This window comes from Melopsittacus undulatus, chromosome 5, assembly GCF_012275295.1.
Source record: "Melopsittacus undulatus isolate bMelUnd1 chromosome 5, bMelUnd1.mat.Z, whole genome shotgun sequence".
In the NCBI taxonomy this organism is placed as follows: Eukaryota; Metazoa; Chordata; class Aves; order Psittaciformes; family Psittaculidae; genus Melopsittacus; species Melopsittacus undulatus.
Window position 1 is genome coordinate 81585386 of NC_047531.1, and position 576716 is coordinate 82162101.

At 41.7% G+C, this 576716-nt stretch overlaps 8 protein-coding genes across 12 annotated transcripts; 4 read left to right on the forward strand and 4 right to left on the reverse strand.

The window, feature by feature from the left end:
* Positions 1–209: 209 nt before the first annotated feature.
* Positions 210–7895, reverse strand: MED21 (mediator complex subunit 21). Its single transcript, XM_005148172.3, has 4 exons — positions 7824–7895; positions 7450–7564; positions 5319–5419; positions 210–2574 (listed from the first exon to the last, which is right to left on the reverse strand). Exons 1-4 carry the CDS (start codon positions 7863–7865, stop codon positions 2398–2400), a joined length of 435 nt encoding a protein of 144 aa, XP_005148229.1. The 5' UTR covers positions 7866–7895; the 3' UTR covers positions 210–2397.
* A 1429-nt stretch (positions 7896–9324) lies between these two features.
* TM7SF3 (transmembrane 7 superfamily member 3) lies at positions 9325–27543 on the forward strand. 2 transcript variants are annotated; one of them, XM_031048164.2, is made up of 13 exons: positions 9325–9360; positions 9520–9593; positions 15296–15450; positions 17192–17342; positions 17782–17902; positions 18683–18854; positions 19933–20110; positions 21387–21473; positions 21906–21986; positions 22709–22861; positions 24182–24279; positions 24658–24820; positions 25297–25559. In XM_031048164.2, exons 2-13 carry the CDS (start codon positions 9524–9526, stop codon positions 25557–25559), a joined length of 1692 nt encoding a protein of 563 aa, XP_030904024.2. In that variant the 5' UTR covers positions 9325–9360; positions 9520–9523. The 2 variants fall into 2 exon arrangements, with proteins under 2 accessions (XP_030904024.2, XP_005148266.2); XM_005148209.3 differs by lacking the exon at positions 9325–9360 and having other exon boundaries at positions 9463–9593; positions 25297–27543.
* A 4857-nt stretch (positions 27544–32400) lies between these two features.
* On the reverse strand, positions 32401–42769 carry FGFR1OP2 (FGFR1 oncogene partner 2). The gene is made up of 6 exons (XM_034063150.1): positions 42649–42769; positions 39027–39163; positions 38007–38124; positions 36974–37116; positions 35815–35928; positions 32401–35057 (listed from the first exon to the last, which is right to left on the reverse strand). The coding sequence occupies exons 1-6, from the start codon at positions 42650–42652 to the stop codon at positions 34920–34922; spliced, it is 654 nt and encodes a 217-aa protein (XP_033919041.1). The 5' UTR covers positions 42653–42769; the 3' UTR covers positions 32401–34919.
* Positions 42770–43126: 357 nt separating this feature from the next.
* On the forward strand, positions 43127–66077 carry INTS13 (integrator complex subunit 13). The gene is made up of 17 exons (XM_034063181.1): positions 43127–43339; positions 44812–45043; positions 46906–46980; positions 47753–47955; positions 48227–48307; positions 49503–49593; positions 51233–51361; positions 52992–53076; positions 55639–55728; positions 56690–56779; positions 58040–58218; positions 58976–59146; positions 59547–59701; positions 60709–60939; positions 61854–61993; positions 64456–64591; positions 65394–66077. Exons 2-17 carry the CDS (start codon positions 44819–44821, stop codon positions 65431–65433), a joined length of 2121 nt encoding a protein of 706 aa, XP_033919072.1. The 5' UTR covers positions 43127–43339; positions 44812–44818; the 3' UTR covers positions 65434–66077.
* Positions 66078–105230: 39153 nt separating this feature from the next.
* Positions 105231–357587, forward strand: ITPR2 (inositol 1,4,5-trisphosphate receptor type 2). Its single transcript, XM_034062808.1, has 57 exons — positions 105231–105322; positions 136126–136196; positions 145894–146009; positions 147189–147275; positions 147987–148145; positions 153637–153735; positions 154244–154327; positions 155382–155528; positions 156755–156850; positions 169856–169900; positions 178442–178593; positions 179900–179999; positions 180148–180308; positions 182498–182639; positions 183106–183264; positions 184213–184385; positions 186896–187015; positions 187119–187304; positions 187898–188149; positions 189207–189351; positions 190282–190432; positions 203522–203715; positions 206437–206569; positions 207303–207360; positions 208833–208998; positions 210924–211097; positions 216160–216249; positions 216393–216518; positions 217736–217858; positions 219416–219616; positions 223615–223866; positions 225381–225506; positions 230177–230305; positions 230865–230985; positions 241166–241356; positions 242143–242285; positions 245010–245118; positions 281021–281129; positions 282145–282332; positions 283582–283765; positions 284355–284611; positions 285525–285725; positions 287468–287578; positions 291877–291972; positions 293149–293268; positions 313050–313157; positions 315280–315472; positions 318378–318503; positions 321313–321488; positions 322758–322922; positions 325059–325254; positions 327718–327810; positions 332353–332480; positions 334249–334414; positions 335675–335835; positions 356104–356265; positions 357427–357587. Exons 1-57 carry the CDS (start codon positions 105231–105233, stop codon positions 357511–357513), a joined length of 8100 nt encoding a protein of 2699 aa, XP_033918699.1. The 3' UTR covers positions 357514–357587.
* Positions 357588–385856: 28269 nt separating this feature from the next.
* SSPN (sarcospan) lies at positions 385857–409926 on the reverse strand. Its single transcript, XM_005148169.3, is given in 3 exon segments — positions 385857–391215; positions 397163–397249; positions 409471–409926. Coding segments are annotated over 3 exon segments (909 nt in total). The 3' UTR covers positions 385857–390849.
* A 28056-nt stretch (positions 409927–437982) lies between these two features.
* On the forward strand, positions 437983–442038 carry BHLHE41 (basic helix-loop-helix family member e41). Its single transcript, XM_034063131.1, has 5 exons — positions 437983–438185; positions 438397–438460; positions 438737–438844; positions 439086–439197; positions 439308–442038. The coding sequence occupies exons 1-5, from the start codon at positions 438124–438126 to the stop codon at positions 440339–440341; spliced, it is 1380 nt and encodes a 459-aa protein (XP_033919022.1). The 5' UTR covers positions 437983–438123; the 3' UTR covers positions 440342–442038.
* Positions 442039–456566: 14528 nt separating this feature from the next.
* Positions 456567–541380, reverse strand: RASSF8 (Ras association domain family member 8). 4 transcript variants are annotated; one of them, XM_034063042.1, is made up of 6 exons: positions 541266–541380; positions 504925–505005; positions 477193–477388; positions 464897–465786; positions 462027–462171; positions 456567–460875 (listed from the first exon to the last, which is right to left on the reverse strand). In XM_034063042.1, exons 3-6 carry the CDS (start codon positions 477293–477295, stop codon positions 460754–460756), a joined length of 1260 nt encoding a protein of 419 aa, XP_033918933.1. In that variant the 5' UTR covers positions 477296–477388; positions 504925–505005; positions 541266–541380; the 3' UTR covers positions 456567–460753. The 4 variants fall into 4 exon arrangements, with proteins under 4 accessions (XP_033918933.1, XP_033918934.1, XP_033918935.1 ...); XM_034063043.1 differs by having other exon boundaries at positions 504925–505002; positions 541266–541328; XM_034063044.1 differs by lacking the exon at positions 504925–505005 and having other exon boundaries at positions 541266–541326.
* Positions 541381–576716: the final 35336 nt, after the last annotated feature.

Below are 576716 nucleotides of genomic sequence, written 5' to 3' on the forward strand. Positions count from 1 at the left end.
TTACAACAGCTAGGGCAGCAATACAGCACACAAGAGCTAGTGGGGTTGTACATTTCGCAGTACTACTCACTCACCAAAGCAGTCTTTCTCAAGGAAAAAAAGAGCATTTCTGGCTCTATTATGTTATTTGCTTTTAACTGTATCACAAACTGCATCTCTTAAATCAGCAACATTCACTAAATTAGATACAAGTACTGAAAACCCAAATGTACTTAAACCTCTGGTTAAGGTTTACTTCAAAATGCAATTAACTGATACAGACACACATTTAAAGTGGGGTAGCATGTTCAAACAACCAGCAACTGAAAGAAAAACCTTATAGAGTTAAGCAACAGCAGAAATACAGCAGTTTTCAAGTAGGAAAACTAGAAAAAATATGAAATTGAAAGAATTCTATTGTTCCTGAAGATGTACATCATCTCCCACAGCAAAAGTTTCCAGGTTCGCAGGTTTGAATTGATGCACATGTTGAGCTATGCCAGGGAATTTACTAAGACCAAATCCCTTTTGCAGAAGTGTAAAAATCTCAAGACATCTCAAATTTAAACCACATAAAAATCCACAAGCAAAGCCCAAACATTTCTAAGTTTTCTAAATTTGCTATTTTAAAAAGAAGCAACAACAAAATCGGCCTCACTCCCACCCTGAGATGCACTAGATGCACTTTTTCCAGTTAAAAAAACACCCCAATCAAAACCAGGCCCCAGGACTGACTTCAAATTAAAATCTGACCCCTCAATACTTCCTAGAACATGGGCATATTCACATGGCTTAGTTATTCACCACTGCCATTACTCTTCTTAAGACTCTATTACAGAACCGTGGCTCTGCTGTAGCCTGTTCACTTCTCCAACTGGTTTTCCTCTTGTAGAATCTGGATAGTACAAAAGCCTCACAAGAGCAGATTAAATTTATGACTATAGATATGCAAATTTGACAGAATAATATTAAATATTTAATTAAGTATCAGCCCAATTAAATACTGCAGTTTTTGTATTTGTTACAGGCAGGAACAGCTTTGTATTTTTTAAATCCTCAAACCAGGCTGTATACAAGATGTATCCTGTGCTATTATGTTACACCCCTCCTTTCACAAGTGCGCAGCTGCATCTAGTTCTGTAAGAATCAACATGCTAAAAACATACTTGAATTGCTCTTATCTGTCCGTAGGCAACAGCAACACACGTAACTTTCAAGTTAATGACAGTTATCCAATATACAGCAGGAGGCAGTTTTGATCAGGAAATCACCAGCTATTACATGGCAATAAATAGCATCCTACAGCAATGCAAGGCTGCTAACTCAGAATTACAGAAAATTACTCACAGGTCAACTCCAAGTTCACACACATAACCCTACATTACCTGGTGGCTGTTTCTCCCCTCCCTCCCCCAGTATAAAAAGAGTTGCTGGTATTTCTGCTGCTAAGAGCATTCAATGATTCAGTGCATGAAGATAAACCCCACATTGGGGATGACAGGCCTCTTGCTGCTTCTGATTGTAGCATTCATGTGGCAGCCACCGCTTACACTGAAAAGCAACATTACATAATAAGTTATTTTCAGTTTCCTCATTGCTAATTTCTTCCCAGTCATCCAGGGCTTCTTCATTGCTGTCTGCTTTGGAGACGTTCACCACTTGCCACAAGAATGCAGAATATCAGCAGAAGCAATAAAGTAACACAAGCAAATAAGAGTAAGCATTGTCAGTAAGTGGCAGTAATGGACTCAAAGACCCATTGTTGAATTACAAACAATAATAAATGCTAATATCAGATATTTGCAGATGTTGTTAAATGAGATGCCAATGGCAAGAACACCGTGCTGCAAACATCAGTTTACTTATCCCTTTACTTGCTTTGTAAAGGGTGGTAAACTAGCCAAGTAGTGATACAAATGTTTAATTCCCATTTCTGTTAATTAAAACAAAGGGCCACCACTGTATTCACATCCTTGTCTAGCACTGTCTCCATGGAACTCTGCTAATTCAAGTGTGTTTGTCTGAGCCTTACAAAACATACACTAAGAACATAAAAGCCTGAAAGTATGTGCAAGTTACACAAATATTCTTAATATATTTTCCTTTCGAACTCCCTTTAGGCACTAAGGCCTGTGTAATCAAGGCAACAAATCAGACTATAGTCAGATGTCTTTATGAACAGAAAAGAAAGCTAAGAAATTAATATTTGAAATCAAGGAAATATACATCAGTACACATAATTGTAGAACAGAACCACCGCTTGTACAGCAGGAGCATTTCTCACACAAAATCCACAGTTTGAGCTGTGAAAAAAGCAGCTGCTACCGCAGAGTACTCGAGTGTCCCGCAGGGTTGGGCTGGGCGTCACAGAGCCGTGGTTTGTGAGGACTTTTCTGCGGGGTGCGCTGCCCTCTGGCGCTACGAGTCGGGAAGGGGCTGGCTATGGGAACCGCTCCTCGTCTTCAGCTGCGACTGGGCGATGTCTGCCAGGGCACTCTGGATCTTTTCCAGCAGCAAATCCCCACGGTAAACTACCTCTTCCAGACGGGCAGCTGCCTCGTGGTTCTCTTCTTCTAACCGATGCAGGCTAGCGGCCTTTAAAATACAAGGGAGAAAAGTGAGGATCTCCAAGCAGAATACAGAATTGGCTTTGCTACTAAAGGATGGTGATGGAACAGCCTGTGCTCCCTAGGAAGAAGGAAGACTCTCTTTCAGCCCCTGAACTACATACTAGCAACTTTTATAAGTGGCAGGCTGAAATAGTACACATCCACATGGACTAAACACAACCCCCTCCCTCCCCCCCCCAACCAGATAAGTTAGCTTCTTTCACACTGCAACTCAAGGCTCAGTGCAGTGCAGCTTTTCTGGACAAGAAGTGAGAATTTATGCCCCTCCCCACTCCCTTAAGTGAAAGGTGCTCAGCAAGATGTTAAGTATAACGTAGTTCCAACCTCCCTGCCCATGGCAGAGGGTTTGGAACTAGAAGATCTTTAAGGCAGCTCCCAAATCAAACTGTTCAGTGATTCTGTAACTTACTTAAACCTGTTAAATAGCATATTTCAGGTGAAACTGTATCATTTAACCTCTTTTTCCTTTTTTTTTTTCTTTTTTTCAATATTTTGTTTCAAAAGCAAACTGGTTTTCAGTTAAGCAAAACTTAGTGAAACACAGCATTTTAACTTTAAGTATTCTAATACTTAAAAATATTTACTAAAATTAAAATTACTAAAACTTGTTCTAGCTGGATAACAGAAGAGACAAACTAAAATAGTTTCAAACTGGTATTTTTTTCAAAGCAGCTATACAGGTCCTTAAGCATGACTTCTTAAGGCAACTGACAAATTCTATCCCCATACTCTCCTTTTGTTCTGTTAACACTGATGTCCTTAGTGGCAGTTAATATACACATGAAGGACTTGATAGCCCTTGGAGGAAGGATCAGAGAAGGAAGATGGCAAAAGGGAAAAGTTTGAAAATGAGAAGCCAGCTCAGTTCCATCAGTCTTGGTTGTTAAATAGTTGGCTGCAGGTAAGGATTTGAGCAGGGTATATATTGCCAACTTCACCACAAGTGAACCAAAAAGGAACAGGTATATTGTACTGGGCATTTGTGTAGCAGCCCCTTTTACCACTTAAAACAAGCCTCAGATTTGAAACATGTACCAAGACAACCTTAGTATAAAAACCAGGTTGGCCTAAGTACACTGTATTAGACAAGTATGTCTGCTACTTCTCCACAAAGCCTATATGTATTTTAGCATTTCAAGCACCTTCAAAATAGGGTTTTTTTTAAGAACATCAGAATATTTGTCTTTAATACTACACCAAATTAAACAGCAGAAAATAAAAGTCAAAACTAGAATCAGTAAGAGATGGAAAAAAGATCAGAAACTCTGGTGAAGCAAGATTCTGTATTAACAGACCAAGAAACTGAGTATCAGCTCTAAGGCAAGCATGTTCCTACAGTACAACCAAATCCTCCTTCTGGAGTACCCCGCCTTCCCTGCATCAGCTGTCACTATGATCAGACCCTGCTCTATCATGGAAGAAGGCTGTAATTTCTCTGCAGCAGGACAGCTGTCTTCAGCTACTAAATATGCACTTACACAGAATTATGCTGGTGTTAACAGGCATAATTAGTATGTTCAGCAATCGCAACACTTCCACATTTAACCTCCCCTGTTTAAAACCAAATGTGATGTCACTGTCAAGTCATTTGTATTGGCCCAGAAGGCACCTCTAATATTATTCTTCGTAAAATGCCTCTGAACAGGTTTATCAAATTGGGTGAAAAACCTTCAGGTGATCTTAAAGCAGTTCTCTGAGAAACAACACTCTGCATTCTAAAAAGAAAATACTTGGTGCAAACCTAGCTAGCACTTAGACATAAAGGAAAAGGAAAGAAAAATGCTGTTTAATAGACGATATCTGTAGAAAGAAAAAATCCCAAACCCCAAAACCAGCACAGCTGAATTATTTGAACTTCGCGTTCAAGGAATTTTTTGCAAGTCAGAAATAGATGAGTATTGTGAAAGGATTCCCAAACTGTTTGCAGCAGTTCAGTTCCTGTAAGGCAGGAAATTGAGGTTTTGATACTGGCTGCACTCGCTAACAGCTTCCTAGCCAGCAGCTGTTTTCTCTTCCCAAACTCCTCCTAGAGTACCTGTGGTCTAAAAAGAGAAGGAGCAACAAACAAGAGCACCACGTTTGGCTGGTCCAAAGAAGGATACCCTATAACTAAGAATTGAAAGTACTGTTTTGTGACAGAGCTGGAAAACTTAGAGGTTATCCTGCAAACAACCAGAAGTGCTGTAGAAGAACAAAACACTTCAGTAAGGTGTTGGCTCTGCAGCTACAAAATAAAACACATTTCTAGTGAGTGAGAAGACATGAAAGATTATCCAAGGGAAACATAACAAAACCGAAAACAACAAAAATAAAAACAAAACAAAAACAAAACCAACACCACCACAATGCTTCAATCCTGTTGCATCTGTTGTATTAATACTTTAATAGCTGGGGAAAAAATGGGGTAGCAGTTTCCAGTATTGAAGTGTTACGATAAAAGTACTTCTAAATAGAAACCAAAGCCATGTTGTACCAAAAAAATAAGTCTTAAATATTCTCACTGTGTATAATCTTATTTAGAACTAGATGCAAGTTCGGTATTTCCATTAAGCCTATACAGTACTCACAGGCTACCCCTATGAAAAATTCAGGCTCGTAACAAAATCATTATTCAAGATTACATGGCCTGGAGAATAAAAAAGGTGTTTTAAAGAAGGAAGAAGCTTGTCTTCAATTATGTTCTGATATTTTAATAAAAAGCACTCTTACCTGCAAAGCTGCTGTTGATTCTTCACTCGGCAGGGAATCTATTAGAACATCAATATCTTTTGCAGTTCGTGCAATCAATGCTGCAAACAGCTGGGCGTACTCTAAGAAAAGACAAGGCAGCCTACTCAGTACAGGATCAGAAATCAGCACAGCTCTGTACACTCAGCACAGAAAGTTCTGCAGACCTGAAGGATGCAGGTGTTAAAAATTCTCCTACATGAACAACAGTATTGCAACTGATAGGAACTCATTTATACTAGAAGGTAGATCAATCCAATCCTAGATTAAACAAAGCAGCTGTTTATACAAAGGGCCAGGCTCTGTATAAATGAGAAAATAGCCAGAACTCCATCATGGTTAGCCAGTTAAGAAATTACTGATACCAGCAATAAGCGTCTTAGTCACTACACAAAGAATTGAGAAATATCTAAAGACTCTAACTTTTCAGCCCTTACCTTGAAGTTTGCCACTAGATCAAGGATACAAAGATAGTGATTCAAATAAGATAGGTTACTTAAATCATGCTAAGCTACAGGTACCTGGTGAAAGAATTTGGGATTTTATAGTTTAAAGAAAAAAGAATTCCTATTCAGCCACAGAAAAAGTGAATTTGCCCTTGAGAAATGGGAAAGTATTGAAAGTTTATAACAGACCTCAATTTAGCTGCAACATCATTGAAAGAACTGCATGGATTTTTAATAAGAAGCATCATAAACCAGAAACAAAACCTCCTCATATGGAATTGCATCCATTAATTTTGAATTAAGTTCATGACTACCAGTAAAATACTGGAATAGCCCTTTTCAATTTATAATTTCATAGGTATTTGTTTATATTGTTTGGTTCCTGAATGACTTGTGGAAGAGCAAGAGAAAACACCTTCTAATGGCAAAAATCTATAGAAGAGACTGACATTCTCAAAGGTACACTTAAAAAAAAGCCAAACCAAACCAAAACTAACAAGAAAAGCAGCATATCCACTTAAAGCTCACTCAGGGTCACCACAAGTTTTACCTGGAGAGAGTTTTAAGGCCTTCTTATTAAGACTTCAATTATTTAAGGACCATAACTGGTATTTTTGGTTTTCCTCATCAGCACGGCTAATATGGCTGTATGGTTTTACTGAAATCACTGTGCTGAGAATTTTTGGTAAAGATGAATTAAAACAGCAGTCAGTCATGACCTACTATTCTAATACCCTAACAAAGCCTCTGTCTAGCCCCTGGCTCCACACTGGTGCCAGCACTTGGGAGACCAGCAGGGAAAATGAGGAAGCACACAAGCCTTTCAGGTGGCTCTCCAAACTAATCCAGTATCTGAGAGCAAACCAGTACAGACTAATGAAGAACTAGTATTTACATGTCCTAGAAACTGCACTCCTAACTCCCTGATATCCTAATAGACAAAACTCATCTGATACAAGACACATGTAAAATATTTTCAGCAGGAGGAGGAGATATATATTAAAAAACAAGAAAGGAAGAAAAAAGATTCAGGACTGGAATAATACAGCTATTTAAATATTAACTTGAAATTCTCAAATCAGAGAGAAGTTTTAGCTTGTTTGTTGAGTGTCTTAGATTAATGAAAAGGAGCTGTTTCTTGTGCCTCTCAAAAAAACCCAACCTTCCCCAAAACAGAACAGCCAACAGCAAAACCACAAATGCCAACGGGAAGATTCAACATTACTTATTCCTTAATTAGCTACAAAAGCAGATAATATATGAAGGAACACAAATAATTAAGTTTATGGCACAGAGAATTTTAAACATATATAATTTCATAAAAACCATATTTCTTTCTAAAAAGACTTATTGGAAGCAATGGACAACTCACAACTTCATGCAGCTGCCTTATTAAAATTGTTTACACCTGTAGAGCTGCTGTATCTGCTTAAAGAAACCAGCACAAAAAACACACTATAATGCTTATTTAACAATTAAAATTATATTTTCAGCATCACAATCTTATGCAGCAAATGCAGCTGACACCAGTTCATGACTTAATTTCAGTCTCTACCAGATACGAGTGGAATTGTCTGCATGAAACAGAGGATAGATTTTGTGTGTTACAGTGTACTAGATCAGAACACGTTCACATTTTATTAGGAGACACAGAGAGATAGACTTGCCTTCCGTTGGATTAGCAGGCTGATCTTTGTTTATTGCTGTCTGGATGTTGCTGAAGGAGGCTGGGGGACCACACTGCTGGAGCACTCCAATGGCATTACAGAACTGGTCTGCGAGCTGCAAGCAGGGTCGAGATTGTAAACTTATTTCAACAATAGCTATTTCAGGTTTATATTGCACCTCAGCCCGGCATTAGGTGGGAGCACACCGCCACTAACCCAGGGTGAGGGCCACTAACCCTGAGGCTCCGGGGGGAGGAACCGCTGTCCCTCACACGCAGCGGCAGAGGCCGCGGGGACAAAAGGGGACTCTGCCCCACACTCCTGACACAAGGGGACGGACGCGGGGGGAGAAGGGAGAGCCGTGCCCGCCTCACCGAGTTAACCGCGTCCTGCAGCTGCGTTAGCCGGTCCGCCATGGCTCCGCCGTCACCTCCCGCCGACGGGCGTGCAGCAGCCAATGGGGCGCAGCGACGTTATATGGGCGGGACAGGGATGGGGGCGCGTCGAGGACGCCTTCCGGTGGAGCAGGGCGAACCCGGCGCGCCCCCTGCAGGCCGGGAGGTGCCCGTGTGCTGGGGCATGAAGCTGTGCCCCCCGTTGGTCAGTGCTTGCCTGACGGCGGCTGCAGTACAGCCTGACTCCCTGGTGATGCTGCCTGTGCAGCCACCCAGCAGCAACACATATGTCATGAGACATTCGCCCTCACAGCTCCCCTCCTTGCTATGATACCAACCAACCCAACCAAAGTGGTTTTGTGATGGCATGGTCAATAGTTAGCATTTTGTTGGCCATGTGACAGTTTGGGCAGGGCCTTGAGCAACCTGGTCTAGTAGAGGGTGTCCCTGACCATGACAGGGGTTAGAACTAGACCGAAAGGTCTTTTCCAACCCATACCATTCTGTGGTTCTTATGAATGTGGGGTTCCTTAGTGCTCTGCCAGTAAAGAGCCAAGTCACAAACTACTGCACTCTATACCAAACTTACTGCATGTTTTTAAGGTGTTTATAACTATTACTGAAGTCAAAAAGTTCTTGGATTTCCACAAATGGGATAGTGCTGGACTAAGCCTGGAATAAGTGAGACATTGTATCAAAGCCTCACTTGTAAGCCAAGCCTCTTGCAGGTGTTGCTTGTCTATGAAAGCCAAGGATAAGCAGTTTGGATGCTGAGCTGTGAATAAAGAGTGTATGAGGTCTCACTCAGCTTAACTATGTCAGTGGCAAATGCTAAACTTAACAGAATTTTAATATCTCTGGGATTTTGAATTACAGGAGCCTCGTTCAGCAGAACACAAGTAACTTCAGCACACCAGATAACCTAATGGAGATCAGGATCCTGAGCATGGCAGGCAAAGGCAGGAAGAAGAAATTGCACCCATGTATATGGAACAGCTACAAACATGGAGCAGCACTCATTTCTGTGCTCTTATGCCAGACTGACAGCTTCCTTTTCCCCTTCAACTGGAAACAAAAGCAAGCTGCAGAAAGAATAAACACAATGGGGTGATTGATTCTGGAGCCTAGGTTATGATGCAAACTCATAAATGAGGCCCAAATAACAAAGTGAAAACACACCCCACAAGAAGAGGTATTTTTAATTTGCCTTGTTTTCTCCTACCATGTGCTCATGAATCACCTTTGCATCCAGAGACGCCTATGAACAAGCGCCTGAGAACCCCTGAGGGTTCGCAGCGTTTCTCACCACCGCTTATGAGGCAAAACCAAGCGGCAGCTGTTTGAAAAATTAATAAATAAATAACAATTTTAAAATCCAATTCTCCCCACCTCGACCTGGACACTTTCTTAAGCCGCTTGTACGCCCTTACAAGCACACAGCCACAGCCGATCGGTGCGGCCTGGGAGGATAAAAGCCGTCGAGGGCGGCGATTGGGGTCGTTACCTCAGCGCTGAGGTGGGTGAGGGGATAGTGGGAATGGCCTCCGCCGGGTGGGTCCTGTGGGGCGGTGCTGAGCCTGAGCTTGCGCTGCGCCGCCTCTCAGGGCCTGCCCGGCTGAAGCTCCTCCTAACCGGCTGGGCTCACTCACATCTGACTCTCTCGTTTCCTCCTCAGCGCCATGGGGCTCCCTCTTTGCGCCGTGGTGCTCTGGGGGCTCCTGGGGGTCGTCCGCTATGGTGGTGCCTCAGGTAGGCCGGCGTCGGGGGGCGGGTGTGTGGGCCGTGGCCGCCATTAAGCGGCCGAAGGGCTTGCGGGGTGCGGGTTAGAGGGGGAAGAGCGAGTTTTGGGGCGAGCGGGGGTCTGGTGGGATGGGGGGGGAACGGGGTTGTTGTGAGGAGGGGTCTGTGGAGCCTTCTGAGCGGTGTTGAAAGTGGTAGTGAGTCAACCTGCAGCTGTCTTGATGGTTGAGGGAGAGAAGATCAAAGCGAAGACGCAGCTATCTGCAGAGCTGGAGTTCTTTATATTCGTTCTTACCGTCATCTTCGTGGGTAGGGAGACATTACCCCTCTTTTTTTCCTACCTTAATCGATATAAACACCATCATTTTAACTCTTACATGGATATACAGGGATAATTGAACACCATCATTTTAACTCTTACATGGATATACAGGGTTAATTTTACCCGTGCCGTTGCAGGGATACGGTACAGGCTGATGAGTCTGGTGTAGAGCTGTGTTTCTGTTAAAGCAACAAGGTGGCATTCTCTACTTATGAGTGTATATGAGAAAGGGAATAGGGTTAATAGGGGGAATTTTTATTTGTTTTCTTTTAAATCACCTGTTGGGTTCTAGCACCCAGTGAATTGTGGGTTGGAAACCACTGTCAGTATAAAACTAAGGAAATGAGCACTTTCTCCCTCCTCCTGCCCCTAGAATTTGGATCTTGGTTCCTAAAATTACTTTTTGTCCTTGCTGATGTTGTCTGACTTTATTTGACATGGGCTTTTTTGATAATTCCCTTGTGTTCCTGCATGTGACTAAAGTAGATGTCCAGAGGTAAGTGTACTATAAAGAGTTTAGCTTGTGAAAATTTAAGAGTTGCTTACTTTTTTCTAGTTAAACTCTTATCTGTTCAGATGAAGGAAGAAATAGTTGGTTTCCTTTCAGAGATAATTTAGAGATAAGCAAGCAGTCCTTTATGTTAGGGCTGATGTAAGCCTCCTTACAATTTTCTTGATTTTTAAACTTGCCTTTAATGAAACTTAATTGAACAAAAGGAAAAGTCTGTTCTTGGGATACTTTCCAAAGCTTCAGAACAGTGTTTGGAACCAGTCTCAAGTGTGGAAGACTTCCCTTTCCCCCCCACCCAGAGTTTCATGCCCAAGGTGTTAGCAGAGTGTCAGGTGTTCCCTGCTTCCTGTAGGACCTAGACTCTTAGGTTTGGATGCTAATGGTGGCCAGCGAGTCTGAGAACGAAGGCTCTATGTTCTTGGATCTTAATGTTTATGCTAAAAGATGGTGACATGCAGTTTGTCTCCTGGACTTAATTGAAAATGGGTCATGCATTTGTTTTTAGGGTTTTTGTTACAGTTTGTTAAAAGGCAGAATGAATATGGGACTGAGCTAACTGCTCTACCTTGAAGGAGCCTGTTGCTGTATTTCCTTGTAGAGTCGAGGGTGGAGGGTGAAAGTATTTTCCTCCTGAAAAGTTACTAAGCTGTGTAATTTGTGTAGGAACAGCTGATTATTAGGCCCTTTAAGCAAGGACACTTGCTTAATGGTTCACTTATTTGAAATTGTCTTGTGGTTATCCAATAGTTTGAAGGGATGGGCACTGCAACCTCTTAATAGTAGAAGATCCTCCTTCATTTTAAATGTGCAGATAAGTAAAATCTGTGCATGATGGCCTATGTTACCTCTCTGGTAACTGATGGTTAGGTTCTGATGGTTCTGATGGAACTGCTTCAAACTTCGTATTTGTGCAGAAGTGTTGTGTGTCATGTTGGTTACCTTCCAGGGGGCTCCACCTTTATGAAGTGGGATTGCAATTTGCCTTATTTGCTGCATGTAAACCAGATTGCTCAGTGTTGGAAAAACTGAAGCAAATTTACAGGGTGATTGGGATTGAGCTCCCTTTTGCAAAGGGAGCTTATCTGGATTAACTTAATTTGTGCTAGCTGTTTATGCAAAGACCACATTTTAAAACAAGAGGTTCATGCAAAGCTGCTTAGCTGCCTGAATGTATTGGTCAGCTGGCCACTTGCATCTTGATGCCCTACTGCCCAGATGTGCAAATGACTTCTTAATCAGCAGTACCAGCAATGTGACTGAGGCCAGGTCTTGTGTGTTGTGGCTGATAGTCAAAGTGGGTTAGTAAAACTAAGCAGGTGAGACTGGTGCTTCTTCCCTCACTTCTCATACTGTAGATCTCATGACTTCTGACGTGGTGAAGAGTCTTCTGGTATGGGAGTGGTGCAGTTGATAACAAGCCAAATTCTGTGGCACTATCTACTTCATGCATCAAATTGTCCTTTAAGCTTGAGTCTCAGTTCACATGCAATTAAAATTTAGAAGCTTACAGAAATCTTGCTTCTTCTGGGGTGGGTAGTGTCTTTATTTGGGATTCTACTACTGTGGGAAGACAGAGACCTTGTAGCAGGACTCTGCCATGTGTCCATATATATGTGGCCTTGCAGGTCTGATACAATATGGCTGCTGGCTTTATTCTGTTAAGTAACTATACTCATGTTTTCCTTTCCCTATTCAAACTAGTTTTGAGTCTGAGCTTGCATTTCATCTCCATTAAATGTCTTCATGTGACTGCTTGTTTGCATACTCCCTATGCTGGAAGGTTCTTGCCTCTAAAGTCTTTCATAACCTTATTCTGCATATCCATTGAAAATTGGTTGTCACAGAGTAGAAATGTGTTTCCCCTGACTACAGAGAACTTCTTTATCTGTGGCAAGCATAATGACTGAGCATGGCTCTGTAGGTAAATACTCTTCCTATACGAGCAGCATTGGTATTTCTTCAGTTGTGTTTCTTAATGCAAATTGGACTGCTAGGTGTCATCATGGACCTTGTGTGGTTAACTGTTTATTAGTGATGGGGAGTGGCACTTGACTATTGGAGCTGGAAATGTGGCTTGCTTCAAGCATCAAACGAACTGAGCTTGGCATTGAATCAGCAGACTGGAAGTGGTTAAAGCTGGGTATTGCTTGTTGGAGAAAGTGCATGTCACAGCAAAGGCATGACAAATGTCTCTGAAATCAACTACCTTGTTGTTTAGAGTTATGAATAAGGGGGTTTGATATCAAAGGAGCTTAGGGAGTTTTCATTCCTTTACTGTCTTTACTGGTTTTGCCCTTCATGTGGGAGAAAAGATATGAGGAGTGGCTGAGTGGACTGCCCATCTCTTTTCATCAGTTCTGTTATATGCTGGATTATCTGTGCTCCTGTTCTAGTATTGCTACTAGCCTATGAAGTAATACATGCTCAGCACTCCATCTTTGCTCTTTTCTTGTTTAGTTTCAGCAGTGTTGACTTTCTTTAAGTGTATTTTCAGTTGATGAACCCTGTAACAGTGAGGATTCCTGTCTTGTATCTAATTCAAAACTACTCTGACATGCAGTGACCATCATAATTCTCCCTGCAAGGCAAGGAAGAGGGAATAGCCTGATGGGGTGTTTTCCAGCCCTTCACTCTTTGAAGCAAATGAAGCAGTAAGAGAAGTTGGGATGCTTTAATTTTGTTTCTGGCTCAACTGTAGACTTACTAGGTCAACTACTTCTGTGGTGGTGTTATCTTTGCTGCATGTGCTGCTGAACCTGCAGTCCTGTTTGGTGTGCTACCTTCAGTTTGATCAAGCTTGCCCAAAGAAGCAGCTTGCATGCTGTGGTCGACACCATGTGTTCATAGGGGTCTTGGTATCTCTCTTCCAAAGCATCTTTGATAACACTGAACTCTGTATGGCTCAGGCAGGCTAATGCCTGTCTGAGAACTTGCACTGGAGGTAGGCCTGATGATAGTTGTCTTGTTCTCCAAGCTCTTTGTCTGCCCTGGAGCTCTAGTGGTGTTCCAGGACAGATGCTCAAATGACAGAAAGAGAGAAGGCTGGAAAGGTTTATGGCCATGTAGCAGTTGCTCTTCTAGCAAGTTTCTTAGAATCTACTCTGCAGTTCTTGTGAACTCTCCTTTTAGTCGTCTTTCAAGCTTGGTTAGAAGGGTAGTTCAAGGAGTCTGTGAGCAACAAGCTGAAAAGACTTGTCAGATGGATGTGGGCATTCTTGTTCTTCACTCTGAGCCTGTGTTGTTCTGTCCAGACTTTAGTTTAAAATATATGTCACATGCACTGTTTTAGAAGCAGTTATGCAAACAGTAAAGCAATGTACAACACTATAATTTACCATAGAGGTTCTCTGACATTTAAAGTCTCATGATCGTGTTGCAGTAGTAGCTGCATGTCTTGCTGATGAATCTGTTCCTGTGTTATGCAGAGGCCTCTGGGTATAAGTACAGAGTGGAGGTGAGAAATAAGATGGACCAGTGCAGTTTCCCTCCTTCCCCCCCCCCCCCCGCCCTTGATGTAGGACATAGACAGGATGTATATGGTTTCAGCTTTTCTGTTTGTTTTGTTTTTCTTAAAAATGTCTACATGTGAATATCTGCTCGAGTTCTTAAAGATCAAAGAAAAATATCTTATTGCATTTTAAGCTTTCAATTAAAATTTCTAAGTGCATAGATATATAGTCTGTGCCTTTTGAATTCTTTTCTTTAGTATTCATACTGCTAGCTGCATTTCTAGTAGACTTAAGATCTAAGGACAGTAGAGGGCTTGTGAAGGGGAGGATAACCTGAAGGGGGACTCTATTTCCAAATAATTAATAAGCTTTTTTGTAGCTCTAATTTTACATTAATTACTACTTGAAAACTTTGAGTAGGAACTTTTTCTACCTTAACACAAACTGCAGATGATGGAACAGAAAAACAGAATATTAAGTCCTAGATGGCGTTTGATCCCCATATTTCAACTGGGGTTTTATTGGTGATGCTGTCCTAGTGTTGATTGAATTTTTGGGGTGGCATGTAGAGGCTGAGGTTGGCAAGATGAGACGTGTTAGTTTTTTCCCTCACTGTGAGGTGAGGGAGGGAGGGAGGCATGAGGATAGAAGCTCACCTCTGGCTAGGTATCAACAGACAAAGAAGCTGGCCAAAGATGCCCATTCTTGGCAGACAAGGGGGGGTGCGGGAAACACTGGAAAGGAGTTAGAGTACTGGCTATTGTTTGAGGTTGTATAACTAGATCCTTTTCTTTTCCTGGATGACCTGAATCATCAGCAACAGTGTATAAGGATAGTGCTGTTGATTACTCTCTGCTTCTGCTGGAGTACTTGACCATATCAACTCTTTACACTGGAAGAGGCAACTTTATTGAGGAAGTTCTGTGTATGTGTTTAGGATTGATAAGTTTTAGGTTTGCTGGGCTACAGTGTGTGCACACAGAGGAATTTTGGCAAAAAACCTGAAAGGCATTGGGTGTGCTTTATAAGCATCTAGTCTGCCTGCTAACCACCAACCAAAGAGAATCTTGTGGGTTCTGTAAAGCTGCTTCTCTTTCTTCCTCTGATAACCCTTGCCCCTCAAGAGCCCAGCATGTAGAGAAAATAGGCTTTCTAGTATGACTTGAATGACAAGCCAGAGCTGATTCTCAGAGAGGCTTATGTCCTAGGTCACATGGTTCTCTTTAAATTAAAATGATGGTGGATCATGGGGTTATGCTCATCATAAGAAGAAATTGTTTTGGTTGGGTCTTGCAAAAATTAATCAGATTAATTACTGGTTTACTGGAAGCTTCCAGACTTCCTTAGTAATTGCTTCTCTTTGGACAAAAAAAGTGTAATTTTTTGTTTTGTTTTTGGTTTTTTTTGGGGTTTTTTTTTTGTTCTACAGGTCTTCTTGAGCTGTCCCTGGGAAAATTCAGAAATGTGCTACTTAACCAGACCAATCCAGTGGAAGCTGTAATCAGGAACATTGCAAACAATGTGACTGTTGTTATTTTTCAAGTACATGCCCAGCAAAGCAGTGTGGTGATATCCTTTGATAAGGTACAGTAAGAGTGTTACTTCTGTTCTTAAGTGCTACTTTTCTTTTAACAAAGGAGTTGGCCTTGGTACATGTAGAAATATAGAACTGAAGCTGTAGAAATAATATGAATATAAAATAATACTATCTTAATACCTGCATGACTTTTTGAACAGTATTATTTTGGTTTCAGGAATCCTTTCTTGTATATCATAGCTGCTATTTTGGATGACAAATACTAAAGGAATTTCAGAGCTGACTTGAAAATGTTTCAAGGCTTTTTGTTCTTGGTGGAAATCGTGCTTTTGACATGTGACTGCTGACTACTATCCATTAGCTTGTAAAATGAAAAACAAAGTACATAATATTCTGTGAGAAGTATTTACTCAGTACCTCATATGCTAAACATGATTGCTTTGGGATGTGTAGTTGTCTGCTGTAGTGGCTAGATCCAAGCCACAAACAGGATGTCTTGTTACTCCAGCTTTTTGTCCTGAATCTAAGTCTCCTTTGGTGGCACATGGAAAAATTAGTCTATAATGCTCCAATGAAGACTGTTACTTCTAGCCAACAATAGAAGCATTCTTGCTGCTATACACTAGCCTCAGTTTGTCCCGTCATTACTGGGATGCAATCATCTAAAATACTGTGTTGGGTTTTTTTATAGTGCTGTGAGGCTCTAGCTTTTGTTTGGGCAGAATGTAGACTAAGCTGAAGGTGGTAGACAGACCTGACAGCTGCCATTCAGTTTCCTGCTCTCCATCAGGTTTATCCAAATGGGAATATATTGAGTGCCGAGAAGTATCCTGGGAAGTTCGGGAGATGGATAACCTGTAATACAAGTCACCCAGCTCAGTCATCTTTGTACTGGTGAAATAACCAGGATTACAGGGTTAAGGCATTACTGTTATACTTGTTCAGTCTTTGATTACCACTGACAGAATTTTCTGCTGCCCATTCAGACCCTTTTTTGCCATTGACCTTATCAGGCCAAGGGCAGAGATGCATGGATATGGCTATACTGCTTTTAGGACTGGCCTGCCTCTAGAGATATGAAGCTAAGCCAGACCATAAAGTCTGCCAGGTCCAAAGTGATTCCTTACAGTGTTGCCTCAGATGAGTGTGGCCTTCTTGGGCAAAAGCACATTTTCCATGCTAAAAAACAGATTTGACTGCAGGTCAATTGTTTGTTCAGCTGTGTGTGATACTGCCTTGTCTTTTCTTCAAGACCCCTGGTTCTAGAAGGGTTGGTGATGGTGGGGATTGGGTCAGTAGCTCAACTGGCCACAGGCACTTGTCTGGCGTGGCTAGTGTTAAGCCAGCTGTTATGCAGTCATCTTTATTCTGGTGGAGAGAGTGAAGGGCTTCTGCACTTCCCAGAATGTACCATCCCTCACTTTTTGTGGGGGATATTCAAGTTCCTTTACACTTCTAGTAGTCAGTCCATTGCTGTGCAGCAGTAGACTTCAATTATCTAGTTTTCTCTGCAACTTGCCTGTGATTTATCAGCTCTTTAGTAGTATCAACTTATCACTTGGGGTTTTGAGCTTGAGCTAGGCAGTGTGTGGTGTCAGAGGCCACTTCCTTTTTTTCCATCTTCCTTTTATCAGCTAGCTAAGGACTGAGTGCCTCATCTGTGGTGACTGGAACCAAAATATGTGCCCTGTGGATTTGTGGCAGGAATGTGACTCCTGTACAATAGGTCAAGTTGCGGTAGAAATCTTTTCAAGAAGAACTGCTTGGCTATCATTTGTTTCTGTCCAGAATCCATCTGTGAACAGCTCAGGAACTGGAGTAGACAAAGGACTGGTTTCCATTCTTCGGCCTCAGCAGACTGTATGTACATGGTACCTTCGGTCTCTGGATGCTAGCCAGGTGCTCAGCACAGCTATCTCTATTCCCTATATGGAGAAAGGTATGTTCTTATTGCTCTGTAAGGGATACCATCTCTGCTTATTGCAAGCTAACTGAAATGAACACCTTTCAAAGGTGATATTCTTACATGATACAAACGTGTGATGGAGATGCCAGAAATTCTTTTGAAATGGTCTGAAAAAGTTTAGTATCACTCACTGCAGAATTGAGTTGTGTATAAGGATATACTGTATGGTCTTGTCATGACTTCAGCCTTAGAGTAGAAAACTGTTGTGTATGCATCAGAACCTAGTTTAGATTGCAATGAAACTACTTGTGCTGTTGGCAGGACTAGAAGCTGACAATTTTATGTGCTTGGCAAGCAGGCTGTGCCAGCAAGTACCTCCACTGCTGAGGTCTTTGATTTTCTTTATTTTTTATTTTTTCATGCATCTAAGGGGGAAGTAACAACTACTACAGTTATCTTTTCTGTGTTCTAGATCCTATTCCTGGAGGCTGCAATTTAGAGTTTGACTTGGAAGTGGATCCAAATATTTACCTAGACTATACATTGGTTGATACACACATCAAGTTTGCCCCTGCAAACTTGGGATATAACAGGTGTGTGAAAAACTGAGTGCACTGGGCAAGACCTTATTTGGCCAAGATCATAAAACAAGATTCTGCTGAAAAGGCTGTTTCTGCTGGCAGAAATCTTGTTTGCTGCAACAAAGTGAGAGGTAAATGAAGAAGAGGAGGAGGAAAGATAATACATGAAAGAGATAGTTGAGAGCTGCATCTTGTGGACATGACTGTGCAACTTCAGATACGCAAGCAGTCAGCAAATACTGGATCTTCCCATTCCTCATTATGACTTAATCTATTTAAGAAGCAATTGTGTATTCTAGCTGGTTTAATTCCTTTACTGGTACTGAAGCCTGATAACTACCTAGAGTTTTGTCCAACATTGAGACTTCAAGTTATAAAGCATTATTTCCTGAATGGTGCCTGGTGTCTCAGGTGATAGGCAGGGAATGGGAAAGCTGTGTTCAGAGCTGGTTCTATATTTAATATGCATGGAAAACCAAACAGTGATGTTGTGACCTTTGATTGTTGTCACCTCTTGGAATTCTTGTACTGGTTCTTTATGACAACTCATAGGAAGCCTCTGTAAGTGTAAAGGCAGGTACCAGCACAGATGCTACCTACATCAGAGTGCTTCTGCATAACACTGCTATAGTCTGTGCTTGCAAACATTTACAGCCTGGCTTTGAATTAGCTGCTAGTACGAACTTGTAAAGAACAGAAGACATGCTGCCAGCTCAGCCAGGTGACTTCTGAAAGCTAATGTTAAGATCTGTGGGCTTGTGATGGGCATGTAGCTGATCTCTTTAATTGCAGAGGAGCAAACCCACCATCCTGTGATTCAGGGACTGGTCAGAACTCCAGATGGCGGCTGCGCTATGATGTTTACCAGTACTTCTTACCAGAGAATGATCTTTCTGAGATGGTACTCATGAGCCACATACGGAAGATGTCTGAGGTGCCAAGTATCAAAGCCAATGGCATTAAAGTAAGTCTGAAGCAGTGGTGTTACAGACATGTGGCAGTGGCACTACTTCCTGTTTTCTTCTCCCCTCTGCTTCTCTTCCTTGAGTGGTGACATAAGCAAGCTGCTGATGCTTCAGGCTTCTTACTTGTATCTGGGACTTCTGGCTAGGAAGTATACAGCAAGTCTTGCATGCAAAATGGCAACCACTCTTTTGACATTGAGGTAGATAGTTAACAGAGCCCCAGGTGTGGCAGAATTGAGATATCTTGCAATGGACTCTTATTAGGTAGATATTAATTGACTAGTCTGAGATGTTTCTATGTCTTATACCCTTTCCTCAGTGAAGCCAGCTTTTAAGGGAGTGTCTTCTTGCTTGCTGTATACTGCTTTAGTCACAGTGCTCTTTCAGTGATTTTAAAAACCAGCTTACCTATAGCTATACTGCTACTGAGTGCCTGTAAATCCAGGAGCAGAGCCAATTCTGACAAAGATGGGTAATCTCCTGGGCTGTCTGATAGATGTTGGTGTCTGGCATCCTCAGATGAGGGTTGAGCAGGCAACGCAATGAAGAGAGCAGGGGTAGAGAACAGAGTGGAACTGGAATACATATGAGTGCCATTTGGAGTGGCATAAAGAGATCTGATACGTGAGAGCAAACACTTACTAGGTGTTTACCTGCTCTCCAGCAAAGAGATTGCGAAGGATGGAGCAGGGACTCAGTGGCCATAACCTGCCTGGTTTTGCTAGTGAGTAGAATGGCAGCCTTGCCAGCTTCTGTGGCCAGACCTGGGTTAGTAGACTGGCAGGGAACCTGAGCTGTGTCCTCAAACAGGGAGAAGCAAAACATATGGGTGGGAGAGTCTTCTCCCTCATCAGGAACTATAGTAATGCTGAAAGAAATGTAGTCAGTCCTGTGAGCCTTTAATGCTTCAATTTCATTCTGAGAGGGTTCAGAATAGGAGAGCTCTTGCCTGGAGTTCTTGCAAATAGTCTTCCTTGAGCTGCTGAGTATTGCCTCAGCTGTATGAACACATCAGCATGCCATCAGTAACAGTGACAAGCAGTTCATTGCAATTGAAAATATGCTTTACTGTTCCAGATGCTTACACTGACAAATGATGACAAGACCAATGTCTACTTTTCCTCACTTCCTGGACAAGGTGTGATCTACAACGTCATAGTATGGGATCCTCTTTGGAATACTTCTGCTGCATACATACCTGTGCATACATATGCCTGCAGCTTTGCTGACCTAGTGGATAGCTGCTCTTCTCTTAGTAAGTTGGGACTTGTATATCCTTGCCAACTCGTCTCAAGCTTATTGTGCTCCAACATGCTGAATGGTCCTTTTGAGATTATTTTTTTTAAATGTGTGAAGAAGCATTTTGTTTTACACTGGATATATTTTGTTACTTTATGATGGAGTTTACTTGTTGATTGAAGAGAAATTCTAGGATGATGAAGTAAGAGTAAGAAGAGCATTAGCAATTGAAGGTTTAACTTAATGGAGGTTTAATATTGTGGCTTGACAATGTATAACTTTCAGTTCTGTAGCTCCAGTCTAGCTTTTGCCATCTGAACTGGATACATAATGTTAAATCATTTGTAGGACTATAGATTCTGCATGTAAAGCTAAGCTAATAAAACATGAACTAGATTAGGGTCCAGTCTGAAACTTATTTTTGTGTTTAACTGTGCTAGTGCTATCAGGAATTAGTAACCTACAAGTATTTTGAAAGGAGGTGGTCACCTAAAATAAGCATAACAATAATATCAGCAGTAGTGGAATGACCACAAAGTCATGCTACTTTGTACAAGGTTATATAATGATAGAATTTGAGCAGGAAAAGAATAAAGCTGCCATTCCCATTATGACTGCAGTAGGGCCAAGTATAGTGGGTAGAATATGGCACATAAAGTAAGATGTGCTTTCATGTGAACTTATATACTGTAACACGCAACTGTCTTATGACAACATGAGATTATCTAGGCTAAACCTCCCTTTTGTAGTTTGGAGAGCTAGGAAAATGTGGTTTATTTTTTTCAAATAAGTAATAGTAAGATTTTTGCCTAGGAGATGGGTGAGTTGTAGTAGGATCACGATGGTCCTTTCTGTTGCATGAAAAATGTATTAAAGGGAGATAATGTTGAAGGCTTTAGTGATAAAGGCTAGAGCTGCTGCCTGGGTCACTGCTCCTGTGACACTGATTTTTAAGGTGATTGGATGTATCTTTCTTTTTTAAAGCTGAGCAGAGAATTTTCAGGTAAAGCTGTATCTGTATCTTAATCAGTAAGTTAGAGCTACGTAACTCATTGTTACAGAAATGTCAGTCTTCTGAATAAGGAGGAAGGTTGCCACTTAGTCTGGAGCTACTTCAGTATTTTGTTGGAGATCCAGTCAAGATAACTGGTAGTTCAGCCATTGCAGATCTGCTCACATGGTGTGTCTGAAGGACTGGCAGATACAAAGCTATCAGTTACATACCATACCTTTGTCTCACTGTGGGGATTACCAGGTAGGATGCTTTAGTAACCCTTTCTTTCTCCTTCTAGGTAAACTCTCTACCAAAGTATTCTTTACTACTTTTGCTGTTCTTGGTCTTTTCACTTGCTTTTTTGGACACAGATTCTGGAAAACAGGTACTGAATACTTGTTTTTTCCTCTTTTTGTAAGTCTGATTGGAATTTCATAACTGATTTTGCTGTAACTTAGAATGGTGGTGTTATTAATATGATTCATTTGATAGTTATTACATGTCAATTAGGTCCACTGCTTGGCTTTTACAGCATCTGATCTTTTAAGCACAAATGAGCAAGAAGTTCGTGTTATGCAGGGAACAGAAATGTGGAACTAGGGTGAATGCTGGGCAGTGTAGATATAAATATGTAATTTTTGACTATAAAGCTTGACACTGCTTTCCAGATCAAAGTGTTGTCTGGCTGTCAGTGCCTGGGAAGCATAAAAGGAACTCATATGCTTCTTCCCTGTTGTAACTTCAAGATATTTGAAGATGTACTGAAGTGGGTTTGGTATGAAGTGCTATGACAGTATACTTTTTCCTTCTTCCCTAGACTTATTCTTCATGGGCTTCATATTCACAGCCTTCTTCTTCTTTGTATTCATTACACGAGTAACTGGCCTTGGTTATGATGGTGAGTGGATACTCGATGCCCTTCCAAAAGTATTATTATGAATCTCTTAAGTAAAATCTCAGTTGTGCTTGATGTTGGCCAGCCTTAGGAAGGATAGGAGGCTGGTATCTGAGTACTTTAACTGAGCTATGATTAGCATAATAGTTGAATATGCAACAGAGTAACTTTTGTTTCCAACAGCAGAATTAATTAATTAATATAGCTGCAACTATAAAAGACAAATTTCAGCATCTAGCCAAGGAAGATCCAGGTTTTTAGAAATCCTGGAAATTTGCAACACACTTCCTTTCTCCTTTTTTTTTTATAATGGATGGACCTCACTTTCTGATCAAATACAGATTTCATCTGTAAAACAAGTAGAAGGTCTGTACCCTGCTTGATAGATCAACAACAGTTAGTTCTTTTTGTCTGTGTCCTGCCTCATAGTTACCTCTTTGATACCTGTGTTAGCAGTTGCAACCTTAACTGCCCTGCGATTTTAAGGTACTAATAATGTGCATAGTAGTAAGCCTTTTATTTCATCCCTTTACTGCTCTTCCAGTAGTCCATTCTCAATTGCAAACTGGAGTCTAAGTGGAATATGTGTGAGGCAAATACTGATACCCTTGGCTGCATTCAGAAAGTTTTCATTAGGTAACAATCAAAAATGTAAATAAAACTGCTGATACAGTATTGCAAAAACAAGCTTTCAGAGTTTTGGAATTTCCCTTTTTGTTTTTCAGTGCGTCTTATTTTGACAGCAGTAGCTGGAATTATTGGAGGGTTCTTCTTGGTTGTGAGCTGGTGGAGATTTGGCTCGATCATACTCTGCATGTTTATTATTGGACTTGTGCTGGGATTTCTCTTTTCATCAACAGTCTTCTTTACCCCACTAGGTATGCACTGAAATACTCTGCTGCAAAGTGCTGGCTATGGAGTGTTGTATTCCTGCTGTATTACAGGGACATTGCAAGGCTCTAAAATTAATGGTGCTCTGGTTTATCTTTGTATGATGTTTAACTTTCCCTTTCAAATGTTGGAAGGAATAGTGATATACCTGAAGCCTTTGTTCAGGTGTGCTGTAATTAAAATTACTTAGGGGATCTGCAGTAGTGGGAAGAGGAAATTGCTTATTCTGTGGAGAGCTTGCTGAGGCCCTTTCTACATAAGCTGTATGCCATCTCAGCAGTCAGTGCCACCAGCTCTGCTCCAGGCATGCACTTGCTGTCTGTCTTTATTTCCTATCCAGAACAAGTCACATTAGAAAATCTGGAGACTTAACTTAGAGGCTTCAGATGTAAAGGCAATATGGATTGAGGAACTCTTGCTGTTACCTTTCACCATACTACAGTGCAAGGCTCTGGGAGCATTGCACTCTAGGAGTCAAATTTGTGTTTGCAGCTGGATCAACATCGTTAGGGTCTTCAGAACGACTTTGAGAGAACTAAAAGCAAGTGAGGCTGCTGAGCTGGAATCCCTCGGGGCATCACAGCATCAGCCACACTTTTCTCTGTGATTTTACACATCAGTAGTCTTCTATTTAAGATCCCTTGGTGGGACTATTTTTCTTTAGTCATTTGTGTTTGACATAAGCCACAATTCTGTGATAATCCATGCAGTCCCCAGTTGGTCTTCATTAAAGCAAAACAGTGGGATCAGCTTGGAAAAGGTCAGGCTTTAGAAAACAGGGAGAGCAAAGTAGTGTTTGAGTGACTTCATTACTCTTCCTAAATCCGAAAGAATTTCTTGCATTGTGTTCTTGTCATGGCTGCATTTGCGCCATACTAGAGTAAAATATACTTAGATGCAGGTTTACATATTCTAAACCTATGTAAGTAGCAAAATGGCTTCTTATTGGGCAGAAATACTCTGGTACTTTTTATTCTTACCAGATGAGTAACATACACCTCATGGAAAAAAAATCTTTGTTTCATGGACATGGTCTGCTGCCCAAACTGAGGGTGCAGGACCTATAGTCGCTATACTCAACTAGGGTAGTCTTTTTCTGTTCTTGTTTTGCATAACTGTTACAATGCACTTTAAACAACTACATCACTTGAGCTCAAAAGTTGAGCTTTTCAGCACTGTACTCTGGATATATTTGATTGTACAAAATTCGGGGTGTTGGGGGAGGGGAGAGCTCACCCCAACCACTTGCACAAAAGGAAATCTTTTACTAACTAGTAAATTACATGTGGAATATGATGTCTTTACAGGAGACTACAGGGTCTTCCGTGATGATGTGGTGTTCTGGGTGACCTTTTCCTCTATAGCCTTGCTGGTTCCAGTGCTTTTTGTTGGCTGTCCAAGAATTGTAAGTAATCTGCACTGTCACCTTAAAGGGAGGAAGTCTGTCAGGCTTCTTATGCAAAATGTAGTCCCATGGGATGTGTATAGAAAACTTAATACAGCTTCATGAAGTCAGCACAGGACCAGCTCCAGGAAGTTTCTTTTCAGCCCTACTTGTGCTAAGTGGTCCATAATCAAAGGAATGACTCTCTGCAGTGTTGCACGTAGCATCTAATAATGCTTGCAGTTAGTTGATTTCTGCTGTCTTAGAAGGATGTCTGTAGAACAGGTGTGTGCAGCCAGCTTCCATTAGAAGAACTGGTACCAATTACTGCCTTAATGAGGTGAGGGACTAAAGAGTGTTTATCAGTCTCCTGAAGCTGTGTTTTTTCTTCCTGTCTAGCTGAACATACTAGCCTCTGGAATAGTAGGCTCTTATGCAGTGATCCTAGCTATTGCTTGTTACATCTACACAAGCCTTGCTTACATCACCTTAGACCTGCTCAGAAGGGTCCTCAATAATTACTTCAGCAGAGCTTACACCAATGTGCCTTTTCAAACAAATGGTGAGTACAGCTCTGAAGACTTCTTTTTTTAAAGAAAAAACACTGTCTCTTTGGTTCTATTGTAAACAGTAATTGAAAGGAATAAATAGGAAGGAATAAGAGAAGAACAAAATAAGTACAGGATAAGGTTTAACTTCCTAATGATAAAATCTAGTCCTGCAAAAGAAATACTTGAATACACTCCAAGGCAGCAACCTTCCAATGAGTGTTACGTGACAGAGGCCCTTGTGAAAGGTGCTTCTTGGGCTTGGACCTTGCTGGTGGGTTTGTGGGGTGGGCAGACACAAGGCCTAATGTGACTGAACAGGCTCATTTTGCCCCGTGTATGTTATCCCCTTTGCATGGGGTTACTCTAAGCATGTGAGGTTGCAGAGCCAGTACTTCATTCTGTTGCTGAACTTGTTCACTGTTTGTGCTTGGGAAAGGAAGGAATTTTCTGCTTTGATACAGGAATCTGTTTGGTTTCTCTTTTTCAGACTTCATTATCCTCTCAGTGTGGACAATGCTGGCCCTCAGTGGAATAACTGTGCAGCTTCGCCGAGAGAGAAGTGAAGTACCCTTCCCACCACACCCCTATCTTGCCTGGAAACGGGAAAGGGAGCGCAGAAGCACCAATGTCTTAGACCCTAGCCATCACATCCCTCCCCTGAGAGAGAGGATCCATAACAAGCTGCTGCATATCAAAGATTTTTTCCAGAAAGAGCAGCCAGCTGGGGAGAGAACTCCTTTGCTTCTGTAACCTGCCAAATAACTAGTGGGAGCAGAGGAAGAATCTAGAAATGGCAACATGAGTGATCATCAGCAAACCAGGCAGTGATGCAGGATTACCACTGCTGGTTTGCCCTGCTTAATTTAACGATGGTCGTATTTGCCCAACATGGAAGAAAAGTTATGTGTCGGTACACTACATGCTGTTTTGTGACTCTTTCCTCAATGGCCCACTCAGCCTGCTGTAACATGTATGTCTAGCTGCAGAATCTTGTACTAATGGTCAAGTACAGGTATTTATCTTGTGGTGATCTAGTTTGATGCTTAGGTATGGGAATTACAAAACAACTCTTAGAAAGCAGCCGGTACAGTTCTGGTTCTTATCTTGCAGTGTGGAAACTATTGCTGAAATACTGCCTCACTGGCTCCTCAAAGTGGACAGTCTCTCAAATTGTGAGGCATGAAAGATGAGAACCATACACAAAAGTTTTTCTAGCAGGGACTGAAGTATCACCACCTAATATAGGTACAGAATGTGTGGCTGCAAACACAGTTGTTTCCAGGGAGTGTTACTGTACTTTGTAAGCTAAACTGAGTGACTTGAATTTAAACTGCACTGAATTAACTGTTGTAAATGTGCACACTGGGGCTCAGGAAGTGGACCTGATCTGAGACAAGACTTTCTTTCTTTCAGCTGGTTCTGTGGCAAGCTGGTCATCTGCGCAGAGATGACTGTTAAGAGGACACAAGAGGTTTGCCTCCTTGTTTGCTTTCTGAATAGCTTTTGTCTTGTTTCTGCTCTGGTATGTTTTCTTTTTTTGATGGTGCTGTCTTAAAAGGAAAAACTAAATAAGCTCTTTGTAGCCAACAGCAGTTCTGGTTTGGGTTTTTTTCCCTGGAATTGATTGAAACACTATTTTTATTTTTAATCAATATATCTTTTAATTCTGCTGTTAAGGGGTGAAAACCAGTATCCAGCTAGCAAAATCCTGACCAGGATTTATACTGACTATATTCCTTACCACTTTGGATTGCATCTGTCCAAAGCGGAATGTAGTATAAAACTGGATAAGGGTGGATGATTCTGATACTGTGTGATGGCTTTATTGACTTCCTTCAAACCAAACAGCCATATTCAAAATGCAGACCGGAGCATTGTGGTTTTGACTCGCATAAATGCACAAGCAGTCCTGAGGCTGTCCTTAGTTTTACATTCCTTTGCCCATGATGCCTGATCCTGGTCTTCATGGTCAGTGTTTACATGATGATCTGCCATGCATTAAATGATGGTTCAAGTCTTGTGTCCTGTACCTTGGTATAGGTTATGGTATCTCTTCTTCCTCCTATCTTTGTGCTTCTAGTGTGGGCAGCAAAGTGCATAGTCCTTTCTGTCTGAAGGTGGATGGCTGTTCTGCTACGTGAATGAAACCCTCATGAGTGAATACCCTCATGGTGGCAACTCGGATTCTTGGCCATCACTTTAAATTCTTGGTTATAAGTATGTAAGGAAACTGGAAAAAGAGCTTTATTTTGGGAACTTAGGTGAAAGTTAAGACACCCTGGCAATAGGAAGGAATTAATGGCTTTAAAATGGCTCTACTTACCTGCCCCTTTTCCTTTAAGGAGTGAAATCTTAATGGCATAGAGGTGACTGAGCTCATCTGATGTGTAGAGAGACAAATCCCATGATTGCTTGGAGCTGGAACGTCTGCCTCAAAGAGTAGAGCAATGCTGAGATCCTGCAGTTTGTGTCTTGCTTTGCTGTGCTGTTGTGGCCCATGAGGGATCTTTCCCCAGCCCCCGGCAGACTGATGTTTGCTAACTGCCCTTGCTGCACTGACACCAAGCATGTCTGCTGTATTTGATGGCAAGTAGCAAACACTTATTTGGTATACAAATGCTCTTAAACATGTTTACCTTGGTCTTTTTATAACTGCTGTGATTAATATTGTGCAAGAAACAAGGTTAACTCTAATTTTCTATATCTTTTATAATAAAGATGTCTTTTGAAAGAATATTGGAACTAATGGGGTCTCTTTGAATTCAAAGATGCTTCTATAACTTAGGTTCTGTCTTTGGTATTGTAGGGATAGTTTGTTTGGAAAAACTTAGCTTCAAGGGATGGGGGGGAGGTAGGGGAGGGAGGAACTTAGCTGACCTGTTGTAAGGGCTTACTGTAGTTGCAGTGACACCCAGAGGCTGGAGAGGAGTTATGTTCTGTGTGAAGCTAGTGAGGAAGTGCATGGTCCAAGGAGGCGTTTTCTTACAGCTTTATCAGAGGAGGTTCTAGGGAACAAAGGAGTGGTGGTCATCCACTTCTTGACTGGAAACTAGTCTGCAAGATCATGTAGGAAGTCTACTGCAGAAGGGGGCTTTGGACTCTTTCTAAAATCCTGACTCAGAGATTTACTTAGACTGCTCAGAGGCAGTATGGGAATTTTCTTCCCTATTCTGTAAGCCATAGTAGGTAAGAGTGGTGATAATCAGAATACACAAACTGATCCACTGGGGTTTTGAAGGGATAATTTTCAAGCTGCTTTTTGTGTACCCTTTGAGGCAGTTGCAAAATAAAAACTGGATCCTACCCTGCTATGCTGCTTTTTGGAGTGCCAAGTCTCTCATGGGAAGCATTTACTGCCTTGCTGTGTTAGCTGTGCTAAATTTTGCACAGCTACCTTGCAGTTTTGCTAGCTTAAAATAATACTATCTACTGCTCCTGGGAACTCTTATGTCCTTCTAGGCAGTGGTTTGAAGCTTCCTGTAAACTGAACCTTTCTGGGCTATGCTCTGGGCTATTTTCTTCTGTAGAGAATTCTGCCAAGATGATTCTAGCACACTTCTTTCACTGAGTCTTCTGAAGTCTTTGGTGCATTATAGTAATGTGCAGTGATCACATTGTGGTATTTGTCTTAGCTGCTTGATGAGCTTTCCTAGATCTGCATGTGTTTTGGTCCTGCTCTGGATCTGCAGGAGAAGCCCTTTTTCTCCTCCCCTTGCTCTCACACCCATGCTGATTTCTCCTAGCAGTTAAACAAGCTATGGCGCAAGTGAACTCTAGGATGCTGATCTTCTCAAACAAACAGATCTTCCTTTGTTCTTGTCTCTACTTCCTCACTTAAAAACACAAACCTAACCTGATTACTGCTTTGTGGAGTGCTGCAAATGTCAGGCAGCTTGCCTGCGTGCATCTCCAAATGGTCAGAAAGTATGACTGAAAGTAGATACAGCTCAGGCTTTCCATGGATGTACTTTGGTGAAGAGGAAGACAAACTGATTTGGGAGCAGGTTATGGGAAATTATAGAAGGGGGCCCGCAAAATAAATGTTCCTTTGTCATCTTGGCAATTGTGTCCTATGCAAGTGGCTTTCCTTAAGGGGAGGAACGGCGTGATATAGAGCTCCCAGTCCAGCAGTCTTTACTAATGCTTGGTAAGAAGAAAAGGTATTAGTAGTTGTCATTAGATCTTCTTAACTGGCTGGTAGAAATGTTGCATGTGTCAGGTTATAAAGCACTCAAACCATTTTGGGGGCCCGACTGCTGGGTGTTATATAAAACTCTGTGATAGAGGCTTCTGAGGAAAATGTTGTGTTGGCTTAACACCATTGCCACCTGGGGCTGCAAGCCTGGCTTGGGGAAACCTGAGCAGAATGCAAGCTTTGTGGGGTGCCAATCTGAAACCCAAACTCAGTCCTGTCAAGTACAGTAACTGACATACTTTTGATACTGCTACCAGAGAGACTGTGGCATGGCCTAGCTTGCCCGGTGCCTTGATTTCAAGCTGGTCTTGTTTTCCTGTGCATGAGGCATTTGGCCATTGCCAAAGCTGTATGAAACTGTACCAAGCAACTGGAAAACTAAAAGGAGGATAAAGCAAGGTTCAGTTTAAAACTTCTTGAGGACCAAAATCCTGTTACTAAATGGCACAAACATCAGTAACTCTTCAGGAGGGTATATTTATTTCTTTAAGTTCTAGGGGACTGTCTCAGCACACTTCTGCTCCTAACCCTGAAGTGTGCGGTGTACATTCTGGCTTGTAGTGTCAAGGCAACAGGCTGGGTTAAGACCCCCAAAGTCATCCTTCAGCATGGCAGATCTTGTAGCTGTTGCTCATCCATGACATGTTCCCGTTCCCTGAACTAGTGCCAGGTTACTCTTTCCCAGCCTTTGCTTTGCAATAGCAAAAGAGATAAATGAAGCTTCAAGAATTTCTTTGTTCCCCTCTGTATGTGTCCACTGCTCCAACCTGGAACATGTGCAAAAACAGCCTTCCCACCACCCACATTCTGTGTGTTTTCACTCATGCCTCTCACCTCTGCAAGGCTCTTCACCCTTCATGCTGGTGTTGTCCTTAACCTCATCCTTCTCCTTCTTTATTTGAAAACTTATGATAAATCAATATGTGCATTTTTCACTAAGCCCTGGAGCTTTTAATCTCTCTTTCTTAAGAGCTGGCAGCAGCGTGATGTGGGTTTGCATGTGATCTTTGTGATGGTACTTGTGGGGGACCTTATTGCAACCTTGATTTCTAACTATTCACAGAGCCAGTGAATAGTTAGAATGTGAAGCACTGAGCTTCCAGTATGTAAAACCCTATGGAAGACAAGCATTGTAAGCATCAGGTCTGTGTTCTGACTCAGTGGCTGAGGTGCATGGGTATATCCCTACCTATTAATTTGAATTGTAGTCGATATTCACCTGGTTTGGTTGTCCCACCCCATGTCTTTGGTGCTTCAGTTTTCTCTACAAATGAGAGCTCCAATAACTTTTCTGCTTGCTCAAGCAGAAGCTTGTTTATACCAGACCTTGTCTGTAGGCAGACAGCTGTCTCCTGTTGGAGTATGCAAGGCTTTAGCCTTCCACGCATGCTGGGGGAGGACAACTTCACAACAGAGCAATAAATCAGCTCATTCTGGGGGTGAGAGGGAGTGGCTGTGTACAACTTGCCTGCCTGCTTCAGAACTGGCTTTTCACAAGCCTGGCTTGTCAGGAAAAGCACTCCTTGCATTTTTCTGCATTTCTTTAGAGCCTTCTGGTGTAACAATAGGTTGTTGTCTAATGAGCTCAAAACAAGCTGGATTAACCTCTCTTGATCCTGAATGCTTTGGGGGAAAGCCATATGCAGGAAGCAGAAAGAACCATGGCTGGAGTATATCGTAGGAGGCAGGTGCTGTTTGCCCAGCCAGTAATTTAAGGAGCTGCAGATGGTGATTCATTGAAGTTGTTTATGTTCCTGAGTGTAGTATTGGAAGAATGAAGACACTGGTCACCCTGCACCAATTCGTGTGCTGTGTTGTTCAGGCTTCCAACAACTCAACTATTGAAAATCTATGTAATGCTTTTCACTGCTGAAATAGCTGTCCTCAAATGTGTTTTTAAGGTTTCTAATGCTGTATGGAAACAATTCATTCTGCTGTTCTTTAGAAAAAGGTAAAACCTCACCTTTGGGCAACAGAAAGGGACTGCAGCTGGAGTGCTGCTTGTTTCCCTTGTGCCACTGTTCTCTAGCTTGTCTCCGAGGAGTGCTGCCAGCATCTTCTTTTTCCAAGACTGGAACTGGGAAATGTTTCCTTCCACATTGAGCAGTTGTTTAAGGATTTTTCCTTCTAAAGGTCAGATGAAGTCTTTTTCTAAACTTGGGAAGTAATGATGTTATTGGTCTGGTGGAAGGTGTCCCTGCCCAGGGCAGGGAGGTTGGAACTAGATGGTCTTTAAGGTCCCTTCTGACCTGAACCAGCCTGTGATTCCATGATGTCTCTAATACAAAGTTGCGACTGCACTGGCTCCAACAGGCACACTGCTGCATCAAAACATGCCTGGGGAAGGAAGGTGCTTGCAGGCAATGGGAGCATCTGTATCTTTTCTCATACAGTCACTGAAACAGAACATGTTTTATTTTGCAGCACACTTTAGCATGTGGAAGCTGAGCAGTTTTGTTTAGTCTGTTCTACTGTCATCAGCATAGAAATCAACTGCATCACGAAAGTGGGAGGTGCAAAAGGTGAGGCTGAGTGACCTACACTTTTAGCAGGTATGTGCACATGGTGTCAAACAGCTGTGTGCCACGTGTGGTTCTCCCTGCACACCATGGGGTTCTGGAAAGGTAAGTTTAGCAAGAGGTCTTCTGTTGCCATCATACAGAACCTACCTGACCACTTTAAACAGTCACAACAGGCACTGGTTCCTTGGTGCTGGTTTGGGGATCTGTATGCGTGGGAGAGCATACAGGTCTTTCTCAGACAGCAGTGAGGTGGTTTTGTTTGCACACTGTTAAATGGCTTCCCTCTGGGCCACTGACAGTTGTGCAGAGGGCTGACAGCTTCCCAGCACCTACAGCTGGGCTCTTGCTTTTTCTCCTTCTGTGGTTTTGGTCTCTCCTGGCAGATGCTGCTTCCAGAACTTAAGTGTTGCCAACAGCATGGTGTCAAGAAGGTTGGTAAAGGTGTCATGTTAAAATTGACTCCTCCACCACATAACTTCACTTCTGACCTAACTATTTCCATAGTTCTCCTGTCTCATTCATCCACTCTCTTTGCATACAACCTGTCACACTGTGACCAGCACTGCTGTTCTGTAAGCCAATCTAACTACCTATCATCATGAGACACTCGGACATCAGTGTCACCAGAGAGAAAAAGTGCATGTTTTACACTCAAACAGGAGATTTAGAAAGCCTTAATCAAAAAAGTGCTTTTAATGCTTAATGTTTGCAAAATAACATGAAAACTTCTGAAGTCAGTGTAACTCGTACTTTTTTTAGCCATTGACTCGTACCTTTAGCCGAGTCAATGGCTAAAGGATGCGGTTTTTTTCTTGCATGTTACAGCCAAGGCTCATGGTGGATTCCATACCCTGTTTTAAGCATGAAGACATAAATGTTTTCAGTCAACTTTATTCATAAAATAAGTTTACTGTACAGTACACAATTCTAGCAATAAATTCTTTTCAAGCCATCTGCATTACAAAAATAACAGGTATGCAATGAAAAATAGTCACTCCACACACCGTGAAGGTTCTGTAAAATCCTAAAGTGATCAGGGCAGGGGGATGAAAGGGGAGAAGTATCAAATATGAAGACTAGGAGTAGATAAATTAAGTCACATTTTTCTTTACAAAAATAAACACTAATCAAGCATTATTTCATAATAGAGCAACCTTAAGAACTGCCACAGACTAACACCCCCTCTCTGCTATACAGTGCTGGAGACTGTTCTTGAAAGGCAAACCAGAATGTCAGCCAGGAAACAGCATTCAGCATTACATGGATATAAACATCTGAGACCAGTCAATGGCTGAAAAGACACTTATAAAAAGGAATCACTTAATCAAATGAACCCCAAACTTCTTGTGAGTTTGCAACAACAAAATACTCCATTGAAAAAAAGGGTAAGTCACCAGCTTGCAAGCTACAGCAGGAATGCAAAATCTAAGTGAGAGCAGCACTGGCAAGGTTTTATAGGTGCTAATAGCAGACAAGGCTGTTCTGTCCTTGAGCTCAAATGCTCCCCAAACAACTCCCACCAGGTGTTAAGTTTGGAAATGGTTAAAACTTTTTGTTTTCCCGTGTACATGAAAGTCCTCACTCTATTCTTAAGCCTAGAAAGAAGCTGAGCTGCTCTGGAAAGAGAAATAGCAATTCCTCAACTTATTTAAAAATGCTGTGAAAATTGGGATAGCATGAATTTATCGGTCCTTTCAATTGCATTTCTTCCCATCTGGATTGGTTCATTGAAAACCAGCACTTAATCTCTCTGCCAAACACTCCTTTGCCACCACTTTTTCCTCTTAAAAGCACTGTTGGAAGTGGGGCAGCAACAGAATAAAAATAGTAAGTTCCCTATAAATGAGTTTATTGGGCCCTGGAAGTTCACCCTTAAAGCTGGGGTGAGTTTACCTTTAACCCAGGGAAGCTGTACTGAGTCAAAGGGAAGTTACATTTGAAAGTGACACACTTCAAAGTGTTTGCTGCTGAATTCTTTCTGCATTGTTGCAACTGAAAATCAAATCTGATTAACAGTTGATTTCAGAATAGGGGTTCAACTTACTTTGCTGCATGAGGTATTAAATAGCCAAAATACTCAACTGCAGGTGGCATTTATAGATCTACAGTTGTCTGTGGTTGAAAGCTTTCATTCTGCTGCTGTTGAGTATGCTTTCCAAGGAAAGAATACATGAATGTGCTGATAAAAAGTGATGATATCCATCAAAAGTAGGAGTGTTCTTGCTGCCTAGACCAAGAAGGGACAGTCAGACAAACAAAAGCCAAATATCAATTATCTTGTTATCTCTTCACTACAAGCCTGTCTTGCGTAGCACATCTATCAGATCTGCAGACAACAGCAGCTGCACTTTGATCTAGAAAAGCTAATTCCTTTTCACTTCTGCAAGTATTGCAGGATTAGAAGTGAGCAGTCTATTTGTCAGTATAGCATAGTGAAACTTTCCCTAGTGCAAACATAACACATACATCAAACTTACTTAAAAACCTTCCTGATGACTATTTAGTACTTAAAAATGAAGAGTACTAACTGCAGGCTGCCAACTAGTTGTGGAAATGCTGCTGCTGCACGTGTGCTTTCAAACTGCCATTTCCCAATCTGAGAAGAAATAGATAGAACTACTGTGGCTTCTTGCTTCTAGAGAACTAAGCCTGCTTTTCTCTCTTAAAAGTAAAAGCTGAGGAAGAATTACAGCATGCTAACCTGTGTTCCAAAAGCCAACAAAGCAGGAGCAGCTCTTTTCATGTTTTGAAATTACAATTAAGTAGACATGTTTTAAAGAATTGTGTTCAATTTAAACAAAGAAATATTGAAGAACAGCAAACCCATGGCTCATGTTTGGACAAGCAACCTTATATTTGAACAAGCTAAATCACAGACTTCCTTATATTTTAGGCTGCCTGTGTACCCTGTCCATTAAACAGGTTTGTTGCAACATGAGAATCTATTAAAAACATACTGAAAGGAAAAAACATGATGTGGACCATGCACAAAGCATATTCAGAAGTTATTGGTTTTTAGCCAGAGATGAGACTTTAAAGCTTACCTTCATTATATAACAGGCACACTGAAACTTTTTATGAACAAGAATTTAGCTAAGTTCTGTGAAATCTTGTCTTTTATCTGTAAAATGATGTCATATAAAAAGAATTTCCAATGTGGTAAGTGCATGAATCCATTTCCTATGAAAATTAGATCTATGGCAATTAAGTCTGTCCCTAAGGCTTTTGTAGAATACCAATTGTAATTTATCTAACACAGTATAAAAGCCACTAAACCGGAGTTTAAGATGCATTAGCTTGCTGGTGCCCTATTCAGTAACAAGTGCTTGACAAGTGACCCCTGATACTCAGTTTGTAAAGTGTGCAATTGAAGCCTGTGGGCTTCCACAGTCTTCAGCTTTTCCTCAGGCTCAAATCACTGCTTGTTACTAATCCTGAGAGAGATGTGCTCTCTGATGCATCTTCTTTCTTGAGGTTCAGAAATGATTCTCTGGTTATTTGAAGAATTTCTCTCAGGCCTTTGTTTTCCTGCTGTAACCAGAGAAAGAAAAATGTATTTAATAGAACTCCAGAAAGAAGTCAAGATAACTCCATTCACAACCTCCCCTCTACTCCAAACATGTAAAAGGATTAAAATACTGATTTGCTGTCAGGTGGTGCTATGTTACTTTTTAAAACTGAGAACTTTAGGTTTCTGGTGTTCTTGCTCTCCTGAATGGGCATTAAGCATTAAAAAACTCCTCAAAACACAAAGATGGGTAAGAAAAGACTAACTAAGTTGCATTTAAAAGTTAACATCTGTTCTTTACACACACACTGTCCCATAATGAACTGCTTTGCTACTACTTAATTGAACAGCAAAACTGTGGCTCCTCCAGTGCTAAGCAACTGAGAATCCCCCCAAAGGCACAAAATTATTACTAAAAAATAATCATATTTAAAAGCCAAAGGTGTGGGTATTATTATTTGCACCCTAGTGTCTCATTAGGATGAATATGTATTATTTCCTAGCTTTTGGTTACACTCCTGGAGACTTCAAAAAAAAGAGAAAGCTTAAGCCAATATGTAAATTCTTCATCACCAGACATCAGTGATTGGTATCACTATGCAAGACCTGAGGAGAGGACAGAGAGGAAAACAGCACCTCCAGTCCTCCAACAAGAAAGTGCAACAAAATAGTGTAACTGATACAGTAACTCATACAAGATAGAGTAACTGAACAGAAATAACAGTGATAATATTTACTGCCTTGCTCTTGGCACCAAAGCTGTTTTGATTTTGTCCTTACCTCCAGCTGAAGGATTCGTTCCTGCTCTTTACAACCATGCTTTTCATCAATTTCAATGGCTTTCCTCATTACTGCTGCCATTTCTGTAATTTGGTCCACATGTACTTGCAGCTCCTACAACATAAAATGTAAACAATGACAGCGGGTGTTGGTTGATAAGAAGCTCAACATGATCCAGCAGTGCATATTTGCAGCCCTGAAAACAACCGTGTGCTGAGCTGCATCAAAAGGAGCGTGACCGGCAAGTCAAGGGAGGTGATTCTACCCCTCTGCTCTGCTGTTGTGAGACTCCATCTGAAGTACTGCTTTCAGCTCTGAGATCCCAAACATAAAAGGACATGGAACTGCTGGGAGCAAATCCAGAGGAGGTCACAAGGATGCTCAGAGGGCTGGAGCACCTCTGCTATGAAGACAGGCTTAGAGAGTTGGGCTGTTCAGCCTGGAGAAGAGAAGGCTGCGTGGAGACCTTATATAATTGTCTTCCAGTACCTAAAGGGGGACTACAAGGAATCTGTAACACTTTTTGCATTTCTCTCCTTTTTATTTACCATATACCTCATTCACAATAGTTTACAAAAATGCTGCTTAACAACACTTTGCTTTTCTAGTTTTCAAAAGCCATAAAATGCAGCAACCTTTCACCAGCAACTTTCACCACCCTTTAAGCACCTCTGTCTGCCTTGGATTCTACTCAGTAATCCTGAGCAGTAGTGAAACAAGAACCAAGGGTTGAAGCAGGAAAGAAGAGAAGTGTATGTTCAGTTATTCACCATTCAAAAGGGCCTTTAAATATTTCAGGTTTACTAATTATTTGTTGGAGTCACAAGCATAAGTTAAAGCCAGTCTAAATGTCTGAATTACTAAATTCTGTGGCCTGTGGAAGTATAATAAGGTGGTTGCCTTAAAGACTGAAGCAAAACAAAAGTAGATTCAGTAATGAACTGCTACTTTTTAAAAGCTTAAATAAATGAGAAGCCAATAAGGTTGACTTGACTGATCAAGTTCCTGATCATGTTTCCTGGACTGGATTAGAAAAATTAGGACTTGGTAGTAGTGATACAAAACCTGAGGCAAAGTAACTGATTCACTACAAACTAACTGAAGTATTACCCAAGAAAAAAGAAAAAACCAACCCAACCAAACAATTAAGTTTTTTTACCTTGGAATGTTGCTCTTTTAACTTCATTATTATACTTGGATCATCCTTTTTGCTCGCCATTAGCAACCTGAACATCTGTTCTCTGTACTTGCTCATTATGAGTTCCAGAGCAGACTGGTGCTCTTCAAGAGATGTGCGTAGTTCTACCAAAATAAGTTTAATTTCAGTTAGAGCTTAACAGAGAAGAACTAAAACAAAATACAAAAGCACTTCAGCTTGAGAAAACTGAAATAAGCCCTTAATGAAGTGTTCCCTCTCCTTGCACCATAAAATCTGTGTAGGCTCTGCAGATGTCTTCAGTGGTGACTGCCCTGGGAAAACTCTTGTCAGAAACAGAGGTCTTTTGTTAATGCAACTTCATATGCAGTCCCTTTGACTGACATAAGCCATGTTGAGTGTAGCTGAGCAGCTTTACTCTAGCCACTATAAGCAACACTGTACAAAACCTAGAAAGAAGTTTACAGATCTGTTTTAATCTGGTAAATAAGAGTTAAAAAATTCTCGTGTTCAAAATATACTAAGTCAAAGGACAAATAACTCCCAAGATAAGATGAGACTCATACAAATCAAGATCATTGAAAACTTTGCTGAATATTACTGTTAGAATAAGTAAGGTATTCCAGGAAGAACAGTTAATTCCTAGTGTACAGAATTCCAGAAAGAATTATGTTACTGTGCTTACCTTACAACTTCTCCTGACTATTCCTGAATTAGTTATTTTTAGCAGTGGGAAACACATATCCAAACAGATACCTATATTGCAGAATTAAGTTCTATTTATCTCACTTGTGCTAAATATTAGATAAGGACTGAAAAAGTAATTTTCCACAACTCTCACTTTTTGTCAATCATAGTTCCAGTGGCTGGACATTAGGACTCCTTATTAGATCGTGTTATAATCAGTTAAACTGACAAATTAAGACTAGAAGAAAAACTTCAACAACAGTTTTTTTTGAGAACAGATGAATGGTGAAAGTGTCACTGATTCCAGTGGTGCAGGTTGAAACTTGAAAATGGTAGAGTATCATTTTACCTTTATTTTCCTGTTGCAGTTCCCTAATCTGCCTGTTTTCTTGTTGGATACCCATCACTAATGTAGACCGAGGACGATGTCTTGCTACTTCATTAAGCTCTTGAATTTCTTCTTGGTACTAGTTATTGGAAAAACAAAACCAAAACAAACCAGCCACAACATATTTGAGTAACCAAAGGCAAGCATTAATCAGCAAGTCACAAAGGAGCAGTTCTACTGTTGGTCAAAGTCTGTAACCAGTAAGATAATGCTTGGTTCTAAATAATAATGTTAAACAAACAGAAACCCTTCTGAAGGTGTTGCTAACATACTGCCCTTTAGAGACACAAAAGTATCACCTTTGTTTCATACAAGTTTCATGCCTTAGATGTGTGCAGTGGGCATTAGTTAACCTTCAATTAATACAGGTCAAGTTCACCATCAAGTAATTTAAAACTGATATACATATGGTAAAGAAAAACCACGAGGTATTAACCTCTAGATATTTACTATGGCTTCCCAATACCTTAAACCACAAGGCTGTACAGGTACAAATCCTGTGGACCTGAATGAAAGGATCCTGGCTCTCAGCAAATGGGTAAGTTTAATGCTCTCAGTTTGAAGTTATGAAGCCTCTACATGACTGGTTTTACAGGGATGAAGCACATACAGGATTTTATTACTTTATAGGCCCATTAACACATCCTGTGCTCTATTAAAATGACAGGATGAACTCTCATGTGGAAAGTCATTAGACCCCTTTATGTTTTTCCAGGAGTTTTCTAGTGAAAAATCTAATGACCTGCTTTGAATAGCTTAACATCAGAATGGAACTTACTGAAAACTTCTTCACATGATCAAACTAAATATATAAACAACCTATTTTTAGCTTATAGTCACACCTCTAATGAAAATACCTAGTATTGTATTGAAGGATTAAATACACTAGTTTTACACTGTACAGTAGCACACAAAAATTATCTTAAACTATGTGTTTCCATGTTTTTCTCTTAATGGAGGAAACAAAGTTGGAAAACAAACCTGTTTCATTGCTTCAACCCGTTTGTTAAGAGCTGTAGTCTGTTCAATCAGAGCTTCTGCTGCATTGTCATGCTCCCTCAGCCGTTCCACCAGTGCTTTCGCATCTGCTAAGGCTTTTTCGATTGTGCAACTCATTTCTAAAGATTAGAAATGTGTTATTTTCACATCACCAGCTGTTTACTACACAGAGAACAGGTATCTATGTGAAATATAGATATATATTTCTAGACTAAAGCAGCTGAATAAACCTTTGCCTCAGAAACATCCATTTTGTAGTACTTTATGAGTAGGAAGAAATTATGCCTCAAGTACACACAGAAGTCTTCCTTTCCTTTTTCTCCTTTTTAATTGCTGTTGAGACCACATATCAGAGCAAGGAAATTACAGTAAACTTTATGTTTTGAGAAGAGTATTAACATACCAAATGCCAAAGTAAAACTATTGAACATATGGAAGAGCATATATGCATGTTCTTCTGAAAGTAGCAGAGAAAAAAAATGATTCCATAACTATTTCATTTTTCAGTACTACCTATTTTTTTTAATGTGCCCCTACCAGTCAGATATACTTCAAGACACTTGAGAAGTAGAACTCCAGCACAAAAGACAATGCTAAAGGTCTAAAGTGAACTGGAAGATTTTGATGCATTAAATCAGCAGAGAAAGAAGAGCTCAAACTGACAGAATAGATACTTGGGTAATAAACAGAAAACTAAAGGCTCATGTTTTCTTCATGTCTGTAAAAAGAACACAAACATCATGTTTCACTGCACGGAATGGAACTGGAAAGTTTTCAGCAGGATAAAGACAGCAACTCAGCTAAGAAAAAGAACTGACTGCACAGCTAAAATACCAGCCTTCTAATTGCAGTAGCTAGCAGAAATTACCTATAGCTGGAATTGCTAAACTTGCAAAACACTTGTGCATACCAGCATTTCCAGACTATTGGCCTTTACCCTGAATTTTGCCCTGCTCACACTTGACAGACCAAGTTTCAAGACTGAGATTTTCAGCCTAAGTTTTTTCTTCTTTCAAGAAACCTGCTCCTTTTTCTACTAAAAAGGAAATCTGCTTAAACTTCTTGAACTGTTCTTGAGCAATCAGAGAGCAATGATAGAGGTTTATTAGTTATGGGCCTTACTGATACAAGACTTAAGAGTTGTTTCAGGAAACTTCCTAAGGTATTGAAAGAATCAACTAAATCCATTCCTTAGCCAGGCAGCTTGGTAAAGGAGAGATTTTTTTAAGCATAAAAGGTTAATGAGCCTTTCCTGAGCTACAGGGAAAAAAGAATTGCTCCATATTGATTTTCTAACTCTCTTAGGCACCTTTGCAAATCATCTTACCCCAGCCTAAGGAAACCCTCCCATTTTCCCCACCGGACCTTTTCCCACTGTCCTGAGTAGGTAGTACAAGTAAGGGTATTTCAAACACCAGAAATTCCACCATTCCCCTCAAAAGATTTACAAACAGTAGGAATAACCAGCCCTCATGCACTAAAGTGGGGGAAAACTGAGCAAGCCAGGAGCAGGGTATGGAATGTTCTCTCTGAAGAGCTCTCAGGCACCCAGAGTATCCCACAAGATCTAACCTCTCAACATTTTAATTGGGTCATTTCATTAGCTCTGAGGAGCACATGTAATACAAAAGCATTTACTTCACTTCTTCTGTGAAGTACAGAAGGGTCTTTCAGGGACCATGCCATCACACAAAGGTTGAGACTTGTTTGCTGATAAAGGAGCTTCAGAAAGTGAGCTTCCTGTATCCACAGAGAACAACAGTTTCAACTTGTGTTTGCTGTGATCCATGTGTTACCAAAAACATCAGTATTTTGGCATATACAAGTTTCCTATTAGACATTCATAATGTTAAATCCTTCCTGTTTACAAACTAGAGTTTTCATTTTCATTTCCATATGATGTATGCATGTGTTTGAGGTATCAAGTTCTTCAGCAGACTGATGTGTTACCACATTTATACTATCTGGTTTAGCTATTTTAAATATTGGAAAGGAATCATACTGAATTGTTTTTAAGGATGTGCTTTTCTTGCTCCTCATTTCTCCTTCCAGTTCTGGTCTCAGATTCTCACTGGACTACAAAAACATCACAGACAAAAGATAACCTCCCACACTAGCTGGCTAAGCTGTTACAGAAATCGATTTAATCAGATCCATATTTAAGGCGAATTTGAAGAGCAGTCTTTAACTCAATTCATGGGTCATGAATTCTCTAGGTAGTATAAAACAAAGCCTCTCAGGCCTCTCCATGAACTTGGAATCCATCTGGCACTCAGACTACAATTCAGTTAACACCTCTGATAATTTGTATGCATCAACATGAATTCTTAAACACGGGGCACATTTACTCGCCTGTGCACTTTCTCATTTTGACCCAACCCAGCCACACAGGATGAAAAGAAAGCCATCTATAGCAAAGCCACTGGCATTCTTTTGCACAGCGAGCTGGGGAAGGCACGTGTGCCCTGTGTGGAACCCACAGTGATCATCCACTGTAACCATGCAGCAGCTTCAGCAGGCCGACCTCCTGTTTTCAGGCAGGATTTTTACTTCAGAAAGGAGAATTGTTATTTGTATCATAGTAATTCACAGTGGCTCCAAATCTTGACCATTATTCCTGTGGGCAAGAGACTGGCCCTAATTCTTGGAATTTGCTCTAGTTGCTCATCTGGCTGCCTGTGGAAAACAAATCTTTTGTCTTATCCTAAAATAGATCCAAATCTGTGAGTTAACCTAGACATTCGGGGAAAATACCCAATTAATCAAATATAGTTAAATTAATTCTTACTATATATTATTTTAATGAGCAGGAGGAGTATAGCTGCTGAACTTGGTTGTTCCTGACCTCTACCCTACAAGACATGCCCAGCTGCAAACAGATTTGTTAGTCTGCAATCTCACCAACAGGGTCAACAGGTAGCAAGAGCAACAACTCAAACAGCATAGCAATACTGGTACTGCATATTCATTTCCTGTCACTTCCTGCTGTTTCCTAATTGCTTTCATTATCAAATTTAGCTGCCCTTTAAAAAATAAGCAGCAAACCAACAGCAAAGAATAAAGATCTTTACGCTTTCTCTAGCTTTCCGTCTCTTTTTCTGTATCCTTACTGAAAACCCCCTTTCCCCACAGCCTAGTGCATTGGCTCGCCCCTCTCCACAGTGACCAGCTCAGCAGGGCCGAACCTCGCCACAGTTTCTACCTGTTCCAGGCTGGGTGCAGATGCCCATGGGCACTCTCCTCCACAACGCCAAGCCTCACCGCGGCTCCCCACAGGGCAACGCGCTACGGGAGCCTCCCAAAGCCCAGGCCCAGAACAAAACCGGTGCCGGGGCGGCGCACGGCCACACGCCGGGCACACCTGCGGGCACCCCGTCACTGGGGAGCGGGGGCCGCGGTGGCCTTCCAACACTAAGGCACAGCAGTCAGGACTGTCGCGCCACGGCGAACACAGAAAGACTGATAAAGGGTCCCTCGCCTAGTGCTCGTCGTGATATCCCGGCCCCCCGTTGTACCCCCCACCCCAACCCACCGAACTCCCAAGTGGTCAGCAACACCTCCCACCCCCCTCCACAACACCCTTTCCCCGCTTATCAGCACTCACTCATGGCCGGTGGCTGCGGCAGCGCCCGGCGCCGGGGGTGCAGCCCCTACCGGCGCTCACGGGCCCGCCCCGCTGTCAAATGGCGGCGGGCAGGCCGCTGAGGCGGAGGAGGTTGGGCCGGAGTGATGCGAGGACGGGTTCTCGATGTCTCGCGAGACTACCCCCTTTGGCTCCGCCTCCTCCGCGCCGTGAGGGAAGTAGAGCGCGGTCGGGTGCAGGGGCCGTTATGGGGGGCGAGTGAGCTGTGCTCGCCGCCGCCGGGGCCGGGTGGCTGGAGCGGCCGCGGAGCGTAACGGGGCCGGGGGGAAGGAGGGAGGAAGGGGAGAGGCGCTCCCCCTGCCAGCGCTGGGGGAGCCGCGGGGCCAGCGGCGTAAGTGGCCGCGCGGGGGTCCCGTGGCCTCAGGGGTGGGCGGAGCGGGGGGGGCTTCGGCCGCTTCTCCCACCCCCGCGGGCGCCGGTCGCGGAGGCAGGAGCTGGGCCCCGAGCTCGCTGCGGAGCCGGAGGAGGAGGAGGAGGAGGAGGAAGCGGGCGGAGGGGCATGGAGGTCGCCTGGGCGGAGGCGTCCGCGCCCGACCCTGTCTAGGGCGTCCCGTGGGCCTCATTCCTCCTCCTCGGAGCGAGCCCGCGGGCGGGCCCGGGCGCGCCGCGGAGCGGGGCCGGGACTTCTGCAGCAGAGGAGGAGCCGGCCCAGGTAAGAAACGCTTCCCTTCCCCTGCCTCGAGCCTGCGGGCGGACCGGCACCGACCTCGCCTCCTCCGCACCCCGCCGGCCCCTCCTGCCTGCTTGGCCCGGGGAGCTCCCCCTTCCTCCCAGGCGCTCTGCCAGGCTAAACATAAGAGGCAAACTCTTGGGCCAGGACCACTGGGCTTGGCTGAGGCTGAAAGAGGTGAACTGTGCCCCGGCAGCTGCACCTGTTGCTGAGGGAAATCGTCCCATCATTCCCCCACCCCCCCAAGGTTCTGAACGCAGTTGACTCGTTTAAGTCATAGAATCACAGAATGGTTTGGGTTGGAAAGGACCTTGATCGTCTAGTTCCAATCCCCTTGACTTGGGCAGGGATATGTCACTCAAGGCCCCGACCAGCCTGGCCATGAACACTGCCAGGGTTGGAGCATTTATAGCCTTTGTTGGTTTAATATTTTGTTTTATTAAATGAACTTATATATCTTTGGTCTTGTATATGCTGTAATTAATCAGCATTTGTGTGGACAAAGTAGATTTTTATATTACAAATGTTGCAGAAGCATCTGGAAGTTGAGTAAATTTGAGGAGCGTTTGACCTGAGAATAGTGGTCTAAATAGCACTGGTCTGAGATTAATTTTCATATGTAGTTTGGGTCTTCAGGTTAGGATGTCCACCCTAACACAAGATCTGATGTTATAGTTGCTTCAAAAGTATTTCAGCGATGCTGTAGAAGAGCAAAACCCAGTCTGTTGTGAAACAGGGAGGTGTACCACACTTCATTGCAGAGCTTCTAAGCTTTATGGCTGGGACAAATACCAGGGTGGTCCTATGAGTCTTGCTTGATAAGAAACACATGCATTATAATTTCAGACTTGGTGTACCTGTCAGTGAGAGATCAAAGTAGAGATGCAAATGTTGGTTTAAAAACAGAAAGATGTATCTAGCAAAGTGAAAGCTGAAAAATCTACTTAGAAGTCAGGTGTTTATGCAGCTTCAGACTTTGTATAACCTAACTAAAAATAACTTTTTTTTCCATGTTGCTTATTTTAGGAAATAAGCTTTAAATAGGAAGCAGTTTTTGTACTTTTATCCCCCCCAAAGTATCCTTTAATTAGAAAAATGGGGAGGATAATAGTGTGCTTTGGTCTTACCTTTGCAACACTACTTTTCTCTGTTTTTTCCCTCCTAAGGTTAGGAAATAGAAATCTAGTATTCTATATACATATGCTAGCAAGAGTTCTAAAGGATATGTATATAGATTCTTAAACTGGGAATTTTGTTGGTTGTATTTTTTTTAAAGCTTAGCAGTTTTGTAGGACCTAATGTATGCAATGCATAATCTACTGCAAGAGGTAACCTTTGAAACTTGCATCGCCTAGTAAGATGATTTTTACTCTTACTAAGTTGCACAGTAATCTTGATGTGACTTTTCTTGCTTTGTACAATTTTGTTCAGATGTTTATATCTGCTTCTTTTAGGAAGAAAATGAAAATCTTTTCTGAGTCTCATAAAACTGTTTTCGTTGTGGATCACTGCCCGTATATGGCAGAGTCCTGCAGGCAACATGTGGAATTTGATATGTTAGTAAAGAATCGGACCCAAGGAATTATACCTATAGCACCCATATCAAAATCACTATGGACCTGTTCGGTGGAATCATCCATGGAGTACTGTAGAATAATGTATGATATTTTCCCTTTCAAGAAACTGGTAAGTTCTAGCCCCACTGCAAATGATACTTTATAGCATAAGGGGTATTTCTTCATTTTATTGTAGTCTTAATATTGTTAGCTGATGGTTAGATTAAAAGATCAAATATAATTTATTATGTAAAAAATTATTTCTGCTGTTGTTACACTTCATAGCTATTTAAATGGGTTTGAGGAGTATATGAATCCCAGTACATGTTTATTTTTGGATCCTTTCATTGTCTTAATGTCACTTTGTTACTCGGTGCAAAACATAGAGAGATGCTTTAAGGTAACCTGCAGATATTATTGTGTTCTCCAGAGCTATAAGTTTACAAAAGCTTGAATGAGGTATTGTTTCAAATTGAATTTGATTTCTCAACATGCTTGGTAGCAATGCATAAGGTTCTTGGTCTCAACTTTGAAGTAATTCTGGGTTTTAGGGACAGGTAGGGTTGCCTTTCAGTTACCAGTTTGAAAAAGTGGGAGAGTTTCCTGGCACACAGCTCCTTGTTTAGAAAAATAAATCCCTGGTGGGTTCTGTGACACTGTATCATAAATTAAGGTACTGATACTTGTTTTTTAGATCTTTTCTCACTGAGTAAATCATTGTGCAATGTCCTATAGGTTAGTCACCCTTAAAAAAAAAAAAGGAAACATCCTTGTGACAGTAATATTGGCACAAAATAGGGATGGTGGAATACTGGCTATGTCAGGGAGCAGCTGAGCCAGGGGCTGGGCACTAACAAGTACATACAGTAGTTCAGTGGTTTGATGCATGTCATCTGCACTGACTTTATGGATTACATGTCCTTGGTTCTCAAGACAATGAATGTTGAATTTAGACTCTGGAGCATTTAATACACGGTCAAGTCCCATCGTGGGATTATATCAAGTGTATGCTTAATGGATTTGAATCAGTTGGCTGAACTGAAGCCTCTGCTCTCGTGAGACCTCACTTGAGTATTGTGTGCAGTTCTGGTGTCCTCAACATAAAAAGGACATGGAACTGTTAGAACAAGTCCAGAGGAGGCCACGAGGATGATCAGGGGACTGGAGCACCTCCCATATGAAGACAGGTTGAGAAAGTTGGGGCTGTTCAGCCTGGAGAAGAGAAGGTTGCATGGAGACCTCATAGCAGCCTTCCAGTATCTGAAGGGGGCCTATAGGGATGCTGGGGAGGGACTCTTCATCAGGGACTGTAGTGATAGGACAAGGGGTAATGGGTTAAAACTTAGACAGGGGAGGTTTAGATTGGATATAAGGAAGAAATTCTTTACTGTAAGGGTGGTGAGGTGTTTGGGGGGGTTTGAAACCAGATGATCTTGAGGTCCTTTCCAGCCCTAACTATTCCATGATTCTGTGGTATGGGAAACTCAAGTTGAGGTGGTGGGTGTGCTTCCTCTTGACTTTTTTGTCGTCATTAGAACTTATGTTGCTATGTGATATTTAGTAAATTTTGCTAGGTATTTACTGCTGTGATCTACTGTGACAGTCTTTGGAGAATCACTTGTAATATTGCAGGATAAGTATTTATTTTGTAGCTATTCTTCTGAAAATATTTCCTAACTATTAAAATTCTTCATAATACCCTGCAATACTAATTTGGTCTAGATACTGATTTAGTAGCTTTAAAATATAAACAGAGTAAGAAGTTGCTAACTGTAATGTTACAAAAGGGTAACTGAATGTAGTAGGAGTGGATGTTTTTTGTGGTTTTGTTGTCTTATTTTTAGTTTGCCTGGTCATTGCACATATCTCCAGAATATCAGAAGAAAGGGTGTAATTCATATTTGTTTGGATTTGAGGAAGTAGCCATAATGGCTGTTATCTGTATGGTTTGATATAGTAAGATCTTACATGTGCTTTTCTTGATCCTTTTAGGTGAATTTCATTGTGAGTGATTCTGGGGCTCATGTCTTGAATTCTTGGACTCAAGAAGATCAGAACTTGCAGGAGGTATGCTTTGTAACTCTCCTTTTGGGTTTTAAGTCTAGATTAATTGTGGAATAAACAGCAGCTTCTTACGATGTTAAGTATGAAATAACTTTGGTTAATTAAAACAGCAGACCTGGTCTGAAATTGTGTAATAGAATTTTAAGTAGCGACCTGTGAGGATGGACTATTCTATAGGCAGCTTTACATAAGTTAAAAAGAATCCAGTAGCTTTGAGTATAGAGATATATATTAAATGTTGTGAGGAAATTACCTATGTATTTCTTCTTTAATTTGATGATACTTCTTGAATTTTAAATTTGGTTTTCTTTATATGTGCACTATAGGCAAATAAACTGTAAAAAAAGTGAATATTCTCTTGTTCTCATTTTGTTTAATACTGAATGGGCTCATCCTCTGAAAAATTTGTTTTCTCTGGGGAGGAACTGAATTTCCAGAATCTCAGAGAATAAAAGCAGGTGGCAACTGATAATATTATAATTGATTTCAGTATTGAATATAACTTGTTATTATAGCCAGGTATTTTTCAGTAAGAAATTATAACATTCTCGAGGCTTTGTAATACTTAATAAATGAATTGTAAAGAATAATTTAAGGCCAAATGTTTTCTATAAGGTTGGCAGCATATAATGGTCTTTAATAGCTCTGTCTGGTTTTCTCTCAATATTAATTTGCATGTAAGGTCAGTTATAATGATGACTTTTTCTCTTAGCTGATCACTTTAACAAAGGGCTGGGAAGTAACTTTCAATAACAATTTTTTTCTTTTTAATTAGTTGATGGCAGCATTAGCAGCTGTCGGGCCACCTAATCCTCGGGCAGATCCAGAATGCTGCAGCATACTTCATGGTCTGGTTGCAGCAGTTGAAGCACTCTGCAAGATAACAGAATACCAGCATGAGGCTCGAACCATGCTCATGGAAAATGCAGAGCGTGTGGGAAACAGAGGAAGAATAATCTGTATTACTAATGCAAAAAGGTATGTATGATCATGTGCTTCTACCATTTGCAGAGAAGTTCTTCCATAAATCTTTAGAAGCCTTTTGTTGTCAGGAATTCATGCTCTACATAGCTAGCTTTTTTGTGGTCTTTGTTAGATTCTTTTTTGCCTTATTAAACATTTCATCTAGGGTGGTCTGTAACAAATCAAAGAATTCCCACTTGAAATAAGAGGGTATTTAGTGGCATGTTGCTTTGAATGGGAGGATTTGTTATCCTGCATTAAAAATAAATATAAAATGTCTTTCTAGTGACAGCCATGTTCGAATGCTTGAGGACTGTGTTCAGGAAACCATTCATGAGCATAACAAACTTGCAGCTAATTCAGATCAGTGAGTATACATTTTACAGATGTAGCTTATCATATTTTGTCTGTGCCTGTTGCCTCCTCTGTGAAATATGGATGTATTTTTGTTACTTAAAATTTATTCTAATGAACTGTTTGAATGAATACCTGTGTGAAATAGAAGTTGCTAAATCATGATATTGTTGACTTAGAGCTGGAGTGTAGTCATTAGCTTTTCAGTACCGTCATTTATCCGCACCGGAACAGTACAGTATTTTAGGTTGTTACATTCTACATCTTGCTCCAAAATAAAATGTGTAACTGTGCCTTGTTATATATTGTATATTTGTAATCAGTAGTGCATCTGATGCATGTTTTCTTCTCAGCACTGCATTAGTTTTACATTCACCTTCAGCTAAAATAGTTAACTTCTTTGAAATTAGCCTTTAATTTCTAAATTATGTTGCTTGACACTTCCCTTGAGATAAAGAAATCTCTTGAAATACAGGTTGTGTCTCCAGTGAGAAGTCATTTTTCCACCATCTGTTTTGTCTAATTAAATGCTAAACTGTTTGGCCCAGGGACTGTGTATTGCCTTGTAAAGTGTATAATAGGTTGAGATCTTATTCTTGATTGCTCCTTAGGCACTTAAATAGCAGAAGCGGGAGTCTCCTATGTTTACTTGCTGCAGTTGCAGTTTCAGCATGTAGGAAGGATACTGCCCCAGAGAATCAGATTCCAAGTCCACTGTAAAGACAGAAAAGTGATCTCATTCCTGTAGGTAGAGATGTGGAACAATGTTTTGATCTCTCCAAATTTCCAGCCATCTAGGGAGATAAGCATGCTATCTGGGGAGTTGTTTTCATATTCACTGGAGTCCCCTTATTAATACCTGTGCGTGAACTTGAAGACACAAATCTTCTGTAGTGCTGGTTTTCGGCTGAATGAAGCCGAACAGGTTACACCAGTTAAGGATCTATTCCACTAATATGTCCCAAAAGAAACACAGTGCTATAGCATTGGAAGAGCTAGAAATGTTATGCTTTTCTTAAATAATATTATTTTAAAGTATGTGCTTTTGCAAATCATTGTTAACATAGTTTCTACAGAATGCTTTCAGAAACAGTATGATACATCTGTATAATTCCGTGTTTCTAAAGTCAGATAAGTCTTGGAAGAACTGATTTTCTAGGAGATAGCCTCCAGTGTGGCAGACTAAATAGAAAGCTTTTATTTTTAAGTCTAATGCAGATTCAGAAGTGTGAATTGGTCTTAATCCACACGTACCCAGTTGGTGAAGATAGCCTTGTTTCAGATCGTCCTAAAAAAGAGGTAAGGAGTTTAAAATGAGGAAATTTGTCCAAGGATTAGCAATCACATCAGACTTGAAGTAGACAGTGCATGTTAAGTATTCTGCAATAACATTTTGTGCTCTGGTCTCTGGTAAGGTGTAGGAAAAAGTACAGGTGATAAGTCTCAGAAAAGCTGACAGCAAGAATATTGTCATCTCATATAAATGCTTTTTCTTGGTTTGTAGTCTTGGTGTGTACATGATACCCCTTTTTTGATTTCATTACTTTTTTGCATTAATCATTCATGATTCAATTTTGGTTTTGTGAAGTAAGCCTCCTAATGCTACAGGATTATAGTCTTGGGGTTTGTTTTTTTGAGAATGAAGCGCACATTTAAAAACACAGTGGGAAACCATCAACTACTTGGTGTGTTGAATAGGTTAGTTGAGTAACTTTTCTGCTATTCAAGCATAAGCTGCTAGCTAACACAAGCCTGGTTTTCCCAAATCTGTCAGTGAATGATGTAGATACTATTCAGCACTGTACTGTTCTATGTTATCAAGACTAACATGTGAGAGTTTTTAGCCTTTTAATTGAGTGGTTTTCTCATGAAACCGAAATTAGCTTTTTATTTAACACAATGCCCTTTTAATGAAAAGCGTTGGAAAATGTATCTGCTTCCAAGTGAAAGGGCAACATTGTAGGAATGTAGAATATGCTTGAAGTTCATCAAATACTTGCAGAACCCTACAGGTAGTTTTAAAGATTATTTTATGAAAAGATGAAAGGATGCATATAAGAAATCATTCTATATATTAACATCTCAGTTGTTCAGTAACCAAAGCATGTGTATATTATCTGTGGACTTGTATGCTTAGTGGTGATTTGAAATCAAGTACTTCCAAAATGTTTTGTAATATATTCTGCTCTTCATCAAGTCTGCTTTGCTCAGTATTTTAACGTGCTGCTTGTAAGAAAGAAAAGACACAGAAAACTCTTAAGCTTAACATGAAAGGCATCTAGTCCTGTATCTACCTTCCTGAGAGTCTTTTCTAAAAGACACTTTAGTTGTGCTAAAAAAAAACCCCAACCCTACATAATTGGAAGAGAATAAATGGTCTATTACTTTCCTATGTAAGACAGTCATCTTTATCGCTGTGTTGGTTTGTCCTTAATTAGTTAGGGAAAAATCAAATGTATCTTATGGCTTGCATTGTTTTTGCTCTGTGTGTGTGTTAGTATATATATATATATATATATATATATATATATGATGCAGTTATAGGTAGGCATATGAAAATTAGTTTGTTCCTGTTACTCAGTAGGTAAAAGAGCAGGAAAACAAGGCCAGGAGGTGCTATTAAGACTTCTCCATGTTGTGATGCTGATTCTTCCTATTAACCATTAACAAAGCAGGTTTTTAGCACACTTCTGATTTTTTGTTTTTTTGATGATCGATAGCAAGTGGGACAATCGACAAAACCAGCAAAATTCTGAATGAGAATTAATTTTTGCTTCTTCCTTCTTAGTTTCCCATGGAGTGGGTTTTTTTGAGTAGTAATTTTTGCCCCAGTTAAATTTAGTAGTATAAATGGTGCTTATTTTAGAGTTTTAAATGAGTAATACTGTTATGTGGTAATATAACTTAATTCATTAATAGCATCTGCTCTCTATTATAGCTTTCACCTGTTTTAACCAGTGAAGTACACAGTGTCCGCGCTGGTCGCCATCTGGCTACAAAACTGAATGTTTTAGTACAACAGCACTTTGATTTGGCTTCAACCACAATAACTAACATTCCCATGAAGGTAATACTGTGTCTATAGCTTTGTGTTAACTGGCTACATCACTTCTAAATTTGTTTGAAAACTCTTAATGTTTATTTTAATTGAATTTTTACATTGTTTTTCTCTCCATATCATATTTTCTGTTTTGTTTTTTTTTTTATTAGCCCACATTCAATGTCTGTGACCAGGTTAGTAAAAATAAAGGGGAAAAACATTAAAGAAGGATCACAGAACAATATGTTGTATTGCCGAATCTCAATTTTTGATGTAGCAATACAAGCGTTATTTCAGTTCTGCTTGTATTACTTTATATAAATACAATCTTATTTACCTCAGATTACTTTGTCTGTGATTCTTTTGTCTTCTTCTAGTTGTGTTTAGATATTCCTGACCCTTGTGCATTAGAGTGGCATAGTGAGTCTTTTTCCTCTGTTTCATTATCATGCCCACCCAACATAAAGGTGTTTGTAACTAATAGCTGACTTTTGACTAAAGGTTTTCCAGTAGGTTTTCCAGCTTGAAGATCCATAAACCAGAAGCAGGGCATAGCGGATATATCTACTTAAGAAAGAAATCAAACATCTTCTGTTCAGAGTTGCTTATGTCCCTAATTTTAAATTTTTTATCACTGCTGGGAGGGAAATCACTGCAACTAAGAATTCAACTGTTTTTAAATTTATAATAATCTTCTGATTGGGCAGCAAGGGACAATTGAAACAGAAGTGTGCGTATTCAGACAAAAAGGGCAGGGGAGATCAACTTTCCTGATTTAATAAAATTCTTCAAGTTCAAATACTGTCGATCATTACATGCATCTTTGAAAACTAGAAATACTGTGTGCATTTTATGAGTTAAAACATTAAAATAAAAAACATTTTCACAGCTTTTAATGAAATTTTGACATGGGTCATGGCATAAATGTGACTTAAGTTTGCAAATACCTTGTCTGTAACTTTCTGACCTGTGTGCTACTGCCTCTCCCTTCTGCCTTTGTCCTTATAGTAATAGACTATGTTGGGTTCTTTGTGATTTTTTTTCTTTCTTTCTTTATTTTTTTAACTTGGCATAAATTACCAAAGTTACTGTTCTGTTTTTGCTAGTTCTCTGCAGCTGTTTAAAGATGCAGTGTCCTCTTTACAAACATCCATTTTTCAGCTGCGGTTATACTTGTAGATATCTGAAGTGCAAGGAAATGGTAGTTGGAAGCATGTTTTTTTGGTTTGGATTCTTGATTTTTAGGTATGAAAAGTAAGTGCCAATCTATTCTGCAGTGACCATTTTGGCTGCTCAGAAAGTTGTAACTGCTAGTGGTATTGAATATATTGTAGGCTTCTTTAACATCACTGATTTCAACAAAAGTAGTTAAGCTTGTTTTTATCTATATCTTACACTATGAACCTTGTCAAGGCATTTCTATGAAGAGGAAATCAGGGTTTCAAAAAGGAAAAAAGAGGAAATGCAGATGGCTGCATCTTTAAACAGGTCAGAGAGCAGACAGTTTCCTCAACATTGCAATCCCGTTGTTGTCTGAGGCACTTTGGAGGCTTTTTGTTTTCTTCTGGAGTGAAAGGTAAATGTAGAATAATTCATTTATGAAAACAGACCTATTGCTAAAATAGTTATATTCTTTCTACCTTTGTTTTTTTTAAAGGAAGAGCAACATGCTAACACATCAGCCAACTATGATGTGGAGCTTCTTCATCACAAAGAAGCACATGTTGACTTTTTAAAGAGTGGTAAGTATAAATAGTCTTCTAAAAGTGGCTTTTGATCAGCCTGCTTTCACGGAGATTGCGAGCTTCAACTTGATAAAAATTCTAGGCATGATTAGCATATTTTCAGTTATTCCTTACAACTCAAGAACTTAATTTGTAATGCTGGCATTGGAGATTTACTCATTACTCACTTTAAAGTAGTAATAAAGTTGTCTATACTAGTGGAAAAAAAAAGGTCAAATTCACCAGACAAGTTTTCACATATATTCAGCTTATATGTGTGAGGGGCATGTCAACTTTTAGAGATATAAAAAGATGAGAGACCGGATGTGCTGTGATTTTGCAAAACAAAGTACTTCTTATGAGTATTTATGGACAATTGTTCCTTGCACAGTTAAACTTTTAATCTGTCAGGTAATAATAGTTGCCATCACTTACATCTCATAGGTCTGTTTTATGACAGTAATTGCTTTGGAAAAGATAACAGTTATTTGGCTTTTGAGCTTTCTTATTGTATTTGAAATAGCTATTGTAGTTTCTGTAAATCTAGAATTATTACCTAATATTTCTCTGAGGTGAATTTTTAATAACTCCATTGAGGTTAGAAAAACACAGCAGTAAGGCTTATGCACAACTATTTTGTTACAAAACAGTGCTTGATGTATAATTTTGTTAATAAACTGAGCTAAAAATTCTGTATTAGTAGAATTAAATGTGAAGTGGTGGTGAAAAAAACTGTGGCCTGTGCCACTGTGTAATGGGATACTTTGCCAGTATGCCTTTTCAGTGCTGAGATCTCATTTGAAGCTTTTAAAGGCTTGTATATACTCTGTTTTAACTTACTGCAATGATTGTAACTTCTGTTATATGACTCAGTGCCATTAAAAGTTCAGTCTGGTTTACTATGCAGATAGAATACATGTAGGCTGTAAATAGTTGTTTCATTATCTGAAACTACCTTATATAGTTTTAAAGCATTAGAAAGTTGATTATGGTTTAATTTCTAAGAAGTAAAGAATTTAACAAATGAGTTCTGTCAGTTATTTAAATAAGAGTGGATGTTTATTTTCTGAAGTTTGAAATCATGTTCCATAAGTAGCCATTTTAGGGAGTTTGTGCTTTGTTTTCTCTTAAGGGGATTACCATTACTTTGAGGTAACTCATTATCACCACAAGTACTGTGCATCGTATTTTAGTGGAGTGTATGATTAAGGGTTGAGGGGGAAAAAATAGCATGCTACAGTAATGAATCAGACTTACCTGAACTTGTGTTACTGTGTTGAAAGCATAATGCTTTATTGTAAGGGGTGAGAAACAGTTTTGTAATACCTATTTTTTTAAAGAATTAGTTTGCTAGTAAAAGCCAAAACCAAATTCTGACAGCAAATGCTCTTCATTTTTCTTCTATTCATAGATTCTGTAAATTTGGGTTTCTTTTAATTTGTTTTTGAACAAATCTTTCAGCTGTAATAGCTCTGATGCAAGAAAAGTAATTCATTTGCATTGAGCTTATTTCTGTGGAATGTTGCTAGAGGATTTTTAGATTAAGTAAGTTTGTCCTTTAGATAGTGAGAGGTCTTCTAAAATGATCACAGTTATTTTAATATAACTGGGAAAAAAAATCTGCAATTTACTTGCATGATTAATAATCAAATAAGACATTTATTTTGTGATTAAATGTCTTCCTGAAATAAAAGGATATTTCTTACATGAAAGATTAGACTAAACTATAGCAAATAACATGTAATAGTGTGTGTCGACGTGTCTCATTCCTCCCAAGTGTGGTTTTGAGCATATTAAGTGACTATGCTACAGTAATTATGAAATTTCATGCAAAACTCAGTTAATTCTTTGGTGAGAAATTGTATGTCAAAGATCATTAAGAACTCATTAGTGGAAATGTAGTTTAATGTATTAGGGAGTATTGATGTCCGATTTAAGGCCTTTGTGTGTTTTTTGCCAGACCACACTGTCAATGAGACATTGTATGAAAGTATTTTAATGATAAAACATCTGTTGCCAGTAGAGCATGTTGAGAGATGTTCAGATTGAATCTGACATAGCAAAGGTACTGAATGATGAGACTAAATACTTCTTCCCCCAAAAAGCTCATCTTGTCAAATGTGCCTTTAGATCAGTTTCAGTTTTGACATGGGGATATAATTTGTAATAAAGAAATGATAAGCTCTAACATTTGTTAAAAGTTCTGACTTCCGTGTGGAAGAATAAAGAGGATATTGTCTTAAAGTCCTAGGCATTTCAGAAGAAAATACTGTTACAGATAAAACATATCTATAATTTTCTGAATGCTGAATCAAACCTGTGGAACATGCTCTGGAGCTTCAGCATTTTATTTGCAGAGTTAGTTTTTAAAATACTTTCAATGGCTGCTGATTTTGGAGGTTACTTTTTAACTGCTGCTGCAAATAATTTTTTTGCTCAAGTTGGGTATCTGACTTAAAAGTTAGATTACATTTTGTATATGCTCATGTTACAAATATTTTGTACCACAAAGTTTAGAGTTTTTTATTGCAATATAAAAAATATGGTTGATCACACACTTTTTCTGACTTTATATTGCAGGTGATAATCATGTAGGTGGCAATAGCAGAGAAGGCACATTTAAAGAAACTGTAACATTAAAGTGGTGTACTCCTCGGACGAATAGTGTGGGTAGGTAATATGGCATCTTACAAAACTGCTATTCTAACTTGTGTTGAACACTATTCTCTCTGTACATGGAGAAGAATCTGAACAAGGAGGTAGTTCATTTCTTGTTAATGTTGGTTTTACCTTTTGCTCTAGAAACCTTGCTGCTGCCTGCACCCTGATTTACTAATGGTCATAGAATGCTCTCCTGATCTTGGCTAATTAGTGGTTTGGGTAAGAGGTGGGAGGGGTTTTGCTTTGTGGCTTTTTTCATTCTCCTCTTAAGTATCATGAAGTTGGTCCTTGACTACAAGGTTGAGTAATTGTTTGCTTTCCCACGGGGCCAAGTGTAACTTGTCAGTTCCACGGTGGTGGGGTTTTAGCATAGCATCTCTGAGACATTGAATCTTTTTTTGTTTTAATTCTGGGGGGAGGAAGGAGAGATATAATCAAAGTATTGACTTTAATCTTGAGTGCTAAATAAAAAGTTTTGTAAGGAAATTAAATGTATGCAATGGTGCTATCAGTGGACTAGTCCCTCTAGATTAACTTTCAGATTGAAGTAAGGGAGAGATCTCTCTCCAAATCTAAGTGAAGGAAAGACACAGAAGATTTGGGATAACATCGGAACCCCATGGCCATTCAGATTGTGTACCCTTTATATTATCAGCAAAACATGTTGACTCTTTGAGCCAGCAGCTCAAAGATATAGATAAGTAGGAGACAGCTGACTCTACAGTGAAAAAAATCATGAGTTAAAGAACTGGAGCTTCTGCTGGAAATGGAAGTTGGGAAGTATTTTCAGTTCTTGGTGTTGAGGATACTGGAACAATTGCAAGAACATTGTAAAAGGAGCAGTCTTTTAGTTAGAGACAGCTGGACCTCTTCTGCTGATTGTGGAATAGCCTCCTCTCCCTTTCATTTGCAGGATGTTTTTTCTGTATGTGATACTACACTCTTGACTTTTCTACTATTTATTTTTCAGAATTGCACTATTGCACTGGAGCATACAGAATTTCACCAGTAGATGTAAATAGCAGACCTTCTTCATGTCTTACAAACTTTCTTCTTAATGGTAAATTTGTGTCCTTGGTTAATGATTTAATTTTTTAATTAATATTGTGAATAGAGCACTTAACACAGTTTGTGTTACAATTGATGTCTGTATACTGTAAAAATACCAAGTTTATTTTAACATGTTGTATAAATAAGAAAGGTGTTAAATGTACTGAAAGGCAAATGGAATGTGTTTTGAAACTTGGAGATGGTGGGGAAAGATGTAAAGAAAGAAGTATTGAAATATGGTAGTTCTTTCTGAATCTAAATATAGTACACTTCTTACTTCATGCTGTTTAGTAGGAAACAGTGCTTTCAGTAGTTGATAGTGCCCTTGATCACAGTGCTTATTCCGACTATTGCAAAATATTAGCAGCTTAGGTCTGTGCCTGATTTTTAGCATTTGCTGGGCAGCCTCAGGAATCTCTTAACTGGGTTATGACCAACTAAGTATGTTGATCAACTGAAGCAGACATGCCCATTATGTGTACTAGGATCAGTTAGAAAGTAGGTTAGATTTGTTTATCTTTAGCTTATCTGCAAGATCCTGCCTGTTGCTATGAACAATCTTGCTGTAAGAGGTTGTCATTTAAATCCTGTTAAAAAGGTAAGCCAGAGCTTACCTTGTTTGTTCCAAACACGTAATACGTAGTTTATGTTAATTTTATGTTTTTCTTACACTTATTTTTTTTAATTTAATGGATTTCTTACACTTTGCAAAAACAACTGCATTACAGGCATCCTTTTAGTAGGATGTTTTCTTTAGTCAGATAATTTGAATGTCTAAATAAGTATTCAGTGGTCTTATTAAATGCTATTTTAATGTATTTTTCTCTAAAGGTTCTGTACTGAAAAAGCACTTTGATTAATAAAAATGGTTAGAACAAAATTAATAGCATATTGTGGATAACCTCTCTTCTGATCTATTTTTGTTTCCACATAATAACTTGTTCAGCAAATGCACCTTTTTATGCTTTTACTGGACATAAGACAAAGGCAGTTTTATTTCTCTGGAAAAGTGTATCCATTTAAGCATTAACAAATAGTATCCATTGATACCTTTATACTCAAGTAGGTTTTTATGTTACTTTTTAGAAGTTGTTTTTAGTGAGACAGTTTCTGCTATAGGGATGAGTAAGTTCTTGTTCAGCTAGGTGAAAATTCAGCTTTAATGGATCCATAGTCTTGCTGGATAGGTACAGACCTGTATTGTATATATTTAGTTTTTAATCTAAAATTGCAGCACAGAAATGAATAAAACTGATCTCATTTCCAACAGGTCGTTCTGTTTTGTTAGAACAACCACGGAAATCTGGCTCTAAAGTAATTAGTCACATGCTCAGCAGCCATGGAGGAGAAATTTTTCTGCATGTATTAAGCAGCTCACGATCAATTCTAGAAGATCCCCCATCAATTAGTGAAGGGTGTGGTGGGAGAGTCACTGACTACCGGATTACAGTAAGATTCTCTTTCTTTGTTCTCTTAAATTGATGCTTATCTCAGTTGACAAGAGATTTAGTGCAATAGATGTGTAAAGGGAATGTTGGTACATTTTCTGGGGAGCTGGAGCGGATTGCATGGTCAAACTATTTTTCTTTGTATTACTGATAGACATTTAGCATGAAGTAGCACATCTGCTTATTGTTTTTCCTGCCCCATAGAATCCTTTCCATGTCAAGGAAGTACTTGCCTCCTTATGCACTATGAGTATTTTAAAGTTTGTTCTAATTCTAGAGTAACATTTTTCTTGGCAAGTTTTTTCTGTGGGCCAGATACACATGGGACTGTCCTGCTCATTGTCAGAATAGTTTGTACAATAAATAGGTGTTGTCAGCTTTGAACCCTGGATATGGAGCAAACAATCAGCTGGCATTTTGTTTCCTTTTTTTAACACATCTTTTGTATCTGTTGCAAACAAACAAGGGGCTTCCAGGAAAACATACAACTCTTTATCATACATGAAATACCTTGCAGATCCAGGCCTCCTTATCAAAAACCTTGCATCAACTTTTAACGCATATTTTTCTAGAACTGTTTTTATATTCACCCTGAATAATGTACATCTGAAATCTACAAATAGGGCTTTGGTTGCTAGAGGCAAATTTAGCTGTGGGGATGGTATATGGTTACTGATAAGACTATGCTGTTTTGCCCATTCCGTGAAAGTTACTTTGTTAGAGAAATGCCTAATTGTATCTTGTTTGGTTATCATTAGGATTTTGGTGAATTTATGAGGGAAAACCGATTAACTCCTTTTCTAGAGCCCAGATATAAGATCGATGGAAGTCTTGAAATTCCATTGGAACGTGCAAAAGATCAGTTAGAGAAACATACACGTTACTGGCCTATGATTATTTCTCAGACTACCATCTTCAACATGCAAGCTGTAAGTTACCTGTGGTTTGTAACCTTTTAATCTCTTCTAGATAAAGCTTCGCCTTGCCACTTGATGAAATATTAACTGTATCTTATAAATCACTTGCCACAAATCTATTTATTTTCAGCTTTTTTCACTTAAGTACTCTGTATTTTATGTCAATAGATTCTATTCAATAGGCAATGACATCTAAATAGGGTAGAATATTGAATCTGACAGCTACAGTGCTGCTGGGTAAAGAAAGCACACGTCTGCATATACCTGCTCAGAGTTACTACTAAATTGAGGATAAGAGGGAAGTGTTTTTATTGTGCAATGTTCCACGGTTCCATTGCCTTTGTCACAGGAGAGAAACAGGAAGAAAGAAATCATAGATTTTTCTGGTGTTGACTTATATTTTGTCTTACAGGTAGTGCCATTAGCCAGTGTGATTGTAAAAGAAGCAATGACTGATGAGGATGTTCTGAATTGTCAAAAAACAATATACAATTTGGTAGACATGGAGAGGAAAAATGATCCGCTGCCCATTTCAACAGTTGGTACCAGAGGAAAGGGTCCAAAAAGGTTAAATGCATATCTCTTTTTGTTGATATTGGACTTTTTTCAGAAATACTCTTGATACTGTTTTCATACCAAATTTAAGATTTAAGAAGTTTGGTCAAAGATAAAATGCAGCAAAGTGAATGCTGTATGTCCGCAAAACAAACGCCTACATCATTTAGGGGCTACCACAGTATTGATACTGCTGTATGTTAGGGGAAAAATACATAATTTTATTAGCTAGGAGTTGTGAGTATTTGAAAATACGAAAGCAAAGATAGTCATCAAGAAAGGGAAGAGATTGATACAAGCAAGGATGGAGAAAATGGAATAATTTCAGATTAATAAATGAACAATGCTTTAAAATTCGGTTACATTAGGATAGTCCAATCCTTTTGAAGCTGTTGTTAAAAGTATGGGCAGCTCCTTTAAAACAAGCATAGATACCTGAGTCATTGTCTTGTGTGTATTGTATTTCTAAGAACTGGCTGAAAAAACTTCAGCTACAGATTTGCCCCCATGACTGGAATTTATATACAGTAGCATGGTACAATTCTGCCTAAATTTCTTTTTGTCTAAAGAATTAAATACTAATATATTAATACTAATAGAAATTATTAAAAATTAAAAATACTAATAGAATTAAATACTAATATCAGTACATGAGTATGTGGATGCTGACATTGCATAGATAGCAAACACCTGAGGGAATTCAGAAGTGCCTGTTGGGAGTGAGATCTTGTGGAAGTTAAGAATTTGATTTCAGTGGACACAGCTTTTTTGATTTCAGCTTAACTCTGGATGTGAGCTGGAAAATGTTACATGCAGGGTGGTTTCAGGTTTCAAGAATGGAGTAATTCCAGGTGGACAGTCTCCACTACAAGAGGACAGAGAATCTGTTTGGAGTTATTCTTCGGGTCTAGGGGTTTTTTTGGGGGTTTCTTAAGGTATATTTTTAACATTAATTTATTCAGTGGTTTAATGATCTAGGTAACTCTGTATGTAATACTTGGGTTTTTTTCTGGCCTTAGAGATGAACAGTACCGGATTATGTGGAATGAGTTGGAGACCCTTGTACGAGCACACATAAACAACTCTGATAAGCACCAGCGAGTCTTAGAATGTTTGATGGCTTGCAGAAGCAAGCCCCCAGAGGAAGAGGAACGCAAGAAACGAGGTAGAAAGAGAGAAGACAAAGAAGACAAGTCGGAGAAGTTGGGCAAAGACTATGAATCAGATAAGCCATGGCAAGAATCAGAAAGGTAAGTTTTCTAATGTGAAATAAAACTGTAGCATAATCATTTTTGTCTGGCCCTATTGCAAAGCGGAGAGCAATTGTGGTGAAACAGTTGTTGGCTTAAATTTGATGTGTTCATGCTTTTAACCTTGGCTTACTACCAGGGAGTGTGGATCCCAAGGTTTTTTGCATCAGTCACCCCTACCAAACTTGGTAAATGGGCATCTTATTACAGTGCCTGCTTATCAGGCTTCTCAAATCAACGTATTTTACAAGCAGTGTGATTTTTGCACAAGTTGTTGACCACTTAGCAGGGCTTTGCAGCTTGAGGAGTCATTGTTTGATTTTTGTTTTAGCCACACCACCTATTAGACATTAAACAGCTCTATAAAATATAAAGCATGACTAAAAACTTTGGACAGGCAGTTATTTTTGTCCTGAAAGTTAGCTTAGTGTTTAGGCAGATAAACCAGATTGATGTGGCTCACTTACGATATTGTCACCATGCTGATGGTGTTTCATGATGCTTTTGTGTATGATCAAATGCATTCTTACAACTGCTTGTACTTTCATATCTGAAATAAAAATGGAGACTGAGATAAAAGGTATAGAATAGGCCTGAATTCACATAGAAAAGATAAAGGAGATAGTGTGGTATTTTTATATATTTTTGCTACTCTTTCCTTCAAAATTCTGGATTATTTTATGATATAAATACTGATAGCTAACTTATTTTAAGATCTTTTCCTTTACTTAAGGCTTTATCCAGAGGATTATTTGGCTAGTCTTCCCTATTGCTTTTCACTCATTCCAAGGAGTCAAAAGAAATTTTTTATGATATGGGTTGCGTATAACTTTGAGGAATACAGAATGGTGTCAAAGATCATATGTGCTGAACTGGCATATTTTTCTTCATTGTTTTTCCTTCCCTCTTAAAAGGCTAAAAGGTCTCTTGGATCGTGAAAAAGAAGAACTAGCAGAAGCTGAAGTTATCAAAGATTCACCTGATTCTCCTGAGCCACCCAACAAGAAGCCTCTAATTACAATGGATGAAATGCCCACAGTTGAAAAGGCAAAAGGTAAACCAGAAGAATTGCAACATCTTTATGATCAGGGACCTGGAACACCTCCCGTATGAAGATGGGCTGAGAAAGTTGGGGCTGTTCAGCCTGGAGAAGAGAAGGCTGCGTGGAGACCTCATAGCAGCCTTCCAGTATCTGAAGGGGGCTTATAAGGATGCTGGGGAGGGACTATTCATTAGGGACTGCAGTGATAGGACAATGGGTAATGGGTTGAAACTTAAACAGCAGAGGTTTAGATTTGGATATACGGAAGAAATTCTTTACTGTGAGGGTGGTGAGGCACTGGAATGGGTTGCCCAGGGAGGCAGTGAATGCTCTATCCCTGGCAGTGTTCAGGGCCAGGTTGGATGAAGCCTTGGGTGATATGGTTTAGTGTGAGGTGTCCCTACCCATGGCAGGGGGGTTGGAACTGGATGATCTTAAGGTCCTTTCCAACCATAACTATTCTATAACTCTTATGATTCAAATTCATGAAACGCCTCTGCTGAAAGTATTTCCTCCTAAGCAACATTCCCAAATAATCTTTGAAAACCAAGGCTAGGCTAGTGTAGGCTAGTCTAACCCAGGCTAACCCAGGGTATGCCAACCCAGTCTAGGCTAGGCCAGGCTAGGCTAAACCAGGCTAACCCAGGGTAACCCAGGCTAGGTTAATCCAGGCTAGGCTAGGCTGGGCTAATCCAGTCTAGATTAGGTTAGGCTAAACCAGGCTAGGCTAGCCTAGGCTAACTCAGGCTAACCCAAGCTAAACAAAGCTAGGCTAGGCTAATCCAGGTTAACAAAGGCTAGGCAAGGCTAGGCTAATCCAATCCAGTCTAGGCTAGGCTAGGCTAAACCAGGCTAACTCAGAGTAACCCAGGCTAGGTTAACCCAGGCTAGGCTAGGCTTGGCTAATCCAGTCTAGATTAGTTTAGGCTAAACCAGGCTAGGCTAGCCTAGGCTAGCTTAGGCTAACCCAGGCTAAACAAAGCTAGGCTAGGCTAGGCTAATCCAGGTTAACAAAGGCTAGGCAAGGCTAGGCTAGGCTAGGATATTCTAACCCAGGCAAGGCTAGGCTAACCCAGGCTAGGCTAGGCTAACCCAGGCTAGAATAACCCTGGGTACCCTAGGCTAGGCTGACCCAGGCTAACCAAGACTAGGCTAGGCTACGCTAAACTACTCCAGGTTAACCAAGGCTAACACAGGTTAGGCACAGGCTAGGCTAGGCTAGACTAACCCAGGTTAACCAAGGCTAGGCCAACCCAGGCTAGAATAACCCTGGGTACCTTAGACTAGGCTAACCCATGCTAAACAAGGCTAGGCTAAATTAGGTCAGGCTAATCCAGGTTAACCCAGGCTAGACTAGGCTAATCTAGGTTAACCTATGATAGGCTACGATAGGGTAGGCTAACCCAGTCTAATCCAGGCTAGGCTAACCCAGGCTGAGGATAGGCTAATCCAGGTTAACCAAGGCTAACTCGAGATAACTCAGGCTGAACTAAGTTAAGCAGGGTAGGATAATCTCACCTTTCTAATCTTATCTGAGCTAATCTGACCCGGGATGATCCAAACTGGGTCACTCGAGCTAATCTGACCCCGGGCTAATCTGACCTGGGCCTAATCTGACCCGGGGGTAATCTGACCCAGGATAATCTGACCCAGGCTAAAGAAAGAAATTCTTTACTGTTAGGATGGTGATGTACTGGAATGGGTTGCCCAGCGAGGCTGTGAATGCTCCATCCCTGGCAGTGTTAAAGGCCAGATTGGACAGAGCCTTGGGTGACATGGTTCAGTGGGATGTGTCCCTGCCCATGGCAGGGGGGTTGGAACTAGATGATCTTAAGGTCCTTTCCAACCCTAACTATTCTATGATTCTATAACTATTCTTATTCTTTAAAGATAGAAGTTGTTGTATCAATCTGTATTTTGTAAAGTAATTAATTGAATCTTACTGGAGTTAAAGCCAAGTCACTGAGGATAACTTTTAATTAAATGCTCAGTGTTGAGGAATACTTCATAAATATGTTAATTCTTATTAAAAGAGGTACCAGGATACTGTGTGGATATACTGATAAGTTCTTAAGTTAATGGGAGGGGGTTGGATGAGTTTCTGGTAGTGCTTTTTTAGCTACTCTACGTCAGAAATGCTATTTAAGGCCAGGTATTAGAAATCACTGCATCCTGCTGGATAGTTGTCAGAATGAGCAGTTCTCACTGACATTGCTTCCTTGGTGTGAGCTGCTGTCCATTGCAGTGGCTGAGCTGATGTTCAGATTCTACATTTGAAGCAAAGTAAATCTCATATGAAGCAACTACTAAGCTATTATCACTGCATATTTTTTATTTAGCCTCTATCAAAAGGTTGTTAAATATTAGTGGTTTTAATATGTTATAGTACCATAGTCTGTAATTTTTTATCTCTAAAATGATGTTTAAGACATCAGAAATTAAATCACTTAGACTCTTTTTACTTGCAATTTTAGGGCCAATGTCCTTGCTGTCTTTATGGAGTAACAGGATTAATACTGCCAACTCTAGGAAACACCAGGAATTTATTGGTCGTTTGAACTCTGTCAACAATAAAGCTGAGCTATATCAACATCTGAAAGAAGAAAATGGGTTTGTATCAGTGAATGCATCAGTACAAATATCTTGGCAGTAGTCAGCTTGTAATATGGAGGAATAATACTTCGGTTACAGCAGTAAAAAGACTCCTTACTCTCTCGAGGTTTAAAATGTATACATCTCTTCATTTCTCAGTGCTGATGAGCTATACTTCTGTTTGCTTTTCAGTTTGTATTTGCTGAGCAAGGCTGAATAGTGATAAATGGTCTTTCCCTCGGCCTTATTCATTGCCCTTGCAGCAAAACTTTTAAACTTCAGGGGTTAAATGGTAGCTAAATTGAGATGTCTTCTGCCAGTCTGTTGCATGTTTTAGCTTCAAAAGGAATGGCTAGTATAAAAATATTGTTGATAATAAAGTGGTTGAATCTTATGCTGTACTAAAAAGTACTGAAAAACCAAGCCAACCTCCTCTTAGGTGAATAAGATGGTGGTAGTCAAGGATCCGTGCAAGAAGGCTGGTAAAAATTAAGCCCTTGAAACAAAACTTGTTAAAGCTCAGATTTTCAAAATCGTTTTTCTGTAGTGACATGAACATGGACTTTTGTCCTTTTGGTTGATAATGGGTAACTTTTTTGCAGTTGTTGCAGGAAAGTTTCTTTGCAAAAACCTTTCCTCTGTGTACTAATTCCTTAAAGAAGCATTAGGCAGAGATAAGATTGTATGTTGGGGGCAGGGAGAGACAGGATGGTTGTTGAAGTAAAAAGTAATTATTAAAAATATCAAAGTCTAGGATTTTTTTCCTTCATCTGTCATGTTTCTAATAACAAGCTTTACCAATTGTTATCTTGTGTTTCAGAATGGAAACTACAGAAAATGGAAAAACAGGCCGGCAGTGATGATCAGTTTTGTTTCTTTGAACAAGACTTGGCTGACTTGCAAATATATTTAATGCTGGAATAGATACTGGTACCATTTCAGTACAATTGTATAGCTGTGGTTTGGTTTTTACATTTTTCTATTCTTATTTTTGCTATGAAATACGAAATTGGCATATCACATTAAATGAATAGTGTGCAAATAGGGGCTGTCCTGAAGTATTTTCTAGTCGTGTTTTTAGGCTGAAGAAAACCTGTGCTGCCATGGACTAAATGAAATAAACATGTTAGTCAGTTTACGGTCCTTTCCCCCAAGTATTGTTTCATATTTCAAAATCAGTGATGACTGTTAAAAAAAAAAACCTTATTGTTAATTTTGGTTGATGAATACTTTTATTTATATGGAACTTCGTCAGGAGTCCAGAATGATGGAAGAAGCTGCACACTGAGCTGAGAAAATGCTGGTCTTGGTTTTCAACTAAGGGGTGGGAGGGAGAGTGAGTGGTTCTACTGATCAAAAACTGTTGTTTTAAGGGATTTTTAAAATTGACTAGAACTGATTGTTAGAAAGCAAAGCCTTTCAGGTGGTTGTGCTGGAGTTACATCTTTGTAAACTAAAGTAAAATAAAACTTTTGCTAATCATTAAATTATTTTTGATGAAGTATGCCCTCTGAGACACCTGTGGTTTTAGCTCTAAGCTTTTTGAATGTCATTGGAATACCTTCTGAATATTGATGGCTGTGAAATGGCAAAGTAGGTGATCTGCCTTTAGTTTCTTTGAGTAGAGCCTTTTGTCTTAATGAAGTAGAGTTCTTGAACAGGAAGACTTTCACCCAGTGTCTGTGATCTAATCCCTTACAAGATTTTGGGTTGGTTTTCAAATGGGTCAGCTTGAGTGGGTTAAGGAAAAGATGCATAGCTAAGCTCTCTGAGTAGATCTGTTTACTGATCCGCATCCATTGCCTTACTCTAGCTTGTATAAGCAACTGAAGGTCTCACAGATTTGAGATGTTATCATTTCAGTTGATTTAAGACACATCTTTGAGCTTTTTCTAAAACTAAGTGAATATATTCATATTTCTTCACCTCAAATGTTAAAATAGCTTGACTAGATCTGAACACAAATAACATTCAGGTGTACTTTGCTTATATTGATAGCTGAGTCCTTTCTTCAGCTGTGCATAATTTCAAGGTGATTTTTTTAGTCACTGTGATGCAGATGTTCTAAATGATTTTAGAACCATTTTACACAAGAATTAAAGAGTATTTGCCTGATATTTTTTATCATTCTGAAACTTATATAGCATTTGCAGAAGCAATGTGTAATTTTTGGAGATTCTAAAGTCAGAAGACTTTAATTTTCACTACTTAGTTGACAGTAGGATGTCCTGTATCACCACATCTGTTGATAACTTAAATATTCTGAAGGGGAAAACTACCATGGAGTTACTGTTTATTGTAAGTTTTGGGGTTTTTTTTTAATAAGGTTGTATTGCATTATCAGCCTCTTACTTACTAAAGGACTGTTGATGTCTGGATCATACGGAGCATGTAAATGTCAGCTCTATGCAATTTTTTGCTGGTCTAGAGAAGTGTAACTGAAAAGTTTATCCTGTGCCTGGGGGAATCGTGTGTTGCATCTCTTGATGTGCCATTAATTTGCAGCTGCAGTCCTTAAATATGTGCAGTAATTAAATACTTTAATAGAGGAAAAGAAAAATTCTGCACCTGCTGGTAAAATCCCTGTTTGCTTTGCATGTTTACTAACTACAGTTTCCACTTTGGAATATCTGCCAGGTAAGACTGTTAAGTGATTAAATGAACAGGCCAAAGGTAATTAGTTGTCTGTAGACATGTATTCTAAATACTTGAAGATTCTTACTGAAACATGAGATACAAGAGCTGATGTTTCCTGTAGTTAGTTAGGTTTATATGTTACCAGTCTTATGTCTAAACTGTTGACTACATTGAATTACTGCTGCTTTGTTGACTTCTACATTAAACTTCAGAGCTGGTTTATAGCTGCATGGCTTCTAGAAAGCATTGAAGTAATCATCTAGAGGAATTTGTGTTTCTTCTGACTGACTGCCGTGCCCAAGATGACACTTGAGGGTTCTAGTGCCTTTGAATTTCAATGGAAACGTGTTTTGTGATGGTCCTGACAGTTTGGCCTCTTTTGTGTAAGATGTGTATTTATGAACTGGGGAGTCCTAATGGAGGTAATTTTACTTAGTACTGGATGTGACCAGATTCCCACCAGCATCACCTTGGTATAGTTTTTCTTATTCATGTATAGATTCCTTTATCTGCTTTACTTGGCATTTTGTCTTAGTACATAGTTTCAGGGTTCTGATTTTGCTAATGCCCCTTCATCAGGCATAGGCTAAGTGTGTTCTATTTTAGATTGAGAAATAAAATCACTATCTGCTGTGACTTTTTTCTGAGTAATAGGGATAATACATTCTAGTACAAATCATCTTTTTGTAGATTTGCTCTTAATGTCATTTAAATGATCTCTTAAGTCTGTGGATATTGCCTTGGTCATTCTGGGCAGTCATACCTTCTTGATAACAGGGAGGGAGTTGATATTTTGGTGGCTGGAAAGATGGTAAGACGTGAGGCAGTCTTATTGACCTAGAATACTGCTGTTGAGAGGTAAGTGGTATCCATGACTGTGGTGAAGGTGAAGCCCTGCACTCATGTACAGGTGGTTTGCGAGGTTTCAGGACATCCAGTTCCATATTGGCATGGCTTAGCTGGGGGTTCCTCTGAAATGTCATCGACTGTGGTCCAGGAATCTTTCTGTGATACTTGCAAAACCAGTAAACCAGTATTATTAGAACCCCAACAGTGGCACAAAGACTGCTTAGTAAGGCAAATGGGGTCTTCCTAATTGTGGTGTTATTCTTGTCTTGAGGTGTAGGCACAGCACTGTTGAAAGACCCATCAAATGGCTTTGTGGTGGGAAAGCAGATTTCACTATACGAAACATTGAAAATGACATCAATTTTGTATTCTGGTAACATTGCTTTGACAAAGCGTGGGCTAACATACCCATCTGGTACTCTTAATTTCTCTAATGCTTCCTGGATTTCATCTTGTGCACACCAGCTGGAAGATGTGTTGGCACTTGTACACAGTAGCTTGTTATACCACGAGATGACTGTGGACCCAGGTTTGAGAGTGATCACTGTAATGTCTTTGGGACTACTGGAGTTCAAATAGAGGGACAGCTTTTCTAGAAACAAATGAATCCTTTTCCTTTCTCTCAGGAAAGAGTAGTAGCTGTTTTTTGTTCTGACAGTGTAAAGATGGCATGGTACATTGGTGGGCTTCAGAAGCTCAACAGTGAAGGATTCCCAGGCAGTCAGCCCTCCTGAATCCGTGGCAGACAGCAGAAATTCCTGAGGTGAATACTGGAAGTCAATATCAAGGGGATAGCCATGCATGGTTTGCTGAGAGGTGTTAAATTGCAGCCAGCTTTCTGATCCCAATGGAGAGCCATCAGTTGGAATGATTTTTAGCGATAACTGAGTTGAGTTGCCATCTTCCTCATCGTAAAACGTGTTGGCAGGTATAGGAAAAAAGAAGAGGCATCCGATAGTTGCTGTTAGGAATTTAATAGAATGAACAACCTTTGGGGAAGAGTTTGCTCGCCCTTTAGAGAGGAGAGAGAAAAGGAAAGAATTACAAGGAAAAAATAGCTATCTGGTAATAATAGCAAAGAAATCTCATCAGCCTCATGGGATAATGGAGCAGGCCTCTAGAGGTCCCTTCTAGCCAACGTCCTGCTCAAAGCGGAGCTCTTGCCAAGACTAGTTGAGAACAAGCATGCCTTTGCTTCCCTGTGTGACTTGTTCCATTGCCACATTACACCCTGATGTCTGAAGCTCTTGAGATGCAGTTTTGTGGCTATTGCCCCTTGTATCATCTGCCATTCCTAAGAGAAGTGTTACAGTGCCCTCTAAACTTATTTTTGGGAAAAGGAGACTTTGTTTAGGGTCAACAGAACTCTCAACTTTTTCTTGCATTACTTCCCTTTATGATGGATATCGTAAATCATTCTTTCCTATGAAGTAACTGAGCACTACCACTTACCTACAGCATCATCCTTTTGGAAGACAATTTGAAGTTGTTTTTTTTTCTAAAGATCTGACTGCATTGAGATGCAAATGTGCTGGAATCTAGAGTTTTATAGCATCCGTAAATGGGGATCACATGCTAATCCTTGGGAGACTGAAAATACATGGGTTATTACTAAATCTGAAGTCCAACAAAATGTTCTGTTTTGTTTAATCTCTATTTTTTGCCAAATGGAATGCTAACATATCAACAATAATCAGAAGCAATTTAAAAGGTTAGAGGATTTTAGTCTTAGATGAAATTCAAAACTAAAACATAGAAGACAAGATAATTTATCTTAAAATCTGCTTTATATCATGTGATAATTATGAATGTCTTGTAAATCAGAAGCCAGCTGCTTCAGCTGTTGTCCTTCCTTCACTTGTGTTCAGCTGGGTGGCTTACATCTGCCTTTTCAAGGGACAGTGTGCCCATCACCTCACACAGCCTCTGACTTGCAGGTGACAATGGCAGATGCTAAGAACTGGTAAGGGGAATTCTTTACTTGCCTCACTTCTTACTGAAACTTACTGAAACTTTACTGTAAAGTGTTCTCCTTGATCACATCTTGACAACAACTTCATTTGCGTAAGCATATCTAGATACATGTTTAGCCATTTGTAAATAACACTGTTCTTTCTAGTCTAACGTATTAGGTCTTGTACAGAAATTTCCCAAAAAGTAATATCTTGTTCTAGTAACTTTTACACAGAAACAGCACAATGTGTCCCTCAGGTGATGCATTTATTTTATGGTGGCAGTTAACTCTCCCATTTCTTAATGCTTTAAATATTGAAGAATAAGGGTGGTGTTCCTGTTATTGAAAAGCTCTTGCTTGATTTTCTTTTTTTGTGTGTGTATATTATGGAAATCTTATGTAAACTTCCTGTATTATTGGATAGTCTAAAATCCAAGTCTGAATTACAGTCTGAAGCTGACTAGTAGAAGACTGCCTAATACTGCAGTGCTTTACCCGACAAAGGCTCTAGCACAGGTATCTCAGCAGGGCTGTCATCAGGTAGTACCTTGATTTGGCTTTACTCCCAACATTAGGATTGCAGGAACCCTTGGGAGTGTGCTCACACAAGCTAAGGTCCTGAGAAAGTGCAGCCACTCATGATTATTTCCACATGAAGTGTCCTTTTGGGAAACTGACACAATTCCTGAAGAAACAACTCTTAATTCTGCAAAGAATTGCTCCCAGCCCTAATGTCTTAGTGCTCCTTCATCAGATTCTGAAATGGAGCTCACATATGGGTAACTGTTAAATATGTTATTGTTTCCTCTTCTATTTACAGCACTAATAATGGATATACTTTTTTTTGCATTTCATGAGAATGGTTTTGATTTGTACAATTGGGCTGTGTTCAGCATGGAGAATAATTTCGGCTTAATAATTAAATTCAGGTGTCTCAGCATTACCCCATTTCTGTAGGTGGCAGACACCCTTCCTGAGACAGGATTATTTTGAGTGCTCCACATCTGCCTGACTTGAAGAGCTTCTGTGAGTAAGCTGTAGGATGATAAAATGTGGTGACAAAGTTGATAGGCAGTCTTCTCTTGGTGACTGTTAGGTGAAGTTTGGTGGCAGGCTCCTGGAGTAAGGGAGATTAGGATACAGGGTGTTCCTGCAACCTGTGACAGAAATGGTCCTTTCTTCCAGCCATTTCTGGAACTCATTTATATGCTTTCTTCACTTCAGGAATCAATTGCAAGATTGAGTAATGCCTTGTTATTATCCTCTCCTTATATATTACCTAATGTAAATAATAGAGATTAATGCAGCATCTTCAGGTCAAAATATTGAGGTCTGCATGGGTTCTAGTATAGGAATCCAGAAATACCTTGCATGATGGATAAAAAGGTTGGTGACAGCTATGTTCAGAAGTAAGAGCACGGAAGTAAACTTCTTACCTTCCGTTATATTCTGAGGTTTGTGTGAAAAAGAAAATGAAGGAAGAATCCATGTACTTTCCATGGACTGTTGTAGTCTTTCAGATGTGGGAAACAGCAAGGTGCTTGGCTTCTGATACGATGGCAGTAGTGTTTGAACCACCTCTGTGAAAATGAGAAGATCATTACAGTTTAAGGTGAAAGATCTTTAGGTAAAAGGGATCTTATGCTAATAATTTGCTATAGGGTTGGGAATGTGGTTAAAAAGCTTTTATGACATGTGTTTGAAAACTCTTTGCCAGCATGGGAAGGAAGCTGGAGTTCAATTTTCCCTTTAGGAAATGGGGAAACTCTGTGCCAATGTGACTTCCTTCAATGGAGCAGGAAGGTGAGTTTTTAAACATCTTTATATGGCTTGTGTTTGCAAGAGTGTTAATTAGTATTGTGTTAGGGCTGTAGTGTCCATCTGTGGGCTGTGACACGTTTGCTTGGACAGCTGATTGCAAACCTGAACATTTCAAATCAGTCTTGTGCTGTGGGTATAGACTTAATGCAGGTCTAGTAAAGTTTTACAAAGCTGATGGTTCTGAAGGGCATTAACACAGTCAATGCATTAGAAATAGGGGGTGTCAGGTGATTCTAGAATGAATGAATGAATAGTTCAGCTCTGTATGCTGCACTTAATTATGATTTAACATCTTCCATGTGTATCTTTTTACAGCTGTAATAAAAGCAGTTTCAGACATAACTCTGCAAATTTACCTAACAGCCGCTACAGACATAACATCTCTCCAGTCTACTATGTACTTAAGCCTGAGTCAGATTCAGGCAATTGGAGGAAAAGGTGGACTATAAATAATGTCTGCTCTAATTCTTTCCTTTGTAGGATACTCAACTACTCCTGTGTTATTTCTGGTAAATATTTATTGTTCTGTTCTTAGAAACCCTCCACTATGCCTCCCAAGCATCTTTTCTAATGTTCTATTATCCTTACTATGAGAAAGTTTATCTAGTGTCTAATGTAAATCATCTTGACTGCAATTGAAGGTCATTAGTAGTGCTTCAGTTGCCAGGCGATACTGAGAATGCTCCTTTCGTCTTTTCAGCGAACTTACATAAACCTGCATCTTTCTTCAGTCTTCTAGACTTAATTATTTCAGTTTGTCAGGTTTTCTAGACCTCTGACCACCCTTGTGTTCCTGCAGTGATTTTTCAATGGATCCATATCTTTCTGTTAGGTAGGACGGCCAAAGCTGGATCTGAACATTCAGCTGAGCTACCTGTAAGAAGTTGTTAAAAACTAATACTTTCCCTTATGAGGAACACTGCTGCTGACACAGACCTAGTGCAGTGAGGTTGTGCTTTTGCAGAAGAAACTAGCAAACTATTCTGTTGGGATTCAGGGCAGGAAGAAAGATGAATGGAAAGTCAAATCTTAAACATACCTGGTATGCTGCTGGACAGATGAGAAGGGGCATTAAATAAAGTCACCAGAGGTACTTCTATAGCATCCGACTTGATGTCTGAGATTTTGTGTGACTTCGGGGTAGGCTTGGTGGTGGTTGACAATATCCATGTTCCCAAATCTCTGTCTGATTGCAATTCCTTTGTGCTGCTGGATATAATACTTGCAGACTGTATCTCTGTTCTGAGAATGCTACCACTGTAAGAATGAAGCCTGTTTGGTGGTCTGGATAGCTCAGACGTGTCAAAGCTAGAAAAGTCTACTGGCAGAGTAAGAACTGGAGTGGTGTTAGGATGGGACAGAATGATCAGACTTGGTTCATAAGATGCTTCTGCTTTACTAGGGAAAGTGCTGCATAACATGCTAGAAAAGCAGGCTGAGGGTTGAGGGCTGAAATTCAGTTTAAGATTGAGGGTCTGTGTTTCTCTCTGGGTTACAGCAAATGGAAACCCACTGGGCTGTGGGATAGTCATAAAAGGCTTAAATAACTGCTCATGGTCTTTAGCAAATACTTGACTCAGACTACTGCTTGCTAGCACCAGTGGAAATGTGTCATCGATGGGAAATGTAACATCAGATGAAATTGTGGCTCTTACTGAAGCTTTTGGGAATAGTGAAGGCAGTCCTGGAGAGCAGGATGCACTAGAGAGCATTTCAAGTTCTGGAAAGTGGCTTTTTTCCTCTTCACTGTAATCTGTCATTTCTGATACTGATGCTGCTTCTGGCAAAAATACATTAAATTCTTTCTTGGAAGGAAATACCTCTGCTGAGCTGCGAGGCTGTTCATGTAGAGTGTTTATCACCCAAGTGTACATGGGCGTGGAAAGCTGATCTCTGTCTGAAGTGATGTCCTGTAGGAAATGGTATGTGGATACTTCTGTTTTACTGTAAAGGAAATATGAGTCTGTCTCAGGCATGTAAGTCTCCAGCTGCTCTAACAGCAAGGATGTGTCAGAAGCTCTAGTGGGCCTCACTTCCAGTTCAGTGAAGAGAAGTGCTGTTTTAGTAGTCAGTGAAGGTGAAAGATCTGGAAACTTAGAGTCTGCAAACATAATAGATCCTGGTGGTTTAGCTGGCAGGTCCCACACTGAATCCATTTCTGAGGTGACCAAACTTTCTTGACTTATAGTAGGATGGATATTATTCTGCATCTTGTATCTTCCCGTTATACTGTCTTCACAGAAAGTTGATAAACCCTGAGTAGATGTTATCATGAGTTGTGTGAGTAAGAGGCTTGGCACAGCAGAGGATAAAGGCCTGGAAGCATCTCCTCTAGGTAGTCTCTGGGTAATTGTAATTGGTTTTAATGTAGGTGTTGGTGTGATCATTAATTGCCTACGTTGTCGTCCTGGAGACTCTCTTTCATAATTACCTCTCCTAAGTATTCTCCAGCCTGCAATTTCATATCCCAGCAGCTCTGACAAGTGATGTGAGTCAATGTTGTGTTGCAGGACTTGGATGAATTCATGGAGCATGACAAATGCTCCACACTTCACAGGCCAAGAGAGTCCTACATAGTGGTTCACTGTAAAGTCAATGTGTCCAGTGTCTTCAACCAGTACAGTCAGGCTCTGCAAGCCTCTGTGTGCCGAATCTGTGTATTGCAACAGGGTCAGTAGGGAGGAATCCAGGTGGAGATATTCAGCCATCGTGCACACAATGTAGAGGCGTTCCTGTGCTTTCAGGGTTTCTGCTCCAGTAGAGACAATGATTTCAGCAGAAGTGATTGGAACTTGCTTCCCACACCTGGTACTGAAAATCCAAAATTGTATCAGTTAAGAGTTGTTTATCTGCCCTCCTGTTTTTGTGAAGATACCTGTTTGGATTTAGTCTGTCATCTTAGGCAAGTGCATCACTCAGCAGTCTACCTTAGGCCAAATCTTCCTCCTACTGGATATGAATGTTTCCTATTTCATTAGTGAGCACTAAGTTTGATCCCGTTGGTTGCATAGAGCACAGCAGCATGGTATGAATTTACCAAACACTATCCTCATTATCTGGACTCGGAAGTAATTCACTGAAGAGATATTCCCAGTCTATCAGACATCAGATGTAGGTACTTATATTAAAAAGTACCATCAGTGGAAATAGTGCCTTGTGGAAGCAATTCAGAGCCTGCCTTTCTCCCTGCTGACAGAAGAGCTCCAGTTCCTATCTGGGGCAGGGAGATTGTGCACCTGGAAAATCAGTGCCCTGGCACTGCTAGGCTTGCAGTCTTCATGCCTATGCTTGCTGTGCACTACAGCTCTGGGGTGACAAAGCCTCCTGCTTTTAGAGTCAACATGGACTTATTCAGTATTTCTTGGTGGGTTTGGTTTTGGTTTTTTTTCCCAGTGTCATATTTCTGTGATAGGAAAAAACACATATCTCTTTTAAAATCTATTTTCCACACACACTGATTTGAATCTATCTTACACACACACTGAAGGCAAATGCTGTTGGAAGTACTCACTGGAAGCTGTTTGGCATTTGGTTCAAGCTCCCCTCTCTGTCCAGGAATAAGATGCTGTCCTTAACGTGGATGGTGAAATTTCCAGCAGCTCTTGGTGTTTCCTGAGCATTTGTCCCTGCAGACGCAGCTATGTTCAGCAGGTATATTCCACTCTCCCCTGCCATCGGCAGCCCTTGCAGCGTGTTTGTATTGGGGTTGAAGTCCAACCATTTTGGCAAATCTGCACCACTGGCTAAAGTGACCTGCTCCGTAAGAGAATGTCAGATAAACAGAGATAGGAAATGGTGTTAATGAAGTTTTGCACATTGCAAGTTCTGATTACATGGAAGTCCAGGAACAGCCACAAATGATCTGTTTAAGGATCACACAGTGCCTTGGTTTTCATGAAGTGCTTGTATTCTTAATGTAGTGTCCAATGCCCTGCATTCTTTGGGCTGCAGGTAGAAAAAATAGGTTTTGTGGGGCTTTTGTTTGTTTGCTTAGTAGATAACTGCTACGTTGGCAGTGAATGATGGTGAGGTTTTGCAATTGGTTCTACTTATTTCTGATACATGAGACTTCTAGAAGGAGATTTTCAATGGGTTCATTTTGAACACAGAATGAATGCCAATTTGCTGCAGGATTGTACCAAGAGTTGTATTTAATAACATTACCTTGTACTGAGTTATCGTTCCCTGAAAGGCAAAGACTGGCACTGGGTAATAGAATATTTTTCCCGTAAGGATGGTTGCATCTGGGATTTCTTGCAGGCTCTTTGTTTCTTCATGTCTGTTATTTGATCCCTTAGCAACCACAGCAGATGTGTTTACATAGACAGATACCAGTGCAAAGAGAAGAGGGAGCATGGGTAAGACTTGTGTTCTCAGGAGCAAAGGGGACCCCAAGGCAGGAAACCTATTGAGGGTGCCCACTGGGTCCTTGCAGGCATCCATCCTCACACAGTGGGCTCATGGGGCTGCTGGCATCTGAGTGCTGCTACTTCATTTACTTCAGAGCTGTAGGGGAGAGAAAAAACAACCCAAAGCCATATGCACACACACTTCAGTCAACTTCATCTCATGGGGAAGCAGAGTATGTGGCAAAGCTTCACACTGCATTTGTTACAGCCCTGCTGGTCTGGCTGCTCAGGCCACAGTGACAAATGGGAAGGGTCATAGCCTTTTAAAAAGCCTTGGTACTTACCATTGCTGCTCCATTCAGCTGAAGGTTTTTCATGAGGAAACACCAGGTAGCACAAAACCAATTCATGATGCTTTTTAACCCAGTTTCCTTCACACTCATGTTGCTCCCATCTCTGTCTCTGTCATGATAAAAGCTCCCTTGATCTCTAGGAGATGAAATGCTACACTAGGGCCTCATCAGGGGGGCCTTCAACATATGGCTTGGAGGAGAGACAGATAAACAGCACAGTAACCTGAGCCACCAGGTTTCTGTGGTACAGTGGTAGCAAAGGGAAAGGTGAGTGTGGCATGTGGCAAACAAAGTGTGAAGCTGAAGACAGGCTCAGAGTCAATAGCCTTTGCTATGCAGGATGGAGGGCTGGACTTTTAACTTGCTACATTTGAAGCTTCTCATTCAAGAGGAAATAAAAGCACTAAATAGTAAAATAGTTCCTGCAGGTATGGGGCTTTCAAACCTGAGTGGCTTCCAGCTTTTAGATGAGAAGGGTATACAATATGCTTGGTCTGTCCTGCTAAGATAGCTTTATGTGAAAGCACACAAGAAGAAAATAATTGTAGGCAGTAGCAAAGATGTTTACTAAACCAGTTGATACAGTTGGAGAAGCATGAAGAATCTTTTGGATCCAAATGACTACAGGAGCAGTGCAGTGAGTACTCCTATCTTGTTACAGCTTTTATAGAAAGATGTCTTGAAAACCACAGCCCTCTTTGCATTGGCTCTGCAGACTCAGCAGCCATGTATCTTAAAATAAGGTCTTGCTCTGCTGGTTTTTAACAAGCATTTTCTTCCTGCTGTTTGTGGATGTGTTTGCAGTGTGCTCAGTAGTAGCTGAAAGCCTTTCTGTCATGCTCAATTGTCCAGATCCTATTTTAGTGATGAGTGGAGCATGCTCTGAATAGAGCAAGAAATGGTAACACAAATCATTGTTCCTGAGTATTCGTAGGTAAAGACAAAAATCGTGTGCTATCTCCTGAAACACAGTGGTTTACTAGAGCATGCAGTGCATCCTACTGGAAGTGTACTCTGAACAAAAGGCAGAAAACCAACTGCTCTACAGAGAGGTGTACAGAGGAAAGTGAACGTGCTTGAGGCTGTTGGATGCTTTTGAACAGAGATAAATCTGTACCCAGTCAAGTCTGGTTCCATTGCAACTGTGATTGACTCTGAATAAACCAAAAGTTGTGTTGTGTTTCTTTATGCTGAGAAAAGTTGCTACACGCAGATCTCCATTTTCCATTGGTCATGTCTTCCGTGTTCCTTTCTTCTGCAATCTTATGAGACTATGAAAAGAGCAAGTAGGTGGTGGGGCGGAAGTTCAAGTTGGAGATGAGAACTTTTGTTTAGAGCATATAATCCTTATGCAAGGGAATGGGTGCTTGACAGTTGACTAATCTCACCTAATGAATTTGCCTCCTGTGAGCTTAGTAAATATTGCTATGTAACTATGCATGAATCATCAGCATGCTCTAAAATGATGGGAACACTCTCAGATCCCTTGTTTGCTGTGAGCTGAAAGTAGCCAAAACCACCTCCAGAAGTGCAACATCTGCCCCAATTCAGGGATCCAGAGCCCACAGACCCACCTGTATTTCAGGTGGGGAAATGCCAGTGAATGTTTCCCTTGTTTGGATCCCTTCTTGGTAACTTCTGTCCTACTGGCTTTGACAGCAGCAAATATCATGTATTTGCTCTCTAGTGTCAGGTGAAGCAGAATATTTTCACATTACCTGCTATCTCAAGTGCCATTCTATGGCTAAATGCAGGCAATCTTGTGAACAAATATAACTTACCCAGGAACAAGGACTCCTGGATTTCAGAATTTATTTCCCAAGTGGAACCAAGAAATATCAAAAGTTTTATGGAAAAATTTAATTCTCATGTAACTTCATGACCAGGCTCAGCTGAACCAGGTACATAGATAAAGGCGAATGAGTGTCATTGAAAGCCCACCTGAATTAAATAGGACTCTTTTGCAGCACCTTTAAGTACTTGTAAAGACAAAAATGGCTTATTTTGTTTCACTTCTAGCTTTAGACAATCTCTTTGCTACACGTCTGTACTGCATTTACACATTTCCTTTCTTTAATGTGTGAAGCTGGCAGTGCTGTCAGCCCTGCCGTGCACACCTTGGTAACTTGTGGGCAGTTAGAGTAGTTTGCATTGACATAACAGGAAGGCTGGTGGGAGCATGTTTTCTGCTATTTTATTACAGGAGATTTTCACTTTTTGCCTTTGACTTCTATTATATTCCAGGAAAAGACTCTTGTGTTGGAGTTGCCTAGTAACATGCAGAGATCTGCCTACAAATTGGCTGTCGATGCCTTAGGTCGTAGGCAAAATGTGCAAAATGTTTTTATTTGAACTGTTGCAATAAACATATTGTCCCTTTCTAGAGAACAGGAACCTGGTAACTACATGTTGGGAAGGGCATAAATATATATAACGGAAGAGAGGAGCCTGTGTTTTCTTGTGTGTCTAAACCGATGTCACTCCTGAGTGACAGGCCAGCCAAAACTAGTGTCATCATAGTAATGGACCTTTCTACTCAGGGATAAAAAGCCTCAGGGCACAAGGCCCACTGATGTCCACAATGTGTTCATTTTACCAGAGTCTTCATAGATATGGCCATTTCTAACAGCTCACCCCTCTGTCCAGGGGTAGGGCTGTGGTTAAAGGAGATGCACACATTATTTCTGGTATGGAGGAAGTCTAGTGTCATCAGAGAGGTGTTACTTCCCCCCTGTGTGTTCAGTGGGGTCAAATGGCAGATGTCTAGTGTAGCTGATTGCAAACTATGGAGAAAGTCAAGGTATCTGTGATGTGTCCGAGTGGGTTTCTTTTCATGCCTTTTCTTCCTTCAAAATTAAAAGAATATCCTTCATTTCAGGAATTTTAAGCATTCTGGTGCATATCTTTGACTTTTCTCTCTAAAAACCTTAGGTTTTCTTTCTTCCACGATTCTAAAATTAATAGGAGAAACAATAGAAAGGACAAAGGAGCAACATCTAAGGAAAAGCTACTTCTTAAACCTTGTCTTTACTTGCTTCTAGTTCTCATTCTGCTTTACACTGGGAAAGTATTTTCACTTCCTACTTCATTTCCCTCCCAAGCCCCCATGTTTCCTCTGTGAAACTGTATGTAGGAAAGTTTAACCATGAAAGCCAAGTATGAATTTAGACCAGGGTTAAATGTGGTTTTAACTACCCATGTGAACACTTGTGTTTTGCTATAAGTGCTTTATTAAAATTATGATTTTCCTTTTTAAAGCCTATCTTCTGACATTGCAAACTGTTCAAACTGAGCTGAAAAGAGGTGGTAGTAAAAGGACTCAGGCACTTTTATAGTTACAGCTACATATCTAGCAGATAAAAGTTTCTTGCTCAAACAAGCCCTCACTATTTAATCTTAGATTATTTTTCCCCATATGGAGAGTTAAAAACTAAGAATTTACTTCAGTGATTTCATCTTCTAAAGTGCCATCTTTTTGTTTTGCAGTTTAACAACTTTGAAAACAAGTAAAGCAGGTTAAACTCAAAGTTCCCATTTTTTTTAATGAAAGACCATTTTTTGATGAAACTTGAAATTGTATTAAATGTGGGGCTTTCCAAAGTTATTAGCTATTTAGTAAGGAAAAGATCACTAGATTGGTAGGAATAAAGATCCTCTGTTGTAGGAAGGTATTGGTTTTAATACTGCGCGTTACAGGAAGGGGGGCAGGAGAGAGCGATAGAGCTGCCCATAAGGCAGCTTTTAGCTTTACACCTTTTGTTACATTAATTGTGAGACCCACAGATCTTTAGAACTGCCTGCGCCTCTCTCCAGCTGTTAATACAAACATGGGCTTTCACTTCCAAAGGGATTCCAGAAATCCAACCAGCTGTCCTTTGTGGGAAATGGAGCTACTGTTGGCAATGTACTTCTTTTCCCTGCCATCTGCCCTCTTCTTGGTCAAGCGGAGGAGGCAGAGCAGAGCCGAGGTTTGTGCAAACACTGGGGCAGTAGGGAGGCCAGTGTGCCAAGTTCCAGCCCCATGTGATTTCTTTCTTTCTCCCTTTTAAAAGGGGGTGGGTTATGGACCAAACAAGGAGCACAGGGTTTGTAATAGACATGCTGACAGAACCTTGTTTATGGTGCTTGCGGCTGCTCCCGGGTTCAGCTTTTGCATTCAGCTGGCATTGCTGGCTTCCCACAGCTGATTTTTCAAACCAGTTGCTGTAATAACCTCCTCATAGTCTTTGTCTCGCTCAATGGGCTCGGTTTAGCCTTGCTCTTAGCTGATGTGACAGTTGGGACAGAGCTCCCTTCCCTGGCACCAGCCCTGAATTTGGCTTGAAGCACACTGTTAAATCCAGTGCTGCCCCGTCGCTAATACAGATGCTGTTGTCATTGCTCTGTCTTTATATTAGATGGTTCTTACCTGATTTACTGCGAAGAAGGGAAAAATGTGTTTCCCTGTGATCAGGTGTAGGTTGTTCTCATAAGGAGATTTAAATCAACCCCTCTGAAAGCAGTGAGAAAGATGTAGAAGAGATGGGAGTGTTTCCTGGTGCATGAGATGCTCTCTGGGTTTAGGCTGTGCAGTGGATCTTGGTCATCCTTAGGTAGTTTCAAAGGTGTTTAAAATAGGGCAATGGGTCTGTTTGTCCTCCTTCACCCCTGTTTGTTGTTTAAAGTGAATCCTAAAGCTCTCTTTAAAGAACAGATAGCAGCTTGTCCTGGTTTCTCCTGGAACAGAGTTAATTTCCTTCATAGTATCTGGTACAGTGCTATGTTTTGGATTTAGTCTGAGAACGATGCTGATAACACACCAATGTTTTAGTTGTTGCTGAGCAGTGCTTACCCTGATCAAGGACTTTTCAGTCCCATGCTCTGCCAATGAGGAGGAGGCCAGGAAGCCAGAAGGAAGCAGAGGCAGGACACCTGATCCAAACTAACCAAAGGGGTATTCCATACCACAGCATGACATGCCCAGTATATAAACTGGGGGGAGTCACCCAGAAGGAATAGAGACCTGCTCAGGTTGGGCCGGGTATCAGTCAGTCAAAAGCCACGTGGTTATTCAACTCTAGGGGACCTGCCAACTGCACTGGGCCAGACCAGTCAGAACTTTTACATACTGTAGAAGGGGATAAATTTCCTGTGGTGCACATAAAGAATCTGCTGGGGAGGACAGCCTGGGTTATTTGTGCTTCAGGTAAAGGCAAACTCACTCGTGGAATTGCTTTTCCTCAAAGGCCTGGATGTACTTGATAGGTAATGCAGGAAGATGGGGAAGTCTGGTTTGTACCTCAAGGGGATCTAATTTTGGTGGAAAACAACCAATGAACTCAATTATATGTTGTTGACTGCTATATAATGCTTCTATGGCAGCTAGATGCCCATCTCTGGCACTCTGGACTTTGGAAAGAAAATATGTGCTGCCATGATCATCAGCAGGAAATAGAATCATAGAATCATAGAATAGTAAGGGTTGGAAAGGACCTTAAGATCATCCAGTTCCAACCCCCCTGCCATGGGCAGGGACACCTCACACTAAACCATATCACCCAAGGCTCTGTCCAATCTGGCCTTGAACACTGCCAGGGATGGAGCATTCACAACCTCCTTGGGCAACCCATTCCAGTGCCTCACCACCCTTACAGTAATTAATTTCTTCCTTATATCCAATCTAAACTTCCCCTGTTTAAGTTTTAACCCATTACCCCTTGTCCTGTCACTACAGTCCTTAATGAAGAGTCCCTCACCAGCATCCCTGTAGGCCCCCTTCAGATACTGGAAGGCTGCTATGAGGTCTCCACGCAGCCTTCTCTTCTCCAGCCTGAACAGCCCCAACTTTCTCAGCCTGTCTTCATATGGGAGGTGCTCCAGTCCCCTGATCATCCTCGTGGCCTCCTCTGGACTTGTTCCAACAGTTCCATGTCCTTTTTATGTTGAGGACACCAGAACTGCACACAATACTGCAAGTGAGGTCTCATGAGAGCAGAGTAGAGGGGCAGGATCACCTCCTTTGACCTGCTGGTCATGTTCCTTTTGATGCAGCCCAGAATACAGTTGCTTTCTGGGCTGGAAGCACACACTGCAGCTGGCTCATGTTCATTTTCTCATCATCCAACACCCCCAAGTCCTTCTCCGCAGGACTACCATGAATTTCCTTTTTGCCCAACCTGTAGCTGTGCCTGGGATTGCTCTGACCCAGGTGTAGGACCTTGCACTTGTCATGGTTAAACTTCATGAGGTTGGCATCAGCCCACCTCACAAGTGTGTCAAGGTCCCTCTGTATGGCACTCCTTCCCTCCACAGTACCAACCGAACCACACAGCTTGGCGTCATTGGCAAACCTGCTGAGGGCACACTCAATCCCACTGTCCATGTCAGAGACAAAGGTATTAAACAAGACCAATCCCTGCGGGACACCACTCGTTACTGGTCTCCAGCCGGACATTGAATAGTTGACCACAACTCTTTGGCTGCAGCCATCCAGCCAGTTCTTCATGCACCGAGTGGTCCACTAGAAAGCCAGCAGCAGCAGTGGGAGTCTCCCAGTACTGAGCTCAGATCACCATTGACTGAGCCTGATTTCCCTTCAATCATCACCTCAGCAAAGAATGAACTTTGATGGAACCAGATGAGCTCAGCAGTGATGTTGGCAGGCACCAGTCCAACACCACCTTTCCTGCCCTGAAGGATTCTTATGACAGATAAAGCCCAGCATCATGGACTGAATTAACTCAACAAACATTAAAGGCATGGTTCATGGACTAACGAATGATACCTGTCAGCAGGTGTGTGTGTGTATGTATATATGTACATATATATTGGAAAATGTGGAACCTGAGCATCATGTAAATGGCATGGAATTAGGCATGGATACTCTCCTGGTTTTAGCTGTAACAGTTGTTTTTCTTCCTAGTAGCTGGTGCAGTGCTGTGGTTTGGCTTCTGTCTGGGAACAGTGCTGATAACACACTAATGTTTTAGTTGTTGCTAAGTAATACTTACCCTGATCAAGGACTTTCCAGTCTCTTGATGCTCTGCCTGGTCTCTCACAGGATCCTTCTGTTGTGGGGTTGCTGAAGGTTGAAGAACAACAGGTGTCAATTGCAACCACAGCAGTGCACCGGCAGCAATATCACACCAGCCGAGACTCCCTGATTCCCACCCATAGGCTGATCCATAGACTGGGGAGCCAAGGAGTAACCAGCAGGACCCACTCACCCTTTAACAGCCCCATATGCCGAATGTGAAAGTCTAATGGAGACTAACAGTAGACTTATCATGGCCTGAATAGAGTCACACCACCACCGAGTTCTGCCATGCCAGAGGTGCTAGAACTTCAACCTGAAGGGAGTCAAAGGCAGCTACGTGGGATATGTCAATGTGTTTTTCTCAATCCCTTTGGCAGCAGAGTGCAGGCCACATTTTGCTTTTACTTGGAGGGGCATCCAGTATGCTTGGAATTGACTGCTCCAGGGGTGGAAACACAGCCCTACCATCTGCCATGGACTGATTCAGCCTGCACTGGAACAGGGGCAAGCTTCAGAACACCTGCAATACATTGATGACATTATTGTGTGGGGTGATACAGCAGAAGAAGTCTTTGAGAAAGGGAAGAAAACAATCCAAACCTTGCTGAAAGCCGGTTTTGCTATAAAATGTAATAAGGTCAAAGAACCTGCACAGGAAACTCAGTTTTTGGGAATCAAATGGCAAGATGGATGTCATCAGATCCTCACAGACATGGTCAACAAGATAACAGCAATGTTTCCACCTAGTAAGAAAGAAACACCAGCTTTTAGTTTTATATTCTCTCCCCTCATTATTTTCCTTATTGCTGGTAGCCATAGTAGTAGTATTGTAGTGTACTTTAGTTATTGGACTGTTCTTATCTCAACCTGTGGGAGTTACATTCTTTCTATTCTCCTCCTCATCCTGCCCAGGGAGAGAAGAATGGGGAGAGTGAGTGAAGGGCTGCATGGTACAAGAGTTCTCAGCTGGGGTTAAACCACAACATATCTGAAATCCCTGTGCCTTTCTTGTGTTGCAGGAACTGGGAGGCTGTTGACTGATGGAGGACTGGAAGCAACTTTACAGCCAGATTCCCTCTTACCAATATTTCCTTCCAGATGTTTTCCTTTGTTTTACTTGGGCAAGTAACTAAACAAATTGCTGTCTGAGCAGTGCAGCTAATGGAGTCTGGTTTCCTTCAGGCTTCTCTGTTGTTCCCCTTCCATCTGTCATAAAGATCTCAGCTTCATCCTCTGCCACACTGCCTATGGGGAAGGGCACCAAGGAGATGAGCTGGGGTGGTTTTGGCTTCCCTTCCCTCAGCAGGAGCACGCTTTGTATTTCTGTCCTTTGCCTGACTCCTAGTTTTCAAAAGACCCCTTTAAAGAACACGATTTTCAAGGTGTCTTTAAGATCCCTCCCCTCCCAAATGCTCTAAACTGGCTGACCAATGGAGTCAGGCATCTTTAGCTGGAGAGAGGATCAGGTTTTCAGAGGGGACAGGCAGGCTACACAAGCTCCATTTCCTCACGATGCCAAGGTGGGTGGTTAGTTCCTGGAAGTGCCTGTTTTATCTGTTCCTCAGGGCCATCCGGGTAAACTGTTCCTGCTGTTTCTAAGGACACTTGACAATAAAAATCCTCAACACTCTTTAGGCTGCCTCTGTTGTGGAACAGCAGCAAAAGAATGAGGGGAAATGTGCAATTCTTTATATAAATAAATATAAAATAAAGGAGGACCTATGATAGTTACAGTGGAAATAGTGATTTGATTACAGTGTTGATAGCTTCTTTCAATTGGGTTGTCCCACTGTTACCTGTGGGGTTTAGTTTCTGCCTCATTTTTTTCAGTTGATGCCATCTCTTTTGCAGGTGAAATCAAGTGATGCCCAGAAAACCACAGCTCAGGAGAAGTGTTGTCTTGTGTGTGAAACCAATGACTGTGAAGCTATTGAGGTCTCTACAGAGAGACAGACATAAGTGTGCTTCCATGTCTTTGAAGAACCATACAACTTCTCAGTGATGAAGCCAGGACTTCTGACAGTGGATTGAACATAATCCCTAAATATTCAATATGCCAGAAATCAAAGAAAAACCATTTGTCAGATTTTTAACGTGGGTTGAGACTTACTCCAAGACCCTGGTGAGTATGTGCATGACTCATGTTGAAGTGTTCCAAGGCCTTTAGTGGGGCTTATCAGGGTATTATAAGGAAAGAAGAGGGGAGGGGGCAGCTCTTGAAGTTTTGAGTGAATTTAACATTAAGTGTAGAGGCTGGGGAAAGGACTGCACATGCGTGTTCCTTACAGGTCTGTCAATGCACCCAGACTTGCACAGCTCCTCTGACATCTTCTTAGGTCTCCAATAGGGGATCTCCTCTAAACAGAAGTACAAATGTGTATCCTTTAGTTGGTAGAGATTTTCAATGTTCTTTGAATGTAGGATGAGGCCAAGAAGCATACTGTGACCCATGTCTACTTTATGCTCTTGTTCAAAGACTAAGGTACAGCACAATAAGAATCAGCCCCAGACTATACATTTTGTTGAACCTGGGGGAATGGGAGAAAACAAAACTAATTTAGTTTGTATGAAAGTATCTTGCCTGAAGTGAAGTTATGCATGAAATAATGCAAAGAAAGCCTTTAGCTGAGCTTAGTAACTGTTCTTATAAAAAAATAGCAGCCCTCTTTGTGGAGCTGCATTTTCAAAGCCAGATCTCAACAGCAGGTTCTGATGCTCTGATGAGGCATCAGATAAAGTAGCTAAGTTTTTGAGAACTTCAAGTTGTTTCTTGCTGTCCTTCAGAGCTTCTGGAAGCAAAACTATTTATGTAAAGACTTAGCCACGGGTCTAGTACTTTAGTCTCTAATTTTTGCAGATATTAGCCTGGTTATTTTCTTTAGTATCTGTTTTTCCCTTTCAGGCTGTTGTGTCTGGATGCGTTTATTTGCATACATAATATTAGTTCCTGCACCAGTCACTGCTCTAAAAGTTGCCATAGTAACAGGTTTTGCTGTTGTTTCCTTTTGAAGCAGGACAAGGGTACCAACCTCTTGGCTCTGGACCGGGAGCCAAGGTTCAGTCCTGCCTTGACTGCCAGTGTCTGCCTTTGCCTGAGTTGCCCCGGGCAGGAACCAGCAAAGCATTTCAGTGATTCTTTGTTTTTGGATCCCTGTTGTTTGGCATCCACCCAGACACTGCTGCAACCTCTCGCACCCAAAGCCTTTGCCTAAATGACTCTTTCCAAGCTCAGGGGCTTTCCTCACATCTTGCTGTCCACCCCCGGCCCACAGTCCCTTGTCCACATGCTGGATGTGCTTAACCAGATTCCTTTGTACCTCCTGCCACTTACCTCTTGGTGTCTCCGTTTCCCTTCTGACCCCTGGTTTGTCATGTGGACTTCAGGGCTGGCTGACTTTGTGGCTGTACCTCTGTTAATCCCTAGTCAAGCACAAGGGCACTGGGCAACTGTTGACTTTTCTGCAGGACCAACTGCATGGAGAAAGGAGTCTGGGTGTGATTGTTCTGTTACTGAAGATCACAGATGTTTTCTTTGTTTATTTTGTTTCTACCTACTTACCTGCTTCCCAAATGTGCCTGAACACGTCAAAACAATGATGATCAGCTTGCAGTAAATAAATTAACTTCATACTTCTAGTACCACTGACCTCCAGTCCATCCACTGCAAGCACCTAAAAGGAAGGGTGGTGTTATTGATCTGTCTGGTTTTGTTTGCATTTGTGGTTTTATGGGTTTTGGGTTGGTTTTCAGTGGGTTGGGGTATTTTTGTTTGGGTTTTTTTTGTTTGTTTGGTTGCTTTTTGTTTGTTTGTTTCATTTTTAAGGGGAAATGTTTTAAGCTCACCCTGCAGACCAGCAGCAGATCAGGGCTACAGACACATTTCCAGAGCTCCCTCTGATCCCCTCCTTGATGGACCAGCCTCTTTCACTGCTCTGGCATCAGCTCTGTGAGAAGCTGAATTAGTGGGACTGGGCCACTGAGAAAAGCCCATGATCCAAACAGTTTATCTCCAAACTCTGCCTTTGTGTATCTGCCAAGTGGTAATTGGGGGGGAAGAACAACCCAGCCCTCCTGATACCCATTTGGTGCATGACTGACAGATTTATGATAGGACGCAGTTTCCTCTGTTTGTGTGGCAGCGGGTGGCTGGGCTGTGTGATTGTGTGTCCGCCTTTCTGCCGGCGAGCTCTTCCAGCTGGATGCGGAGGACAGGAAATGATCTAGTGAAAGGCTTTCAGTGACAATTAACAGAATTCCTGCTGATAACTCCTTTTTTGTCCTCACCCTCAGGGTATTTTTACAGCGAGCCCCAAGTCCTTGTAAAGTGGCATTGGAGGTGGGTGGTTACACATAGTTGACGTGTGTGTCATGGAGAGGCTTTTATTTCTGTTGAAAGTATGATTTAATTCTAGTCTACGTCTCTTTAGGAATCTACTCTGTGACCAGAGCAACATAAAAACATTGTTTTCCTTACCAGATGGTCAGACCCTGAAACCCAGCCCCATTTGGCCTAAAACAAAGGCAAGCTATTGTCAAAGTAACTTGAGGAGAAAGGAAGATTGTCCAGGAGTCTCCCAGTAGGGAGGATCAGGGAAGTAGTTTATGCTTATGTCAGGAATGGCCCAACTGCTTGTTGTGCCAGAAACAGCAAGGAGCTCAAGCCCAAGGATCACAAGGTACTGTCAACTTTGGAGCATAAGTTTAGGAAAAGACAAATATTTCTGTGTAAAATATCTCTCTTTTAAAGAGGGAAAAGTAAACATTTATTTGCAGTCACATAGGATTACCTGTGTCAAAGGAAAATAGTGGTGTTGGATGTACTCCCTCAAAAAGCTTTGAAGAGTTGTCTTAGATGCAATGTTGGAAACCAAGTATGGTTCCTTAGAGCTCGGTCTTCAGACAGAAGGGTTTTTTTCCTCACCATAGGAGAAAACCCAACCTGATGACCTTAGGATAGGGTGTTCTCTTAGAAAAGGAGCAGGAAAACAGACTTTTTGAAGACTTTAATTCCCATGTGTATCATCAGCTCTGTTTTCAGTAGCTAAATTACAGTACATGAAATAAAACTGTAAGTGAGATGGATATTTCTCCTTGGGAATTTGACACCTGTAAACAAAAACCTTCATTTTGAGAGCTTAAGGGGTTACTTTGGAGTTACTGGGCTTTGTCCTAGTTGTATGCTTGAAGACTTCTTTACTCCAGCAGTGTAGTCTCCAAACTGGAGTGAAGTTAGTCTCCAAATCAGTGAAGTTAGTGTTGTAAGATGAATCATGTTTTTCTGCTGGATTGTTCATGTTGTCAGTGACTCTTGTAATTAAGTGCTACATGGGAAAACAACCTTTCATTGTCTGTGCAGTTAGAGAGCAGGCAAACTGCTTTTATCTGCTTTGGAGTTCATCTGAACACTAACAGCTTGCTGCTTTGGATCTGTGCTACCCTGGTTGGTGGTTTTGCCTGGGCAGGAGCAAGGAGAACAGAGAATGGAAAGGGGAAAAGCCCAGTGGTCATATAGGATGAAAAATGGGCAAGTGAGGAGATCATGGGAACTACACTGAGCAAATGAAGGAAGCATAGAGAGACTGGAAGAGTCAAACCTTGCAGCGGTACAGCAGAGGCTATGTCCAAGTCTGTCCTTCTATAAAAGGGTTGAAAAAAAGGGCTGAAGTCTTGCTGGTTTCTGACTGCAGTTTTGGTTTTCAATGTCACAGTATGATTGAAGTCGAGCTATGCCTCCTTGGTCTGTGTTGGTGTCAGCCCCATTACAGCATCTCTGTGAGAAAGTATAAGCATGGCAGTTTTGTCTCACCAAGCAGAACATAGGCAAGTGACACACCAAGAAGAAGCCCACACCTGCTGTGTCCAGGCATGGCTAATACCAGGACTGACCAGCACCACAGCAACTGAATTAGAAGGTGAGAGAACTGATGGCACCAGCAGGCTGGAGCGGGCCAGGCAAATACTGAGCAAGAAGCACTCCCCGTTACCCTTTCTCCTCACCCTTCATCACAGCTGGAGAGGTCCCAGAGATCCCAGGCAATCTTTAGATGGTTAATAAATGGTGGAGCTGCTTCTGTGAGGCCATCAGGATGCAAGTCTTGAGCACTCCCACTAAGCCAAGCTTCTGCTGGGCAGGTATCGGGGATTGTAAAGTGTGTTACCCCAAACCAAAACCAGGGGCTCTGTGATCACCTGGGGAAACTGGAGGTAGGACAGATCTCCAAATGTCTGTATGCAGCATGGCTAATCTAGGCACTGCTCACAGGATGAAATGACTCAAAGCGATGCAGCAGCTCACAGCTTTAAAGAGAAAAGGATCCCTCCTTACCCAAGCCAGAAATCTCAACCCCATCACAGCAGAAACTGAATCCCTTAGTCCCCCATTTGCAGTGCTGGCTTTCAAGAGCTGTGCTTGTTGAGGAGCTGCTCTGCAGTGATGTAACTGTGCTGTGCTTCCTTTCATCATTCCTTTTTTAGAGGGGGCCAATGATGACATATTCTCCCTCTTGGCTTGTGGAAGAAGGAAGCTGGAAGAAGATGAGCTGGCAAAGACAGCAGCTGCTTGAAGCACTCCAGATCTGCCTGTACACATCCTTGCTTCCAGATTCCTGGGTTTTCAGAGCAGCTCAGACGGAATGCTGAAAAAGCTTTCCTTTTAATCTCTCTATCTGCACTCTGTGTTTTTGCCAGTGCAGGTAAAAGAGGTGCATGTTCCATGCTCTGCATGTACCCGTGTTTGCACCAAGGTAAACAAAAGATAGTCTAGGTAATTACAGAGAACGATCTGAGAGAAACAGCTTGTCTCTACAGCTGGTTCCTGTGACAAAGGAGCAGGCAGGGCAGGCAAACTTGTGCTGCCAGCATATCAGCAGTGTTTCTCCTTATTCAAACAACAAGAACTGACATTCACTGTCTTACTGTAGCTAAATTCTAACTCAAGCGTGAAGGAGAGTTTTGTCTGATTGGGATCTGCAGGGGAGGGATGGTGAGGATTACTGCACTTTCAGAGATCAATGTTGTATACACATCCTAAACTCATGAGGCTCTTCTTCCCGTGTCACATCTGAGACCTCAGGTTGGTTCCAGAGCTGGCAGGGCACAGCCCTTAGCATCACTTTATGTCTCACTTGTGGTGTTACAGGCAATGAGAAGACACTCTAGTGTTCGCTCAGGTCCAACCCTTGGAATCAGATGCCACCTTCAACAAACCCAAAAGAAGGCTTTACTGTGGGAAGCATTTCTTATACAGCTTGAAATCTCTGTGGATTTTCTTTTGTTTTGTTTTTAAGCAAGGGGACAACCCAGCTGAAACCCATCAGGATTACATGATACTGCAGAGAGCAGACCTTGGCATGCTAACAGTCTGCATACAGAACAGTCCGAATCCCACTGCATGAAAATATTAAACCACACTGCAGACCCTGGCTGCTTCCTCACAGGCTTCACTGGGGCTGAGCACAAATCCCAAGGAGAAGCCCATCCATTAGTAGCATTAAGACTCTCTCCCCATATATATATTGTGGGAGTGTATTAATTTGGTTGGATTTTCTTTGGGTAAGTCAAGAAGATGACAGTTGGCTTTGCTTTGCAATCTGCATGCCAAACTTTTTGTAGCTTGCTTTATAAACTTAGTCTTTTTAAGCAAGTTAAATGCCTTTAAGACCAGAATTGTTAAAACCAGTTCAAGTTTAGCCATTTTCTTTGGTACTGACAGGAATGCAAGAATGGTGACACCTATGTGGACTGGGGATTCACCTTGCTCAGTATCCTCTTCCCCAGCAAGAGGTGGGTGCCTGAGGAGAAGCAAGGTATGTATGCAGTGATGTTTCCTCTAGCCAAATCAGGAATACCATGAGCTGGATAAGATGTCTCTGTTTACAGCCATTTTTGACTGATTTCTATGAGCTTTCCTAGTCTCCCCATGAACCTGTATAAACCTTTGGGATTGCACCACATCCTGGGGGAAGGAGCTCTGACCATCACTGCCTGTTGTGCAAAGGACTTTTGCTTTGTACTGTGTGTGGTTCCTTTCTGTGGCTTCACTGCACCTCTTGGTTGCATTTAGCAGAGAGTGGAAAACATCAATCCCTGGAAACTCTCTGCATTCCAGTCCTGATGTGAAGAATGTCTATGTACTTTGTGTTATGTTTTTGTTGTTGTGTGGTTTGGGGTTTGTGTTCATTCGGGGTGGGTGGTGGTGGTGTTTGATTTCAATGGAAGCTGGTTTACCACTGTTGCCATTCTCTGAACTTTTTCATGCTCTAATGTATTGTTTTGGGCAAAGGGACAGAACTGCTCCCCTACATGAGGTCTGGGCCAACCTTTGGTTTAAACAGTGCAATACAGACACTGTTTGGTTTGCTCTTCATTTTTCTCCTCCCAAGAGAAAAGTTTCAACCCTTAACCCCTGCACCACTTTGACTGTTACTAAACATTGAAATCATACTACTAGAAGGTCTGGAAAAGACATTCCCACTCTTGGAATAGCTTAGCTGGCTGCAGTGTGGGGCAGCTCCCTGGCAGGATATATTTGAGGGAAGGCTGGAAAGAACTTAATCTGTCTCATTATCCCAGGGCGAATAAAAGGTGAAGGGAATTCCTGTTTCTAGACACCTCAGTCTGTGATTTTTGACTGGTCAGAGACAGACCAGCTTGTGGGGGCTGGAAAGGAAGAGATGATTTCATTGTGAGGCAGTCATTGGAACTATTTCTCAAGAGGTTTCTGTATCTGACTATGTAAGACTCATCTGTTGTGCAGGTAGCAAATAAATATAACTGAGCATTGGGAATGCGATTATTTGGACCCTGTCAACATTAGCAATATTCACCAGCTGGGTGTCAAAGATTTCTTTCTCTCCCTCTTTTCCACAGTTTTAAGGACAGCTGTTTTGGGGCTGGGCAGCAGATCTGAGGCAGAGGCTGGAAGATGACTCCTCAAATGCAGGGCTGAAGATGGTCAGTGGGATGGGGGAGGCTTATTAACCAGACAGTGCATTCAGAGGATACACAGCAGTTAGAAACAAATGTTACTGAATGATCATCAATAAACGCTGGAAAAAAAGTGCTTTAATCTGAATTATTTTCCACATCACTTGCTTCACTTTTTTCCTGTGTCTGATCCAAGCTATGACTGGTAGTGCCTCCGTCTCCCAAGGAACTGTCACAGAAGTACAGTTTTTAAGCTTGTTCAAGAGCAGTCACAGCTTGCCTTTCCTGCCTGCCGTCACACTGTGCAGGTTTGGAGTTGTTGTCTTACCCCCTGTGCTCTTATGAGGAAGTGCAGAGGAGAGTCCTTTGTGGACGTGGGAATAGTGTTGTTCTGCAGGTCTACTAGTGAGGCTCTGTGCTGCAGAGCTGGCGGGCTGGGAGGCAAACACTACTGCCAGCAGTGCAATTGCAGGCAGTGGGTTGTTGTGTCTCATTGTGAAGGCCAAGCAACAAGGACTTAGGAGACCATCACTGTGGCTCTGGTCTTGTCTGCCCTTGGTTTCCATAGCAAATGGTCTCATGTACAAAGATTTGAGAGGAAAAAAACACCACGAAACACTTTTGTATCATAAACACAAAATACGGCAAAGGCTAGAGTGAAATTTACTCCTGTTTTGGTGACTGGGGACCTTCAGGCATCACAGCACCCCTTAGGGGGTGATACTAAAAAATCAATTAGTAACCTCATTTTGCAGCAATTACTAGTTCTGTCTTTGGGGAATTATAGTTCAAGCCCTTCACAGTGGTGTTACAATGCATAATTATATGAGTTGAGGTGCAGTTAGTTAGATGCAAATCATCTGGTTACACTATCTCTCCATTTAATCAGTGATTTGTTTGCCATTTGGGTACAGAAAATACTTGGTTTAAAAGTGAGTTGAATATACTTCCACTAAGAGCATCAGTGGAATAACGAAATGTAGCTGATTTGCTACTAGTCAAGAGCATCCAGGACCTCCCTGGTGTACATCATTTACTCTGAGCTTTGTGGAATAAATAACTAATACTGTGTACAATACAAACCACATGTGATTCCTCATGTTCGCTGTTTATGATCTTTCACGTTAATCTTTAACTTCATTAGAAACATATAAGCTGGCCCCTTTATCCTTGCTGGGTGTTCTCATTAAACCCTGTTTTTAATTCTGGGGATATCTCTTTTTGTTCACATTGTTGTATTTACTGATCCATTGGTGTCTTTCTGGGAATTAGTGTAAAACATTATAGCAAGTTTGTGGCTTTTGATCAGGAACAAACATATCTCCTTTGAAGACCCTAAACTGATATGTGATGATGTAAAGAAAGTCCTCAGCAGATGAGGCTTTGTAACATGCATGCGTGTGGGTGTCTGTGATAAACCAGTGGGCACCACACCCAGATGAGCAACCTGAGTAAAAGCTCATTGAAAATGGTAACAATTCCCATTTCAGGGACTAAACAATATGTGCACTTCACCACCAGTTTGTCATCTTTCATAGAGCTTATGAAAGACCCCACTTGAGGTCTTATGTAAAGGCTGATTTGCTGCCTGGACTGTTTGCATGGTGTCCAGCAGACTGGGATCCTAATGACTGACAAGGATTCCAAGGTACCGCAACACTCTGAAGAATAAATACCAGTTATTAGCTTGGCATCTGAGGAAAAACAAGTTTCTTTTCTCTGCACAGCAACCTATGATTTCTTTTTATGGGGAGGGATGTGCATACTTGTCAGTACACTGCAAACACTGCAGTTTTCAAGGTCCTGGTTGAGCCAGCGCTGCACCTCTCACATGAAGGAGGTCATTCACTGCCATGTGAATGACAGCCTTTCAGTAGGATTTGCCACCTTGTAATGTAAACTCTCCGAACTCAAGCATCAAAAAAAAAGCATCATACATCCATCCTAGCTGTAAGAATCAAAGTGCAAACTCGTAACACAAAATAAACCACAGCAATCCCTGATGCCTTCTGTGGTTCTGCACCACATACGTAACTTGTTGGGGGAATATTTACTGTGGAGCAACATCCTGTCCCCGACCTGTCATAGCTTGTTCCTTCTGGGCTGTCTGCCTCTGATTCTGAACGTTTTTTGAGCACTTGTTTTGATGAACAGATACTGCAACTATATGTGGAAGATCTGTGGTAAGAACATTAATAACTTGAATTTATCTGCAGAGGACTACGCGATTCAGTCAAGTCTGCATTCTCTCTTTCTATGGGATGCATTTAAAACAAAGCACCTCATCTCCCCCTGTTGTATCCCTGGGATTTAAAGTAAGAGATCAAGCTGGTTTCCTAGTGCCATGGATTGCCCCGTGGTTTGAGCAGTAACTTGGGACATGGAGACCAGACCCTGTTCCTTGTTACTGCCTCCGGAGACATCAGGTATTGCTCCTTACAGTAGCATTTGATGTTCAGGTAGGAACCTCTCAGGCTCTTCAAAGGGTAGGTAGGCATGCTAAGCACTGATGTCTCATTGATCTCTGCAAGGCTTCAAGAGCTCAGCTGGTTCACAAAATAATCTTCGTCAATACCTCCCTCAGTGGTTAGATTCATATATCTCTTTGCAGGTTTCTCCATTCATTCATTCCTCACCAGTGCTGTCCCTTACTCAGGTAAAACTTTGCTTTCTCACATGGAGTTTTTCAGGCTATGTTCATTAATCCGGTGTTCACATGCTGTTGGAATGGGGGATAAACCAGTTTTTCAGATGATATAGCCAAAAGGAAGCTTTTATCTATCAAAATACACTGAAAGATTCTTGCTGCTGCGGAAGGGCTTCCTTTCTCCAAAACCCTCTGCATTCCTTGATGTTCGTAGGTGGTGTGCAAGAGCCAGGGCTGGAAAGGAGGAACATAGAACGTCAGGAAGCAGCAGCAGACAGATGTTACTTGCTTCTGCCATGGAAGGATGGAGTGGCCTTGCAGCTGATGAAGATACTGAAAGCAGGAGGTAACAAGGGTAATGGGTAGGAAGAGATGAGAGAGGACAAAATGAAAGTTTGGGCTGCATTTGTGCTGCAGATTAGCAGTGGCTTTGCAGCGCATAGTGGAAGGAGGGCTGGGTCCATCACAGTGTCAGCATGCTGCAGAAATGCTGAGTTAGTTTTGCTCTCTTATGTCTGTATTACTGTAGTGTAAATGACTCCAAGGCTGAGCCACATCATCTGTCACCTTCATAGCCTTGGAGAGTGGTTCAGCTCTGTGGCTCTGCTCTATTCTGTTGTGTCCATGGAAGCAGTTGCCTATTCCCCTTTTGCTTTATAAGACTGCTGCCACATGGCCCCAGCCAGCAGAGATGCAGTTCAGGGGATTTCTAGAGACTCTGGTTGCCATGGGAAGTATTTTTTTTCCCTATAGGTCAGAGAGTAAATTGTATCATAATGAGAGAATTGATAGAAATTAACATTTTTTTCCTTTTCAGTGCTGCTTTTTGCCTTTACACTCTCATTGTCTCATTAAAATAGTCTATCTCTAGTAAATCTGTGGGTGAGTTTCCATCTAGCCTGTGTCCTGATATGATCCAGTCCTGCTTCATATGTATCTTGCGAACACGTTCTTAGCGCTTGCAGCTGTTGAATAATAAGCATGCAACAAGAGCAACATCACCTGTTTGTATATTTATGTGCCTGCCACTTAAAGGTAGCAGGTCCCACAGGTGAAGCCAGGGTTGTGAGACAGAGGTGCTAATTGTGCTGATGTCAGATAGCAGAAAACTTGACTTTTATGTTTTCCACCTGTTTTCAACCAGTGATTTAATGTCACTGCAGTGAGTTGAGGGGATGATGCCAAGTGTGGTGCTAAATGTGTCTGGATGCCTTTTAAAATTTAGGTCTTATTAGCTAATTCCAACAGTTTCTTTACTTATCAAAAGATAAAAGATTTTGTGTTAACAAAATGCATTTTTTCTGTGCCTTTTAAACAAAACCCCATTTCATGAGTGGAATAACTTCTGATAACTTTCCTGTTTAATGATTCTGCTTTTCCAATGCACTCCTTTGTGGTTGTTTACAGATTAGCTGAAATCTAATTTCCTAAACATGTCCCTGTTTCTATGTTCAGCTACTACGAAGATGCAGAGCATCTTAAAGAGCTACTGAGAAAGAGGAGGTCATTTGACTGATTTAGTCTTTATACAGCACTGAAACAGGGATTTCTTTAAGTATGTGCATCACTTATCTATTTAAATATTATGATGCTAAAGGATATGAAATTGCATATCTCAGCCTTCCAGGATTCAGCTGTGTCGTACTAACTTTTAAAATATTTAAGGAAGGCACCCAAATGAGGAACATTTTAAACAAACTCTAAACCAAACCCAAACAAAAACCCTCAACTCCTCAGGGGACAAGGCATGAACATAATGCAGACTTCTTTGGTATCATGTGTCTTGTGACTACAACTTATACCATTTGACACCCAATGTCAAATATTGATATGTGGTGGGGGACAGAGGTAAGTGTACGAGGCATTCCTAAATGAAAAAGCAGTTCAGGCATTTCCATGTGATTAGTGTGCAGGCTTGCTTTTTAAATTACAGGTAAATTTAGCAGTTCAGGATTCAACACACTTTAAAACAAGATTCTTGTTTCAGTCTGTTGCATTCTGGACCAGTAGGAAGAGAGAAACTCCAGTCTGGGGATCCAAATGTGCGGTAGTGTTTTGATGATGTCCATAATCCCATATTCATTAAAATAAACAAACAAAAAACCAAAACAAACCCCAAATCAACCAAAACAAACCTGCTTCTAATTCATCCATTCTTATCTTATTAAGGCTCTGATTTACAGAACACGATTGGGCTGAGATGACAGAAATCCATTGGTAACGTATCCCATATAGGGCACTTCCTGCACCTAGGCATGAAATCAGTTTGAATACTGGTCACATGAACCTCAGATCTTGTCCTCAAAGACATTTTCTGCTTAATCAGAATCCCAATCACTGTCACTTGGTTGTGCTAATTAAATTGTTCTGTAATATCCTAGAAAGTAATCCACATTTGGGAGAGGTCAAAGAAACAGACTTTAGAAGGACCCAACCCAGATGCACCAGTGCTGATCATAGGGAAGGGCATGGTAGGATGTCAAAGAGGATTTCCTGTACCTCCCTATCCCATCATTTTTTTGACACAGTAATCAGTAGAAAAAAAGGAATCTTTCCTGATCTGTAATTTTTCTTTCCCAACATATTTCTGAGAAACATCAGATATTTGGTGCTGTGCTTTTAGAGAGGGGTGAAAGGAGTTACTACTTTAACTGGGTTTTAACGCCTCCAGACCTCCCTGCATGACCTCTCTGGAAATGCAGTGCCAGCTACCCAAAGTCTGTTGACTCGTGTTTACCTTCCTAAAGTGTTTTTTTTCAATCCATTTTACCCATCTGAAAGCTGAAACAGGCCTAAGGTGAAGATCTGTGTCCCCTGCTGTCATGAGGAAGGACTGGGTCTCCGGAGAAGAGCCGCTTTTCCTTCTGTCTCCTTGCCTGAATCCAGCTGTATCTGTCTTTGGAAGGTATGCCCAGCAGCATCTCTTCTCCTAGACCAGAAAGGACAGCACACATCATCCCTCAGTTAGAGCTATGGAATCATTTAGGTTGGAAAATACCTTCAAGTTCATCAAGTCCAGCTGTTACCCCGAGACTGCCAAGACCACCACTAAACCATGTCACTGAGGGCCTCACCTACATGGGTTCTGAACACTTCCAAGGACAGAAAAAACCCCTAGTGTGGCTCAGGACGGATGGGCCTAGTGACAGCTGTTTGAGAACAACTAATTGCAGTTCTCTTTCCCCTCTGGTAATTTCTAATACGAGTGTGTCTCTAGTGTAACATGTGCTAGTGAAACGAAACATTCGTGCAAAAAAAGTAATATTGAATTTTGAAAAAGCTTCAATAGGAAAAAGAAGCTGATCAGAAAAAACATCAAAAGCACAAGGCTTTTTAAGCAGTGCTAAAATGCACAGCTTCCTCAAGCTTGAAGCATCTTAATTCTATCATGCAGAGCATCAGTAAAGGTGAGGAGATATCCCTCAGGTACACTTCTCAAGCTCTATGATTGCAGCTACACTGCAGCTGTATTACAATTTGTTAGCTGTATTCTTTAGGAGTACTGATTACTGCTGCTCCATCCAGCTTGCAAATATGACTGCTGGCTAAAGCTGTCGTCTTTCTTAAACTTCACTGTGGAAACTTCTGCAGGACTGCTATAATTCTTTTACTCCAAAATCAAGATACTGAGTTCCAGTGAGATAGATCAGTCAAAATGATCATCACTGCTCATCTGATTTCATGTACGATTCATATATAATTATGTATATTAACCATGCTGTATTCACACTGTAACTACTGCCATAGGGTCAGCTGGTAATATGGTATTAATGACAGGACTTAAAACCCAATTTGCTTGTAGTTACAATCACCATACTCTACAGGTCCACTGATGCTTTTATGGTCATGGTTAGGAGTGTGCTAGGACTATGTTTCTATTTTTTTTTCATTTCCTCCTATAAAGATGATTCACTTTTTTCCCTGTGTTTTCAGATTTGAATCTTCTGAAGTCTCAAAAGAGAAATTCAAACAAGGTATGTGTGTGTGTCTATTTTGTTGGAAAAGGCTTCGTTTTTAGGCAGCCAAGCAGAAAAGAAACCCCAGGAGACACTGCCTGATTAACAAGTGTGTGGGGGCTGGCAGTGAGCTCTGCAAGGTTGAAAGCAAACTTGGTGTAACCGTTGGCACTTGTTCCACGTAGGAATAGTAAGTCCATTTTTGTGCGCTTCCTGATGCTTGCTCTGTGGTTGCGAGCTGATAGAAAGCAACGCTTTAACTTCCTGAATCCTCTAAATAAAGCATCCTTTCTATATAGATGCTGTCACAGAAGGGCACATTGTACTTTCTGCTTTGGTCAAGTTTTTGTATTTGTCTCTTTGAATGAACAACTTTGGTCGTTGAACAGTTGGAAACTTATTTCAGAAGGCTTGAACGTATTGCAAGGAAAAATATCTTCACTTGAATGGCTTGGAGCTGCTCTTCGAAGTTCATTTACATAGCTGTCATATTGTGCCACAGTTTGAAGGGCATCCAGGCTTCCTCTTTAATCTAGACTTCTTTTACTTAAATAATGAATTCACATATTCAATTTTCACTATTTCTGTTTGTTTCTTTCAAGAGAATACTGCAGCAAACCAGTGATTATTTAAATATTTGAATTAGTACATATATTAGCTCTTAAAATTCGGATGTAGCAAGTCAGCCAGTCCCTGTCTGTGCACGCATGCCATGCCATGAGCAAGTGTGCCTGGGTAGTGAGGATGCAAAGCTCATACCCGTGCCCTAATGGAAACCCCCCAAAACATCACTTGTGAGAGTGGTTCACTTTCAGGGCCACCTTTGGTGTTGAGAAATGTTTCTCTCCAACAGCAAGTCCTTTATAAAACAGGGTGTCACACACTTAGCTAGAATTTTTTGTTCCCACTAAACCGTGTTCAATAAAGTGGGTAGGCCAGCACTAAGTGCTCCATATTCTGCTTTTCTCATTCTCAGTCAAATAATGACGCATATTTTGTATGATTCACTACACTCCTGTCTTATTATGTTACTAAATAGCATTTATCTCTGTCAGGCCTCTTTTTCTCCAGGGTATTCTGCTTTTCTTTTTAACCAGATGCTTAATATTTTGTATGGCATCAATAGCAATGTATTGTTTAAAATAACATCAGCAAAGAGTTAACTCCCACAAGAGGAAAAAGGCAAAATGAGTCCCCACAGCTATCTATCTATCAAGAAATCATCTAGTACCCTGACGTTTGCTATAGGCAAAATAAAACAAAGCACTACCAGCAATAAATCAATTCTTGTGTGCGGGTATTGTCAAAATAAGCTGTTCTGGCATGCTCTGATCCAACTTGAACACCAAGTAATGCTGCCTTTTATACATCCAAGTGTTCTGAAATGCCATTGTGCTCAGGGAAGAGCTAGGTTGTCTCAAATATTAATATCCACAAGGTAATGGGTGTCTCCAGCTTGTGTGTGAAACTTCATTAGGTGCCTTTAAAAGGCGGTCCTTCCTCAAGTTAACGTCTTAGTTGTGCATCACTTAAGTATATTAAAAATATTCCAGCTACAGATGGACTTTAAAATCGGAGTTGGATTTTTAAATATCAAAATATCTGGAATAGTCCAAACTCTCTTCTTTTTGTGTTTCTTTTGTTCTCCCATTACAAAGATGAGAAACAAACCAAGGCTTTGTGTCCAAACTTTCATATACTTGCACGCTAAAGCTCTGGGGTAGCTGCTTGGGTTTTGGCCTGGTCCCATCTATATCTATTGTATTAAAACAGTTAAAGGCATTCTTCTCTTTTCCTCTTTTCCCTGCAGCTGGAAAGCAGTATCCTCTGCTTTTGTGAAAACAAACATCAATGCTGCCTGTTGTATACGCCTCTAAGCGGTCCAGCTTGCTTCCGCTGAAGTGGCCTATGTAGCTGTAACTTCATGCCAGAGGTAGGTTGTGTAGGTGTTGGGATTAAAGTCTTTCCAATCAGACAATTTTCAAATCCATAAAGAACTGAACTTCTGTCAGAGCCTTCCCTGTTTAGGCAAGATGAGCAGGAAATTCTGACATCTTCCTAAGAAGTGAGGAGTGGAAAAGGAGCAAGAATAGGATGACATTGGCCTATTTACTTAGAATCATAGAATCATAGAATAGTTAGGGTTGGAAAGGACCTTAAGATCATCTACTTCCAACCCCACTGCCATGGGCAGGGATACCTTCCACTAAATCATGTCATCCAAGGCTCTGTCCAACCTGGCCTTGAACACTGCCAGGGATGGAGCATTCACAGCTTCCCTGGGCACCCCATTCCAGTACCTCACTGCCCTTACAGTAAAGAATTTCTTCCTTATGTCCAATCTAAACTTCCCCTGTTTAAGTTTTAACCCATTACCCCTTGTCCTATCACTGCAGTCCCTAATGAATAGTCCCTTCCCAGCATCATTATAGCCTCCCTTCAGATACTGGAAGGATGCTATGAGCTCTAACTTGGTAAGTTTCAATCTGAGGTCATGCTAATATTGTGTATTTTCACATCTAAACAGGATGCTCAGTGCAGCATTGGGTTGTTTCTATTGACCTTTCTGGATGAACTGCTTCTCCTCTGTCCCTCAGCAATGGAATGAACATCAAAATGTAGGATGTAGAGATCATGGTAAAATTTCCCTGTATTAAAATACTGCCAAATACTTCTATATAGAGATCTAATTTTAGAATGTGAAACAAAGCACTGCAGGCATCACTAGTAATATTTTATTCCCTGAAAATAAGTGATAGACTAGAAACAAAAGTTGAGTAAGAAAGGCTTCTTCACTTTTACAATGTACAGGGTACTGTGTGCACTGGGGCAGTCTGTCAGCACTAGCTGATGACTTTTTGCATGTGTTCTGTTCCGTGGTGAGGCCTGTGTTCCTAGCTTTGGAGCAAAAGATTACCAGAGATAACTGATGGAAAACATATTCCAGTTATTGACTAAGCAGCCTCACCTTCACCCTGCAGCTAATTGTGAGGTTAAAAATATAGTAAAATATCCATATTTATCAACCATTTGGTTTATTTATGCTCCAGATAAATGAAACAATATTCCATTACTGTCTCTGACCATGCTTTATTTTTTTTCTACATAGACGTGTTATGACAAAATCTTTAATTTTAATTAAATTTTTCCAGATGCTATCTCCATAAAATGAGCACTCAGAGAAGCATGAGGATTATTTTTAATAGAAGAAGGTTAATACTTGTTAGAAAATGGTACAGGATCATTTGTCACTGCTTAAGACTTCTGTCTGCAAGGAGAGAATCAGCAGGGCTCCTCAGATCTGCTTTTTCAGGGTGATCTTTGTACCAGTTTAAGATCTGGTCTACAATGGTGGGTAAGTGCTTCCTTATTTTCAGTGCACAAAGTATCTGGTAACTTCAGTGATTGCTGGAGTGTTTCAACAAGGCAGGTTTAAAATTAAGCATTTGCTTAAACACTTGACTCCTTGGGGTTTGACCTTCACTTTTTTTTCCCCCCAAAGATGCTGATTTAATGTAATTTATTTCTAGTTAACAGCTACTGCTGCTCAGAACTGGATTCACATTTCCAGTTCATTTCATATATATCACTAGAGAGCTATGAGGTAGGAACAGCTTTCAGCTGCTGGCATGCTCCAGCCTGAGCCAAGATGAACAAGCCTAGAAATGAGGGAGAATGCAGCCAGTGCCTTGATTTCCTTGAGGGGGAAAAGAGTCAAAGACGACTGCAAGTGTAGGGCTCCTATCAGTTGAAGCTTTGCCACAGCAAGCAAATGCTAAATATTTTCTAAAGTGACCTAAATTAACCTTCTTGTAATGCCAAATCAAGAGGGCCCATTTCAGATGCCCACATGCAGGCAGTCCTGTCGAGGGCATGGCAGTCTTGCTTCCCTGCTGAAAGCCTACAGGGTTGTCTCTGGTATCAAAGGACACTTCAAATGGCCCCAGTAACATATGTTTAGGCAACAGAATTGAACCTTCCCAGCTGGGAATAATCCCCAATCAGGATTTGCTCCCAGCCATACAAAGGACAGGGAAACTTGCTGCTGGGCCAAGTTCTGAAGTCCATCCTCAGGAAAACTCCCACTGACCTAAGGCATGCCAGAGTTTCATTTACTGCTGGGAAACATGAAACCTCTGCGGCTGAAGTATCTTAATTAGGCCATTAAAGCCTGGTATGAAACAGCTGAGACACAGGGTCAGGAGGGTGAGGGCATTGTCAATGCATTGTGAAGCCTTTGCTGCTTGGCACCAGGTTCAAACTGTCCAGAACCAGGTTTTCATGGAATAAAAGCACCTGATCCCTCTGTGGTGGTGCCGAGGAGGGCTCTGGATCAATGCTTTTTGCTTTGGTCAGTATGTGAGCAGGAAGCCTTTGCTTCTCTCACCCTTTGGTGCCTTGTGCTGTACTGACTTTCAGTTTCTAATTCAGGCAGGTTTTAATTTAGTCCAAGTTTGGGATTGAATATGTGTGTCTTGGGCAGTATGAAATGCCTCATCTTTGGTTCTCTGTGCGGGGGCTGGTTCAGAACAAGGACTCTGGCACTTGTGCTCTTCCCATGTCATTTCCAGAAATGTTCTAACAATTGTGTGGTTACTCCAGGACACTGAATTGGAGGAATTTGGTCAAGTGTCAGACCTGGAGCCTGTGTGTGTACATGTGCAGAATGCAAGTGCAGATCTTTGGTGGTGTCTTTGTACCCTGGTGGGTACAAAAAAGGGTGATATCCAAAATATTCACTGTAAAAGAGCAAGAGAGGGAATTCTTGCATGGCACAACAGGCTGCTTTTTTAATGTACATCTATATGGTAAGACTTTTTTAACTATTATTTTGAAAACACAGTATTTCTCATGTCAAGAACTTATGCTCAGAAGAAATGAGATAAGGCTGGAATTTGTAAATGTGGGAAATTAAATGCAAGTGTGAACCCCTCAGCTTGTTACTCACTTCCACCACTGCACATTCCTGCAAACAGGTTTATATGCATATCGTTTGAGAGTTGGGATTGATCAGGCTTTAGACCTGGGTGTGCTGTTTTTGTTTTAAATGCAGACAGTCTGTTGGAGAAGTACACTGGGTGACCAGCAGCAGTCTGAGTTTGCTTGTAACTGGGACAGTTGTCTCAGGGAGGTGAACTACAGCTGAAAATCAGAAAAAGTAGAAATACTCTGATTCCTAAAACTGTTGGTAGAAATCACCTCTTTGTTTCAAGAATTCATGGTGGTTTTAAGAACAAGAATCCAGCACTGGTGATAGCCTTCACTTTCAACACTTCCAGCCACTGACTGGATGTCAGGGGGTACTCCCTTCTGGGCAGCGATCTGACGCGATGTGTCACAGCACAGCCCCGTGTAAGCCTCTTTGGCTACTGAAGCTGCAGCCTTATGTAGTGCCTCTGTTTCTGCAGGGCCTTATCTGTGCTGGGGGAGGGAGTACTGGAAGCTCACCCCTCTGAGGAGAGTGCTGAGACCGCAAGTGCCCTCTCTTTCCTCAGCAGAAAACTCTTCCAGAGTGTACAGTTCTCTCGTTTGAGGGTATTTTTTCATTGAACAAGAGGTAGTTTTCTGACGGGAATGTGCGCTGTGGGAATTCCTGCACGGGGCTGCAGCACAGCTAACTTCTGATTTATAAACAAATAAATAAAGGGTTGGTTGTTGCTACAAGTTTGTAAACCATCAAACAGAGGGCGGCAGGGGGTGGTGGTTAAGCACAGGGCCACCGTAGAGGCGGTGGCAATGTGGAAGGGACACCCACCCGCCCCACGTCTCCACCGCCTGGGGGTCCCTCTCTGCGCCCCCATCCTGCTGCCTCCCTCCCGCATGGACACCCTGACCCGTGCAGACCCCATCGGGTCCCGACCCCCTGCCCGGGGTGTCCGCGGGGGGCGGTCCCGGGAGGCGGAGGCGGGCGGGGGGCGGAGGCGCAGGAGGCGGTGCGGAGACCGAGCCGAGGCGGTCCGCGGAGGGCAGCGGAGCCGCGCTCATGTCCCCCAGCGCCCGCCGGCCCGCAGAGCCACCGGGGCTGCGCTGAGCGCCCGGTGCGACCCTCCCCCTCTGCATCGGGATCGGTTTTAGTTTGTTTTTATTGCTTTTATTTATTTATTTTGTTTTTAAGGAGAAGAGTGCGAAATCCAGCAAAAAATGACCCAAAATGTGTGAGAAAATGTCCAGCTTTCTGTACATCGGGGACATCGTGTCCCTGTACGCGGAGGGCTCTGTCAATGGGTTCATCAGCACGCTGGGGTGAGTGTGAGGGGCCGGGGGGGGCCGTGCCCGCTGAGGAGCGGCGGGGACCCGCGGGCAGAGCCGGCTGCAGCACAGGAAGCGGCCGGCGGCGGAGTGGGGGAAAGAAAGTAGGAAGTGATGAGCGGGGAGGAAAGAGAGCGAAGTTCTCGCACAGGCCCCGGGGCTGCGGGGCCGGGAGGGTGGCGGTGCCCGGCGTGGGTCCGGCCGCGCTGCCTGCTCGGCTCCGGCCGGGGCTTCACCTCCGGGCCAGCCAGAACCGCAGTACCCAAACGGCAGGACCAGCTCTGTACGAGTCACTCTGTGCTGCGCCTATATGAGTTTATATAGTCGTTATTTGTAGGCATAGACCTCGGTGTTTTCTTCTGGGGGAGTGCTTGTGTATGCGTGCTTAACTTTATTGCACGTCTGAGATGACATTTTTGATGGAGAGTGAAGGACAAAAGCTTTCCTGTCTTGCTCATCGCCATAATCAGCTCGTTAAATGTCCATCCATTTGCGTCTGGTTTGCATTGGACTGACGTCTTTACCTGCAGAAGTTAACGATCAGGTGTTTATAATCTGATATTTAATTTCATGGGGGTGCTTCTTCTGCAAGCTTTTCCATCTGTTTGCAGAGTGAAGAGATGTAGTTCAGCTGTGGCTGCTTCACTGAACTATCCAGCTTCCTTGAGGGTTGATTGTTTTTATCTTAACGTTGACAGCTTTAAATCACCTCTTTGGAATCCAAGACAGAAAACCAGTGAATGATGATAGGAATACACCAATGTCTTTCTTCAAACTGTCCTGTAGTTTGGTTGTAGTGATACATCCCGATGGTGCAGTGGTTCCCTCTGATGTTCCTAGCAGAGTGGCAGTAGATTCAGTGAGTTGGTGGTGTTGTAACTAAGCACATCCTTAAACCTTTCTCAATGGAAATATCTGTACTGTATGATTTGTAGTGATCCCATTGACAAGGCAGCTCAAGCTGTAGTTAAATATCAGTGTCTTTTGGTGTTTAAACATTAGTGGTACCTTCAGAATACAGTTGAACTTGCTAAGGCTGATCTGCTACTAATAAACGTGTGCCTGGGTATCACTCCTGTATGCCGTATTAGCCTCCCTGCATCCTGAGATCTCTTCAGTGGGGCACTTTAGAGTGAAGGAAAAGAGCAGTGTTAAATTGAGTTACTTGATGTGGTACTTTTACTGGAAAAGAGCTGGTGTTCGAGGTCCCTTATACTTTTTAAGTTATTATTGTTTCCTATCCCTGCTGTTCAGTTATTTTGTCTGTTGACAAGTGTTTTTCCATGGTTTGTTCCTCTGTTAATTTTGCACCTTCTCTATCAGCAATTCTACTTTGTCTCACATCTCCTTTTGTTTTGCTGACTCTTGTAATTTTAAATCCTGTCTGAAAATGTTTGCTTTCTGCAACTGTTAATATATGGGTATTGCTTCTTATCCTTGTAACCCCAGTGTTTCTGTTCTGTTGGCATAACTTACTGACGAATTAATTTCATTGTTCTGTCTCATTGCTGTGTTATCTGAGGGATAAATTTGCCATACTTTCCACTTTAAGTTGTGTTGGGAAAAGTTCCTCATTTCTAAGAACACCTGTTTATCTACACTCATAGATGTTTCTGCTGTGACTGGTGCCTGTACAACTGTGTGTTGCCCGAATGCATGTTGGCATTCCTGTGTTGCTGGTCCTCTCCTCATCCCTTGGATTTAAGGCAGGGCATTTACCCCTGGTTCTGTAGATAGGAAGCCAAGATCAAAGCTTGCCTAAGGCACCTGGGAACTCTTTACCAGAAGAAATAATTGAACTCAAGCCAACAGCCTAATGAGACTACCCAGGATCATTTTGGGCAGCTAACCCAGCCTAAGAAAACCACTGGGGATGAAACTGGACTCCTGTGCATGTCTTTCCTTTGGCAGGCCTGGAGTTCAAGAATGCTGATGTACCAATGTTAGCTTTTCAGTACAGCTTTTTTTGAGCCTGCTCCCTGGCATGGTAAAGGCAGCTGCAGAGCCAGGAGGCTGGAGTTAACAACCTGAATGAAGGCCTTAAAGGAAAGGTAAAGTGGAAAACTCTCATGTCTTCCAGATGGGAATGCTGACCCCTCTGCTGGTGGTACAAGAGCTTAGACTGAAATATAAAGTGAAGACAAGTCACGTTATCTGTGCCAGCTATTGCTGTTACTGCCTTTGGACCTGTTGCAGCAACGCAGGAGGCAGAAAAGCAGCTGTATGTTCAGGGAAAAAGTTTGCCCAGCTGCACATGCAACCATTGCTAAACCCTTGCATCTTCTGTGTTCCTGCAGGTCCTCTGTTCACAAACACCTGACAAGAGGGGGCCTTGTATTCCAGAGGTGCCTCTTGTTGGTAAGGACAAAATGGTTTAGGATCAGGAATGATTGCTGGCTCACTTTATTTGACTTGGTGTGGGTCCTTGTTCCATTGCTCAGGGTTTTGAAGGTGCTGGGCAAACTGTCTTGTCACTTACACTATTGAGTTCATCAGGCAGTTTCATGCAAGAACCTGAAATCTAGCTCAGGTCTAGTGACTGCAGCAGGGAGAGAGTCCTGTTTATTTTAAGCTGTCAAAGGCTAATTGTTTCTTAAACAAAGCATGAGCGAGGCCATTCTATAAATAAGATGAAAAAGTTCATAGCACCTCTCCAAGCAGGGAGGTCTGTCACGTCAGCGAACCTTACTCCTTGAAGAACCAGCTCAATAGATGAGTTTTGAGGGAGAATTCTAAGCAAAGGCTGTTTTATGAGTTTATATCACAAATATGAGACTATTTTTTGCTCACTTGCTGGTGTAGAAATTTTCACATGCTCAGTTTTCCCAGGAAATTCAGAGCCCAGAGTAAGATGCAGCTGAGCTATTCAGATTGAGTGTAGGGTCAGTTTGATATCTACTATAGCCTTGAGCATGGAAATCTTCCTCTCATACAGTTTAGAAGGTCCTAACCTTTGTGTTTAGGACATAGGGGATCTGTGCCTCTCGTCCCTGTGTCCAGGTGAGGGTGCTGAGTGGTGCCAGGTGAAGGCAGGAGTGCCTTTCCATGCCTTCTACAAAAAGGGTTTGAGAATCACTGGAATCATGAAATTGTGTAAATGGGACCCAAAAGGCTGAGGCACTTCTTTCATCTGGAAGTAACCTGTCCTTGTCTCCAGACTGCTTCTTTACTATAAATAGCTGTTGGATGTTAGCGTGAGGGCTCTGCTTTCAGATTTGATCCCTCTTAGTCAGAAGAGGAAACTGAACCTCTCTTCCGCATCTGGGGTTAGCACTGTAGTGTGGGATGGGGCAGGGGCAAGGAGGTCAGGCAGCCCTGCTCCAAGTTCTTCTCTTATATCCATCTGATGATGTGCAGCCTGGCTTTTCCAATCTCAGGGCTCTCTGGGCTCCCCTTTCCCCCCTTTTTTAAAACAAAGGAATGTGGTTTTGAATGTATAAACTGATAGTGGCAATTTAGTACAGAAAAGGAAAAGTTTGGGAGAAGGAATTTACACCTATGGTTGGCTTTCTGCTATTTCAAGATATGTGTGGTACTGGATTATTGTACTGTGCTACTGATGTAGGTGTTTTCCCCCCTGATTCTTGAGGTTTTAGTGTGTTTTAGCTTTTGCACAGTTGGAGACTTTATGTCCCAAAGGAGATATGTGGCAGAGCTAGGCAATGAATCCAGGTATCTTAAGTTGTCCTAGACCAGTGTCTGAACCTCAAGACCACCTTCCCTAGTATTGTAGCTGCCAGCACATGCTGGGAATTAGAGCTGCTATTAATCACCAGTCAGTACAGTGAGGGGGAGAAAAGTATTCTCAGTTAGAGAGGTGGAACAAGAAGTAAATAATGGCAATAGCCAGCATCAGCTGCAGGAAAATTTGACTATGGGCCTGTTAGTCACCATCAGTAGCTGCATTCCTGTCTCACCTCCATAAATACACTTCTGTGCCACAGCAGTGAGAAACCTCATGGAACATAATTAATGGAGCATGCAGCAGGAGCTGCCTGCTAGGTAATGTATGACTGTGGATGACGAGGGGTGCTGAGATTTACTTGTAATTAGCAGCAAAAAGTGTGTTGTGGAGTATTTGGACTAGTTTTCTCGAGTTTAATGTTGGTTTTTCTCGAACAACTTCTGCTAACTTAAGGAAGCACTTGCTAGAACTTTCTGATTTGAAATGAGTATCACAGTTTTATTCAGGCTTTTGTGCATTAGTTATCTTATTTGACTTCACACAGATCGATTCTGTCACACTTTGTGAAAAGACAAGATTAAGTAGAAAGTGCTTATAGAACAGTATAAATCAAAACATTCCAAATACAGCAAAGGCTAAAATGTCATCGTGGTGGCCTCAGAATGGTGCTGAGAAAAGGATGTAGTGACTGATGATGCTTACAACACACCAATGTAGTATATTCATCAGTGTGCTTATTCTTTTTGCCCTTCCCTCCTACTGTCTGAAAATGGAAGCTATGGTTAAGGAGCAGAGTTTGTGTCCTTTAATTAATATCCAGGTTTTTTTTGTCTTGTGCCAGATGACAAAACCTAATTAGTCAGAAGGAATAAAAAGCCTGAAGAAAGTGAGAGTGGCATAACTAAAATTACTCATAATTGAATTCTGAGACATACAGAATCAAATAATACCTAGAAGAAGGAAGAGGAGCTGAATTTCAGCTTTCCTGTACAAGCAAAAGTACTTGTATGTTTTATTACCTAGGTACTTTAGCCTCTGGACTGACAGTGCCAATGAGACCTGACAGTTTTGATTGCGTGGTTCTTTCTTTTGTTCTTAAATACTGTAGGATTAGCATTTTCAGAACTATGTTCTCTTGGTTGGCTTCCTAATGCAAAAACACTGGTGTGGATTCTGCAGCTACTTTGTATGCTAATGTACATTTTTCAGCTATGTGGTGTATTACTTTTCTGTGATAACTTTCATAGCATAAGCTATATTATATGCATTATTAAACACCTTCATTGATCTTACAATAGGTGCCACATAAGCAGATATGCAGACGTATAAATACAGCTGTATCTTGCAACTTAATACATATATCAAGGCTTATATCCTCTGTGATTATCCACTCACATTAGCAATTAGGCACAGCTCCAGCTTTGCTGTTTATAATGACCTTATTTTGATGCTTGTTGCAAGTATTCTAACAAATAAACAATGAGGCAAAGCTTTCCACAAAACACCCTTATGAGAATGTGGCAAGTAATGAGCCTTGGAGGGGGTTGGTTTGTTTCAGATGTTTTACTCACACACAGAGCACAGCTTGGGTGTGAAGGAATATAGGATTAGACTTAATTATGGAATTATGATTTATGAGACTGGGCACTAAAATGGAATATCCTTGGTTCAAAGAGCTCATTATAAAACAGAAGTAGGGAGAAAATTTGGCTTAGGGAAGGAACCACTTGATTTAGTAATGTAAAAGTGGGTTTACCCTCAAATTTGATGGTAGTAATGGAAATGAGAGAGGATTCCAATTTGGAATTGAAACAAGTGGTGGCTATTACAATTTCTGTAGTTCTCATATGGCCTGTGGGTAATGTGGGGAGTAGTCAGGAAAGAGACAGGAGGTTGTTTAACTTGCACAACTTTAAGTCTGATTTAACTTACTTTTACATAATGAGGGGATTACCTAAACAGGCTTTATGTAGTTCTCAGACTCACTAGAAATCAAGGTTATCCTATATTTTAAAAGTACTGTGGAAGAAAAAGTCAGATCAGTCTTTGCCTTCCCCAGTTTGGAACATTATCTCCTAAGAAGTGCATGAACCTTTGCTCAGTCAAGTGTTTTACTGCACGGCGATGTGTTTGAAACCTGCTGCCCTTCACTGTTAATGGTGCAGGCTGCTGCTGCTTGGATGAAGCCTGAGCCTGTTTGTTGGGCAATAGCACAAAGCCGTGTCCTCTGCACGTGTATTTAATGCACTTGAAAGTCTGGTTTCTGCTTGCTTTGAAAGGTCTGTTACTTCTTGTACCAAAGGGAGACTGGTGAAGTTCATGTGACTTTGATATACTTGATTAGGGATATTTATGGAAAGAGTGGAGAAAGTAACATGAATGGTAGTTCAGGATTTTGCTATTTTCCTTGCCTGTCTTGTTTTGTCACTTACTCAAAGATGCACATTTTAATTATATTAAGGACATAAACCCCCTTATGACATTATTTTAAACCTTCATTTGTTATTTGTAAATCTGATTCCATCTAATTATTTGAAGCAGTAGTTCCATTGCTATGTAGATGTGGACACTTCCTCACATAGGTTCTGGTTTCAGCTGTACAATGACGCTAAACCCTGACTTTTTGGACTGCTTTTTGGGCAGTTTCTCCTCTCTGCTAGCACTGGGCACCAAGAGGTCCCATCCTCACCTGCAGCTGTGTGGCACATGACTTCTAGTTTCCAGGATTTCCAGCTTCCTTTCCCAGTGGGCACAGGAAAGCTTGAGTTGTTCAACTGCTTTAGGTTCCTTATCTCTGGAGGAGTAAACTTAATTACTACCTCAGCTCACTTCAAGCATGAAACAAACTTAAACCAAGAAATTACATTCCAGCAAGGTAATGGTTTTGATTGCAAAATTGGAAACAGTTAAACAAGGAAATGGCTTGAGGTTTGAGAGGCTATTTTGGCTGTAGTAGCCAAAAGACTGTCAGGAGTAGTCTTGTTACTTTAGTGCTGTTTTTCTAACTGACTGTGTCTCTGTCTACCTCTCCCTCTCATTTGTTTGCATTTTATTGGTTGCTGTTGAATAGAAACAAAGCATTGTCCAAAGCATGCTCTTTTGAAACAGTTCTTATTTATTGCTTAATAATAAAGGAAAGAGGACCCTAAGGCATTGACCAGGTTGGGCTTCATGGGGCTCTTTTTCTGTGACCTCTACCTGGGTATAAGTTTCCCCTTCCAGAGCTCCTGCAGCGCTGGATCTTCTGCTCAGGTTTACCTTTTGTCTTGGCAAGTTAAGTGAATTGTCATTATAAATTTCAGGCAGGTTTTGCCAACCATGTCCATGAGTGTTTTTTCTCCTCTTCCTGTTGCTCAGTAGCTGGGCTTCTGTGCCTCTGATTTAGGGGATCCTTGTGCACTAGCAAGAATGTTTCAGAGTTTGGTAACTTGAGATGCTGCCTGTGCAGAAGTTGCCCCAGCCCTTTGTGGCCTTTGCAGATACATCACCCCAGTAGGATTTCCCTTGCTATTACTTCAAGCGGCTGATGAGTGACCATGAGTTGCTATAGGTTGCAGGGAAAACAGTCTCTCTTGCCCTCTGAGTCCTCAGGTTGCTGGCCCTGGGATGATGAAGAGAAGAAAGGGGAGATGGGTGCACAGAAGTATGTTGGTGAATGTAGGGTGAGTGGTAGTGAAATCAGCAGATCAAGGGTGTGCAGAAAGAGGTAAGTGTGTGTGGTGGGGCAGTAACTGATGTGCGTGATTTAAAAGGTGGTACGTGTTAGAAGGGAGGCAGGGCTGAAGAGGAACAGAAGATGATGGGCAGTTGCTAGGAGATGTGCAGTTCCCTCTGACAGAAAATAGCTACAAGAGGTACTGTCAAACTGCCTGATTTCTTTTCAAGTTGCTTCACATGGAAGAAATCAGTTTGTCACTGCTCCTCTTTACTTTGATGTTTCAGGTGGTGGAGGTCTGTGCTGAGCTCTCACTTGAGTATTTGGTACATTTCCCCCCAGGGTTTCCAGTGTTGTTAAGCAAAATGCATAATAATACTGCTTTCTCCAAGAGAGTACCTGAGTTACAAAGTTCCTCAGAAAGAAATAGCAGTTTTAAGATTACCTATGGTATCTTTGTGTAAAAGCACAGGAGTTATTACTGGTGTCAGTCCCAGTGTTGTTTGCAATGTATGGCTGACTTACTAAGTGCATGCGGTGCCCAATGCATTGTAACAACTGAGGTTATATGTAGTGAATTGTGGTACTTTGGGAATCTTCTGATATAATACATTTTGTAGAGTTCATTTGAAATGCCCCTTTAGGTTGTTTCTGCCACATGGCATGAAGCTGAAATTACTTGGTAGAAGGCAGCTAGAAGAGCATATCAAATGTGGTTTTTATCATCTGATGCTATAAGTTAAGCTTACTACAGCTCTTCTCTGGACAAAGAATTAAAACAGTAATCAAGTTTTTGTTCTCTGACCTCTGGCAGATAAACATCAATGTCAATCAACAAACAAACCCTGAAACAAGGCTTTTCATATGAATTTCAAACTACAAAAGCTTGTTATGGCCCAATGCTTGGACTTCTTACCTTGCTTTTCTTTTAGAGGTTTGTTTGTATTTCAAACTGCCTTTTCCCCCCCCTGCACTTGACACACACAGGTTAGTTGATGTTGCAGGGCAGCTGAAAGCAGTCAGAGGATTGGGAAAACAACTGCTTCAATTCATGGCAAGCCCCAAATTTTTGTGCCTACTGCCCACAGTTAAAAGAGAGCAACCCAGTTCTTAAGGGTTTTCCTCTTTTGAGTGAAAGCTTGTGCTGGTACTCCTGTGTGCAGAGCAGAGGTGGGTCAAGCACCATTGGCAGCTAATTTACATGTGACCGGTATAGTTTTGTTCTGAATCTGACAGTACCAGACATTATTTGTAAAGTCCCAACTCCTAGAATTCCATGAATTATGCATATCCTCAGTTTCTCCTTCATGGATGTGGAGAAAAGCCAAAAACCAGGAATAGTTGCAAATGAAATGTGTATAAGAAGTACCTTGAGTTGAGTAGTAATTTTCTTCCACTAACTTAAAATCAGAATACATGCTTTGCCGGTGGGGTGGATAACTAATGGTAGCTCAGTGCTGAAGACTGGAAACAGTGCTTTTTTTTGCCTGACTTTGTTGATCTTGTATTAAAGTTAGCTGGGCTTGGATTTCTGATGAACTCCCCAGTTGTTCCAGGTAACTGAAACATTAGTGGGCTTTGCTGAAGTATTCACAGTCACCTTTTTAATCTGGCTAATATATTTTTATTGTTCAGAAACAATAAATAGAGGAAATGGAAGTAATATATTGGGAAAGACTGGATATTAGGTTTGAAACACTAAGAGCAGATCCTGATGCAGTTACGAGTGGTGAAAAATGTTCAAATGCAAGTTCCATTCTTCTGACAAAAGAATAAAGGTTTCAAGGCTACTTAGAAAGGTTAAAGAAATGTAAGTCCTTCACTTAATAAAACCCCAGCAAACTGCACCAAGAGAGAAAGGTTAACTGCATGTTAGTGGTATTACTTTGTTACCTTGGACTATTTCCAACTTGATTACTGCCTTTTGCTAAGGTAGACTCAATCTCAGCTGAATGCACCTTGCTGTCTGCCATGCATGAGGGTGCCAGTCCATAGGCTTCATTCCTCTTCCACATTTGAAAAACAAGCCCAGTGGGTTTGACTCTTCACAGAGAGCTGAAAAGTGAGGGTTAAGTGGAGACGCTTGTGGAATTTCATTGTTCTAAAATGAGGTTTTACAGCGGGCAGGGCAATGTCTGTAACACTTCTCAGGTTGAAGACAGAACCTTAGCAAGTCAAGCTTTACGGTCAAGTTGTTGTAATTAATATTTTGGATTTCCATGTTGCTGTAAGAAAGTAAAGCTGAGTATTATAGTGAATACAGGAAGTCCAAGTTTAAAATCAGATTGTCAGGTATCTTTGTAGATATTCTTGCATATTGTAGAATGTTATTTATAAATAATACTCAAATACAGAAAAAATGTCATGCCTTTAAATGATAAAAGTACAAAATAACATACAGAAAATTTACTGGATTTCTTTTTTTTTTGGTTGGTGAGGAGGTAATAATTTATTTATGTCAGGCTGTAGGTGACTGCCATTTTCTTAGTTACTTTTTCTAAGTAAAAGATGTAACAAAGTTTTATGGCATTATTTCCACTGGTGGTCTGAGATGTATGTTCTACATCTGCAAATTAGACTTATGCTGCAAATATGTCAGGAGGCAATTTTGTAAAGAACCTATTGAAGAGGATCCCAGTTAAGATTTCTGCTTCCCTGCTTAAATCTTCAGCAGTACTAAAAGAAAGATTAGGGTTTGATCATGAAGTCATTCAGATGCAGGCGTCCGGCTCTTCCACTGCTGTGGACCCTGGGCAGCTGCAAGATTTGGGTTAGAGGCGTGCTCAGATTCTGTGAGAAGTGACTTCTCGTGCAAAACCAAACAAGGTCAGGACCTGGCAGGCAATAAGTCTTGTCTGTATTAACTTTTGTAGTTGGACAGGTTTTTCTGCCACTGAATATAAGGAGTAATTACCATATTCCCCCCCATGTAATATCTAGGCTATAGTAAAACCACTGCATATCAAGTTCTGTTATGACACCTTATTTGAAGTAATACTGTATATTAGGCTGGTGGAGTCAAACTCCTGGTTTGTGGGACTGTTTCATCTGGTCCACTTCCTTTCTGTGGCAGATTAAACTCTCTACTCTGATTAGGTTGTTTTCAATAGAATCATTTTACTTTAGTGAGCTGGAACTGGGACAATGCTGGTTTGAGTTTTCAAACAGATGTAAAGTATGTTTGAAGAGAAATATGGTAATAAGGGATGGGACTCAAGCAGAGGAGCAATTTGACCAAGGTCATAGACATGTTGTGAAATATAACTAAAGATTACAAGTTCTGGGCCAGGTTGTATAAGTGCTGATCTGGTAAGATGTTCAGTGCTAAGTTGCATAAATTGGTTTATCTCATGGTAAGCCTGTGAGTAAGCCAGATGTGACAAAAAAAGTTAGTTTTTTAAAGTTTTCATGTGTCAAATGTGTTTTCTTAAGTGTGTATTTAAAGATGCAGAATTAAGTTTATCATTATGAAAACAAAGTGCTGAGGAGTTTAATGCATGCTGCCATTACTGTCATGCTCATACATAAGGCGGAACCTCATTGACACTGGCAAGTGTAATTACGGTTTTGTAATTAATTTGTTCTTCATTTGTAATGGAGGTGTGAGATAAAATCCTTCCTCCTTTCTTCAACCAGATGGCTGAAGCTACAGAAGTCACCACCCAAAGCACATATACTTGTTAAAGTCTGAGCAAAAGCTGAGCACTGTTACCCAAGAAGCTTCACAGAAAGAAATTCAGCATCACCTGGGTGAGCTAAACAGGCCTAAGTGACCAGAATAACAGAGAATGAAGGACAAAAACCTCAGTTGTAGCCAGACAAAACCTGTTGTATTGACCCAAGGACAATAAAAATGAGTGTGCTACTGAGCACTGTTCTCTCTGAAAACTGTAGTCAAAGAAACTCCTGCCAGTATCTGAAGGGGGCCTACAGGGATGCTGAGGATGGACTGTTCATTAGGGACTGTAGTGACAGGGCAAGGGGTAATGGGTTGAAACTTAAACAGCAGAGGTTTAGATTGGATATAAGGAAGAAATTCTTTACTGTAAGGGTGGTGAGGCACTGGAATGGGTTGCCCAGGGAGGTTGTGAATGCTCCATCCCTGGCAGTGTTCAAGGCCAGGTTGGATGAAGCCTTGGGTGATATGGTTTAGTGTGAGGTGTCCCTGCCCATGGCAGGGGGGTTGGAGCTGGATGATCTTGAGGTCCTTTCCAGCCCTGGCTATTCTATGATTCTATTTGATTTCTCCTGTGTCCAGGAAAACAAGAATTTATAAATTCTTTCAAAATAAATGATCAAGAAAATGCCTTATATCATCTTTAACTTTTCTTTATAGTGAAAACAGCCATTAAGTCTCCAGAACTGTCACATTACTTGTGACTAAGGGTAACCTGGTATCATGAGGTGGCTCCAACTAACAAAATGGAAATTTGTGATAGGTGTTCCTGTGGAGCCATGGTGCAAGAAACAATCACATTAAAAACCTGCATCCTCAAAAGAGACCAGAAAGATTTGCTATGACTTCTAATACAAGAACTAGAAGCCCTGCGAATAGAATTAAAGAGATAATAAGAGTGCCATCTTTAAAACAAAAACCCACAAACAAACCAAAAGACCCCTGGGTGTATCAGAAGGAGTGAAAGCAAAGAGATTTCCTAAGTGAACACTTCTAATGGTCATTTGCAGATGAAAGTGCAACCTTGTATGGGCAGTAACTAAAACTCTCTGGACAAGTTTGGGAAATGAACAGGCAATATACCCATTCTCAAACAGCAAAGTGGGTCAATGGGATGGTAAAAATATATTTGCTCTGATCCTGATCTGTTTCTCCACAAAATATGGATGAGGAAAGCTTTGGATTGCTTTGTGTTTGAGCTTCAGCAAAGACTTGACTTTAGAAATGAACTTGAAGATCACTTATGTTGCAGATCAGTTATCCAGATGTGGAAAGATAGGTATAAGAAAACAAAGGGAAATATAGAAGGTGACGAAGTATGACAACATATTTGAACTACTTATGGAGAACTCCTCTGGTGCTTAAAATTCCTGACATTTTCAATGTAATTTATGTACCTTGAGAACAACTTGCCATTTGGTTGTAGGAATTACTAGGGTTGTGCTTTTACAGGCGTTCACAGATCTGGGAGCAGCAGGGTGACCTTGATGCCTCACCCAGATGAAGTGTCTTTGGAGGTTAGTTCCAGATGCAGCTTTAGGTAGAAGATCAAGTAATTATGTCAAGGAATGACTGTTGAAAAAGAGATCACTTTTTCTTTCCTTCTCGTAACATGCAAAACCTCCTGAATAAGATGCAAACCTCTTGAATCATCCACTTGAAGTACATATTGTTCCTGGAATGGACTTTAGAGCAGCCAAAGGCTTTCCCAGGAGAGCATCTGGAGAGATAATTGGCTCTTGCAATCATCTTAAAGTGTAGCATCCCCTGAGCATGGCGAGATCAAGGTTTTCTGGTTGCATCAGCAAGCTTGGAGTGTAGAAACAAGGTAGTATGTGGGAGGATATATTAGTTCATAAATTGCACTGTGGCTTTGCAAATACTGAATTTGGGGGGGCTGCAAGAATCTTAGCTGATCTGAAAAAAGTACCATTTGGTGAAGTATAAGCAGGATGTGAAAGAGGGGGCAGGAAATGTGATGTTTGCAAGATAGGAGAGAGAGAAATCCCCTGTGCAACAGTATCTTGTTGGGGCATCAATGGAGTGTGTTGTTGAACAGCCTAGGGTTTTTTTTCTGCTGGAGGACTGACAGTTATGATTGTCCATTGACATGATCATGACTGACTTCAACAAATCGGCTGACACTTGTGAAGTCAGGCAACAAAGGACTCTGGAAATAGAAGAGGCTTTGCTGAGTGATTTTGGTAGGTTTAGAGTCAAGAATGAGCCATCTGTGGATCAAAGGAGGATTTTAAATTCAAAGTATCTTGCTAAGCCTTCAAGACTGTGGGCTTCTGTAAAAGATGCAGTAGCTCAGTGTGCCCACTGTCTGGGTGTGGTAGCATCATTAAGGACTCATAGCTTCAACTGCCTAATTTAATAAACTCAAGGAAATTAGGGCACTATATCCTATTGCCTTTGAGGAACTTAAAAGAGGAGTGGATGAGAACATGAATTATACTCCAGAAGCTGTTTTGTTTCAATATAAAGCAAATCTCTATTTTAAAGATATTTTGGGGTGATGAGGACTGTGCAGAAGATCAAACACTAGACTGGAAAAGCTTTTTCAAGCCTGTTTGGTAACATGAACATTTCTTGGACATATTTTTACAGGAGAGCCTAAGGAGTTCATGGATTGACTGGATGAGAGTGGGACATAAACGAATCAAGGAGAATTCAGTCTCAGTTGCACTTCATACCTCCTTTTTGTATGTTGTTGGTATACATGCATTATAATAGTCTAGCTTGTTGTGACAAGTGCGTGGATTAAAGATCTGCATGGAGCTGATTAAAGTTTATGTCCAGGTCAAAGAATGAAGAGCAGCATTTCCAGCCAGCTCAGCTGAAAGAAAGCATTTTTTCAGTAGCTGCTTTTCATCTGTTATCTTGGTTTAGCAGATGTCATAGAAGAACTAAAGGTATTTATCCCGTTAGCCTGAAAGAACTGAAAATACCTTGTTAATACTTCTTTCCAATCATTTGAGTTCTGTGAGGATGCCAAAGATATTGTATCCCCAGACTTGTCTGAGTGATGAAATGTGTTCAAGTATCTTCAGATACCGTCAGAGTGGTCTCTGCACCTTGGCTGTGGGTATCTAGGTAGGTAGATGATGTTACCTGCTGAATGAGTTTTGGGATTTCTATGTTCTGTCTGCTTTTGCTCAAGAACAGGATGTTTCTATGTGATGGTATTTTTAGGAATCAGATCTGAGTGCTTGTTTTCTAAGGACTGATAAAGGCACTCATTATTTCTAAAAACAGGTGCAGTTTTGCAATCAGAAGAACTATGGATCTGTTATGTAAACTGGACCTTAAATATCTTCTATGAGTTCTTGGTCCTCCTCTATCTAAATGGGACTGAATTCTTCTCAGTGACATGAGTTGAGGAAGGAGGAAGATGGTTTTCCTATGCATCCAATGAAATATGTTGGTAGCTCTTGCTGTGTGGTATTTGGTCTCTGGGCTATGTAGCCTGAGCTGTTTCACTGCAATTCCCCATTTCCAGCATTTAATCTACTGTGTAAGTTGTGGAGCAGCAGGAAGCCAGTTTTGTCCCCATTACTGAGCTCTGGTGTCCTGAAAGAGCAGTCTGTGCTGGCAGTTGCAGACTTCAACACTGCCCCAGCTAGCTAGTGGCTCTTTGTGTTCTGAAGATAATGTTCCCACCTTAAACTGGAACCTGCGTGGCCGGATGAAATTTTGTGTGTCTGGATTTCTGATTCACTTAGCACTAATGTGGAAGTAACTGCTTTCAAACGGCCCTTGGTGGTGCTGGGAAGTCTTATTTTACTTCTACCACTTCTGCTAATGTGCATTGAGAGGAGAAGTGGGATATTTGTGCCACCCCTTGCAGGTGGTGAACTGAGCACTTGTCAGTTAGGTGTTTTCTGGGCACTGTGTTGCCAGAGTTAAGTCAGCAGAGAATCTGATCCGAATGCTGGTTAAAAGTCTCCTCCACAGCTATGACAAGATCTGTACAAATACAATTGTCAGGAATGTCCGCACAACTTCATCAAACATAAGTGCTGTGGTACCTTTTTCTCGTTTCAGGATGACAAGTTGGATACAAACTTTTCTTTTATATAAACACAGAGCTTTGCACACAAACAAATAGTTATTTTCAGTGCTCATTTCCTAGAAAAAATATTGAACTTCAAAGGTAAAAATAAACAAAAATGTTCTAAAACTTCTTCAGATTGAAGATCAGGGAAAAAAAATAAACAACAAAGGCTCAAGCTCACTTCCAATTCACATAATTGCTAACACAGAGCTGCAGACCGGCTAGATGAAGTGCACATTGTGAGGCATGGGAACAATTTGTACTCCTTTTAAGCTGCCAGAGTAGCAAGGAGCATATACAAATGCAGTGGAATAAATCCTAATCTCTGCTTTCCATTTTTCTAAGAAAGATCATGTATTTAGGTTTAACCAATATCTGTTTTTATCTTAATGGTTCACAGGAGAGCAGTTAACTTCTGATGTCTCATTTAGGGCACTATACTGATGGAAGAATTTATATGTGAGTAGATTGCAGTATCAGGGATTGTCCTACCTTTTGCCTTGGTGAAGAGTTTTTCAAACCACTGAGGCCATGGATATACATTTACACTGTAAGCTATTTTTATCTATGGCTGCATGTCACTGTTCAAACAGTTTATATGAGTGCTGCTCAGCACTTTCTAAGCAATAGGAGTTCATATACTTAAACAATTTAGTAGATGATTTGTGCAAATGGAGTTGACTGTTGCTTAGAGACAGTCAAGCTCTGAAAGGTTGTAACATGAATTGAATGAAATAGTACTCTTGCTCTTTCCTGCATTTGGGTCAACTTACTTCTTTTACTGAATATGGGATCTATGAGTCTTATAACTCAAACAAGTGTCAGGCATCACCTAAATGCATGCTGTGTTGTTTCCATGTGTCAAATGAGAATAGAGCTCTGCTTCTGCGAGGTACCTGGGGCAAGGCTGGCAGCTATGTTTTCCAGTTGGAGAAAGAGCTTGAGAAGAGCACATGTGCTTTAGCAGGAGGCCAGACCTTCTGCCACTCAGGCTGAAGCATCTCTCAATGTCCTCTTAAACGGAAGTGTTAATCAAAATATAGCAGACTAATTGTTTATGTGAGTGGATGAGATTACCCCAGACAATGTGGTGCTGTTTGACTTGGAGAAGGAACTGTGTAAGCCTACACACAAGGCAGCATCACAGAGCTAGTTGATTGGGGTTTTGATTATGTAATAAAATCTGGAAAGGTGATAAAAATGGATCTGATTTTCGGGTGGGGTGCTGCACTATCTTTTCAGATCAGCTTATAGCTGAGTAGTATTATTTACTATACACAAATGAATAGGGAATCGTAGCTAAGCAGTGAGTGTGTTTTTAATCTTAATGTGCCAGGCATTGGGTTGACTTCTTGTGATAAGGCATCCGAGAGGGTTGTGGAGCGATAAGGAAAAGGTTAGAATAGTTTTACTGTTCTGAATATTATTGCACAATATGAGGCTGACTTTAGCAGGACTTTTAAAATGGGGTTGTGTGCGGCAATTAGTTTATTTAACTTGAAACTAGATGGGAATTTTGGTATCTCCTTTTTTTCTGTGTGTTTGCTATCCCCTTCCAGGGAAATGGCCCAGTTGCAGAGCAGCCTTGCTGCTACAGTCAGAGTCACTATGGGAGCCAGGGCGGCATGGATACAAACCTCAGTATCTCAGGCTTGTCTGTAATTGCATTTAAGACTGTACGCTAACATAAAGAAATGGAATACTCAAAGTACCCTGAAAAGTGGAACATTTTCTTTCTGGGAAGAGCTGCTAGAATGTATCCCAATTGTTTCTTTATTTTTATTTTTTTCCATCAAGAAAATAAAAAAGAGCAGCCTGAGAGCACCGACAGATCCGGAAAGGGAAACAGGTAGCTTTCCATTGTGTGCCTCCATGGTTCTCACCACACTGCCTGAGTGCTGGTTGTGCAGGAGTAAGTAATGATGACTACTCCATCACCCACCACGTTCTCACCTAGCTCCAGTTCCTTGTGTAGCTGCATGGTCTTCTTCAAACCAGCTCCTTTGTTTTCTCCTGCTGCCACTCGTGCTGTTTTCCCCAGCTCACTCCAGCAGGTGCAGGACTCCTGCCCCCTTGTGCCACATCTATGGGGCTATCAGTGTGCTGTCCCACTGCTGGCCTTTCCCACATGTTGTATTTTGCCCCTTCCCCACTCCCCTGTTGGTTGAGGGCATGTTTTGGGCAGTCATGGTCATAAAAACTCCCAGTGGTTCCATGCAAGTTACAGCCAGGGCTCTGCTCAGGGCACAGAGGAGCTGGCCCTGAGGTCCTCCCTCCGCAGTGCCTCCTGCCAGCCAGCTGCTTGCCCAGCATTGTGAGAGGCTCTAGTGGTGAATGGAGAAGGGGAAATGATTTTGCTTTTTTTCCCCAGGCATACAATGAAAGGAAGCACTGTAATAAACAGAGTAAGGTAAAAAAGCTTTCCCGGCACATTACCTTCTAACACTTCTTCATCCTGTTTCTCTGCTCCAAGTCCCACTCCACATGACTCTGCTGTGGGGAGGGTCACGTCCAGTGCCTGGCCAGCTGCCTTCTGCCCCTGCCAGCCCTGGGGCTCAGGCTTCCTAGAGCAGAGTGACTGGAGAGCCCTTGCTTGCTACTGGGAAGGGCTGCCAATGTGATGCTGTAGGCTGTGGTGGAGGGGCTTTGCTATCCCAGCTGGTGTTGAGGCTGTGTGAAAGCCTCACTTTGTCCAGTCAATGGGAGGAAGGGCACCTTTGATCTCAGCAAAAGAAGGTCTGTGTACCTTAGCACACTGGAGCTAGTCTAAAGCAGTGACATTTCACTGCGGACATAGCAAAAGGAATAATGAAGTGTCCAGAAGTTAAGTAAAAGGCAAGGGGGGTGGGTGGAAGGGAGGGTGGGGAGAGGAAATACTTGGAGATGTCTGCAGTGCTTCCTGTTTGTTTCTGAAAATTATGAGTCAGATTCCTACCAAAAAAAGAGGGGTTTGAAAAATCGTGAGTTTTAAAAGAGTAGTTGTGTGTGGATTCGTCCTCTTGGTCCTCTGGTTTCTGAGCTTTCAGCCATTTTTCATGTTTCTCTGGGTGGTGGTGAGCAAGCAACATGTGCTGTTTTCTGTGAAAGCAGAGGTTTCTTTAATATATAATCTTACAGCATCAGGAAGCAGGCCGATAGTAATGATACCAAAAATTGCAAGATTTAGAACAAAACAAGTGATATTGTCGCAGTTCTTCTAGAGTTGATTGCTTTGACTTTAAAAACTTTTGCAACATGAGTTAGTTGTAACCTTCAAGCTCATTTGTCTTTCTTTGTGATACATACTCTGGCACGGGAGGAAGAAGGTGTGCTGTGTATCCCTGGGTCATGTTTGAGAATAACAGTGCTTTCCACTCACTGATTCAGAAGGATAAACCATGCTCCTTTTTCCTACCTAAAACGTAGTCCTCATCTTTAAAACTCGTGGATTGAATGGGATTGTAATGTGAGCATTTATAAGTGTGTGTACAGGCGTTAATGCACTTAAAAGGAAAAAAAGAAGTGGATGCCATTCTTCTATTTACCTGTATATATCACTGAAGTGCAGGCTGTTCTAGAAGACGTGATGTCTTTGTTTCTCTGCCAGTTAATTCCCAGTAAGTGTACGTAAGTGATAAAGGACTCCAGCTCTCCAAAGAGAAAGCAGTTTTTTGCAGGCATTTTTCCTCTGTTACGGTGTCAGGATAAACTGTACTAGGAGACCTGGAAGCTTTTCTTTCAGCTGAAAAGAATGCTGCAGAACTGGAGGGCCTTGATGAAGAAGGCCAAACTTACTTCTTTGTAACAGAGCTTGTTGTTAAGACACACCTTAGTAGGTGATACAACATTTGGACCATTGACAGCACAGCCTAGGAGTCAGTGCTCTTCAGTGATCAGCAGAGTTGTTGCCCTGATGTTTATGTAGTGACATAAATCCCATGCTGTCCCAGCTCAGCATAATATCAGTACTGAGAGTGCAGGTGGAAGCGCTAGGTCAAGGATGAGACCATTTTCAAAGTGTTCTTGGACACGTTGGATTTGTGGTTGTGAGTCTCCTGTCACAGTGTTAAGACCAGAGGGGATGACAGCCTGCACAGTGGTCAGTTGGAGAAGTCTGAAGCGGTTTTGAGGTTTGAACCTGCTTATTACATCATTTTTCCATTTCTAAAATGCTAGCTAGGAAAGAGTCACTCCAGTAGCAGAGCAATGCATTGGCTCTTTTTATACCTTCTTACCCATATACCTGCACAGAAGCTACTGTTTTGCTTATGGCTGCTCTTACTTTCTTGCTTCCCAACTTTTTCTCCAACCATCTCCTCTTCAGGTTGCTGCTTAGTGCTGGTACATGTAACTCTCTTAAGCGAGCATGTACAGGTTGGGTGTAGGTGTGGCAAAAGGCTCCGAGAGCTGCTCCCAGCAACTGGGAAAGCAGCTCTGAGAGAATCTGGAACAGTTCCTAAAATGATCTCTCCCAGTAGGAAATTGGCTCTGCTCAGTTTAAAAACACGTAAAAAGAGTCACTGCAGTTTTTCAGCTGTTTTGTTTTGGAAGGTGTTTTATAACTTGCTGCAGAAGTAACAGAGAAGTGAAGAAGACAATATGCAAAATAACCTGGCCCAGCTGCAAAGAACTGTAAACATTTGTCATAGCAAAATGAACATCATAAAGTCTGTTGTTGGGAGAATTGGAACATGTGTTGATGTGAAGTTATCTCTTATCCTTTAATAGCTGTGCATAGCTCTCATTACCATCAGTGAGAGCTGGACACATATCAAAGGGTGAGCAGACCTAGTTCAGTGACTTTCTGCAGACCAAGTCATTGTCCCTGGAGGCAGGAGTAAATGCTGAAACCAGCAGCAGGATTTTGGGAGCTGAATTACATGTTGGGTACAAGCTTGATGATGGTTGCGCTCTTAAACTGAGACCTGTCTCCTTTTATCTGAAAGCAAAACTAGGCAGTGCTCTACTTCCAGAGCATTGTCTCAGCAAGAATGTGGCTGGAGAAGGTTCAAGTACCTGGTGTGAAGCCCAAGTTTGTCCCTGGTGACAGTATACAGCATGCCATGTGGAAGGGGGCTGTGGCTGGTGTGGGTTCAAGTTGTGATGCATGGTTATGGTGGCACAGTATTGCTGGTTGGCTTTGAAGAGAGCCTCTGGGCAGCTAAAGAAAGGTAGACTAAGGAAAGAATGTAAAGAGAGCTAGGTCAATGCTGAGTTATTGTAGAAAAGGGCTATTTGACTAGTTTGAGTAGAATTACACTTGTTCACACTAACTTAGGACTTGTCACCATTTGAAGGCCTCTGAAATAAGGAGAGTCCTTTCTTCGTTCAGTATCCTGACATATAAATGAGATTGTGACAGAGTATTTGGATATGTATTATCTAAAAAAGGGGAACTTTTTTAGCAAAATGTTAGGCACAGAAGATTTGCCATTGCTGTGTGAAACAAACACTGCAAAATGTGTCAAATATCAACATTTTGATTAAGAAATGTTTTCCACGCTCATTTTTATACAGTGTGACATGGATTGGTCTGCCGGATTATTACTATTTATGTTACAAAATAGAGAAAGAACTTGGTTTGGTTTCCAGGATCTAGATTGCAAATTGTGTTTGCAGGAGCAGTAATTTGTATATATGTATTTGCGTATGTGTGTGCTTTTCTATATGTATCTTATTGTCCCAGAGATTGTTGAGGTTTGTTAGAGACCTTACAGTAGCATTGGAGCCTGGTTTGCTTAAACAACAATATTTTTACATTATGCTGTTTCAGCCAAATGTAAGTTTCCCAATTCTCACCTTTTGCTTATGCTTCCTTTATACAATGTGTTGCTGTTTTGATGTGTAGGTGTGAATGCTTTCATTACCATTTTCAGTGATGAAGTCACTCTTGGATCACTGGACAGATATTGGCATTTCTCAACAGTATTTTTCTGCGTAAACCTTTCTCTCTGTTTTCATTAAATGGTGTTAACAGTGGCAAATTCAGACTTTCCAATTCCTTTCATTAGTGCACAGTTCTTCAAAACAGTCCTTTCAAGAGGATGTTCACAAATATGTCCCATGGAGCTACATACACAGCTGAGCAAAATGCACAAATTCTTATGGTGAAAGCTGAATGCAGAATTCCTTTTGAATGTGAATATTTTCTCTATACTGCTGGCTTTGCTTTTCTGTCTCTGGCTGAGTAGATAACCTTGCAATGTATTCTGTGTGTCTACTTGATTTTGAGACCAGTGATGCTATTAATAGGTCCTCTTCTTTGGAGTCACTATGTACCATAGGAATTTAAGCTACTCAGTCTGATAGGGGCTGATTAGTGAATTACATGCCTAAACTTCATGTGAAGATGCAGACATGCATAAGCCCAAAAATTCTATTTTAGTTTAGCAGTGGTCACAATGTCAGTGTTGCTAATGTATGTTATGTCAATATACCTAGTACTTCTGCTTCATCCATATGTTTACACATTGGGAGAGCATCTGTACGTTTACACATTGGGAGAGCTGAGTGGCAGACCTGTTATGCGTATTTAAGGTGTAAGCAAGCGGAGTTAAAGTTATGTGTTTAATCTTCATTTTCTGATTTACTTCTAAGTAAGCATCATGTTTGTATTGGGCCAAATCCTAGACTTGTTGTAGTATTTGCATTCAATATGTAGCTAGTTGGAGTAAGGATTAAGTAGAAGAGCTGTGGAAGTTAGATTGTACTTAAACACTTAGACAAATGATGCCTCAGATGCTCCTAAAATAAACAGAAGGAATATTTGGAGATTATCATGGATGTTTGCTGTATGTGGCCTTTGCCCTGAAGAGCATGAATATAAAGCCTTTGTTGCATACTGTATCTGGGATAACATTTCAAATAGACTGCTGAGCAAACGAGCAGATGATGGCATTTTTGGATTTTAATGTATGATAATATGCTTGAAGAAGGAATATTGTAATACCTGTGTTTATTTCTGCAATGTCCCACTTTTTAAAGTCTTGCCTTCAAATGATCAAATTTCCAGTTTTAACAAAATTGGAGTAATTACTACAGCTTTCTTTACCACCTTCATTTTGTGTACAATTAACTGAAGTGGTCCTTCACAACTGTCCTTGTGAGCAATAGCTGAGCAAGCTTAGTTGAAACAAAAGGGAGGTTTTTCTCTTTTCTTCCACCACACCTCAGTGGCTGGAATCTTTCGAGATAAACTGCATCAGCATGAATATTTTCACCCTCAAATATATACTGTTGGTCACGCTGGCTCTTTTAAACAAAAGGTTTTGCAGGCTTTGAGAGATATGTATTCCTTGTACCCTATGTGTAGGGACATGAACATAACATTTTCTCTGCTTGTTGGAAACCTGGTAGGGAGTGTGCTCCTCCAAGAGTGCAGTGTTATCAGTCTTGTTTCATTGAGGGGTACACAGAAGGAAGGTAGATGGGGTGGGAGGAATATCTCAACCAGATCCACTCAGGTTTCTTGTTGGCATCTCAGCCAGGCACAAGAGAAAATGCCAGGTGTTCAGGTTGAACTGGGGGGAAAGCCTTGCAGAACATTAGTACCTCTGTCTGAAAATGGTTGGGGGTTATACTTAATAAGTTCTGCCAAAGCATAGTCCTCTTACAAGTAGCCAGTAGACAAGGGAGAGAGAAAGGCTGTGTCAGGAGGATGTTTCATGCTCTTACTTTACACATCTGCCCTAGATCAGGTTGTTATTGCCCTCTGGAGGTGCCTGCCTCTCAATCTTGACTGAAAAAAGATTCCAGATAGCGGATTTAAAGCTAGATACCTTACGCTTATGTAGCTGAGCTCAGGCCACCAGAATGCCTTTTGCCATCCTGTATCCAGGTGAGCTTGTCTTGGCAGTGGTGAGCTTTGTTGGGTGTGGGCTTCCTCCTTTTGAAGGGTCTATGATATAGCCACACACTTGGTGCTGACACTGCTTGTTATTTAATAAACAGCACTTTGCTCCCCAGTGCACTTTTGGGAAGGTAGGATCACTGGAGTGAAATCTTGGCCTCAGAGAGATCAGTGGAGAATTTGCCAGTAAGTTTGAAGAAAGCCAAGATTTCACCCAAGAAAGAAAATGCCAGTAACAGAAAGATTGTCCAGTCTCCCCAGTGATGCACTGTTAATGGGTCTGTGTTCTGCAAGCCACTACTGCTTTCAGAAAGCTTTCCTGTTAATCACTTTATATCCTTTCCATTTCTTAGCTGTAGAAGAATGTCTTAATACAAATTTCATCCAAAACAGTATGTTTTCCCATGCAAGACTTTCTTTTCTTGAATGCCTTTAGGCTACCACAACGTCCTTGTATGGTAGAGTTTCACTTTTCATATATAAAAAAAAGGAAGGAATCAGATATTTTCTCAGTTTTATGGGAATGTAATTTGTTTTTCAAAGGTACTGAGACAGACTGAAGCCAGAACAAGCCTGGGAGCACACCCTCAGCATTGGGAAGAGTAGAAGGACTTTGCATGACTGGGGAATGAGCTGGGTGGGGTGGGCTGGCACACCTCCTCCCATTGACACTTCCAAGTCCCCTTTTGACAGCAGAGAATAGGTATGCTTGGCAGCACTGCAAAGTGACTTAATGTGTGTTGTATTGTGAGGATCTTGAAATATTGTGTGAATGTTTATTTACTTGGCAAAAATTAGTATGCCCAAGATAAGCTCAGTACCATTTTCCTTGTGCATAAATGACTTGACTATTATGCAGGCAAAGAAAATTGCAAAACTGAGACTAAAATGGGAGAATCGTCCATCCCTCCTCCTGCCCCCCCCGTAATCACCAAATAACACTTTATTGAATCATTTATTTTAACTCTCCTTACAATTTATGTCATTTTGTACAATGTTTTAAATGTAAGTGTAACTGTAAAAAAGGATTAACAAATCCTACTGAACGGGTTCCTGAAGCCTTTACAAGCTAAAAGCATGACTGGATATAATACAATACAAAAGAATAACAAAGTGGCATTCAGGATTTATAGCTGGATTACTTAATTGAATCAGAAAAACTTCAGCTTTCTGGTTTTGTTTTGTTTCTTCCCCTCCAACACGCAAGCCTGCAGGTGCAGTTACCAGAATATATGAATGTACAATCGGATAAAGAAAGAAACCTTTAAGGCTGATTATTAGTGCAACTGTGGAACTGCCTACTAGCATGCTGTTTCTTTTCTCAGTATGCGCCTGGTGCCTTGCTTCCTGCCCTTCTGTCTCCATGACATTCTATAATGCAATTCAAAGTGACCTGTATGAGCATTTTTCAGCATGGTGAGAATGGCTGAGTGTTCCTGATCTGTGTAGCTGAGATGGTTCATGGTGAAATTTGTCTGCTGTTTAAGACACTTTGAGAAGTCTGGAATATTTTTGGATGCATAGGATTTTGTTTTTCCAGTTGCAGGAGTACAATCCTGAGTAATGTGCTCTAGGTGAGCTTGCTTGAGCAGGGAGATTGGACTAGATCACCTCCTGTGGTCCCTTCCAAATTCAGCTGTTCTGTGGTTTAATAGCTTCTTTCAACCTGTGTTAAGCTTTACGTTTATAGCACTTAAAATTTATTTAGAAAGGAAAGAATAAAGCTGCTGAAGTTAGAGGCAGGAGTCAGACTTTGTGTCTGTGCTGCTGCACCTCATTGGCATGTAGTGCAGATCTTGTTTAAATATTATGAAGTGTGATCCTCCCATTTATCAAAAGGGATTTTTAACAAGGAATCTTCCTAAATAGTACAGAGGCTTAATAGTCCTGCTGTAAGTGCAAGGAAGATCCTTTTTGTTTTCTGTGCAAGTTGGGGTTAACGTGGGAGACCCTGAAAAATGACACATGTGGAAAGATGATGAAAACTTTGCAAAAAGGAAGGAGACAGGAAAAGAGGCAGATTTTGTACAGTGGAGCTCAATCATAGAGCTGTAAATCATTTGAGTCAGAACTGGTAGTCAAAAAGGAATATGAACTCACATTTTGGGAAGGGTGAGGTATGATGACTGTAGGTTTTTGGCAAGAGACTGCTTGAAGCAAGCAAGAAGTGGGCTGACGCAGATGCCTGATAAGAGGCTCAATGAGATGAAAAGTGGGTGGACTTGGAGAAGAACTGGGTGGACCTGATTGTTTTGGCACTTGGGCATTTGATGCTTGATTTCCAGGGCAGAAAAAATTTAATAACCTATTGTTCATTATTGGTTGGCTTCTTGGTGATATGACTAGAAGCTCTCTTCCCAAATGGTTACTGTGTGGAGCACAGGAGAGGCTTCGTAGCTGCAGTTAGGAGGAGAAGAAGGTGCTCTGAGGGAGTGGTTTTGATAAGGAGGTTGTGTATGTGAAGAGATGACCGAGGAGCAAAGGAAGGAGAGGTTTTGAGGGCTGGTCTTTCGTTCACAAAGGGATGTTGAGGTTTTCTGTCTTTGGGATGTAGCCTCAGCATGATTTGTGAGCTGATGTGGAACAAAGATGTATTGCTTGGCTTTACTGACAATTAAAACGTCCAACTCATCTTACTGATGTCTGTTGTTAATATTGCCCCCTCTTCCTGCTGCTGTTGGGCCTTAGGCTGCTCAGAACAGTGAAATAATGATACCACTAAGAGTAAAAGCTGAGCAACTGAGTGTTTTAGATTGAAGATGTTGCCTCTAGCTTAATTTATTCAGCTTTTTGAGGAGTAAAATATATATGTATCAAGAGTATCAAGCTGAGTTCTGCTCCTCCTCATGTATTGTAACAGGTATCAGTAGCTGGGTCTTGTACTTTGACAAGTTAGGCACGCATGCATGTATGTATAGGTATATGTATGAGAGTCTGTGTGCGTGTGTGTTTGTTTAGGTATTGTTTTGCTTAATAACATTGGTTATGAAAAGTGGAAGTCTGTTGGTAGGAAGAGAGAAAGTACATTTCAGGAAGACTTTTTCAAATTGAAGGCACAAACTGAGGATAAATGGATATTATGTAGCTCCTTTCTTGGATGATCTGAAAAGCATCTTATATTATGAAAGAGCCCTAAAATTCATAAGATCCATCATCATTCCCTTCTGTTTTTGTCTTTCATTGGTTTTTGTTCTTCCAGAATGTAACTCAGTAGTAAATTTCAAATTTAAAATAACTTATTATTGTGAAGAGTTTTTCTGGGTTTATAGCTGTACCACTATTCCTTGACCCTCATGCTACATCTGCAAGTTCCTAGAAACCTTTGGTGTTTTACCTTTAGCCTGTGTTAAGTAATCAGAGGAGCTTGTAGGACATGAAGACTCACCTAGCATACAGGATTCATGTCTGAAAGCCCAGATAGCATTAGTTTCTTTTGCCAGCATACCTGCCTTATGAGTTACACTGCTACTGCTTAGTCTTGCTCCTGCCATTGGTGCAGCCTTCCTCCTATTTCCCCAAATACATAGTGAGTCCCCACTGGTTCTTCAGAGACTTACTCTGTCTATTGTTTCAATGTAAGTCCCTACAAAAACTGCTGCTGTAACCCAGCAGAAGGATTTAGTGGGAATTACTACAAGTTGTTATTTCCCTGCTTCTGCCCAGTGCCCAGGGAGCAGAGTGATGTTAGGAACTGTATGGGTAGTTTGAAGTTGTTTATATTAGGCAAGCTCTGAAAACAAATGATGAAAAGTACTGGAAGAAGTTGGTCCTGTCCTTTTGATGCTGAAACAACGAGAGGCACTATATTTGAAATGGCTTGTAAATACGTTTACACAGGTGCTACCTTCTACATGCAATTCACTGTTGCAAGATATTGAATGCTTATACACACTTGGCTTTGCATGTGGTGAGAAAGGACAGATTGAACTCCACTAAAGGAGGGGAAAAAATGAACATATCTTTGCTTTGACCACTTTACATGATATGGTGCATTATCCTGGCTAACACTAAGAGACCTGAAAACCTCCTTTGCTTTCCCCCCCTGCCTCTGCTGAGAAGCACACTTTAACTCACAGGCATTGCTTTAGATAGTTTCAGTTCTCATTTAATGTGGCTTTGTATACGTTGTTGTGTGATGTCTTAATGGCTTAAATATCTGCTAGTCTGTGAGGTTGGTGGTATGGTGAGGAACAGCCCTTGCTTCCCCTGCAGCAAGTGGAAAAGCTTTTCCTGGCTACAGTGGGAAAAAGACGGCATCAAAGACAAGCAATCCCATTGAATGTTTTTACTTTCAGACCACAATTCTACAATTATTGAATACAAAGGGCTATGAATAAAGTCTGGGGCTGTAATTATTATTTTGACTTTTCTGATGATTTATCTTAGGCACTAGAGAACTACTGTACAACTTAATTACTGCAGCAGTGCAGCAATTGCTTGGAGGCATTATTTGTAAACCAGATACTGTGCTCAGGGAAGAACTTGCACAAATAAAAATGATATCATACATGTGCAGGGAACTCCTGTCATTTATGTGCTATCAACATATGAACAACTGAAATGCGGTCATGTTTTATCTGCTGGAACTGGGGCACAAAGCAGTAGCAGTACTGTCTGCAGTCCAGCTGAAGAGTTGAACCCCCTGAAGTTTGCTAAAGCTTCTCTGGTGATAGAGTAGCTTGAATAGAATCACAGAATGGTTTGGGTTGGAAGCAACCTTCAAAGCTCATCTGGTCCAACCCCCTGCAATGAGCAGGGACATCTTCAACTAGATCAGGTTGCCCAGAACCACATCCAGCCTGGCCTTGAATGTCTCTGGGGATAGTGCATCCACCACCTCTCTGGGCAACCACTTCCAGTGTTTTACCACCCTCACTGTAAGGAATTTCTTCCTCATGTACAGCATGAATTTCCCTTATTTCAGTTTAAAATCATCACCCCTTGACCTATTGCAACAGGCCCTGCTAAAAGTCCTTGTCGTTCTTATAGGCCCCTTACAAGAACAGAAAGGCTGCAATAAGGTCTTTCTGGAGTCTTCTCCAAGCTGAACAACCTGGAAGGGAAGAAGGGGAATATTGGCATAATAATCTTGATCAGTATTTAAATAGCTTGCAAATATGATGGTACAATACAGTCAGTTCTGCCTTTGTCAGCGTCTTGTCTGGTGCACTTTGGCATCCTATGCAAACCAGCGAGTGATCTTAAAACACGCTGTGCCATTGTCTGACAGAAGCTGCAGGTGCCCAGGACCTTTTGTAGTCAAGCCTGTTGTTCCGTTACGCACATCTCAGATGGATTGTTTGCATGCTACAAAGGTCATGAATTACTGCTTGCTTAATGCAGCCACCCAGCAGGCTTCAGCCACAAGCCAACAGCTGCCTTTTGGCTAGGTAAGAAAAGTGGGATTTGAATATTTTGAAATGCGTATTGGAGGAAGTGGTCTGTGTTTGAAGAGCCTCTTCTGTTCCAGTCTACAGAGCAGGCTGAAGTCTTGCATCATATGCAATGTGCAACTCTGCTCTCGCTATGGTACCCTAACAACCACATCCACCATAAACAAGTAGCTACTGAATATTTTGAAGGACATATGGTTGGAATACAGGAAGAATGTAATGTGTGGAAATTTGAGGATTAAGCTGCTGGAAGACTGCTTTATAGACAAAGCAACACTTTATTCGTGTTTTTGCCCTGTGTTGTAAGATACTTTGTAAGGAACAAAGATGTCAGAAGCTAAGGCATGTAGCAAGGTCTCAGGAGATGATGCATCTTGTCTGCCTTACCTCTGTCCTGCCTTTGTCCTGCCACATGTCAGTTCTCTTTCTGTGTTTTCATTTCTGTGCTTTCACATCTCTAGGATGGGAGGAGCAGCAGTTCCTTTCTCCTTTGTCTTGTCTGATGTCTTTGGCTCCTAATAAGTGCAGAACTCAAGGTCTTTATCCTTGTGCCTTTAGAGAATACTTAAAGTTATTGATATTAATAATTCAGTATCTATTTTCTGAGTCTTACAAGTTTAACATGTTTGAAGTTTAACATATTTGAACACTGTAGCTAACTGGCTCAGTGTGCAGGTTCTTGTTTGTTTTTCTCAGCACCAACACTTTGTTTTCTATATGGCTTTTGTTATGGTGATGTGGTACCATGATGAAAGTTTTGCGTTTCATCCACAGTTCTAGCTGTCACTAGAGCGCACAAGTTGTCACCAAGGAACACAAGATGATCCTTGTCAATTGCATTCAGCTTCCAATGTACTGTCCTCCATCCTGACAGTGCTTAAAGGTCAAACCTTAGGGGTTTATTCAGAAAGCCTTTTAGGGATTTTGTTGAGGGAGGAGTACTTCTTGGCATTAAAATCCTTTGGCAAAGCTTCTGTTTAAGGTAGTCTTTTCCAGCCCTGTTTCTTCCATGGTTCCAGGTTTTAGATGCTCTTTGTAAGAATCTTTAGCCTTCTAGATCATAGACAGATCTTGCAGCACTGACTCTTCCTAAGTCCCACTTTCCAAACCTTGCTTTGTTCTTCTTAAGCCTGGCCAAACCTAGACTGTGAAAAACACAGCCCCATAAGGCAATATAGCAGATCCCCTGCCTGATCCTTGGACCATTACTTCAGTTCTCCCTTCTCGCTGACACCTCACATTTGCATTTAAGTATATTATGAGAACCAAGATGCTGACTTATAAAATTCTACATTTTCACTTCTGTTTCTGGGAGCTGCAAGTGAGCAGCTTGTCAACAGGCAGCTTGCTAGAGGTAGAGAATTCATGGGCATGCTGGGGGATTGGTCTTGCTGCACTCATGGCTGGATGCAAACCCTTTACCAGCTTGTGTGAAAGCTGAATGTATCTATTGTGTAATTTGGCTGAACCTAAATTGTGCTTTTCCTGGCAGTTTCCCACAGAAAATGCTGCTAAGGCTGTTGTTGTGAAGTGGCAGGGCAGTAGTGTGTCCTTAAATGAGATTTTCCTGAATAATTGTTTAAAACAGGCAGATTATTTACAAGATGCTTCCTGAAAGGAAGCTGAATTTATGTTTGGGGAGTTCTGTGATAAGATTAACAATTTATATTCTTGAATTTTATTGCTTATTTAACTTCTAGAATATTGTGAGAATTAGATTTGATTTGTTAGTTAGATTTTGTGATATGGATTAAATAAATTATTATTCTTTTCAGCAAAAGAAAATGTGTTCCTTTGAGTTTTGATGGGAGCTGATACTTAATTCCACATGCATCCCCAGAAGAAAAAGATTGGAAATGGTGAAAAGCAGTAGAATGTTTAAAAACTAAACTCCAAGGTGCTTTATTGGATCCCAGACTCAACTTCTAGTTAAAACAGTGCTATGAAACAGCAGGTCACTGGAGAAACCCCCCTGCATGTCAAGATTGTGTAAGCAGGTCCACATATGCTTTCTCAACATTTTTCTTTGAGGTCCTTTTCCAGGGCTTATTTAAGTGGCTTAGAGTCTCTCTGTTGATTTTGATGGATTTTGGATTGTGCCCTAGGGTAAAGGCTGTGAGAATCTGAGAGGTGTAGAAAACCAGACTATTTCTAATGAAAGAAAACAAGAATTTTACATGAAATGTTCATGCACTTGATCTAGCAAAAGGGACTTTAACTGGATTTAAATGGAAACGTAGGCCATATTTTAGTTCAATAGAGGAAATCCTCTTTCTTGAAGGAAAATGTAGTTTTCTTTTTTTGGTTATACTTAGTAACTGAATAGAACTTTCTAAGTATTTTTGAATTAAATTGGAGAAATGTGCAGTATCTATGCTGTGATAGGTATATCTCTGCATATACACACACACACACACACACACACACACACACACATGTATCTATACAGTCTGATGTCAAATGCATGTTTTAGTAAGTGTGATAACTTTTGTTTTTCTAGGTTAGTGGATGACCGGTGTGTGGTTCAGCCAGAGGCAGGTGACCTTGCTAATCCTCCAAAGAAGTTCAGAGGTCAGTACGTATGGATCATTCTTTGATGACTGATTTGTGCATGTTGTAACTCCTTCAGCACTTCACCTTACCAGAATGTAACCTCCCAGATGCCTTCATGGTCTGTGAACACATCACTGAAGTTTCAGGTTGGAATGTGAATATCTTGACAACTAAAAACCGAATCAGCAAAAGCAGGAGGGGTCAGTGGAAAACATGGGGAAAGGGACTAATTTTCTTGTAGTCCAAGAGTTGGTTGCTGTGTTCTGTACATCAGATGCTGATCCCCTGCGGTGTGACCAGCTCCTTGCTCAAGCTCTGCTCTTATTGTAAATGGAAAATTAGCTTGTGAGGCTCAAAAGTACTTGAGCTGCTGGTTTGATTATTTTTTAAAAGATAAGAAAACATTTTAAGACTACCCTCAAATATTTTTACAGCTTTTTGTTTTACTTTTGCTTAAAACCCTGTTTTTTCTCAACTTTCTTGGACGTGACTTTGTAGATTTTGATAATTCTGCTGTTTTGCTTGTTGGAAAAAATAACAATGCACCGAGAACACACAGTTTCTACTTCTTAAATACTGAAAAATACACCAGTGTATCAGAAATTCAGTGTGTTTATACACAGGGAATGAAATAAAAGTAGACTCTTAGTCTTGTTTGTACTTGATTTAAGCCATTGGCTCTATCTGTGCCAAGGTAGAGCCTTACTAGCCTGCTCCAGACCTTTTTTGACTTAAATGTGGATTGACACACATTATGAGATAAAGACAGTTACGGTTTGCTTGGTTTAGAGCAAGGAAGATCAGTTTCATGGCTGCTTTTGTCTGTCTCAAGGGGTTGCACTGAGACGCTTATCCTTGTTATTTTATTTCCAGTGTTTATTATGCTGTAGTGTGTATATGCTATTATAGTTGTGTTTAAGTCATTGAGAGGCTTCAGTTCTGCTCTCAGAGTATTCAAGATATTTTTTTCCCCTTGCAAATCCAGAAAACATCAGCAGTTGGTTCCAGTTCCGGCTGTGAGTACTCAGCACATCAGCAGAGCTTGGAAATTGAGAAAGTGAGGATGTGTACTTTGAAACTAATAGTGATAAATTTCAGTCACTTGAATGATGAACTAACTTGATAGCAGGGATGAGGATAGAATATAATTCTCCAGTGTGTCTTTCAGGCTTCCTAACTGATTTCATCCTCTCGCTGCCTGTAAATGCATGTTTAATTCACAGCTTCCAGTTTGCACAAAACTTCAGATTGGGATTTTTTGGACAGTATTTCAGCCACTTCACTAGCCTGAATGTGTTCTCAGAATAGAAGATATCCAGGTTTCTATATGAGACAGGGGTCACCGGAAAAGACTTGCATGTGATGGTATAATTGCAGAATGCAACCAAATGCCTGTGATCAAGGAGCTGAACAGAGGTGAAGACAGCCTTAAATTTTAAGTTGTTTAATATCTGAGGCCTTGACTTTATAACTTCAGTACAGTTATACTGAACTGTACGTGATGCTTTTTTCCTAACTTCAAAAGGCAAAGAACAAAAAAGTTGACTTTACTGTCTCTTGATTTTTTTAGAAGTAATTTCAACAGCATCAGGAAGGTCTGGGCACACTGATCCAGGGTGCAAAGTTATTGAACTCTCAGCTCTAATGGCATGCCATCAGTGGTGGCAGTAGAACACATGTAATGTAGATCAGATGTCAGAAAGGGATAAAACACTGACAAAATGTACAGCTGTTTGCTGCTGCTGGAGGAATGCAAGGACTGTACTTCTGAGTTACATCCCAGCTTCTGCAGGGGAATGTTTTCTATTAGTTGTAGACAGTTTTGGCTCTATTCACTATTGAAACCTCTCTCTGTTGCTTGCATAATGCATCCCTTTATTTTCAGTTGCCTCTGCTCCTTCTTCTCCACAGCATCTAACTTGTCCTTTCCTTTAACTCAGATCCTCCACTTTTCAGGGATCCCCTCTTCTCCTTTTCCCTCTCTGCCCCAAAACTTGTTATTAACTGCTTTCCTTCTCCTCCTCACTGCTGCCTCTTAGCTCCCTTTGGCTTCTCACTTCCTGTCCCTTTTCTTTCTGCTTTAGGGTGCCCCAATGTCTGACTTACTTTTGAAGTGCTTAGCTATTGCTAGCATTGTGGTAGCATGCAAATTTGGATGAACTGCAATATGGGTAGGAGAAGCTAAATCAGTGAGCTTTATCACCCCAATTGAGGCAACCTGTCATGCTATAGCATACTGGCTATATCATAGGAGCCACATCTATTAGCATTTTCATGCTGCTTCAGGTATGTGCAATCAAGTGGCGTTCAGGAGATTGGCTGTAGCAGAGATAAAGCCATTGTTTGTTTTCTCTTTCATCTTGCATGTCAAATTCTAAGTGTGGAAATAGTTAGGAATTCTGTTGAGAACACAGCAAAACCTTCCTGTTCTAATCCTGAATCTAATCAGGATTTAGCACGTTGGTACCACAGAGGTGTCTGTATTATGAGAGCAACCAGCACATCTCTGCCATGTTTTGCTAAATTTCTTAGCCCTGCTCAAAAGCACTGAGCCAAAAAAGTTGCTAAATGTTGTTGCTATAACTGAGAAATGTAAACAAAACCCTTGTTTCCTCTCCCCCCATCCCAATCTTCTGGGAAATAACATCCAATTAAAATGGCAAAGTTAATAAACTAAGCAAAAACTGCTTTAAGTAAGTTCTTGACATAAAAAGAAGGCTTAGGAATGAACGATTAATTGCATGATTAGACATAAGCAACTAAAAATAACATCTAGCAGCAGGAAGAGTAGGGCCTCTTTAGTAGCTGGAACTGCTGTCTGTATGGTTTATAATATTTTTATCACTGATAGCTGAACTGGCGTTGATTTGAGGTTAGAGCTTGACCTAAGAGTCAAAGAAGTATGAGAAAGGCAAGTTTCTAACAAAATGTTTAGATTCCAAGGACTGACTCTGAAAATTAGCATCAGATGACTGTATTTGCTCTTTTTTGGTAATATTTTAACAACCCTTTCCCCAACAGGGGAAAAAAAAAATCGTGTTTCATAGAATAATAGAGTAGTTTGGGTTAGAACGGACCTTAAAGATCATCTAATGCCAACTCCTCTGCCGTGGGCAGAGACACCTTCCACTACACCAGGTTGCTCTTAAGCTCCATCCAACCTGACCTTGAACACTGTCAGGGATGGGGCAGCCACAGCCCCAGTGTCTCACCACTCTCATAGTAAAGGATTTCTTTCTAATGTCTAATCTAAATCTCCCCTCTTTCAGTTCGAAGCCATTCCCCCGTGTCTTATCACTACATGCTTTTGTACAAAGTCCCTCTTCAGCATCCTTGTATGCCCTTTAGGTACTGCAAGGCTGCTGTAAGATCTCCCCAGAGCCTTCTCTTCTCCTGGCTGAACAAGCCCAACTCTCTCAGGCTGTCTTCAGGCCTTTACTTGTTTCCCTTCTACAGGGTTCACTCAGAGATCAAGGTACTGAGCTGTTGGCCTGAACCGAAAGCCTGACTAAAGAGGTGTCTCAAAATAGCAGTTTCGTTTTTGTTACGTGTTTGTGTTGTGTGAGTGGGTGGTAGCTATTCTAGGCTTTTCAGAACTTCCTCCAAAACAAAGTATTGTAAAGCTAAGGAGAGCTGTGCTTGCTTTTCATCTTGTGTCTGTACAAAGAAGCTGTGGTCCAGATTTCACCTTCAGTCACAATGGAAAGAACCTGGAGCGGTGCTATGTTCATCAGTGTGCATCTCCAGGTCTGCATCAGTGCAAAGGAGGGCAGGATTTGGTCCCACATGTGTTGCTTGAAGTCTGTTAAGGGGGGGGGAAAAAGTATATGCTATTTTTCAGTTGAATTTAAGGACTGATCAAGCCAGGTGCTTCTTGTCCTAATTCTGCCTGAAGCTAGTGAGAGCTGAAGCACTTGGTGTCAAGATGGGAATGCTTACCCTGCTGCAGGGCCAGGTTCACAGACATTAGGAAGAACAGTGTGTGCCAAAAGTCTTGTACCTCTGTAGAAAAGTCACATTGTGAGCAACAGAGCTGCAAGTTTGCTTGGACTCTGACCTTAAACACACTTTAGCTTGACGCTGTTATCTCCAGTGGGAAATGCTTTCAGCTTCCAAGGTGTAAAATAGCACAGATAAGACCTGCTTGTTAGTCAGATTTAGCAACTCTGAAAAAGGAGCATAAGTCTCTGTTCTATTTTAAGTGTAAAATGACCTAAGTTCTTAAACTCCTCTACATTATATGCCACTTTTTCTTGAAGCATTTGCAATGGAAGTGATGAGTTCTTGTATGTCCTTCTCTTGCTTTTCTCCCAATTTTTAGTCTGTCCTAAGCTTTTCTGACATTGTTCTTTCCTCATCTCTCCCTTCCATTACATTCCTGTGCACTCTTCTTTCTTCCTCCTTCTCTTTTATCTGCCATCTACCATTTTTCTTGCCTTCTCGTACATTGTTTCAGTTTGTCTTTGTGTTTTCTTCTTGTTTCTCTCAGCTCCATAATTGCTTTAATTTTCTTCTGAGACTCCTGATAATTTTTTCTGTTGTCTTCCTCAAGATTCTTCATTGCCCCACTGTTTGCTCTCTTACATTCCTTCCTTTCCATTCTCACTTCACCTCTTTTTTACCTTTCTGATTTTTGTTTGAAAACACATAGATTTTGTGCACACTGATTTAATAGTGGCCACTATTAACGCTTCCACTTACTCATTTGTCAGCCTCCTGGTTGAAAGAAAGACGTGATAATTTCTCTAGTTCTGCAAATCACAGGTATCTGTGATGAGCACGAGCTGAATTTCAAACACTTGGGTGGGGGCAGGGAATGGGAGAAAATATCTGACAAATAGTGTTCTAAGTCATCTTCTTTATCCAATGTCAAGGAAGATTAAAAGGCATAATATGAGTTATTTTCCTGTTCAGACTTCCTGAGTGTAGTTACATTTTGCTCAGAGGATGTGCTGTGTGTGGTTGTTCCACCCACTACTGCCTTTTGAAGAGCGGTGTTTTGTGCACATTGTCAAGCTCAGGCAGATGGTCAGTTCAGTGCTGAGTGCATCCTCTCTGGATCTTCTCCTGCATTCCCAGAGCTGCTGCTTTCCATCTTTTGGCTGTTCTGATTAATGTGTCATGTATGTGTCGTGTGTGTGTGTGTGTCCCAATGAGTAATTTATGCATGTCTCAACACTGACAATTTGTCATATTTTCTCACTTTCTAACAAGCCAAGGTATATAATGTAGGAGGTTAAGCCTGGAGTGTGACCAGGGAGAGCTTCCCCTTCTTTTTCCATGTTGTAAGGAAAATCTGAAGTGTTTTTATTGTTTTTCGACCTGTGTGTGTGGGCTGGGGTGGGCAGTGTTTTGCATTTGCTCCATCTTCACTTTGTGCACAAGTGATTGAAATTTTGCCTGGAAGATTTTGTGGGTATGAGAACACTGCTGAAACTGCAGAAGTCTGAACTCATGGAAGTTCAGTAAGTGAAACTGGCTGTCACTTTTAAGCCATTTGCTTTAAAGCTGTTTAGCTTTGATTGTGTCTACTTAGTGTCCTCAGGAAGAGAAGCATTTATGTAAAACTCTGTAAAGTAGTGAGTTAGGAACCAGGACTATCTGAGAAGGTAGAAGGGATGATCTGTCTCATGAGTGAGTCCCTAGACAGACCTTCAGGAGGGCTGGGCTTTTGATCCACTCTGTGCTGGAAAGTGGCTTTGTGATCTTCTATGTCATTTTCTGGGTTTTGTCTGTTTGTTTAAACTATAGCTTCTCTAGGGCAAACTCTGCCTTCTTTCCCTTCCTGATGTTCAGGAACACAAAGTTTGAATTTATAGAGTATCCTATTGTAAAAAGCAAACAAACAATATGATTATTGTTTTTTAAAGATAAATTGAAGAAAATACAATTGAAATAATACAGATTTTAACAAAGTTCTTGATAGTTCAACTTCCAAAGCACTAGACTGGAAGTCAGGAGACCTGTATTGTGCAGATGGAATTGTGGTGGCTGAGGTTATCTACCACCTGCCCTACATTTCTTTTAATTTGAGAACTATCATTAGGGAAAATTCATCCATCTTTGGGAAGCAGACCCAATAGTGACTGCACATCACCATGCACAGCTTGCATTTCTCTACAGTTTGATAGTACTGTGCTTCAAGACTCTGCCATAAGGATGGGAAATGGTGTGTTTACTCAAATAGCAGGATGTGTGGGGAGTAACTGAGAAATGAAGGCTGGTCCTATAAAAAAAGGTATTGTTACTTCAGAGGAATAAGTATTTCGTGAAGCCTTCTGAGAAGTTACGTTAATCATAAGTTGCTGCAGAAAACAATAGCGGACTTCTTGTCTTACAAGCTGAAATCCCAATACTTAAAATCTCCTACAATGTACAGTATGATCTAACAGTCTGCGGAGTTTTGTAATTGTTTTCTTTTCTTTATTTTTTGGGTTTTTTTTGTTTGTTGGTTTTGGTTTTTTGGTTTTGTTTTTGCTTTTTTGGGTTTTTTTTTTTCCTTTTTGTTTTTTCTCCTCAGTGCCTGGGATATTATGAAAGTTACCTGGGAGTTATGTCCTATAGGTTGTATGATAACAGTTCTCATTGTAATTGTTCCACTTTGAAATGAAAGTAAACACCTCTGCAAGGTGGCTGTGTTTGCTTTGATAAAGATTTGGAGTGCTTTTTCCTAGGAACAGTGACTGAGGATTGTGGTTAGGGAACAAATTGGTGAGGACTTTCGGTCAGTGCCAAGGAAAGTTCTGACACTTGGCAGTGGGTTTGCGTGAACAAACTGTGCTGCTATGAATAGATCGATTCTATTGGAATTCTATTCTTCTACGAATAGATCAATTCTATAGAAAGACCAATTGATGTGAAGAGACAGTGAAGGGAGAAGCTTGGTGTAATAATGGCCAATATATGACAGACCAAATGGCACATCTGCAGAACTGAGAGCACTGCAGCTTAGTTTGTGGATTGAGAGCCAGTACTGTTGCAAACAGCTAGCAATGTGGGCCCAGGTGATGGGAGCAACATGTGGCATGGTCTTAGTCTAGTGGTTTTGGCAGCACTAACATCACATAGCTGTGCTTGAGTGGGCTTGATTATAATTGAGAGTGTGTCTTGTTTTGTTTTAAGTAATGGGAATTCACTTTTACTTAGGAAAGGCAAGGCCAGTCTTCACAGTAGATTTTCAGTTCCTCTCCTGTTGTTTTATAAGAGGAATTCCTGCTGTAGATTGATTTCAATAACTCCTCGCAGACTGTGAAGAGATGGGTATGTTGGAGGATATATGGAGAATGTATCTCACAGGAGCTAAATCTCCACTTCTTCATCCCTGTGTGTAAGAGTAATTCCATTAGATTGGTAGTGTTGAAAATGAGAATAGTATCTGCCTTGGTATCAGCATCTTCTACAGACAGATCGTGAATCTGACACTTGAATTTTCACTTGTAAGGGTGGAGTAGTTAGATACATGATAGAAGGTATTTCCCACGTGCTGTTGTGGATTGGAGAACTGGAACCAGTCCTAGGTAGTTAGCAACAGCAGATGTTAAACTTGCTCTGGGAACTGGGGTGTGAGTGGGACAGCACTGTAAAATAGAAACTGCTGCTGACCTGACTCAGTGGTTAAAAGCACAAACCATGATAGTTCCTATAGCTTCCCCTGCTGTTTTTGTGACAGTAATAGGTGACTGATGAGATTACACAGTAATTAAAAATGACATGCGATGGTGGTAGATTGAGCAAGGTCACCTACACAGTGATTCAGTACGTTAACTGGAATGTGTACTTAGTATTGATGTTGCTATTTCATGTTGCAGCATGGTTGATAACAGAGGTAAGGGTGACTATACAGTGCTGTTGGGAAGTGACTCTCCAGAGAAAGCAGCAAGAGAGCTGAGAGTAGAGAGGGCTGCTTTCAAATTATTCTGTGCTATGTGATGTGTATGGCATTGACTGTTGAGTGCAGTGGTAAAAAGCACTTCATGTTGCTCACATGGAGCTGGCATTTTTGTTCACTTCTTGTTTTCTATATTTTCCTGAGGAGCAGTGTCTGTGCCATACTCTGTGCTATGTGGCTTTCCAGTGCTGTTGCAGTCTGGTTTTTGTGGGAAAGTTCTCTGATGGCCATCAGAGAAGCAACATTGCTAATTCTGGACAAACTGGGGTGTCAGTGCCTGCAAGATGTGCTTGTGGGGTCAGAAGAGGGATGTTTTTATTCTTAGCCCTGGGGCAAGCTCTCTCTTCAGCAGGATACATTGCCTTTACTACCTGTCTGCAGCTTGTGCTGCATTGGGGTGGCTGGGAGGGAATAATTTCTTCCCTCCCATCTCTACCTTCCTGAGACTCTGATATGGAGCAGGGAAGAAATTCTTCAAGGTCCATCCTCTGGGGGTGGATTAGTCCTCAGAGAGTGCTTGGCCATCGATGACAGAGAGGGCTAATAGTTTGGGACAGACCTTCCTTTGACATTTATTATGGTAACCCGTGTTGGGGAGGAGTTTCACACTAATACACATGCAGTCCTGTATGTTCTTCCTCTGATTGCTAATTAATAGTTTCCTGTCCCTTCCTCTTGCCAGTTGATACATGCAGGGTGTGAAAGGACAGTTACCAACATTTGCTAAGTAAATGTCTTTCAAGCCAAGCTTTTAGAGCAGTTGGTGACTGGGGCCATGCGAGACTATTATCATTTATCACTCTAAAAGTAGTTGGATTTGGGTGAATTATGAGCTTCTGTTTCTAGTCTGTAGGACAGTCACTGGACTGAAAACTCCCCAGTCAGGGAATTTAACAAAATCTAGTTTATTGCCAATTAACATTAACTTACAGTTGTTGACTCTGGTACTGGGAAATAAAAATGAACAATTGAACAAGCACTTAGGAAAGCGCCCTTTGGCTTCCCTCCAGACACATCTCTCCCCTTTCCCAGTACCCAGTCCTCTTGCTGCATGTGGTCACCGTGGGGATGCAGTGGAGCAGGGATGAAGGTCACTGCATTGCAACTTGGTTTGTTTTGCTGATCCTCGTTTGTTACTCCGTGTCTACACCATTGGCTGCAGCCTCCTCAGAGTGTACCTCCTCTGGCCTCATTTGTGCAGCCACCCTGCTTGGGCAATTCCTCTTGGATGGCTTCCCCTCCCTGCCTCCTTACCTGTTGTTGGGTGGCAGTGGTGTTCAGTTCATGCCACTTTGTTGCTTTCACCATTCATTTGTTTTAATCAGTCTTAGTGAAGGTGTGTGTAGACCTGAGCACTGCGTTGACCTCCATGGTGGCTTGCAACTGAGTGCCCGTGCAAGGCAACTGTTCCAGCAGTGCCAGAAGGAGCAGGGCAGTCAGATGTATGCAGTCAGATGTATGCAGTCAGACGTATGGTGTACAGAAAGCAGGACTGTTTTTTCAATGTTTCACATGTCTTCAGATAGCGCATCTGTAAAGTTGTGCTGCAGCAAAGAGCATTAAAAAAGCAGCAGGCAGTTTTGCATATGGCAGGTTCACAGCCTGGGACTCTCGCATTGGTTGTGTGGAATGGGCATGAAGGCTTTAGCTTCAACTCAGATGTTCCGGCACCCTGGTTATGAGTTCATTGCCATCAAGCTGTTTTGTGACTATGTTTAAACACTGGTATCTGACATTTGTGGGAAAAGAAAACCAGTCACAGCATATTACAAATGAGGGAAGTGTCTTTCAACATTGCTTATGAATATATTTTTCAATCTTTCACAGACTGCCTTTTCAAGGTGTGTCCTATGAACCGATATTCAGCCCAGAAGCAGTACTGGAAAGCTAAACAAGCCAAACAAGGAAACCACACAGAAGCAGCACTGCTGAAGAAACTTCAAGTAAGAGGCATCTGTATTTGTAGCCTTATCTCGATCTGCAGGCTGTAGAATTACAATAGAATAAGAAAGAACAGTAACAAGTGCCTTGGGAACCACTGTGGTGGGTATTATTATGCCACCATAGCAACTTCATATTCTCATTAGCTCTCCTACCTCCTGACTGGCATTTATTGCCCCTGCCCTGTTTATTTTGTCTTACTCTGGGCTGGGGGCTGTGCCCATAGATTCTATGGATCTCTGCTGTGCGCAAAACACTTCTTTCAGACGTTTTATGAAGTAGAAATGGAGTTGTTAAAATCAGGAGTAGGCCCTAGTTTAAATCATGCTTTTATTGTAGAAGTGCTTTCCAGGAGCTGGGCAGAGAATTGAATGGAGAGATTTCAGCACTTTAGTCTTGAAGTTCCTCTGAATTGCAGTTGTCTTTTATTTCAGTCTAAGTGATCCTTATCCAAACCATTGAACAGATTGTATTTTGCATCAAGTACAGTACGGATGGAGAAATTCTTCTGTCTCTGAAAAAGAGCTGGCCTGGTGTTATAATTGAGTGCACAAGACTAAGTGAATACAGGTCATCATAAAGCTGGTAGATAGCTTTATGTGCGGTTGAGAGGATGCCAGTGCTTCCAGTTGAAAACAGCACATGGTGTGTGGCTAGAGCTAGCTACACAGTAATTATAGCTAGGAGCTGAGTTTGTGCTGTGACTGTGTTTGACGCAGACTATTGCACTTTGCCTTGATTTTGCAATGTCTGACCTACTAATTTTGCTACATACAAAGTCAATGTATGCAGTTAAAAATCCAGGTAAAAAAAAGGGCGACAGGGAAAAGCTGATCATAGTCCCTTCTTTTTTTTCCTTTCAGGAAAAGCACCTGGAATTACTTTTCATGCTTGACAATTTGTTAGATAGCATTCATCTCAGGTGTGATCCATAAATTGTGGCTGAGTTTTTATTCTGGGTAATAAAAACCCAGAATCATTACACAGGGTCTGAGTGATTATAGTTCAGAAAATTATGCTGCAGCAGGATTCAGGTGCTAATATTTTCGGTGCAGTAACGCTTGCAGGTTGAAGGGAGTGTTTTAAATGTGATGCCATTTCCTTTTATCACTATTTGTTCCAGTAGCTGAATACAGGTCCTGATTTTGTAAGAGCTTAAAGAAATAATCCTTCTCTTGCAGCATGCGGCAGAGCTGGAACAAAAGCAGAATGAAAGCGAGAACAGAAAGCTGTTGGGTGAAATTGTAAAATACAGCAATGTCATACAGGTAAACCCATTGAAATCCATCTGCCTTCTCTCAGAGCTCGAAAGGAAACAGTTGTTTCATTTCAGGGCTCCAGTGGAAATGAATCAAACCACTGTAATCTGGATTGTCAAGGGTCAGGTAAATATAAGTTGGTGAAGTTTACACTATTGGGTTTTTCTCTCTGTTTTAAAGCCTACCAGAAGTGCTGCATATTCATGTTTAAATAATATGTCATAATATAAATTTTGTGTGTTATTTTTGCTGCTATGGTTTAGAATCTGAATGTAAATATGTATCTTTAAGATTTATTTCAAAATCACATTATAGGGGTGCTGTGCAGCTCCCTTTAAATCACTGAAGTCATTTGTACTACATGACATATAAATGAGACAGAAGTTATGCTCCTAAGTGCGGTGTAAGTTTCCTGTAATGGGTGAAATTCCTGAAGGTAACACTGTTTATGGACCCTTGCCCTACCTGCACACTATATGCTGTAAAATTGATCTCTGACACGTTTCTCTCAAAACTGAGATATAGCATCTGTTTTTCTAAGCTGCAATATACTTCAAGTTTCATTTTGCTTTCATTTATGTTAAGAAAAGCATTACAGTATGGAAACCTGCACCTCCTCTTTTAGCTAAAGGGAGAATAAGCAACAGCCATCAAACCCTCCCTTTGAAGGGAGAATAAGCAACACTTGTACTAATTCTTTTAATTATCATTTGTTCACAGCTACTGCACATCAAAAGTAACAAGTACCTCACAGTCAATAAGAGATTGCCGGCTCTGCTAGAGAAGAATGCTATGCGGGTGTCTCTGGATGCTGCAGGGAATGAGGGATCCTGGTTTTATATCCAGCCCTTCTGGAAACTGAGGAGTGAAGGTGACAATGTAAGTGGAAATACTGAATGTGTAAGAAGGAGAAGGCAGAAAGTTTCCAGAAGACATATGATCTCTTTGCTACTGGCATAAATCATAATGGATTAAGTTCAGGAAAGAAATACTTTAAATGGTGCTTGGGACAATTAGCTTGTAAGTGTAACTAGAATGTGTTACCAAATTACATGGAAATGTTGACACATTCGTCTGAGCCTTCCTGGCCTGTGTTTGGGCATCTTTGCTAAGTCCACCTATTGAGTGTAGATTACAAAGCTGATAATAAGTCATATTTTACACTAAATTATTCTTTTAAAAAATACTATTTTTTTCATATTCTGGGCAGCATCTTTTTTTTTAAGATGTCAGCAGAGAATGTTTCCAGGAAATACATCTGGTTTCCTCAAATCTCTTGCCCTCCTCAGCATGACAGTGACATCTATGATTGCTAGGTTGGATAGTCTGGTGGGTCTTTTCTGGGTAGGGTTCAGAAGTAGAGCTATGTTTTGGTATGGGGAAGACTGTATAGCAGAGCTCTTTGCAGATCTGTGAGTTGCACCATGAGATCAAAACTTGGTTCTTCTTTCAGTTGGCTGTAGCTTGGTTAAATGCCTGCTGTGGAAAATTCAGATTTGGCTCTGGGAAGGCCACATGATGAACTTGTGTGGTTTTATATTGTAGACCTAGTTGCGAATCTTTGGCCACTCTCCCCTGTGAAGTAATTGGTGAAGTAGCCCTCTCAGGATTGCAGACAGGAATGTCTGTTGTGTATTTTCTCCATTAACTTTGTAGCTATTCAGCTCTTGGGATACTGTCCAGAATGAGTGTGGTTGCTTGCAGCTCCTTTTGGCAATCTGTTGTGGGGAGGAGAAGAACTGCACTCACAGCTCCTAGTCAGAAGTCCCTAAAGTCATATAGTCTTTCCCTGCTCTACTCAGTGGTCAGAAGGGTATATGAAAAGCTCCTCTTTTCCCCAAGCCTGTTGCAAAGAAAAGCAGCAAATATGAGTAGCTCTTTTGGGCACCTCTGCATGGCTTTTCAGCTGGGGGAAGTGTATGTTGGGGATCAGACATTAATCTGGTATTCTTTTGCGTCTTTGGAAAGGGAAAGAAAAAAGAAAAAAGGTGACTTACTGCTTTAAGGTTTTGGTTTAATTTCTTAGAATAACATCAGTTCATAATCTTATTATCTCATGCCCAGGAAATAAGTGCATGTCATGCTTTCCAGAGTGAGGACCTGGGTATCCAGATTGTGATCTTCAGAGCCATCCTGAGCCTTTACAGCTGAGAGCAGCAGAATGATCTGAAGCTTATAAGACATCCTCAGTCCTATAGACTTTTTGGTTCAGTTTTACACTGTTGTGGGCACATAAGAGTTTGGAAGTGGTTTGGCTAGTCTGAAAAGCTTGCAGATCATTGCAGTGGTTGCTGTAACATTCCACTCTGCAGAACTCTTTTCTGTTTTGTTCCCTGTGGGGCTGTATTTGACAGGGTCTGAGCTATAAGGGCTATGTGGGAAATTATTAGGTTTACTCCTAACTTAATAGCCTCCTTTGGAACCTGCCTGCTGCTTGTTTTCTGTCACAAGGTGTTGCCTTTCAGAGCTGGAAGCTTGCCATTATATTTTATAGAGGAAAGTCTTGAGACCCACATTTTACCTCCTTTCTACCAGGCCTAAACAGATCTGATAATTTTCTTTGCAAACCTTCAGTGCTAAACATTAGCCCTTTGGTAGCTTGTCTTGTAACTGCTCTGGCACATTTCCACTCGTTCAACAGTTACAGAAACTAAGCATCTGCTGTAAGGGGGGTAGGGTTTTGCCCCGCACAGATGGAGAGAGGCTCCAGCCTTGTATCCACTCCTTCCCTCTCAGTTACTACCAGATATGTGTCCATTAAAAAGCTAGTTTGGGGGGACTGATCTACAAAGCACCTAAAACCACATAAGCTGAGGCTACTTTAGCCACTCACTAAGCTTTTGAAGAACTTATATTTTTTATACATTTTCTTCTGACCTCTCAGTGCATGGACTTAGCTTGGTATATCAGACCCTTATTCTGTCTGGAAAATTTGAGTTGTGCTATAATGAGGAAATTCCCTGAGAAGACACATTTTAGAAAGTCTTTAGCTCAGTAGAAGTAAGTATTGGTAATGCTTGGATGACTGCTACTGTGTCAGATGACTCAGACAAGGTAGATCCAAATATGCCATGTATCCTTAAAGAAAAGAAGGTGGTTTGATCTGGGAGAAGCTGTGATACAGGAAGTCATGTATATGAGTTTTCTGGTACATCATCACAGTTGTTTAGCCTTGTGAGATATAAGTTATTTCTCTGAAGGAGGGGTAACTTAACTTCATTTGCAACTGATGAGTTATGCAAGTCAATAAAAGTAATGAAAAAATACAGCTGAAAATTTGCAGTACTTGCCATAACTGCAGCATTTTATACAGACTTTCCTTAAGCATATAAGAGCTCTTCCTCAAAGGAAGATGTCACAGATTAAGGCGAGAGCTGGTTCCAGTTTGACTGAATAACAGAATGGGCACTGATAACAGGATTAGCTCTGTGTGGATTGCATTTGCAGTTGTCTGCCATTTTAGGTGTTTAAAGCGTGATCTTGCAGCATGCAGGGGGAGGTAGTCTTGGAGAATGCCCAGCCACTTGTGGGGAAGTTCTGTTAATCCTCCTGGTCTTTAACGTGTGTCAACAGTTCCACTGGCAGATGTGATTATAGCATAGAACCAAAGGAGATGGAGTATCAGAGACTTTGGTGTGACCAGTAATCTACTTGGATAGTCAGTTCAAACAGTAATCACTGCTACTGCATCTTCACAGCTAATATAACCTTTTGTAACTGTCAGTCTTTGTGATATATTACACCTCTACTAGATATTTGCTCCTACTTCTTGATTGTGGTGGGTCAAGGTGACCTTATGGGGTTTATATGAATGACAGAATTGTTCTTAGTGGTGCCAGTTCTGGATCTCCACCCAGAAGACAAAATGCAGTCAGCTTTGACTATGGCTCTTCCCACTTTCAATGTACCATCTTCAACAAGGCATGGACGAGTAGGGTTGCATGAATTTAGAAATTACCTTGTGCAGGTAGAGCTCTGCAGCATCCAAGACTGAAGGACCTTGTAGGTTTATCTTGAATTCAAAAGTTAAATTCTCATTGGATTCCCTATGAATTTAATTATTCTTTTCTTACCTAGACCAGAAAGGGTAACAGTTTTGTCAAAGGAGTCAGGAATGAAATCCTCAAAAGCTGTGTGTCTGATGAAGCTTTAATGAATTCAGGTCTCTATGTAAGGAAGAAGTCCCAGAGAAAACTATTACCCACTGCTGGTCTACAGAATACTGTGGCCAGCTGTGCCCCAGGGCAGCTAAGGAAGAGGAGAATGAGCTGGTGTCAATTTTAGTTTTGCAGAGGGAAACCTTGGGAATACATTGCCCTATTTTCTGTAACCTCCATGTAGTTCAATTCTACATGGGCATGTGGGCATGCAAGTGCTCTGCCTTTGGCGTTTTGGGCATGCTGGAACGTTATTTGGAGCAGGAAATCAACTGGATAGGGGACAGGAGAAACTCAAAAGAGCAGACTTACAACTTACCCAAGGCAGCCGTGTATAAGAAAACAGGGTTACCTCTTCACTTTGTTTTCTGCATCATTGTTGGAGGGTATCTGGGAACAAGCACTGTGAAATTGCCTTTGTCCCTTCCTTCCCAACCACCTGTGGAGGTTTGAAGCAAGAAGAAAAAGAAGAAAGGAAAAGAATAAAGGATATCTCATTGCTTCTGTGGCAGCTGGCAGGGCTGGCCAGCATTGAGGGCAGGTTACTGAAGCTGACTTGGGTCAGGGTAGAAAGAAGACTGAGACAGAAACCATGACCCCACATAACAGTTCTTCCTCAGATGTGTGCTTACAGCAGAGTAGCTGTGTATATCTCCTTTCCTCTGGTTACTTCCATGGTAGTTACAGGCTTGTGTTCAAAGATACCTTCCTCCTGCCCTCTTTTTCTTCTAAATAAGATGCTCAATGCTGTGCTCTCTTATGAATTACACTGTTATAATCCTGATGTACTTGCAATAATTTTGAAGTCCTGATTCCACTTTGCAGGATGCAAGCCTGATGATTTTTTGATTAATGAATTGTCTGGTCATAACTTCTTAAAATGGGCTGTAAGTAATGTCTGTGTGAAGCATGGCATGCAGAAATGTATTGCATAAGTAACATAAAGACATCTTGTCATTATTTTGGTTCCACTAGGGACCTTTTTCTGTGTGTAGTCTGAGCATGATGACACTGTCTTATGTTGCTGTTTTTTAGCCGTGTTGGTAAAGAACAGGCAACCTTCTTTTCACCTCTGCAATGGGGGCTGAATTCACCTTTGTTGAAGTTATATGAAGCTGAACTGGGCTCTGCTTGTTCATATGAAATGTGCTGATCAGTGCAAAAAGCCTTTTTGTTTGTGTTCCAAAAAAAAGCATGGCTTGCACAGCATTTCATAGAGCACAAATCACATGTAGCCATTTGTCCTCATATGTGTGTGCACTTAAAATTGATGTGAACAACCATAAGCAAATCAGGACCCAATGCCAACCAATCTATGTGGATTGATTTATTCCTTTTTTTATTAAACTATTACTTTTTTCTCCCTCCCAGATATGAATTGAATTCTCTATACGCATGTCTCATTAGGTCAAAGACACATTTGTATATTGTTTTTCCCTTGTCTGTATAGGTAAAAGATTGCAAGGGTGTGGGAGTTTGCTCGCAGGGAGTCAGCTAGGAATTCCTCTCACAGAGAGAAGGTCCCTCAGCTGCTGTGCTGCCCATGCTGAGCTCCAAACACCATTTCGGGTGTAACAGCAGAGGGGATGGGAGTATGTTTGCCTCTCTGAATTTCCAGTGCATTACATTCCATTACAGATTGCAGTCATACAGTCTGAACCGCACAACTTCTGAGCCTGTCGTGACATTTGACAGAAGATGTTCCACAGAACTGGGGAGTCACTGGGCTGAGAAGTCTTGTCACAGATGGGTTTTTAAGGCCTTTGTGAAATGAAAGACACCTTGATGAGAGAAGGTCGGCTGACAGCAAGGGAGGGAAGAGGGTCTTGCTCTCCGACTACAGATTATTCTCTAAGCTTTTTCTGCCTTTTGGCTCACAGTATATATGGGATAAAGAGTAGTTCATGTAACTTTATAGGTGAACTGAATTGCTCTTGGAATTCATAGGTTCACATCTATTTCATGATCTCAAATTTCTGCTGAACTGGGTGACATGCTTACTGAGAATGTGAGGATTCATTAGTGTGAAGTCTTGAACCCTCGCAGTCGTGGAGGCACGGGTGAACAGAGCTGGTGTGTGATATGTCTGCAAGTGAATTCACTGAGTGCTGTTCCTAGAGCATGTGTTTGAGTCATTTTCTAAGAATGTAACATTGCTTCATTTTAGTGGGTAATTATGTATGTCCAAACTGTGTTTTGTTTCTGACTTCCAGGTTGTTGTGGGAGATAAAGTTGTTCTCATGCCAGTCAATGCAGGGCAGCCTCTACATGCCAGCAACATTGAGCTTCTAGATAACCCTGGCTGCAAAGAGGTGAGGAATTGCTCTTTTGAGGGGAATTGCTGATCTGAGATGTAGTATATGTTGTTCTTTACTGATAACCAGAACCTGCCACGAGCCCACCATGGGCTAGATGCCAGTATTAAACATTTGTTCCAGCTTGGCCTCAAAAACCGACATGAAATATGCTTAATCTTGGTGCAGTTTTTTCTGGCTCTGAAAGCTTTGTGAGTTTTGGGTATCTGTAAGTCTCACTGATGTCCAACAGCTCTGTAGATTGTCTTTAGTAGTATGTCAATAGACAGAATTTTGCCTGCTGAATCTTCTCCATCATCAACATCACTAACACTTAAGAGCTTCAGGACATATGTTAGGAACTGTACAAATACGTAGCTAAACCATGTTCCCTGCCATCCTACCAGTGTGTGGTCTTATAGAAGAATAGAATGTCTCAAAAAGAAAAGAACGCCCCTTAAGACTGTAATTGTGTTGTTTTGCTTTTGTGTTTTGTTGGTTGGTTTATTTTCTTTTTGCCCCAAAGGTAAATGCTGTCAACTGTAACACAAGCTGGAAAATAACTTTGTTCATGAAATTCAGTAGTTACCGGGATGATGTACTGAAAGGAGTAAGTATGATCTTTTAGAATTGTTTTTTGAATCTGAAAAATGCCATATGTGACTGTAGAGAAATAATACCTGGTGAATAAGAGAAGAAATGAGGACTTTATGGAGCTGTTGAGGATCCCTCACTACTGTCCTTTAACAACCAGAATATTTTTCCTCTGTGTTACTGTCTTACTGAGTGAAACTGTTTGGATTGTGCTGCTTCCAGCCCCTTTCCCCTCCCAGAAACAACTCAGGATCCATGAGAAAAAATGAAGTTCAAGCCCAGAATGGTGAGGGCTCTGTTCAGAGTAGCTGCGACACTTGAGTTTATGCCAAGATGATAAAAGCAGGTATAAGATGCTTACAGAAGGGAGTGAAAAATTACAATAGCTGTAATAAGACAATGTAGCTTTAAATGCTGTCTGACTGCACAGCTTCCTGCCTCCAGATCACTCCCTGAGATTTAGTTTTTAAAGAAATGAATTTCACTGCTCCTCACTTGGCACTATCAACTGGTTATTTTTCAGTAAGTATCAAGGTATCATCAGTTTTTGAGGAAGAATTTGAAAAGGAAAATGGTATATATATGTATAGACCCATTTGGGGGTAGTTTTTAAAGCATTGGAGAGAGGCAGCAGGAAGCAAAAATGCGAGAAGAAATAGAGAGGGTATTAGTTTTGGTTGCAGAGTAGAAGAGAGATGATGTGTGATGTTTGAAAAATCTGATCATTTTCCCTAATTTTTATTTTAATTTTGAATTTCTAAAGTTAGCTGGAACTAAAAATCACCTTTAGGTTAACTGTTGCCCCCTATTCATTGCAGTGATCTGAAACAAGTTTTGTTTTCACAAAAGTGTGTGGGTCTCCTTACAGGACTGAATTCTCTCATTTGATTTCCATACTCAGTGCCAGGATTGTATGCCCTGTGCTTGGTACCTGCTCCAGCAATAGGAAACTAATAAATGTTATCTTCACATGAGCTACGTTGATATCACTGGAGCTAGTACAGTTCTAGAGAATGAGTCTAGCAGTTTTGCCTACCACTTAATAATGCTTCTTTTCCATATTGCTTTAGGGAGATGTTGTTAGGCTATTTCATGCAGAGCAGGAGAAGTTTCTGACCTGTGATGAATATGAGAAGAAACAACACATTTTCCTTCGTACTACATTACGTCAGTCAGCCACTTCTGCAACAAGTTCTAAAGCACTGTGGGAAATAGAGGTATTTTTTACTTTATAAATATTTCAGGACCTGAAGGCCAGGGTTCAGTAAAAATACTTTACCACAATATGAATCATTCATAGCCTCTTGATATCATCATACGCCTCCCCGTAACTATTATTATTTTATGAAGCAGTTTGTGTAGGATGATCACTGGAGAGATGCTTTATTGTTGTGCATGTGTGGAGAGAGGATGCTTTCTTGCTATATTTACCTGCACTAAAATGACAAAGAGTCAAATTCAGACTTGACATAAATGGTGTGATTTTATCAGAGCCAATCAAATGATATTCGTGTATCCTGGGTTCTGAGTGTTTATATTTGACTTCACGTGCAATGTAGAAAATTGAAATTCATGGCTAAGGAATGTCACAAATGTGATCAAGTCCATTCTTCTGCAACACTGCACATCAACATCTGTTTAAAGTTAGGCTCAATAAAGGTGTTGTTGCTGAATGGGGGTGACTAGCAAATGTATTTTTGTTTAGCTGAGGAGTATTGGAAACTGGTATGTCTCAAACCCTCGCTATTACAATAGTGTAACTCCTGTATTCAGGAATTCATAGGTGCTGAGCAAACTTTGTGCATTTCAAACAGAACTCACTCAGGTCAATGGTTGATTTTTGTCTGAGAAAGGACTGTATGGAATACAGTATATTGCACTTGTAGTTCTTTGAGATCACCCCATAAGAGAGACAGACATTGTGAGGTTTGAAGATAGCAAGTGATCTGCAGCTCATTCGAGGGGAAAAGGAAATAACCAGCATATTTCAAATTATATGGGGATATTTTATCCCTTGAATAAAGATTTATCAGAAGCTCGTAGTGTTGTCAAAAATAGAGCTGCTGTAAGTGGTGAAACAATATAAGATGGTTTGGGTTTTGCGTGTAAGTAGTGCCTATGTAAGCGCAGAGCATCTACACTTACTTTCTTGTGCTCTAGATTCACACTATGTCACTTTAAAGCAAAATTTGGCTCATTATGCTTGTAAGGAGTAGATTAATGTAAACATGGAAAGTAATAGGAGTAGTATTTCCTGGCACCTGGCAAAAAATAGATGTAAGTAGCTGTTATCAATGGTGGGCTTAGTGTGAGCACAGAATTCATTTCTGTGGTAGACTGTAATTATATGGTTTGCATATTTTTATTTGAAATGAGCTGTAAGAACTGACAGTGATCTAAGTATGATCTTGAGGGATGTAATTACAATCTGTGCTTCTTTTAGGTTGTCCATCATGACCCTTGCCGGGGAGGAGCAGGACAGTGGAATAGTTTGTTCAGATTTAAGCATTTGGCAACTGGAAACTACTTAGCTGCAGAGGTAAGAATGTCAATTAAACAACTGGTTGTGTGCTGCCTAACCAAGAACTGCCACTGTAGATAGGTTCACAATGTAGATCTCAAAAAGATCTCACACTGGTCTAAATGGGGAGAACTGGATGTATGTTGCTGTGTCATGCTGTTTTGCTGTATAGCTAAGGGTTGCAAGGAAAATGTTCTGAGCTACAGGACACAAGCAGGTGAGTTCAAGACAGCATCTAACCTTAAATTCAACTGTGTTGTTGAATCTTGTATTTGCTGTTGTCATGGCAGCCAGGGCTAACGCCACTGTTAAATATCCACCATATTTACATCAAAGTCTTTGGATTAATTTATCTTTTGGAGTACTGCTGTGGTCAGTCAAATATTCTTCTTTGCTGGCTCAGGCAGTCATATACAGAGTAAAGCTTTTAGAGTGGAACAGAATGTAAGGTAATCGTTGAGCTTGATTAGAGCAGTCTGTGTGCAAGCACTAGAACAGATAACTCTAAACTGCTCTAACTTGATAGTTGCCATTCCTTTTTTTCCTACAGGCTCTAGATTTCTTGGGAAAAAAGTTTCTATGGTACTGATTTCAGTGCATTGATCTCTGCCAGCCAGCGTGTGGTCCAAGGCATCTCTGTGCTCTGTAGAAACTTGAGAAAGGACAAACTTGTATATCGGTGTCAGGAGTAAACCCCTCCCACATAAGAGACATTTCCATTCCTCTCTGCTTACAGTGACAAATCGTAGTAGAAAGACTGATGGAGAGCCAGGAAAGGCATCAAACACTGACTGATGGGCTCCCTTCTCCTGCCATAGCTCATCTGCTCAGGGATTTTCAGGATAAAAATCTTCAGCTGAAGTGGTATCACACTACACTGAATGTTGAACCTGAGCTTAGGTCTTTCTGCCTCTGGGAAGGAAAACCCAGTCAGGAAGGCTCGCAATATGGAGAGAGAGGAGTGAGAGCTGGAAGAGCATTTGGGTGAAACAGAGGTGACTGTAAAGAGCAGAATTAGCAGAATGTATCTATGAGTAAAATACCTTCTGGTGGCAATATTAAAGGTACCACTGTCATAAAACCCTGTGAACTGTATTTTACACAGTTGATATCTGGCACAACACACCAGCCAGACATACACGTCAAAGATTTATGAACAGGCAGGCAGACACCTAATGTGTGTGAGCTAACTTTAAATCAGTTGGGCAAAGCTTACTGAGCACTTATCTGTGCTCTTGCAGCACAGGAAGATTACTCATGGTGTGGATTATCAGCAGCGTCACACATTACCATGACCTAATTTTGTTTAAGCTTCCATGATAGAGATATCTAGGGTGGAATAGTAAGTGCAAACATGTAAACAAAATTCACAAATCTTTCAAGCATTCTGTTGTTGGCTAATACAATTTCTGTCATAATTTGAGCTATTGTAAATCAGGATTGATTGCTGTTTAAAAGACATATTTTCCTTACTTCATCTTTCCATAAATCAATTTGATGTGTACCATGGAGATGTCTGCAGTGGAATCAGGCATAGATTAGGTCTCAGACAGTGAGCAGAAGTGTCCTTCAGTTGGACATCTCCTTCTGCTCCTCCCAGTTAGGCTTGTACAAGTGCTGTGCCTTCTCTTTTCCTCTGAGGCTTCCTGTGCCAGATCAGATCAGCCTGATTTGTGACTCAGTGGGTCACTATTAAGCCTTATTGTGAAGAGATGCCACTGCAGCTTAAGGTCAGAAAATTCAAGACACTTGGCCCAAAGAATTCAGGAATTTAAAACTAATGAACTTGAAGGTGTTTCAGCACTACAGTAAGGTAAAAATCCCCAGACAAGAAAGAAACAAAGAACAAACGGTGAGACAATACAGTTGTTCAGTAAGAAAAACATATATGTGAGTACTTGCAAGTCTAATTCTTATAAATTTGGGAGAATGAAGTCAGGATGTGTAAATCCTACGTTCCATATCCCTTAGAATCACAATCAGTTGTCCAGCTTTTGTTACCTTTCAAAGTCTAAGGGTGCTCTGATACCTCTGAATTCTGACACAGTCTCAAGTAGTACTATTTCCTTTAATCCTCTTTCCACATGGCATTACTTTGGCTAATTTTCAGTAATATGCTTTGAAGTTCTTTAAGACCTAACTAATACCATAAAGCAACCTAGACCCTACTGCTAGACTATGGGCTGAAAGTGAGCCACCCTGAAAGACTCACCTCTATAGGAGATCCAGTGGAAGACATCTGCTAATTGCATTGCTAATGTCATTTCCCTGCTGCTATGCACATCCTGAAGACACAGTCTGACATATCAGATACATGTATGCTCTTGCACAATTCATTAAGGTGCAGGAGGGATATGCTGGAGAAAGTGTTTCATGTTTGGTGGTAAGACTGGGGACATCAGAAATCTGCATAGGTGGTAAATGTCTCCTACATGTCCAGCATTTGGCAATCTGAAGTCACTGGCTCAGACATTCCTAAAGCATTGAAATAATAAAAAAGTGAAACCAAATGCTCAGCTGTAAAAATGCAAAGAGAAATTGTCTTCTTTGGAGACAGTGGAGGTTCTGCTGTTAGTGTCAGAAGGGCTTGATTTGACCCAAAAGAGCTGAGCAAGATCCTTAGTGGGAGGTTTTGACACTACACTAAACCACCAGCTAAGATCCAGGCTGCTGAGTTTTATTCTCATCTTCACAGAGTGAGCAGTCTTTTAGAAAAAGTTCTGTAGAAGATTCTGGTTTTTTAGCCCTGGTTACAGCAAAATGACCCAAGTTATTTTGAAGCTTTATATTTATAAAGAGAGGTTGTAAGGTTGGGTGAAAAATTGAACGCTTCGAAGTAACAAAGACTTTCCCAGTTTTATTTTTTCAAAGTCTTTTCAGTGCATATACCACACGTAGAATACACCAAAATCTATCAGTGTATGGGAGCGAGCTGCAATTTACTGGAACAGCCTTTCAAAAGCTGCAGGTTGGGACCCCACAGCTGTGCCTTTCTCATGAACACACCTAACCTTTTCAATATTCTAATCGCCAGGATCAAAGTCTCTTTGAACTGAGTATCAGCTTATCAATTGTGCTGAACCTAACATACACCTTTGCTGTTCTCCATGTGCATAGCAGCTCCAATTCTGTGATTTTTTTAAACTGGATAATCTGTACCAAAACTATTAACACTTGGCTGTGTGAGGATGTTAAACATGTGTGCCCATGCATACAAGAAATGCAGATATGTCTGTTGTTTCATATGAAATTCCCCACATGAAATAGATATTGCTAAATAACTGCAAAAATATGTGTGCAAATATCAAATCACTCGGTAGTTTGAGATATTGCAGTAGACAATATATAAGCCACATTATGTTGCTTGTGAAACATTGTGGACATATACATAATCACAGTGCAGAATTTTAAGGAAAAATCTGTGATGATTCTGTCTTGTTTAGTTGAATAGACTAAACTAGAATTACTGGATACCTTGGGCAAGATAAGACAGTACATGTGATGAGGTAATTGTCTTTAACACTGAGTTAACTGCTGTACTGAGTTCAGATGATGCAGGTAAGATGCAGCCTTAATGTTTATGTTCTGTGATACTATAAAACTGTGGCCATAAACAAGGGTTCAGATTATTATTGTGTCTTCCGAGGTTGTGCATACATTACTGATGTTGCTCCAAAAGGTAATCTGTGCTCTGAAGTTCTTCTAGATGAATGAGAAAAGTAAGAGCAGGCTGGCCAATGCAGTAGGTTAAAACAATGAGCTCACATGTGATGACAGAAGCAGACATACTTTTTCTTACTTGTAGTGTGCTTCTACACCAGATTGTTGTTCATATGAAAGCCCTCATTGAGTAAAGCTCTTAGGAGTTGCTTTATCCTTGAAGTCAGTGGAGCATGAGCATTTATGTATTCAGATGTCAAGGGTGTCTCAAATACTTACCTGATGGGTTTGGACTTCCTATAACAGTTTTCACTTGTGCAGCCACCACTTGGACTTCTTTGACCATTGTAGGACTGAAGTCTCCACAACAGCCACTCTCAACTTCTACATATGAATATACTTCAGAAATGGCTTGTGCAGTATGATTGGAGTGGCGAAATCTTTAGCACATATTCTGGTGATGGACAAGTCAGAGAGATAATGCTGTCCACTGGTGAGGTGCTTTGGGCAGAAGCGTCAATCTGATGTGCATCCCTAATGCATGTCCCACTGGAAAACTCTGGCTTCCTTATGGAGTTTGCTTTCGTCTTTCTGCGAGAGTGAAAGTGCAGGCTATAAGCAATAAAATGGATCAACTCTGATCAAAGGTTTGTTTTAAACTCTTTTGTTAAAATCCCACGTGGAACATACTTCCATCTTTGGGATTGTTTTACTACTAGATGCTCAGTGGTTTTCTTTTGAAGGTAGGAATAATTGAAACCAGTTAGCCTGAGCAGCACAGGATTGCATGTGCACGAGGTGAAATGATGATTATATGAATATTCTAAACTGATCAGGAAGAACTGATCCAACCCACCAAGGCTGTAATTCAATGATAAAGTATTTCAGTGGCAATGTAGACTTGGAGAAATATGTTTCCACAAGTATTTGATTGTGGTCCTGTGAAACAAAGTGCTGTCCCTGAGGTGGTGTTGGTGTGGACATCAGTATCCAGGGAAGAGGGACTAATGCCTTAAACAAGGTCATTTTAAACTAGACAAAGCACCAGGGGCACAAGTGGTTGGCATGGGTTAACAGGAACTGCTGAAATCAGCATCAAAGGGCCTTACCTTGTTGCACTGTCAGCTGAATTTTGCCCCATAGTGGTGTAAACCACTTGCTGAGAGCTCTTAAATCAGTGGTCAATAAATGTTACTCATATTTCTCTAGTCTTTCTTTAATAATTTCTTCCCATATTACCTCACTGTACTTTTGTACCAAAACAGACCAAGCTTCTTTTCAGAGAAGCTTATGTACATCATTCACTTTAAATTGAGAACTGCTGTTAGTCTCAGTTTACATTCTTTTAAATGGATTTCTGCATGCCTCAGTATTAAAAATATTATCTGCCATATGATATATATCAGTATAATATGTCTTCATCTGGGTGGACAGAGCTATACTCTATAATAAATTTAATCCTGTTCTAATAATCTCATGATTTGGGTCATAGTGAAGATAGTTGAGTGCATGTTTAAGTTAATATTGACAGAACATAATCCTCTCCTGCCTTCTGAATAGGCCAAAGTAAAGAAGAGGAACTTCTGGCTGCAAGAATAGAAAAGAAAGAATTTCTTGAGATTTTAAGAAGGATTACCTTTGTGCGAGTAATAGAATCTGCAGCGTTAGCTGGGATTGAAAAGAAATGGAAGAGGGAAATAAGTTCTTAAACTTGAGGCTATAAATCAGGTTTAACCTCTTGGGGCCCTGGAGAAACTTTTTTGTAGTTTTATGGACCTACTTTTCCTTCACCTTCTTAAACTGCCATGGACAGTGGAGTGCTGGATAGGATGTTTTATTAAGGCAACTGAGATTCAATATTTAAAGACTGTAATTTAAGCCTTTTGATATCCAGTTTTCAGAAACTGGAACTACCAACAGAGATCTTTTGTGTTCAGGAAGCAAAAAGAGACCACTGTTTGCCAGTGTTATTTTTGGGGGTTGTTATTTCTTACAGAAGAAAATTGTTCATCCACTGATCATACAGCTCATGCAGAGGAGGAGAGCACAGTGATAAATGCTCTGTGGTTCCTTCTGGCATTAGGAACAGTATGGCAAATAACTAGATATAAATGGCCTTGTTTAACTGAGGTGTGCAGCCTTTTGCTCAAGGGTAGCAGTTTGTAAACCGAAGAAGGTACCAGGAGATGGCAGCATCCACCAAGGCCTTCACACATCTGCTCACATTTAATTTGTTGGTACTGTGAGACCTCCTTACCTGGAGGCTGCTTCCAAGTCTTCCATTTGAGTCTTTTTTCCCCCCCAGTCTCTTCATTAAATGTTAATACAGAAATTTGATTAGTTTCTGACTGTTTGGCTCAGTGATTAAAGGTTCTTGTAAGAACAAGGGCTTGCCAAGGTGGCAGGGTGAACTTGGCACTGTAAGCCTTATTTCTATTTTTCATTGTCTCATAGGAAGAGTGTGGTTTTGGTTTAAAGCTCTATAAGCAGTGAAGAGTAATTTACAGCTATGCATGAAGTGAAAGAGATCCAGAGACTAGAGGAGAAGGATGGATTACTGATTTACAGAGCCTGTCTGACCTGTTCTGGAGACTTGGAGGTAGCTTCTTGAAGTGACCGGGTTAGAACCTGTCCATTTAACAAAGCTCTGAGCTAGATTTTTTTAGAATCTTGAGAATGAACCTAATTTGTCTTGACTTTGGTGAAAGTTGGGAGCAACATTTGCACATGTTGGTGTGCAGATGCCTTCAGAAATCTTGGAGGAAGGGTTTTTTTCCCCAGCCAGCTCATTTTGCAGTAGTGATCTGTGAGATTTTTCAGCTAGGCTTTGTCAGTCCTGTCTGAAGTTGGCTGTGTTTGAGAGGTGTTTGTATGCATACAAGCTTTAGGAGGGAGGGGAGTGTGAAGCCATTAATGCAACATACATTGTCATTTAGTTATTATAAGGACTGCTTCTGTTATTAACAATACATCAACTGCTGTTATTGCATTTGGTGTGTTCCAAAACAGCAAATGTAGACGTGCAATCTGTTCTTTAATGCATTTTTTTAGTTTGTTGTACAAGATAACTTGAGAAGCTTTTATTCAATTATATTTGTGCCTCTTTATTTTTGATGCTTGATGGAGGTTTAGAAGGCTTCCCTCATTTGTTTTTATTGTTATTGGGGATTTTTTGTGTGTGTGGTGTTTTGTTTGCTTGTTTCAATGGTAGAAAATTCAGTAATGTCTAAACCATTCATCCCTCATTATTTCTGGGAGGACCACTGAGGTACTATTGTCAAGAGTATAACCCATAGAGATGAGGATGTTTTTTCATATAGCGCATCTTGGCATGGAGCCGCTGATGCTTATACTGAGGTTATAGCCCAGTGTTCAGGTTAGGCTAAAGGAAGCCTTAAGATATTTTTCTTTCTTTTGACTTCCTCTGCAGAACGAGATATTGCTGTGTGGGACTGAGCAACAGGTGTCAGTGGGTAATGAGGTTCTCTGCCTTGGATCACAGTAGAAGCAAAGGGATTTCCCAATCACCATCCTCTCCTGGCCAAACTAACACAGAGCTACAAGTTGCAGCAGCTCCAGCTTATGCTGGTGCTATGGGGCCTTTAAATCAGTAGTGATTTAGGCATACCAAAGTACTGGCCTGCTGTTGCTTATACAGGAGCCATCACAATGACCTATAATATATATATGTATACACATATATATAAAATGCTATCAAAATGACCTACCCTTTCTTCTTACGACAAGGGTGAATGGAACAGGAAGATGTGAGAGCTGATTCTCATTCCTGGTTTTGACTAGCAGATGGTTCCCCCATGCAGGGATGTCTGTCCCTGTCCACCTCACACTGCTTGTGCTAGATGGTGAGGCTGAAGCAGACAAAAAGGTTCAGGTCTCCTAGTGCTCCCTGGAAGCTCATCTGACCTGCTACAACACAGCCTGTAAGCAAAGCAGCAAAACACAGTACTGAGATAAAAGGCCTTTAAAGATTTTTAAGCTTTCTGCAGATGTTTATCAGGAACTTTGTGCCAGTGCTGTGGCAGAGTTTAATGGGATTTAGCGTGGTAAAGTCATAGCCAGTCCTTCTCCAACAAGTTAATAAGATGGCAAAAGTCCTTTGAATACCACTAAAGTCTTTGAAATTGTGCAGAATTGGATTTATTGAAAGCTAATCAGTATGATATTAACAAAGAACAAAGCAAGTCAAATGAAGATGAAAGATTTGAGAAGTGGATTTTCTTTTTTCGTTTGTGCTGGCTTTTTTCCCCCCAAAATACTTGCCCTTGTTGAGATTTGGGTAACAGGCTTTGTGTTAACAGGCTGGTTTTCAAATGAAGTGGGAACTGTTTACGTGTGCTGAATTAGATCCTTTTATTCCTTCTCTGTCAGGGTTTCCTTCTTAAATGCAGATTTTAACCAAGTTGTTAAAATGCTCATTTAGCCAAAATTTGGCAATCTAATTCTTTCTCTGATGAGATAGTTTAAATATTTTTTTTTACCTAGTTAACAAAATTTGATTAAAATCAGCATGGGTGTTTCTTTCCCCAAACTCCTCTTTCTCCTTCTTAATTGAGTGTCCAAAAATAGCCTCTTTTGGTACTCTTCATGCATTATAAGTGTGAAATTCATAGAGTCATAGAATGGTTTGGGTTGGAAGGGACCTTAAACACCACTTAGTTCCACTCCCCTGCAGGGACATCTTTTACTAGACCAGGTTGCTTGAAGCCCCGTCCAGCCTATCTTTGAACACTGCCAGGGATGGGGCATCTACAACTTTTTTGGGCATTGTATTCCACCTAATCTAATCCCCCCTCTTTCAGTTTAATGCCATTCCCTGTTGTCCTGTCACTACATGCTCATGTAAAAATTCCCTCTCCAGATTTCTTGTACTCCTGTAGTTTGCTCCTATAAGGTCTGTCTGGAGCTTTCTCTTCTCCAGGCTGAACCACCACAACTCTCTCAGCCTGTCTCCATAGGAGAGGTTCTCCAGCCCTCTCATCATCTTTGTGGCCCTCCTCTGGACCCATTAAAGCAGGTCCATGTCCTTCTTATGCTGGAGTCCTCTGAGCTGGATGCACTACTCCAGGAGGGGTTCCACAAGAGTGGAGTAGGAGGGGAGGATCATCTCCCTCGACCTGCTGGTCACACTCCTTTTGATGCAGCCCAGAACATAATTGGCTTTCTGGGCTGTGAGGGCACACTGCTGGCTCATGTTTGTCTGCAGCTTTTGGACTGTAAAGCCTATCTTACTATGTGAAGATGCAAAAATAAAGTTAAAGCCAGGAGCACCTCCTGTATGAAGACAGGCTGAGAAAGTTGGGGCTGTTCAGCCTGGAGAAAAGAAGGCTGCATGGAGACCTCATAGCAGCCTTCCAGTATCTGAAGGGGGCCTATAGGGATGCTGAGGAGGGACTCTTCATTAAGAACTGTAGTGACAGGACAAGAGGTACAGGTTAAAACTTAAACAGCGGAAGTTACATTGGATATACGGAAGAAATTCTTTACTATAAGGGTGATGGGTCACTGGAGTGGGTTGCCCAAGGAAGTTGTGAATGCTCCATCCCTGGCGTTCAAGGCCAGGTTGGACAGAGCCTTGGGTGACATGGTTTAGTGTGAGGTGTCCCTGCCCATGGCAGGGGTGTTGGAATTAGATGATCTTAAGGTCCTTTCCAACCCTAACTATTCTATGATTCTATGGTGCTATGATGTGAAAGAAAAGTTGATGCGGTAACCCCATTTTCTGGAATGTAGGAGATTTTATGCTGGAGTTTGTGTAGAGCTGGGTCAGGGTTCATATGTGTAAGCAACTGAAAAAGGTGAAGTGTCTGTGGTGTCGTAAATCATTATCATTGGGGCTGTGAGAGCTGATTGCCTTCGGTTTGCCCAACTGCAAAATCCCCACCTATCAGCTGTCCCACCAGGTGATGAAGGATGAGCACAACTGCTATCAGGTGGTGAGTTCAGCACTTCACTGGTGTGAGTTCTTCTTTGTCCCTCTCTAGTGGTTCTCTACTAATGAGGTCTGTGTTACTTGATGTAGACTGCACCTTCCTTATGGCCGTACACCATTTCCCGTTTACTCAGGTGATTAGGTTGTATGGCCTTACATAATGGGTGAGTGTTGGGGTATTATGGACTCATGAGCTTGCCATAACATGAAATTATTTAAGTGTCTTTGATATTGCTTAGTTTTCAGCCATGAGGAAGCTGAACCATCATTTTGTCATACCTTTTTCTTTCCCAGCCCTAGAAAGGTAAACGTGTCTGTATGCAAGTTGTTGGAAAAAAACAAGAAGCAGAGGATTAGGATTTCTGGTTTATTCTGCATTGGAAAAGAAGCTGTTAGAGACATAGTCTAAAAAAATAAGATAATGAAGCTATTACAATAATGATTTGTATAAGCACGGTTGCTTGAGCTCTGCAGTTTACAATGCATCATGTTCTTACTATATATTAACTGCATGCACCTTCCAGTGGGGTTCTACAGAAATATTCAGTACTTTATTTAAGATACACTTAAGTAGTAGCATTTTCATTGCAACTTCAACACAGCCAATGGCACAAAAAAGCTTGAACACTGTTGAGCTTTAGTGGGTCCCACTTTAGTGTAGAATTCTTGCTTTTGAAACACCTGCAAAGAATTTTACTTGAATTCACTAGCAACAAGGGGAAAAAAAACTATTTTCAGGCTTTCTTTTTGGCTTTGGAGGCTTATTGAAGAGCATGGAGGTAATCTTACATAAACTGGAAAAAGCAATAGGTTTCTGAGTGTCAGTATGGTCACTGTGTTCTTAGCTCATTCTGCTGTACTTGGATGTTGAAAAGGACTTGGAACAGGGGTAATACAACATACAACACTATGTGATTTATGCCCCTCTACCTGGAGTATGGGTTAATAGCTAATAGTCTGATTTTCAGAGATGCTCAGTACCAACAACCTTAGCTGAAATGAAAGTGGCAGCTGCTCAGCACAGCTGAAAATGGGGCCATGAACATCAGCCCTAGAACTGCATTCCGTTGTGTTTCTGGTTTAATGTCAGCATCTCAGAACTTCATTTAAACAGCATCTTTTTAGTTTTGTTATTTCTGTTACAGTAGGGCAAGAAAAAACATCAGTAAGGATGTACTTCATTTTTCATTTGAGCCTTCTGTCTCACTCAGCCTCAGTCCACAAGTGAACTATTTTGGAAATCTGAGGGCAATCTGTTTAGTCATTTTGAAAGCAGGCAGAAGTGGTGTGGGAGAGAGGTTTTCCTAGCTTCTCCTGGTTTTGCTATATTGCTTCTTTTATTCTTTTAAGCATCATTATATTGAAAGCAAACAGCAGAATTCAGGGCTCAATTTGTACTAGGTGGGCAACTGTATTCACTCAGGCTCTTCAGTGAAGCACTATACCTTCAGTCCGTTTGAAGATCTTGTCCTCAGTGCATGCTTCTCTATGCTTAGTCTAGCGACAAACCTGAGATAACCAGACTTTTTCCTCATGTGCTTCCTCATGTGTTTCCTCAAGGTAGCACAGAATTTAGCCTTTCTGTACCTTCTCTGCACCTGTGCTGAAAGGCCACTATGTGTAGCTGTGACTGTGGAGCACTGCCTGATAATTTTTGCTGGTTCTTGATGGAACCAAAGGTAGAGACCTCAGCTTGGCTGATTAGAATGGGCAAGCAGAGTTATTTTAAGGTGTAACAAGTATAATGCTGAAAGAAGTGTGAGAAATCAAAACTATATGAAAACAGTTATCATATATGTATGCATATATGTATGTATAATTTCTAGTTGTCGGTTGTTCAGTGTTTGTCTCCCATTCCTGTTGCTGGCACTTGGAGCTAGGAGGCTGTGAAAGAGTGTAATGGAAGAGCAAAATGCAAGATTTGGGATAGGTACAAATGCAGGGATGCAAGCCGGCTCTCTGAATTAGGTCTGTGATGGTAACACAGTGATTGAAGCCAATACTGAAATAAAGACAGGAGAATAAACCTTTGGTCATTTCCATATTAGCACATCAAGTCATGACACAGAGGGGAAGGTATTTTCAGCAGTTTTAGGGATACCTAAAAGTTTTCCTCCTTTCATCACGCTCACGAAGCAGGGAGGAACTGGCTTTTTTTGGGGTAAAGGGACAAAAATTATACATTATTAATAAAAACCTTACAAACTTCATAAAACCTCTCCACAGTAGTTGTCTGTGTAATGTTATATGTATGGTGATGTGATATTGAGAAGTTTTACTGGGGTTTGTTCAGCTTGCAATTCACTTCTGGCTCTCCCACACTGGCCAAATTCAAGCCAAGAAAATGACTGTACTTATTATAAAATGTACACATGCTGTCATTGCTTAAGAACTAAATTACATTATATAACTAATAATTTCACCTCAGCATTTCCAGTGCTTTGACGGCATATCCTGTGTCAGGGAATATGGTAAATATTGAGGCAAAATTGTTTCATTATGTAAGTCAAATCTTGAAGGGTTTCATATGCAGCCAGTGTGTGGGTGTATGTGTGTTTGTTTATTTGAGTATGCATCTGCCTACATAATCCCTCATCTTCTAGTCTACATATTTCCCTTGTCATGAGTAAAATCATATTAACCACTGTTAAATAGTAATACTTTACACTTATTATTATATAGTGTCTTTTATCCAAGTTTCTCATTCTACTTTAGTTATTAATTAATGCTTGATAATGCTGGTATGACATGGAATATATTATCCCCATTAATAATGATTAAACAGACTCACAAGGCAATTAAACACTTGTCTATAGTGGCACTGCCATTGCTGTTTCAAAGCTGTGTTTATTCCAAGTTCACTGTCTTCCTGTAAAATCTCAGTAGACATGAAGCATGTTAACATTATCTCAGTGTATCTGCTTCAGGTCAATGCTGGAAGTGGTTGCTTGTGAATGTGTGGGTGACTGTAACTTGCTGTGTTTAGATTAGTAACTACCTGTGCTTTCTTCATTCTTCTTTCTGGTTTAGGTTATTTGAGGTTCTTCTCTTGAATTAACAAGCTTGTTTGCAAGATGCACTTTTTAAAAGTGAGGACAGAGCCAGTTAAGTCAGTCAGAAATTGACTTCATCATTAGAATCATAGAATCATAGAATAGTTCAGGTTGGAAAGGACCTCAAGATCATCTAGTTCCAACCCCCCTGCCATGGGCAGGGACACCTCACACTAAACCATGTCACACAAATGATAATAAAAGTATAATTCATATATTCTTGTTCTCATACTGGTTCTAAATATTCCACTGTCCTTCTATAGGGTAGCTATATAATACAGAACTGAACCAAATCCTATCCCGCAGTTCTGAAATGTCCAAAAGCTATCAAGACAGTATTTAATTTCTTTTCTTTTCCAGCTTAACCCACACTATCCAGAAGGTAAAAATGAAGGAAAAGCTTTGGTAAGTGGAATTTATATGTTACATATGATCTGGAAAATACTGTGTCTTTAACCCAATACAGCCAAACATATGAAAATCCTTCATAGCTTTCTTTTTGCTTACATGTTACAGCTGCTGAGATTGTTTTCCATGTTCTGTGTAAGCTAGCCTGCAATCAGAAGTGGTATTACAGAATGTTTACCCTTGTGTAAGGCAAATGATGGGAAACTTACTCAAATTCTGCATCAAATTGGCATTAGTTGGATGCTGATCTGCGTGGTGATTGCAGATATGAAATGTACTAGTTCTTCTCAAGTCAGATGTATTAATGGCAAAACCCACCACCCTTTTCAGCAGGGAAAACCAGGGACTAGCAAGTTTGGTTATTTATGTGCCAGTACCAATTCAGAGGTTCTACTTGTGGAAACAAGCTCCCTTGGTGCATGTTTGTCAGTCAAGTATGGCTCTAAATCTAAGAATATGCTGGGACTTTTTTTATTGCCTGAATTGAATTACATGTGAGCAGACATTCAGGCACAGGCTTAGTCTGAGCCCTGCCACCCTTCAGGCAACTGAAGCATGACATCTTCACAAGGATCCAGGCTGTCCTTGCTGCAGTGTGGACAGGTTGGACAAAGGCCTTATGCCCTTTGATAGAAAGCAACAGCCTTTGCCTTGTACTGCATCAAGAGTATGCTAGCTAATTCTAACTAACAAGGCAAGGTCAGACATGTTGTAGTTTATAAGGTGTGAAGGAAGTGGAGTTAAGACCCTGGGGAAACTTTATTGTTACTGAGACAACAAGTAGTCCAAAAAAGAATAATTCCTCCATCAAATTCATGAGATTGCCTTGAAAATGCTGGGACCTTCTTTGAAAAATATCAGTTTAATTTCTTTCTGTTTGCCTTCTGGCTGTTGTTCTTTAAGAGGACACATTTACAAGTCTTCCTGTGCATGGGGAAGAGTTTTTAGTTTTCATGAAATGAAACCCAAGATTCTGACATAATCACATGCCTTCGGGACTGCAATTTTAATAAAAATGGAGACTTTTGTAGGAGTTGGCAACATTGGTTTTCCATCTTGCCGGGTACTTGGTATTAATGGCAATAGAGCAATAACAGCTAAGCTGTCTGGAGAAATGAGAATTCTTTCTCATGAAAATACGAGGTTCCACCAGTTGTTTCTCTTCTGTATTGGAATGACACTTGAAGCCTTTGGAGCTTATGAATGGAAATCAAGAGAAGTTCTAGAATACCTTAGTGAGTAGGGTGCTTGCCTGGAAGTGCTTGGGTTCATGCTCGTGCTCTGTGAACATTAGAGCTTGTCTTGTAGGCATGGATCTGAATAACATTGTCAGTCACATCATGATGGTACTTCTGAATCAAATCTCCAGGTTATTCCCTACTTAAGACACTACAATTTGCAGAGCAATCTCAAAGCATCTAAACTTGTATTCTCTTGGATGAACATGAGAAGAATCACACACCCTGAAATACATCTACTGCTTTCTAAAGTTTCATGGGTGCTCAGCTCAGAAAATCAGACTACAGCTAGTCTGAAGTAAGACCTGTAAACACATGTATAGTGTAGATGTTAAGCTCTAGTCACCAAGGATCCAATCTTATTGTTCCACACTGTACTATTTAGACATAGTGTATGGTTTCTTGTAGGAATTCCAGTTCATCTAAATAGTTAAATATTCCCTGGACTGGATAACGAAAGAAAGCACAAAAGTAACCTGAACATGAGTGTTAAAGGTGACTTCTCTAACAGTTTGGCTTAATCCACCTGGGTATTGGTTTGAACTAAATACCCAGATGAGATAAATCGGATTAGGCAAATACTTCCAATGAAAATTAAATCAAAATTTATTGATGATAAAACTGATGTCCTTGAAAATTTTAGCTTACCCACTAAGCATTTTCTTCTGAAAAATGTTTTGTGAAAGACCTCCTAACAATGTTTGGTAACACCTTCGTGTAAATCTAAGCCTGAAAGCACTTTGAGCATGGTAGAAATCCCTTTGGATTCTTCACCCCCTTATAGTCTTGTTGGAAATAGCATTAGTCAGCAGTGGCTATTTTAAGCCTTCGTTCTGGCCATGAGCAACTGAGCAGAAAAGTTTCACATCCCTGTGCAGGAGTTTCTTTTAAGTTAGAATGATGCCATGGCAGGGGGGTTGGAACTGGTTGATCTTAAGGTCCTTTCCAACCCTAACTATTCTATGATTCTATACAGTATTTTGAATTGCTCCTCAAACATACAAGAATCTTACAATATTTGGAGTGCTTTAATAGCCAGCTGTCAGTCTTGTATCCAATATGCATTTAACATGGAGCACACAGGCTTTCTTTTCTCTGTGGTTTTCATCTAGTGTTTCTTCTGATAGGTGACCACCTGATTAACTGCAAAGGCATCTTCTTTTTCACATTTGAAGCAATTAGTTTTGAAATACTGTCTGCAGAGTAAATCTGCTTTAGAGGGGATGTGGAAATAGACCTGCCCCAGCAAAATTTGAAGTCTGAGTAGCAGAACAATGGGAGATGCATACTTGTATCCTTCCAACTGAAGGAAGAAACAGAGCCTGCAGCCTGTGCTTTGCTTTTCTCTGCTAGTCTTTTGGATAAAAGGGCACCAGCTCCTTATATGTCATCTGAGTTTTAAAGGTGGCAGAGCCATCTGTGTGTTTCATACCAGCCCTTAACTCCTAAATGTGTGATAGGCTTCCTTGTGCATGTTCGCTGCCTGGTTTATAAGTCCTCATCACAGTTGCTTAGGCAACTGAGTGTTAGGAATCAGCAATGGAGGTTTTTCTGTGGTGCAGCAGTGGGCATAGACACCTAGGTTCTGCCTAGGTGCATCTTTTCTGCCTTGCCTTAAGTGACACGAAAGTCTGAAAGGCTTTTGGCTCCATAGAACATAAATATTACTGGAAGTCATTAGGACTTTTGTTCCCAAGCATTACAGTATTGTTTGAACTGCAATTTGCTGCTCATTTATGGGCTGCCTTCTTAAGAATCCAGCCAAATTGTCTTGTGAAACATTGCTTTCATTTCTGGTAAAATTTGGCCTTACAATAATTTGATTAATATTCTTTATACATATTTTTCTCACATATAAACTCTAGAAGATTTTTTTTTAACAGGGAGACCTTTCTGTGATTTAAAGGCATTATCAAAAAAAGGCTTCTTCATCTCTTGAAGTCTAGGAGATTGTAGTGTGTCATACATCAAAACACAGTGCTCTGTGTTACAGCTCCCATCAAATTTGAGATTGGTGTATTTTATGCTGCAAAGTAGTCTGTTATTTCTAATCACAGAAATGTACAGCATCCAGAAGAATGCTATAAACACTGGGGAAATGTCAAGAACAGCTGGGAACCTGGCATTTGTTAGTGCCTTTGTATTAAAGGCTGTCTTTGGATAGGTACCTTAACATTTGTCTGCGTTTTCATGAGAGTGCACTAATCCTAGCCAGTTCCCAACTAGCTTTTATTGTTGATGTCTTTCTTAGGGTTGAGACTGGTATACATTTACTTTTCTTGTAAAGAAGTTGGACATCTTCTAGATGCAATTTGATGTATCTCCATTGACTTCTGTTTATCTATATTTGTGAATTCCAACCAACTCTTCAATACAGAGTTCTTCTTACTTCCAATCCAGGTGATTATATTTTTCCCCCTGATAAACATTGTAAAATAAGTTTCTAAAATTTATTTTACCTTCCAGCAGCTAAGTTTGTTTAGTTAAAATTTTATAGTGTGGAACTCAGGTGATGGAGTTTAAACAAGTAGAAGGGACTTGGGGAATATACTGGGTTTTTTTTAAAGGCTTGGTTAGGAATTAACCTGCCAATAAACCATCTGATAAACATTAAAAATAAGGGGGGGGGGCACAAAGAAAAAGAATCAGGTTTAAAATGGCAGTATCTCTGCTTAAATAAAGCCAGCAGTCAGGCCACCTGAGAGGCTGGGGGAGAAGAGGAGACACAGATGCCAGCACATTATTATTATTCTGCTGCTGCACACAGGTCTGAATCAGCTCTGAGAACGCATACATTGTTTCTTACAGAATGTCTCTGGCTCCTAACAACAGAATTGCAACGTGATGTCTCTGCTAAAAATGCGATGACTCACAAATGAGTCAACACTGAAGGTGTTACAGGAGGCTAACTGCTGTGCTGTCTGCCAGGGCTTCCTAACATGCAGGAGCAAAGGCTGGCCATTAATTTACTTGATTTTCTTTTCACATAGAATCTTTTAAAATCAGTCTAACCTATGGAGTTCTGCTCGCGTTACTGCTCTGTGAAAATGCGGGTTTTGTAAGAGCCTCCTAAACTGGGTTAAGATATTGAAATACCACATTGTACTGGATTTAACAGGCATTTTCAGAACTCTGGCTGCTGTTAAATTTAATTTCTGCTGAAATCTGTAGTGCAGCTTAATGTATTCATTCAGGAGCAGGGCATTATCCTTGTCTATCTCTGTGCCACAAGAGGTGTCTTCACCAATTGGAATTGTAGATTTGGTTTCTAAAAGAAAAGGTATTTCAGGTCTGTCATGTTTTTATATTGCTTTTTGCAGTTGAAATGAAGGCCCCTCCCAAGCACAGCTCTGTGTAAATCTCCTGGAATTTAGGTGTGATACCCAGTTGAGTTGAATATGGGGATTCGGGATAGGTCACAATTACTAGCAAATTACATTAAAAGCTGTGAGTAAGGGTTATCTGCTGGGCTACAAGTCTCATGAGAGTCAAGTCTGATTGTACCTGATTATTTTGTCTCTGATTACAGTATGGGGTTTGTCTCCAGTTACATTTGTCCTTCAAACTGCAAACACTGCATTATGTTTGTGTTGGGTTTTTTAAACTTCTAAAATCAGTATGACGCACTGCAAATCAGCGGTGGTAGCCCAAAGTTATGGGCTTTATTGTGAGCTTGGATCAGGATTTTCACTCCTCACCGAAGTGGTTGGTTACTGTCACTAAATAGGACTCCTTTTTTGAACTCTCAGCCTTTGCTTTCCTAGATGAGTACCACCTGGAAGAGTGCCCTGACTGCTGGTAGGAGTATGTTCAGTTCCCTCTCTTGGTAAAGTCCCATTCTGCATGTGGGTAGTGTGCTTTGCTTTACTGCTGCAGAATGAGGTTGGTCACTGGGGGGCCAACAGCCTTCTTGTTTGCTGGACACTTAGGTTTCTAGGCAGAGTGGGCTGATTCCACTCTGTATCACCTGGTATTTGGACCAGGTCATTTGGAAGGTGTAGGTCTAACTCCTGCGAGGCAGAAGGGGATCTGAATGTTCATTTCCTTCATCCTTGTGAGTGATTTAACCAGTGCATGGCAGAGGCGATTCCACCTTCCTCACTTTGGATATTTATCTGGTTTGACTTGCAACAGTGTCACTAGTTTGCCAGTAGTTTGGGACAATCAAAACCAATTTCTTTTTCTTACCAAATTTACTGTTTCCTAATGTTGTTTTACCCACAATTCTTGCACTTCTTCTCTACTCATAGCATGTCATTCACTTGTATTTCTTTTCCTTTTTGAAGAAGCCTTAGGAGTGCTTTCTTTGGCTGTCACTGACCACATTGCCAATATCTTTGAAACTGTTAATTTGTTTCCTTTTCATACTGCTTGAAGTTGAATTTTATTTTCTCTGCATTTGAGTCCCTTTACAGCTCTTTATCTCCCTTCTCTTCATTTAATCTGGTTTTGCTGGCTGCATCTGCTCATAGGCCAGTTTCTTCCCTGGGCAAATGTCATCTTGTTCTCATCTGGTTAGGAATACAGTGCTTCTCCTGAGCTGATCATATTGTCTAATTAACTTGAAATATTCTAATACTTTCCCTTCTTTCCACATCCTCATTATAGACTCATCTGCTGATTCAATAATGGCTAGGTTAAGTGCAGTTTCTTATGACTGCTTACCAAATTAATCACAAGAAACTTTCTATGTGCAAGTGTGTGTGCATTCTCCTTCTCTCTCTCACACAGGCATATGCACTCAGATATAGTTCAGACATAAGTATAATTCCATGTATGTTCTTATCTAATGACAATGTTGCTTTCTCTCATGTACTCCATGTATATAAGTTGTCTTCAAAGCTGTCAAGTTGATGGTCACTTCTTGTTGCATGGTTTTTTTTCCAAGGCTAGTGCTTAACGCCTGTAATCCAGGTTGGTTTGTGAGGTGTGTCTGAAATCCTAAAAGTACATTATGAGGAGAGTTCTGAGGTTTGTGCTGGAAGCACTGTACTGCTTTTGTGAAGGTCTGATTTTACACAGCTAATCTTTGCATTGCGGTTAGCAGCATTGCAGACACTGTCTTGTCCTCTGTTTAAGTGGTCTTTGTTTTTAGACTAAAACCCAGCTTTTGCTCCTGTGCCAGGTCTGGTTTGACAGCTAAGCCTGGTTGCCAGGATTTAGGCCTGGTGAACCAACTATGTTGCTCAACTGTATGGGTGCAGTAGTTGGTAGACTAGTGAGTGGGTGAAACTGCAGGGTGAACTCCACAAAGCTAATGGTTAGCATGAGCTACTAAGGCACTGGAGACCTGACTTGACTTCTGTCATAGAAACGTGTGCATAATGGCTTGTTGGGGGTGGTCAGACATTATGTCATGAGTGAGTATGACAGAGCAGAATATGGTTTTATATTAATGGTTTTATGTTTTGGTCTGTATTTTTCACAAAGCCTCAAGGGAAAATGTGCACAATGGTGAAGTGTCCTGCCTTTTTGTATACCAGTCTTTACAGTCTGGAAATTACAGCAGAGTGGGTAGTTTATGGGAAACCCTAACTAGATTTGAATGTAAGTTATGGGAAATACCAGCAAGTCTGAGTGCTGTAAGAAACTCTCCTGTGCTACTCACTCCTTTACAGACCTGTTGAATTTTAAACTGCTTTTCCAATTTAAATTTAGGAAATAGATTTTCATTTGATGTTAGACTGTGACTCATGCCTATTAAGCTGTTAAGAGGATTCTCTTATAGTTTGCCTGCCCAATTTGTGTCTCTTCCTGAATATGTAAAACAAAATACATAAAGAAATCGTTAAAAAATGCTATTTTCTTAATCCTCACATACAGGTTTAGCTTTTTGTGTGATTTTGTCTAGTTGTGGGATGTGGTAGGATGTGGGAACTGCCAGAGGAGTTTACTCTTGTGTGAAGCACAGGAGATGGTTGCCCTTTGTCTCAGCAAGCCTTCCTCTCAAAAACGAGTGACAGTTCTATAGACTAGATAAGCCTAAAAAAAACCTTCTGAGATTATTTCCTCCTGTTTTTTTTCCTATTGCTTCTATCCTTGATAGAAGTAATGGAATGGAAAGCTGGCATTTTTAAGGCTTGCAAATGAAAAAATGGATGTTATGGGAGGACTAAAAAAGTGCCTTGAAATTAGATGATAACTAGCTGGTTTTTACATAGTTTCACTCATCCTTGATTTGGTTGCTTAATCTCAATTGGCAATATGAATAATCAAAGCTTTGCCCTTGATTATCCCTTGAGGTCTGGTTTTAATCAAGGTACTAATGCAAACTGAGTACAGCCTAGCTTCTTTATGTTGCTTTGTACATCTCTTCCTAGTGGTGCATTATAAATCTTTATAATAGTATTTCAGGTTTCCAGTGTTTAATTTTTCTCTTTGGCTTTTTTCATTCCTCTTTTTCTCTCCCTCCGTGATATGTTTTGTGTACATGAAGGGCCCTGGGCTGCCAGTCTCTTAATTGCTTATTAGTCTTTTGTAATATGTGTAACTCAACACCCCCGAGGAGCAGCTTTTACTTATGCCAGTAATTCTGTTGGTTGCTGTGTGATTATGAGTAGAGACTCTGTCTTTACAGACTCCAAATGCTACCATCCCTAAGCACCTATCTTTGCTTGAAGGAGTAATTCAAAGGTATGTAGGTAACTGAAGATGAAGATGGCTGCTTAGTGGTGCTGGGTCACAAAATTCCATGGACTTTCAGCAGACAATGGGAGGAAGATCATCACCTTAGAAGTTTCCTAGCTGCTGCTTTGTGTTGTGCCCCATTCCAATAAGAAGCTGATCTTAGTGGAGTAGATACTCTGGCTTTTGCTGTTTAGAAAGTGTGATTCTGGCCATGTAAGGGATAAAAATGAGCCAACTTACATAAAACAACGGTGGATTTTGGCAAATTTCTTACTTTTTAAATCCCCTCCCCCCTTTTAAAAAATCAAATTTTCATTATTCTCTTCTTTTAACTTTGGCCCTTTCCGAATGAGCACTGTGTAGTTACATCTGTTGGGAGTGAACAGGGTTTTTGAAGTTGGAAGTGTCAAGTAGTAATGTATACTGTACTGCAGTCTCTCTGTAGCTTGTGACCTGCTGTTGTTATAATGACTGTCTGAGACCCCATGTGCCTGGGGCAAAGTGCATCCTTTGTGTTACACACTCCGAAGCCAGTCACGGTACATTCTTACTAGAATGCAAAAAAAGAAGAAAAAGAAGTACTATTCAGATGTATTGCTTGTCTGCAAGGCAAATGGTGAATTTATAATGGGCCCTCATGCAAGCAAATATAATCCTTGTGCCTAATCAGCAGAGAGATGGCGACCTTCCTGCTTCAAAGAAGAAACGCCAAGCAGGGGAGAAGATTATGTATACTTTGGTCTCTGTGCCACATGGAAATGACATCGCATCTCTCTTTGAACTGGATGCCACCACTCTTCAGAGAGCTGATTGCCTGGTTCCAAGGTAAAAAAGGGGGGTGTGGAGAAGGCAAATAGTGCTGCATTGACAGGGTTCCTTCCTAGTATTATGCAGGTGAGTAAAGCAGAAAAAATCAAACACAACCAAGCATTATCTTTCAGTTAAAATCTGAGGCATGCTCATGGATGAACAAGGGATGTATAAAACTTGGTACTGCTGGGTAAGAGAATTATAAGGATAAAACAAGTGACACCTAAAAAGAGGCTGTGAAAAGAAAAATTAGGGGCACAATATTGCACATACGAGGACAGTGCCTGAAAAACTACTGCTAGTAGATCTAACTGAATTGTTCCTAGCAAAATAACGTGTATGGTAAACTGGGCATCTCTTTCCCTGACAGGTCATGATGCCACTGAACACATTTGCTATTCAACTGAATTCAGCAAGTGGCTTCTGGTTCTTAATTGTCAATACTTGAAATTTCAACTGCGGTGTGTTGCTGAGATTGGCTAGATAAGTCGCTCCGTGTAGGTTGTCACTGAATGGGCATGCAGACACTTGGGGCTAGTTGTTATGAGGGTGGATTTTAAAACAGGGTACCCTCAAATACTGATGTATGCAGCTTTGAAGTGTATTTGCTATGCTAAATTTTGCCAGATAATTTGCTTACTTGAATACTCAAAGCCCATCAGCATGAAAGGGAGAGTGTGAATGAAGACCACAGTGAATATATTTAAAAAGTAGAATTCAATTGTAATTGATTTCTCAGCTCTGCTTTTTGATAATACAATGGATTATCATATGGAAAGAATTGAGAAGAATCTAATGTCTGCTCCTTGTTCACTTGATTTTCTGTTGAGAACTGGTACTGTAAATGCTTGCTCCCTTGAAGAGGGGTTTGCAGATCATAGTGGTGAAGCTGTGAAACCATGGTCAGTTTTACTTTCTGGCTTTTGTGCTGTGACAGCTTGAAGGGGCTCATTACTCTGCAGAAAAATGAAATAAGAAAAGAATTGGTTTTATTCATGAAATGCATTTCTATTCAAACGGGATTTTATAGCACCTTTATTTTTATTTTTTTTCTTTAAAGAGTATTTTACTCCTAGGCTTATATAAACACTTAAAACCAGCATTCTGCATATTGTAAGATGCTGTTTTGTTCTTGTTGCAGCTCTGTTCTGGGTGATAAAGGAGGAAACAAGTGAAAGGGGTGCTGCAGTATCTTTTGTATCTCCCTTATCCTTTTATTATGAGTGACTGGTGTGACTCCTGCCCTCAACTCTCATGTCATGGTCATGTGTTGTATTGCATCCCACCTTGCCCACTTGTTGTTTGCTTTGTTCTTCTTTAGGAACTCCTATGTCCGACTGAGGCATTTGTGCACTAACACTTGGGTCACTAGTACCAGCATTCCAATAGATACTGATGAAGAGAGGCCTGTGATGTTAAAGGTAAGCACATATGTCTTGGGGTTGAAATCCGAAACTCATTCCTGAACTTCCCTTCTGATGATCTCACTTCTAACGTATAAAATATGCATAATAATTAGGATAAAGGTAAGAGAATTGTTTGCTCACATTAAACCAAAAACTATTCCAGATTGGGACATGCCAAACAAAAGAGGACAAAGAAGCTTTTGCCATTGTGTCGGTTCCTCTCTCTGAGGTCAGAGACTTGGACTTTGCCAATGATGCAAACAAGGTTCTAGCATCAACTGTTAAAAAGCTGGAGAATGGAACAATAACCCAGAATGAAAGGAGGTTAGTGAATTTTATTATTTTCCCTCCTAAATTGATATTTGGTTATTCATGACATCACAGTAATGGATAATTTGGTAGTATCTGTGAAACTGGGAGAGGACATTTCAGTGCTATGAGTGCTGGTCTGGGGTTAGATTCCATCTCTGTCAGAGCATCCTTGCTGCACCTCAGACTGGTCCGTGTATCTCATCTGTAAAATGAAGGTAAACAGCACTTCCCCAGTTCACCAGCCACATAAAGTGGCCCCAACTCCCTGGGCAAATGCAGAGGTGTTTGTCTTAGTTTCCCTTCATAACACACTTCTGAGCTGTAATATAGGGGTCCACTGCATTTGATTCTCATGTTCAAGAAAACCAAATACAGGGCAGGACTCTTCATTTGTGACGAGTTCACTGTGCTGCACATTCATGCTGCAAGAAAAGTAGAGGAAAGTCTCAGGGTGATAGAGAAGCTGCCCCAATTAGTCCCTTTCTTTTCTTACTTGTTTTTTCCCTGTTCTCTTTTGCTATTTTACATCATCTTGGTGTTTACCTTTGTATTCATCTGTGTTTCAGCTATGGTGCTATTAGAATGTCTGTTCTTCACACCTGCCCCTGAATTAAGGGATTTTGTTGCACATTGTAGCCATATATATCCCATTGTAGGTGATTTAGTTTCCTACTTGTTTTCAGCTGTCTGTGGTTAAACTGAATGTTAGACAGCATCTCTGGCAGTGTTAATTTGTAACTTCTATTCCACCATGCATCATACACAGCGTTTTGCTGAAAATGTTAGGTTTTGGTGATAAAACTGAATTTTTGCTGTCAGTTGTCAGGAGCACTTAGACCAAATGGTTTAATATCAGGTGGAGGATTTATAGTAACAGGCAAATCTGTAATGGCTTGAGTGTTGGTACTCAGCCTTGAAAAGCTGATGGGCCATGTCACGATTGAGTTGAACCAGAGAGGGATATGACATAATCAAGGTGTAACATTTGTCTCTTAACGTTGCACTGCTGTGTCACTGCAACCCAGGATTATCAAGTCTTGATGTTGAGAGGTTGGTTTAATACATTCATAAAACATTTCCCAGTGGTTTCAGGATAGTGCCATTATTTGTTTGTTCCTGTGATTTCCTTTGGGAAAAACCAAACAACTCTTTTATCAGACTTACCACCTTCCTGCTTAGGAAAGTAGGGATCCCAATAGTTTATTCCTGGTTGCTCCATCCTCCATCTACCTTTACGACTTCTCTAGGTGGGAACCTTGCTGTTCTCTGCCAGTGGGCTGAGATTTTTAAAGCTAAAGCTCACTCAGAGGGTTTAGCTGAATAACCCAGACCTCTTGTGGGTAATGGAAGCTTTGTGTTTGGCTCCCAGAGATGACTTTGAAAATCTACTGGGCATCCTCCAGCTGCTTTCATAGCATGCCTACAGGTTTAGTCATTATAGACTAGATGCTGTCCTAATTCAGATGATGCTTCCCCAGGGTAGGAGCCATGCTGGGTTTTGATTGTAAAATATTGCTAGCTCTTTTAATGGAGTTTCATTGAAATCTGTGGTCATCTGTACTTCTTTCTGTGCATGCCTGGCAAGGTACATTAGTAACAAGGAGTCAAGGTCCACTTTCTTTTTGCATTTGCATTTTTATTCTTTCCTTTTGGTTTTTCTGAAGGTAGGATGGAAGGAATTACTACTGCTGCTGTCACTTCTGCCAGATCTTTTGTGTAGCAAAGAGTGAAACAAATATAGTGATTTTTCAAGAGTTTCTTAGGTCGTTAGGAACATGTTCTAGTGACAGTGTTTTTATTCCTCTAGGAAGTCCATCCTCATTTTTCATGGACCCATGTCTGTGATAAAGCATAAAAACCCTTGGTAGGCTATGAAACTCTTTCTACTGTTCCTGGGCCTTGAGGCCAGCTTGTATAGATTCTGGTTTTCTGAATAGTCTTCATCAATCCAGCATCCTGTATTTTTCTCCCTTTTCCCCTCTGGTGGTTATCCAATGACTTGGTAAACATCCCTGTGATAGATTTAAGTTTCTGCTGAGCAAAGGTCTGGAATCCTTAAGTACACGCCAAACTTAACTTTGCAGTGATTGAAGTTCCATTGTGCTAGATAAAGCTTGTACTAAACAGTGATTTTCTTTCTTAATGAATCCCAGCAAGTGTTGAATGATTGTCTGTAATAATGATTTGTCTATTCATTCTAGGTTTGTAACCAAGTTACTGGAAGATCTCATTTTCTTTGTTGCTGATGTGCCTAACAACGGGCAGGAGGTTTTGGATGTGGTCGTTAGCAAGCCAAACAGAGAACGACAAAAATTAATGAGGGAGCAAAATATCTTGGCTCAGGTAATTTCTGCTATATTAATAACTTGCTTTAAAAACCAAATTGTAGGACAGAGTGATTTGAGAAAATGTTCTTTTTAGGTAACCTTGCTTATACTTTGTTGGATTTGTGACTGGTTGGATTGGATAGATGCGACATTACTTAGTCAAGGCTCACCTCTTGGTCTGTGGATCAGATGGAAGCACAGGGGGACACAATATATTTGATGGCAATTTCATATGATTCCAGTAACATTTAAACTTTATTTGATAGCAAATTCTTTACGAAATTTACAAGAAACTTGCACCATGGTCCCTATCCTGCAAGAGTTCACCATATGGGAAAAATTCTAATGCCCTTATGGATCCCTGCCCTTTTCTGTAAGAGGGTCAACTTGCATGTAAATGTAAAATTAATATTCTCTTTTAGTAGCCTACTGAAATTAAATAGGGTTTGATTTTCATTCTCAGTGATTTTGATTTTGAACAGATATTCGGCATCCTCAAAGCTCCTTTTAAGGACAAAGGTGAAGGATCGATGCTGAGACTCGAAGACCTAGGTGACCAGAGATATGCCCCATACAAGTACATGTTAAGATTATGTTACAGAGTTCTCAGACATTCCCAGCAGGACTATAGGAAGAACCAGGTCAGTGGTACTAAAGATAATGAATTTTCCTCCTGATTCCTACAATTATATATCATGGGTTTGACATCACTTTCTACACTTACAAGTGGTAATGGTGAAAGGACTGGATTTTGTGGAGGTTAGTAGTAAGAAATTGCTGTAATATACTGCCTCGTGTTGAGGAGCAGTGGTTTTGTTTTGTAGGCATTTGTATATGAATCGAATGATCAGCAATAAATATCATAGGTTCACCTTGTACTTTCACAAGCTCAGACCAAGACTGGGATCCATTCTTTCATTTATGGGCTTTCTATTATTAAAATTATGCTCTTGGACTCTGGATTATAAAGTGGGAAGTCTGTAAAACTGTCTGTTTCTGTTGCTTAAATATTTGTAGAGGGATGGCAGTGAATCAAACCAGAGGTTTTTCTATCAGGTAGTCTGATTTCCCAATTCTGGAGACTCCCTGTGTGCAAGAACTATTTCAGAACATGGTATCGAGTGCTTTGCACACTGCAGCAAAGAAAAACTCCACTAACTTTATAGGGCTAAGGGGACTAGAGATGAAAGATGGAACTGCTATGTATGGCTTCTTTGTTTTCTTTCTAATGCTTTATAGAAATATTTCTGTCTTTGGAGGGAAAGAAAGGGAGAAAGACTCAGCAAAGAAAGGTTCTTAAATGTTATAAAACCTGTTTTTTTTCCTTTTAAAACATTGCTTGCCATTGCTTGAATTTTGTATATATTTTAATGGATTCATTTCTTTGGCTTATGAAAGAATAAGAGACTTAGTCATCACTGAATCTGTTTCCAGGGGACATATTTTTTGTGTTCATATGTTCTTCTATTCATGCCAGTTCAGAGAGGAAAGTTTTGAGGGTTATTGTTGCTAATTGAGCTGATGCCTCTGGTTCTAAAAGGAAAACATTGCTGCTTACCAGGTCATCATGGGGATTTTCATTCTTTCAGGAATATATTGCTAAGAACTTCTGCGTCATGCAGTCCCAGATTGGCTATGACATTCTGGCAGAAGACACCATCACAGCTTTGTTGCACAACAACAGAAAGCTGCTAGAGAAACACATCACGGCTAAAGAAATAGAGACGTTTGTTAATTTGCTCAGGAGAAATCGAGAGCCAAGGTTTGAAGTGGTCCACTTAACATTCTTGTTCTGTATTGATAGGCTTTTCTGTTTGCAGTAGCTGTGAATCTGCCTACTATTCATTGTTTGTTGTCTCTTTTTCCCAGCTTAATTTGTTTTCACCTGGCAGACAAAAAACCTACATGTATATACATGTCATGCTAGAAAATATGGGAGCTAAATGCAGTTCTTGGGATTTGACTGTATCTGCATTTCAGAATTGGAGCTTACTGAAAACAGGGCTTATACTTTACAGGGCATTTTTGAAAACTTGGGGTTAGCTCAGATTGGGGTAAAGAGAACCAAATGGATATTTAACTTCCTTATAACTCTGCAGGTCCTCTAAGGAACTGCCACTTGTGTTGGTTCCCCTGATAACAGTCTTAGTGCAATTACACAGATGTGTTTTTTTCTAACCTTTTATTAATACCAGTTTTCTTGCAGGTTGCAATTCCAGGCCAGACCTGAAAGGGGCCTAGGTCAGTGAAGATCCCAGTGAACATGTGTCCTAGACCAGATCTTGTTCCCAATGAAAAATTCTGGCCCTAACTTTCACTCATTTAGGAATCTTTTTTATTAGCTTTAGGTCAGAATATAAAGGAAATGTATGTATTTTCTTATTGGATTTTCAGTTGTAAAATTACTAAAGTAAACAAATCTAAGAAATTAATGTATTGAAGGCCAAATAATGTCCCCTATAAGTGTGAATACTGTTTTTCTGTTAGCGATTAGGGATATTTGTCAAGATCCTGGTGTTAAACTGCATCAAATATTCTCTATATGTCTGCAGCCGTTTTGCCTCTCCCATGCTAAGCTGTGTTGGATTTGATCCGTACTAAGAGGAAACTATATGAGAATCAGCTCCTTCTCAGTGCTGACGGAATCTAGTGTTTACTGACAATCTCTGTCACTTTCTTTCTGTGGCAGAGAATGTCACAGTATTTGTTACACAACTACACTGTGCAGCTGCTGTGTATTCACTCCTTTAAGGCTGAAGTCCAAGAGCAATAAATGCTTGAAAAATGCACCTTGCCAAAAGGGTGCAGTCTGAACAGTACAGGCTTGATCTTATGATGCTTATTTTTGGGGAGAGTCTTGTAGATTTTGCAGCACTTGCTTGCATGAGTAACCATTGCTCTAAAATGCATGAGCTCCAAAATGTAGAACCTTCCTGCATTTTAACTCCATCTAGGTAACTCCCCCCACATTCTATGTAATTATGTGCCATTTACTTAATGTTATGTTTGTGATGCAATGTTGCTGTGCACTGTTAATTACCTGTTGTCATAAAGCTTCATTTCAGTGATGGATAAAATTGTTCCTAAGTGTACCTTAAAAATGCTGTTGGTGCTCATCCCTTGCAGTTCCCAGACTTCAGAGGGGACTATAGTCTGTGCTAATGCAGAAATGATTTTCTGATTCTCTCTGGTAGGATGATCACTTATAGAGGTTCAAACTATTGGATCTTTGAATGGCTGATAGTAGATAGTCATTTTTTTTACCTGGATTTCTAAGGAAGTGTAGTATATGATCTCTGTGTGCCTGCTCATATCTGCTCCCCCACCAGCTCTTGAACCCCTTGCCCAGTTTTACCTTCCTTTGCTAGAGGAGTGGAAGGCTCAGAGATACTCAGTGCCTACAAATGTCATGAAAAGAAGCTACATAGGGGGAACAGGTCTTTTTTGTATTCCAGAGAGGCAAAGGCTGTAATATGGACTACTGTTAATAGACACAGAGGAATCCATGAAAGTGGGGCAGAAGCAGATACCTAATGAATGTCCCAACTGCGAGGAAAGCCTCAGCCTGAACCCTGTTAAATATTAGAGGACCTAAATTTGAGAGACAAATTTGTAGGAGACTGATTTCCATGAAGAGATTTGTTATTTCTGCTTTACTTGGAATGGCCTCTTTGAATACAGAGGACCTGTCTTCAGGTCTTCACTCATTGTTGGCTGTATCACTTCAGGGAGTTTAAAAGGTATAATTAAACTGTGGAGGTATGAACTCCTCCAATGCAATGAAGTTCGTGAGAAGGCACATGGCTATCTATATCCAGGACAAGTCACATTCCCTTGTGTTAGGGAGGTAAATGTTACCTGATGGGGAAGGTGAGTGAGAATGTGTACTTTTGCTTCTTATTCTCTACAAGGAAGACAGCCTTCAGTAGAGGGCTCTTTCCAGCCAAATTTAAGACAGCCTCAGGCTGCTGTTAAGTTCTGGCACAAGTCTTTGGCTTTTGATTTGCTGACAATTGTCAAACTTGGGATATTTTTTTCTCTCCCTGACTGATCATTCAGAACAATTCAGGCTGGCTCTTAAAGCTATTATTCATCTTTATCTGTTGTGAGCTACAAGAGTATGAATCAGCAAGGATCGTGTGTTGATGAATTTTGCAATATGTGCTCCCATGAGCATATTAGTGATGGATGTTAGAGATTTCCTCTGCAATGTTTCTGTGTCATATTTTAAGTCTTGTCTTCTGTTGCATCTGTGGTTTTTTTTGAGTGCAGATTCTTGGATTATCTATCAGACCTGTGTGTATCTAACACCACAGCAATACCAGTAACTCAGGAACTCATCTGCAAGTTTATGCTGAGCCCAGGGAATGCGGACATTCTCATTCAGACCAAGTGAGCATCCATAATCAGAACATACGTTTTTGTTACTTGTTCTGTTGTTACGAATTTGTAGCAGTTTGGTAGTGGCTTCATTGTGAATGGTTTGTATTTACAGACTGGTTTCAACACAAATGGACAACCCCTTGGAATGCCCAGTCATCTCAGATGACATTGATGAAGAGGAAGTATGGCTTTATTGGATTGACAGCAACAAGGAGCCTCATGGCAAAGCTATCAGGCATCTGGCTCAGGAGGCGAAGGAGGGCACAAAAGCTGATTTAGAAGTTCTTACCTACTACAGGTGAAAACCTTCTTATTCAAATGGAAGAAAATGTAAACTTGATGCTGTTCTTATCCAGTTAATTTCCCACTATCAAAAAAGGAAGTTGAGTCATGCCAGAAAGCAGGATTAAAACTTTGTTTCAAGATTTTCCTGTAGGAATCACAATCTCTGCTGTCTATTCCAGACAGATCTTGAGTTTTCTTTGCTCACGACAGCAATCTGTGTGTCTGTCATTTCACTTCTCTTTTATTTATTGGGCTGTATTGTTGTCCTGGAAGCAAGGCATGCTCTGAGGAAGGAGTGTCCTGTGAATTAGGGGGGAAATGGGATCATGGAGCAGGTTGAAAACAAATAGTCCAGATGTTTCAGCCTTCCTTTGAACAATGCTTCCTTTCAGTTTCAAAGGGAGCCCAGTCTTCATGGGGGCTGGAGCCTAACATTATCATTTTTAATGGCAAGTTGATCCCTTGCTTAGCAAAGTGACCCTTGTTACTTTTTTAGGACTTATATCAGAAAGGCTGATACCAGGCTTTTAAAGTGAGAATCTGTTGTATGTTGTTCCATTTTCAACTGATATCTTTGAATACCGTATGTTACTACCTTTTATTAAGGTACCAACTGAACCTCTTTGCAAGAATGTGTCTGGACCGCCAATATCTCGCCATCAACCAGATTTCTGCACAGCTGTCGGTTGACTTGATCCTACGATGTATGTCTGATGAAAGCCTCCCGTACGACCTCCGGGCTTCATTTTGTCGGCTAATGCTGCACATGCATGTGGACAGGGATCCGCAGGAATCTGTGGTACCTGTCAGATATGCCAGATTGTGGACTGAAATTCCTACTAAGATCACGATTCATGAGTGAGTTGAAAATGTTTCAAGCTGAAGTACGAAAGCATTTTGTGGGGTTTAGTCACAGAAAAAAATGGTTGTAGATATCTAATGTTGATGTGTACGTATGTGAAAAGGTATTCAGTTGCAGAGCACAGAGCTATTAATTATTGTTACTGTTGGAGACTTCCATGAGTAGCTTTACATGGCAACATTTCATTTCATTTTGCACTGTGTTCTTATGGGGAACAAGCTAGGGAAAAATGGAATGGCCATTCCTCAGACCAACAGAACTTGAAGTAATCCAGTTGTGCCTAACATTACAGGTTTGTTAGGCTAGAACTTGGTTTTATACTTCAAGCTCAATTGAAAGCCACAGTTGGAAAGCCAGAATTTAGAGTTAGGTATCATTATTGCCGCAGAACCAGTTCACAGAGGCTTTGGCCTCCACCCAGCAAAGAAGTACTTAAGCATGTGTTGAAGTATGGGAGAAGGTTTCCCACTGACTTAGTGGAAACCCTCTCTGGCTTAATTAATTTGGTGGAGCAGCACCACTGGGCTGGACACCCCGACAGGGAATTTCTGGCAGAAGAGACAAACAGGAAGAAGTATAGTGCTGCAGCAGACAGAACTGCTTCTGTTAATGAGATGAAGGACTGTTGACATACATGAAAGATCAGTCCTAGTTGGTGGTGCAAAGGAGGAAGCTGACTGTCCCACACTGCTTTCCTGATCTGCTGTCTTGTGGAAATAGCAAACTCTGTATGATGGGTAGGGAGGACAGCTGAGACTTATGACTTATTGAATTGCCACAGCAAGATTTAAGAGTGCTATCTGCCAGAACTGTAATATTTTCTTGTCTCAGTTATTCCTGTTCACTGCAACCCTTCCTGGCACTGCTGGAGGGAAGGCTTGTGTATCTTTGTGTCTATGAAGAACCAATTGACATCTATCCCTTCTACTTACAGAGAACTAGAGAACTGACAGTAATTTCATAGCATCATGATGGGTTTATTTTTTTCTTTATGACAGCTGATCCTGATATTAGAGGTGTTTAATTTCCTTCCTTCTGTGCCTTGTGTTGTAGATATGATTCTTTCACAGACTCTTCAAGGAATGAAATGAAGAGGAAGTTTGCACTAACTATGGAGTTTGTAGAAGAGTACTTGAAAGAAGTCGTAAATCAGCCCTTTCCTTTTGGAGACAAAGAGAAAAATAAACTTACATTTGAGGTACTACTTCTGCATCCTACTTATGATATTCTTCCTCATTTCAGATAAGCTGACATTGGTTCTTCCAAAATAAAGTTAATTGCAGAATAATGTTTGTATAAAATGGCCTAAAGAAGCACCAGTTCCTAATTCCAGTGTTCTTGGTGATGACCATTACTGCAGAAAATAACATTACTGTCTGCTGCCAAACAGCCGTATTTTTCCTTCCTTCTCCTGAGATGGCTGCATTTCTCTGGCATAAGGATACATGTGTGGGTGAATGGCAATATATCCTTTCTCTCAACATTTAGTGAAGCGTGCAGGAATTCCTCAATATATAAGTCCTGTTCTCTGTGTATGATATGACACTGAAGGAAATACTCTGTATGGCCTATTACTGTTTTTAAATGTTGTTTGCAATTCCTGACAGAAACTTTAAATAGGCCTGAATCTTCTAGGTTCAACAACATTGAATAAAGGGGAAATACGTACAGCTTTTATAGTTTTGCCTGCAACCTGCCTCCCAAGCTTTGGCATCCCTTCCTCAGGTCATCTGAAATCACCTCTGTTCAAACTTACAACTATCATCTTACTGTTCTTCTGACTTCCATCTTCACAGCTGCTTCCTTTGTAAACAGTTTCCTGGAGTCTTTCCACTTGATCTTATGTATTATCCCAGATACAATTGTATCCTTTCACACCTTGCTAAATCTCATGTTGGTTTTGCTCTCTGTTTAATTTGAATGGCCAATTGTTCTGTTTAACTCTGAAAAACATTGATGTCACTGGTCTTAGTCCAAGGCCTGTTTAAATCACTAATGCACTAATTTTGATCGCACTCTAGATGTGAATCTCTGTGAAAGCTGCTGTGTGAAATGCAACTGTATTGCACAGCCAAATACCCCAAAGGTTTCTGATATCGCCTTCATTTTTAATTTGTTTTTCTTACAGGTGGTACATCTGGCTCGAAACCTCATATACTTTGGCTTTTATAGCTTTAGTGAGCTTCTGAGGCTGACCCGGACGCTCCTTGCCATTCTAGATATTGTACAAGTTCCTATATCATCATACTTTGAAAGGTTAAGCAAGTTTCAGGATGGAGGTAAGAGAAGCAGCAAAGACTCCAGTGTGGAATTCATTATTTAGGTTGGACATAAGTCATGGAACATCCAATGTTCTTTATTCACGCAGTAACCCACCAACAGGAATGTTGCTGCAGGATACATTAAGATGGTCAGCTAAAAAGGAAACTTTTTGAACAAAGCTGCAGCCTTCATGACTTATGGTTCCTGTGTTGGTGCTGCTGCTACTTTGCTTGTTTGTAACTGAACTTTCAAATCTGGATCTAACCCTCAGCATCCATTGCACTGAACATCCCACCCAAATGCAGATAGCATTTACATGGCCACACCAATTAAGATGGCTCATATATGGCACACGTGTTTATTATTCATCTCAGCCTTTCATTTCAAAGGAGAATAAGATGTTTCTGGTCCAACAAGTGCAGAAGCACCAGATAGAAGTCCGGATGAGGCCATCCTCTGGATGTGTTTGTCAGTTTAGGATATTGTTTTTTAAACCCAGACCAGAGTGCCTGTCTGACAATTCCAGAACAATACTGTATGTCCCACTGCCTTTTCTACCATGGTTTAAAACTGGGTTGAAGAATGAGCATGCCAGGAAAGTGCTGAAACTTAGCAGTTTAGTTTTCCTGTGTGTGTGGATGGGAGGTGTGACAGTCATGTGGGCTGAAGGTCCGGGAGACAGATGGCAAATTCTGTTTTAATATGTGGCTGCTGTAAGTGTCATTGCACTGCCAGCTGGCCCACAGCAACAAAAAGGATGAGCTGTCTTGTTTGAAACAACAATTATTTTGTATTTTCTCTGGGATGCCTTTTCCCAGCCTTGAATTTTCCTAATCATCATTCTGCTCAGTTGCTTCTACAGATACCCTATGTGAATGTGCCGTCCTTCATAACTTTTCATTCTTTGAGGTTCACACGCTCTGGAGAAGTGTAGATAGTCACTGTCATCTCTGAGAAGTCTTATGCTTGGTTCTTTTGATCTTTCCTCCATTGCTGCCAGTACACTTTACCGAAAGCCCCTTTAAGGCCTTAAAGTCTTTCCTGCAATGCTGTGCACACTAAGGCATGCTGTAGCCGGCTGCAGTCCCTCTACAGTGCTAGACAAAGACTGTAAGTTCAGACACTTGGAATTATGTTTTGCTTTTTTGTCCCTGAAATACTGCATTGCAGACTCTCTTCTGAAATAGCTCTGGACACAGTTTGGTTCCAGATTCAATCTTGGTATACTGGCAACATGGAACATGCAGATATGGTTCTTCTGTTTAGTCCTCTCTCTACTCAAGTCTTTAATCCTGATTAGACCTCTTGTTTAATGTTTTTACTCACATTCATTACCCATAAAATTATATTTCATCCTTAATTCCCTTTTATATCTGTTGAAGGGTTTCCTTTCAGGCTATATAGGAAAGGGAAGAACCACCCATTAAGTGCAAACAGACCTACTCTGTTGTACAAAATTCCAGAGCAATTCCATGTTCATGAGTTTACTCTGAAATAAACGAGTGTGAAGGAATGCACAAAATGTCACCACCATGCAAATGGGAACTCGGTAGCTTTGTTAGTAATACTAAACCATTGCCTGGAGCCTTGTTGGAAGCTTCTGTTACACATCTCTTTTCGTCTCACGTTCTTCCAGTAGAAAAGTCACAGAACAAAGGTGGGATTTTTGTGTATCTTTGATTAGCTTCGGTCTTCATACAGATTCTTTAAACTTCTTTCTTGGCTGTAGGTATCTCCAGGGATGTTTATCTTTTAAACACTGGAATCAGTTCAGGGCAGGGTGTTAACAATCCACTGATGTTCTTTTGGAATTCGTTGTTGTTCCCCCCGCCCCTCCCCTTACCCTCCCTTTCCTGCCAACTAACTGTATGTCTATAAAGCCCTGCAATATGAGCATAACTCATATTGTTGTCAGTTGTATCTGCCATCTTAAAGGGGACCAGAGATAGACATATTGGCTGTGCTGTCTCATCTTAAAAGTAGGCATCAAAGTTTTGAGAATAGCTGTAACCCTTGCTGGAGAGGCTTTCTAAGGCTATGATGAAAGAAAAGGATGCCCATCTTTGCATCGTCATACCTTGTCTTCAGCCTCCCTCTTCTTTTCTGATTGCCAAATCATAAACTTGTGCATTCACTTTCCATCTGAGACTGGAATGATCTTAATATTTAACTGCTATGCCCAAGCAATTTACCATTCCTCCTTCTTTCTCTGGAGGTGCATATTTACATACCCATGGGCAGCATTAGGCTTTGAAGATATGTATGTCACAAGGATGCATAATTTAAAGGCAGTTTAGGCAGGTTTTTAACTCCTAGTCACTAATTTTGAGCACTCAGTTCATAGAACTTCATGCCTGAAGAACATATTTCATGTCTGAAGAATGTATGACTCAGGCAAAACAGGGGAGTGCTTTGCATTAAGAAAATCCCCACAAAACACAGTGAGCATTCACCTTAGTTGCAGATTAAGATTAGAAAGGGAGCTCAGGAAGAAAACACCAGGTTACTGACATTCCGGAGACAACTGCTGTGTCTGAAATGTCAACTCTTTGTAACTTCTTCCTGTCTTTGTTTTGCATGGAAGCCTGCTGGTGAGGGCTGAATCAGACCGTGGGGACAGGAGTTTGGGGGGCATAAACTGAATTACAGCAAAAGAAAACAAAGTCACTTTTATTGGGTAGTAGTCCTTTCAAACCAGCCCTGTGGTTGTCTTGCACCCACATCCTGATTTTGTCTTTGCTACAAGGTAATGAGAAGGTTTGAACAAGGTTCTAAACACACAGAGCGTTTGTTCTGCTTGTGTGCTCTCTGCTTTGCTAGGTATTGCTTAGCCATAGCTGAGGTGTGATGTGTCCACATTGAGCTAGAAAGAGCTGAGCTCAAGGGAGTTGCTGGCTTGTGTTGTAGTGTACATGGCTGCTTCTGTGTCCAGTCTTTTCAGACTTACTGCTTGTGCTTGAGCCCATAGTAAGGTGTAGAATACACTTATGTTTTCTGTCTGAGTGGTGGTGGGCTGGAACTTCTGTGCCTCTGCATGTGTTGGACTGTAGATGATGCTAAGGATAAGTGAGTCCTGACTTGAGAGTGGGCTTGAATCTGTGATGGGGAGACCTGGCTGTATTAGAGTTGCTGAAACAGCCCTGTATATTGGATGTTCATGTGTTCTGATGATGTTCATGTACTTTTTGGGGGAAAGGGAAAGAAAAGGGATGTTTTGCATCTTGTGCAGTCACATCTACTCAAATAAGTTTGACCCCAAAAGTACTGATGTTCCCAAGGAGTCTGGATCCACCTTGTCCAGGACCCCCTAGGGAATGAACAGGCCAACAGAGAAATTGGTCTCAGGTATTTTAACTAGATCCCTCCTCACTCTGATAGTAAGTGTTGTTCATCAGGCAAAACTGTAGGTGTGCATTGTTCTCACTTTTACAGTACTTAGAAGATTGTACATCAAAGGTTCTGCCTTTCCCTTTTACACAGATAACCTCTTTGTTATAAAATGGAGTTGTTGAGAACGTGTTAGTTGTTTTATCTGTTACCTGTCTTGGCTTTTTATTGTCCCTTTTAACTTTCAATACTGGTCTCTTAGGCTATTAAGTACAAGTAAAGTAAAAAAGCTTACAACAGAAAGTAACTCAGCCTCTTTTTTTGTGGTTTTTGAAAACGTGTTGGCATTTTCTAAAATCAGGATGGTCTGTTGATTTTTCTAAGAGTTTTCTTATTCATAACTTCCATAAAATACGCAGATGGATTGTTCCCTGCCCTCATTCAGGATGGTGGGAGCCCTCCCTCCAGTCACTTAGGGGTGAGGATGATTTCTTCCTGCCTCTAGAGGAGGTCAGATTGTGTTCTCCCATATCTTTCCAGACTGCAGCAAGGGTCTCGCTACACAGCATCCTCTCTGGCAGGCCCAATACTTGCAACATTCATACCATACTGTTGAAAGCAGAGTGTTGCAGGTACATGCCCCTCCAACACATTATTGCTCTAGGGATATGCAGTTTTACACAGCTTGTTTCTTACATGAAGTTAGCTTCTCCTAGTTGCAAAGCTCATTACGTTGATGTTATTAAAAATAAAACCAAACCAACAAAAAAACCTCACCATGCAGAAAAAGGCAAGATTGTATCTACTGTGATTTTGTTTGTATACTAATAACGTGTGAAAGTAAATTATTAGTTGTGGAGATTATAAAAGTTGGGTTGGGGGTTTTGTAATCTTTTAATGCATCTAATCAGTGACCACAACTGTCTAAGCAGTAGCTTTAATTCAGTAAAAACACATATTTCAGTCTTTGAGGTGTAAATGGGTCTAAATCCCATTTTTGACAAGCATTGAAAGCCAGGCATGGTGCTAGGGACTGATGGTTTAATGATATAAACAAATGTGCTTAAATTTTATCAAGCACTTTTGGCCTGATCCTGTAACTTTAATGTAGGAAAGTGCTACTGAATACCAGCTTGGGCACTGTATGTTGTAATTTTTATCACTGTCTTATTGTAAATTTACATAAATTAATATTAAATGGATATTTAAAAGCAATGTTTTCACAATAATTACACCTCTTCAGAAATGCAATTGATTTTCAGGTTGTAGGACAAATGACTTGATAGGTCTGACCAAATGGAAAAGTCATGTAATTCCTATTCTGTAGCTGTAGCAGATCCAAGGTGGCAGCTCTGTAGAAGTTCAGAATTTTGGGTAGGATCTGTTTATTTTAGGTCTTGCATTTTAATTCTGTTCTAAAATACTGATTTCTATGGGAAACTCAGTGCTAAACAGATGTGGGGACAGATAGGGTATACTGCCTTTCCATTGTTGACATTGATCTGTTCCAGGTCTGTAGCAACAAAAGCTTCCACCACCTGATTCCTATAATGTGAAGTTGTAGAGAACTGGTGAGCTTGGCTCTCTACTGGTTTTGGCCACTGCTCCACGCTGTGAAAACTGTAGTCAGGATTCTGGGAGTGAGTACAAATATATTTAATGATGGGTGTAAGAATGAGATGGGTCTTGGCTTTGGAAAGCCTGCTTGGAGTTGTGCACCTCCAAACTGAAACAGCCAAATTTACAGCCAGCAATCTTCTCTGTTAAATATTTATTTTTTAAATAGACCCACTTATTTCAGTAAAGCCACTTGCTAAGTAAAGAAGTCTATATGACAAGTGTTGAAGCAAATTTGCAAAATGGGATGTATTTTCAGGCTTAGTGGAAGTTGCATGAAGACTTAATTAACCTTTTACCTCAAGATGTCCTTTTCCATCCTCTGCTTAAATTTTGAGCCCCCTTGATGGCTGAGGTAGTCAGTCATGTTGTGAGTTCCTCTATTTTGGTTCTGAAAAGATACTGAAAAGATCCTTACATTACTGTATGTGTTACGCCTTACTCCCTTTAAAAAGCTTGATTTTAATGCCACTGTCAGTTACTGTAATCGGAATTAAATTAGTGTGCATGTAGTTTTCAGGTGTGACCTTACTTGATGAAGATGGATTGGGGAAAGCTGTCTAGAAACATTTGTGAGATAGAATCCTGGAAGAAGAGAAGATCTATATGTTTGGAGAGGCTTCTTACCTAGGTTGAATCCTAAAAATGAATTGACTTGAAAATGTTGCATCCAACTTCTTTTTTTTTAATCAGTGTATTCACCTTGAATGATTTTTTGAGATTATTTGAACATTTTTTATGTTTCTTTTTTCCCTTTTAGATTCTGTAAAATATGGGGTTTACAAACCCGTATCCTAATGAGGCATTTTTTTCTTAAGGAGAAAGTGAGAACTTCATTTAGTAGTGCTGTCATTCTGGCACCTTTCAAGAACATTATAATCTCTTGCAATTTTAATTAAAAGGTAACGTCATTGCTTTCCTACTAAGTGCACCCTGCTGTATCATTCAGGAGCCAACCTGTCTTGTCCAATACTGGTTATTTATTCTCTGTGAATTAAAATGCACATCTTTTGCTAGGTGTGATTTGATATTTCAAAACCCTTATTTCAGTCAAGCCATGCAGCTACAGCATATGTTAGGTCTGAAAGATGAAATGACATGGCAGTATTAGCAGGCAAGCTACCCTTTTGCCATGTAGTCCAGTGCTATTTAGTTAATATTGTTTGGGAATGAGAATAGTGACATGCAAGGAAATACATCCTTGAATTGAAGCTGCTCATGTCTTGGGATGAAATTCACAGTGCTGGGCATCAATGTGAAAAAGCCCTTGGTGGTACAAGCATGCATTATCTGCAGAGCATGTCTTTCCCTCAGGAGCTCTGTGTTAATGACTACAATTTTCTGAGCCAGTGTCCACTGACTGATCAGAATCTTTCTGTTCACTTCCACAAAAGAAGGCTATGCTCAGTCTTTGTGAAAAACAGGTTTTAAAAACTTACCTATAATAACCTCCAATTGCTCCTGCCTCTGATTCTCTGGTTTTATGTGATTCTCACATAAAATGTGTTCTCATAACTGGCCCAATAGATGCCTTCTTTCTCCTATTGAAACAGGTAGCCAAATATCCCAGCTCCTTCACATTATGTCTAGATCTTCAGCTTGAGAGCACGTTCCTCTTGTAGACTGACAGGACTAAGCATCTGTCTATAGGTGTCCTGAGATTGTGGAACATTTCCTTGAAATGTAGCAGGAAAAGTGACCTGTGTCATAATGCAAGTTTTGCTGCTTTGTTGAGATGTACCCCAAAGGATCTGACCCTCACAGGGGTCACAATGGGGAGCCCTTGCTCTCTCCTGAAGACTCCAGCGCTGGTGGGCTACCATCCCTCTGCAAAGGAGTGCTTGTATGTCAGCGTGTCAGGGGACTCTTGTCCAGTCTTCTGTCCCTTTGATACATCCTGGTAGCCTGCTTAGTCCTTCAGCTTTAATTGAGCAAGAAGATAAGGTAGTGTTTTCATCCAGCCCTCTTGGCTGCCAGTAGAGATGCATAGTGCTTAGAAGCAGCAGTGAGGTCACTACTAGAACACGGCTGACAACAAGCTTGGACCTGCCATTTCTATTGTGCCTGTGGGTCTTTGTGACCAAGAAGGACCAGATTTCATCCAGGACTATTAGAAATTAGTATTGTTTCTCAGGCTTGCATCCATGTCTGTTAGCTGCTCTTTTGCCTAGTTAACAACTTGAAATATCTTCTTGAGGCACAGTTTGATTAGCAGAGCTAATGAGGCAGTGGCTGCCTGGCAGACTGGAGCAATAATTCATGCCAGCAGTTTACAAGAGAGAAAAAAAAAGAGGGTTATAAGAGAAAAAAGATTTAACCCTTAGGAAAATTAGCTGTGTTCATCACAGATGTCTGCAGTAAAGCAGCTGCTGTTCAGTGGAGAATATTGTTAGACCAAAGGTGAGGTCAGTCTGAGAGTTTAATTCTCTGGCATGGACCATTTCTTTTCCCTCCTTATTCTTTCCCTCATCATGAGACCTGTGCACTAATGTGATTCCAGAGACTATTGCTCTTCTAGGAATCGATACCCATTTCACAGATGTAACTTGTCTGGAGGGCTTGATTCCCATGCTGTATTTTACCTTCAAGGCCAGCATGCTGATGTGTGTATTTTTCTCTTTGTCTAACATCCATGGAATGAAAGTTGTGGCTTTGACACTGCTGTGTAGTGTTGAGGATAGGCAACACCAACAGAATCTTCAGGATGTCAGAAGGTGAAGTTTGGTGGAGTTTCACCATTGCTGGGCTGTGATGAGTTTGTATGCAAAAAAGAAGGACTTGTGGATATACCATAGGTCAGTGGAGGCTGAGGTGGCCAGATTCACTCAAGGGATGAGTTTTAACTGTGTCATGTGCATTGCCTATTATTGGGGTTTTTGTTTGTTTTGCCTCATTACTTCTGAGGGCTGTATACAATACAGAAGTGACTTCACCTTCTGCCCTTAATGTCATGCATTAGGTTTTCTATGAGGCTTACCTGAGGTCAGCTAGTTATTGAGTAATGAAAAATGGCTTCATGAAGATATAAAGTGTGATTCTTGGTCTGTTTATGGTAGGTTCTGCAGTTTTTATGAGCAAATTCTGTAGAAAACCTGTAAATATTAATACCCCTTTCACAAACAGAGCTGTAAGGCTTAATGCATCTGTCAAATAGTATATAGCTAACTGTGTGGTTCTCTGCACTAATTGTGAAATGCCTGAAGTGCTGTTGTACTGGGAAGCAAACCATGGATGCTGCACAGCAATTGGCTAGGAGCATTTTGAAGAGAAGGCATGAATTGCCAGCTGCCTTTGACAGTTGTTTTTCTTTCTGAATATGGTATTTTGTCACTTACCATCCATACTGTATCACATAGCAGATTGTTGTTTACTTTTATATTCTGCTTTTAGGATTCCTGCAACCAGTAAATGGCTTATCAAGAACATATGTTTATATAGAAAATGAAGTGTTAAATTACCCACTGTTCTGATTACTTGGGTGGTTTTATTTTTTTCCCATAATTGACTCCTCAGAAAAGTCGTTCTTCTCAGAGAGGCCGCTGCGTTGTGAATTGTGCCAAATTGCATGAGATTATGTGCTGCAGTTTTGTGACAGAAACTGATACTCATTAGAAAGTTGTGATCACTGTAATAACAAGTAATGAAAAGGGGATGCACAGTTGTCTTCTCAAAACATGACAGGCATTCTTTTCTTTCCTCTTCTTTCAGTGCCTGTCAGTCTGCAGCTCCTTTAAATTACCGCTTGTGTGTTCAGTGATTTCACTCTTCCATTGGCTAACCTTGTGAGACCACGCATTCAACAGGAAGCATTCCTAATGGGTTCACTGCTTAGAGAAGGTTCTTGACATCTGACTTGTCATGGCAGAGGAAGGAGGCAGGGGGAAGAACTGGGGTGAGGAAAAGAAAGCTGGAAGAATGGAAAACAATTCATGAAGAGTGCCTGGTGTTCTTGTCCTTTGCTGGTCAGTCATAGTTCTGAACAATTTTGCAGTGGTTTGCTAGTGAGAGAAGTGGTTGGTTGTACACACTGACACCTTACAACAATGCAATGGCTGTTCTCTCCCTGTGACATTTCTCAGCCATATATAAATGTTAATACCTTGACCTTAAAGAAGGCAACAAATGCTGTTGGTCAGCACATTGAGGGTAGCGGTACCACATGAAGGCACAGCTCAGGCTTCTCTTCGGATATCTGTAGCAAAGTCTGTGGAAAAGTAATCAGGGCTCACATCTGTTTGCTCTCTCTCCTCATTTAGTTCAGTTAACTAGCTGAGGCAGTAAGTTAATTTTTCCTTGGGCATTGATATTCAGGAAGCACTTTGGAGCTGTAACTAAGATCAGAGCTCCATTATTTTAGTCATTCTGTGCATATGTACTAAGAACTTAAGTCTTTTTTATTGAGCCAGTGTATTTTGTCTTGCATTGTTGCAGGCTTAGCTGACATGCAGTCAGTCACTTTTTAAGCCGCAGTAACCTTTCTGCATGCCTTACCTCGGAGGCTCATACACTTCCCTGCTGAGATAACTGTATTAAAGCCAAGAGAACACAAAAGCATAGAAAGGAGAAAGAACACACTAGCAAGACTGCTGCTGGCCCCTCAGTGTTTGTGAGTGACAGATTTAAATCCATGCTTTATATGGTCTAGACTTCCAACACTGGACAGATAACACTGAGCACAAGAAGGGCTGATTATTGGGGGTTCTTCTGGAAGAGAAGCTGCTGCTCACTCTTTATGTACATGAATGATCCTCATGACTTCTTTTGCAGAACAGAGCACTTCCACCCAGTGTTGGGATGAAGTCAGCTGCTATATTACCATGCATGAATGTGCTGGGTGCCTGCTGTCTACTCCTAAGAGATGGCTGAATTTCATCAGCACCCTTCAAAATACAGCTGTTAAAATATTATTCCTGAAAAGAAAGCTGAATTGCTCCTGTTGCTGTATTTCACTCTGGGAACATTCTCCCCAAGTCTGTTAATTGAAAATAATAGTAGCATGAGACAATTAGTTAAAAAGTTTTCCAATACGGGTTTACCTGTGACACCTTGTTACTGACTGAAATAATGCAGTACTGAGTCACTACCCATTTCAGCTGTAAATACTAAACTGCATTAAGTAGCCTTTTCTCTCACTAAAAGCCTTTCCTATGCAATAACGAAGTACAATTTGAAATGGCAGTGATAGTAAGTCCCACCTTAATCCTCCTTTGCTTTCCTGCCTATAGCTGTTTTAGATCAGTTGCATGAAGGTCAATAGTAAAGGAATGTGAAAAGAGAGATTATCCTTATTACTGGTGCTGGTACAAAGTAGCTTCATAGCTACTGCTCACTGATTTGCACCATCTTTTACCACTGGTGTTGCATGGGTAAGAGGAAAGGAAAGTCATCCGAATTCTTTTTATTTCCTAGATGCTTTTATAGGCTCCGTCATCACATTAGCTGGGTGCTGCTCAGTCTTTGTTATATCAGGCCTCTCACTGTCCTTTTTAGAGATGGATAAAGTAGTCTCATTTATGGAGGTGATCCTCAAATGTAGAGGGGGTGACTAATTCCTCAGTCACAGAGGGAACTGAATCACATTCCCTTCAGTGCTTGTGCAGTACCCCAGTGATAGCTGAGAAATAAGCAAGATGTATGCTCTAGGCAAAATCTGAGCTTTCTTTCTCCAGGAACATGGGGTCCACTCAAGATGTTGTCTGACTCCTTGTCCAAAAGACATTACCTTCGTGTTAACTGTACACCTAGTGGACTTCAGTCCTGAAGGGTGAGCAGAAACTTTTCAAGGTAAAGTGGAATTCTTCTGTCTCATCTGTGGCAAACTGTAGTTTTATCCATTTTTTGGGAAGATTATCTTCTGGATTTCTCTTAGACTTAAGTGTTTTCACTATCAGCTGGTAACCCCATTGGCTAAAGTTGTTAACAATTAAGTTGTTAAGTTGTTAAAAACTCCCGAGCTTTCCAAATAGCAGTGCTGCTATTCACTTCTGTGCAACTTAGGAAAGGGACGTTGTGGAAGAGAGGATGATGACTTCTCAACTGAGATGTAGAGCAGGGGTATTACAGACCATGAAGCAGCTGCACAACCTGTAAGTCTTGTCATGGGCTTATCAGTCAGCATCAAAGATGGGATGATATGAATGAGGGCATTTATTTCATGTCTTGAAGACAAAGAAAATGCAAAAAGCTAGTTTAACTGAAGCTACTTTAAGGCTTGAAGGTCCTCCACTTTGTAATCCAGTTTTACACAGGTGTACTGAATGATGGTCAATGCAAATAAATGTTTAGCACACCAGGAGAAAGGGGGCAAAGAGAAGAAGAGAGAGGGAGATCTATACTGTGTTATTCCCCAGTAGTTTTATTTTATTTGAAAGGAAAATGCACCATTTTCACTTTGCAGGATGAAGGGTATTGGAAATCATTTTGTTTGTTTTATGCTGGTGCAAGCAGTCAGAACTCTCTCTGCCTGCCTAATGTGAGGATCTAGCCCCTAGTTTGACATCTAGCTGCTTTTTTCTTGACATCATGCAAAGTCAGAAATATGTTTTTTTCCCTCCTTTGTAAGGACTTGAAGTACTATTTACAAACGACCAATTCAGAGTGACTGCAGACCAGGCCGGATGCTGAATGGGACCTCAAATGTGACACTAATCTGCCTTATTCACTTTGAAAAAGCCAATTCTCTGTGTGTTTTCCTTTAAAAGTCAGGGCTGAAGGCATCCTCTTTCCCAGCATGCAGTACTTGAGTTCTATGGATTGAAAAAAGAAGGGTATAAGAGGAGGATATTGCTAACACGGTAAAATATAGTTTTGGCTTTATACAGCAAATTATTTGGGAAGAGGGTCTCTTCAATATGAGTAGAACTTGTCAGCTGCATAGTGATTAAAGTGTACTAAAAGACATACAAGAACTATTGAGGCGTACCTCAGCAGAGCTGCATTTCCTCCATTCTTTTGTTTGCCTTTGGTGTAGTCTAGGTCTTGGCACTCTTTCTGCCAAGAAATGGTGTCATCCTTTTTTCCCTTCATTCAGATCTGTACTTTGCAAGAAAGAACACTAATTCATGTAGGTAGGTAGCATGATACTCTCTTTCTTTTTCCAACCTTTGGAAGAACATAGTAATTGATCCGCAGAGATGCTCCTCATATCAAAATTCACTATAAAGAAAGACCAGTATAATCCAGGGGAACAGATGATATTTCTTGGTAGGTTTTGCTGAACTGGCACCAGTCATAGGTATCACTGCAACTAGACAGCATAAAGTTTCTTGCCACATGAGTGTAAAACATTTTTCCCCCCAGGTATAATATATGCAGGGCACTGTGATTATAGCTACTAGTTTGACTTCAGGACAGCCTTTTAGGGCCTGGCATTCTCCTGAGACCTTTTTGAAGGGGCATGGCTGTCTAGTTGCATCAGTTGACTTTAGTTTGTGGCTTGTCATGCAGAGATTGATAAGACTTGCACAGCCTCAAATCTTCATTCTCTCATATTGTGGAGATAGTTGGATAGTCTCCTTCCAGCTTCTCCAGTGCCAAGAGCAACCTTACTGTCAAGCACATATATTATTTCCAATTGTCATGCCAAAGACAGCAGTGGGAGTAGGCATGGAAAATGAACTCCTGTCTGTTCACAAAGCAAGGTCATAAATTGCAGCAATAGATGAAATAAATACCAATAAAAGTTTTCTAACAATAAATATGGTCAAGTCCTGAAATTACCTCAGGAAGCTGTTTAATGTGGAGTATAAAATACTTAAATACTTTAAAAACAGGTTAAACAAACTTCTTTCAGAAGTGGTTTTAGATGTAGATAATATGGCTTCAGACAAAGGAATGGATTAGGTGAACTACTAAGATTTCTTACACTCTTACTTTTTATGACCCCTTGAACATGTTTACAGACCTGTGGAAATATTTTGGTGTTTTAAGTCTGTTGACCTCTAAGAAATTATATGGAAAATCCATGTAAGAATTTGTCCCTAAACCACTGGGTAGTTAGAATGCATTCTCCTGAGTTTTGATCATGAATGGAGGGGCTTGTTTTTCAGTATGCCTGTTAGGATTGCAAAGGGGTTTGACCACATGGGTATATGTGTGATACACAGCTTTGCAAGCAACCTTTACTCATGGCAAATATATACATGTTTTTGTTTAATGCATAGGAAACAATGTTATGAGGACCATCCATGGTGTAGGAGAGATGATGACCCAGATGGTGCTGAGCAGAGGATCTATATTTCCCATTAGTGCCCCTGATGCACAGCCAAGCATGCACCCAAGCAAGCAAGCCAACACCTCAGACAGTGAAGATGTGATTGTAATGGACACCAAATTGAAAATCATTGAGATTTTGCAGGTAATAATGATTGGTGGAATATTACATAGCAGCCATTTCACAGTTCTTATTCACAGAGTGGTAACTTCTATTACCTCCATTCTTACTATTCACTGGGCTGTTCATTTTTAACATAACACTTTGATATAAAGAAAAATGCTCTTCTGTGTGAACAATAGTACAGTTGTGATCCTCACTCTGTTACACCTACTTCAGTTTTGAAGGACCTAGATGCTGCAGAAACTCTGTCACTATTAATTGTGAAGAGGCAAAACTTCTCCTTTATTCTCCCTCACTAATGTTTTTTGAAGACAGTGTCCTTGTTTCCTGTCTCATTAACACACATTTTACACTGGGGTAGCTTGCCTGACTTTAGTATTTGACTCTTCTGTTATAATAGCATATCGAAGGGCAGAATTGGACCTACACCCACTGAAGGTATGCAAAGGCTTCAGATTTGCACTACTAGATTGGGAATAGTCTGTGGGCTGCTACAGTTCTCCCAGCTGAACTGACAAGCTGTGTAACACTAGCATGCCTTCTGAGATACAATTTTCACTTTGTGCTATTAGCAAGTGAAGTGGAACACATATTTCTATATATCAAGTCCCAGTTTCTGCAATACTTTTGCCCTAAAGGAATGTTTCAGTGTTTTCTATAAATTCTGTGGATCTGTTGGCACCATTGTCACTTTTGAAGGATTCAATTTGTTCTGGCTGCTTAGAAATTATTTAAATTACCTTAATTACTCATCATCTGAAAGACTATCAATTGTTAGAATATCCTTAGTAGTGCCTACTTTGGTTCCAGAGTTCCTTTGCTTTAAGGTTTATGCTGAAGAACAGTGTGTTATGAAGTTCTATCACCTAAATAATACCATTAATGTGTATTGTTTCTTATTTTCATTGTTTCCTTCCTTGATTATCTCTCCATACTGTCTTGCTTTACTGGTTGATGCCTACTGGATGATTCTAGGACACCAACCTCATCCTGTGCATTCCCTGACTGCTCACAGGCAAGAGAATCACATTTTGGATCATCCTTTCCTTTTCACCACATGTCCAGTGCAAGAGCACCTGGGATTGGAGAGCATTTAATCCTAATTTATTCCTTAATCTGAGGCTTGTTAGTTATGGTTTAGTCATATGGCCAAATTATTGCAGATTACTGCAAACTGTCATATGTTGATGAATCACAGTGAATGTCCATATATATGAATTTAGCTCACTAGAAATACAAACTAATTTAGGTAGATTTACAGTGCAATGAAGGGAGATTAATTTAAATAGCAGTACCTTTCATTACTGTGCTATTACCCTAAAAATGAGTAAGACTATTTTAGATTCGTTGAATTCTGATGCATAGCTAGTACAATAGTGATTAAAGCTATTCTGTTCTAAGAAATAATTCAGTTAATAATGATTTAATTCTCGATATATCCTCTTACATCTTTAAGTAGAGGCATTCTTTATTTAGGAGTTTTCATCCTGCTGTCAGCCAGAATTAAACAGATGGACTGATAGACTTAGTTGACTTAAGAAATATTTATTTTTAAATATCTTGCTTGTACAATTATGGGGTAACCTCATCATGGAACCAAAACTTTAAAGCAAAGATATTGTTTCTCGAACTGTCATTTTAATTGCATTTAGATGGTACAGTCCTAGCCAAGTCCTGTTACAGTGTTCTGGGTCTGGGAAGCTTGTCTGACTCCAGTTAGAGATCAAAGAAACAGGTTGCCACCATTTCCTATGTCATCACCTGTCACCTGAATCTTGGTAACTTAACATATGTGCTTTTATCACCACTGACTGCAAAATAAGTTAAATTACCTGTTTCACTGTATGCTTGCATTTATTGTGGGCAAGGAGCATTAAGTGTGGGAAACAACAAAACTCAGTCCATAGGCAGTCAGTTGTTGAAGTGTCAGATGTATATGTGTCAGTCATTAAATTGCTACTGATGTTTCCAGCCTAGTTATTTTCCTCACTGTTTCAAGATAAAAGCAACACTTCCAGCTTTGAATTCGGATTTTTCCTGTATGAGATTCTGATTTCACAGCTGAGGAAGAGAAGGCACCAATAATCACAAGAAAGCAGAGTGCTGAGTGAGGGGAAACCCTGTTACCATTACAGTGCTAGCTCCCAAAACAAAATGTTTTGGTTTTGCTGTGTGCTGGCAGCACTATTGGAAGCTTATGAAGAAAATGGTATTTGCTGCCCACATCCTCAGCTCACAATTACCAGTGTAATGAAAGATCCCACCTTGCTTGTACTTCATGAGAGCCTGGAGTTACCACAGCACTGCCACCCTTGGCTGTCTAGCATTTGAGAGGGTGAGCAGCCTCGAGACTGTTGTCTTTAATCTCAGTCCCACTCCTCTTCTTATCTTCATGGGGCTGAAATATGAAATAACTGGTTCAACGTGGGTTTGGATGTACTGATGTGGCTTGCAGACAACGAGGGCAAGGCAGTGTGCTGGAGCCCCTGAACAAATCCAGGCTGCTTCTTAGTGTTCAGCAGTCGATAGGGGTAGAGTTCAATATGTCTCAGGATGGTCAGAGCAAAGAAGGAAATCACTGAAAGCTGATGCATGTAATGGATTCTTCTTTTATTTTGTAATGGTCATGTTTACCTAAAATAATTATCTTTAAATAATCAGGTATCCCTGCTCAGAAGCATCTTAACCCATATTACCAAATGGCAGAAGAAAAGTCATGCTTAAAATGTTTTTTTCTTGTAGTTTATTCTCAGTGTTAGACTGGACTATAGAATATCCTACATGCTGTCTATCTATAAGAGAGAGTTTGGGGAGAACAATGAAAATGTTGATTGTTCTACAACATCCCCGCCTGACACACCAGGGATTGCCTCAGGTAAATGTTGCTGTTGTATTGCAATGTGGAATAATTCCGTGAAGCCTACTACAAACAATGAACGCATCTAGAGCAGAAAGATGCTGCTTCAAATTGGGAAGTTTATGGGAAAATTAAAATTTTAAGGAATCCCATAAAAATAAGATTTATTTTTTTTCTGGCCTGTTTTCCTCTAACAAAAATGTGATTCTTTTTTTTCCATGATGACAATAGATTTTGTTATTTGTACTCTTCCCAAAACATTGCAAAATGATAAATGAAGTGGAGGGTAGGTCAGGAAAAAATGGTTGGGGTTGGATGACGACTGATTTAAGTAAGGTAAACGCGGTATGGGAATCGAGTGGTTTTCCCAGAGCATTCCCATGCTCACAGAAGTGTTTAAAAGGCTGACTGCTGTTTTTATGACTCTCATAAAAAACATAATAAAATTAAGCGTTTCAGATTCTGTATCATTTGTGGGTCCCTGAAGATGACCTAGCACCATGGGGCTCTGGTTCATCACTACAATTTGGCTCTTCCTTAGTCATAATAATGGTAATACGCAGTTTAACCCCAATTAGCCCATGTCCTGTTTCTTTTCTACCGCACTTGCAGATAATGAATTTTACCCAGTTGAGGAATGTGTAGTTATACCTTCACTTGACAACATCTACTTTAAAGAGTTCCATAGTTCCATTTTGCTGTGCAGATTAAATGACATCACTGGCTTTTTTCTTGTTAATTTCTTTTCCAGCAATTGTTCCAGATATAGATGAAATTGCAGCTCAGGCTGAGACCATGTTTGCTGGCAGGTACATCCTCTGGAATTTTACATCTCTGTATATCTGTTTGTTCATGTTGACATTTCTCATGGTCGATCTCTGTTTATTCTGTGCATATTTTCATACCTCTTTCTCTTCCTTTGGCTGGTGCTTATTACATAACCTATACATAGACAGAAAAGTGCCAGAGAAGATCTGGATTTCAAACAGTAGCCCAGTTGGTATGGGTGGCCACAGGGTTGGAAAGGACCACCCTCTTAGTTGATTTTTGTCATGTTTCCAGAGGCAGCCAGGGATCATTGTACATATTGAGCTAAAACACACTAAGTATTTATCTTCTAATGTCTTACATGGATGCTTTTAAGGAAAAACCTTTTTCTCATGTACCTTATGGTTGTAGCCCCAAATTTCTTGGATCAGGATGTTACTGTTGACCTTCAGTATTTCTCACAGACCACATGACCAGTTGTCGTTGCACCTTGTGTTTGAACTTGGTTAGAAATTGATGTCAACAATAGTCTCTTGCATATGACTCCTCAAGTCAACTGTGGACCACTTGCCATGATCTTGTGCACCACCAGAGGCCTGCAGATCACAAGTTATGCTTGCAGACTTCACACTGTGAACATAAAAAAGCATAGAAAATATCCACGCTGGAGAGTTATTATCATTATCACTATGTTGGTTTAGTTTTATGGGTATAATTATACCAGTAAAAATTAATTCCATTTAGACAAGGCCATAGACTTCAAAGTTTTTCTTGGAGCTAGGGAGAAGGATCTGCACTATGGGCACTCTGATCTTTCCTCTCTCAGTCCCTTATGCATTCTCAATCTTTACCAGCACAAGCAATGCCTCCAGTCCTCTCCCTGAACTCCCATAATGTAAAACAACACACAGCCCTTAGCATCTGCGTCTTTAACAGAGAGACTGAATGGTTTCTTGGAACATTATTTCTGCTTTGATATGTTAAGTGTAAATCTGCTTGCTGCCATTCCAGATTATGAATATGATTCCAGAAATATGATGCTTTTGGCAATTCTTACTATTTTTGAGCTTACTTTTTCTTAAATGAAATTTTAATAGATGAAAAGGGAGGGAGTAAAAAGGAAAGGGCCAAATTAATCTCTGATGAAATGTTGTTTACTTCAGTTAATTTGGATTGGGGATGAGCTTGGGACAATTTATTCAAGACTTAAACGAAGGTTTTTGCAATATGGGTTTTATTTACAATATTTGACACATTTCATACATACTTATTTTCATTCTGCAGTGTCCATTCCACTACAAGATTGCTGCAACAGCATACAGCTGTAGGATTGAAGTCCTTATAAAATATAGTAAATTAAATATTAAATATATTTATAGTTGCCTTCTTGCAGCATATTTGATTTGGTTCTAAGAGCTCTTTCAAATGAAGATTGTGTCAAAAACTTCTATTTTTTTTCTTATTTATTTTACTTTATTTGGTCCTTCCCCCCCCCTTCCCCTTTCTGTTTCAGAAAGGAGAAGAATGCAGTTCAGCTTGATGATGAAGGAGGCAGAACTTTTTTACGGGTCCTCATTCACCTCATCATGCATGACTACCCTCCTTTGCTCTCAGGTGCTCTGCACCTGCTATTTAAGCACTTCAGCCAGAGAGCAGAAGTTCTGCAAGCATTTAAACAGGTATGGATGGGCCTAGTGTTATTCCAGGAAACTTGACTGCAGGGAAAATCTTTCCTAAATTGCTGTTAATTATTTCCTTAAAGGCCCAAATTCAAGAAAGGTTTGTTTGCTTGTTTGTTTTGTTTTCATTAGATTTGACCATATGTGCTAATGTGTATTATGGTTGTGCACCCAAAAAATAGATATTTCTAGCATCACATCCATTACTGAAAGCATAGGTCCCTGGTGACAGGTGGGACATGCATGCATCTTGCAGTGAGACGTGATTTAGTAGTGATCCCTCAGAGACAGAGTTAGTAGCTCGTGTTCTGCAGGCAGTGCACTGGTGTCAGCAATAAGCCTTTTCCGTCTTCAGGGCTGCTTAGGCTGGTTTAAACCTCTCTTGTTATTCATAGGATGTTTCTAGTTCTAATTCAGGTGTCTTTGCATTGTGCTCCAGTGCATGGTAAAGATAGGCCCAAATAACAGGAAGAGAGTAATAGAGCCAAACCTGTTTGCAGCTTTTATACTTTCTGCTTGATAACAATGCATGTGCAGGCTCCATGTGTCAGTGGATTAGGATAGGGAGATCTGATGTCATGGGGCTGGATGTCAGGAACATCTCTCTTTACGTAAGCCTCTGTAACACATGTTGATAATACCATCTGATGCTTATTTCAGGAGTTTGATAGCGTGTTCTCTCACCCTTATGTAACAAGTGGAGGTTTCTCTTGTTTAAAAACAGATGAACGATAAAGACCTGGAAAGCATTTGTTTAATGTTTTGCAGTGTAGTAGAAAGGCCTCCCACCAGATTGTTAAAGTTAGGCCATGCTGGTTCATTGCATAAATAGCTGTTATTCTGAGGTCAGCAAGGACTGAGTAGCTTAACATGTTTTTGTAAAGGATGGAAAAGTAATTGGCAAATAACAAAAAAAGACTGTAGAGAACATGGAATATGCAAAATCACAAGGTTTTACCAAGCTAAGAGAGAAGATGATGAAAACTTTGTGTTATGAAAGAGTGAATATTAGCCTGCATGTAGTGATGTTTCTTAAAAATAGAATGTGCCTATCATTGTTTTTGTCTGCCATGTGACCTTAATCTTTTATGTAAGTGTGATTTCTTAATAGTGCTTATTGATTTGCAGTAAAGATTGTTGGTGGTTTTGGGGAATATTGTCTTCATTAATAATCTTAGTAGAGCGAAGAGCATTACCAAGTAAGGAAATGCATAGATCATGTTAAATCAAGAACTACAAATAACAGCAAAAAAACCCAGAGTACAAAAAAAAAGGTTATATTAATCTTAGTAAAAGGCAGCCACTTAGATGAAAAATTACATGAACCTGAAAGTCAGTTTGTGAGGTATATTTAAACAAGATTTTTAAGCTGGCCTAACAGTGTTAAAATCTGTTGTTTTCCACTATTTGATTATGGTGATGTAGGTGAACATTAAAGTTGCCATTCTGACCCTTCTTTGGATGTCATGAGTCCTTGTTATACCATCCTTTTTTTTTTCCACTTGTGAAGTGCTGTGCTGATGGTATAAGCTATTTCTAATTGTATTGCTTTAATACCATGTAACTGTATTGTTTTAATGCTATGAGGATCATAATCAGTGCATCAGCGCCAACCCTGCATAGAACCCAAGAGCTTGTAAATCTGTTTGTGCTGAAAATGTTTTGCAGTGTATTAAGGAAGGTGAGAGAATTTTGTGAATTTTATAAACTAACTTGTTTTGGGCAACTATAGTTTCTGCCTCTGTTAAATGTTCTTGACGATTGAGGGCTTAAAAATGCTGTGTGTGCCATGTTTCAATTTCATAAGGAAGGTTACATAAAGCACCTGGAAAGAGTGGCTTAGAATGGAAACTGTCAAGCAAATTACCCAGCCATAAGTGCTGGTGCTAGTGCTGTAATAGCTTTACGATTTTCTGTATTTCCAGGTTCAGCTGCTGGTGTCTAATCAAGATGTTGATAACTACAAGCAAATCAAGGCTGATCTTGATCAGCTACGTCTGACTGTAGAAAAATCAGAGTTGTGGGTTGAAAAGAGCAGCAATTATGAGAGTGGAGAAGTGGGCGACAATCAAACCAAAGGGGGAGAAGAGCCAATAGAGGTGGGTCTAAAGACTTTGGGTTTAGAATTGTTTCAATATTGATAGGTAGCTTAATGAACAACTGCGAATTTGTGGTCCGGTTAATCAAAGTAGCAAAGTGAGATTGTGCAGGATTCTGGCTGACCTTTAGTAATAGATAAAATAGTAGATAAAACCTCTTTTATCAATTTGTTCAGTATTCTCTCCCACTGCTTTCAGTAACTGCATTCTTATGTCACAGAGCTATACTACATTCCTTCTTGACTAGCAAACAAGCCACAGTGCGTGGCATCACTATGTGGCCAAAGAAGTAATCTAGGGATCATGTGTTGGTGGCAGTTGTGCTGACTTGCTGGAAGAAAGAATCATAGAATCACAGAATGGGTTGGATTAGAAGGGACCTTAAGGCTTATCCAGTTCCAATCCTCCTGCCATAGGCAGGGACACCTTCCACTAGACCAGGTTGCTCAAGGCCCCATTCAGCTTGGCCTTGAACCCTGCCAGGGATGGGGCAGCCACAGCTTCTCTGGGCAACCTGTGCCAGCGCCTCAGCACCCTCACAGGGAAGAGTTTTTTCCCAATATCTAATATAAATCTACCATCTTTCAGTTTAAAGCCATTCCCCCTTGTCCTATCACTACATGCGCTTGTAAAAATCCCCTGTCCAGATTTCTTGTAGAAGAAGTAGCAGACAGTATCTATTCCTGCAAGTAGGGAAGGGGAGTACAATCAAACCCATATTTTCAAATATTACACAAGTAATTCCACTCTCCACCAAACCTAAGACTCGCCTAAGAATGCTGAGATTTTGTAGGCACACTAATATTCTGGGGTTTTTTGGCCCTTGTCACACCAGAAGCTGGGAAACTTTAGAGCTTGAACCTGGAGCCACAGATACCTGATTCTGAAAAATTGTAATTGTTTTTGGTTTGGTTTTTGGTTTTTTTTACTTTTGTTTTTCTGTGAAAACTGAGGTCCTCATGTAATTACATACCTTCAGTATGGATCTTAAAGTGCAAAGTGTTGCAAGAGTTGCTATGGTTCAGGTTTGTGACATACCAGTAGATAGAGCAGGCTTTCACACCAGTATTGATTCCCACTTTTCCATTTTTGTCAGAGGAAGTTTGGAGAGATGATCAACTGCCATTTCTGAGACAGCACTTTCCTTATTCTCTTCCATGGTAGAGTCTTCACTGGTAGCAAGAAAATGGGCAAGGAAGCCACGAGAGGAAGCTTAGTAGGCAGACAAGTGGAGTTCATATAGCATTGTGAAGCCAATGCATTCAGGAAAAGGAGGAACCATTGAGAAGAGACAGGATGTCTGCATATTTCTATGACATACACTTGTTCTTTCAGATGGGAAAGCAGGTCTTAGGTGGCTTCATATGGGGGAAAATCCAGCATTTCAAGGGAGAATCCCAGTTTCTAGGGATATTGCAGGTCCTACTCTTCCTCTGATGTAACTTAGCTGAATTTAATGGTGTCAGAACTGGGGAGGAATCTGGACTTTATGAGCTTAAATATGTGGGATTTCCTGCTTTCTTTTCTCAAGCATATCTGTAGTAAGAATGAAAATGTTCCTTTTTTTAATGAATGGGAAAGGTAACGGGGAAACAGGATATAGGATTGCAGCAGGATATATACAAGGTTTTGTACCTATAATATATTATAAAAGTGTAATAAAATCCTTTTTATTTCCATGGAAAGCCCTGTTGGCAAAGAAACTCCAGGAAGAGGGGAGACAACAATGTGCAGAAGCATCTCTATATGGGAGATTTTAGTGGTGGTTTGTTTTTTCTTTTCCCCATGAGGCACCTGTGGGTCTATATGGATTAGCAGTTCTTCAGTAGATGTGTGATATTATCTCTGGCAGATGTGAGAGACTGTTGTATTAGAACAGTAATATGTAATCTGCACAACTGCTTCGATCATCTGGTGGTAATTCCATGAGAACTGCACCGGGTTACAATAGCTTAGAACCTGTTCCATTATTTTTTCCTCTGTTAAATTATTTTTTAACAGTCAGGAAATATTTATACTTGACAAAACTACTTGAGATAATGAATACTCTCTCTGAGATCTGAAGTCAGACACAAGAGGTGAGGTGCCGGTCATAACCAACAACATGTGAAGCAGGTGGCTAGCTTCAAGCAGATGAACATCCCTGTGAGATCCCATGCTTGGAATGGATGCTGGGTATTCAGCACTGAGCTGGATGAACTTTTAGGTCTTTAGTGAATATGGTTCATTTGCCTGTGCTTAATTTTTTACAAACAACATTGAACGGTGCACAAGGGCTTAAATTACATCCCAGAACAGTCTTATGTGAAGCCCAAGTTTCTGTCCTTGCTGGAGCACTTTGCAAGTTGGCTTAAGAATTTGAAATGAAATAAAATACCTTTTTTTTTGCTCTTTGGCTTCTGAGTCTTCTGGGGTAATTGTATCATAACCTGGGGAGGGGGCTAGAGACTTCTGCTTTTTTGCAATCATTTGACTCCAGAAATGTATTTGTAGGAAAATAAAATATCTGGAGTTTTCCACAAGAAGAACAATGAATCTTACATCCATCTATGCAGGATCTTCTTCATAAGAACCAGAGATCAGAATTACAGGAAGCAGTGCTTGGAGTTACGTCAGACATGTTAGATCCCATAGGGGATTAGGAAGAAGTGCTGAAATTGATGTCGCACAACTGAGCTTGGCTTGAAAAAGAAAAATCAGATAAAGCCTGTTTACTTGCTTATCTCTAGTATAAAGATGTTATGAGTCTGTATAGATACCACAGCCTATGCAAAGTGTGGCTTTTGTTGTCCTGTCACTGGAGGATGTATTGGTGATGTAGCAGCAGAAGCGCAGAGGAGGAGAAACAGTCTTTGTGAAAGGACTCTCAGGTGGAGCTGAAACATAGTGCTGTGGCGTTTATAGAGCTTCTCATCTTCACCATCCACTGAGAAAGTTCAGCAATGTTTAAAGTTGTATAAACTTTCTGCACTCTCAAGCGCCTGGTGTTCCCTTGCTCTCCTCTTTTTCTGGTCTGTGGCAGTTTGCTTTGGTTCTGGGACTGTTTGAACGAGCATCTTAAACATCACCTATAAGTTGAGATTGTGAACTGGAATTTCTGAGAGTGCCCTCTTTCCCCTGGTAAGTAAACACAGCCTGCAGAGGGCAAAACTGTGCCAGCGTGACACTGCCCAATGCTGTCCACAGCTCTCCTGCTGGGATGAGTGAGACTATTTCAGTGGCTGGGAACTGCTTGGACTCCATGCTGGAATCTGAGGCTCCATGTTGGGGGCTAGAAAGAAAGGCTCCTACGACTGATGCACACAGTGATGTTCTAGGAATTCTACAAATAAAGGAAATAGTCTTCAGAAAATACCATTTCCTAAAGGTGGGGTGCTCAGAAGAGAACCTTTCTCGGTGTGATGTCTATGACTCCCTGTGCCCTATGGAAAAGTGTGACAGAGAATGTCTGTCATGGGGCTTAACAAGGCAAGATATGCAACTCAGTGTCTCTGGTATCCCAGTGGTGTGATCATCTCTTGATAACTATGTCGCTGGCATGCTCTTATGGGTTCAATAAACAGGCTTTTATTTTGTTAAGAGAAAGGATAGATTCAGCAGTTTAATGCTGGTCAGTGCTTCCAGATAAGACATATAGTTCACATGGATTATAAAACTACATTGATTGAGGAAGAATGCTGGCAAAACTAACAGGTAAATTAATCTTGGTTAACCCACAGTCCCAGAACAGAGGAGGGTGGTTAATTATAGCAAAGAGCCTGAAATTCCTTCCAAAGTATCGATTCAAACAGCTAAAGAGAAGGCAGCATGCATACTAACAAACCTAAACAAATAAAATCCACTCTTGTTGCATAGATCAACATGACCATGCTGAACAGCAGTGCTGACACTGTTATAAACAGCTTCCATGGCCAAGTGGTGCAGCTGTTCTTGCCCCACTGGATATTAAGACCAGCTGGGATTTATAGATCCCTTCATCTTCACCATCAGCTAAGAAAGTTCAAAGAGAGGTTTCAAGATGTATAAACATCCAGACTGGAGTGCACGTGTGTGGTTTAGCATAATTTTCTTCTCTAAAACAGTAGGAAGTTTGAGGACACGATGAAACTCAGAAGTACACCTGTTTCTTCTTTTTTTCCATGCTATTACACTGGTTTATATCCTTGTGGTTATACTGTGAGGCAATCACAAGATCAGCTGCAGTTTTTCTACATGCTTGATTTCAGCATCCAAAGACCAATCTTTCAGTTCTTTGTGCTTCCAGTTAAGAAAGGCTTCCCATAGCTGGCAGCAGAAAACACAACAAAACAAAACACCGCCAGTATTCTAAGTGACAGTATTTGTGTGGATGCTCTTCCATGTTTTGACTGAGATATGCATGGAAAGGTGCGTGGGTGTTGGCAGTTACTTGCTGACTTGATTTCTCTTATTTATCATACCCAGCTGGGGCTCTCTAAGAGCCAAGCCCAGAGCATACAGCGTCATGACTGGATGTTGCAGTTTAACAACATAAGGTTCTCATTTGCTTTTAAATCCTTTCCCGCATCATCCAGAGATGAGGACAGAAGTGTCCTCTTCATGGGAGGAACATCTCCACTCTCCATGTGCTACTTGTTCCTGTACAGCTGAGAACTCCACCTGTTTATCTTAATTACAGAGGTCATCTTACGCTCTTTCTACAGACTTTCTAATATTCACATACAGAGACTGTGATCTTTCTAGCTATATTGAGATTTTTTGAGCGAGTGGTGCTATTGAAATATACTGTCCCTATTCTCATAGTATTGAAATTCCTTGGATATCTAGTCCATGATTTAGGAATGTATTTTTAGGGGGATCAGAAGCATGTGCACATAGAGTAATTTCCTCAAATTATGTTGGGAATTTGAAACAAAGGACGGACTTGATTGTAAACTCATGGATAAAGAATGAATGAATGTTTTTATTATGTGATAAATCTGTTCCCTATGAAGTGGTGTAACACTTCTTGCTGTTATTACACGTAATTAGTTCATGTAGAGGAAATTGCAAGACATCTTCACTTGTGTGTTCTTTGTTACAGGAATCAAATATTTTGAGTCCAATACAGGATGGGACCAAAAAACCCCAGATAGACAGCAACAAAAGCAATAACTACAATATTGTTAAAGAGGTTGGTATATCTGCTAAGAAACTTCACATGCTTGTTTGATAATTAAATTTATTAACCATTTTAAAGGAATATATTATTGTTTAGTTTTGTGATATGACTGCTTCTTTGTTTCCTTCCATGCTTATTTATTTGTTTATTTACAGATTTTGATTCGACTCAGCAAACTTTGTGTTCAGAATAAGAAATCTCGGAATCAACAGCAGCGACTGCTGAAAAATATGGGTGCCCACTTGGTAGTCTTGGACCTTCTGCAGATACCCTATGAAAAGGTTATTCTCATAATTCTAGTGCTAAAGAACATGAAGTCAATAAAGGGCAAGGCCTCAAGTGGCCCAAGAATCAATGTGAATATTTCTTTAACTGAATTCAGTCAACTACGGTACAAACATGAGATAATGATGCCATTTTCTGCCTTAAGAATAATGGGTTTGGGCCTAGGTTTAAATACGGCTGCCTCCATAGAATGGGTTTTGTTAAGAATTTAATGTTTACTGCCTTATGTGCCTGGATGCCACTGAGCTATCATCCCAATCCTGAATCAGGCAAACCTTAGATCTGCAGTCACTTCACAGTAAGAACTATTGATTTAATGGAACTTCTGGCAGGGTACCTGAATTCCACTGTCGGGTGCTGACGTGAGTGCTATCATAGATGCACAAAATGGGCAAAAAGCTTTCAAGGATCAAGTCTGAAATAATTAATTTTTTATTGTGGTGGAGGCTTCTAACCTAGTGGCCTTTGTGAGTTTTTCAGAACATAAGTGATTTTGCGCTCATTTATTGGCATTGGACATACAAATGAAGGATCTTTAAAAGATAGCCTTTAAAAGACCTCATCTTTCTAGATCTTGTAGAAAGCACTGAGAGGAGATAAAGCTCTTCTGGGCTGCATTTTCTTGAGTGTTACATACTAATGTTACAACACAGACACTGGGTTCAGCTGTATTCTGTAAAATAGTGTTTGTCCATATAGGTGGTTCATCAAATCATAGTTAGAATACTATATGAGAGGAAGATAAAATGGGGATGAAGCTAGATATATATTTGTGTAGGAGTGTGTATAAACATACATATTCATGTAGGTGTACACACACAAGCACACATACATCTGTTTCAATATCTAGCTATATAAAAGTTAAAGCTTTCAAAAGCTTAAAATCAGTGCAGGCTAGAGAGGTGGTTTTTTTATTTAATTCAAGCCACTTAGCAATTTTTTAAGCTAGGAAATGATAACCATGCATGAGGAAATCTTACTTAGAGTTGTTGCTCATACCCATGGCTCCCTATGGTCAAGTCAATTTAGAGTAAGTTACAGTCACTAATGGTCTCTGAAGAAAACTACACCAGTTTCCTTTGCCAAAGAGGGAACTCCTGTCCTATAAAGGCTCAGGCAAATTGGTTTGTTCCTGTCTGAATTCACCTTGTGTCATTCTAACAGGTATGGTTAGGTATGCCCATCTGATTTTGTTTGCCTTTTCTCTCTGCAGAGCGATGAAAAGATGAATGAAGTTATGAATCTAGCCCACACTTTTCTGCAGAATTTCTGTCGAGGAAATCCTCAGAATCAAGTTCTCCTCCACAAAAATCTCAACTTGTTCTTAACTCCAGGGGTAAGTTTGTTATTTTAAGGAGAATTTTATAACTAGAAGTAAATTCGGACTTGTTGAAAAATTACAGTGCTAAATAAGTAATTCCATTAGATTATTCCCTCTCTGCCTTCTCTCCTCTGTCCTTGTTTCTTCTCTGTTACTGTTGCTCCTTATGTCATTGTTTTTAATGCTGTCATTTAAAAAATGTAAACCAATATTATCTGTGGGGTTTACTTGAGGTATCTATGAATAAGTGTCACATCATCACATCATGTAGTTTGACTCTGATCTTATTCACCCTGACTCACAGTCAAGGTAGAAGATGCTGTAATGATACTGTCATGAAGCTGGCGTGACAGCTGAATCAGACCCATAGGGTTTTGATGATGATGATGCGTCCATTTGAGGCAACTAGTTTAAAATTCGATCTTTTATGAAATCATTGTCTTTATTGTAAATCTCTTTGTCATGGTTCCTTTGTGTATATATGTATGTGTGTGTTTACAGATACAGTCATATAGAATGACACCTCGCTCAATGGTAGAGCTACTGAGCAAAACATGCTTTTATTAGAGTGTATTAGGGCTGTAGACTTTGTGTCTGCATACATTGGGAAGCATTTGTTCTCTTAATTTTTATTTATGGGTTTTTTTGTGAAGTTAGCAAAAGGCACTGAGCTGACCACAGTGGGGATTAATGCCCAGACTCCATCCTGTCCAACACTGATGCTTAACTTGAGTGCCAAGTACAGAGCCCAGTTGCACTTACATTTCTGTTCTTTTGAAGTTGATCTTCTGATCATCCCAGTTATTGTGCTTTTGTTCACATTGTCGAGCAAACTTGGTGGGGATTCCTTTCAGAGGACACTATACAGAAAGGTGTACCCTGGGAGCAAACCTGACCCTCATAAGCTTTAGTCCAAGGGACCAAACTAGAACAACATTGAAGCAAAATCTGTAAGAATACATAAAGTCTGGATGCTGAGTCCTCAGCAGCATCCCTTCTTGCTACAGATCTGTTTCTCTTGCACTGTGCTACCCATCTACAGAAGCATAGCCTTAGGTTCCCTCTGTAGTTGGTGTGGAAAGAGATGTTCTTTCAGAGTGATCAGACTGCATGTGCAATGATTTACCTGCTGGAAATTGCCTGCCTCTGTCGACCATAGAGGGAGCTAGAGGTAACTAATCATCCTTCTGGGTTGCCTCAATGAGAAGTTTGATGATGAGTGGGATGAATGTGGTCTCAAATGTCTTGCATACTTAAGTCCCTCTAGAGTGCTCTAGCAGTGTCATGTGTGTATATGTATGTCTTCACCTTCCAAATGGGCACAAGTTTTGTTAGGGCACAAAAAGGTCCACTTGAGGACCATTTTATACTCATAAAAAAGTGTGGTGAGATCCCATCATAAATGAAAGCTAGACCCTAAAGTCACTGCTTAATTCCTGGGCTGATGCACATTGGACTTCTACATTTTGTCTTTACCAATGTGCCTTTCTCTAGTCTAGAATCCTGTGAATCTTTCAATCTCCAAACAAATCTGCTCTTCTTATAAGGCTGTTTTGATTTTAATCTGTTTAGCTCCTGGAAGCTGAAACCATGAGGCACATCTTCATGAATAATTACCTTCTATGTAATGAAATTAGTGAAAGAGTGGTGCAGCACTTTGTACACTGCATTGAGACCCACGGCCGTCATGTGGAGTACTTGCGTTTCCTGCAGACCATTGTGAAAGCAGATGGCAAATACGTGAAAAAATGCCAGGACATGGTAATGACAGAGGTAAGTGAAGGGTTCATATGTTAATCACTAGTGGATGTCTTTTTAACACACTAGTATTTTGAGGCTGCTTTTTCTGCTCTTGATACCAATGGGATATAATGGCATCATCGCTTTAGAATTTTAGGCGGTATCACAAATAATGAATATTTTAGCAGACATTTTTTGGAGCTTAATCTAATTTTGTAAGGCCATCTGTATAACTACTAGAAAGAAAACATGAGTGTTAGCATGGTGATACAGAGATGTCTATTTGTAGATGATGTAGCATGGAAATCTCAGAGTTACATAAACCTTCATTTTCCTGTACTGTAATTTAGGATACCATTTATACACCAAACTTGCCATATTGTGGCATGGTTTTGCCATACAAGAGGCTCCTACCTCTATGTATTTGTGTAAACAGTGCTACAGACCATCTTTTTAGCACATAATCATGTAAAAATTCTAGGTACTAGTTTCTGTTTTGTTTCTTTTGTTGCAGAGTGTTTCTGTGAGGGTCAGTAGAGCTATTCTAGCTTGTTAACATTTAGCTTGATTCTGACCCAGGAAGTTCCACAGAGTGACTTGTGAACAAATCTTTATGCCAATGAAGTTACTGGGAAAATACCTAACTGATTTCTTTGCAGTTTGGATTTGATATATAGCGTGCATGATAAATGAAGTCTTCAACTTGCAGACACTCATGCGTTTAACTGTAATTCTGGTAGCAGTTCAAGGAGATTAAAAAGTGGGTAAAATTGAATATGGTGAAAAGTCCAGGTAGGATCAGAGTCCAGGGAACATTTTTCTTTACTTTTTGTTTGTTTGCTTGGTTGTTTTTGTGTTTCTTCACAAAGGAAACAAAGAGAAACTCTGGTTGTGGGAGGAACAAAACCAAACTCTACTGAAATTTTGTTCCACAGCAACAAAGAGGAAAAACTTTAATTAAGAAAATAAAGCTTCAGCCTACATGGGTAACCTTTAATGGAATCTACCTCAACCTTTTCAATTTGACTGAAGTGTTTGAACATGCAATATCAATTACAAGTCTTTGATTTACATAATTCAAGCAGTTCTTATGCCTTTGTGCTTTTAGATTCTTCCCCTTCCACCACAGCTTCTTGTAGGTTTTTACTTCCTCATCAATCAACATTTTTAGATTTTTCTCAATTTCAATACATTTTGTTACTGACCTATAATAGCACAAAGATAAATTGTCATAATACATTACTAAGCTGACTGCATGATGAAAATTGAAATGAACTTGGATGTGGCATTTACATCACGAGGTCTGCAGGAATTTGCTGGGGGCAGGGAGCACCCTTGTTATGATGAAAGGAGATGGTGATCTGCTTTAAAAACATGTAGGAGATTACAGGTAATTAAGATTTGCTAGAAAAGGTTACTAACAGGGAAATTTGAATGGCACTTGAACAGCAATCCAACATAAAGGGGACAGTGTAGCCAAATGGTTGGAGCTTGGCATGGAATCAGGACAGTTTCTGGGTAGACAGCTGAGATGTACTTTGTGACCTTAAACAAGAGGTGTAACTTCTTTTATGCCTGCAGATGGGACATGTAAACAATTTACCACAAGACAAGACAGAGTGTGAGTGTAAAACCTGTTTCAACTACTCCTGTGTTTTGTTTTACCTACAGGAAGTATAGTGTAGGTTATTCCTGTGTACTAACGGTAAGGGATAAACTGATCATATTTACATGTTTTAGAAAGTGCATACAGATGAAGGAGCACCATTGCCAAAGAATACTTTCATAAAATGCATTGAACATTTCCAATCTGGCTTATTCACTTGTTCTCATATCCTTGGTCCCTGTGTCTGTAGAGTGTTAGTAATGATGTTTACCAACCTGAAAGGTTCCTTAGGGCACTTTTTCTCATTACAAATGTGCTTTGAGGTTCCTGGAGGAATGCTGCCTATCAGTGCAAACATTATTACAAAAGGGAAAGCAGAATTTACTTTTGAACTAGAACAATGTGGCAGCAGAGTTTTCTATTATCTATATATTCTGGAGAGATACATAGCAGAGCATCATCAGTTGCTCCAACACTGACCAGCCTTCATTATACTTCCATAAAGGTCTTGTTGATAATATACATTAGTGGAAGAAAATGCTGCTGGGTTTTTGGGTTGTTGTGGGTTTTTGGTTTCCCCCCCTATTACTGAGCTCATGATGCTCAGTAAGAGCTTTGAATGATGTTGGATATTTCTTTTACTTTTCTGCTTTTAAAAGGGCATTGTTTTCTCTGCTTGGGTCAATTGGGATTTACAATTTCCTTTGTAAATCATGTTTAAAAGTGAATAACTTGGGGAAAGAGGATGACACCATCTTCTGTCCTTGCATTTATGATGATTAGTTTGTCCGCCTTAGCTCTTCTTGTACTGATGCAACATCATCTGCTTCAGTTTGTTGTTCCTCACAGTCAATATGTAGCAAGCATGCCATGCAGGAATGTGTTTCACATTCATTCTCTGCTGGTATTTCCTCCTCATACATCAACAATAGGTACATGAGAGGATGAGGGTTCAGTTTGACTTGATATGTTAAAATACATTTTTTTGGCACTGAGGGCAACGAGATTAATGGTATATGGGACCTTGTGCTGTCTCGTTCATCATTCCCAAGCACTTGTCCCTTTAAAACCTATTTTTCTGTACTGTGGGTTGACCAGAAAATGTCTATTTTGAAAAGTCAAGAGTAGGAACATTTTAGAAACCTAAAGATAAATGAGAAATAGGAATTATAGAAAAGACTGAATTCACGATTCACCCCAGCCAATTTTTGATATCCAAATATGCAGAAAAAGGGAGAACACAGTCAGAGAGTTTGTACATTCAAAATTTGAAACATTGAAACCCTGGAAAATGTAATGAAATGTTTCTTGACTTTTCATTGTGGGAGACTAATTTTCATTCCTGCTTTTGCTGCTTTCCCATTTCAACCAGCCTTTATTTCTGCCCTTGAATTCGTAGCCTAGGATTTCATGTCACATACAGACTTGGATATGTCAAGTGCCTTACTCACAAAATACGTATGGCTGTTTGTGCTGCCAAGGTGTATTCTTTACCAGGAAGGGTTTATGGGATCTTATTTTCACCCACATTGAGTGTGCATTATGCTTAAAAGGAAAGTGATGGAGAGAAGACAGAACTACTTTCCTGTCCCAGCTCCACTCCAGCTCATGGAGCAGCACTGGCAGTAGGCATATTCAGTGTATGGGCGGTTCAGAACAGGGTTAGAGCACTTCTCTGTGAGATCTGCTGAGATGGGCTGCCAGCATCCACCTCCACTCTGGATCCTCCTGAGATCAGCAAGGCACTTGTAGCAAAATCAAGTATTTATCACATACACCAGTTTTCTGTTAAATGGAAGTACTGGCATGACACTGACAATGTCAAGACCCATCTGTGAAATTTGCATAGGTTGGGAAGAATCGTCCTTTGTTTCCAATGCTGAGCAAGGGCACAGAAAAGGCTGGTTAAATTCTGGGTGAGCCACAGGCTTTTTGTGTGAGGTAGCACAGAACATTTAATCTCTGTGCACCTCAAGTCCCTGTCTATAAAGCAAGGATAATAGCACATCCTGGCCTCACAATAGGAATTGAGAGTAATTAATTACCTTCAAACAAACATGGAGATAGTAGGAATAATAAGGATGGCATACTGTCTTAGATAAACACAGAGCTACACAGAAATTAAACTTCAAATTTGCCTTGCATTAGCTTTTTCCTTGGTGAGTTATTCCAGACTTGCAGTTATGTAGATAAGAGAAGTTTGTTTTGGATATTGTTTTGACATGTGCATTTGGTAAGCCACATCAGAGTAACACTGGGTTATTTTTGTTTTAGCTAGATAGACTTTTGCATACTTAAAGGTAGAACAAAATAAGAAATCAAGAAAATCATAGAATGATTAAGGTTGGAAAAGGCCTTTAAGATCACCGAGTCCAAAATGACTGCAAATACAGGGTGCTTAAAAGTTTGGGGTTATCTTTCTCAGCTGATAAATGGCGGTGAAGATGTGTTGATATTCTACAATGACAGAGCATCATTTCCAGTCCTACTCCAAATGATGTGTTCGGAGCGAGATCGAGCAGATGAGAGTGGACCCTTAGCATATCACATCACTCTAGTGGAATTGCTAGCAGCTTGTACGGAAGGAAAAAATGTATACACAGAGATCAAGTGCAATTCACTCCTGCCACTGGATGATATAGTGAGAGTAGTGACCCATGATGACTGCATACCTGAGGTAAGATTCATTGAATGAGGAAACAAACTTATCATTTCTATAAACTCAGAAAATATTTTGTTGTTTCTAATATACTGATAGGTTGAAGATTTGCACAGGAAACAGGATGCAAACAGGTGGTGTTTGTTAAGGTGAATAAATGAGGAAGAATAGCCTGTACTTTCTGAAACAGAAAGCTCCTTGTGCCTCATGCATTGACTGTCAGCTTTTTGGGGCAGACACCTTGTTTTGTCCAGCCACTGTCAGAGTCTAATGCCCTGGTAACTTCTGGCTGTAGTCAAGAATACTCAGCCAAGTGGTTTGTCAAGCCAGCGTTTTGCCACTGCTTGAATTTGTTGGAAATGATGGGTAACACTCTGGCCATGCTGAGGTTAGCAGGAGTTTTAGGTGAATTCGTATTTTATTAAGTTCATTTGCAGTCCAGCAAATGCTTTTATTCACTGTATATTGAGGCCCAATTCTGCAGCTGCTACCGGTCATCCTCAGTAGGGATGTGATATCTTTTCACAGGCTCTGCAAGGGGCTTGCTCAGGCCCTGTGTATCAGTCAGACAGATTTCTGCAGGCTATCTGGTGGAAAAATGTGGCTCATACCAACAGAACTGGGGCCTGCAGGAGCAAAAACTCCCTGAGAAAGTCCCATTGTGATCAACTGATTCTTGAAAAGAGAAATGTTTGCTTTGCTAGAAGTTCCTTCTAGCATTACTTTCAGCAGATGCTAATTAATAAAAGCTCAAACAAATTAAATCTAAAAGCCTGACATGGGTTTTCTCCTGATTGCATTAAACCCATGCGACTATCTCCTTTCCTTTGACCGTGACATGAAATTTTCAGTCTATCTGTGTATGTTTATATGTACTTCATACATTTCAGGCACTGGATATTTATTTTTATGATGTGCACATGCAGATTTGTAATGCAGGAGAAGACTGAGGCTGCATTTCTCTGCTAAGCCTTGTGCTGCTGTTGCTGCAGTCGCAGCACTGCATATCCTTTCTCTGCCATTTAGATCCGAGTTACACCCATCCTGAATACAAGCACTGCGTTAGGATTGTGGGAATATAGGGATTGTAGCTCTAATGCTAAGGACATTTATATATATATATTTGGCAAGCCTGTCACAAGCCATCAACCCACAGCAATCAACCAGCAAATGCAGGGGTGTCCTGCATTTTGACAGCTCCTGGCTTTGGAGCCAGGCCCTTGCAGTCTTTAATATCATTTAAATGTCAGATTTATTATGGGTTTGTTGGGAGGGGGAAGGTTGTTGTTGGAGTAAGAATGTTTGCAAAAACTTTCTATTTTGATTCATGTGTTTTCAGTACTTACACTAATGTATTTGCTGCTGTGCTTCTCCTTGTATCTTTTGAACTGAATGTACACATTATGACTGGTATTAGTGTTAGCACTTGAAGGATTACCTTTAATGCTCAGTATCTTTGCAGATAGGAAGCATCATATCAATGCTTTTTATTGCTCCGTTTCATATTGTCTGTGTTTTTGCTCTTCCTGCAGGTGAAAATTGCCTATGTTAATTTTGTTAACCACTGTTATGTGGACACTGAAGTGGAAATGAAAGAAATCTATGCCAGTAACCATATTTGGAAATTATTTGAGAACTTCCTTGTTGATATGGCAAGGGTAAGCTTCATGAGATGGTAACAAATATTATGGTATAGCCACGGGTGTCGACTGAACTAGCAATACCTTTTTTGTGTGAACTTTTATTTTATGAACTATTTTTTGTTAAAGTCAGCAGTACAATAGGTGTGGGTGTTTTATTTTTGTGGGGTTTTTTTGTTTTGTGGTGTTTCTTTTAACAAATGGTCATTTCAATATGATCTATCATCATTTAATCCACAAATTGCTATCAGTTTTCCCTTTCTTAAAGGGCATCTTGGAACACATGTTCTTTTCTCTTCCAGAAAAATAAAATGGTTGTATGTACAGGGTTGGGATGTCTTCTGGGGCATATGTTACTAGTCATTATGGTGGTGCCTGAAAGTAAAAACACCATATCTGTAATCTTCTTGCTTTACTCTGTTAGTACACTGAGGATCAGGGATCAAGAAGATCTTTGGCTAATGATCCTTCTTTAATCTAACTTTGGCCTGGTTTTGTCTCTTATTAAACTATCAATTCATTCTCACTGCTGCTGAGTAAGGCAGGTGTAGAGCTGTGGTCTTTCAGAGTCCCAATTCATGTACAAACTATAGGCTGCAAGGTGACAGGACACAGCTGGTACTGTAGGCATACAACTTCTGTGAACCCTAGTGAGCTTCATGATGTCAGTACTTCTTGAATGAAGTTTCAATCAGAAACTGAGTTACACTTCCATTCCCTGGTATTTTGGAGGCAGAAAGCAAAGGAAATCTTATGCCTTCCAGAAGGATAAAATACAGTAGTAGAGCCATGAAGGGAAGTTAGTGTAACATAATGATTGTGGCTTACATTACATATCCTTTTATAGGAGGTTAATGCTTCTTGTAGGAGCCTAATATTAATGCCAGGTAATGAAGTTGCTCTTTCTGCTCAAGAAGCAGAACCACAGGTTTTTTGTGGCTGGTAGACTGTTTCTGTTCCTTGATACTGATCGGTATTTTGGTGATGTTATAGAGCATATTGTCATGGTGTATGTGTATCTTTTCCCAGTCCACGGTCTGTCACATTTTATAATCCTGGAGTTCTCACTCTTTGTGTTCTTCATTTTGTTGAAATAAAGAAAAAAAAAGGTAAAATAATATCAACTGAGTCCTGCAGTGGACATTTAGCCCAAAGTAATAGCATGCCACAAAACAATTTATTTGAAACCTATTCGGAGAAAATACCATGCATTATGGGCAAAAAAGGAATCAGTGCAAACACTTATGCTGTATGATAGGCACTGTGACCTGTTCATTCTCTATGAAACAGAAATCTTATAAATGGCTGGGGTAAGACAGGAATGTCTGTGCTCTCATTTTTTTGGTGACAGCCATTTTCAGCAATAATGAGACCTTTACACGCCCTGTTTTCCTGCTGTTTGTCTTGTCTCTGTGGTTGTGTTCTACAGTGAAAGACCTGGACAAACCAAGCCCATTGGAAAACTAGAATCAGAAATCTCTTTGGAGGGGGATTCTGCTTTTTAACCTTGCTGATTTTACCCTAAGAAGTATTTTCTCCTGTTTATTTCCCTTTTCTGGGTTTCCCTTTCCTGATGTATCCTGGCCCTGACTCTCCAAGCAGACTACTCTCCCTAAGCCCTTGAACGTGACCAATTTTATTTGCCCTTAGGCTAGAAGCAGACATGTAGAAAGAGAGCTCTGTTCGCAGTTCCTTTCATGTGCCTGAAGACAAACTGCCTGTGCCTAAATGATGTAGAGTTGTCCTGATGCTAGTGACCACTAAGCTTGTTTTCATATACTCTTGTCATAAGAGAAATCTGACCCCAGGTCTTCAGAGGTGAAGAGCTAGTGTACTATTAATGCTGGGGGTTGTGTGTGTGCTGTTGGCAGTGAATGGCAAAATGAAGGTTTATTTTGCTCTCCTACAAAGCCCTGAGGGAAGATAACTAATTAGTTCTAATTTCTTGGCTGAAAGAACTAAAAGAACATGTCAGAAGTGCTCTGGCCTGTCATGCTCTTCAGCCAGGTCCCTGTGGGTAGCCATATCTTCCAGGTTACTTGGTATATTTGTTCAGGTTTAGTTTTCTGGGGCCGAGGCAGAACCTGGGTGTTATAAATACATCAGCTTTATGTAGCTATCAGGACAGTTAGAATGCTGTCAGCCTCCTGAAAGGTGTTACAATAGCTTTCAAAGCATTTAGAAAAAGAGCCCTTTGATCCTCTGTGTTCCAATGAGCTAAAAGGGATGCTTTTGCATGGGGGAAGGGGAAATGCTTTTCTTTCAGCTGCTACAAATGCCTGTCAGTGGGTGAGTTTGTGAGCTTTGGGATTGTTATTAGAGAGCACTAAGGTGAAAGACAAGAGTGTTATCCTTAGGTTGGATCCCTTCCTGTCTTAATAAAAACAATAAAATAAAAAGAAACTATATTTTAAAATCTCTTTCTGGATTGAGGAAGGAAATATTTAGTCCCCAACTGTCATGCTTTTCCAACAATGTGATACATTGCAAAGCAGGCATGAGGCGGATTCATGTATAAATTCAGTTTGCCAAAAGCAGTCGCGCTTTCAAAGACACCCTCTTTCTACAGTTTCTGCCAACCTACTTTCTCCTGTGTGTGTCTTAAAGTGTTGCACTAAGCAAAGTGGGTGCTGCTGAAGGAAAGGCTTCCCTTTCCTGTGTGTGGCCTGGTCTGTAAATCAGCAGCTGTAGTCTGAGCAGGATTAAAGCAAGAGCCAGGATCTGACAGCTGTAAAGTCATCCTGGCTTTCTCTGCAGAATTTTTGAAGTATTATTCATGTGAGTTTCAGTCCCAAAGCCTCTTAAGGGTTTTTTTAACATTGCTTTCTCAATCCTCATCTCCATTTCATGCATTTCAGGGTTTTTCTTCCACAGGGAAATATCTTTCAGTCCCCAAAGGGCAGAGGGATAAGAACAAATGAAAGGATTTCCGAATTCCATCTGCGCTGGGAATTTCTCAGACCGTTGCTGGAGCAGAGTGGCATCCCCACATGTGGCTCTGCTTTTTAGGCAAGCAAAGGGGAAAGCTTAAAAGTGTTCTGGAATTTAGTTTTGGTGATTTCTGAATTCACCGTGCTAGCTCTGCACAGCTCCCTGTCTTCCCATTGGGATCATAAGTGCTGAGCCTCAGAGCTACTGATTCCAGCCAGAACTGGCATGTAGATTAATTAAAAACAGAAGAATTTAAAGAGCTTTATAGTTCTATAGTTCTATTCCTCTGCCTACCATCTGACAATGCTTGTGTGTTATACTCAAAATGCTTTTGTGTTCCTGTATCTTCTCCTGAACATGGGTGCTTTTGGATGTCATGTCAGTAACCTTCCTTAAGACATGTCTGGTGACACTGCTGTCTAGTAGTGTCCAAGTGTGACAGTGTGTCATTAGAGAGCACATGTGAGATTCAGGTGCTGCGGATTATCTTTCTGCTTCTGTCACTAACTTTTATCTGTGACCTTAAGTAATTCACTCAGGTTCTCTGGACTTCAGATCCCCATCCATAAATTAACATAATGCTAAGTATGAACCACTCAGACTTGTGATTGTGTGTTAAATGTAATGAGAAGGCTACCCCAGAAGTCTATATACAAAATAAATTCTGCTTTTGTGTAGATTCCCTAGCCCATTGCAGTAGTCTGTAGCTTGCATAGGTGAGGGAACAGCTTTACTTCTAATTTCTTGTTAAACGTGAATAGATTTGCTTATTTAAAAGCTGTTGAAGAGGTAGTATGACCATAGTACTTCTTATTTGTTCAGTCTTGCCTTTCTTGACCATGTTTAGCTCTCTATAGACTCTTTTTAGTGCTGTTTAACCTGACTGCAAAGTAAACATGACTCTCTATAGATGTCTACAAATGTTAAAAAGGATAATAGAAACACTGAAGGGTGCTATCCACCCCAGTATGTTTTTCCTGTCTTTAAGCATGACATCTTTATGCAGCAGCAAACTTTTAGTGTTGTACCAAAGGCTGTCTTGAGGAATCTTTTGTACAAATCTTCCCATATCTTCTCACCATTTAATCATCGTATTGTGCTCCAGAGTTGTCCCAGTACCATCCATTTTCTTCTTTCATTGTTTTTAGGTTTTTTGTATTTTCCCCCTGTGGTTTTCCTAAGTAATGCTGCCTGTCCTACAGTTTACAATTCCAAAGGCTGTTAGTATTGACTATGCCATTTCCTTTATTTCCCTCTTCTTTTAACATATTTTCCTGCAAATGAGCCACCCATTTGTGGTGATTAATTTGTAGAGAGAAGTTAAACATTACATGAAATCTTTATAACTGAAGGGTTTTATGCCTCATCTGTCTCTAAGGCCTCTTCCAACCAACCCACAATAGGAGGAAAAGCCCATTTTCTTCTCAGATCTGTCTAAATGTCTGAGTGGCATGCAGTGTGCTGATTTAGGGGGATCGTTTTTTCGTGGTGTGGGAAAGAATAGACAGCCAACCAGAAAGTGCTAGTTCGGAAGAGAAGGGTATTCAAAAGACAATGTGGACATCCAAGAAGAGAGATAAGCTGTCACAAATACAGCTTGAACTCTAAGATAGTTATCTCTGATAGACTTTTTTGTATAAGAATCATTTTGCTTCATATTAAGGAGAAATATTACATGTGTTATAAAAATGACAAAATAATAAAGCTTGCTGATTTAAAAGAACTAAATCTTGTTGTTTCCTCCTTCTTCCCTGTAGGTTTGTAACACAACCACAGATCGTAAACATGCAGACATATCTCTAGAGAAATATGTCACTGAGCCTGTAATGAACATTGTGAGTGGCTTCTTCAATTCGCCATTTTCAGATAACAGCACCAGCCTCCAGGTAAGGAAAAGAGGCACAGATAAAGATCTTAATTTAGACTGTTAAGGAGATATGATCTGCTATACAGATAGGAATGCTGTATGTTTGCATCCTTCTTTAATTTCTCTAGCAGCTTAATTCCTCTTTAAATTCTTACTCTTAATATCACTTGCAGTTCTGAAGCAGTAGACAGCTCAATATGATCATTCCTGGCTCTTGTGAACTCATTGGAGGGGGAGTATCCTTACAGTATAATGGTCTATCTTTGTATGACAAGTATGTTCTATGACAAAACAGTTGCATACCTGAGAACTGGGAAGACTCCTCCATCCTTCTGCATTGTACTGTGTTTGCTTGGTATCAGTGCCAATCTCAGGAAAAATTGCATGATTTGCTTTTTCAGAGGTGCAGCATTGATTTCTATTCCCTCTGGTCCTAAAGAGCAAAGATAATTTAATGGAATTGTAACTTGAGTCTACAAGCTAAAAACCCCTTGCCTGTGGTTTATGTTGTGTCAAACCCAAGGGCAGCTGTGAGGAGATTCTAAAGGTAAAATTCCATGTTTACTTTTTGTTTTCAGACACACCAGCCTGTTTTTATTCAGCTGCTGCAGTCTGCTTTTAGAATTTACAATTGTACCTGGCCAAACCCAACACAGAAAGCCTCAGTGGAGTCATGTATCAAGACGCTGGCTGAAGTTGGTAGGTGCCAGGTTTTGCTTTCATTATTGTTCTCTGTCTTTTAAGATCAGACTTGCTTGAGGTTGGACAGGTTTTAATGTGACTGAAATTGTGACAGTGGTGATTTCAAGAATCCTTTCTGAGGCTTAATTCTTCCTCCTTTTATAATACATTCAAATCTGTCCCATTAAATAGGGTTGTTAACTGAAACCCATAGGTCAGAGTGATGAGTTTGATAAGTGAATGACAGTTGAACTTTACCTCTAGCAAGTTACAATATTAGACCAGAACATAAACTATGAGAAAACCTGGGCATTTCTAGTCGTGCTGGGCTACATTTGCACAAGCTGTTGTAAGCAGTCATGCATTGGAGAGCACCCATCATTTTTCTCCTTGGTTCCTGGGAGATGCATTCATTATTGGCAGTTGCAGTCCTGGGCTTGTTTAGGTTTCACCCTGTCAGGGAGGTGGGGATGGAAACCACAACTGTGCCACTCCATAGCTTACTCCTCACCATCAGTCCATGCATTTACTGCTGATACAGTCAGTCTTGTCAGGGGAGTATTATCTTGCACTGGCACCAGGACCAGATATGGTCCTCAGGGCAGCTTATAACTTACATGCTTCCAAATAAACTCAAATACCATGTTAAAGCAAAAAATTTAAACCTTCTTATCCTAAAATAAAGAAGATTCTTCCCCAGTCCACAGCTAAGACTGACAAAAGTTCATTCTTAAATTAAATTTCTCTGAATGCAATTTTAAAGTCTTCTGCCATGACAGAAAAAAGTATTATTCAATATAGTTCCTAAAAGTAAGTGATTCTTGTTACTTGCAAAACAAGGTTCTGCTCGATGTGAATGAAAACTGAGTAGAGGCAGAGTTATATAGAAACTGCCTAAATTCTATTGTTGATGCAATTTTAATAAAGTTTTAATAAATAATGCTAAACCAATACGAGAGGATCTTTTATCTGCAGTATCTGTGGGATTGTAAGAGTCAACTTTCAATTTAGATTTTGTAATAGCTTTACAGGAGTATCATTTAATAATTTAGCCAAAAATATCTCATTAACTTCTTGAGTGAATAAGTGGTTACCTAAAAACTTAGAAACCTTTAATTGTTTCATTTGTTGAGCAAATTATTTAATTATGGATCCATCTAGCAAGAGAACTTTGGAAGTTGAAGACATTTCCTTTACGCTACAGCTACTACAGTCTCAAAACAGGCTCTACCTCTACAAATCCTTGTTTGTATGTTTAACACTTGCATTCCTGCTCTTCCCTGGCAGTTCTAGGAGGAGTCACCAATAAATTATTTTCCCTGAGTGTCTGGGGAAAGGGGGAAGAAGTAGGGCAACTGAGAGGGTATTGGAGACTGTTTCTGCTTTTAGAGTTTGGAGTCTTCCATTTCTCCAGAGCTACACCTAAAATCACATTCTAGCTCAGAGAGGTCTCTGTGTTATCTCACTGAAATGAGGGCATTTGGAGACTCTTGAGCATAGTGCTGAGACAGCCAAGCTGAACTTGTCCCCGCTGCAGCCTCAGAGGGAAAGCATGGGTCACTGTAAAGGGCTGGCAGATCCAGCTTCTCAGCCGGGTGCAACAGCATGTGAAAGGGCTGGTGGTCTTTGGTAGGAGTCTTCTGTGTGTCCCTTGCTCCCGAGAGAGCCAAGGGGAGAATCTGAGTCATGGCTGAGGTCTGGAATTTTCTTCAGGTATGTGACTTTGTTTCTATTTGGTGAATATAATTTCTACCTCCTCTTTAGTCTTTTGTTTCATGCCTTTTTCTGTTTTAGGGGGATGGTTTACAGTTGGTGGGAGTTTTGTTTTGTATGCTCTTGTGCTGTCCTATGGGTCCAACCTTCTTGCTACTGTGGCTTCCTACCCATGAGACCCCAGCCGCACTTGGGCAGATTTACAACATGGCAGAGTGGAGTTGAGCTGCCAATGAAGGGCATCACCTCAGGTCCTCGTATGGGACTTGTCTGCAGTGGCAGCAGGGCAGGAAGGTGTGACATGCTCTGGGGATGCCATGGGCTGGCAGCCTCAGATCTGCCTGCCAAAAGCACAGGTTAGCATGTGCATTGCAGACTTCCTTGTCCAGATCATAATAACTGTTTAAGGATTCATCACTGATACCATTATCAAGCATGGTGAAATTGTGTTGTGCTAGCAAATTGCTTTTTACTTAGTGCTTTATTTTGACAGTGCAGAAAGGGAACATAAGGGAACAGATGAGGGGAACTTCCCCACAGAGAAGACACGGAAGCAGAGTTTTTAACACACACCCCTGTGAGGAAGTGTGGATGGCTAGTGGAAACGTTAACCCCCAGTGACTCTCAGTGTTTTCAGGCATAGTGCCAACCATGTCTTACCTGGGCTAACTGACTAGGCCTGCTCTGGAAAACCTGCCCCAGCCTGGGGGCACCAGAGGCTTTTAGAACCAAGGCCCTTTTGTGATTACAGAGCTTGCCCAGTGCCTTTCTCTTTGGGGTGTTTCTCTTTGAGAAGATGGAGGTTTCTTCCATAGAACAAACAGAGCAGCCTTTTCTTGCTTCTTTTGCTGGCTTTCTGTGTGGACTAGGTCTAGATTTTGGCTAATCATCTGTAAGCATCCTTCTGTCTTTTTTGGTTTTATTTTGTTTTCATTTGAGAGTCTGACGGCTTTAATGTTAGGGCCTTCATGTTTCACAGCAGGGTTTAAAAAAGTCCTCTAGAAAGATTTTGCCTGTGTCAGAGACATACAGTATTGGACAGATTTACAGCAGAAAGCAAAGACTTTTAATGGAAAATAAATGTAGTATAGAGTTAAAAGAGCAAATACAACTTTTTTTTTCTGCGTGTGTGTGTTGTAGCCCTGGATTTAGAAATGAATCTCAGGAAGAGCAAAGATCATACACAGATTTCCCCAGATATCAAAGATTCCTGTAATAATATAGTTTTAAGAGACCCATTTCAGAGCAAGTTTAAGCAACATACATTCTGCCCAGTACTTACTAGCTTGTTGCTGGCAGGTGGATGTAAGCGTTGCCTCAAGAGCTTAAGATCATTACGTCTGTCTTCTTTTGAGCTATGTAAGATGTGCATTATCTTCCAGGTCAACAAAAGGATATGTTACAGAAGGTAATTTCTTATAACCCTGGTACTTCAACTACACTTGACCACTAGGGAAAAACTGTATAAGCTTTTCAAGCTTCACTGCTTTGTCTCCAGGCAGTTGTCTGCCTCCAGTTCAACCTTCATAGAGGTTTGCTTCTCTTCAGCAGACTCCTCCGTGGCTCCAAGAGATTTGGAACACACAGATACCAATGTGCATCAGGTTTTTATTGCCCAGAAAATGTTTGACTACTTGGCATGAATAGAAACACAACACAATATGTATATTAATGTGTCTTGTTCATATGGATTTATGAAGCAGATTATCACAATAACTAAAATGAACACATTATGCATATTTCACTTTTGCTTTTTATCTATTATTACATGGGATGGAGCTTTTGCTTGAAAAGATGGTCCAGAAAATGAATAATCCAAACAGCTTCCACTCAGTGATAAAATAGCTGCAAATGAAAAATGTTTAAAAGGTCTTTGTGAAAGCAGAGGAACTAAGATGAATAACAGTTCAATTCATTTCAAATTAACTCATTACCAAAGGTTTTTCAATTCCCACATTTTACAGTCTTTGCAAGATTGAGAAGGGGGGAGGCCAGTCTCAAAGTTTGCATTTTAAACCTGTATTGTCTTTACATATGGTAAAACTGGGGAATATCACCTGTCCTCACAACTAAAGATCTGGATCATTATCTTCAGTTGTATGGGAGCATGGTCTTTCTCCCAGGATTTACCAGTCCTTCAGGACCATGCAAAGAACTGTATTTGCTTCTTAATTAAGTGGTAATTCTTGTATCTCCACCCCCAAGCATCAGTTTTCTGTCACAGCAGCAAATCTCATTGTATTATACTCTTGTTTCTGTAGTATTCATTAGCTTTGATCCTTATGTTTTTGCAAATTGCATCTTCCCTCTGATACTCTGTGTGCATCCCAAGGATATAGTATGTGTATGGTTGTGCTATTGCCACCAATAATGAAATAATTGGAATTTCCCATATGAGTCAACAGTGACAGATATGAACCTGCATTTTGTTAGACTATTTCTCTTGGCAGGCCCTTTAAAAAATCTGTTAGGAATCCAAATTACATTAGTCATTATCAGATTATACTCTAGGATACTGTGTGGGAGAAGCAACAGGAGAGAGAATCCTTGTTTCCATCCTACAAAATTGGAAGTGATTCCTGTAAGACTGCTACTTCATACATTCAACACTGGAACAGGTACAGAGGAAGTAGTACTGTGATAGCTGAGGAAAGAACTATATTACAAGAAGAGACCACAGGAACCCCACATTTCACTTAACAAAACAAATGCCTGTGTTGCTCTTTAGAAGTTCTTAGAAAGATAAATAGTCACAAAGAAGTGACTTTTAAACTAAGGGCCAGAGATCCAAGAACAACTTGACGTAAATTATGCTAGGTTGCAAATAATCTAAGTAAATCTAGATTGTAAACCAAGGTTTTTACTTTGGAAGGATGTCATTGGTCAACAGGCCAAGAGCAAATGAAGGGAGGAGAGATGGCAGGAAAGCTAGCTTCACTTTAAATGGGACATGATACAGTTATAGAACTTGGGTTGTCTGTGGCAGACAGCAGATGGTCTGAAGGAGTAGTGAAGTCCTTTCTAGTTGAGTATTTATGCCCCACTTTCAGCTCACCCCTTTGTACATAATACCAAAAGTTCTCCTGTGGTGCTTCCTGACCATGCTTTATGTACTCTAAAGCCCTTTTATTTTCACTGACAAATTACAAACAGGAAACATTAAACATAAAATCTAGGTTACATTTTACTGCTTCTTCAGAATTATTGTGCATATTTTAATATCTATATAGATGAACTTTCCTACAACAGTTTTTCAGTCCTGAAGATGCTTTGTTTCACTTCCCATTTGAGTTTTAAAATCTTTTTTTCCCCATTTTATAAAAAGCTAGACCTTCATTTTCAATTTTTAGTTCAAATAAAGTAATTATCCTGTTGTTACCTTCTTGACAACAGGAATATATTTCAGATGAAGCACATATTTTATTCTATTTTAACTGTTGGTGTTTCCCTAATTGCAAGAAAAATTCAATGATGATCTTTTTACAGACTGATAAATATTTTAGCATAGATTTTCTGTTGGGGGAAAAACCATCCAAGTGAAGGGTGTAAGACTGGCAGGTTTTGTCTGTCTACACAAAGCTTTTATTTCCCTTAAAAAGTCTTGCTGTTGCTAGCATTAGTGTCTCTCCATCCAAATGCATTTGTTAAGCAGTCAGTAAATGATTAAGGAGTTGGAGGGACTGATTTATGGAACAAAATTAATTGAACTAAATATGCATCGCTCCATTAAGTGACAACTGGGAAGTGTGGGAGAAGATGATATAGCTGTCTGCAATTACCAGAGGGGTGTAAACAACAAGGAGAGTAAAAGCTTCACAGTCAGGTAAAGCCGTGGCTTTTTCATGACCCACACTGCCCATCACATGCCTTTTTGAGGTACTCTAAGGGGTGAAATGCTTGTATGTCCTCCAGAAAACCTGCAACCAAGGCTTTATTAGGTTAGTGCAAAGTGTACTAAATAGCCGTGAAGCTGTTAAATACTGTTGTATGTTGTATATACTACAAAAGCTATTGAAATTTTAAATTAGGCAGCCCTAGGTGGGAATATCAAGGAGAATGGTGAGCTTCCTTATGGGAAGGTAGACTTACTCTGAATAATGAGCTTTGAAGAAAAATTACAGGTGGTAGCTACTTCCTGGGAAGCCTTAGCAGTAGGACTGTTAGTATTACTAGTGTCAGAGGAACTGTGATTTTCTGGGAAATCCTTTGGACAATAATCTCTCAATCTGCTGCTCACAAAGATGCCATCAGCAGTAGCCCCGGTTGAGCCAAGGGAAGAAGGCAAATGGTACCCGTGGAAATGGTAAGCAAAACAGTGCCACAAATTCAGCAAGGTCACACTAATGTTCTACTCTGTGCTGGATGGTTGTGTATGTATCCAGTGCATCAACAGTAGTTCTTTTCACAGAAGCATAGAAATTGGAAGCAAATGGACCTATTTCAAGAATGCTTGCTGAATAACTGCCACAATACTGCCAACCCAAGTCTTAGGATCAATTTAGTATCACAGAATCATAGAATGGTTTGGGTTGGAAGGGACCTCAGAGATACATACAGGTAATTCTTGTGAGGTGGGCTGATGCCAACCTCATGAAGTTTAACCATGCCAAAGTGCAAGGTCCTACACCTGGGTTGGAGCAATCCCAGGCACAGCTACAGGTTGGGAAAAAAGGAAATTCAGAGCAGCCCTGTGGAGAAGGACTTGGGGGTGTTGAGATTCTGTGATTCTGTGTTGGTTGATGAGAAACTGAACATGAGCCGGCTGCAGTGTGCGTTTACAGCCCAGAAAGCAACCGTATCCTGGGCTGCATCAAAAGGAGCATGACCAGCAGGTTGAAGGAGGTGATCCTGCCCCTCTACTCTGCTCTCATGAGACCTCACTTGGAGTATTGTGTGCAGTTCTGGTGTCCTCAACATAAAAAGGACATGGAACTGTTGGAACAAGTCCAGAGGAGGCCACGAGGATGATCAGGGACTGGAGCACCTCCTGTATGAAAACAGGCTGAGAAAGTTGGAGCTGTTCAGCCTGGAGAAGAGAAGGCTGCGTGGAGACCTCATAGCAGCCTTCCAGTATCTGAAGGGGGGCTATAGGGCTGCTGGAGAGGGACTGTTCATTAGGGACTGTAGTGATAGGACAAGGGATAATGGATTGAAACTTAAACAGGGGAGGTTTAGATTGGATATAAGGAAGAAATTCTTTACTGTAAGGGTGGTGAGGTACTGGAATGGGTTGTCCAGGGAGGTTGTGAATGCTCCATCCCTGGTGGTGTTCAAGGCCAGGTTGGATGAAGCCTTGAGTGATATGGTTTAGTGTGAGGTGTCCCTGCCCATGGCAGGAGGGTTGGAACTAGATGATCTTAAGGTCCTTTCCAACCCTGGCTATTCTGTGATTCTATGATTCTAAATACATCTCAGCCTATTTCAGCCCTTTTGTTAGCATTGGACTGTGCCCTAGGGTCTTCAGTGGAGTCTAACTTGTTCATAGAGAGTGCTTTCGTTTTTAGCTGCTTGATTCTCAACATTAATATTGCTGATTTCTTCCGAGTTCTGATCTCAGAATACATTTTCATAGTTTAAACAGTAAAAGAGAGGAAAGTTGGCAATGCACTTTCCTGCTTGATACCTATGGTACCAGTTTACATACAGCCACGTAGCATGCTTTTTCCCAAAGTTTGCTAGTCAGATGAAAGACAGAATTTTACCCCCTCCTGGCTCCTTTGTCTGCCAGCTCTAACACTACTTTGCAAGTTTGTGTGTTGTCCAAAAGTAATTCTAAGTGGAACAAAAATAAACATACTTTTCAATATTTTATGTTCATACTTTAAGGGAGATTGACACGTTTTGAAGTTGAAAGCATCCGAGAACACCTAAATTAAAAATAAATATTTATGTTCACATTTGTTCATCAGCTTTCCAAAATGTAAAAATATGTTTCATGTTGTTTTAAATAATGAAATGTGAAACAAATGAAAGATAAACTTTCTACAAGCTGCAAAGAAATAAGAAGACAAAGGCTTTGTTTATAGCTTAGACTTCAACAGTACCCTTTGACAACCAATACAAATCTTAATTACAAATGGAATTATACATATAAGAACTGTTCAAAACAAAGGAGTATTTTTTCCCCTCTCTTTCTGTCTGTCTTTGTGATAGTTTTAATTAGCAGCAACTCTTTGAACAATCATAGTCCTTGACTGCTCCTCAGATGCTGATGGAAGTTGTTAACTTCAAATGGCATCTATAGGGCTGCAGAAGTCTGAGTTTTCCTCTGAACAGCATGCTCCCCATTGCTAAATTTATCCTTGGATATATCAGGGTTCTGCATATATACCACTTAATTGAGAAGTGAGAATTGTCCGATAACAGTCCAGTGATTGACACTAGGACACAATAAATCGGATATATAGGCTGCAGCAGCTTACCCACACTGGCAGAACTTTAATGGACTTCTGTAATAAAGTAAGCAGCAACAGGGCAAATGTGTTTTGAAAAATAACCCAGTCAAATTATACAGGAAAACAATCATTAGAAATAATGGCCAGCCATACATGGTATTTTCCTTATGATAATCAGGAACTTTGCCTTCAAAACAAATAGAGAGTGTATAGGAAAAGCAAATTGCAGTGTGGAAACCGCTGTACATCTCCTAGTGATTCGTATGCGGCTGTGGGGAAATGTGTCTTCCCATCTTGACCTAACAACTTTTTAAATTCCCTATAGCAAACTCTTTAAGAGAAAGTGCCTACCAGAAATAGAGTAAGAGATCTCTTTCCATCCTGGTTGAACAGCCTACACTGCAAGAGAAGGCCCTGGTCCTGCATCAGGATATGCCCTTGAAGGGGGAAAAGAGAGGGGTGTCCTGCACCTGCAGGAGCTGTTACAGGGATAAAGACTTGTGTGACAGAGCACACTTTCTGTAGCCTGTGAGAATGGAGATTGAGGTGTCACAACCAAATTTGGGTTTATAATAAATGCTACCATTACAATATTATTTGGGGAAAATAGAGTTTCTGCCTGGGATCTGTGTCTCTCTGTGCTTGGCAGCACATGAGCCTTCATTCATCAGGGGTGTATGCCTGCCTCTGCTTGCATGTACTCCTGTGGGGTTTGATGCATAGGCTGTTTAGGAAAGAAGGGCATCTGTTGACTTCACAAGTTCAGGACTTACAGTTGCATACGTTTAAAGAACTGGGAGAGAGGGCTGAAATAGTTTTGGTGCCTTCCATTACTGTGGAAGGTGTGCATGTTAGTGCAGAATGGTGGGGAAATGCCTCAGAAAAATGTGCAGAACTATAATATGGGTATGTAATATGTAATAAGGCTTTTTTAAAAAGTCACTTTGTTTCAATAGTGAAAACTGAACAAAATGTTATTATTAGTCATTATTAGAAATGAACTCAAACCTCTTCTCTATTCTGCTTCTAAGTTTTTCTTAAACATAAACTGTGCCATGGAAATTAAGTGAAATTACGTAGAAGACAAAGCTTAATCACTGGAATGTAGCCTAATCTTTCACACAGAGATACTGCTGCATCGAACTCATGTTTATTTGTTGAATTGCAGATGACTCATGCTGAGCCACAGAAAAAAGTCACTCTGATCTCCAGTAGAATGGAGAGATGCAGCTAACACAAAGATTTTAATGAAGGCGAGGGCAGATACCTCCCAACACTGTTTTTCAAGCTTCCTTTTCAAACAACAGTTCAGGATTCAATAGTAATTTAATAGTGGATGCCCTGTAACAATTTGTGTAAGGCTTCCCTCAGGGCTTTTTCTTTCTCTGATATTCTCTATTGTCACTTCCTGCCCCTTAAAAAAAGCACATTTTTTTAAAACTATTGGTTAAATCTGTCTACCAGTTAAACTGCCACAAGTTTATGAACTATTGATTACATTGCAGCGGCATCCAGGGACACCATGGTTGAACAATGCTGGCTGTACAGGGAACTGAAGGGAGAGAGGAGACAATCATTTTCAAATTGAATTTGTATGCACTTGGTTTCTCAAGGTCTTCTCAAGAGAAATACACAGAAAAGAACAAAGAGCACTTGGGATAAGTTGACTAAATGTGCATAAGTCCACTAGAAAGAATCATTTCTGAATTGACTTCTGAATAGAGGAAAACTGGCTGTTGAAATAATAACGCATACTCTTTTTGTTACACATTACAGTCTCTGGATCTGATGTAACTTTAAAGTTAGTAAAAAAAAGAAGTCTGTTTTTAAAAATAAATGTCTGTACCTATGAAAATGTGTACTGGAAATGATCCTCACCTCATTTAAAGTGATTCAGCTTGCTTTCTTTAACAAGATTATGGCTGATTTCTACCGGCTTATGGTTTTGATCCTTATATTAAAACCTGTTGAAGCAAGATCCTCCTGCCCCTCAACTTCAAGAGTATCAGTATTTTGCAAGCCATGATCTTTATACTGTTTTAAAGGTTTTGCCACTGTAAGTTGTTTCTTTTTTTTCCCTCTTATTAAAGCAAAGAACCGTGGGATTGCAATTCCAGTGGATCTGGACAGCCAGGTCAACACCTTGTTCATGAAGAGCCACTCTAACATGGTGCAAAGGGCAGCCATGGGGTGGAGGATGTCAGCCCGCAGTGGACCTCGTTTTAAGGAAGCTCTTGGTGGGCCTGCCTGGGATTACAGAAATATCATAGAAAAACTACAGGTACAAAAATAGCCAATTGCCTGGGCAGTAGTTGTGGCAGTGCGTTTATCTAATACACGCCAGGTATGTGAAACACTGGAGATAGGCTCATGCATTTGTAGTGACCATTTCTAGGTGGGGAAAGCAGAAGGCTCCGCTCTTCACTAGTGTCTGTTAAAAGTGAAGCCAATATGCTCTGAGTTCAGCTCCTACAGAAGTCAGTAGAGAGGTATAGGAAGTATGTTCTTTTCTTTAAGAGCCTTCTTTCTGCCTTTTCATGGTCACATATCCTGTTTTGGTTGCAGAGGAGATACTGGAGATTTTAAGAACTATTATGTCAGGTTTGTGTCAAGATGTGTAAGATGAAGATTGCCTTGTGCATGTAGTGGTTAAACAACATCAGGCATTTATGAACTAGGAAGATAGTTTGAAAACCCAGACAAATAAAGGAGCCCTAAACATCATGGAAGCTATACCTCAGGTGATATATCGTGCATGAGAAGCAGTGTTTTTCCAGCACACTGCTGGAAACCTATTGCCAAGTGTTTTGGGAGCAGAGGAGAAATTTGAAAGAGCAGCAAGGTAGATAGTAATGGGCATCTTCTTCCCCTTGCCCTGCTTGAAGAGTGGTGTGAAGAAGGGCTTGAGGTTGCTTTATTGTCAGCTGGGTTAACAGAGCTCTTGCAGCTGACTATGAGAAGCAGGTCAAATAGCTCATCACACAGTATTATTCAGCTCCACAGCTGTGATATTCTAGTTTTCTTGGAGTTATGGATGTTATGAATGTCATTCTTCTTCCTTCCCTAGGACGTAGTGTCCTCCTTGGAGCAGCAGTTCACTCCCATGATGCAAGCTGAATTCTCAGTGCTGGTTGATGTGCTGCACAGCCCAGAACTTCTTTTTCCTGAGGGGAGTGATGCCAGAATAAGATGTGGTGCTTTCATGTCCAAGTAAGTGGTGTAAGGAGAGGCCTCTTTTTGCTTCTTTGGGAAAAGTGGGAGTTAAAATCTTCAACAGCACTTACCTCTAACTTTCAACAATGACTCAAGCATGTAGGTTTCTATGCTCATACTGAAAGCTTAAGCTGAGGTCTTTTGCTGCATGTTTTTGATTGTTTCTTGGCAGTTTAGAAGTCTGGAGAGGAGTGGAGGGGAAGGTTGCTTGCCTTGTCTGCCTAGAAATGGGATGTTGGTAGCTTGTAAAAATTGCTGTGGGCTCAACCTACTTCTGTTTTCTTTCTGGGCTACTTTTGCTATTAAGTTTCTCCAACTCTACAGCAGAAACTTAGACTTTCCATGGTAGGATTTTCAGTAATTCATAATGAGGTGAGATGCTCAGGGCTAGGGGGTTTTGTTGGGTTTTGGGGTTTGTTTGTGTTTCTCTTTTGTTTTTTGCAGAAAATAAAGATTTTTACTTTTATTTTAAACTGCCAACAGCTCTTTTAAAGATAAATTTAACTGGCCCCCCTAGCTAGTCTTGAATTATTAGATTGTGTTATTTGCACTCTGTGGATCAGAACAGTCTTGCAATTTTTGTATTAGTCCTCAAGTGAGATGCCCTCCCCACCCTTCAGAAACTATAATTTAAACAGAGGTAATGTAGGGGAAACAAATGTATTTGGCAGCTCTCCTGATTCTCTGGGTTTTTGCGTATTCGGCAGAGATAGTGTTACAACAATACACTCTATAAGTTTGGAAAAATTAAGCTGAATTTTGAGCTTAACCCATCTTACACCCTCTGTCCAAACTCTTGTTCAAAGTCAGCATCAAATCAAGCCTAGGACTGTTGGACATGGCCCATGTAATACAGTAAACAGTTTTCTGTTCTACTTAATTAACTTCCATGGCAAAGGAATGCTTTGGAAAGCTGTGCAGAAATCCTGAGATTAAGGTAATTTCTTTTAAAATACTGTTAGAACTACAAGTCCAAGAGTGTTTTGGACTCATAGCTCATAAAATTAGTAGAAATGATAGTCCTACATGGTGTCTCCACTGAGCCCAGGATGGTGTTAGCACAGTAATTGCTGTGGGTATTTAGAATACATGTAGATGTGGCACTTACTGACATGGTTTAATGTTGGACTTGGCAGCCTTAGGTTTATGGTTAGACTCAATGATCTGAAAGGTCTTCTCTAACCTAAATGATTCTAAGATTCTAATACAGCAGTGACCTAAATATAATCAGTTCTCTTGTGTTATGGAGCACTGCTCTAGATGATGCAGTGTCAGCCTTCCTGACCCTGTTTTTGGTGACTATGATTTAGGGCCATTAATGATGCCATCATTGGTGTAAATCAATGACCACAGTGCCTTTGCTGCATGCTGATCCTAAGCTATAATTTTACCAATCCTGTCCTATGCACCATAAGCCAACAGTGGTACTGAAGGAAAAAAAAGCTGGCCAGGGCCTCTAGATTTTTTTTCCCTCTTCCGTTTTCACCAGAGTTTCACCACCAGTGCAAAGACCTGCTCTGTACAGAGACAGAACGACTGCTTCTGGTATTAGAATCATAGAGTCATAGAATAGTTAGGGGTTGGAAAGGACCTTAAGGTCATCTAGTTCCAACCCCCCTGCCATGGGCAGGGACACCTCACACTAAACCATGTCACCCGAGGCTCTGTCCAGCCTGGCCTTGAACACTGCCAGGGATGGAGCATTCACAGCCTCCCTGGGCAACCCATTCCAGTGCCTCACCACCCTCACAGTAAAGAATTTCTTTCTTATATCCAAATCTAAACCTCTGCTGTTTAAGTTTCAACCCATTACCCCTTGTCCTACTACTACAGTCCCTAATGAAGAGTCCCTCCTCAGCATCCCTATAGGCCCTCTTCAGATACTGCTATGAGGTCTCCACGCAGCCTTCTCTTCTCCAGGCTGAACAGCCCCAACTTTCTCAGCCTGTCTTCATACGTGAGGTGCTCCAGCCCCTGATCACCCTCGTGGCCTCCTCTGGACTTGTTCCAACAGGTCCATGTCCTTTTTATATTGTGAGGGCACCAGAACTGCACACAATACTCCAAGTGAGGTCTCCATGAGAGCAGAGTAGAGGGGCAGGATCACCTCCTTCGACCTGTATTGGCTTAAGCTGACTAGAACCCAAATTTCCATCACAGTTGTAGTTGGAGTCAGAAATGTACCTTGTTTTCTGGCTTGAAACAGTCTTGTGAAGTTGTTGTGCAAATGTAAACAATTTGTTGCTTCATCTGAATGTCTGTATTTCTGAATGCTTCCATGTAAGGCTTTAGGGGATCCTTTTGGCTAGATGTCATTTGCTAATTATAAATATAATGATGATAGAAGTGGAAGGTATAAAGGTTGTAGCTTTTAAAGTCTGCAAGATGCATGGTGAATTTTGGTTACTTTTAAAGGTTAAAATAAGTTGCCCTTAAAGAAATGATGAACTAGCACGTTTAGACTTTAATTTGGACGCATACATAAAAAAATGGATGTAGAATTCTACCTTCTGCATGGGCAGTAACATAGGCACATTGCTACAGAAAACTCACACCACCTTGAAAGTCCTGTTTCCTTTTTAATTATGATTTCTTTTGTCTACTTTTATTTCCTTTCCTTGATGAAAAAATATAGTGACAGGTAATTTTTGCATAAAGAAATTGTAGTACAGCTTAGAAACAATGTACAATGCTCTTTAAGGCTTAATATTTTATTTTAAGGTTGATTAATCACACAAAGAAGCTAATGGAGAAAGAAGAAAAGCTCTGCATTAAAATTCTTCAGACATTACGAGAAATGCTTGACAAGAAAACTAACTTTGCGGAAGAGGTACTGCTACCACTTTAATATTAAATATAGAACTAATAGCATGTTATTAAAATGTTGGGTCTAGGACAGTAACAACATCTGACATGATTTCAGTTTTGTACACGTTTTAAAGATAGCGTGGTGTCTTAGGAACAACGTGGTAAGGTAGAAAGTAAGATTGGAACAAAAGAAAGTGCATTACGTAGTTGTATCAGGGACTTGACAAGAGTTAAGGCAAGGAAGATGAAATTAATTAGCAGTAATGAGTATTACTATATATAACTTGGATATATTGGATATCCTATATTTCTGGAGACTAGTCTTCTTATGTCACATCTGACTTTACCTATCATAAAATCAATTGGAAATACCGGGATTTTTAATTGCAAGTGTATGGTTTTTCCCTGCTGCGTGTGGTGTACTCTGTATGCCTTTATAATGCTCGTAAATGTGTGATGGGGAATATGTCATGTTTAAGCAGAGCTGCCAGTTTTGGGGAGAAGTGACATAGTCTGTACTCTCTAAATGTCTAATTATTTCTTGCAATCCTCTCTGTCCTCATTGCCCAGTTTTCTCTTGAAAAACCAAGCTGTTTTAAATACCTCTTTCCTTTTGCCTGTGCCTTTGGGTATCAGTAGCTAGATTGAGAATTATGTGTCAGCTGTCCCATCTTTTTGAACCTGATCTCTGTGCCTTCTGTGTGGTTTCCTCTTATCCATATTTCTGAGTATTCCCCAAATTCTTTCAGTATTATTCACTCTTAAGTATGAATCATAGAGCTATTATCTAATTTCTCAGTGCCCACATCAGCTCTGCTCTACGCAAAAACACCCAGTGCAAGCAGTGAAAACCAACCTCATCTTCACCTCCTGCTTGAAGAAAAATGTGGCAGACGAGCTTCTTTCTTTTACTGTCATAACATGAATTTCACAGGTGAAGCAGATATTATTATTCTTATTTACTATTCATATTTATTCAAATAGCTTTCTGGGTCCATAATGCCACTGTATCACATGGAAAAACTAATTCGCTTTTGTAACTGCATGCTATGATGAAATTTGCCAAACCTCTCCAAAAGAATTACATAGAATTCACCATCAGAAAGTTAATGTCATCTCAGGACTGCAGGTTAAAAAAAAAGGCAGTGTTTTAATACATGATTTAAAACAAGCAAACAAGAAATTTGTCTGTTTTAATTGCTCTTTGTACCCTGTTGAGGATGCTGAGAAAGCAAGATGGAGCAAAGCCACCAGAGGGAGTGTGCTCCATGGGCATGTAAGGGCTCTTCATCCAGCTAGCCCATCCTCTGGTTCCCAGGAGAGAACACAGGTGAAACACAATTTCTTCCTTGTGCTTTCCCTTGGGTCCCATAGATTTTGCACAGAGGAACTTAATGAATCAATGAATAAACAAGCTTGTACGGTTTGCAGGTGCTTCTCCAGCATGCTGCTCTTATGAGTCATTGCTCATGATATAGGCTTCAGAATAGTAAAAATGACACAATGAATAGCCTGTTGTGTGAGTTTCCCACTTTTTGAACTTTTATCACACTACCTGCAAAGTTATTTGACTATGTTATGCAGATACTAAAAAAAAAGTAGTAAATACATAATGGTAATACCAGAACAAAGCTACAGAGGAACACATGACATTTTAACAGGAAGCCTATGTCTGCTAATCACTCATCATAATGTGATAAATTTGACACAAATCATAAACCTCCAGTTTCTGCAGATCTTCCCACAGTGAGAAACAAGGAAGAAGTCATGCAATAATATTTCTTCCTCTCTCTTTCGCTTTCCTTTACCTCCCACATTTGAGATCCAGGTCTGAGAACCTTGCCTTCTACTTGTCTTTCATTTGACTGCTGGAAGGTAGCCTGTTTCACTGAAGGAACAAGAGGAAAAGATAGCTGTAGGTGCTTGTTTCACTGTTTTTATGTCTGTTCCTGTATCCATTGTCTCAGCTGTATTGTTGTGCTTCCCCTTGCTGGGTGGATGTTTCAGGGCTGCTTGTGTTCTCGTAGGTCCATCCTCTGTTGCCCTTGCAGTCAGCCTTTGAGGCAGTGCTTGCTTGTGTGTTGTTTTGCTTAGTGCTGCAACCTCTGATGGTGTTAGCAATCAAAGTTTAATTTCAGAAGCTTGATTTAATGTATATAAATGACACATGAAGCCTCTTGGTCATTGATTGGCTTTCACAAGTAATTGTGGATGATTATTATGATCTCCCAGGAGTTCTGCGTTAAGTCCTAGTTTTATTTGTATCGATTAGATAACTAACTGGAATGGAACTAGTTCCACAGCTGGTCTCTTACAAAAGGCTCTTCCAGAACAATGTTATAACATGTGGGTAAATCAGTGTGTGGAGGAAGGCAACACTGCCTCTGTGCAGTCACTGTTGTAGAGGATTTTACAATACCAGAAGGATCTTGGTCTAGAATTTTTTAATTGTTTAGGCAATTCCGTTTTATCCTTCACCATAGTGTGTGATTTCAGTTTAATTTTTGTGTGAATGATGCCTCTAGTTGTACTTACCTGTATCAGTGGAATCTTAGTAATACTTCCAAAAGCCCCTGAGACATGTAGACCACAGATGCATGTTCACTTTGCAAATGACTGGAGCAGTTTAAAACCATAGCATTATCTTGCTGCCTTGCTGTAAGTGACTGTCCCTACAACAGAGCTGATGGTCCAAAAAGGGTGAGTCCTCTAAGCTGCTTCAGGTAGGGTTCAGAAGCTTAAACTGAACCCCCCTTCCTAAGTGAATTTAAGTTGTTGAACTCCTGACCAAAGTGTACTCACATAGCAACCCACTTCAGCTACTGGCATGTCAATGCCTTGGACATGGTCAACCTTCTGATTCCCCAGTTGTCCTTAAGTGAGGTCAGCATCTCTGGGGGAAAAATCTCTGATAACACATGTATGTGACAAGTGTGGTGTAACACTATTGGCTGGTCAGAGTGCTAATGGATGATAGTGCATTACAGAATATGGCAGAATCCAAGCCTGTATACCCTGCCAACTGGTAGATCCTAAGGGAAACACTATTATAAATAGACTGAACCTCTCAGTAAGGGTTACTTGTGCTGCAGAACACAGACTTCATACTTTTTTTTCCTGCTTAGGTGTTGAACTACAATATAAATAATTGAAAACTATGTTTTTAAATGTCAGTAGAACAAAAACTGTGTATGCGGCTTAATTGTCAGAAATAAGTAGTTGTGTTTTTTGCCTTTTTTGGAAAAACTCATGAAAAATGTTGTCTTGCTCTTATATGTTTGCACTAGCTTTGTGATTTAAAGTCACAGAAATAGCTTTGTAGCCTTTTGTTTTGCAGTGTTAAATGTTATCTTCATTCCACTTTAGATACGAAATGTAAGCTCTCCTTGTTTTCAGCAACAGCACCAAATATACATGTGGACAAAAAATAGTACAGCTTTGTTATAAATACAAATATATTTTATTCCAGTCCTTGATATGGCCACTATTGGTTCTTGATAATTTTGTGCCAGAACACCTGAGTCTTTTCATGTTGAGCTGTTGACAAAACTCCAGCAAGTTTGTCAAAAGCTTTAGTCCCACTTCATGGATGTATTGATCTACCAGTCAAGCTGAAACCAGTGGGAGATGCAGGTCTTTTTCTGCTGGGAAAAATGGTCTCAGTGTGTCTCAGGAGATGTTGCTGGGAAAACTGACAGTGTCCCAGCATCGCTGTTCTTTGAATCAAATTGGTTCTCAATTTAATCTGCATTCTATTGCTTCATCTTTTCAGGATGATTTTACTTATTTGCATCTCTGAATTAGGCAGAATTCAGATAAACAATATATGCAGGTAAAAATAAAAGAGAAAAAAGAGAGTAATTCCAAATACATGGGGCTTGCCAAATGTATTATACCATAAAACAATGCTTATTTTAAATGGGAGGAAGAACAGGATCCAAAATTCCTTAATTTGTGTTACTATTCACATTTTGGATTAGTGATGCTGCAGGTATTACATTAATTTTTTCGCTATTTCTGCTGTCTGCTTTACTTGTGCTCATTTATAAAAATACCTATGCACTAGCCTGGTTTTTCCCATTGTCAATATGCCATTCTCCTTACTAAGCACAGTGTGGCTGTAAGGTAATAAGGGGTTAGAAATACTATAGGAGAATGTTCAAGCTTGGTGCTCTTTATGTTGTTTTGTTTTTTCTTTTAAATCACTCATTCATTTTAGCTGGGAAAGGACATTTTTGCAGTATCCTATATTTAAAAACTCTCTCCTTAGGAAAACAGCCATAGCTGGGGGGGCTGGAGGTGCAGGGACAAAGAATGTTTGGTTGCCTTTAACAGTGCCATGCTGGTTGCTGTGACCGGTATGTACTTCTGGTACCATCAGGAAGCTGTTGTTGTGGCTTAAACATGACAGTTAAATGATGAAGTATGGCAGAAAGTTCAAATGCAACTGGGACAAACCCCTTCATCTGTGTGATGTTTTACATGAAGGTGGTGGTATGTTGCAGAACTGAAGCCTGTACTGGTTCATTGCAGTGGAGGATTCAAGCTTTGCTATTGCTGTGAATCCTCTGAGCCAGTAATTGCAGCAGCAGGAGCATCAGAGCTTTCAGATATGCAAGACTAAACACTAAATGTGGTCAGACCTTAAAGTGTTGCAATTTCTCATTAGACCCATATGCTGACATTCTGCAAGCCAAAGAAAAAAAAACCTGCAGAGAACAAAATAGTGCAGTTTCACTTTTACCTCCTCTAAGCTTCAAGCTGGAATAATTAAGCAAAGAGATACTACAGGGCATGCAATACTGTTGTACTAGCTAGCTGTTGTTAGCCATAGTACTTAGTACCACTATGGTATGCTGCATGTTTCAGGTGCTTTGACATCAGGTACACTGGTGATTATCAACTGGACTATTCTGAAGTAGCATCTCTTATCTTATTCCTCCTGTAATGTGCATTGTTCTGGACTAAACTGTACTGCTGTATGCAGTAGGGGACATCATCCAGGTATTCTGCTGGGCTTCTAATCATGTAGATTTATAGGGTGATCTGTTTTGTTGCTAGTGCAGATACCTGTAAGTACCTGGTATATGAAAACATGACTTTTTTTAAAGGGGAAATTATTTTGTAAGTAACAGGCCCCAGAGATTTGTTCCAGCTTTGGACAGTCATCTGCTTGTGTTCAGAGCCTGTTCAAAGCCACTTGACTTGGCCAAGTTGTGAGGTGCTTATAGTGGTCTGTGTCAGGAACAGTTTCAGGCAAAGTGCATTGCTCTTGTTGACCTGGACAACAACTTTAAACTGAAAGTTATATATCAAGGACAGGTTGGAGACAGCACTTCTGACCTCTTATAAAGTGTAATGTTCTGATCTAATGAAAGGCAGGAGCACATTAATCTACTTTGGTGGGAGTGAAGCACGTGCGTAAGTCATTTGCAGCACTGTGTACATTTGTGATTTTGCCCTCTCTTGTATATGCATAATTGTTAACTGTCACTGTGACTCAAATATATAATCTCTAAAGATTTAAAGGTACTTTTAGCTCAGGTGATATTTGAGTGAGCAATAGCGTTCACTGCTCACTGGTACTTTGTTTCAAAACCTTGGTTATTGTTTGTTTGCTCTCCAAGTCACAAACAAATCTAGCGGCAGGATGCCAAGGCTGAAAGAAACACATGGTTGTAAACACATTTCTTCTGCAAGACTGGAGCCTCTCAGCAGCTCATATTTATCAAATTTAAAGAATATTGTACGTTGTTATCCAATTTTGTTTCAGAAATATTAAACCCTAAATCCTGACTGATAAATGGTTTTGGAACTTGTATCATCTGCCTTTCTCACATGTATCATCCTTCCTCTAAAGGAGCATCTGATACTGTAAAATATTTTTCCTGTAGATACTGATTTAGACAGCATCAGCCGAAACACTAACAAACTGGAGTAGCTTGTTCCTTACTCTGAACTGGAATTCTGCTCTGGAATTTCCCCTTTACACAGTGTATGTGACATAAAGATGCTTCTTGGTTTTCCCTTATATTTTGTATTAATTCCTTTCCATGGATCTGATCTTATGACCAGCAACCCAGCAAGGAGATCTTAACTGCCTGCAAACTGGCATTCTCTATTGATATTACTTTTAGTCAAAAGCAAATAGAAAACAGTGCAAGGGAAGAAAGCTGTTTAACAAATAAAACCTTCAGAGCTCTGAATATAATTTATTTCACTTTACTCAGGTACAGAATCCATGGAACTGATAGGATCCTTTATGTAAACCACAATTAAATTTTATGTTTGCTACTGGTTTGAATACAGGAGGGATGCATTTCAATAAAGACTTTAGTGCATCTAGAAGTTAAATTCCATGCTCACTATACCTATTTGAATCAACGTCTACATCATGAAGGCATCAGGAGCAAGATTTTCTATTTTAAATAATGAGTAAAGCAGTCAAGATTTTTAGGAATTTAGTAGAAGGTTCTAGCAGATTCTGGATTAGCAAGGAGTTAGTGAATGACCAAAGGGACATTGTAGGTTAATATGTAAAATGAGTCAGCAGTTTTGTCATACAGTTCACATTTCCAGGTGTGTGGAGTTTTGTGCGAGGGTATACTCATATGCATAAATATGAATACTTATTTTAGATTATTTATTCCTATTCCATCTCTTTTTAATGAGCAGCATATTACCTCTACGGTGAAGTCATATTAGACAACAAGTATTTGAATGTGCATTCTGTGTCCTACCATATTGTTTTGTTTTTAACAGAGTAGATGTTCTTGCTTAGAATATAAAGTGTCTGATATGCATTAATGCTCTGACTTAACATGAGGAAAAACATTCCCATGGCCACCCTAATTTTAGTGATTGGTGTTTATTAAATGTGTCCAGTTGACATCCCAGGAGGCCCGTGTCTGTGCTTGTTCACAGAGCACAAGCAATTCACATAGGTGCAATAGGGGTTTTCACACCCTGCATTCCTGATGCTGGGAGGAGCTACACTGAGATGTGAAGGGGGAGTTCAAAGGATCATGTGAATGACGACTATGAAGAGAGAAACAAATTGCAGGCATCCTGAATTTGGGGATAGTTGATGTTTTTCTTGGGAGAATAAAGCTGCCTAAACCTTTTTCCTGACTCTAAGCCTGTGTTTCTCCCCACACACCTCCCGATGCCTTTTAAGTTTTAATTGCTGTACAGAATGTGCACGTTTCTGAGCAGTTACTCTGCTGGGTGTGATTTACCATTTCCACTGGTGAGCACAGAGCAGTGCTGCAGTATCGCAGAGGCCACTGTGTGGCAACTGTAGACCTTAAAAATGTCTCCTGTCTGTGGGAGCAGGTCAGCTGCTGCTGTTTCTGCACAGCTGAATTCCCACAGCAGTCAAATGTCTGCAGTCATGGAGGGGGCGAGAGAAAATGTCTCCTTTGGTCTTGAATTTCCTTGGGAGGGGAGAAAGGTTCTTTTGTTTGCTGGGGTGGTTTGGTTTGTTTGGCTTTTTTTGTTGTTGACTGCCACAAATTTGCTGTTGCTTTATTTAATATGTTTGAGCAACAGCCCTGTTTGTACTTTGCAGTTGCACCAGAGATAGCAGTGAGCAGAATTCAATGCATTGTATTAAGGATGGCAAATGAATATTTATGATAGACCTAGGGAGCCAGTAATAAAAATGAAATCGGCATGATGCCACTAGATTCAAATCTTTGATCTCTGTTTTAAGAGAAAATACAATAAAGCAGGGGATAATGGACTCATTATAATGGAATGGTTAGTTATGGTTAGTTAGGGCAATGTGCATAGGTGGCATTACATAAGCTGCTTTAGTCCCAGATTTATGATTCAGAAATGTGTTTCAGGAACTGAGTTTCTACAGAAAACCTCAGTTTATTATATTGTTTTGGCTTAGTCAGTCCAAACACAAATCACTACAGGTATCTGTTTCAGCTATCAGGATGGGCTATACTCTTGCCTTGGTAGGGGTAGCAAAACCAGTAATAACCAAAAATAAGACCTCTCTGCTCAACCTTCTGTGTTTCTGTTCCTCATCTATCACCCTGCAAGCAGGTTGGGATGGCTGAGCATTGCAGGAAGGTGGAAACCAGGCTGTCTTGCCAGATACCAGATGTAAGGGGACACCTGGGGTCATCAGCAGAGAGGGGAAGGCTCTCAGTTTAGCATCACCCAGGATGATGCAAGGCTTGTGCTAGAGATGTATGCCCCAGCTGGAGCCACCTACCTCCATCAGGAGAAGGGAGAAACTACTTCAGTGTGCTGAAACAGCTTTGGGGGGAAGCATAATGAAGATGGTATTTGACGGGGATGGGAAGCAAGAATGAGTGAGCTATTTTTCTTTTTAATGGTTGCAATTACTTGCTTAACACCCCTGCCACACTAAGCAAGACGCAGAGGAGGGTTGATTCCAGGCCATAGATGAAAGCTGATCTTGAAGTCTCTGTCTAGCCAGACATGAGAAGGAAATGGAAACTCGCTGTTTTCTGGTTTTTCATACTGATGTAATTTCTAAGGGACTTCATCACTAATGACATCTGGCAAGGGATTAGTCTGTAATGTGGTCCATCTTCCTCTTTTCCCCATTTTCAAGAAAAAGAAAGTATATGCTATATTGAATTTTGGAAAACAGCTATTAAGCAACCACAGTAACTGCTTCTGATAGGATTTTTTTTTGTCTGATGAGGATTTTACCCAGCATGTTTGGCCTTGGAGGAGTGCCTGGATGGTATTGCCAGCTGGAATTGTCAGAGCTGCTTTGTCTTCTGTCCCAGGAAAACAGAAGCCTGGCGGGCAGTCACTCTCGCTCTTATTTCATATGCCTGCTTAGTCAGAGTTGCCAACCCCAAGCACTGAAAACCCTGAGTCAGGCCACAAACAAATCACGAGATTTGGCTTGAAAATCATGAGATTTTTTAATTACGAGTAGTTTATTTGGGATGTCTTTGAGTATTTAGAGTATCTGTTCTTCCAGTTTTATTGTACAAATCCAAGAGGCTGAAATATGTTTTACTGAATTATGCATGTGTTTGTTTACTTGAATGAAAGCCATGTTCATTTATGGTTACCTGACCACTGGAGTTTGCAGGGAAAAGACCAGAATATCTAAATGATGTGTGTTGACCAGGCTGCTTAATGAGGGGCCTGTTCTGGAGTTGGTGATTGCCCTGAGGATTATGGGCTTAATTGTCTTTGTGTCACTTTGACCCCTAGGCTCTTTGCTGAGAGTTTTTTGGTTGGGCAGAGTCTGAAAGTGTTCTTTCAGTTTATGGCAATGAACACTTTATGCAGGTTGTGCCTTGTTTACCTTGCAACAGCTTTTCATAGGCAGCAGTGGCACCTTGCCAGTGAAAAGCCTGATTAATCCATTTTCTTCCCACTGCAGTTTCACCATCGCTTGGGTCTTACTCAGAGCACACACGTGCAAATGCTTTCTGCTGTACACAGTCACGAGCATAATGTGCTGACATGGCGTGGATGTCAGTGAGAGGCAGTGCTGGCGCTAAGCTGGCTGAGCTGTGAGACAAGGAAACGTGCTCTGAAGGTTTAGACTAGAGTTGGTAACTCCAGATGCAGAGCCGTCACTTGGGGTTGGGGGGAGTACCTTATTATACTAAAAATTCCTCTTGGCAGAGCTGTCCAAAGCATTTTGTCCCCAAGTACTGAGCAGTTACATTAGCAATGTCTCCTTATATTCTTTTTCCTGAAGGCTTTACATTCACACACACCTTTTTTTTTTCTTCATTTTTTTTATACTACCTTCCTTCTCTTTCCTGCAGAAAACTTATTTCTTTTTGACTCCTTAGCTGTATACGGTAACATTTGCATCCCATTAGCCCCCCATCCACTAGGGCTGGATGCCAGCCTGTCTCAACTGCAAAAGAAATTTCAATCACCTTGACTCTCAGATCTTTCAGCATGAAGACTTCTTATTGACTCCAGGGGAACAACAAGTTTTGCTTAAACCAGGTGTTTTCTCAGCTAAGACCAGCTAGAGGTTCTCAGTCCTAGGGTTCCCCCCAGCCTGTCTGTTGGGTGGAGTTTAGCTCTTTAAGAAATCAAAGTCTTCTAAATATACAAATTTCTCTCTAAGAATGAAAATCTCTACATTTAAACAGAAACTGGAAGTCCTGCACGCTGTTGGGAAGTTCTTCCTCTCTTACTAGTCAGGGCTAGAAATGTTGCTGGAGCATCAGCTATGCAGCCAGAGTTCCTTTGATTTTGCAAAGAGACTCATAGGAACTAGGCTGCTTTTGTAAGGCAGAGGAAATAAGAGTGGTAATTCACAGTTAGCAATAAAGTGGGTGATGGTCAGTAAATATACCCTGGATGGCACAGAGAATTGTTCTGGTTATATGTCACAGTCTTTATTAAATTTGTCCTGGTTGTTGCTAGCATTTTGTTCATGTAGTCATTTTAATTCTGACAATAAAGCTGACCATAAGGACCTAGAAGAGGGCTTTTGAAAAATGTAAGTTGAACAGTTTAAGCTGTCCTTTTCTTATTTTTCTTCACATTTAAGTATTATAGTGAATAACATCATGCATGAGAAAAAACTCAGCTTTTATCATCTGAGTTTGGATTTTTGTTCTGGTGCTGTGTGTGGAAATATTTGCATGAAGGGAAAAAAAAAGAAAGAAAAAAGCCAAACCAAAAACTCAGCCACAGCAATAAGTTTAAGAGATTACTTTGGGCTGTGGTGTGCTTAGTCAGAATCAACTAATTCGTATTGCAGAATTCTGGGCAGTGTGCTACCTATTTCTGCCTGTGTGTGCAAATAACCTGCTATGCCACCCAGCCAAAGGAAAGGGAGTCAAAGAGCAGTTCTGGCTGCATTTGAGCATGCTGAGGACGTGTGTTGAGCTAGGAATAGGCAGTGGCAGATGAACTGGCTCCTTCTGGAGCCTTACCTGATGCTCTGTGAGGCTGGTTAGAAGGGTTTGCTCTCCAGAGTGTGGTTTGCAGACAGTCACTTGACTTAAATGAAGCTATTTATAGAAACAGATTATTTCCATACCTGTAATACTGAGAAAGATTGTTTTAACTCAGTAGCAAATTCTAGCATACCAGGTAATCTAACTACAGGTCTCTTACTTCCTTTCAAAACCAAAACAAATGGGAAGTCAACTAGTTGATAAGATGCTTTAATTCAACATGTATTTAACCTACATTTTAAACTCTTAAAACAATTTAAAACTGGAAAAAACAATACTCTTGATTTTTTAGCCCTCTCTATCTTTCCTATTTTTGCACATACTTTTTCTCTGTGTTTTGTTTTGATTTTTAGCTGAAGGAAGACTTTATTTGGGAGCAGGAAAGGAAGTGTTGCTGGGATGTTTTCTTGTGAACTAGCCAACAGTTTATGGCTTCTGTGTCTTAAGTTCAGTACTTTGATCACTATCTGTCTGTTTTGCTGCTAAACCCTATGCAATGTGATTTTACTATTGAGCCAGCTGGGGCTCTGCCCCACGTGAGAACCGTGAGGTAATAAAATCAGAGTAAATATAAAGTGTTTTCTCAAGCCTTCTGCACAATTCTGAACTATTAATTTCCCACTGCAGCTCTGCCAGCTGAAAAGTAGCAGAACTTTGCCGTGCACGTACATCTCCATCTTCCAGCAGGGGCCTCCAAAGCCACGGGAGGTGGCAAACCAGCCGCTGGGCAGCTGCAGCAGTGCACAAAGGGGCTCTTTCAGACACGTTCTTGCTAGAAGAGCACATGTGCAGCTAAAACAAGTTACAGTGCCCATCTGACTTGAGCAAGAGCCACTCTAGGGAAACGGTCTTATTTTTTTTCCTGACATTGGTCAATAGATATATTGCCCCAAAGCTTGGTTTTGACTTGATGAACAGCGTGTTTGGGCCCAGGACTTAGTTCCTTCTAGATTCTTTTGCTGTGAGAAGGGTTGCTGAAGGACAAGGGAAGGGAACTGAGCTCCCTTCTGATGGGCTACTCAAATACAGCATTGCTTTTACTCAGAGTCTGTGTGCAGTAATGTACCATCACTGTGGATCACTGTCAGTGCAGCAGAAGGTACTTTTAAGTACCACAAACTCCCGTTTTGGGCTTCTCTCCAGAGGACTGAATGACTCACCTTCAGAGAAGGTCTCTCTGAAGGTGGAAGCAGGACTTTGCATCTGACAGTGCAGAATGTCATGGTTGGCAGGGCACCCATCTTCTCCTCCTTAAATGAAGCAAACGGTGTGCTCCTGAGCTTTGTGAATGAGAGATTTGTTGGGAAAAAAAAAGGCATGAAATCTTAACAAACGGTGATTTAGTAAGCTTGGCTTTGGATTATCTGCATAAATTCTTGTTCTGAAGCTGGCTTCTATTGGAAAATACATGCTTTTTAAACTTTGCTGAAAAGCTGGCATGCATGAGAAGAGTCGCTTCGTGAGTTGTTCAGAGACTCTTCTTGCTGTGTTGGCCAACTTGACTTACAATGGCTCTTCTCCTGAAGGAAGAATTCTGTGTCAAGGTGGCTCCAAAAACCTGCAACCCAAGAAGGTGATCCAAAAAAAGACGAAGTAGAGGGACTTCCATACAGTACCTTCCCCTACAAAAGTGCCTGTGGCATACAGGCACTGATGCTGACTCCAGTGTGAGTGGGGTGGATAGCAGTTTCCAAGCCAGTGAGCCGGATGTTGGTGTAAGACTGGTACAACTTGGGATGTGTGTTAACTCTGCACTCCTCCCAGCACTCGATCTGCTGTGATCTGTGGGTGTCAGGTTTAGCAGTGCAGACTTGCAGGTGGTGACAGTGGTGGGAACCCCCTTGCCTAAGCTCGATCTGGCCCTTGTCTGTGACATGGCGAGGAGCATGTTTTGTCCCCAGCAGCTAATACATATATGTATTATTGAACACTGCCTGTCTTGCTTGTGGAAAATCCCTCCAGTTGTGCTACCTGGTGTAATAAGCATGCATGAAGCAGAGTGCTCTTGCCCAGACCTCGCTGCACGTCCTCAGCTGCTGTTCAGGATGAAAGCCGGGCACGGTGGCGAGCAGGACATGGAACAGCAGCGCCCTGGCCTCATCCCACTCCGCAGCGCGGGTGCAGGAGCGTGCCTGTCAGCCGGGTCCCAGACCTCTGCACCGCTGCTGCGGCAAGGGGAGGTCGCCTGAGGTGTGTGTAGGTGGCTGCTGGAACTGCGCTGCAGGCTGCGCTCCGCGGGAGGGGGGAATACAAACCGCAGGTTCAGCCTTTAATATTCTCCATCCCTCCGCTTGCGGCTGGGGGATGACTGACTTACCGAACCGTGAGACCGGCCGGGGCAACGCTCCCGTCCCCTTCCTTGCCTCCAACACCCCCTAAGCACTGGCCGGGCACCGGAGCCCGCTGAGGCGAGGACGCTCTGCCCCCCCCCCCCCCCCTCCCCTCAGCGCCGTTATGTAACGCCCGCAGTGTCTGGCAGCGCGCGCGCCGGCGGGGGCGCGTCACGTGTCCCGCGATGCTCCGGGCCCTGGAGCTCAGTTCGGTGGCTGTGAGCGGCCGTAAGCCCGCACCGGGATAACCATAGAATCATAGAACAGTTAGGGTTGGAAAGGACCTTAAGATCATCTAGTTCCAACCCCCTGCCATGGGCAGGGACACCTCACACTAAACCATATCACCCAAGGCTTCATCCAGCTGACGGACAGCGGCCGGGCTGATGAGCCGGGGTGAACACACGGCTCCCGTGATCCGGAGGGGACGGTCTGCACCGCGCATCCGCCGGAGGAGGAGGCTGGAGACGGGCGTTATGTAACGCGGCTGGAGCAGCCACACCATCACCAACCACGGCAAGCAACAGCCTCACCTCCCGTGCCCTCCGGTTGCCGAAACAGCGTTTTTGTTGCTGCTTGGCGCATCCTTTGGTCTGCCCCTTGCCTCTCAGAGCGGTTTCGTGGGTCGCAAAGCTGACTTTCCGGGGTGATTGACAGGTTAATCGTCACGAGGCTGGCAGTTCTGGCAGAGGATGCTGGTTTGCAGACACTGAGGTTTGTGCAGGCAGGTGGCCTGTTAGGACTTCCTATAGGTTATTTTATACGTGAGGCTTCCTAGTGGCATTACACAGGGGTGTCTGTATGGAGCTGCAAATGTTCTTGCCATAAATCTCTTGCCTTTCATCCAGATCTCTGCAAAAAGAAGGTTCTGTGAGTGCAGGAAAAAACAAACAAACCCCCAAAAACAACAATGCCAAACTTGGAGCAACTGGGGCAGCCTAAAATTTAAACATCAGGTTTTGTTAATAAGATAATTACAGAGTGGTTTGGGTTGGAAAGGACATCCAGTCCATCCAGGATCATCCAGTTCAAACCCCCCTGCCATGGGCAGGGGCTCTTTCCCCTAGACCAGGTTACTCAAAGCCCTGTACAACCTGGCCTTGAACACCACCAGAGGTTCCACAAGTTCTCTGGGCAACCTGTTCCAGTGCCTCAACACCCCCATAGTGGAGAACTTCTCTTTATATCTTAAACCTCCCCTGTTTAAGTTTGAACCCATTACCCCTTGTCATCACTACAGTCCCTAATGAAGAGTCCGGGATCCTTGCAGTCCCTCTTGAGATACTAGAAGGCTCCTATGAGGTCTCCATACAGCCTTCTCCAGGCTGAACAGTTCAATTTTTCTTAGTTTGTCTTTGTATGGAGGCTACTCCAGCACTTGTGGCCCTCCTCTTGACTTGCTCCAAGAGCTCCACGTCCTTATGTTAGGGATACCAGAACCAGAATAAGCAACTGAGGAACAAATTGACATAACAGAGCTGAAAGATAGAGAAGTGATTCCCCTATCTCCCCCTGCAGCATTCACCTCATCTTTTCTTCAAAGTATGTTTTGAAACTTCATCGTTCCTCCTCAGATGGAAGCTAACGTTCATTGTCTTGCTCTTGCAGAGAATAATATTGCTGCCCAGGAGCTGTGAAGAAACTGAACCCTCTGAAATTTTAAGCTGTATTAAATCTTCTCTGCTTTGTGAGGGCCAGAATATACTGTTTACAGGCAGTCTGATTGCCTGGCAGTCAAAACATTTCCTTCTTAAACATTTCCCTTGCCACCACTATAGTAAGAAAATAGCTGTTTATAAAGCTGTGCTTGCAACAAAATACAGTATTGTTTGATAAGATCAGGTATACTGGTTGTGCATTAGGGGAATATTCAGCAAATAATATCACTTCATATGGTACATATTCTATTATCCTCTATTTATTATATTTCTAAGAGGAAGTCATTGTTGCAATCACTTTTCATCCATTAATAAGCATCACAAAATGGTATTTTTTCCCTGGTGTTTAGAAGTTTTTCTCTTCCTTTCTATTTCTCTATTCTTTTGCCTTTCTATATATGCGGGTAACATACCAATGTTTAAATATACATTACGATGTATACTTACATAACCTTGTTTTGCAAAGCGCTGGAAAATGATCCCTGGCTTTATCTTCTGACTGTTTTTTTTTAAAGTAACAGTGCTTGTGTGTAATCTGGCACTGTCAAAAGACAGAGAGGCATGCTGCAGCTATGTAAGGATAATTTTACACAAATCAGAGCAAAGATAACACAAATTATATCCCAACAAATATCATATGTTACATTTCTGCTAACCAGCAAGTCTTAAATCCAGGATGTATAAATGTGTTAATGAGTGGATACTGAGTGGATATAATGAGTTGGTGATGCAGTTGGTGGCTGCTCATTATCATCAGAGAACATAACTTGCTGCAGCAACCTAGAAAATAAATGAATGTAGCTCAGACAGGACTGTGCTGTGAGCAAAATGAGAACTTTTCCTGTGTGAAGCTTTGGCAGTCTTGGGGTTTTCTGGCTTCCTATTAGCCATTCTGAGCTGTATTTAGGATCCTTTTACCATCCATCACTAATTCATCCAAGGAAGGAAGGGTAAGGAAGTGGTCCCAGACCCTGCCTCACATAAGCAGAGGTACTGCCCAAACAGATAAGCAGAATTGAAGGTCTTGACAATGGCATATTAACAGCAGGCTCCTTCTCAAAACAAATGACCATTCTTCTTCCAAGCTGTAATGAGAGAATATTAGGATTCTGGTTATCAACTAACAGGCATTGCAGGAGATACAGGAGCTCTAAAGATGCCGAAAGCTCTAATACAACTTCAGCAGGTCAGATTGCTTATGAATGAAAGCAAGTCAGGAGTCCTGCTAGTGGCTAGGTATGGTGTTAGGCTGGTCAGACAAAAACATGTTGTTCAGATACCACTTATGGAAAGAACTTAATGAAAATCTTCACAATTTGGTAGTTTTTGCAAGGCTCTATTTCTTACGTATCAATGTGCCCTCAGAGCTGTGGGTTAGTAGATGCTGGAGAAGCACAGCACATAAATAATGAGATTTGTTTTATTTTGAAGTTTGTAGAATATCAGTGTCCCTACAGTTTAAGATATAAATACAGTAGAAGAGTCTTGGGTGTTTGCATGTCAGAACAGAAGTTCTTTATCTTTACAATATACATTTAAAGATAAAGCTGATCCATTTTCTCCCTCCCTGGTGCAGGGTTTTAGAATCTGGTTTGGTTTGCTCATGCTTTGCTGCCATGGCACAATTCTTACACAGTGCAAGAACTCAGAGATGTATGTAATGAAACTTTAAAACTGTTTCGAGTTTTGGAAATGTTCACCTGTTTAAAAAAAAAAAAAAGCCAACCTACAGAGACTTATAAAAATAGACCAAGTCCTCCTGGAATTCAATTACAGATGCCTGCCAGCTGCTTCCCCTGCCTGGGACCTGCGTTTCTAGCTTCTCTGTTCCTCTGGATGTTCCTTGCAGGAAGGAGCCCATGTGATATGACTGAGGAACAGACAGATTGGAGAGAGAGGTGCTGGGGTATGGACTCCTCTGCCATCCCTCCATCCCACCTGCTGCTTGGGCTGTCCTTTCATAGTCATGATTTGAGCTGTGCGATTGTTGTACAATGTGGATACCGGCTGTGCAGCTACTGCTGGGACTAGCACTTTATTCTCATGCTATGTGCAATGGCTTTTTGAAAAGCTTTTTATTTAGGCCCTGTAGCACTGCATCTTACAAAAAACATTATAAGAATCCCATCTTCTTGGATCTGTATTCTGGCTGAGTTCACAGGCACACATTACATCCCCCATTTGCTAAAACACTGAAGTGCAGACCCTGAGCAAAACTGCAGGCTTCATTTCCCCTGAAAATGTATGCAGATTGTAATGTAGATGCCCATAAATACATATGCTGGATTCCTTGCCCTTAAGGAATTGTTCCAAAACTTGTAGTGCAGGGTCAGAAAAAAAATATCAGTATTTACTTATTAAATTATGTGTCTTGTCTTTTTTGTGTGTCATCCTTCTTGGGCTGGTTGCAGCTGATTCAGCTGTCCTGTTCCAGGAGAACATTTTCCAGCAGTGTCGTTTGGAGGTAATCCTCTTTCTGGTATTGTCCTGTTTTACCCCTGTCAGCTTTCTGAGCATGTGTGCCCATCTGTGTGTGGCAGTGGCAGGAGCTTTCCATCCAGTCTAGCTGTGTACAGGATCTCACTAGTTCTGTGCTGCCTGGCTCTCTTGGGTATCATTTTACTCTTTGATTGGGAAGAATATGGTTTGAGGGTTTGTGGCAGAAATTCATTTACTAATTCATAGGGGAGGGAGGTGGGGGAGGGGAGAAGAGGGAAGGGAAATAATTCTTTGGTACAGAACAACAATCCTCCAGGGACGTAGTTACTGCATTTCTTGTTAAAGTGCAACATGTTTGTTTTCAAATCATTTAGAAAATGCAGTAATTCTGTGGCTTAGGCTATTGCCTACTTAACACACGGCTATGATGCTGGGGCAGATACAGCTGTTCTGAGCTGTGCAGTTCGCTGCTTGATGTCTGGTCCCACTGATTTCAGGAGAAAATACTTATTCACAGGTCTTCACATAAGATGACATGGCTGCCTCACAGCTGGAGATGTGAAGTTGAATGGTGTGTTTGATTTGAGATTTCTCAGTGATTTTTAATTTTGGTGCAGGGATCCCAGCAGAACTGCGTTTAATTAAGGATGTGATCCATGGCTCTTAGATTAAACTATGGGATGTGGCTGCTTACAGTGTGCAGTGCTGCCGTGCATTAGGGATGTCTAGATTACCTCCAGATAAACTCATTAAGTAATTTCACTAGCAGCATTGTACAGCTTACCTTTTTCTGGTTCTCTTGTTTTGTATTATCTGAGGTTCCTCTCCATAGTGTTACATGGATGCACCCACAGGCTCTCAGGAACTGAGTTCAGATTTGGTGTTAAAATCAAGCAGTTGTTTGCTGTTAGATATGTGGAGGGTTTTTTTGGTTTGGGCTTTTTTTTTTCTTCCCCATAAGATTTTAGATTAAAGGTCAATGCTTCCAAATTTTGTTTTTAAAAGATCCTGATACATGTGTGACAAACGTGATGAAGCTGATGTCTGAGAAGCAGAAGTGCACAGAGCAAGTCACTGGAGCTGACAGATTTCAAAGGGCTGTAGCTGGTTGTGTAAGCCACTAGCTTGGATGCTTTGATGTAATGCTGTTCCCAGACAGTGTGGGGATTGCATGTGCCAGTACTGTGTGTTGCCAGACAGAAACCACAGCAATTCACCCTCAACATAATTACCACCTACAGCACGGCTAGCAGCTTTTAAATGAGGAGGAGTGGGATTCTTTCTCTAGGAAAACACCAAGGAGCTTATGTCTTGCTGTAAATCTACCTAATCTCTTCATTAGAAGGGCAAGGACAGCAACAAACCTCAGCCAACATTGCACATAATGAAAAATCTTTAAAATCTCTTTGATGTTGAAGTGTAGCACAGGCAGAATCCAGAAAAATCAGTTGGTGCTTCTCCCAACTCGTATAGCGTTAGTGATGGTTTTGGACATGTGGCATAGCTTCTTGCACATGTGAGGATTTAATGTGCGTTTTCAATACTTCATTTCCCTCTATGTGGATGCTAAGATTAATATTTTTATAATTCAAGCTCCAGCCACTTGCAGGCTTCTTTTATATGGTTGTTTACTTAAAATACCCAGGAACATTGTTAGAGGGAAAAATACCGAGTTAAAACTTTAAGACTAATTCTTTGCTTCCTTTTCCTACCTATGTTACTAATTCTTTACATTTATACATGAAGAATCAAATTGATTTATGACTATTGAGGCTGCTTGAGTGTGGATTGTGGTGGGTTGTGTCCTTCATGGAGTGCAGAGATACAAAACTAGGTACTTGGGATTTGATCATTTTGCTGCACTGATAGGAGCAACAGATCAGGGAAAGGTAAGGTGGCTTCCTTTGCACATGATCCAAATCCCATTAAAGCCAGTGAAGAGATTTCTAATGATGTTAGAGTCATGGTAGGATCACTGCAGGCATAGTATCATTGCTCCTAGTGTGGCGTGCACAGAGTTCACTGTGGGATAGCACCTAGGTTCCCTTCCTTTGTGTTAACTGAGCAGCATAAAAGCTCACCAAGAAACTGGTCTTTACTGGTTTAGATGTTTGTCGGTCATTGCACCTGCTCCTCACTAGTGGAAAACTAAGGTAATTATAGGCCAAATGTTGATGTGAAGAGCTTAGATCAACACTCAGGATTATTTTCTGCCAATAACTGAGTTAGAGAGGGATCTAAGCAGCCACACTGCTCTGAAGCTAGGTGGGCCCTTGGTGCCTATTTAGCATGCAATGATCAGTTACTTTGTCATTTACCTGATCTCTCTTATTTCTTCTTTTAATTATGGGCACAAAAAAAGGGATCTCTTGCAATGCAGATCTAGAATAGTTGTCATTTGGATGAAGACAGTTTAGTTTTTGCTTGTGCCCCTTTGCATTTGTACTTATGTGCCACAAATGCTGAAAGATGTTTCTGCGCTAGCAAAAATTTAGGGGGCCTTCTGCACAAAATTTACTACAGTGTATGGAAACTTACCCACTCCCAAAAAACATTGACAAAGCATGGAAGAAGTCTTCTTTCTTCTGTTAGATAGATCTGCAGAAAGTTGGACAGATACGTGTTACTTGATCATGAAACACTGTAAGTAGGCAACATCTGTATTCAACTAAGTCTTATGAGCTGAGCACACCTGACAGGCACAGCTGTCTGCATCTGAGATCAGCTCCAACTTCTTTGCTTGCTTCTTCATTTGTAACTAGCAATCTTCCAGCACATTGTAGTGGATAAGCGGTTGTGCCTTATGAAAGGGTTTGACCATTACAGCTTTGCAATATCTACATCTGTAATCTTGGCATAGAAGCATCTTAATTAGTGGTGTAAGAGTCACCTATGGGCACTGCTTTTGATGCATGTGAGCTCCTAGTTGTGGAATAGTTTATATTGTCATAAATCTACTTGAGATGGATTTTTCTTCATCCCCTGAAACGTGTAACACTGCACTCACCTGTACCTGAACTTTTTCTGTCTGTAATTTAATACTAAAACCAGGAGAAAGCATCTCAAATAATTTCCTGTGAACCTTTTCTTTAGGTAAAGAAGGAGACAGATGCATTCACTGTCTGAAAAATGGTTGACTGTTGGATCAGTAGCTCAGACAGTTTGGTGGACAGGGGTGAATATCCTTTGCCACTGTTAGACACAGTGGGATGAAGCAGATTTTCTTTTTCTATTGAAAGTGTCTGTCTGCCAGATGGAGGGGTATTTAGGTCAAGAGATGTGTATGCAGTTGTGAAGCCATGCTTGTCCAGCTAAGAAATCTGTGGCCTCTCTCGACTATTGAAGGCATTCAGTAAGCATACAGCTTATTGCCCATGTTTAGCATCTTCACATGAAGACCCGATCTTTGAAGAAAGTGGGAATACAGTATAACATTTCATGTGAAATAGCTGTCCTTTAATAGCATGTCATGCATGCTGCATGATACCATAAACCTTGTGGTAGATACACCATAATTTACGCTGCTAAAGGGAAACTTTAAAAGAGAAAGCTTTTTGTAATCAATAACTGACTTATTTTATCTCTGCCTGCATCTCCTTTCTGTCTGCATTGTGTTGACTCAAGTTTGGAGTCCTAATTTAGGCAAAACTTTAGGCAGGAGGACAGTGTTCAGAGACAAACTGCCTAGCTGCAGGTCCCATTATCATCAGTGTGGGACAAGGACCATAGCATTTTTCAGGAGCAGGCTGTAAATTAAGGCCTGCAAGATCTGGCCATTTCTTCTCAATGCTGCTTTTGTCTCTTGCTTTATGATACAAGATTTATATTCACATGTCAAGAAACAGATCATAATGGTTATTTCAGAATTCATTGTTATTTTGCTGTGGTTTTATGAGGCCAATAGCCTAATGCTGCAAAGTTGTTTGTAATGTTAAGCTTCTACACCTAAAGCAGTGAGGTATCCATGGTAACTGTCTTGCCTGTACACAGTACCCCAGGCTGCCTTTTCACACAGGTCAGAGCATGCACATTCCCAAATACTGACTCAATTTAGTCTGCCTTACACATCAGGTATTTTTAAAGACACTGGCTCTGACTTTTTTTATTTTATTTAATAAATTTCCCATTTAATTGGTCATTTGGGCCTCTGCATTCCGCTAGTGTAAGCAATACAAAAAGCCCTTGCCACTGTAAACATATCTGTTGCCCAGACCTATTCAAATTAAACCTAACTCTTGTGCTGAAAATGATAGGGGCTTTGCAGCAAGGAAATTGCAAATTAGTGTTTCTACTTTACCACTAGAGAATCATCCTAATGTGAAGTTTACAATAGCACGATTTCATTTAGGGCCTCAGTCAGGTGCTCAGCATACTCAGCTCCCTTTGACTTCTCTTGTGTTTAAAGTTGCACCAGGATTAGACTCCAAAGAATATCCTCCTTCCTCATCATCTTGTTGATTGGCAGAGTACATATTCATTGAAGATTGCTGTTGTCTGAGGTATTTATCCGCATACACCAAAGCCTGAGGAAAATTCTCTGCAAAACGGAATGATGTGCTTGGAACCTTTTTCACTTTCCATCCTTCTTCATCTTAAGCTTGTCCTGTCCATTTTTTGACATAATTTTGCTTCATCTTGTTGTGTTCAGTGAGTTCCAATGCTTTTGCTACAGTGAATCATCAGGTGTGTTTCTTCTGAGTGTTCAGGTTAGTGATTCGAGTGTGGAGGAGGAGAACAGGTTCAACTTTTAACCAGATGCTTCTTTCCCAAATGCTCACTTGCCCTTTTCCAGTCTCTTCCAGGGCTGTTTTACCAAACAGCGGGGCATGATTACCGAAGGGGAGAAGCTACAAATCAAGTGTTGTATGTATTATAGTGTGTCATTGGTACAGCCATGGGACAGGGATGAAAAAGGCAAATTCAGAGGGGACAAGAAGGAAGAAAAAAGATGGAAGACAGCAAAGCAGGAGAGACAAAATCCAGATGCTGTCCTGGTCTTCTACATCATCGCTTCTGCACTATATAAATCTGTCAAGCTTTTGGCCAAGTCTTGGCAGCTCTGGGTGCCACAGCTAGAATACTAATACTTGTTCCTACTTACAGTGAATTTTAGGGTAGAGAAGAATATGAACTATGTAGATATCTGTGTGACACTGAATCCTTAGCAGTCAAGAAGCCATTTAATCTTAAGGTGGGATCAGGGAGACAGAAAGGCGTTTAATATGTGTAGGAAACCATTTTATGTAACAAAGCCATTGCAAAGTTGTAATTAATCAAAGGAACTAAATAATGGTGACATTTTGGGCAATGTTATTTAGGGCTAAATGAGGGATCTGGTGTTCATAGACTGTCATCAGAACTAAGAAGTCTGATTCTGTGGCTCTCCCTGCTATGCAAAGTCATTCTTTAGTGTGTTAGAGGATGAGGCATTTTGGACTTTGTTAGTACAAGAACAGAAAATTCATCTGTGGGGGGCAAAAAGGCAAGTTTTGAGAGCTGGCTGAGTGAGTATGGGCACCCAGGTCAACAACAGCATCATGTCTCACTGAAGAAGGGAGCCTAGAGCTTCTCTCTTAAGAAGTTGCCTTTTGTTCGAAATCTCAAGTGTTTCTACCTGCCATCATTTTTATATAAGCCAGTGGTATTTTGCTAAGCAAAGATGAAGACAGATAAATGAAATGCAGACTGTTTTCATGTTAAGATTCTGATAATGTGTACTTTCTTGTCATGGCAATTCTGCTTGTTTTGCCTGTTGAGCATAGAGTTCCAGCTGATGTTTTGGATTACTATAGTGCTCTGCTCTGGGTATCTGTCTCCACATCAGAGATTTCATAAAAACAGTTTTTCTCTTGAATGTACATTTCACTGCACTATTCTTTTGATCCAATACAAATAGCCTTGGTGCACTTCATGTCTCTCTTAAACACATGGAGATTGCCAAAGCAGGCCAGAGCAGAGGATTAAGAGTGCTGTCTCTCTGTGTGGCGATCATCAGATGCTTCAGAAGATCTAAGAGTCCCCACTGTAGGCAGAGTTGAAGTTTTCTGTTCTTTCTAAAGACTTGGGATAATCCTTAACAGTAAGATCACAAATCTGTGCCCTCTAAAGACTGAGATTTTGTCTTTTTTCCCCTAGTAATTTTTTTAACATTTGCTTTATAACTGGTTTTGCTTTTTTTTGCATAGAAATGCCCAAATCCTCTCTGAGTCTTGCTGAATTCTTGATCTCAGTGATTTTCCATGGTAATGAGTTCTGCTATCTAATTATGTGTGATTTAACAAGTATTTCTTTATCACTTTTTCACTGATCATCTTTACATTCGTTTGAAGGTCCCTTGGGTGGGAGAGGAAACAGAAATTCCTGACTTTCCCAGCTTCTCACCATCCGTACTTTCTTGTACTGCTGTCACATCTTTTCATCTCTTTTCCAAGGCAAGCAATCTCAGTCTTTAATACCATGTTTTCCACATCTTTGTGTGCTCCCAGCACTTCTCTGAACCTTCTAGGAGGTGACAACCTGTAGTAAAGCAGAACTTCAGTTGAAACTATGCCATTGACCTAATTTAGGGCGCTAACTTCATCTAGACTTTTTCCCACCCTACTCAGCCTTTTAAGAAGATTTTCACAGAGATAGGCTAACTGAACACAGCAGCAATGCTGCATTCAGAACAGAGGATTTTCCTAATAATCAGAATAGCCTGAGCTGTGAATTATGTAGCCCCTAAGACTGTTGATGGGTTTTGTTTTGTATTCATTCAAAGCACTGACTGGCTGGCATGCATATGCAGTCTAATTTTTAGTTATTGAAACTGTAAAGTTCATCTGGGTTTTCATAATGCCATTGAGCCCTAATGCTGGGATGTTGCATGGCATTTATCAGAGAGATGTCATTAGCGGGGATATCAGTACTCTTGAAACACAGTAGAAAAAATTGCAAGTCAGTTTGAGGACCTCCAGAGCATGTTTTTTGCAGGCTCACCGTCAATCTATGCTGTACTTAACAGCTCTAAAGAAGCGTATGACATTGTATTTCCATAGCTACATGCTGTGCATGTAGGAACATTCCAATGATAATGTATTTCTCCTTGGAAGCAATAGAAATTTAGGCATTATAATGGCAACGGCTTCATAATAAATGTATACTAAAATATATTAAGATGAAAAAGCCGCTGCACACGTGCAGCAATCTTATCTGTGACATAAATAACTCAGCAATTTTAGCAAATATTAAATATAAAGGGGTAATTTAATATTCTGGGTGAACAGCTTGCATATTGTTTTTTATATAAACATGAATTCGTCTTTTAGCAGTGGGAATTTGAAAAGCTGAGACAGCCTCATGAAAATGTGTCTTCATTCTCCCCCTTCTCTCTACTTTTGAATAGCTTATTTAATTTCAAGCAAATTTTGGTCATTTTCTCCAGCCAGTTCTAGAGTGGCTTCAATTTGTTCTGTTTTTCAGCTTTTTTTTTCCTGTTCAGCCTGGAAGAGAACTTCTTCCTGATTTTGTGAAACTTAGCGTTTAGAAATTGCCGTTGCTCCTAAAATAAGATGACAGCTAAGGATCTCTTGAGCTCTGGCATGAAAGCTAATATACCTTTGAAAGTTATTAAAAACAAAATGTTACTCTCTTAACAATGTTTCAGTTTCATTCGGCAACTTTGGCTAATAGAAAGGGTTTATGAAACTTCTGCTGCAGACTTACACAAAGTCAGAATAATTTCCGTGGCACTCTTCAAAGGATGTTATTAGGTTTATTTGTTTGAACTGATGAAATCTTAGACTCCAAGAGTAGAAAGCTGATATTTGCCTCTAATTTAAAAGGAGAGATTGAGAACTGCTTTGAAAACAGGGAGTCTTTTTCCTAGTAAAAGATACCTTGAAAATCAGAAGATGCCGTGAAAAATCAGAATGTCTGTCATTTGGAAGAGATGCTCTATTATTGAAACTTCAGATACTCCAGGAAAGACCAGTTCCCAACACCAAGTCACTGCAGTTTTGTGAATCAGTAGGTAAAAGCCAGGATATACCCTGAATGACCCTAGATAGGTGATTAGCCTGCTCACTTATTAATGACATTAGCTGGCCTAACCTACAATCTGAACCAAGACCTGGTTCCTTATTCCTGGGGAATAAATCTGCCAGGCAGCTTTTCTCCAGCCTCCAGAGGAATTCAGCACTTAGTTTTCCTACAGCCAAACTCAACGTGCCAGAGCAGAAGTAGAGCTCTGATCTTAAGTAACTTTGAGCTGTAAGATTACCCAGCTCTCATGCTTAACCAAGGGGTCATTTCCTTTTAGCGTAGCCTTACCTTATAATCCTGGATCGCCATTGATTCTTAGTTACTTGGGCTCCGTTTCTGGCAGTGGATGTGCTCATTTGCCTTTTGAGGAAGAGGAGATGTGGTGGTTTGCGTTGATAGCCATGTGTCAGCAGCTATGTCCTTGCTGAGAGTCAGTAGCAAGGATCTGAGCTCCTCTTAGCACACAGTATCAACAGATCTGCTGGAGGAGGTTACTAAGTCTTTACTTGGTATTTACCACCTCTGGCAATCAAAGTCATGAGTCAGGCTCGTAAAAACGATGAAGCTGCTTTGGCTTGGTGTCTTAATGATCAAAACCACAACAACATATTTTAGGGTTTTTTTTCTTGGACTTTTTCTGGCCTTCTGGCTCTGACCACACAGATTTCACATTTCAAAGACCAGGAGCATTAGAAATTATGTTAAGGGGGTGTGTGGGTTTTGTTTCGGGTTTTTATTTTTGATGTGAACTGGAATTTTCATACAAGCACATCACTCTAGGTGCTGTAGTAGGTGGGAATTATTCTCGGCAGCTTAGAAATGGAGGAAGATGCTTTGTTTTCTTTGTCATGCTGTGCAGCATAGAGCAAGGGAGAGCATGCCTGTCACTGCAGTTAGCATTTAGGACATTCTGTACTGTACCTTGATCCCATCTGGATTATTCTTTTGAGCTGATATATGCTCATTTTCGAGCAAGGTAGATGCAAAGACTGTTTCCATATACCAGTGGGTAACACTGGTAGTTTATGCTGCTGTCCTGATCTGCCGCAGGGTTGGATTCCCTTATACATTTCTGTTTTGCTGCATAGAAAGGATCTGCTTAAATATGTTTTGACCAGCTGTTTTCATTTGCAGTAGCCACAGTCTGTGTTAGACTGTAAGAATGCAAAGTTGTATGTTGGCCTTTCAAGAATTTAAAGTAAATTCAGGTATTTCATTTTAAGCCATTTAAGGGTTGATTTTGTAGTCTTTAGACATCTAAAAATGCAAGTATACTTGGTGGTGGACGCACACACATGTGCACATGTGAGAATTCTTAAAGAGCCAAGGCCACGTAGTGAGCGATCCCGATACCCTGAGCCTTGTTACTGTAAAGTAAGAAGATTCTTGGCAGGCATAAGCAAGGTCAGTTGTCTGTAATTTTCCACTGAAAACGTGCAGAGAATGATCTCTGCCAAGGTTGTAGTTTCCCACTGTATTTTTAGAGTAAGGTATTTAATCACAATTATAACAAGTTATAAACATTAGTTTTGTAAATGATAGTAACCTCTAGACTAACCCATTAGAGCTCAGTATCCAAGGCTGTTACATAAGAAGCCTAAGGGTGTAAGGGTATAAAAGGAGCACTATATCTGAATAAATTTTGGCAATCGCTTGATCACATTGATCATCTCCATGTTGTCCGTGACTCCTGTGTCAGCGTGCACACACTTGGTTTTCTCCTCAATACCTGAAGTCCAGTAAATGAGCAATAATTTGGTATCTGTTTTCATGTGAGAATGCAAGGGGCTTTTCTCAGAAGCATCAGTTATGTGTATTGGTCATTTTTGTCAGGCTAGCTCTTGGGGTAGTGTAGATAGGGTTGCTGGTCACTGTCAAAAGCACATCTGTAAATCATGGGAGGACAGAATCTGGCAGTTACATGCACTGACTATAGTGGTGTTCAGGCAGGAATGAGTGGCATTAGGGGAAAAATGGTTGGTTTTGATGAGTTCTTGGTATTTTTTTGAGACAAGACACATCCCCAAAATCATTTTGCAAGGTTGTAGGTGCTGAGAATTAGTTTCTTTTACTATCACTATGTTGTTTTTTGTTGTTTTTTTTTTAATAATACAGGCATACAGAGCAGTTCTATCTGAGTAATTAAAATTAACTGGGAATATTTGTATATATTGGAGGAAGTGGCAGAGGTCACTTTCCACAGTAAAGCCCTAAACCATGAAGTGCTCATTTGGTATTGATACAACCTAGAACTCGTGAAATCCATTGAAAAATTCCAAAGGCCTGGTAACCTGGATTGCAAAATAATCCTGATAACCTGGTTTAGAAAATGCATAGGTTCCTTCAAAGGTAAATGGTGTCAGGAATATCTGGAATGCATTAGACAAAATACCGAATATCTCAAGTTTTGTATCAGTCTTTACTAGCAGACAAGGATAAAATCAAGAACGATGAAGCTCATGGTGGGTAAAAATGAGCAGGTGAAAATGGAAGTACAAAAGTGCCTCCTGAGCAGCTCTGAAAATCCTGAGCCAACAAGTGAAGATCCTGGTATACCTAATTTAAAATAGGACATACCATTATGTCTGCAGTGCATCCCTTATCTAGTAAATCAGGTATCTGTAATGCTTTGGCTTTGGAGTTCAGCATAATAGGAACATGGTGAAATAGAATAATATAATGAAAATACTATTTGGCCACTTCTGGTATTTTTCCCTAGCTACCTGTTTCAAATTGCTCTTAAAATGTCAAAACACAGTAGAGCTCATAAGTATGCATCTGGAAATTGTCTGTTTTGGTAAATATTCACATTAGGACACTTTAGGGGTAAATTTTTCTTGCAGACCATGGGGAGTTCCACACAGAAATTGTGTTAACAAATAATAGGATTTGTGTGCGTAACTCTCTGTGCATCACTTTGAAAGTTTACCCCCTGCAGCTTTAGATAGTTTTAGTCTTTGAAAATTATGCTTTTCAGATCTGGTCTTTTTCTTCAGTATGATATTGCTGGTGCAGTCATAAAGGCTTCTGAATAATCGGGATCAAATCTGACATTGTTTTCTTTCAGTGGTGGAGAACTTGGGTTATTGTGTGTCTCAGTGCTGTGTCTTGTACTAGAGAAAGCTGCAAAGGAAGAATTACACAAAACATGATCTGTTTTATAAGTGCACAATTTATGAATACAGATGGAAACTGTGTAACTGAACAAGCAATGAGGCAAGTGACAGTATTAACAATAATATTTTCCCACACAAAGACCTACTCTGTATGTACAAATGTGTATATATACATACATATATGTATGTATGTATGTATGTAGAGATCTTGGGGGAGGGAGTGAGGAGGAAGAGGACACTTGACACCTAGTAATATTTTTTGGGCTAATAGTAAAATTATATCATATGCAAAATCAAACTGTATTTTTAAAATGCTTTCTTCCCAGTGTAAGCCTGAATGCCTCAATGCTGAGGTTTTCCCTAATCAAAACAGTTTTCCTCTCCTGCTGTATTCATAGTGGAGACACTTTTTAGAGATACTGCCAAAGAAAAAAAGAAATCTTTATTTTAATATGACACTTCTGAGTTGTTTTTTTTCAGGGTGCAGAATTGGACAGTTACCAGGCAAAACCTGGTTTTCTTGCAGTGTGTCCAGTATTCTTTTCACTATTCATCTTCAAAATAGAGTGGCAATAGCATTTGTTTTGCAATATTTGGCACTTAAACTTCCAGCTTTCTATGGAACCTGGAAATGCAAAGGGAAGAGTTAAAGGGCTGCTAAAAAATGAATTACTTTTTAGAACCACTGCAGTTTGGTTTTAGAGAAGAATCATACTTGTAGTTCTTTATTTTATCTTAATGTGTTAATGCATTTCTGCACTAGTTAGAACCTCAGGTTTATCAGTAAGCATTTGTGATGTAGGCAATTTGTATTAAGACAAGTAGGATTAAAACCAGATTTGTGTAGGATTGAACAATGGCACATTTAAAATGTGGGGTGTCTCTGCCTAATGAGAGACAGCTGAGAGGTGTGGGTGGCCAGTTCTTCTCTCCTAGGAGAACTGTGTCATGAAGTCTGGTGCATATTTTGGGTTTTTTCTTTTTAGCATTTTATAAAAACTGCTGCCCAGCAAAGTATGTGTCTGCTGCTCCTCCTACTTAAGTTGCTGGCAAATGTCCCTTTGATTTTAGAGGAAGCAGAGCTGGACACCAGCTGCACCCAACATCATATTTAAAAGTGAATAAGTGCGCCAGTGTTTATTCTCTCAACTCTGCTGCTGTCATTTGTATCTTTGGAGTGTGAAAATACATCAGATTCAAGGATCAGTTGGCTATGAAAACATCTTGTTGCAAAAAGACCTGAACCAGGGAAAAGCTCATCCTCTATAAAACCAAACAAACAAATCGATGCCCTGCACAACCAACCTCTCCCAACTCACAAGCCCTCTGGAGGTTGCTGACATCAAGAAGACAGAAATATTGCACTTTGTGGACACAGTGGGAGTCAAGACTCTGGAGCTCTCTTCCAAGCCTGTGTTCATGCAACACCATGCACTTGGTAGCCGTGTGCCTCAGTTGATCTGTTTTGGAGATTAATCATAGAATGGTTAGGGTTGGGAAGGATCTCACAATTGTCTAGTTCCAACCTCCTGCTTTGAGCAGGGACACCTTCTGCTAGACCAGGTTGCTCAAAGCCCCACCAAGCCTGGCCCTGATCACTTCCAGGAATGAAGCATTCACAACTTCCTTGGGCAGCCTGTTTCAGTGCCTCAGCATCCTCACAGTAAAGGATTTCTTCCTTGTATCAAGAAATGCTTTAGAATGGGAAGATGCCTGTGCCATCTTACATTTCAAGGGCAGGGTGAATCATATTTTGAAAGTTTGCAAGACTTCCATGCATGGAATCTTCAAAGAAACCACTTGCACAAAACTTCTTCTCCTGCTACGTTTTCTCTCCGAGGGAAATAAGGGAACAAAAATATATTGAAAATGGGTGAAAAACAACAACCAAAAAATCATCCTGAAGCACTCAGATCACGCAGGATAGAAATTTAATTTATAATTTATGAGAAGAAACATGTAGAAGTAGGTGGTTTTAAACAGCCTTCATAGAAAGCCAGGCTTCTAACCTCATCTATATTTAGCACAGGAAAAGGTGGCATGGTGTCTTCATAGATTATGTGAGATGATGTATTTTTGTCACCCAGCTTGTTCTCCTAATGTAGACCACAAGATCTTCAAATAGTTTCTGTCTGAGAAGCCACCTAGTCGTGATTTAGTAACTGCCAGCAATAGAGACTATCACACCTCTTCCTAAGCTGTTCCAATAGCTAAATGCCATTACTCTTACATAAAAATAAAATTCATAACCCACAAACTGAATAACCCAGCTGCCTCTGCCTCTGCCTCTTTTCTAGCTGAAGTTTCTTCAGCTTCTCACCAGTGTGTCTTGCACCTTTATCTTGTAGACTGAAGTCATCCATTATCAGATTTCTCACGTAGATAGTCAGAAAGAGTTCATGTAGTTCATGTTTAGACTGATAAGCTCAGTAGATTGGAAACCTTGAATTTCTGATGAGAAGGCATGTTTTATTCTCTAATCATTCTTGTGGAGCTTCTCCAAACCTAATCCAATTTGTCAGCATTCTTCTTGGATTGTGGACACCAACCTGTGATACAGTATTCCTGTAGTAACATGCCCCTGCATGTGGAGATGTAAGATAGGCTCAGGAATCCTACATAATAGCTCTTGTTACCCTTTCCAGAATGTGTGATTTTGGGAATTGTTATTCCACTGATTTTTCTCCAAGACCTTCTAGTCTTCCCCAGAGACATGGCCTTCTTGAACTGAGTCCTCCCTTTTCTTGTGTTCCGCATTTTGTTGTTATTACACCTATAGCTACACTACATGTATAATGAAGCTCTAAGGTTTGCTTCTGGTCAGTTTAATAAATGGTGCCTAAACTGTTAGTGGTGACTTGATCTTATCCCCTTTTTTGTGTGTCCTTTCTGAATGCTATCAATAATTATTTTCTGTATTGTTTTTCACTTAAAAGGAAAATAATCAGGCAGACGATAAATAGTCTGTGAGGTTGCGCATTAGAAGCCCATACACTCATTTCTTGCTTTAAATTGCACGTTGAATTCTATCATTCACTTTAGCTGTTAAGCCATTTGATAACTATCCTTTTGTGGTTATACTTAATACAAAACTTTGCCTTATGGTATTGTGTAACACCACAAGTTTATCAAACTTTACCAGACTGATATGTTCATTATTAGCAAGCCCAGAACATGGTCTTCGGAAGTTTGAGAAGGTCTGTCTTTCTTAAGCCCATAGTGAGGCAATTATTGCAACATGATGTCAGGACTATAACTGCCATCAGTTTATAGTAGCTTCCTTTTATTTTTGTTAATGGAACTCAAAATCAGCCGGTTTTTGTTTTTTTCTCTGAATTGATATCAAACTGACTGCAGTGGGTTTGATACCAGTAACAAGTATGAAAAGTGCTCCTGTATACTTTTTCAAGAGCATTGTTGCATGTTAGATTTCTTCAGTTCTCTGGGATTTTCTACCTGTTACAGACTTTATGAAAACCTGAGTTAGTAGGATCCAAGGCAGCTCCTTTTCATACTTGGCTTCAAGTTATTCAGGTCGGAAGATGTAACATGCCTAATTTTGAGTCCTCCTGGGTTAATGCTGAAATATACTCACAACATCATCCACTGTATCACAGAAATATCTATTGGACATGGCTGCCTTTTCTGTGTTATCACTGATAATCTGAGCATTTCCACTACATTATTTTAATGTAGAGTGAAAACCAGAAGAGATCACCAGAACATATAATTCACCCTTCTAAACATCAGAAATATCAATCAAACTCCTTAAGAAGCGTGCAGGTACAGGACAAATAAGTTTTTGGTAGAGTTATACAGCAAGATGGTGCTGATGCAGGTATCCACAATAAGCCTTACATACCTCTTTCTCTGCTGCTGCTTCCACATGCAGAACACCCCATCCTTATGTGGAATGAGCCTTTTGCAGGCTTGGAGAAGGAAAGTGAATAAACCATTGTATTAAGGCATTTAAATCAAATTTAAAGACCAACTAGTATAATGAAATACGGACTGAGAAAACGTAATTTGTTTGTGTCTACATGTTCCTATTGGAATAATTTTTCCCTATTGGAAACTTTTGTCTGTCAATCCCCAGCTATTTAAAACTGCAACAACAGTAACCAGTTGTTCCTTTCTTGTGTCCCCAGTCTTTACCCTAGCTTTGTTAGAGACAATACAGTGGTATTCATGGGTAACAATAAGACTGTTATGTTTCATTGTGTTTTTTCTCAAAGCTATACAATGTTCTAGCCATTATAGAAGGATTGCAGTCAGCTGAGTGATGTTTACATGCTACTTCCATACCCTAATAAGAGGTAAAAAAGAAAGTGTATTGTAGCTAGCAAGGGAGAGATTCAGCTTGGAAGGCTGGGACTTGTTGCACGTGTAGGAACCTGGTCAGAGAAGATAGCGCTGTGCTGCCTAGCTGCTTTTATTTTTGGTCTCTGCTTTAGTAACACAAGTGTCAGTTGCTGCGAGCTGCTTATTCATGCTACTGCTGTGATCATTTGCTTTTGGCCCATATAATTTTGTGGCTATACTAAGTTAGGAAGCTGTTTACAAGGACATCAATGGCATAGCTGTCTCATGCTGGCAGCAGTTTGTCTTGTCCGCATGATGGGGCTGTTCCTGACTATGTTTTTTGGCATTCCCATAAAAGCATACCCAGACACCTATGCCAGTAGGATCAGCACTTTATCTGGAAGCAGGGTCTTTCCAGCATTTTCTAGCATGGTGCCTCAGACAGTTACACGCTAGAGCTGCCAGGTGTCTCTGATATATTGCATGAGCATTTGCACATTTCTCAGCTCCGGTGCATACAGATGGGCTCTTCTGTGCTTTGTAGTGGCAGCTGATTCCACAAATTCTGGGGAAGTCATCTGGCCTTCAAAGGTCATCACCCAAGGGATAAAGATCCCAAGCCTGCAGCTATGTGGGTTGAGTCTGAGGCCATGTTTTTGGCACTGCTGTTGGGCAAAGCAGACGTTCCAGCACATTTCTGCTTTTCAGCCATGGATGTTCTCAGCTTTTGACTCTGGATTCATGGGAGGTTGAGAGAAGAAGTGGGAGAGAGGAGGAATCCTAATAGTTAAGACTTGCTCCTTCAGGACAAAAAGTGAAGTCCTTGCCTTAGTTTGGATGTGAGTGGAGCAGAATTCCCCTTTCTATTACCTTTCATTTTGCTGCTCCTGCTGTTGTTTTTGAAGGTAGAAAGGCACGAAGAAGATCTGAGAAGTGCTAACAGTTGCCTGCTTTCTGGCAATAAGACTCAAGTGCTAAATCATTCAGTTTATTGGTCAAATGCTATTTCATGGTCTTAAACATTCTTCCTGATAAAATAAAGACTGTTTTCATTGAATAATAAAGCTTGTGACCACGGTTGTTATTCTTAACTATAGATAGATGGCTTGTGGTGTTTCTTCCCATGACTGCACTGTGACTGTTTATATAATTTACCATGGCGCTCTGTTAGTCATCAACAGACTGCATAGATTGCTGGTAAAGGATGTTCCCTCAAGCTGAGTGGTTAATCAAGTCGTATGGCAAATGCCAGCCTTTCCAATTAAAAGATCTTGTCTCAGTGCAGTGCCCATTCTGCATCAGGTCCTAGGCTGATGTTAGGAAGTGTTTCTGTGCTATTCTATTTGTGTGATACAGTTTTATGTCTGTGATGTATATGTCTGAGTGAGTTTGAAAAAAGACTTTATCCTGGTTCTCAGTTTGTGCTTATCAAGTCTGGCGAGAACCTTTTCAATAGTAAGTTTGTCTTCTTCAAGAGATGAGGAAAATGAGGTTCACTTTCAGTGGGGTTTGGTCACAGCTAGAGACAGGATATTGAACCAGAGGAACTGGTGTTCTTAGCCATCTTGAAATCTCCTACAAGAGTGGTTAGCATACCTTGTGTCTGCATGCAGGTTTAAACGCCATCATAAACTAGGCTGGGGAGGAATCTGTTTCCATGTGAGATCCTCAGAGACTCCTGGTTCTTTGTCTTCGTCTGTAGTGCAGAGCTCTCTGGCTTAAGCTCCCCTGGAAAATCCATCTAATAAATTCTCTGGCACTGCAGATGTGTAGGTGGTGCTTTTTGTATTTCTTGCATTGTATTTATAGCTTTGATATTTTGCAATAGGCCTTGTACTTTTCTTGGCTGTTTGAAGGAATTCTGTATAGGCTATTACCAAATTGAAACATCAGAAAGTGAGAACTAGGAACAAATGGAGGTTTTGTGTTGTCAGGCTACACGTACTGCATTCAGGCATTTGTTTGAGGTGGACAAGCCCATTGTTTCTGCGGTCCATAAAGCAGTGAAGCTCCACTGGGGCATGTGGTTGCTCTTGGAAATACTGCTAAGCTAACAGAGAAGTGGGAGTGCAAGTTGTGCTTCCTGAGGTGTGTCTGGGATGTGCTTCCTTACTGCTTGCTTTCTGTGGTGGTCACAGAGATGTTTTGATTGTGAAGTTGCGCACTGCACTAAGGTGCAGGCTCTGGTGAGTCGGTAAGTACTGAGAATGCTTCTGGTGCACATATTTTCAAGAACCATTTTTCATTAAAGCCAGTACGTGAATAAAAGTAAGGAAAAGTGCTCCCATTTTAATGCCAACCTGTTGAAATGAATGATTTTTCCCCTTCTATGGTACTCTTTTGCTGTCCTCTTCATAAAATCTTAGGTTACACATACACCTACAGTTGTGTCACCTTCTGCCTCTGTAGAGCTGTTTACTGCAGGTGTTCCCAGGAGACTGAAGGCAAAATAAAATGGCCAAGTAATTATTCCCTACTCTTAATTCAATGTGTCTTGTGTCGCAGAGTATAAGCAAAACGAAAGGGAAGATGTTCAGAGAGCTGCATGCAAATTTTGACTGGTTGAGGTTTTGTAGGTAAAGAAACAAGGAGATAGAATGCTTTTTAAGCTGTTCTATCAAATGTCATATCTCTGATTTAATATTTCATGTGATGTGGCTTCCTTCAGATGATCAGCTGGATTATCTGAGATCAGAGAAACGGGAGTTATACTACTCAGCTGCAGAAAACAGGAAGAAAGTACTGCCATGGCAGGGCAGCGCTGGGCACAGATACACTGTAGAGCATTGGCTCTTTGTAGAACTTGTTTCAATATATTCAGTATACGGTTCTTACAGTTAGCCAGTAAGAATTATTGAAGTGGAGGTATTTTATATATAATCAATAACTTTAAAATAAACTTCAAAGAAAGTTTATACAACAATATTTAGAACTCTTCCCATGAGATTTGTTAGGTAAGACCATTAATGTTTGTTTTCCCAACAACTTTACTATTTGTATTCTTACCAATTATAACAGAAAGACCTAATAAATGATGTATCTATGTTAAACAGTTTGCTTCTCAAACAAAGGAAATTGGCTGCAACTTTTATTTCTTTTGTTTTTATCCATCTCTTAAAGGGCAACACTTTAAGGAAAATACTCTTATATCGCTACTTTAAAGGAGAACATGGAAGTGGTATGAATGGGCCTCTGTCTGCCAGCTACAGCAAGACTGCACAAGTGGGAGGTAAATCAACACAGATCATTTGAAGAGAACAAAATTAGCAATATCATTTTTCCAATAGGCATACTGGAAGTGCTCCAGGGTTTCAGTTGGTAAATAAATCAAACAATCCTGCAACCAGTTAGAAGAGAGGTAGTATCAGACTTTTCCGAAGTTGCATGCACTTGTATGAGGTGGCTGGTGTGCATTTGGCAGTACTGAAGTAGGGACTTTCCCTATGCCCCCCAATCAATCGTTCAATTCAGGTCCATTTCATAACATTATTTTAATTTGCCGGTAAATTTATATCCAGATATTCAGCAAAGCACGAAACATATGAACAAAGATGTGGCTGTTTCTGGAAACAAAATATTTATATATTTCTTTTAATTCTTGATATCTTATTGATACATTAAAAAGGATACAAGGAGAAGCTTCTCACAAAGGTACTGATTAGGCAACGGAACAGATTTCCACAAGAGACTGCAGAATGTGTTGGTCCTTGTTACAGCTTTACTGGACAAAACAAGTAAACCGGCACTGATCACTGTGACCAGAAAGTTTTAGATCATCTCTGTAGGTCCCTATAACTTAATATTTGGTATGATTCTGTTACAGAGTGGGAAGTTACTGTAGGATGGTTTCTAAGGAAATCCAAGATAATGTATGTTATAGGAAATGGGGCAGAAGTTTTAAGAGTGGTCTCAGAGCATGATCACAGTTTAGTGTATGCAGCAGTGGAATTAAAAAAGGGGTTCAGTGAGCAAATCAGTGTCATTTCCAAGTTCTTTATGTCTGAGTATCATGCCAGAACAATGGTTCTAGGTTTTGTTTTAGTTCTTATTCTTAGAGCCTAACACTGCAGTTTTACATAGAAGTCATATTTGTTTCAAAGGGAATTTTGCCTTAAACAGAATTTCAAAATTAAATTTATTACATTGCTACTGTGTGCATAAAGCAAATGATTATTGCCAATAGATTAATTTTCATATGCATTTGTGAAACAAACATGAATGGTATGTATTTGTCTTGCTTGCAGGTGGATTTTCAGGACAAGACTCAGATAAGTCTGGGGTAACAATGTTTGATATTCAGTGCCTTCTGGATAAAGAAGGTGCATCAGAACTAGTCATTGATGTTATAGTAAACACCAGAAATGACAGGATTTTCTCAGAAGGCATTTTGCTTGGTATTGCATTGCTTGAAGGTGGAAATACACAAACACAGGTACTTATTTCATTTACTTATTCACATATTGGCTTTTAAATGTCTGTAGTCTGGAGACGAATAAAAAGGATCTTTATACTGTGAATTCTGTCAAAAGTTTATCACTGCAATGTGTATGGCTATAATACAAATGTAAATATGCTCTGTTATTATGCAATATCAAGCCAATTTTTAAACTGTCCCTTTCTGTGTAGCACAGTGCTTCTTTTAATCTGGTCATTGCCATATAAGCATTATCTCTACTTATTTTGTATCTCTGTAAATTAAAAATTGTGAAACCATAATGTTTAAAATAGCAATAAAATCAAGTTATTTTCTGGAAAGGTTTGGGGACATTTATAGGAATCTCCAAAGAGAGAAAAATTGGCCATTTGAGACAACCATATTCCAGCCAGTAGAAAATAGCTGCTTTAAAATCCAGAGTCTATCTTTCTCATGCATTATATTCTTCTCACCTAATTTTAACCAAATAAGATGATTGTTTATTCATACTATATGGTCAGCAGAGATATGGTAAGAGAGGAGAGATGTTATGAATCGGTCCCTGCTTTTCACCATATCTCATCTTTGCTTGTGAAGGAAGCCTAAATAATCAACTCGTACCTCACTGCAGGGCTATAAAAGTAAAATGAGAGGAATTCCATCCTGTATCTTTATTCTGTAAAAAAAGATAATGTGATCTGTGACCCTTAGAGAACATCCACAAAATGCTAAAGAAGTGAGATTTTTGTTGCAGCTATCTAAAATGAATTGTTAGAGGCTGTAAAAGGCTTTTACTTTAAGTTTGTAAACTGTTGAAAATGCTACTCAGCCTGCCTGACAATAATGCTAAAGGACTATAATACTAATACTAATGCTAAAGCTATAATACTACACATAAGATATTTCATGCTTCTTCTTATTGTTAAAAAACTGAAATTACTTTTCACTATTATTTTAGATGAAATATTATAACTTTGGAAAGAAGCAGAGAGTGTCACAAAGTAATTTAACTTCAACTGTAATATTGTGACAGTTTAGAGACTGCACATACCAGCATTCACCATTTTATCCGAATTTAGAAATGTTGCCATCAATCTTAGTTACCAGCCTCGTATATCACTTTGTGAAAGAATAGTCAGGCAGTGACCAACATTTGTTCTGTGTAAGTGAAGTAATTATTCATATTTGTTTCACACAAAAAAAGAGTGTTTTTGTATTTCTCCTTCCTTAGAAGCCTGATATCTAAAGAATAACTTCTTTTTGTCAGTATTCGACTTATCAGCAACTGAAGGAGCAAAAAAAGTCAGAAAAATTCTTTAAAGTCCTATATGACCACATGAAAGCTGCTCAGCAGGAGATACGATCAACAGTGACAGTGAATACCATTGATTTGGGAAGCAAAAAGAAGGATGATGATAGTGACCTAACCATATCTGTTCCCAAAAAGAGAGGTAAGGACGCACCCATGCAAAAGAGGGGAGGAGTACACTATATTCAAATTGCATGTGCTGCCCCACTATACTGTGCTGTGTTGATCAGTAAGCTCTGTTATTAATCACTGCTACTTCGCATCTTGTACCTGTTTTTCTATAAATTATAGGGTGTATCCTGAGCTGGTTACAAGGAATTAGCTTTGGTGAGATCAGTGAAGTTATGCCAGTTTATACCAGTAGAAGATACCGAACCATATTTTTAGAGAAGCAGAAGTAAAGGCTGCTGCTAATGGGGCTATTTCACAAGAGCAGGCACAGGCACTTATTTCCCACCCTGTGGTTCTCCCATTGTTCTCATCATTAATTGTATATAGTAGGGAGTGAAATACTAGGGCTTTTTGTTTTAATGTTCTGTTTCACTCTGGTTTGTGGTTTATTTGGAACATGCTATCCCTGCATGAGTGTTGCTTTTATGTTCTTTGTAAGTTGCCTTGAGGTCTTCGAAAAGCTAGTCCCCAACAAAGAAAAATTTGCATTCATTATTATTGTTTTCTTATTGTTTAATCAAAAGAGTTTCAAAAATGAAGGAAAATTATCTTCTTTTCAGTAAAGGATTCAACCTTGCATCTGAAAGAGGGTATGAAAGGACAGTTAACAGAAGCATCATCTGCAACATCAAAGGCTTACTCTGTGTATAGAAGAGAAATGGACCCAGAAATAGATCTTATGGGCTCAGGGACAGATGCTGCAAATGCAGAAGAGAAACCCACAGAAGAAGCAATCATGAGCCCTACCATTGCAATCATGCAGCCAATATTGAGGTTTCTTCAGCTGCTGTGTGAGAATCACAATCGAGAGCTCCAGGTAAAGCGTTTTTCAGTTGAGCTCCAAAGGAAATACTACAGAAGCTGGAATTTCACAAGGAAAGTAAAACACCTATTGCAGCATGATGGTGTTTAAAATGTTGTTGTTCTTTTGGTCCAAGGGATAAAATAACAATTTCAAGAGCCACTTGCATGCTCTGGTTAAGCTCATGTTTGTGCCCTCAGAATAGCTACAGGACTGCAGCATAGTGGCATGGGATTGAGAAGTGTCTAAATGTCACTGTTAACGTGGTTTCTGTGCACAAATACTGGATCACTTACCATAGGCTTGAGGATCACAGGAACATGCAAAGTTTGGGTACTGCTCTTTTTTGCTAGGTATGATTGAAGGCTTTAAGATGCTATGTGTTTCCCTCCTACCAGCTGCTCTGGTACAAGTTACTGTCCCCATAGCAACCTTTGCAAAATGATTTTTTTGCAAATATACCTCAGTGCTGTGTCCAGCAGCCTCCCTTAAAGCAGTGTTGGGAGTGGTTTGAGCTGAGCTACCATTCTGCACTGGCATGGCCAAGGAGCAGTTGTAATGTGCCACTGTACCTGCTCAGCTGTGGGGTAACAAGCTTCCAAGAGAAAGGTTGTAATAGGTGGTTGAGGACAGGTATAAAGGAGATACATAAGACATTTAAGGCCAGTGCAGATGTCTGCAGAGTGCACTTTGCTAAGCCTTTTTTTTCTCTACTAATTTAATGAGATAATAGTTTTTAACTGCTGTGCCAATGCATAATACATTTTCCACGGTGTAGTGTATTTAGTGTACTTCAGTACCTAAGGTACAGTGGTCATGTAGTAATAAATTGTACCCTTCAGTATTTTAATGAAAAAGACTGTTTTACTTAACTCCCTTTTTTTAATTTATTTTGTGTGTGTGTGTGTTTCTTTTCTTCATCCACCAGAATTTTTTAAGACATCAGAACAATAAAACAAATTACAACCTTGTTTGTGAGACCCTTCAGTTTTTGGACTGTATCTGTGGAAGCACAACAGGTGGGCTGGGCTTACTGGGGCTTTACATCAATGAGAGGAATGTGGCTCTTGTGAACCAGACACTGGAAAGCTTGACTGAATATTGCCAAGGTCCATGCCATGAAAACCAGGTAGGGCTTGAATAACTTGTGGATGCAGAAGAGTATACCTCAATGTACAGTATCTGTGTGCTTATCATAAACCCTTCAATATTCTTAACAGCATAAATTCACTTGTAACTGCTATAACTAGCCTTAACATGTTTCAAGCCTTCATAAGGCCTGAGAAATCCTTTAAAGTTGGAATACAAACTCTTCCTGTAGTATGTCTGCTTACGTGGAGGGTTTCCAGTCCTTTAAGCAAGAGTTTAGTGTCTTATGTCAATGGGTCTGTGGCTTAAACCTCACTTTGAGACCAGATTTTGAGTCATAGCTGCAGAAGTACATTGCAAACACAATCTTGTGTTCTTCATTTTCATACATCTTGCCTTTGCCTGTGTTTATATAGGTTGCTAATATCTACTTTCCTTAATTGACATAACTGCCACAAAGTTTAACTTAACTATCCTGCTGTACTACCTAGCAGCATCTTTAATTGTGACATTAGTAGTGTAATGGATGAAACTACAGACCACACTTGTATGCCTTGCTTGATGCAGTCTTTTTAAGTCATATAGCTGTGACCTTTGGTAGATGTCTCTTTAGTGCCTTGCTGAGGCAGTATAGAACAGTAAAGAATGTAGTTACATGCTGCTATATTTGATCTGAAGAGAACCATAGTACAGTTGTCACAGTGTATGAAATTGCATAATTTTTGCTATGGATTAGCAATGGGAAAATTGTGGTGGGTGAAATTACAGAGGCAGTCTATTCTTGATACTAGAAATAGCTGAAGAAATACACACTGTATTAATGCTACTTCATTAATGTGCACAAATGAGGTATAAAGTGCTATTATTGCCATTGCTGGTAATCAACTGCCTTTACTTTATACTTTAAAAACAAACAAACAAAATCCGTTAGTAGACTAAATTTTAAGTAGTTGTATTTGATTCACTAGTGAATGGGAAAAACATCTGTAAAAACTAATTCCAGGGCTGGAGATGAAAAAGAAAAAGAATGTTTCAAGTTACTGTGTTCAACAAGTTTACTGGAGGAGCAATGGAGGAGCCCTGGAGGTGGAAGGGAATGATTATTTACACTTTATTACTTAAATCTACCTGCTGGGAAGTTAATCAGGGTTTGAGTAATGCTTGTTTACACCAACTTTAAGTCTAGTTTGATGTATTTCAGAGGAAAATGTTCCACACTCACTTTTCATTTTTTCCTTTTCTCCGGATTTCTGGAAATATTTTCCTTTCTTATTGCCCTATAAACCTGCTAGAAGAAAAATATCATAGAATTTTGTATAACTGACATTATTTACAAGGCTTAGGATGTCCAAGACTCCAGCTGTAAAAGCATTTGGCAAGCACTGTTGTCATGTTTGCAGTTTTGAATATCATGTCCAGAAGTATCCTCTGTGCAGGACACGTTCAGATGCATGTAGAAAAACTTAATCTTCACAAACAGGTCATGTTATAACAGTGATGTTAATGCTGGTTGCTGAATGCAGATTAAAAACCTCAAGTGTGCAAATTTGATTGTGCCCATATTCAAGCATGTCTTTTGTGTCTGCATGTGTGTTCAGCTGAATCTGGCAGTGCTCCTGTGGGCTGCTGTCTGTAACTTGTGCCTTGTTGGTATTACAAGGTCTTTCAAGTTCTGGGTCCTTGTTTTGGAACTCTGCTCATGTGCATGTTCACTGTCTCCCTCTTTCTCTCTGTACATCCCTCCCCCTCCACCACCCCCAACTCCTTTCTCTTATTTTGCAGACTTGTATAGCCACCCATGAGTCTAATGGGATTGATATTATAATTGCACTTATCTTGAATGACATAAACCCTCTTGGCAAATACTGCATGGACTTGGTGCTTCAGTTAAAGGTACAGTAAATGTAAATTTGTTTGTCTAAATTTGAGTAAAAATAGAAGAAATGCCTATGCAAGAGTTCTAGGTAACCTGACATTTACTTAATCTTACCATAGCATAATATACTCAGCAGCCTTTAAAAGCAAACATTACAAATGAATTCAGTTCAGCTTCCGAATCCTCATCAGGCCCTCTACCCCAGGCCTTTGGACCCACTGTTGTGTTTGGGAATATGCCCCGGGCTTTTATTTCAAAGAAGTCCTATCAAGCAGACACGCCATAGCCAGCATGCCCATAATGTGGGCATCAAATCTCACAGGGTTGATAAACGGCAGCAGCACTGTACAGGCGTGTACAAGTCAGGCATTCTTTGTATGTAGTGAACTCTTAAAATTACTGGAGAAGGAGATGTGGAAAAAAAATATCAGGTGACCTGCAATGTCATATAAAGTTGAACACAAGGTTAAAATAAAGTGTATATTATTTCCCTTCTCAGTGTCCTCTGTGAGGGGACAAAGGGTAGCACGAGAGGGCAAAGAATAGAGCAGAGGGGCTTGTAACTTTGTTTTGTATTCTGTGAAGAGTTGGATAGGCTTGTAGATAAGTTTCTACAACCTCTGTGCCATTGCATGCAGAGGGGAGCTCTGCAGTTATGCTGTCTGCCAAGTAGGGTAGAATTTGTCCAGGGGGAGCCTTGGGTTATTGCCTTTTCTTGCCTTCTGAATGAAGTATTTCCATTGCAGATGGTCTGTTTCCTCCCTAAAACCAGCAAATAGTTTGTGGTAGCTGCATTGCATCATATTGGCAATGTTATGGGTGTCTAATAAAATAATTAATAAAGCTATATATCATGAACAATGAAACATTGAATCAACAGTACTTTAAACATGATTTTAATAACTGTAATTGCATTTTTGTTTGGCAGTACAATTCAGGCTCCCCTCAAGCAAAACTCTTAAGCAGACATTTAACTTTGAATTTCAGGCAGTTCTTTTGAAGCCCTGAAAAATCTCAAAGTTTGAAATCTCAGGACCTAGCTACACTGAATCCACTGCAGTTATTGTGAAGCTGGCAAATGCTCGTAGAGCATCTTTTCTATGTCGTAAACAAAAAACAGAGTTTGGAGATGTCACTGCAGGGACCAGTTGGTCCTTTACACAGAAGGCTGTATATGCCTTACACTTTTTTAAATAGCAAACATTGTGGTGAGTGATACCAAAGGGTCAAAATGTGGAAATTATTCTATCTTATAGGATGGCAGAGTCTTTTGGGTTAGAAAGGACAACTTGAGGACATCTTGTCCAATCCCCTTGCTCAAGCAGGGTGAGCTAGAGCAGGTTTCTCAAGACTGTTCAGTTGAGTATCTCTACAGCTGGAGACTTCACCTATTTGTGCAACCTATTCCAGCATTTAATCACTCTCACAGTAAAAAATAAGTGTTTTCTTGTATTTAAATAGAGTATCATGTGCATTTTAATTTGTGTCTGTGGCTTGTCCTCTCATTGGGCACTGCTGAGAGGAATCTGGCTCCTTCTTGTTCATTCCCTCCCATCAGGTAGTTCATTCCCTCCCATTGACAAGATCCCTCTGAGCCCTCTCTACTCCAGGCTGAATAGCCCCAGCTCTCAGCCACTCCTTATGCAAAAAATGTTCCATTCCCTTAATCATCTTTGTGGCTTTTTGCTGGACTTGTTCCAATAAGACCATGCGTTTTTTGTACTGGGGAGCCCAGAACTGGACACAGTGCTGGGCCAGATATGATTTCAACAATTAGATCCAAATTCAGAAGTTACTGGCATTCATTTTGAGTGGTAACACATTGAAATACCGTAACACTGAGTTTACCAGGTAATGTTTAACATTGACAATCTGTCAGTGTTCACAGGCAACTCTGAAGCTGCAAATACATAAATTTTGCAGTGAAAATACAGAATGCAAAGCATATAGGCCCACACACTTACACACACAAACGAGCTCAGACACTGTTTTCAGAGAACATTATGCGCTGAACTCATATCCCCCAACCAAAGCAAAGGCAATGCAGAATTATGTTTTCCCATGTCAACTTAATTTAGCTTGTTTTGCACAGTTTATGATGTGGTATTTAATTACATCTTCATGGATTATATTTTCCATTGGACCCCTGAATCATTTAGTGAGCAGGGTAGACAATGTTCACTGAATGTACAGATGGCCAATGTTCTATTCTGCCTCTTGTTATTTTGAGGATGACCCCCTGGCCTTTCATACTGACTAGTATTTAAGCCCTGGCACACAATATAACCTCAATATCACTCTGTATAGTGTCAGGATGAAAAGATGTTGTTAATATAAGGGTAGAGAGGGTCTAATACGAGTGTCTTTTTGGCTGTTCTCATAGTGCTTTACTCTGCTGTATCTAGTTGTAGAGATCTGTGATGAGTGGTGTTCCCCAGGGGTTGGTATTGGGACTGTCACTGTTCAACATCTTTGTTGGTGACATGGACAGTGGGACTGATGCACCCTCAGCAAGTTTGCTGGTGACACCAGGCTGTGTGATGCAGTTGACATGCTGGAGGGAAGGGGTACCATCCAGAGGGACTTTGACAGGCTGGAGTGGTGGGCCAGTGTGAACTTCATGAGGTTCAACAATACCAAGTACAAGGTCCTGCACCTGGATCGGGGCAATCCCAAGCAGAGAATGGATAGAGAGTAGCCATGAGGAAAAGAAATTGGGGGTGTTGGTATATGAGAAGCTCAATATGAGCCAGCAATGTGTGCTTGTGGCCCAGAAAGCCAGCCATGCTGGGATGCATCAGAAGGTCAGCTGGTTGAGGGAGGTGAGACCCCACCTCCAGTACTGATTTCAGCTTGTGAGCTTTCAACACAGGAGGGACATTGACCTGCTCAAGTGAATCCAGAGGAGACCATGAAGATGATCAGAGGGCTGGAGCACCTCTCTTATGGAGACAGGCTGAGAGATTTGGGCTTGTTCAGCCTGGAGAAGACTATGGGGAGACCTTGTAGCAACCTTCTAATACCGAAAGGGTGCCTACAAGAAATCTGGAGAGAGACTTTTTACAAGGGCATGTAGTGACAGGACAAGGGGAAATGGCTTTAACCTGAAAGAGGGGGATTTAGATTAGGCATTGGGAAAAAATTATTCACTATGAGGGTGGTGAGACACTGGCACCGGTTGACCATAGAAGCTGTGGTTGTTCCATCCCTGGCAGTCTTCAAGGCCACTTGCGCAGGGCCTTGGAACTATATGATCTTCAAAGTCTCTTCCAACCTAAACCATTCTATGATTCTATGAAATGAGCATCTGAATGTCAAGTGCAACAATCGGAGAGAAAAAACCTGGAGGTGGTGCCTGCCTGCTCTACAGCATGCCATCCATTTGTGCTGCGTTAGTAGCAGAAGATGGCTGCTAATGACATAAAAGTCCTACCTACCCTCTACCTTTACTCACTTTCTGGAAGCTGCAGCAGGCTCCTCTCTATCCCCAGGGTTGTTGGTACTGGGAAATATCTTCAAAGTCTTCCTTGCCCATGAGTGAGTACACTAGTGTCTTTCTCCACTATATCTTCTCTTCCTTCTCAAGCTACCTGGCAGCCTGTCTTGTTCCCTTCCCTTCTCTTCAGTTTGAGATCATACCAGTGCTACCACAACTGATTTGGTCACCACTGTAAGGGAATACTGCAATAGAGAAGGAAACATCCAGTTCTTCAGAGCAGCAGCTTGTTAGGAGTCTTAATCAAAATGCTATCCTTACTGTCTACCTGGTCGCATTCACTGTGCCCATTAAAATTCTGCAGTGTAGGCTGCAAGGTCAAGAGTCTGATTAGACCTTTCCATCGGATGGTCCTGGTTTGATTCTGTAGCAAAAGGAAAGCGGAGTTACAGAAAAATCTTTGTGGAGTCCTATTCTCCTTCAGCCAGTCCCAGTCTTGTCTTCTCATCTGTTGTTCTTCGTCCATATCTCATTCTGGTGTTGGCAAGCCTAGGCTCCTTTCTTCTGTATTCTCTCTCAGTTCCAAGTCTCCTCCCCCAGAATGCCCTAATTCACCTGTCTGTATTTAAGTCTAATATTTTTCAGTATTTAGAATGCTTCTTCCAATATAGCATGCAGGGTTTGTTAACCTTACAGTGTGCTGACATTCAAATGGGAGAAAACCCCTCTTAAATATGTCAGTAAAATAAAAGATGGAAGTAGTTTAAAATTTTATCTGCTAAAAAAGTGGTGCTTGTAATCTCAATTAAAACAAATGCAAGGGTCATTAATCCATGGAATAGATTTCAAATTTGCATTAACTTGGTTTTGTGTCTCTAGAACAATGCCTCCAAGCTTTTGCTGGCTATTATGGAAAGCAGGCACGACAGCGAGAATGCGGAAAGAATCCTTTTCAACATGAGACCAAGGGAACTGGTGAGAAAATTTCTGAATATTCATAAATCTTTTGGCTGAAATAAAAAAAAAAATCTGTCATTAAAACATTTTTAAAATTATCTGCATCTAAGCTGAAAAGTGTTGGCAGCATATGGTGACACAATGTATCAGGATAGTACTAATTCACAAAAAGTCCTTTAAAAGGATCAAGCACGCATGATTTCAGTCTTTACGACTTCATTATTTTTATCCGTTCCGAGCACTTTTCTGTAATTGTTTCCTGACTGAATTATCATACTCTGGTAGACTGTCTTCAAGTACACTTTGTCAGGAGCTGGCAAATTAAGTTTGTACAGTTCGTGAAACAGTGCTAACAGAAATGTGTGCAGAGACATGTAATATATATTATATATATATATTATATGAACAAAGAGAGTTACAAACGGTTGTATTTTGGAACAACCATGATGCTTCTGTGGGTCTCCAGGAATTTTGAATAGGTTGGAAATCTGAAGAAATTGCTCCCAATCCAATCGACTGTACAACAGCAGGGACAGAAAAAATCATGTGGTGGGGAGATCTGTGGGCATCAGCTCTGGCCTTTGGCAAAGCCCAGTAGCCTGATTGTTCTGGGGCATCATCACTAAGGTGGCATATCAACATGATAATGCCATCCCTAAGGTACAACTGCAGGATCAGACCCTGTGTGGGGAATAGAGGATTTTCCCCCACTGGTCCTGTAAAAGGCTTTTGAATGTTTTGGAATTGCCCAGGTCGGTATCTTCGTTTCCTTTTTGGTTTAGTTGTTTTTTTCTGTCTGCTGAGCTGTGTAGAGAATGCTGAGTGACATGTCAGCCTGCTCTAGCCAGAAGGAGATCATGGCTACACTCTAAATGCTGTACAACCCTACCTGCCATATCTGTAGATCTGTCTTTAAAAGCGTTTGTGAAAATACCTGCTTAAAAGGTTCAGCATTCCTGCACCTTTCTCATGATTGCAGTTTTACCGATGGGAAATGGAGCAGTTTGGAGTTCATAAATACTTCAAGCTTGTCTTTATTCAGAAAGTGTTTCTTAGACTGCTCACTCTTCTCACAGAACTGCGAGGCACCCAACCAGGCTTGAGCTGAACAAAGAATGTGTCTTCAAACACAGTGTGGTTTTTCCTCGAGAATAACATTTGTTTCATCTCTACCTGGTTGCCTTTGTGTTACAGGTGGATGTGATGAAGAATGCTTATAACCAAGGCCTTGAATGTGACCACGAGGACGAGAATGGCGATGATGGCATCTCCCCAAAAGATGTTGGCCATAATATCTATATTTTGGCACATCAGGTATGTCTTATTTTTTGTGACTGCTTCCAGAAAAGCGCTACATGATTAAACTCCACACTGTTGTGAATGGAGTGATGCACCTTACTGATAAGAGAGTATTCATGTGTTTCTTGATACAGAAGAGCAATTTAACAAAGTTTAATAGTAAATGTGACAGTGGTTTAACAAGATTTGATGGCATGGTGCACTTTTTACTGCATAGAGAGCAGGGTCAGGCAAAACTGTCAGGGAGACTCTTCCATTGAGTCATGATGTTCAGAAACCTGTTTCAAACCCTGTTGCATTTGAAGCTACTCAGAGGGGAGTTTAGATGCAACTGGATCAAGAGTTAGTCCCAGGCTTGGTCAGTGGTTTTTGTCTAAAGAATTGTATGTGTACAATCAATCCTTCATATCATTTAGCTAAGATTTCACAGTTTACTGTGCTATTAATCACTTAACAAGAATCTGCTGTGTCAAGGAATCTCTCAATCTTGAGAAGTAACCTTGAGAAGTAACCCTTCTCAAGGGGAGATGCTGGTGTGCACCCCAGTGCCATGCTCAACAGGCCCATGGCTGTCCACTATTTGTGGAGTAAAATAGTTGGATTAGTCATATTTGCATACCGACTACAGCCGTTAGTTTCTTCCAGACATGGCTTGAGTCGGACCTTTAGCAGCACTATAGTTAGGTGGGTGCATTGCTGAAATTAGCCCCCGGCTATTGTGTCGTTATCTGTCTCCCCAAATCCACTTTGAGCTGGATGCAGCTATCATGACCACATGCATCCATTATGACCACCTGTGGTGATTATCACTTGAGCAGGGTTATGGGAAACAAAGGTCAGATGGGGATGGGGGAGTAGGGCAGGGCAAGGGAACACTGTCACACACACAAAACTTGTCTGATCAGAAAGGGGAGTTTTCCCTTCATGTGATTTCTGGCTTGTGTTTGTGTACAACATGACTTTATTTGGCAAGTTGCTGAGAGCAGGAAAAGTGAGCAGTCTCACTATGTGTGTAGTCACTCTACAAGATTTGGTAGGCTCTCTTTATGTGAAATAGCAACGTAGAGCAAGACAGTTAATGTCCACTTAGCTTTGCCTTCTTTTAACATTAACAGCTCATTTATATCAGTCAGAGCCTAAATCACATTACCATTATTGGTGTATTTTAAATAGTAGCTTCAGTTGCTGTACCAAGTGAACTTGCATTGAGGAGATCCTATTGTTTTAGTTACATTAGTTAGCCAGTAAGAAAAACGGGGCCTTTTTAAAAGTTTTCTCCTTTTGAATTATGTTGTAGGGTGCTCAAGCTTTTTCTGATCACTTTGGCTTCTCTACTGGTAAAGGCAGAATGTACACTGAAGGTTTTAATTTAGTGTGATATTAATTCTTCAGAGCAGTTGGTATAAAAACCAGCTTATCTTTCAATTATATTGAGTATTGAGGGTTTTTTTAATTAAAAAAAATAAAGACCACATATTTCTTGGTTATATCATAAATGATCTGGTGTTTTGCTTGGAGCTTCATATAAGGGCCAAATTGAATAAAAATGTTTTTCCTAAGAAGCAATAAACAGATGGGGATAGGGAATGTTCTATATTCATTGTGCTTATTAAGTGTTGTTAGGCATTGAATACTCAATGGACAAAAGAAAGAAAGCAGACTATAGTTACACTAGTATTATGCAATGTTTCTTTCCAGTAAGGAATGCAAAAACAGCTACTGAGTTATGATCGTGTGCTTGCAGCACATTTAAATAAGTAAGTCTTGTTACTATGCTTTTGGTGTAGTTGACCATGTTCTACTTTTGTGCTGTATGTAGGACTGTACATAAAATACCCACTGAGGGTGATAGTATTTTTAGAAAGCATCTGCAGCTCCTTCCTTGTATGACTCTTTACTTCTTGTATGAATGCTTGTAAGGAAAATTGGAATGCCTGCCAAATCAAAATGCTGGTATTTTATCTCTTCTGTCTACAGTTTGCGGTAAGTGATGTAACAAGGTTTGTGGCAAAAGGAAATAAGTTTTGGGGAGCAGAATATAGGCCTGAAACTGTGTATGAAGTGACTGCTGGGGTCATTTTACAGAAGAGATCACTACCAAGTGTAAACTAGCTAGCTGAGGTGTAGATTTAGCTCTGTCCCTAGATACATAATTGAGGTGCTGAGGAGGTCCATGATACCACTCTGCTGCTATTCCAATGCCTAATCCATAGTAGGCATTTTGGTTGCATAAGGATGGATATTTTTACAGCAATTTACTGAGCTCCTTCCTGTTCTGTAGAATTAAATGGCATGATTGGCTCTGTATGCTGTAAAAATATCCATCTTTGTACAAAAAAAAGGACTGTTTTCCTTTTCTTTCATTTCTGTAACACAGTGCGTGTGTGTGTTTACAGTAGCTTTGCACCCATGTCAAGCCCCATATCAAAACAAAGCAATGGAAGGGCAGGCAATTTGGGGCCTTGCTCTCTTCTCTGCTAATAAAAAGCTATGATTCTTGGCAAAGAACTGCTGATCCTTGACACCAAACTCTTTCCATGTGTGCCCTTTCACTCGCCCTGGGATGGGCAGGATATGAGCGTGGTCCCTCCTCTGTAAGGCCATTGTTGCTGGGTTCCTTTGCTGGCTCCACCCTCTGAACACCCTCTTACGCTTTGCTGTGTCAAAGTGGCTTTTTGGTGCGTGGGCCTTCCTCTTGGCTTGGCTGACCTCATATACATAACTATTTCTTTACTGTACTCCTTACAGTTTCACAGTTCATCTGACATTTTTTTCTACAACCAGTGTGGCTCTTCAGTCACTTTCCTGACACTTGCTTGTTACCACTTGCTTGAGTTACAGCTTTTTGGTCCCTCTGTAATAGCAGAATCAAGACCAAAAGTTCCTCTTTTTGCTGTTACAGCCCTCAAACAGAAACAGTTTATTTTGGGGAGCTCAGACTTTCAGTTTTTGTCGTTGTACTCTTCAGGGTGATGATGGGTTCTGCATTTTGCCACCACTACATCCTTCCTTGCCCTTCCTGTGGTTGATTTTACCAGAAGCAAAAGGCATTCTTGTAAATGATTGACCCACAGCGCATAGAAAGTTATAAATATGTCACAAGCAAGGCTGAGATTTCTGTTACTAAATCTACTTTACAATCTCCCAACCCCTGTCCAAAATGCATATGCAGGAGCATGTATGCAATTGCATGTACACACTTATACATCACACATGTTTCAGAGGTGTGTGGGCACAGAGCCTCTGGGACATTATACTAAGACACTGTTAAATATGCCATATGACCATTATCACGCCTCTTCCACATGTTTCTCTGTCCTTTCTTTTCTTTCCTTTATTTCTTCATCTTCCTCCAGCCTGCTGTGTGCCAGAGCTGTGCTGCTTCCCCTGCACTGACTCCAGGCTGTCAGGACACTGCTGCTCCTCACTTTTCCCATTTGATGAGCAGAGAGGAGAAGGGAGCACCACTGAGAGAAAGCAGAACTGACTTATCCATGAGGAACTACCATGAGCTGCACCCCCACTCTGCAGACTGGCTTTGGGGTAGGGACTCCTTCCAGCCATAGCTCTTGTACAGCCACTTGTGGAGGGGTGACACAAGCTGGTGCTTGAGGTCACATCCTATTATTGCTAGATAGTGTTCACAATTCTCATGAAAATCCACGCAGGAGATTCTGTATTCTTTGTCTTGTTCAAATGTCACGCTGAGAGCAAAGCCTTAAATTTGACATTGCTAATGTCTTACAGTAGTCTCGGGTGAATGCCAGTGGTGTGTTATGGTTATTTCCATCAGCTTATACCTCCTCTTCTCAAGACTCAACCAAAATAAATTGGTGTGGCATTTTTACTGCTGTCATTTTAAAAGATAGTGTTAAAGAAGGCTGCACTAATTTGCAGAGTTAGGAAAGCTGTCCACAACGAGATTTCATCTTGATGTGATGTCTCTGTAGTGATTAGAAAAGCTATTGACATAGTAGCACAAGAAAGTTTCATACTCATTTCTTATGTGCAAAAACATTATGTAGGACAAACACATTTTTAAATAATTAACCCCCAGAAAAATAGTTCATAAAAAGAAAAAGAAATCCTCTGCTTGACCTTGTTACCTGTTAGTTACAACAAAGTATTTCAGTAGTTTGTAAACTAAAAAAAGCTTTATTGGAGTCAGTAGGATTTCAGTGAGGTTCATGACTCCTTTGCATTTACTATGGAGTAAGATAACGCACTGTTTATAACCACAGGCTCCTGTAGTTTGCATGTATGTATGTGCTTCTGTTAACAGAAAGTACATTGGAGTGTTTCCTTGTGTTTTTTGGCTACATGCAAGCTGTCTAAATCAGTCATGAAGACCAAGCTAATACACTGGACCTTTCAGCCAGAGGCTTTATTCGTGAGGTGCAGAAGAATGTGAAATAACTGTGCATAGCTTCCAGTCAGCTTGCTCACTTTCCTCTGCCTGTAGAGGTGTGTAGACATGTCTTTGGTCTAGAAGGATGTGAGTAGGGAAGTAGGGAAGCAAGTGATGATACTGTAACAAAATTGTCAGTGTCTTGTGACTTCCTCAATCTGGTTCCCAAAGCTGTTGCAGGGGTATAGTGGTACTGACTTAGTGTGCCACCCCTTTCATGATGCTTCTTCTGTGCTCTCAGGCTGGCAAAATGTTTACTCAACTACTCAGTTTTAGGGGTACACTTAAATGCCTCACTGGAGAGGGAGCACAGGTCTTGGAACTCCACAGTACCATTGTAACCTCCAGGTTACAGAAGTAGAAGGGTTTGTTTTGGGGTTTTTCATGAGGTTAAACTAAAAGCTTATTTAAACCCCAGTGGAGTACCAAACCTACTTATATAATTTCCTGGTGGCACCAAGACATAACGAAAAATCATTTCCTCTACCCCATAAAGTGAAGTAGTTAACACTGCATGATATCAGTACAGGTATACAGCACAAACGAGCATGGGCTTGAGCTAGGCTATCTTTTGATAGACTAAAGCAGTTGGAAGTGTTGTTCCATTTATAAGCTCTCGAAATAAACCAAGGGAAAAGAGGTAGGAATTGCTGTGAATTGTAAGATTCTTGCTGCAGGTACTACTAAGCATACCATAGCAGTTGGACATCATGAGCAAGTCATACTCCTTCCTCTCTAGTGTAAACTTTAAATGGACTGAGCAAAATAAGTTATTCAGCCTTATATATTTGTTATTTTTTTTAATAAGCAGAATCAAGATTTATCAAAATTAACAAGCTTTATCAAACTGATGTCTCCTTGCCATGTTTACTTCATGCAGTATATTGCTTATTAGTGTACACGCATGAAGAGTATTTGCTAACTAGGCAAGTATAATGGTAATAAGTGATGGCATGGATTTGTAGTTTGGGAGTAGGGGTACACTACAGGATATTGTTTAAAAGTTGCTGGTTCTGACATATCAAATAGGACTGGTTTGATACTGAGACTTGGATGTGATATATTCATGAAGGAGAAACTAAAATCAGTTTTTAAAAAATTAGCTATCCAAATATGTAAAATTCTAAGAAGCCCAAAGCCTTTTGTTTCTGTGGATTTCTGTTTAGCATGTCACTGTATGTATTTGTCAGGTTTGAGTACAGCAAGGACTGGGACCACATCAAATCTATGCCTAGGACTATACGGTTATGGGACTCTTATAAACAGCAATAAAGAACAATATATTTGTTCTGCAACAGCAGAACAAATAAGTGATAATAATAATAGTGGTTTCCAAAATTTTTAATGAATTAATCTTCCCTTTATAGGATTTTGGACCAGTTAAAAGCTTTTGTTAATTTTGTTTCCCCTTCTCTTAAAGTAGGTGGTTATTACCCACTAGTGCAAGTAAAGACACCAAGCCAGAAGCAGGTATAGACAGCAAGTCATTAGCTGTCATGGGAAGTGAATACAGCCTGCTAGATGCCCAGTACTATACTTTAACTGCAACATTGGGCTTCCTCCTATGCTCACTCGATCCTAGCTACTTTACTAATGAGGGAAATTGGCATTTAGTCAGTATTACAGTTGAGAATGCATAATCACTGAGCACATTAGTACTCCAAGAATCTTTTAAAGAGATCATGCTAATGTATATATTTTAAATAAACTTTCCTGTGCTGCTAATATTATGGATTGTTAGGGCAAGAAGAGATTTCATAAGATAATAGATACAAGCGTGTGAGGGTGTTATTGTAAGGTTTAAGGTTTACTGTGGGTAGTTATTTTTGATGTTTAGCTTGGAGCAGCTGTTGGCTTTTCTTCACTTAGCTGTATTTTAACATTTGGATAGATGAACTTTTCCTTTGTGTTTGTGTGTGCATGCATAAAATAAAATACATCTATTAAATCATACACTGTAAAGAAAATATGAATTATTGCATATAATTCAAGTCAGGGCAAGGGATTCTATGGCAAAGCCTTGCTTAAAATGATGGGTGCAGATTTTCTATAGTTCAGTGTACCCGAGATATAACCCTGTGATTCTGTGCCTCCAGATGTGATGTAGGATCACTACATGTAACTTGTCCTTTAGCATGAAAATCCAAAGCTTTCTGAACTGGCTGGGTTGTCCCAGGCAGACAAAACAGTATTCTGCAAGAAGTGATGATAATGATCAGGGTTAAATTTATGGTGAAATTTGACCATTTTAAAATGAGTGTTGATGAAGAAGGCAGAAATTAATTACTTAATGTTGACTCAGGGGTCACGGACAACATGGAGATGATCAATGTGATCAAGCGATTGCCAAAGTTTATTCCAATACAGTGCTCCTTTTATACCCTTACACCCTTAGGTTTCTTATGTAACAGCCTTGGATACTGAGCTCTAATGGGTTAGTCTAGAGGTTACTACCATTTACAAAGCTAATGTTTATCACTTGTTATAATTGCAATTAAATACCTTACTCTAAAAATGCAGTGGGAAACTACAACCTTGGCAGAGATCATTCTCTGCACGTTTTCAGTGGAAAATTACAGAGGCCTAACAAGACAACTGACCTTGGTTTTGCCTGCCAAGAATCTTCTTACTTTACAGTAACAAGGCTCAGGGTATCGGGATCGCTCACTACGTGGCCTTGGCTCTTTAAGATTCCCACAACTTAATACTGTGCATTGACAAGCACTTTCTGTAAGACACAGCAAAGAAACACCTGGAAGGCTATTTAGAATAGGGAATGGGTGGAACCAATTACAATCCCAAGTAGTCTTCAGTGGACATTAAGTCGCTGAAATGATAACATCATGGTTATACCATGGAAAAGAGATAGACAGAAGCCAAGTGGAAAAGTCTTGCAAGAACACCTTGATGGTGGTATTGCCATTACTGGCTCGCAACATTAACCTATAAGAGATCTGTCTGTCCTTGTGGGAGCTGTGAGTTCCCCAGAGTTAGGAAGCAGCTTTCAGCTCCAGCAGGGATCCTCCAGAACAGCTGAGATCTGGGAATCACACTGGTTCAGTGAATTTTGAAGTGTGCTGATCTCTTTCTGCCCATCCTTTTCCTCAAGTAGATGCCTGGCTCAAAAACAGAGCTGTAGTCCATTAGTCCTGTAAGTGTCTGTCTTTACAAAACGTTAGGTAGTGTCTAGGTTCTACTGACAAAGATTTTGAATTGATTCTGTTCATGAACAAAACAGCTTTTGCAGCTGATGTGAGCAAGCAGCAATTGGCAGGTATTATTGAAGATTGTCTTCCCAAACACCTGATAGCAAATGGAGAGTGCTATGCATACTTATACTATACTTAAACAAACAAGACTTACATTGGCAGCTGGTAAATGATAAAACCTATCCTTTAGGATAAACCTGTCCTTCAGGATTAATATCTGTGAGTTTGTGCAATAGGGATGCTCCTGTTCTGCAGGATGGATAGAATTTCTTAAGCTAAAGGATGTATTTTTTTTTGTAAGGCTATACTGAGGTTTGCAGTTTTGGGTTGTTTGAGGGGCTTTTTGTTTCTCCCTCCTTAGCAGAGACACTCTCGCTGATAGCAGTGCCAAAACAAAGGGCTAATGGGGACCAGTCCCATGAACAGTGACTGTCAGGGGACTTGTATCCTTGGCTGCCAGACCTGAAACTTCTCATAGAACTTTTATGCTCCACATGTTGTTTTGTAGTTATCATCCTGATGAGACAGGCTATGGCATCAAAATGACACCAGCTAATTAAATGTCAGCAGAATCAGAAGCTGTTGCAAGGCTTTTACGCTTAGATTGCCAAGATTGAAACAGAAGCCAATGACGCACATCACCCTCCTTGCGGCTCATTAGGGTGCTATATAACTCTATGTTCAGCCAGCTATAGTATAGACAGACAGTATGGAGGCTGCCACAAGGGCTTGACACTGATGAGCACCTGAAAGATTAAACAAATGTCTGTGGCTGCTCTTGGGTCTCAGGTTAAAACCTTGGCAACTTGTGCTTCATTGTTAGGTCTCAGGTTAAAACCTTGGCAACTTGTCCTTCAGTGTTTTCTGTTTTCTCCTCTTCTCTTTGGAAGCATTCACCTCAGAATCCTGTCATGACTTTGACAGGGATCTACATGGAACCTCTGTTTTCCCTCTGGTATCCTGTTGACTTCGGCTGTTAATAGGTGCTAAGATTCAGACTACAGCTTTTACTGTAGATTGACCACAAAGGTTTTAGCTTCTTTTCATTTTTCTGGGTTTACTTCTCCAGGGTAAGATCAAGTATCTATTATACATATGTGTGTGTTTTGTTATCTGTAATATTAATGAGGGATAATATCCTGTTTGGCTGTAGCAACTGTGCATTTCACTAGTGTGCAGGTGGCCTTAATATTTCTGCTTTGTGGGTTTCTTCTTCTATCTTTAACTTCTGTAATCCTGTGTCCTTGTGTTTTGTGGTTTACAAGATTTTTTTTGTCATTGGGAAATATGTTGTACTGGTGTCAGGGCCCAAACGTTACACTAGAAGAAATATCCTTTTTCAAATGTCTGCATTGTGAAATCTTCACATTAGTCTGTGGTTTTACTCTGAAAATTGGCTGTGGGACAATGACATACTGCTTAAGATATTCTCTGCTCTCAGGCTCTATTTTCAGTCCGGTATTAGTAAGAAACATACTACCTTGTTATTGCTATCTGAAGCAGTACAGGCTGAGAATGACTTTGGTTCTCCTTTGGTTCTGCCTCAGCAGGTCAGTTACTTAGCTTCTCACTTTAAGAACGGGTCTTCATTTTGCTATATCCTCAGCTGGTCTACATGGGAATGACTCCCCTGAAAGTAGGCAAGCAATATGGATTTGTACTAGCAGAGAACTTGACCTGTTGCTCTTAAACCCTGGTCTACATGGGGATGACTCCCCTGAAAGTAGGCAAGCAATACTGATCTGTGGGAATTCTTAAAGAGCCAAGGCCACGTAGTGAGCGATCCCGATACCCTGAGCCTTGTTACTGTAAAGTAAGAAGATTCTTGGCAGGCATAAGCAAGGTCAGTTGTCTTGTTAGGCCTCTGTAATTTTCCACTGAAAACGTGCAGAGAATGATCTCTGCCAAGGTTGTAGTTTCCCACTGTATTTTTAGAGTAACGTATTTAATCACAATTATAACAAGCTGTAAACATTAGCTTTGTAAACGATAGTAACCTGTAGACCAACGAATTAGAGCTCAGTATCCAAAGCTATTACATAAGGGTGTAAGGGTATAAGAAGAGCACTATATCTAATAAAGTTTGGCAATCACTTGATCACATTGATCGTCTCTGCGTTGTCCAGGACTCCTGCATCGACACTGATTTATACTAGCAGAGAACTTGATCTGTTGCTCATAAACCATAGTCCTATCCTAGAGCTCCCTGCTTGCCTTTGGCATACACAGTCTTCATTAAGAGTGATGATATATGGGCAAAAAAGAAGATGGCTTGATTTATGGCTTTTTGATTGAAATTGCATGTAGAAGCATGAAGTAGAATTAAAAATCATTTTGCTTGTAAACTGAGTAAACCCAATCTAAAAGCCACAGAGAGACAATAAATTTGGGACCATACAGTGCCATCTTTACAAAGTCAGCCTTCAAAGTAGACTGCAGTTTCAGTTGCCCTCAACTGCAGTGCATACATATTGTTTGCTTAGAAATGTATGTAATGTAGCTACTTAACATTGTTCAGATGAAGTACACCCGGTGTTGAGATGCAATAATCTACTGTAGGTGAAGGCTTGCTCTGGAGGCAGAGCTGGGCCTTTTCCATTGGAGATGATCTTCACATGACCCAAAGTGCTCTTTTCCTTATAGCTAAAGCACAACTAAAACATTTTTCTCTGAGCTAGGAGGATCTTGTTTTGTTTGTTTGTTTTGAGGGGAAGTGAGGGTAACTGTGGAAATACCATGAAAGTGAAGTCTGGTCATGCTTAATATTATCAGAGCAGTTCTAATAGGGCTCTGATATCTGCATTGTGAAATCCTACACCTTAATTAAAATCCTGTGGGACATCTTCTCTAACAAAGACATACCTTTTTGTCGTTCTCAATGCTTCAGTAGTCATTGAAGTAATTACAGGTTAACGAAAATAAAGAACATTAAACAGAATGTCAAAATATGTCGGTTCCTCACAATTACTCAGTTTTAACTCTCATCTCCTCTGATGTCATAATTTAATTAGGTATCTCAGTCATCATAGGGATTTCCAGAATAGACAAGATCTGAATTTGCCATCTACAAATAGGCAGTGCTACCTCAGTTGCCATCCTCTTTATTTAACTTATTTAAGACAACACTGAAAACTGAAAATTAGGTCCACCTTACAGTTTTTCTGAGGCACCTTTAAGAGTTACTGATAAAACTGTCCAGCTGTGAAATTTAGTTTTAATGGCTGATTATGCTTTTCTACAGTAAAAGTGAGATGCTCAGTTACTTAAGACTACCAGTAGTTTTAGAGGAGTGAAACACCTTCAGACAGGTTAGATAAGCATCTAATCAACCTGGTGTTAAAGAAATGGTTCCTCTTCTCTTAGGTATGGGCAGAGATTTTCAGACTTGGTTTTATGATGATCTGTGGTAGCCTCAAATGAACTTGGTCTTTCCAGCCTCTTCTTTCTATGAGTCTGCCTGTAGAGCACCAGTTGGTTAGCTGGAGCAGCATTATTTGTGAAGGTCTAGTGAGGAGAGAGGTGAAATCTTTACCATTTGCTCTCCCAGTGGGAACTGTAACTTCATAAAAGCCAGGTGAAAGTGCACTGCTGAGAACAGTAGCCAGAATACAGACTTGGAAAGAGCAACTCTCACCATTTCACTTTCTCTTCTCTCTGTTCCTATGCCTCCAAATGTTTTTTTGCTCTACTAAAGGGTGAGGCAAACACTCGACACCATGATTGAAAAAGCTGCAAAATCTCACCACTGTAATTATTTGGAGGGGGACATCTCTCAGTTCTTGTGCATCTCCACACTCGGTAACTGTCCTGTTTTGTACCCCAGAAAGAATATGCATCAGACACCTTGCAGAGGTTAGGAAATGCATGTCTTTTGTGTATTTGACAGATTGCAGCTTCAGTTGTTTCCTTGCTGCTTTAGTTTTGCATGGTTTTGAACCTGAATGGACATGTTATGGTTTTTGTGTCTTGTGGAAATACCTGCTGAAGAGGTGAGATGCTAACAAGGATTGGTTAGAAACACACTTTTACTTTGCTGTTGGTGTGACAACTGAGAGGACCACAGAATGGTGACAATCAAATGCTTGAATTCTGGAGGTTGATATCAAGTTGCAGCTGAGGACATAAGCCTCTTTAATGTACTTCATTTAAGATTGATAGATGGTTAATCCCAGCCTCTACAAGTGCAGCGTATGTAGAGTGGCCGTCTTCCAATCCATACCTGCACGTAGCAGAGCTGATGGTTGTATCATACATTGGATTGGTGAACTGCATTCAGCTTAAGGGGCCAGTATGCAAAAAAATACTGCAAATTTACAAGATGAGACTTAATTTGGGGAAAACGTGAGGATGGAGCCAGCAATGCAAGTCTCAGAGACTGAGCTGGTTTCTTTATATTTTGGGTAGATGCTGGAGAAGAGCATGAGCCCGTTGTGGAAGTATCAACCCATGTAACTTTCTGCTCTGCTCTTGGTGCCAGAGGAAGGGAGATTGACTCCCAGTCAGTGTCTTCTAAAGACTTAAAACTGTGGTTCCCCTCACCACACTGCACCCAAAATAAGAGTTGTAAGCAGTTCCTCCTTTTGCTTGTGCTAGCCTTCCTTTTCTTTAAGGGCCACATACTAGACAGCAGTAGATGGCTATTTTGCAGAGAATCACTGTTCTGAATAAGAAGAGAAATCTAGAAAGTAAAGTGCTTGATAACAAGAGGATTTTAGTAGTTCCTGAAAAGGGTATGTCATTCACAGTTCTCTTATGTCAGGTTTATGTATATGTTTTGTATGTATATAAAGTGTATGGCATTTAGAGGTGAATGCTGTGCAGATTTCAGATCCATGTGCTTGCTGGTTTTGGTCTTTCTCAGGCTGGGTCTGTACAATATTGGTGTCCATGCCAGTAAGGTCTTATTTTGGGTGCAATGTTTTATCTGCCTTTTGTATAAGTTGCGTGTGGCTGGGATCTTCCATGTATACTCTGAAGATTAATTGCAGTTACTCTGCGCTGCCTTTCTTCCTTTTGCATTGAACTTTCTTGTTATGTTCTCCTAATAATGTCTGATACTTCCATCATCTCCTTATTTCATTCCATCCTGTACTGTCCAAAACTTTGCTTACAATAATCATAGGAGGTAGTCTACAAGAGCAGTCATCCTGTCGGAACACTCTGGTTTGCATACTGCTATCCACATCCTATGTTCAGTGTTGTCAGTGTACATGAATAAATCCAGATGTGACCAGTGTGTGCATTGAGCTGGTTTGGCTCCCATAGGCACAGCTGCCCATGCCAGTTTACATGAAGCCTGCAGGTGTTTCACACCCACCCGCCTTGAATCAATTCTGTTTTGCTGCAACACTTTTTATCTGTCATGAACTTTCCCCACACATGCATTTTACTTCTTTTGCAAGTGAGCTTTGCCTGCAAAAGAAATTACAAAGAAGACAAATGGAAGTGAAGCTCATTGAAATATTAGCAAGTCATTTTGTCTTCTTCTGGCTTTCATCAGGAATAAAAGAACAGCAAAGCCACAGCAAAAAATAGCCGTGAATTTCCTAAGGGGTCAACAAACATAATAGTGATAGAGATCACTTAACTGTGGTGGTTTCTCTTATGTGATAATATTAACATGGGGTTTTTTCTCACTTCCCTGTGAGGTAGATCACTATTATGCACAATTTTTAGTGTGTACCACATGGAGGCTTGGCAGGAGAGGTGGTGTCTTAGAGGTTATATGAGGCCATGGAAGACCCAGCAACAGAATCCAAAGCGTCTGGACCACCCAGGGCCCTCCTCATGTACCACAAGCCATCAGGGGAAGATTAACTCTAAAGCCTTTTGGTTGCTCTGTACAATATAATCATCTAAATGAAATCAATGAATACTTGATTTGAGAGTCTCCCATTGCTCCATCCCTGCTGTTCCTAATGTTTGTTAACAGATTGCTTTGTGGTAGAGTGCAAAGGTGCCGCTCTATAAAACTGTAATGACTTCTGGAAAGGAAGTTGCCCTGTGTATTGCAGAAAGCACCATTCAGTTTTGATTGGAACATGGGGAGTTGAGAAGTTGTTATTACTGTTAGTACAGCCAGTTGGAATAAAATTTTCTGCTCAGTTATGGTTCAGATGACATTTCCTTTTTCCTTGCTTTTTCTCTCTCCTTGTTTACCGATGGAACACTCCTAGTGTTCCTATTTGCCTTTGGGCAGGGAGCTGGCGTGTGGTAAGGCCCTGGCATGCCAAGGAAGAGGATCTTATTTTCTGTCTCCTGACCTCTTCTGTCTGTCAACCATCCTGTTTGCTACTCGCTTGACTTTCTCTTTACTGTTCTTTCTTGATCCTTGGGTTTTTTCTTGTCAGTGCCCAGGCAGCTTTTTAACATTTCTCACTCTTCAAGCAGAAAACAGCGTGTTCAGGGAGATGACTGGGATTTCCCCTTGTGATGAGGGGGTTTGGTAGTGCCAGGTCTCACACTGCCCGGCTCCAGGAGCCAAGGGACTGAAGGGGAAAAATGAGGAAGAGATTGCTGCTGTAAATGAGCCCCAGCTGCACAAGTATGCACAGCAAGGTGAAACTAATTTGAACAAATGCAGTTATTCTGCTCTTGCTGCAAGTCACATTTTGTGCTGTTTCTCCTTGGTGAAAGACCACTGGCCTTTGGGATGGCAACCTACACGGCAGGATACCTGGTTACTGACAGGGCAGAGATGAAGATAAGTCGTAGCAGATCTATCAGATCATGCATTGGACATGAGGTCTATACAAACAGCTCTTACCTTGCTTTCCCCAAGGTCTGTGGTTCGTGAACTTCCAGGATTGTGTAGTGGCTGCTCTCTGCTCTGACATGTTAGAGGGGGCACACCATGGAGTTGGTTAGTGAGCTGCAGCTGGGGCATGGGCTAAGGGCAGAGGGGTTACTGTGCAGTACTGTAGCTTGCAAGCACACCACACTTCAGTTCCTCCCCACAATGAGCCCCAATCCCCAACACACTCCCAACTGCTGCCTAACCCAGTTCCCTTCCCTTGTCATGTGTGCCAGGTATCTCCAGCATCAGGTAACAGCATTACTGCTGCCTTACAACTATAAGAACAAATTCAAGACAATTGGTGTCAAGGATAATTTTTATATATATAATTTTATTTCTATTGGTTTAGGTGCTTGTATTACCTAATAGTAATACTGTAAATATAAAGTGTTTCAAGGCACAGAAACTGTTTTTATTTGTGTTTCTCAGCCAGTTATTGAGAGCTTATAGTAATACTCCATCAGCCTTTTGTGGAAAATTGGTTTAACATGTTTGACACTTTGCCTGTAGACCAACTCCTGTGAAAACCCTGCTTGCTTACAGGACACTTAAGTTTCACCCATGTAGATCCCTTTATACCACTGTAGTCATACAAACTCACCTTTACCGCACAGGTTTGCAGTCTCAAAATACTAGAGAGTGACATAAATCTCTCAGAATCTGTGGGGTTTCAGCCTGCTGTTTCTACCTCCTGTTTCCCAGACTCCTGTTCTTTTCCAGGGCTGAAGCAAAGCCTGATGAAATCAGCAGCTTTTACAACCACTCAGCTGTGTACTGAGTTATACCTCATGTCTCCTGTGAGCCACAGAGGAGATCCTTGCAGTTTGCAAGTTATGACCAGTTACAACACATACAGAAGGGGGCTATGGTTTACAGGAATAATGAAAAGTGGAGAATTACTTTCTCTTTTCCCAGGAATTTTTCCGCACGTGCCCACATAAGTTCATAATGTTTTGGCAAACCAATGTAGTATCCCAAGTCAATGAGTTACTTTCAGGCTAATGACGTGAACATTCCCAGCTTTAAATCACTTCTTCTTTGAGAACATTTAAATAACTGCATTTTTGTTCAAGAAAAACTTGATTCTAAAACAAAAAGCCTGTAGGAAACCCATATATTGTTAATTGCAAAAGATGAGCCTGCTGTGGTTTTCCGCGCTGCTGATCATATATGGCATCCCAGATGACTAGCAGATCTGATTTTATAATCATGTTGTGTGAGAAGTTTAGACTGAATATTACTTGTAATTCTGTCATTTCTCTCTACTGTTTCTTTATTAATGCCTTCAGCATTCTTGGTCTGTCCTCAATCTTTCACATTTTGTACTGATGCTTTATTGCAGTGTTTTCCAATTTTTTTAAGTAAGTATCTTTCAAGATGAACAACAGTCCTTCCTCGGGAACTGACTGAAAGCCAAATTATCTTTATTCATCTAACTGCTGCCTTAGACATCCCCTCTTTGGAAATCACTGTTCCATTGTATGATGTTGCTTCCTTTTCCCTACATGTCTTCGTGAGCAATAAAATACAGAGTTGGCATTTAAAATACTGTCACTTCATGATTGATGGGTGAGTGAATGACTGACTGAGAGTTTTCTCCTCAGAAGTAACTTGGGGGGGGGGGTCTGTGCAAATTCAGGCTCTAGAGATGGTTATTTTTTGTATCAGTGATGCTTGCCATGCATTTCTGAGCTTTGGTTTATAAACATAAATGGGGCTCTTCTTTTCAATTATAGTTGCTGTTGTCCATGTCCATCCAGTGTCTTGTCCTCCAGCTGCCCAGAAAGATTTGGAAATAACTACCTCACAGGAATTAAGTACGAAGAAAATGTTGTTGAGAGCTCGAATGGCCTTTACATGCCAGTCACAGACTGTCACCGAGATTGCATTATAAGCTTGGATAAGCTTTCCATATTTTAGGTTCACAGTTTGTCACTGCATTGTTATTTTCATTGCTCTGTCTTTCATCTCACAAAAAGCTCTGTGCTGGTCAAGGAGTGTGTTGATACAGTCCCCTTTGCCCATGTGGGCCTTTGAGCTCATTACAGGGAGAAGGAAGGAAAGTAGAGCTTCAGAAAACATTGTAGTTGCCAAATAACATAGCATTTCTGAAGCTGTTCTGTGTCTTCCTGTGGGCCTCTGCTTTCCATCTGAGCTTTCAGAGATTGCTGTCCACACCATTCTTTCATCAATGTAGCTGTGACAATACAGAAATATTAGCAGTACTTACTATTGTGTCAACGTAGGAGTATCCATCCCACATAGGAACTGCAATGCAAGCAGAAAGTACTCTTTGTCCTGAGGTTACTCTCTGAAGGTCTAAACTAAAGAAGGTAAGTGGATATAGGGAAATGGAGAAGCAGAAAGAAATAAGTTAGGAGTGCTTACCTGCCTAGCACTGTTGCTGACACCTCTAGGTAGGTTTCCCTCCTGCAATCTGTTGTAGTTCCCGCAGCTTAGTCAGCAGTCTCTGGTTGTTTCCAGTGTGTGTTTTTGCTGGCAACACAAAAGGTCCCAGTCTGTTCTTCAGATCATTTTGTCTAGTGATAGTGTTGGGAAGCCCCAGCTGCATTGCACTAGGCTCTGTACACACATCAGCAAAAGACAGTCACTGCCTGAAAGAACAGTCTAAAAAGTCTAATGAAGATTACTAAATCCACACTGCTTCACAATACATGGCTGCAATTCACATGAAACCTGACAGTGAAATATGTATGAATATGCATCAACACTGTCTCAAATCATCAGGAGTCTGTTAACTCACTGGGCTACTAAGTCCCATTATAGGACAAGAAGGCTGAGGTAGTTTTCCCTTCTAGTCTGTGTGGTAAGAAAACTTATGTCACTCATACTGTTTGTTGTATACTTTTACAGTAAAAGTTATGGACAGTTAAAAGCATATAATGAAGCAATATCTTGACATTTCATATGGCTTAAAAGTGGTGTTTCCAATTCTGCATACAAATTCAAGTTTATAGAAAGTTTTTGTGGTATTAATCAAAATTCATGAAATTATACATGTCCCTTTCTCCAAACTGGCAGAATTTCAATATCAGAAGAACTGTCCATACATCCTTAACTTGTCATTTATTAGAAAACTCAAACTCTTAATGGCTGACATTGGACAAAAAAGGGTCAAAACATAGGCCAAGATCTTCCTATTACAGAAGATTAAAAAAAGGGGAATATTTTTGCGTCTGGTTATTCTAATTCACCACTACAAGCATGGTGTGGTTGCATTCTGTCTAGTCAGTTCTTTTCTTTGTATCTTGAAGAAGAGATATAGCCAAAGTGAAGGGCGTTTGGAGATAGACAAGGAAAATAATTGAGTCACAGAGAGTCTTCTGTTTGAGGAGGGATGGGAAAGATAGAGATTGTTTTAATTTAAAGAAGAGACAAATAAAAGAAGATGTGTCAGTAGTGTACAGAATGATGAATGATACAGAGGAGGTGAATTGTGTGCTCTCACTTGCCCTTTTGTAAGTACAGAAGCAGAGGGGCACTCAATAAAGCTAAGTCAAAAATAGTAACACTGTTTAAAGGGAATTTTTAGTCAGTACCTTGTTTCCATAAGCTTACCTTGTTTTTTCATGATGCTGGAGCATGTACTGGGAGGAATGCAAAAGACCTCTAGGAAATGAACTCAAGTTGTCCTGCTAAGCAGATCTTGCAGTCATACTGCAGCAACTACTGACTGGATTGGGTTATATGGCTTGTGTGAAGGATAACTAGCCAGGTAGTCTTAAAAGAACCTTTTTAGTCTTAAAAATAAGTGAAAGTTGTGTAAGATTAATACGTGTAATGAGACTTTGCATGCATTTGCTAGGAAGAGTAAAAAAGTAACTCTTCAAGGTAGAAATCTCTTATTGATGGAAGGAATATTGCTCTGTGGTTGACCCCCCTGTGATTTTTTTGCATGTCTCCCTGTATATCTGCTTGTGACCCTTTTATAAAAGGCTGAAGTTCAGCCACATTGGTTCAAGGCTCTGCTGTCAGGGCCAAGCAGACTTCTGTCCATGAGGAAGTTGTATGAAGTATGTTTATTCTTCCTGAATATTTATTTCATATTTTCTCTTTCTTTTGAATATTTAATTTATTTTCATTTATTATTCATCTTTAATTAATAAGTTTATATCAAAATCCACAATAAAATTTATTTTTATCAGTAGGTTCTAGGGAACAAATAGAGTAGATTTTACTTGTATTAGTCCCCCCTCCTTCTTTTATAAGGAGGATAATGAGATATGCAAATAGCTTATAACAAGTGAGATAATTTTCTGGTTAGATTATTATAATATCTGTTTACATCCACTGTTAGTTTTAGACTTGATCCCTGCACTCTTTTTGTAGATTTGCAATTGTTTTGTAATTCCTCACCATACAGCGTTATTTCATGTAGTACAATCCTAATCCACCTGTGGTGATCAGCACTTCAAAGCCTAGTTCCTGTGGTCATTTTGAGTTCTGTGCCTGCCTTGTTCCTAACATCTCTGCCTAGTCTGTTGTGGTAATGTCAGAGTAGTGATTAAAGTCTGGATCATGTCTGTAAGATAGCCTTTCCTTTCCTCCCGCAGATTTCCCCACTTAAAACAGGTGAAATACTGCAGTATCTGGATGAAAACCACTCACAATGGTATAGGAGAAATTGCATTTTCAATAGCGTTTCCTCATGCCTTGTAATTAGGTCTTTGTTTTTCACTGACCTAAAGGACATCTTAAATGCGTTTGCTGACATTCTCAGTATTAACCTTTGTGCTGCTATTGAGCATTTAAGATATTTACTATTCAACAAGAACAGATGTATTTTATGACTCATGTAACATATATAATTTCTAAAAGTTTGTAGGAGATACATATTTGTGTGTGTAGGTATGTGCTGTGTACATGGAATGTATTTGCCCTCCGCTGCAGTCCAGCTGCCTCTGAAATAGCTACGGACATTATCTTGGCAGCCCTGAAATACCAACCTACAACATGGTGAAGAATTGTTTAGCCACTTGAAATTGCAGAAAAAATTTAGTTGTAAATGTAATTATGTAGTCAGAGGTATGCACATTTTATATCCAAACTTGAGTGAAAAGAAGCATTCAGTCTAATTCTTTGTCATTTGTCAAAAGCCCTCCAAAAGCCATCTAGGCTGCAAGCTAAGCTGCCTTTCATAAATCTCAGCCCAAGACTTGCTGCTGACTTTTTAAGACTAAATTATTTCTATTGTTCTCAAGTAATTACGTTTTTGTTGTTATCTGAGAAGAGAGCCCCACTGGGTTGAGCATGTAAGTATATGGGGATGGGGGAAGGAAGATTTGTGTTAGTTAAGTGGAGATGATAAAGCTGAAAACATAGCAGCAGGACATAAATCAGTGTTTTTTTCTTCTTTTTCTAGTTGGCTCGTCACAATAAAACATTGCAACAGATGCTGAAACCAGGGTCAGATCCAGATGAAGGAGATGAAGCCTTGAGGTATTATGCCAATCATACGGCACAGATAGAGGTAAAGAATTGCTCACTGGAAGATTGGATACGAGACAAGTTTGCATCTTGTGCACAGTGTATCAACTCTTTTTAAGATTCAGAGCAGCAAAGCTTATTCAAATGGTGTAGATTATTTATGAGGAAAAAGTTGAATAATATGCTTTTGGCTATGGGAGAAAAAGGAATGCACCTATATTAAAAGTGGCTTCAAATAATCGTATTACAGTAGCTTGCTTGTGTGTTACCAAGCATGTTTTGTTAGGGAAATAATGACAGTGTCATGAAGTCAAGAATAATCTTGTATGGTACATCACTCAAATAAATAGTCATGAATTTCAAAGCCAGCGATGCTAACTGATCAAGTTAAAAGTCTGGCTGGAGTACAAAGAGGTTTTGAAGCTGTGTAGACATTCAGTATGGCTTTTGTTTAAAAGACCAAGGCTTGGCCTGATTCATGAGTTCTGTTCTCTGTTTTAAACTTTACCCCTGCCATGGATTGGATTTAGATCAAGATCCACAGAGGTATTTAGGTTCTTAACTCTTATGTCAGTTACTGCGCTCTTACAAATTTAATGGGATTATAAACATCAAGGTAGGAATTAGGCACTGTAGTATCTCTAGTCCTTAGTGATTTCATAAGGAGGAGAATTTCCATGGTGCAGAGGTAGCTGCTGTGAGGGACTGCAGGAAGAAGAGGCATCTGTCTTTTGGAAATGCTGTATCAAGTCCAAAACTGGCCAAGTATGAAAACAGCACAGTATGGTTGCACACAGGCCCAGCCTGAATCTGGGCCAATAATTTAATCTTCAGTGGGATCCAAGGCTCCATCACAACATCAGACCTGAGCTTGGGTGTGTAGGGTCTTGATGCAAGCCCATCAGGTCCCTTTTGCCCTGGTTGCCATCAAGACAGGCTATGGCTGGTCCTTCTCTGTTTCCCACCATCTTTTTTGCCTGATACAGGCCATGTTATCCCACCACAGGATAAATGGAAGCTCCATGGCTGTGGTGGTCCAGAGGGCAGCTAAGTATGCTAGTCACATAGTCGTGTTGGCCTGAGATACAACTATTTACTTAGGACACTTCAAAACTGCATGTCTAAATTTTACATAATGCATATGCCCATGAGCAGAAATGAGGGAATTATCCTTCATTTTTAACAAAAATGTGCTTGACTATGTTACTCTTAAAAATGCCTTAAGACAGGTGCTTTTTTAGTGTGTTCACATGATAAATATGAATTAATACAGAGAAGGGAGTGTGGTTTAATGCGTAACTGAGACTGGAAAAGCGAAACTCAGCCCAGCATTGCTGTTTTATCAAATGGATGCTCTCTGGTCTTTCTCTGAAAGCAGTCCTAGATTTGTTTGGCATTTCAAATATAGCTCCCCTATATCAGGGTATCTCATTTGTTTGATTTGAAAGTCAAATAGTGGGGTTTCTTTTCCATTGGTGGCTGTACAGAAACATGGGTCTAGGAGTCAAGATGAATTTCTGCTCATTTCTGTATTTTCAGTAATGCAGAGTCCATGATCGAATGGGGAAGCAGTTTTGATGGCAGTGTGGTGAGGCAGAATAAAATCTAGCTCACTCACCAGTAACTCGGTAGGCCTTAAAAAACAAACAATGCAAAACCTTGTTTCTGCCAAGGAAGAAGATAAAGACTGACAACATATGGGTACTGTCTGAGTAACAAGGTGCTATTTTTGCGTGTTCACCTTCACAATTTATCTCATAATTGAAATAGACTTAAGGTGAGAAAAGAATTTTGTAAGCTGAGCAGAAAGCCCCAGAACTTCTGCCCTGTTTACTGGGGAAGATTTGTTTGCATTTATTGCAAAATGGAAGCATTCTGAATTAGAATATTTTTTGTATTTGGGGGAAGTCTGGACCTAGGTTTTGCTGAAGTATTTATTTGCTTGTGTATGTATTTGCCACCCTATTTTTCTGCAGGCTTTTGAAGATAGAAAAGTAGTTTTGCTTTGTTTTAGGATTGATTGGTTCAACTTCATAACTTCATTGTAATGTTCAAATAATTTATTCATTAATTTACAAATAAAAGGGGAGCTGTGAACAAGAAAAGATGTGACAGAATGGATGGATAGTCACTGATCTTGACAAAAATGTGTATTTTATTTATAGATTGTTCGCCACGATAGAACAATGGAACAGATCGTCTTCCCTGTCCCCAATATTTGTGAATTCCTCACTCGGGAATCCAAGTGTCGGGTGTTCAATACAACAGAGAGAGATGAACAAGGGAGCAAAGTCAATGACTTTTTCCAGCAGACAGAGGATCTGTACAACGAGATGAAATGGCAAAAGAAAATCAGGAGTAAGTATTGTAATTTCAAAAAATACCTTAATTATGCTAAAACCCTGCTTTTAAGCCTTCAAATACTTTCATTTTAATAGTACCTTTTGTCTGCTCACTCCAATACTGCAACAGGCAGAACTGTTCAGGGCTTGAGGGTGTAGGTCAGCAGAGACACTTGCATGCCACCCTAAAAGAGGCATAATATGAAGCAGTTAGTAATATAAGTAATGTGTTCAAGATGATGTTTTGGACTCCAGAAGTTACACAGAGGGGTGGATAAACTGGGTGTAGTTCTACTAAACTCAATAGCGCTGTGCCTAATTAAGCCAAGGCCCCTAATATTTAACAAAAACATGTGTAGCTGCATATTTGAGGTTTGCAGATTCCTAAAAGGCCATTAAAAAACTTGTAAATGTCAGTCACTTGAAAACGTCCCTCACCAGAACCTCAGCTGCTTTAAATCTGCCTGACTCCCATGGAGTCAGTTTCTCTCTGCCAGTTCACATCAGCCTTACTTGACTAGGCTGCACTATGTCCCAGTCTGTTATGTCCCATGGTGGTGGCAGAAGCACACATACCACCTTGAGCTGCTTGCAGATCTGATAACCACAGTCAAGATCATGGGGGAGAGATTAAAGCAGGGGCTCTAAGAGGAGGTGCAGTGAAGCCAAGCCAGGTACCCTGGGTTTCTTGTGTAGTTCACCAGTGGGCATTACAGCTGCTTGCCCTCACCAGGAATGGTGCTGCTGCTGCTACTGATGTCCCGGGGACAGGAAGATCCTGCCACCTCAGCTGCTTTTTACTTTTGGAGCACAGAATCAAGGCTGCAAACTAAATAAGCATCCTGGAGGGATAAGGGAAGAAGTTATATTTTATATATGTATACAAGTAAAAGTAGACGAGAGTGATCGCTTCATTCAGTGCTAAAATTCAGATGCCATTGGGGTGGTACACATCAGCTGGTTGCGGCATCATTACGCAATTAAGAAGGAAGGTAAGAATAGGATCTATGGTCAGAGCAGCAGAGAATTTGGATAGTCAGAGCAATATGGTTTAATGTAGCATCTTTGACATGATGGAAACATAGATGTTGTTTGCAGTTTTTACAAATGTCAGTTCCCAGGCTATAATTTTCAGAGGCAGTAGTAAGTCTTCAGTGTGAACCCTGTTGGCTCAGACCTGCTTCCCTTGATAGCACTGTAAGAGCTTGTCTGTACTGACAAGCTGACCAGAGTAGAAGTTGTGAAATAAATTATTCCAGAATAACTCACTATCTGTGCAGTCTATGTGGGAATAAAAGTCACTGTATTGTAGGAAAATTACTCCAGTAACAAAATCGTATCTGTTGGTTTTGCTTAAGAAGCACAAATAAAAGAGCCTGACACTACACTTACATACACCAGACCTGCCTAATGCTATAAGCAAAGAAAATTGGTTTATTTTTATTCAGAAAAGAAATTCCTCAATTCCTTTCATCAGTGGAATGGCCCACAAATCTCCATGTGGTTTGTTGGGGTTATTTTATTTGAAAAGATAATACAGGTTGAGGCTCAGTTCATTCTTTAGCCAAATGTCTATTAGCATGCAGTCTGTTGCTTAAATTGACAGATATCATTTGCAACTGCTCCAAATACTTAAATCTCAGCAGTCAACAGCATAAGGTTATCACAATGAAATCTGGATATTTACCTAATCATAATTAAAGTCTATTTAGACTAAAGTCTGAGGCAGCTATGGGCAGTTGAATGACTCTGCTGTTTCTGAAATGTTAGCTGGATGCAGACAAGTCAGGAATATGCTCTGCATGCTTGCAGCACGTTCTCAGTACTTTAAAATCTAACTATTAGGAATACATCATGTTCAAATAGATAAACCTCTCTGGCTAGAGATCTTCTCATACTATTGAACATAGAATCTTGTTTTAAATGTTCATTTAAACCTCTGCATGCTTGCAGCAGGTTCTTGGTACTTTAAAATCTAATAGGAGTACATCATGTTCGGATAAACAAAACTCTCTGGCTAGAGATTTTTTCACACTATCACACAAAGAATCTTGTTTTAAGTGTTCATTTAAACATATTGTAGTGTTGTCACATGTATGAAATGCTTGCCTGAGTCTTAGTACCTTCTGATCTTGTTCCTAGCCTTTTTGCTGAATCGTTTATGTGACTCCAGACACAAAATCTTAACCCTGTTTTGCCCTATTTCCCTTTATAGTCTTTTCTAACTAGGTTATAGGTTCTCTGGGATATAGACTATTTCTCTGTATTTGTACAGCACTTCATATATGGTGATTATCGTTTCATTTGAGTCCTTCTAAGCAGGAGTAAAGAGCTGTTTGTCTGCAGGTAACCTTGAATATCTGAGGATCATGCAGGAAATAGCTTTCATAAAAACAAATTCTACTCAGACCAAATTTTCACCTGCTCCCCGAAGTAATAAAGATGTATTTAGTTTGACAGAGGTGGGGAAAATACCGCAGCTCTGAAACCTTGCCTATTCCATTGGTTTTTTAATAATGTCATCAGTGTACTTGGTCCAAATGGGTTGTCTGGATGACCTGTTCTGAGTCTTCTGGTTGACAGGCACACAGAGTGCTAAAATGTATTTTTTTGCTTGATTTTGTGTCTCAGTGCAAAGAGGCTACAGATTCAGAGTCAGTCAAAAACTCTTAACAAAATATCTAATCCTAAAACCTGAGCAGAGGCAAAACTCTCATATTTAATAAATGTTTGGATTAAAAACTCTGCTTAAAACTAAGTTTTATGGCAAACCTATTCTTAACATTAGTCTATTTTAATTAATTTTAAATATCTGCATATTTTCTTCATTAATCTATATTTTTTAATTCCCTGGAGGCCATTACTGATTGAGTTCCTACCTACTTTCATTTTACTGATTGCTGCTCTTCTCCCCATTCTAGATAATCCACCCCTGTTTTGGTTCTCCAGACACATCTCTCTCTGGGGAAGCATTTCCTTCAACCTTGCTGTATTCATCAATTTAGCAGTTGCTCTGTTCTACCCCTTTGGAGATGATGGAGATGAAGGCAAGTAGAGTTTGGTTTTATTTTTCCTTGTAATTTTAAATGCTTTCAATGCTAAGGTAACAGCTATATAAAACCGCATCTTCAGGTATCCTTGTATCTGCAGAAGCCATTTAGTACCTTCTAAGTAGGTACCAAATCTTGTCTGAATGTGGTAACTAACCTTTTGTACGTCATATGGCCCACACAATGTGAAGTAAAATGGGCAGAGCATAGTTGCTAAGATCATCCAGATGACCAGGGCTAATTCTGCCATATTGCAGTATACTACTGCACACATTGAGTTACAGCTTCTGAGCTGAAGAAGGATTCCTGGCACCAGAGTGACAGAGATGCCTTAGAACTGACCAAACTGCATGACTTGCAGTCTTAAAAGCATATGGAATAGAATGCATTGAAAACTAGCTTCTTGGCTTTTGACTACTTTGTTTATTGGGATAAAAGGACATAACTGTTGCAGAGGATAAATTCATTGCATAAAGATATGCTTAAAACCTCTGATTCTGCCTCTGCTTCATCACATGCCACAGGAAATACCACAAATAATAAATTTCATTAAGTAAATGCAGCAGAATAGCAGGAAACCTCTTTGAATCCAAAACAAGCTTAATTGGGATAAAGGAGACTAAATAGTTCAGAATACTGGTAATGGGAGTAGAGCCATTCACCTCTAGGTCTTGGGTTTGTGTTCAGTCCAGTCAGTAATGTGACTGAAAGTTAGGTCTGCCTGATGGCATGTGAGCTGGGCTAGGTGGAAGCAGTCCAGCTTCTAGTAGATACATGTGCTTTTCACAAATACCAGAGTTGGCACCAGCAAGCATTCCTGTTGGCTGGCTAACCAGAAAGGCAGCAGATTAAAATACATTGGCATGGAGACCACATTGCCCTTTCACCCTACAGGGTGGTCTCTGCAGGTCATGGCACAGGCATCGCTGCAGAAAAAGGGAAGCATTTGTACTTAGTTCTTTCCTGTTTGTAAACTGGAGAGTCACTTGGAGTGCGTGCACATTACAGCCCATGCAGAATAAAAGGAGAAATAATGAGTTAAAAATAAACCTTTTAAGATGCTAAATTTTAGCTAATCTGTACTCACAGAAATCCTCTGGTCTTTAACCAGTAGGTATTAATGCTTATTTTGAACTGCAGATTTATATAGCATTAGTTTAAATGGCCCCAGTAATCCAGTGATTTCAGTGATAGCACATTTCAGGATTTGAGTTCCTAGTGCTTGTAAAAGCAAAAGCAGTTCCTAAGCAATAAACAATAGGTGTGGCCAAATGGGATTAGCAAGTCATCCTTAAAGATGTTTAAGGGTCTAAGCATCCTTCGTACTGGCCTCCCACTCCACCAAAAACTGATTTAACAGCCAGAGTTTGTCTTCCATTTTTCTGCTTCACCTTGCATAAGCCCACCTATATTCACATGTCTGAGGTGTCTGGGCTGATCTAATCATCCCGAGAATGCTGCCTTTTAGTAGATACCTGCAGTTCTTACAAAATATGACATAAGCAAGATTTGCACTCCAGAGGACTCCTTGCTTCCAGCTCACCTGTCTGCACATGTTACTGATGTGGGTCCTGTGAAGTGAAACTGGTTGACCTGCAGTAGGGATGAAGGCAAAATGGTTTGTTAAAGAGACAGTGAGTGCTTTGGCCTTACCTTTGAAATCCACTTGGAAGTGATTTTTTAGGATCCGTTAAAAGTTTCCAAGTCTTGCTGGCGAAGGAACTATCCATCAGAGCAGACCTTGAACCTCCTGCCAAGGATACAAACGCTCCTGGACTTTGGAAAGTTCAGATGCCATCTGAATGTTGAGGCTAGGGCCTCCTTTCATTGTTTTCTAATTCCACTGATACTGCTTAGCTGTGTATTTGTTGCCAAAGAGATAGCATGATTTCTATTGTGAGTCTAGCTAAATTTTCTATTCCCTTCTCCCCCATCACTGACCTCTCAGTTCATCTGATAACAATAGAAGTCAGTGCACAAGTGTAACAGTGCCCCAAGATCTGAATGTGCTTTTTATATCACAGCAACATGGTGTTTTTCCAGGGCTTTAAGCAGAGGAGAGAAGGGAAAACAGGGGCATCGCTCAAAATACAGGGAGAGCCTGGAGCCAGCATCTTGCAGAGCAGCAAAGAGACTGACTCTGAAGGCTCACATGCCCTCAGGAACTCAGCAAGACCTGGGACCTGCTGCCTCCCCAGGAGCAAGGCACAGCTATTCAGCCGCTCTCGGCAATGCAGATGCTGCCTGCTCCTGCTGAAGTCCCTGTGGCTGCCTCTCATTACAGCGAGTGCCTTGCTCCTGTGCAGAGGCGGAGGCTCCTGCTGAACACCCGCAGCCCTTCAGGACAAAGATGCTTTTCTAAAACCAGAGTGCTTTGGTGCTGTTGAGGATCAGAACGTGACACTGCAGTGCAGTGCCACTTGCTGCGCCGCCCCAAGGACCGGTTATTTCTGTAGCTGAGTAATCATGGAATTAGACTGGAAGAACCCTTAATGATCCCTGCAGAAGGGAAGTGATTAGTAGCTTGCTCCAGGAGAAGGATAAACTGTCATCCCTAAGCACTCCCTGGATTTTAATGGAAATTTCTGTAATTGCTCTTGTTATTACCTGTGCAAAAATCAACAATACTATGATAATAATAGCTCTCACTGCAATTAGGGCGAGTTGTGGTCAGCAGTTGTGGTGCGTGAATCACACTTTTTGTTAGCTATATTGGCAAAAGAATTGATGTTTTGGACCTGTTTCATGGTGAAAAATGGACTCACCAAAGATGCCTTTCTGAAATCTCCCTTTCTCCTCTATACAGGCACGCTCTCTCCGTTGTTTTCAGTCCTCCTTTGGATAGCAGTGGCATTTTGTACAGCAATGCTGTTTTTCATCTCCAAGCCTGTTGGTATTCGACCCTTTTTGGTGTCTGTTATTCTCAGGTCTATATATACTATAGGGCTCGGTCCTACCTTGATACTTCTTGGTGCTGCTAATGTAAGTACTTACGAAACAAGCAGAATTTCTCTTTCAGCAGAAGCAGAGACATTAAGGCTCTCCTATTAAAAAAGCCCTTAATTAGAGCTGTGCAAAGAACTTCTTTTTCTGGTTCGCTGGTTAAGCCAAAAAATACATCATTTCCAGTCATTGTGAAACAGCAGTGTCAGCAAAGTAGGAAGCTAAGAATAAAAGCTGGTTTGGTTTGGTGCATATGCAAATATTTAAAAAATAAAAACAATGTGAAATGTAAAGAAATATTCCTCAATATGGGCAATTAAATTTAGTTTCTCATATTAGAAGAATACTTTTCTTTACCAATTCATTCAGTGACACAAATTTGTGAGATTAGTCTGTTACATTAAATATGTTTTTGAGAAGAAAAAGCTTTTGGAAATTAAATATACTCTCAGCCCTTTGCCAGATCTTTTAACTTAGACATGAGTAAGTTTGCGTGTTTACTGAGCTTGGTAAGATATACAGTCATCAGTCGTGCTTACAATTCATCTACTTAGATTTCTGCCTGACTGCTACAGCTCTAATTCACCTTAGCACAAAGTATTGGGCTATTTGCTACCAGCTCTGGGAGAATTTCACATACTTAAAGCTACCCAGACACGTAGTCAAAGGTAAAGGCAAGTAAGCAGTACTTGCCTTTGTCAAATTTGTGAAGGAAAAAAAACATGTTAAGTCCTCATTGCTTGTCCTGGACTATCAAACTGATGAGGTTAGTCCCTTTAGTATTTACTTCTGCACCACTGTTTGTTGAAGAGCAGTGAAGAATCTGATGCTGTTGCTTAAATACTTCAAAAATGCCCCCAGTATTTTTCTTTTAGAGATTTTATATTGAAAAACACAATCTGAAGGAAACAGTAGGTCTCTCACACACCCCACACACTTTCTGTTGTGTTCCTATGGTTCCCTTTGTAGTAGCATGCCTAGCTGCTCTTACATAGTCTCAGATCCAAACTCAAAATCTCCCTGCTTGGTTTTTTTTAATGCCTTATGACAATAATCCCACCTTACCTACTCACTCATGTGATAGGAGTAAATGAATTGTGTACTCAATAGGAGTAAATGAGGCACAGTGCAGTGTTAGAAGGGTGATGTGCTTCCACTTACTCTCATGGGTTCATTCCCAGTGTACGCTGGTTGTTGGTTTTCTTCCATCTCACTCTCACTTTAGTCAAATCAAGCACTACAGCAATGCAAACAATAAATAACATATTTTTTCTGATGGAATAAACCTAGCTTTTGTTACCCCCACAGCTTTGTAACAAAATAGTGTTTCTGGTGAGCTTTGTTGGGAACCGTGGAACTTTTACTCGTGGCTACAGAGCGGTTATCATGGACATGGCTTTTCTCTATCATGTAGCGTATGTCCTGGTCTGCATGCTGGGCCTCTGTGTGCACGAATTCTTCTACAGTTTCCTGGTAAGTATGTGCTTCTGTGGAGGGGAAAACTTTGCAAAAATAGAAAATACCGTTACCCATGCAGCTGTCTTCAATTTCTTCCTGACAGTCAAGCCAAATCGTGTGTATTTTTAGCATGCCGTTGTGTTGCTGCCCCTTAGGAGCTGCTGTTTTCATTAGAACCTGTTGCTGTTAGGACTTGCTTTGTCTGGGTCAGAGTTGAAAGTTTGCCCCTTTCTTTTCAGACAATTATCATACAGCCACTCCTTATTCTCCCCCTTCCCCAGCATACATGTATTCTGTGTCCATTGTTCCATACCTTGCGTCAGTCCTAATCTCTCCAGGACAGGAGTTGTCCACTGGTGTGTGCATCATACCTATACCAAAGGATCTCATTCCTCAGTTCTTCTTGCAGCCCTAATAAAATAAATACAATTTTAAAGAAATTACTTGGGAAATGGGGATGGCATGCCCGTGGTGTAGCAGGAAGATTCATCACTTTAAATGTATCCCACTTCATTTTCTTTTGTTGCCATTACCCAGATGGAATGCCTTTTTATAATATGATACAGGTGCAATGAAAATGAATCATAGAAAATTATGCTAAACTCAGCTAACTGCTCCCTTCATACTGCATAGCAGTAAAAGGTATTTCATTGCTTTTGTTTTCTAATCCTTTTGCTTGATACTGGAATGTGTGAAACTTGCAGGGAGACTGACTAAATTGTGGTCATTTACATGGGTTCACTTTCCTGTTGTCGTCTTTTTCACAGCTCCCTGAATAATGGTGAGCTCCCAGCCTTTCACAGAGGTGTGTTAAGCACACTAAAGTGTTTAGGGGTTCAATGCTTACTCTGGTAGAGCACCTGCTGAAATCAGGTTTTCCATATCTTGGCATTAAAGTCAGTTTCAAAGTTTGGGCAGATTTCAAAGGAGCCAAGATTTGTGGCTGTAGCTGCAGGACCTTTATCAAATGAATGTAACTCTTCTGCTTAAAAAATGCCCAGTGAATTATCTGTTATTCCTTCAATGAGTAAGGTGATCTCTATCTTAAAATACTTTCCAAAGTGCCAAGTAGTTTAAGAAACATTTTATGTACTTACTTTTCTCAGTGACTGCTATTGACCAATGTCCATGATTCACAGATATTATAATTACCCACGTTCCCAAGTTCCTTCCAGCTGTTCACTTTGTACTGGATATATTCTAAACTCTGAGATTTGTTCCTCATTCTAAGCTTTGTCTTGTATGGAATGAATGATAACTGCCTTCCCTCTTTCTTCATTTAAGATTAATCCTTCCACAAATCCTTCTACAGACCTTGTGAATTGTGGCTAATACCTTCTTCTGTGGACCATTTTGATAAATCATAATGTGTCGCTATATCTGTAATCTGAATGTTTTGAAGTGGAAATACATACATTATAGATAAGGTCGAAAGCACTATAGAACATCAATAGAACTGTAAGAGAAAAAAGCTATAATTTCTTGAAAAGCTCTTATCATGTTTAATTGCTGTTGTAGGCCTTTGACATTCAAAGCAGTATTATCTCGATGTGTACTTTAAATACCAAGAAAGTATATAGTGCCTGATGAAGAAGAGTGCAAGTTTCTAGTTTTCTACAAACATTACAATGAATTTAACTTTGTCCTAAAAAGCGGTGGCCCTGATCTGTGTACATGTGAGTGACTTTTAAATGATGCCATGAGCTCAAAGAAACAGTTTACAGGCATGCAATTAGTTACATGCATGAGTGCATTTTTGAATTGTAGCCCATGTATGTTTATCAGATGGGAGATAACATGAACAACTGATTTGCAGATACAGATCCATAGTATGAAGAAACTGGTTTTTAATTTTAATCTAGCCCTGATTTTGACATGGGGAAACAATGATCTTATTGATAACCATTAATCACATTTGGATCAGGCTCATACATACTTTGTGTTTGGACTTGACTTAAATTTAAAGTTCTGTGCTAGATTTTCTCCTCCTATAAGCATGCCCAGCTCCCACTGAAATCAATGTGACTTGTGTGTTTATGAAGCTGAGAATTTAGAACATGGCTAGATGTATGTTTCAGATTGTTTTCCTATGTAGCATCCTTATATTGTCTCATTTCTGTCCATTTTTCCACTCCTCTATGCTTTTCCCAGCTGTTTGATCTGGTCTACAGAGAAGAGACATTGCTAAATGTGATAAAAAGTGTTACCCGCAATGGTCGTTCCATTATCCTCACTGCAGTGCTAGCACTCATCCTAGTTTATCTCTTCTCCATCATTGGGTTCCTCTTCCTGAAGGACGATTTTATCATGGAGGTCGACAGGTTGAAAATCAGGACCCCTGTTGCAGGTAGGTTTTTTATATCAAAATTTGCTTCTGGCATATACGTTTTCTGTCTGCCTAACCTAACTTTCATCTAAGGAAATAACATTTTTTCTTCGTATCTATGAGAGCAGAGCTAATTCTATATACCTTAGAACTCAATTAAGTCTCTGGGTAAAATGTGATGTTTATAGGGTTGTTTCAGATTAGGCTTATCTGTTGAAATACTAAAATCTAACATACTTGGTTTATTATGTTTTCTTTTCAAACTTGGGCTAATTGTGGGAATTCTGAAAGAGCCAAGGCCACGTAGTGAGCAATCCCGATACCCTGAGCCTTGTTACTGTAAAGTAAAAAGATTCTTGGCAGGCATAAGCAAGGTCAGTTGTCTTGTTAGGCCTCTGTAATTTTCCACTGAAAACGTGCAGAGAATGATCTCTGCCAAGGTTGTAGTTTCCCACTGTATTTTTAGAGTAAGGTATTTAATTGCAATTATAACAAGTTATAAACATTAGCTTTGTAAACAGTAGTAACCTCTAGACTAACCAATTAGAGCTCAGTACCCAAGGCTGTTACATAAGAAACCTAAGGGTGTAAGGGTATAAAAGGAGCACTGTATCGGAATAAACTTTGGCAATCGCTTGATCACACTGATCGTCTCCGCGTTGTCTGTGACTCCTGCATCAACAGGCTAATAGAAAAAAAAGTACCTGTATTTCCTAAGTATTTGGAAGAGCAATTCAAAGTTGATTATGATGGTTCTTATTCTGCCTTAGAAGCAGCTCATACTATTTTCTGTGTTCTGTATGAAGCATGTGATCTTAATATGTTCAGTGGATATATTCATTTGATTACTTTTTAATCTTCATCCATCAGGAATTTATTACAGAATCTATACTTCTACTAATAGGGGCTTTCCTGGGGTATCTTTTAAATGCAGTGTGTATTTCATGATCAACATTAGTGTATAATCTCAGCGTCAGTATAATCATTGGGAGGTTCTTCATCAGTTTTACAAAGGTCAGGTTTTCTGGAATGAGAGATTTTACCAATGTGAATAGAGAGTTACAAACTTGTTTTGCTAGATAAAAGCTACGTCTCGTCTGTTGAGATCTTTGTATATGCTGCCAACCAGCCTGCTGGGAGCACGGGCAAAGAAGTAACTGTCTGCATAGAAATGCCCGAGAATAGCTTGTGATTAAATTCCTCGAGGCATGATTTTCCCAAATGCTGAGCTCCTCAGACCTGTACAGAAGCACAGAACAACTAGTGGAATCCACCCTGGACTGTGTGTACTCAGCATTTGCCAGCTTTTTCCTGAATTTGTTATTTCAGGATCTAAAGCACACAAACAAGACAAAGGTCATTCAAGACACATGGGCATAATGTATTCATGTAGCTGTTTTGATGCCACATGGAAAGAAAGGAACCTGACAGATTTCTTGCTTTTTTGCCACTGATCATCTTTATAAAGGGCTAAGTTGGCTTCTATTTCATATAAATTAATATTTGACTTACTGTTCATTTTTGGACAGAAGCTATGATATGGAATTTCATTTTGAAAAGTAATTGTGACCATCTTAGGAGAATAGATAAAGACGACAGCAGCACTGGGCTGGTCCAGTGGAGTAATTTCTCTGTGTGTTTATTTTGTTGGCAGATTTTTGTGGTGTGGGTCTATTCTTGATGGCTTTATACATAACTATTCCTTATCAAAAACTCTTCAAGAAAATATGTTGACTGTATATTGATGGGACATTATGCATCCCAAGACGAGTTCTTTAAGTATTTTGTTTATAAAGTGGCAGAAAGAGAAAGCCAGAGCTCATGTTTTTTGTGTTACACAGACTCTTAGACTATTACTTTTGTTGTTTTTTTTTCCTTAAACCTTTTTGTATCTGATTTGAAATGCAGAAAATTGTTGAAGATGCATGAGATAAAATTGGTTTGATAAAATCAAGCTGATGTACACATTAACCCACTTGGGGAATGTTAAATTAGTGTTTTACACAAACCCATACATATTTACAAATGAGTGCCAAACTGTGTTATAATCCTTGAAAACTCTTAAATATTCTACATTCAGGATAACTGACATCAGCTTGGTGTCCTTCTTGTCAGCTTTTGTGAATAATTTATTTGATGGATTTAAAAGTGACATTATTTTCCTATCTGGCAGTTGTTTCTTGCTTTGAATGTATATTTTTCTAACGAGAAGTAGCAGCATTTGATGTAGATTCATTAATTTCAGGAGATGAAATGGGAATAGCTGTGATATACAGTAAATATAAAACTGTGGTTTTGTTCCTTGTGATTGCTTTGAGCTGTTGAGGCAGACTGTTTGAGGAAGAAGGTGTTGGTGGCATCATTTGTTCTGCTTTTTCTTCTCAACTTTCCGACTCAGTAATTTGCTTCTAGAAAATAATTATACAAAATTTAGTATCAAATGTAGTATCTGTCTTTTTTGTCAGTGTCATGCTTTTTCCACAGGTATTGGTGATGTCCCCACTACAACCCTCACATCAATCATGGGAGCCTGTGCAAAAGAGAACTGTTCTGCAAGCATCCCTATTACTAACCCAGGTCAGTAAAAAAGTTTCCACAGACTGATGATCAGCTAGAACTGAGAGATTTGTGTGTCATTATAGGGGAGACATTTGCTAATTTGAGAAGTGATGATCCTTGCTTTAAGTGCTCAACTTCTGCAAGGCTTGGAGCTTATCTGGCAAGTTGCCTGTAACGTGAGTGCTTCCCACACCTGATTTCCAGTTGCCGTGACATTAATTTTGTTATTAAATGAGCTTGCTGAATCATTATGCTTGAATGTATAGGCTGCTTCTTTCCAACTGACTTTGCTGGGAAGAAACAGCTTGCTGCTTATCTGCAGCATCCTCACTTGCACACACACTGAGCCACGAGCCACTACTGGACCCATTTAAGGATTTAAATGGTGTAGCGTGTATCAGCAAGCTTTTGTGTATAATTTTTACATGTATCTAGCCCAAGGTTGTAGTGTAGTCAGAAGACCTAATAGCCCAGATCTAGGATCAAGCTACTATGTCTGAACGAGTCACAGTGGCTCAGCTAAGCACAAGCAGCAGTCCATCTGCGCATTCTTAGCATGTGGCAAATGCGAAGAAATGGGGACATTTTCACACAATAGATGTATTATTTCATGCTTGTGGCAAGTGAAGAGCTTGATTGCTCTGGTTCAGCAGATGAGTACACCTGGTTTTACTTTCATAGCTGCATTATGAATATGATCTATATGTCAGAAGGACAGAGGAGGGCCAGGAAGGATGATTGGAAGGCTGGAGCACCTCTCCTGTGAAGGCTGGCTGAGAGAGTTCTGCTTGTTCAGCTTAGAGAAGAGAGGCTCTGGAAAGACCTTACAGCAGCCTTCCAGTACCTAAAGAGGGCCTACAAGAAATCTGGAGAGGGACTTTTTACAAGGGCATGAAGTGATAGCACAAGAGGGAATGGCTTTAAACTGACAGAGGTTAGATTTAGATTGGACCTTAGGAAGAAAGTGGATAATCGACAGGCTTAAAATATTTATTGCCACGGTTGCCTGTGGTTGCCGGGGGCTGCAACTGAGGACATAAGTCATCCCTTCCTATCCTGTGTTCCAGTATAAAGCTGTTTCATAAGTTTTTTTTTTCCACTAGTAATTTTTGAGGTTTTAGGATCAAAGGCTTCAGGGAGAGGGCTATAAAAGTAGGCTTTTTCTCCCCAGCTGGTGTGTAAACAGTCCTCATAAACAGCATGGGAAGCTGTCTGACTAGATAGAGAAAACAGTCGAAGAGCTATTGGCAAAGCTGCTGCATTGAAAGAGTAATCAATCAGTCAAAAGAGGCATAGTGTGGCTTTTGCCAGACTCTTTAAATGATAGATATCTCAGAATTCTTATTGTTTGGATACTATTTAATTTAAAATGAAACAATAATTAAAGGAGGCTGTACAAAACATCCAAGTGCACTGTTTTGCTCATCTTTGCCAAGGAGTCACCTGTCAAAAGGTAGTGCTCTGCCTTCAGTCTTCTCCTGGGACAGTCTCCCTTCTGGCAAAAGCATGACTGGTGGAATGCAGAGCCTGAGATTTGGAGAGATTCATGCTGTAGCAGCATGAAGGAGTCCACAGCTGTCTGCAGGAAACATTATATGTTCCCAGTGCATCTTAGGTCCAGAGTGGAGACATAAATAACTTGCTTTTCAGATCAGGTCATTCCTGATCATTTGTTCTGATGAGATTCCACTTATTCCTTGAGTTTCACTGGTTGAGTGTGTGTGCTCAGTCATGGCTCATGCTGGGAGCCAGTCTGCTCTGCTCAGAGAGCATCCCCTGTCTGCAGCCTGCTTCCTCACTGCTGCATTGAGCTGTCAGCATAAAAATACTTTGTCTTACCTCCCTCAGGAGTCTCCCACTCTTCACTCCAAAGGCATTTTCCAGATCACTTAAGTGCCTGGTGAAATGCTTAATCGCTTAAAGGAACTTCCCAGCCTACAGTACATGGCTCTTTATGTTCTGTAGCCCACAAAGGCCTGTGCTAGAAAGCTGCACAGATACCTGTTTGTGAAGAGGACATTTTCAAACACTCATTCCACTCCCAGGCCTGGTACTGCTCTGTGCAAATTCACCCAGATCCATATGGGCACTCGTGTCTCTCCTGCCTATGCTTGTGCTGGAAACCAGGCCCAGAAGCCAGGTAGCTGTGGATCATCAGGTGAGGATTTTCAAAGGAAACCTTCCTATAATACCACTAACTGCCCCATGATTAACACTACAGGGTGGTCTTAGTGCCTAACCTGCATTACCTTTGAATTAAACTTGATCAGATGGCAGCCTGCCTACTCATGGACCACTTGTCAGACTGGAGGTGACTGCAAGTAAACCACTTGAACCTCAGTTAGTGTTGATACTCAGTCCTTCTCAACAATTCACTCTACAGATCCCCTCAGTTTGGTGGTGTGGGCATAGTCTGTGTTGTCAGGGGCTGAGTCTATGATACGAGTGCTGCTGAGCAGCAGGGCAAACCAACTGCGGCACAAGAAGAGCCTGCAGGGTTACCTTGCTCCCAGAGCAAAGATAGCTCTTGTTATTCCACATGTGGGAGTGGAAGGAGAGTAGACATAAGGATGTCTGTACACTCCCCATAGCCTATATTACTGCACTGGAGGTTTCTGCCAACTTTGGGCTGTCTGCTTTCTGATTCTCTGGCAAAGAACTTGCAACCTGAGCTTGCTCTTCTGGGTGCAATGTGGGATGGTGATTCTCTGTGTTGCAAAATGTGCCAGTCAGCTGATGAGTAGTATCTTGCATCTCTCTGAAGCTTGCTCTCAATTTGCATCTCAGTGGACATGGAGACTTGTGAGTTAGGGTTTCTAGTAGGCAACTTTCTCTCATGTTGCAGCTTCCAGTTGCATCCTTTTATCCTCAGCCCTGTTTTATCCTTATCGTTCACCAGAATCTGAACATCCACTGTTACAAGCCCCTGACACTGGTCTTGTGACTAGTGAAAATCTTGTTCAGTAGTTATCTAAATGAAATAGAAGCTGTGGCTTTTAGAAAAGCTTTTCATTTACCTTGTAGATGATGATCTTCTCAAGAAAAGATACTAGCTCCAAGAAAAATGATGGAGTAATGTTAGGAAGGAGCTAGGAAGGCAGGCTACAAAAGCAAAGGAGGTTAGTTACTATGACTAAGATCACCATTCTAGTAAAAAAATTCCAGATGTGACAGGGAAAAAAAGTTGTATTTTCAGTCATCCTTTCAGTTTCAATATTTAAGCTGCTATGTTTTAAATCTGGAGTTACTAGTGGTAGTAATGCCTGTAATAACCTTCCAGTTGAGCAGTGATGTCTGCTTCTGCTTTTCGTTTTGCTCAGAGTTCCTGAAATCAGGAGTTTTTTCTCATTTAATTTGCTTGCATAGCAAAAGCAGCGGTGGCAAAATCAGCAGATACCAGCTCTGTTCTGCAAATACCAGTTGTGATGCATACACCACAATTTGGGAACCCATGTTTTAAATCCAAATTGCTTGTCTGTAATGTGAGTGCTTTCAGTCACTTCAATTTATCATAGTCTATCTGGTGCCCCAGATGTGGTGGTTTGGGGCTGTTAAATACGCTGTTTCAGTTAACTGTCACAGCAGGATGTTGTTATTTATTAAACTGGTTACAATAAGTGCATGAAGCAAACCAAGTGAGAACTGCTGCCTTCACTGCTTAAGCAAATGTATCCCTAAAGAGAAGGGAAGGCAGGAGAAATGGCAATCACAGCCCTGACCCTTCAGTGCAAGCCAGCAGGACACAGGGAACAACTCAAGCAGGGCTCTTCAAAAGGAGGCTCTCAATGCAGCCGCAGCATGGGGGTGAGTGGTGGTGGGAGGAATCCTGGCCAAGGCAGACGAAGTTCCCCCTGGGACTGGTGTTCCAGCCCAGCTCCTCTGCACGTTCAAATATCTCCTGCACAATAGTACCCTCTGTGGCTCGGCCAAAACCACGCAAGAGCTCTGCAGCAGAGATAAGAATAGAATCCAAGTTTTGAAGCTGAGGTCAGGGTGAGTCTTTCATTTAATATATATCAGACCTGCGCTTGGGCACGTGTGCTAGTGGAAAGACCATGGACAGATTTGCTCGTATAAAAGCCAGCCCCTCCTTAATGATTTGAAATGCTAACATGACTTGGCTTGTACATGGGTAGGTAGAGGAATGATTTCACAGGAAGACAATCCTTTTATAAATGTGCTTCTAATTCTGTGTTTATATTGCTTCTCCTCTGTGTCAGCTGCTCACTTAGGAGGCCCACTGAAAAAGCAGTCACAGTAAAACCAGTTGGAGTACTTGCAAGGAAAAGGGATGCTCCCATGAACAGAGATTGCAGCTCTGGGTCATTAACAGAGCTACTGGAGGGAGAACTGCTTGGGATTTTCTCTCTCTCTCTTCAGGCTAAGTATGCCTCATGTGCCTAAGTATGTCACCAGCACTGCAAATGTATACGGCTGATCAGTGACATTTTAGCTGAAGAATATGAAAGGCAGATGTGTATTGCAGTTGCTTTCTCTAATACAGAATTGTGCCTTTGTTTGATGCTGTGGTTCCTAAAGCTGGTGCTCTCCTTTTTGCAGGTGAAGAGGAGGAGGATGGAATAGAAAGGACCTGCGACACCCTGCTCATGTGCATTGTGACCGTATTAAACCAAGGCCTGCGAAATGGTGGTGGTGTGGGAGACGTGCTCAGAAAGCCTTCCAAAGATGTAAGTGCTTTGGCTGAGTAAACGCATTACTCCCTGTTCATCTCATGAATGCCAAAGTCAATTTTTGGAAGTAATAGACAGTATTTGTATCTAGTCTGCTCTAATGTCACGCAGTTGATTTATCCATGTAATTTTTACGTCCCAGATGGACTATTTCATGGGAAGAGCTAAGCTTGGTGTGATGATGATACTTAAAGAAAGGAACTCTAGATAGTAGTTTACCCCTTCTGGAAAACTGGAGCATATTGTAACCTTCCAAGCATTGCTAAGAAGTGTTGCTAGATGGGATCACTTTTCTATTACACTAGGAATTATAAATGTAAACTTCTGAAAGTGATTGATTGATGAGTATATGTCAAGACTCTCCACTGTAATATGCAAGGTGTATTTTTAGCTGAAATACAGCATGACATCTGTCTTGGAATAGGTCCTATTGTTTACTTATACTCAATTAGCATCAAAGTCAAGGCAGAATTTCATATATTATGGTATATGTCTTCTTCCAGAAGTTACCTCCAAAATTCACTCATTCAAGGGCTATTCTTAATATTTGGTGGTTTTATGCATTTTTATATACGTTCTAAAATAACATAATATATGAAGGCAATCAAGTGGCACTTTGCTTGGTAAGCCATACTGTTGCACAAGGATTACATTCACAGGCAGGATCTCTTGCAGGAGTCCAGAGACAAATAACTTGGATCTGGATGGAAGAGCTCTTTGTGCTGGTAATAGGAATCTAGGTCCTATCTTATATACATAGTTCATCCCCATGAAGTCTGTAAACACTTACAGACTTTGAAAATTCCTCTTGCCACTTAGCAGTTATTTAATGCTAACTACATTGAAGCACTTCACAAAGGGAAGCACTATTATCCCAATGAATGTGTGGGAAATCGACAAAATCAGTGACAGCCAAGTCAGTGTCAGGGTGAAGAAAAAGGCTTCAGTTTTGTGTTTCTCCTCCTTACGCTGACTGTCGCCTCCTGCTTGCTACATAACACCTTTGCTATTTTCAGAGGTGTCAATGGGAGTCCAGTTCAGCCTTTGAAAGATGGAAAGTAGCTATGATGTAAATACAAGAGTGTGATGAGATGAGGAATATAAGCACTTAATGAGTGTGCACAGGCACATGTGTATGTTTGTATGCATGCACATCTTGTGTTCCCAAGCGACACTTGCTATGCCTGCTCACTCTGAGACAACTTATAGCCGTGTGACTGTGTTAGCACAGTGCTAAAACCATTTACATGCAATGCTTGGGCACATAGTAGCCTGGCCTTGGCATCACAGAAGCATGCTCCCCTGGCTTCCAGGTTTTCGGTGTAAAAACTTGGCATTGGACTGGAGTATTCCACCAAGACCTTCCATAAGCATAACCCTGTATGCCACATGGCAGTATTAAGAACTATGATTGCTTTCAGTGGGTACTACAAACCGCATATCCCTGTTTCTCTACTGGTGAGGTAATTACCTTCAGTCAAGCACTACACTAACGCATCTATGTTGCATCTGATACAAAAGCTAGTCTTTATGCTGTTTGAAACATAATGGACAAAAGGAGTCTCAGTGCTGTAAGAGCACATGAAGCCAAATCTTCATCACCTAAACACACAGGTAGTCCCTCTCCATTTCTGTGAGTAAGGATAGGAAAATTTGGCATATGGAAAAAAAAAGATGTGTAGCTTTGCATAAGCTAACGTGAAAATATTGAATATTTTAAAGGTGTGCTATTTTTATACCTTATTGAAACTTATTATTGTTTCAGGAGCCCTTGTTTGCTGCACGAGTTGTTTATGATCTTCTGTTTTACTTCATCGTCATAATTATTGTTCTAAACCTAATCTTTGGAGTCATTATTGATACATTTGCTGATCTCAGGAGTGAAAAGCAGAAAAAGGAGGAAATATTAAAGACAACCTGTTTCATCTGTGGTAGGTGTTACTCAGCTATTGAGACATTTGATGAGGAAAGGAGTGAAATGAACTATTCCTCAATAAATAAAGTTTGGACCAAAGGGGTCCATCTCATATAAGGAAAGTGTAAAAATGTCAGTTTGGTTCCAGACTTCTTCCCTCTCAGTAAGAAAAAGGTTAAGTGTATGAGTCAAAAGCTAGCTTTGCTAAGAGGTGGCTTTGCAGTCTCCACCCAGGATCTGAGGGGGAAGAGCTATGTCTCACACTCATCATCACTGCTAATGGAGATGGTGCAGCTGCTGACTTTATTTCACGGAGTGTGATGCAGATGAAAGTACAGCTTGCTATTTCACAGCACAGTGCATTCCAGAAGGGTAACAACAGCAAAATTTGCCTGTTTCAGAAGGTGATATGAAACAGGGAATAAAAGAATTAAATTAAAAACATCCACACAAAACCCATGAATAAACTGCTCTTCCTTTGAGGTGCACTTGCAAAGGGGCAGTTCACTCCCCCAGGGAACTTCAGAAATACCTTCTTTTTTGCAGACTGGGTGTTGTTTCCATTCTTGTACTTACAGGGATGAGTGTCCTGCAGAGCACACCAGCTTTAGTGTCTGTGGAAGGCTCCACAAGAGATCCAGGGAGGAAAGCTGTAGCACAAAGGCAAACATTTATGAGCCCTGTTCTTCCTCACTGTGATATCCTTCTTCAGAGATTTGACCCATTACAGGAAAGATGTAAAGTTTCCTATGACTACAGTTCTGTAAAGACTGTGTGACTACAGAGCTGCAGATTCACACTCCCTGCTAGGTTTAAGCACACAAACAATCCCACCGCAGCTTAAGTGGGACTATTCATGTGCCTGATGCTAAATGTGTACATAAATCTTTGCAAGATCAGGACCTAGATTGCACATTGTGTGCTTACCAGTATAGATTTAGAAAGAAGCAGAGCCAACACTTGTAAAGCACTTTATAGCCCTCAGCATAGAAGGCACTGTAAAACTGTAACATATTTATTATATTGTTATTGTTATTAAGAGGAAACATCACAAAAGAGAATAAATGCTGCACTGAAAGAATCCTGTCAGGAATGCCTTCTGGCCTGGTATTTCTTGCCTGACAGTTACTGTATGTGGTTACAGCTTTTAAATTAAGATCTTTCAAAGTTATGATCCTTTAAATTAAGTTAGGTTTCTTTCTCTAATGTATTTAAAAGATTTGCATATTTTACTTTGAAGTTTATTTTTCTGCTTTACGTCCATGTCTTCTTGCAGGACTGGAGAGAGACAAATTCGATAACAAGACCGTTTCATTTGAGGAGCATATAAAGTCAGAACACAACATGTGGCATTATTTGTACTTCATAGTTCTTGTCAAAGTTAAAGATCCAACTGAATACACGGGGCCGGAGAGCTACGTGGCGCAAATGATTGTGGTAAGTCAATTTGGGCACATGCTTTATGAAACGGAGAGATGCTCCTTGCAGCTAGAGCAGAGAATATCTTTCTTTTTCCCTCTCTCTGAACAATAGGAGGCATTGATCTGTATTTTTAAAGATATTTTCACACGTCTCAGTCTGCAACAAAGCCCAGTCTTAAACATTATCAAAAAGATGAAGGCACAGGCCATAGTCTTCAGCTTGTCATTTGTGCTCTCATGCTCTGTGGTTTCTGCTGCCTCATTAGCCAAACCAGGGGCAGGAGAGCATGCATCGTAACATCTGCTGCTGCTCTGGCTTTGTCCAGTATCTCTGGGCTGTTGTCCAGAAAAATAACATCTCCTGCTGAACAGTGAAACACAGGGTCAGTGTTGAGGGGCAGTGCTGTTCTCCTATGACTGCTCTGAACAAGCTATTGAAAAGACCAAGAAGAGCTGCTGCAGGGATTTGAAGAGCTACAGAAACTGTCTTGTGAAGCAGTCAGAGTATGACTTGGATTCAGAGAGGGAAATTTGATGACACTGGGGCAGAGAGATGTTCAATTACATTTCATTTCCAGCCTGCCACTGAGGAGGATTCGTTCTGGTGGGAGGGATGCATTATCCAGGCTGGCTGGCTTGGGGCTACATTTCTGAGGGATCCTTCCTACCTGCTGGTATATTCTGGTGCAGCATTTTCTTCCCATGGACTTCCTGGCAGCTACTGCATGGCTCAGGGCCTGTGCCAGGGTCTGTGGTTGCAGAGCTTCTTATGGCTGAATCCCAGAGGCAAGTGTAACCAGTGCACATCAGACTTTGCTGTTTATGCATTTCTGGAACCACATTGCTGTTGAGAGTATCTGCTCAGTTATCCCTCATTGGCCCTTTGGTTATATGTGCAAACCAACTTCACTAGTGAGATTCTGGGTGCCCTTTTAGTCCCAGTTTAGCCAAGGGGATGATTCTTCTCCTGTAACTTCAGCTGTCTTCAAGTCAGGCCCCAAGTTTAAATTGATCCCAGCTCTCTGCCTTGTCTGTGAAGAAAGCTGGGTTATTTATCCTGCCTTAGACAAGGTTTCTAGGATAGCTGGCTCACCTTGGCATTGCCATTCTTACTCCGTGGAGAGCCTAAGTGATTATTTTAGACAAGATGCCTAAGTAAGAGCTGGCCAAACTTAGAGGAGATGACTCCCAGCCACTCTGCAGGCTTATGTAGGGCTTACCTTGAAGAACTCACATTAGTGGAATGGCTCATGTTTAGACAGGAGTGCGTGCTTGAATGCTGCAATGAAATGGAGCTTTGGTAAGTCCTATTACCACTACATGGGAAGGTGGTGTGGCAGGTGGTGGGAATTCGGTGCTCAGGTACAGAAGAACAGCCTATGTCCATGGGAATTTTGAACCATCAATCTCATTACCCAGCTCAGGGCATTTATACCACTAGGCAGTAATGGATCTACACTTCTGCAGGAGAGATGGAAAAACTAAAACAAATGCTTGGATCCTCTGTTCCATTACAAGAAATTATTCATAGCAGCAAGTTGTCCTATTACACATGAAATTATTTTAGCTTACCTGAGAAATTCACTTTAATTTATGGACTCCAGGGCTTGTCTCATTTGCCTGTTCCTTCTCTGCTCCTCTTCCTCTACCTCCAGTGTGTGTATGATTATAAACTTTGCCAGTATGTTAAGTTTTAATGTTTAATTCCAAGGGATGTGGTAATATTCATAGTAAGTGTATTCATCCTGTGTCAGCACTGGTTTGACTTTACTGATGTAATTCACTCATGTAATTTATGTTTAAACTAATGGTGGGATCTCCTATTTGAGTATCTAAAATATTAACAGGAAAGCACCACAACACGTGTGACCTCAAGCTTTGAACTGATTTCTCAAAGCCCCTGTTTCTCTGTGGCAGAATGCTGATAGTTTACGTGGTTAATAATAATCCAGATTTTGGGATTGTTAAACCCTCTGAAGGAAACATATTTTTTTTCCATGGGTATATGTAAAGTTAATGGTTGTTCTGGATGATGGGAGAGGTATATATGGACCTAGAAGTGTAAAGTTTACATGGCATGGAAGAGAGAGTGAGGGAGTGGGGACAAATGTTTGAACAAACTACAAGTGTCTGGTGTGGGATTAGTGACTGTATCTTTGTGTAGTTTAAATTCCCCAGAACAAAATCTAGGGAAGGTATACTGCAGAAATACTGGTGCTACGTAGCAGAAGCAGTTGGGAGTGTTTGAGCGAACTGAAAAGAACTGTCTCACTTGGAGCCAGAGATTACTGTATACCACAGGGTGCAAGGAATACTAACAGAGAAAATACACTGAAGGAGCAGAGTATTCTGGAAGTATGATATTCAACCAGAAGAAATTTAGAGATACAGCTTTGCCTAGGACCAAAAGAAGAGTGAAAAGAAAAACCCTGGGAGGTAGTTTTGCAGCTGTCAGCTGATGTAGCATATGTGTTTGGTGTGTTTCAAACACAGCATGATGGTAATGAAATTGCATGACGAGCATGTGAGATGTACTATGTTCCATGCAGAAATTAAGCCTGAGGTACAGGTTTTGTCCTGAAGAGAGAAATAAGCTGATTCAGACTTTGGGACAGCCTGAATGCTGAGTGACCATTTTTGTGATGCTGGGAGAGGTGACCAAGCTCCTGGTAAGAGACCAAGTCCCATTTAGGAGCTGGCACAAGAGGGGCAGACTTCAAAGGAACCTTTCACAAGGGAACTGGGGCTTGCCAGTAGAACTGAGTTGTTGTTGAATGAAGCTCACTAGGGGTTGTATAGGAATGTGACAAATATTTATAAGAATAGGGTGTTTGGAAGAACAGGACAGTCTCGGGACCTTTTAGAAGAGGACAAGTTGGAATGACATTTTATATTTCTGGTGATACAGAATATGGCTGCAAACCCTCTATGAATCATACTCCTGGAAAAGCTCTCTTAACTCTACTGGTTTTTATTATGACTAGGTATGCCTTTTATGGCTGCTTTTGTAGCATTAATGGATCAAACCCAAATTCTGTATTTTCACAGCCGGATTACTTAGAGAGAATTTCTAATCAAATCCGATCTTCAAGGTTCAGATCCATCCTTAAATACATGTAGGGCAAAGCTTTGGAGTATGCTGCAGTAACTTCCTTAATAGAAAGTAGAGTTTAGTGCCAAATATCATCCTCACAACTCCTACAACTGTAGTTAGGAACCAATTATTATTTGTACTTGTCTACTACTGTCTTGCAAAGTATTACAAAAAGTAACAGCAGAATAAGTATCGTGATTAAGTATCAGGGAAAGCATCTACTGTTTCTGGTAGTCTCTTTTCTCCATTGCCCAGACTCATCAGGACCCAAAAATATGACTGTCTGTATTATGACTTTCAGTCTTCTTTATGTCATTGCTTTAGGAAACAGTGAAGCTTCTGCTTTGAAAGGCTGGATGTCAAAAAGGATGGGAATTATTTACGCATCTAATTGCACTTTTTCCAGTTCAGGAAGGGAAAAGAAACTCGTAGGTGATGTTGTACACACACGTCACTCAAAGCCAGTATTTTTGCAGGTTCACGTGTTCACTTGTTTCGCTGTTCCAGGGGTGGCTTGTTTCAAGGCTTTCCCATTATCTTGCGTATCTCTGGACTCAAAAGACCTTGAAGCAGAGGACTTCTTTTGCTTTCTTGTTCTGGACTGTGGACATCAGCACTCCAAACTCCTAATGTTCCCTGTGATTTTGATTTTCCCAGCAGCTTTGTATTTTCTTCATTGCTTAGTGTACTGCTCTGAGCAGTGACAGAAGTAATCAGTAGTTACACAGCTTTCATAAAGCAAGGTATTATTTTTTCTTTTCCTTTTTAGAAAAAGGCATCAAGTATATAAAATGTATTGTATAACGACACACGGTTTATTCACCTCTAGCTTTTCAGACAGTTACTTTATGGAGACGTTGGTGGGAATAAAGCACTTCAGATCTTCCAGCGATGCCCATTCTTCTTGCACACTATCTCATATCAGTTATTGTGTGAAATATTAATGAATATTAAATCAGGGCAGTAGGTTTTATTTTTGTTTGTTATCCAGGCTTCTTTTATGAAGTCAGATAGGTATTATACAATATCCGAAAAGACACAAACCTTGAAAAGCTGCCTACATGCCTTGCATTTGCACTGAGAACCTGCATGAATGATTCCCCTATTGAATTTTCATGCCTGCAGAAAAGAACTTATCTGACCCATTTGACCAGCCATACCATCCTTAGCAAACCTAGAGAGGTGCATGTAACCTGTATTACATCGATACAGCAATCATTGAATGTTCCTTGTGTCCATTTGTCAGAGGAGACAGTTTAATGTGATAACTGGAACAATGAAGGTTAACATCCATATTTTTAGACTTCTCTTTTCAGAGGTACAATTTGTACATGCAGATTTCACCTAGGCTATGGTAGCTGTAAATAGATAAATGGAGGCAAAAAATGTAGATGGTTACTGATTTTTTTTCCACAAAATGGAGATATGAATTAGCCTCCATTGATATGACTGATATAATTTGTGCCTCCATTCATTTGCAGAAATAAAAGGCTGTTGGCATAGTAATTAAATTAATAACTTTGCCCATTAGAAGAATGACAGACTTTAGCAAATGAAGCCCTAAAAGTTTTGTTCTCAGGTGCCCTGTCCATAGTTCTTAGCAAGTTTCATAATGGATTTTATCAGCATTAGTGCTACCTGTCATAACTACAGAATTACAGACGTAATTATATTATTACTTATTTACTTTAATTATGTAATTGAATGTAATTGGTGCAATTACACAACTCCTCAATCAGCTGAAAACTGCTCTAAAACTCTCTGTTCATGAGCGTAAAGGATACTGCCATGCATTAGACCATCTCCCTAAAGCAAGGCAAGGAAAATTTAAGGTTCTGTTCTCCTGACATTGCAGCCAGTGGGACCATAAGCCTTTTATACTATAACTGTATCTTTAAAGTGTTCCTTTACATCTTGTTTTATCTGTAAATGTGTCCCTCCTGAAAGGCAAATTCCTAGTCTTAAATCTCTCTTCAGGTTACTCAGGATTCGCTGAAATGAAAAGCAAAATTCCCATCAACATCATAGGGACAAAGCAGAAGAGACAGGTTGAGCAACAGCAGCCTGAAATTCCACATGGTGATGATCTTATTCAGTTCTTTTAAAAGCATTTTTGTGTCACAGCAATGACCTGTCATTGGTAATGTGACAAAAGGCTGTAACTACTTCATTTTAAGTATTTTGTAGGTGTCAGCCTTTTTTAAACTTTGTTACTGTTCTTTTAAATGAAGTATTTACCAAATATTAGGGCCATTTCCATTTTTTTAAATACTGAAGTTTGAAAATTGAACTGAATTTAGTGCTCCCTTGAGCTGGTGCTGTTGTCTCTCTTCTTCCTACCTCCAGCCTCATGGTTTTGCCTCTTTTTTTATTAGATACCCAGAAGTGGGTATTAAATTCAAAAGCAGCACTGGGAAGAATGCCAAACGAGCCATTGAGAAGTCTCACAATAGTTGTCATTCTGTCTGTGCTGTGTGCTGGGCAGCGCAAACCCTTTTCCCTTGGCATCCTTCTCTCTCCTGCCTCACTGCTCTGCCTTTTGCCATGCTTCCACCTCGGGAGTGGAGGTGTGATGTGAGGTGTGACAGCACAAAGCTGCTCCCCAGCTTCAAGTCTCAGCAGTATTGCTGCAAGGTCTTGGCCAGAGTCGCTCCATGAGGCTGTGACCCCCCCAGCATATCCACTGGGACAGGGGACAGGCTCCCTCCCGGAGGCAGAGTTGTTTGCGTATTGTCCCTGGCACACCCGTGTGTGGCCTGTAAAAGGGTTTTTCTCGTTTTAGCCAGCCTCAGCAGAACTTGCTGCCTGTCAAAACAGCCCAAGTGTGAGACAAGAGCCTGCAGAGCCCAGCAGCTGTGGGTTGAGAGCCTGGCTGCCTGTCCTTTCACACCCTGGGGCAGTGAGAGGTTGTCCCAGGGTTAGTGAATGTAAAGTCATTTCACTGATGCTAAATCCTGGTGCGCACCCCCAGCCTGATGTCCAATGTGTTTAGTGGCAATCCCCACTAGGACCTGCCTCTCCCTAGGGCCATGTGGAGGTTCTAGTGGAGGCAGGTCCCAAGGAAACACAAACAGGCAAGGTGAAGGCAGTGAAAAAGTGCCATACAGAAAGGGGAAGTGCATGCTGACAGCAGGCGGGTGAGGAGGAGCAGGGTTTGTGGAACAAACTGTTCCTTACTGCTGTCGATTTCTGTCAAAGAATGTAATAAAATAGTATGTACTAAGAGGGCTGTTGACCTCAGCTCTTAAAATACAACTTCTTTGGAGAAGAAAAGAAGCTCTGACATCCAGGATTTTTCTCTTCAGTTATCTATTGTATTTTTGAATTTTGGAGGCAAAAGTTTTCCCTACTGATTTTTATCTCGAGTCTATATATATTCTTACTACGTTAGAGGTTTGCTAAACACTGTACAGGTAGAGAGAATGACCTAAACCAGAGAAACGTCAATCCAAGGTAACATGAATGCTGCAGACGGGACACTTGGGTTGTCAGGAAGACACTCTGTGTGTTTTTGCATGCACTCTGGTGATTCATCCTAGGCAATTTAAGGAGTTTCCTCCCCAAGATGTTCACCATACCCTTCTGTTGAAATTACCCACAATAGCAGAGGGGGGAGGACAAGCAATGAGTTTGTTCGCTCCTGAGGCTCTGCAGTTCGTAGCCCAGAGACCTAATGTGAAAACCGGTGGCCTTTGAAGTCACACTGCTCTGAACTGGACTGGTTGAGGAGAGGGCACGGTACCAATTCTGCTGTCTCTTTATAGGCAGGATAATATCAGCAGGGAGAAAAGACACACAGCTGATAGGGGTGACCCCTTCAGCTAAATCTGCTGGGGATGGTGACCTGCATTCTTAGCTGTCTCACTATAAATAAACTGTATTTTTAAGGCTTCATTATCATATATATTCTAGTTCAACATGGAGTGTCTGATCTGGCAACTGACGGACTTGAAAATGCTTAACAGGACTTGTGCACACAAATGCTCTGCTGGAGTAGGGCATGGAGTTTATAACTTTTGGGAAGCTAATAGTGCTCCCATTGTTAAGACTGATTTATTTTACTTTTTAAACTTGGCCTTCCTCCAAAAACTAGCAGATGTAATCAAAGCAAAACTTGCACGGATAAGATGTATGTACATATCATCACGCTATGTAACTTTTTCTTAATTACTTTTAATAGGCTGATATGCTGTATGTCACATTGTGAGTAATTACTTATATAGCAGTAATACCAAGAGCACAAAAGGGGGCTGCTCAATAAGATCTGAAGTCTTTCTGGCAGGCTAATTTCCTAGGAAACACGTTGTCCATTTTGTCTGCAGTTGGGTTTTCCTAAAATAAGCAATTAAAGAAATAGGCCTAAATAGGTGATTTACTGCTCCTATTTTTTGTTGTGCTCAAAGCAGGAAAGCAAATAAGAATGCAGTGCTCTGCATCCTTCCACATGGATGCAGGCACTGTAGGGAGTTCAGGGCTTCGGTTTAGGTGCACTGCATCCCAGAGAAAGTCCTGTCTCAAGGCCTGCCTCAAATTCACAGAGGATGTGAGAGCTATTGAGTGCTGATACGGAGTCACAACAATAGAACTGGAACTGCTTTGCACAGGTTCAACCACTGCTTGGATATATGAGGGGAGGTCCCTTTCCCCTCATATACTAAAGTGTTATCGCATTTTACATTTACGCAGTAAATTGAAGCATTGGGTTTTTTTCTGCTGTTAGGTACTGAATGATTTTTCTGTTGTTGCTTTTCTGTAGGTAGTTCAATGCTATTTCTGTTTCTCAGTACAGTTTTGCTTTGCATTGTTATCTTATGGAAGTGCTGAACACCTCCTTCTCCACTTCATAAAATAAGCAATTACACTAATGTGCCTAATTAGCTGATTTCCTGCTCATTTGTGTGTTGCTCAAAGCATGAAAAGTTAGCACCACTTGAGGACTTTGCATCTTTGCACAAAGCTCCTATTCTACAAGAGAGCTGAGCATCTTTTTTCTCTTTCAAGGGCTCTGTGTTTTCCAGAAAATGGGCTCTTTGCTCTGCCATAAATAACTTAGTTGGCCTGCTTGGCTAGGTGATGTGTGAGGTATGGGTAAATAAAGGGAAAGGTGAGTTTCATTTGGTACCTCATTGTAAAAGCTTGAGGTTTTAGTGGTTTTAAGTTTATACACATTCTTTCCAGACAGGCAAAATTAATTATCCTGTTGCTTGAATGAGAAACCACGGTTCTGATCCTGCCTCCTTAGGAATCATGCCATTTGCTGCAGCGGGAGAAAGATTGATATCAACAGCAGGTGCTGCAGCACAAGCAGATTAACTGTGTGTAGTTGGTGACTACCTTTATCTTCCTAGCCTGCTCGGTGGGGGAATGGCCATGACAGTGTTCCCTGCCCTTGTTGTCCCTGCTGCCTCCATGCTCAGCCCCTCGTGTTCTTGTTAACTCCTAAAGGGACAGGTCCCAGCACCAATACAACCCTGTCTTTTTATTTCTTCCCTTTCCAATCACTTCTGAATACAAAGCTGTCATGTAACTGCAAGTTACAGCATGGAGCCTAAAGCTTCTCCAAAGTATATTCACTAAGATTTGGGGGTTTTCTCCCCAAAGTCTGGAATCAGTGGTTTGATACTACCTGGCACTAGGTTTTTGGACCCTGTGGTATTGTGGCTCAGTTGTAAGCTTAGCTTGATTTCCTTTGTGATTGAAAGATTTGGCCAACTGTCTGTTGAACAATATTAGGTTTTGAAGACTGATTTTGTCATAAAAATGGTTCTGCCTTGATAATACAGTGTAGTCGCAAGCTCCTTGTCCTCCTTCCAACTTCAATTTGCTCAATTTGCAAATTAGAATAAATAAGACAATTTGGGTTCCTGTTTGTTTGTTTGCTGCTGGCCTTAAAAACTCGAGGAGGGGTCTGGACATGAGGCTGTGTTCCTTGAAACTTGCACATCCCCATGAACATGGAGTGGAAGTGTTCCAGCTGGAGCGCCCTCAAGCAGAGCAGTGCTGCTGGCAGGACATGGGCTGCGGTTCCCTGCTGGAATCCATTCCTGCCTTGACCTGCCAGAGACTAGAGCTGTTAACTTTCCAGGCAGCTTGCAAAAGCCATCTTTTATCCCTTTGTTAAAGAAGCATGTGGCCTGAGATGGATCTGTGTGTGGGCAGACCTTTATTCTGTAATTTCAAGTGATGGAAAGACCAAGGCACTGGATAGGCACCTACTGTTGTGCTTAAAATCCTGGCAGTAGCAGAGCCTCAGTTGTCCTGGGACTGGCTGTGTATGGGTTTGCCTAATGAAAGCTGGACCTTTACTGGGGTCACAGATAGTGGTAAGAAGTTCAGCCTCAGAGGAACAATGTGATGAGCAGATCCCAAAGCGTGTAAACTGGATTCATTTGATTTTCTACTATGGGGGAAGCAACAAACACAAAACACTTCAATGCTGTTTGAGAACATTATTGCAACATTTGAAAACAATTATTATTCTTTGTATTATAGTGGTACTAAGCTTCTGGCTTCTGAATGGGAAAAAGACTCCAAAATTGTCCACAGCCAAGGCAGACAACTGCAGATGCTAAGGAAAGGAAGGACTACAGGTTTGCCCAAAGACAAAAGGGCAATTAGTAAAACAAAAGGGAGATGAGTTTGAGGTTGTTGCCTTACCAGGAACACCATTTGAAAGTAAATAAGTGTAACTTTGCTTGGGCTCAAAACGCAGTGGTGAGAGTCTGCAAGGAGTGAAACAGGGAAGGACTACAAAAAGTGTAGTTCTGCGTTCTCAGGGTTCAGAGACAGCAAGAACTGGGGGAGTTTGGTGCAATATTAATGTGAGCTTGTTTTACAAGATGTTTTAGAGATGAAGAAGTGACTTGTTTTCTGTATCTGTCTTGGGAAGAAAAATCCACCAGCCTGTATTACTCTGCATGGATGAGCTTCTGAATTTGTATAACTGTGGTCTCATTGTGCCATTTATCTTTTGGGATCAACTTTATGAGATTTGTGTCAGGTTTTTTGATTTGCTTGCAAGGCTAGTTCATGGAATTTTCTCTCTTTTTAGTGTGGTGGATGTATGTATGATAAAAAGCTAAGACTGCATCATCTTTAATAAAAAAGAAGATATATAGCCTAAGAAATCGGATTAGTTGTACAGAAAGAAATCAATCAGGTTGGCAAATTGTATCTGTGGGACAAAGTGCAGAATGTTTGTTTCATACAGTATTTATTGAACAAATTTGTTGAGAAGATGGTTAAAAATGCTCTACTGGAAAAAAAAAGTGGGAACCATTTTGTTCAATTTAAATGACATTGATGTATTTTTTACATCATGAAATCTTGCAATATTACCAACAACAATCCCTGATAAAGTACTTGACGCAGTTGCCTCACCGGGCATTTTGAGATAAAAGTATGTATCGGAGATTGTAATTTGGCTGCATCCAATTTATATATAATGGAACCCACTGCAGCCATCCTACAAAATTCAATAGATCAGGAATCCCATTACACTTCTATGAGTTTGGGGTAGTGGGAGCGTTAAAGAGTCTCCAAAACAAACAAGCAACTTTAAATCATATTTAACATTATTTATACACATGTGATTAAAATGTTTTGCCTGTTTTTCATTTTGTTGGGTGCTGCTGAAGAAAAATTGTAACTCCAGGTTTGTGGAACTGATCATCTGCTTGTTCTCAAGAGAAAATACGTTCAATTGAACAGAGCAAACCGTATTTAAATGTGGGGCTGAAAAAAGCACCCAAAGAAAAAGCAGATCTGTAGCGAGGACCCATTGCAATATTTTCCTAGCAGCGTGAGCAAGAGCACTAAATGAAAGTGTAGTATAGGCAGATAAAGGTTCACAAAGTACCATGGTGTTTTTTTCTCTTATTGATCAATGCTTGCAGACTCCAAAGACAGTAGACACGAACCTGAACAAATATACCTGAAGGCACATTTTTGCTATTTTCTGCTTGTTTCCTAAAGGGAATAAAAGTGCCCTGTGCTTCCCAGCAGGCAGGTGAAGCCCTGTGGGATCTGACACTCACCCAGCCACAGCCAGTCCTGCCAAAGGGCCTCTCCTTGGCTGTCGTGTCTGCACAGGCAAGGAGTTGTGCTCTCTGTGCAGAGGAGTGTACAAAACCTGGGGGCAAGCATTTGGACAGAGCAAGTGATTTAAGAGCAGTTTGGTAGTGTTCAGGCACATAAGGCTGAAAGATGGCCATTTCTTGGAGATGTTTTGTCAAGAAACCCTTCAAAGAGAAACCTAGATCTTTTTCTACTCTTCTGACTGATACTCCAGTATATGCACTTATGCACGTGTATGATATATGCCATGATAATACTGTTGCTTAAAAAAAACAGTTCTGTATAGCCCATTGGTGATAGGTAATAATTCTTATTAATTTTAACAGAAAATGTTGTTCTTTAACTCATCCTTTCATACCACACCATGTGCAAAATACATCAGAGTCAAATGGGCCCCAAGTAGGAACATTCAGATCAGAATTCAAAATGCCTCAACTCCGGCAGTATCTTAAACCAGAACAATCGCACAGCAATCAGTGAAGCTCTGCTCATGTAAAGCTGAGAACAAGGTCAAGTCCTGAGCCTCTGAAAGACGAGTCTCCAGCAGAGCCATTGTATTGCCCAAGATTCTATTGCAAATTGAAGCTAAAGCTAGGAAATGGACAGCACATGTAAAATGTAAGGTGACAGGACTAGAGGATTAAAGGTAAGTGGGAAAAAAAACCCCAAAACATAAACTTCACCAAGTATGTTCCTGAATCCTGTGCCACAAATGATAATGAAGTGGAAATGATGGTTTGGAGATTAACCATGCAGTTAGACCCTGATCCGCTGGATCAAGCCAGCACTTACATTGACAAAAACAGGTCGGAATTTGTGGTGTCCTTACCAGGTGAATGGTAATAAGTCTCTAAGGAGCAGACATCACCTCTGTCCCCAGCAGTGGCATGATACTGTAGGGTATGTTTACATTGCAGTGGGACTACTGCTGTTGGCTTTTGTCTGGAGTTCTATAGCTGGAGTATGCCTACTAGTATGTTTTGCAAAAGAAAATCACTGTTAAAAGAAGAAAGGAGAAGAAGGGCTTCAGCATGCTAGTGCAAGCAGTGAGGCAGTGTGCGGTAGGCATGGCAAGGGCCTGGAGAACCATAGTAATTCTGTTCACTTTAAACTCAATGGGAAGCAGAAATGTCATTACCATTCAGCTAGGTGTGAGCCAGTCCAGCAAATGAATGGTGAATTTGATGAAATGATGTCAAGAGCAGCAGGGGAAGGAGAGAGGAAGAAGTTAGAGTTGGAGGCACTTTGGTGGCAGTGGTGGGGCTGCATGAGCAGCTCAGCCTCTCTGCTATGACAGAGCTGCCCTACACAGTGTGGCACTATGCAGGGCTGCTCTCAGTACTGGGGTAGCCAAGTCTGCAGGATTCAATAGCAGGGCCACAGTGAGCTGTGAGGGACGAGACGGAGGACTGCCAGGTTCTTCTGTACAGAGGCTGCCATTGCATTGCACTGTGCTTCCCCCACTGAGACAGCTGGAACTGTACCAGAGCCTCCCATGCTGCCATTAAAAGGTTCTTTTTTCTTAAGGACATGTGCACTTAATGTCAGAATATTGAAACCATACCCACGTGAATGATGTTAGTAAGCCAGTGATTCATTGCTGTTTCAAACCTCTATCTAGCCACAGTAAATTTCTGCTCGGTAGTGACGGTCTGTGTCCACATGCAGGCTATGATTTACAGTTCTGTGTTTTGTATCAACAACATCTGTTTGACAAAAGAAGAAAAAATAAGCCAAGAACATTTATTTTCTAATCTCTGTACCAGATGTTGGTTCGTTATGCACAGGATCCAGGGATAATATCAGAAATAATATAATTACTTTAAATGAATAATCTGAAGTGTTTTTCCCTAAAGTGTGTCCCGTAACCACTAACAGCATAAAGACATAGGAATGTGGGAAAATAAACTCGTGTTTTTCACAGATCTATAATTATATCTCTTTTAAGGGCACAAATATTAAGTATCAGTTCCTAGCTTCAGATGGTAGTGTTGGGATTCTTGAAGATTCACAGAGGAGAATATCAGTTCTCAGGGTTATGATAGAGATAAGGTGGCAAAGAGCAATTGAAGCAGCACAAGAAATCAGCAGTTGAGAAATGAACATGCACTGCAGGGAGGGGAAGACACAAGAAGCAAGCGTGGCTTCAAGGAGTGTGGTGCTGGGGTGGGATACAACCTCGGGCCTCCAAGCACACAGAAGTGATGCTCACCTCTCATGTCCCCAGTGTTCTCACCTGGAGGGTAGCTGGAAGGTGCAGTCTCAGTGTGGTGGGGACAAAGCTGCTTATTTTGGTTTCTACTTTCCACCTTCTAGGGCAAAGTTGCTTGAGATTGAGGCAGGATCACTTCCCTTGATGTGCTGGCTGCACTCTGGCTGGTGCAGCTCAGATCGTGGTGGCCTGTTTCACTCTAAAGGGCACACTGCTGACTCATATACTTACCATTTGCACATGGGTTTGCCCACAACGGTGATGTGAGATCACATTCAAACTTAAGGTCTCAGCTGTAAAGGATTGTTTTCATGGTTGTTTCTACGTCTTGGAGGTAAAAGCCAAGTGCCTCAGGTGTGTTTGATAGGCAGAAATTTTGGGGTGCTTGTTCTTGGACCAGCAGGGTCTTTTAAAGAGTTTGAAGCTGAGTATTGAAACTGCCACAGTACAGCATCAGAGAAAAACCTTTGCAATTTGAGGTTCATTATCATACCTCACCATAATTTTTGCAGGGATATCACAAGCGGGAATGCTGATACTGAAACACTGAGACATTTATAACTGACTAGCCTGGTTATCAGTCTTGAAGAACTCACAGTTATTCAGAATTATGGTGACAGATTCTTTTGCAGCCCTCAAGAACATAGAGCCAAGTTAAAATGAAGGTAAATGTATCAATGACACTGCTAAAGCAGAAGGTAGGTCTGTGTTATGGTTCCAACCTGCTTTCAGGGGGAACAGATTTCTATATTTTCCCATGAGTTGTAGAAGCTGTAGCATGTATCAATCCAATACAGACCCAGCCAGACCTATTAGTTTGCTTGTTGCATAAAGATTTATTTGTAATTGCCAAGGTTTATTTTTATTTTCCTTGAATTACTGTTGTGGATGCATATAGATGCATAACAATTCCTAATTTCCCTCCCTATATTCTTGTACAGCACAGATTGCTTATCATCAGGAGTCTTAACATTAAAGTGTCAAACAGGATTTGCAGGAAGCTATTTGGGTTTGTAGTTTAGGATGAACATTTATCAAATTGTGGATTAGCTGAATCATGCACTGAACCAAATTATTATTGTCTGTGATTAAATCACAAAGTGGTTATTGCCCTGTGTCATCTAAAGCACAAGATTTTTTAAATCCTTAGAATCACTTTTTAAGGTGGCTATAGGAGCGATGTAGCTACAGACTTTTAGGACCAGGCTCAGTCCCTAGGCAGAAAAATAATAGCTTTCAAAAGGTCATTTGGACTGATCACTCTCTGCTTATATGGGCAACAGATCTGGGAAGGGAATGGATGGACTTATTTACATTTCAGACATACAGACAGATTTCTTAGTAAATAGATCTCTTTGTACCCAGTGCTATTTATTCAAGTTGCTGGCTCAAAGAAGGGGAGTGAACGGCCTGTTCGTTCCTGTGCCTGAAAGGACACGAGCTGCCTGCCGAGGGTAGCAGTGCTGACCGGTTGTTTGCCTTCATGCTGAAGCACAGGTCCTGGGGCACAGTGTGGTCACAGGGGGTGAAGCTGTGCCATGCTTCCCGGCAGTATCCATAGTCCTCTTCTTCACCCTTCGGTAGCCATCTACCTGAGGAGCAAAGAGGTCTTTAAGCATAGTCATTTTCTCAGCCTTACTATTAGGTAACAACCCTCCTGACAGCCGTCTCGCTTAACTGGCTGAGTTGCCAAGGAGCAAACCATCTGTGTGAGACAGGGGAATGGTGGGGCTGGAGGACATGGAGGCCCGTCTCCTGCTCTGATGTGTGCAGCTGGGGAGGTCACAACCCAGGAGGAGTCATGAGCAGTCATCACCGCTTTTCTTTCTGAATAGATAGGAGGGAAGTCCCGAAACAGCTTTGTTTTCATGTTGCAACAGGGGGTCATGGGGTAGAAAGGGCTAAGAGTCACTGCATTGGAGTCTGCTAGAGAAATGAAAGTGTGGTACAGCTGGCAGTGGCATGGCACTCAGCTCATGACAGTGGTGCCGGCAGACAGTGTGCATTAGGCTGCTTCATTCCTCTACTTCATCTCTCTTGTCCTACTCTTTGACCTATTTTCTCTCATTGTTATCTAGTAATCTATTTTTTAACGGCTCAGCCCAGTCTTTCCTGCTGGTTGCAGCTGATCCATCTCGTGGCTAACCTGTGAAAGCAGCACCTCCTAAAGAAACGTCCCTCTGCCAATTACTCCGGAGGCATGGATTCAGCTCAGCGTGAGAGCTCGATTGAAGCCAGCTGGCTGTGCCAACAGGACAGGGATGGCAAGAGAGAGGCTTTGTACAAAGTATAGGAACTCTAAATACATTTCTTCAGTCTTTCCTCTGTCCGTGCTCAAACAGAGATAGCAAAGTCAGAAGAAATGGCAGTGTTTTATCGACAGGGAACATAGCCCATAGCTCTGTCCTCCTCTGGGAAGGAGAAAGCTGCATAGAAAACTTCAGGAGGCAAACACAGACTCTTGCTCTGAGCATGCCTCTCGAGAAGAAGGGTTTGAGGTTTCTCAGAAAACACGAGTAGCAAATCATCTAGGCATGTGCCCTCGCCGTCGGCACCTCACAGCTATGTGTACCCGCAGTACCTTGTTGAGAGGTGAGTTGTGATTCCTGTTGGAGTCCCTCCAGCCTGGGGGGAGGACGGAGGGAGCAGGCATGCTGGATCACCGCATGAAATGTCTGCTCTGCTCGTGTGCAGTCTCTTTGGCCGGCAGCCTTTTGGCTGGCCCCTCCTGCCTTTTTGCTGAGAGGAGGCTGTGGCTCCTTTCTGTCCCTGCAGCCTTCCTGTCTGGCTGACTCTGTGCCCTGGCCGCAGATGGATACTTGAATATGAGTTCTACGAGGCACACATTATGCTTGTGGAGGGAGTGTGGAGCAGGAGGATGCTGTGATCAGTAGGTGGGCTGCTGCGGTTGGGCTGCGAATAGCTGCTATCCTGCACAAGAATGAAATAACAGTAACAATACACTGCATTCAGCCCCGGTTGTTTAGAAAGAAGATTTCAGTGCACTGTAACAATTAATTTTGTGTCCAGGCAGCTAATTCATTTTAAAGCATCCCATCCACATACCTCACCCTCTGCGAGGTCATTTATGCTGCAGTTATGTCACATTGCACTATCCTGGTGGCTGTTGATGGAGTCCTGTAGCAGCTGCTTGCAGAGGTTTGCCCTGTTCAATGCCAGCAGCCTACCTCCCTCATCCAAATGAACCCTGACTCAGTTCCAGGCAGGGTTCAAAATGTCTGAGTGAATGAGTCAGTAAAATGATTGTATTTCTAAGCTAAGCCATGAACAGAGAACACCCTGCAAAATTCCATCCCTGCACCAGTCAAGTAAGGCAAAGCAGGAGCGCACCTGCAGCATAAAGGATGCATGTTACAGCTTTAACATGTGTGAGGTGGTCAAGGTGAACCCTGGACTGAGCCCATAAACATTTAAGTCCCAGAACAAGCGTTTGGGGTTGTACAAACATGTTAACTATCTCCAGCTAATTGGCAAGCAATTACCTTGGAGTAAAAATAGCTCTCCCATAGCTGAGCAGTCACAGAGTGCCTGTACCCCTGTGAACACTTACAAATCACTGACGTTTTCAGCAGAGGAGCCTTGTCCAATTTGCCTTCTGGATCCTGGCAGGTTTGTGATCAAAAGTGTTTTGTCCCCAGCAGCAATTGCTGTTTGTTTGTGGTATAGGCTCAGCAAACAGGGCTGTGCACCACAGCTGATTTTCATGATGCCCTTTAATAAAATCCTGCAGTTCATAGTGGAATGAAAACTTAAGATAATATTGACCAGCAAAAGCGTGCAGTTCAGCAAGGAATGTGATTACTGCATGCACTATAATGGAGCTATTGGTGAAAGCTAGATAAGTATTTTTAATTTAAAGACAGCTTGGCAAGCTAGAATGCACTGAATTTTGAGTCCAGATACTTTGCATGATAAAGATAAACAGCTGGACTGTCAGATGTATATGCAGTTGAGAACCTGCACCCAACACAGTACTTGGGACTACTAAGTGAAAGACCTGTGGTCAGCTCCTTGACCTGTTGCCTCTCCTTTTCCAGGAAAACCTATAGGAGTCAGGGTATCTCTTCATGATGTCTCCAGTTCATACAAACCCACCTTCTCAGTACTTGGATCAAGTCCTTGCTTGATCCTCCCCAACATTTTGACAAAAATGCCTAGATCTTTTTGCTCTATAGCTAAACTACAATTGCATTTCTTTCTTGGGGGAGATTGCCACAGCATTGCTAGGAAGGCAAAGCTGGGCACATGTGAATGAGTGGAGTCTGTCACTGAGCTCCCATGACTCTGAGGCTTGTGGTGACCGAGATGAGCCAGCACATGATGCAGAGTGGTTCCGGCTGAAGAGTCACCATCAACACCACAGCATCATGTGGCAGCAGGCAAGGTGCTGTGCGCTCTGTCCCTGTCTTCACCTGCTCCTGCTCATCTCTTCCCAGGAAGTATAAGGTTATGCCAAGGAGGAGGGAAGCAGGTGATGCTGGGAGCCTCAGGGCTCCTAAAGGGAGCCCTAAAGGGCTCCTGGCCTCTCCGCTGGCTCCTATGGCTGTGCAGCTTTGCGTTTGGTATCTTCAGGTGCTTCAAGCATGAGAAGCTGTAATGGGTACAGATACCAGAGCTTTCCAGGAAACACTCAGATACAAGCGCAGCTCTGTTCACTGTAGCTCCTTTGAATTAACTTTTTGTGCCTGTAGTGGCAGACAAATTTGCTGGCAAACATTTTGCAAAGAAAAAAAAAGGCATTGATCCAGAAGGGCACTGTGCACAAACCAAGCTTAGTATAAGTGAGTACACCTGTGCTTAATGCTGGGCACGTGATGAATGCTCTGCTAGATCCCAGCCAAAATAAATCTAAAATAAATATGGGGCATACTCGTGGAAAATGAATGCAGGTCTTGTAAGCAGAAACTCATACAGCAGAAATAGGAGTCTAGGCTCCGTGTGTCAGCTGGGGATATCCAGCAGAGAGGGTCACGTGCGCTCTGTTTGAGCTCACCAGCAGAGCTGGTGAAAACAGGTTTTGATTTGAATGAGTTATGACCCATTGAAAATGGCATCATGCGTAACCACAGTAAATTGTCATAATGAGATCACGAGGCTCAGAAAGTGGGCAGCGAGGAAAGAGGCCTCATTCCACCAGCGCACACGGCTGACAGCCCTGAGCTGCAAAATGCAGCAGAGAGGCACGGTCTTATTCCCTGAGCATCATGTCAATTTAGTGACAGGACCAGAGGTTGCACAGACAAGCAAAACCTCATTACAAGTTTTGAGTTAAAAAGAAGAAAACAAGCCAAAATACATATGGCTTTGCAGTCTTATCCAGGGTAACAGAGGAGACTGGGCTAATGCAAATAGGGGAAAAACATGAATACTGTAAGTGCTTTCATGCTTACTGAGGGTTAGCTCAGTTGTTTTTAAGCCATGTTGCTATAGGAGGGAGGGTTTGGTGATTAGGGCAGAGCACTACTTAATTGAAAGCAACCATCTCTGGAAGCATGACGGAGCCATAATCATATTGCACACCCCTGGGCTCATGGCTCTGCCAGGCCAGCCCATGCAGACCCTGTTCACATGTGGCTTCCCAGCTGTAAATACTGCAGAATCATTGCTGTCTTTTCTGTTTTCATGGTGAAACAAAGCCCGAGACTACATTAAGTTTCAATGCACTTAAAACTTTACCAAATATCAAGCACGGACAACAGAGGCAGCAAAACACATGCCTGCCAAGTGTCTTGTAGAGGGACTTTTGGAAAGAAGTCCTTTTCTCGTTTTGTTTCCCCCTTTTCTTTTTGATATAGTGCTATTTGTGTGGGGCCACTCACAGCACAGGAGCCTGGAAGAGGCACGCTACAATTAATTCTGTTTCTCCTCTAAAGTTATCAAGTGCACGTGTCCATAGAGACCCATTGCAAAACACCATGCATATGACCTAACCACATCCTCCCACTCCCCCCAAGGTAACGCATGGCCAGCTATAGGACTCCTTTGTCTCGTGCCTTAAGGCAAACCGGGTTGCTTGCCACATGGTTGCCACTCCTCTTAGGCTCGCACCCTCCTCTCTCTTCTGCCTGTTATGTTTTGCACACAGATATCTGTGCCCCCAAGCCATGGAGACAATTCAGGCTCATGCTGATACGCAGCACCTTCCTGACTCATAACATTTATTTACAGTATTTTTATTATGCTTAAATTCATAGCCTGAGTCCATGAATCAGGAAACACCCAATTCAGTGCTATGCCATGCTTGATCCCTAGCAGGGTAGTCATTGGCCATGGGTTTGTGCTTACATTTACTGAAGGTATACAATCTGAATAGCATGCTGAAGCCTAAGCCATTCACAGGACCACTAATCTGTTGCAGGTAGCTAAATGCAAGGCCCCTCTGCTCTTGCAGTAGGCGTGCTGTAGGCCAGCCTGGAGAGGACTGTGACTTGTCTTTTTTTCCTGACATTGGCTTGCTGACATTGCTGCAAGGAAAGACAAAATTGATGGAGACTGACAAAGCTGAAGTGGAGAAATGTGTCCCTGCATACACATAAGATCAAAGCACGGGGAGCATTTGGGTTTTCCTGGTGCTAGTGTAGCGGAGGAGTCTTCCCAGATCACCCAGTGGGCATTTCTGTATGCTGATGAATGTGCCAACACTGCTGATGCTGCAATACAGCTGTGGGGAAACAGGATTTTCCAGTTGGCGCCTTCTTTGTAGCTAAGAAGAACCAAGGATAACAATGTTTGTGCAAAATACTGTCTGAATTTACATCTTAAGCCCACTTGCTGTGTGTCATCCACTGAGAAAAAGTCGTGAGTTTTCATTCTCTAGTGTCAGCTTAGTAGCACTGCATAAACCCCTGCTAACATTGCTATTTTGTCTAATACCCATGCAGGAGAAGAATTTGGACTGGTTCCCTCGGATGAGAGCCATGTCCTTGGTTAGCAACGAAGGCGACAGTGAGCAGAACGAAATCAGGAACCTGCAAGAGAGGCTGGAGTCAACCATGAGCCTTGTAAAACAGCTTTCCAGTCAGCTTGCTGAGCTCAAGGAACAGGTAAGTGCCCTGCAGTGGGTAGCAACGTGAGTGTGTGTGGGTGAAGGCGCTAGCTTTCATCAGGTCACAGTCAGGACAGTGTTACAAAAGAGACTTTTGTCTTAGAAAGGTTTTATCTTACCCTCCGGTAAGCTTTCTAAGTAGATACATTGATATGGGTTTGGAATGAAATTATACTCTATTAGCAACAGCAGAGAACAAGTAAGGGGAATTAGTTATGAAATCCTCCCCGTGAGTGTGTGAGGAGAGAAGTGATGCATACACAGGTACTGCACAACCTGGCAATAAAAAAGGTGTAGCATCAGCAACACCTGCATACTGGTGGAATCATTAAAAAAGCTTTCTAGATCCTACACTTGGACTTTTTTCCCCCACTAAGAATACCAACAGTGCTGTTGTGAAAACAAATTGCCCAGCCTGTTGCTTTTCTTGTGTCACCCCTGTTTTTGTGCCCCTGCAACAGCTCCCACATCTGTCCTGTTTAGAGCACAACCTGCTGGCCTCCCTTAAAGCCCTGCTCCTGCCTAAATCACCTTATGTGTTCTCTTACTTCAGGATCAAAAGGCCAGCTCCTTTTTTGCTCAAGATGCTGGTCACCTTAGGTTGGCTCATTACAGTTTCAGAAAAGCATCTTTGTGTTTCTTTATGGGAAGCACTTCAGTGGTACCAACAGAGTCACCTAATTATCTCCCTTCAAATACCTCCTTAAAACTCCCTGTGAAAAACTCAACAAAGGTTTAGACTGGATATGCTGAGACGTTTGCTTATTGTGCTTACCCATACTGTCCTGGTGGCCTTTTTATTTTCCTGGCTTAAATTTAAACTCTCTGTGGCTGGGACCATCTCTTAATTCTGTGATTGTACAGTACCAAGTGGAAATTCTGACCCTCTGCAGGGCTACACAAGTGGATAGCCGTGCAAATAATGCACTGTAAGACCTGACAGTGGATAAGAATAATGTACAAATGAGAATAAAATGTCCATACTTCGCAGGAAACAGATCTCACACTTCAAAGGCATCTCTCACTTGTAATTTTCAATGCTGAAGAAAAGAATTCCACTCCCTGTTGTTTTGCTTATATGTATCTTGCTCTGTGACTGCTAGATAATAGTAAAAAGGAAAAAAATCTCAACTCTTCTCTCTCTGCCTTTCCACCTTAGATGACAGAACAAAGGAAGAATAAGCAGAGGCTGGGCTTTCTTGGATCAAACACACCCCATGTGAATCATCACATGCCACCACCCTGATACCACGGGGAGAAGCCGTGACTAGCCTTTCATCAGTATTCCTGCTTTATTATAGAATAAAAAACTGAGATTGAGAGGAGTGAACAGTGCCTATTGTTATAAAGTTAAAAAACAACCAAGTGCCAAGATGTTAAGTGGTTTAGCTCTGGGAACAATTTGTAGTTGTTTTTCGTGGTTGAAAGGGACCACAACCTAGAATGTGAGATACAAGCGAGCCTGTTTGTATTTGCTCACGGAGCCCGACTCAGCTGCGTTTGTGCTCTGCAACTCACTGGCTTCAGTGATAGCTGTCATGTGCGATGGAGGTTGGGACAGCATTTGTCCGAGTCCTTCGAGCAGCCTTCAGACTGCTGGGGTAGCCAAGACAAGCAGAAGGAGAAATGCCTGTTAATGCAAATACAACAGCCCAGTTGAGGATCAGTAGAAGTCATTGCAGGCTTAGTTCCCAAATAGCAACATTAGTCATATTTGCTTGGCATTTACTATTTCTTAATTACCGTAAGTATGTCAGTTGGGTAAGCAATAATGCTGCTTCAGGTAACTTCTACTAGGAAGCCAAGAGGAGAAACCTCAAAAGCCTGAAAAAAACCCCAAACCAACAACAACAAAAAGAAAAGGAAGAAATAGAAAAAAAATAGAAAAAGAGTTGCAAAGAGAAACATTAACGCTTTTGAATTTTAGCTGTCACCATGCAATTTCTTATTTATAACATGGAGCACAATGGATCTACAGCTGTGGGAATGTTATGCGCCTAACACTGACAACATAACTGGAAGTGATTTCTTTCTCCTGGCTTCAGATGTTCTCGATTAACATGGCCGTGAGATTTCACATACTGAGGCGTTAAACTGTGTTTTAAATTCAAGTTCCAGTGGAGGATTCAGGGGGAAAAAACAATTATACCTGTAGTTTGAAGCACGTATAGGGTTTTATTTTTTTAAAAAGCTTAGAAATGTCTTTCTGTATGGAGCTGTAATGGTGTGATTACCTTCCATAAACTCATCTTCAGTGAGAGATGACTTAAGTAAATAAGCACCCTATTCTGCCAGCTTTCTTCTGAGCTAAAGATTGTGGGTTTGTGCTTTTGCCTCCCCTTCCTGCTTTCAGGGGCTGGCAGGACTGGCACTGGTGGGGGATAAGGGGCAATGCCAGGGGAGCTCCTTCCAGCTCTAGGCTCTGGCAGTGAGTCAGCTGTGCAGGTTCCTGCTGTATCCTGTATTTCTTGGGATGGCTTTAAAAGAAAAGCCACAGGGTTTCCACCGAGCCCAAAGGGCCTTTTTCTCCGTTAGGAAAAGATTTTGGGGCACAAATGGGAATTATGGTCCCAGTTCACTTTCCTTTGCAGTGGGTTTTGGTTACCTGGTTGTCCTCAGTGCACTTGAAAATGCACTTGTTACATGGAGTCACTTTTTAAACCAAAATATTTTTGGGATTATTTCCATGTTGCTATAAAGGCCATTTTAATCCAAGGTGAAAGCAGTATTGGCTCCACTAGTTCTAGTTTCTGCCTGAAGAAATGCTGTTCTCTTATTTAAGGCATAATTCACACCAACAGACCTAGAGTAAAGGAAAGGAAGGGGCATTTCTCTCTCTTAATCCTAGATTCAAGCCATCACTTTTTTTTTGTGCTAGTGAGGTATGTGAGATAAAAGCAATATACTTTAGGGTCTGATTCTTCTACTATTAAAATATTTCCCACTGGCTTCAGTTGTGTACTTCAAACATGATGTGTGGAAAGCAGGAATTTCTGTATGTTATAGAAAGAAGATCTCTTTCTGTTTACATTCATTCATAAAGCATCCTGCTTATGAGAGGTGATGGCCACTTCCAGCTTTAGGGTCTGTTTTCCCTGTAAGAAATTCACCCAAATCCAGCCATCACTCCTCCTCCATGTACTAAGATGAAGAGCAAGTGGTAGTTACCAGAAATGTCACAAAGCCAGTGAAGATGAGGGTGGTGGGAGACTAAATTTCCTGCAACTTCTCTGCTGGTGGGTTTGTAGCATTGCTGCTGCCAGACATCAGCTGCTTCTCAGGCAGAGGGAGTGTGTGGAGGCAGCAGGAACTGTGTTGAGCTGGTTGATGCTGTGTTTGCTTCTGAGGCTGGAGTAACCTTTTCCAGAGCAGAGCAGATGTGGCTGTGGCCAGGGAAGCAATGGTGGCAAAGCTGCCAGGTCAAAGCAGAATACAGAAAAGCAGTCATGTTCAATGAATGCCTGGGATATTTTAGGAATAAAGCTCAGAGTGTGCTTTTCTTTCACGCTTACTGTATGTGGGCTTAATGCTACTGCTGCAGCACCTCTGTCATAGTGAAAATCCCTTCTGTAAGCCTTGCTTCTCAGTGAGGATGGGTTTTCATGTACCAATTAGTGTTCAAAACCAAGAGACATGCAGTGAACCAGTTCTGAGAGCTTACATCAGCCGCAGCCATGCAGTAACCAGCTGCTGGTGTAAGACAAAGCCAGATTAGCCTCTCTGACTAGACCTGTTGTACGTCACAAAGCCGAAGGAGTTGCACACAAACGTGAAGTAAGCACTAAGTTGGTAGAGAATCAGACCCTGCAGCTATATTAATTCAAATCAGTTTACACAGTTCGTCAGATCTAGTCACAGCTTCTGTTTCAAAGCAATTTCCTCTTCCTCACACACCTGGTTATTAGAGGCATAAAGCAATAAGATAAATTAAATGGCCATTATTTATTGGGGGTGGAATGTTGGCTAATACTGGAAGTGGTCAGCACTTTCCTTGTTTACACTTGGAAAAAGCAGCTGAACCACTGCACATCAAGGGAGGTTTCTGCTGTTGGAGCTGGAAAAACTTGAGCCTCGATGCATTTGTGCCCTGAGCCCAGCTGCATGTTGCTGGCACTCCCTCTGTCTCACACCCCAAACACGGTCCCCAAGGCTCAAGAGCTCAAGTACTGCTCTTCAGAAGAGAGAGCCACAATGTCACAAATGAAGAGCTAACAGATACTGATTAGCTTTTGCCACAATGCCTTTCTGCTGTTGATAGCTTCCATGAGAGACCTCCATAATCAATAACAGTAGTTGATGCTACTTGCACAGATTGTAAATATATTTCACTGAGGGATTTGACATTTTTGCTGATTCTGTCAAAACTTAGACCCTGCCCTGCTCTTGTCCATGTGAGCAGTCTTGTACACTTACATGTGGTAAGTTAAACAGGAGATTTCTTATGTGAATAATAGTTGCAGGGCCAGAGTCCAAGCCTTAAAGGTTGTGAAATATTCCCATTAATGAGTTTATAACAAAAATTGTTGTTTTATACATATATTTATATGTATATCTTTGTTTAATGCAGCTGGGGTATCCTCTTCTTAGGCAAGCATCATTTACCTTACCTATTTATATTAAATGATTGCAAATAAGTTAAAATATCTAAGAGCTTTTAATGCCTTAGAGAGATTTATAATTATAAGCTCCTTGACAGTTAAAATCTACTTAAGTAAATATGTCCATTGCTGCTGAATGTAACTTTTAATAAAGTATGTCATTTTATATATGGCTGTCTCACTTATTCTTGGTGCTAAGGTGCAGGAAAGTGTGTGTTGCTGAATTGAAGACTGCGAGGAAACCCAAATTGGTTGTCTTGGATGGCAGACCAGGCTGTGAGTATGCATCCCTTTTTTCTAAGTGACAAAGCAGATGGAATCGGTGTGGTCCTGAATGGATGGAGGGTGAATCCATCAATTAAAGCGAGGATTTACTTAATTTCAGGCACACATTGTTTCATTCAGGAGAATAGGTCAGGTTGTCACCTTTCCTTAAAGCTGGGTGACAGTTGGGTTTATAGCTTGTTCAAGTGCTTTTTCTTTGGTCCATAACTGGTAGGCCAGAGGAAGCCCTGGTTGAAGGTGGGCAGACAGAGGGATCATGGTGTATGTGTCACCAGTGAAGAGGAACAGGCTCAAGCTGAACATCCTCAGGGTTCTCTGCTGGTGCCTGAGGCACATTAGCTTGGAGCCAGGGGAAGCTTGCTGCCTCCTTATGTCTGACAAGGGGTAGATAACACACTGTGAGGTTTTGACCATCCTGAGCATTATGAATTGCAGTCAGCAGGAGCGAGGTGGCATCCCATCCTTGTGTTCATCAAGGGAGCAGCGGGGCAGTCCTACCAGGGCTATCAGTCTTGTAACAGGGAGTATGCGACACTCACAGTCATGGGCATACCCGTATAGGGGATATGTGCCTCCACCAGGCAATGGCACTTCAAGACAGAACTACTGGTGGCGCTTCAGAGCCTCTCTGCTCACCACATGTTCCCAGTGCCAGCCCAAGACTTCAATTTCAGAAATCCAGCCCTCAAATGATACAAATGCAGAGGCTTGAAGGTTTAATGTGGCTTCTCTTGCCAATGTGTGGGCTTTTGTGTGGGTGAGGGTTTTAGCGTGCCTTTTTTTGCCTTTTTTATGCTTTCAGTGTCGCTCCTTCAAGTAGCACCTTGAGAAAGAGACATGGGGTTTTCCCTTCTCTTCTAGGTGGAAAGATTGAGGAAGACAAACAGCCCAAAACCTTTGTCTCTCTCAGCTGAGACACTGCGGGCTGAGGGAGTCTGTGGTCTTGTGAAAAAAGGAAGCCCCCTACAAACTTTGATAGGAGAGCTATGACATACAAGTGTTTTTGGGTTCCCCCCCAGCTGTGTTTATGACAGAAAGTCAACATTTACAAGGAAAAGAATGAGGCCTCTCTCATGAGAAAAAGCCTCCTAATTAAAATAACCCCTACCAAATAGACTGTGCTATTGCTTCTGTGCACTTGTTGTACCAACCTGCTGAGGTTTTGAGGACAGTTAACTTTCAGTTAACAGGTATCACTTTAAGGTTAAATAGAAAGGACTTTGTTTGCTCTTAGGTTTCTCAGATTGCTCTACAAAAAGGATGTCCTAATGGAAAGTGGTGTTTCATACAATAAGTTTTCAGCCTAAGATTGCAGTTGTATTTAAAACCCAAAACCAGAATTAAGCTCCTAAGCCCAAATGGGAGCAGTTTCACACACAGAACTGAGAACCTAATGCTGAGGCTTCTCTTTTTAAGATGATTTCTTCAAAGGTATATTTTAATCCAAAAGGCGTTTCAGGGAGCAAACACCTCCTGCAGCATCAGCCGCACAGATGTCAGTGGGCTCACACCAGTGTGGCCTATGAGTGAATTCAGCATCTCCTTTTCCACTGTCACCACTACTGTGACAAAAGCATCTGCAGGCGAGGATGTTTCCTTTGGAAAGAGCAGGCTTGTTTTCTGGGGAGGGCTGCCAAGTTTATGTTCAAGTGGAGAAAACTGAGGTTTAAGGCTGCTAACCCCTCTGCTGTCCCAGGATGCAGTGTGACTCCCGTTTGCAAGTGCCCGTACTGAACGTCCTGTATTTGCACAAAATCATTCCAAACAACTGAAAAGAAGCTCGAGCTCCAGGGATTTTAAACGTGGAGTGTAGTGTATTGCTATCATCAGTTCATGCTTGCCCGCTCTATTTATATACTGTACTTTTTTAGTTCGAAGCAGGAAGCTGCAGGCACAAGACAAATAGCCTTTATAACTTCGCCATTTCAACGTGTTTCTCTTGCTGCAAACAGTCGACAGCAGATTTTTTCTACAGTAGGTTATTCACTCCGTGACACCCATCTCTATGTCTCCATCTTCATCCACTGCTGCTCAGGTAAGGTGAGACCTAGGCATGTCAAGGTCTGTTACCTGAAGACAAACCAATAAGCTAAATCTCTGTGATCATGGTCAAACTGGCAGTGTCTTGTCCTTAGAACTTAAATAACTGTCTAAATGTCATAGGTCATGTTGTCAACTAACACATCCAGTATCTGACTTGGTACAAGCAGGTGATTTTTAACAGCCCTTCTTGTAGTAAGTTGTTGCACAGTCTTCAAGCCCATGGCTGGAGTTTGAAGCCATCTATAGCCTGCTAAACAAACTGCAGGGATGGCAAATTAATGTGAAGATATGAATGGCTTCTGTTCCAGATTTTAACCTAACCCTCTGGAAGAAACCCATACCCCAGAGGTGGGAGCCAGCTGAGAATCCATTGCCTGAGTTATGTTAAGCCATGGCACTGAGATGGCTGTCGGTGGACAAGGGCACTGTCAAAGCCATGCCATTGCCTTAGGAAGTGGGGAGCAGGGCTGCTGCTGTGGCCAGTGGTGGGGAGCAGCCACATGGCCTTTGCTGAGGCAGCACACATCCATGTGCAAGGCTTCAGGGTCAACCAAGATGCTGCTTTACATGGACCCTATCACCCCCCCCATTCAAAACCCTATGATTTCATCCAGATGGCAAGAGCAGTGTGGAGATCCAGTTATAGCCCAAAGGCTCCAAATCCCTTTATAAAATATTCCCATCTGACCCCCAAAGTCTGCAATAAACTCTATAGGCTTTTTCCCAATAACACCAAGTTGCCACATGAACCATGGACTCTGGCACGTTGTCCTCATTTTGTGTAATGGCCTTCAACTGAGATATGTCAACCTGCATTTCACAACCGTCTCTTAGGAGCATTTGCTCTCTTACCAAAGATATATTCACTTGCTCTTTCTTCCCTTCCCTGCCAGCATGTATGAAACACCCAAGAGCTGTTAACTTGGGCACTGTTGCAGAGATTTGCAGTTCAGCAGAGTGCAGGACTTTGAAACAGGGTTCAAAAATAACCATTTTCAATCTTGAGCTGATGTTGGATGATTGCAGTTGTCTCAGAGTCTGTTGTTGGGGTTTGTTTCAAAGTCAACTTTTGCTGGATTTGGGGTTGGTTCAGGCCCATTTGTAGCCCACCAGGGAGCTGTAACTGTGTCTTTATCTGGCATGGAAGTTTTCACCCTAATTTCATAAAGACAGCAGAATTCTTGGTGCCTTCAAAAAACCTTCATCTTCCTGGTTTAAGAATTGAGGGTGTTTGTGATATATGTATGAGTGTGTGTGGTTTGCACACATGTAACTCAGTCTGATGATATTTGAGAACACTGGCATGCAGAAATAAGGACGGGTTGGCTGCAGACCTAAGCAAGCAGAGCAGCTGGTGTGAGCGCTGCCATCCCATGGGCAATGCAGATTTTTCTGCCTGTGGCAGGACTTTGCTACTGAAGGAGAAGAGGAGTCAAAAGAGATGAGTTTGGTCCCTGGAGCCATTGTGCTCTTCCCATGTAAGTATAAACATCTGCCCAGGTTCCTGATTCTCAGCTGGGACACAGGAAAATGCTAGCGGGGGTATCATGCACCTAACCAAAGACTGACAGTTGTAAATGTAATGTGTCACAAACGCAATTTATCATGCAGAAGAAGAAAGGGAAGCAAGGAAAGTTCAAGAGAAGGTCTCAAGGGTACAGGGAAATGTTGTCAGAAATGTTGTGGGATTTACTGAAAGTTACTTTTGAGTTATTGTGAAGAGTTGGTGTCATCAGCAGTTGACTGTCCGTATCTTTGTCAGTCTATCTTGGATATCTTTTCAGAATAGAAGATAGCCAGAAGATCCTGGTCCAGTGAAAAAGCTGTTGGTCAGGGTCCGTGGTCTGAAATCTGTGTGTTTGAAAGTCTGTCCCCAGCACCTCGCTTGAGATGAGTGCTCTTTTACATGGTTAGCGCAAATATAAATAAATACAGAAATACAAACTGAGCTGGAAATTTACTGAGTACAAGCTGTCTTGCAAAACTGCCTGTGTTTCCTGGCTCTGGATGGGATGGAAATACCACAAAACTAGCTTCTCTTAAAGTAACGTGATACTTCTTCTTCCGGGCCTTGGCTGAAAGTGGGAGATGGAAGCATGTACAAGACAGGAAAAAGAACAGCAAAAGCTAGTGATAATCAAGTTATTTTTAACATGGCAAAATGGAACTATCTATTAGATCGAAGACACTGAGTCTAGGCAGGTACTGTGGTGCCAGGTCAGCCCTTTTTTTCTGGAAATGCCTTTTAATTTTGCTTGGGTGAGCAAACTCTTGGTGAGAGCTTCCTTACCAATGGCCTCTCCTTAGCCAGAGGTTCACAACCAGTTTCCCCAGTCAAGTGATAAATTATCTTATGGGTTACCTATAATTTTTCCCATCTGGCCAAATTTTTGAAGGCAGAAGTTATGACAACTAAAGTGGCAGGTAAGGGAATAAAATGCTGCCAATGCTGTCAGGTATCCACAGCAGTAACAGACAGTGTGAGCAGCCACATAGAATCATAGAATAGTAAGGGTTGGAAAGGACCTTAAGATCATCTAGTTCCAACCCCCCTGCAATGGGCTGGGACACCTCACACTAAACCATATCACCCAAGGCTCTGTCCAACCTGGCCTTGAACACTGCCAGGCATGGAGCATTCACAACCTCCCTGGGCAACCCATTCCAGTACCTCACCACCCTAACAGAAAAGAATTTCTTCCTTATATCCTATTTAAACTTCCACTGTTTAAGTTTCAACCCATTACCTCTTGTCCTGTCACTACAGTCCCTAATGAATAGTTCCTCTCCAGCATCCTTATAGGCCCCCTTCAGATATTGGAAGGCTGCTATGAGGTCTCCACGCAGCCTTCTCTTCTCCAGGCTGAACAGCCCCAACTTTCTCAGCCTGTCTTCATATGGGAGGTGCTCCAGTCCCCTGATCATCCTCATGGCCTCCTCTGGACTTGTTCCAACAGTTCCATGTCCTTTTTATGTTGAGGACACCAGAACTGCACACAGTACTGCAAGTGAGGTCTCACAAGAGCAGAGTAGAGGGGCAGGATCACCTCCTTTGACCTACTGGTCACGATTCTTTTGATGCAGTCCAGGATATGGTTGGTTTCTGGGCTGTAAGCACACACTGCAGCTGGCTCATGTTCATTTTCTCATCAATCAACACCCCCAAGTCCTTCTCTGCAGGGCTGCTTTGAATCCCTTCTCTGCCCAACCTGTAGCTGTGCCTGGGATTGCTCCCACCCAGGTGTAGGACCTTGCACTTGTCATGGTTAAACTTCATGAGGTTGGCATCAGCCCACCTCACAAGTGTGTCAAGGTCCCTCTGGATGGCATTCCTTCCCTCCAGCGCATCAGCAGAACCACACAGCTTGGTGTCATCAGCAGACTTGCTGAGGCACACTCAATCCCACTGTCCATGTCAGCGACAAAGATGTTGAACAAGACCGGTCCCAACACCGATCCCTGAGGGACACCACTCATCTCCAGCTGGGCACTAAGCCATCCTTCGGAGTAGCTGGTTGGGTAGTCATGACACTGCATAGCTCCTCTCCCCTCAGCTAACCTCAAGAACACTTCACCTTCCTTGGGCTGAAACAGGGACTTCAATCCAACCTGCCTTTGTCACTGCTCACAAAACAGCCTTCACCAACCCTCTTAAAAAGGAGGACCAAAGGTCCATATCCTCAGGACTGCCCAAGTCCTGGGCCTCCTTCCTGCTTTTGCCAACAAATGTCATTAACAGCAGCTTCTGAGAACTGATTGAGACCACACATGTCCTTTCAGCCAAGCCAGCACACAACCTTCAGCTAAGTCTGCCCAAGGCTGTTTTGTATCTGGTGATCTGCATTTAGAAATAGTCTTTATATTTTTAAATGTTGCCTGAAGCCATCTGGTTCTCTCCTCATTTTATGTTTTAATTGTCATTTATAACTTATTATACAAGCTATTCAAAAGCCAGATAGACACTGGAGGGAAGCAATCAAGTCCATATCCGAAGTGCACTGAAAGTCTTTCCCTGGCTTTCCAAGGGCTTGGGGCTGGCACCCCCACTGAGGGAGCCTGAACGGCAGCAGCTTCATGGGGTCCTGGCTCTGGGACACCCAGCCCATGCACTACACATTGGTGCCAGGGGCTTGCTCTTGGCTGGAGCCAGGCAAGCCCCTGACTTCCGCAGGGGAGCCAGTTCCCCTCAAGGCACAAGGAGGTCAACTGATGTGCTCAGGTCACCAATGCATGAGCAAATGACTCATCCCAGATTCTTCTGGCTCCTAAACCCTTGCTCAAACCACAAGGCTGCTTAATGACTTAGCAGGGCTCTAAGGAAGTAAGCTATAAATTGCACATACGCTATGGCTAAATGACTGGCTCAGGTGTTTTCCACGTGCCGTTTATGAATCTAGAAAAGCTAACTGGTGCCTGGGAATTACTGAAAGGTTGGGAATAGTAATTTGTTTGATGAAGCCATAGCTTCAGAATAAAATATCTTTTGCTTTGCCCTCCATCTCATAGTAAAATCTCTTCACCTTCGGCTTTTCCACCCAGTTCCATGCAGGGCCCTGAACTGAAGGTAAGTCACCTCTTGTTGGAAATAGGACTAGTTTGCACTGCCTCAACTAAAACAATCCCCAGTCTTATCACCTAGGTCCTGCCCAACAGCCCAAGCAGGGAAGGATGGACATAGTGCCCTGGTGCCAAAGTGCACCCAATGTACCTTCAGGCTGAGAGTGACATCTCACAGGAGGACAAGCACTCAACAGGCTCAACACATCCGCACACCCCTCACCAGTGTGTCATGGTAAGAGTGTGGAAATATACTAGCCAACTCATTCCTATGGGTCAGCTTAAATCCCAGATAAGGTGCCCATCATTTAGGTATGGCAGCTAAACAAGCTAACCTGTGCTAGGAAATGTGCTGCTGCTGTTTGAAGACACCTCAGCTTACTCTGGTGGCACTGTGACACTGAGACACAAAAGTATTTACTCGTCAGAGATGCCCCTTGATTTTCTCCTGCCAGTTGTGCTGGACTTGGAAAGCAGCCATGGGACTAGTAAGTGCAGAGGGGCAAGAGGGCTGCAAGTCTCCCAAACCAGGCTGCTCTGGCTCCTCAACATCCTCATAGTATGGAGAATTGTTACCACATTCCTCTATTTTAATAAGAATCTATTATATTTCAAACATATGAAATAAACCAGGGCATGAACAGCAAACTGTCTGAATAATAATATTTAAGTTTTTAGAAATAAATCCCTGGACATCAATGGGCAGACTCAGATGCCGCACAGAGAAAACAAGAGAGGGGGGCCGGATCCAGCCCCTCTCAGCCCTGCAACAGACAGCCCAGCACAGCTGGCACTAATTGGCACTTTCCTTGGCGGCAGATGAAGTGTGGAGGAGACAATGGGGCCTGAGCTGGTTTCTAGTGCCTGGAGGTAATCCCCAGCTCTGAGACCAAGACCCATTGAGAGCTCAACAAGGAGAAACTGCAGCAGTCACTGCCCAGAGAAGAAAAGACCTCTGGAGCATAAGCCCACATCTACAGGATGTGTGCCTAGCACCAGTGGACATCATGAAGCCTTGGGTGATATGGTTTAGTGTGAGGTGTCCCTGCCCGTGGCAGGGGGGTTGGAACTAGATGATCTTGAGGTCCTTTCCAACCCTAACTATTCTATGATTCTATGATCATTGTGTGCCCACCAGCACATGTGAAGAGAAAGCAGGGCATGGAGCATGGTCACAGAGCATCAGTGGTGATGTGGTGGTGGTGGTGTGCTAAAGCTTGTGGTTACATTGGTTAGCCATAGGCAGCTGGTCAAATCTATGAGTCTCATTGAAACCCTTAGCATCAAGCTTTCTGCAGTGTTCCATGCTTGGAAATTCAAAGCAAGAAAGTAAATAACTTACAAAGAGCTGTAGCTTTGTGCAATCATGGAAAGCTGGAAAGAAAGGGAAGCATGAAGCTGTGACACCTGGAACATGAGTGGGCAGCTAGAAAAGAAAGACAAGGGCAAGAAACTTCTTCATAATGGAACATAACTTGGCAGGCAGGAATAAACAAAAGATACCTTTTTTTAAAGAAAGAGTATTATCACATAATTTCTGGATTGCATTAGAACAGGCTTTTTTAGGTGTACAACCAGTAATTCCATCAGTACCAGCTTTTTTTGGTGAAAAGTATATTCATTACCTTAGACCTATCAATTTACAGCTTAGAGGCTCTGTTTTCTTCTGTACTTCATGAACAAATTTAAATGGGGGAAAAACCATCCCCACTTCCCATGCAAAAAGTTCCCTGAGCTTAGCCTGCACACAGGCTTCAGCCAGTCACAGTCCCAGAATGGTGCTGTCTGAGCCCCATGTTTTGGATTATCACCCAGGTTCTGCAAAACTTAAGATATTTTCTTATTGTTTTATTAAATACAAGCCAAATACATGTGATGATACTCTTCTTGTTTGTCCCCTGGAGTGGGAACACACAGTTTAGGCTTTGCTCCCTTTTCTCCTCCTTCAGTATGAACAGGAGAAGCAGCTGAAGGATTTGGAAGCCGCAAGGATGAAGTGAAGCTCTCGGGTAGTAACTAGAGATGAGCAAAGGGAAAACAGCTGCAAGCTGGACACCAGCAGACGTGTCTGACTCTCTCCTTGGGGAGCAATAGGGAGGGGTGGTCCTTCACCCTGGGAGGCCCTCAGCCCTGCCAGCAGGGGGGATTTGCCTCCCTCTGCTCCTCCAGCACAGCCTGGCACTGTCTCACTTCTGTCGCAGCTGGAGAAACCATCCTCCCGAGGGGAAACGAGGTGCTCAGCAACCTGCAGGCTAACAAGCTAATAGCATGCGAAGGCACGTTTGTGCTGGAGCTGCCATCCGCAGCTGCAGCTTCTGCATCACCCCTCCGTGCTTCGGCACAGCAAAGGCCAGCCAGGTAAGGGCTCAACGCACAGATGTAGCAGGGAGCAGTGCCTGCTCCAGCCCTAAAAGCTAATGTCCAGCTTGCATTGATTTTCTCAGGGCTAACCTGCTTGCGGCATCTTTGTACCCCCCTTTGCAGGGAGAAGACAATTGCATGAGTGATGTTTCATGCACACCTTAAAGGGTGCAGCCCAGGACCAGCAGGACCTGGCCTGGTCTGTGTTCAGCTTTATAGCACAGCCATAAAAGCCCATATTGAACTCACCTTTCCACCTCTCTGTACTAGTCTCGGCGTCCCTGGGGTTTTTCCTGTAATAATCCTATCTATGCCATTGACTTACACAACAGTAATTGAGCTGCAAGTTTAATTACAGTATGGGAACGAGCTGTCACTTGACTGAAGATACTTCCTTGAATATTTATTGAAATAAATAGTCTTACTGACTTTGCAATTTGAAATTCAGGGGCTAGACATTGGGATCTCTTTTATGGCTGTATTTATACCCTTCCTGGCAGGCACAGCACTTCAGAGAAATACCAAGCCCTGCCTTCCAAAATGCTCCCAGAGGCTCTTTCTTCTTTAAAACTCCATTGGTGGTGGCTCATGGAGAGTTTCCCATCCATTGCCTCATACCCACAGCCACGAAAAGTAGCAATGCTCAGGACCTAGAAAGTCTCAATTGTTTTAGGCTGGTTTGTATCATATGGGAATGTCAGGACAAGGGATACAGGTTAGAAGACTCCTTGTGGTTCTTTTATTCCATGGTTGAAAGCAGCCAAACAGGTGGAGGAGCATGTGCTCTTGGACAGGACCTTTCCCAAGTGTACTGTCCCCCATGCCCCCAAGAGAAGCTCAGCTTCGTGTGTTCCAGAGCTGGGAGTGGGACCTGCATCCCCAGATGCACTGGTGCTCCTGGCGTGCATCAGTGTTGGTGGGACCAAGGTGCCTCCATGTCTTAGAGGGGATGGACAAACAAGCACAATGTGGCTCTGATGAAGTGTGATTTTTATGTAGGCACGTTCCTTTAGTGATAATAGGGCATTCAGTTGGATATTTGGAAAAAACATGGAGGCAATATTTCTAGCTGTGTATGGAAATGTGTGTGCCAGTGCTGCCTGCTCACAGCTGCGAAAACATTAATGCTCACACCCTTTGGCTAAGGGAGACAAAACAAAACCCTCAGGTTTCATCCAAAGTCCCTTTTTCTCACAACCAATTTTATGTCCAAATGAAACCAAGCATTCTCCAAATACAGAATCAGTCTTTGCACTTTGCAGACTCCCTACTATCCCTTGTTGCAGGGCCTTCCTAATTCCCACCCAGCTCAACGCACAGCAGTGGGTTACCCCCTCCCTCCCACTCAGACCAGGGAACACTGGGCACGCTGGCAGGCAAGATTTGCCATATTTGTAGAGTCAAACCCTGGGCAAGAATCACCAAAGATTGTTAGGACAAGGCAGGGGGTTTAACTGTTGATTTTACAGGGGAATTTGGGGTTATTCAAATAGGTATTATGTCCACAAGTGCCATCCTAGGAAGCCTGACTACATGACACTGAGGCAGAAGATGCTCTGTGGGTCAGCCCATAGTTAAGTAAACTCGGCTGCCTTGTTGATAAATGCTGAGCAGCATCAGTTATACCAGGGAATTTCCCTATGAGACTCTGTCACTTCCAATAAGCAATTCATTCCCTTCAGCCTTTATGGTTTCCATCCATAATGATCAATGTCTTGGCATTTAGTTTTAGAATAATACTTTTTAGAGAGTAATTCTTGTCTGTGGGACTCTTAAAGAGCCAAGGCCACGTAGTGAGCGATCCCAATACCCTGAGCCTTGTTACTCTAAAGTAAGAAGATTCTTGGCAGGCATAAGCAAGGTCAGTTGTCTTGTTAGGCCTCTGTAATTTTCCACTGAAAACGTGCAGAGAATGATCTCTGCCAAGGTTGTAGTTTCCCACTGTATTTTTAGAGTAAGGTATTTAATCACAATTATAACAAGCTGTAAACATTAGCTTTGTAAACGGTAGTAACCTCTAGACTAACCAATTAGAGCTCAGTATCCAAGGCTGTTACATAAGAAACCTAAGGGTGTAAGGCTATAAAAGGAGCACTGTATCGGAATAAACTTTGGCAACCTCTTGATCACATTGATCATCTCCAAGTTGTCCATGACTCCTGCGTCAACACTTGTCTGCCATGACTTGATGTCTACCCCCAAGGTTCCATACTCTGAAATTTATCCTTTGCCAGGCCTGCCATGAGCCTAAAAGGCGCGTGAGCCAAAGGCAGATACTTGAACGCACCTGGACCTGCAGAAAGTTGAGCTCCAGATTCAAAACACCAAGGTGGTTCTTGCCTGACAGGACGCTGAGCTACTATGGAGAAACTTGAACTTCTGCCAAAATTAATAACCAAGGCTGATTTTTATCTTGCTCTGATTGTTTCCTATCAGAAATTCTTGGTTTCTGAGTAGAAACACCAATTTCAAAGCTGATGCTTATTTTATAATCCCAGTATCATATTTTTTTGATATCCACTTTTGTATGAGTAAATCTCACACCTTTCTCCAGATATCGTCTCGCACCATCTTTCTCACAGGTATATAAGATGTAGGTGCATCAGAGAGAGAAAGCTTTTTCTTGCTGATACCTGAGCCTAAATCACAGTACTTTTCAGTTCTCTTTCTCATATTTCAGTGAATTTCACTGTCAAAATGGGAATGTGGGAGTGCTGGTACACGACTGCCCTGTTACAATGTGCAGAAAAATTACAAGTATGCATGATGTACCACCTGGAAGTGCCTCAGTGACCATCGGTCCTCACACGACTTCTGTCCCTCACAGCAAGCAAGAGTATGAGCAAAGCCATATCCATCCAGGGATGACCACGTGGCATGGACGTCTCCTTTTGCTATGAATTCAAACACAACCTGTAACCCCAATTCTTTCACTGCTGTTCTCTTTTCCATTTTCTTTTGGGTAAGTGTTTGAAGAATATCACCTCATTTCCTTCCAAGGGGTCAATCATTTTTAAGCCTTATGCAGGCAAAGTTTTCCTGCCAAATAAATACACTGAGGCAAAGAGAGAAACCTCATGAACAAGAGCCAGGGTGGTTGCAGTCCCATTAAGGGAACTTATGAGAACTCAGTACAGTTTCAGAAAGAGGAGTGTTTACTTAGATGATGGACGTCTGTTGAATATTAATCTTTTCCGGGTGTATCGCAGGTTTGCTTAAAGAAAGCCTAAATTATTCAGGAGTATTTGCATGCTGAGATACAGCAAATTGACAGGCGGCACAAACCAGACCTTTGCATTGTAGTATTAAAGGAAACCAAATGTCAATTCTGGTTTCTTAATACATCATTGACCATCTCCTAAGTAAAATAATTAAGCTGCTCATTAAGATATAGCATATGTAATTCTGAAACAATGGCTACCTTAATCCTTATGTGCAGCATCAGCAAAATAACCATGAGATGCCATAAATTCATAATTTGGTTATTCTTTCTACCTATTTGCTGTATTACAGGACGGCAGTGATGAGGAGTGCCACTGGTGATGGACAGCACTGATGCAGCAGCCTTTGCCATGGGGAGGTGATGGTCTGTGATGGATGGTATGACATGGAGGGGAGGTTGGTGGCCAAGGCTGCCCTGAGGATTGTCCCCACCTTCATCACCTTCTGTCCCAAGGCAAGGGGGTCTTCCTCCTGGGCTGTGCTGGCCCAGCTCCCCACTGCCATCCTGGTGCTTGCAGGGGAAGCACCAACCTTATTTATATAACAGCTGCTGTTTTTAGGTGCTGTCACTCACATGTACACTGGAAAACATGGTACTTGAAGAGCTGCTACTCTAGTACAGCATATGCCGGAGGCAAAACTATATATATATGTATATATAAAAAAATAAAGTGTAAAAAAAGAAGAATTAGAGCAGGATTATCACAGTGTGTCAGCTTCCTGTCCTCAGCCCAGCTGGTGCGGTGCCTCACCAGGGCCACCTTTATGAAACACTTCCTCAGTTAAAAGCCTTTGCTGCTGAGATTGATCTTATGGTTTTTTCCATGTTCTCAGGTGAACCAAATTTCTGCTTTTATGAGCAGCTATAGGTGGAGCAGGGGATGAGATGGTATCATTGACCTGGTGTGGAAGAAGGAGCCAGAACACACAGGTCAGGTAAGAGCAGCCCCTGTCAGGTTGGGGCTGCAGCCATCTCACCTTTCTCTGCCATCCTCTGTGTTCCTTGGGGTCCCTGGTTTCTCTTCATGTCCAGCTCATGGAGAAAATACTCTCAGTTGTACATGCACAAGCTTTAAATGCATGCAATGCAGATTGAAAACCCACAGCATGTTCTGAATGGAGATGTCTACAATGAAAATCCTGTTCATGCAATCATAGACTGTGATACAAAAATAGAGCCTGCTGCTGGACAGAGTCCCCTTGGACAGGGCAACACCTACAACCTCCATGGATCTAACGTCTTTCAGTGGCTTTGGCTCATCATTGGAGCTCATCCATAGATTTCAATTGTTTCTTCTCAAAAGCAGATTTCTTCTGTTTTTTATGGTTATTTTAAAGTCAATACATATATTCTCCCCTGTTTCCCAGTTTATAGAGAGGAATGTGTGTAGAGACCCTGTGCTTGCTGGTGTAAGTGGAAACTTGCCTACTGACTCCAGTGGACCTTGCATTTGGGTCTCAGAGTAAACTGTTCTATGTGTCGTAACTAACACCTCATGTTTCCTGCCATTGCTTTTCACTTGCCCCATCTATTCTTTCATCTTTGTCAGTTGCGGTCCCCTGTGTGCACAGTTGTGGGAGGAGGAGAAGATAAAGAGTGCAGTGGATAGGAAGGTGTCAAGAATCCGTCATGTGTCCCACTACCTGCCTGGACCAGAGGAGCTAGAAGGGAATCTGTGGCTGGTCCCACCTAATGAACCACTCCAGCTATTGCACAGAACCAAGAAGCCACCACCCCAGCCCCAAACCTTTCCTATATACTTCAGTCCCTCCTCAACATGTCTGACCAGCTCCTCAGCTGGTGTAAATCAGAGTTGCTCCCCTGAACCAGTGCGATGACCTGACAGCAGCTGTGAATTTGACAGGGCGTGCTGTCTTGCAGCTCATCCAGCTGTGTTTGATTTACATCTGGATCTACTTGGAAGTTCACGTCAAAGGCATTGCCACAGAAGGAATAGAAGCAGTGCAGGAGCTTGCAAAATGCCCTCTGCTGGAAGGACCAAGGCCCACACAAGGCATATGGCTGGGAGATGAGTCCAGCACTGATCTGTTTCCCCTCCCCTTGCCCCGAAGATGTCAAGCTTCCTGTGCTTACTGATTATGATGATGATAATGTTTCTGGTGTGTATGTGTTTGCACACACGTGTGCAGTGGTTTCTTGCTAAACCAAATTTGTTTGGACTTTGCCAGATGGTACAAAGCTTACCGGAATTTCATTTTCAAATAAACCACAGACTTGGATGAGCTAATGTTGTTCCACACAAAAAGCCACAAAATTCAACAGAGTGATGTTGTTTCAAGAAGAGAACATGTCAAGTGAGAGAACCATCCGGTCGGCTCTGAAAGAGCTACACACTCCCCCTCATGCTTTTAGAAGCTGTTTACGTACAAACACTGGGCATACGGCACTGCAGCTTGGTTTAAACACTTCTCTGCAGCTGATGTCTGTGGAGCAGAGCCTTGGCAGAAGTGGTGCAGGAACCACATCTGCTCATAAGCCTTCCTGCATTATTTCAACTGCTCCTGAAAGACTGACAGCCCTGGAGGAACTACAGCCTCTTCCTCAATAAGGACAGGTACACCACCAACCCTGGGGGAATTGGATCTAGACAGATGTCCTTGCCATCATCATTGGGGATGGGGACATGACCTCCTGTGATGCTTCAGAGCTCAGCTCTTCACAGCCCAGAAGTTTGGGGGTATCCTGGGAACCAAACTGGGACTACCTGCTCACTTAATATATAGCTCTCAGCTGTCTCAGCTTTGTTAGAAGTGGTTGCTCAAGGGGGGGAGAACTGGTGATTTGGACATCAAGGGATAAAGCAGCAAAAGGACAGCAGCACTGCAGTGGTTCCTGATCTGCTAGATCCAAAACCACAGCCCCCGAGGGCATCACCCTCCCAGCATGCAGGTTGGGAGCCATAAAGCTGGCAGCAACAGCAGCTGAGCAGGACAAAGATGCAAGTCAACTGCAAGAAGACAGCCATGCCCAAGGACCCACCTCTCCCTGCACCACCATCCCAAGCTATCTGGCAGAAGCCGAGTATGTAACTTTTTCTGTGCATTTAGCCCCAAACAGCCTAATGCTGTATAAATAGCACTGTGATTTAATAACAAATTGCCAAAAGCCTTCTCTCCCCAGCAACCGTCACCACCAGTCTGTGGCCAGTCTTGGGCTATTAGTCCAAGGAAACCAGGGAATTAGTCTTGGCCTGGCTGAGAACATGTGGAGCTGCTAGAGAAAGCAAGCCCAGCTCTTGGGGCCAGCAGCCACAGCACAGCCTCCCATGGGCCTCTGACAGAGCTGCAAGGGCCATGTCTGCAGAGGGCTTCAGCGTTGCAATGATGAGACTTGCATCTCCTAAGCTGTAAGGACCTGAAAGCATGGCCCTAAGTGGAGCCAGGTCTGCAGCCAGGGAGACACAAGTGGGGCCAGGGAAGACTCACCAGTGATGGTGACATTTCATGTCCCAGAACTGCAGGAAGTACAACCACATTTGCAACAGCAAGAGTTTGGTTTTCATTTAAAAATGCATCTTGCTGTTGACGTCCTGCTGCTGACAGTTGAACAAGCACCAGCTCAGGCTGATGGATGTTGCACTGGACCTCTTGGCCTTGGGCTTGGGGCCTCTTTCCCTGGCTGCTTTTCATGTCTCTTTTCAGCTGTTTCCATGCTGTTTATTTCAGCCTTGAGAAGGCCCAAGAGATATTTCTTGTGAAGCATCCATGGCTCTATAGCCAAATCAGACCTCCCCTTTAAAAGGGTTGCTCCTGTGACTTCCTGGGATGTGCAGTCATGACCCCGTGCTTGCTGCCTCCCCTGTCCCACATCTGTGCCTCATGTTATGATGGCAGGGACATGGAGTAACCATCCTGCCTGCTTAGGAGACAGGAGGAGAAAAAGAGGCTGCTGGAAATGTATTCCCAGGCTTCACCAGAAAGCAGTTAACAAAAAATTGAGGGAAAATTAAACCGGTACCCAAATAAATCAACCTTGCGCTTCAGAAGAACAGTAATAAATGAACTGAGGTCCAAGAGGATAATCTGCTTGGAAATGGGATGTGGAGTCCAGCTGTGACCACCCAAGTCTGTGGCAGCCCCTGTCCCAGTACCCATGAGAAGATGTGGCACCAGTTGCTTTGAGGGAGGTGGCCTCAAGGAAACATCCAAACATCATCAGAGACAGCAAAGACATACCAGCAGATGCATTTTTCCCCCTTAAACTCTCAAGCCTGCAGGATAGATTTTGTTTCAATTACATCTTTCTATTTCACACTCACCTGTTCATTTTCTGCCCTAGTTAGAATCAATATCACCAATAATTATCTGTCATTTAAACATCACTGGAAGGTGATGAAGAAGAAAAGTCTTTTTCTTTATACTTTTTTCAGACTGCTTTAAGTGAATTAACCAACAAGGAGAGACATCAGATTGACAGTAGCTGGAGACCAGATAGTCATTTTTACCCAGGAATAAATGCATTCTTGCAAGAAAAGGCAATCAAAGTCCTCTCCGCAGCTCCAGCAGCCCCAGCAGGAGGGTCACCCCACAGAGCTGTGCCCTCTCTTCCTGAGCCATACTGCAAGATGGACATCTGCAGTGCCCCAAGGCAGCTGCCGCAGCACCGGCTGCCCCTCAGATGCCTGTTTGTCCCTCCCACACCAGCCCTGCCTGCAGCTACCTGCCCCCTTAGGTGCATGAGTTTCTTCCTGTCTAAGCTTCGTATTTGACCCCTAATCTATGTTTGGAGAGTTTTCTTTCTTAATCAAAGGGGCTATCACTGGACCTGCTACTAGAAGGATGAATGAATACCTTGGGTAAAAACTAATGGTTTACTGGTAAGATCTCCTTCCTCACCTTTTATTCCTACTTGCACTGGTGTAAAAACACCATGTGAGCTTCTTCTTAGCTAGAAGCAGTCAACTTTTTCCTCGTTCGTATAGCACCATGTGCTCTGGAGACACCATCCACTTGTAGGGATGTCCTCTTTCACCCACTTGTAGGGATGTCCTCCCTTTCATCCACTTGTAGGGATGTCCTCTCTTTCACCCGCTTGTAGGGATGTCCTCTCTTTCACCCACTTGTAGGGATGTCCTCTCTTTCAGCCTATGAGCTGTAGACACCTCAAATACTAACAGGCACAAACCCCCTGATACATCTTTTTGCTGAAGCTTCTCCAAGCAGCTCCATGTGGTTGCCCAAGGAACAGAAAGAGAGCCAAGATACCCAGATTGCTTTGAGGGCTGAAGAGCAGGAGCTAATGGGCTGCACCACACAGCAGACCTCTCCTGGCTCACTCTGAGGGAAGAGTAGTGCTTCTGCCCTGGATGCTCAGGACAAGGCTTTTGTCCATCCCTGCCCTGCTGGTGCCAGCCTGGGGGATCCCAGAGCAGGAGGTGGGTTTCCATTTGCACTGTGTCTGGTTCACTGCATGGCCCTGGTGAGAGGTGGTTGCTCGTGTTCTCTATTGTCCTTCGTGTGGAGCACAGGTTTTGCGCAAGTAAAGCAATTGCATGATAGCTGGGGGTAAATAAATGGTAAGAAGTCCATCTACAAAGAACTTCTCCCACTCCCTCCTTTGTGGAGTTACTGGGACCCCATCCAACATTTTTTAAAGCAGAGGCAATCATTTACACTGGTGTAAATCAGAAACACAGCTCTGATTTTACCCCACATGATTCATGCTCTTCTTTGCAAACATGAAACCTGAATCCCCAGCCATAAGGCCTGCAGGCTAGGGAGGGAAATGGCTGGAAGCAGGGGCACAGAGGTGGCATGGCTTGCCAGGGACATATGGCAGCTCAGTAATGGAGCCAGTTTCATGTTTCCCAGGCATGTGCTCCACTATAGTCACCTTTGTCATTGAACCTCTGGCTTCTTAAATGACCCAAATGATGGCTGGTGGCCCCAAGCTCAGGGTCTGGATCACAACACGGACATTTGTCAGACCTGAGGGTTTTGTCCACGATGGGCAAAGTCATCCCTTTCTTTTTCCTCTTCTCTCTCACAGTGTCTTGGGGCAAGTTTTACCCCTTGTGTCGTTCATTGCCACACAAGGTCATTTGCTCTATGTGTGGAAGCAAATAAGCCTCAGGACAGGTACACTCAGGTGCTTGTAGAGGCAGTGGGTGAAATTCAGATCAGGGCTACATTTCACACCCTGGAGCGCACAACTTGCTGCCACATCTTGCTCCAGAGGAGACAGGTTTGTCTGTGTGATGCACTGTGCTGCTGCAAAAACCAGCATGGCCAAAAGCCACCCTCTCCTCTGCTTGCACAATAGCTTAGTGCTGTATTTGCTTGGTGAGGCCTCGGTTGCTTTGCACAAGCACTTGTGCTTTGCACAAGCACTCATACCCTTGTGCAGAGGGGCCTGAAGTGGGGCTCCCAAGTGCCACGCACACACTGGTCACCCGGTGGCTGATCGCATGATTTAAGGCAGGAGGGGCTGATTCATTCTGTTTGGCTGTGATTCTGCGTCCAGCACAATGTGGGCACTTTGGTTTGTTCCTTTACTCTCCCTGCCCAGCAGGGCTGGACACGCAGTGCCAGTGAGGGCATCTCTGGGAGGAAGAGGTGCTGCTAATGGTGACCACAGCTTGCAGGGAAGGGTTAGGATTAGGGTTAGGGTTAGGGAGCCCTCCAGCCGGCCGGCTCCACCACCAGCCATGCAAGGGGCACTGCCAGGGTGCAGCTCTGGCATGGAACAAAGGGAAGACTTCTGCCAGCTGCCCCCACAGCCTTTGGCTGTCTCTGACAAGCATAGCTGCTCTCCTCCATGCCATGCAGCAGGCAGGCAGGCAGCTGCCTGCACCACCTGGGCACTAGTGCTTTCTTTCTCGGTTTATCCCATGGTGTCTATTTTACCAAGTTAGCTGCTCTCGAGAGGCTTTGCTGATGGAAACACCTGCCTGCTGCTCTGCTCCACCCAGCCAGCCCCCGAGCTTAGTGGGCAGCTGGTGTTCTCACCTCATATCCCCATCCGGCAGGGTTTGTGCCTACCCATGAAGCCCACAGCCCTTGGCTGGTCACTATATTTGTTCTGCCTTGAAACTGGGTCTTCCTCCATCACTGCAGAAGGTCAGCTGGGCCCTCTGCCTTTCTTTACAGGCATTTCAAATGCAACTTGTAAAATTAGGTTTGGGAAAAGGGATTCATCTCCTCCCACCATCCCATAAAATTAAGGATTCAAACTGCAAGCCTGGGCTTATGCCTTGTTTCAGCTGCATTAGAGTCGCTGTAAAGTTGGTCCTGATACTTCATGAAGGGTCCTTCAAGATGGAGCTCTGCTGTAGAGAGAAATAACAAGACACCCTTATGGCCCACCTTCTTGGCCGCAGAGGCAGCAAACATGCTGCAGGGAAACTTGTTCTGGCTTGGGAAAAGTTTATGTCCAGCCTCCTTTGTCCATTGCACCTTTTAGCTCCAGCCTATGGCCCTGAAAAGCACCCCTTTTTCTGGAAACAAGTGCTGATTGCAGGAATGAAGGAGCAGGGCCTTTAGTGGGGTTTTGCATTGCACTGAATGCTGCAAGCCCTCCATCAGCGCTCAGCATAGGTAAGAAATGAGATCCGGTAGTTAAAGGTCTCTGATGCTTTTGTTTTCTGTATTGATCATCAGTTCTGGTTGCCTTCACTTCGGGGTGTTCATCTCAGGACAGCTTCAGCAGAGCTGGCTTGCAGGTGCTGCAGAGCACTCCTCTGAAAGCCTTTGAAGGCTTTTCAGGAGGGAAAAGCGAATGAGTGACTTTCGTTGCTGCTGCTGAACAATGCAGTCCAGGAACGCAGCCGTGCATGGTTCCCAGAGGCACTCCCTGCTGCAGCTGACCTCATCCTCTTGCTGCCAGCACAGCAGCATCCCCCTGGAACTGAGGGCACCACACTGCGAGCAGCACTGGGACACAGCTTCTGCACACTGCAGCTGTCCCTGTCCTCTGCAGGATGCGTTTGGGCCACGGCTGGGATATGCAGCTGTGGCATGAAACCTGGTCCAGGCAGGGGATCCAGCTGTGTGGCTGCTTCTTCCCTTTCATCCTTTTGCACTCTGCAAACAGATTTCAGTGCCTGACTAAAATAACCAAGTTTTTCCTGCTCCCCTCTCTTTGGATGTGGAGTCTGTTTGGTGGAAAAAGTAAAGGGGAGAGCAGATGAACGCCCCTGGTACTTCCTGCAGTTGCTCATTTTCAGACTCCTTTAATAAACTCGCCCAAATTTTCCCTCATTAGACAATATGATCAGCACACAGACTGAGATTGGAGGACATCAGCCATCCGTTCATGGAGACAGCAGCCTCCCCGTGGACAGAAGGTACAACCTCTCACATAACTGTATGAGCATCACTTCCCTCCTGCAGTGTGCCCCTGCCAGATGTCCCGAGAGCCCCTGGGTCCCATGAGCACAGAGACCTTCCCCAGTACACCCCCATATTTCGGGCATTCATCAGCCCTGCTGTAACCCTGTGCTGCCTGTACATCACCACCTGACATGTCACTTGCCCAAGAGATGCTTGCAGTAACTGGTCTGCACCTTTATGCACCTGAAACAATGGTGTAGGTGATGATGAAAAGCAGTAAAACAGAGGGAAGGAGTGCAGAACTCCAACCTGACACTTGCCATCTCTCATTGACAGGTAGAACTGTCTGCTTACACCACTGCAGGCAACCCCTGGGATGGTGCAAACCATTCAGCTGCCAATTGACGTCAAAGGAGCACTGATGGTTTGAGTGAGCTGAGGGACTGCTTCTACTCAAGGTAGGTTTCCTACACCACAGAGAAATGTTTAAATCCTCCCCCTCCCTCTGCCCCACAACACAAGTGCCTTATTTCATTCATTGGTTGGTTTGGTTATGGCAAGTATCCTGCTTATATTTTGGCTCCTTGGATGTTTGCTGAGGACTGAGCAACCCAGATAATGCTAGCAAAGAACAGGGGGGGGAAAGAGAGGGGAAAGGTGTGGTGAAGCCAAGTTTAATCTCCTCTTTCCTAGTCTGTGCCACATGTTTCCAGACAGAACTAAAGCCATCTATTTTTTCTTCACACATTGCCTGCAATGTTTTTGAGGCTTGTGAAAAAGTGAGATGCTGAGTGCCTGTCACCCTTCTCCTCTTCCTCTTCAAATCATGGCCTGAGCTGTGAAACTGTCTGGGCCAAAGCAGTTCATTTGAACTGAGTCCATTTCCCCCTGACTGCTCAAGGTCTCCTTCAGCCATATTTTGTTTGGTGTTATACCTATTAATTATAATCCCCAAATCTTTGCTTGTCTCCATGCAGATTTGACAGGGACGATGTCAGAAGATTTTCCCTAAATATACTGTAAAAGATAACTTATATCTAACTGCAACATATCTTTCCAAACACAGAGTGATTCCTATGGGGCATGTTTAGGGTAGTCAATGGGTTGACTTCCATCAGCTTTTTGGGTCAGGCCTGAGCTCTTGAATCAATCTGTATATATTGCTGCCAATACATGGAGCTGCACTATTTAAGACTGTCCAAAACAAACATGCCTCAGGTGAGACGAGGGCATGGACTATCACGTGAAAAGTTCTATGATAACAACTGACTGCATGTTTGCTTTCATATGGCATTGACTCTTATTTCCCTGATTATTTTTAGTCTTCAAGGCTGTCCCTTAATCAACCCACTTTATTGAGTAACTCGTTTTCCTCTAGTGTGATGCAGCAGGTCTAGCGATGCTTTCTATTAAGCATGTGAAATACTAGTTAGCCCACAGCTAGGGGCAAGTGAGAATGAATTTCCTTCATGGACTGATCCAAGGCCACTGAATTGGGCACAGAATTTTTCAGCCATTTCAGGGGCCTTGAATCAGGTCCTTATAGCCACTGAAAATAGAAAACCCATCAAACTTCAAACCAGCCAAAATCAACGTGTTCCTTTAGTGGGAAAAACCTTACAGTAAGATGTGCCATGCCTAGACAATAAACAAATCAACCAAGTCTTTATTCCCCTCTACTCTACCTGCTTTTTTCCTCCTAGGTGAGGATTTGTGGCCCCAAAGCTGAGCAGAGCTAAGGACTGGAACAAGTCTGGCACCAAGCCCCAGCTGTAGTGAAAGATGATCCTATGATTGAGAGGGGAGGTGAAGGAGAAAACGCTTCTTGAGCAGGTTGCTTTAAAGAGTAAACAAGGATTCAAAGCTGTTTGGAAATGTGGAATGCTGCAGTAAATCTGGGAGGAGTATGCCACCAGGACTGGTATTTTGAAACACAGCTGCCCAGATCAAGTCATGCCATGATTCAGGCCCTTTTTGCACTCATACATGGTCAGGCACCTACATAAAGTTGTGGCTTTCCCATCCACGGCAGGTTCTGGTGTAGTTTTATGCACATCCATGTGTAAACTTCATGTTATATAGTGCCTCCTCATATCCCTCTCTGCAAGGGTACATGTGTATATATGCCAACATGGGCACAACTACAGCTGTCTATCCATGTACATGCCACAAACAGCATTAAGTTCACCCATGGGTCAATACAGCATGTTGCTGCCCACAGATCCCTTCAAGAAATGACAGTTTCCCTTGGGGATGTGGGGGTATGGGTCATCCCAGTGATCCCACTGCTCCCAACAACATGCCTTGTTGCCCAGTGTGACACCTCCTGAGCACATCCTGGTCTCCAGCAGCTGCCCACAGGTCCTGCATTTCCCCTGAATCATCAGAGGAAGCACAGGGCCAGGTCCTGCCTGTTCCCACCAGGCAATAGCCACACATGCCACTTCACTAATGAAACCCACTTGTCGCCTATTAGCAGGCAATTAGCCTGTGTGATTTTCAAGCACTCTCTCTGTGATTTTTTGACAAGTTGCTAGGAACAATGGTATAATCAGTGACTGGAGCACATCTGGAGAAGAACAGGGATGTCTTGGAGTCAGTTTGCTCCCCTGCCCTGACTATGCAGTCTGTTCACATGCAGCACGCAGACCTGGTGCCTGTTTCCAGGGCTGGTATGGGATGTGCAAGGAAGGAAGCCCTGCCACTTTGGAAAACACAGAAGCAAGAGAAACACTGAAACCTGAGTGCAGTGAGTGACAACAATTTTATTAGAAATACAGTGGAAATGACACTTCTGTTAACCCAGAAGTGCAGACTTGTGCAAGCTGAGATCCTAGCATTTCCTTTTATATATAAGGAAAAATGCTGAATCTGAAAACACTAGTCTTAACAGAATATATATAGATATATGAGTACAGTCTATAAACTGCCCTTCCCCACCTCCCAGCCCAGATAACTTACAAAATCTAATTTCTGTGGTGACAGCAAAGTCTATCAGCAAAAAGCCTGGCTGCCTGTGTCCCCATCTGATGCAGTACTCTGGTGTTTGGAATACTCAGACCAGCAGGGAGAAGCCCAAACAAATACACTCTATTTCATGTTCCTGACCTAACAACACCTTGGATCATGAAACCCCAAAGCATTTAGAGTGCCTAATTTATGGTGGTTTGATTTCTGTACTGTTTCACTGTTTCTCAGCACATCTGTAGGCTTGAGCAGTGAAACAAGGCAGGAGGCTTTCGCTTTTCCATCAGCTCCCCTCGGTTCCCCTTGTGTACGTGCTGTTTGCCTGCTTGGATTTGCAAGGTGGAAGGGAAAGTGTAAATGTCTGTTTTCTATTTTTGCATTGTGATTGTTCCCTAAACTATCCCACCAAATCCCTGGTGACTTGTATATTCAGTAAAATGGGGATAGCTGCAGGGCTTGGTTGACTTGGGCGCATTATGGATCTGTGCCACCAGCTGCCCCTGCCCTCCCTGTGCTGGCACTGGCAGCTGTGGAGCTGGAAGAAAATGTCCCAGAAAAAGAAGTGAGGGTGGCTTCCACACTGCTCTGCATGCATCCAGCAGCGACACTTCCAGCCAGCCTCACAGAGGACACATAGGCAAAGGCATCCTCTTGTCATAGTTTTAGTGAAAGAGATATCCCACACTGCAGTAAGAAGAAATCCTACTTCAATTAGTTTTGAGCCATTTAAAAATGGAGTTCTCTTTACATGGCCACAGAGAGTGAAATGGGGTTAAAAACCTGCCTTGCTCAGGTGTTTCATTTCCAGGACAATGAGGGCTCTTAGTGCAGAGGGCTGCCTTAATCAGTGTCACTCTCTATATGTCCTGCAACTTGAGGTCAGCCCTGCTGACTGTTCTAATACAGCTGACAGTATTCAAATCACCCTCTGCAGATTGTTCTGCTTCAGGCTGGGCTCCCACTTGCATTTGACTGGCTCTCAGATGCCCATGGCAGGCAGGAATATCTTGGTGCACCCAGTGAAGCAGGAAGTCATTTGTGAGCTTTGGTGGGTCTCAGATCCACGCTGTCTCTGCAGTCACTCACTGTAAGCAGGCCTTAATGGCTAAGCTGTATTGTGAAGATGGGTTTGTGGAGAGGGAAAGCATTATGGTAACACATGAAATATGCATTACCCATATCTTCTTAAAAAAAGAAAAAAGAAATCCCCAGCCACCCTCAACAAATTTGAAGTTTAGATGAGCCTTTCAGTTGGACAAAGGCATAGAAATCAGTTACCCAACCCAAAAGATTTTTTGGGTACCAAACCCAAAAGTACCCCAACTTTGTAGACACAATCTTTGCTTATAATACTTGACTACAGAGCAAATTTAGGGGAGGACGAATGTTACTGATGAGTGATTACAGAAGGCAGAAGCAGAGCAGAAAGCAGAAATTCCAGGGAGTGGGACCTACAGAGACCTGACATGAATTAGCATCAAAATCCATCTTCTTGCTACAGATGCTGTGGACCGTGTGTGACCACCAAAAACTGAGCTCAGGAAGGCATTTTCAGCTGAGGGTGCAGAGCTGCCTTATGTGACATGGCAGAGACCTTCCGTATGTCTCAGGAAAAGCTGTCCCTGCCTTGGGATTTATGTTACAACAGGAGAGAACCCCGACTTCATCTGCCTGAGCATGGTGAGTCCCCACCGCCTGCCCTGCCGCCCTGTGCCTTAAGGAGGCTTTGCGCTTCGCACTCAGGACTGAGCTGCTGTTGTTCCTCTGCACGTCCCTCGAATCCCCCTAAGCCAACACCCTTTGCTAAGACCGAAAAGCATTTTCCAGACGCAAGCAGGAGTACGCGGGTGGGTGGGTGAGGTGCAAGGGACTATGAAGATTTCAAGAGGACGTATGCCATCTAAATATAGAGGACCTGAACCATGGCTCCTCTCACACGCCAGCAGCGTGCTTTCTGTTTCGAAAGGCTCCTAAAGCAAATATTGCACTGGCTGGCAGCGTGAAGGAAAGAAAGGAAAGAGAGTAAAAACAAGCCCTCTGAGTTGATTGCGATTCCCAGTGCTCTTGCGCAATGCTGCTCTTTAGGCAAAGCTCCAAGTGGTGCCCACAGAGGGCTGATGAGGTGCAGATGGCCATCACATGAAGGTGGTGGTGGGAGGAGTGGGATGGTGGCTGCCCCAGCACAGGGTCAGGACCATCGGTGCTTCACCATCACCCATCAGCACCGTCTGTCCAGCGGCAGCAGGGGATGGAGAGGGGTACAGCATGCAGCCCCTTAATCAGGAGTGGCTGCCACCTTGGTGGGGTGGAGAATGTGACATTTTGGCTGCGTGTAAGGTGCCGTGTCTCGGTTCCCTTTTCGTTGCCATTATTGTCACTCCAGTATTTGCATAGCACAACATCAGAATGTGTCAGAGCCAGAGGAAAGCGGTAGCTGCTGTTTCTCCTTTCAAAAAGCAAGCAGTTATTCATGTGACACCATCACTGTCTGCATGTGTTTGGGGTGGAGGAGCGTGCATGTCACCTTTGGAAAAGTTCTGCAGAGCTGAATTTAATCAAGACTGACGATCTTTAAGTCACGCTATAAAATTCAGTAGAGTTATATCCCAGTAATAGACCCTATTAGAGGGTCTAGTGCAGTCTATAGATAGGATCTCTTCTCTATTAAATTCTCTAGGGCTTGAGTTCTCATTTACACAAAGGGCCCCTTTACCTGTGTAAAATGGCCATAAAGTAGGTGTAAAAATGATTGATGCTGTCTTTACAACCCCTTTACACTGGGAAAACAGTGTAAAGTGGTCAGGGTGCAAATGAGAATCACACCTGGGTTTGTGAGAGTAAATTACATCAAACCCTTCACAAATTCTGTGTCTGTAGTGGTTTAATCCTACTTCTTTCTGTGGAATTCACCCAAAGAATAAATTTCCAAAAAATAAAGGGTTTTTTATTCAATACCTCTGGTCTTTCCAAGCCTTTTAGTCCCAGTCTTTCTCTTGGTGCAGTCTATGTGGACTCTGACATGGGGAAAAGGCTGGGAGCTGTCTGAATATACTGTGGTTGGTGAAAAACCTTTAATTAGTACTTTCCAAAGATCTTCATCCAAGCAAAATATGTGTAAAACCATAACCCAGGGGGAAAACGTTTCAGAACGCTACCGTATCCATTTCCCCATGTCTTCTCTTTGCATTTTATGCTCTTGAAATATATAAGGAGGAAATACTGAAGTTAGTCTTTGCTAGATCAAAATGCCCCATATTTATTCATTAAACAGCAAAGCACCAACAGAATACATGATGAATATTGCTTTCTTCCAAAGCAAAGGTTTAAGCTGCAGCACGCAGTGAACCGAAGTCAGTAACAGCAGCCCCTGGAAGTGGAGGGTTTGCCTATATGAAGGTGCCCATCTTGTTCAGTGGAGCAGGGTCTCTTATCCAGATCTCCTGTCTCTTCCCTGTTGCTTCACTGAAGGCATTTTCAGGACTCTGAGATCATTACCACTGTGTCATTCACGCTCTAGAGGAGTCTCAGCAAATTTAATCCCAGGAGTGGGTAGGCAGAGGCCAGGCAATGCAAGCGCAGCCCCATCTAATAGGGCTGGCCTCTGGAAGCCCAGCACCTTGGAAGTGTTGGGAGACAGGGAATGAAAACATGTGAGTGAGATGGAGGTCAAAAGATTAAGGAGACAAAAGCCTGCTCTGGTGGAAATGCCACTTGGCCAGGGCCAGCCAGGACAGCTGTTTCTCACAACAGCTTGCTGCTGCCAGCCTGCAGACAGCACAGCCTAAGCTATAGTCCTGCACACCAAGTTACCTTCTGAACAGGGATATTTGGGAAAGGGCAGGGTGGAAAACATGCCCTGCTCTGCCAGCAGAGCCTTCCTCTTGCTTCACCAGCCATCAGGGAGCAGCGCCTGGTGGCAAGGGTAGGAGGAAGCACTAAAGCTCAGCTGTCATTCAGCCTCCTCTCAATCCCTTTCCTGCTTCTTGTTATCTTCTTTGCAGAGAGCAGAGACCACGGTTTTGACTGGAGGGAAAAGCAGGCACAGCAAAGGTCGGGTAGGTAGGAGGAAGTTGTATCCTCTGCCCTGCACTTCCACAGACATCACAGCTGGAGTCGTGTGAGGAATGAGGGGACATCTGAGTACAAGCAGCAGGTGAAGAGGCACCCCTGTGCATCCATCTCATATAGAAGGCTGGCCGCAGTATAGGTCCACAAGTGCTGCTTGCAAGCACACTCCAACAGAGTTGAGGAGACAGGCTGGTTCCTGGCACCACACAGATGGCCCCGCCAATGCTGACAGAAGGGTCTTACATCGCCAGCCTTCCTGTACCTTCCACTGCTATCTCAGCTTGCTCCAGGCATGCCTGGGAGCCAGGCTTAGGACTTCGGGTGTGTGGTGACACGTACGCAAGCAAATGTGCCCCACAGTCAAGCTTACTAGTGACTGCTATTTTTAGGTGCATAAAAAAGGCTGTTTGGAAGCTGGTCTCAAAATCCTTCATTTTCTGAAGCTCCTCTCTTTGCAGCTTGGCAGGAGCACCCTGGTGACACTATGTCTACTCTAGAAACACATTCCATGACAAACACTTGAGTACATACTCTGAGCAGTGCTGCAGGTGGACCATGGGAGACAACTACACTGTGATTTTCTGATCCTGCAGGTCTAGCCCTGGGATGATATGTGACCACCATAAGGAAGAGAGTTTTTGGGTAATATTAGAACTACTTAGACAACTAGCTCTTTGCCAGACTGGGGTTTTGACTTCCTGGTGGCTATTTTTGCTGCAGAAACAGAAAAGTTTTGCTTCTTTGAAGCCTTCTTGAAATCTTATTTGCTTCCTCCTTGCTAATGATTATGGCACAGCTTTTCAGGCATGTGATTGCTCCACCCCACCTCAGAGACACCCATGTTCTGGCCAGGATAGGGAAATCCCTATTTATGGCAGGGTGTGAGCACCAGCTGGCTTGCCCTTGCACAGATATCTATCAGCAGGCAGTGCAAAATGCTGCCAGTTTGGAATTGCTCCTACATTTGGAAGTCCGTGCTGTGCTAGTAGTAATGTCAGTTCAAGGGACAAACCAACATACTTGTCTTGATATAAGGCTAGTAAGTCATAAAGCACTTCTAGAGCCACACTTTCACAGTGAAAAAGCACTGCTTGAATGTGGTTTGTTATTCTATACTGCTTATTAAGAAAGCTATTCTTTTGCCTTCATCATTATAAATGATGTCTTTGGGAGACTAGCAGTCTCTTCTTGCTTCCCTCCCTCCACCCCATTTTAAAAACATTCATTGTTGCAGGGATATATCTTTCAGAGCTTTTGGCCCAACTCCACTGCTGGTTCATAAGGCTGATTGTCTTCAGAGGAGTTACACCAAAAATGCATTTGGCCTTTTGTGCTTGGAGTATAATTGGTGGAACTGGCTAGACACCGGGTTTGGGACCTGGGATTGCAATTAGAGCAACGACAACATCGTTTTCAATGTGACTAGTGATTTAGGGTCCTCCACTTTGGGAGTGCAACTCAAGGTTTCTTAATTGTTCTTTTCTCTGAAAGTGGGGAGGAATCTGTCTGGGGATCAAAAATATCCCCAAATCCCCATTAGTGAACCCACTCATACTGTTGTTTGTTAGTAATTGGTAACCTGTATCATTAGTCACTCTGAAAAGTCTTACATATATTTTCTATGGCGGTTGTTTATATTCACTTTGCTGTTGGTCTCAGCCTCCATTTGAAAAGTCTTGACCTCCCTTATTAATTTTCCATATGTTAAGCCCTCATTAGGTTAGTGTGGGTTATGCCCAAAGCATCCAAGAGACAATATATTCCCTAGGCATGATCAGCATAATTATAATTAAGCACTTTGGACCAGATCCTTGGTATAGCTTCTCTGAAGGCAAGGACAGGTACCAGTGATGGAAATGGACCCTTTATCTTAACAGCTGTAGCCCTGCAGATGAGTTCCCAATGATTTTTTAAGCTCTCATTTTGTCTATGGCTATTGAAGATCCTCTTTGGTGAGTATTTGTACAGCTGCATCTTTAGGACTTTGTGACCTCTACATCATCTCACAAGAGACCTTTTGCAAGAGCAGCTATATGAAATGCTCTTAAAATGATTGAAAAATGTATTCATTAAACTGTGTGAGTGTTTTTCCCTGTCAAAAACCTTGTAAACGCTCATCCATCTGTGGTGTCTATAGTGGCAGTATGCTGACATTTTCCCTTCCTTGGCTAACCCCTGCCAGCCCAGACCTACACTTTCTGTTTCTGGCCTTCAGTAGCAGTTAAAGAGTAGAACCGAACTCCCACATAGAAGACCTGGTATCTGTGCTTCCACATCACGAAACATGCCGATAGACACACCAGGGCTGCGACCAGATTGAGAGCCATCTGCAGAAGTAGGTACAGGTTGAGCATGCTGGTGAGGCTGTCACAGTCAGCTGCATCCTGGTAGATGAAGGTTCTACCAAGGGGGTCTGCAGTGTCCAGTTTGCACTGGCAGGACTCAAAGATGGTGTTGCAGGTAAATTTTGTCATCTGCAAATAATGGTGTGCAGCAAAAGCCACTGCCAAAACACAGGCAACCAGACCCAGGGCGCTCAGGAGAAAATACATCAACTGAAAGAAAGCAAACAAAGAAAAAATAAAGCAAAAACCTCGCTTTTTCCAGCTACATGGATAATGAGGAACATAGAATGAATGCTTGCACATTGACTTCACAGGGAACACATGCATTCAATGTACTACCTGGACACTGTACTCTTCAAAAATGGCAAGATAGCTACAACTCCCAAGTGATGCAAAGTTTAGCAAGTGAGTTGGTTCCAGCTGGGATAGAGATAATTTAGAGATAATTTTCTTCCTAATAGCTAATACAGTGCTGTGGTTTGGATCTAGGTTGAGAATAATACTGACAACACACTAGTGTTTTAGTTGTTGCTGAGCAGTGCCTATTCCAAGTTAAGGACTTTCCAGTCTCTCGTGCTCTGCCAGTAAGGAGGGGCACAAGAAGCTGGGAGGGAGCAGAGACCCAAACTAGTCAAAGGGATATTTCACACCACAGCATGTCATGCTCAGTGTATAAACTGGGAGGAGTTGGCCAGGACCCACTGATTGACTGCTGATCTGAGACAGCTGGGTATCAGTCAGCAGGTGGTGCACAATTGTATTATGCATCACTTGTGTTTATAGGGGTTTATTCCTCTCTCTTTGTTATCTCCCTGTTTTATTATCATTATTGTTGCTCTTTCTGTTGTTGTTGTCATTATATTTTACTTTATTGTAATTGTGAAACTGTTCTTATATCAACTCATTAGTTTTACCTTTTTCCTAGATTCTCCTCCCCATCCCACCAGAGGCAGGGGGACTGAGCAAGCAGCTACATGGTGCTCAGTTGCTGGCTGGGATTAAACCATGACAGCAGGTTATCTCAAGAACAGTAACTCTGCCTTGCATATTTTATATGAGTATTGCCTTGCAATTTTGAGACCTGAAGAAAGCACTGAGAAATCAATGTCTCTATACAGCAAGAAGCTTTAGAGAGAGGGAAGGAACATCTTCCTTGTACCTGCATGGGCCAGAGTCATCAGCTGAGATAAATCGATAAAGTTGCCTTGAAGCAGAGCTGAGCAGGCTGAGGCTCGGGCTGACATCCCAGCCTGTACTGAGAAGTAGGTGTTTTTGAAACTTTGTTCATGTGTTATTCCCGGCTCTTGGTTTGCATGCCCAAACAAATCCAGTTTATACTTGCAAATCAGGCAGCGAGGTGGCTGATCTTCTGCTTGTGGCCCTGTGAATGCAGCCAGCCTACTTGCTTACTAGGTCCTACTGTGGAGCATGAATTCAAATGTCCACAAAAGCTGCATGCTGTGCTCAATCTCCCTCTAAAACTTGCCCTATAAGCATGGAGGAGAAGTCTTTCAAAGGTGTGAAAGAGCAGTGAGTGCCCTTCATATATCAGTGATATGGCATGAGAAGAACAAGGGTCTGCTTGTCACCCCACTACTCCTTACACCAGTGGCAGCTTTAAAATAGGGTGGCTTTTATCAAGAGTAGCTATGTAGAGTCCACCCCCACAAACACATGGAAACTGGCAGCAACTCAGACCCTTTGTCACTCTGAGTTACACCTGAGACCTGCAGATACCAGAGCATATGGACTTCCCTCACTTTTGATAGCTGGAACTGGCAGTTGCTGTGCTGCATACAAAATATGTGTGAATGTATTTTAAAATCTTATTCTGTGTTTAGCCAAAATAGCATTTTTGGTTCTGTTCAGCACTGTAGAAACATTTATTTTTCTTGGCGTCTTATCTGTCAGACACATGGCATGGTTGGGAATCTGTTATTTTAAACAGTAGCTTCTCTATTTCTCTCTCTTAACCTCAATACTGCAAGCAAACTATCAATATAAAAGCATTTTTTATGACCTTGAAACTCCAAGTATGTACGTCTTGATAAAATTCATGCTCCTGGTGTACTTGTCTTCTACCTACAGCATTAAATCAATCTTCCTATTCATTTGCCAGCTTGAAAAAGAAAATATTTGGGCTTTTTGCAGATCTTAAAGCACTGTAAGAATTTTCTCCCCAGATCACCCAATTTTTAAGACAAGATCTTAATTTCCAAGACTTGGCTACTGTTATATTTATTGACTTCTCGTGCAGCCTTAAACCAAGAGCAGCTTCAGAATGAGGGTGGCTCTTGTTAAATGCAATTACTTTCAAGGGAAAGGTCCACAAGAAAGGTGAAGTTGGAGAATGGGGACACCTCCTCATATAAAGCACAGAGAAAATGGAGAACTACTGACTGATGTGCCCCTTACGACAAAGATGAGGTAATCCATAAACTGATGGCATTACTTCAAAAGATGGTGTAAAGTGTTTGATAGAGAATGGAAAATGGACATTCTCTGAGGGATGAAAGCTGTGCAATGTAGGAGTCCTAGTGGACTGTCTGGAAGTCCCCAGATTCAGACCAGCATTAGAGAGAATCAGGCCTCCCTGATTCTCATTTATTAAATGAGATATTAAGCCAAGACTACACAACGTGCCTGATTCTCCCTTGGCAGGTATTTTATTTAGCTGCCAACTTCTACCCAAAGTCAGGACAAAATAGGGTGAAATCCACAGCCTAATCTACACTCCAAGTACAGTAAGCAAGAATTTGCCTGTTGCGTACCTAAAGGGAAGGAAACCCCAGTATCCAAATTACATGGTCACCTCTTCCAGCAACCATTAGAGACAAACAGAGATGCATGGGGCCATTGGCGATTTCCAAGTAGCTTATTAGTCTCACAAGATGTTTGCAGAGGAATCTCTCTGCAAGCTGCTGAAAATGAACCCATTTCCAAACATCAAAGGTGAGGTAAATGCAAGTACTGCCTGTGAGGGAGTACAAGACAACAAGTGCTGAGATCCCATCAGCAGATTAACCACATGCCAGGCCTGGAGGCAACTTCAGTATTGCAAATACAACCTTGTAGTAAGCTCTGCCCAAAGAACCAGAACTTGCCACTGGAAAACTGTTTTTTAACAGCCTCAGAGAGACAGGCATTGCAATTGCTGTTTGAATGGAAGAAGAAAAAGGAAGCAGGGAGAGACAGCATGCACTGAGGTCAGAGCATGGCAGCTCTGCCTCCTCCATTTTCCTTATATAAGAAACTTTTAACAATATTTACTGGCAAAAGTTTTGCTCTGTGCCAAATAAAATTCAAGAACCTAAAATGGGATCGAGTTTCTTCTGGAAAAGGCTTCTCATCATTATCAGAGGTGAAACCAGAAGTGTTTGCAGACATGGATCCAGGGGACCTCTTTTGAAGGTGGTGGTGACTCAGGCACGACTGTGCAGGGAACAGGAACTGCAGTGTGTGTTATGGTGTGGGAAGCTGGGGCTGTGCGAGCAGGAGGGTGTTATGCTACTGTGGAAGATGCTGTGATGAGGACCACAGTGAATGATGTGTCAAATATTAGCAGATAGCCCAGGAAGTCCACAGGAGATCTCAAGATTTTCCTGTGTGGGGTTTTTTGGTTGGTTGGTTGGTTTTGGGCAAGGGAAGAGGATGTCCCCTCTCAAATACACATGTAATAGCTGGACATGCTGCTTTGCCATACTACAGAGCATGCTTCCTGCTGATGCAGAGATGAGGCAAGGCAGAAATTTAGCCTGGGACTCACCATTGCTCCCCCAAAGGGCAAAGCCACCCTCCCTTTGGGTGGTGGTCTCCGTTTTTCATGGATGCACAGGGTGTTGTGGATACCCTCAGAAGTCTCATGAAGAGACTTCTGCCAAAAGGAGTTCTAACACCTCCTCCTTTAACAGGATCCAGGGCTCATGCAAGTGTGAAATGAAAGAAGCAGCTGTTGAGAAGGAGGAAGGCAGAGAGGACTGCACGTGTCTCCTGCTGTTTCCCACCCCAAGGGAGTCACTCACAGTGGTCATAGGGTCACCTCAGGGGTTAACCAAAATCCCCTAGGCCTGTGACTGTGTATGGTCCTCCTTCCAAAGTGGCCCTTGGGTTAGGCAAAGGATTCCAGGATGCTCTTTGCGCTGCAGAGAAGTCCAGACAAGATATTCCTCTAGGATGATGCTCAGCAGCCATGTGCAGTCTCAGTGGGCACCAGCAAGTCCCTGGGAGGACAGCCACAGCAGATAGGGCTGAACCCAACCATGCTGCTGGACAAAGCATCAGGCCCCCGAGCAGGAAAGAATGACCAAAGTAAATTGGCTTTGTCTCATGATTGCAACTTTGCATCCTCATCCTTGTGACAGTTTTTGGTTTAGAGGCAGCCTTTCATTGACAGCTGAAGATCTGAAAAGTGATATTGGGGATTTAGATGAGTCCTAAGATGAGATGTATGGACAAAGGGCTGGAGGAGACTCTTAGCTCCAACTTTGTTTGAAATAGGTAAGTGCCCTGCAGCCAGAAGGCATTTCTTCAGAAAGGCAGTGAAGAGGGAACAACGGCTCCCAGTGAGGACATGGGAAAGGAGAGATGAACAGCCTGGTCAAGATGGACTTTTGTGGCATGCTGCAATAGGAAACCTGGGGAAGGCAGATTCAGGGGAAGAGAATGGCTCAGGTAGGCATCAGTCCATGGGCTATGGACCGAACCAGAAGCCTTGCCAGGAAGACTTCAGCTCTAATTCTGCCAGGTGATGAGGAATGACCCATTTTACATTGCCTGGGGAGCACTTCTACATCCTCACTGAAGCGATGGCTCATGTTCCTCACTGCCAGGGTGGGCGGTGTTACTAAGGGTGGCAGAGACATCTGAGCTGCCCAGCCCAACATGCCGTTCCCACCACGAGGGATGACTCCCTTCCTGCTTGGATGCCAAGTTCACTTTAATGCTGCAGGGCAAGCAATAAAAAGCCTGGCGTGGCAGCTCCCGCCCAGCCCAGCAGCTCCCTGGGCAGCTATAAGGCTTACTTGGGGGTGTAAAGGTGATGGGCGAGAATGTGGAGGCAAACAAAGGGCAGATACAATTGTTGTTCTTCTCCCTTTCTTTATATAAGTATGGGAGAAGCTTGAGAGAGGCACAAAAGATACACCGGGGTCTAATTTCTAAAGGGAGGATGAATGCCAGGTTTCAAAAAGCCACTCCTTGCATTTTATTTCCTTCTGCCTTTTTCAGTTAATAATCACTGTTATTTTGTGTTGCTCGCATCAGTATTTTTCTTGGTTGTTATGTGTCTGCAAAATATTAAGAGCCCGGAAAATTACAATAATAAGAAAAAATAGCCCAGGAAAGTAGTGTTAAAAATGCCCCATTTGGAACAAGCATTCTTAGCCTTTCTTTTCTAGCCATTTACCAGTACCAATGAAACAGTTCTGGGGACTAAGGCAGGGCATAGTGCATGGTTTCTGCACCTCTACTGCAATGCTTGAATGGGAATTTGCTTAATGGAAGAATGCTTTATTCTATGGTTGGCTAATGCTTTCCCATGTTCACTAGTGCCTCACCCTGACACAAGGTACCGTATGCTGATACATAGCTGTCAGTCTCAGGTACAGCTTCTCTATCCCCAGCCATGGACATTGGCAGGTAGAGGTTTGCAGCCACACATTTTTATAGCCACTTGTGCCTATGCAGTTTCTTATTTCATGGTGAGGAGCAGATCTGCTGGGAAGATGCTGAGATGCTTCTTAGATCACATTAAAAAATGAAACTTGGTTAAAGTGGATCCATTTTATACCACCCTACATCTGATCCAACTCTCTATGAGTATTTCTACTTCATCAGTAGCCCTCAGCCTTTCACTGAACACTTCCCAAATTATTCCAGCTTTGTTGACCCAGATCTCTTTGATATTCTTAAAACATGGCAAAAAACCCTCATATTCTGATTTGTTCTTGTATTGCTCTGACTTGAAATATTTGTTATTATAGTTTCCCCTTTATAGGTATAGTTTCTTCCTTAGCTGCCTGGAAAATACCAGAAAACCATTCTTGCATTTCAGGTGCATTTTCACTTCTTTTCATGTGGTCTTAAAAATATCCCCAGTACCAGTTTTACTGATTATATTTAACAACATGAGAAGGAAAATAAATTAAAGTCAAGGTACCTTTACTGTGAACTGCACACATGTCTTCTCATCAGGTTGGTATGAAATGCAAAGCATAACAAATCCCACTAAGGACACCACGCAGACCTGCAACAGAAGAGGTATAAAATGTGTCAAAGTTAAAGAAAATAAACTAACAAATAAGCCCACAAAAATATTATTTCTTTTTGCTTTTTTCAAGCCAAAACACCTTTCTGTGTTAGTAGGACAGTAACTCAAGGAGCAGTGTGTAAGTGAAGTTGTCCAAGTAGGGGCTACAGCCATGCATGTAAGAGCCTTGTACTTGTGGATGCACCTGTGAGCAGGGAAGAACTTTATCTTTCACTTTACAGGCACTGAAGTGTGAAAATCTTTCTCAGAGGGACTTTTTGAATCAGACCTACAAAGACACAGCCCAGCAATAGCCTTGAGGATATATTTTGAGGTTTTGCCCATGTAACTAACAATCAAAAAGGAGCGGAAGGCTTATAAAGTTGGACTTGCAAGCCAAAAGAGCACCATTCTGTGTACCACTGGGTGCTGCCAGGGTTTTTATGCCACCAGTACAAGTTGTAAATCAGTAACCATAGCTGCCATTGGATAAGAAGCAGCACAATTTACAGGGGTGGCTTTCACCCTCTCCTAGAGCGGACACCTTCTCAAAGAAGACATCTCTCCTGCAACCTGACATTGCATTTTAGCCCTGTGGCAGTAATTGCTGAAGATTAACAGCAATGAAAAAGTATTTATGTACTTTATTATTCATTTAACTGTCTTTATTATTAATTCTGAAGATTGAGATTTATTTGCAGGAGCACATATTCACTGGAAAGCATTTTCCAGTCATGTAAGGGGGAAGATCCTGCTCTGAGGAGCTAGCCCAGTATGATAAGCATTAGAAGGGACCTTAGCTGAGGTCAGCCAGCATGCTTTCAGAGGTCTTGTCTTCACATATGGCCAGAAGCAAATGTTGACCTCCTTGCTAGGAGCACCTTGATTATAAATGATAGGTATTAAATTCTCAGTGACAACAGCAAGAAACTGTATTTTTTCCCTCCTTCATTTTACTTCAGGGGGTTTGAAGACTTCTCATTAATTTGAGCTGTTGTGCTTTCCCAGAGCAGTGGGATTTGCTCTTTCAGGCCAGACCCAGATGTGAGCTGCCTTTACTCAAGGGTGGGACTACACCATGGAGATGCCAGCAGGAGTGTGGGACTCCTTCACAGCCCCATCCCTGCCTGTTTGCTGTGTGTTCTGGTACTGCTGTTCACATCCAGTTTTCCACCTCCATGGGGAACTGCTTGACCTGCAAGTGAACAATGTATAACTCTCTTTCTAGACAGCAATGGTGAAACACATTTCCTTTATGATCTGATGCATAAAATACCCCAGTTTTCTTTATATCTGCATTATTGGTATAAGGCACTAGGCAGCAGCCCTGTGAAGGAAGAGTGCCTCTCAACACACGGGTAGTCATGCCCTCAAGAACCTGTGTGATTAATGACACTTTTCCCCATAAAGTTTTATTTCATGTCATTTCAGTAGGACATGAATAGAAGTATTGCCTGAGAACATATCTAAAGAAAGAGTCAGTATTATTTACTCCTTTCCATGTCATGTGTATTTATATTCTGGTCCTATGACTTACACATGGCCTCCAATTTATTTGTTTTCTTCTTTTTATTGTTGACAGCCATAGCTGACAGGGCTGTCGGGGGAAAAAACAACCTTCCTTGTCAAAGGTCCTTCAGTGCTGGATTTCTTTTTGCCCTATAGTGCTTCTATGTGACTCACCCATGTTTTATTTCTCAGGATTAATCACCTATGTCCTTGGTCCCTTGGACTGTGTATTAATCTTTTAATTCAATTAACATGCCCATAAAACTTAAATCTTAAGGAGATCATATCTAGTGATACCCAAAAGATAAATTCCTCCAGTGGCAGCAGTGATTGAAGGAAAGAACATGAAGTGAGAATGAAAAAACATTCTTAAATATACTTGCTTAACATTACATGCCCAAATTCATGTGAAACCAAAGGGGCTGCTCATGTCAAAGCTAAACCTAAGTATTTCCAGGATCTGGTGCTGAAGGATCTTGTTATGAGCAATAAATTAGACTTGCTTTGCTTCAGCTACACTAGTAGTCATTTACGCCTACAGGAACCAAGGGCCAGATTTGCCTTCAGGTTACTCCTGTGAGACATCATGGGACTGTGCCTGTTTTCCCACAGAAAGCCAACAGAACTGCATTCATTGCTGAAGGCAGAGTCAGATACCAGCAGTGAAATACTCTCTCTACCATCAAGTGCCTCGCACAGTCTCTGCAAAAACCCATAAGCTTTCAATGTGGCAGGATCAGGTCTCTTCAGGAAGTTTCTCATATAAAAGACTGCATTTAAAAGGGTTTCCATTCCTGCACATGCTTTCTAAAGTTCTTCTGGGATTTTAATAATATACTCAGGGATACTTGAACAGACACACTTGTAGAGAGGTACTTAGAAAAGATTACACTGGGTCAGGATTCTGGAGAGTCTTGGGCAGGATATTTCAGAAGGCTTAAATATTTCTTTTATAACAATATACCAACATTTGCTTTTAACCAGAGATGTGTAATTTTGTAACTAAAAGTAAAAGATAATGTTGCTGAGAATTATGACCCATAGATGTTTTACATTTTGGTTCTTTCAAGGTAAATTCGATCATTGGAGCAAACCAAAGTGTGGAACATTTATATAGAAAACAGCTTTATGCTTCTATTTTATACATTATTAATAGACCAGTTTTGAATTATAACTGTGAAGTGTAATAGAATAACTATAAAAATCCTCTGTTAAATATTTTTTAGAACCCGCTAAGTAACTAAGACAGCTGCAGGCACATTACAGATGCTGTTGATGCTGATTGCCAAGTAGCATTAGGTAATCCTGTGTCCTAATGCTTCAATAGCCACTGCAATACCCCAGCATGAAGCATACATTTCCTATGCTTTATTGACTAAGCACACAACATAAAACGCAATTGAACTTGCTTTACCACTTGCTTGCCACCAGTCGATACGCATTTGTTATACAAATAAAATAGATCCTATAAGAGCTGCAGAATAGCAGTTAATTAGATCAGCTTTTGTAACTGTAATCTGGAAAGCTAGAAATATGCATTTCTGTGCTGAGCAAATTTCAACTCAACTTCATTTCAAGATCCTATTTCAAAGATGGACTAACACACCGTTTGCAGAATAGGTGGTGGTATGAAAGGTTATCCAAGGAAAGAATTTATATTTAGAAAAGTGCTGCCTAGAAAAAGACATGAATGTAACACAGAAGTATTTAGGAAGGGTACAGATCTAATCTTGGTTAAGGAATACCCTGGGAAACATCCTAGTCCACAATCCTGGGAAAACAGCTCTTTACTAGAGCTGGCTAAGAAACTGGAGAAGTTTATGCAAGTTTCAATACTACTAGTTTCCTGGGAAGCAGCAGACCTTCCTTCCATTGGGAATGAACAACTCAGGGTGGAAAAGTGACTGAAGAATTATTGGGTTTTAAACTACAAAATTGAAGTCGACATTTTCCAAGTTGCCCCCAACCCGAGGAGGGTTAGAGCCTGTTGTCATGAGAACTGAATCAAGTTTCGATGGATTTAATCAGGAGCAGGACCTGACCCAACCGCATTGAAGAGTGAGTCCCAGTTAATTTGCCTGGAAGCATCTCTGCACCCACAGAGCTCTAGCATGCAGTCCTTGGGCTCTTCAGGACTTTGGCAAACCAGCTCTCCCTGTGTGCTAGCACAACTGGGTGTTTCTCACAGCTTGGAGCCTCACACACTGCTGCAAAATAGATGGCTCAACAGTGAGACTGCAGCCATATCACAGTACACATTCGATACCTGCAAGGAACATGCCTTTACATATCTTGATCATCTTAAAACCAGACCTCAAGCAGTAAATAAGATCAATTTTAGTCTTTGTGTACCCCAAATCCCTCACCATCAGCGTTACTTTAGCTGGTATGTTTGTGCTGAAGAGCTCCAGCTACCACTGAAGCTCAGCAGGCTGACGCCCTGCCCAGCATGGTGCCAGCATCCTCCTGCATCAGCCAAGCCTGTCCCTCCCACTAAACTTATGACACTTCTTAAAAGTGTCATGGGTGAGAAAAACAGGCTTGTCATCTCCAACAGGAACACACAGATGGCAATGCAGAAGGGTGTTTGGACAAAGCCCACAGACATTGCCACCCAGAGAGGTCCACGAGGCTTGGGGCAAGGGAGCTGCTCTCCCTGTCAGCTCCCTGCAGCTCATTCATCTCTGGTCCTGCAAGGACTAAGCACAAGGTGTACGAGCAGCACAAGGGCACCACATGGTAGTGATGAAGATGGGTACATAATGTATGTAATTGGGGGAAATATGAATGCATAAAGCATGTATTTCTGCTGTGGTTTGCATTCATTATCTTTGCATGCTAATATATTAATGTGGTTTGCTTTATTTCGACAGATTTCAAACCACAGATTCTCTAATCTGTCTGCATCTCTCCTTTGTATACTTGTGAAACTGTCTTTTCTTATTGCTACAGTTTTAGCCAGAGTGTTGCTATAGACTAGGTGGTTTTCACCAGCAAAGTGTTTCCTACCCAGAGCATCTTTGAAACTCTGGCATGGCATGTGGGTAAAGCGGAAGAGTTGGAAACCACTGAGAAATAAAGGAAGGAGGCAACAATCTGGTTCAAAGGAGCATCTTTGGTCTATGTCATATCACAGGACAAATGCTGCAAGCACTCACAAAGAGATAGTATAGGTCATCAGCTCATCATGGAGGCTTGTTAGCAAGAACCTCCTGCAACAACCTTTAGGGGCAGAAAGCAAACACCTTGGAGGGCAATACCTCTCAAATATATACGGTGCAATACCACACATCATTGCTGAGACACACAGGTGGACTCTTCCTTTTTAATAAGAATGTAACCTCTCAACCTTCAGGGGAATTATTAATGTAATAATTAAGAACTTTTCATTATGGACAAGTTATTTTATTGTTACTCACTTCAAGATACTAAGGATCTTCCTGTTTGTAGAGACGAGGGTAAAGAAGTTATCTAGTTATTCTATCTCTGAAGTCTCTGGCTTACCCTCAGAGGTGGTATTTGGCTTGATGGCTAACCTGCTTTATCACATATAGCAAGACTTAGCTCCTATCCACAACTTTGGAGAAGCCATGCTATCCATCAAATTTAACGCTCCCAATGGACATAGACTTTGATGTAAGAAATAACATTTTCTTGTTAGTTTTGCCATGACGAACCAGGATCATCTCTGATGCCAGACATCTGTACAGGCTGTTGCAGACAGCAGCACTGATGATTATTCACTTTATGAGGTTTGAGGAAGCTGCAGTGAAAGCTGGTGTTACAGGCAGCTTTCACTGCTGGCTTTCATCAGCCTCAGGTCAGCCTGGGTCTCAGTACCACAAGTAAAAGAAGCCAGTCTGCCACACAGAGGTATTGCACCTTAATGTTTCTTTTTTCTGCTTACAGATTTCTTATTAGGTTTAAGGACAGTCTAGTTGCATATAAATTACTCCCAGAAATAATAGCTGTAACAATAATGACAAACATGTATATTGTGGTTGCAGGCAAAGGCCATCATCAACTAGGAAATCGTTCTCTTAACAGCCATAAAACCCATAATAACTGACCATCCCTGTCCCACCTACAGAATAAAACAACGATGTCTTTACTACAGGTCCCTTCAAGCCATACGATTACACACCGCAGCAGATGCACAGTTCTGTAAAGTCATCAAACCCCTGCAAGAACATTCATAATCAAATGAAATGGTATTTTTCCTTAGCAATATTTGCTGCTTATGTCAGTTGTTCAGCAGGGAAAATGGTCACTTGTGCAATGGTAAAATCAAGGGCTAGCATCACTTCCAAAGCAGGAGCTGCAGCAGCAGTCCATTACTGCTGTTAAGTCAGAAATATAGTGCTGGGTGGTTAAATGCCTGAGGGAACAAAACCAAAACCAACAAAATTAAAAGTTCCAAGAGCCAGTAGTGATTTGCAATGTAAGAAGTGCAGCATGGCTGAGTGCTACATGAAAAGGACTTTGAGACGTGTCCATGACTATGAACCTATGGAAAGCCACGATCTCTATGGCCATAAGGTTGTCTAGGTGAGGAAACTTGTCTGAACAATCTCCCTCTCCAAATCTGACCTAGGCTTTTTGCACAAGCACAGTTCAGCCAGGAGCTCTGATTACTTCCCCCATTCCCCTCAAGGCCGTAGCTAGACCAAGGAGCTAAAACACACTGATGTCCAAAATGAGATCAGCAGTTGACCAGGTATCACACATAAACCATTCTTACAGAACATTTCAACAGTTTCTCCCATCAAAGTTTCCCAACTTATATCTGATTAAAATAGAAGTATGGATTTGAGATAATGAAGCAACAATGCATACTCACTCTTAGAAAATGATGAGATTTAATGGCAGAGGGCTCTGAGGAACACAGCTCTGGTGCTACACACATATATGGCTACAAACAAGCACTGGAAACCTCACCATAGCATATTGCATGCACAGTACCTCGCATACCATCCAGAGCTTCACATACTTTGGAGAAGGTTCAATTAAATACTTAAACTCGAAGGCTCTTCTTGAAGGCAGTCCTTCCTCAGACCGTTTGATATTAGCCCATGGCTAATTGAAGCTAGCTTGTATAAAAATGGATGCCTGCCTGCCTATAATTTCCATTAGTGGAATGGTGCTTTGATGGCACAGTTTTAAAGAGCCACCTTTCATTTAAAATTGGTATGGGTTTCCCTAATAACAAGTAAAAGTCAAAAACGCAGCAAGGCTATACAGGAGGGAAAGCCTGACTGAAAGCCACCTCCACAATTGCTGTAGGAAAGGTGTCAAAAGCAACAACAACAAAACCCCAGCAAGGAGCCAGGGCTAACAAGAAAGCACCTCTCTTCTTTCAGGCTTTAAAAGAGAACTCGTTTCGGGGGGTTTTGAATAGTCAATCATCCCCCATATCAATATGGACGGGGATCGGTTGCCTCTCGCTCTAGCTGGGGAGGCTTCCCAATTATTGACCCTTTCTAGGAAGATAAAAAGGTTGCCTCACACAGAAAGGGGTTGTCTGATGATTAGCAGGGCCACCACTGTGCAGCCAGAGCGTCCAGCCTTGTGGAAATATGTTACATCCAGCAGGTGTGAGGAGCTGGAAAGAGAAAGGCAAGGAGGCTGACAGGGGTTCACCCATACAGATTTGCCTGCTTTATCATGTAAGAAAGGCTTTCAGGTGGGAAAAGCTACAGAGCCTCATCTGTGGGGAAACTGTCACAGACAATGCAGCCCATGAATTGCTTTGTTACATGGAGCCAGGGAAGCCATCTATGTTATAGGAACAGCTACAGGTACAGCAAATTCATTCCAGTCCAGAGGAGCACAGGCTTAACCAACCCCAGCTAATCATCAGGACACAGACCCAGTTTCTAACTTATATCACTGTATAGCATGGTAGCATCCTTCTTTCCCTAGATGTCTGTATACAATGCTTCATTCCTTCAGCATCCATCTCACAACAACATTCTCAAAGCTTCTTTTTAACAAACCCTGACAGCCTAAAGAGGCAGAGGCTGGGTTAGCACCGCCTGTTACGGGCAGCGCTATTGATTTTGGCACTCAGGTTTACCAGCCCATGAGCACGTGCTGGGTCAGTGGCAGGACCCACCATCTGAGTCAGACTCATGCAGGAGCACATCAATTAAACAAACATGTCTATTATTATCATCATCTGATAGGAATACACAGTGTCAGGAGATAGTCCTGGCTGTTTGCTGCCTATGCTGTACTAAGCACTAAAAGATCTTTGAAGCATGAAAAAGAGGCAAACTCCTCTGCCAGCCCAGGTTGCCTTGCACCATTCCCTGGTGTGCCCATGCAATGCCCCACACCTCCAGCAAACCATCCCGCACAGCTGCTTATTTCAACCATCATGGGATCTTCATTTGTCTCACTTGTCTGTGAGATGCTCAAAGCAAAGAATTTGTTTCCTAAAGTTTTGGGGTTTTTTTTTCCCTTTTTGAAGTTTCTTTAAAAATATATAAAAACATTTCTGACTCCAAGTAAATGAAGAACAATTAAATTGCTTTTTCAGCTAAAAGTCTGCCTGCCTTTTGTACCACAAAGCCCCACATCAGCCTCACTTCAACAGGGCAGAGAAGCCAACACTTGGACACCGATGCCAGAAAGCAACAAGCCATGGCTACCCTTGGGTAAAGCTCAGGCACCCTCTGGCCTGGGAAACACAGAGGAGATGCGGCCATGAAAGGGCTGAGCAGGGAGAAGCATCTTGAGAAACAGCTTTTTTTCCTTAACGCCTTTTAAAACCCCAGTTTTGTGTACATCCAACCATATATATGGATCTTAATTCTGACAGAAATAATAAACACTCTGGATAATCATTTCTGATGAGCATTTCTGTAACTTTCTTAAGTGCCTGAGTCTGCAAAACGGGGCTGAAAGGGAGCTTGCCTGTGAAAACTCTGATACTCTCAACTTTTGATCACAGGAAATAATCTAAGAGCAGATTTTTCAAGGGGAAATATATCGTTTCTTGTTCTGAGTGTCAAAAGGCCACAGGCTAATGAAAAAGAATGGAAAGGATACCATTAATATCTACTGTTTCTGCAACACTTTTCATCTGAGTATCTCAAAGCAAGGGCTGACAGATAGCCATTATTAACCCCACTTTACAGGGAAAATAACAAAGTCTTAGCAAGGTTAAGTAACTTGCCCAAAGCTATGCAGCAAGTCAGTGGCAAGACACAGAATAAAGGGGAAAGAAGAAAAGCAAAAATAAAGCCCTGCAGTCTTGGGTGGATTTGTGAAGATCTTGTCCAAGCTCCTTCAAAACAGCAAGAAGGAAGAGACTGCCAGGGTGGTATAGCCTGCAGTTTTGGGTGCCCCAGACAGTTCTCAGAGAGGAGAGACATGGACATCTTCACTGTCAATGGCTACAGGTAGGTGAAACAAGTGTTTCAAACACCTGCCTATCTTAATTGTATTTATTATCCTGTTCCTAGCAATGTGGTAGAGTAATTTTGCAGGGAATAGGTTGTTGAGACTGAAGCAGAAGTGGTAAATCACGTAGGCTCCGTGGTTTCTGTCCATAAACCTTTCGTTTGGTTTCTGACTCATGTCCCACAGATTTCAGATGAAATGCACTTCCAACTAGTAGGTTTTAGCCAGGTTTCATGGTGAAATGATTCTGATGCAACACAAGTTGTATCTCTTCCTTCTGCAGGAGCTGCAGGAGGGGAGGGATGTTAGGGACCTTCTCCTCTCCCTGTCAGTGAATCACTGGCCACATTTATTCCACAGGATGGTAAACCCAATTCCTGGCCTGTGCTATTCTCACAGACCTAGGCAGTCAGGTTTAGAACCAGTTTAGTTTAGACTGCCTTGCATGGTGTTCCTTGGTAGCTTTTTACTCTTTGTTACTTCTCTAAAGAAGTTCCTTTTCTTTCATGGCAATGCACTAAAGCACTTGATTTTCAGCAAGGAACAGTATCACCATTTTGCCACTAATTAAGAAAAAAAGGGAAAAAACCAACCTTTCAGTCAATCAGGGTCTATTTAACACATTTACACTTCTCCATCATTTTTCTGTCATGCTGCATTAGCAGCCGTGGGGTCAAATCCAGCCCTGGTGTCATTCCAAAGGAGTAACACAAGGAATGAGCTTCACCCATTATCTCTAATGTTGCTAAAAAGGTCTCCATAATAGATTTTTTAAGATCTTGATTCTGAATACTAATCAAGTCCTTTAAAAAGAGCACTTGAGTGGGATGCTACTAAAACAAATATGCTCTGGTATTTTACACCACATCTTTCTGTTCTGCTGCTCATTTCTTTGCAAACAAATGAGTTTTGGGAAGTCACTTGCTGCCATGAAGTTTGCTCTCAAGCAGCACGTGGGTCATCCAGCCCCTACCTATATGCCCTGCATGCAGCCCTTCACAGCAGCCCAAGAGCCAGCCCACAGGACACCCAGCCACATGTAGGGTGTCATAGCCAAGGGTCCTCCTTCACGGACCTGTCTACCCTCCCAGCTCTCCAGAGGCCACTCCACAGCTCAGTAGCAGCACTCTGTGACCTGCACACCCAGAAACTGCAGCTCAGCCATTCCCGAACATCACCATCCAATGTCCCAGTGAGCACCAAATACCTCCATAGAGACATCACAGCACAGGAACAAAGTAAATGTTGCACCATTTTGTACCTCCTGCATTTTGCTCCTAAGATACATGCTTTTCACTGCTCCCATAGCGCATCAGCCATGGTCGAGCTTTGCCTGATGCGGTCATCTAAATGTCACTACTTCTTGTGGCTATTGATAAAAGTGAGGGATTAGAGCTCTGTTTTCAGAAAGCAGTGACTTTTGAGGGGTTTCAGGCCTCCCCGAGGGAGATCAGGCATATGTGAATATCTCAGATGGATGCTGTTTGGACACTGATGACATTCACATGGGCCGGGGGCTGATTCGCTGGCTTTTCTCATATGCCTAACTTCATTCTAGTTCAGTCCAGCTCACTCTTTCCCTAGCTTTTTCTAATGAAAAAGCCATTTCAAAACTGGGATACCACTTGTCTGGTCTGGAAAATGCAAAATCTAACCTCCAGAATCCCCAAAATAAACAAAACCAGTGAAAATGTCACATGCTGCTATCTTATCATCTGTACTATCCCCTGGTTTGTAACAATGAAAACCCCAGGAGGAAGTTCTCCTCCCGAGCAAGGGCAGGTTCTCGCCCTGCAAAGCATCACATACCTCTTCAGCTGGAAGAGAAACAAGAAGGACCAGATGAGTAAGAGACCTCTTCCTTTGGCAGCTCAGGCCCTGCTCCTTCCACTCTTTGGGTCATCCAACAGGATTAATACAGCAAACCCTAAACAGTTCAGGTGTTCAGATAATCCTCTGACTAGAAAAGTGAGGTTCCCACAGCTGTTTAGTGCATCAAAAAATCCTTAAGTACCTAACCATGAATTTATTTGCTGGGAGTTCTTACAGTCTAACAACATACAAAATAGTGCTAACACATTAGTATGTGTTTTCCTGAAGCCTGCTGCCTAGGGGAGGAAAATGCACACTAAATTACATCCATGGCACATCCCAGACTCAGAATCATAGAATCATAGAATCATAGAATGGTTTGGGTTGGAAAGGATCTTAAGATCATCAAGTTCCAACCACCCTGCCTTGGGGGACACCTCACACTAAACCATATCACCCAAGGCTCTGTCCAACCTGGCCTTGAACACCTCCAGGGATGGAGCATTCACAGCTTCCTTGGGCAATCCATTCCAGTGCCCCACCACCCTTACAGTAAAGAACTCCTCCCTTATATCTAACCTGAACTTCCCCTGTTTAAGTGTGAACCTGCTATCACTTGTCCTGTCACTACAGTCCCTAGTGAATCACTGACCCTGCCCCTCCACAGGCAAACAGCACATCCCTGAGCACACAGCCACACTGGGCACAGCACTGAGACCCCTCACCTCCTCCCTACCTCAGCAGGTGCTGGGACCAGCCAAGGCTTCCCCACCAGGGATGCCTCCTATTTACACCCAGCAGGACCCTGCCCTTTACCCTGTCACCACCAGCCCATGCGGCGAGGCTGGTGTGTCACTCACAACTGCATGTGACTTGGCCAGCGGGCCCTGGGATGTGCTTTCTTTCCCTGCCACATTACCCACCAGTGAGCCATCCCCCTCCCCATGGCCACATGCAGTCTGCCCCTCAGCTGTGGGAGCAGCAGGCAGGAAGGGGGTTAAATCACAGCGGTTCTATGACACAGCACAGCGAGGGAGCTGGAAAGACAGCCATGTCTCTCCTCTCATCATTACCAACACACCCAGCTAAAACTTGCAAATTCTAGGGTTGTGCTCTCACTTCTAAAACCTGATTGTTACCATTTGGTGGGGAAATGGGGAAGGCAGTGTAAGTAATCAACGGGGTTTTTTCAGCATCACCAGAGAGGAGTTCACTGCAAAGCAGAAGTTAATAAATACATCTAGTGAACAGCAACCCTGCATTTTACTTAAGGTCTGTTGGGTATAGCAGGGAAGAATAAGAAAGATTGTGTTATTCTGCAGGAGCAGTTTCCTTGGGGAAGTATACCCAGACATTTAATCCCAGGAATATTTAGTTAGCATAACTCAAATGGTGTTGTGCATGCAGTTGGTTAGTCTAAAGTGGAGCGTCATGCAACTTGCATTAATGCTGGCAAAGGCACTTTATGGAGAAACAGACTTTATGCTTACAATTATCCCAGCCCAATATGGAGTGTCTCTGACTAGCAGAGAAGAACTGATGCCTGCCATAAGGAAGCCCAGCACTGTTACAGAGACGCCTAATGCCAGCTGCAACAAAGCAAACAGCAGAGGGAAACGGCAGCCACAACAAGTATGGGATTCCTCCTCCTGGCCAGCTTTGGGATCCCCCTTTGTTTTCTTCTGCTTCTTCTTCTTCTTCATCTCAGACTCCTGCGTCTTGTTCGAGTCAGTGCCTTTCTCCCCTTCAGGTGCCTTCGGGGACGTGCTGTGCTGGGGTTTCTTCTCCTTCTTTCCCATGCCGATGAACTTTAGGTTTTCACGTGCGTGTGTGTGTGCGCACACTGATGGGGGTGTGAGGGTTTTTGCCCCCCAAAGCTTTGCTTTGTGCTGGCTGAGTTGTTCCTGGTATTTGAATCAAGGAGGCTGAACAAATATGGAAAACATTTGGAGCAGATTGTCAGAGCTTCGAAATGCCACATATAGCCCAGAGAAGAGGGGGATTCAAGGGGGGTAGTGAACTGCCAACGTGCAGGCACCGGCTCTGCTGTGTACACATAGGGACTGGCTGTGTACACACGGCTGAGCATGTGTGCCACCACGGCTTACACACATAGGGGTGAGCACACATGAGTGTGCATGTTAGTGGAGGAACAGCCAAAGAGCGTGCAGGCAGTCTGCATTGCCAGCTGATAAACGGGGGGGAAATGTGGCTCACCAGGGAGGAGGGAGGGATCAGTGCCTGTGTGTCACTGAGAGGCAGGTAGGAGCTCATCACGCCCTGGCTGCCCTGGGGATTACTGGCACGCAGAGTGCAACTCGGTGAACCCAAGCACACGACAGACACGTTTCAGGCACCGGCTGAATCAGATTAAATAGGTGCTTTTCAGTGGGAGAGAGCTGACTACGTGTATGGAAAGCATGAAATTAACACAAATAAAACCTCAAATTGATATCCTGGGGAGCCAGAAGGAATCCTGTCTCTTCCTGAAAGTTGCAAAGGCACAGGTGGGCATGCTTTATGATGAGGCAGGCAGGGACCAGCAATGAGGATTGGTGCTTCTGTACAAGTACAGGTACAGCACAGAGCTGAACATCTGCTGAGCAAGTTTCTAGGGCTGCAAGCTGTCCATACCAGGAAGATTGTTTATCTTACCTAAAAGAGAGAGGGATGTCTTACTGTGGACATGTTATCATTGCAATTTGTCTGTATGTTGGCTCATGCTGGTGCTTGGGGATAGCACACCACACTAAAATCATACTGGAGGTGAGCCCAGAGCTAGGAGCCCTGGCACAGCTTCTTGGATGCTGGTGGGGGTCCCGGAGCAGGACACTGAGGTCTGAAGAGTTAGACATTGAATAGGAGGGAGCAAAGGAGGTGGGTGGTGAGCAGTCCTATGAAGGCGATACCAGCGACCATGCACGTGTCCTTGCAAGGGAAGTCCATAGGAAGCAGGAGTCTGCCATGATGCCTGTGCTTAGCTCACACCAGAGGAATTACTCAAAAGCTTAGGGGTAAGCAGGTGCTTTAATGCTTTGCTGGCGCATGGCCGGGATGCGTACAGCCTGATGTATTGCCCTCCTATGAGCCAGGAGCTGCATCGGGACCAGTGAAGCACTGAAACCCTTCCTCTGTGCATGCAGCTCTGACCCCACCACTGTCACAGAACAGTGTGAGGACACATGGCCTTGTGCTGACCCACCATCAGCTGGAGCAGCATAAAGGGGCCAGCCAGCTCTGTCCCCATCATTTGTCTATGTGGTTTTATTACCCTTCCCATAGAGGAGTCAATTTGAGCAAATGACAGGAGCAAAGCATTGGGAGGAGTAGGGAAGGCAGGAAGAAGATGGCAGATGTTGGGGAAGTCAGCAGTAAAGCTGCCTTTGAATGCTGCAGAGTGGTTCAGGGGGGGATAACCAAAATGTTGAAGTACTTGGAGAGGATCTTACGCATGCTGAGACAGCATCAAGGAAATCTTTCCTTTGACATATTGGCAATGCCTTCTGAGAAACTACTCTATTTCCAGCTCTTTATGGCATTTAACAGCAATGAACTGTGTCTTCTGTATTAATAAATTATGATGTCACTTTGGTTTATGGGTTAAGCAATATCCTCTTTGGTTATTTATATTACTGAGTTCGTGAAAGAAAACTAGAAACAAAGTGATTTCAGAGGCTTTCTGCACACACAACTCTCGTGTTAGATCCATAGAGCAAGATCAAGATATGTTGCTTAAAAAAGAAACTAGAGGTTAAAAAGAAAAGAAAGAAAAACCTTCTTCCCTGGCCATGTTGCTTACTGTACCATGCTTTCATAGCTTCTCTCCAAGGTATTTTGTCACCATCATCCACTATTTAAAACGTTCTTATGATAGCTTACATTCACCTGTGTACCTTGACTCTTGATCTCAAAGCCACATACAATTATGTTTAACCAGAGATTTGAGAGGGAGATGTTCAAGGATCCTCACCAAGGTCAGATAGAGAAGCAGAGGCAAAGCTGAGAACTCATGTTGAACATCTCCCCTCATAATTAATATGAGAGTTAAATGAAGTTAGAGTTTCTTTTCCTTTCTGCCTACCCATTTCCCCAGTTCTACCCCATAAATCCTTATTGTGTTTTTTCCCCCAGGAAAATCCCTGGTTTTAGCACCTGGATTTGTATTGGCAGCTAGATTTATGTTTGCTGTCTCCTAAAAGGGGCCAAAATCCAGCTGCTTTATTTATGACAATATGGCATGAATGTTGGTTTCAGGGGGAATAATTGCCTGAGGAGGATGAACAGGAATTAACCCAAAGTCAATAAAATGAACTAGCACTTACCTTAGAACCAGTAACAGTCGTTGCTTATCTCTTGGTCCAAGAATCACTCTTAAAACAGCACCTAAAGATCTTTCTGCACAGCAAGTATCTCAAAAAGGGGGCCACACTCCATGGGCAGCAGGATGAACATGTCCTACAGGGAAATGCACCTGGGTCCCAGCCTCCTGCAGCCCCTTTGAACATCCTAGTTGTGTGGCTGGTGTCCACAGTCTGAAAGCCATGGGTATGAAACTATGAAACACAGTCAGTGTAGATCAGTTTGCCTTCTCACAGCTGTTGGGTCTGGAGTAGCTGTACCACTTGGAGCAGTTGGTTTTCCCAAGGAAACCAAAGACATCAGATGCCATCTGCCCTGGTCATGCTGAGACAGGCTGGGTACAGTGTGCCTACACAGGGAGACACCATGCCCATGGTGAAGGGCAGCAGGACCTTGTCTGGTGGGAGCAGCTTTCAGCTCTCTGCTTTGCTGCTCCTGGTGTTCCCATGGTCATTATAACATATACTAATCGGATAACAGCTCACCTGCTTTTACCAGTGAGATTTTACTTTTTACTGAGCTGCTTTTACTTTGGGACTTTGATGGATGCTGACCAGTTGCTAATAAAGACAGTCATTTGTCATAAAATTCAAGTATCTCCAACAGATTGCATACTTAAAATCATATTACACTACGTCTAATCTCTGCAGGAACACATAGAGGAAAAAATAGGGGCCAAATACACTGAAAAACTTGGAGCATGGATTTGGTTGCTTTGAAATTATTAAACAGTGTATACAAGGGGGAATAAGGTTCTTTTACTGTGGCTATATCTCCCTGCAAAGTCAAACATGCACATCTTACATGCTGGGAAGTTTAATGGGGACAGAAAAAAGAGGCAGATGCAGGATTGATCTCCCATAATTATTATCTGAACCAGATCGTATTTGCTGATTCCACTTGGCATTAACAATCAAGTGTAAAGCAGCTGTGAAGGAATTCACAGCACTGGCAAGCAATGACAAATTAAAAGAATTACTTTTTTAGAAATTGAAAGATTAAACGAGGACACCGAAATAACACTAATTTCTTCTCAAGTAATACATCTTCCAGACGTCACTTGGAGTTTCTCAGCAACACCAGAATAATCATTACCCTTTTATGCCCAAAGGCCCCGATTAAGTATGTTCTTAAATTAAGCACATGCTTGAATACCCTTCTGGATGAGGATGTTTTTTGATTCGAGCCCAGCTACCATCTCTCATGTGGCATGCAGTTGTAATTTCTTGTCCTTTACACAGAATGAGTCATGTTGCACAGCTTTTCCATAGCCAGATACTGTCCTCTGTAAAACATTGCCTGCTCTTGTTCAAAAGGCAGCGCAAACCGGGTGATGGTGACAAGTCAAACAGCACACACAACGTCAGACACAGAAATGGCAAGATCTGGGCTGCAGCTTTGCAATGACACAGTCTTTCCTATTCCTTCTCCTACCCGTGAGGACACACAGCATTGCATGGGACTTCAGAAACCTCAGGTTTTTCTCCATTGCGATTTTTACACTGGAAACAAAGTGTTTGGTGCAATTGAACCCACACAGGCACACAAACACACACTCACACATAATCACGTTTATACAGATATTTCTTCAAGGCATCAGCGGTCCAGCCAAGCGCCAATCACAGGGTTGCAGCTCACAACTATGGAGCAGCAAAATCAATAAGGAACAAAGGCTTGGGCAGAGCTTGCAGCAGTGCCCCAAGGACTGTGGGGCATTTGGCTCCCTTTGCCCAAGGAGCCATTCCACAAAACGACAGACTGCTGACCCAAGTATCCCCTCAGAGATGCCACCCCCAGCACCATGACTGGGAGCCAAATGTGCTGCAGCCAGTCAAAGGCCCCCCCACTTGCCAAGTCAGTCGGGGCTATGGAGAAGCCAAAACCCTGCCTCATCCTCACTCCTTCTTCCCCTGCTCCCTTCACCCCATAGCAAGCCATGGACCACAGAGCAGCACCAATACACCGTTGAGTAGCCTTACTTAGCACACCAATGCTCTGCTAAACAGAGGGTTCCCCTTTAAAATAAAAGACAAGGTTCTCCCTGAAAGCAGAGTTTTGAATTGAGCTGCTGTGATTTCTGGAGACTCATGCCCACTGACAACGGGTTATAATAATATCTAGGTTTTGAAAGCACAATTACATGAAAGACAAGGCAAATTAGAAATGGATATGACACACGCAATACAGGCTGGCTTCTGACACAGCCGTTTTTTATGTTCAGGTCATCTGGAGGTGAGGCTTGTTTTCAACACACATTTGAGGCCAGTTCACATCCTTTTGTGTGCCTGTAGGCTCTGCTGTGAGCGCTGGTTTGGGCCAGCTGATGTCCAGAGGAACCATCTAACCCACATTATTCTCCACGTGTGTTCCATGTGCCCTTTTGGCAATACTAGGGATAAGGTGTAAAGTTCTCCAATTTAGTTGCATGGGGTGAGAGAGGTGGGAAGTATTAGAGTTGTTTTATGTCAGATTACTCCACACTCAAAGGCTGTGCATTTGCTTTTTCCCTCTAGCCATCACGTTTGACCATGAGGTAAATCTGTGCTTACAAAAGAAATCAGATTTTCTTTTAGATTAATTTATTTAGATTTATTTTAGAAATAAATCATGTCTTGCAATGTGTTCACAATAACTGGTTTGTGGTTTTTGCTCAATCTTTGCTTTTGCTAAAGCATACTTAGGTGCCCTGTGCCTGGAGCTCCTCACCTTCAGCTATTGTTCCCTGAATCCAGATGGTGGCTCAGAATTTACTAGGGTCTCCTATAGAAAACTTCCCAGTAGTTAAGCTGTCCATGATGATCTGACTGCTTTTGTCTTGCCTTCTACTCCTAGGGCAGGTTCCTTGGTGTGGAATGTGGAAGTCATATTTGATTACGTTTCTGCATGAGGCCTGGAGAGAGTCCTTACAAGCTGCAACTGAGAGTCCCTCAGAACTGGGATGGAGCAGAAAGAGACAAGAAGCTGTGATACTACAGGAAAGTAGAGCTAACTGCTGCAGCTTGGTGTACTCATTACCATGCTCTGGCCCGGAGCCCTTTGCATCTCACTGAGCAGAGTTAAGGAGTCTGAATACAAGGGATGACTAGCTTACAAACACCGTGTCCTTGCCAAAGCTGGTCCTCTTTCTTCAAAGTATGTTTGAAGAGGATTTTGTCCATCAGAATATGTTAATGAGATGCTATGGCCGTTAGACTTTCTCACCAGGTGTTAATTATTACCTGGTTAAACAGTTACTCATGTTCTTGTCGAGGATAACAATTAGACCTGTTCTGTGCATGTGCTCACGGGAATGCAAACGTACTCCCACATGCACACACACACACATGCAGGACTCAAGCTGCCACCTTAGACAATATGCAGGAGTGCCAGGAAACTGCAGGACACTGTGGGCAGCAAAGGAAAAGGCAAAAGATTCTGCTCTCAGTTTTCATCAATGAGAGGGATAAAATGAAGGACCTTGACCCCACAAGAGGAAAAAAGAAGCTTCTGCAGCAGCATTGTTGCAGCCACATCCATCACTCACACCCTGATGTCAATCAATCCTGTTAATAACCATTTTACTGGTCTCACAACACAATTGCTTTGCATTTAAAGGCTCCGGTCTCACTATTTCTAAGTGAAGGCGATGCTCAAGGGTTCCAACAGCATATGCTGCCTGCCAAAGGGAGCTCCTGTGCTCGTGTCGCTGGCTCAGCAGGCAATGAGGCTGAATTAGACCAAAACTCTCCTTCTGGGGAAAACCCACCAACCTCTCTGAGGTTCTCCTCCAAAGGCAGCTCCCCCTGGGGGCATGGCCAATACAGCTGACAGCAGCATCGCCCTCATGGGCTGCTGATCTCCATTTCACCTTGGAGAAAGTGCAGGTGCCTCTTCCCCATCACCCCTCACCAGTTCTTGCAACCCAAGGAGGGTAAGCAAGCAAAGAGGAAGCCCAGCTAAGGGCTTTGGGCATAGGAATCTGGCTGTCTTTGTACAGCACAATGATGGGATGAAAAAGAAAAGCCAGACATGCCTCTCACTGTTCAACTCTCCATTTCTTTCACACCCCCCAAACACAGAGCTAGGAGCCCACAGAGAGTGGCAGGATGGCCTGCAAGAAATCCTGCCAGGTTCAGAGATGATACTTAAAGTCCATCTAAGCTCTGGCTTTGCTCAGCACTGACTCCCAAGCTCTGACTGCATGAGTGGGACTCACAGCTGGGATGGACGCATCAGTTGGCACAGAAGTCAAGGAGGTCTCCCTCACAACAGTGGGTGCCAGACATGCTCAGCTTGTCCCATGCAGTTGATGCTTTGTAATGGAACTAGAAAAGCATTTTTTTCAAGAGGCACTTGAAAACCTGTGTTTCTAAGTTGGTATAACACTACTGGCAGCTCTAATAATGTGCTCTCTCCAAAGATCCAGGACAAACTTGGTGGTGCATATGCATATGTATCTCATTTCTCAGACTTTCTGGCAGCTACAGACACTCAGGCCTTTGTTTCTGCAGCTGGCTCGAGGTGTCACGCTGGCACCTGGGTAGTTTCACTGTGCTAGTCACTACTCCAGCCATACTTCGAGGTCTGATGTACTCACAGGCACAGTTGCCCGAAGCCCACATCTGGGTCTTCTGGAAGGCACTAGATGGGATTTGCTGAAGATCTTCCTCCAACCAGGCTCCACCATAAGTGGTGGCTTTCCTCAGAGTCACCTTTGGAGCCCTAAAGCACCTGAGTACTAGAGCTGACCCCAACCCAGTCAAAGTTTGTTCCTGACCCCAGTGTAGTGTGGCCAAGATTTGCCCCTGCCTCTCGGCTGTGTTGAAAATGGACTCCATGGAGACAGGAGACCTGAGTATATTGGAGTTAATATCTTCCAGTCTCCTTCTGAGTTTGTCTCAGCAAGTATAGGGTTGACCAGATGCTGTGCCATAATCTTCAGCCTCACAAAGAACTGGTTACTCCCAGAAACCAGTATTCCTTTTCTTTCTGCATTGATGTAAACCATCTATAACTCATCTCTGTAAAACACCAAAGTGCCTGCTCTTTATCTGAGGCAAAACAGAGGCCTGAGGCTCAGGTCAGAGCTGCGTGACAGCAGATTTGGAACCCTTGACATCTGCCCACCTCTCCCCTGAAACAGCCACCCAGCCCTTGCCTCTGCACTCCACCTCTCCTTGGCCTCGGTTTCCCTCTGATCAGCAATAACAGCACGGCTTTGTGTACTCCGTTTTCTCAGACCTTTTATGTGAAAGGGTTCTTGAGGACACGGGGCTTTCTGCACTGCCAGAATTATTGCATGTGCTCCACCAGATGTTGAAGAATACTCCCTCCCATCCAAAGTTACCCTGAGTATTTTATTTTCTTGGCTTAGCATTGTTATGAAATGTCAGTGCTTCGCAACTTCTCTGTCTCTCTTTTGCAATGTCCTCAAGGGAACACAACCGCTTTTAAAGCACTGGCTAGGTCCAGCAAGCCCTACGGACTTGCATCATCTTTCCTTCTGGAAGAACCCCAACCATGCCTCAAGATAGGTGAGACATAGCAGGAGGGGAGATGAAAGCAAGATGTGCTGAAAGCAGATCTGGAATGCGGTTGCTAGTGGAAATGTCTGAGGGCTGCTTGGGGACTGCTTTCAGTTAATATTTGCCTGTCACACAAAGGAGGGAGGAGTGCATCGTGAAATTTCCTGATGACACAGACATGCGAGTGCTTGTCAATACACAAGAGGCCCAGCCTATCAAACAGGAAGAACTGTGTGACCTTGAGGGTGGGAACAATGGGAATAGGATGAAATTCAATTGTGCCAAATGTAAGGTTTGGCACGTAAGGCAGAAGTGTCAATGTTTCTCTGGGAAAATAAGTCTCAAGCGCCTTGGCTAGTCACAGGGTTACGATGAAATGGCAGCATAGCATGGGTATGGAAAAAGGCAAATGTGATCCAGGCACTACCAAGTATTGCTAACATGGGCCTGAAAGGTATTAATGATGGAGAACAAGTACTGGTGGACCCCATGAGGGGCTACATACAGCTTTATTTCTGAATTTGAGAGAGATGAATTGTGACTGGAACAAGAGTAACTAAGTGTTGGTAGGGTGTTTGGTGGAGGACTGGAGACCCTACTTAACAACAGGAAACTGAAAGGGATTGCCTTGTTCAGCCTAACAACATCAAAGGTTAGAGAGGACACAACTGGCCTATAAATACCTTGTGTTAAACTTAAAACAATGTTGGCACAAGGACAAATGGATACAAATGGCCATGAGTACATTTAGCCTGAAAGCCAGAAGGTTTCTAACCATGGGAGCACAGAGGCTGGGGAATAGCAAGAAACATAGCTTGCTGTAAGACACTGTGCTATCAGTTTTTGAATTGCACCATTTGACATGGTTGCTTGAGATGATCTGGTGATGCAGGAAGTACCTTCCCTTCCAAATCCCTATTGTGGGCACACTTTCAGCTCCTTCTTGTTCATACAGGTGCCCTAACTCAGCCACAGTAGGAGGCAAGGCTCTCGGTCCCCTGCCTAGCTGTTTTAGGGCTTGGCATAACCTAATTCTTCATTTGTTTGTTAGTGGCAATTATTTTGACTTCATGCATTTCTAACAGAATAAACTGGAGCCTTACATCAGTAGCCAGCCTCTGTGTGTGTGGAGGGTGCTGTTTTGGGTGGGTTTTTTTGTTAACACTTTGTACTTATATAGCACCTTTCATCTTTCAAAATGCTTTACATACATACATTATTTAATTTTCCCTGTACCCCCTTTGATCTAGGCAAGTATTGTGATGCTCAGTTTACAAGTGGGGAAAGCAAACGCAGAAGAACAAATCCTTGCTGCTAGGCTCATCCCACCAGAACTGATGCAGCTTCATGGCTTTAAAAGGCAAGGAGAGGTTATATGATGTGCACAGGATTGACAAGTGATGGGACCAGGGCAGTAACTCTTCTGGTTACCCTCTTGTTGTGAAGAGAGAATGAGAGGCAGGCTGCCAGGGAGGGATGTGTGCAGGGCAGGTATAGGATGCTGGGTGTACAATAGAGGACCAGAAAATAATGTACCCTGTACTTCCAAGAAAGACCCAGAACTTAGTTAAAGCATGTAGAACAAAGCTATCACAATGGCTAGGCAAGTAAGACCCAAGTGACAGGAATTAATGCAAATAGCTAAACATATCCGATGAATAAGAGCTGACGGTGATCTGTGCAGACATGCGTTCAGTGAAAGGATGTGAGCCTTCCCTTTCAGTTAAAAAAACAACGGATATATTTTTGATTGTCCTTGTTGAACAATCTCGTGTTGAATGTTTACACTGTTTTCAGAGTGACTGTTGGAGGCTGATTTAGCAATAAAACTGGAGATTTTATTGCTAAATAACTGAGCAATTTTTCTTGCAAATTCACATAGTGATGTTATTTCAGTGTTTGGATTGCTGTGATGATGTGAGGATGCTGCAAATACACTCAGCCTTATTCCAAACAGAAGTCTCACGTTCCCACTCTCTTTTTCATCTGTTTTAAAGGACATTTCTGTCTTACAGGGGAAAGCAGTGGTCTGTTAAGCAGAGCAGGAACCTGGGAAACAACACACGTGGGGTCTAGAGCTCATCCTGCCGGTGGTTTAGTGTCTGGCTTTGCACAGGGTTAGTAGCTTCATTTTAGTGGCCAATGCCCAGAGTGGGAGTTAAAAGATCAACCAACCCATTTTGACAGATACTGACTCATTTTGAGGCCAAGAGAATGCTATTTAGCACTAACTCACTGCCCACCCTCACAGGACAACAGTGTTGTTTGTAACGGAAATGCAGCTCTGTGCATCTTCCTCCTGGCAGAGCAAACACAGCTTGTGCTCAGAGCAGCTTCTCTGCTCCAGTGGGTCAGTCAGCACTATAGCATAATTGCCTTCTTGGGGGAATAAAAGGGGAAATGGCCTGAATTTTGTCATATTTTTCCCATCAGCTTTTATTTTTTCCCCTGTTACTGCTAGCATTAATTCCCAGAGAAGTAAAATGACTAAGGTTTTTTAATTTCATGGTCATTTTGGTAAGCTAAATGGGACCAAGAGAGCCAGTGGGAAATTAACAGAGCTCAAATCCCCATGGAACATGGAAAGTGCAGTTAAAATAGTGCTGTCAAATATTAGTAATTAGCAAAAATTATTTTAAAGGGTAGCATTTTAATTAGCTGCAAATGCTGCTTACCACATCACTATTTCCCACTAAATTGACTACACCTAAGACAGTTAAGCTCTTGCATAAATCCCTTGAGCACCCATAGGTAATAACTGTGAGACACGTGGGGCTGTACATTAGACAAAAGGGAAACTGTGTGAAAAGAACAAGGCTGAAAGTACAATCATCCAACCAGCATGGTAGAGTCAAAGGTGCCGTTGCTGCAACTGTCTTGTTGTGTCACTCCCTCCTGCTTGGGTTCCTCTGCATTTCTTGGTATTAATTTATTATCCATTCCTCAGGACCCATGTTAAAACAGGGCCCCCCATCTAGCTTCATCACTTCATCAATGGGCTTTCCCAATATTTGGTAATAGTCATCAATTCTAGAAGATCTCATTCTGCAGTGGTGGACTCATCCTTCAGGAAGGCTTTCCAGGCCCTTTCTCTTTCTGTAGAAAGTCCCATAGTGTGAGAAAAGCAAAGCAAGAGACCTCAGTCTCCAAACTAATGGGGTGTGCAGGGCACTGGCTATGTAGGAAGAGGCAGAGCCCACCCAGATGATGAGAGAAAGAGAATGAGAGAAAGCTCACGCTAGAAAGCTCTGCCACACAGAGTAACAGGGAATTTTGAGATATCTCAAAGCAAAGCCATGCACAACATAAGATCCATGGACTGGCTGAACAAACAGGCTAGATACACTCACATTTGGAAAACCTGCAGACAGTGACCTGCAGGAAGAGAAGCAGGGGCAGAGTGGGGCATGGGAGCACCTTTTCTCTATCTCTGTGACATTGTGATGCAGGATGTCAAGGTAAAGTTGTTCAAGAGCATGGTAAGGTGCCCCTAGAAAGACCAAGACCTGCCTGTATTGCTGTTTCAAAATGAAGAACTGAGGCACAGAGTAATTGCCTTCTGTAAGCTTAGGCTCTCTTGAGGACTCTCAGTCTAGCAGAACCACTGGAGTACTCAGGTGCTTGTCTCCAAGTAGTATCAATGGGACATGCATCCCTAAATATGCCCAGTGAGCTGGGTCGAGGCCTGTTCAAGGTCAGTCTGTGGCAGAGCTAGGAGCTGTACCCCTGCCATCTGAACCCAGGCAAGTGCCTTTTCTAAGCATAAGGGCATGAATGATCTTATTGTAAAGAATTAATAGCTATATATTAGCAATACTGTGCTGAAGGAAATGAAACTTCAGTTGCCTGCTCATGTAGTTCTGCTGCTATGAAAACCCTTGGATGTATTTCTTTTATAAATATCAGCTGACAAGGGTGCTGGTGCAGCAATGATCAGACAACAGAGACAGTCAGTTATGATGGGGTTGATCCATGTGGCCAAAACCACACTTGACCATCCTGTGCCATCCTGTAATTCAGGGCATCATGGAGCTGGGCCCCATCTGCACCAGCCTGTCTGCTCATGGGCATCCAGATAAAAGCTGATGGGCTAATGGCAAAAATTGGGTCTCTGCCCTAAATGCCTCTTTCATATGATTGCTGCACAAGATGCAAGGAAAAGTATTGCTTTTAGGATACACAGCAACAGTAACATTTGTGAAATCTCAACTGATTTCAAACACTTTTGGTTCAAGCTATGTTGAAAAAAGCAACAAAAGGTTGGAGGTTTATCAGTACACCGTAACTAAAACTGCATGAGACTTCAGATGTGAAAGCCAGCTGTGTGGGATGAAGCAAAATAGCAATAGATACCTCTTTTAAACCAGCTTTGGACGTGAATTGAATTTGCACAGGTCAGTTCAATCCTGGCACTTCTAAACCTCTCAATACTTCATTGTGCAGCTGTAATAATCTTTAACACAACTTTCTGGATGTAGTTTTTCAAGTCACAGAAAGACAGAAATCCCATGGTCTCACACCGTTATGACAGCCCCGTGGCTCATTAGCAGGGCTGTAAAACCAAGAGGCACCAGGCAGAGGACAGACAGCTCAGACAACACAGGGCCTGGCAGCAGCAGGGAGGTGCCACAGCCAAGCAGGAGGTGATGGGAGATGGAGGCTTTCACAGGTGGGAGGTAACTGAGAGACCCATGGCAAATCATTATCACAGAATCATAGAATGGTTTGGGTTGGAAGGGACCTTAAAGATCATCTCAAGGGGAGGGACACCTTCCACTAGACCAGGTTGCTCAAAGCCCAGCCTAGCCTGGCCTTAAACCCTGCCAGGGATGAGGCATCCTGGCACATCTTCCCTCCTGCCAAATTTCAAGTCCTTACTCCAAAGCAGGGTCATGTTCAGCTTGAAGGTCACAGAAGCACTTTGGGTGGTGTGAAAAACCTTCTTCTGCCCTGACTTTTGTGCTTGGTGCCAGGCATTGGCCTTTTGGCTGGATCTTTCCCTCAAAGAAGACAGAGACAGTCATACGGCATGAAAAAAATCAACTTACAATGTTTGGCAATGCTTTAGTTGACTGAAAATGGGGTTGTATAGTGGATGTATTGAATAACTTGAAAAGCAAGCATCCCTACCAGCACTGCCTATGCTGCAGTTGGCTGTACAAGGTGTATAAATGCCATTTTTGAGTGTTTTTCCAGCTGCAATGTGTTCACCCAGCCTTAAAATGATGTCAGTGGTGTCTCTGACTGTCATCCACTCTTGCCAACACAGGTCACTTTACATGGGCACAGTCATGGAGAGCCATGCCCTTGGACATCCACTGTTCCAGAAGTACCAAATGCTAAGCTTAAACTACAAGTCAGAAGGAGAAAAAGCCTTTTGTGTCATGCATCCATAATGAGTAACAAGAAGACCTCTTCTGCAGCCACAGTGGTGTTTTCTGGCAACTTCCCACTAGCTTTGCATGTTATCTAGAGCACAGGAAATCTCTTCTGGGCAGCTACAGCCCAAGCTGAATGGGGAACACTTAAATGATCTGCTTTCCTTTTCACAGGAACCTCCAAAGGGATGCTGCCATTCAAACCCTCACTCCCATTGCTCTTGATGTGCCACAATACCATGTGTGTGCTAGATTTTCCCCCTCCTTTCTCTCTGATAGCTGCAATTGCTTTTAAAATCACTTTCCTGCTTTGGCTCCTCTTTTTACACCTGTTTTACCAGGCACTGAGGTAGAGCTCAGGCTGCCTGCACTCCACAGGTCTTGGTCCGGATCAGGGTAACAGGAGCAAATCTCATTAGCAACTCAGCTGAGACAGCTCCTGATTTGGTTGCACCTACAGCACGAGTACCTCTGCCTGGACCTCAAAATAACCCATACCATACCTGCAGGCCTGGTGAGCCACCAGTGGGGTGGGAGGCAGTTTTGTGCCTCAAGGGACAAAAAGACCCCTGCTCAAGATGATAAGAAACATCCTTATCCTCCTTAACCACCTGCAAAGGTGGACCAGGAGTGGAAGGGAATATTAATAAATGTGGTACTGAGTGACTGATACAGAGAGCAAAGTCCAAGGGAGGCTGGAACAAGGAAGTCCAGGATATTGTTCAGTAGAAGAGAATGGGACTGTTTGATTTGATGTTAAAAATGAGCAGTGGATGGCCAGAGGAATGGGGATGCTTTTGGCAATGCACCTCCAGATGGGGATTTGCTGCCACAGGAGATTGCCAAGATAAAATGTTCAGGAGGTCTGAAAAAAACTGCATGGGCATTTATATAGGTTGTGGATATCACTGGAGTGACCTCATCTGAGATAATCATGCAGAAGGGATATAAACCAGAACTCTCCAGGGGATGTGCCAAGTGACAAATGCCTGGGGGTAGAAAAGTATTTTCCTATGGGCAACTTATGATTGGCCATTCTGGCATTTCTCATTCTGGCTTTACAGCACTTGGCAATTGGGCACCTTCAGAGACAAGGCAGGGGAGGAGATGAACTGGGAGCCCAGTCCAAGGCAGAAACCCCTCTGCTCCCGCGTCCTGCTGTGTGAGAAAGCATGTGAGGAATGATAATTCCCTTTGGACATGTGACCCAAATTGCACCGGGAATTTGCATTCCTGGTGCCTACTTCCATCTCAGATCATTCCCCCACGCATAGAAACACCTGCAAGAGGCTTTATCACCCTCTCTGAGAGCACAAACTCCACAGTGTTTTCAGAGAAGAGTATATACAGAGGGAACCAAAACAGTACAAAGGAGTGAAAACTATGTCAATGCAATGTAAAAGCTTATCCATACAAAACAAACTTGCCAAAAGAAAAATCAACTGTCACTTTAAAACCTGACACTAAGTTTCTCAAATCACAGCCCTTAATCAGGAGTAATACTTGAAGAAGAACAAAGAGAATTCATGATGAAAAATCAGGACAGTTGAGTGCTAGGCTCAGCAGGACTAACTGCATGACAATATGGATAAGAATGATAATTGCATTAGGTTAGCCTGAAGTGACTGGCCAGAGCTGGGTTTTTTGGTCAGCTAGATCTTTGTAACATCTTCATTTACTTTTTAAGCAAAGTTGGAAGTAGAATTACAAATAGATCAGGATACATCCACCTGTTCTCTTAAGGGGGCAGGATGTTCCCGAAATTCATCCTAAAATGGGCCCCAGTGCTCTTCGAAATGCACAGGCCCATGTGGGTTAAACCAAGGGTCCCTTACAGGTCATTCTGTTAATCACAGGGATTAACAGGAGTTAGCACCTACTGATGAAAGTTAGAGGATCCAAACCCATGAGTCTCTCACTTTATTCTATGCATTGTACTCCGACCCCAGCCCCCAGTCAAACCTTCCCCATGGTCATGCTCTCACTTTAACCAATTTTTACATTTACCTCTTTAAAAGTTGGGATAACTTCAAGCAGGCACTCATTCTTTGCCCTTTAAAAATAGCCTAGAAAGATACCTCTACCCAATCTATATTTTCTGGAATAGGAAACTGTGTGTTTACCTCCCAGCTCTATGGCCAAATTCTGGTTTTAAATCAAGCCCAGTGATTCCAATCCCCATGCAGCCAGGACCTCTTGTGGCACCTGGTGGGAAGAGTTGGGGGTTCCCAAACTAGTAAGTTCCCAAACTAGTGCACTGTGGGATCACAGCCAGGGGAGGTGGCAGCCAGTGCAGGTAGGGGACAGGAGGTGGACATTCCCCCACAGCCCATATCTGGTCTCACTGTTGAGCACTGCTGTGATGGAGTGGGAATTTGGTCTTACCAAAACCAGGAGCCCAAAGCTGGGAGCATGAATGACGTGGTGGAAATGTGAACAGCAACAAAAATGTCTGACCATGGCGAACCTGTTGCTGCCCTATTTGCAGCATCATGCACATGGTGGTTTTACATCTCTCTGTGCTGTGCAGAGGGCCAGGAAGTCTGTAAGATGCTCACTTTCAGGGTAGGAGGCAGTGAGCCCTATGGTATGGGCAGCATTAACAGGTGGCAGGGGCAAAGGCTCAATCAGCCCCAGGGGCAAATCTACCCTGGACTGATGCAGCTCTGCAGTGGGGAACAAGTTACTTTTACCTGTTCTGCAGAAAATGACCAGGACAAAAGTATCTCTAACTCTTCCTTCATCAGAGACCTTGGAAGCTTCAAATCCCTGATCTTGTACCACTGCCTGACAGGCAGCACAACTCTCCTGCAGCCAGCTGAAGCAGCAGCATTGAATGGCTGCTGCTGGCTTGACATTGGTGTGCCCAGGATACCTGCTTTGAGCGCTCTGGCTCCTGTGCAAGATGCTGGTGGGTCTGCAAGACTGATGGATGACCAGAGAGGAGGTTCCTGCCATCACATGGGCTGCCTTCCCTGCCACCACTGTGACCCAGTCAGTACACACAGCTCCGATTGCGACACAGCTGGCCTCTCTCAGCGGCTGCTTTTATTCATCTTCCTCAAAGGCTTAAATAAACAAGAAACAGGTTAAAAACAAAATCTTGGCCCCGGCCCCTTCCTGAGCTGGCTGTTCCATGGTGGCTTCCTGCCCCGCACACGAGCTTCCCCCTCCAGAGGAAAGAGGCACCGTCTTGCAGCAGCCTTGAGTGGAAAATAGGGCCCCGTACCCAGCTTTGATATCGATGCCAGGCCATCAAAGCAGCTCTCTCCACACTGTCCTCGGCACTCTGTGTGTTGAGTGGGAACTCAAGCACTCCACTGGGAGCTGGGAGAGGTTTGCCTTCCCAGGACTGCAGCAGAAAGACACGTTTTGTCACCTGGGCACCAGCTCCACGTGATGGGGCATTTCTGGAGGCATGAGCTCTGTGCACCTCCCCAAAGCCTTCGCCTGGGGGTGGGAATCTTATTCCACTTGCAATGCATCATGAACATAAACACCACCTTGGAGAAGCCCAGAAGCTTGAGAGCTTTTGCTCTTGGGACCCATGGTGCAAGCTGCATTCAAGTGAAGCTCCTCTGATCATTAGATGAAGGGACATAAGGAGCTTGTCTCATTCACCCCAGCCCAAGGTCACAGTATGACGGCTGGGCAAGGCTCCCAAGGGTTTCCAAATGCTTCACGTGCACAGACTCGCCTCGCTGCACCTTTGTGATGGATGTTTTCTGTTCTTGCCATTCAAAACTTTCAGACACTGACAAAAGGACACCAAGGTACACACAAGATACTGCAGTAGACAATGTGCATTTCTTCCTGCCCCTAGCTCTGTGCTTTCCTGATGAGGCCCAAATGTTTCTCTTCGCAGAGTATTTGAGGTGTTGTTTTCTGAGTGTATTAAAGAGCTTTATGTCCATCGTACTACTGCTAAAATGTGCCACTATCTAGCACTGGCAATATGTTTCTGACTAGTGCTTTAAAGTGCTATCTGTAAGTTACGTGATGCCTCCCATTTAAATTAAAATACATCAAGTTCAACTCAAGGGAAGCAGATAGCTGCATTTTCATTTTATGTCATTCTATTTTCTCTTTAAGACCAATTTTACCCTAATAATCTCAACTTTTACTCTAGTACCCTAAAGCACCATGTTGCATGCAGGACCATGCTAGAAACTGCTACCAGGTCTCACATTGCCAGGGTTTCAGCTGCCAGACAGTGGCATAAGCAAGGCGATTAAAGTCAACATGGCATCAAGGGTTCTTTTTCCTCCTTCTGCTGAGAAAGTCCACACTTCTCAGCTGGCCTGAACTCCACAGGCATGGAGACATGGATCTGAACCTCACCTGATGCTGGCATCCATTGCTGGTGCTAGCAGGATCTCAAGCTGCGGGCATGGACTTTGCCACATTGAGATGTATCCAAGTGCTTTGAGGAGATTCTTCCAGCGCACAGCCCCAGAAAGGAGACTGAAAACACAGACACTGGGGTAGCACTCCTGGAGGCAAATGTTTCTTCTTTGGGTCTGTTCTGGCCCCACAGAAGGTAAAGACTTGAAGGAGACATACTGTCCCACTGCAGGCACTGGCCATTACACTGGTGCCCAGCTCCTGTGCCAGTCCTGCAGAGCCAGAGTTATGTGACAGCCAAACCCCCAAGGGCTCCCATGCGTACAGATGCCTTGAGGAACAGTGGAAAAGGTGTTTAAAGCAAACAAACAAGAGCATGAATTATAGTATTAATCTGTAAATTACAAAGTAATACAATCAAAACTTTCTCATCTCCTTCACCATTAGGTCTGTGGGGCTGGGGAACAGCAATGTGGTAGTGGTCCTGCTTGCCTGACTGCTGGCCAGCTGGGCTTTCATCACCTCAGCTCAGCTCACAGGGCATGGACTCATGGTGCCTCTGCTCCTCGGGGAGCACAGTTCTGGTCAAGGCCTTATTGTCTTGGTCATGACTTTACACACTGGGGGTCTTAAATAGGGGCTTGTGCCACATTGCAAAGCCCACAGGCAAGACACCCTCGCAAAGGACTGGACCACTGTGCAGAGCTCCAAGGGCTGAACTTTGGCCATGGCTATGGCAGAGTAAGGTTCAAGGAAAGAAGTGAAATGTCTGCATGCCTTCTCCTCCTCACAACAAAGGAGATTCACCCCAGCCCTGATCTGAATGCTAGGAGGTGTGATGAGCATCACCCACTGCTTTCCCTGGCTCACCTGCTTGCTTCCAAGAGTCCTGCACCCCTCTGACCTATTGCTTCCTCCTCACACCTTGTTCAGAACAGTAAACAAAGGACAATAAAACCATGGATCTTATTATACCACGGACCTCAAATCCTGACATAAAATCATGAGCTTTAATAGGTACATAGTGAACATACTGAAGTGTGGCCTTGGGTTTGGTGATTTAAGTCTCTGCTCTTTGCCAAGGCCATGCAGGCATGGTGGGTTTGTGCCTGGTGACCAGATGTAAGGTATTGTTATGAAAAGATGATCTGGACCCTCATGGCTGTGGGGTGCATGTGTGTGTGTGTGGGGAATGATGCAACTGCACCTCAGCAAGGTCTGCCTGAGAGCAGGGGTCCCTGGTGATCACACTGAGATGCGCAGGCTGTCCACCACCTTTTAACAGGGCATCAGCGCTGGAGCAGAGGATGCCAGCATGCCTCAGAAGTGAGCTGCATGGGTGGCACAAGCATGTTCCCATCCCACTGGCACACCCTGGGATCTCTTCCTGGCACACTTCCCCCCACCCCATTCCTCCACACCAAGGTTCCCATTGCTCCAGAGGGAGAAGCGCTGCCCCTGGGGCAGACCCACGGTCTCTGCCACCCTCGCTGTTCCTGCCATCAATGTGGGAGATCGGGACCCAGCGTGGCCTGGGTGGGCAGGGGCTCATTGTCAGGATGTGCCTCGGGCACAGCGCCTTTGCCCGGCCCTGTTTTCTGACCGCAGAAAGAAAACATTTGCCCAGACACAGCCCGGCCCCCTTGCCACGTTGAAAGCCTGGCTGCCGACAGCTTAAAGGGGGTCATGCAATACCTCCCCAGCAGGACACAGAGGACAAGACTGGGAGACAAGTTATACGAGGCTGGGTTTTAGAGCCTTGTTGAAATCTGTCCTCATAAAAGGAGCTGTCTGGAAACCTGCTCATCCGAGGGGAGGAGAGTCTCCCTGTGAAGAAGGGAGCCTTGCCAGGCCTGCCACTGCCACTGCTCGCATGCAGCCAGGCACCATGCAGAGCTGGTGCTCCAGCCTGGGCTGCAGCAGCAGCAGCCTGGGAAAGCAAGGGGGAGATGAATAACACTGCAGGCAATGACCCCTGCAATGCAGGAATCACAAGAGCTTCAGAGCGTGCACCCCATGGCACTGCATGCCTCAGGAAACACTGCCAGCACAGGCGACCATCCCTGCCATCTGGCCTGGAGCAAAGGGCACCCCGGAGGGAGCAGGGAATACAGGCACAGTGGTTGAGAGGGTATTTCCCAGTTGGTACAAGGTCCAGAGGTATCCTAGATACTTTCTGACAAGCCAGGATGGGTCTAAGGGGTGTCTTACCCTTCCCCCTGGGACAACAGGTTTTAGTGATCATCAGACATGAGTGTCCTTTTTCCTGTGTGTCTGTGTTGAGCTCTGTACTGTCCTGATTATGATCCAGATCTTGACTGCAGCTGGTGCCCATCCTGGGTCAGCAGGGAAGAATTTGGCTTGCCTGTCCAGTGGCACCTTTATACAGTGCAGAGGGTCTCTCCTTGCTTACATACTCCAGGTAGATGTGGGGTGGTGACAGAAGCAGACAGGCACAAAGAGATTCCCTGATTTCTCCTACTGTCTTTCCAGTTAAAAGGCTCAGCACTTCCAAACCTGTATGCCCTTATGCGCCCTTATCATGTAGCAAGAGGGCAGCAGGATGGCCTGAGGACAGTGGTCTATGATGAAAGAGACAGAAAAAACACTGTTGCATCTTCTGCCCCTAAAGGTCTATCAGAAATGCAGGTTCTTCAGGATCATCCCAGCTCTGAAGAGAAAACTAACAGAGATTTGGAGGGTCTCCACTAGAGTCTTTGTTCATACTAAAAAACAGCTCTTCTGCCTTGAACCCAGGAGGACTCATGCAAGAGGAGCCTGGGTCTTGTACCCAAAAACAATCACTGAGCTTTTTCCCTGCCTTCTCTCTCAGCTTCTTTGCACTTACCTGTCTGCAGCCAAGTGTCTGGGATGGAGCAGTCACTGTTTCATAGAGGAGGGTGACTGTCCTGCCTGTCCTACACCCTTAGGTTTAGGAGGACTCATCCCCCTTCCCACACCTGCCCTCTCAGCCACCTCCTTTATCCTGAAGGAGCTCAGAATGACAAGGCTCTAACAAACCCACCGTGCAGAGAACAAGGGGAAATCATTTAAGAAATGATGAATGACACATTCTTACTTATCTGTAATTACACAGTACGCTTCTGTAAAGGTATTTTCCCATTGCTAATCCAAAATATTTGTACTCCCTTTTCTCATCGTTTTCTGCTCCTTCATTCCCTCCCAGGCAGCTGTTCACAGTACTCTCAAGGTGCATTCAGTGTGCTTGCAGCCTGCAAGCAAATGTCTGCCCATTTGGTGCCAGTGGGGAGGAAGGGGATTTGTGCTTCAGCTTCTCCAGCCTTGCCTTGGCTTTTCACAGCTACATTTGCAATAAGGGAAGAGCAGAGAAAGAGCAAACTCCTGAAGTTTTGTTTCCCCACATGTTTTCCCCTAGTGCATATTCTAATCAGCCTCATGATAGCATGGGATTTTGTTTCAGGACCCCACTGTACTCTGTATACCAGAGTATACATACGTGAATATGCAGGTCAGGACTGTATGCCCTTCTATACAAGTCCCATAGTATTCCTCTAGGTTTATCCTTAAGAGTCTCATTCTGCTTTTTCTAAGACTGTAAAATATCCCAGATTTCCACTGTAAAAAATAAAGAAACAAAAAGCCCCGTCCAAACAAACATGTGCTTCTATGCATGATCCAAACCTTTGTTCTTTTCCTGAAACTCCACAAAAAGGCATGCAGAAGTCCTTAGCTTTTCACCAGAACTGTGAGGAAGTGCTTTGCTACTCCTGAGGTCTTCAAAAGGACGGGAATGTGCTGGGTGTTGCCCCTTGATGCAGTTCTGAGGAGCAAACCAGTTGACTGGAAGAGTATGCAATAAAACACCCCCCAGCCCTTCAGGCTGTGGTCACATGGAGATGTTTTAGGGATCCCAACCACCTCACAGATCTGCTGAAATGCTCTGGATTCAGTGTTTCTCCCTTGAGCTTTGTGCAATACTCCCATACCTCCTAGGACTTGGAGGGAGAGGACGTCTTTCACTCGGACATCTGGCGCTGGTGTCCTAACAGACAAGCTGCAGGGCATTTTGTGAAATAGTCTGCAGCTCCCAGAATCTGCTTCAGACAGAAACCCAACATCAGGCAATGCAGACCATTAATGAAATTACTCTGACAGATATTATTTCATGGCAGCTCTCTGTGTTTCTGTGGGACTGTTATTTGCAACAGAGGCATTCATCTCCTGCACGCATCTTCTACATCCTTCCTGGATCTTACCCAATAGGATTTTTCCTTTAGCTTAGCTAAGGCTTTTTGGGAATGTACAGAAACCCAGAATCATTCAAAACATTCTCCAGTTTTGAAATAATAATCTCAGAACTTCCTGGTCCAGATGTCACCTAACAAAGTGCTCTACAGGTCACTTCCATGCACTATAACTTTCATGAAGTATTTCACCCTAAATCCCAATTTTTCCCACCATTACCAGAATGTTTTCCCCTCAATACTCCAAATACACAATTCATTGTGCTCCAAACGTATACCTCATTTCAGGACAATTGAGTTTCCCACCTCATTTTATAGTCATATCTTATTGGGATCCTTTCTGTGATGCACCTTCTGGTGTGAACAGGTTCAGGAGCCCACGCTCCCTCCCTGGCATTGCCCTTCCCATTCTCTTGGATGAACTAGAAGCATTTGCACATATGCAAGTTTTAAGAGATGAAACAAGCATCTCCTTCTCTGCATTCATCCCCTTGAAGAATCATCTCTTCCATTTTGCACCCACGACATTGTTTGCACTGTGCCCCAAAGCTGCTGCCTGGACTGTAGTAGTAGGCAACACTGCTACTCCATTCATGCCCAGAAGTGTAGTTAACTGTGCAGTTGCAAAACTGACACTTTCCTTAATATTTGGCCAAATTGCATTTGGAATTCCTAGGCCCATGGAGTGAGCTATTGCAATGATGCATGGCCTCCCCTTACTGTAGTGTTCCTGGTAGTGCAAACACCAACAAAACTTATCAGTAAATCTAACTACTGGCAGGAATTGCACTAGTTGAAACTGCTAAATCTCATTCTGTCGGACACTAAAAAGCTCTCCCTCTGTCACTTTGCCTGTGCAAGGTTTTGCAATGTTAGCAAATCTACAAACAAACCTTCTGTAATAGGAGCAGAGTCCTACAGACCTGCACCTCTGCAAATGGCTGGGGAGAGGGCCAGCTCCATGCAGTCTGTTTTGTTCCTTTCAGTGGAAATTCCCCATCACCACTAGTGTAGGAGGCATAAGTTACCTGCTTTTGAAACTACTCCCTTTCCTTTGGGACCAGTTACAGACTGTCAGCCTTGAACTTATCACAAGCCATGTGCAACTGCACCTACTGCTTCTTGTTCAAAGGTCTCGGCATGCACCCATAAATAGCCAAAGAACAACAGACGTCCGGAAAGGCTGAGGCCACTCAAGGCCTTCTGCTGGCATGGTCTGCCTGACCTTCCCCACCAGCCTCTCCAGTGGAGCTGGTGCATTATGCAAACCCTGACCATCACTTAGACTGGACTTTGCTCAGAAGCAGTCTTCCCCATCTTTAAGGTCCACTTCTGCCTGTCAATATCTATTGTGAATGACCAAACTGGACCCACTGGTATCACCCAAGGCATTTTCATTCACAGATTCAGCTGCTTTCCAGTGACTTCAGAGCAGGGACCTACAGGGAAGGTTGTTTTATTTGTCCCTGGTTGCTGCTCCTGGAAAACATCCAGCAGGCAGATGGAGATGATTTCTATTTCACATCCACAAGATCTGACTGAGTTGTTGGTTAAGAATCTATGAGGGTCCCAGGTCTCCAGGCAGGTTTCAGACCCTCTCATCAGTCAGAGCTGGAAGTGACCTCGAAGTGGAGCCACCTTTATGGTGGAAGCAGGAGAGCCATTCATTGCAGACCAGCTACCCACAAGTAATTTACTACACTTGAAACACAGCTTTAAAGGGTATTTCTAAACTGACAGAGTAAGGCACAGCTCCTGGTGTTTATCACACAGCTACAGACATGGGGCACTGAGGACAACATCATGCTTTTTGCTCCAGTGCCCCTGTTTCACCAATCTGACTTTCTCAGGTTTAGAAACATCAGTGCTCTCCTGTCACCACTATCCATTTCAATCTGATTAGCTCAGCCACCATTATCCCAAGTGCTGGTCTAGCTTGGCTGCTCTGGTAGACTTTGGGCCATCTCTGTCAATATCACTCATTTCACATGGTCTCTGTGACCAATGGCTCCCTTGTAAGGCTTTTGTAGCAGTCCTGCACAAAAATGAGGACCTGACTTTGCACTCCCAAGCTGGACCTACCTCTATTTCCCCATTTTACAGCACTGCAAAAGGCTTCATTGCACGTCCTATCTTGTCTTGGCTTACCACCTTCCCACAGTCAGGTTATTTTATTTCTGCTTCTGAATTCAGCTGCATTTTTGCATGGCCACTGTCTCTTTTGAATGTATGTTTTACATACATTGGGTGAGTGTGGCACTCTCAAAAATGGAAAGTTCTCTTTTCTTTTCTCTGCATTAGCCACAGAGCTGTGCTGACAGGACTCCTGGTGACTGACCAGCTTCTCATCAGTCTGCTTCCTGGCCCAATGCTCTGCTGCAGCTCATGATTTAAGCACCTTGGCAAATTCCTCTGCCTCTCACGGTGTCTTTGGCTTCCCATTAAACACTCAGATATCGTTTCTGGCTCAGTTAGTTTCTGCACCACAGGACACCAGGACCTGGGAGACCAGCCTGCAGGGCATTCATTACATGCATGCTCTGTTTGTCTGCTCCTCCCGAGGCATCTCCTGCTGGACTCTGGGGCAGCCAGACCTTTTTCCTTACCCAGCTCAGGTTTTTATGTGCTCTTGCTTCATTCTTTTCCCCTGGTCTCAATCCGGTCATCCCATAACTGAAAATCTATTAATAGTCAATGTCCAGTTTACCTTGGAAGTCTTCAGTAATATCTCTGTTACTCAACTAAAATGATCCAGGTCCTTCAGCTGAACTCTCTTTGTCCCTCACTTTGTAGTATGTGGCTGACCAGCTCTCTCTGATGGTTAATTCTAGTCATATAGCCAGGCTAGATAATTTAATCCTTTATCCAGAAGGCAAATACTGTCTGCCGTAAGAGCTGAACCCATCAAGTTGCCTCCTAGGTGCCCTATTTCAGAGCCATTTCCTTACGTTGTGGTTATGGACTGAGTTGAATAACACTCCCAGAGGTATTCTCCTCAAAGACTGTGGGTTTTACACTTATTCAGCTGGGATAGTCAGTCTGATTCCTTCCTCCTGCAGACTGAAAATGGTGGTGAGCATTTGGTAGTAGGCGGTGTTCTGGATAGCCCTTGTCTACAGCACGAGGCTGTTTCTTCCTGCAGTGACCTGCAAGCTTTTGATTTCCTTTTCCGAATGATTTTGTTCAGTTTCTTAACTCTTTGGTGTGGTTCATCTTGGCTTGTACATTGGTCAAAGGTTTCTTGTGCCTCCTGTTTTCTGGAACGCATTCTTTTCCATGACAGTCATGCTGCCGATCACATCTTTGATCCATCTTGCCATTTTAAACTGGGAGTCTTCCAGGAGAACTTTGCATTCTCCCTTGACAATGAAGCTTTTTATCCTTGTCTGCAGGTGACCTCTTATAAACCTCTCTTAGAAGCTTCCAGATGTTGCTTGAACTCCTTTTACAAAGTCTCCAGCTGTCTCGGCTCATGTTTTGCATCCTTTGCTCATCTTTGATTTCCATTCCCAATTGGTTCCAGAGGAATCCCACAATTAAGACTTCTTCTCCTAGGGGCCAAGTCTCACTCTGGGCATTGTTTCCATAATTTGAAGGTTTGCAGGTTGCTGCTGAGATGATGGAACTGGCAAAAATGGTCCAGAAATGCTCCAGGTGCCCCACAAGAAGGTGCTCCAGAAATGCTTACCCCTATCTCCCCACCCTTATATTAGTCACAGAAGCCACACAAAGCCTTGCTTTGCTGCCCATGGGAGTAATCAGCTAAAGAAAATGGTCTTTCCTTTCAGAGTTCAAGCTCCCTTTGAGTCAGCACTCCCCCAAAAGGTCTCCATGTGATTTATCTCAGGGTTAAGCTCCTTCTTTTATTGGGACTGTGCCTCTAGTTTTCTTGATGCTTTCCTCAAAGACCAGTCCAAGTCAGGAAGAGAGGAATTTCATGCTGAAGGTGGTTGTTTCTCTCCACTGCCTAGCAAGACAGCCTGTAGCTCCACTTTAGATGTCCAACATGGATGCCTATCTTGAGGCAACCAACACCACCCTACAATCATCCTTCCTGAGGGTCCATACAGTCCAGCCTATGTAACAGCTCATTTTTCCCACCAGGAGCAGATTCTCCCAACAACCTCTGCAGCAGTCCACAAGCCTCTTCTGACGTTCCCAAACATAACCTATGGGCATCTGGTATACATTTATGTTGGTTATTTTTAGCCCCCAGTTTACTTGCAGACAGTGTGGAGATGCCATCAGGCTGTAACAGGGAAAAGGGCTATACCAGCCTGCAGAGCCACTCACTTGCCTGCCAAGCAGGAGCCTCCAACACCTCATCAGAGCCTTTGGTGCTCCTACAACCTCATTCGCACTTCGCAGCGGGGCAGTGGGGTTCCAGCAGCCCAGCCCCTCCGCATCTAACATCACGAGTTACGCTCCCGGCAAGATTACCTGTAAAGCACCATCGTTAGGAAGGAATGACGAAGATCTTTTCTCTTTCGGCTGTCGGGGGCATGCTTGTGGACTAATTCCCTCCCACGAGCTGTGGGAGCCCGAAGCTGCCCCCTCCTTAGTGTGCCCTGCGGTTGGGGGTCCCGCACCTCCGGGAGCTGGAGCAGAAGGGAGAGAGGGAGGGAGAGAGAGAAGCTTAACCAAACGAAAGGCAAGCGGCCAGGGCTTGCGCGAATGGGGGGGATAAACACATCGCTATGGATCTCCTCTGCTGCTGACACTTCCCACCGGGAATACCAGAGAGAACGCCGCCTGCCCGTCCCTGTGTCTGGGAATAAGGGGCAGGGAGGGGGAGATTTCGGGTGTGTGTGTGTGTTATCTCCCCATAGCACGTGGGACGGATCCTCTGCACACCCCGCATATCCCCCCGCGCCCCCCCCACTGCACACCCCGCACGTTGCAGGGCCGCACATGCGGCGCCGGCGTGCACACAAACACAGCGCACGCAGGGACACACACAGCGCCTGCTCCCGGGGCACGGGAAGAGCCCCCCATTACCCCGGGGCAGCAGCAGCACCCCCACCTTCCAATGGGGGGGTCCGCGTCCTGGTGCGCTGCCCAGCAAAGGGAGGGGGTGCGCGGCTAGAAGGGTACGGTGCCCCATAGCCCGAGCTGGGGGGGGGGGGGGGAGTGCCCGGTGCTGCCCGGTGCCGCCGTGTGTGCCGGTGCCCATGGGGGGGGGGGGGGGGGAGGCGGAGCAGCGGCAGCAGTTGCTGCCGGCAGCAGTGATGTGGCAGCAGGTCGGGTCACGTTGCCGGCCCTGTGCTCGTACCAGTGTGAGACGGGATTAGGGAGGCGGCTGTCGGTGCCGCCGCCGGCGGAGGGGGGGAGCGGCGGCAGGGGGGGTTCCCGTTCCGCCCCGTCCAGGGACTGCCGCGGGCGGTCACGCTGCACCGGTGTAAATCGGCTCCAATGTCACCCCCTGCGCCCGGAGGGGATGCGGGCTGCCTGTCAGGAGGGCAGCGTCAGCGTACAGATAGGCTTGTCTTAGGTGGATATACATATATATAGATGGGCATATAATTGGTATATGTATGTATCCGTACATATATAAGAAGCGTGTGTGGCCCCGGTCTGGCGTTGCAGGCGGACTCTTCTCCAGTCCAAAGGTCTGCCGAGCGGTATCACCGGAGGGCGAAAGCTGCGGCACAGCAAAACAACTACGCGTGTGCGCCTGTTCGTGCTCACGCACCCTTATATGTGTATACGACGTATACAAAACGTGACGCCCTACCTACTCCTCCGAGGAGAGGGGCTCGATCCCCCCCCCGTGGGCACGTTTTCCACGGGCGGCTTCTTCTCCCCAAGTACGAGTAAAATGATAAAATTACAATAATAATAATAAAATTGCGAGAAGTAATGAGGGTTCACGTAGTAATAACTACGGCAACGACGATGACAGCAGCAGTAACACGGGGGGGGGGGAAGCCGGTGTCTGGCAGGGCGGACCCTGGGCCGCCGGCGGGGACATCCCCCCCCCCCCTCCCGACACCACTTCCCCTCCCCCCGCCCCGGTCCCGCCCCCCGCCCGGCGCCCGCCGCACGTGAGCCGTGTGCGGGGCCGGCTGTCGGCGCGCGTGCCCCGCGGCAGCGGGAGCGAGGCGGGCAGGGGGAGCGGCAGCGGCGGAGGCAGAGCAGGGGAAGGGAAGGGGGGGACGGGGACGGGGACGGGGACGGGGACGGAAGAGCCGCCGCACACTTTGGCCGCTGCACGGGGAAGGGGGGAACGGAGGCTGCATGTGCGCAGCGGCGCTCGCGGATCTCCACGGACTCATCTCAGCATCCCGCCGGCTCCATCAAAAGCAGCGACGAAACGTCAGCCGCTGCCAGACATGGATGAAGGAATCTCCCGCTTGCCGGAGAGGCAGTTACTGGAGCACAGGGATTTTATAGGGTAAGGAGCCAGGGAAGCACCTCCGGCTCCTGGCTCTACGGCGTTTGGTCCCCTGCAGAAAGTGCTGTGAGGCGCTGGCAGCAGAGCCAGTGCGCGGGGATAGCCTCCCTCCGCGTCCTCCCGGCCATCCCCTGCCCGATCCCCGGCCCTCCGTCTGCCTGCCCTCTAGTCCTGGCTCTTGCCGATGCCGGATCTTTGTGTTTCTCTCCAGGCTGGACTACCCTTCCCTGTATATGTGCAAACCCAAAAGAGGCGTGAAGAGGGACGAGAGCAAGGTAAGTTTCTGGGGTTGTTCTCACTCGAGCGCTTATTTGGGGGTCGCTAAATCTCACGGCGCAGCTGCACCCCCAGGAGCATCCCCGGACGGCTCCGCTTTAACTTCCCCCCCCACGAAGTACAAGCGGGTTTCCGAGCTAGCTGGCACGGCGAGGAGAGCGGTGCCTTGGTGATAATTTGCGCGGCATGTGGTCGGCGTGACATTTGTTTTGGTTTTGGTCGGCGTTCCGAGGGACTCTGTCTAACGCTTGGCTTTTCCGGATTCTGCTAATTAGGAAACATACAAACTGCCACATAGACTGATAGAAAAGAAGAGGCGAGACAGGATTAACGAGTGCATTGCCCAGCTGAAGGATTTACTGCCCGAGCATCTGAAGTTGACGGTAAGGTGCAGAGGGGCGTAGATGTACATGCAGATGCAGGCTCCGGCAGCCTGCCTGCCGCGCAGCCCGAGGGGCATCGGGGTGCGGGACGCCGTGCTGCCTGCCCGTTTACCTGCCTGCCTGCCCATAACTGGCCTCGGGGACCAGTTTCCCTAAGTTACAGAGGCGGCCGGGCGTTTGGCAGTGGCCACAGCATGCCGGGAGTTAGCCAGCCAAGCTGCCCCCTTCCTTTGCCTTTCAGACGCTGGGACATCTGGAGAAAGCGGTGGTGCTGGAATTGACTTTGAAACACTTGAAAGCGTTAACAGCCTTAACGGAGCAGCAGCACCAGAAGATCATTGCTCTGCAGAATGGTAAGAGGGGGGCACCGACAGCGGACGGGGGGGTGCGGGAAAGGCGACGAGCGGGGCACCCCACGGTGGAGCCCCGAGCAAACGCTGTCCCCTCTCTTTGTCCCCCGCAGGGGAGCGGTCCATGAAGTCCCCCGTGCAGGCCGACCTGGACGCCTTCCACTCGGGTTTTCAGACGTGCGCCAAGGAAGTGCTGCAGTACCTCTCCCGCTTCGAGAGCTGGACTCCCCGTGAGCAGCGATGCGCCCAGCTCCTCGGCCACCTGCACTCCATTTCGTCGCAGTTCCTCCCCGGCCCCCAGCTCCTCTCGCAGCCGCCAGGCCCCCTCTGCAAGGGATCCTCCTCCTCTTCCTCCACGCCCGCCCCCCCATGCGCGCCGGGCCACAAGCCGGAGGGCCAGGCTAACTGCGTGCCCGTCATCCAGCGGACTCACGCCGCCGAGCTCAGCGCTGAGACCGACACGGACACGGACAGTGGCTACGGCGGGGAGGGCGAGGCTCGCGCCGAGCGCGGCCCTGCGGCTACCGGGAGCGCGCTGCCCTCCCTGGCCATCAAGCAGGAGCCGTCGGGGGAAGAGGCTCCCCCCGCGCCCAAGCGGCTGAAGCTGGACCGCGGTGGCAGCCCCATGCCCACCCCGCCGGGGCTGGCGGCTCGGGGAGCCGAGGCGGCTGCGGCGGCAGCGGCTGCGGCAGCCCTGGTGAGACCCGACGCCGCACTGCTGGGCTCGCTGATGGCCCTCGGGGCGGGCGGCGGTGGGGTCCCCTTCGGACAGCCGGCTGCGGCCCCTTTCTGCCTACCCTTCTACTTCATCTCCCCATCCGCCGCCGCAGCCTACATGCAGCCCTTCCTGGATAAAGGCAGCCTGGAGAAGTATCTCTACCCCGCCGCCCCCATCCCGCTCCTCTACCCGGGCATCCCGGCCCAGGCCGCGGCTGCCGCGGCCGCGGCCGCCGCCTCCTCCTTCCCCTGCCTCTCGTCCGTGCTCGGCCCCTCCGAGAAAGTGGTGGCCGCGGCCGCCGGGCTGCCCCCGGCTCCACACCTCCCGCACCCCTTCGCTGCCGCCGCCGCCGCCGGGATGGCCGCCGCCGAGCCCGGCGAGGAGGCCGATACCGCGACTGCTGAGGAGCCCGGTGCCGAGGGCCCCTGAGACGCCGCCGGCCGGGAGCCCCCACCGCCGCCGCGGGGCAGGGAGGGGCCGTCGGGCCGGCACCTGCGCCCCCGGTTTCCTATGGAGGGCAGGGCGGCATCTGTAAGGGGTAGCCGGGGCCGGGCCGAGCCGAGCCGGGAGCTGGCGGTTGCGGGATGGTGGGGAGCGGCCTCCCCGAGGGGAGCCTCGGTGCCCCGCAGAGCACCGTCAAGGAGAAAATTTGCTACTCAGTATTTTTTTAATGTTTGGCTTTATACATGCTTAAATAAGGAAAAACAAGGAAAAAAAAGAAGAAGAAATAGTAAGGATACTTTTTTTCCTCTCTCTCTTTCTAAGGTAACTTAAATGTTGCACCTTATTTGCAATGGGTTCATAGGAACTTGCACTCGCGGCCCGGGAGCCCCGGGTGGGTTCGGGGTGCGGGCGGGGCAAAGCGAAGCAATGGAAGGAAGGAAGGAGGGCAGGCCCCCGCACCCGCGCTAGCACTTTACTTGAGAGCAGGAGCGCAGAGAGACGGCAGCACCCCGAGCCCGAACCTGCAGTGCCTTGAGCACCCGGGGCTGCCGCTGGCTACGGCGAGTTTTGGGTGTGCAAGGGAAGGAGGGGCAGACCCATTATGTAACCTTGTGTTTATTTTATAATTATTATTTCTTTTCGGCTAAGGTATACAGGTGTGGCAAGTGCATTTGTTCTCACCCTCTCTATTTAATTCAGTATGTCCCCGAGAGATTTCCCCCCGAACCTTGCTGTATGAAATGAATGTTTCTGCACTGAACTACAAAAAAATAGCCCCCCCTCCTTTCTCCCCTTCAAGAAAACACAGAGCAACTCGTCAGCCTGAACTACTCCTCACTCACTTTATCCTAAATCCGAGGGACACAAAGCGGAGGCCGTAGGTAACACACCTCACTGTGCAATCAGAAGCGATTAGACCAGTTGGGGTAAGTTTCCCAAGTGGGCTCTCCCCGTCATCCTGTGCTCAAATGCCACTGTTTCCCTTCCCGGAGACAAACCAGACTGCCAGATAATCACACGGATAAAGCTTTTAGAAGAAGGCTTAAACCAAGACCTTGCCTAGATATTTTTAGTTTGTTGCCAAGGTAGCACTGTGAGAAATCTCACTTGAATGTTACGTAAGAGGTGAGACATGACAGCCTGGCGAGGCATGAGCGCGTCCATCCGTCCGTCCGTCCGTGCGGGCTCTGTCCGTCTGTTTGGTGCATCCGCTGCTGCTGTTGCTACTGTTTTGCCTCAAACGCTGTGTTTAAACAACGTAAAAAAAAAAAAAGAAAGAAAAAAATTACTCTCTTACTGGCCTACAGAGTGGCTGTGTGTAAATAAGTTGTTAATACATCCAATTAATGATGTCTGACATGCTATTTTTGTAGGGAGAAAATATGTGTTAATGATATTTTCAGTTAAAAACTTCGGGGGGGGGTTGCTGAAAAAGTTGCACTTTTGTTACAATGCTTATGCTTGATACAAGCTTATGCTGTCTTAAATTATTAAAAAAAAAATAAATCCTGTCTGCAAGAAACCAGCTGGTTTAGAACAGTTTAGTATGTGATATATTAGAAATCAATCTTTATATTCAGTATTTTCCAGCACTCCATGAATTCTATTATCTAAATATTTCCACACTATTTTGTGATTAAAAAAAAATTCTTACTAAGGAATAAAAACTTTAATACACAAAATGGGGTTGTCTTCTAATTAAAAATCCAATGATAAGACATGATAATGGGCGCACTGAGTTTTGAAATGTATGATTGTGTGGCTGATGAAAATTGTTTTAATGCCTTTTCACATTTTTAATCTGTGTTTGGGTTTCCTTGGTTTCCTTTAACTCCCTTTGGCAAACACTGTTTGCAGGTATGTGCGTTTCACAAAGCGTAAAGCCTGCCTGTGGAACATGCATGTTTCTTCCTGACATCTACTTTTCTCCTCTTCTTTTTGCACAATAATAATCTTTACAATGAATACTTTCACAGCCCTGGTGCTGCACAGGAGCTATCTTTGTTCACCACGAGCAAACTTCACGATTTGCCTGACAATCTAATGACGTATCATCAGCTCTGGAGGAATGATATATGTCCCAGCTTGGAAACCCTCAACGAAAACTGAACATTTGGAGGGGGAGGAGGGGAGTAAGCAGGAGGGGGAAGACAGTGGTGGAAACAGAAAAGCAATTCATCGCATGGAAGTGCAGCAACTGAAAGACTTCCACGGATTTAATATCTAAGCCACATCACCTCTCCTTTCAAAAATCCTTCCTGCTCCAGAGAAATAAAATTAAGGAAACCCTCAAACAGCAGCCAATGTTTATGTAAGAGCGCAACACGAAGGAAGCGTTTCATGCTCCCTCTGCCGGTTCTTCAATACCAATGACTATGCTCACAAGGAATGAAGTTGGAGTGCAAAAGTAATAGAAAACTCTTCAGACTCGCATTGATTCCAGCAGTCCTTTAAAATAGAGGAGGGATCCTAAATCGGGTGAAAAATAAGTGCTCCTTTAAAACTGTTCAAGTGAGATTACTATGAAATAGGTATAAGTCTTTTCATACAGAAGCTATAGAAAAGTTAACTCCTGTTAGACAGAGATACAGGCAGGCTGTCTGTACAAATACCAGAGGACAGATAGTGGTGCTTTTTCCAGAAAATGATGCTGATGGACCAAAGGCCGCTACATTCCATCAGGATACCCACTGAAGCCAACTGTTCATGGGCTGAAGTCAAAGCTTACTAAAGGTAATTAAAAAAACCTGTGTCTGATTGCAGTTTGAATCTGGCTCTGCACCTCGTGCTATTGCAGCAACGAAAGTGAACTGGCTTCAGCCCTCCAGCTTGGTATCTTGCCAACCACTTCACTTTGACCTGCATACTTAAACAGCTCAACACTTGTTACGTGGCCAGTTACACAGGGACGAACATGCTCACACACTCCAACTCCTCATGCTAGGGTAGGGGATTTGCCTTACTGTGCATGAAGGAAGCCCTTCCTACCAGTTTACTACACACCCAGAAAGGGTGGAGCCATGAGCACTTTTCAAAAGAATCATACCTGTCATGAACACTTGGGTTGTTTGAAACCTGGGCATGGGCCAGGCTTTATGCCTTTTTCAAATTTCCATCCTTCTAAACCTAGATCCTCTCAGGGCTTTATCAATTTCAGTTCTTTTCCAAGTATAATAACAGGAAAGCTTATTTTTACCAGTCCTTGAATCAAACATACTTAATGACTTCACACCAAGTTGCCCCATCAGTGGAGTCTAGTAAGTTTTATCACATAAACCATAAAGACAAAACATGTGTGCTCAGATAATCTCAATGCCTAACAAAAGCAAACACATGAAAGAAAGGTTTGCAGTTGAGGCTGATAACCAACTGCTGCTGTAGGCAAAAGGTGACTGACAAGAGGGACCCTAGTGTCAGCTTTAATTATTAAATCCCAGGATTCCTCAAATCCCTTTGGCACCTAAGTCAAATTATATATGAAATATATTTCATATTTTCCCAAGGTTAAAAAACCCAATCATACAAGCACTGGACAAGAGCCTGACAGGTTTAAAAATACATTAACCTATTTACAAATATGTATTATCAAAGCTTATTTCTTACCTGCTTTCTATAGCTGCATGTTATATGGGCCTTTGTCTGCACTTCCCAAGCGCTAAGCATGCAGGACCGGGTGCTACATTTATTGTATACACTTGAGTACGCTTATTTTCTCATAAACCACAAGATAAAGGATGTAAGCTGGTAAAATGTATTTTCTTAAGCAATAAACTTTGAAAACAGGTCTTATTTATCCAGTATATTATAGTGACATGAAAGGCTCCATTACAGTGCATTAAATAAACACAGTTGAGGTTGTTAAGCCAATGGAAAGTAATATAATGTACCTCCCACTGAAGGTCATGGAAATTTTATGTTTGGAAAGATCACATATATAGAACTCAAACTGATCATCAGTTCCATTAAGAAAAGCCTGACCTACCAATTAAGTCAGTGGGAGTCCTTTTCTTGAGCAATGGGCTTTGGAGTAGGTCCTAAGTCTATGTTTTGGGCCTTGTTTAATTTTCACCTTTAGTCAGGGAAGACTGAATGTCTTTGACATCCAGCAACCCTGGAGATTATGCACAATATGCATTTCTGCACTGGCAATTTTATAGTCTGTCCCATACTCTGGGTCTCACAAGGTATTTCCATTTCCTCTCAAACATCAGCTTTGGAATCCTGTGATCACCATCGCTTTTGACAAGTTTCCTCCCTGCTAGTTCCAGAAATTAACATGAAAGTATGACCTCAAGGAAAGCATCCTGGTCTAGTGGAAGGTGTGCCTGCCCATGGCAGAGGGTTGGAACTAGATAATCTTTAACATCCCTTCCAACCCAACCCATTCTGTGATTCTATGAAGTAACAAAAATGCCAGCCTTCCCCTCCACAAAAGAAAAAAAACCAAACAAAACAAGCAAACCAACCACAGCTGGATTTTTTTAGTGCTGGTTGCATTCAAAAAAGTCTGAATCTCTATTAATTAGTTATCTCTGGCTATACTGAAGCCTCAGAGTAGCTTGCAGCAAAGCAGTAGAGAGGAGCCAGTGGCTCGCCTGCCACTAACAGCGGCTGTGCAAGTCCTAGACACGTGAGGGCTGGACGTGAGCAAAGCTGAGCTGCCACTGTCACTTTTCCCTCTGCATCCTTCCCATGGCTACAGTGTTTCAGTCTCTGGATTGCCATCTGTCACAAACACTAAACTCACCACAGCCTCAGTGACAGCAGTGCTGCTGGCTGCCTGAAGCTGCCCTTCCCTGGGCTGAGCAGCAGAAGTTGTTCTGCCTCACTGAACTCAGGGGCACCCAGTGGCAACACACCTGCCGCTGCCACCTCTGCCCTTTCCTGGGGTGCAGGCATGCCTCTCCCTGCCTGGCATTCCGGATACATCCCGGGGTGGCTGGTGGGAAGATGTGACCTCATGGTTTGGAAAGTAGGGTCTGTGATCCCAGATAGCCTACTGGGCCATGGGGGCTGGGGAAAGCTCTTTCTCCAGCCTGTGCAAAGGCCTGTTGACTTGTTTTTCTGTGGCCAAGCCAGCCTCAAAACTGAGCAATTTCTGAAGAACCACCTAAGGAAAAGAATTATGTAAATATGGCACCTTCTTACTCAGCAGAAAACTGTCTCCTCAAGTGTGTTTGGAGTAGTACCTGCATTACAGAGCCAACTGAGCTGACAAATACTGCAGCAGATTCTGTTCTCACTGTACTTTACCAACAAATCCAGCTTTGCGGTTGCTGCCAGGCAGGCACACAGCTTTGCTCACATGCAATGTTATGTGCAAAGAAGCACATCTATGCAGAAGCACTAGTCCCTCTGCATGGTCCTAGTCCATAACAGGCTTTGGACTTGGTTAGAACCCACTGAACTGACTTCAGACTTGGATTCTGTGACTAGTGACCTGATCACTGTTTCTGTAGTTTAGAGATCACAGCTTCCAATGAAGGTTGTAAGACCTTTACCTAGGTTCCAACCACAGGATCTACTTTTCTCCTTTGCTGGAATATGAGTGTCTCCATCAAAACCAAATGGGAACAATCACACCACTCAGGGCAGATTTTGTAACAATAATGAAGCCTGAGGTGCAGAAAATAAAGGCTTTGCCTGGCAGCCAGATCTTCAAATGAGTTTGCAGGACTAACAGAGAAACAAAATGTCTTGGGTTTTTCAGGGGTTGTTTTTGAGTTCTTTTTAAAATACGCAGGTTGAACTCTTTCATTCTGCAAGTGACTGAGAGGCTGAATAGAACGTGTCTTCTAAAGATTAAGTACCTTTTATGCTATGCTTGAAATGAAAGAGACGGCCTGACAGGGCTAATCTGCATTTGTGCAGATGGCAGAAGAGGTGAAACTACAGCTGCCTGCGCACCTACTTCTGGTTTTAAAAGCCAGTGCTCGTACAGACGCGTCAGTGCCGGATAGCAATTCCAGGAGACACAAGCCCGGACCCTGAGGGCGTAAAGAGGTCACCTGGGCTACTTTGCACTCCCTTTAGAGCTTCAGGCAGGCATCCAGCATGCCGGTGACCACGGTTCTGCGGCGGAAGGAAAGCATCGGATCTGCCTGGAGGTGGGTCCGCCGCAGAGGAGCCCCCACACGATGGCACAGAGGTGAGAAACCCACAGCCCACAGCGCAGGGCTGCCCTGAGGCACCCTGAGGCAGCCAACGGTCGTCACGCGCGCCCCCACGTGACGCGGCGCACGCTGCCCGGCACGTGCGCGCGGGCCGCGCAGGCTCGGGGGGGGGGGGGGAGAGCGCGGTGAGGGGAGGGGCCGGCGGAGCTGCGGCGGTTGCCTGGCAACGGCGCGGGCCTCCCCCCCGCCGGCCGGGGCAGCCGTTGGGCTGCGGGCGTTACCTCAGGCGTCTCCGGTCGCGGCTCCCACTCAGCCGCTGCCCTCCGGTTCTGGCTTCCCTCGGCCTCAGCCGGCTCCGGGGTGCGGATGCCGGTACACACTGCTGGTGAAGCACCGCTGGGCCGGGGTGGGAGAAACGGCCACTAGTTGAGGGCTTACCCGAATGTGGTGCAGCTCCGCTCGGAACCCCCGGCCCACAGGCAAAGCTGTTAGGGTGTTCGGGGTTTTGGCAGCCCCCTGTGGGCTTTGCGGTCTTTTGAGGAAACTGAATTGCCTTTATCCCTTTCAAGTACCCCTCTGAGCATAGCAGCTGAGGTGAAGTGGCACCCGTGGCCTTTGGACTGTGTAGAGCTAATAATGCTAGCAATATCACTGCCGATTATGGGAGATGAGTTTTAGCACTGCCCAGGGGTTTAAAACAAGTTGGATTTGGAGTCCTGGCATTCAAGACTTGCTGAATGCATTTTGAGCAAACAGAATGCAATATTGTGCAGGTATAGACCAATTCTGCTTTCTTGTAAGGAAAATAACAAAGACCAGGAGGTTTGTAGCCCTTGAGGGCATAATAATAAATCATGGTTGGGGAACTCCTTAATAGAGGCTGTTTGTTCACTTTGATTCTTCTCAAATAGTAATGGTACTGCAAAGTTCTATGGTTGTAAGCAAAACATGGTCTGTAGGGGAAGGCAAGACCTTTCATTAGCACAGCAGATATCACTAGAAAACCAGCCTAGTTTTCAAACACCTGACCTTTTTGTAGCTTCAAAAAAGGACTTTGGAACCAAAAGCGCTTAACCCCCTAGCAGAATCTGCTATGCATTTTATATACCTGAACTTTTTCTTTATTTAGGAGCTGCAAGTCCTCCCTTACCCTGCCTGTCAGGTACTCTGTCCTCCCATACCTCAGAAAGCCCAAGGCTGGAGGACCTTGGATGGCATCCCATGAACCCTCCTGCCTGTGCCAGGGAAAGCCATCAATACCAGTGTCAGCAGCTCTTGCCAGTTTGCTTCCTACCACAGCCAAGGGGCCTAGAGAAGGCATCAGTCCTGACCAAGAATAACCCTACTGCTGCTCACATGATACACTGTGGACACAAGAGCTGTTAGGTTCTGCATGAAAGCCGCAGCCACCCTGCAGACAGCTGCCCAGGAGATGAATTCTCTACAGCCAGTGGGACCAGAAGAGCTATACAAAGTAGTTAACTGGACACATCTGTACCCCCTGCTTGCTCTGGGCTTCACATTATTATCCCTGCCTTTTATTTGGATCTCAGCCCTAAAGCTTTCCACAGAGGTAGCTGCACAAATCAGTGTTTTTCAACATCTGAACTAATTTGCTACCTTTTATATCAAAACTGTTGATGGTGGTAGTGCTTAGCAGGTGGCAGGGGAGGCTGTGGCTGGGGACTCCTGTTGGACAGCACAGGATGATCAGAAGATAATACAGCCATCTGAGAGGGAAAACTTAGATTCCAGACCTGCTTTGCAGCATGCTTATGCACTTCATGTTACAAACCCACTGGAATAAAAACAGATCTTCACAGGAGCTGTGGTAGGAACCTGGACTTTGATTTCCTCTTGCCCCCAAGTGAAGATGCTAATCAATTAGCTAAAGCCATTCCTTAGTGATTGCTTAATCGTTTTGTGCAAACTAGGCCAAGATCTGCAAGAGAAAGAGTACATACATGTCTAAGAACAGCTTTTGGCCATGGTCTTCCCATAGGGAGCAGAAGATGCAGAGGTGAACCTCCTTGAGGCAAGAATATTCAATACGAATCACCTACTAAGAAATGGTCTGGTTACCAAACCATCATTCAAACTCAGGGCTGTTCCTTTTCCAGCTGCACCTTTTTATGTGAAGAGTGATGCCCTCTGTTGTTTTAGAGAGGAGCTGCTATGAGTTAGGGGACTGAACATATGAATGTGGAGGTTGGCTTTTGTTTTCAAGCACTTCAAATTTAGAGGAGCTCTGGTTTTGACATACAGGCAGTTTGCTGGGTCTGTCACCGTGAATGTGCAGCAACTGGGATTTGAGAGTCAGGAAAAAGACATCTGTAGAGGGCTATGTACCAAAATGAGTAGGAAAAACCCCATTTAACAAGACACCACTTAAAAATGTAGAAAAACTGTGTAGAATAGGCAAGAATTGCTTATTACTGGTGCTGCCAAGGTAACTGAGGAGCATGGGAATGTGTGTGGGCAAGGGTCAGAGTTAAGGCTGCCTATGCATCCCTCAACATCTGACAGCTGAGAGAGAAGGAAATACCATGGCCTAAAAAGCTGCCATCATCAGATAATCCTGATGGGCACTCCTAGTCCATCTGTAAAAATAAATGTGTCAGTGTGAATCTGAGCTGCAAGTGTTCCCTCTCCTTGGCACAACAGAAAGAAGCTGTATGTATGTATTGCAATTTGTTCTACAGAACGGATAAGAAAGTGAAGATGTATCTGTCTGCAAAACATGAAGTGGCTTTGCAAAATGACTAACACAACTAGTCACAGGGGCAACTCTGGTGTTGTAAATTACAACATAAGTACGGTTATTTAAAATGACCTTTGAGAGTAATCTGTGTGCCATGGCCCAGGAGCCATCTGTGGGAAGCATGCTCCCATCAGTGTCCTGCCAGGCCTGGAGCTGCTTTCAAGAGCCTGGCTGTTTGCTGTGATTGCTGAACATAACAAGTCTGTAATAACTGTTTTCAAAAGTACACAGTGATGTCATGGGGTGGCTCAAGTTTAGTAACCCCAGGACAATGCATTCGAAAGGGGTAGAGGGCAATTCAGCTCCTGTTGGTTAGGGAGAAGGTGCTGTGCATCCCTTTTGTTTTATTCAGAGATCATCTATACCTTCCTCAGGAGCAAAGCTGCTTGGCTTGGGACAGCACTCTGGTAGTTTAAGGCTACAGTGGCATTTCCCCTAGTGGGTACAGTCAAGTAATTTGTATTTGTACAAACCTGTAAAGAGAGCATCTCCTCCCCTTCCCCAGGTGCTTCCAATGAGTCCACGTGGCAGTGTGTTCAAGATGCAAGCCTGCGCCCTTGACTGAAGGCATCTCTGCATTACAGGAGTCTCATGCTTCCAGATGGGCCAGAAGGAGCAGAAAGGCAGTTCAGAATCACTGCCTCACAACTGCCTGCTGCAAAACTGAGGACAGGAATACTTTTTTCCTTCTGACCTATCTCTCTTACCAATACCACAAAGTAGGTGGCACTGAAATTCAGCCATGCAGCAGTGAACTGTAGCAGGGGCACTGCTGTGAAATGCCAGCTTTTCTGGATGTATGCTTTCAAACCACTGTAGTTTCTTGGACAGATGCAAATCTAAATCTAGAGTTACCATGCAAAGCAGGTTACTTACATATGCTGACAAGAGAAGCAATAAGCTAAGTATGGTACCTGAAGAAGAAATCAGAACAGACTCATATTTTTAACCCCGAACACACCAAAGACACCCCAGAACTGCACTGCTCAGATTGAGCTCCTTTTACTAATACCTCAGTTACCTTTTCACCTTCCAGCCTTAATCAGACACAGAGGCAGAGAAACATGGCCCATCTCCTGTGCCTCAGAGCGTGTATGCATTTCTATAGCCAAAATGAGACAGAACAATGCCAGGAAGATTACCCTTATTCTTAGTTCAGGCTCTAAGAGTATTTTGTATCTCAAAGGTGACAAAATGATGAAGGTAACTGGACTCTTGGTGACCTACAAGAAAACACAAACCTGACACTTTAACATCAGGTATCTTGATATTCTTGTTAATTTCGACTTCCCCATTTTGCAGTCTCTGCTAAAGAACTTAAGTTTAATTCTGCAAAGAGCTGAACTGCACATACTGAAATCAGTATGCTAAAATCAATGGCAGATGAAGACATTAATTTTGCAGAGTAAAGCTTTAAGTTTGAAACAGACTAATTGATCTCAAAGGTAAAAGCTTTATTGGTTGAACCTGGCTCAACAATTGCAAAAGAAGAGATTAAGAACCACTTCTTTTGAAGTGCTTACATTGTTTAGTTTGGAAGGGAGATAAATCCTCTGCTATCAGGAAGTTTAACCTCTGACTGAAGGGGTTAGGGAAAGTTTTCCCTCCAAATAGCTTATTTTAGAAACTCCAAAGGGTGCTGTTTACTGTTGAGCTGCCTGTGCCTATCCAATATTTATTACAAAACTAGAGGCTGAATACTAGGCCAGATGGCCCTCTAGCCTGACTTAACTGTTGGGAAACTGTATTTCTGTGTGATCAGAACAGACTTTATAGTGAAAGATCCCTATACAAAAGTAAGTGCATGGAGATGAAGAGTATGTACTTCTTGTGAAGACCCTGCAGCTCCCTGGGCCTTAGTTTTCTCAGCTGACAAACAGGAAAATGATATCTAATGATTTTACTGCATACAAGTATATGTGTGTGTGCATGTATAAATGGGCTCAGATGGCAACATCTTAAAATGATCCTTAATCTCAGAACTGGCACTAGGATTGAGTCTCTGTACTAAGGCATGCTAAAGGGTGCTCATTCTGTGCAGGTCTCCAGACTAAGCACAGCTAAAGTGTTTCTTAGTTAATTAAAATTATTTGGAGCATATAGAAAACACTTTGGAATTAAGAAAAACAAACAAACAAACAAACAAAAAAAGGCACTCTCCTACAATTCTAACTCTTGTGCATTTTCTTTTCAGCCCCTAATACCAAACAGCACTTGGGAGTCTACAGAAAAGTGTGAAATGGCAACCTGTGTCGGTGGATTATCACTTGCATGCACATTGTAAGAACATCAGACTTGTGAAAACACTGGAACATTCAGGACCACCAAGCAACTGTCAGCCTGCTCTATATCAGTTAGGTGCAACACACTCCTAAGCAGCGCTTGCAGAGGGATTTAGGCTGCCTATTTTAATAGCATCACTTTGCAAGAAAAACAGTTGAGAAAGAATTAAAAGAGGTTTTATTCCTTTACTTGCCTTTCCTTTTTATCCCTTTAGAAAGAAAAATACATTTAAAGCTAAATAATTCACCTTCAGAACCCTGCAGCTTCCTTCAGCACACCTGCATCTTGCTCTCACTGCAAGGTAAAAGTAATTCAGGGCAATTTCTTGTCATCCTCTTGGTACAATATAAAAATGTGCTTCACTGCAGTAGTAGCTATATGAGAAAGCCAAGATCAGGCCCACATTGTGCTAAATACTATTTGCCAAACAAATAGGAAATGAGATGCATTTCCCCATGGGGCTTGCCGTATATATAGACAAAGTCAAAGGGATGAAGCAGTATTATCTCAAGCTTATATCTGGGGGACTCCAACCCAGGGGGATTATAATAGCTTGCCCAAGGTCACACACAGGAAATCTGTGACAGAGCTGGGAAATGAAGCAAGAGCTTCCCAGGCACAGGCTGATACACCAGGCACAGGATAATCTCTAAAGTGGAATCTTTCAGCCCACTATCTACAGGTTTCAGACACCTACTGGGCCTGAGTCCTCATCAAAACCGCAGGAATTGCATAATTTGTGCATCAGCTACACACATGCTGTGACTGGGATGTGGTTCTTTATTAGTATTATTGCGTCCTTTCTAAAAGAACATATTTAAAGATGGCAAGTTGCATATTTTATATCATTCTTTACTATGTGCTATACATGCCTAGAAAAGCTGCTTTTCAACTAGCTGCATACCTCTGCAGCTCCAGGCATGGCAGTGTGTATTGCTGCCCTCTCGTGTAGACCTCGCTGTAATTACAGCGTTGTGACAGACCTAAGGGGACAAAATTATCTGCTGCGCTGCATGTAGCGGTAACCTTTCACACCAGCCACACAACTAATGGACATTGTTACCATTCTCATTTTGCCGTGTCACTGTCTGGTCCACGCTTGTTTTGTACATGAGACAAGCTACACGGGAATGGAGAATCCAGGTCATAGTCTTGGTAACCATGATGCAGATCTGCTAGGTCAAGAGAACAGTTAAGACAACTTTGTAGCAAGAAAGGGTACTTAAAGGTCAGCTGCTGTTATCCGGTTTCTCTTCAGCTTTCCAGAAGGACCAGTTCTACCTCACTGATCAAAGCTCACCTCAGGTTGGTTGTAACTGCTGAAGTAAAATCATCTTTTCTAGGCACATAACACTTAATGAAAGCAGTTTGGTACACCTGATAAAAGGGATATGCTATTGCAGGTTGTGACAGGCAGTAATTTCTGACAAGCTCCATAGGCAACAACAAAGAATTTCCCATTAAAGAGTGGCCTGAATTTTATGTTAGCAACAGCTATGGATGGGATACCACGTCATGGATACCAAGTCACTGGTTCTAAAGTGCCATGATTCCTTTCACTTTCCATCACATGGGTAGTGAAAGGGACTCCAGGGCAAATGGCAAATATGAATTAGGTTAAAGTTGTTTTCCTTGGTGTATGTCCATTTTTTTTTTGCCTTACTGTTTTAACCCAATGCCCTCCCTTTTAAAATACCCAGGCAGGTAATATCTGCACTCATTTGTATGTCACTGGATAAGGTGATTTTTTTTAAGTGGACTTTTCATAAGCCCACCTGGGCTCTCCTGAGTACTTTCTTCAAACTTTGCTCATTAAAAAGAAATCATAGGAAACTTTTCTTGCTTCCACCTTGACCCAGGATTGAACACTAGATCTTTTATACTGCATTTTCTCACTTAAGTCTTCCAATTACTTACTGCCTCCCTCCTTGTGCAGAAGAGCAAGACAAAGCGTAAGCACAGAATAGCAAATATGTATAGAAAGGAAAAACCATAACTTGAACAACAGCATTCTGTGTTTTGCAGGAATAGTATCTATGAAAGCATGCTCTTGGGGAACAAGCCAATACATAGGTAATTAATAATTACATTATACAATAGGGGTGTGGGTCAGAGCTTGTAAATGTTGCAGGCCAAATGTGTTACCATACGGGAATTTGTCCTGGTGATTGGACTTCATGTCGTTTTCATAACTCCACTTCTCCTCAATACACCTGTGACTCAGAGGACTGGAAACTGAAATCAAATCTCTTAACCCATGTGGCCCGAAGCAAGTACTGGAGATTAAAACCCAATGGCCAGCGTCCGCAGCTGAAAACCCATTCTGCTGTAGCTGTATGTCACCCCTGTCAGCTTCCAGATGATGGAACAAAAAAGCATGATAATGCAATGATGACACTATCACACTCTGCCAGAGAATGAAGAAATTCCTGCAGCTTTTCCACAGCCAGGGATTCAGATCAGAAAAGCCTCTAGAAATCAAACTTTAGTTTGCATGAGGGATGGACATCTGTCCTAGCCAGGAGCTGGTGCACAGCAAACACACATTCACAGGAGAGAAACACCAGGACTGTCTGTATGACAGCAAGGAGGCTTCTTCCCTGGAGAGGCACCAGACAGACCCACTGGAAGTGGCATGGGGGCACTGGCAGTCTCTGAGTTGATCAGACAAGTGGTGAAATTGCCTAATTATAATCTCTGCTTGCATCTAGTTCCTTGTTGAACTAGCACTTGCTGCAGAGGCTCTTTTCAAGTCACCCACTGGACAGTAGCTCATGTTTAACAAATCAACCCTGCGGTTTGCTGACCTGACAGTATACAGAACAGGGAACCTGCTGCAAAGGATGGGAAAAAGTACACTGCATACTTACCTGGAAAAATGGAACAAGACCAGTTGAGATTGTCTCCATCCAGTATTTCTGAAGAAACTCAATGATGAAGCAGTGGCTGACCTAGAAAATACTTATTAACACTAACTGCAATGCCAAAGGTAGCAAATACGTAATTTTCAAGTAATAGGGACTGTTGCTCACAGGGCCCTACTGCAGACACTACACAATATAGTTGAAACAATCATTAAAAATTTGAATTATAAAGAAATACCACCTAGCTGACAGAGATGTGACAGGCAGAACAACTCAGTACAGCTTTCTAAATGAAACAGACCATTGATTGGTCTGGTTTTGCAACTCATTAGTGGTCCCGTTACACTGAACTAACTAGTGCTGCAGCCATCATGTACAAATGTACCACTTTGTTCTTTTAAGGCAAAGAAAAAGATCAGAACTGTGAGCTGTACTGAGCACGATGGGAAACTATAGTTACCACAAACCCTAGCACGGAAGCAGGAAGGAGCACCTTTCCAGAGCAGAGGTCCTCTGCAATTTACGTGGTACCACCAATACGAATGTCACGTGCTAGGGCTTTAGCAAAGCTCACGACACTCTTGATCGCATTGCCAGTCAACAATGCTACTACTGTGAGCTCTTTCCCTCTCACATCTAAGGAGATTAGGCTCCAGCTGGTTTAGGAAAATCCATCTGTTGGGATATTAGACTAAGAACTGCATTTGGATGGCTTAAAATCACAAGTTCCCAGCTGCAGCAAGTTCCCTATATTGATTAACTCAAATGATCTTCACAGGTGCTCCAGTCTTCAGCACAGTACCTGAAAGGTCTTCAGTTCCTGTTCAAAGCTTAATATTGTCCTGCTCCCTGAAACATCGGTGTACCTTGTATCTGTTGTCTGATGATCCTGTACATTCAGTTCCAACCCCTGATCATCTGCAAACATACCCCTGCCTCTTTGCTTTAAGTTACACTGCCTCTGAGTCACTGATCAATTCTATCTTTTCAGGATTAATACTAATCTTAATAACAGTTCCTCAGTTGAAAACAAGCTTGCAATTCCATTCTTTTATAGCTCCTGGGCTATATCTACTTAAAAATACAGCATGTGCACAATTTATGGCAGAGGACCTCTCCTGTGTGCCAAAATGCCCTATACCAACCAGTTGCATCTCTCACACCTTGACATAAATTGCCATTTAGGGGGGTTCATTGTGCCCTAATGCTTGGCACATGGCCACTTCTGAAAGAGTTTGAGCTCCAGACACACCAGACTTCACCCTGGCCTGCTCTCAGGCCAAGTGTTCTTTGACAGGCAGAGTTCCAGTGGCTGTCATGAGATGCGCGCGAGATGAACAGTGCGATTCCAGCAAACCATGAATTGTAAAGACCCAAAGTTTCAGAGGGGAATTTATTGTGTGGGAGCATATCCCAATATATTTTGTTAACCATTCATGAGGATAATAAAAAATAGAAGCTTTTTAAATGACAAAAATATAGTTACATATAGTACAGATTTTCATCTTGCATTGAAGCAGAGCAGTAATAAAATGCTCACTTGTGTTTTTACAGTTAGTTTGCATTGCTTCTCTAGGTTAAGGAACAGCAACTCAAATCTTCCAGTCAGAACCAGTAGTTTCACAGGGTGATCATGAGGGTGAAAGTTCTCTGCATTTTGATATCCTTCACAATAAAGCAGGCATACTGGATCCATCTTGGAACCACATAGATTTCCAGAGGTACCAGCTATACTTGAAACAAGTCACCCTGGCTGCAACTGAAAGATTTTTGTATCAGAATATGCTTTTAGGCCCAGTTCAGAATTGCATCTATGGAATACTCAAGAATGTGCTTAAATCCCATTTGGTTCAAAGGGCTCCAAGTTGATCCTCTGTGACCACCTCATAAGCACTGCACACTGACATGAAGCACTAACCAGCATTTGATTGCACAGGTAAGCTGCTTTCAAGACCACAAAGGATTCAAACATTCTTCAGCACTCCATTTACTTGAGACCTAAATGTGTTCACTGCATGCATACATTTATGTACATACTAGACACGTTTAACACCAGCCCCTCCCTACAATATTATTGCAGTAATTCTTTGCTGGTGTAACAATTTATATACCAAGTTTCACTTAGTTTTCTATAAACATAGAAAAAAACACCTGAAGAGAGCTAGAACAGCTTTCAATCAGTCACTATATTGGCACTGAAAGCTTTATTTTCAAAACTTAAAGCAGCAATATTGAATAAATAGACAGAATGATTGTTTTGTCATCTCCATACAACTGATGGCCTTCATCCAAAACATTAAAATACTGTAGCAAATAGAATAAACATGCATGTTTCAATGTTCTAAAAAAAAAAGGGAATATAAAAGTAACACTTTTGATACTTATTTTAATACAGTACAGACCATTAGAGACTATTTTCTGGAAAAAATATCTGAATACAGTTTGTTATTTACATGGATCATTAAGGCCCAATTTGCTCAAGTTAATGCACGTCAGGAATTTATATGCTTCAAGATAACTCACTAAAATTTATAAGATCAGGTATTTTACTCATTGGATCCCAGTTCACTAAAATAAAGTAATACTCTTCATGCTAAAAACAAGGCAATTATTGCCCCAAGAGGAGATTTTTATTTCACTAAAGGATCTTTCCTGTCTTACCTCACAACAAAAGCAATTTTGCATATTGCTAATGCTAGTGTTAGTTCTCTTCTTCAAGAGCTTCCTTCCAACTTGCTAGGGTGCAGAAAAGCAAGTAATCTCAAAGCTAACAGACCATTTCCAGAAGCAATTCAGGACTTGGGAACCCAAGTCCCACCCAAAGGTAATGGGAAGCAGGTTCCTAGTTGATTTTTCAGAGTGAGACTTGGGTTTCTCCCTTGCACAGGCATTCAGAACATTTATGTTTGCCTTAACCTACTGGCTTTTCAAACTGTCACCATTTTCAACCCCCCTTTTCCCTAACAACATAGCATCACCAGCAAGAATAAACTGTATCCTCATGGATGAGAGAGGTAACACAGTTAATTTCCATTAGTAATAAGTTACAGGAGTTCTCCATATAAACTCCCTGTGCACTGGAAAATAGTGCTTGTGTAGTCAACTATTTAACGCAAGCAAAACACCCCGTTTTTATCATGCTGCCCAGTAAACCATATGGCACTTGTTAAAATTAGTGTGTGTAGCTTCCTTGCTGCTAATGCCCCATAAGCATATTTGAAACACTTCTGAAATGTGTTTTTCTACATTTGTAAAGAAAGAGTGAGGTTCTGCAGTTGATCAGAAGCAAAACTCTTAATGCCATAATGTGAGGAATTTTTATAACTGTAATACATTGTTCAGTTCACATTAATGCAAGGGCATGCCATTTCTTTTTGGTTTATTTACACAGAAGGTGAAAATGCTACAGAACTTCAGCCTGGGTGAAATTTAACAAGAGGAGCATGGTGAGGGGCAAGGGAATTTGTCAGTGTCTCACAAATGACAGGCTTGGGTACTAAAGCCTCTCCTTTGACATAACAGTGGCTGAAGCTACAAACATTTTCCAGGTCACCTTGACATATGCTAAAGTCCTGACAAGGAAGGCCCATTCAGGGATGATGTGGTGGCTTCTCCTGAGCCAGCTCCACGCTGGCCTCTCCCATCAAACAGCTGCTGCAGTCAGCAGGTGCTATTTTTTAACTTAAATGGCAAACTCCTTCCTTGATTCTATTACAAAGCCATAACTCAAGCCCTCCAAAGCTGCTCTTAACCCTTCCATTTAAACCTTTTCCTCCTCCCTTCCTCTTACAGAATAACATGACAGAGAAAGAGAGCAGTTTTTATGATGCAAGAGTCCAATTCAGCTCAGACTGACATCTGTGGGAGATGGAACAGCCAGAGTATGACAAAAACATCAGCTGGGTAAAAGTATGTTGATCTGCCTTAAAAATACTTCACCTCAGCACTGGACTGAAGTTGCAATAGGCTTTTCCTTGTGTTTTCCCCAACCCACATGCAGCATAATTTGGGCCAGACTTTGCAAGGTGCTGAGTGCCTCAGTTCTCTAACATCAAGAGGTGCTGACAATGCAAGATACCCACTGGAAAGGGCCATTTCATTTCTGTAAATTGAACTCACAATGTAAGGCATATATGCTCAAGTACCTTGGACAGATTGTCCCAAAACTATGTATATTTTACTTTCTTTTTTAATATATATATATATATATACACACATTCATTTTTTTAATACAAAGTTATGGGCACAGTGAACATGAGCACAGAGATGTGATAAACAAACAGTAAAATCTGTGAGCACTGCCAAGATTCCTCAGGTAGGAACATCTCATTTTCCAGTTTGCTCACAAAGGAAAATAAAAATAATAAAAAAAAGACCTGATAAGTTAAACAGTAAAAATTCAGAGCTCATTTGGAAAGGTCCTTTATATATTCACAACCTTATCTGGTGCTGTTAGTCTAAATACAGCAGCATTTTTAGAATATATGATGCCATTAATAAGTCAAAAAGGAAAAAAAAATGCATTAAACACTCAAGAGTCCTTCATCTTCTATTATATCTTATAAAACTTCCACTTGTCAGGAAGCTCCTTTTTTTAAAAAAGGAAACTTCATGTAACATTTATCTGCATGTCAGTAAACCAACACAAGAGGATGCCAGGAGTTAAGAATTCTTAAGTATTTTCTATGGCAAAAAGACTAACGTTTCCTACCAGTGGCAAAATCCTGATCCTCTCAAGGGCATCCAGAGTTCTGTCGTTCTGGCACTAACTGAAGTGCAGGTATTCTACACAGTGGCTAAAGCATGGTGACCCCTCTTCACCTCAAGGTGGGGATGAGGATATGAGTTGCTCTTAGAGCAGGAAATCTGAATGCAGCTGGGTAAAGCCCATCCCTTCTCTAATTCATCCACGAGGATGGGTTATACCTCCTAACGTATATGGTGTGTCCCAATGATGCCAGTAACTTTCTCTACAAACTCAGGGTCCACTCCAGCAATCTAATTTCAAAGCCTGTACCCAAAATGCTGTTTGGTAGTGTCTTACTTTCTGCATAAAAGCCATTCTGTCTAATCCTTGCTCAGCTCTGATTGTATTTGAGTGACATCAATATATGATAAAATTCTGTTTTCATGTGCTTTATAAAAAATTACTACCAAACCTGTGCATTTCCTGTTTGTAAGCTTTATACACTGTAAGCGACTGAGCAGCAATACATTTTCCAAAGGGACTAAATGTCAGTCATTTAAGACTGGGGACCAGGAATGAAATCCTGGCCCCAACTCAGGTCAGGGGACTCTGCCAGTTTTCTTCCTTCCACAAAACATGAATGAATTCTGGAAGGTGATACTCATTTGTTTTGTGGGTGTTTGTTGGTCTTTTTTTCTCCCCCAACAGCAAGACTTACCGCAAAACAAGAACACTGCAATGGCTAGTGGAACAAAAAAAGTACAAAATCACACACAGTGAAAGCTTCCTACTTTCTTTTGGTAAGATATATGAAGACAGCTTCTTATGTTGCTCTTTTCTCAAAAGGCATATACAATGTGGCAAAATATTTCAAATATACATTCTATATAATAAAATATCATCTAACTAGTGCATCCTCAATCATATACTGGAAATACTTTTACCAAGCCAAGGTTTCAATTCCATAAATCTTTTGAACACTAGGTGCTTCATTCAAGGCAGATTCAACGGCAAGTAAATCCCACAAGCTCACTTTTCAAGCCTTAGAAGGTAGCTATGGATGGAACATGACATAATATGACCCACAACAGAAATTAACAGAGTCAGTGGTGAGAAACCGTTTTAATGGTTCGGTACGCCACAGAACTCTGCACTGCAAATCATTGTACTTGATCAAACGGTGGATGTTTGTACTCGCAGACTAAAGTCACCTTGTCAGACTGACATACAGCCATACATGATTATTCACAAGTTAAAAATAAAAATATAAAAGGTCAACATTCACACGTCCATTGATTAAAGGGAATAAATTAAACCTCAGGAAAGTTGCATACGTGATCTCCTTCACCCTCAGTCTTTTATTTATGCCTATACAAGGAACAATACTTTCCCAAACACTTCTGAAGTGGCAAAAACAAATGAAGGTTTTTGCACTCTATCTGTGTTGACAGCAAGGTCATCCTTGCCAAGTATGAATCGAGACAGTTGCTCTGTCTCTTTAGCATCAGTGCACAGGGTATGGCTCCAAGTGGTGTGTTGGAGGAAGAAGAGAAACTAATACGGTGGCTTAGCAAAGAAACAAAACAAAAAGGAAAAAAATCTTCTTCCATTCATCATTGGCAGAACAAAACAAAAGTGTATCTTGTCCAGGGTACCTTGCTAGGTCCTCTCCATAAGAGGTATGTACTGTCATACGTAAATGCCCTCCGGGTTAAAACCAGATGACAGGGGATTCTGTAGAATCCGAAGGTTACTGGGGAGTTGCCTCGATGAGCCAGGGCGCTTCAGTGACCCAGACTGAAATGTTGGCTCTGTGTAAGAAAAAGGGCAATTAGAAAAGTCCTCACCAAGGTGGTGTCTCTAGAACACTTCTTTCTGCCTGGTGTAGTGTGGGCTTAGTCCGGCACAGAAATATTACATACCATATACAACAACAAAGTCAAATGCCTGACTGGGACGTGATGAGATCCAAGATGCACACTTCTTACTCGCTTCAAAACAGCAGGATACCCCTGCACAATATAACTGCCCTCCCAGGAGGAACATGCACACCGATACATGCTATACATCTACACAGTAACATGCAGAAAGTGCTTGAGCCTATATGTCACTCACAGCTTGAGCTTCCTGCCCACTTAAAAGAGAAAGTTCATGCAAGCACTGACTTTCAAAGGCCTGGCTGCTTCCTCCCCCCACCTCCTTACCCTCCCAATGACTTTCAGTTAGAAAGTTTTCTAAAAGAAAGGACAGAACCAGCTAAGGAGAATGCTGAGAGAAACAGGCACCTTGCAAGCAGGCACTGGATAAGCACAAGACAGCAGAGGCTGAGCCATGCACCAACAGAGTTTCTGCTTGTGCCACAGTTCTGACACGCATTCAACGTGCTCCCATGCTCCTGTTTGGGAAATTCTGAATTTAGATGTGGGCATGTGCAGAACACGCTGATCTCACTAGAGGCAAAGTTAGTCTGCACATGCTGTAACAGTCATATGCACAGGACTTCTGGATGGCGGGCAGCCCAGCTGGATTAGCTCTTATTCCCATATGGCTGCTGTCTGGGATTTCTTGAGATCCAGGTGCATTCTTTTTTCTACACATCCCACTAGAAGAAGATGATCCCAGATGAACAGCAATGTCAGGCATGCAATCATTCTGCGTGCCAGCTTATGTGTGTGCAGCCATAGCAGCCACACTTGAAATCTACTGGCCTAATGGATTACTGATGGGTCAAATGCATGCCAACGCACAGCAGGACAGAAGTTATCTACATACTGTGCTGTATTTATAGCTTGCTAAACCCTTGAAATGAAAAGAAGTATTTGACACTGTGCTTTTCTTAGTATTTTACTAGCTTCTTTGTTAACAAAGCAGAAACTTCATGCATGAGTGCTAGCATTAAGGCAGCAGGTAAACGCACTGCCATCCCCTTCCCCACCAACCAAAAACATTCTGAGTGCTGCACCTCTCTCGAGCTCCACATGTGGGGCTTCCACCTCAACAGGGTCTGCTGGAAGCACCGTGACCTTCGTTCCTGTTTGCTGGATGAACTGTTGCAGGTTAACCTGTCGCAGCTCCTTTGTCAGTTGCTCCAGTTCTTGCTCCCTGTCCTGCCAGGAAAGAAAACATCTATTTAGCAGCAGTGGATAGTGCATTAAAACAGCTTTTCAAGACTGTATGCAATTGGGCAACTAACACTTCTGCTTTTGATGAGAAAGCCTCTTATTTTTAAATATAGGTGCAAATGAAAGAGTTGAAAGGTATTTTACACTCATAATTTTTTCCCCCTAATTATCTTGTGTAAACAGAATTATACACAAACTCACACTACGACTAGGGGAGAATAGCTTTGTAGATCTGATCTAGGAACAGGTCCCTGATAACACAGCCCTCATCCACTTTAAGCTTGTAGTAAGTTACAGTTGAGGCTGAATTCAACAGTAAGAAAATCAACACAATTGATCTGAATTAGGACCTTTTAAATGTCAATCGCTTTGCCACTGATGTGTTTGACCTGTTCAGTCAATGCACATCATGCAGTTGGCCTCAGCTTCCTGTGATACACTTGTGTTCCCATTCACTGGCTACGAGCTTTTGCAGAAACTGGACTGAGAAATGGAAGCCAAGTCCCCTCCAGATTTCAAGACAATTCTACAGAAAAACTCTGCAATTTACTTTAGGCCCATGAGACTTTAAAGCTGGGCACCTGGACACAGGAAATTCTTAACTGTCTGTACTTACTATAACTCCAGGCTTTATGAGATTGTTACAAAGTTGACACTGAAAGGAATTGGTTTGTTTTTTAGGTCAGAATCACTGAAATACCCAGGTTAACAGAACTAACATTATAACTTGGTTTCCACATTACTCCGCTTCCACAGGAAATAAGTTAAAAAATGTTAACTATCACTCCAAATCTTACAGGTTTAAGCTCCAATTTAGTAACTAATTGTGAAACTTCAGTGAAATCTTTTACCTGAAGAAAGGGGGGGGATATTTTTGTTTGTTTGTTTTTGCCCTTTTCTGCTGTTGTTTTGGGGTTTTTTTTCCTTTTTCTTTAAGTCTTTGTCTAAAAGCAGGGAGAGCAAAGTGCTGCTTCTGATCCTTAACTGAACACAGCCTCATACTGCTGGAAAGTAATGTTACTGAGGTGCTAGAGAAAAGGAATGAAAGAGAAGAGGTAGCACAAATTACTAGAGATTTCTCCCAAGATACTAATAATGCTGCCTTCCTGGTTTTAGTGCTTAAAAGCTACTGAATTTAACAGGAACTTTCCCAAGAAAGCAAAACCCTGGCCCATGAAAATAACTAAAGCCATAAAGATTTTGAACTCTATCATAGCCCCACTGTGTGTTACTGAGGATAGGGTAAGATATATAAAGAGGACTTCATGCTTTCTGTTAGTGCAAATCCTTAAGCGCAGTGTGCCTGGAAACTTGAGACAGATAAATAAGGCCAAAACTACATACAGTTTTCATCCATTTTGCTTTGGATTTTTTCCCCTCCTCATTTAGTAAAACCAGTTTATACTGCCATGTTTTTAGGTATTCAGAATAAGGATAAAAAATCCCTTAACATTTTACTGGCAGAATTGCCTTATTGCAGCACTGTGGGACATCATAACTGTGAGTGCCAGGAATACAGCAACAATCGCAACTCAAACTGATATGTGGTGCCTCAGTCCTATCTTATGTGGCACATTAAAATCCCAGAAGCTGTGATCTTTCCTTCATCTCATTCAGTACAGCTGGACTTCCATTTACATTTATTTTTTGTGCTCTAACACAAGTTCCAGGTGACACCATTAACTTTAGCAAGGAAGCACAGACCGGATTCTCTTTTGACACACGTGAGCCACAAATGCCTGAGGTGTAGAGAAAATAAAATCCTGAACAACAGCAAGTCACCCAGTAAAGAGAAGATGCTATTCTTTAACACAAAAGACCTGTAAGCTAACACTTTAGCTCTACATCTGTCTACCCAGGTGCTGCTTTTGGACTGTTCTTTTTAATGCATCTATTTTGGTGGCAGACAAATCTAGCAAGAATCAGATGTTTAGCCTCAGGGAAGGCTGTGATGGTGTAAATTTCCCTGAAATTCAACAATATGAAGCACTGGAGTTGCCAAGACCTAGGACTTATGTCTATCCCCAAATACAGGGGTTTGAAGACAAATGCTTGTAAAGGCATTAGGCTGAGAGCACTTACTATGTTCCTGTTTAACACCCAGCAGTACAACAATCTCCTGCAAACCTTCAGTGCTCACACAGGAGGTATTATTTGTCTGAGGTGCAGGGCAGGGTGGGCAGTTAGATGCACTGCCGTGGGTGCAGCTGTATTTCCCTTTGGCTCTGGTGTTTCTCACTCACGGACTGCTGCACAGTGATGACAGGTGTCGAGTGATTTCTCAGAGGTCACCAGGCAGTCAGGGAATGGTAGCAAACCAAAGCCATGACTGGTGGGAAAGAAACTTGAGCCAGCATGTAAATAAATGGAAGGTGTTGGGGCACTCAGTACTAACCCTGCAGGCCACCCTGCAATGGTCAGGAACACATCCACCAAACATCTGCTGGTTTATCTTGAGACAAAGAACTAACTACGGCTTTTTTCTCAGGTGGTTTGAAGGAGCAAAATACACACAGGTGAAATCAAAACTGTCTGCTCTTAAACAAAAAGAATCTGAAATGCAATTTGAAAATGAGGGCAATGATTTCTATCTTTTATCCCAATTCCCTGTGGAAACTTGCTCATGTTTTCTCCAAATCTGTGCAAAAGAAATTTGTTACAGCTATGCCTTTGGCTTTTCTTTCACTATGAATAAAAAAGACAGCCTTACCTGTAACCGTTTGGTAGCTTGGCCCAAAGACCGTTCTACAGCTTTAATGCCATTTTCCAGCCTCAGGCTCTGCTGACCCTGAATATCAATTTCACCCTTCACCTTCTCAATCTTCTCCTTGACCTCTTCTTCATTCACCTGGGACTCCTGAACTTCCCGCTGCAACTTCTCCGCTTCAAGGCCACTTTCCATGTTGTGGATCTGAGACACGTAGTCCTTCAGCTTGCTCTCGCACTCCAGGATCCTCTGCCTCATCTCCTGCAGCTGCTCCTTCAGTTGTTTCTCATTCTCCTGTTCAATCTGCAGCTCGTTTTCCCAGAACTCTTCCTCTTCAATCTCCACTTCGTTCCTTTTGATCTTCTGCTCTAGTTTGAGGATTTCTTCTTCCAGGCTGGAATTATACTTCTGTTCCCAGTATCGGATCTCGGCTTCATTGGACTCCAGCTGTTTCTCGATGCACTGGAGCTTCTCTGTCTGCAGGTGGATCAATTTCTTCAACTCATCCGCTGTCGTTTTACAGTTGTTGAGCACCTTTTGCTTGAACTCAGACTCCTTGCTCTTCCCAAAGATGTCCATTAACCCTTTGGCCCCTCCGGTGAAGGTCAGAGACTTCCTTTTCGGCTCCCTCCTCTTCATGGCTTTGTCTCCAGGCGGCCTCAGCTTGGCGAGGGGCGGCAAGCTCTGCCGGTACAGCGTCCTCTCGGGGATGCGGGCCGCGCAGTCCGAGGTGGGCCGCTCGCTGAGCGAGGGTCCGGTGCGGCGGAGGATGAGCTGCACATCGCTCGCGTACTGACCCCACTTGTTCAGCGACACGATGGGGTTCTCGTGGGGCGCCAGGTGCCGCTCCGTGTCCCTCCATTTCTCGATGAGCGTGTACCTCCCGGTGCGGCCTGCGGGGGCAACGGCAGCCGTCAGCGCGGCGGACGCCAGGGGGCGCTGCCGCACAGCGCGGACGGGTACCTCAGAGGCGCTGAGGCACCGACCGCTCCCCCCGAGCTGGGCATGGGGCTGCCCGGTGCTTGTTCCTGCCGTGAGGTAAACCCTCACGGGCCGAGGGGTTCCTTACAACCGTCCTCGGGTAAACCCTCCCCGCACAGCGCAGACACGGAACAAGCGAGTACCGGGTGAAGCTGCGTGGCTCCGGGGTCTCTTTCACGTGTGGGCACTGAAATGAAAGCGGTGCTGACAGCAAAGAAATACACGGAATATACATCCCTACAGGAGGAAAGTAATAGGAAAAGTTCTGCATCTTTCACAGAGTCACATATCAAAATCAGAATTTGGAGACAACGTTTGCTTTTGAACAGTACCACCAGTCAGAGAGGCAACTGTGACTGCCTGAGCCTCAGCTCACCATCTAGTGCCCCCGGTCAGGTTCGACACTGGAGGAAGCCATCCCAGGCCCCAGAAGCATTACAGCCGCTCACGGGGCCGCGGCAGCTCTGCTGACCTGACAACCTTCACGGAGCAGAACACGGGACTGCTGAGAGCGGCAGGAGCTGCCTGAGCTGGGACTGAGCAACCTGGTCTGTGCACTGACTCCTTCACCCATAACAGGGGTGCCCTGCCTTCAGGGGGAGCTTGAGTCCTTTAGTGACTGTCGGGATGTTCTCTGACCGCTGCATTGACATCTAGCTGTACAATGAACGCAGTATGGTTTGCTTTTGGGGTAGGAGGAAGTACAACTTACATTTATGGCTTCGTTTGTGCTGCTACTAAACATATCTAAAAATTGAATCAGCAGTCTTTTTCCACTGACACCCTTTATGGGATGCTTTGAATGCTACATAAATACAGCATCTGAGGTTTTCCACTGTATTTTTCCTAAAGACTCTTACTACTCTGAGATAAAGCATTCTCCAAAAGGAAATGAGTTTCCCTTATTGTGAAAGGAACTTCACTTAAAAGATCCAACACTGTACAAAAAGATGTGAAAGATCAACTGCTTTTAAAGCATATGATCCTGATAAATTTCTGAACAGCTCCACAACTGACATTAACCTTAAAAAGACCATTAGCTATTTTAATGCATTACATACATCAATTTCCATGATAGATCATAATTCAAATGAAGATTTATTTCAGCACAGAAATGCCAACAAAACCTGTCATACATGCAGCTACGGTGTGGAGGAGTTAGAATAAATATCAGTGGTAAACCATTTGATGCATTTTCTTTCCTTACACCACTCACCCAAACACCACACTTCTCCCCAAAGACCAAAAATACCCTAATCTCAGGTTGGAGATCTGCCTCTGGCTTCCAACCACAGCACCTGCATGGATTCCCCACCTCAAACTTGTAGGAGACAAGCTCCACCACGGTGATTAATGCACAGTGCGCCCCCCTAAAACCTGATATTGTCAGACCAGCCTTATAAAGAGTTCCCCGGGATATTACTACTGTATTGGAAATGGGTCTTCTGGTCTCACTTTCTCACACTTAGAAATTAGCTCCCAATAGAAAGAACAACGACAAAAAATCAGCTGTTCAGGCAACACCAAGAGAACAGGCTGCTTTGGCTCATAGTGGAGCAAGGTAGCTGGCCAAGTAAGAGACCAAAATGTCCATGTTCATTTCCAAGTTAGAGGTGAGAGCTGGAGGAGAAGATGAAGATCTGACTGACAGCAATCAGCAAAACAAGGCAAGCAGCATGAGAATAGCAATCCACTACCCCAATGCCCTGTAAATAAATGACTTGAGGTAAGCAGTGAGAGAAAAAAAAGAGGAGAAAAAAAGTAACAGCATACCAACATGCTTGGCCAACACTCTCAGAAACAGATTAAGGTTTATTACAATAAAGTACTTCAAAACCAAACTGACTATGCCAAGATACAGAGTCAGAGATTTTTGCCAACCCACAATATTGTTCATTGATCCATGAAGATTTATAGTTTGTAGTAGGCATCAGTGTTGTTATAGGAAAAATAAATCTAGTCCTGCTTGCCATAGCATACTAACAATAAAATCTCAGAGAAGAAAGATGGGAGTAAAACATACTGCAGAACCCAGGACAAAGGCTGCACTTCACCACTCTACTTTGTTAATCTTAAAAGCTTTTGGCTTTCAGCTTGTAATCATGGTAATGATACTAATGTTCTTCTTGTATCAGAAACAGCCAAGTTCAAAGCCTTGAAATTGTAAACAAGAGTTCATACCACTAGGGGAGTGATCAGTGTGCACCTTCTTCTCACTTTGCTATTAAATGCACTACTTAGATGACATTTAACAAGAGGCAAAGAAAAAGGAAAAGAAAGAGAGAAACAGGAGGGGAGAGGGAGTAAAACTAACAATCTCAACCAAACTTAAATTCAGGAATTAAGCAAAACACTTGCAAAGAACTGTTTCCATCTTAGCTTAGGGTTCCAAATCAGCATGCTGTTCTAAACAATGACCTCAGCACTCAAGATCCACATAAAAGAAAGTGTTTTGTAGAAGTAATACTTCCATAGTTCAATTACCACACCTGGAGCTCAGTGCTGGTCTAAACCAAAGCTGTCCTTGTCTGAAATCATAACTTAGGTTTTGTGTGTTCAGCCTACGTATGATGCAGATTAACATTACCTGGACAACCACAACTGTGATGTTTGTTTGCATTAGAAGGGATTAATTCACAAATGAAAGGGAGACTGACTTAATTCAAAACTAATGACAGAATATTTCAGAACACAGGCATCCTTGTAACAAACAGCTGGTTTGATGTGCTACCACTGGAAGGAGAAAGCAGCTTGCTTGGGCTGTTGACAAAGAACAGTTCAACACCTGCGTGCTGCTTCTTGTCTTGTACGTTGCCTATAAGCTTTCTAAAACAAGAGACTGTTTGTGCTCCTACAGCACCTGGCAGAACTCAGTCCTACCTCATTCATGCAAACTGTATCATTTCAAAAATTAGTTACTGTTATATTCATGTAATGTGCCCCTTATCAGCAACGCATGGCACTCATTAAACCATAGTGTGCTTTTCACAGCTGCTTACTGAACACATTGAATCTCATGCAGATTTATTAAGTACTTCCAGGTAAAGTTGGATGAGCAGTTAAGCAGCCAGTTCAGGGAGCTGCCAAAGCACAGCTTTAGTTATTGTAGTGATGTTCACAATGGGCATATGCCTTGTCAGTGGATCCCTTACAACATCTGAAATCAAGCTTTTCTTTCAGAATATGTCAAGACTAGCACATACCAGACTTTTTTTTTCCTTTTTTTAATACTTCTATCAAAGCCTTGCACTTAGGAGAATGGTAGAGAAAACAATGCAGCTAGCCCAGAGCAAGCACCAGCAGTGCTGTGTTCCCTGGTTCTATCTTCAGAAAACAACAGTTCAGGAGTTGGACAAAGCACAGAGCCTTTACATCCCCTTCACAAGTCAGTTTCTTCTCATTAATACTCTGTGCTGACCCACTGACCGTGTAATGATCCCCCCCATGGACCATATAATATTACCATCACAAAACAAGCATCAAGAATTTGTGTCTATTTGTATCCATTTTGCAAGACAGCAAATGACAAGCTAAAACAGAAGTAGGTATATATTTATATATATAAAGCACACTGCACAAAGAGCCAGTGCCAAGGTTAACAGGTCAAATTCACACCCACAGCTACCTAACCATACAAACTTACCACAGGCTCTATTAATGCAGGGACATTCAAAACAATCTTTCACTTTAAAAGTGAGAAAGAGGTAAAAAAAGGAACACTGATGTCCTCATAGCCTACAACTAGCTGTCGCAAGTGGTTTGAACCTGGTTCTAATGCCACCACTTACCACTTAATCCCTGAGACATTCAAGAGCTAACTACAGCCAACATCCTGGGTCAGCCACTGCTCTGCTCTATGACCAAAGAGAAAGCTCTGGGCCTCAGTGCTTATGTCATGTGCCCAACCACTATAGTCTTAGCCTGGGATTGATGTAATTTGGTAATTTAAACACAGATTCCATTACAGTGAATGGTGATTAAACTAATGAAATATAGGAACAAGGTAAGTGAACTTTTTTTTTAAGACTCTCAAGAGGTAGACTTTTAAATTACACTTCATGAAGGCAGTAGGATCTATATAACTATTATTCACTTTAAGCTTCTCTGTGTGCTCTAGTATTTGCAGCTGACACAGTAGACATGAGTGGCTGCCTCTGCTGCAAAAAGTCAAAATGAATCTCCAAAGGGAAGAAGCAGTAGCAGTGTTTCTCACGCAACACTTTTGGCAGAACTGTAACCTGAGAGCTCATCGATACTGGTTTTCAGAACAGGAAAGATTTATCCCTTTTCTCCCTCCCCAGAGTGCAACATCCTTTACATTCAAAGGGACAGGGACTACATTTTTGGTTTTGCATGCAGGTAGCAGGATACACCATTTAAAACCATCTCTAAGCCCGATCTTTCAGGTCAGGCTACAGACAAGTTTATTTCAGGCACCAAGATCCATCTTTTCATTGTTTCTCATGCTACACAGCCAGGATCTGCAGCAGTGCGTCAGTGCACGCAGGTGAGTCACTGCCCTGATCTGTGGCGTTCTGGACAACCTTAAATAAATACCCCCCCCCAAAAAAAAAAACCAAGTCTGTATGTGAGGCAGAAGTTTTAAGATGGACAAGCTAAAAGGGAAGATGTACTAGTGCTGCTCTTGGAGCTCAATCTGAATTAGCATCCCAAACTCACAACAGTGCACAGTAAGAACATACATACAGTTGCCTGTCTGTGCACAGGTTTCCACAGGGGTAAAGCCAGGCGTGGCAATACATGCTTAAGCCAAACCCAGACTGGGCAGAGCTGTGGAGCCACTGACAAATGCAATACCTCTCCAGTTTGGATACAGCATTTTCACCCACTTGGTTTCCTCGATACGGCTCTCCATAGAGAGAAATAATTGTACATGGGTAAAATCTTGTAAGAACTCTTAACATGTGGAACAGTGTGAGAGAAAATGTTCTGCCTTAACCAAAGGAGCAACAGCATTAACTCCCGAATCTTTAACAGCACCAACAGAAAAGTAATTGCTGGCAATCTGAATAAACCAAGTATGAATTGAACTCAGTATCTTTGATACATGAAGCTGACATTTCATTCGTTATGTGATACTTAACATCCATAGCAATTAAGAAAATAATTCTAGCTACCTGAGAACTCATTATATACACAGAAAAGGTTAAGAGTAATAAAGCCTTCAAGATAGAATCACAGAATCATTGAATGGTTTCAGTTGGAAGGGACCTTAAAGATCATACAGTTCCAATCCCCTGCCATGGGCAGGGACACCTTCCACTAGACCACATTGCTCAAGACCGCATCCAACCTGGCCTTGAACACTGCCAGGTATGGGCAATCCACAACTTCCTTGGGCAGTCTGTTCCAGGGCCTCACCACCCTCACAGTAAAGAATAGATGTTAGTGTTTGCATTACTCAGATTTCTTCACTGATGCCATATTTTGCACTTGCATGTATGTATACCATAGAAAAAGATGAGAATCAGTGTAGGAGTCCAGTCCTAGGAAAACATGCCCATAGAGATAAATAGACTTAAGTGCAATCACAGCTAGGGTCTCCTTAGTTCACCAGGTACAACTGTGCTCAAGATGTCTTTACCAGGACTGAAGTCTTAGCTTATTACTATCACCCTTTCAGTCAGAATGAAAAGGCATACAACAGTTTCTCACAACCTGACAAAAGAAAGCACTTAAGAATAGTCTGATACATTCAACTGCCCTCGTCTAAGCACCCTGAGGTACTGCACTTATTTTAGACCCACTCTCTGAACAGGTAAAACAATGCAGAGGAACCGTTTGGCTGAGGTTGAACAGCAAGATGTGGCAAAGCTGATCAAGCAGCTTAGGTCTCTGCTGCACATGGCACTGCTGTGCTAGACGTACCACACCATTAAATGGGACAACAAATCCTCTCATTCAACCACCGTGCCTCTCAGCAAGGTTACTGTCACGAGGTTTCTGAACCAGAAAGTCTTTATGATCACTCCATGGGATCACCACAGCACGCAGCTTTCTTATACCTACTATCCCTCTTAATGTTGCTATTTAAAGCAGCAGAGAATGAAATTCTGGGGTCAAAAATAACACAAGTTTTAAGTGATTCTTAGCAGTAAACTACATGGTTAATGTAGTTTAAATGTTTAAAAACCTTAGTTCATACACAAGAATTGTTCTCTTTTCCTAATCCTCTTCAGACTCATCACTGATTCAATTCAACCTCAGACTCTTTTCTTTCTCTCCAAGTATCTGACAGAAAGCTCTGGCACTTGCTTTAGCAAGTTATATGGAGGAAGGGAAGAACATAAGAGGAGACATCAATAAAGTGGTGTGATTTTTCCAGATACAACTCTGGCTGAGCCTCACAATGCTGTATTGCATGTCTGAAAAAGGATGAACAAATCTGTGCTTTATTTTCATAAATACACCCCATTTATCTTTGAGGAAAAATACTCAACTGCAATAAAAAAGAACCTGACAGCTGCATTTGTTTAATTTTAAGAAGAGACAGCTGTACTCCTTGTTCAGTCAAGTGTTGCTCATATTCTCCTGATACTGTGCTACAGCCAGAAAACCAAAATCCACAGCACTACTTAAAGCAGGTCTGCCATTTTAATTATTTGCCACAGAAAACCGAGGGGAGGGCAGAATGCAAAAGTGCACTTTGGTAAGAAATTCAAGCTTCACAACTGTAGACTGAAATATTCTCTTTCTAGGAAACAACCATGTCATTCTCAGTGTAGAAGGCATACTCGAGTCTCCAGAGGGAAAAAGGAATCGCAACAAGAGCAGTAAAAATCCTCACAGGGGCTGGAACTAGGAGAAAAACACTTCTGAAGAAACAGGAAGAGTGTATTGGTAACCGTGCTATTCATTACCATATCCCTTTAGAAGACTTTTTTCTTAAGCTTTGAATGGAAAACAATCAGTAAAAGCCAATAAAAAGCCCTCAACAAACTATAGTCAAACTACATGGGCTTCAACTATCAGCTAACACAATGAGCTCACCTTCTTCCAGGATACTGTCTGGTTTTCCCCCTCAGTATTACAATGATTTTTTGAGAGGAGCCACTGTGCTCACAGACACTTGACTGTAATAGAAGAAATACTTCATCACGAGGGTGATGAAGCACTGGCACAGGTTGCCCATAGAGGCTGTGGCTGTTCCATCCCTGGCAGTGCTAAAGGCCAGGTTGGACAGGGCTTTGAGCAATCTGGTCTAGTGGAAGATGCCTCTGCCTAAGGCAGGGGGGTTGGAACTGGATGAGCTTTAAAGCTCCTTCTAACCCAAACCATTCTGTGATTCTGTAAGCCCATATACTACTTAGCAAAACAGACTATGACTGGATTCACCAACCATCTCACCATGTATACAATTGAAAAATATCAATACCTTTTGTTTTACTTGGTTTTCAAGTTTCCCAGATTAAGAAGAGGAATCCAAATGAGCAAGCAACGTTTGTATGAAGCCATTTTGGTATGATTTTCACAGAGAAGCTAGTGGACACAGAAGAACAGGCAAAATTTGCTGACAAATGTACATTTTTTAAATAGACGATAATGGATGTGATAAAATCTAGCTCATCTCTCCTGGCAAAAATGGTTTTAAAACAAGACTCATGGCTCTCCATTTAAATTGTATACTGTGGTATATTTTTACTTTTTGGTGAGGGCTCAGTTTCCCATGATGAAATGAGCACTCTTCTTGCTTGTATTTTAAGGTCAAATCTTACATTTTGTAAAATCTGCAAACCACTTGAAGGTGAGGTTTTGTTTGTTTGTCTTTAAAAGTCAGCCCTGGATAAAACCCATAAAAGGTAATATCAAGTGTTCTTCAAGACCCCAGTGGGAGGTGATTTCACTCTTTTGAAACCTGGAACTGCACAGTTTTATGTCTGTCTTGAGCAGAATTTCAGGGACCCTCCTTCCAGCTAAGGCTTTTCTAAGTTAGAGACACAATCAATTACAGTATCCAAAGTTGTATTCAATTGATATTATTCTCACATTTTTAATTATATGCATATATTTTATAAGATTATATATATATATATCTATACATATATTTATATATAAGATTATATTTATATATATTTATATATTATATAAGATTTGTTGGGATAGCTAAAGGAGACAAGTCTCCTTTTTGTTTTAACGAATGAAGTTTAAGATTTAATTGAAACCCTTTAATTTCAAGCCAAATGGCAATAAAAAAACCAAACCCTAATTTGTACAGAAACCTGGAGTAAAATTATTTCCTTTCTGTAAATGATCAAGAGATGGGCAACAGGAAAAGGAGATCCCAGTGCAAGAACAGGTAACATAAATGTTACCATCAGGTGTACAGATCCGAAGGAAGAGACAAGCAGGCCTTTCCACTAGAAGAGTAATGGTGGCAGACACTAGCTGTAAGGAATAGGTCACAGAGCATTAGCCAGGCAAGTTAAAGTGACAAAACTCTGCTGCTGAAGGATTAGACTACACTTTGGGTATGGAGCAGAACCTCCTACAAAAGGGGCACAGCCCAGCATGACTTGCTATTTTTGCTTGGCTAAAATGGCCCTAGAACATAAGTTCCCGTCTCTGCATTAGAAAGAAAAAGAAAGCTGGAAAGTACATAGACGGAAACCTTTTTATTACTCTTATCACAGTGGGAAATCAGAAGACACAGCACTGTGTTTGATCAAGTGACAGCAAATTCCTTGAAATACAAGAGATTCCATTTAAGCATAAGGAAAAACCGCTCTTACTGTGAAGGTAGCTGAATACTGACACAGAAGGCCCACAGAGGTAGTGGAGTCTCCATACCTGGCTATATTCAAACCCTGACCACATTTGGCCCTGAGCAACACTCTCTAGCTGACCTTGCTTTAAGCAGCAGAGTTGGACTACATGATGTTCAGAGGTGCCTTCCAACCACAGCCTGTTCGATAAATATTTGATTTTCCTGTTTCTGAAATACATTGTAAAGCTTTACTTTTCACAGCTCTAGAATGGAGGCACCTCCAGTTTATCCATGAGAAGCTTCTTGAACCACGGATGTCTTATTCCAAGTACCTTTGGCTTGTGCTTTCTTCAGTGGATACAGCTGTAAAATACATTAATTTGCAGATATTCCAGACACTGCACTTCAACACAAGTAATACACCTACTGCAGCTCATATTTCAGGCTCAGTGAAGACGACCACACTGTATGTGTGTGCTGTATTTTTTAAGTCAAAGATCTAGCAATAAACTGAGAGACACGGTAAAACAAAAGGAGCATCTCAAAAACAGACAGACCAACAGACAGACAAAATAATACTGAGTCCTGCTAAGCTATGCGACTGCTGAAGGAGCCAGACTGCAGAGTGGAAAATAAGATCAGAGCCAACCGAGGAAGAAGCCAACTCAGACTGGCTCCTTTCCACCACCAAATGTCAGGTAAGAGCTACAGGGACACATTTTAATAGATTCCCATTCAAATTCTAGTGACAATTATTTTTGGTAAGCTGGTACCTATAGCCAAATCAAAGGAGCAGACATATGGTTGCTTTTCTGATGAATAACCTGACAGAAGGGTTCAGAAAGTCCTATCTGCCAGACATGCAAGTGTTATTTATATAGTGTTTAATATTGTCCTAGCTGCCCCAGTAAGAAACTGAAGCATCATTACTAAAGGTGTTTTCTAAAGAGGTATTTCCCTTAGGAAGGAGTTTCCAAAGTTATCTTAATTTGGCTCTAGTTGCAACTGAAATTTATCTCCATGTGGAACCAGTCACATGCCTCAGATAACTGGTGATGTGTTGCAGAAAAGGAAGTCTGATGAGTTGAGAAAAACTGTGAGCACTTCCAAGGCTCATGGAGTCTTTTCAGAGCTGAGGTTAATAAATGAGGACACATTAAAAACAAAGAGAAGTTACACAGAAGAATATTAAGTTACTGTCTAGAACTTGGAGCTTAGCTTCTTTATTTATTTATTGTGGGAGGAGGCAAAAGAAATAAGATGAAAGAGATTGAAAACAAAGTAAAATCCAGAAGTCTACCACAACCAGTTTAGTTTCTCTATGTAACACTTCTTAATCAGTGCTAGGAACTAATCACGATACCATAATTGTGCCTTGAAAGACCCACAGGCAGAAAATGAGATATGGAAGCAAGCAACTCATAAACTAATTAGCATTAAATGAAAAGCTACAGCTAACACAAGCAGTAAATCAAACTTAATGGTTAACCACCAAATACAAGATTTGAGACATAGTGACTTTCTTTAAATGAAACTTTAAAAGGTATTTGATGGGCACAGATAGAGTACACATGCTAGCATTATGCCCCATCCCCTGAAGATACAAACCAAAAAAGTGCCTGTCTTCTACTCCATCAGATGAAAGTATATGGAAATAACATTCAGAAGCGCACACTTAAACAAGCATCACAAGTTCAGAGAAAAAGACTTCATGCTTACAGGTACAATATCTAGTTGACATTCATGGCCCCAGGTTGGTTTTTATTAGAAAAATCATTATTTTGCAGTTGAGTTAGACTGCTAACACAATCTTGCAAAACTGTTGCAATAGAGAAAACTGCAAAAGCAAACCCCTAATTTATCAATTTAATTTTAGGAAAGACATATATTTTAACATGTAAATTTGAATAGTATGTGAAGTCAATTATACCATTTTAGCAAAGAAATCTGCAATTCAGCATATCACGTACTGAAGAAATGAAGTTGAGGCTTATTCAGGATGCTCTCAGTCACTGAGAAAGATCTGACAAGACTTAAGGAGCCATAAAGATCTTTAAATTTTGTCATGTTTTTGTCCCCACTAAAGTGTTCAGCAAATAGCTAACACTGAGCAAACTTCAAGTTACCCTTTCATTAGTACTGAATCATGTGATGTTCAGGAGTAAGAGGAGAACTTGAACGATCTATTTAATTGATTTACGCTGTTCCCAATATAGCTACAATGTGTATAATTTCAATGAACATCATTAGCTTGTGAAAAGCTATTCTTTTACACTGCTTTTATACTACTTTGGTACTCAAAACATTGACAGCTTAGCTTCTCCTGCAGTACAGGCGGTATTTACAATGACAAATGACAGCATATTATCATCTAGAGAATAAATCTGTACTAAATGAAAGTTTATAGATTTCAAAGTGTTTCTTTTCTTCCTTTTTAATCTCTGTCAGGTTAAAAATGAAATGCTGCAAGTTTACACTGCAAGGTTATCTCATGTTCTACTGAAAGTCAGAGCAACCCCACCTCCCCTTGGTTTGGCTTTGTTAAAACAAGCTTCCCCTCCCACTCCCAGACACCCATCTGACAGTTACTTACCAATAGCCTGAGCAAGGGCTATTACAACTTCCTGGCATGTTGTGACTTCAGTGACCCCACACACGATTCTCTGGACTCCATCCACCCATACTTTGAGCTCCATGGTTCACTAGATCATCCAAGAGCCATGAAGGCAAATGAGTCAAGTCATAGTTGCAGCTGTACCAGAGGTAATGCAGCAGACTTCTCTCAGCAGCTACAAGAGAGAAAGATCTCGATGTTTATAGTGAGGCATTACCAGTTTTAAAAGTTAACAATTCACCTTAACATTTATTGAACAGAAGAAGCAACACCAAACATCCCATGCTTTAGCAATGTTTAGCCAGTCTGTAGACATACCAGAAGTTCCATTACAGCCTATTTCCTAAAATACTAAAAATTATTACAAAAAGAGCACCAAAAAATAGCATTAAATAAACAATTCCAGAGTAAACTCATAACAGTTTCCAGCAACAGGTACCCCTCTTTCTTTATATACTGCCTGGATGTCTCAAGGGACTGGTTATAGATGCTTTCAGTGTTTGTTCAGTAATTTCTAGCAGGTGGTGGCACAAAAAACCAAGGGGAAACATTTTCAATTACAGTCCAACCTTGCTCTGCACACAGAAGCAGCTGAAGGCTCCTAGTCCCACCAATGTATGCATCTAGTCTCAATGCTGGAAAGCCCTGAAAGTAAAGCAACCAGGCAGATTGCTTCTCTCTTTCTCTAAAACAAGGAGATGCATCAGGGAATGTATTGCAGAGGTGGTTTAACCCCTGCTAACATAACACTGTGTTGGTTCTGTACGGAGACACACTGACTAATGTTATCTGAGGTTTTTCCAGAGGCACTGCAATGATACTAAATAAAACAAGCTATACCATATAATCTAGTCGGTACTTGCTTTTGAGTATAGTTCTATAGCCTTTGCTGAAATAACAGCAGTCATAGCAGCTAATACGGTGTGCCAGCTCCCAGATTAACTTTAAAAAGGAAAAATTCCTCAGGTTTGTAAGTAGTGGGAGGGTGGGGGGAAGGTCAGAGGGCTGTTTTTTCTGATACAAAGAAATCCCCTAGGTCCCAAACTCTTCTGCACTGGAATGCCAGAGAAACTTTCAAGCACAGAAATAAAGTTACAAACCTAGAGAGCTAGATTAGGACATAGCAAGCAGCCATATGCCCTCTGCTATCTTGTTACCAACAGTCAAGTTTATCTAATCAAAGTTCATCTAATGCTAGCTTCTAGATTAATTACTGATGGGAACTCCAGTGGGTTTGCTATGAGCTCAGCTTTTCCAAGAGCTGTTTTAATTCTGCACTGGCATCATGGCTCACAAAAGTTCATTTCTAACCGGAACTGCTGAGATGCTGAATTCCAAACATTTCAAAGTATAACCTCCCAAGAATTGTCTCCCTAAAAACATAAAACCTCCCCCCAAAACTGAAACAAAAAATAAACCACCAATAATGATTATTCCTTAGAAACAAATAAACAAAACCAACAAGAAAACCCACCAAACAAAACAGGCCCCTAATGAGATAGCAGAGTTATTTAAGCAGATAGAGGAAAAAGAAATCATGACAATAAGTTAAAAACAGCTCATGTATTCAAGCAATATAATGTGGATAAAATTATAAAACTGAAGACAATATAAGTTTTAAAAATTAAGTACAAGGGAAATGGATAACACAGGACTAAAGTAAAAGAAATCTGAAAGTTATTTAGTGGAGATTAGTAAAGGCAAGCAGGGTAGGATTACACAAGAAACATGGAATCTGATGATCCTGATGGATTGAACAGATTCTGCACATGAAGACAGAAATGGAGCAAGAAAAACTAAGCAAATCCTTAGTACAGTTCATGTTTACAGTCTAATCAGAGCTGCTTCCTGCTGGTGAAGTGAACATCTATTTCTGCATCAAAAAGATGTATCAGTGCAGCCCTCAAGCTAGAGTGAAAAGATTATTTCCCTTCTACAACCAAATGCTTCATTCGGCAGCTGACAAATATTGACACATGATCCAGAAGAAGCACAGATCTGTCCTTGTCAAGCTGTGGCAGTGAGCAGCAGTACACCCCAAAGTCCATTAGAGCCAGAGGGGTCACAGCACATGGAGAGAACAAGCTTTAGTGGAGGAGCACTAAGCAAGGCTGCTGTGAAGTCAGTTCAGCACACATAGCCCAAACTCCCGGTCCAAACATACCCATTTAGAAAACAAAAGAAACATAAGTAAGTTCAAATATGTATGTGAAACCAGACTTCAAACATGCTCCTATAATTAATCAACAAAGAAAGCGACAGGCTTTAAGAATACAGTGTATAGAGAAACTGAGTCTTCTGAAACATGAGTAAGCACCTAAAAACTCAAAGAGGTCAAAGAGTTTTAATAAAACATTTTCCCATGTATAATTAAATACTTTAAAGAAAACTTATCCACACAAGCATACAAATACAGAAACACTTCAAACACGTAACACTGTTTTAATGTACCAAGAAATAAAGCAGAAGTCTTTTACTAGCCTGTAATAGAACAGAGTCTGAGCAAACACCTAATGGGCCCCATCAGTGACCTCCCTTGTTTGTTCCTGGACAAGCTGTCTTCCCACATAAACAGAACTCACATTCCAAGCACAGCCATAAGGAATTTTATTAATTAACTTAATATCTTGCTGAGAGTTGAACAGTTCAGATTTACTGGCACCAACCAAGCCATCTCTCCATGTGACAATGCACACGTCAGCAAAGCATCCAACAGCTCTAATTGTTTTTGTCTGTCAACATCCAAACTATTATCTCATTTTAGCAAGCCAGCAAGTGCATTTTCCCCCCAGTCAGCACACAATGTAGAGTCTTGCTTTCAGTACAGATCAGTTTTGGTCATCTGTTTTCCTACTGTCCATCTTTAAAAAGAGAAATGAAAAATTACTAAAGAGAAGCATCATTTAATAATGAAATATTTGCTGACATTTCTGATTTTGAAAACAACAGTCACCAAAGCGGCAAATGAGCCGAACAAAGTGTCTTTGAAACAGTCTGAGCTCAGGGGAAATGTTCCCATTCATTTCTTACAGGGCAAATAGTTTTAATAGACTAAATAGTGAGAGCGAACCAATAAAATCAGCCTGTGGTACATGCTTCCGTCAGACCAACATACAGGGCTGAATTAAGGGATTGTGTGCCCCACAAGCTCTAACAGAATTCTTTCAAGGACCAAAACCTTATGCAGACTCCAGAAATGTAAGATTAATGTGCTGAAATCAGTGTCTCAGTATAGTTTCTAAGCGAAGCTAATCTAGAATTATTATTAATAATAATAATAATAATAAGTATCTAGGATTGGTTTGGTTTCTAGGATTGTGCAGCAGAAGTTCACAGAGAGGTCTGAAAACCAGAAAACCTCTTGATCTCTCTCTGCTTCCCAACTGTAACTGTATTACACCTTGTTATTAGCATTTGGTTTTTCTTCATATGTATTCAGTTCTTTTTTTGCTGACAGGTAACTCGTGTACCATTAATAGCTTATTTAGTTTTTCACTGAGGACTATTATGACAGTCCCAGGTACATTTTTCAGCCTGAAATTTGCGTCCAGAATGAACACTGTGCTTTTGCAATATAGACGAGAAAATATCCTACAATATCAGACAAATTTATCTCTGAAGCCAATGGAAAAGGTTGGGGGGAAAATAGCTCATTTGAGGTTTCACAATCCTGTGAGTTCAAAACCAGTTCACCTTGTGTGTAACTTATTTTAGCAATGACTGAGAATATAAATGCAAAGCTAATTTACTGAGGAGTGGCACACAAGCCAAAGTATCCCTCTGATCACAGCTTCTGATCACACCCTAACCCCCCCCCCCCCCCCCAGTTTGCAGTAGTCAGCTCCATGGTGACACGTATTTCTGAGTAGAACCAAGCATTGGAAACATGACATCCACCAGCTTCTTGCTCCCCCCATTTCTCTCCCATGTGCTTTTTGTTCTTCATTACCTTGCCTGAAGCCTCCTCAATTACACTGTTTGCCATGCATTAAACAAATATACCCTAAATTCTACTTTTATCTTGATTGGCTGATGATATCTTATTCCGTCAGGTATTTGTTCAGGTTTAAGTATAAAGAAAAATGCATATATATACATACACATATACATATATGCTACTACTTAGCTACCTCTTCACAGCTAGTTTATGAACTATAAAAAGGCTACAGCTTCACAGAAGACAGGCAGAACTGACAAAGTGCAAAGGGCTTTTCTTGTATTTGAGAAGATATTCCAAGCAGATGTTTGAAATATCTAACCTTGACGTAAGTGTTAAGTCATGAGCATCCCTGAGAGCTAAAAATAAGATTTTGATTTCACCTCACTTCTAATCTTTAGAAGGTTCACAATATTTGAAAGCAGCATGCACCTCAAATCAGGGTTAGAACCCTGCTGCAGCTGAAGCCAAGTGCAGAATTTTGACCAACCACTTCAGTAACTTTCTGTTCCCCCAACAATAATCAGTGTGCTGCTTATTATACTTTAAAGTGAGCACTTTCATTCATAATTAGCTATAACTGAACATCATCTGGAGTTCAGCACTATTCCCTTTGCTTCTTATTCTTTGTGCATTATAGCCAAGTTGTATTCCGTTCCTTTCCATATCATGACACCAAAGAGGCTTTAGACAAAGAGGCAGCTTATTCCACCCAGGTCTGAAACTGTTAGTAAGAGCAGTTAGTGCAAGCAAGACTGGACTGAAAAACTAAAAAGAGCACAAATAAGCCAGCTCAGCTAACTAGAAAGAACTCACAAAACCATCCAGAAGAGCACGATAGTACCCCCTGTGAAGAGGGAGGCATTTGGCAGATCCTCCCTACCATAAGAACCCTGGTATAAAGCAAACCAACATTTTCCAGATGAAGATGACTGCAAATGAACTGGCTACTGGAAGCAAGCTAACTAGTATTTACCTAAAAGCCTCCTCCCTTGGATTGATGAAGGAGAAATAGCCTACAAGATGCACTGCTTCCCACTAATGAATGGGCAACAAACCATTCATGGCATGTTCAAGACAAAACTTTTGCTGCAGAAGATTTTCACTTGATATTTAATTAGAAAGAAACAGGTTGTGGCTTTGCAATCAGTGTATCACTTGCTGTGTAAAGAAAGTGTTCATGCAGAAGGAGTGTTCTAAAGTGTTTTAGCTGGACTAAGTGGTTTCCTCTTGTGGAGTGTTATTCTTTTGCTATTCCACAAGAATGCTCAGAGATAATAAGCACCGCTCAAAACAAACAAACCAGAGGTCCCACAACCATGAAGATGATAGTGTTGAGAATAAGCTTGAGAGAGTTTAAGCATCAAAGAATTTTCCTCACATGACACTGGCCAAAAGATGGTCTAACACATGTCTGTGTGAAACAGGCCAAAAGATGGTCCAAAATATCCCATGTGAAACAGGCCAAAATCCAGATGCTACAAGTGATATCCAAGCCACACACAAACTACCTGTGAGATGACAGGAGCTTATAGGAACTCTGAACTATGAGAGGATGTCTCTAGCAACAATGGCTGCTAGAAATGTTCCCTCCAGATAACCCAGAATCCCCCAGAAGTCCCAAAGTCAGTTTCTCACACAAATTACTAGTTGACTTTAATCCAAGAACCCTCAACTGCCTTGTTTTGCAGTTTCTGCTTGTCCAATGCAGCTAACAACATGGGGAGGGGTGCGAGGGGGGACGCAGGGAAATGAGAAACAGAACACTCTGTTGAAGCAAAGAGACCAAAAGGTAGCTCCCCCTAAATACAGAACATCCCCCTCATTGAGCTGCAATCTTTACAGCACAGAAAAATCAAAGACAAATGAGACTTCCAACTTGTATTGGTGATAACAGGAAATAAAGAATTGATCACACCTTTCGCAGTCTCTTTTAAAGGTAGATTTTATTAATGGCAACTATGAAGTGAGGTGTTAGTTGAAATAATTCTTCCACCTTGAAAATTATATTTTTATCTTCAGTATTTAATTCCCAGTTTGATCTCTGACTTCAGCATGTTTGTCTTTAGGGCATTATTTTCCCTCACAGTGTTTTAATCGCAACCCTTGTAGCTCTTGATTTTTCACTGCCTGCTGTTCTAAGCCTGCTTAGAACATCTTTGTCTGATGTCTAATTTGTTTCCTTTTGAGATGCACAGAAACAAATGACAGTTATTTCAAATGCATGAGCACAACCTGGCTCTCCCCCTCTTCCCTCTTTTTCCTACTCAACAAGATGGGGGTGAATCCAAGTCTTTGCTATCCTTACTGACCTTTAACAGCAAGCTGAAGGACACACCAGTATATCAAGATCAACCCCAAATTCATCAATAGGGCATCAGTGCTCTTCCTCCTCTATCATAAAACTGAAGAAACCAGAGATACCATTTAGCAACAATTTAACTGCAACACAAAAGAGGATTCATCAGCTTGGGAGCTGCAGGAAATGAGGTAGCTAGAAAACTTCATGATCACAAATTGTGTGTAAAACTCACATGCCTTCATAGAAAACTCAGTTTCAAGCCATTATCACAATGTGTATTGGTGGCTGGAGTGCTAATGCTTTCAAACCCTATCACGGTCTATAACACCTTGTATCTTGACCCACAACTCTGAAGCCACAAGGCTTGACTCAACTGTGTTCTCTAACATCTTCAAGTCACCTCAAAAAGAACCAAACCAGCAGATGAGTTAGTGAAACAGATGGCTTCTTAAAGTTTCTTTTGATTTGGTCACTGCTAAGAATATAACCTTGCATGTTTTTAACAGTAATGCAGTTAAACAGTAACAGTGAACAATAAGTTTCACATCCTCACACTTGAATTAATACAACAGGAACAACAACTCTGAAATTAATACTCTCATTTCCATAAGATGTGATACAAAAAGCATCTGAACTCCACATAGACTTGAGGTACAAAAACCCAAGGGCATTTTGGAGATGGTGATAGCTCTCAAGTCAGACACTTCCAAAGATCTTGCTTATACTAACCATATTTCACTCAGACAATTTGAGAGCAGAAGTTTAAAACTGAAAAGTATTAAATTAAGGATATTCACCAGCAAAACAAAACAATATCTGATGCAGTGCTTACTTTCAACTCTTGAGATAGGATTTATTTTGATAAAAGTCTGAATCTGGTTCAAGCAGGCTTAATCACTAAATCCTAACCTTGCATCTGTTTCAGCATTAGGACTGAAGTATCATCTACAGATGGTTTTACATGAAATACTCCTTTTCTTCACTCTGTATGCCAGCTACTAACATAAAATTATCAATACAAAACATCACAATTCTACCAGATTGTAGGATTGAATGGACGCATTCTAGAAAGCTTCACTGCTCATCACTGTTATAGGAAGGTTTGGATAGCTGGTAGCAGCACATCAGAGGTTAAAACAGTCAGCAGTGTAGATGCATTTTATTCTGTGGCAGATGAATATCCTTATCCAGATATGCTAGCCAAGGAGACTGCACTGCATACAAGTTCTGTGACAAGCAGCTCAAGAAGTTATATGCATTAAACATCTCATGATTCATTGTCTCAAATAAACAGGCATATATTTACCACACTGTAATGTCTTCCAAAGCCCTGTAAGCATTTGTTCTTCATTAGTATCAAACATATAGCACATTTGAGAAAATAGCAACCGCAGTGTTATTAATAAACAGCAACATTAAGTGGAAGTCACATTTATACATCTCTAATATGGCCTAAATACTGTGTGGGAGTGAAAGAAAGCAAAACAAAGAGCAAAAGAATAAGCAAGCTATTTCACTATAGGAGAAATATCTATGTAAAAGCTACAATACGTGCAACTTACTTCAAAGTTGCTCTACATCTCTAAGATGCCCTAGTTTAAAGGAGAGAAAATAGGTCATTCTCTCAGATGTTTTCAAGGAAGATATGGTCCCACTCATTCACCATTTCCCTCTCCCCTTACAGTTTGTCTGCAAACACTTACAGCAAGTTGAAGGATTGATTGAAGACATTTGTGTGCAATTCCCAATATTTACACTAACAGCAATGAGGTCATCTGCTCTGTTTTGGCAAGAACTGCCTTAACTCTTGGGTTTGTAGTGCTGAGTCTGTTCTTTGTACTTCAGTCAAGCCCACGTGCAGTATTTGCTGTGCTTTGTCATCTGACTACAGCCACACTGAGTCACTGCTGTCAAAGCGAGGTGTTACTTGCACACCAAGTGTGAACCAAGGGCAAATTTGATAAAGCTCAAAAAAACATATAAAAACATGATTGTACTTCCCAAATTTCAAGATATGGGACAAAACACAACACTCTCTTCCACTATATTTCTGGGAAAGTCACATGCAAATAAGCCCATTTCTTTGTGTCCATACTTGCCCTGAAGGATGTAGGAGATAAAATATATCTTACAACTGAAGTATCTATTTAAATTTGAATTAGATGAGGTTTTCAAAGTGAGTTAAGAATATGGTTTAAAGCTATGGTATTACATGACTACTGAAAAGAAATCTCACTCTAATTAAACACAATTCTCAAAATAGAAATAAGGTGAAGCACCTTCAACTTAATCAATGTAACTGGTTTTAGTAGTTATAATCACAAAAACTTTATTCAGAGAGCAGCTACATTATTCATTAAACATTATCTAAGGAATTTCAAGGCACTCTCCTGGCAACCTAGAAAAGTCTGCAAGACATAATGTGTTTCTATAGGGAGTCTTTAAACAGTTAAAGCAAATTTGAGAAATAGGCAGGGGGAACCCAAACCTTTCTAGAATTTCCATTTTGTTATGCTTACTTCCATATTTCTTCAAACATGAAAGAACTTCTTTGCTTCTTCTATTCCCTATTTATAAGACCCAGCTGGATCACTTAGTATTGCCCCTCTTTAGGCAATTATGAGGTTGGATAATTTTATTTGTTAGAGCAACATCTGAGGTAATCATAATACACAGCAATAGCTTATGGACTAAAATACTGTAACTGCATTACTTAATTCCCACAGTCCTGCTTTCAGTGGTGATGCTACAGCCAGCTCCAAGCCAAATCTACACTGCTTTAGCCAACTGGCCACACTATCTCAAAATGGATGTGGAATTGCAATATGACTTCAGGAAGTGAGTACACTTAGGTATCACTACTCTATTCAGTTGATAATTTTAAGGAAAGCATTATGAGCTTCATACAAGACAATTAGTGGTTTAGAATGTAAGTTTGGCTAAAATTCACTGGGAGGAGCAAGAAGTGTAGAATGAGTAACATCGATATAAATACACATCTCCTTGGGAAGCAGTCTTACAAAGATCACATATGGCATTCATAGAATGACCCAGCAAAGAGCTCTTCAGGAAAAACAGGATTTTATGCCAAAACCTCTGACATTAAACAAAAGTCACAGTCTACAACACCAATGGAAAATAGATATTAGATCAAATTCAATACAGCAAGGAAAAAAAAGAAAGCTTTTATTTTCCTGTTCCTGACTTATTTCTCTGTTGCAACAATTTCTAAGCCAGTACCACTTTCCACTTATTGATCTGATCCCCCCTCCCCCATATTTTCAGACACTGTCTACATTTTGTACCTTCTAATATACAGCCTTTCATTACTGCCCATGCAGTTACCAGCTTTCATCTCAAGTCTTAATGACTACATCTTCCTCCTCACTGCACCCTCAGCAATCCCATCTTGTCCATTTGCCCAGAATGATGTCAGGACAGTTTTCTGGAGTCAGCAAACTTGTCAAAAGCAGAAAGTGCAAAGCAGCCCTTACCTTTCTCTAGTACATTATATATAATCTACTTATTTGCATTTAGGAAGTCCTTCCACTCATCTCTGCTGTTCTTATTTCTTATACATTTTCCAAGTGAGCTGGTTCATTTGTGAAAGTCACCTCAGACATACACATAGAAGAGAAACTCCACCAAGTTATTGGTTAAATCTCATCATCTTACTTCAAAATCTCCCTCAAACCTACTTCTGTACAGCTATAGCATTTACCAAAACACAGTGGACCAACATATGGCATGCTGTGACCCTACTGCTTTACATGCTAATTGATCTTAATCTACTCATTTCCACAAGCCCTACAAACCTTTGGTAGGGTATGCTCTCTTTTTGGGGGTTTCTACTGCATTTAGAGAGGCCAAGACAAACAGTGGTCTGCCTAAAGAGCTCCTGCTAAGCATCCAGAAGATTGGCAATTTAATTGAGCCTTTTTGGAGTATATTTGTCCCTCTAGAAGGAATTTTAACATTCTTTGTATCATGGTGGATCTTCACCATATACCTCTGAATTATGCAATGGCTGGGATGCTAGGCACTGGTACTGAAGTCCGAGTTAAACAAAACAGCATCTCAGCTGCTCTGTGATGCTGCGTGAAGGAGCCAAGGTGCTCATGTAGTTGCTGGACTACCATCATACTGCTTATGAAGTACAAAGTCCAGCTTGCATTTCTTTTTTGAAACAGGACAAACAAAACCAAAGATAAACATCAGAGATCCAATTAGGCCATTTTTAATTTCCACTGCTCTTCCTTACCAAACTTTAAGGAATAGTATCCAGTTTTCTGGAGCTTTCCTCTCCAGGGAAACACAAGAGGACAGACTGTGTCATCTAGAGAGCTATTAGCCATTAGCAGCAGTGAATGAGTTAACAGGGTTAAGGATTTAGAACTTTGCAACAGATCTGACCAAAAAAAGAGCCTGACCAGTTTTCTTTTAAATGAGAAATGGTTGCTGGGGTTTCTAATCTTTATTGATATGCAGCTATGGAAGTGCACAATATCAGGTAACATTAGGAGACCAGAATGGCTTATTAAACACAATTACCTAGCAAGCAATTTAAATCCTGGAAAGAACTCAAAGGGGAGTGCCCACAGAAGGTTTCTTCTAATCATGAACTAGTGAGTAAATAAAGATCTAAGGTTGTTAAAAAATAGAAAGCATTAACAAGTTCGGACACCCAAACAAGGAAATGTTAAATAAGAAACAGTTACATAACCATCTCGAAAAAGACACAAAGTATTTCATTTTATGAGCAAATTTGTATAAGCAATTTTTTTTGATGAGCACATTAAACATCAATGTCTAAATTGCCCATATGGTTCTAGGTACCTTTATCAAAAAGAAGGTATCAGTTCTTCTAAAGACGGTATTAGGCATAGTAATCCTCAAGAATAGTTCAAGATTCTGTTGTTTGGACATCTTCACCATAGCTGTATATTAAGTTTTCTTGGGTTTCCATGCAAAATAGATGGTCTAATAGAGTTTTACGTTATATGCATATAATGCAAGCCAGCTTAAAAAACAGAGGCCCACCAGAACTGTGCAAGTCTCTGGGACATCTGTGTTACTAAAGAGGGGATAATAAAGGCCTATAGTTTGAATAGCAACAAATTTCAGATTATTCACACAGCACACGTTTCTATGTGTTTCATATGTTTGAGGGGCTTTAATTTCCAGAAAGTGCTGAGGCCTCAGGCTCTGCAACTTCAATCACTTCAAACACCTCAAATGGAGCAGCCCAAAACAGATGTACTACAGTGATTCAGAATTATGATCTCTTGCTAAGACCCCCATCTTCTCAGGGGTTTTTTGCCTTCTCACTGCGTATCTTCATTTTAAGGGCAGACAATCTTTGTTTGAGTGAACTTCAGTTTTTCCAAGGAATCCCTGGCAATTTAGTCAGCTAAAGAACCCTCCTACTCCTCAGCTATAGAAAGAGCTTCTAGAGTCACCATCCCTCCTCACAAAATGATTGCATTTTAACAGAGTCCAACATACAAAGAAAAAGGCTCTGGAACCAGCACTGATATAAGTCTTCATGATCTTCTTCCTTCTCCTTTTCTTCTTCCTTTGTTTTGTTGTCTAAACAATGCAGCCATTGGCACAGGAATAGCTGAGTAACCTCCACAACAGCAGAATAAGGCAATTGAACACATATTGTGCAGCTTGACAACTGTACAGACAACACATGCAGTTGTTACGATTAACTTTAGTATAAAGCCTATTGCATATGATGCAGGGAATGTATTACGATAGTTACAATAATTTCATGGTTATCCCATTAAGAAACCAAATACGGCCAATTAGGCATTTTAACAGAAATTGCAATGGTATTTCTTTGCATTTCATGATCCTGCTCCTCTGTGTATCCATATCCAATCAAAACCAGGAGAACTGGAATTGCTCAAACCTTTAAAAGTTTGTTCTTGCATAAGTAGCAAGTTGTGCACATATAGGAACCCCACACTGAACCCACTATTCAGAAACAGCCACGTTCTGTAGAGGTGCAGTTGCACGTCTTCAAAGGGTAGGCACTGGAAGAGACCTTCCACTGAGAATGGAGAGATCCCAAACTGTTCCTGAGCCCCTAGAAAACACTTTCAGCTCTGCTGTCTAAAGATAATGTGACTGTTCAGCCAAATTCCAAGCAGGGATTGACTAACACACAGCTCATATGCTAAAACCTGATGTATGGTGGAAGCAGCACCATTAGGTCAAAGAGAGGACAACACGTAGGCAGGACATGGTGGCCAGAAAGAGCTAAAGGTCACTATGCAGCCATTATCATCTGCAGCTTGCTGTCTCCAAGCAGCCATAATCCATGCATCCTGGTTATCTGGTTTCATCAGAGTATGCTAACTCGTGGAAAGAAACAGTACAGACCAAACTTCCAGGCTGGAAAGTATAAATATGTCAGCTTATCCAAAAAGCTTTTGAAGCGGATCCAACAGCAGCTGATTCCCGAGGCTTTTGTGCTTTGTGGTGTGATACATGGGACGTGTACACCATGATGGAGGAGAAAGGAAGAGAACTCTGACTACTGGCTAGATAACCATCTTGCTCATAGGTGCAACTCATAACTTGCAATATATGCGAGTTATGAATTACAGAACCTGAGTTAGAAAACTCATGATGCGATGAATTAGTAAAATCACCTTTTAGACTAGTCTATACAAAGGGGACTGAGACATTGCTTATATATTTTTTCCTTTTGTGATGAGCTCATAAAATGAAGCTTAATTTAGAGAGTACGTTGGTCTACAAATTTGAGGGATCCAAGGGAGCACAACAGCTACATACTGCTATTGATAAGAAAAGAACAAGCTCTTCACAATGTTCCAATCACAAAGTTTTGATTGGTCTTCTCTTTTTGCTTTTTGAAGCAATATAGTTCAGCAACATCTTGAAAAGAAAGGGTTAAACCTTCTCTTCATGGCAGAAATCCAGTCTCCTGACCTAAAGATCACAGTAAGGTCACTTTTAATGTATTTTCACCATAAGTTGAATTTGAGTGCAATTCCCTCCTCAACACGCTGACCAGCCCAAAACTTGATCTAGAACATCTATTATCACTGCCTGAGAATTCCTCTGTGTGCATGCAACCAGCACAGTCAATAGCAGATAGCAGAAGTTTGGATTTCTCTGTAAAATGAGATCATGTTGCACATGGGTTGCAAGAAAAGTACAATCCAAACTTTCAGCTTTTATCTTCATTCGCACCCAACCTCTGCCTGGAAAGGAAGCAGTTTGCTTTTACTGCAATATCTGCATCCTTGTCCCTTGTCCTTCCAGGGAAATAGAAACTTATGAGTTTCCAGCCCTCTGTGTGGGAGTAGCCTGCAGAAGAGAAAGCCTTTAATTAAAAAAGGCTTTTGGAGTTGAAGTCCTGCTTGTTCATCTATTTGCAGTCCTTTCAACTTACAAAAGCTCGCTGCGATCCTAGATATAGGAAGCGGACACATTTAGGCTGAACTAACCAAACTCGAGAGCTTTCAATGTTAGTAATATGCTTTCTTGCTTTAGTAGTATGTTAATACTAGGTGTATTCAGAGATAAGAGGGTAATACTCCAAGCTATTTCTGAAATCCTTGCTTTTACAAAGTTAAAGCACATTCAAGTGCAGCATAAAGCTGTACTCACAATCTCATGCCTCTTACAAGAGATATAATATGTTAAAAAAGGCTAGAGAACAGTATCACTTCATCTGAATTCCACTGCTAGGGCTGGGGTCATACCATTTCCATGTGCAAACACCATGTGGTATATCCTGCACTGTGCTGACAAGAAGCAATCTAACACTAGGCTTTTGAATCCTAAACAAACAATACTGTAATCCACTGCCAGCTTCACAATAACTGCTGTGCTCTGTCAAAACATACTTTTAAGGATAAACACACTAAGAAAACCTGCAGGAAAAAAGATCAAATACAAGCCCTGCCTGAGTTCTAATGCTTTCTTCCACATGCCAGCACCCCTCCAATATTATGCTTGCAGAAATACAAAAGCAAATGGGAACATGAGCTCTTCTTACCTATGCATCAGAAAAAATACATTGGTGCATGAGCACTTTGAAGAATGTAATTTAGAATAACAGTGTCAGAACAGATATGTGAGCAGCATGGTTTCAGGCTTGTAAATGAAGCTCTAACTGACAGTACTTCAACTTTCAGAACAGACAGACAAGCTTTAGAAAGCAGTATTTAAGGCAGCAATAAAGGACATTGACTGGAAACAACTCTGTAGGGTTACATTCTCTGATAAGAACAGGCCAAGAGGAAGACTTCCTTACAGGCATGCTAGACATTGTTACACTCTTCCTGAGCTCCAGGAATGCACTTCATAAAACCTGCAGCACCAGAGGTCCCTGCTCAGGACAGCAAAAGGACAGAGGTAAATATCTGAAGACAGGCACTGAGTGACAGTGTGCCCAAAACCCCCAGAGACAGATGTACTTGCAAATGTGTCTCTCACATTCAGCCTCTTCAGTCAGGCTGTTTGAGGATGGTGAACATACACAGCTCAAATTCCTGCTCAGGAACTTTAGTACCCAATTCCTTCCCTCAGATTCAAATGCTAAGTCTGTAAGACAAGGAAGAGACTGTATGTAGTAGCTCAGAGCATTCACCCCTGAAGTGGGAGAACAGGGTTCTAGACTTTCCTTTGTTTGAAGGGCCTCAACCCCCATCTTTTACTTTCATATAGATATTATGTTGGATGATAGCATGTATCACTCCTTCTCTTGAGCCAAAAAACCCTCCAATGTACATGAGACTGCAGAAAAAGCCACAAGGGATCTTAGCTCTACAAATCTGCTAATTAAAGGCAGTCTTATGGTATGGAACAATTTTCCATCTTAATACTGCTTACAGAGTTTTGATTTAAAAACCCCTAAAATAATCCTCTCATAGAAATGTGTACACAGCCCAGGCAGCAAACATGAGCACTCCGGAAGCTCATGCTGTAGGCTTTTCAAAGCACAGAGAGAAAAGCACACATCAGGGTCTCCAATACAGTACCACTAAGTGCATGTTAGATTAACTTTCAGAAGGTAAAGCACAAGAGCCATCTCTCAAACACTCTAAAAGACCAACAGTGACTAAAACCAGGACCACATCAGTTATTCAATAATAGGAGAAAAAACAAAAGCTAAAGTTTTATTTAAAGAAAACCAAAACAAAACAGAACAAACTCAATCATTTAGTATCCTGAAGGCATTAACCCAAGGGAGGAAAGAAAGCCTAAAGACAGACCCACCTTTACACTAAACAATAAACTGAAAATATGATAATCACTGATAAACTTTCAGATTTTTCACTGTTTTAATATATGGCAGGAACAGCAAATTTTGAAGAAAGCACACTCTAAAACAAAACAGAGAGAGCATCATCTTCATTTTACAACATGCTTTGGAGAAATGCTGGATCACTCAGTCCAGTCTCAAAAGCTCTCTCCATCCTAAGCTGTTCTGATTCTTATTGCCTGTCAACATTTAAGTGCAGATTAATACAAATACATGCATATTAACCATGAAGTTAAACAGTTCTGTTATACTAACAGGTAACTATAAGGATTTCTTGCTTCTGCTGACACTTCTTGTGATGTTTATGATGAGAGGAAATGTCAAGTGCAGTACACTATAACTGGCAGATAATGTTCAGACTCCAGTCTTCTTTTTTTGTCCTTTCTTTTACAAGAAGAAAAAAAGTCAGCAACTTTCATGCAGAGGTCAAGTTGCCCTTCAAGTACTTTATGAAACAGGATTTCACCTTGAAACCCAACCCTAGTTATCTAATCTATAGTTAGTTTTAACCTTGAAGTTGCCTCTGTCAAACACAAGTGCCAAAGATGTTGCACTGGCTCCAATGCAGTGGTAGAAAGTGCTCATTTTCTCAAATGGAGGAGTCTATCACAGAACATTTTTTCCCCACTCTCACTGAAAGACAACAGATTCCCAGAAAGCTTTTGAAATGATCAACATAAAGTTTTGTTAACACAGAGCTTAGGAGATCTGCACACAAAACTCGAACCTCCTGTGGCATTAGTGCCAGCTCACTGCGACAGTATGTGGGAACCTACTAAATTCGCACCAGTGAAGGTGTAGACTAAGCTTCAGGCTCCAAGATCCCTAGATCAGCCTAGAGCAATACCTGTGTAAGAGACTACAGGAAATCTCTTGCACATGTCAATCTAGTCTCAACTGCACAGGTCAATCAGTCTAACCCAGAACTGGCACTCAAAAAACTGCCAAACCTCATACTCCCAAATCCCTTCCATGGCTCCTGAGAGAACAAAACTCAGCTAGCAGGTGCTAATGAATAAATCACACAGGTATTTGATCACTGCAGGAAGACAAAGCTGAAGAAAATGCAAAACACTAAAACACAATGTAAAGCTTAATTAAAAATAGGAAGCCTTAACTCAGTTCAAATCCAGTCTACTGCCAGTGGAGCTTATCTAAACCTGTCAAACAGGCACAACCTTCCACAACTATCCAAGTAGGCCAAATGTCAGACTGCAGAGTGCAGGATAAAGTATTGAGACAAGAATTCTGTTAAACACTGAATGTAATGAAACCCAAGAAGAACTGCTAAGGGAACACTGCAGCACCCAAATCCTCTTAGCTTAAAACTAGGGAATTCATCATCAAAACCACTTGCCAAAGCTTCTCAAGATATATATACAACTCAACCTCCAGTTTAGCTCTGCGATTTCATAGAGAAAGAAGGTAGTTTTAGACACATTCATTAGGAGGAATTATTGCTACTTTACATTAAAAAAGAAATCACACCACCTTATACATTCCTACCCCCTTTCAAGTGAGTGGATACCACATCCATTTGACTAGCAAGCACTTTATCTCATTGTTCCTAAAATTCTATGCAAGCTCAGCAGGTAAAGTGTTGCTGGTACAGCTAAAAAAAGGCTATGCTATTATAATGTATACACATGCTTTTATACCCATTTTATCCTCCCCCCCCCCCCCCCCCCCCGAGGCCTACTGCAGCTCCAGAACATATTTTACCAATGTTATGTATAACTCAGATATCAAAAACCAACCCAAACCAAACCCAAAACTGGCAGATGCAATTTAGAATCTCTGACAGAACAGACTTCACATGTCACAGTAAAAAAGAGAATCTAAACCAACTACAGTAAGACCAGGACATACAGGTCCCTTCCCATATTATTTTAAAGCCTCTATTTTTCTTTACCTGTAAAACACTTCCATAACATGTTACTGGCACTGAGATAGCAAAAAGAAGTGATTTAAATAATTCTGTGGGTACTTTTGACACATCTCTCAGGAAAGTACAGGCATTTGAGATTCCAATGTAAAACTGCCTTATCACCTGTATTTTCTAGATAAGGTTCTCTTTTTAGATCATCCATAACTTCTGCATCAACTACATGTAGGAAAAGATTTATATACCCATATACTATGGAATTGAAAACAGAAAGTTTAATATATATTACCCACATAAATCTGTATTTTCTTCTATCTCAGATCACACAAATAGATGGAAACTACTGTTACTTACAAGTTATTTTTCTAAGGGTTCCCTGCATTCCCATTTAATTTTTGTATTTTGTAGAGCTATGCTTCAGTAAAGAAAATACCAGGTTCTTTACCTATGAAGACAGCAAAGATTTGGTCCCCACCCTTTACTCTTCCTTTCTCCCCCAGAGAAACCCCAAAACGAACCCTCTAAAGAAACTCATTAAGGCTATATTGAAGAGATTTATCTAGAAATTATCAGCTACACAATACATTGCTTAGGTCTTTTTCCTTCATTTTTTTGTAATAAAACCACTATACTTTTACTCACAGTCTTTCAGATGCTAAATAAACAAGGAAGAAGTGCAATTCCTTTTCCTCACCGAATTCGGAAGTAGATTTCAATACCAAGATGTAAAATACTCTTAAATCTTACCAAAAAGCTTTAAGTATACATGCTCATCAGAAGTGACATTACTATATTTGTTCAGTCATCATTCTCTTGAGAGAGGTGTCTTAAGACATTTTGTTTGGAAGTTAGAGAGTACTAGCTCCCCCAAGACCCTGGCATGCTTGGGTGGGAGAACAGAACATTCCAACCGGCATCCAAAGGGTTCTGAAGACCAGGGATAGCATGGAGATTCAAAATGGGTTTTAATAGGGTAGGGCAGCCCTAGAAGAGGCTACTTAGGCTGGTTCTGAAAACTTCCACCCCTGTAGGTTTTCAAGATATGGCCAGACCAAACCCACAGCTGAACTTAACACTGTGCTGGTGATGGTTCTGTTTAAGCTGGATGTTGGATTACATGACCTCCCAAGGATCCTTCCAGCCAATAGTTAATTATGTGAAGAGGCTGAGAAAAGTGCATGCAGGGGGAAGGAATTACACAGCTTGCATGTCCTGAGTAGTAGAGAAAGGTTTATGACTTCATCCAACAAGGACTCACACACTTTTATTCTTCAGAATCAATATATAAATTATGCAAACCCTTCTGAAGATCTCTGGTAACACTATGTTTGGCAAAAATCCTTCTGAAATTACCCTGCTGACATGCACATAAAGCAAGTAAAGATACCCAACTAGTTTGCAAAGGCATTTTTGTCACATCTTTGACAATCTGTACTACCACACGCATTCATTTGAAGCTTCAGCTTGCACTGTCTACCCATGCACAAAATCAGGAGCTGAGCTAGAGCACATACAAGCCTATTGACTTGTATTCATCATAGTGATGAATGCATCACTAAATATGGCATGGCAAAAGTAGCCTACACATGCTTTAGACATGGATTGCCAGAGTGCTTTCAACAGAGAAGTATGAGCAGTGCTTCACCCTTAATAGGGCTCACATACAGATGTCAAGAAAAACATACAGGTTTACTGACAGACTAAGTAGAGAGCTAAGCAAAGTTAACAAGAGATACTTTAATATCTCTCACTGTTCCTCCTTTAACTTGTATGCCATGATTTCTATTCCAAAGGAAGTGATGGAGAGTGCAGTCACGTGGAACAGAGGAGATGCCCAGGCCACACATACTGCACACTGTGTTTACAGCTAGGAGGGAAACAAGCCACTGCCAAATAGTTGCCCACCTCCAAAACAGAACTACTCCCATTTCTCCCAGGACATCCAATCTGGAAAAAAACCCCCAGCCCGTTATCACCACTGGTTACCCTGAAATGCCAAGGCCATCTTAATTGCTCCATTACATTACTTCAATAAAACCTTTGTTTCTGTATTTAAATACTTATCAAGCCTCTTCAATCTATTTTAGATTTTACTTGGAAATACTTTAAAATGGGAAGTAAGCTTCATCCTTACACAATCCTCACTAGAACAACACGTTTCAGCTTCCTGATTGCTTATGTATTTCAGATGCAAGTCTTCAGATGTTTACATAATTATTTGACCACAGCCAATCACCAAAACAATTTGTGTTACAGGAAGGGCACTAACAACATTTTCTCTTCTAGTACTGGAATATAAGCTCTGCAGTTTTCTGGATGTAATTGCTTCCAAGAACAATGCCAAAACGTGACCATAATACTTTCTCCTTATTTCCAGCATCCCCTTTACATCTGTATCTATGGACTCTGTTTTAAGATACACTGCAATGGAACAGTATATAATTTATAAACAGGTCATGATAGGTCATGACATGTCATGTCATATTTGTTGTGAACAAAAAAAGTAATGAAAATTTTAAGCTTTTATAAAGAACTACTGATAACCTTTCTTTCTGGGGAAGAAGAAAGAAAAGAAAGAAAAGAAAGAAAAGAAAGAAAAGAAAGAAAAGAAAGAAAAGAAAGAAAAGAAAGAAAAGAAAGAAAAGAAAGAAAAGAAAGAAAAGAAAGAAAAGAAAGAAAAGAAAGAAAAGAAAGAAAAGAAAGAAAAGAAAGAAAAGAAAGAAAAGAAAGAAAAGAAAGAAAAGAAAGAAAAGAAAGAAAAGAAAGAAAAGAAAGAAAAGAAAGAAAAGAAAGAAAAGAAAGAAAAGAAAGAAAAGAAAGAAAAGAAAGAAAAGAAAGAAAAGAAAGAAAAGAAAGAAAAGAAAGAAAAGAAAGAAAAGAAAGAAAAGAAAGAAAAGAAAGAAAAGAAAGAAAAGAAAGAAAAGAAAGAAAAGAAAGAAAAGAAAGAAAAGAAAGAAAAGAAAGAAAAGAAAGAAAAGAAAGAAAAGAAAGAAACCTATTATAGGTATCTGACCCTGTCTGAGCCCCTCAGAATTAAGCGCATTCCTGAAATCTTACCTTTCTAAATCAAGGCAAAACCATACAGAAGAGCATTATTTTCAGACGGAAAAATAAAATCTAAACCTATCCACAAACTAACATTGTTGTACAGTCACTCCTCTCCCCATTCACTGAAAACCTTGTTTGAGCAGTCATTATCTGTCTTCCTGTCTGGATATCCAGCACGGGGAAGAAGAGTACACATACACATGAAGCTATGTTTTAGTCTCCTTTTGTCTTTTATACTGAAAAGGTTGCCAACCAAATTAAGCATCTATTGTTCAAGCATGCTCCAGAATAAGATGTCTCTGTTTCAAATAATAACAGCAAATTACTGGTGATAAATTTTATGATACTAGTGTTAGACTTGTATTTTGCACGCAAGGTTCTTGGGCATGGCAGAGAAACACACACTGCCGATCTTTATTGGCATAATCTATGAAGACCATCATGGACCGCAAGATCATATTTTCCATTCATAAACAAAGAGAGAGCCCCAAACCAATAGGGGTTCAAACACAGGCTTCACTTCATACATACTAGTAGATTCACAGGAAAATTAAGCATACACAAAATGCCTCTTGAGAGCAAGGATCTGACTACAAACACCTTTAAAAGTATTGACCTTTCTGCAAATCACAGCAGAAGTTAGATAATATTATAAACCTCCCAAACTATGTTCTGACTCCAGGTCGAATACATGTGCTAAAACAACATAGCTTTACTCAGTGAAACACTAAGTACACAAGTGCATACATCAATTCCTTGCCAACACCCTGGTTTAAGAGGTATCTTTATCCAAAAATGCAAGATGAGGATCTGCCATACCCTAAGAAATTGTGTTAATCACCATGCTACAGGGTTTGAGGAAAGCCATTTCAGACACTCTGCCATTTACATGCAGAACTAAGGTGTTCCTGACAGCAGGTATATGAACTCCAGGAATCTCCCAGAGGTATGACTCTCAAGAGAGAGACAAACTGTCTCAATGTATCCAGGTAAGAATATTCAGCTTAGGAAATCTTGCAGTCTGGTTGGGTCAGAAATGTCAATTCAAAACACCCTCTGGCAAGGGAGAGGCTCGAACCTTATTTAGAAGCATGCTCACTGCTAATCTATTAAACAAAAACATAATGTAATGAGTTCTGGCAGCCTAACACTTTGATTACCTTCCTTCCTAATAATCCAAATTGATGGGAAAGCCAGAGAATGAATCAAAAAGATGAAAAAAGGGGGTGGAGGGGACTCATAAAACCCTTAATTTCTGTTTTTCTTCGTTGAAGAAGACTTTGCTGTTGAGCTGAAAAAGAACACTCTGAAAAGAATAATTCCTCATCTAGCACAGAGAAGCACATAGAACCACAGAGTATTTTTGGTTTTAGAAGTAATCTGGAATCTTAACCTTTTGGCTTTGTTTGAAAGCGCACGGGCCTTCAGTCTTCTTCTGTGAAGAAACAAAGCCTTGCTTTATGGAATTCAAAGGGATGCATTGTCTAAAACATAATAATGCTGTCACAGGTGACAGGTGTCAGGCTTGGCCAGCTCTGTGACAAGCAGTGTGGTGCTACAGCTTCCTGGAGAAGTTTTAAGACTTCAATTAGAAGTTTTTGGAGACCCAGGAAAGGTTACACAAAAGAAATCTGAGATTACTTCTAAAGTAAAAAGCCACACTTGAAGAGTGAAGACAGGCATCGGCATTTCTCTTTCTACTTAGTGATGAATGATCTGAATATTAACCTGAAGGTATCTGAACCTGAGATTTCTGCAGATCTGACAAATGAGATACTTTAAATTTGCCTCCATGTCACTGCTGTTTTCTCTCCCTCATTTCAAGATATCAATTACTAAAGCATGCTGCTTTAACAAACAGTCTAGAAGTTCTCTTCTTAAAACATTGTGCAGCTATCCTTTGTAGGAAGCAGTCTACAGAACTGTCAAACCTTCATGGAAAAGATACGCTTTCTGAATGACACGGCTCCAAAAAAGCAGTTTCCTTCCTGCCAGAGAGAGAAATTACTAATGTGCATTGCAATTAGTGCAAAAATCAGTACTATCTTTGCAGTTGCAGGCTAGAAAAATTACATTTGTATTTACTCAAATGCAAGCATCAAGTGGAAAAAACCTGTGAGCTGTTGTTAGATGTTGGGCAATAGGCACGTGTTTTTTTCTGTCTAATGTTTAATGACTGTGTATTACCAAACACTCATCAGGGCAGGTCTACATCTTGCTATTACAAAGATTAGGATATTGCAGAATTCCCTCATGCTCAATAAATTAATTAGAAAAACCAAACTATGACCTCAAAAAGGCCAGCCAGGTTAACTTCAAATGTAAAGCCCACAGGAAACCCAAGATCCCATTCTTTACACTGTTGTATCGAACAAGCAACCCAGCAAGCAGAGCAGTGAGAGGACCTAAACCTTGCCAAAGCTCAATAAATTAATGAAAACAGGATGAAGTAGTTTGCCTGCAACACCCAGGGCTTGGACATAGCTTGGACCCATGACTCAAGTAGTAAAGAAAGAATCAAACATTTTTGAAGCAGGACAGCTGAGCTTTCCTGTCTCTTCATGTAAGTGGCATTCCCATACACCACCCTCCCCATCATTTATTATCAATGCTTCTGTCCTTCTTGCCAGGCATATTGTCCCCATGCACACTCCAGTCTCAGTTTGCTCTTGGTTGTCAAGAGAACAACGAATCCTAATTCAGAAAAGCTACTGGCAGAATACGTTTTCTTTCCAGTGTATTTCCTCAGAAAGAGAGTCATAGTCTCCAGCTTTAAAATGCATTCCAGAAACCTGAAGTATTGGTGCTGCAAATGTAAACAAACCATTGAGATCTGATACCAGATCTGAGTTTTATGCAAGGACAGAGTTACACAGGACAGTAAAAAGGGGTAGGAAAAGAAGCCTTAAATGAGAAAGCAAGAAGCTACATGTAATAAAAATGTGAACAAGGGAGGAAAAGGAAATAAACAGATGCACACATCATGGTAACTTCAGCTATGCTATCTCACTAGTCTGAACAAGTGCAAGGTCATTAAAGAGCTGCAGCGCAGATAACAAGGGAACAAGAGGTACATTGTGCAGTGTTCAGCTCTGGAGCAGGGAACAGAGAGACAGAATAGAAGAAAAGTATTTCTTGTGATCCAAAGAATGCAGGAAAATTCAAGAGTCCCAGTGATAAGCCTGTCAAAGCAATCTGTTTATTCTCTTGTACTGACACAACTGAAAGACAGTATGAGAAAGGTGTATACACACAAAGCTGAAATATGCAAGAGAAGCAATGAAAATGTGACAAAAAGAGCACATTTCCTTTGAGATTATTTCTCATCTCTATCAGAACTTCCTGGCATGTCAGAGAAAAACTCTCCCTTAACTACAGATCATTTCAGAAAGCACTCAGGAACTTGTCCTATCTCTTGATTTATTCCTCAAGATACTACCAGAAAAGATGATGGGGGAAATTGTGAGATCAATGAATGAGGTGTTTTTCCAATTCATGACCTGGGACATTCTGACAAAAACAAATTCCCCCCTGCTTACATGGCAAAAATATGGTTCTGGAAGGCAGCATACTCATGTATTTTAGTCCACCCAGGAGCAGAAGTATCTCTCCAGCTCCAGAAGGTCAAAAGATACCTCCATCATGAAGAACACAGGCCACAAAACACTTCAGCAGTTACTCACAGCTGCAGGATACAAATGAAGTCTTGATGATCAAACACCAACAAAGTTTTCTTGCTATTAAACTTCCTAGACAACACAGTATCACTGCTCAAAAAAAGACTGCTAGTGAAAGCTTCTGAATTGTCTCAGAGCAAAGGTTTTGTCAACTGCATTGAAGACTTCATGCAAGTTAAATTGCTTTAGAAAGCCACTAGATCCACACTGAACAAAGAAAAAGTCTAAGAATTTCTTAAAATTCCCAAGCAGGTCTTATTTTGCCCACTTTTCATATGTAAAGTTTAAGGAGTGGAATAAGTAAGATTTCTCAAAGGAAGTCACTCCTCTGATTTGAAATCAAATAGAGACATGACTGAAATCCTGATTTATCAGCTGAAAGTCTTATGGAAAAGTATAAGGATTCTGGACTACCTATTGCTCACAAAAAAAACCCTCAACTTGTCCTGACCTACTACTTTCCAAAGCTGTACAGGCAATTCCAGAGAATCTACAACACCAGAAGATGCTAACAGGCAACATCCTGAACCAAGGCCAAATGTCTACTGAGCCCTATAAATCTATCTCTAACTAGTATTCATCACTAATATTGACTTTATACGTTAGATTGTTGAAGCTGCTGAGGGAAAACCCATTCCCCTTGAGGGTGACAGATTCTTCACCATCTGGTCACATACACTTATTCTGACTAGCAGCAGCTCACCTTTGCTAGTGAAAAGTTCAAAAGCAGTTACAACTGTGACTATGGCATTCATATAGAAACAGTTTGCATCACTATGAAGTCTCAGCACAAGAAATGGAGGAGCTCTCCTACATGACTTCCATGAAGAAACAGCCTACGTGAGAAGAGTAATGCCTCTTTGGAGGAACATGGAGCAGCACATGAAACCCTGGCTGATGCTGTTGTGGAGAAGATTGGGACCTTGCCTCAGTAAGCTAGAAGATAAGAAATGTTACACATTCTATTTTCATGGGTTAAGAATTTTAGAGAACAAGGTGTCACAGCAAATGCTGAGGGAAAGACAAAAGACTGCAAGGATCTCCTGAAAGCCCTGTGAGCTTTCATCTGGTTCCAACTCCAGTATTCACAGGCATGACTTATATTCATTAGCCTCAACAGGATCTCTCTTCCACTTCTTAGTCTTTACAGCTTTCTGGCATGGAGTTCCACAGATCTACATCTTGCATTATGAAGCATTACCTGCCTTTTGTTTGCTCTGAACTAGTTTTCTGTTACAGCTTCATTTGATGACCACTGGTTGTGCTGCCAGAGTGAATAAAGATACATCCTTCATCTCATACATCATTTTTGTAGGCTTCCCTCCTATATCAAGATGTTTTTCTTTTGCACTGAAAAGTCCTAGGTTGCTGAATTGCTCACATCTCCCATTATTCTCACTGCTCTCCTCTAAGCATTTTTCAGTTCTCCTGCTTTCTCTTTGAGATAAAGGAACCAAGCTGCAAAGCCAATCCAAAACACGTGGGAACCATAGATTTATGTATGGGTATAACAGTGGTTTTCTTTGTGATTTTATTTATTGATTGGCAATGAAAACAACTGGATTCTTCTTTTGAAAGTACAAAAAATTATTTCAGATGGGCAAAAGTGTTTTAATAAACCACACACTTCAGGCTGATCCTTTTGTTTCATGCCCCCAAATAGACAGCAGAAAGAAGTTACATAATAACAAATTAGATTACCAATGCTCATAAAGAAAAACTTGGTTTACTCTATACAAGTGAAGGTAACATTCCCCCTGTGAGGATGGGCAAGCATCATCTTGACAAATCTTCAGCAGGAACCTTGATACCTCTTGTTCTCATACAATATCATTTAAATAGCATAACTCATATGGTGTGTCTCAAAGTGACAAAGAACTGACACTCTAGTCACCTGGCAGCCAGCCACAGACTTGCTCCACTGAAAGGAATTTACTCAAATATAGTCACAACTAATACTTAAAATATTTTAACTTGGCAGAAGAATACCTGACTCAATACCACCACATTCTCAGTTTCCTGGAGCTACAGGTTAACATATATGTGTATGTGTGTGTGTCTATATATATATATATATATATATATATATATACACACATATGCATGCTCTGGCTAAACACTACCTGTGAAAAATACAGAGACCAGTGTCCCTACAAATTCTGCATGCTGCTTAAGTCAACAGGATTATCTTCATTACTGGTACTACTGTACCATATAGAATCATCACATTCTTTAGCAGGAATATGTTATTGGTTGTGGGCAGCAATTAATACTCTTTAAGTGCCTGCTTTAGAAATGATAAACTGATTTATATGAAACAGATAGATAACATGCCTAGAATGTGAGACTGAAAGTACTTTAATGAATAACCAAAAGACCTCCCAAATACAATTCAATTTAAGGCAGTGTTAGCCTCTAAAGCTAGACTCCAAGGCAACACAGCAATTTTAATGCTGTACATATGTATCTATGCATACACACAAGTGCTACACTTCAGCAAAGCTCCTATATAGTCTACAGAGTGCATTCTATATATGCATATATATATTTCTATCAATTAACATTCTACACCTTATTAAAGACAATGAAAGTAAATACTTTCAGCCATGCAGTCTTAATGTCTGTCCTTACAGGGCTGGATGCACCCCAGTGATAGTGTGCTTCAGCCTCTCCCGTAATAAGAACAAACTATTGTACATTATGTTTGCCTTTACTTCTGATACACAGAACTTAAACATGAGACAAGCTATCATTTTGGCAAATGACCAAAGTATATTATTCTTCAATTATCAACAGAACACTACTAAAAATATTGCATTTACAATAGAAGGGAGTTCTAAGATTGTATTCTAGACAAAAATACAGAAGGAGGTGTGATTTGTAGAGAAGCCTACCCACTTAAAAGATGACATAAGTACATAGGACAAGATAGCATTAAGTAAGGTCTGTAAATAGGGACAAGCCAGACAAGCTTCACCAGTTTCATTTACATCATAAAACAGAGAACTTGGGAGAAAAAAATAATAAAAAGAAGAAATCAAAGGAATATGAAAAGTAACACCAATGCATGATCTGATACTACATATTTTTATAGCGTTGGATTCTAAGTTCTGATATTTCTCCTCTATAAGAAAATAATCACTTTGTCAAGAAAAACATTACCTGTTACTGTTTTCATTCCCTGACATCTCTTCTGAATTTCTGGCAATGTCTGACTTGTTGAGCTATCAGACCACCTTATACCCAGCACTGTGTTTCAAGTGAATGCTCACATTAAGAACATAAAACAGCTGGATTGCAGGGTTGCTTGGGGTGTGTTTTTAACAGCCACAGTACTTCTCCTGCAGAACTTCATTTGAAGGGGAAAGAAAATGTCCCTCTCCCCAAATGAAGCAAGGAACTCTATGAAACCAAAGGGGAGAGACAAGTTAGGGGAGTAATGAGTATGTATTTATGAAGTTCTTTAAGCTTTAGAGCTCATGGCATGCTTTGTACAGCTACTTTCAGAAGGAAGAAGGAAAACGTATTTCAAGTTTTCTGGTCATAACTTCTTACCTGCAGGTGAAGGTACACAGAGATGTCTGCTTAGCGCAATCTCCTACTCCAGGCATAGGTGTCAATGTCAAAGCTCAGCTGCTAGAAGAAAGACATTGAAACATCACTATACATTACTAAAACTGTCTTCTTGAGGGTAAAGAAAGCCCTATCCTCCTCCTCCTCCTCCCTTTAATGCTTCGGAAAATACAGTGTTCACCTAGCACCTGTGGGTTTAGATATATAATAGCCTGTTATATAGAAACGGTATTTTATTTGTTAAAAGTGGGTTCAAAAGCAATCTAGGAAACTGCACTTAAGTTGCTACCTCTTATATCTGGTGTGACTTTCCTACTATAAATAACTAAGTGCGGTAAACAACATTTCAACAGCTTTCCAGAACATTAGAAAGAACCTGAGCACTGTATTAGGTAGTCACAAGCATCTGTCACTGCTAAATTGTAAATACAGGAGACTGTGAAATAATCTTCTTCCCTGATTGTCTTTTTAAGGAAAATAATCCTCAAACTGGAGGTATTCCAGACGCAGAAACCTCCAAGAGCTCTCAAACTGCATACCCTGACTCCCTTGCCGCAATGAATCACAGCCAATGCATGCACATGAAGTCAAACGAACTAGGCAAAGGGTAACAAATCCCAAACTGCTGATTAAGACTAATATTAAGCAGCTTGGAAGGGATGCTTACTACAGTGATGTTTAACTGCATCATTGTGACAGATTTACAAACAGTGCCTAGTACTATGTCAAAGCCAAAGACAACATGTGAGAAGTGGTTATTTTTAAACCTTCACCACCAAATGCTTTCTGAATTATATTTTAAAGGAACGTACCTAAAAGTGTAACACTAAATGGGAATTCTTCAGTTTGACAGAAGCACAGAAGAATAGAACTAAATCAGGAAAATCTTCCCTCTCATCTTTCAGCATCTCCTCTTCCACTGCTATCAGACACTGAATTTTGCACAAAACAAACTGTTTTTCTCCTAGTACTTATCAGAGCCATGGGAAAAGATTCAATATACACCCAACTCTATCATAAGCTTGTTTTAAGGGTCTGGAAAACAACAAAAACCTCTTAAAGATCTGAAAAGACTTGCCTGTTATAAAATACTACACCACACACGCTATTCATCAAAGCCCTACAGGAATTACTTCTCAAAAATGGGATATTCAGGAGCTCCAGAGAACTCAGGTACATATCAAATCATTTTCTCCGCCACAGGCTGAATACGTAGCTGTCATTCACAAACCAATATTCATTAAATTCCTGAGGTGTCAGAATATGTTCTCATGTTATGTTTTGTGTTTTGCACTCTGTTGACCTACTAACAATTACTAATGGTTCACATGAGCCTTTTGTTTTAACTCTGAAAAGATCATAACCAGTTTTCACTTAATTTATGCCTCTCAGCTGAGAGGCTGTGATTTCGTGCAAGGAAAAAGTGCTTGTTAAGCATCCTTAATGTATTTGTTTGCAGTTACATTATAGAATATTGCTTTAGATTCTCTGCTTGGGTGTATTCACCACATACTAGAGTCAAACGGTCTTAGAAAATGCGGACCATTTCTTCAATCCACCACATCAGGTTAAATCAACAGTGCTTGAACTCCAGTTACTTATCAATCCCAACATACACATTAGATTAAGAAAATAAGTCTGGTTGTAGAATACAGATGGTGACTCAGTTAATCCAGAGACATATATGCTTGGATTTTGCTGGGGGAGGGAGAGACAGTGAGGAGAGAATATCTCACCCCAAACTATAAGAGCTCAGCTTCAAGACACTAAAGCTGTCTTTATCTATTGGAAACTGATCATCACAATTACTGTTCCTTGTTACTACTCCAGAATGCTTTACACAACAGGCAAAGAACAGTGGATGTTTAACCTTAGGATGGAGAAGCTGTGATGCTGGTCCAGCAGTAGGGTCCACTCAAACAAAGACACATTATCTTTAGCTCTATTGAAGCAGTAAAGCTCTTCTCAGACCACTTTGCAAACTGAGTGGGAAGGAATAAGGATAAGAGCCACATTCTCTCCTTAGGGACCCCTATTAAATCAGATTCCCAACATCAGCCACTTCCTCTTTGTTTTCCTCAAGCCATATGGCTTCCTGACAAACTCTGTACAAACAATAAACCCATTAATCAAGCCTCTGCTGGAGGAAAAGTCTTTCCTTTTTTCTTTCCTTCCCTTCATCAATCCAGACATTTTAATGGAGATGGTTTATGTATTTTATTTTATGAAAGTCCCAAGCAAAATACTAAAGTCTCCTTTGTTCCTGCACTGCAGCCCTGATTCCAGTACATACTCCTTCAGTAGAAGGAGATCCAGACATGTTGAAATGCAAAAAGATACGGGAACAGAGAAGTCAATCAAGCCAACAAGAAAGGAGCCAGCCTCACTGAATCTGTTTGAAAGAATGCAGTATAAACTGCTGCTGAGGCTCCCAGAATACTGTGTCAAGAAGCAAAATAACAGAAGTTGTTGTTTGGTTGTTTTGAGGTTTTTTTAGTTGATTAACAGAAGTAAATAGAACAAAAAAGGTGTTAGAAGTAATTCCTATTCCTACAAGGCTCTGAGGAGGTGCAAACACGCAAATACCAGAAGTAGGCCACAAGTAGCTGAAAGCAAGAACTTGTTGCAAGATACTACAATAAAGGACTTCCCCAGATTTCTTAAGTAAGGTGACCCAAGATGACCAATTCCACACAATATGCTACATAAGCTATTTTGCATCTACAAACTGCTAAAATTGTGCAAGTGATCATGTTATTCTCTGATCATGATGCAATAAACACTGCACATGCAAGGTACTCTATGGCAGGGAGGACGCACAGAAAGAACAAGGTTTCTAGCTCTTACAGGTGGGAAATTCCCCTTCCTGCAGTTGGGACAATACCACTTTCCTGGGGAGAGGGAAGAGGAGAATTAAAACCAAACTTGAAACAGAGCCACTACTTCACCAAATCAAACTTGTGAGTGCTCAGCTTTAGTTTTGCTGCTCAGTGCCATTGTGTACAGGAATATGCTCTGCAGCTTCACACTGCTGCAGGGTAAAACTCTGTTCATAAAGAATATATATATACACTGTTGGGCAAACACAAAGGAAAAGTCAAAATATGGCAAGGCATTCCCTTTCTTCCTACTTGATCAATAGGATCAAAGAGTACAAGGCTGAGAATTCAAGCGCACTGAAGAGATAAGAAATAAAGACCTAATTTTCTTTGGTTTAACAAGCTTTTTTTTTTCTTTATTGCAAAATCAGACCACTCTGGTACTTTAAGATGTCACTTTGATATATCTGTGGAGTCTGTTTTCCTTATCCAAATCAACCATTTGCATCACACCTTGGAGCCTATGCAGCAAAGGACATGGTTTCCTAGTGATGATAGAAGGAGGGAGAACCAAAAGACAATTCACCATCTGCTTGTATGGTGGCATTACCAATCAAAGCAAACTGAACCAAGGTTCATGTGTCAGTCACCACTTCAGAGGACATGAAAACACAAAATATCTGTTCTGTGGATCTGTTCCCACTGACCTTTCTTCCAAGACTTCTTTCACTAAAGTTTCACTACTCAATAGTCTGCAGTGTGGAAGGAGGACTGGGAGGAACAAGATATTACTTTCAAACTCAGGTGGTCTCTTTCAGTTACACATTTCTAAGGCAGCTGTGACCCTTTCACTTGCATAGAAGGAAAACAGCACTGGCACAGTAATAAAACTTCTTATCTTAAATCAGTTTTCATTTTTTACAGTTGTTCCATAGCTTACTGGAAGACCAAAACCATTTCACAATTGATGTGAACCAAAGTAATCCTGTGCTGAAATAGGGAGAAACACAGAGCAGTTTATGATACTGAAAAAGACCTTAAGGAGAAACAGCATCAAACAAGGACTGGCTTTTCACAAGTTCAGCTATTTTTCTCTTCTTTTTAAAAGACTACAGGAAAGCAGCATTCTTGATTACAAGCAGGAAACCTTTCCAATGAAAGCCCTTTCTGTCTTTGTTGAAGTTAAGCAGCAATTAGCCACAAAGGAAAAAAATATGGAAAAAGTAATCTCAGAAGATTGAGTCATTATCTCCAAGGAGGCACATCTGTAGTTTTAACAAGGTCAGAACATACTGGTCAGTCCTTCAGGGTATGGGAGATAAAGGATGTTAGCTTATGTTTCTATAAAAGTAATGACAATTCTGAAAGAGATACCAGATGGAGCCTACCACTATGAATTATTAGCCTTGAGGTCACAACCTAAAAAGTTACAACATCATGCCCAAAGTACAAATGGATCACTTTGGGTAGTGTCAAAAAATGTATGTTTGTTTAGGACAGAGTAATGAGGAAGATCAGGTGCTGTAAGCTAGGGAGACCTTCCACCACATCTGGGTCAGATGGTCCCAACTACCTTATTGCCATTAATCAAAAGTTATCCTTCAGCAACTACATAATGACCTATGTAAAAATAAATCTGGGATTGGCTTTTGGCTCCTTCCCTGTCACAAATCAATTAGTACAAGCAGCATCCTTCTTGAAGTCTTATTAAAAAGCCTGTAGTATGAAGGTCTGCAGGTGTGAGATAGTTTCTCCACATCAAGCATTCAAATGGACCATAAGAAAGGTTGACAAGAAAATTTAGGGGTATACCAGTGGAGAGGAGAAAATGATTCTCTCTCTTGTTATCTCACTATTCTGCCCTTTCTGACCCTATTGATAAACATGTGCTCCCAAAGTAACAGTATCTCTGTATCAGTCTGTTTTGACTACTGCTTTTACAGGTGGGGACAAGATTGCTCCACACTGGAAGGAAGACACATTATTAGGAGAATAAAAACAGCATCAACCTGTTTGTGTCTTCACTAACAGTAGTTCACTTGTTCATGTATTCACTTAACCGTAGAATGTAGCCAGTCACAGCAAGATCACTAAAGGTTATTCCTCCTTTTCCCCAGAGCAACTTAACACCTTAAACAGAATTGTCAGAGGTATCTTCCAACCTTGACTTCACTGCATCATTTTGTCTGGAGCATTCATCTCAAGTCGTGTCTACGTTACCACTACCCTGTGGTCACATGAGTGAGCAGCCTATGTCTGTGATTCTGAGATAGTTTTGAGTGTTTTTTAAACCATATCCTGTGGCATGCAGGAGCAATACCACTAACATTCCTTTCTATATCAGTCAAAAAGGTTGTCTGTTTGTTACTATTATTTAGCTCTTCTCAAGAAGAGAAAAAAAGCTGGATAATAATCTCTTCAAATCCAACCTTAAATTACTCCCTCTTCACAACCATGGTATCCTAGTTCTTTGAGGTCTACTGAAGTGTTGAAAAGCAATACTACAAAAATTGTGTTGATATACAGATCAAAAAGAGTGAAATTAAAATTATAATGCAGCTTGATATATATATAAGTCTTGACCACGATCTTTAAAGTTCTGCCTGTCAGGTTTTGCCTTGCAAGTATGGGAAGGACACTCGCTTTCCATAATTTGGTTTCAATGAACAACAGACTTGAATTCATTTAATACGGTTTTAAACCTTTATAATTCCTGTTGTTGAGAAAAGGGAAAGAAAAATACTTGAAGTGATTTATTTTCTTTTTGTTTAAACAACATATCCAAGAAACCCCCAACACATAAGCTATGAGGACATTGTCCTGTAAAGTAGCATCCCTCAAGGTAGAATACGTTTTCTCTTCCTCGTAACTACTAACATTTGACAACATCTGTCATTAAAGCCTACTGTAACAATTACCCCAAGATCAAAAGGGCATGCTGATACAGAGAGCCATCAAGACTCATCTACAGACTGCGTATGCTACACTCACCACTCACTCCTCACACACTCTGCGCAACTCCATTTGGAAGAATGCTAGGGTAATTTCTGCCCCAGAAACTGGTAGCTTTCTCCAAACCAGCAAGTTTTATCTTGAGAGCAGCATTGCCATGTTACACTTCCTGACAGCAGGCATGCTTTTATTTGCCTGCTTCAACAGTTCCAGAAGTGCAAGGTTCCTGCAGACTTCTGATCGGAGACCTCCCTTAGATAACACTGCCTTGGCTATATGGCTGTAGTTAGATACATTCAGGCTCATTTCACAAAGTAATCATGCAACAGAAGCAGAGATGGGAAGTCACAGCAAGAACTTGCTTTGTTGATAAATTCTTTTTGCTGATAGTCTTTTCTGCTCACAATCACCTAAAACCTCCTCTGTCGATTTAAAGCACAACTAGTCTCCACCACATTACATGCCTACTTTACCATTTGAAACAAACTACAAATTCACCCTTGAGCATCAATTCTTCAAACACAGCATCAAGCTCTTGCCCTGCCTATATATGACTAAATAGTTTGCACTGATTCTCAGGAAAGCATGTATGAGAAAGCATATTTGAAGAAGAAGAGAAAGAAAGTGAGGTAACACAGTCAAGTGGTGTTTAGCAGAAATCAGGATTAGTTCTGTGTATTCACATGTCTGCTGTCCTTTTGTGTTTTAGGTTACCAGGAAGTGTGTTCAGCTTCTAGAAACCACACCAGGAACAGAAAACAATTACTACATCAGAATTAAACAGTCACTGCAGATTATTGTAAATTCAAATTAGTTCAGTTTAGCATTAACTCAAACCAACAGCAACAAAATCCAGTTTCAACTCAGTTTTGTCTTTAACATTAACAGCAGTATTAGGCATCGCTCTGCATTTCCCAACTAATCCTTTCAATTCAAGAAAATTCTTATTCAAGAGAGAATTTCCCAGAGGGTTTAAATGTTAACTCCCATTACCTTTCCTTGGCAAAAGGAGCTATAAGCCACTCCTAACAACACACACACTCCAGCCTTCTTATAATTGCACAGAAAAGAGTGAATGAACTACTTAAAACAGTGCTCAGCAGTGGCAAAAACTGGCAGGAGAGAGAACCTCCCCCTTTTCTGAAGGCCTGCAGTGCTTTCTCTTGTGATTGCCATCTCGCATGCAGTGCACAACAGCTGTCATATTTGACTGCACAAGCACATCTTTACCCTATTTCAAACGCATGTAGTTCCATTGACATTAACACAGAAGTCAGCTCTGCAACCAAAAATTATGCCATTTTACCTTCTTCCTCCATTTCTTCCTCTCCCACATGGCACCTCTCAATTTACAGTGAATGGGTCAGGAATCAAATCCAGATTTATAAGAGCCAAAAGCTCAAACTTCACAGTCTAGCCATATTTAAGAGCCAATGAAACTACAGTACAAACTATTCTGTGTGGCTCACCACTGCTAAGAGGATAAAAAGAACCAGTGAACTCCTCCCAGTGCATGCCAATGTTCATTTACAAGGAGAGGACAACACCAAGACAAGAAAAATCCAACCATGAAAGATGCCAGAAAGGCCACCTCTTGATTGTGCCTTTGCAGATACAGTTAAAGTGCTCAAGGGACAAAGAGACTCTGTTATCAGCAGTATGTTAAGAGATCTTTATTTCAAAAGAAGGTTTTTTTGTGCATATGAAAAGCAAAAGACAACTTGTGTATGTTGGACCACCCTCAACATAAGTCAATTTCAGTATATGAAGAATATAGCAAGTTCACTAAGTAGCAGTTACTTCCAGGTAACTCCTGTCTGCAAAGTCAGCTTCTATAAAATGAACTTCAAATGTCTCTAACTGAAAGCACACAGTGGCTAATACTGAAGTATACAGCTGCTATGCATTTCCTGGTTGCAAAGCCAGTCACAGATGGCACCTGCAGAGAGCAAAGTTAGGCCTGAGAGTTTGCAGATTTCTAGCTTGCCCCACAAGCATCTGTCCTTGCTGAAAATGAGTACCCTCCATCAGACCTTCAACCAACATCTGTGTATATCCTGTGTCACCATGTTCCCCCTCCCTGAGTACGAGAGATGTTATTAGTGGAATTATAATACACCATTTCTTTACTGTTACTAATCAAAGGAATACACATTTTAGAAGTTACTGCCTTTACACAATCACATAATTACAGATTTGAGCTTTAATTTCTACTTCATTATGTAGTCAATAGAAGCCAAACTACCTTTCACTTTCCTTGCAATTAGCAGTGAGTCAATGGAAGAAAAACAGCTGATTTTTGTTGGTTTTGCTGCACTCCTTCACAAGAAGTTTAATCAACCCTTTGGAAGCAATCCTCCCAGTGAGATGAATTTCAAGCATGCCTGGACCTTGCACATAGCTGCAAGTGTAAGACAAATATGAGAGAGAAAAACGTATTTCTCCATCACAAACGATTACCTCCATCTCACACAGCAGTAAGTAAAACTACAGCATTTGTCTTAGTAAAGACACTAACTTAGGAGAAACCTTGTAGAAAGGAAGAGTCCCACAACAGTTTTAGAAGTAATTATGACCTCTAGTTAGATGCTTACTGGTAGTTAATTATAACCTGTAGAACCAGGGCTAAAATAAGCACCAGTGACCAGGAAATGCCCAAGAGGCAATTTATACCATTAAAGTATTTGAATTTTATATATTATGGTAGCATAAAGGTAAGTAGCATGGCTTTACCTACTACAAAACTTATGTCATTGGCAACATAAATCAACACTTAAAAGGCACTAGTGATCAAGAAGAAAGCAACACTTTATAGTTCAAGATTACATTAGGTTTACAATGAATGAAAACATGTTCCTTGCTCACAACAATGGGATGACTGTCTTTAGATCACCTAGGATCTCCACTTAGGGAGATGAGGGGAAAAAACACCCAAAAATATCACAGGACTAATTTTAAAGATCTTACCTTAAACGTACAGAAAAAATCAGATGTGTTCAGTAACTTACTAGAGAAAATGTCAGGCTGCTCATTTCAGAAAGGCAAAGAAAGACAGACAAATCTCAAGACGTTCTGCCTACAGGAAGAACCCAATCCTGCAGGTATTTCTGTGAAGTTAAACCCTAAATGTCTGAAGATGGCATTCATTTAAGCAGAAGTTTCTGATGTTGCTATGTTCTTTTATAACATTGCCATGAGAAACTAAACCTGAGTCTGGCAGATTATTAACTCACTGCTACTGCTCTCCTCTAAGAAGTTCTACAGTTCGGCTTATGGTACAGGCTGGTGCTATCACTTAAATCAACCTCTTCACATCTCAAAGCACTCTGATTGTTAAATGTAAAAGACTTACTGTGGCCATAACAAACACTAAAACCAAGTTTTCTGACACAAACATGACCCCTACCATTTAATAGTTTAATTCTCTGAAAAGGGGGAAAAAAACCAAACCAAAAAACACAAAACAATTACACTTTAGGGAAACGCAAGTTATGGGATGGGAGACAGGGAGAGGCTATTTTTATGCATGACTGCTCAAGATTACTAGATCAAATAAAACTGTAACCAACCACAAAGACATATGTTGCATTAAAGAAGACAGTGGAGTTGAGTAAAAGCATGTTGTATAGTGAAGATAAGCGTAATAAAACCTAGGCTATGCAGACTCTCCAAGCATCGGAGCACAGGAAACAGACAACCTTCATCTCTCTAAAGCCTTTTCTTCATAGGGACTTCCAGTCAAGAAAGTCTCACATTAACTCCAGAGCCAGGTCAAGCAATTATATTCAATTAAGGTCACCACTTGTATTCAAAGACCTTTGTTACAGTCAAACAGCCATTTACTACTTCCATTCTTTATTTTTGGTAGGGATCATCAGACTCATTACTTAAAATGAAGCGCTCACATCAGCCAGAGGAAACAGAAAGCTTTCCTTCAAAGTTCAAAAGCGGGATTCGTATCTTGCTACCATTAGCAGAACAAACACAAGAAGATTCAAGATAAAGAGAAAAGCAGTAATAAAGCCTATCATGCCTGTTCGCTGCTTTCAGACATCCAGTTTTGTGTTCCCCTGTTCAACACCCATCTGTTACCCAAAACGCTCATTCCTATCTTGCTGCACTTTAATAGTTTAGAAAGGAGTTTTTAATATTGCATGTGCATGGTCACTATGCCACACAAGATCCTGGTTTTGCTCCACCTGAAGGTGATGAGAAGTTGACAGGAGAAGAATTAAAGTGATGTCACAAATACAATTCCTGCTAAAGGGAATATGCAATTGAGCATAGCACTGGCATTTCCACCAGCACTGGGCTGAAGCCAATGTTTCAATTATGCCTGGTCTAAATGTTTCAAAACAAAGAGGAAGAAGCTCTACCTTAAACACTTACTGCTTGCTTTTTCCAACACCACCACCAGAAAAGCTAGCTGCAGGTCAGACCACATCCAGCTAACCCAGTATCCCATCTCACACGCTGGCCAGAGTAAGGCTCCCAACTGTATGTAGACACTGTGTCAAGAATTTAACAGCTTAATCACAAGCAGTTTTACAGTCAAACCATGGTATGAATTACATGAACACTGGACAAGGTTTCTTTGGACTCCTTTCAATAAGGCAGATTAGAAAGAGTTACAGGCTCATGTTCATATGTCTTTAGGTTAAGACAAGTTAAGTTTAAGGTCTGAAGTTTCAAAATTACTTTAACTTGCTGTGCATAGAGACAAATGCCAAGTTTAAGAAGGTAGAGTATTAATGAGCTAGCAGTTACCAGATTTGTCCCTTTGTAAGTATGAGGTAAAATATACTAGCTTAAAGTCAAGAAAAGACGTTTATACTAAAGCATTTTACCTTGAATGAGACTAGGTTAAGAACCTGCACAACACCACAGACCAGCAGACACATATTAGCTTGTTAAACTATTGTAACTCAGTGTCAGTCCTTAAGACTCTCAAGTCTCTTCTGAAATGCTATGGGGATAATGTAATAAAACAGGTACTTCACCCCTGTATTCCAAGAAGATAACTTCTTTGGTTGAAGGACACTTCACCACCTCTATCCCCTACTTCTTATAATACCTTTCTCTTCCCTCCTCCCTCAGCCTAATTCAGATTCACTTTTTCCAAGGTTAAGGCAGTTTATAATGCAGCAAAAGCAACAAGGAGCATTATTAATGGCATTTCCAAAACAATCTGTAGTTGTCCTACATCAGTGGTGTACCACATGTTAAGACAAGGTGGTTTTATGTCACTATTCTTATCTACACAAATCACTTCATCACAAAATTTTGCTGTACTTCTAAATACTCCCAAGTATCCACAATCTTCTTTAGTTGAGATCCGAACAAAAAAATTCACTCTCAAAGATTTTATGATTAGTCAAGACACACAGTGAAAGGGAATTTGATCAGTTCCTCCTTCCCTACACTAATTCCCATGGTTACATAAGACAACCTCCCTCCAAAGAGAACAGCACAAAACAGTAATTAGCCTGTTGACAGCATCCATTCCCAAATCAGGCAAGGAGTTGTAATGCCCACAAAAAGCTTCAATAATGCCCTCAAATAGGCATTATTTCATATATTAGGTCCTTATGGAAATACCATATAGGTACCTAAACTTCCACTGGGAAGAAAGAATACAGATCATCACTGGGGGGTCTGCAGTTGGTTGTGGTATGGTGTTGGGTTGGGTTTTTTTTCCATAGCTACAACTCAACTCTTAATATCAAGGATTAATTATTATGTTAAGAATGCACCCACTCATTTGACTTAGGATTAGCGTGGTTACTGTTTAAAGCTATCACAAGCATCAACCTATAGCTCTTTTTATAATTTAATATACCAGTTGCACAATATTAAATTCAGCTGCAGAGATTAAGCATTCTCTTTGCAGACAGGCACAAAAAAAGGATTAATCTTTCACCTAATCAACTACAGCTAAATAATTCCATAGTGCAGAATGAAGGGTGGTTTTTTGCCATAGCACCAACTGCTTGTGTCGAGACCTCTTAATTTCTAATATCAGAGTTTAACTGAAACTAATGCTAATTAAATGAGTTTTGGAGTAAAGTTCTACAAATCAGCCACAAGGGCAGCAACACTAATCTTCACTTGCCAAAGGAACGCTTTGTGCAAAGAAAGCATGGGTAACACTGCTGGGGAGAAGCACTTTTAATTTGCAACCAAAGAGTATCATTTGACAGAGGAAAAAACACCAAACCCCAGCAGTTATATCCCACCAGTTGGTAACCCTTATTATTCGCTTTAATTTAGATATATTTTAGAAAGGACATTCCCTGGTTTTCATTTGAAAATATAAAGCTTATTTCTTTATGCCAGTCATTTTTGCCCTTGAGATTAAATAGATGTAGAAAAGCACATACTTTGCATAGGACATAACAGCCCTTATGAGAGCAATTTTAGATTTCATAAAGCGTGACCAGGCATCATCACGCAACTCTGTCATTGATGCAGATCAGTATCTCCAAGGTGGGTACCAGGAGGATGATTCCAGACTCTTTTCAGTGGTGCCCAGCAAACAGAACAAGGGGCAATGGCCACAAACTAAAACAACACAAGTTTCACCTCAACATGAGGAAGAACTTCCATACACTGAGGGTGGCAGAACACTGAACAGGCTGCCCAGGGGGTTGTGGAGTCTCCCTCTCTGGAGACATTCAAAACCCTCCTGGACACATTCCTGTGTAACCTGCTCTGGGTGGCCCTGCCTTGGCAGGGGGTTAGACTGGATGATCTCCAGAGGTCACTTCCAACCCTAACGACTTTGTGATTCTGTGGTTCTGTTGATTACCTCTTTGTTACACAGAATGTTTAAGATGGAAGACAGGACAACAACATTTGTTGAGTCACCTTCAAAGCAGCTCTTTATGAAGAGAATAAATAAACAAACTTTTAGTGTGAAGCCTCCCACACTACCAAAGCTGCAGAGTTAACAACTGCTAATATATTATTAAATTGTTAATAAGTTTTTGAAATGCATTAAAATCAGCATTTTCTTGGCAGCTTGTCATTATCAGACCAACAGTTATTTAATTTCTCCAGTAGTACTGCCAGTGTAGCAAGCTGATAGCAATCCAGCTAAGAAGTTACTCCATTTCAAACTCATCTCCTACCCAGCACTAACTGAAATTGGTTTACATTAAATCACAGCAATAATACATACCTACAAAAAGCCTCACCTGAGAGCTACCTGAGAACCTAGCAGTGTTCTGGAGCTCACAGAGATTGGAAGGAGAGTGCTGCTCTTCTTTTACATAGACAAGACTGGTGAAAGTAATCGAAGTGTTTGTCACCAAATATACCTCAGCCCTTAAGTGTTTTAATGCAACCTCTATGACTATGCAAACTGCAAACCAGTTCATTCTTAACTTGCAGTTACCTTTCACTGAGAGCAATGCAAGTATCTGAGACCATACAAATCATAGAATCAACTAGGTTACGGGTTACAATGCAGTTAGAGAAGGGAAAATCCCAGATCTGTATGCCCTATGAAAGAGAACAGTCTAATCAGTGACTTCGCATCAATAGTAATTGCTAAGAATGTTTCATATTAAAAACATAACAGAACACAATACCTCAGAATAGGTATTAAGACAAAGATAAATATCATCTGGGGCACAGAGGTTGATTCTATTAGCCAATCATATTAATTAAATACACATTGCCCAAAATAAACTGAAACTACACACACAGAACTGCACACTGTCATAAAGGGGTGCAGGGGAGATCTGTCAGTTTAAGAAGTATGCTCATAAACCAAGCACAATTACTATTCTAAGGACTTCAGAATTGGGTTCTTATGTATATTAGCTGAAAAGCAACCCAAAAGTTGTTTTTGCAGCATGATTTTATGGTCTACATAAATCTTTGAAACATAAAATTTAGAGCCAAGTCATGAAGACAAGAGCAGTTTGTTAATCCAAGGAGTGAATGAGTAAGTGCTATTATCTTCAGCAAAAACAACTTTTCACCTCTTCAAGAGGACAGAAGTCACCATCTCCTTCTGAAATCAAACAGAACTGCAGGTGTGCCACTGCTAACATTTGTACGTGTTCTAGCGTAACACAAGAAGCATGAAAGAGCTCTTAATTTTGTCTGCTTTCCCTCACATCACAGTTTCCCTCACATCACTAGATACTGCTAGTTTTTTGTGATTGTAATTCTTAAACTATCATACTGCAAAAAACATGTCTATTCCTAGTACTAACTAGGTTATTATTCAATGCCATTAAAAGCCATTTGAGAAGGACTGAGTATGTGCTAGATAATGGACCAGATCACTCTTCACAGTAATTGAATTACAACATAACTCCTTAAGCCTTCTAAAAATAAGTAGTATAATGCAAGTAGTATAACCGTTGGTAAGTAAATTATGTCCAAGAATTATGTGAATAAGATCTCAGTCTTTAGATTCTGGGTGGAGGAGATAGTTACTTTTATGTATCAACAACTGACTACTAGCACCAGAAACCAGATTATCCTATTTATTACGTTTATATATGATTATGATTACATCTGTTATCTAACATACTACAGGGATGTGGAAAAATGAAAGTTTCAGCATTTCTGTATCTCTGAAGTTGTTTACCTCCATCTTAGCTTTATACCTACACCGAACAAACTATATAAATAAAGAAATCCTGGTAAACATTACCCGTTATGCTTAAAATGCATGACCATTGCACAACATGAACCATCTTCAGTGAGAACAACCTAAGATTATTCCCACTTTGAGAGGAACAAAACCTCAAGCTTTTGAATCAGTCAGTTATGATACCTCTGCAGCAAATAAGGCTTTTACACAATAATACTCATCTTTTCCACTGGTCTTTGTCATTTGAAAGAGTTAGGTTTTGGTTGGGCTTTTTTTCTGTTTAGTTGGTTGGTTGGGGGGCTTTATTTGTTGTTTTTTTGGTGGGTTTTTTGTTGTGGAAGGTGGTTGTGAGGGCTGGTTTTGTTTGTTCCTCCCCTCTTCTTAAATCTGTAACTTAAGTGAAGTCAGGTAATCATGGGATAACTGAAGACCAGGGATAAACCCAGAAGCTGAATAACCTCTTTACTCAGATAAGCAGCAGCTGGGCAACTGCCTAACAGGGCACACAGATATGCTGCACACAGATATCCTGGCTTGGCCCTTTAAATAACACTTGCTACACACAAAGGAAAGTGCTTAAGTTTACTTGAGGCTTTTATATTTATTCATTTAAATTCATGTCCAAGATAAGAAGCACCAGCAGGAGGAAAAGATTATTGTATGTTAAAGCATCTCCTCAAGCAACATTTTAAAGAAGATTAGAAGCTCTGCTGGGTTGCTTACTGTTTCTGCATTTAGCTGCAGCTATGTTGGGAGTACTTCCCCAACCCCCTTCCACCACCCCAGGTAAAAGGTTTACCTTGTACATGCACCTTCTTAAAACTTGCCTTTAGCTTTTAGATTGACTGACTGCTAGAACAGAGAGCAAAATTCAGAGCCAAATAATCATTGTGGCAACACCTTTCAAACATAAGGCAAACTTTTTATTACAAGCAAACAAGATTTCTTGACTACACTTAGTCCTCACAGGTATCAACAGAATCACTCAATTATGTTTATTTCTGGCTTTCTCCCTAGCTCTGCACCTCTGTTCTAACAAAAGAACAACCAGCTCCTGTTTTTCACATTGGAAAACTCCAACTGAATTCGAGCCCTTACAGCAGGGGAAGTGTCCCCCACATTTTAGAATGAACCTAGAACCTCCTGCTTCAAGTGATGACAGACAAGACCATCACAGCAGTGATGCTGCATGTTCCCAAGACAACCTCTCCTTAAACAAGTCTGCTGTATTGCACCCAAAAAAGCAAGCACACAGAAATCTGGAATTATAAAAGGAATCCAAACAGGAAGACAGCTCCAGAAGATTTCAGCTCATGACAGAGAGTACATGCAAACCAAATGGTTCTCTCTTTTCACTCCTGATACTACTTAGAATCAGCTAGTTTGGAAAAGATCTTTAAGATCATCAAGTCCAACTGTCATCCCAGGACTAACAAGTCCACCACTAAACCATGTCACTGAGGCCACATCTACATGGTTTCTGAACACTTCCAGGGATGGTGATTCCACCACTTCCTTGGCAACCTGTTCCAATGCCTGAGCACCCAATATCCATCTAAACCTCCCATGGTATAGCTTGAGGCCATTACCTCTTCTCATACTGCTTGGTTACTTGGCAGAAGAAATCAACTCCTACCTCACTACAACCTCCTTTTGGGTAGTTGTAGAGTGCAATAAGGTCCCCACCCTGAGCCTTTTCCTCTCTCCAGACTAAATAACTCCAGTTGTCCCAGTTGTCATAAGACTTGTGCTCCAGACCCTTCATCAGCTTCATTGCTGCTCTCTGGACATGCCCCAGCACCTCCGTATCTCTGCTGTAGCAATAGGCCCAGAACTGAACACAGGATTCAAGGTGTAGCCTCACCAGTGCCAAGTACAGGGGGATGATCACTTCCCTGGCCCTGCTGGCCACACTATTGCTGATACAAGCCAGGATGCTGCTGGCCTTCTTGGCACTGCTTCAAACCTACAGAGAAGAGGACTTGGAAGTTTAGTGCACCTACTGAAAGCCAAACCGGCATCAGTGTTTAGGGTAACGCTGTTTTACATGCGGAATCAGGACCCAAACATACAGATTAAACAGCCGACACAGGCACTACTACTTTACACTATCCTACACCAAAGAAAAAGTGAACATATTTCTAGCTACAAGTCTCTAACAATGCTGCTTTCCCATATTCTCAATATTCTTTTACTGTCGTGTTCTTGTTCATCAAAGCGAATTGTACAAGTTACTGAAATACAAAAGTGACAATCCATAAAGAGTACTTGCTTTCAGATAGTAATTGCAGTGATTATAATGCTCCCCAAAGCCGCCAAGTGAAAGTGGAACACTGATGAAGTATGTCTAACTTATCAGGAGAAAAAAAAAAGTTTAATTTAACCAGCTAAAGCCTCAAGAATATTAAAGTTACCTTCTCACAATTGAGAACACTTACTGATCAAACCAAAAGACTGCAAGCTTCTCCTATCAATTTCTATCTTAAATACAGCAGTACATTCTTTGTATTCCCCATGATCTTCTCAGTGACCCCATTCCACTTAGAAACAGGGAAAGTCATCAATTCCTCTAGGACTTCTTCCAGAAAGTTAAGCCTTTACCTATTTCCTCCTGGGTTTGACATAGCTATTCTGCCATTAGTGTCCACACAGACCAGGCCTTGGGAGCTCCATCTTGCTGTGTAGAGCATAACCAGAACTTAGAAAGTATTACTAATGAGGTGGTGCAATTGAACCCCAGAGTTCAGAGTTCATGTCTTTAGGTGTCAGTTGCTGCTGCAGCTGATGCATGCACAGCATTCCACAGCTGAGAGAACACCTGCATAATTGCACAGTCAGCTAATAAAAGAATTGGGTTTGCTTCATCATCTGTAAAACTACACCATAATGAAGAAACTACTCCCATCAGCAAAGAAACTATGGTCGTATACATTATGTACATGATGATTTAACAATTAGATAACCTGGTATGAGCTCTCAACATTTAGGTATCTGATCTGTAGGCAGTTAAAGCATCTCTCAGAAAATAAATGCAGGAAATAATTTAGTTATAATCTCTCAGTTTCCATAAAGTATGTGGTGCTAATATACCAACACAACTCTCGATTCTAACAGGCTTAGCGTAAGGGAACAATTTAGTCTCCCAAAGGCAAGCAGCAGCTGAAGTTGACAAGTGAGAGTACTAAACTGCCAGTTTCCATGGAAATGGAATTTGGATCAGTACAAACAAAGATTTCAGAACTTAAAACCAAACACGTTCCATCTTACACTCTCTACTCCAACATTTCTTTTCCTGGGTAACAAGGGGTTCAGAGAGATACAGACGTCATGTACATTAGTCTTCTAGTAACTCATCTTGGTTGTAACTCCTCATTATCATTTAGAGGTAGCCATGCACCATAGTGGTAGATTTAGACAGCCAACCATGCACGTTTTATAAACATAACAGCATCCCAAAACTGTGCATTTGGGAGGACAGATCAGTTCGTAATTACGTGATGCTAATACATGTGACTGTTTACAACGCTGAACCACACTTAAACCAGGAAAAATCGTACCATACAACACAGCCACAAGGAACAAGGGAAATTAAAAAGCCACCCCAAAAACCTGATTTTTGCTATGCTCCACAGTAGAGCACAGCAACAGAACTGTGACATTTTTAAACTGTAAAAATGCATTGTCTTTGGGCAAAAAGGTGTATTTTATCATCACTAATGCAATGGCTCCGTAACAGCCAATGCTGCAAAGGAGAATTCCAACTTGTTGATGACAAGTGCAGGATGCTCACTGGCAGCGAGAACAATTTGCCAATGGTATTCATGGCTCCTATTCCTTGCATTTGGCAAGAGCAGAGGAAGAGTCATTTTCTGGAAATATTTACATTTATTTCTTGCATCTGATGACAACACTCCATCTGCTCTCAGACGCTTTGGTGCCTCTGCAGTTTCTTCCCTAATGTATTGCTTTCTCCAAGCTCTGCCAAGGTTTCTTTAGTTCCTGAACTTTGTTCTTTTACCAGGTTTGAAGGGGCCATTTCAAGCTGTGAGCAAGAACTTGAGGTATGAACATCTAACCCTATGTTCTAATCACAGATTATCAGACAAATAGATGGCATTTCAGTGGCTTTCCCTCTCAAGGCCATCACCTCTAGAAGCCTGAGGATATGGCAGACAGCTTCAACACAGCGATCGAAATCCCTGAAATAAAAAGGATCTTCAGGCCAATTAGAAAAAGCAGATTCAAAAGCCAAAATGCCCCATAAAAATCAAGATTTCACCCAGCATTTAAAAAATGCAGCCAAGTAAAACAATATCCTCTCTAGAGCAAAGAGTGGGTTACACCACCCAAATTTGAGATGCTTACCCAGCAAGCACAATCATACCTGCAAAACTGCAGTGTAGATGACATAGATTGTTTCCACCTATGAAAAGAACCAGCAAAAACTGATGACACCAAGCTGTGTGGTGTGGTTGACATGCTGAAGGGAAGGGATGCCATCCAGAGGGACACTGACAGGCTAGAGAGGTGGGTCTGTGTGAACCTCGTGAGGTCCAACAAGGCCAAGTACAAGGTCCTGCAGCTCGATGGGAGCAATCCCAAACACTGATACAGGCTGGGCAGAGACTGGATTGAGAGCAGCCCTGAGGACAAGGAATTGGGGGTGTTGGTAGATGAGAAGCTCAACATGATGAGGCATTGTGCACTCACAGTCTAGAAAGCCAACTGTGTGCTGGGCTGCATCAAAAGGAGCATGACCAGCAGGCTGAGGGAGGCGATTCTCCTCCAGTCACACAAAACCCCACCTACATCCACTACTGTATTCAGCTGTGGGACCCACAACATAAGATGTGGAACTGTTGGAGCAAGTCCAGAGGAAGCCACAAAGACGATCAGAGAACTAGAGCACCTCTCCTACGAAGACAGGCTGAGAGTGCTGGGCTTCTTCAGCCTGGTGAGGAGAAGATTCCAGGGAGTCCTTAGAGCAGATTTCCTGTACCTAAAGGGGGCCTACAAGAAATCTGGATAGGGACTTTTACAAGGGCATTGCAGGGACAGGACAAGTAGGAACGGCTTTAAACTGACAGAGGGGAGATTAGCTTAGATATTAGAAAGAAGTTCTTCCCTGTGAGCATAGTGAGACCTTGGCACAGGTTGCCCAGAGAAGCTGTGCCTGTCCCATCCCTGGCAGTGTTCAAGGCCAGGTTGGACAGGGCTTTGAGCAACCTGGTCTAGGGGAAGGTGTCCCTGCCATGGCAGGGGCTTGGAACCAGATGATTGTTAAGGTCCCTTCCAAGCCAAACCATTCTGTGATTCTTAACAATGTAATAGGTCACCTTACAGCATCACATAAGTGAAAAATAGACCCCCAAAGGTCACATACAGAATTCTTTTAAAGATCAAATACTCAATTCACAATAGAAAAATGGATTGCAAGGTCAGAGATGCCTGAAAAGTTATTGCAACTTCCAGCAGCTCACAGGAGAATCGTAAGCATTTAAACCTCCAAGGACTGAGATAAAGAGCATCAGCCTGCTCATCCATTTCATTTGAAAGTAGGAAAGTAGGTTAGTGTGAAATGGTGTCCTGAAGAAATAATCCCAACAAGATGAATGCATAAAATAAATGCTTTTGCATCTCTGCACATGTGTGTAATTCATTTACTACTAGACCCACTTCAGAGATAACTCAGATCCGTAGTATACAGGTTGGATTAGATGACCTCAAGGTTTCTTCTGGCACAACACTCATCTCAAATTATCTTATTTGTTGACACCAAGGGAAAGAATTTGCCCCCAAACACAGGAAATCTTTCTCCTAAAAAAATGTTTTTTCATTCTCATTTCACTGACCACCTAAAAAAAGAACAACAACAAAAAACCCCAAAACAAACAACCATAAAAAAACCAACCCTCAAATCATGTCAAGTAAAGAAAAAAATCAGATGTCAGCTTTATTTCACTGCTGCAGTTTATTTCTGTTACTTTTAAAACCCAGGACCACAGTGATAAGCCCAGGAATAACCACACATGGATCTGAAGTAAGCCTTTTCTTCTTCCAACAGCCCTACGGTACATAAGCAACTTACTGCTTCAACTTATACTGTCCGAGAGAAATTAAAGACTGGAAAAGAAAAAGTGAAGCGACCAACCTTTTTGCTTTGAGGCATCAAACTAAGGTTCGCCTTTGTATCAAGCAAAAAGACCAATTCAGCAACTACAGCAAATACAGCAGCTTGTTTTGGCAACCCCATTTTTAGGAGATCAGATTTAGCTACTCAGCTTTAATACTCTTGTTTTTGAATTAACCATCTGTTCTGTAACAATCAGGCAGACAGAGCTAGTAAAGTAGGATGTCAGTCTCAGGGGTCCTGGGGCTAAAACACACAGATATACATGCCCACAACAGGCAAACAGAGCCCATCAAAACAACAGTCAACCTTTCCAACAAGGAAGGTATATTGTTGACTTTCTTTATCTCGTCTGTGGTTTCATTTTATTTAATTAGCAGGAGGAACTAACGCCAACACAGTACATATTTTAATCTATTAACATAGAAAGGGAACAACTTTAAAAGGCTTTATAACAAAAAGACTTCTATTTACAACGGCTGTAGGTCAGAGATTTTAATCTAGGCCCTTTTAAGAAGATTGCCAAAAATAAAGCATGCCCTACCACTGTAAATTGTCATTGTGAAGGAAGCACAAAAGTCTTACATGAAAAGATGCAGCTAAGAAAGCTCTCTGTTGCTGTGAAAGTATGGAACCTTTTTCCCCTTCCTTTCAAAAAGATATGTACAGGCACAAAAATGCTCTGTTACTTAAACCTACATCAAAAGAAAACAGAATTTATAGGTTTGCTTGACAAGTGAACTTTTAATGAACACTTTTAATGAACACTGATCACTTTTAGAGAAACACACCATCAAGAAGCCATTTGTTTCAACAGACTACCAGTATAAGTGGCTAAATGATGGCCAAAGTATGCGACAAAGACATTCCACAAGCTCAGTTTCCAAATCTTTAAACACCCTTTGCCATTTAAAAACAAAACATTTCCAATTATACCAATGAATTTCCAGGCACATCCCCTCCAATATCATGAATACTGCATTTTGCAACTGGTACTACTACAGTAGGCTCTCCAAGGATTAGTATGTCCTACTTCTACAACACGGTCAGTAAATAAGAGCTTACTCGTCCCAGACGGACACTTAACTGACCTCCAAGAACTTCTTACAAAAGCCGGTACAACTGCTTTCACAACAGCTCTGGCAATGAGCCTGCATACTATTGTAAGGCTGGTAGCACTGAAGTACTACAGTGTTTATTTCAACTCTAAATCAAAGCATCACAACTACATATCCCTATAGGCACAGTGTCTACTGCAATTAACTCTTCTATTCCCATCTGTCTTCTACAAGAAAAATCTCAAAGTCAAATCCAGCAATACATCAATATAGAGCAATTTACATGTTATTTCATTCCTGCACACAATAACCTGTGCTCACTGCACAGTGCCTTTCCACAGTAAGGATAACTGTGTTAGTCGCTTCTTAAAAATACATTGCTTTTTAGTGCATAAACTTAGGTGCTAAACTAGCGGGCTTCCAACACAAGCTAGCTAGCAGTTAAATGAAGACTTATCTTTTAACCAAAGCAGGAAGCAAAGAGATAGCAAAAAGTCATCAAGAAACTATTCTGAGACACTGCAGTGATTCCAGATCATTGTCTAATCTTGATTTTGAAAACAGAAGTTATCATTAGGATTGATAACTATTGATAGAAATGACTACACAATCAGCAGAAGATGCCAAAATATTATACTACCCCAAGATTTCCCTTAAAGCTTCTCTCTGACTCAGTGTATGCTCTATTAAATGAGCTCTCAATTTACTGATTTTTAAATTAAGAAACTCAAGGTTTTGAAATGCAAGTGCCTACACATAAGTGTACTCCTGTAAAGTTCCATCCACCCCTACTCCATCTATTGCCTTCTTGCAAGATTACTTTATCTGCAAGTAAAATAGTGAAGAACTAACTTCCCCCCTTTCTCTTGGTAGCATGTTCTAGCATTGTTTTACCAGGGGAAGGAAAAAAAATTATCAGGTCATAAATAGGATAATAATAAATTGGGATAAAGCACCTCTCCTATGAGGAACAGCTGAGAGAACTGGGATTGTGAAGACTGGGGGAGACCGTATTGCAGCCTTTCACTTGCAAGGGGCTTGTAAGAAAGATGGGAAGAGAATTTCTAGCAGGGGCTGTTGCAATAGGACAAGGGGTGATGGTTTTAAACTAAAAGAGGGGAGATCCAGGTTGGATGTGAGGAAGAAATTCTTTACAATGAGGGTGGTAAAACACTGTGACAGGTTGCCCAGAGAGGTTGTGAATGCACCATCCCTGAAGACATTCGAAGCCAGGCTGGATGTGGTTCTGGGCAATCTGATCTAGTTGAAGATGTCCCTGCTCACTGCAGAGGCATTGGACTAGATGAACTTCGAAGGTCGCTTCCAACCCAAACTATCCTATGATTTTATCAACTGTACAAAGTTTGTACATCAGTACTGAACAAAGAGGAACCCTTTCCCTCAGTAAAGGGACAGCAGAATGATTTGAGTAAGGATTTAATTTCAAGACAAAATTCTGGTGATGAAGCACAGGGTATTAGTTAATTACTCCCACTCAACTTCATTAAATATCTGTTCTTCTGCTCCCACTTCAAAGCTTGCAACTGAAGCTTGATTTATCATGTTGGTCATGGCATGCGATGTTTTGCTATGTCTCAGAGTTACCATCAGTGGTAGTCTGCGACACAGGCTGCACAGGTCTAAATACATGAAGGAACACCTACTCTACTATTCCTTTCACAAAGGAAGTAATATGTGAACAAGAAGACCTGAAATCCTGGATCTACTAATAGGCATATGGTTTTTTCCACATGCACCTTACTCAGGTTCAAACACCAATCAAGAGAAAGACCTTATTGCTCCTTTTGTATAGAAAAGGGTCAGTAAGGGGAGCTCCTCATTAGAAGGTACCCTGATAAGGGTAACTCCTCATTACAGGTCTCATCAGGTGAATGTATAAATCCAAGTTCTGTTACAAGTGCCCTGAATAAAAGCCTTATTGTTTTTTCCTTCTTAGTTAATACATTTTGCATTATCTTCTTTAACACTCAGTATGTTTACAGCTTCCCCCCTCCCCATTAAGTAATCCATAGGGAATTTCAGTATTATACATCTGTGACACTTCCCTAAAGTATAGTTTGTTTGCCTGATGCATTCAAGTACAGAACCATTAGATTCCATATAAAAATCCAGCTTCTGGAAAGCTGCAAACTTGGAACTTAGAGAAAGGTCACTTCAACTTTCCCTGCTCCATCTCTGCAAGCAAAGATTCTGCAGTGGCCAGAAAGAGACATACAAAGAAAGTCGTGGCTGTCACGCATTCATCCAGTAGACAGAAGTGCTATAAAGATAAGCAGAAATAGTTACCAAAATAGAAACAAAAATCACTCAGAGCAAGGATTTATTTACACCTCTGGTTTAATTGCTGGCAGTATCAGCAAGGCAATGCCATCACAGCCAATGGTCCATGTGTGGCACAAACGCTTCTTAAAGAGGAATAAAATAAATAAAGATTACAGATCCCTCAGGCTGGAAGGACCTGCAGGAGCCCAGGGTCCAGCTCAAAGCAAGGCAAACACTCAAGCAGCTTTCACCAGCTGGGTCTTGAAACCTGACTCAGAGTATGAAGATGTTTCCCTAGAAAATGAAAGCCTCTGATTCTTTGTGTATAGTCACTAATAATAACAGTTCAGAGATCACTCACTCAGAGTAGCCCTAAGCCAGTGACAAATCTTGACCGTTTTCTTTGTTAAATACTTTTACAGTTAATGAAGTTGAGAACATCTGAATTACTCCCATTTTCCCAAACATTCCAAAAGCTTTTCTTACAGTGCAAAAAGTACCCCATTATTAATGCTTAATGCATTTTTAAACAAGTCATGTTCACTTGCAAGTGAGTCATAGGTATATCTACACAAGCAGAGCTGAAGTCTCAGAATATAACTAGTGTTGACTCAAAAAAAAATCTAGGTTTCTCACAGCCACGGACCAGTGTCTTTTAAGTGGAATAAGTCAACTTGAATTTTATATGAATAAGCTATGTGAATAACTTCTGTATCTTCCCTCTTGAACAACAGGGCATTTACTGTTTATATCTGAGATGCTGGTCTGTACTAGTGGGGAGCTGGATATATCTCTCAATTGCTGAAGCTACTGGGACAGTTTTCCCACAGCTGAAATGATTGAAGGGAAGAGATTGTCTTCAAACTCCTGGAGCTGACAACTGATTTCATCCACTGTTGGCACATGATGATGGCACGCTCCGTGTACAGTCAATTTCAGCTAGATCTATGGGTGACTCCTTGGTGTCCAACATACAGTACATCAACTCTTGAACGGCTAATTCCCTCAGGAGCTAAAGGCCTCTCTATATTGTGATCCACTAGCATTAGCAACATATAACATCTCCCCTGTAGGGACACCTTTCCTTCACAACTGCCAAGAACTGCATCCAGAGACTAAGGATTCTTTTCTTTCATAATCACCTTGTCAATTCTCCCTTCCCTAACAAGTGATCCCAGCTGCTTGGCTTCCCTACCTCCTAATTAGAGGCTGTTGGCCCCACTGTCCCATCATTGGAGCATCCAGGTGATGATGTGCTCACCTGGATGACAGCTAAAGTCTTTTTGCATATTCCAAGCTTAGTCAAGGACAGGGATTGACAAGTTACCTCATGTTCTGCCTCTTCCTCTAGTTCTGGTGTTGGCCCTTCTTCATCTTCCTTTCCTAAATGAGTTGTTTCCTTTTTCCATTTCTTCTTGCTTATAGGGGCAACTGATACTGACACAGGTTGGTTCTCTGGTTCAGTTAAATCACTCATTGCCAGGGTCTGAGTGGTGGTCGTGCTTGTTGTTAAAGCAGAACTGGTTACAACTGGAATTAAAACCCAGTAAAAGCTTGTAAATTAGTATTGTTGGTTCATTATTTTGTGATCTTTTTTAAAAGTCTGTAATAATTCACAACATCAGGAATAAATACACTGCAGGAAATCATCTGCCCAAGGCAAACTTTTTTCCTTCTTAAAAGGGCTATAAAAATCCACAGAAGTCATTACTCACCAGATTTGCTTTGGCTTTAATGTCTCACTTAAACATCAAGTTTAGTAGAAAGGACTTATGTCATACTGGCCATGACTCATGTCATTGTTTGGCCATATAGCTGTTTCTATTTTTCTAATGATGCTTCAACGAGCATAAGACCCACTGTTAAAACTGGTTGCAGAAGTCAGTAAGACAGGGAAAACACAGAGCGAGATGAAAACAGTGGACATACAGCAAGACTGTTTTGCAATTCCATCAGGCATAAGTACACACAAACCCTCATAAAAAGTTCTGTATTATAGCATTGGTCATTACAGATACTATTTTGTAGTAAAAGCTAAAGTAGAGGTTGCAGGAAAAGATGTTTCAAGAGTAGCCAGTAGTTTATTTTCCACACAGCATCTAGACACCAACTGCTACATTACACTTCACATACACACTTCACTACTACATTCAACAAGATAAACTAGCAATTCACCACTACCTCTGAAACCAATTAACAAGGTTGTAACATAAACACTATCTCTTCTAGTTAGCACTTTTGCCATAGCTGTGTCCACTTACAAGATGAAGCCTTTCTTTGATGCTTGCTCCTTAAACCAGTACTTTACGAACAACCTTTTAAGTATGCCATTAAGAACATCAAGGTATAGTTTTCTCTTTGCTTGAGCTGCTTGCCAGCAGAGATGATGTAGTTTAGCTTATATGCATGCTGCTATCCCCCTCAAGGCACTAGGTAAGTCAGGTTAGCTTAACATTTAGACCTTTCTGACTTACATGACAGCTAGAACACACAGGTACTAACAGTTCCAGTGGCACACAGGTGGCAACTTGTTTGACAATCGTAACTTTATATCTAGGCCTTTGCAACTTCAAAATGGCATCTTGCTGTTAACTGTTTCAGAATACTGACACACAAGTTAATCAAGTACTTGCCTACAGAGCAGTTGACTTCATTATAGTGACATCTTGCTGGGACTGCCAAGTCTCCCTGACCCAGGATGGAACATACACATACCAACTGCTGGTTTAAGGTCTAACTAGTTATCTAGTGGCTATAACTTTCATTTTTCATGAAAAGCACACCACTGAGAGGTAGTGGTTGAATAGCCAAAGAAAGTTTGCTCTGCAATCTTCTACTATGGGTTGCACTATGAATGAAGCATCTCAGATACCTCCCTTCTCTATATTAAAATCAAACCAGAGAGATTCTCCTCTGCTCCGTGCTTGGAATCCTAGCAAAGAAGAAGAGGCTCAACAATACTGCCATACACCACAACATCACACTTTTTATGATCATCACAAGGGATTCCATTACCACCACCCACTGACCTAAAATCGAGCCTTATAACTTTTTTCTTTGTTCCCTCCCCATGAGATCCCAGTTTTAGATAGTGTCCAAACTCCTGTTGTCTTCATTTCCTAATTGCAGGGCTCAAAAGCCAACATCCTCTTGTAAGCCCCAGAGCTGAAACAGAAGTCCTGTTGGGCCTGGGACTCCACATGGGTTCTGGTACATATGGAAGAAGCATTGTCTATTCACAGAAGCCACCTATCCATGTTGCTCTATTGAGCAATAGGATCAATTCTGAAAACTAGGGGATGACAAGAAACACCCTCTCTGATGGAAGTCTGAGAAGCCATTGCCCTCCTTTTTAATGTCAGAGAACATTTTACAGCAGGAATGTAGGGAGGACATTTCAGATACTACACCACAATCTTCTCTTGTTTCATTTTGTACTCCGTTAGACCAGAACTGTCTCTTGCCTACCACGTTTTATGTCCATATAGAAGAAAAAGGCTATTCTCAAAAATGGTGCATACACTGAATACTATCCTCATTCATACTACTCAAGCTGAAGATAACAAAGTTTAGTTTAAAACACTGTCTTCTAAAGTGAAATACAGTTTATCCAGAGATCATTATGGACTACTGAAGCAAATCATGGTCAGGAAGCACATAGACTTCTAATTATTTAGGCTTTTGCATATGCGTTTAGAATGACAAGCATGAAGGAACTACAAAATAGGAAAATAATCTTTACAGCACGAATCTAAATAAGCCAAGCTCTCATCTGCTACCCACCAAGTATGGTTTTACTAAAGCTGAGGTAAATTATTTCAGTCTTTTAAAACTTAACAGTATTGTCTGGAGGTGACAGCATTTCTCAAGCAGTTGGGCAGCCATAAGCCTAAGACAGAAAAGTACATTTGCCATTTTTTTAAGTCACGTTTTCATCTTACAGTGTGTAAATACATCTTTAAGTAATACATTAACGTTTTCCCACACAAAACAAAGTTTAATCTTCTGTGCCCTTGCTATATTAGTGGCTTATGCTCAGGGAGGTAAACACAAAGCTCTTGCAACAGATATTGTAATATGGAAATACAGACACCACAGTTCCTTACCCTCTGCTGATGATGGATACTTTTGTCATGACTAGCACATACAAAATATTTACCTGCCACAGGCATTTTAGTATTAGAGTCAAGCTAAAAGGAGGGGAAAAAATAAAATCACAAAAACCAAACAAAAATAACATAAAACCCAAAACAAGCAAACAAAAAACAACAGAAAAACACACACAAACCCCAAACCAAACAAACAGCTAAGGAATCTGACTGTATATCACTGTTCTATACATCTGTAATGGTTAATGTTTCTAAGCACCTCCTGGAAAAATAATCAAAGCTGAAGAGTGAAGGGAAAAGCAGCAGATAAATGAAACTAAGAATCTTGACAAGAAAGATAAAAACCTGGTTAAAGGTCAGTGAAGGACAACAGGAGGGAGGGGAAGAATTCTAGAGAATTCTTGGCTGGGGCTTCCTATAAGGGTAGGGCAGAGTGGTGCCAGCAACAAACACACTATCTATATCCCAGGGAGCAGGGGGATGAGGACTGACAGGATGTCAGGATCACAACAGGACAGGTGCTCTGTGTTACATTAAACCCAACTCCTGGACAAGGGAACAGCCAAGCAAGTGTCCTCCACCCCTGGGCTCCAAACAGCTCACAGCAAAGGAATTAGAGGAATGCCTCTATATCTGCAGCTGTGAGATATGAAGAGTAAGTCCCAGTATCTTCCCCTCCCATCAAAAAGAAAATGCTATGTTGCAACCAAAGAAACACCAAGAAAGCCACTAGTCCATGAATAAGTATGTAAAACCTTACGGCAGAGCAGAAAGAAATGGTAGTGCCATCACACATATGGAGCACGTGAACAACTCATTAGTTGAAAGTGTCAACAGAAAGACAGCAAGCAACTGGCAACACTGGGTTCAGGAAGAGCCCTGTATTTTGAAGGCACACTGCAAATTCAGCATCTGGCAAGTGAGACCAGGAGAGGTCTTAACTTAACTTAACTTCTGCTGCAGAACATGACCAACCCATTGTGCACAGAACTTTAGTTCACCAACAGCAAGCTCACAATCAAGCCTCCTCCTACAGCATATATCACCTCTTGTAGGTATGCTTCCTTTACCTTCTGGCCCTGCCTGCAGACTGCAAGTTCCTCTGCTTAAGTAAAACACAGTGCAGGTAAGCAGTCAGCTCTTCCTGCTAGTAAGCAGCAGGCCTAAGGTAGAATATTATCTTAATTCTTATGAGGTCAGACTGAGTTTTCTTGCACCACATCACCCTTGCAGATGTCCATCCTACGCCTATTAAAAAGGCATACAAAGATTTCTCTAGTCTCACACAAAATAACTTAATCCAATGTAACCTTACAGTATTCTGTATTTTGTTGCCTTTTGGTCTGGTTCCTGGAAAACAAGGTAACACATACTGTACTGGTTATGTCAACTTTGAACACTTCTTTTTGTCATCCCCTTAAGTCTTCTATTCTTGGAAAAAGAAGAAAAACCCAAACACTTTATATATATCTCAGTCTGAAACAAATGCTAAATTCACAGGACATGAGGAAAGCAGGTAAACTGGTAAGCAAATATAGGAATTGCCGTGAAAGAACACTGGTAATAAATAAGAAGATTACTTTCCTACTCAGACTATAGTGTAAATTCTTGTTAATTCAGTCATTTTCTGTCAGATCTTGTTCACCAAATGAGTTCTCATGGAAGATTTTACTATGCTGTTGAGCAGCACCATAAAAAAAAGAAAGAAAAAGAGAGAAAAAGACAATCAATGTTCCCTTGTATGATAAATAGCCTTTGTTATCTCTTTGGAGTATCAGGTTACCAATTCCAATCCCATTAAGAGCATGAAAACACTGCATTGTATTCAGTGACTGTTCTTTGTTAGTCCTGTTGCTCATCAGTGCTGATTCCACTACTTGAAATACATAGTATCAAACACACAGCTTATTCATTAGAAGTTTCTGTCCTTGCTCCCAAGGAAACCAGTGCAAAGACCTGGACTTGGCAGCATGGATGAAGTGCAAAGCACACACACACATCACAGAAGGAGCAGTTCTGATAAGCTTTAAAAACCAAACACAGCAAATAAGCCAAAACACAAGATCACTTTCTGATGGGCAAGGACAAAGGCATTCCATACTGCCATGTTTCTCTCTAGATATCAGTTATTGCAAGCACTAGCTAACATTGCCAATATTAATACTGGCAATATTAACAGTAAAATAAATGTGCAAAAGCACATTTGAGCATTTAGTATCTTCATTCCCAGCATCAACTTTAAAATACTATTAGCTGTGGCATCTTCCTACTTTCTTCTCCAGGAAGAGTTTGACACGTGCAGACACCTGAGTTCCTTTCTTTCTTTCTTTCCACCATATGTCACATAGAAGCAGGAGAATCAAGACAAGGACCTCCAAGTATCTTACAAGTCTTTAAGAAGTACTGGCCAAACAGAAAAGTGCAATATATTATGGAACTGGGGGATTCGTGTCTAAAAGTACTCTCTCCTCACTTTGCATTGAGAAGCACTTCCTTTATATTGTTCATTTAATGCCACACTACTCAGAGTTAACATTCATTACTAATCTACTGGATAACAGCTATAAATCTACTAATTGCCAAATTACATGCAGCTTCTCTATGGCTTTAAACTTAATATTAAAGAGACAGCAGCTGGCAACAAAAATGTCTACTTTTCAAAAAGCAACAAAGAATGCTTTGTTCTCAATCTCGTTTTACTTAGAAGGAGGTGGTCACAATCATTACAGGCATGGCAGGAGGGAGGGGAAGGCAGAGGAGAGAAAGCAGATAGGATCTGTTGAAGATCCCCAAACAGCCCAGTGACAGGAACAACAGCCCCTCCAGCTCCTAAAGCCACACTGTCTCTGCGCTTTTGGCATAGAAGCAAAACATCTGGCTGCCTAGTGGAATTACAGCCTTTACTTATCCGTGCTCACAAAACTGCTGACTGACAATAAAATGTAAAGTTTCAAAAGACTGTTCCGGAAACTCCAAAACCCCTTTGAATAACAGCCTGAAAACATTGACAAACACTTCAGGAGTCCAAAAACAGTTGAAATAAAATGAAGTTATAGATCTCAGGATTTAAGGGAACATACAACAAAAAGCAAGCACCAACACTGCCTCACCATTTTAAAACTGGATGATCTAGAGACACAGCAAGGTGCATGCTGGAAACACATCAGGTGCTGTTGCAATAAGGGAAGCAAGACTCAAGGTTACACCTAGTACAGTTTTTCAAAGCAAGTAAACAAATTCAAACTACAATGTCAGCCCTGGAGCAAGGGCAGAAGCTGGATGGAAGTCAGTTACATTACATGTTTCTAGAAGTTTCCCTCCCCTTTCCGCTCAAAGGGGTAGTAAGGCATTAACCCGACGTCTCAAAACACCAAAAAGGCATCACAACTGCCAACACAGGGAGAAAGAGACATCCTTTCAAAGGCATAAATGTCACACTGCAGTACAAAGGCAGGAGTAATACTACAGCAGAGTATAACATGCAAGCTTACCTTTAGAGTTGTGCTGCTTGTTTGCAGGTAAACACTAAATCCTGGACTGCCTCACAATTCTTCAAAGCTCAAATATCCTCTTAGTGTATTTGCGTGATCATTTTCCATTCATAAAGAATGGTTAAGCCCTCTTAACTGAAACACGTATCACTCTTATCTACAGTACTCACCCCAATCCTCAAAATCAATGTCAGTCCCCTACAGAAAACCTTCAAGGATCTGCACAGGTTATCAACAGTTTACTTGTAGTCTCACTGTTGGTACAGCCCACCCCTGCCCCACCAAGTTCCAGTATGGGACTACAGAGAGCACATGGGCTGTGATTTGAAGATTCAGTTGGCAATCACAAGTTGAGACCTGTCTTGCACAGTGGGTTCCAATATCAGAATTTAAGTAAAAACATACATTGTAATACTTGGAATTGACAAAATCCTAGTGTATCATAATGCATGAGCACACAGGGGATTTTCATTTGTTACTGTGGATTAAGTCATGGAGTGTTTCCCCAAACTCAATCTGAAAGAGCACGATATAATTGGGTCAAATTTTAACTTTATTAGTAATGTTTTGGAACTAAAACTAATTTGGTAATGTATATTGCTACCTTGGCAGACACTCTAGTGATCTGTTAACTGTCCCATGTGTCTTAGAAAAAATAAAGATAAATAATAATAAAAAACACTTTTTTTCTATAAATACTCATTTAAATTACAGACCTAGATTGTTGCATACAAAGAGGAGACTACACAGATGACTGTCTGTCCTCATTACTGTTCTTCCCTTCTTGTGCTAAAGGTAGAGAGTAAAAATAAATAAATCCTCAATAGCATTAGGACTTAGACAATGTCATGTCGAAAGACAGCCTAAATGACAAGCCTTATCTCTTCTTGCTGGCTGGGACAGCAGGGGGCTCTGACCCATGGAGGGGAGGTAGCCTTTAAGCCTTCACTAGGTGGTCTCTTTGCAGTAGGCTCTATTCCCAGCTGTAATTGCTTGTCAGCCCTAACTGGATGCCTGAACACTCTGGAATGGTTCAGCAAAGTATTTAAACAGATGGATGGTACAGGCCACTGGAACAAAACTCGGTTTTTCTCTAGCCTCGGCTCTCTTTCAGCACATTCCTTTGAAGTCTGTGCCACTGAGGAATCAACAACAGCTGAGTAACATGTGTTATCATACAACACTGAGTGCAGCAACAATATTGCACAGCAAGACACTTTTGTTCAATAATCCTGGACTATAGAAAGCATTACAATGGCTTTTGTTGTGGGTAAGATCTTTTTCCAAGCACAAGAAAGTAAACAGATTCCTCCCCTCTTTAAGTAGTAACTCTAAAGTAAAAAGGTGAACTAAGCTGATTTCTCAAGTGCCTCCCATCTGAAAGCTTACATTGCCTATCTCCTCAAGTCCTCTCGGGTACATTCAGCGCTCTCCGCATTTATGTTATCTCACAGATGATTAGATGCTTACAGAGAGGGGTCCAGTCTGCAGTTCCCATGGCAGATACAACAAGCCCATGTGAGCTACAGCTCAAACCCACCTTCTTTTCCCAAGCAACACAAGCTCCCCGATCTCAACTTCACAGGTAACAAACCGGAGAGAGAAGCAGCACAGCACTGCTCAGCACACACTGACCAGTACAAAGATGACAGAGCCCTCAGAACAGTAACAGGAGAAAACAAACATCCTCTCATCAGACAGGAAAACTATTCTTGTCAAAGCTGTGAGATCACCACACACTTTGAAGTGGGTTAGGAAGGACAGAAAGAATTAGTTATTTATGAAACTGAATTTGAAACTAGACTAACCATCCGGATTCAGAAGTAGAGCTACCTATGTGCATATGCAAGAGGGCAGTAAGTTATAACCCAAAACTGACACTGCTGCCTAATAGTAAGTTACCACAGAATCAACTCACATTTTCAGTGAAGAGAGAGCACTACCTGCAACAGGGTACAGCCTTGCATTTACAAAGCTTACATGTCTAAGATGTTACAGGAAGGCAGGCACTGAGATTATAAAAGCCCCATTACACTGTAAAATCCCAACCCCTGCATGAAAAAAATGACAGGAAAACATGAGCTTTCAAAAAAGCTCTAAAAAACCAACATCATTTACATTTAATTTCAAGATAGAAATCTTAAAGGCTCAAAAACCCAGACAAAAACCTTAAATTAGAAAGCAAATAAAACCCCCATGTACTAAGCCAATCTCATAATTACAGACCTCGCAAAAAACAAACCAGCAGGTACTGCATGCATCACGATGTGGGGGGTCCTCAGCCCACAGGACAGTTTTATACCCTGCAATTCAATGGAACAGTTTCTTTCTGGGGAGGCCACAGTGCCCTTCAAATTCAGCTTGAGGCAGACTGTGAAGGTACCATGGAAGAAGCATGCACCGATTTTGTCAGAGGTATACAGGGGATAAAAATAACTCTAGTGTCAAAATCATTACAGCAATGCAAAAATCTTATGCTATCAAAATAAATGGTGGGGATCAAGAGTTCTACTCCACAACTTTCAAAGAATGAGTATTTGCACAAGCAGAACTACTACCCAACCAGCATTCAAACCCACAACTAAACAAGGAGCAATATGATTACACACAATCACTCTTAAAGTTGCGTGTAAAAGCACTTAACCGAAATCCATTAAAATCTCCATATCCTGTGAGGTGCAGGCATAAGGCAGCTTAGGCAGAGGTCATACTGCCATGCGATGGCAGACACAGGAACAGAACCCACCTTCCTCAGCGCTCAACTCCACACTTCCAGCAGCAAACCTCCTTCTTTCTAACATGCTCATTTGCAGGGCTTTCCTCAAAAGGATTTGAAAAGGTGATGCTAATCACCTTCATTTGGCTCTTTGGAATCATTTCTGGTGTTTCCTGAAACAGTTCCAGGTCATTTTAAAAGACTTCTTGATAATCTGACTTATTCTGTTTTTATTTCCCCCTATCCCAAAGGTTTTAATTTGCAGAAAAGATTAAAAAAATAAAGTAAAATGAAATAAAATAATCGAGCACTTGACCAAATCCTGCTGGGCTTCTGGGAGTGGAGAAGGAGACGGAGATCACTTCAATGTAAGAAGCAAACCACTGCTAACTCTATCAGTTGTCCTAAATGGCATATAACTGACCAAGCAGTCATTTCAGTTCCCTCAGCAGCTCATTACGTGTCAAATAAGTTTTTGCTGTAAGACACAGAAGTACTTCTAGTTTAATATCAAGCCTACTTTCTAATTAGATACCATCAAACAAAAGTCAATCTGTAAATGGTGTTTTCTCTTTAAGGAAAGAAGGGGAAAAAAAAGTAGGGCTTACTTAATTTTCTGCTCAGCCACATAAACTCCTGGTCTTCTGGAACAGTATCTCTCAAAAGAGGTAATGTAACACAACCAAGACCCCCACTGGTTCCTTCTGACCTGAAGAATTGACATTTTATTCATGAACTGCATATTCTTTATGGGAAAAGACACAGCTCTTTTACAACACTTAACACAATCACACCACTATCAAACACAACCGGGAGCTGGAAAACCCTTAAACAGGTGTCTTTGCACAAGTCATTAGGCAATTGATTTACTTGCTCTCCACAGCCCAGCACACAGTTTTAACGCTGGATGCTGACTAAACCCAAGGCAGAGCTTGCGAGGTCCAAAACGGACTTTCATAAACCACATGACAGCACTTTTTGACACGGATGTAAACAGTTTCCGGCTATTCAGTTAATGTGTCAACCTCTGATACATCTGCAGTTGTGGGCTGGAAAACGTGACAGGTGTCATTTTAAAGGGGACACTGAAATCTATAACCTTCCCTCCCTCCTGATCTTCCACACTGATGAAACCCATGAGCAATACAGAAGTGGGATTTAGCACACCATCCCCTTGGCATCTTAAAACACCGCTTAGCTGAAGAGAACACAGGCTGGAACACACCAGATTGCTACAACCCCAAACCGGACCCTGGCTCAGCCCTTCCCCACAACAGTTTAGAGCTGCATAAACCACGGAGCAGAATCCATTTTCCTATCCTTTAAAGTTCATGCCACTGTATTGTCCCACCATACTGTATTTACTGTACTTGCTTAAGCTTTCCTCATCAATACTCCCTTATCCCATCCAGAACCCCCCCGAAATCTATTACTGTCTGCTGGCAAAACAGATTTTCTTCTAATCCTTTTCCTTACTAGAGGAGGAAAAAAGAGAGGGAGGGGTTGGGGAAGGAATAAAAGAGATTAACCGAGAGGGGTGGGGGGAGAGGGGAGACCAAAACAGTCCACTCGAAAGGGTAAGGGGAAAAAAAGAGGTAAAATAAATAAAATGGCTTTAATTTCCCTTTCGGGGGCGGTGAGAGGAGGAAAAGACTGAAACTACTACAAAGATTTCCCAGTGTCAGAAAAGTCGCCTCTGAACTCCCCCCCTCAAGGACACGCAGGAATTCCCCTTACTTTTCCATACGATGCTCGAAGGCGAAACACAAAATGCCAGGAGAGAGGAAAAGCCGGAGGAAGTAGCGAAGGAACAGGCGAAAGGACAGGAACGAGTGCGATCGGGCAGCGGAGACGCGTAAGGGAAACGGGAGAGGTGAAAATGCCCCAAAACAATCCTTAAAATCCTAAATCCAAGGGGAAGTGAAGAACGGGCAACAAGGACGGGAAAGTTGGAGAGGGGAGACGGGGGCAGCGAAGGGTCACAAACCCGCAGCGGGGACGAGCCGAAAGACGCCAGGGAGGAGCGGGGCAGCAGCAGCCGAGTGGGCTGCGGGAGAGGGAGGGAGGGAGGACGGAACAGGGCAGCCGAAGAGGGGGACAGGGAACGGGGGAAGGGGTCTGGCAGCGACGGGACGCACTTGGCCGCACACTTACCCCTCCGCCGGCGGCGGCTCCGCGGGCAGCGCCAACGGCCCCAACGGCCGCCGGCTCCGCCTCGCTCCCCGCGGGGGGCGGAGCGCACACGGCCCCCGACGCAGCGCCCGGGGGCTCGGCTCGGCTCAGCTCGGCTAGGCTCGGCTCAGCCCTGCCCTCCGCGGCGCCCCACTGCTGTTACTGCTGCTGCTGTTACTGCTGCTGTTGGGGCTGCGGCTCCAGCTCCTCCCCCGGCCCCGCCGAGCCACCGCCGCCTCTCGCCCAGCTGCAAGTGGGTGTCCTCCGCCCGGAGCGGCCGCCCCCACCTCCTTCCTGCCTCTCCGTCGCTCCCCTTCACCGGGAGAGACATGTAACGGAACTGGGGCGCCAGCACGGCATTGTGGGAGCTCTTAAAGCCGCAGCCGCCCCATGCCCCCCGCCGCCGGCCCGGGCGAGGGCGCGTCCTCCCTTGCCAGCGGGGCGGGCAGACAGCAGTACAGGCAGCAGTACAGGCAGAAGTACAGGCAGCAGTACAGGCAACAGTACAGGCAGCAGCGAGCCGGGCAGCGGCAGCCTATTAAAGAAGAGGCGCTACAGCCTTGCCTAAAAACATGCCCCCGGTGGGGTCCCCGGGACCGGCCGAGGAGCAGCGTGAGGGCAGCGGGTGCTGCTGTCGGGGGCCGCCCGCACCCGCTGGGGCTCGGCAAGGAGCCCGCATGCCGGGTGGGAGCTGGAGGAGAGCTCCGGTGCCAAAGGGAGACAGCAGAGAGAGCCCCGGCTGTGGCATAGGCATAGTTAGGGGGTTGTAGTTGTTTTCCCTGAAATCTTTATGTTGTTTCTGGAAGAAGAATGCCTTTGGTGCTTATTTGAACTGAAATGTGGAGCCGGCAGTCAAGTGTTTTTTCTATTGTTCCTGCTTTGGATTTTGATGATGGAAAATTCCCCGAGGGGACTGGGGAGGGGATGGGGGAGGGAAGAGAAATAAACCTCAGAGCAGCAAAGACTCTTAAGCAGACGGCTATTTTGGGCAGAAAGTTTTGAATAGGGAGTTTGAATCAGCTTTGTCGTCATGAAACTTGGAACAGGACAAATAACCGTTAAAATAAAACCCCAAACCGAAATCTAACGAACCTATTTGAAAATGAACTTCAGAGCTGTGATTCACAGGCATTTTTCACTGTTGCAAACATCTGTGCTGGGGCTACACTCAGCTGCCAGCAGCAGCAGTCACTCCTAGCTCCTTCCTGAGCCTTTTCCAATCTGCCGGTGTTCCATCTCCAGAGACCAGGCCATGCTGGTCATTTAAAGAGTCTCACCAAGAGAACTTTATGTTGTTGTTTGTGTCATCCTCATGTTAACAATATTCCTCTACCGTTCCTCCTGTGGACTTCTGAGTTTGCCATGCTTTCCTTGGGGTTTTAAAGCCTTGAGCCTTTAGATGGGGATGGGGAGTTTCTGGGACTAGCAGATGTTCAGGATGGGCACAGTTAAACTAACTGATAAGTAGAAGAGCAGGATGATTGCGATGTGTGTAATCTTAATTAAGCTGGTGCTTCAAAGGCTGCCAGAAGTTAGGAATACTGCTCGGAGAAGTAAACGACCCTCAGAGACCATCACATTTCTGTATGCATGCAGGAAACTTTCCGGAGAATGATGTAATTCATGTATAGCCTCATGAATATGCGTGTATGCCCAGGAACTGTATGATGGCCTGTGTAGCAATATGGGGATACATGTTAGGAGGAGCTATCCCCTGTGTCCATAATAAGGAGTACCTGCTTGTCAACTTGAAACTTTGTGTGCAAGTTTGTTCCTGGAGTTTTCTCCGAATCAATACAATTGAGGGTATTTTCCATAAGCACATCTGCAAGGTGTAAAGTTCCTGCTGAAGAAGTCTTCTGGGTATAGAAGGATGGCTCCTCTAGTTCTGACCTGTATCTGCTGTGTCTTTTTATGTTCTTTTAGACAGGAAGCGATGCTGAGAAATCTGTGAGAATGACCTTAAGCACAGCATGAAACTAGGTATATTTAGGAAGAAATGGCAATTAGGTGAATCTGTTGTGGAGCACATGGTTTACAGGGTCAGATACATGCATATACACTTTCACTGTAAGAGACTAAAAAATCCAACACTGAAGGGATATCTCCCTTCAGTCATATATATATTACATATATAGTATTTTTTACTATGACTTTCAAGAGTGTCAGCACAACTTAAAAGCAGGAAAAAAGGATGTGCTTTACAAGTATATTGTATGTTGCAAATAGTTAATCAAATATTCCTGTAAAGATCCGAGCAGTACTGTGCTGCAAATACCACTGCTTCCTCTTCATGAAGCTTGTAAACACAACAGGAGCTATAAAACTCATTGAAGATCTTTTCTCTGCTTCTAGGGGATTCACATGAAATGAGTGATCTGGGAAACTATTGAAACTATATGACCAGGGAAATTATTGTTAGAAGGTGAAAAACCTTTTTCGAGGTGTTAATGGTTACTGAAAACAGGTACTTGATAAGTCATTGTATCTGAAACGTTTACTTCTCCAGGTGTTCAGCAGAACTAGGGGCCAGAAGATCAAACACCACGTTTTCTATTGAAAGCTAGCTAGCCTGCCAATTAGTTTCTCAAACCCAAGGAATACAATTGCTATACAATTTTACATTAGTGAATGAAAATCACCCTTCAAATTAATGGTCATAATTAAAGAGAGTTCTGGATCTTCAGAACATGCATAACAAGGCATAAAGTGTTTGTGCAGCATATTGGAGTGATACTTACTTGTTGGCCGTGACAGAGCTTTTGTAGCTAGAAAGAGCATTGGCATCCTAGCATAGTCTGTTTCCTTTTTCACTTTTCCATTTTAGTTATGAAGGCACTGAAGAAAACACATTTCTGCTGCTTCAAAATACTGAATGGAGCTCATTGAGAACATGAGGTAATGGCAAAAAGAGAAGATCAAATCTGTTGCTGGGGTTGCACAAACATGTAGAATTCGACCAAGGCTATCTCCAACAGGGAAGATGACAATGGTCATTTAAGACAAAAAGGAAATTATGCTCATATCCAGCCATAAAGTGGGACTAAAGATACCTCCCCTCTGTAACATAGCATCCTATTTGCTCTTTGACCCGTACTGAAAGAACAAGATTCCTTTGGTTTAGGCACCTAAATTGGTTAGGAAGACATTATGGAGTGATGTTAAATTGTGCCTGCAAAGGATACACCTTGTGCTGTTGTAGGATGCCTCTGCTGTGACAGTTCCTTGCCCTCTGTGCCCACTCCAATCACTTCCTAACTTAGTTACATTATATGTAATCCTAACCATTTCACTAGCCTTCAGTCAATTCTTCCTTCACGCATTGCTGGAGAAGGGTAGGGACTCTGATTCAGTAGAACACTTAAGCACATCCTTGAACTTATGTGGAAAGTTTTTAAGGTCTAGCCAGAGATGTTTTAAGATCTGTATCACTGTTGGATGTTTTGGGAGGCAGATTTCCCATAAAGATCCTGCTTCATTTTTGCCAAAGAGGTAATTAAAGTATCCTAGGAAAGGAATAAGACACCCTTTTGATGCAAGCACAGGGAATTCCTTACACCACACAGCCACACACACAGAGTCTTACACATATGTTCTTAATGAGGACAAAAAGGGAGAATAGGCCCACATGCCTTTTGGTTGTGTAAGTTTTCCAAGAATTGCGCCTTTTTGACCAAAACCAGGAAGAGAATGTTTCTGAGGTTCCTTTATTTCCTCTTCTTGATCTATCTTCAGCTACTGCTGCCCTTTCCACTGTCGTTTCACCTTGAGAAATCCAGTGTCTCGGTGGGCTCTTTAAATTTAATCCAGACTATAAAATCAGGCTCACTGAGAACAGAAGCAGCTCTGTGTGACCAGTTTCAAGTTATCACCACAGCTTTCAGTATCATGTATTTGCAGTGAACTCTTCATGGCTAATGTATGTCCTGCAGTGTATTTGCTTAACTGTAAAATGAACATTTCAAGAGGAGCTTTTTTTTTCTTAGAAAAAGAAAGAGATCTGGTGTCTGAAATTCAGGGGAGCAAACAAACATCAGATTAGAATGTAAGTGCATTCTGCAAGCTCTTTCTTCTTATCTTTTTTGGAGCCTGAAGAACAATAATTCCTGGTTGTTTCTCCTCTGAGTTTTCTAGATCTTGCCTTGCTGTTTGCTGTTTATTGAGTATGAGTGACATGCTGTGTCAGATAGACAGAAAAATGCAATCTGTGTCTTAAAATGATTGAAATCCAAAATACTTCTATTCCAAGATGCGAAATATGTTCGATTTCCATTTTACACAGCAGACTCTGAATGCTTCCAGAGACTTTCAGGTTTCCAGATACAGTTCCATGGAAGAAATCCAAATTACCTCAAACAAACAAAAAATCTCAACCAAATTCCTCCCCTTCTTCCTGACCTGGCCACATATGTTAACTCACATTAACTGGGGAGCTAGCCTTGAATAAGTAAAAGGGGCAATCCCATACTTGTATTTATTTTTGCTGTCAGTTGCAGCAGTAATACCCAGTAACTCTCCCAGTTCATGGTTCCACCCTAAGCACAGTATGTATATATTCAGGGATAGTTACAGTTCTGGCAGGCAACATACTCATTACTCATGAGTGTCAATCTTCTGTTTAATGAACAGGAATGGGAATCAGGTAAGCCTGGTTCTGTTAATCAATAAATGTCTCTTCTCTGTTTTTCCTTGATTAATAGAAAGTCATCTCCTTCCTTCAGAGAGAGCTCAGTTCACAGGAATATGCTGAAATCTAGGGGCTGGGGGGATGTGGTTTCAGAGAAAGTAAGCATTACTAGAGGATCTCACCCATCCATTAGCTATAAGATTATAATATCCAGATGACTGCCTGTGAACCAGGTTTTAAAGTGTTCACTGGATGTTTAAATCAATAATTACTGTCATGGTCAGTTGTAAACCATGATATTGGAAATATTTTTCTGTCTTCCATAGATTTTCAGGCAAAAAATAAGTTTGTAGTTGTTGTGATCATAAAGAAAAGCAAGAGAAGTATGAACTTTGACAGTTCCAAAACCCACATGTAAATAATAAGAAATCTAAATGTCATATGATGTGGGGTGAGAAGTTGCCAATATCAGTCTTTAGACATTTAATTTTAATGTGAATGACAATGAAATGATTTGCCTATGAAATTTTATGCATCATATTTTTTTCCGCATCCTGGCAAGAAGTATCACTGTAAATCTCAAGCAGTTTAGAAGAGAGAAAATGACTCACTATAGCTCTGATAAAGTATGGGCAGGTACCAGCTGTAACAACTAAACAAACCTATGGGAACTCACATCTGTCTTCCCTAGAGAAGATGAATGATGACAGTACCACTACACTAACCAAGGATTGAGAAACCATCTGAAAATCGAGCTACCTAAAATGTGTCATCTGTTGAAGAGCTGGTTTAGTATAGAAAAAACCTCACACCTTACAAAAGAAATAATAATCCAAAGATGGGACAAAAATAGTTGACTTAACTAGGAATGAATGACAAGAAAAACATTTTAATTTAGAAATCTGAAGAATGCCCTTGAAACAGGTGTATTTAGTGCAGGAGTTAATTTGCTTGATGTCAGGAACTCAGTGCTCTTCTCCCAGCAAGGACATTTAGGCAAAAATATTCCTTTATAATACACAGAAAGGCTATAAAATCTTTGTGTTTCAAATGTTTGTTTATTTTGTTGGGGTTTTTTGTGTAAAATATAGAGCAATCCCCTCTCTCCCCTGGTATTATACAAAGCTTTAATGTACTAGGATGTCCCTCCATGAAGCTCAAAACACAGCAATGTTTGAAGGGCTTATCATGGTACTATAACTTATGATTTAGTACAATTCTAATTTTCAATGTAAGAGCTTTATAAGGAAAATACTTAAATATATTTAAATACATTTATAACTATATTAATTTTCTGTTTATAAAACACAGTTTTGTTATTTTTTCGTATGGCAAAAGTCTCAAGATTTCTATCATGCACATAAGAAGAAATACTAAACCCCTTGTCAATAAATTCTAAAACCTCTATTTTTCCTCCTACACAGTACTTCATCTCCATCAAAAATGATGGAAATTACCTGTCCCCTGAAGCAGCAAAATCAAATCTAATATACTTTAAAATACAAAGAGTTCAGAATTTCAAACACTTCAGTAATTCCAGAGTTTAGGTCCCATTTCCATAAGTAAGTTAGGGCCAGATTTCCAAAGCTTTTGGAAGATGCAAATAGATGCCTAGAGGGCTTTCAAAAGTACACATCAAAATGGGGAAGGGAAAAAACCCGAACTCCAGAACAAAGTATTGCTGCTGCTGAGGTTTCCATATTAAGAAGTTTGCATGGGAAAAAGAGTTTTTTGCTTCTCATGGATTTTTGGGAAAGCTTGGGAATAAACACTAAAACATCACTGTCCAACAGATCTTCAAAGCTTTATAATAGACATCTTAGACCATCCTAGCAAATCTGTTGTAGCAGAAATTGGTGCTTTGTTTTGCAAGCTCTGTATTTAACACAGATTCAGCGGATTAATTTCTTTGTTGAAATCAGTTTCCCTGTTGTTTTGTAAAGGCTTTTTCTCAGTGTCGTTCCTTGCTTTTGTGGTGTGTTAGTTGGGAAACATGAGAGGGCAAGATACGTGCTTTCAACAAAGAACTAATTTCCTGATCCTTATGACCTGAGCCCACCAAGCTTCCCCACAGAGAAACAAATTGGATGACTGTTTCAGGATAATTGGATAGTTCGATGCCTTACAAGTAAGTTATTGGGAATCAGAGCTGTGAAAAGCTCTTTCCTGGCTTTACCTGTAGCTGCCTCTCATTGAGGACTTTGGTTTTGAGTAATTTATTTTGTCTGCTTTAGACACAACTGAAAAAGAGCAAAGAGAATAACAAAAGCAGGTTTGGGAGAAGGTGTCAGGTGTGTGCATTATAAACTGGTTGTTACTGTGCTGCTGTTTTCTTCCTGCTGCTTTTCTTGTCCCTTCTCTTCTTCCTTTTATATGGTGTCTTTTCAAGTCCAACATAGTCAGAAGTTTTATGTGCTGAGGTTCCATCCACAATCACACATGTATGTATAGATCTATGCATGTCCTCACTGGATTAGGGTTACTGCTGAATGAAGGTGGGAGATGCTCACTGTTGGTTTGTGCCTCATGTTTTTCCCCAAGCTCACAACTTTGTTATGCAGTACCCTAATTCCTTGTCCTCCTTGGGGCACCTTATACTGGGAGCACTGATGGATCTGATCAGTCTTGCAGTAGCATATGGATTGCACCTAGGAGAGGCTGTGCCATGCAGGGTTTCCAAGGTGCTCTGTGTGGAGGTTTCCCAGCGCAACCCTCTCTCTTAATGCCACACACAGGCTGGACAGATAGTACTTTTGTATAACCCACATCTGGGCTGATGCTTCCTGGCCCAGGAGGGAGTAGAGAGCTCCGCTGATAGCTACCAAATGGGTTGTCAGGGATAATGAAGTGTAGATCTGTTTCCCCAACCTTCGCTTCAGCAGATCAGATCATCTTGGAGACTATAAATGAGGTAAAGCCTTCACACTACTTAGGGCTTCATAATAGCTTTACAGATGGGTGGGAACTATACCCATAACATAAGCAGGCCAATTCTAAGATCTGGGTTTCTCTTGGATCAAGTGTTTCAAAATACCATTTGACTGGTTAAAAATCACTCAGCTAGTCAATAGCAAAGTTTGGCAGCTCAGCTTCAGGCTCTGAAATCATGTGCTCTCACTGCTACACAGCACTGGGCTGCTCCACAGTCAGCATAACTACAGCCAGAGTTACAGCTCTAGACACAACTGAAAGGCCAATGCCTGCCAAAGCTTGGCTTGACTTCACAGAGGTACCTCTGCCCACAGTCTGTTTTCTGCGCAGCCAACACTTAGTCTCATGGGAGCATAAGAAAAGTGCATTTTCCAGCATCCCAATATAAGGCAGAAAGCCTCACTCAGTCCAGCTGAAGGTATGGATTTGCTCATGCAAGAGGCTGAAGTACAGTAGAGAGATACCCAAGACATTACAGAATAGCTGTAACAGTGGTGTTGTAAGGTGAGGTCTGACTTGAGACCAGGGCAAGCTAATTTACCTTTCTGGGAGATAAGCTGAACACAATGTGCTCTTTTCTATCCTAATTAAGTGGTTTAGAGCAGTTTCTTTAAACTGCTGCTCTATTGCTGAGTAGCAAGCCCATTCTGCCCAGCCAGTTCACTCTCTGCAGCTTCACAAAGCTGCATCCTTTTGTAGCTGGGAAGGATTTGTAAGCTGCATAAAGCTATTAGAAGGGGTGTTGTTACTATTTTATTGCATCATGGGGGTGGTCATCCGAACACCCACCTAGGATTCCTTTGCCATAGGGACTGTGCACCCCTATTGCAATGAGGTAGGGCTCCAGGTAGGGCTTCATCTCAGAGCACTCAAGTCTTCTGGAGCCTTCGTAGAGGAAGGAAGAGCAGAGACCTGGTCAGAGGGAACTCTTTCGCAGACCATGTGCTGGTGATTGAAGGCAAGTGACACCTTCTGCTGAATATAAATCCACTAGAGAGTTCAGATCTACAGTAATGTTTTTTTTCCCAAGAGAAAATATGATGCTCATATGTGAAAATATAACTACAAAAACTGAAAATGTCCATGCACATAAGTGTAGTGACTGGAGAAGGGTCATTTTAATTTTGGGTCCAGGGCCACATTCCCAGCATTGCTTCAAAAAGACCGAAAGTGATCTATGATTCTATACCAAGTAAAAGTGAGCACTGGTTTCAGGTTTTCCCCCCACTGCTCCTTATAGCCTGCAGCACAATCCTCTAGTGAACAGAATGATGAATATTCCAATGTCCTCAACATGATGGATTTTAATTTCTTATTACAGGAAGCGGAGGAAGAGAGAAAGTAATAGCTTTAGAGAGAATGGCTCTGTTTGTTTCTTTAAGTACCTACATTTGCTTGGCAGTCTGCTACATAAGTGAATTTCATTGAAATCTGATTATTGATGTACCTTTTCTTATTATTATATCTTTAGTCAGACAGCCCACCAGTGTAGTGCCTCAAGAGAGAATGAAAGAGGGGCAAAAGCAGAGAAAGAGCTGTAATGCTAAATGGCAGGAAGGAAATTAGTATTAAGTATAGGTGGTCAAAACCCAGGAAAAATAGTTTTGTTAAATTATTGATGTTTTTCTAAAGCACTCAGCTGTAAAAGGAGTCTATTATGCGACATGGTAGAAACTCAGTGTAGACATTTTCAAAGGCATCATTTATTTTGTGTACTAAAACTTTATATTGAAATGTAAGCATGGGAGGTGTAAGTATGTGAGTACAGCCCTCTGACAGCAACTGGATCAATATGGGATGTACTTTTCTTCATTGCTGTAAAATCACAGCTCCAAGCTGCTTTCAAGGCTCTGGTCAGTGAGGAGAAGTAAATAGCGTGCCAAGCAGGAAAGCAGTAAATACACAGTAAATTGATTTAGGCCAGTTCTTATTCTTTCAAGCAATAGCAAGTATCATCTAAGCTCTCTGTTTTGCTGACCTATCCCTGACTTCTTCTGCTGTTTGTTTGCTTTTTCATGTCACTCAGTTTGTGTCATGCCTAAATAAAGAGATTGAATGATCTTTTGTTCTTGGTCACTTTTAACTTGTTTTCTATGAATTGCACTTACAAACAGCAGGGTTTTAAGGCTCATAATACTAAGGAAAGCTGAAAAACAGAAGGTCTTGAATAAGATTGACTTTTTATTTTGTAGGTATTGTAGCAGAAAAGGGTTTCTTGGTGAATTAGTCGGCTTTTCAGCCAAAGAGAGAAACAAAGGAAGAATCAAGCTGCTATAAAGATAATCAGTCTGTTTATTTGTGCTGTACAAATGCTGCTTGTAAATTAATGATAAGCCCTTTGCGCTTAGATAACACAGCTGATCCAGGCATCTCTATGAGATGCTGTGCAGATCTCCTGACTCAAAAGAGGCTCTTGCCTAGTTTCAGGTGGAAAATATTTTAGAAATAGGTCAATATTTTAGAAATGTCAACAAATTCTTTCTGCTACAGCCTAGTGAAATGTATAACATGAATAGTGGGGTGTGCATTCCCATTCTTTGGCAAAGGACAAGGAAGGCAGATTAAAACTCCTTGCTCCTTTTGTTTCAGAGCAGGAATGCTGCTTGGGGTCTTTCTTACTCCGCCCATCATCTGTCTGCAGGCATGCAGTTAGTTCCCTCTCATCTCAGCCTGGCCCCATTTCCCTGCCAAGCGAGCAGGCTGGCTCAGATCAGTGAGAGGAGCACCAAGGGGCCAATGCTCTGTTTTGCTTCTGCACTTTAAGAGAGAACATTTTAACCTTGCTCTGAATCTGCACCATCCAGCACTGGAATTCCCTGATTTTAAGCATGCCACACCTGAGGAGCATTGACAGAAGTTGCACTGAAACATACATTTTGAGATTGACTAACAAACTGACAAACACCCCCCGAGTCTTTCCTGCTAATCAATACCTTCTTGGCTGCCTCCAGTTATAGAAGCTGGGGGTCTGCTCCATCTCAGCTTCCCTTAAACAGGCTGGCACTGAAATCAGAGGCATTTTGGGCAAGCAAGAATAGAATCATAGAATCATGGAATCATAGAATAGTTAGGGTTGGAAAGGACCTTAAGATCATCTAGTTCCAACCCCCCTGCCATGGGCAGGGACACCTCACACTAAACCATGTCACCCAAGGCTCTGTCCAACCTAGCCTTGAACACTGCCAGGGACGGAGCATTCACAATCTCCCTGGGCAACCCATTCCAGTGCCTCACCACCCTGACAGTAAAGAACTTCCTCATATCCAATCTAAACTTCCCCTGCTTAAGTTTTAACCTGTTACCCCTTGTCCTGTCACTACAGTCCCTAATGAATAGTCCCTCACCAGCATCCCTGTAGGCCCCATTCAGATACTGCAAGGTCTCCATGCAGCCTTCTCTTCTCCAGGCTGAACAGCCCCAACTTTCTCAGCCTGTCTTCATACAGGAGGTGCTCCAGTCCCCTGATCATCCTCGTGGCCTCCTCTGGACTTGTTCCAACAGTTCCATGTCCTTTTTATGTTGAGGACACCAGAACTGCACACAATGCTCCAAGTGAGGTCTCACGAGAGCAGAGTAGAGGGGCAGGATCACCTCCTTTAACCTGCTGGTCACGCTCCTTTTGATGCAGCCCAGGATACGGTTGCTTTCTGGGCTACAAGCACACACTGAAGCCGGCTCATGTTCATTTTCTCATCATCCAACACCCCCAAGTCCTTCTCTGCAGGGCTGCTCTGAATCTCTTCTCTGCCCAACCTGTAGCTGTGCCTGGGATTGCTCCAACCCAGGTGTAGGACCTTGCACTTGTCATGGTTAAACTTCATGAGGTTGGCATCAACCCACCTCACAAGTGTGTCAAGGTCCCTCTGGATGGCATTCCTTCCCTCCAGCGTATCAACAGAACCACACAGCTTGGGGTCGTCGGCAAACTTGCCTATAAGCTATGAAATGAAAGAAAGCAATAATAGGGCCTTGTTATTTGGAGCACAGAGAGACAGGCTAACTATAAAGAAATCTGGTTTAGATAGAGTTTTGTTTCTTAAGAGTGAGAGTGTTATGAAGATTATCCTGTTTGTTATTTGCCAGTAATGCCCTGCTGTGAAGATTGCTTTTGCTTTTTGAGGGCTTACTTTTTTTCATCCAAAGTCACTCTTCCTAAAACAATGTTCCCATCCCTGTTTCACACCAAACATTTTGGGAAAGTTTGACAAAGCCATTCACCTATTTATGCTTAACACTGTGTGAATATTTCATCTTTCATAAGCTGTGCCAAAGAGACTCACCATGAAAACAAGGATCTAAATAATTTTGGGACAAATGGGTGTTTTTCTCTTTTCCAGTATTAAGTGCTTGTATACTTCAAAGGAATAATAACCTTGGAAAAAAATGACTAAACCAAACACTGCTTTGAAAAATCAATGCTTTATTTCAGAACTGCTACAGTGAAGCATCTGGGATGGTTTCTATTTTGTTTTATTCTTTACCCTACCCACTTTTCGCTGCACAAGCAGCTTGTAGATACCCACAAGGCTCAGTGTCCCCTCAGGACTAGCCTGGCATCAATTCCATGAAAAACATGGAGTGTAAAGAGTTCTCAGAAGAGCCTCATTTTATGTGTGTTGCTGTGGGCCCCCACTGACAGAGAGGGCGGGTTGTATATCTGGGCAAGTATTCCTTTTTAATTCGTTTTCTCACCATTGCTGTTTGCTTTCCAAGTGGGTGAAAGAGTGCTGCTATTGATCATCCCATGAGAGATGCCTACACAGACAGACTACAACTGAAGACTGTAGTCTATTTATCTGTGCAGACACAAAGCATGCCTCAAAGCACGGCTGTTGTCCCTGTGAAGCCTCCATAGGTGTCCTGTAGTTCATTACCCCAGGCATTGCCTTGATCCACGACCCCTTGGACCAGGTACAGCTCAGCTGGTATCATACATCCAGGCAAACAGCTACTCCTGGAATGGTCCCAAAAAAGAAGAAAGGTCAGGGACCTATGGTAAAAATGCATGAGGAAAAAGCCAAGGGGCTGAGGGGTGTGAAGCAGTGGCCAGTGCTTCACCTTCAATGTGCGACAATTGATGGGCCTCGTTATCTGAGGGCTTAGACAGTGTTCAGTTATCACGTTGGTCTTTGGGAAATGAAGGGGCAAATTTAACTTTCTCTACTCTTTTTTCAGGGTTTGGCTGTAGTTTCAGAGCCCAAGCAGGTGATGATTCATTTTGTTACATGGCAGGATAATGCAGAGCATCATCTGGGATGTCAGAGCAGTATTTTTCACTCAGTGTCATGAGAATTCCTAGAGTGCCATCAGAACCCTGTGCTTTCTCTGAGTGAATTTGTGTGTTTCCATCTTCCTAATCTGTGCAGACACAGAAACCCCCCAGACCAGCATTATTTTTTAAAGCTGTTGAGAGAAATTACCTCCTTCCTCCTGGTACTAGCAAAGTCTGCTGGTACAGTCGGGTACCCTTCATGTCTGCCTTGTGCATGCACCCTTTGTGACCTTACCTCCATGTAACAGAGAAATCCCTCTGTGTAACAGCTACGACACAGGAAACTAGTGCAAGTTTAGACAGCTCTGGCCAAATGATTTCTTACTAGAGTCCCCAAAGAAAACTCCACACATCTGTAATGTATTTATGGTACTGCTTACTCATTTCTCCTCCCTGCGGTCTCTTTTAATGAAGGGTATGAAAAATTAAACTCCTTCATTGACTCCAGCAAACTAAACAGACCTAACAAATGAACAGTATGTTCCTCAAACACCATTATACCAGTTACTGGTTGACAAATTTATATCAATACATGGAATGGGATCTGTTATGAGTTTCCTGCAGCCTGTAGCATGATCAGGGCAATATGGTGCCAGAAGTGGGACTCTTGTGAGTCCCACACTGTGACTGGGGGCAGTTTTATGGCCCCTAAATGGGCAGTCCTGTTAGTGCAGCAGTGAGAATGGCTGAGTGAATTTACAGTACATAACTCCAAAATTACATTATTTAACTATGTAGCAGCAGATTAGCCCAGAGAGGTGATGTAAATACAAACACCCCCTTATGGTGTATGAAGCAATGAGAGAGGGAAGCTGGAACTGTTGTTCTCTATGCTGTATCTTTAAAAACTGTAAATTTCCTCTAAGCTGGAGGCAGACCATTCAGTCATTTCAAGGTGGATATAACTATAATACCCTGTGCAATTTACATAAGACATATCTTTGGTTAAGTTCTTTTAAAAGGAAACCATCAATTTAAAGATTACATTTTCCTGGGTCATTACAGTTAGGCACATACTAATTTATTAAAAGGTAATGTATTACATCTAGGAAGAGATAATATCTGCCAGAAATTCCAGGGGGCTTTAGAGGTCTTGCTGTGATGAGTCAAGCTGATAACAGCATATGGTGAGGCAGCTGCATTAATGAAGCTGCCTGTTCATCAAGGAAAAGGGGTGCAGTGCGGCGGCAATAATCGTTTGGGAAGGTAGCATGGAGAGACACAGCAGTGGAGCCTACACAGAGAAAAGGAAATGCATCAAACCTTATTTGCTGGGTAGCATTGCGACATATCACAAAAGCAACTGCTAACTTCACTTAGCATGTGCCAAATGCTGTCCAGCCATGTGCAAATAAAAAGTTCCTGTACCAATGAGCTTTCCCAGTCACAATGTGCAAAAAGCAAGTGTGGATGCCCCATCAAGTAACTAGCCTGTCAGGAGATTTGGAGAAGGCTTGCTATGTAAGCCTTTCCTAAGTTATTTCTTGATGGATGTTTGCCATTAAAATGATCCCGTGAGAACACAGAAGTGCCTAGATCGCAGTGGCTGTGGTAGGGGAGTGTGGCTGTGTTCCCAGCCCATGGGACATCAGCAAAGAAAATGTGTGAGCAGCAGAAGTCAAACCTGAAGGCTACACAGACACCATCAGTGAGACGATGGGACACTGAGGCTGGTGACTTTTCTGGGGAGTGAGGTGCTTCAAGTATAACAGGCACTGGAGAAACAACACACAGGAAAGCAGCAGTGTCAGCAGAGGCATGGTGAGAGATGCAAGTTGGAGGAAGGCTGGTCCCTCAGCCTTGTCAGTGCACTGGGATTATCCCTGCTTTCATCAAGAAACTCTGAGAGCAGAGCTTTAAACAGCAAGAGGAGGGGGGAAAAAATCCCTGTTGGAATCAACACTGAATTAGATTGCTGCAGCAATAAGGGAAAGATCTGACAGAGACAACTGTGATAGAAAACCTATGACTAAGAGCAAGGAGGAAGGAGTGAAGCCTGATGATGTGAGACAGCAGCATGAGCAGCCCTGGAAGTTGGTCTTGTTTTGAACTTGGCATATGTATCAGCAGAATTGTGTAAGCAGGGAAGTTCCTGCCAGCGTCTGGCTCCAGGGCTGGGGAGGTGGAGCTGGAGGCTGGAGGGGACACTATCGTTGTGAGGGCTGAGTTTCTCTTATGGCTGGGTAATCCACACAATGATTTCCCTTATGTGAATGCCAAACTAGGCTCGAGGGAGAGGGATGAGATAAGGAACATGATGAAAACACGCTTTATGCTGAAATTATGTTAATTATTGCATTTCCAAACCAGTCCTGAGAATTTAAATATAACATTTGTAAAGTTCAGCATTAAATGCCCTACCTGATGTCCACTGTTTTGAGACCACAAATCATTTCCAGATCTTTGGCTCGTAACAAGTGTCATCAGCATAAACCTTTTTCCCAAATATTCTCTCTTTTTAACCCCTGAGAGGGTCTGAGAAGCTCCAGTAGTGCCATAGAACCATAGAATGGTTTGGGTTAGAAGGAACCTTCAAGGTCATGTAGTTCCAGACACCTTCCACTAGACCAGGTTGCTTAAAGCCCCATCAAACCTGGCCTTGAACACTGCCAGGGACAGCCACAACCTCTCTGGTTTTGACTACTCGCAGGAGCCATCACTGCGAACTGAGAGCTGGAATGCTATGGGGCGTGAAAGCCATGTTGCAGAAGCTGGAGCAAGGATATTTCCCTGCAGGACATACTCTAGACTTCATCATCCTACACTATGAGTTACACCCAGCCTCCTCCTGCCCTGCCTAGGAGCAGGAGGAGCAGGGAGGCAGGATTTGGGCAGCTATCCAGCAGCAGCTCAGCCACAGACCCTGACTCAGAGTGTGAGCAACCTTCCCCTTCCTGTGGATGTTTCCTTGAAAGGAGTGATTTGGCCTTAGGCGTAAGAGCTGAAAAGGAACACCAAGAAATCATTTGTATTGCTTTCCTTTTGCACAAGTTTGTTTTGGTTTGGTTTGTTTTAGGGATGAGCCTGTTTCACATCCTCATCTTCTGGTGTCTAGTCACTTTTAATGTGTGAAAGACACACAGCAAAATTAATACTTATAGTTTCTGATTCATAAGATGGCTTTTGGAGAAACTGAATGTGTTCTTTCAGTGTTATCGTCAAAAAATATTTGGGGCTTTGGAATGAAAATATCTTTTCCTAATTTCTAAATAAAATTGCCTCTATTGTGAAGTTTTGATCCAAGCACAGAATCAGAACTGTGTTTTGGGCTCCGGCTTGAGACGGATTTGTGGCTTAAATGAGCAACTTCAGTTTCACCTCTTCCCTAGTTTTCCCATTTGAATTATTGTTTTTGTTCCAGCAGAGCTTTATAAACATCCAAGCAAAAAGGCCTTGGAGAAGTATACTGTTATACAACTGCTAATCATTACTATTCTTCTATTGTATTTGGTGACGTAAGAAAGTCCTAGCCAGATGCCTGAAACTGAGGAAATGTCTGCAAGGCATCTTTGTGGTAACACATGGGTGCAGATTCCATTCATCATTTCCTTGACAGTTTAACTAACTACTCCCAAGCCAAAAACGATCACTGGAATCCTTTCCAGAAATACTAGCTGAAGGACGGGAGCAAGTCACTTAAAGCTAAGCCAGTCTGTATAATTGGAAATGCCAAGGCTTTGGACTATCAGGAAGGCGTCTTTGGAAAGTAATCAAAAAATACTAGCTTGCTGTGCATTGGTTTAAGTTCTATGTGCAGGGATTTACAACCTCCACTGGCGAAGAAAGGAAAAAATAGAAAGGGAAAAGGAAAAAGTTTAGAGCTCTGCACATTATACACAGTTGGAACCACTCATCCAGAAACTCAGGTTTGAACTTTCTGAAGTACCTGTGGGATTTAGAGCAAATCCTGGTTAACTTTGGTAGAACTGAGGCCCTCACATCACTTAAATAATTGAAAGCTTGAGTCAGAATCACCAGAAACATGCTTAACCTTTTACAGTTTGCAGCACCTTAAAGCCCTTTTTTATTCCAGTGGCAATGTCAGTTCCTATATAGTGATGAAATACTGCAGAAAGTGGGTATGCTTTTCTTAGTAACCCTCTGCAGACCCCTTAAAAACACCCCTTGAACACACAGGTTGCCGGTTAAAAACTGTAACTTTGACATAGATCAAAGTATTTATTGTTTTCTCTAGAGCCCTTGCTCCTGCAGTCAAACAGTACACAAAAGGCAGCATCTACTCCTTGTGTTCAGGAAAAACTGAATACAACTTTTAATGTTTAGTGCTTCATTTTATTTTATAACATGCTTTTTTGAGCTCTAGCTTACAAGGTTTGAATGTGTGATGTTGGTAATGGTTCATACCTGACTTTTCCTCTGATTCTACATGTCTTACATTGGTCTTCTCTGCATTATAAGCCAAATATTAAAAATGTATTTTTGCATTAAAATATGGGGAGCTGGCGCATTCACCCTGCTAGTTTCCTGCTAAGTGCCATACAAAACCCTGGGGAGCAGTCTGTCCCGGGCAGTCAAAATATACCATTAAAAATAATGCAGAGACATATGTAAACTTGAGATCCAGATCCATGCTTACTTCTGGGACATACTTTGTTCTAGCAAATTTTAACTCATCTCTGCTTTCTGTTGAAGCCCACAAGAATGACAATCTGAGGAGACCAGAGAGAGCCAGGAAGAGGCCATCAAACACAGCTTTAAAAGTTGTATTACGTTTGGTACCAGAAAGAACAATGGCCATAAACGATTTGTTTTGTGTTAAAAGCTTTTACCTTGGTATGTTGTCTTATAATAAACTTCTTGACTCACTAATCAGCCATTCAGAGGATCTTACTGATCTGTGACTGGGGAAAAGATGGATGCATCCAGTTTTGAAACTATGCAGTCAGTGAGATGCTACTCTGCATATTATAGCTACAGCATGATATATTAGCTAATAAAACACAGCACAAAATATGGTTTATATGGTTACTGAGCAGTTGATGGGCTGCTGTGAAAAATGTGAAGGAAGGATCTGGTAAGCTGTGTAATTAAGGGAGGTGGTCCAGGGCAAAGGCTGAAGGTGTCAGCCTTGGGGAGGCCTGGCGGATAATGGAAGTCAATGACTGAGGGGCTTTGGAGTGCAAAATCTGTGCTTGATATGGTCATAAGAGAAGTAGTCTTCATAGGATCAAGAGCAGCAGATGATAGTGATGATGATCTGTTTGAGGCAAAGAGACAGAACACCACAAAAACCTCTTTAAAACTGCAGTGTATTCCAGCTGGAATATGGGAACTGAAAATCATATGTCCAGAGTTGTCGCTCCACCATGGACAGGTTGGCCACAACAGGGCTACCGTCACCATCCTCACACACTGCAGTAGCACCTATTACCTAGTCAGTAACAAGTTTTAGGGTCTTAGGAAAGCAGCAAGTGCCTTCCTGAAACAAAGTGGCACAGAGGGGTAGGGAAACAAGTGAGGGGCATTGTTTAGATGTTTAACTTAAACTACATCCAGCTTCGAGGGAGTGCTCAAAGTAATTCAGTGTTTTTCTGTATATTGGGTCAACTTTCTCCCTCAGCCCCAAATTCACCAAGTGTTGGTGATACCTGACCTTGTTTTTTTCTAATGGCTTAGGTTGTTCTGTTTCCATTGGTTCAGTTCTTCTGAATAAAGCCTTAACTGAGGACAACATTAATTGGAGTGGCTGGAGGGTTCATTTTCTGGTTAGGTGAGCAGAAAGTCAAGTCTACATACACATTTTGGTATTGGAAAGAAATTGTTAATTGTTGCAGTTTGGAAAAACAGACTTCTCCAATGTTAACTAGCTGAGGATATTAATAATATGGAACAGAGACTTTCAGTTCTGAATCACAGATTAAACCCAGCTCCAGATGAGGAAAATTCCAAAGTTGCCACTCCTTGGAAAATGCTTGGTAGCCTACACAAAGTTAACTTCCTCAGGTGAGCTCTGCCCTTTGATTTTCACCAATTTGGTCAGTTTTGAAAGTGATTGAATTAATCTCCTCTGCAGCCCTGCTGATGTATTACAGCTGAAATGCAGCAAGGTAAGAAGAACTGCTGGAACAGGTCATATAAGCACTTGTTTCATCTGTTCATTTGTCTCAGTGGTTAGTCCCATGGCTTAGTTTAAACAGCATCTCATGGCCACGAAATTAAGGGAAATCTTGGGAGCTTGCAGCCAACATGGCAGTTTGGGGGTCAGGGTCATGTTTGCCTTTAAACCTTTGGGGATTGGTCATATGGCATGTGGCATAACAGTGTGACTGAGCACAGACATTAAACAAACCATTAAAAGATCACTTCCACTCAGAAAAGACAATTTCTTAAGTGCCAGGAAAGGCCATAGCTGCACAGTCACTGAAACCTTTATCTGGTCCCTTGTTCACAGCCACTCTGACCACATCTTTACTTCCGTGAGCTTGTACTTCTTTTTCTGTAGGAAAGCAGTGGCCTCATTAAATAAACCTGAACAAACCGGTCCCTGTATCACACCCATTCTCTGTGTACTAAGGGTCACAAGGACAGAAATGAAAAGCTATTACTCTAATGAACCTTGTAATATGCATAAAGAACATGAAATAAGATTATATATATATATGCTGAGAAATGGAGCTTTCTGAATTTCAAATGCCTATTTTTACACTGGATTAGCATTTCCCTTGCCCCTCCAAGCCTTGCTAACAGAGTGCCACATGGCTGTCGTGAGTGATCAGCAGCAGGAGGGGGATCCTCTCCTCTGCTCAAGCATTTCTGCTATTTGGGCTTATGGAATGCCAAGAATGACTGTAAACTTGCCACTGGAGAGGCATGATGCACTTTGGATCAGGTATTTACTTACAGCAGAAAAACAGCGGACTCCTGATTTCCTTAATGGCAATGGAAATAGTGTACAGTATATATGTACATATAGTCCTGTCTTCTCCTCACACCAGTTCTCACTCAGCTAGCCATCTTTCTCCTCTATATAATCATTGGTGGTGTAGCCCACCTGCCCATGCCATGGACATTCATCCGTACTTACCCTTCCTCAACTTCTCATCTAGTCTTAGCATCTTTTTTCTTCCCAAATCTCAGTCTCTGACAACCAGACTCTCGTCCAATGTCCTGTTCCCCATGTCATGTCCATGTCCCCTCTTGCTATTCTAGGCATCTGTCCAACCTTTGTAAACCTCAAATCTCTGTCCTCTGCCCCAAGTATTGTCTCACAGTCCAATCTCCTCCTCTTGTTCCCCATCTCACATCACTGTACAGTTCTGGTAGTTTCCTGCTTCATGGAGTGTGTTTGGAAGCAGAGAGAACCTGAGAAAGCAGGAGGGAAGGAGTTCCCCTGTGCCCCATCCACAGACTAGAGGAGCCAGAACTGCAACTAAAGGCCTGCTTGCCCCTAGGATGCCAGTTGATGGTCAGATGAGTTTTAGTAGATCTTTAGAAAAGCAAGCTGTGCTTTAGATATCAGGTATGAGCTCACTGCCAGCAAGTGTGAGGTCTCCCTACCTCCTCTTTGAGAGGGTCTGCTGCCACCATTTATCTTTCACTGCCTCTTGTGTCCCTCACACAAGTGTACCTCTGATCACTGGCAGAAAGCTAATCCGGTCACTTTCCATGGAATTAGTGTGCCCACGGAGGGGTGTGATGAGTGGGAAGTGACATGTGGAGGGGACTGAGACAAACTGGCCAGGAGAAGGAGCAAGCAGGGACCTCCCCATTCTGTTAATCTGGAGCCTCTTGGTCAGAGAGATGTGATTGCTGGATCTGGTCAGATGGTGACTACAGTTTTTCAAAGCCTCACAATGTGCCTAAATTGGGGCAGGCTTTCACAGAGGCAAATTTCTTGTTTTTCAAAGGGTAAGGGCATTAAAGTCTTTCTGAGAAAGGTTATTGGAATATTTTGACAAGGTAAAATATACCCTAGCCATGGTCTTAGAGATAAGAGAAACTTCTGGCTAAAAGTTTCCCATGTAATTCAGGTTTAGGTAACTGTTCAGCATGGAAATTTCAGCTAAAATATCTAATGTTTGGTTAATGTCACTTAAGCAAGCTTAACAATAGAGCTGCCAGCCCCACCTACAAGAAGCAGTTTGCACCCTTTTGGCAGAAAGATCTGAGTTTGAATGGGCATAAGGCAAAGCTGGGAAAATTGTGTTGTTCACTATTCCCAATGAGTCACCAACAGGTTTCTAAAAACTTTGTAATAACAGCATTTGTTTTAGAACAGGAGATGCTTTTCTTTATAAAGCAGCATTATAAGGAGGGAGGAGTGGAAACGCATGTGCTTGTCATCTGCACAGAATACAAAGAGTCTGAGGCTATGTAATGTAAAGCAGACCTTAAAAAAGACAAATAAGCATGTTGAGGAAAAATGCCAGTCGAATAAATCTGAAGAAAAATGTTTCAAGAGCACACTGAAATCCTTTCATATCATCTGAAGTATATGAGCTAGACAGGGAGAACTACGCCAAGAGTCACGGAAGGGCTGATAGATAAGCCTGCACACCCAGCACTGATAAGTTTTGAGCAAATCTCTTTCATACTGTTTCTCTTTTCTTCTGATAAATATTTAAGAGGAGATTTGTCTTACCAGGATGACTTTAGCATGAGAAAGTGAAAAGAACAGGGGTTTAATATTCATGTATATGAAAGAGCTTTACAAACTGCTTTGTTTTGTTTTACTTTATACAGCGTGCAATGAGTATCACTTACAAAGTTCCACACAGAATCTTTGTCACCCTTCACTGCAGTGGTTACAAGCCACTCACAAGCATTTGAACGATTAGGGCAGGTACCTTTATCATCTTCCAGTTTCCATAGTTTTCTCCTCCTGCCTCTCCCAGTCTGCCAAGCCCTGGAAACACAACAGCCCAGACCTCACCCTGCTGGTGGAAAGTTCATGGAAACCATCAATCAGAGCTAGTTGCCTTTAGAAACCAACAACAAATCTGCCTGAGCGAGCCACAAGGATGGAGGTTATATGGTTATATATATATATATTATATGTTCAGCAAAGAATTCCTGGCATCAGGAAGACTTAACGTACAGGGGCTTCCAGAGAGAAAGTAAATATTTAGTAATGTTTGCAGGGTGTGACAGAAGTCTCCTCCAGCTTGACTACACCTCAGTCATTGTCACTTAGAGCAGAAAGAGACCCTAAGCCAATTTGGAAGCTAATGACCAGGAGGTTCCTCATTTGAGGTGCATGTCTCAGGTAGGGGAGTAGAGGGGAAGCCAGTCTTTAGCACTGGACCGCCTGCCTTGCAGTCCTCAGCAAGATTTCTCCTGGTTGAAAAATCTGCAGGAGTGGAAATGTCACATTCAGTGTTTCTAACAGCCTGAATTATAGTATATTTTAATGTTATTATTGCTGACTTCTTACGTAAAACCTTAAACACCTTGACAGGAGATGAGATGTGTATCTATTTATAGTATGTGTATAGGTGGGTGTGCTATTTTTGTATTTGCATTGGGAAACCATGTCTCACTCTTGATACTTGTGCCAAACAATCCTTGACATGCATAAAGTGCTGTCTCCAGTCTCACCTAGGAACACCTTCTGCCCCATCACGCCGCAGTGAAATGAGACAGCACAAGCTGCAAGGTGATGGACAGGAATGCACACAGAATTACGTTCATTTGTAAGCCTTATCCATGCACCAGTTGCTGCCTCCCACAGTGAGGATCTAAAACATGTGCATCAGTCTCTGAGGCAGGGTGTCAGCAAAGGGATTATGGATTCTGACCCTCCCAACCCAAAATGTTTTCCTAGGTCAGGATAGCAGGTTTCAGCAGCTGCCCCTGTACTAACACCTATGCCCTTGGAAACAAGAAGCAGAGAGGCAAAAAAGGGAAAACATGGGCATATACTTCAAAATCAGCTCAGGTTTCAAGGAGCAGAAAGCCAAAGAGGATGACTTTTCTTCATTCCTTTCCTCCCCTGAGTGTCAGATGTGGAGAAGGAGCCTGTTGTGGTGATGGAGTGAGGCAGAGCTGTTGTTGCGCACATCCCAGCATCTCTGTTCAGTGCAGCTCATCCCACCCTTGGGGAAGTTGAGCAATTTCAACACCATGTTTAGGATTTTCCAGAGGGCACGATCTACCACTTAGTCATTCAGCCTGTTCTCCTAGTGCTCTTTTGAAAGAATCACAGCATCTTCAAAGAAGTCAGAGGTCATCACTGGCTTGGCTTGACATTTACACTTGTATTTGTTATCGGGGGATAGGGGAATAGCATCTAGTGCCAGTGAACCTGAAAAAGGTGTTGTGTTTTTTCCCCCTGAAGAACGTTAGAATTCACTTTCTCACACTTATCCAAATCTAAAAATAATTCTCTCATCAACTCACTAGCAAAACCAACACTGCAGTTCACTGCACATTGTTATTGACATTCTCAGCATTGTGAATACTGCTGCAGAATAATTGCCTGACCACTTCTGCTGGGCAATCAAACACCAGTGTATATATTCATTCCATCAATACAGCAATTAATTTTGGGTTTCTACCCCTCACTCTCTACACATATCTGAAAGATAGATACAGGAATGCCAGAAGTCAGAGGAACTGAGTAGGTTCTGCAACCTCTGGTCTATCATTTGGTAGGTCTGAGCATCAACATCCTCCTTGAACACAGCAGATACTGGAGAGGCAAAAGAAGAGTCTAAAATAAAATGCCCACGTTTGCATTCTTTAGACTTCCTGCTGGTAAGATGGAGAACTTTTATTGTTGTTTAGATGCATAGTGCATCTAAACAAGTGAATATATACAGTAGAGTGAATATATACAGTAGAGTCCCAACAGATACAGGGAGAAATGTTAAACAATACTATTCTTAATTAACAAAGGGTGAACTTTTTGAGGTCTCCAAAAAGCTCATATCTCACTCTGCTGGGCTAGGTGAGAAGGTACTCCTTGCTCTAAAGAGTTTACAACCTCAAAAACCCCATAAAGCCATCAAAGACAGGCACAGCCCTGTTTTCACAAACAGATAAATTAGTCCTGTGTACTTCTACATAAGATTACTCCTTTTTCTGGAGATTCATTTGATAATAAGACAAACTTTGCTTATTAGCAATATTGTACATGTGATCTCTTCTTTGGCAAGTGTGTTCAGTTATGTGCCAATTAAAACAATTCAGTTACCTTTGGCCCTCTTGGCTTATTTAGAGACCTCACAGTACATCAGCATACAGTCAGTAATAACTGATAACGGAATAAAGTTACAAACAATCCTAATTTGTATTATGCTGGGTACATCTAAAAGCTACTTTTCCATAATCCTCTTATTGCCTCTGTGATCCTCACACAAGACCTCTGAAAATCTCCCTGGAGCATAAAGACAGAAAAGAATCAAAAAGGGAGGGGAAAATAAAAGCACATTTAATAATTGAGGGAAATCTCATTTGAGCAAAGGCTAATTTGTGAGCACACAAAGCTTCATATGGTTCTATGTGAAGGATTCAAATATGGCTGGAATGGAGAAAAACAGTTGTGTCTAGCAGATGTAGAGAATACATCTGGCATCTAGACCTGGGCTGATCAGTGTCATGGATCTAGGGAAAACATGAGCCTAGGACAGAGGGGCTGTGCTGTGTAACAGGTAGACAAGGAAGCAGGCAGAGCTAAAGCAGCTTTAACCCTTCTATTCAATTCAGAAAATACCAGTTTCACATTTAGTCGTCCTAGTACTATAAACTCATCTGTTTCTAGCACAGGTAAACAGTGCTGAAGGCACTGCACATCCATTACACGGAGGGTTTGTGCATGCACAGTAATTCTGATGTAATCAAGATGTGCAGAACCCACTAGTAATGTGCTATAGGGTGTACCTGTACGTGCATAGTGACCAACTATGCAGCATAGTCAAGTTAGACTATCAGAACAGAAATAGATGCTGTTCTGACTCATTCCGAGGAAAGGAAAGAGATCCTAGGGATATGACTGAACTCCCCTTTTAACCTGTGAGATAAAATTTATGTCTAGAAAATCTGGTCACATCCAAGAAATGCAGGTATGATAGTCCTACCTGAATTGTATCCTGAGTTCCCATGGTGGGAAACCAATACAAATACAAGGAGATTGAGCTGACAATCATCTGTGTGCACAAATATGCACAGTGCAATAAAATGTTGGGCTGCATTCCTTGCTCAATATTATTGCTCCTACTAGTAAATCCACACCCAGCAGGGATGGAAGAAGGAAAACCAGCCACAAGAGACAAACAACAGGCACAAAAGTGACTGAAGCCAGTTTAGGCAGAAGCAAGTTCTGGGAAGTGTAAATGCTCCCCAGCAGGCTCTGGGGGCCCTATGGACTCTGTTGACTGGGCAGATCCTGTAGCAGATCCCTGGGAGCAGTGCTGGTGTTGCTTTTCCTTCTCCCTGAGAGGGGTTTGAAGTAAAGGCTGTGTGATGAAGGCAGCTTCTTTTGTTCTGTTTCTGTGGCCTCCCTGAAAGCAGAATACAATTTCTTCAGATTTGCAATTCGAAAGCATTTTAATTCTGTAATGGCATTTATTCTTCAGGCTGTGAATTGACCATAAATAGTTCTCTGGAAGAATTTGCTATTGGGACTGTGGTATTTATTAAGAGACAAGTCACATAAAGTACCTTAGGCTAAACTGCAGCCCTTTTGGTCTCTGTTTATAGGGGAAAGGAGGTTGGAAGAACCTAGGAGGATCTCCCCACCTGAAAGCACATCTCAGCTTTCCACATTGCTTCCTCGCTTAGGAAGAGAGGGAATGACCTGGGCACACTACAGACCAGAAACCTGTACCCCAGAAAAGCTGATAGCATCTGGGTGAGTGTGCCATAAATGAGAGCAGCTTCTTGGACTTACATATAGATCAAGAAGACTGCCTCTACTCAGAAAAGTGGAAGAGGCATCAATACTGCCCTCATAGTCTCTAATGCTGTGCCTCCTGTAGTCCCTATGTTGAGGACCATGCTGTGGAGCATTGCCCATGATGTTGTGTGCCCTCCCTTTGACAGCATCAAAATGTCCCACTATAGAATTATAGAATAGGGGAAGCAGGGGCTGGTGGCAGTGCTCTGGTATCACTGGGGCAGGGAATGACGGAATGAAATGTGGACCTGGGCAGGCTTATGGGAGCCTTGAGGGAGGCAGTGCAGGGACAGTCATGGCTGGCAGTGCCCTCAGAGACCTAACAAGAATTGATTTGGTCGGGCCTTCAGGTTTGTATTCATTGTACATGAACTTATGTACCAACATAAATATTCTGTGGTGGCTGTTCATGGATGAACATGGTGATTTAGGAGCACATGTGCCAACAGAACTCAGCATACCACATAAATGCTGAATAAATGCATAAAGTAATCACAGTCACTGCTCCAAGTAGCCCTATTTACAGGCATCTAAAAATAACAGTGATTGGAACAAACTGCCTTGTGTTAATACAGTGTGCAGAGTTGTCATGCATACACCGTGGAGAAAACAGTTCTCAGCTCTTGCAAGTCAGTGCTCAGACACTTCTTTTAAGATATTTTAAAGTTAATAACATTTATTTTGTTTTATTCACATCAGGCCTACCTAACTCTGAGTGGATTTTGCTGTACAGTCATTTTGAAACCTACATAGAATCATAGAATTATAGAATAGTTTAGGTTGGAAGGGACCTTAATAGTTTATCTAGTTCCATCCTCCCTGCCATGAGCAGGGACACCTTCCACTAGACCAGGTTGCTCAACATGTACTAACTCATCTTTATGCAGTCCCACCACTGAGATCCATAGAGTAGGAACACTCTTTGGTTACAGAAATTATTACCTAAGCTTTGATGTGGTATGTGACTCCACTTTTCTCATCAAGAAAGGCACAGACCTCAGTATCAATCAACGTGAACCTGTTCTCTCTGATGTGAGTTTCCCATCTACTTTATTAATTTAAATTTCAAAGTGAACATAGCCTCACAGAAGAAGCCATGACAGAGGGAAAAAAACCCTACTGACCTGTTTGTTTCCATGGGCAACATCCTAAACCACTTTGCAGGCAGGTATTGGCTTGAAGATTGCAGAAGGATTAAAGAATCTCCCTGTACAGGATAATTCCTTTGGAGGCAAAGTAACCCAAGGGTCAACCCATCCAATCCATCCAATCCATCCCAATAAGGGTGTCATTTTTGTCACTTGCAGAAAATATGTAACAACAGTTATCAGTGTGTCTGCTGTGTATTATAAATAAATCTCATTCTGGATTTCTGTCCTGTTCAAGAACTTTCTGAAATTCTTGTACTACAAAAGGGTGACTGATGTGGGATTCAGAGTGTGCCTATTTTTAGCTTTTTAGCTATACTTGCCAATCCTTGAAGTGCATTGATATGAACCAGAAACAGCTAGATCTTCAGTCAGCAAAATGGGAAAGATAGGCGGTGTGCAGTCATCAAATTAAGAAGCTTCATTGCTGCCCCTAATCACTGATTGGATATTATCTAATGGCAGAAGAAGAGATACTGTTAACATCTGACAGTTTCAATTTCAAGTATTTTTAGGAGATGCACCAATTGAAGCAGTGATTAGGTAGAAGTGGACCAAAACCAGCAGCTGATTGCTTTTAGACATTACAATCCCATTTTAAAATGAAGGAAAACAAGTCTATAAATTTATTCAGCTGTAATTTCAGTCTGCTCATAAGTTACGATCTTGCTCTGTTTTGCAAACATCAAAGGCAACTGATTTATGTCAAATGACCAACCCTTTTTTCTCCCCTACATGAATAATTCCTGTAGTTGATTCCTACTGGGAAAGAGAAATGCCTTTTATTGCTGTTCTGTGCCTAGATACAGTTTAGAGCAATTATCTGCCTTTAGGATACTTCAGATTATTGTCCATTCTTCTGGACAGGTCAAAGAATCTAGCCCAGCAAGATCTGTTTTGAAAGAGACATTATGAACAGGTCCAAAGCAGTGTATACAGCTGGGTTCAAGTGCTTAGTTTCCAAGGTCTTTGTTTTGGAAGGAAGCTATGATTGAGACTAATGCCTGTACATTTATCAAAATGGGAATTTTCTTGACTGCCTATTCAAACAATGCCTATGATACTGTTTCCAGTTAGCATCCCCAAGGTTTGCAGCAGATGTTTGTTTGATGGTCTCTCATCTCCACTGTTATTTGGAAATCCTATTTGGAAATAATAGCTCTATTAGAAACCACCAAAAGCAGAGGAAACATTATCAGAATCATTTACCCTCATTATCAGATTCATTTACTCTGGGCAATCCAAACGAAATCCCTGGGGGGGGAAGAACATCTAACCACCAATTCCATTAAAACTATTTAGGGAAAAGTGCTATGAAATATGTGTTCATGTCTGAGGATCCCTTTGTCTCTCCTCCCCAATGCTAATAATAGGTTTTCAGTGCTGCTGGGTGTCCAAACATACAAACACTATGTTCTTAATGTTGTGTAGCTGTAGCCATTGCTGTAGTATTTCATTCAGTAAGGCTATTTTTCTGTGTTGGAATAGGAAAGCAGTTTAAAACATGATTATGTTTGGTTTTAATGGTCTGTTAAGACAGCCTTGGGTTCCTTGCTCTTTTAGAAGCCTTCACTGTGCCTGAAACTGAAGCTAGTGACAGTGGGGTTTAAACAAGGATTTAATAAGCAGGGGTCTGGCATCATGAAAAAGAGGTTTTAGGTATCATCATCTCTCCATTTTATTTGATGTCTGAGTCACTGACTCAAATAAAATAGTGATTTAACCTTGACACAGCTCAGTTTAATCTTGTCTGTAAAAGTGGGAGCAAAATGGTGCAGCATGGGACTTTAATGTACTTTCAACACAACTTGACCTTTTCTACACCTGTGTGACCAACATGACTTGTGAAAGTCAGGATGCTGTCAGCTGGACTACAACTTGAGCATAACTATACTGTCGAGAGAGTTGATATGCAACAGTATTTGGCTCTTATTTGGCTGCCTTTCAGCCAGTGTTTTTCTAGGATGAGCAAGATTCATTAAGGCCAGTCAAAGATTTACTTTCTTATTGTTGTCTTTTATTTTTTCCTCACAGAACTAAAAATTTTAGGGAAAGAAAATAGGGTGGTTTGGGTTTTTTTTCCCCTGGACTCCATTGAAAAGCTTTAGATTTTCATTGCCAAAAATGAGAAGAAAGAAAAATCCCAACAAACTGGCTTGTGTGAGTTTTTTATTATAAGCAGCCAAAACATTTATATAAAAATAGGACTTTTCTTGCAAACAGCATCTGTTCTACCCAAGGCTTTTTTCTTTTTTGAATTCATCAGCTTTCAGGCAGCTAATTCTTAGCTCTGTCATATCATTAAGGCACCTGAGTTTCAGGCAAATGAAGTCATTAGCCCTGGGTGCCCCAGTAGGCTGGTGGTAGAGCCCAGAAGAGCCCTGCTGCGTGGCATCCACTCTCATGCCTGAGCTTGTTGTCCATTCCCACCCCTCTGCAGGAAGAAAGACATGCATCAGTGCTCCTGAGACAGCTCCAATATTGGGAATAGTCTTTATTCTCAGAACAGAATAGACATCTCACCTGATAATAGCATATCCGCTGATAAATGCTGATATTTTTTGTATTTAAGCCTCCTCTGGAAAGATACTGCTGCAAACCGAGTCATTACAATTGTGAGGAGTATTATTTAGTCATATATCTTTCTTCTGCTACTGTGTACTGAACACTGCCTTTAAGAAGTCATAGAAAGGAGAAAGAAATGCAAATGATGTTATTGAAGCCTGTGTATCCCCCTGTCAGATAAATGGCACTTAGCAATCAGAGTCTTTGTTACACTAACAGTCTCTGGACATTTTAAATGGGCTTTGCTGGAATACATCATGTTTCAGTGCCTGTGTAAACATTAGACCCTATCTGTCTATTGTATAAATTTCCACTTTGAGGGGCACCAGGAAGGGTTTATTTTCACACTATCTGCTGCTTCTTTACCTACTCCAGATTTCCCATAAAAGTGCATTTTGTGCTTTGAAATGATTTATTACTGTGGTTTCCTCTGCCTCATTTGAATCAGATTTGAATACTTCGATTTCCAGTCTTTTCTTCCTATTTGTACTGCTGTTACATGCAAGCAACTTTTGTAGGATATGGGGCCTGTTACAGCTACAAAGGAATATATTTTGAATGTGATACTCTCCAATTTAACAAATAGTGTCCTTTACTAGGATTGCAGTTCTTGGCTTATCACTGGTTAGTGACTATCTCTAGGAAAGGGTAAGTGCTTCAATAAACTGAGTTAGTAGTTCTTAACGTGCATGTTTCTAGTGCTATTTGCCAGCAAGCTGTGTCAGCTCCTTGTTGTATAAAATAAAATATACAGAAGGTAATATACGTTTTTAATGCTTTTGCCTCAGGAATATTGACTAAAGACTTTCCTTTCTCTTTGATTGGTAAATGGTATATATATTTTCTCCAGGTTACAAGGCTGATTATTTCCATCTTTTCATGATATATTGAAGAACTAAGCAAAGTAAAGCTTTGGCTGTCTGTACCATGTTCAAATGTCACGGATGAATTTCATTAACAATTGCAAGGATATGTTTAATTTGACATTGATCAGATCAGTGGGAGTAAAGGTACCATAGCAGAAAGTGTATTGTGGACATTAGCAAGAGTATGTGGAAGTCACAGACAGACATTTTTCTTTGCCCAAATCTGATGCTGTTATGACCTGATGAGGAGGGACCTTAGAAGAAATGTAAGGAACCAGGTTCCACTGTGTGTTGTAAGTGGTTAGCTCCCAGCAAAGGAGGCACAGGTCAGAGAGTGCCCTGTTTGAGCGTGAGCAGATAGGAGGCAGGTCAGGTAGAGCTGGCATTAGCCCTGTGGGAAGAGAGGAATGGTCAAAGCAAAGTTTCCTGGTGCAGTTGTCTGGCTGCAGCAATCACCTCCACTAGACAATATCAAGCTACTTTCAGTAACTTGTGCCTAAGTCCCTTAGCTCCTGTATGTACCCAGTGCATATAACAAATAGTGACGTCTCATGCTGAATTCATAAACAATCACAGACAAGCCTCCAGGTTTTTCCCAGTACCAATATACATTATGCAGGCTAATGTTCTGTAGTGTAACTGTACATCATAGACCTTCCCTGTAGACCATACTGCCTAGCTGTACTGTTTTCTTTAAAAATGCATACTACGGATTTATGGTGTTGTAGTATAACAGATACTCCTTGGGCCTCGTAAATGCAAGAGCTGGAAATGAACACTGTAGTAAGAGACACACAACCTTCAACAATATTTTTCTGTCCCCTTTGCTCTCCCTATTGTAATGGGAAGATCTCAGGCTTTTCTTGGACACCTTTGCAGCACCTTTACCTGTAGACCCATGAGCCTGCCATAAGGAAGTACCCGTACAGCAGAGAATATCAAGGAGTTTGTGTGTCCTCTCAGACCCCAGGCTCAGTCTTTGCTTTCTGTTTTGCAAGGAGAGACAGGGCAAGAGCAATGGATATGGTCTTTAACTTCACAGGGTGTGACCCTTGAGCAACTGAAGTTAAATGTGGTATTCAATACACTCTGGGAATTACACTGATGCATGAAAGTGAGGTCTGAGAAAAGTAAAGACACAAATGGATTTATACGGTCTTGCTAATCAGCCAGCAAGTAGTACAGCTTGAAAAGCACCTTTAACTTGAACAGCATCTAGCATCGTGACAAGCTCTTTCACATAAGAATAACCAGGAGAGTGTGGTGAGAATATGATATGCTGAAATGGCTTGGGGGCTTAGGGGTTTTTTTGTTGCTTTTTTTTTCTCTCTTTTTAATGATGATAGATTATCTAGTCAGTATGATCACCTATTTTGGAAGGCATTTATAATGATCAGTGTCAATATTTATGATGAAATGAAGCACTCTGAAATTCATTCATAGTCACTGAGACTATTTTTCACTTAGCATTAATGCACTAAGTGCAGAATACAGTCAGATATATTAGCCAAGAATAAGCTCAGGTCCCAGTGTAGGGCTAAGGATGTTTAATGTATCTTGACAGTCATGAAGTAGCTGGAAGAGGACTAGCAATGAATTAGTTCTCCTTATGAATCAATTCCTATTTATAGCAAACTATCGAAAAAATACACATTATAATATGGAGATTGAGATAATACATAACGGTTCTTTCTCCAGAGGCACCCATGAAAGGACCAGTGAGACTATAACAAATTGCAGTTAATGATAGACTCTTTCTCAGAGAATTAAACACTTTAATTGGTCAATCAGGTTGGGCATTTGAGAAAAGAAGACTTGTAATTATGTGAAAGCCTGACTACTGTACTTTGGCAGCTTTATGGGCCTCTGGCAATTTATCATCAGGATTTAGATTTATCATCATGTTCTACTGCTCATAGCTACACCTAGCCAAGAATAAAAGCTGCTTCTTGACATCTTGGATTTTGTGGTTCCTTTGGAGGAATGATGTTGTTAGATCAAGACTTTTGTGCTGATACACTCTGTCTTGGGGTGCAATTCATTCATTAAATACATGTACCAGCTAAAGTGTCTTCTGAGGGCTTAAGTGATACACAGTCCTTTCTACTTAAGGCTTAATTTCGCTCTTTGCATACACATGTCAGTGGCATTAGCTACTTGTGAGTTGCCTGTGCTCGCTATAGCATTGAAGTCAGCGATGTCAGCGTAGCAACATTCAGTTACAGTGCTTGAAGACATAGGTTTTGTTCCATATACTCCTTTTTCAGGTAAAAGTAGGCTTTCATCTTGCATCTGATTCACACTACTCCTCTAGTTAAACAGCAAAATAACTTGATATAATGTCTGCCTTGCATGTTTAGTTTGTCATTTGCCCAGTGAAGATTTTATCTCATAATGTGTTTTTCACCAGCCTGCTCACTACACTGTCCTGTCTCTGGTAAAAACTTCAAGGTGCTAATGCAGTGTTGCAACTGCTTTTCACATTCTGTGTTATGGCATCTGTAACAAAGCAGAATTGTGCAGATCTCTGGGTGTCCCATGTGAATCAATGAGTTGGAACAGCTGTTCTGCATCAGAAAAAGCTCTACCTCTTCTCCTCTGGAGAGTCTCATATTAGAAGTGAGGAAGGATTTTGCTCAAAGCGGGACAAGATTTTACCTCACAACAGAGAGTGGTTCTTGCTTTATGACCATGGGGAGCATGATGTGCTTTAGGTACGGCTGGTTACAGCTAGAAATAATTGCATTATGTTACTGAAAGTTCGTATTGCAGGTTTTTATTCCTATTGCAGCTCACTATTCAATAAGCTTAATAAATGAGCTTTTGAAGTGCTGGGGAGAGCTACACTTTCCCTACATGGGAAGGAAGAGCAAGAGTAGATCACCTTGAGGATACTACAGAAGTCTCATCCTGAGTCGAGGTGACAGACCAGTCTGTAATCTTGGATCAAGGAGCACAAGGCTGTTCTGGGCCAAGCCTGTGAAGACTGTAGCAGGGTGAGGCAATGGAAGATGAAACTTTATGGTTTGGATAGTTTAGATGTCAGGAAAGAAAGGGGAACTGTATCAGAGACATCAGTCAAATCAGTCTCATTAGAGATCATTAGTCAGAGACTTGCATTGTAGATCCAGGCCTGAGGTGATGTGAAAGCAACACCTGACGGCTTAGTAGCTTAGCTTCACTAAGTTATCCCCTAGGATTGATGAATGGTCACATATCCTCACTTTCCTCAGGCAGATGAATCCTTTGTCCAGCACTCACTGTTTAGAAGATGAGATTGTTGCCAATCCTGACAAAAAGCAGTTACCTGCAGGAGGCAGCAAGAGAAGAGGGATTAGCAGCAACAACAAAACCTCAGAGGAAATCATGTACCAAGCCAGGTTTGTTCTCTGCTGCCATTCCTCCTAAGGAAAGTCATTTCTTTCCTCTCCCTAAGGAGAAGCCATTTCTCTTAGCTAACTAGAACAGATAAACAGGAGCTCTTGGGAGCAAGGTGGGTTTTCTTTCTGTGGGAGTCTAAATGGTGTCCCTGCACATGAGAAAAACCCCAGCCCATTGCTAGGTAAAGCTGGGGTTTGTGCACATACAGAGCAGAAGAGCTCAGTTCTGGAGCTCTGGCGACCAATGAAGGGATGCACCTGCAACTGTGCTCAGGGCAGCAGGAGGGAATTCTGTGGAGGTCAAGGGCTCAAAGGGGATCCCTCATGCTGCTGGGTCTTGCCAGAGGTTAAGCACTGAAATATGCACATCGTGATGCCTTGAAGAAGGTGAGAAATGGAAGCTGGGTTTTCAGAAACAGTCACACAGGTGGGGTGTTCACAGAAAGCTGCTAATGGGCAAGGCACTGTCTAGTGTGAGGTGTTCAGGCTCCTCTACTGCGGGCCTGGCATCTCCCAGGTTTTATGATAAACACCAGCTCACTGCCATTGGGGTAGGGTGTGCATCCTGTTCCAGGTTCTGGGTGATGGTGGATCCTACGCACCCCATGGTACACAGAGACATTTTGCTGCAGCTGGTGCTTACAGGACGTGCAGTGTGTGTGTCAGTGGCTGGCTGGGGTTCAGGCATTGGCTCATCAGTGCCAACACAGAAGGAGAAACACTGGCTAGCCAAAGAGCCCTGTTTGTGCCCTTACTTCAGACGCTGCATCAGCCATACTGCCATGGCATCTGCTGCCCTTCAAAAACCAGTTGATTGCCAACAAAGCAACCAGAGCCAATGCAATCCTCATTGACTCTACAGGTTCACTTTTATTTGCATGGCTATACAAATAGCACCTATGACCAGTGTGAGGGCATTTAGCCTTTAAACAGATGTCCTCCTGTTTGGCTGCTCGGGTGAAGTCTGCTGCCCTGGAGGTGAGACACCATGGCCTGGGAGAGGTGCCATGGGGTACACAGACAGGGGAGGATGCAAAGGTAAGTCTCTGAAAGCCAGGCTTGCTTTTCCTTCTCAACCTGGAAGCATGAGAGGGTGGCTACTTATGGAAAAGGAGTGCTCCTCCTTTGAATACTTACAGACAGCAGTTACAGCTGCTCCATTCATGTGGAGCTCTCATGCTGTGGACAGCAGCAGGCAGCAGCCTGGCATTGCAAACAGTGGGCAACAGGACTATGTCATTGCCCCAACAGCACTCTGCTCCCCACATAAATGCCTGCTTTGCCTGGGCCTTTAACTGGAGCTGGCAGCCCCTTTGGGAGCCCAGGTTTACTTAGGTATAAAAGGGTTTGTTGAAATTCACTGCAGCTTATTCACTGAATCCATTATAAATATTATTAAATTAAATGCAAATGCTTTTGAAATGCAAATACCATCAGTATTTTTCTCTCCTTTGCTTTGCTTAGGCTCACAGGATAGGGGAGCTGACTCACGGTACAGTTTTCAGAAGTCTCCAAGCTTTTAGTGTCCTGGCATTTACTACCCATAACTATACTTCTCATATTCAGATGACAAACTGGCACTGCACCAGGGGAGCCTATGTTTATTCAAAATATCCCAGCCTTGCTTATGATTGTGACAAATCCATACTCAAGGCTTGCTGCCAGCTTGAAAGTCTGGATCCTCATCAACAAACTTTGACGAGAATCAATTCAATATAACTTGCTATATTAGCAGATGAAGTGGGAATGAGCCCCAGGGAGAAGAAAAGCCAGCAGAGCTTCTGTTAG

Bases quoted from the DNA above. Each gene is read 5' to 3' on its own strand.
- MED21 (XM_005148172.3), bottom strand. From the start codon at position 7,865: ATGGCGGACCGGCTAACGCAGCTGCAGGACGCGGTTAACTCG. The intron at 5,420-7,449 runs GCAAGTCTATCT...GTCTTTTCTTAG, and splicing joins GCCTGCTAATCCAACGGAAG to AGTACGCCCAGCTGTTTGCA. The intron at 2,575-5,318 runs GTAAGAGTGCTT...TGTATTTTAAAG, and splicing joins AATCAACAGCAGCTTTGCAG to GCCGCTAGCCTGCATCGGTT.
- TM7SF3 (XM_031048164.2), top strand. From the start codon at position 9,524: ATGGGGCTCCCTCTTTGCGCCGTGGTGCTCTGGGGGCTCCTGGGGGTC. The intron at 24,280-24,657 runs GTAAGTAATCTG...CTTCCTGTCTAG, and splicing joins TTGTTGGCTGTCCAAGAATT to CTGAACATACTAGCCTCTGG. The intron at 24,821-25,296 runs GTGAGTACAGCT...TCTCTTTTTCAG, and splicing joins TGTGCCTTTTCAAACAAATG to ACTTCATTATCCTCTCAGTG.
- FGFR1OP2 (XM_034063150.1), bottom strand. The intron at 38,125-39,026 runs GTTTGTTTTCCA...TCCAATAACTAG, and splicing joins GGGTTGAAGCAATGAAACAG to TACCAAGAAGAAATTCAAGA. The intron at 37,117-38,006 runs GTAAAATGATAC...TTATTTTGGTAG, and splicing joins ACTGCAACAGGAAAATAAAG to AACTACGCACATCTCTTGAA.
- INTS13 (XM_034063181.1), top strand. From the start codon at position 44,819: ATGAAAATCTTTTCTGAGTCTCATAAAACTGTTTTCGTTGTGGATCAC. The intron at 46,981-47,752 runs GTATGCTTTGTA...CTTTTTAATTAG, and splicing joins AAGATCAGAACTTGCAGGAG to TTGATGGCAGCATTAGCAGC. The intron at 60,940-61,853 runs GTAAGTTTTCTA...CCCTCTTAAAAG, and splicing joins CCATGGCAAGAATCAGAAAG to GCTAAAAGGTCTCTTGGATC.
- ITPR2 (XM_034062808.1), top strand. From the start codon at position 105,231: ATGTGTGAGAAAATGTCCAGCTTTCTGTACATCGGGGACATCGTGTCC. The intron at 183,265-184,212 runs GTCAGTGGTACT...TCATTCTTTCAG, and splicing joins AGGACTATAGGAAGAACCAG to GAATATATTGCTAAGAACTT. The intron at 313,158-315,279 runs GTAAAGAATTGC...TTTTATTTATAG, and splicing joins ATCATACGGCACAGATAGAG to ATTGTTCGCCACGATAGAAC.
- BHLHE41 (XM_034063131.1), top strand. From the start codon at position 438,124: ATGGATGAAGGAATCTCCCGCTTGCCGGAGAGGCAGTTACTGGAGCAC. The intron at 438,186-438,396 runs GTAAGGAGCCAG...GTTTCTCTCCAG, and splicing joins GAGCACAGGGATTTTATAGG to GCTGGACTACCCTTCCCTGT. The intron at 439,198-439,307 runs GTAAGAGGGGGG...TGTCCCCCGCAG, and splicing joins GATCATTGCTCTGCAGAATG to GGGAGCGGTCCATGAAGTCC.
- RASSF8 (XM_034063042.1), bottom strand. From the start codon at position 477,295: ATGGAGCTCAAAGTATGGGTGGATGGAGTCCAGAGAATCGTGTGTGGG. The intron at 465,787-477,192 runs GTAAGTAACTGT...TTGCCCCCGCAG, and splicing joins AGCCCTTGCTCAGGCTATTG to GCCGCACCGGGAGGTACACG. The intron at 462,172-464,896 runs GTAAGGCTGTCT...CTTTCCTGGCAG, and splicing joins AAGCTACCAAACGGTTACAG to GACAGGGAGCAAGAACTGGA.